This window comes from Bos mutus, chromosome 8 (genome assembly GCF_027580195.1).
Source record: "Bos mutus isolate GX-2022 chromosome 8, NWIPB_WYAK_1.1, whole genome shotgun sequence".
Taxonomy (NCBI): Eukaryota; Metazoa; Chordata; class Mammalia; order Artiodactyla; family Bovidae; genus Bos; species Bos mutus.
Genome location: NC_091624.1, coordinates 34,330,183 through 34,906,898, shown reverse-complemented (window position 1 = coordinate 34,906,898; position 576,716 = coordinate 34,330,183). Strand labels below are relative to the sequence as shown.

Sequence of the window (576,716 nt, the reverse complement as noted above, 5' to 3'; positions counted from 1 at the left end):
GATAATATATATAAATCCCTTAGAAGAGTGGCATATAGGAACTGCTTATTACTGTTGTAGCTGAGTATATGGGCATCTTTGTCCCTACACAGCTCTTTTAAGTGAGCCTGTTTCATCTGTTAATACCCAAGTTTTGGTAAACAGCATTTGGAGTTTATCCAGTCCCTGTTGGTTTGCCCACTTCTCTCTCATCTGAACTAGTTGTTTACCCTACCTTCATTTAGTTTGCACATCCTCCTATAGACTGATAACTTTGCTTGATTGGCTTTCTTGCCTTGAATGGTCTTCCTGGGATATGACTTTTATATCACAGGTAAGATGCACTGCTCTTTCACACACTCCCTCATCCTCTGGGGCCACCAGGACACAAAACTTTCCCTGAATAATGAGAAGTGATGATGTAGGACCCTGGTCCTTTGCCCTAGGAGTGAACTTTTCATCAATTCCTAAATCTTTAGTATTGAGCTGAAATAAAATGAGAGTGGCACTGTGTGTCAGGATGGGAAATAACATGCCCTTATCCAGGAGAGGACAACTAGCCATCCAGGTGGTTGTCCAAAGGAGGAAAAAGGACTAGGTTTGTATTTTAACATAGCTCCTTATGGCCTTCGCTCCCTTCTCTCTCTCCAAATCTCCATCTGCCTCACCGTTGACAGTGTTTAGAGGGTGACCTTGTCTGAGGCTATCCCATTGGATTCTTACACCTAATTGGAACCAGACCCCAGTGTGGATCTTTGTTCTCAGTTGAGCATATAGCAAATGACCCCAAATTCATTGGGGCAGTGTTGCCATAATGCAGAAAATAATCAGGCATTTCCTGGTGCATTGGAAGAGAATCTGTCTGGTCTTCTCCCCAGAAGTTAAATTTGTTTTTCCGTTTTCTGCAAGCATCCTCATTCTGTCCTGTGTTTCCATTTAAAACTTCATATTTTATCCAGGAGAATAACCGTCAGCTGATTATTTTGGTTGTCAGTGGCTGGGATGAAGCATTGCTGGTGATAAACTAACACAGCTGAAATTACCACAAACTTTTTCATGTGGCGTTTACTGCGTGTTGGGATTTACAGAACAGCAGCAGATTGTTCTTTAAGAGGTGTGATACACTGCGCTGTGGACTCACCAAGAATGAAGGATTGCTGAGGCTCCTAAGTTCTCTCAGAAACATCAGTGCTTCAGTTACGCTTATAGTCAGAATGATGAGAATAAGGAGAGGAGCTTCATCTACCTCAGGCTCCACACAACATATTCAGATGATAAATTCCTGGTTAAATTTCTCACCCTGGCTCTGTGAAAACTCTTAGCTCAAAGCTGCCACAGTTAAAAATTTCCTGGCAGTCCGGAAAGCCAGGAAAGATTTATTTTTCAAGCAAGAATTTTGATATTTGAATGACTGAGTCCTTTATTTAATTATAACAGCACATTGTTGAAATTAAATTTCCTTTGAAAAAAATGAGGGTTTGAATGAAGGGGGAAATACTATGTTATATCAGACTAAGTTTGAGCGATTGAAAACTCTATTTTAAAAAAATTCTAAAGTTTTTGTGAAACCCTTCCCTCCAGTGGTCAACCTGCTCATCTGCTCATATAGGGCCTTTCAGATCAGATCAGATAAGATCAGTCGGTCGCTCAGTCGTGTCCGACTCTTTGCGACCCCGTGAATCTCAGCATGCCAGACCTCCCTGTCCATCACCAACTCCGGAGTTCACTCAGACTCACGTCCATCGAGTCAGTGATGCCATCCAGCCATCTCATCCTCTGTCGTCCCCTTCTCCTCCTGCCCCCAATCCCTCCCAGCATCAGAGTCTTTTCCAATGAGTCAACTCTTTGCATGAGGTGGCCAAAGTACTGGACTTTCAGCTTTAGCATCATTCCTTCCAAAGAAATCCCAGGGTTGATCTCCTTCAGAATGGACTGGTTGGATCTCCTTGCAGCCCAAGAGACTCTCAAGAGTCTTCTCCAACACCACAGTTCAAAAGCATCAATTCTTCGGCGCTCAGCCTTCTTCACAGTCCAACTCTCACATTCATACATGACACAGGAAAAACCATAGCCTTGACTAGACGGACCTTTGTTGGCAAAGTAATGTCTCTGCTTTTGAATATGCTATCTAGGTTGGTCATAACTTTCCTTCCAAGGAGTAAGCATCCCAAGCTAGGACTAGGAGAGAATTTCTCTTTTTAGTGTGTATTGATTTGGGTTTTTAGTATTTATTTGGTGGCATCAGGTCTTAGTTGTGGCACACGGGATCTTTTGTTGCAGCACATGGGCTCAGTAGTGGGCCGATGCTCAGTATGTTGTTGAGCAACATGAAATCTTAGTTCCCTGACTAGGGATTGAACCCAAGTCTCCTATATTGGAAGGCAGAGTCTTATCCACTGGACCACCAGGTTACTGAGAGAAGTAATTTTATAAAGATGAGCCAGGCCTATGGGGTCCTACAGGACTCTAATGGGGCCTTTTAGACATGTGAGAGTTGAGTGTTTTATTTGATAACCAGTGGGTGTCAGTTTCCTTACCCTAAAAATGGCATTTTTAGTTGCACGCATTAAGCATATGAAAGCCCAGGTGAGACTCCGTAGCACTTAGTTGTAGACCATCAAATGGTGGACAAAACAGGTTAGAATTCAAGAGTGGTGGTTACAAGGACATGCTGTTGGCTAAATTCTGCTCTTCCTCTCTATTTCCTCTCTGTTTCCTCCCTCCCTTTTACTCTTCCCCTCCTTCCTTCTTTTCATCCTTCCATATCAGAATTCTTTCTCAGGATGGGAGGGATTGGCAGATTTTCTACTAAATTTGGGGAGTAAAAAGAAAAAGGAACACTTTCTATTACTCTTTGAATACTCCTGAAGCAAATGTGTGGGTTTTTCTACACCAGATAATTCTCCAGTTCTCTGTGGATGCTGACTGGGTGCCTACAGTTTAACTCAGTTTTGACACTAACTGCTAACGGTTAGTGCAGACCCCACAAGATTGTCCCTACTCCAGACCCCACTTGTACTTGAGTTGTCAGTTGTATTTCTGACCGCCAGTGCACAGGATCCTGTATCATCAGTTCTCACTAATCATGGAAGGTCACATGTCCTGGTGCCCCCCAGAGGATGAGGGAGTTGTGTGAGTTTTGTGAGCAGCTCTATAAAATTATTGTATCTGAAGGGAGGGTTGTGGGAACCACCACCTTCAAACTGGTCTCATAAAAGATGTTTCAAAGGATATAGGTGAACATCCAGATGAAAAAGGACATAGGGCAAAATGTGGGGAAGAGGCATAGAGCCTGCATGCCTCCCAGCACCTCCACTTGTCCTGGAAGCTCAGGACAACCTGGAAGCTCTCTGAAACCTGTACTTTAGAGATTTTTTAAATAGAGGCATCATCACATAAGCATGATTGGCTATTAATTCAACCTCCAGCTCTTCTCCCCTCCCAAGAGGATGGGAGTTAAGTGTGACTGAAAGTTCCAAGCTTCTGATCATGCTTGGTCTCTCTGGTGATCAGTCCTCATTCAGGAGCCTACCTGGAGTCACTTCACTAGAACAAAAGATGGTCCTATTGAAAGTTTGTTGCTGAACCATGAAAGATGCCAGGATTCTCGGCCACTGGAGGAGAAGAATTCAATCTGGGGCCAGTGTCGAGGCTTGATAGCTCAGAGCTGTTGTAATAAAGTTTTATTAAAGTATAAAAGATATCAATGAAGCTTCTGACATAGACATCAGAAGGGGGCAGAAAGAGCGCCCCCCTGCTAGTCTTTAGCAGTATGTTATATACCTATCAGCAAGTTGTTAATTAGAGAAAAGAAATGTCTCCAAATTCAGAGTGGCACCAGGCCCCTCACCCACAACATGCATTTTGAGATAACATTGGCAACAAGGTGAGTCATCCGGGCCATGAAATGATTGACATGAATCTTGAGGAAAGGCAGGTTTCCAAGTAAATATATAGTTTCATTAACATAGATTAGGAAAACAACGTATGAGTAAAACATACTAGCTTGTTGAGCCCTTATTGTTTCTGAGTCTTAAGCAGAACCGACTTGAAGAAAGACAAAGTCTAGGGTAAATACATAGTTCATTAACATAGTTTAAGAAAAAACATTTCCATAAGAAAAATGCATTGGTTAGCTCAAGGTTTGAGAAAAGTTCAGGTGGAACCGGGTGTCATCATGGCAACCCAGAATTTTAAGAGAAACCTCCTTTTGATTTTGTATAGAAAAGGGAAAAAAAATCTGACACTTGTAGTTTGTTTCCTCCTGCCACTTAAGAGAGATATAAAAAACTGTCTGACACTTGCAGCCTATTTTCTCTGTTTGGAGACCCCTAGCCTTCTTGCCTGTTACCCTCTCACTATTGCTCAGGAAATTACATGGGCTCTGTGTCAAAACCAGGGTCAAAGATCAACTATTAGAACAAGACACTCATAGTACCTTTATCACTCAGAAAATGACAAGAGATTTGGGAGCTCTGTTTCTGGAACTGGGGGCAGAAACCAAATACACACACATACACACACACACACACACACACACATTTCTTATTATGTCACAGGGACACTGAGGCCTAAACATCATTTCAGTGATTCTCTTTGCCCCAAGTAGTCCAAGGTATGGCAATAGACATGTATCACAGTCACCCTTGATATTTGGGTCCATCCAACACTTGATAGATTCATGTCCTGAGTGGCCACCCGGGCCAGTGACATGTGCCAAGTCCAGAAGCTCTGGGACAAAGTTCAGAGAGAGAAGAGAGACTTCCTGAATGAGTCCTCCAGCTGTGTGACTCCCCACATCTCAGCCTCACTTCTGTTACCAAGGTTGTGCTGCCAGGAAGGCTGTACAGCTGAACCAAACGGTTACCACGAAATTCATCTTTATTACTGCTTTCCCTGTAGTGTAGATACTTGGAGTTTATTGAGTTATCACATCACATTTGGTAGTTTATGTGCACGTTGGCTGTCATGGATGATCTTTCTAGTCTAGAACAGTCAACAAACACTTATGATATGCCTGTGTGGGAAATGCTGCCCTGGCCCTTTGGATGGCAAAGGGATGAGGTTGGAAATAAAGCATGACCTCAAGATGCTTCTAAGGTAGTGCAAGGTTAAAATGTACCTCTAAGATGAAGGAGAAAGTGGTGTGTACTTTAAGAGAAGCACAGAGAAAACAGAGCAGTCTACAAGTCGAGAGCAAAGAAAGTTGATTTCAACCGTAAGGGTGGGGGAAAACTTCCTATAAAGGTGAAGATTAAATCCAGTCCAGCAGACTAGGTAGAATTTGAATACATAAAAGTGGATTGTAGATGGGACTAAAAGTTAAGGAGGACAATTGTGGGCACACAGAGGAAGCAGGAGAGCCAGGGGAATGGGAGCAGACAGACTGCAGTGTTGGTGCAGAGATGAAAACTTGGTGGAGAGGTGATCTGGGGACAGATTGTCGCCTAGTAATGGCTCACTGCCCAACACTCATAGAAGCCAACACTATGGCACTTTGAGAAAAGAAAGTGCTTTATTTGCAAGGTCAGCTGCCAAGGAGAGAGGAAGCAACTATCTCAAATCTGTCTCACTGATTCAGGGTTTAAGGCAAAATTTTAGAGTTTAGGGGAATTTCAAATTTGGAAACTGATTGGCTAGTCTTGAATCAGATTGTAGGAGCTACCTGTGCTGCTGGAATCCAGATTCTCCTTACTAAAAGACTTCTCACCTTAAAAAAGGGCTCTGGTGGCAAGATTTCTTGCTCTCAGAGATCCATATACTTAAGATTAAGTTCCATATACTTAAGTTTCATGTACTTAAGGTTCTTTGTTCTGAGGTCATCCTAGAGACATGGATTTCCATTTTGCACATGCACAGCTCTATTTCTGTAAAACAACTCCAGGTTCAATCTGTTTCAGGGAAGAAAAGCCAGGGTAAGCTGCTCAATGTTTTGCCCACTGTTTCAGGATGCTGCTGGACTTTGGCTGTAAGTGAAGGGGTTGAAGTGGTATGAGTGCCAGGATAATAACTTGGGTAATTTCAGGCAGACTGGAAAAGTGAATTTGGGTTGAGTTGGCTGGATTTGTGCTCTTCAACAAACTTTTTATCTCCATCTTGTGAGGAACCCAAAATGCCTCCTCAGGTAGTGTCTTGTTGTAGCCATCTTCTTCTTGTATCAGACTCATTTCTTTGCCCAGGACAAATCCTTTGTATTTTGTTCTGTAACTGCTATGCCCACCGTTGTATTTCAGGAGGAACAGCTCCCAGTAGTCGAGAGTGTGTCACCTGCCAGGCACCTTAACTCCCCAAGGTGGTATTTCATTTAATTCTCTTCAAAACCTAATGTGGGAAAATGTTTTCTGTATTTTTCAGACAAAGAAACTGAGTCCTAGTGTGGTTACCTGTATTGTAAGATTAAACCTGGATGTGGCAGAAAAATGATTTGCTCCTGCCATACTCTGCCCATTCTTCTATCCAAGCTCTCAGAGCTTTTAATGTTGATAAATATTAATAGCTGACAATGTGTGCTCAACACAGCACATGCATTAACTCACAGAAATAATATAAACAAAGTCCTGCTGTTATTATTACTACTTGTGAAAGCTGCTCAGTCTTGTCTGACTCTGTGACCCCCATGGACTGTACAGGGCCTTTCTCCAGGCCAGAATACTAGACTGGAGTGGGTAGCCTTTCCCTTCGGATCTTCCCAACCCAGGGATTAAACCCAGGTCTCTCTCATTTGCAGGTGGATTCTTTACCAGCTGAGCCACAAGGGAAGCCCAAGAACACTGGAGTGGGTAGCCTATCCCTTCTCCAGCAGATCTTTCTGACCCAGGAATTGAACCAGGGTCTCCTGCATTGCAGGCTGATTCTTTACAAACTGAACTTCAGTGAAGCCCTTTTACTACTTAAAAAATGAGAAAACTGCCTTAAAGATTCATATAGTTTGCCCAAGGTCACAAAGCTACCAAGTGGCAAAAACCAGTATTTGAGCCCAGGCTCAAAGCACATGGTCTTAACAACTCTGTTATAATTGATTACTAGCTATGCTAATGCAGGCATCAGGCTCTAGCAGAGTGTGAGGAAGCCAGTGGCCATTTACATATTTTTGAATGTTCTATGAAAGAAACTGAGTAAAGGAATGAATGCGTGGATGAAATCAGAATGAATGAGTAAGGCGTGTATGACACCAAGCTTGAGTTCTTCATTTTTCCCCAGGACACTATGCTAGGACTTTTGACAGCTGGAATGGCCACAGGTGTGGCAATAGGGCCAGATTCTAAATATCAGATTTTTGTTAACTGATATTTGTCTATAGAAACACATTTTAAAATACCATTTCCTAGTGCTAAACTATGTATACTGCATGCTTCAGTAGTACTAATTCAATTAGGAGTAATCTGTAAACAATCACAAATATGTAGGGGCATTTTGGTAGTTTTTTAAAACTAAACTTTACTTCTTACTATAACAAAGAAGAACAAACCTGACTCCATATTGAATCTATTCCTTTTGCTCTAACCTTTGTGCTCTCTTGCCTGTGCTTAGTCATGCTGGATTTGCACCTTAGTAAAAGAATGTCACCTACTTGATAGCCCATTCTCAAGGCTCTGGCCTTTAAGAATATAATACTTTTCCATTTATACAGAGATAAAAAGTTGCAAAGGAAATAAAAAGTCCAAGAGCGAAGAAGAAGCTCTAGCAAGATGGTAGGAGGGGCAAAACCGTGTTTAGAATCAAACCCCATACCTGTCAGAGATGCTCAGAGGACTCAAACAAACCTTGTGTGCACCAGGACCTAGAGACCCCACAGAGACTGAGACAGAACTGTGTTTGAGTGTCTCCAGTGGAGGTGCGGGTCAGCAGTGGACTGCTGCAGGGGCAAGGGATCTGGGTGTAGTAGACCTGGGTATGGCATAAGCCCTCTTGGAGGAGGGCACCATTAACCCCACCATAGAGCCTCCAGAACTTACACAGGACTGGGAAACAGACTCCTGGAGGGCATAAACAAAACCTGTGCACACCAGGACCTGAGAGAAAGGAGCAGTGACCCCACAAGAAACTGAGCCAGACTTGCCTGTGAGTGTCCAGGAGTCTCCATTGGAGGCATGAGTCAGTGGTGGCCTGCTGCAGGGTTTGGGGCACTGACCTTTTGAAGGAGGTCCTTATTATCTTCATTACCTCCACCATAGTTTGGCCTCAGGTAAATAATGGAGGGAACACAGCCCCACCCATCAACAGAAAATTGGATTAAAGATTTACTGAGCGTGGTCCTGCGGATCAGAACAAGACCCAGGTTCCCCCTCAGTTAGTCTCTCCCATCAGGAAGCTTCCATAAGCCTCTTATCCTTCTCCATCAGGGCAGACAGATTGAAAACCACAATCACAGAAAACTAACCAATCTGATCACGTGGAACATAGCCTTTTCTAACTCAGTGAAACTACGATCCATGCTGTGTAGGGCCACCCAAGGCAGATGGGTCATGGTGGAGAGTTCTGACAAAACATGGCCCACTGCAGAAGGGAATGGCAAACCACTTCAGTATTCTTGCCTTGAGAACCCCATGAACAGTATGAAAAGGCAAAAAGGTATGATCCTGAAAGATGAACTCCCCAGGTCAGTAGGTGCCCAATATGCTACTGGAGAAGAGTGGAGAAATAAATCCAGAAAGAATGAAGAGATGGAGCCAGAGCAAAACCAACACGCAGTTGTGGATGTGACTGGTGATGGAAGTAAAGTCCAATGCTGTAAAGAGTAATATTGCATCAGAACCTGGAATGTTAGGTCCATGAATCAAGGCAAATTGGAAGTGGTCAAACAGGAGATGGCAAGAATCGATATTTCAGGAATCAGTGAACTAAAATGGACTGGAATGGGTAACTTAAACTCAGGCCATTATATCTAATACAGTGGGCAAGAATCTCTTAGAAGAAATGGAGTAGCCATCATAGTTAACAAAAGAGTCTGAAATGCAGTACTTGGATGCAATCTCAAAAATGACAGAATGATCTCTGTTTTCAAGGCAAACCATTCAATATCACAGTAATCCAAGTCTATGTCCCAACCAGTAATGCTGAAGAAGCTGAAGTTGAACAGTTCTGTGAAGACCTACAAGACCTTCTAGAACTAACACACAAAGAAGATATCCTTTTCATTATAGTGGACTGGAATGCAAAAGTAGGAAGTCAAGAAATACCTGGAGTAACAAGCAAACTTGGCCTTGGAGTATAAAATGAAGCAGGGCAAAGGGTAACAGAGTTTTGCCAAGAGAACTCACTGGTCATAGCAAACACCCTCTTTCAACAACACAAGAGAAGACTCTACATGTGGAAATCACCAGATGGTCAATACCAAAATCAGATTGATTATATTATTTGCAGCCAAAGATAGAGAAGCTATATACAATCAGCAAAAACAAGACCGGGAGCTGACTGTGGCTCAGATCATGAACTCTTTATTGCCAGATTCAGAGTTACATTGAAGAAAGTAGGGAAAACCACTAGACCATTCAGGTATGACCTAAATCAAATCCCTTATGATTATGCAGTGAAAGTGAGAAATAGATTCAAGGGATTAGATCTCATAGACAGAGTGCCTGATGGAGGTTCGTGACATTGTACAGGAGACAGGGATCAAGACCATTTCCAAGAAAAAGTAATGCAAAAAAGGCAAAATGGTTGTCTGACAAGGCCTTACAAAGAGCTGTGAATAGAAGGGAAGCAAAAGGCAAAGGAGAAAAGGAAAGATAAACCCATTTGAATGGAGACTTCCAAAGAATAGCAAGGAGAAATAAGAAAGCCTTCCTCAGTGATCACTACAAAGAAATAGAGAAAAACAATAGAATGGGAAAGACTAGAGATCTCGTCAAGAAAATTAGTAATAACAAGGGAATGTTTCATGCAAAGATGGGCACAATAAAGGACAGAAATGGCATGGACCTAAAGAAGCAGAAGATATTAAGAAGAGGTGGCAAGAATACACAGAGAAACTATACAAGAAAGATCTTCATGACCCAGATAATCATGATGGTGTGATCACTCACCTAGAGCCAGACATCCTGGAATGCGAAGTCAAGTAGGCCTTAGGAAGTATCACTATGAACAAGGCTAGTGGATGTGATGGAATTCCAGTTGAGCTATTCCAAATCCTAAAAGATGATGCTGTGAAAATGTTACACTCAATACGCCAGCAAATTTGGAAAACTCAGCAGTGGCCACAGGACTTGGAAAGGTAAATTTTCATTCCAATCCCAAAGAAAGGCAATGCCAAAGAATGTGCAAACTACCACACAATTGCACTCATCTCACACACTAGTAAAGTAATGCTCAAAATTCTCCAAGCCAGGCTTCAGCAATACACGAACCGTGAACTTCCATATGTTCAAGCTGGATTTAGAAAAGGCAGAGGAACCAGAGATCAAATTGCCAACATCCACTGGATCATCAAAAAAGCAAGAGTTCCAGAAAAACATCTACTTCTGTTTTATTGACTATGCCAAAGCCTTTGATTGTGTGGATCACAACAAACTGGAAAATTCTTTAAGAGATGGGAATAACAGACCACTTTACCTGCCTCTTGAGAAATCTGTATGCAGGTCAGGAAGCAACAGTTAGAACTGGACGTGGAACAGCAGACTGGTTCCAAAATGGGAAAGGAGTACATTAAGGCTGTATATTGTCACCTTGCTTTTTTAACTTATATGCAAAGTACATCATGAGCAATGCTGGCTTGGATGAAGCACAAGATAGAATCAAGATTTCTGGGAGAAATACCAATAACCTCAGATATGCAGATGACACCACCCTTATGGCAGAAAGTGAAGAAGAACTAAAGAACCTTTTGATGAAAGTGAAAGAGGAGAGTGAAAAAGTTGGCTTAAAACTTAACATTCAGAAGACTAAGATCATGGCATCAGGTCCCATTACTTCATGGCAAATAGATGGGGAAACAGTGGAAACAGTAAGAGACTATTTTCTCAGCCAGCAAAAAAACACGTTCTTTCTAATGAGATTCAATAAGGCCATCAGCAAAGGTATTAGCATAGACATTACTTTGCCAAAAAAGGTCTGTCTAGTCAAGGGTATGGTTTTTCCAGTGGTCATGTATGGATTTGAAAGTTGGACTATAAAAAGAACTGAGTGCTGAAGAATCGATGCTTTTGAACTGTGGTGTTGGAGAAGACTCTTGAGAGTCCCTTGAACTGCAAGGAGATCCAACCAGTCCATTCTAAAGGAAATCAGTCCTGGGTGTTCTTTGGAAGAAATGATGCTAAAGCTGAAACTCCAGCACTTTGGCCACCTGATGTGAAGAACTGACTCATTGGAAAAGACCCTGATGCTTGGAAAGATTGAAGGTGAGAGGAGAAGGGGATGACAGAGGATGAGATTGCTGGACGGCATCACCAACTCAATGGACATGAGTAAACCCCGGGAGCTGGTGATGGACAGAGAGGCCTGGCATGCTGCAGTCCATGGGGTCGCAAAGAGTCAGACACGACTGAGAGACTGAACTGAACTGAACTGAGGGGTTTTGGGAGGAAGACTATAGAGGTAAAGTGTCCTTCTTGTTACAATGTATCAATACTATTACCGAATTTTTAAAGCTAACTCTTTAATTTTTTAATTTATAGCATCAGTAGCTTCATGAATTTTCTTTTATGCTTTTGCTGATGGCCTTACTGAATCTCATTGGAGAGAACGTGTTTTTTTTTTTTTTTTTTGCTAGCTTATCAGGTCCTGCTGCTGCCGCCGCTAAGTCACTTAAGTCGTGTCAGACTCTGTGCGACTCCATAGATGACAGCCCACCAGGCTCCCCTGTTCCTGGGATTCTCCAAGCAAGAACACTGGAGTGGGTTGTCATTTCCTTCTCCAATGCATAAAAGTGAAAAGTGAAAGTGAAGTCACTTAGTCGTGTCTGACTCTTAATGACCCCATGGGCTGCAGCTTACCAGGCTCTTCAGTCCATGGGATTTTCCAGGCAAGAGTACTGGAGTGGATTGCCATTGCCTTCTCCTATCAGGTCCTAGCTAAGTCTTAATAGCAGAATATTTTGAAGGGGTTCTCTATACTGAGTTTTGCCCCAGCTGGCTAACACAGCCTTGGCTGTACTAGTCATGTAAGTTTTACTCCATTGAGATGTAGAACACTTTTTAAAAAACGCTGCTAACAGGTAAATGGAAGCATTTCTAGTTCTTAAAGGTGCAGCTACTATCCAAGGTCTCTTATATTTATATTATACTTATATTTATATATTTATATATATTATACTTATATTTATATAAGTATAAACCATGTGTCTCATAGATGGCCCCCAAATTCCATGTTCACTTATTTTTTAAGACTATAAAACTACCAGTAAAGATAATCTCCAAATTGCTGTTGCTTGTAGACTTTCACTATCTCTGGGCACAAAACCCAGCATCTCTCATGAACTTATCCTCACTCAAGCTTCCCTGTCTCTTATCCTGGGAAGGTCCACTTGAAACTATGCCCTGGATCAATAAACTACATCCATATCTCCATTTAATACTACTTTGCTGTGATTATTTGCAATTACCAAGATTTGGAAGCAACCTAACTGTCCATCAATAGGTGAGTGCATAACGAAGATGTGATGCATATATAAAATGGGATACTACTCAGCCATAAAAAAGAACAAAATTTTGCCATTTGGATGAACATGAAAGGCATAATGCCAAGTGAAAGAAATCAGACAGAGAAAGACAAATACTGTATGTTATCACTTATATGCGGGATCTAAAAAACACGACAAACTAGTGAATACAACAAGAAAGAAGCAGATTCACAGATACAGAGAACAAAGTAGTGGTTACAAGTAGGGAGATGGGAAGGAGAGGGGCAGTATAGGGGTAGAGGATTAAGAAGTACAAACTATTAGGCATAGAACAGGCTACAAGGATATATTGTACAACATGGGGAATATAGCCAATATTTGATAATAACTCTAAATGGAGTATAACCTTTAAATATTGTGAATCACTATATTGTACACCTATAACATCTAATATTGTATATCAATTATACTTCAGTGGGGTTTTAACGTTTTATCCATATCTGCTAAAAAACATGTGGTTGTTCAGTTGCTAAAAACATAAAATGCTAAAAACACAAAATGGTTACAAATTTCAGGAAAGCCAGCGATCTTGGATAAACAGAAAGCACTTGGGCAATTTCAAAATGGCAACAATCCTTATTGCCCTTCAAGGGGCCAGATGGAACAAATTTGTTCTGGAGTTTGTCTGACTGCATTTCATTTTGTTTATTTTATTTATTTATTATTTCGGTGTGCATCTGTCTGCACTTACGGGCAACAGCTCTCCTGTAAGACAAGATAGAAGCAGATTGTTTATTGTAGATCTCAACTGAAGGTGCAGATGTTTTGGCTCAGTGAATAATAAACGATTCTTTGACCTATTTTTAATTTTAGTTCATGAAGTAATAGGAAAACACAGCAGGTTTTTGAATGTACTCTTGGAGAGAGACTGAGAGAGAGAGAGAGACAAATTCACTTGATAGTAAATGATTCTGGTTAGGTTCCAGGCCTCCTTTAAGACATCGTCCTTGTTCTCCTTTCCATCATCACTCCTCATCTGAACTTTCACGATTTTGTCTCTCCTGTCCTTGATTCCTCTTCCTGATGGACCTTACTTGTGTTTGGGACATGCTTTTCTGTTGGCATCCGCAACTTTGCCTTGAATGTCAGGGCACAGGGGGAGAAGTGCCTACATCTCCTCCTGCCTGGCTATGCTGATGGAGCCCTGAGGATGTTGAGCACAGCATTAATCCAACCTTCAAGTCAAGAGATTTCCACTTTCCAAAGTGAGACTCAGTTGCTCTGGTTCCTGGAAATGCACATTAACAGATACTACGTGCAACCCAGATGGGCCTGTGGACAGGAGCCGTGCCATCTGGACCTGGCCCAACCAGATAAACCCCTCTACTGGCAGGAGGCAGGCCAGGCCAGGGCAGGGGCTTGGGGCAGCAGGTGTCTTCCAGTGGGCTAGTGTGCCCTTACCTACTTCTGGTGGCTGGGGTCACATAAAATCCTTTGGTTCTTGTCACCTTTGAACCAGGGAACCACATGTACTGCCTCAAGTCTGGCTCCTGATCATTACATGTGGTTGTCTAGATGTGACCGAGAGAATGATGATGATGATGATAAAAATAACAACATATATTCAGTACATAAGAGACAAGGATTGTGCTAAGCATTTATAAACATCGTATCTTTTCATGCCTACAACAGTTCTATCAGAGAAGGACTCTTGCTATTCTCATTTTATGTTAGAGAACTAAGGTTCAGAGAAGCTACATAACTTGTTTAAGATCATCTAGCTAGAAAGAGTCAGGGCAGGGTTTCAAACCAGTTTTGTGAGTTTTGAGCCATTCTTTGTCAACTCTGCTATGTTAAATTAAACCAAAGAAATCTAATGTCCAGGTGCTGAGGGTTGTGGATGTGGGCACATATTTGTCTTGTGTGTGTACAAGAGACACAAGTGCATACATGTGTCTTTGTGTTCATGTCTATGTACGGATGTATATGTGCACTGCTTGTACAAGTGTCTCTTTGCCTATGTGTGTAAATTTATGTGTGTTGTATGTATGCATACATACATGCATTTGTGTGCACACCTGTTTATTTGTCAACATATATGTTTTTGTGTGTTTCTATGTGCATATGTGTGCTTCCCAGGAGGTACTAGTGGTAAAGAACCTGCCTTCCAATGAAACAGACATAAGAGACATGGGTTTGATCCCTGGGTCAGGAAGATCCCCTCAAGGAGGGTATGGCAACCCACTCCAGTATTCTTGGCTGGAGAATCCCATGGACGGAGGAGCCTGGTGGGCTACTGTCCTCAGGGTCACAAAGATTCGGACATGACTGAAGCAACTTGCACACACGCACGCACACGTGCATATGTATGAAAGTGTATGCATGAATGCATAAATGTGCGATTTTATAGCCCAGCAAAAATGCCCCTGAGAAAGAACCTTGCTAAAAATAAAAGTTTGATGTTTCAGTCATGTGCACACATTTTCTACAGAAAATGGCTGTAGGACATGCTAAATCATAGTCTGTCCTGATTAAATGGTTGGGGGTGGCTCAGCAGAGTCAGCGGGAGTGAGGCATGTTATGTAAGTGCTGGGTCCTCTCCAGCCATCCATGCATCCTCCACTTCTGATGATTCTGAATCCAGGGTGCTTTGGCTACATTTTTTTCTGAAAGTGAAAGTGAGAGTGTTGGTCACTCAGTTGTGTCCAACTCTTTGTGACTCCATGAACTGTAGCTCACCAGGTTCCTCTGTCCATGGAATTCTCCAGGCAAGAATACTGTAGTGGGGAGCCACTCCCTTCTCCAGGGGATCTTCCCCACCCAGGGATTAAACCCAAGTCCCCTGCCTTGCAGGCAGATTCTTTACTTTCTGAGCCATCAGAGTGTGGGTTAACTTTTTTATTTGGGGACATTGTGCATTTCTTGAGTAAAATTTGTTTGGATGCTTCTCTTTTTTCCTTCAATCAGATGCACCCTTTTCCAGGACTGTCCTAATAAACACAGCCAGGCCTTGAGAAGCTATTATAAAACTATGTGAGGCCACAATAAGATGGAGGTCTCGTAATTCCACTGTGGGTTTAAGAAATGCCAAGTGACAGAAACCTGAGAATACTCTTCATTTTCTTAAGCTAGGAGAATGCAATTATAACATGACTCACTTTACCACATGTGTTCATATGCATCCTCATGTGCATCCATGTGGATAATGGGTTCTTCAACGTTTCAGCAGAGGGTTTAAAATCAAGACACTGTGCTAAGTGCTGCAGGCTGCATGCCAGTTAGGAAACTCCTCATTGTAGGCTGTAAAATATTAGTTGGGTACCACGGTAGGGGAGCCGTGGGAGCATTGAGCCTTGACAAGGGTGAGGATTTTATCACTGGCATGTTTGAGTATTGCTGGTACATAGAGATGATAAAAAGCAGATGAACTTTTAGTTGGCTTTATTACAGTTTTTGAATTCTCTGTGGACCACACACACACTCTCCCCTACAACCCAAACCTGGGCAGACTTGCCTTACCGCTCCTCTGTTTGATTCATCACTGCGAAACACATCTTACAGTGAGGAAAGTTCATTTTCTCATGAAATAAAGTCTGGCATCAAATAGTTCCAGGGTTGCTTTGGCAACTAAGTAATATCAACAAAAATTCAGAATCTTTCTATTTGTCATTCCTCTCAACATCCTGGCAACATCATCAGGCTTGCCTCTCATGACCCAAGAGGCCATTAGGTAGAGATAAGACAATGTCTGGGCCAAGAAGAGATGAATTTCCTCCAATGTTTCTTTAAACAGAGAGAACCATTGTCCAGGGGGACAACCCAGAAAGTTTTTGCAGAGGTCCCATTGTCCAGGATTGGGTGATATGAGCATGAATTAGTTCAGGGGTTGGCAAACTCTTGACACTATAGCCCAGGGGTCCCCAACCTTCAGAATCTAATGTCTGATGATCTGAAGTGGAGTTGATAGAATAATAATAGAAACAGAGTGCACAGTAAATGCAATGCACCAGAACCATCCCCAAACCAGCCCCTCAATCCCAGTTCATGGAAAACTTGTCTTCTTGTCTTCAAACTGGTTCAGTTTAGTTCAGTTCAGTCACTCAGTCGTGCCCAACTCTTTGTGACCCCATGAACCGCAGCATGCCAGGCCTCCCTGTCCATCACCAACTCCTAGAGTTTACCCAAACTCATGTCCATTGAGTCGGTGATGCCATCCAACCATCTCATCCTCTGTTGTCCCCTTCTCCTCCTGCCCTCAATCTTTCTCACCATCAGGGTCTTTTCAAATGAGTCAGCTCTTCACATCAGGTGGCCAAAGTACTGGAGTTTCAGCTTCAACATCAGTCCTTCCAGTGAACACCCAGGACCGATCTCCTTTAGGATGAACTGGTTGGATCTCCTTGCAGTCTGAGGGACTCTCAAGAGTCTTTTCCAACACCACAGTTCAAAAGCATCAATTCTTCTGCGCTCAGCTTTCTTTATAGTCTAACTCTCATATCCATACATGACTACTGGAAAAATCATAGCCTTACTAGATGGACCTTTGTTGACAAAGTAATGTCTCTGTTTTAATTTCATGGCTGCAATCACCATCTGCAGTGATTTTGGAGCCCCCAAAATAAAGTCTGTCACTGTTTCCCCATCTATTTGCCATGAAGTGATGGGACCTGATGCCATGATCTTAGTCTTCTGAATGTTAAGTTTTAAGCCAATTTTTTAACTTTCCTCTTTCATTTTCATCAAGAGGCTCTTTAGTTCTTCTTCGCTTTCTGCCATAAGGGTGGTGTCATCTACATATCTGAGGTTATTGATATTTCTCCCGGCAATCTTGATTCCTGGTTGTGCTTCTTCCAGCCCAGCGTTTCTCATGATGTACTCTGCATATAAGTTAAATAAGCAGGGTGACAATATACAGCCTTGATGTACTCCTTTTCCTATTTGGAATCAGTCTGTTGTTCCATGTCCAGTTCTAACTGTTGCTTCCTGACCTGCATACAGGTTTCTCAAGAGACGGGTCAGGTGGTCTGGTATTCCCACCTCCTTCAGAATTTTCAAACTGGTTACTGGTGACAAAAAGTTTAGAGGCCGCTGCTCTAGCCCAAAGGTCGAAACTAGCCAGCCACCTGTTTTGGTTCAGCCCTCAAGCTAAGAATGTTTTTTGCATTTTTAAATAGTTGGAAAAAGTCAAAAGAGAAATCATATTTAATTACATGAAAATTGAAATAATTCAGAGTTCAGTGTCCATAAATAAAGTATTATTGGAATACAGCCATGCTCAATTGATTATGCATTGACTAAGGTTGCTTCCACTGTCCAGTGACTGAGGCCACTCTGGAGAGAATACTTAGTATTTACTGAAAATACTTACTATCTGGCCCTTTACAGAAAGAATTTGCTGACCTCTGAGCTGTCTGAATAGATGGCTGGGGGCACCTGGCATTTTCAGCCTCTATGATGGGCTGCTTACAGAGATTTAAGTGACTTGGCCAAGGCTACTCAGCAAGTGTCACAGATTCTGCGGGCAGACCTATCTGTTTTGTCAATTTAGTAACATGATATACAGGTATTTGACCAGCAAAATTGATTTTATTTGGGAATAGCAGAGGAGTTGCAACTCCAGAGGTGTAGACTATGGTGGATCAGAGGCAAATCCAGAGAACTAGGAAGGGGTTCTTGCTTCTATAGGGAAAAGGGAGGAGTTGGGAGGGGCTGTGATAACCAAGGAGTCCATTGGAAGAAGCTGGGCAACCAAAGTATAAAGACTTCTCATTGGCTGGGCTGCTACAGTCTAGGCTGTCCTGAGGCAGAGTTTTCTTCTTCCTATTGGATAGTAAAGTAAGAGCACCTTCTTGTCACAGATGTAGGTGTTTGTTTCATCCTTTTTGGAGTAATTGGCAGGTGCACAGTGGGATATGAGAACTCGAACTACAGGCCTATCCTGCCTGATTTTAGCTGTGCCAGCCTGCATTATAAGTTGCTTCAGTTGTGCCTGATTCTGTGTGAATCTGTGAACATAGCCTCTGAGGTTTTTTTAGTCCCACAACTTTCTTACTCTTTGTCCTGTGATGTCCAAGAGGTGAACCTTTAACAATGAGGTGAAATTGTTCTATGGAACAGCATGAGCAAAGCAGAGTTTAGAAGTTACATGGGATGGCAAAGAGTATGAAAAAGGTGCAGCTAGAAAAGATTTAGCTAGAAAAAGATATTGCAGGAGATTAGGCTAGAGCCAGATTGTGGAGGGCCTTGACTGTTGGGCTAAAAAGAACTTTATTCTGTTGAAATGGAAGGCTTTTTTGAGGAAGAGATGAACTGTTTTGAGATCATAATTCTGATGAAGATGTGACAGATAGGATAAATGTCTGATGACGTGATTTTCTTTTTTTCTAATTTTTACAATGTTGTGTTAGCTCTTTCATCAAATACCAACATTAGAAAGGGATCCCACCAATCCTTTATAAAATTCAGGGAGGTACAGTGTTATGAAATGGGCTTGAAGGTGTATTTTGCTTGGCCTCACAAAGATTTTTCTTAACGGAAATAAACTATTAACCGGAAGACTAATGTAAAAATATGACTTCTAGCTTCTCTCAAATATATAGGGACATCTGGCAATCAATTTCACATTTTTGCATGACAGAAATTGGCTGGGGTTGAGTTGGAACTGATGTTTTTAGATTCTCCATAGTCATTACCATTGCTTATTATTCTCTTGACATGGAGGTCAAGTGTGAGTTGCTATTTACAATTACTGTGTTTTAGGGAAATGCAAGTTGCTGTAACAAATGAACCCTGACATTTCAGTGTCCCAATGATATATAGAAATATATCAGGTTATGCATGTAACAACCCAATGTGGCTGTCTCTGGGAGTGGATAGCCTTCCTCCACACAATATTCAGGGTCTCAGACTCCATCTATCTCATGGCTCAGCATTCTAAGCCTTGGAATCCTATGCATGCAAGAGGTGGGTGGGGAAAAATAAAGTGGAGTAGGGTCAGCTTTTTCATAGATTTGGCTCAGGAGTAACACACAGTAGTAAGTGCTTCTGCCAATCGTTTGCTTGATCCCTGGCCTGTGGCTAATGCATTGCTTTAGAACAACAATTTAATGAATATAAAGGGTTGGTTTGGGGTTGTTCTGCTGAATTTTTACCAGCGTCTGGTCACTATATCTATTTACTGACCTCTTAAAGCTCTTCCACCAGCTTCCTCTTGGTTATGTATTTGACTATATGTTTTGTTATCTTTGATTGTATAACAGACAAATTCAAAGTCTCATGGCATAAAAATACCCAATTGATTTATTCTGAGGGTCTGGAGTTTGGGTAAGTAGAACATGAATGACTTGGCTGTGCTTCTCTGTGACTGGGGACTTGACTGGGAAGTCTTGAATGTCTGGGGATCTACTCAAATGACTGGAAGATGGAGATACCTGACAGTTCTTTCATCCACATAGGTGAAGACTGAGCTACTTGAGACTGTTGACGGGGGTGATACACAGTGCCTCATAATGTGCTTGAAGTTTCCTCATAGCATGGCAGCCTCAGGATACTCAGACTTCTTATGTGGTGGTGCATGATTCCAAGAGTGAGTATTTTAACAAGCAAGGTAGAAGCTCCATAACCTTTTAGGATTTAGCCTTCAAAGATTCTATACTATACTATACTTCAATAGCACATTATTGATCAAGACAGACACAAGTCAACCCTGACTCGAAGGGAGGAGACATAGAACCCCACCTGATAGGGTTCTTAATGGAAAGAATGTCAAAACACTTAAGGCCAGGTTTTAAAAATGTATACAGGCTGGCACATTATTTGACATCCCTGTGCACATAACATTAAACAGGCCATTCAACTAAAGGAGTAAAATTTCATCAAAAGTGCAAAATATCTCTAATTTGTGATTTCTCTAATCATCTCTTACCAGCGTGGGGAGATAAAGTGAACAAGGACAATTCTAATTTCCTCCAACTATGATAAATGTCACATACCCCAGGTAATCCACTTAAAAGTTTAGGTTTCTTCTTTTGAATTTTAATGTATTTGACTTTGAGTCAACACAGAATTCCCTCTAGTCTGACATGTGGCTTCTGTTTGCTGTCAAAATGTGTCTAAATCTTCAAGACTCACTATAGACCACCCAGTCCATCTTAGACAGGATTCATAATTCTGAGTACACGTGGGTCTAGATCAGGGTCTTAATTTCAGGTCCACAGATGAAATTCAAGGTGTCCATGACCTTGAATGATGAGACCAATTACATATTTATTTTTACTAACTTCTAACTGAAATTCAGCATTTTTTTCAGTTATGAATATAGGCAACAAACCCCATTAATATTAGCACTAACTAAGATGCTGGGACTTTTCCAGCAAAAAAATAAAGTGATGATACATTCATATATTATTACATTTGTTACAGTTATCTTGAAATACTATTTGTAAGGCGAGTGCAGAGAAAAAGAGTGAACCAGGCAGTCAGGCAAAAGGTAAATTTATTAGAGGGAAAGAGAAGGTGACTGGCCCTTAAGGAGAACCAGTGTCCTCCTTTTCTGGTGGAGTCTTTCTTATATCTTGCCAATGAAAATTCTCTGAAGGGATGGTTAATTTTTAGCCAGTAGTTGAGTCCTGTGGTCATGTAGCCAGAGGTCTGGAATCTGGTGGTCTTGTAACTTTGAGAAGGTAGGAGCCAGTGAGAAAACAGAATGTCATTTGGGCAATTTGGTCAGTCAAGGGTCACTGTGATTTTATCTTTTGTTTGCAAGGTCAGCATAATGAGACATTTTAACAATGAGCCCCCATGTAGACCCTATCACTATTTATGCTCCTCATTACTTTGGAATTATGGTTGTCATTAGTCATGCTAGATTGCATGTGACCACAGTCTTCCTGTCTACAGACACAGGTTCAACAAAGCTGGACAGTTATCCAGACAACTCTGGCCCCAGCCATGGTTCAGCCCCCAGCCCACAAATCCTGTTTTCTCACCTTGTTACCAGTCACATATATTGCTTTGCATTGTTCTCTATCCACAGTTGTTGCAACATAGAAGGAGGTGGGTTATCTTTATTGTTTTGTAACATTTTGCAAAGTTAGTCTCTAAGTCTGAATTCACAGCCCTCCAGAGTGTGGTACACCTGTTCTTCCTGGGATTCTGGAGGTGTCCATGAGTGTAGGTGCAGGCAGGGCTGACAGAGGAGAAACAGTGACTATGGGCACAGGAAGTTGGGAGAGTGGTACAAGTCTTGGTAGCACTTTTATTTGGAAGGTTAGGACTCTTCCCTTTGGACAGGACCATGAAGTGGAGAAAAGCAAGGTTTTACAAAATTATTGTTTTGGGGGCAAGTGATACATGCACGTGGCATAAAATTTAAAAGATAGAAAAATAATTCAGTGAAAAGTACTTATCTTACTCCTATCCCTCAGCCATCTCTTTCCTTCCCTATTGACAACAACTGCCATCAGATTTTCGGGTATAACTCTCCATCTAATGAATTTGTATACAGTCAACACATAACCCACACATATCATGCCTTCATATGGTAAAAGCCTTCTATTGTTTTAATATCTTGAAAACAATGCATTATATTATAAAATTCAAATTCAAATTGTATATTATAAAATTCAATTGTACCAATTTCAAAATGAGAGGCTCCCCAATGCTTCTCCTTGAAGAAAATTCTTTAACTTTTATTTTTTTAGTGTTTCTGATGCCCAGCTCTGTACTTGGAACAAAGTTCATATATCTCTGTTTCTTTACTTACCAACTTTAGATAGGATATAGTATTCTTTATTTTGAAATATTTTAACTAAATCAACCTAAGTTAACAAATGTAATTCCTCTCTTTCCAGTTTTTAAAATAAGCCATTCTTTCCTTTTTTTTTTATACAGCTTTAATAGCTATTACTTTCATAGTGTCAATTTTAATAACATTTGTTTTCTGTTTCACAAATATGATTCATTAGTCTATGCATTGTCCCCACATGTTCATTCTTAATATTAAAATTAATCAAAATTTATGTTTTACTATGTAGATGTTATTTATTGCCAAACTGATTATTGTGATGAGACACTGAGAAAATGAAATATAACCTAACCTGCTGTCACTAGAAGCAATATTAATAATAACATTGATACATATGAAGCACTATCAATTTCACCTTGCTTATTTATTTTTAAAATTTGCCTTAATTAAGATGTAATTGACCCAATATGGCTCCCCAGGTGGCTCAGTGGTAAAGAATCCACTTGCAGTGCAGGATGTGTGGGTTTGATTGATCCCTGGGTTGGGAAGATCCCTTGGAGAAGGAAATGGCAACCCACTCCAGTATTCTTGTCAGAAATCTCATGAACAGAGGAGCCTGGTGGGCTACAGTCAATGTTGCTGCTGCTGCTAAGTCGCTTCAGTCCTGTCCGACTCTGTGTGACCCCACGGACTGCAGCCTACAAGGCTCCTCCGTCCATGGGATTTTCCAGGCAAGAGTACTGGAGTGGGTTGCCATTGCCTTCTCCGACAGTCAATGGGGATCACAAAAGAGCTGAACATGACTTAGTGACTAAAATAACAACAACAAATTGTTTAATTAAAGGTATATATATATACTGTGTTGATTTGATACATTTATATATTGCAATTTCCATTACAACTTAGCTATACATCACACAATTATCATTTCTTTTTCTGTGGTGGGAAAAGATTAAGATATAGTCTCTTAGTAACTATGAACTTTGTACTACAGTATTGTTGACTGTATTCACTATGCTGTGCATTAGTTCTCTAGGACTTATTCATCTACTGATTGGAAGTTTGTGCCCTTAAATAACATCTCCTCAATTCCCCCAGGCCTAGCCTCTGGTAACCACCATTCTGCAATGTTTTTATGAGCTTGGCTTTTCAGATTTCAAATAGAAGTGATATCTTACAGTATTTGTGAAATGTCATACAGAGCAGGACAAATATTGAATGGTATCACTTGTATGTGAAATCTATAAATTCCACTTTGAAGACGAGGATGCAGCGGTCCAAGGGATTAAGAACTTTGCTCAAAATTCACATAGTATTAAGTAGAGCAGAGTGGACAGAATTTGAAACTGAGCAGTAAGATTCTAGAGCCCATAATCTTTAACCACTGTACTATTCTGCCTCTCTAGGCAACAAAATCAAAAGGATTCTCTTGCTTTATGTTCCATAAATTTCCTGTCTCCTAAAATTCCTTGTAGTAAAGACTATATTGAAGCGGTTGAGGTAAAATGTAAGAGTAACCCCTCTACCTTTTCTATAATGATCACCCATCCCAAAGGAAACAAACATGTATAGTGTAGTGGATATCTTTCCAGTCCTCTTGCCATGTAATTTAATGGACTCACATATTGTATCCTTTACCAGTTGACTTGCTTTTTGATTTGGAGATCTTTCAGTATAAAAGTATACTACCTTCTTTTTTAAACAACAGTATAGAATTTCTTTAAATGGGTGTATCATAATATACAAGATCACTCTACCACTGATGGATGTTTGGATTTTCCCCATTTTTCAATATTAAATATGAAGCAGCCAAGAACATCTTAGTTCATGCTATATGGGCACATGTGTCTCTGTAAGATTGGTTGGTAGCAATGAAATTGCTAAAAATGTAGACACGTTTAAAATTGTGATAACTCTTGCCAGATTGCTTCCTTTCACCAAACAAAAGACTTTAAAATGTATACTTCTTCCATGTTGAATGAGAATGCTTGTTTTTTGATATCATCTTCAATACTTGCAATAGTCAATGTTTTCAATATTTTTGCCAAACTGATTGGCAAAAACATTGAAATCTGGCTGTTCATGTGCATTTCTTTATTGTTAATACATTTTACTATCTTTTTATTGACATTTCACCATCTGTTTATTGACATTTGAAATTCTTCTGCAAACTGCCTATTCATAGCCTTTGCTCATTTAACTATTGAGATATGGGCTTCTTGTAGATTTTTTAGGAAATACATATATTTTGGATACTAATCTTTCATTTAGTATGTTGCAATACTTTCCTTCAATGTGTTGCTTGTTTTACACTTTTATTTGTGATATCCTTTGTCATACAGAATTTAAAATTTTTAAGTAGTCAAATCTGTCAATCTAGTAGACATGTTTCAATTAGCATCCTAAACCCAAAATGTCAACACTGCATTTCTTCCTATTTCCCCAGCTACCTTCTCCTCTTGGCCCTTCATTCACTCATTAATTGAACAAATGTTCCAATGCCAGGGGACTACTGAGTTTGTTTTTATTTTTATCACAAGAGTGGCTGGAAAACTTCATGACACATGGTTTTGTAATTTTATATAAAGCATGAGAGAAGTTTGAACACATTTTTTTAAATACAATTAGCATGCAGTTCACTTAGAAGCAGTAAACAATAGACTGTGAGACTGTGTCTTTGCAAGCTGCTGCACTGAAACATCATTGCAAATTACTAAGTATGTTGCCTCAGGATAGCTTTCTCAACCCTGATGTTGTCAAACTTTATTTGATTCTCTTTGGCTCACTAATCTCCAAACCAGACCTCTTTGCAGCCCACAGAGACCCCATTTTTTATTGTGAACACAAGAGTGGGATGTGTGTGAAAGGAATGGTGCAAACGTCTGGACGTGCCCCGGGCAGGTGTTCCCTCACTGCCTGGAGATTGTTCCTGAGTCCTCCTCAAGCTGGAGTGGGAGTTGGGAAGAAAACTTAGGGGAAAGTATCAGTTTGAAAAATGAGGTTTCTTTCCTTGCTTCTTGGGATCCCTCTCCATGCTTCCTCTTCCTGCTGTCTCTCCCACCGGTCCTGTCAAGGAAGGAAGCACAGTGCTTTATGTCCACCCCTGTCCTCCCCCAGCACCCGTGGCCGCCCTTTGGGAAACTCACATCAGCTCCCCATTGCAGAGCACTTGACAGCATGGAACCTGGATTGACTCACACTCATGAATTTCCCTTCCTGAAACCTTAGGATGCCATGGGGTCCCCCAGCTGATTTCATAAATGTGGTGTCACATTGTAAATCAAGCAGCTGCAGAGTGGCCAGAACATCTGCTTGGTTCTGCTAGTCTCTTTACACGGAAAGGAAACTAGCTCTAAAGAGGTCAGTAAAATGTGAGCATTGCCAGTTATCACTCTTATCAGGTACAGACTAGAAATATCAGGATCTTTTGTTTCCTAAAAACAACACCTTCACACCCACACACACAGCATGGCTTCGTGGAACTCTGCTTAAAGGATAAGATAGTAGGAAAAGAAAATGAACAAGCGGTATCTTGGAGTTTATCGGGATCTTTGTTCATTTCTAGCAGGTTAAAGATGTTGGGAGCGTGATAGAAAGTAAATAGAAAAAGAGGGTGCAACCTCACTACAACCATTAGGTTGGGCGTGGGAGGCTTTTTTTTTTTTAAACAAATTTTTACTCATTTCCTTTTCTCATAGACAAGTGTATTAGGTTAGACTTTGCTGTGATAACAAACATATCCTCTCCTAAATTTGAACAAACAATGGCACCCCACTCCAGTACTCTTGCCTGGAAAATCCCATGGACAGAGGAGCCTGGAGGGCTGCAGTCCATGGGCACAGAGGAGCCTGGAGGGCTGCAGTCCATGGGGTCGCAAAGAGTCAGACACGACTCACGACTTCACTTTCACTTTTCACTTTCATGCATTGGAGAAGGAAATGGCAACCCACTCCAGTGTTCTTGCCTGGAGAATCCCAGGGACGGGGGAGCCCGGTGGGCTGCCGTCTATGGGGTCGCACAGAGTCGGACACGACTGAAGCGACTTAGCAGCAGCAGCAGCATGCAATTTTGATTGAGTTCAGGTGACCTTCCCTGGGAAGTTGACCCCCAAGCTTGGAGACGAGGAACTGGGTGGTAAACAGTTGCACACAGCTCTTAAGAGTTTGTTCTAAAAATGACATAGCTGCTTCTGCTCACTGAACTAGCCACACAGCCACAGCCCCTGCAGGGAGGTGTGGAAATGTGGAAGAGCTTAGAGATATCTGGCAAGTAGTACATGTCTCTGACACCCCAAGCTGCATTTGAGGCAGACATAGCAGAGATAACAATTTCTCCTTGTTATTCCTTAATTCTTAGCTTTGGATTTAGCAGATCTCCCTGCCGTCATTTTTCCTCTCCACTTCTATTACCAATGAGTCCTACTCCACTGAAATGCTGAATGAATTTAAGTGAATTTAACATGGGGCCAGGTATCTGGATATTTAACTAGTGCCCCAAGTGATTTCCAGAGTAAAATAAGGATGGGTTTAAACTGCTGACCAAGTGATCTGCTGTAGAAACTGGTTAGGGGCTGAGAATCAGTTGAAAACTTTTATTAACAACTCTATAATTTGAATGAGAATCTCATTTGTATGAGTTATAGATAGAAAGTCTATATGACTTAAAATGTGTGTACGCATAAAAATATCTACAGACTATAACTCATACAAATGAGGAGATTCTCATTCAAATTATAGAGTTGTTAATAAAAGTTTTCAACTGATTCTCAGCCCCTAACCAGTTTCTACAGCAGATCACTTGGTCAGCAGTTTAAACCCATCCTTATTTTACTCTGGAAATCACTTGGGGCACTAGTTAAATATCCAGATACCTGGCCCCATGTTAAATTCACTTAAATTCATTCAGCATTTCAGTGGAGTAGGACTCATTTTGAAAGGGCTTCACAGATTATTCCAATAAACACTGAAATTTGAGAAAGGTTAACATATTAATTTTCTCAGGAGAATTTGCATCTTCTAAAAGGAAGGCTGAAAGAAGAAAATAGTTCATATGAAAGAATGATTTACTAGCAGTTGAAATTCAAACACAAGAGGGGATGTGGTCTTTGGGTGAAGACCTTTCTAAAGTGGGTAAGATTAAATATATTTGCTTATTCAGTTGTGTCAAGTTAGGGTGTACAGTTTGGTTTGTACTATTTTGCTGGTTTTTAAAGTCTCTTTCAGATATTTTATTGTATTCTTTGTTGCATGTATGGAGTCTCTCTCATGGGGAATAGTTTCCCAGTACAAGCTTTTCATTTTTGATTATGAACGTGTCTTCAGTGGGGGCTGTTTTCTCTCCTACCAGGATCTCTGATTTCCAGAACATGGAAGCATCCCTACAGAGTGATTTCTGTTTGGTTCTACCAGGTGTCCAAAGGGTTTTACTTGCTTAGAAGCATTTCTCTGCAGTTGGTATCATGGCACCACTAAGGTGCCCATGCAAGAAAGAGTCTAACTGGGATTCCTAACTACAGGCATGTAGTTTTTAGTTCCATCCATCCAAAGCCAGGCTTCCCAGGTGGCACAGTGGTAAAGAATCTGCCTGCCAATGCAGGAGTCACAGGAGATGTGGTTTTGATTCCTGGGTCAGGAAGATTCCCTGGAGGAAGAAATGGCAACCCACTTCAGTATACTTGCCTAGGAAACCCCATGGACAGAGGAGCCTGGTGGGCTACAGTCCATAGGGTCACAAAGAGTTGGATACAACTGAACACACATGCACGCGTGTATGCATGCACTCATGCATCCAAAGCCATGGGCAAGATAACACTTCCCTGCCACTAAGTAAACCCAATTGTAGTGTTTCCCCACCCTCGCCACCCCCAGGCTCTTCTTCTTAAACCAAATAGCCCTTCCAGGTCTCTAGGTCATAAATCGTATACTTTTGGAATTCCTGGATCTTTCCTGCGACCCACAGTTCTCTTCCTTGGGCATCCATGGCATCAACTGTAGGATCTAACTCTGTAGCTTTTGATGTTTCCTTTTATTTCCTGGTCCCTGATTTGAAATTAGAATAGGATTTTTAATGGCTATATTTTATCTGCCATAGGTTTGGAGCCAGATCAAGGAAAAGGGCCTCAGTCTGCCATTTCTCTGAAGTTTTATAAGACTTTTAAGGAACTTATTAGTTATCTATATTTTATATACAGTGGTGTGCCAATCCCAATTTTATACACCAATCTCAATCTTCCAACTTAAAGCACAGGGAACTATACTCAATACTCCGTAGTGGGCTACATGGGAAAAGAATGTTAAAGAGTGGATATATGTGTATGTGTAACAAATTCAGTTTGCTGTACACCAGAAACTAACACAGCATTGTAAATCAATTACATCCCAATAAAATTAAAAAAAATAAATTCTCTCACAAAAAAAGACTTTTAAGAAAGTATGTTCCTTTGTAGCTGTGTTCGTTTCGTGCTATCAATGCTGTTTTGTTTGATGAATTTCCTTGTCTCTTGAATAATATTTGATGGTAAAACGTCCCATTTTAGGCAGAAAACAGACCATTAATCACACTTTCCCATGGAGTTTAGTTCATTTTCCCCACATGGTTGTCATCATGCCTCATTGTTGTCAGTTCCAGACAGCTTTGCCTTCTATACTACAGGCTTCTGGGACCAGAAACCAGATCTTTCATCTTTTTATCTTCGGTGCTGACACAGTGCCTGGCACACAGAGCTGGACAGGGAATGTTTGTGTTGTGGTAATAAGTCAGGAAGCCTTGATGATGATGGTATTAATGGTGGTGGTGGTGAAGGTGATGGTAATAATGCTATGGTGATGGTGTTGGTGATGATGTATGCTCCCATGCAAGAAAGGCCTCATACAGAATTCTGGTTCTGTGGTGAATGGTTAAAACATCCTTCCTGGATGGCTATTAACTAGTCTGTGTAGAGTAATACTTGCTCCTGCCTGGGTGTGCACATGTCCTTTAGATAGTTTCAGATGAGAGCCTATGCAAGGGATTGGAAATGCCCCAAATTCAGGGAGCAATAGTCTTCTTTTTCCCAGTGATGATTTTGATCCCCAAGTACACACTCAGAGGCTTTCTCTTACACATTCTGCCTGCAACCTGCCTCCTTTCCTCTCTTTCTTCCTCTTTCCCTTCCTCCTTTTTCCATTCTTCTCTCACATTTTACCACCACAGGTAAAAGTGCTTAACTGAGACAAACTATAGTATTTTATCAATAAATATTTGATTAATGAATTCTTTTCACTATCCTTACAAGGAAAGAGTATTGTCTACCTCCCCTTTTTATACAGAGGCAACTAATGTGCAAACTAATGGTAATAGTTAACATTTACTAAAGGCATTATAATCCACTGGGCACATGATACTAAGCATTTTATACCAGTGGAATAACTTCATCTCAGAAACTATCTGTGAGAGGGGGATATGAAACATATACTCAATGCAGATAGCGATTCATTCCAGATCACACACCCGGTAAACATTAGAGCTGAGCTCAGAATCCAGGCTGTCTGGCTAGAAAGCTTGTTCTCCTGGTCATTGTGCCCACTGTAAACAGTAGCCATCAGCTCTAGAGCCACTCCAGGTTGGAGTGTCCATCGGGCCCAACCACATAGGTGGGACCCTTATTTTTTACTCAACAGTGATATATAGGGATAAAAAGTGCTAGGCTCCTCATCCCCTTCCAGGTTGGCAGATTCAGGAAGAAGGGAAACCAAAGCTGTTAAGTTGCCTGTGGCAAGTCTGTCTGAAAGTTTAGGTCAGTGTCAAAGATTCGTGGTCTAAATATCTTGGATTCTTCTCCTGGTTTCTTGATGATAGGGTTCTATTTTAATAATGCAGTGATAGCAATGTTTCTGGAGAAGGCAATGGCAACCCACTCCACTACTCTTGCCTGGAAAATCCTATGGACGGAGGAGCCTGGTAGGCTATAGTCACAGGGTCACTAAGAGTTGGACATGACTGAGCGACTTCACTTTCACTTTTCACTTTCATGCATTGGAGAAGGAAATGGCAACCTACTCCAGTGTTCTTGCCTGGAGAATCCCAGGGATAGGGGAGCCTGGTGGGCTGCCATCTGTGGGGTTGCACAGAGTTGGACACAACTGAAGCAACTTAGCAGCAGCAATGTTTAAAATATTAATATAAATTTTCAGTTCAGTTCAGTCACTCAGTCATGTCCAGCTCTTTTCGACCCCATGAATCGCAGCATGCCAGGCCTCCCTGTCCATCACCAACTCCCGGAGTTCACTCAGACTCACGTCCATCGAGTCGGTGATGCCATCCAACCATTTCATCCTCTGTCATCCCCTTCTCCTCCTGCCCTCAATCCCTCCCAGCATCAGAGTCTTTTCCAATGAGTCAACTCTTCACATGAGGTGGCCAAAGTATTGGAGTTTCAGCTTTAGCATCATTCCTTCCAAAGAACACCCAGGACTAATCTCCTTTAGAATGGTTGGATCTCCTTGCAGTTCAAGGGACTCTCAAAAGTCTTCTCCAACACCACAGTTCAAAAGCATCAATTCTTCGGCGCTCAGCTTTTTTCACAGTTCAACTCTCACATCCATACATGACCACTGGAAAAACCATAGCCTTGACTAGACGGAACTTTGTTGGCAAGATAATGTCTCTGCTTTTGAATATGCTATCTAGGTTGGTCATAACTTTCCTTCCAAAGAGTAAGCGTCTTTTAATTTCATGGCTGCAGTCACCATCTGCAGTGATTTTGGAGCCCCAAAAAATAAAGTCTGACACTGTTTCCACTGTTTCCCCATCTATTTCCCATGCAGTGATGGGACCAGATGCCATGATCTTCGTTTTCTGAATGTTGAGCTTTAAGCCAACTTTTTCACTCTCCTCTTGGATAATATTCTCAAAAAAGAATACTCATATTAAGTTTTTCAATGGTCCAAAATCAATTTTAAGATGGAAGCAATTCTATTTTCCAGTGAAAAGAGAGAGAGATACAGAGAGAGAGACAAAAGAGAGAGTTAAAGAGACAGAGAGAGGGAAATATGGAAAATACTGACCCTATCACAGACTCTAGAGAAGCTGGTGGTCTGAGTGTGAGATGTGTTGCTGGCATTGCAGAAAGGGAGTCTGGCCAAGGTGGCACTCTCAGTAAGAGATGATGCTTACCTGTTTTGCCTTCTCTGGGGACCAGGATCTAGACTATAATTATGTGTGCATTTGTGTGTAGGATCCACTGGATCTGATATCTATTCACTGCTGCTGCTGCTGCTAAGTCACTTCAGTCGTTTCTGACTCTGTGCGACCCCACAGATGGCAGCCCACCAGGCTCCCCCGTCCCTGGGATTCTCCAGGCAAGAACACTGGAGTGGGTTGCCATTTCCTTCTCCAATGCATGAAAGTGAAAAGTGAAAGTGAAGTCGCTCAGTCATGTCTGACTCTTAGCGACCCCATGGACTGCAGCCCACCAGGCTTCTCCATCCATGGGATTTTCCAGGCAAGAGTATTGGAGTGGGGTGCCATTGCCTTCTCCGATCTATTCACTGCAGTATCTGGTAACTCCATGTTACTAAAGAATTAGGTAGGGGATATGGGCAGTCTCTAGGACTCTGTTTTGTAAAAATCCTAACATGAAATCTTTGTCCCTTTTTCCAGCTTATTTCCTCTCTGGTGACTGAAATTTAAATAATCATTGGAAATTAGTAAACACCTTGAACCATGAAGTGGACCATGGTGGAATATAGAGAGTGAGCTGGATCCTTGATTCCATGGATGGCAATATTGGTCCTGGACTGCTTTGGTTTAGACAAGAAAAATGTCCCTTTACCTAATTTAAATGATTGCTAACGTGGCTTTTATACTACTTGCAGCTAAACCTAATTGGAGTTGATCCATTCCCTACCAAAATGACTCCCAATGGCCTTACACAGTGTGAGTTGGAGAAAAGCAATGCCTACTCCATGAGTCAATCATTTACGGACTAGCAGACCAGACCAGAGAAATTCTATCTGGACAAGGGTGGGAGTACTCACCCTGATTGGACACTTCTTCCCATGTTCCTTGCCTGCTGCTGCTGCTAAGTCGCTTCAGTCGTGTCCGACTTTGTGCAACCCCATAGACGGCAGCCCACCAGGCTCCCCCATCCCTGGGATTCTCCAGGCAGGAACACTGGAGTGGGTTGCCATTGCCTCCTCCGGTTCCTTGCCTAGCCAGTGGCATATTGATTATTTTGAATTAAAACTACTTGAGAAACGGCCAGTGGAATGCAAATTATACTTAAAAGAAGACATTCTGAGAATAGATCTGAAAATATATCTATGGTTACTGAAGGGTAAGAGCAGGGGAAGGATAAATTGGAAGACTGGGATTGACACATAGACATTGCTATAAATAAAATAGATAACTCATAAAGACTTACTGTATAGCACAGGGAACCTTAATACTCTGTAATGACCTATATGGGAAAACAATCTAAAACAGAGTAGATACATGTGTAACTGATTCACTTTGCTGTACATCTGAAACTAACACAACACTGTAAATCAACTATATCCCAATAAAAATAAAAAGTCATTCTGGCACCCTCTTATTTCCTTCTGAAAGCAGGAAATAAATCTCCCATATGAAGGTATCTTCCTTATATCAGGAAGATAGAAAGTATCTTTATCACCAGAGTTAGGAAATTCAAGGCTAAGAAAGCTGTATAGACAAACTTAGCTGCTTCTTCACTAGTTTGCTGCACCAGGCACACATCCTTTTGTTTGCTTAAATATTCACATAAAATTGTCTCTTTGTCTAAAAATGATATATAAACAGCCTTCTTTGGTAACTTTGGAAATTCCACTTATTTGAGACTTCTGTATATATGAATTAATTTTTTCTCGTTAATTTCTCTTGTGTGATTTTAATAATTGCATCAGCCAAAAGAATCCAGGATGGTGGGGAAATTTTCCTTCTTTTTGACACCTTCCAAGCACTTCTCATGTGTTAACTCATGTAATCCAACAATTCCACAAGGCACTGCTTTCATTATCTTCATTCCAACTTTCAAATGAGTAAACTGAGGCACAGAGAGATTAATTTGTCCAAGATCATGCACTTAATAGAAGAGCTGAAATTTGAACCTGGGAGTTTAACTCCAGAATCCAAGCTCTTAACTGTTATGCAGATAATCTCTTGATATTGAATAAAACACATGCATTCATGTACACCCCACCCCAAACACACATCATGTTGAAAAAACGTAAAAGGCAAGTTTTCCATTCTCAGATCCTCAACAGATCATTCTTTTTAATAGGTATGACAGCAAGCTGTGCACGATTTTAAATTGCCACAGGTATTAAGAATGATTCTCATTCTCTAAAATTACAGTTGACACTCTCTATGTGGCCTTTGACAAGTAAGTTTTTGAAGCCTTGTTTTTCGTATTTTGAAGTTAGGATAATAATGCCTTTTTAAATGAGTGTTAGGGACATCAAATAAGAGGAGTACATAAAATGCCTGTATAGTTGGGTCTTTTTCAGTTGTCAGTGACCCTGCAAATCCAACTTAAATTGATTTGAGCAAAGCTTTTGTAACTGAAAAGTCACAGGATAAACCCCAGGCTGAATTAACAGCCCAGTGGAGTGATCTATATTGTTTGTTTTGTTTTTGTTTCCCCAATTTCGGTTCCATTTTGCTCTCTTTTTTATATTGGTTTCATTCTTAGTTTCATGTGAAGGCAAGATGGTTTCCAACCCCAGAACTGTTCAAGTTTAAACTCAACTGAAAAGTGAGGGCTTTGGGATTAGCAGGAATTACTCCTGATTCACTCTGATTGACTTCGGCTGAGTCACATGTCCCTCCTCCAACCAGTCACTATGGCTGGGGAAATTGCTTGTTCTTATTGGCTGGGCGTATGTCAGAAACTGGGATCAGGGGTGGAGTCAATGTTGCCTGAAGGATGAGAGTTAAGAGTCGGGGAGAAAGAAGAAAAATCAGAATGATTATCCTTCTGAAGGTAATAATAAGTGAATGCAGAGCACCAGTAACTACTCACCACTTTAGTGCCTGGCTTGTTTGAGGAACTCAACAAATCCTAGGTTCAGGTCTGTTCTTGTATTGGAATGCACATGATGCCATTCAGAAACTTCTTTTTCAGAATTATGTTAACTAGCATTTGACAACTTTCTTTTAACAGGGCAATAGATGTCATCATTAGAATTGCAAGAAAGTCCATCCTTACCTTCCTTGCCTTTTATTCAATGTTTCCTTCTACCCTCTCTCCTCATATTCCCTCAGTTATCCTAAAAATCTTCCACATCCTTTCTTCTGCTAGGAAGACAGGCAATCAAGTGATGGATAATGTGTCTGTCATATCTTCTTGGGCAATCAGCCAGCAAACTAAAGCTTCAGCTTAGAGAATACAATCCAATGCAGAACTGAGAGGGAAGTTGTTATTGTAAGGAGAAATAAAACCAGGAAGCCAAACTTCCCCCTTTACCTTCACTGTGATAAGTCAATGCAGGAGACATAAGGACATGAGTTCGATCCCTGGGTCAGGAAGATCCCCTGGAGGAGGGAATGGCAACCCACTCTAGTATTCTAGCCTGGAGAATCCCATGGAGAGAGGAGCCTGGTGGGCTATAGCCCATAGGGTAGCAAAGAGTCAGATATGACTGAAGCAACTTAGCATGCACATGTTATTCATCTATTTATTTGTTCAACAAATATTTCTTAAACACTTATGGTGTGTCTGGTTCTGTGTATGTACTGGAACTGCAAAGGATTTGGGAGTACTTTGTTTGTTTATTCTATCCTCCTTACTCCTTCCTATCACAGGAAAAGCTGATGTCCGAGTTGAATCCTAACTGGTCCAGACGTTCTCCCATCGTACCTGTCTGTGCTCTTGAAGTCCAACATTGCCAAGGGGAAGCCTCGGGATCTTCCCTGGAGTTGAGAAGATGAGGATGAGCAGGTGGCCCACCCTTCTTTTATACCTTGGGGTGCTTTATAAGAATGTTCTCAAAGATAGGAACTTTCACACACACAGATGTTGGAATCAGAAACGTCTAAATTTCAGCTCCGCACTGACTGTATAAGCATGTGACCTTGGGCGAATCAGGTAATCTCTCTGGATCTATTTTCTTCTCAATTAAAATGAAGATGGTAATAAGCACTTCACAAAATTATTTCATAGAGCTTCATAGAGCGTAGTGAGGATCCAGAGAGAAGAGTTACATGAAAAGTATTTGGCACACAGTGGGAGCTGAGCATAAGTTTTTTTTCACTCTCCTCTCCCTTCTTCCCTCTTTCTCCTTTACTTCCCGCCTCCCTCTTTCCCTCTCTTCTAGCCCCACTTTGGGAGCAGCAAGTGCTGGCCTGGGTGTGAACAGACGTTGACCCGAGTCATGGAAGTTACTGTCCTTCTACCTGACTGCTGCCTATTGTTCCTTGAGCCCCAGGCAGAAGTGACTGCCCCTGAGCAGAGGTCAGTGGTAGTGATGGTGCTCCTTGACAGCCGAGCCCCTGCCTTGTTCAGTGGATGACCTTGGCTGCCTCCTGAGGACCCGCAGTCCTGGGAACATCAGAATGCCAGCTCCAATAGCACGTGTAAGGGAGGGACGCAAAGCTCCTTTTTCTAGTTCTCTGCAGAGCAAACTCCTGGTGAAAACCATCCTAAATGTGAAGAGGGGAACTGTAGTTAGTGTAGTCAGAAGCTTTCAGTGAAGAGTTCAAGACACATAACTCAAATTGGCTTAAGCATAGAGATGGAATTACTGGCTAAGCAGCTCCAAATCTGAATGGCTTCAGAATCTCTCTCCACTCAGCTCTGCTTTCTCTGGCAGCTCTTCCTATTGTGACAAGGTCATCATTAACAGCTCCGGGACTGCTTTCTATTAGCTTTATGACCAGAGGAAAAAGACAGCACCCCTTTCCTACCCAATCCAGCAAGAATTCTAAGACTGAGTCTATCATTCTGATTGAGTCGTCTGCCCATCCTTGAACCCAACTTTGTGACAGTCATCTGATTGGCCAGGACTCCTTTGGAAGCCACCAGTAAAACCCATATTTATACATATGTGTGTGCATGCTAAATCACTTCAGTTGTGTCTGACACTGTGACCCGCTGGACTATAGCCCGCCAGGCTTCTCTGTCCATGGAATTCTCCAGGCGTGAATACTGGAGTGGATTGCCATGCCCTCTTCCAGGGGATCTTCCCAAGCCAGGGACTGAACCTACATCTCTTACATCTCCTGCATTGGCAGGCGAGTTCTTTACCACTAGCACCACCCGGGAAGCCCATTTATACGTATGTGCTGTGCTGTGCTTGGTCAGTCGTGTCTTGACCCTGTGACCCTGTGGACTGTAGCCCACCAGGCTCCTCTGTCTATGTGGATTCTCTACACAAGAATGCTGGAATGGGTTGCCACGCCCTCCTCCAGGGAATCTTCCCAACCCAGGGATCAAACCACGATCTCTGGCATTGCAGGTGGATTCTTTACTGTCTGAGCCCCCAGGGAAGCCCAAGAACACCGGAGAGGGTAGCCTACCACTTTTCCAGGAGATCTTCCTGACCCAGGAACTGAACCAGGGTCTCCTGCCTTGCAGGAGGATTCTTTACCAGCTGAGCTACCAGGGAAGCTCATTTATATTCTACCGGTTCTGTTTCTCTGGTAGAACCCTGATTGATACACCATGGAATGTTAAATTATGATCTGTAGTTGAAAAATGAGGGGCTTTCCTGGTGGCTCAGTGGCAAAGACTCTGCCTGCCAAGCAGAAGACATGGATTTGATCCCTAATTTTGGAAGATCCCACATACTAACTGGCTTCAGTTGTGTCCGACACTCCGCAACCCTGTGGACTGTAGCCTGCCGGGTGGTGCCTACATGCTGCGAAACAGCTAAGCCCATGAGCCACAACTATTGAGCTTGTGTTCTAGAGCCTGGGAGCTGCAACTACTGAGACCTCATACCACAACTCCTGAAGCCAGGTACCCTAGAACCCGTGTTTAACAACAAGAGAAGCCACTGCAATGAGGAGTCCCTGCACTGAACAAAGAGGAGTCCCCACTAGCTGCTGCAAGAGAAAAACCCACACAGCAATGAAGACCCAGTATAGTCAAAAACAAATAAATAAAATCATAAAAAAGAAAAATGATATTGATTATGATGTTAGTGAATTTTTAAGTCAAATTTGAGGCAGAAGAACCCATTCCCCTTCAATGTACAAATTATGTAATTTGATTGAACCTATATGGGGTCGCACAGAGTCGGACACGACTGAAGCGACTTAGCAGCAGCAGCAGCATAGTGTAGTAGTCTTTTTAACGTATTTTCACAGGAATGGTTCTACTTTTTGTGGGTCCCTAAAAAACAAAGTGTCACTGTAATACTGGAAATAAATACTTGAATTATAGCACCTTTCTACTGAGGAATTTAAATGACTTCACGGGCATTATCTCATGAATTTACATGTGTTGGTAATGAGGTAGGTGACAAATATGACCATCTCCACTTTATAGACTGAAATTGGGTCGTGGTGAATGTGACTTCGTCCAAAGTTGTGTTGAAACTCACTAACAGACTATGACTAGAAAAAGAAGTCTTGCAGGTTTTGGGTCAGTGTTCAGCTAGTTCAAAGTGTGGTTTCCCTATTCCCTGTATGGGAATTATTACCTGGGGTTATTAAAATGCCAATACCTGAATCAGAATTCTAGCAAGTGGATTGAAGAATTTGTCATTTTGGTGAGCTCCCTGGGCGGGCCTTAGCATATTAAAGTCTGAGAACTACTTCTCAGGTGTACTTCTTTGCTTTGGGTGTACTTTGCTTGGGTTCATGGGTTTATAAACTGGAAAATTTAGGAACTCAATCCTGGTTTTCCTGATTCAAGTAGGGAAAAGAAACTGAAAGAAAAAAAAAATTCTGGTTTATTTTCTTTTTTAAAGGTAGACATTCAAGTGCTTCTCATTAATTTCAAGGAGAATTAGGCTCCCTATGAATCACTAATAAGTATGTTCTATCAACATCCTGGTCTCCATTTACTGGTACTTGTATGATGTCTTGCCTTTTCAGCTCTTTTTGCTCACGGGGAGGTCTCTTTGGCTGCCTCCCACAGGTTATCTGGGTCCCTTAAGCAAACAAACGCACAGACATTTGTAAGTCAAGGACGTTTTTGCTAGGGTAGCACTGGCAGAAATTGTGCAGCAGTTCATAAGCTGTCTCAAAGACAGGGGAATGTCTGACAGGGTGAATTCACCTTGGCAAAATCATTTGATCCACTGGCTATGGTGCAAGCATTGATTGCGCTTATAGCTTTAATGTCCTTATATTTTGTTACTATTTTCTTTTCAAAAAGTTTGACAAGGGATTTCCCTGGTGGTCCACTGGTTAAGACTTTGCACTTCCATTGCAGGGGGCATGGGTTCCATCTCTGATAGGGATGGAACTAAAGATCCCATATGCTGTGGGGCATGCTCCCCCTCCCCCTGCCTGAGAAAAAAAGAAGTTTGTCAAAAGGAGGTTTTTATACAAAGGAAATTCTTAAAAGCAAGAAAAGCATACTTTTCTATAAAAATAATTTAGGCTATGTTTGAACATATTGTATCCTCTAGAATCTGGAATCTAGATTACAGTATCTAGAATCTATATTAGAATGTAGAATGTTACTGCACACTGTGAGGGTTTGTAGGCTTTGTAAGCACAAAGCCCTCAAGATCTAACAGGGAGGAGCCATTGTATGGCTACTGACTAGGTCTGTCCTAGAAGTTAGCACCCCTTGCCCCCCACCAGCCCTCGTTTTTCTGTTCTTTAGGTCACAAGGCAAGTGAGAGAAATAGGACAGATGGAGGGTGGGAATCCCGCACCATTATGGGCAAAACCCCACTTGGCAGAAAATCATTCACAAATCCTTGCTACGTAAAAGTCCAAAATAATGAATGTGGGTCAGTCCTTGAAATTCCAGTTTATACTATCCCCCAAGGTTCCAAGGGCTTCCCTGGTGGCTCAGACAGTAAGAAGTCTGCCTGCAATATAGGGGATCTGGGTTTGATCCCTGGGTCAGGAAGATCCCCTGGAGAAGGGAATGGCTACCGACTCCAGGATTCTTGCCTGGAGAATCTCATGAACACAGGAACCTGGTGGGTTACAGTCCATGGGGTTGCAAAGAGTTGGACATGACTGAGCAGCTAAGGACTCAAGATTCCAAAGTAGATGACAAACATAAATGAAGGTAAAACTCACATATGTGCTTTCACAAACATTTCAATATATAACTCTAAACAATAAAAATTCTGTTGGAATCATGAAAAACTGGGCACAATACAAATGCCCAATTGTGTGGAAATGTTTAAATAAGTTACAAAATATTCATGTAATGGGATTTCTTGTAGACGGCAATCAAATGAGGTATCTATGTATAGACATAGATGATATTTATCATGTATTTTTAAGGCAAATTAGAGTATAGTCTGGTTCTATTTTATAATACAATAGCAACCATACATATTAGTGTGTGCATATGAAGAAAGCCTAGAGGGATATATGCTGCTAAGTTGCTTCAGTCGTGTCCGACTCTGTGCGACCCCATAGACGGCGGCCCACTAGGCTCCCCGGTCCCTGGGATTCTCCAGGCAAGAACACTGGAGTGGGTTGCTATTTCCTTCTCCAATGCATGAAAGTGAAAAGTGAAAGTGAAGTCACTCAGTCGTGTCCGACTCTTCTCGACCCCCATGGTCTGCAGCTTACCAGGCTCCTCCGTCCACGGGATTTTCCAGGCAAGAGTACTGGAGTGGGGTGCCATTGCCTTCTCCAAGAGGGATATATACAGGATGGTTAAGAGGTTTGGGGCTTCAGGAGATATTTGGATTGTACACTATGAATTTCTGCCATATTTGAGTTTCTCATAAAGAACGCAATTACTTTTTCATCAGATCACATTTTAAATGTTTTTAAAAAATGAAAACTAAAAATTCCTTTCAGGGGGAATTTTTCTGCACGAAGTAACCCTGGTTGAGGTTGTTGTGCGCACCTGTCAAGTCCCTTCAGTCGTGTCCAATGCTATGCAATCCTATGGGCTGTGGCCCACCAGGCTTCTCTGTCTGTGGGATTCTCCAGGCAAGAATATTGGAGTGGATTGCTGTGTTCTCCTCCAGGGGATCTTCCCGATCCAGGAATCAAACCCACATCTATTAAGTCTCCTGTATTGGCAGGCAGGTTCTTTACCACTAGTGCCACCTGGGAAGCTCTGAGGTTCTTATGCCACTGGTCTAATGAAGTTTAGAAAAAATGCTGTGGTAGTTTGGGTCTCAGGAAAGCAGATGGCAGGACAGAGTTGGGAGTGCAGCCAGTCTGTGGGTTGAAACACCTGTGAAAGGAAAAGGGGAGAAGCAGAGTAGAGTGAAAGAAGACATCAGATCCTGATGCAAACACTGTGAAGCCTCAGCTGGTCACCTGGGAAGAAGAAGATGCCCTTTAGACAAGTCCCTCATTGGGGCCTTGCACTGAGCTTGTGTATCACTGCCCAGCATGGTCATTGTCTGGGGGTTGCCCCAGAGGAGGCTGACTTGCGCAGGAAAGCTGAGGTGAGTCCTTTGAGAGTTCACACCTGGAGGCCCAGGGTCCTGGAAGCCTCAGGGCCGGCTGGTTCTTTCTCCAGTGGAGTCTGAGCCCTGCGGTCATGCCTCTATGCAGAGTCTCCTTCACTTCACTCTGTGCAAGCTTAGGCATTTATGGTAAAGATGATTTGGGGTGAAATCTTCTACTTTCTCTGGGCTACAATACTTCTCCATCTAGGTAGAATACTTGCCTTTTCCATCTAACCATCTTTTCTCTGCTTCAGCTCCATTTTGAAAAAAAAAATTAAGAAGTGACTTGTGGTATGTGAGAGTTATAAAGTTATTTATATTAGAAGATATATTGTTAAAAAGCAAAATTCAACTGAATAAATTTTATAGATCTTATCAACTTTATACAAAGATTCAGCAGAAAATGGGATCAGTGATTGAAAGATTTCTTCCCTTTTAAGGGATAATAGAAGTTTATCTGACAGATTGCCTACTAACTAATGCTTATCATGTGATTCCCTACTGACTGGTTGAAGATTCCATTTCTGGGAGAGCTGAAACCGTAATCAAGTCTTGGTTTGGTGATGTGGGGATTAGCCTCATGGCTAAGACTGCTTTGGTCTTGTTGACTTATTTTAACAATATATACTTATTTACTTTTTTGAACTTCTCCAAATGACTTCAGAGAAAGTACTGGAAAATATCAATGGCAAACACTTAAACACTTTACATTCATTCTAGCTGCAGCCTTAGAGCAGCTCTCTGAGGGTGTTATTATCCTTGTTTCATAGGTAAGAAAGCTAAGGCTCAGAGTGGCTGTCACCTTCCCCTTGTCCCTCACTAAGTAGTAGAGGCAGGATTTGAACCCAGGGAGTCTGGTTTCAGAGTCTTTACTTTTAAATACCACAATAAACTGCCTCTTCTGTGAACTAGATTTGTTCACTGCTAGTTGGGGATATAACATGTCCAGAGGGAAAGAAGTATCTGTAGTACTAGGTATGAACTACCCACCCAGACACAGGTCCCAGAGGCTATGTAAGGAGACCTCACTGCAGATAAGTATGGGACAGGGCCAATGCAGGCAAAGCTGTCACTCGGACCAATGCTTTGGCCTCCATCAGCCTACTACATTTTAGTATGGACAGAGACTTGAATTAGTCACCTCCAAATGGAGCAGCTTCACCTTTGAATATAAGTGGATGACTTCCACCTTGGAATTTAATGACAGACATTCTTTATGTCTGCTCCTGTGTCCTCTCAGAAGTCCCTTGGACCTGCCATGGAATCCATGAGATCTCATATTGTTTCTACACCTCTCCCCATTTATGTTTGCTGCTCTTCTCTAGTAAATGAGGTTTGTGATGATAAACAAATTTTTTCAAAGACTTGCCTTTTGTCTCTATCCCTAAGTAATCTAGGGGCAAAATTTCGATTTCAAAGAAAATTACTGAGAGTCCTAATTAGAGTTATTGAAATTCAAACTCTACACAGCAATCTTTGTTGCTCCAATTATGAACAGTGTTCAAATAAGGTTACTTATCTGGGAAATTATTAAAACATTCATGTACCTGAAAGCCTCAAAAGTTCTTGAAAGGCAGATGTTAAGTAAGGGCTATTTCCATAACAATATCTTTCCCTCCTCATTGATACCTTGCTCCACATTTACTAGCAGAACAGTAACCTTCTTCTTTAATAATTTCAACAAGATATTCAGGAAAATATGTTGCTCATTCCCAACTAGTGATTGGAATTTCTCCCTGAATCCTATCTGAGTTTTCTGAATGTTGACTTCTAAACCAACTCTTTCACTCTCTTCTTTCACTTTCATCAAGAAGCTCTTTAGTTCTTCTTCACTTTCTGCCATAAGGGTGGTGTCATCTGCATATCTGAGGTTATTGATATTTCTCCCGGAAGTCTTGATTCCAGCTTGTGCTTCATCCAGCCCAACTTTTTGCATGATGTACTCTGCATATAAGTTAAATAAGCAGGGTGACAATATACAGCTTTGATGTACTCCTTTCCCGATTTGGAACCAGTCTGTTGTTTCATATCCAGTTCTAACTGTTGCTTCTTGACCTGCATACAGATTTCTCAGGAGGCAGGTCAGGTGGTCTGTTATTCCCATCTCTTTCAGAATTTTCCACAGTTTGTTGTGATCCACACAGTCAAAGGCATTGGCATAGTCAATAAAGCAGAAGTAGATGTTTTTCTGGAACTCTCTTGCTTTTTTGATGATCCCGTGGATGTTGGCAATTTGATCTCTGGCTCCTCCGCCTTTTCCCCAGCCACTGCTGAGTTTTCCAAATTTACTGGCATATTGAGTGTAGCACTTTCACAACATCATCTTTTAGGATTTGAAATAGCTCAGCTGGAATTCCATCACCTCCACTACCTTTGTTCGTAGTGATGCTTCAGAAGACCCACTTGACTTTGCATTCCAGGATGTCTGGGTCTAAGTGAGTGATCACACCATCATGGTTATCTGGGTCATGAAGATCATTTTTGTATAGTTCTTCTGTGTATCCTTGCCACCTCTTCTTAATATCTTCTGCTTCTGTTAGGTCCATACCATTTCTGTCCTTTATTGTGTTCATCTCTGCATGAAATGTTCCCTTGGTGTCTCTAATTTTCTTGAAGAGATCTCTGCTGCTACTGCTGCTAAGTCGCTTCAGTCGTGTCTGACTCTGTGTGACCCCATACACTACAGCCCACCAGGCTCCCCAATCCCTGGGATTCTCCAGGCAAGAACACTGGAGTGGGTTGCCGTTTCCTTCTCCAATGAATGAAAGTGAAGTCACTCAGTCGTGTCCGACTCTTAGCAACCCCATGGACTACAGCCTACCAGGCTCCTCCGTCCATGGGATTTTCCAGGCAAGAGTACTGGAATGGGGTGCCATTGCCTTCTCCATGAAGAGATCTCTAGTCTTTCTCATTCTATTGTTTTCCTCTATTTCTTTGCATTGATTGCTGAGGAAGTCTTTCTTATCTCTCTTTGCTCTTCTTTGGAACTCTGCATTCAAATGAGTATATCTTTCCTTTTTTCCTTTGCCTTTAACTTCTCTTCTCTTCTCAGCTCTTTGTAAGGCTTCCTCAGACAACCATTTTTCCTTTTTGCATTTTTTTTTTTTTTTTGCTTGGGGATGGTCTTGATCCCTGCCTTCTGTACAATGTCACGAACCTCCATCCATAGTTCTTCAGGCACTTTATCAGATCTAATCCCTTGAAAAACAAAGAATGTTGCTTTAAGTGAATAGTGATAATTTCTATACTGTGTTCTCAGCTTACAAAAGAAATAAGCATTCGTTACAGAAGACATGGATAAAAAGGAAGCATGGAAGAAGGGGAAAAACACTGCATGCTGCTTATGCACAGTTATTTATAATTTGAGTTATTTTTTTCCCGGAGAATAGCTCTTATATTTATTTGACATAATTTTTGTTATAATATATGTATTCTACATTTTAACTTTTGGGTTAACAGTAAAGATTTGTTGACTGAAAAGAATTTTCTGTGTTTTTTTAGACTTTTGTAAACATTGTTTTGTTTTATTATTTTTTAATATTTTAATTAATTTATTTTTAAATTGTAGAATAATTGCTTTCCAGTGTTGTGTTAGTTTCTGCCATGCAGCAATGTGAAACATCTGCATCCAATGTATTATGGAGCTATGGCATAGACTATTTACCTGTCCTCAAATTTGGACCTTTTGATTATTGCAATTTTTTTTTACTATGACTCCAGGTGAACCCTATCTGACTATTAGACTAGGGGGAGTCAAACCAGATTAATGGGCCAGCTTGCAGAAATCTGTCTAAATACAACTAAACTTATTATAGCTTCTGTGGTACATGTCACACAAGCCCTGTGGTAAGCTTGAAATACATAAAGATCACAAAGAATGAATAAGACATGGTTGTCCTTACATTCCTGTAGGATAAACCCTGTGTAAGCTAAAAATAATAATGTAGGGAATCAGAATAACAAAGGAGACATGAAAGTTATGCATAAAGTAGCTCTTTGGGGAGTTAAGAAAGGCTTCAGGGAGAAGGTGATATTAGAGGGAGGACTTGAAGGCTTGAGGAAGTGGGCATTTGCTCATCAAGAAAGTGAGCTCCTACATACTGTGTAAAATGCTGCTGAGGACAGAAAGATGAATAGGAACTGGCGACTTACAACTGAGTAAGTCCCTGATGGCTCAGTGGTAAAGAATCCACCTGCCAGTGCAGGAGACATGAGTTTGAAGATTCCCTGGAGAAGGAAAGGGCAACTCACTCCAGTATTCTTGCCTGGGAATCCCATGGACAGAGGAGCCTGGCGGGCTACAGTCTGTGGGGTGAAAAAGTCAGGCAGGACTTAGTGATGAAACAAACAACAAAAAATGTTAAAACCTGTAGTGATTCCTAATGCAGAAACATCACTGAGTTGAATATATTTTTTAATAAAGTCTTTATTGAATTTTTGAATATCATTTTTGTTGAATTTGTTAAAATATTGCTTCTATTGTTTCTTATGTTCTGGTTTTTTGGCCATGAGGCATGTGGGATCTTAGCTCCCTTACCTGGGATCCAATCTGCACCTCTTGCATTGGAAGGTGTAGTCTTAACCACTGGACTGCCCAGGGAGCCCCACCCTAAGGATCAAAGTTTCATAACTGATAGCAGATGGAGGAGAGGAGATTCAAGAGAAGAAAGAGTACTCCCAATGGTTGGGATTGTCATGAGCAGAGCTGAGGAGGAAAGCCTTTGGAAGCTGTTTTTGGGCAAATAAGAAAAGTACTTTGGCTAGAGGTTGGATGAGGGCATTAGAAGAGGAAGAATAGCCACAGTTGTAGATGGATGAGGCCAGGTAGAGTTTGGGAGTGGTAATGAGAACCAAGAAATGCTTTTAAACAGGTGAGTGATGGATGAGAACAGAGTCAGTAGATAGGTGAGAGGTGATGATAAGAAGGTAGTTCTTTTGGTAATCTTAGGTTTAAGGAAATAAATGGTAGTAAAGTAATAAACATGAGTAATGACAGTGACCCCAAAGAAAGAGGCAAATCTCAAGAACTATTTCAAAGAAACAGTCAATAGGAATTGGCAAATATGTAGATGTGGTGGGGGAAAAGAAGAAAATGTCAAAAATGACTTAAACTTTTTGAGCTTGTGTGGCTTGAGTGATACAATGGGACAGAGAGTGGATTTTGTGGATCAGATGAGTTCAGTTTGGGTGTGTTGAATTTGAAAGATGCATGTTCCATATAGTTAGTTGGGGAATTGAAATCTGGAACTTAGAGGCTCTTGTTAGTACCTTTTCAAAATGGTGCTATAATATCTAAATTATGGAATGTCAAAGCAGGATTAATAAGGAGCTGAGCAGTTTCAAAGAGTTTCAGGTGGGATCTTTATTTATTGGGCTTTTGAATTGCCATTTAAAAATCTGTGTATGTAAACAAGGAATTTGAGATTCTTTCCCAAGAGTAGGTGTTTTTCTAATTCATTGCATTAGAATTTATACAAACCTTTACAGTGATTTTACTTCATCAGTTTATCAAGGTTGCTGAATTTTAATGAATCAACCCTTAAAAACAACTGTTTTTAAAATCAGTCTGGGTACAAATGACATCATCTCAAACTGCAGTGTTCACTTGAATGAGGGAATAAAACCATATGGGTTTAGTGGATTTTCAGATTACTGTCAAAGTGTTAAGCCCTTAGAGTTTCTAAGTTTAACAAACACTTTCTCTGAAAGATTATTTAAAATATTAAATAATTTACATCTTGGCCTACTTTTGTACCAAACTTAAGTGGCAGATGATCAGAGGGCAATTCCACAGCTATCAAAGCTGAGAAACATCAATTGGTGTTTATATCCAGGCGGCAAGGAACCATGATGATTCCTCCCTCCCCCTTTTTTGTTGCTCATCAGTCACATCAACTATTTTAAAAATTTTCCCAGAAATCATCATTAAAATTTAGTGGTTAATCCAAAAGCTAATGCTTGCTTTCCAAAAAAAAAAAAAAAGAAAAAAGTTTCCAAAATGCTATTGCAATTTTAGGCATTAAAATTTTTTCCTTGCTTTTCTTTCAGATTATGGACATTTTGTTTCACTCCCATCACCTTGAATTAGTGTAGTAATGATGCAGTTTACATGAGATATTTTCAAAAGGAACACTGGATTATCTCTTTTAAGAAAATGATTACACCCGTTCTTTTAATTCTGTAAATTAAATATATAGGCTTTAATGATACAGATTTTTGAATCTTGTATTGAAAGTCATAATGGTGGATATCTACTTTTGTTTCATTGACTACACTAAAGCCTTTGACTGTGTGGATCACAACAAACTGGAACATTCTTAAAGAGGTGGGAATACCAGACCGCCTTACCTGCCTCCTGAGAAACCTGTATGCAGGTCAAGAAGCAACAGTTATAACTGGACAAGGAACAACAAACTGGTTCAAAATTGGGAAAGGAGTAGGTCAAGGCTGTATATTGTCACCTTGCTTATTTAACTTATATGCAGAGTACATCATATGAAATTCCAGGCTGGATGAATCACAAGCTGGAATAAAGATTGCTAGGAAAAATATCAGCAACCTCAGATATGCAGATGATACCACTCTAATGGCAGAAGGTGCAGAGGAAATAGAGTTTCTTGAAGGTAAAAGAGCAGAGTGAAAAAGCTGGCTTGAAACTCAATATTCAAAAAACAAAGATCATGGCATCCAGTCCCATCACTTCATGGAAAATAGATGGGGGAACAGTGGCAGATTGTATTTTCCTGGGCTCCAAAATCACTGTGGACGGTAACTGCAGCCATGAAATTAAAGACGCTTGCTCCTTGGGAGGAAAGTTATGACAAATGTTGACAGGGTATTAAAAAGCAGAGATATCACTTTGTTGACAAAAGGTCCATCTAGTCAAAGCTATGGTTTTTCCAGTAGTCCTGTACAGATGCAAGAGTTCGACCATAAAGCAAGCTGTTGCTGAAGAATGGCTTTCAAGTTATGGTGCTGGAGAAGACTCTTGAGAGTCCCTTGAACAGCAAGGATCAAATGAGTTAATCCTGAAGGAAATCAACCTTGCATATTCATTGGAAGGATGCTAAAGCTCCAATATTCTGGCTATCTGATGAGAAGAGCTGACTCATTGGAAAAGACCCTGATACTGGGAAAGATTGAAGGCAAAAGGAGAAGGGGATGACAGAAGATGTGATGGTTAGATAGCATCACCTACTAAATGGACATGAATTTGAGCAAACTCTGGGAGATAGTGACAGACAGAGGAGCCTGGTATGCTGCAGTCCCTGGGGTTGCAAAGAGTCAGACACAACTTAGGAATTGAAGAACAACAAAATCAAAGAATAATTACAATGTTTTGGACTTCAATCTTGAATTGCCAAAGTTGTTTTTTCTAAGTAAAGACATTGATACAAACCATGTACTGTCTATCCCCCATATCTTGAAGCTGCTTCTATTTTTCTCCAGTGTTCAATTCTCTGCTTCTTTTTGGGCACACAGAAAGACTATTTTTTGGTCTCTCTTCTAGTTAGGAGAAACTATTTGATTGTGATCCAGCAATGAAATGTAAGCAGAACTGACTTGATTCAGTTCCAGATCAAGGCAATTAAGAACCAGAATGCTTCTTCTACTCTTTCTCCCATTTTCATGCCCATGGTTAAAGTAAAGAACTCCAAATTGGTGGATCCATACAATAAAAGAAAGCAGGATTCTTGAGTTACTGTTCAGACGAGATCTGCCTTAGAGCAACCTGAATCAATGGATTGTTATATGAGAGGGACAAGCTAACATTAATGCCCTAATGTATCTCTATTACATGAAAAGAGTAGTGCTTAAAAACCAAAAAAAAAAAAATGTAGAAAGGATATAATCTAATAACTTTGAGAAAATGAATATATTTTGCTTCAGCAGTGCTGATGCCAAAAGCATTGTTACTAGCCAGGCCCAGCTGTGACTGGTGTTAGGAGCCCCTGGCAGTAATTGAGAGCAATCACTGACATCAGACTAGGGGTTGAGTTCCGGTCTGCCACTTCCCAGGTGTGTGTCTTTGCCAAGATGCTTCATACTAACAAACCTCAGTTTCCTTATTTGTAAAATGGGGATAATAATAGTAAGTTGGGGTCAAAATTAAATGAGGCAATGAATGGCTCCTTGCAAGTGCTCACTCAGTAAGGGTTGGTTATTGTATGTAGCTTGGCTTCAGAGATGATCCCCATTTCATTATTTCTCATGTTTTCTTGGAGTTAGTGCCTTTACAAATTTAAATATTTTATAAACCAGGAAATTAAAATGTAAGCATTTTAACATCCACTGGAATAATTTTCCTGACATTTTGTTAGAAATCACTGAAAACAGGAAACTGGCTGTTATGAAGAGTTAAAGGAGGTGATGAGGCTGGCCTATTTGGAATAGATATTTTGGACATAGAAGCTTAGGATTAATTAAAGAAAGAAAAACAAACAAGGACCACCCTTGCCACAGAATCATGTTCCCCTGCCTGGAATGTGCCCAAGAGCAAAGGGGAGGGCCGATAGAGGCAAACAGAGGGTTTCAGTATGTTCCAGGATATTCTGCACAAGGTCACCATTGAGTGGAACTCCATATAACATCATCAGTTCAGTTCAGTCACTCAGTCGTGTCTGACTCTTTGTACCCCATGGACTGCAGCATGCCAGGCTTCCCTGTCCATCACCAATTCCCAGAGTTTACTCAAACTCATGTCCATGCAGTTGGTGATGCCGTCCAACTATCTCATCCTCTGTCATCCCTTTCTCCTCCTGCCTTCAATCTTTCCCGGCATCAGGGTCTTTTCAAATAAGTCAGTTCTTCCCATTAGGTGGCCAAAGTATTGGAGTTTCAGTTTAAGCATCAGTCCTTCCAATGAGTATTCAGGACTGATATCCTTTAGGATGGACTGGTTGGATCTCTTTGCTGTCCAAGGGGCTTTCAAGAGTCTTCTCCAATACCGCAGTTAAAAAGCATCAATTCTTCGGTGCTCAGTTTTCTTTGGATGTCCAAATCTCACATCCATTCATGACTACTGGAAAAAACCATAGCTTTGACTAGTTGGACCTTTGTTGGCAAAGTAATGTCTCTGTTTTTTAATATGCTGTCTGCTGCTGCTGCTGCTAAGTCGCTTCTGTCATGTCCGACTCTGTGTGACCCCATAGACGGCAGCCCACCAGGCTCCCCCGTCCCTGGGATTCTCCAGGCAAGAACACTGGAGTAGGTTGCCATTGCCTTATAATATCATGTATGAAACGAGTTGCCAGTCCAGGTTCGATGCACAATACTGGATGCTTGGGGCTGGTGCACTGGGATGACCCAGAGGGATGGTATGGGGAGGGGGGAGGGAGGAGGGTTCAGGATGGGGAGCACGTGTATACCTGTGGCGGATTCATTTTGATGTTTGGCAAAACTAATACAATATTTTAAAGTTTAAAAATAAAATAAAATTAAGATAATGAAAAAAAAAAGTGAAAGTGAAGTCACTCAGTCGTGTCTGACTCTTCGAGACCCCATGGACTGCAGCCCACCAGGCTCCTCCATCCATGGGATTTTCCAGGCAAGAGTACTGGAGTGAGGTGCCATTGCCTTCTCCTAATATGCTGTCTAGGTGGGTCATAACTTTTCTTCCAAGGAGCAAGCATCTCTTAATTTCATGGCTCCAGTCACAATCTGCAGTGATTTTGGATCCCCCCCAAAATAAAGTCTGTCACTGTTTCCATTGTTTCCCCATCTATTTTGCCATGAAGTGATGGGACTGGATGCCCTGATCTTAGTTTTCTGAATATTGAGTTTCAAGCCAACTTCATGTAACCATATTAATAAGAGGATAAATTAAAATTCATGATCAGTAGGTAAGTAGAATTTTCACCTTTTGCAAAATGTTATAAGCTAGTCTGGGTGAAAAAACCTGCCTTATTTTTGTTTCTGGAACCAGTTTGATTAGATTGTAAAGTAAAAAATACTACTGTTCTTCATGTTACAATCTTTATTCCTTTTGTCTTTAGCATCTTCCTAATAGACTTCTTCATTAACAAATATTGGATTCCCTGGCTCAATCAGACTGAGCAATTCAGCCTTACTCCCAATAACGTTCAGTCGCTCAGAGATTTTTAAACTCACAATAAGTTTAAAAATCACTTTATTCATTCATCCAATCATTTTATTGTCTGTGACAGCAACTTAATATAAAAACGTGGAATCATAATGATGAATTCATTTTTCTGATATTTTATGGTTAATATTCTGTTGTTTTGATATTTTTGTTTTAAAGAAATTCCTTTTCAGGGAAGCACATCTCAAATTATACACAGTTTGAAAAATAATCTAAGAAATTTATAAATTGTTGTTTTAATTTAGCTACATTATTGAACTACATTGCTTGATTTCCTTAGATCTTGGAGATTTATTGTCATTGAAGTCCAGATCATGTTGTATGTAGTGAAATTGTGTGCATGTGTGTGGGTTTGTATTATGTCTAACTATACAAATAGCATTGTGTATATTTATTAAAAATTTGTACATTATATTTATAAATTATTAACAAGTAATAAGAAAAGAAAAGATATACCCATTTGAATGCAGAGTTCCAAAGAATATCAAGGAGAGAGATAAGAAAGCCTTTCTCAGTGATCAATGCAAAGAAATAGAGGAAAACAATAGAATGGGAAAGACTAGATATCTCTTCAAGAAAATTAGAGATACAAGGAATATTTCATGCAAAGATGGGCACAATAAAGGACAGAAATGGTATGGACCTAACAGACGCAGAAGATATTAAGAAGAGGTGGCAAGGATACACAGAAGACCTATATGAAAAAGATCTTCATAACCCAGATAACCACAATAGTGTGATCACTCACCTAGAGCCAGACATCCTGGAATGTGAAGTCAAGTGGGCCTTAGAAAGCATCACTACAAACAAAGCTAGTGGAGGTGATGGAATTCCAGATGAGCTATTTCAAATCCTAGAAGATGATGCTGTGAAAGTGCTACTCTCAATATGCCAGCAAATTGGAAAACTCAGCAGTGGCCACAGGACTGGAAAAAGGTCAGTCTTCATTCCAATCCCAAAGAAAGGCAATGCCAAAGAATGTTCAAACTACTGCACAATTGCATTCATCTCACATGCTAGTAAAGTAATGCTCAAAATTCTCCAAGCTAGGGTTCAACAGTACGTGAACCATGAACTTCCAGATGTTCAAGCTGGTTTTAAAAAAGGCAGAGGAACCAGAGATCAAATTGCCATCATCTGTTGGATCATCAAAAAGCAAGAGTATTCCAGAAAAACATCTACATCTGCTTTATTGACTGTGCCAAAGCCTTTGACTATGTGGATCACAACAAACTGTGGAAAATTCTGAAAATAATGGGAATATCACACCACCTGACCTGCCTCCTGAGAAATCTGTATGCAGGTCAAGAAGCAACAGTTAGAACTGGATATGAAACAACAGACTGGTTCCAAATTGGGAGAGGAGTACATCAAGGCTGTATATTGTCACCCTGTTTATTTAACTTATATGCAGAGTACATCATGCAAAAGCCTGGGCTGGATGAAGCACAAGCTGGAATTAAGATTGCTGGGAGAAATATCAATAACTTCAGATATGCAGATGACACCACCCTTATGGCAGAAAGTGAAGAGGAACTCAAAAGCCTCTTGATGAAAGTGAAAGAGGAGAGTGAAAAAGTTGGCTTAAAGCTCAACATTCAGAAAACTAAGATCATGGCATCTGGTCCCATCACTTCATGGCAAATAGATGGGGAAACAATGGAAACAGTTATAGACTTTATTTTTTGAGCTCCAAAATCACTGCAGATGGTGACTATACCATGAAATAAAAAGATGCTTGCTCCTTGGGAGAAAAGTTATGACCAACCTAGATAGCGTATTAAAAAACAGAGACATTACTTTGCCACAAAGGTCCAACTAGTCAAAGCTAAGGTTTTTCCAGGAGTCATGTATGGTTGTGAGAGGTGGACTATAAAGAAAGCCGAGCACTGAAGAATTGATGCTTTTGAACTGTAGTGTTGGAGAAGACTCTTGAGAATCACTTGGACAACAAAGATATTCAACCTGTCCATCCTAAAGGAAATCCTTCCTGAATATTCATTGGAAGGACTGATGCTGAAGCTGAAACTCCAATACTTTGGCCGCCTGATGCAAAGAACTAACTCATTTGAAAAGACCCTGATGCTGGGAAAGATTGAAGGCAGAAGGAGAAGGGGATGACAGAGGGTGAGACGGTTAGATGGCATCACCAACTCCATGGACATGAGTTTGAGTAAACTCTGGGAGTTGGTGATGGACAGGGAAGCCTGGAGTGGTGCAGTCCATGGAGTTGTAAAGAGATGGACATGACTGAGCAACTGAACTGAGCTGAACTGAATAAATAATTAAAATAATATAGTGTATTAATAATAAAATAAATAATTTAAAATATTTATGCATGCATTATATGTATATTTATTAATAAAAATTGGGGAGATGGATTCCTATTATCTTCCTAATATGATCACTAATAGTATTGGTAATATGTTAGTATCAGTCACAGTTACTAGTTACAGAGAACAGGCTATAGCCTGAACTGACAGGAACAACTCCCCAAATCACACACAGACCTAGGCTTCCAAGGGAGCTTCCACATTTGCCATAGTCAGGAAGCAACAACATCTCCAGTCCCCTAGCTGCAAGGGAGTCCAGTCAGTAAATTTGCTCACAGTCACTTGCAGTAAAGGAAGGTACACTGAGAAGCATTGGGATGGAAGTTGAGTCAACTGACTATAATATCAGCCCTCCTGGCAATGTATGAAATATGATAGCTACTTTACAGAGGTAACTAGAGGTCACACTTTATATGTGTGTCTTAAACAAGGAGATTGTCAGAGAGTGATCAAAGGGAAAACCCAAGCAATAGCAGAGAGTCGTGTCTTCTACTAGGAGATAAATCTATCATAGTGGTCAGTGTACTGTGGTCCTAATCCTGCCCATCACCTGTTTTAGCAAATAAAGTTTTATTGGAACACAGCCATCTCATTCATGTATGTGTTGTCTATGGCTACTTTCACACTTAATGACAGAACAGTGCTACAGAAACCTCAAGTATTTACTATTTGGATTTTTATAGGAAAATTTGCCAACCCCTGGTCTGATACAATCACATAGGTTTGGAAAAACCATTGGAATTAATACTTTGATTAGTGATTTTGAAAAATAATTGTTGATGAATTTTTATTTTTTAGTGTGCAGTGCATTGCTGAGCTCAGTATACCAAGACAGACACATACACACAGACACACAGACACAACCAAAATGAAACAAGAAACGCATATTCCCACAACTATTGAGCATCAAGCTGAGAAGTTTGAGAAGTTATATTTATGTTTTTATACAGGAATTCCCCATATTTGATTTTATGGATAATTGGAAGGATCTTTTTAGCAGATCTGTATGATTTTCCCAGGCAGATGTCTTCCATTTGTTCTATGAATTATGTGGCAAGTTAATAGTGATTCTGACAGCCTTTCTCACAATAAGATGTCAGAAATAACAGTGCATTGGGTGACTGTTATATGTGGATCAACAAAGGACAAGTTCATTGTCTCCTGTTGACTTAACATGACTTGTGTGATCACCTCATCTTTTATTGCTTTCTTGAACAGTAAGAATCTAAACAATTTTTAGCCACAGTGCTAACCTCCATCTGCTTTTGCCAAATTATTACAAGCTATGTTCCTTCTTTGCACTTTTGGAACAAGTAAGAAGTATAACTGATACCTTTAGGTGTGTGTGGACTTGGAACGTGCATCCTATAATTTTTCACAAATTCCTTCAATTTTATGAGGCTGCATTTAACTCCTATTGAAAGCATTCTTACCATGGTCAGATGTTTACTGACTGGGAAGGACTATGCAACACACAGATAAAACAGTAAGCAAAATTCCTGAGTATCTACAGCTTGTAAGACCCTTGTTTCTCACTCACAAGCCAGGATGCTTATTTCTCTCCTTAGGAGGACACTGGCAAATTTGGGAGTATACTCAATTCACAAATGTCTGGAGACTGTGCTACAAGCATGGAGTGTTGGTTGCCTGTGGGTAGAAACAATTGGTGTTTTCTGTTTGGCCTACACCCTATGTCACATATTTAAAACAGCTTCTCAGTTTCTGAAGGACTGGAGCTTATTTCTTTTGCTGGCTGCTGCTGCTAAGTCGCTTCAGTCATGTCCGACTCTGTGCGACCCCATAGACGGCAGCCCAGCAGGCTCCCGTCCCTGGGATTCTCCAGGCAAGAACACGGGAGTGGGTTGCCATTTCCTTCTCCAATGCATTAAAGTGAAAAGTGAAAGTGAAGTCGCTCAGTTGTGTCCAACTGTTCGCGACCCCATGGACTGCAGCCCACCAGGCTCCTCCATCCATGGGGTTTTCTAAGCAAGAGTACTGGAGTGGGGTGCCATCGCCTTCTCTGTTTGCTGGCAGTGCTATCTTATGAGTTGTCTTTCTGTTATTGGGTTGGCCAAAAAATTCATTTGGGTTTTTTACTGTAAGATCTTACCAGAAAACCTGAATGAACTTTTTGGCCAACTCAACCCAATACTAATCCTTGTTAAATTCCTTTTGTATTCCAGTTTGATTCTTAAAGGGCCTCTCTGCCTACTGACTCATCCACTCTCCCCCAAAATGCAGGTCTTCATTGTGGTTGTTCTAAATGGAGGACATGGGCAGCAAAGCAATGGACTGTCCCCCACCTCTTCACGCTGCAGGGGTTTCAGCCTTCTCTCAGGTGGTGACTTTGGCTTTTGTTTTCAGTGCTTGCAATTCTAACTTCTGTCTTCCAGGTGTCACATTATCTGTGATACTCTAGCAAAGAACTATCTTATATATTTACTTCATATCATTTTCATCCTTTTGTCTGTCTGCCTGTTCTTGTTTCCAGAATGCTACATCTAGGTAGATACCATCTGATGCTGTGCTTAGCATTTTTTGGAGTTTTCCTCTGCCCACTCTGGGAGAGTGATATTAACTTCTCTTATCTACACAAGTGGTATTTTAAGAGAAGGGCTTGTATTTAAAGTATGAATTTAAACTTGAGAGGGAGATTTGGGGGTATGTTGGGATAGTGGTGAAAGGCACTCTGTGCTCAAATGAGCTTGAGTTTTCCAGTGAATGTGACTTTAGGAGCTGTTTCCATAATTGTGTTAAACCATGTAGTTGTGGGGTTAATATGGGAAAAGCTTTTGGGAGAGAGTTTAAAAGAAAGTTCAAAAATGAAAGATAAATTGGTCGAGGTGTGTTTGAGATCAAAGAAGCATTCAGGGTGTGGAGAAAATAATTTTCCTCAGAAAGCATGGATGAAGAATGAGATGGGGCTGATGACAAGGGTATCCAGGAGGTGCGGTGTGGCTCAGTGTAGAAAGCAAGGTCTTTGGAATCTAAAAGGTGAATTTTGGTTCCACTCCAATTATTTGTATGATTTTGGTCAAGTTACTTCAAAACTTCCATTTCCCTATTCATCAAAGAGGGAACACAGGAATATCTATCTGGTAGCCATTTTGTCCCTTTCATGGGTCACAGCCTTGTCATAGCAAAGGGGTTTGTGTAACTCAATGAAGCTATGAACAATGTTGTTCAGGGCCACCCAAGACAGATGGGTCATAGTGAAGAGTTCTGACAAAATATGATCCACTGGAGGTGTGTGTGTGTGTTAGCCGCTCAGTAATGTCTGACTGTTTGCAATCCCATGGACTGTAGTCTGCCAGGCTCTTCTGTCTGTACAGTTCTCCTGGCAGGAACACTGGAGTGGGTTGCCATTTCAGAAATGTCAATGCATTCCAGTATTCCTGCTGTGAGAATCCTATGAACAGTATGAAAAGGCAAAAAGATATGACATTGGAAGATAAGCCCCCAAGATAAACGATGTCCAATTTGCTACTGGGGAAGAGGAGAGGGAAATTACTAATAGCTCCAGAAAGAATGAGGCTGCTGGGCCAAAGCAGAAATGAAGCAGCTGGTGGTGAAAGTAAAGTCTGATGCTGTAAAGAACAATATTGCCTAGGAGCCTGGAATGTTAGGTTCATGAATCAAGGTAAATTGTTGTTCAACCACTAAGTCATGTCTGACTCTTTGTAACCCCATGAAGTGCAGCACGCCAGGCTTCCCTGTCTTTCATCATCTCCTGGATCTTGCTCAAACTCACCTTCATGGAGTCGTGATGTCATCTCATCGATCTCATCCCTGTTGCACCCTTCTCCTCCTGCCCTCAGTCTTTCCAATGAGTTAGCTTTGCACATCAGGTGACCAAAGTTTTGGAGTCTAAGCTTCAGCATCAGTCCTTCCAATGAATATTCAGGATTGATTTCCTTTAAGATTGACAGGTTTTATCTCCTTGCTATCCAAGGGACTCTCAAGAGTCTTCTCCAGCACCACAATTCAAAAACATCAATTCTTCAGTGCTCAGTCTTCTTTATGGTCCAGTTCTCACATCCATACATGACTACTGGAAAAACTATGGCTTTGACTATATGGACCTTTGTTGGAAAAGTGATATCTTTTCTTTTTAATACCCTGTCTAGATTTGTTATAGCTTTCCTTCCAAGGAGTAAGCATCTTTTCATTTTGTGGCTGCAGTCACCATCTGTAGTGATTTTGGAGCACAAGAAAATAAAATCTGTCACTATTTCCACTTTTTCCCCTTCTATTTGCCATGAAGTGATGGGACTGGATGTCATGATCTTCATTTTTTGAATGTTGAATTTTTAAGCCAGCCTTTTCACTTTCCTCTTTCACCCTTGTCAAGAGGCTCTTTATTTCCTCTTTACTTTCTGCCATTAGAGTGGTATCATCTGCATATTTGAGGTTGCTGGTATTTCTCCAGGCAATCTTAAATCCAGATTGTGATTCATTCAGCCTGACATTACTCATGATATACTGTACATAGAAGTTAAATAAGCAAGATGACAATATACAGCTTTGATGTACTCCTTTCCCAATTTTGAACCAGTCTGTTGTTCCATGTCCAGTTCTGTTGCTTCTTGACCCATATACAGGGTTTTCAGGAGACAGGTGAGGTAGTTTAGTATTCCCATCTCTTGAAGAATTTTCCACAGTTTGTTGTGATCCACACAGTCAAAGGCTTTAGTGTAGTCAATGAAGCAGAAGTAGATGTTTTTCTGGAATTCCTTTGCTTTTTCTATTATCCAATGATGTTGGCAATTTGATTTCTGGTTTCTTTTTCCAAATCCTGTTTATACATCTGGATGTTCTCAGTTCATATACTATAGAAGTCTAACTTGAAAGATTTTGAGCATTACCTTGCCAGCATGTTTGAACATTCTTTATCATTGCCTTTCTTTGGGATTGGAATGAAGACTGATCTTTTCCAGTCCTGTGGCCACTGTTTAGTTTTCTAAATTTGCTGGCATGTTGAATGCAGCACTTTAACAGTGTTATCTTTTAGGATTTGAAATAGCTCATCTGGAATTCCATCACATCCACTAGCTTTTTTCATAGTAATCCTTCTTAAGATCCATTTGGCTTCACGATGTCTGGCTCTAGGTGAGTGACCATAACATCATAGTTATCTGGGTCATTATGATCTTTTTATACAGTTCTTCTGTGTATTCTTGCCACCTCTTCTTAATCTTTTCTTCTTCTATTAGGTCTTTGCCATTTCTGTTCTTTATTGTGCCCATCTTTGCATGGAATATTTCCTTAGTATGTTCAATTTTCTTGAGAAAATCTCTAGTCTTTCCCATTCTGTTGTTTTCCTCTATTCCTTTGCATTGTTCACTTAAGAAGGCTTTCTTATTTCTCCTTGTTATTCTTTGGAGATCTACATTCAGTTGGGTATATCTTTTCCTTTCTCCTTTGCCTTTTGCTTATTTTCTTTTCTCAGCTATTTGTAAGGCCTCCTGAGACAAACACTTTCCCTTCTTGCAATTCTTTTACTTTGGGATGGTTTTGGTCACTGCCTCCTGTACAATGTTATGAACCTCTGTCCATATTTCTTCAGACACTCTGTCTACCAGACCTAATCCCTTGAATCTATTTTTCACTTCCAGTGTATAATTGTAAGGGATTTGATTTAGGTCATACCTGAATGGCACCCCACTCCAGTACTCTTGCCTGGAAAATCCCATGGATGGAGGAGCCTGGTAGGCTGCAGTCCATGAGGTCTCTAAGAGTTGGACACATCTGAGTGACTTCACTTTCACTTTTCACTTTCATGCATTGGAGAAGGAAATGGCAACCCACTCCAGTGTTCTTGCCTGGAGAATCCCAGGGATGGGGGAGCCTGGTGGGCTGCCACCTATGGGGTCATGCAGAGTTGGACATGACTGAAGCGACTTAGCAGCAGCAGCAGCATATTTGAATGGCCTAGCTGTTTTCCCTACTTTATTCAATTTAAGCCTGAATTTTGCATTAAGGAACTCATGATCTTAGCCAGAGTCAGCTCCAGATTATATTTTTGCTGACTGCATAGAGCTTCTGCATCTATGACTGCAAAGAACATGGTCAATCTGATTTCAGTATTGACCATCTGGTAACATCCATGTGTAGAGCCGTTTCTTGTGTTGTTGGAAATGTGTGCTTGCTATGGCCAGCATATTCTCTTGATAAAAGTCTGTTATATTTTAGCCTTCTTCATTTTGTACTCCAGGGCCAAACTTTCCTGTTACTCCTGTATCTCTTGGTTTACTTGCATTCCAAAGCCTGTAATGAAAAAGATATCATTTTTGCATGTTAGTTATAGAAGATCTTGTAGGTCTTCACAGAACCATTCAACTTCAGCTTCTTTGGCATTACTGGCTGGGGCATAGGCTGGAATTACTGTAATGTTGAGTGGTTTGCCTTGGTAATGAACTGAGATCATTCTGTCATTTTTGAGATAGCACCCATATATGATATTTCAGAGTCTTTTGTTAAATATGTTAAAAGACGCTTGCTCCTTGGAAGAAAAGTTATGACCAATCTAGACAGCATATTAAAAAACAGACAGATTACTTTGCCAACAAAGGTCAGTCTAGTCAAGCTATGGTTTTTCCAGTAGTCATGTATGGATGTGAGAGTTGGACTATAAAGAAATCTGAGCACTGAAGAATTTATGTTTTTGAACTGTGGTGTTGAAGATTCTTTTTTTTTAAATTTTAATTGGAGGCTAATTACTTTACAACATTGTGGTGGTTTTTGCCATACATTCACATGAATCAGCCATGGGTGTACATGTGTTCCCCATCCTGACCCTTCCTCCCATCTCCCCCCCCCAACCCCCCCGCCATCCCATCCCTCAGGGTCATCCCAGTGCACCAACCCTGAGCACCCTGTCTCATGCATCAAACCTGGACTGTTGATCTATTTCACATATGATAATATACATGTTTCAATGCTATTCTCTCAAATCATCCCACCTAGCCTTCTCCCACAGTGTCCAACAGTCTGTTCTTTACATCTGTGTCTCTTTTGCTCTCTCGCATATAGGATCATCATTACCATCGTTCTAAATTCCGTCAGTTCAGTTCAGTCACTCAGTCATGTCCAACTCTTTGCGACTCCATGAATTGTAGCACGCCAGGCCTCCCTGTCCATCACCAACCCCAAGAGTTCACTCAAACTCATGTCCATCGAGTTGGCGATGCCATCCAGCCATCTCATCCTCTGTCATCCCCTTTTCCTCCTCCCCCAAATCCCTCCCAGCATCAGAGTCTTTTCCAATGAGTCAACTCTTCGCATGGGGTGAGCAAAGTACTGGAGTTTCAGCTTTAGCATCATTCCTTCCAAAGAACACCCAGGGCTGATCTCCTTTAGAATGGGCTGGTTGGATCTCCTTGCAGTCCAAGGGACTCTCAAGAGTCTTCTCCAACACCACAGTTCAAAATTCCATATATATGCATTAATACACTGTATTGGTGTTTTTCTTTCTGACTTCACTCTGTATAATAGGCTCCAGTTTCATCCACCTCATTAGAACTGATTCAAATGCATTCTTTTTAATAGATGAGTAATATTCCATTGTGTGTACGTACCACAGCTCTCTTATCCATTTGTCTGCCACTGCACATCTAGGTTGCTTCCATGTCCTGGCTATTATAAACAGTGCTGCAATGAACATTGGGGTACACGTGTCTCTTTCAATTCTGGCTTCCTTGGTGTGTATGCCCAGCAGTGGGATTGCTGGGTCATATGGCAGTTCTATTTCTAATTTTTTAAGGCATCTCCACACTTTTCTCTATAGTGGCTGTACTAGTTTGCATTCCCATTAACAGTGCAAGAGAGTTCCTTTTTCTCCATACCCTTTCCAGCATTTATTGTTCGTAGGCTTTTGGATAGCAGCCGTTCTGACCAGTGTGAGATGGTACCTCATTGTGGTTTTGATTTGCATTTGTCTGATAATGAGTGATGTTGAGCATCTTTTCACGTGTTTATTAGCCATCTGTATGTCTTCTTTGAGAAATGTCTGTTTAGTTCTTTGGCCCATTTTTTTTTTTTTTTTAAATTTGGGTCGCTTATTTTTCTGGAATTGAGCTGCAGGTGTTGCATGTATATTTTTGAGATTAATTCTTTGTCAGTTGCTTCATTTGGTATTCTTTTCTCCCATTCTGCAGGTTGTCTTTTCACCTTGTTTATAGCTTCCTTCATAGTGCAAAAGCTTTTAAGTTTAATTAGATCCCATTTGTTTATTTTTGCTTTTATTTCCATTACTCTGGGAGGTGGGTCATAGAGGATGCTGTTATGATTTACATCAGAGAGAGTTTTGCCTGTGTTTTCCTCTAGGAGTTTTATAGTTTCTGGTCTTACATTTAGATCTCGAATCAATTTTGAGTTTATTTTTGTGTATGGTGTTAGAAAATGTTCTAGTTTCATTCTTTTACAAGTGGTTGACCAGTTTTCCTAGCACCACTTGTTAAAGGCATTGTCTTTTTTCCATTGTATATTCTTGCCTCCTTTGTCAAAGATAAGGTAGCCATCAGATCAGATCAGATCAATCGCTCAGTCATGTCTGACTCTTTGCGAACCCATGAATCGCAGCATGCCAGGCCTCCCTGTCCATCACCAACTCCAGGAGTTCACTCAGACTCACGTCCATCGAGTCAGTGATGCCATCCAGCCATCTCATCCTCTGTCGTCCCCTTCTCCTCCTGCCCCCAATCCCTCCTAGCATCAGAGTCTTTTCCAGTGAGTCAACTCTTTGCATGAGGTGGCCAAAGTACTGGAGTTTCAGCTTTAGCATCATTCCTTCCAAAGAAATCCCAGGGCTGATCTCCTTCAGAATGGACTGGTTGGATCTCCTTGCAGTCCAAGGGACTCTCAAGAGTCTTCTCCAACACCACAGTTCAAAAGCATCAACTCTTCGGCACTCAGCCTTCTTCACAGTCCAACTCTCACATCCATACATGACCACAGGAAAAACCATAACCTTGACTAGACGAACCTTTGTTGGCAAGGTAATGTCTCTGCTTTTGAATATGCTATCTAGGTTGGTCATAACTTTCCTTCCAAGGAGTAAGCGTCTTTTAATTTCATGGCGCAGTCACCATCTGCAGTGATTTTGGAGCCCAGAAAAATAAAGTCTGACACTGTTTCCACTGTTTCCCCATCTATTTCCCATGAAGTGGTGGGACCGGATGCCATGATCTTCATTTTCTGAATGTTGAGCTTTAAGCCAACTTTTTCACTCTCCTCTTTCACTTTCATCAAGAGCCTTTTTAGTTCCTCTTCACTTTCTGCCATAAGGGTGGTGTCATCTGCATATCTGAGGTTATTGATATTTCTCCCGGCAATCTTGATTCCAATTTGTGTTTCTTCCAGTCCAGCGTTTCTCATGATGTACTCTGCATATAAGTTAAATAAGCAGGGTGACAATATATAGCCTTGACGAACTCCTTTTCCTATTTGGAACCAGTCTGTTGTTCATGTCCAGTTCTAACTGTTGCTTCCTGACCTGCATACAGATTTCTCAAGAGGCAGATCAGGTGGTCTGGTATTCCCATCTCTTGAAGAATTTTCCACAGTTTATTGTGATCAATACAATCAAAGGCTTTGGCATAGTCAATAAAGCAGAAAAAGATGTTTTTCTGGAACTCTCTTGCATTTTCCATGATCCAGCAGATGTTGGCAATTTGATCTCTGGTTCCTCTGCCTTTTCTAAAACCAGCTTGAACATCAGGAAGTTCATGGTTCACATATTACTGAAGCCTGGCTTGGAGAATTTTGAGCATGACTTTACTAGCGTGTGAGATGAGTGCAATTGTGCAGTAGTTTGAGCATTCTTTGGCATTGCCTTTCTTTGGGATTTGAATGAAAACTGACCTTTTCCAGTCCTGTGGCCACTGCTGAGTTTTCCAAATTTGCTGGCATATTGAGTGCAGCACTTTCACAGCATCATCTTTCAGGATTTGTAATAGCTCAACTGGAATTCCATCACCTCCACTAGCTTATCTCTGGACTTTCTATTTTGTTCTATTGATCTATATTTCTGTCTTTTGCCAGTACCATACTGTCTTGATGACTGTAGCTTTGTAGTATAACCTGAAGTCAGGCAGGGTGAATCCTCCAGTTCCATTCTTTCACAAGATTGTTTGGCTATTCGAGGTTTTTGTATTTCCATACAAACTGTGAGATTATTTGTTCTAGCTCTCTGAAAAATACCGTTGGTAGCTTGATAGGGATTGCATTGAATCTATAGATTGCTTTGGGTAGTATACTCATTTTCACTATATAGATTCTTCCAATCCATGAACATGGTATATTTCTCCATCTATTTGTGTCCTCTTTGATTTCTTTCATCAGTGTTTTATAGTTTTCTATATAGGTCTTTTGTTTCTTTAGGTAGAGTTATTCCTAAGTATTTTATTCTTTTCATTGCAATGGTGAATGGAATTGTTTCCTTAATTTCTCCTTCCATTTTCTCATTGTTAGTGTATATGAATGCAAGGGATTTCTGTGTGCTAATTTTATATCCTGCAATTTTACTATATTCATTGATTAGCTCTTGTACTATTCTGGTGGAATCTTTAGGGTTTTCTATGTAGAGGATCATGTCATCTGCAAACAGTGAGAGTTTTACTTCCTTTCCAATATGGATTCCTTTTATTTCTTTTTCTTCTCTGATTGCTGTGGCCAAAACTTCCAAAACTATGTTGAATAGTAGTGGTGAGAGTTGGCATCCTTGTCTTGCTCCTGACTTTAGGGGAAATGCTTTCAATTTTTCACCATTGAGGATAATGTTCATTGTGGGTTTATCATATATGGCTTTTATTATGTTGAGGTATGTTCCTTCTATGCTTGCTTTCTGGAAGTTTTATGTTTTTATCATAAATGGATGTTGAATTTTGTCAAAGGCTTTCTCTGCATCTATTGAGATAATAATATGGGTTTTATCTTTCAATTTGTCAATGTGGTGTATTACATTGATTGATTTGCAGATATTCAAGAATCCTTGCATCCCTGGAATAAAGCCCCACTTGGTCATGATGCATGATCTTTTTAATATGTTGTTGGATTCTGTTTGCTAGAATTTTGTTAAGGATTTTTGCATCTATGTTCATCAGTGATATTGGCCTGTAGTTTTCTCTTTTTGTGACATCTTTGTCTGGTTTTGGTATTAGGGTGATGGTGGCTTCATAGAACGAGTTTGGAAGTTTACCTTCCTCTGCAATTTTCTGGAAGAGTTTGAGTAGGATAGGTGTTAGCTTTTCTCTAAATTTTTGGTACAATTCAGCTGTGAAGCCATCTGGTCCTGGGCTTTTGTTTTTTGGAAGATTTATGATTACAGTTTTGACTTCTGTGCTTGTGATGGGTCTGTTAAGATTTTCTATTTCTTCCTGGTTCAGTTTTAGAAAGTTATGCTTTTCTAAGAATTTGTCCATTTCTTCTAAGTTGTCCACTTTATTGGCATATAGTTGCTGATAGTAGTCTCTTATGATCCTTTGCATTTCTGTGTTGTCTGTTGTGATTTCTCCATTTTCATTTCTAATTTTGTTGATTTGATTCTTCTCCCTTGTTTCTTGATGAGTCTGGCTAATGGTTTGTCTATTTTATTTATCTTCTCAAAGAATGAGCTTTTAGCTTTGTTGATTTTGGCTATGGCCTCCTTTGTTTCTTTTGCATTTATTTCTGCTCTAATTTTTATGATTTCTTTCCTTCTACTAACCATGGGGTGCTTCAGTTCTTCTTTTTTTCTAGTTGCTTTAGGTGTAGAGTTATGTTATTTGTTTTCTCCCCTGTTTCTTGACGTAGGCTTGTATTGCTATGAACCTTCCTCTTAGCACTGCTTTTACTGAATTCCACAGGTTTTGGGTTGTTATGTTTTCATTTTCATTCATTTGTATGCATATTTTGATTTCTTTTTTTATTTCTTCTGTGATTTGTTGGTTATTCAGTAGTGTGTTGTTTAGCCTCCATATGTTTGTATTTTTAATAGTTTTTTTTTTTCCTGTAGTTGACATCTAATCTTACTGCATTGTGATCAGAAAGATGCTTGAGATGATTTCAATTCTTTTGAATTTACCAAGGCTAGATTTATGGCCCAGGATGTGATCTATCCTAGAGAATGTTCTGTATGTATTTGAGAAAAAGGTGAAATTCATTGTTTTGGGGTGAAATGTCCTATAGATATCAATTAGGTCTAACTGGTCCATTGTATCATTTAAAGTTTGTGTTTCCTTGCTAATTTTCTGTTTCATTGATCTATCCATAGGTGTGAGTGGGGTGTTAAAGTCTCCCACTATTATTGTGTTACTATTAATTTCCCCTTTCATACTTGTTAGCATTTGTCTTACATATTGTGATGTTCCTATGTTGGGTGCATATATATTAATAATTATTATATCTTTTTGGATTAATACTTTGATCATTATTTAGTGTCTTTCTTTGTCTCTTTTTACAGCCCTTATTTCAATGTCTATTTTATCTGATATGAGTATTACTCCAGCTTTCTTTTGGTCTCCACTTGTGTGAAATATCTTTTTCCAGACCTGTACTTTCAGTCTGTATATGTCCATAGGTTTGAGGTGGGTGTCTTGTAGACATCATATATAGAGGTCTTGTTTTGTATCCATTCAGCCAGTCTTTGTCTTTTGGTTGGGGCATTCAACCCATTTATATTTAAGATAATTATTGATAAGTATGAGCCCATTGCCATTTACTTTGTTGTTTTGGGTTCGAGTTTATAAGCCTTTTCTCTGTTTCCCATCTAGAGAAGATCCTTTAGCATTTGTTGAAGAGCTGGTTTGGTGGTGCTGAATTCTCTGTGCTTTTGCTTGTCTGTAAAGCTTTTGATTTCTCCTTCATATTTGAGTGAGATCCTTGTTGGGTACAGTAATCTGGGTTGTAGGTTTTTCTCTTTCATCACTTTAAGTATGTCCTGCCATTCCATTCTGGCTTGAAGAATTTCTATTGAAAGATCAGCTGTTCTCCTTATGGGGATCCTCTTGTGAGTTATTTGTTGTTTTTCCCTTGCTGCTTTTAATATTTGTTCTTTGTGTTTGATCTTTGTTAATTTGATTAATATGTGTCTTGGGGTGTTTCACCTTGGGTTTATCCTGTTTGGGACTCTCTGGGTTTCTTGAACTTGGGTGGCTATTTCCTTCCCTATTTTAGGGAAGTTTTCAACTATTATCTCCTGAAGTATTTTCTCATGGCTTTTCTTTTTGTCTTCTTCTTCTGGGACTCCTATGATTTGAGTGTTGGGGCATTTAACATTGTTTCAGAGGTCTCTGAGGTTGTCCTCATTTCTTTTAATTCTTTTTTCTTTTTTCCTCTCTACTTCATTTATTTCCACGATTCTACCTTCTACCGCACTTACCCTATCTTCTGCCTCAGTTATTCTACTGTTGATTCCCTCCAGAGTGCTTTTGATCTCAGTTATTACATTATTCATTATTGATTGACTTTTTTATTTCTTCTAGATCCTTGTTAAACTTTTCTTGCATCTTGTCAGTCCTTGTCTCCAGACTATTTATCTGTAACTCTATTTTGTTTTCAAGATTTTGGATCATTTTTACTATCATTATTCTGAATCCTTTTTCAGGTAGACTCCCTATCCCCTCTTCTTTTGTTTGTTTTGGTGGGCTTTTATCATGTCCCTTTACCTGCTGAATATTTCTCTGCCTTTTCATCTTGTTTAGGTTGCTGTGTTTGCGGTGGCCTTTTTGTATGCTGGAAGTTTGTGGTTCCTCTTTATTGTGGAGGTTCCTCCCTATGGGTGCGGTTGAACAAGTGGCTTGTCAAGGTTCCTGGTTAGGGAAGCTTGCATTGGTGTTTTGGTGGGTGGAGCTGGATCTCGTCTCTCTGGAGTGCAATGAAGTGTCCAGTAGTGAGTTTTGTGGTGTCTATGGTTTGGTGTGATTTTTGGCCGCCTGTATTTTTGTGCTTAAGGTTATGTTCCTGCATTTTTGGAGAATTAGCTTGATATATCTTTCTCTGAAACTTGTTGACTCTTGGGTGGAGCTTGGTTTCAGTGTAGGTATGGAGGCTTTTGGATGAGCTCTTGTCACATAATGTTCCCTGGTGTCAGGAGTTTTCTGTTCTCAAGTTTTGGATTTAAGCCTCCTGCCTTTGGCTTTCAGTCTTATTCTTACAGTAGCCTCAAGACTTCTCCATCCATACAGCACCAATGATAAAACATATAGGTTAATGGTGAAAAGATTCTCCACAGTGGGGGACACCCAAAGAGGTTCACAGAGTTACATGGAGAAGAGAAGAGGGAGGAGGGAGATAGAGGTGACCAGGAGGAGAAGAGGGAAAATCAAAAGGGGAGAGGGCAATCTAGCCAGTAATCAATTCCCTATTTGCTTTCCACAGTCTGGAACACTCAGAGAGGTTCATGGAGTTACATAGAGAAGAGAAGAAGGAGGAAGGAGATAGAGGTGACTAGGAGGAGAGGAGGGGGAGTCAAAAGGAGAGAGACCAATCTAGCCTGTGATCAGTTCCCTGAGTGTTCTCCACAGCCCAGAACACCCAAAGAGATTCACAGAGTTAAGTAGAGAAGAGAAGGGGAGGGAGGAGATAGAGGTGACCTGCAGGAGAAGAAGGAGAGTCAAAAGCAGAGAGAGCAATCAAGCCAGTAATCACACTCCTAAGTAAAAATGGGTACTGAATATTGGATTATTAAAGGTACAGAATTGATAACAAATACAAAAAAGCAAAGATTAAAGATCTAGTGGTTAGACTTTCAAAAACACAATATTTTTTAAAAAATCACAAGTTATAAAAAAATATATGAAATTTGCTTTAAAAATAGGGTCCTTTTTTTGCAAAGTAATAGTAGGTTTTATAATTAAAAATAAAGGAGTAATAAAGAACTTAAAAATAAAAAAATTAAAAAATGATAATAGTGAAATATATCTAGGAATTTCTCTGGAACTATTGGGGGCAGTGTGGGGTCATCTCAGTTTCAGATAGTTCCTTGTTCCAGCTTATACTTCTTCTCAAGGTCCATAGGTCCCTTCCAATGTAGCCAATGCTAACTACAGGGCTTTAATCTGTTGCACCTGTCACTTTCCAAGCAGTTCCCTCTTCTTTGTTTATTTTGGCTTCCTCTATTTGCAAGTCTCTTCAGTATGTAACTTCCGCCCTGACACAAGGGGGCGAAGGTGGTCATTTATTTAGGCTCAGTTGTTCAATTATGTTGTGGGGAGGGAGGAACACTGCAAACAAATATCACTGGCATGTGTGGGGAGTGCTCTCAGTGTCTGGGCCACACTGGGTTAGCCTCCGCTCACGGCATGTGTGCTTTCCCATTCTAGACTGCTCAGGCTCCAGGTTGCTCTGCAGGGGAACTGTCTAAGGTGGGCCCTGGGTTGTGTGCACTTCCCAGGTCTAAGCCGCTCAGGTTCATGTTCTCGGGTATTCCAAAAAGGCACAGACTCGGTTGGGCCTGCGTTTTGTGCCCTTCCCAGGTCCAAGCAGCTCAGGCAACCAGGTGCTTGGCAAGGGCACACTCCCCAGGTGGGCAGTACATCTTATCACCTCTCCGGTCCCAGCTGCTTGGTTTCCTCAGTGCACAGCAGGAGCACCGTCTCAGGTGTCCCGTGTGTCTCCTCTGGGGACATGATCTCTGACTGCACCTCTCCTGGAGGATGTCAACTGTCCAGGATCCAAGGAAGATTTGGTAGCAAGTGGGAGCCTGCTCGCAGTTTGGTAGAGGATGCTGTCTCTGGGGCTGAGTTTGCCCCTTGCCTTCCAGCTCTGGCTGTCGCCCGCCTGCCTCCCTGCCTCTGGTGGAGAATGGGCCAGTCTGGTGCCCGCTAGCTCTCCTCTGGTATTTGCTCAGTCCTTTGTTCTGTGAGCGTGTCCAGCAGTGCCTTAGGTTAGAGATTTTCGCGGGAAAGTTCTCTCTCTCTTTTTCTTCTTTTTTTCCCCCTTGTTTTCCCTCTCTCTGGCAATCCCACTGTTTGGGTTGCTATCTCATGTTAGCTCCCTCAGATTGTCCTCAGGGCACTCAGGCCTGGTCCTTACCCTAAGCAATGCAGCCTGCACCTCCCTGTTTAGTCCCCACTTGCTGGTGGCAAATGTGAGCATCTGGGCTACTTCTCCACTGGGAGTTGCAGTTAGGCATGTAATCTGTGGGTTTTATTTATTTTTTCCTCCTGGTTATGTTGCCTTCTGAGATTCCAAAACTCCCCACAGACCTGCCAGTAAGAGAGTTTCCTAGTGTTTGGAAACTTCTCCTCTTTTATGACTCCCTCCCTGAGACAGGTCCCTGCCCCTAACTCTTTTGTCTCTCTTTTTATCTTTTATATTTTGTCCTATCTCCTTTTGAAGACAATGGGCTGTCTTTCTGGGTGCCTGGTGTCCTCTTCCAGTGTTCAGAAGTTGTTTTGTGTTATTTTCTCAGTGTTCAAATGATCTTTCAATGAATTTGTGGGGGAGAAAGTGATCTCTCCATCCTATTCCTCAGCCATCTTAGGACCGCTCCCTGGAGAAGACTCTTGAGGGTCCCTTGGACTACAAGGAGATCCAACCAGTCCATCCTTAGGGAAATCAGTCCTGAATATTCATTGGAAGGACTGATGCTGAAGCTGAAACTCCAAAACTTTGGCCACCTGATGCAAAGAACTGACTCACTGGAAAAGACCCTGATGCTGGGAAAGATTGAAGGCAAGAGGAGAAGGGGATGACAGAGGATGAGATAGCTGGATGGCACCACTGACTCAATGGACATGAGTTTGAGTAAACTTTGGGAGTTGGTGATGGACAGGGAGGCCTGGTGAGCTGTCGTCCATGGGATTACAAACAGTCAGACATGACTGAGCAACTGAATGGAACTGATGAGGTAAATTGGACATGGTCAAGCAAGAGATGGCCAGAATGAATCTTAACATCTTAGATGAGAATGGGCTAGTTTAATTTAGATGACCTTTGTATCTACTACTCTGGGCAAGAAACCCTAGAAAAAAATGGAGTAGCCCCTATAGTTAACAAAAAGAGTCTGAAATGCAGTACTTGGATATAACCTCAAAAACAACAGAATGATCTTGATTCATTTCCAAGGCAAATTATTCAGTCAATCCTAAAGGAAATCAACCCTGAGTATTCAATGCAAGGACTGATGCTGAAGCTGAAGGTCCAATATTTTGGCCACATGATGTGAAGAGCTGACTCATTGGGAAAGACCCTGGTGCTGGGAAAAATTGAAGGAGAAGGAGGGTACAGAGGATGAGATGATTAAATAGTATCACTGACTCAAGCGAGGTGAATTTTAGCAAACTCTGTGAGATAGTGGAGAACAGAGGAGCCTGGCGTGCTTCAGTCCATGGGATCACAAAGAGTAGGACAGGACTTAGTGACTGAACAATAACAGCCATCATATAAAGACTAAAGACTCGATATGTAGGAGGTGCACAACTAACATCAGTTCAATTCTTTACATATTTTACTAGTTTTATCCAAAGTTGCTTTTTTTTTTTTGAGTGTCCACCATGCATATATCACTGGGCACCTAACCTTCCTTCATACCTGAATTTTTAGCACTGCAGCATGCTGGTAAATGCCTTCTACTGTGCTCCTAATCTCTGAATGATCAACTTCTCTAATAAGCAGTACAAACTTCCATGAATGGTAACATCTGAGGAAATGTTCCAGTCAACTGAAACACTGGTTATTTTATTCACTGTTATCAAAGGCTTCCTAATGTATATGAAGTCACCCTCTGGTCTAGAGTTTATAACCAGTGAAACATAAGTGAATCTTCCCTGCCTATTCTTTGTTGGACTGTAGATAATGCAGATACAGCTAAGTGATCCAACAGCTGGTTTTGTGAAAAAAAATCTTGTAGGAGTTTAGTTTTTGTTATTTTTCTGTTTCACTTAGAAATGTGTATACGGAAAAATGGCAATTGTTTTGGTAAAGACTTCTAATGAAATGTTTGGCTGCTTGATTTAAAAAAGTGACTTGCATCTTCTTCCAAGTAGCTTGCTGATATTCTCATTAGGCTAGTGAGGGAGAAAGAGGGCTGGAAGAATGAGTCAGATTTCTACCTCAGACAATCAGATTCATGATGACAGATTTCTACCTCAGACAATCAGATTCATGATGACAGCATTAACAGGAGAGACCATCTCAGAAGCCTGTTTTAGGAGGAGGTGGGAGCAGTGTTTGTTTATAAGGAGTCCTATGTGTACATGTCACCCTGTTTATTTAACTTATATGCAGAGTACATCATGAGAAATGCTGGACTGGAAGAAACACAAGCTGGAATAAAGATTGCCAGGAGAAATATCAATAACCTCAGATATGCAGATGACACCACCCATATGGCAGAAAGTGAAGAGGAACTCAAAAGCCTCTTGATGAAAGTGAAAGTGGAAAGTGAAAAAGTTGGCTTAAAACTCAACATTCAGAAAATGAAGATCATGGCACCCGGTCCCATCACTTCATGGGAAATAGATGGGGAAACAGTGTCAGACTTTATTTTTCTGGGCTCCAAAATCACTGCAGATGGTGACTGCAGCCATGAAATTAAAAGACGCTTACTCCTTGGAAGGAAAGTTATGACCAACCTAGATAGCATATTCAAAAGCAGAGACATTACTTTGCCAACAGAGGTCCGTCTATGGTTTTTCCTGTGGTCATGTATGGATGTGAGAGTTGGACTGTGAAAAAGGTTGAGCACTGAAGAGTTGATGCTTTTGAACTGTGGTGTTGGAGAAGACTCTTGAGAGTCCCTTGGACTGCAAGGAGATCCAACCAGTCCATTCTGAAGGAGATCAGCCCTGGGATTTCTTTGGAAGGAATGATGCTAAAGCTGAAACTCCAGTACTTTGGCCACCTCATGTGAAGAGTTGACTCATTGGAAAAGACTGATGCTGGGAGGGATTGGGGGCAGGAGGAGAAGGGGACGACAGTGGATGAGATGGCTGGATGGCATCACTGACTCAATGCACGTAAGTCTGAGTGAACTCCGGGAGTTGGTGATGGACAGGGAGGCCTGGCGTGCTGCGATTCATGGGTTCGCAAAGAGTCGGACATGACTGAGCGACTGATCTGATCTCATCTGATCTGATCTGATGCATACATGCAAGGATTTTGTAGGGAGTTGAGAATCAGAGGTGCATTTCCATGGGTTATTTGGTGGGGCTGTTGGGTAGAGATAAACCATGTTTCCCATCTTGGGCTAGAAATGGATCTTTCATAAATATTTATAGGATTTGTTTCACATTCACAGCATTTTTATGATGACTAAGTCTTTTTATAACACATCTGTGCCATTGAGAAACCAAATTTAGTCCAGTTGGGGGGTGTGGCCAAGGAAGAGTTGTGTTTCTGGGTCATCTCCTCATGATGTAACTGAATTTCTTAATTGTAAGTTCTTTTCTGTACTATGAAGAAAGATGACTGGAAAATTGCATTTTCTAGAAGCTATGGGCATCTTATGCTCTCAGCTTTAGCTTAGTGGGAGACGAGTTTCCCTCTTTTTGTGGCTCTATTTGAGAATAAAAATTATTTCATGTTTAAGAAATGGGAGGGGAGAATTGAAGTCTTAATAATTTACAGTGTACAACCATTACACTCAGTGAATAATTTTAAGCATGATATCAGTTAAGTAACAAGAAAAGTAACTGACAAAACATATGGGATCACACCACTGCAGCTGTAAGAGCAACTTTCAGTTGTGTAGAAATTTCAGGATCCCTCTGAATGCTGACAAGTTATAGTTTACTGGTATTTCCTGCAAATAAAACTTCCATATAGAACCTTCTGTGACCCACACTCCAGTTACTTTAATCCCATGTTGCCTCTTATCCCAACTCCTCTTTAGTCTTTCAGCAGATAACTTCCACTTTCAGGAAGAGGGCCTTGACAAAGATTTGTGCAGCAAGGACTTGCTGTGTGCTCAGCAAATCCATTCTACCTGGGCACTCAGCTGAATGGCATTCCCTAGCCCACATGCTTGTAGGTACAATCCTGTGAGTAGTGCTGGAGAAACTGATGCATGCTGCTCCCGAGTGACCTGGAAAGCACCCTGTTTCCATTCAGTATATTCCCTCTTTGCTGCTGTTTTCAGTTGAGTGATGCTGGAGCAAGTATGTATAGAAGATGGAGTACATGAGCCTAAAGGAGCCTGGATCCTCTGAGTCACCATGGGAGAAGATTCATCCAATCAGGAATGCCTGCTTTGGACTTGGCATAGTGAGCAATCAACTTCTATTGTGTTAGAACACTTGGAACTAGGGGTTGTTTTTTAGAGCATTTAGCTTGTCCTGGCTAATACACTGAGCCACTCACTCCACTGTCTTTGTGAGCATTCATTATTCATCAACTAATCTCTAAGGCAGGTGACTCACAGTTCACTTAACGTGAGGGAAAGTCCTGAACCGATGGGATTTTGGGGAATGACAAAGACGCTTTTGTTCCTGGGATGTTTGATTTAGTCTCTTCTGAGGCCACTGGATTAGTCAGTAATTGTGAAATCTACTGTATAGGGTTGTTTTAAATACAATCCAGTTTGGAAGGAAGGAGAAGGGCTTGGATTTTCAATTCAGGTGCAGGGATGCACAGTGTGCTATGTTCTGTTGCAAAGTGTAGCATGAATGATATATTACTATTTATATTTAATGTACTGCAATTTATTTTAATTTCTAAGGATAATTTTAAATTTTGACCATTATTCAAAAAAAAATCTATAGGGAATATAACTTGTTTGTGTTTGTTCTTTCCAGTAACTTTAAATAAAGTTTTTTTTCCCCTTATAAAAAATTTTTTTCATTTTGATATAATTACAGACTCAGAGGAAATTGAAAAGAAATATGCAAGGAGGTTCCATGGGCCTCCTTGCCTCCCCTTGGCCCAGTATTTATATCTTGCATAACTATAGAACTATATCAAAACCAGGGCATTGACTTTGGTACAATTTACAGAGCTGATACAGGTTTCACCAGTTATAGTTACTCTCATCTGTGTTTGTGTTGTGTGTGTGTGTGTAGTTGAATGCATTGTATCATACATGTAGCTGTGTGTAACTACCATTCATATTCAAGATATAGAATTGCACCATTACCACAGGAATCCTTCATACTCATTCCTGTGATTATACCCACCCTCCAATCCTTAACATTCTTCCCTCTGCCAATCCTTAACCCTTGGCAACCACCAATCTGTTCTATCTCTTTCTTCCCTCTGCCAATCCTTAACCCTTGGCAACCACCAATCTGTGTTCCATCTCTACAGTTTTGTTATTTTGAGAATATTATACAAAGGGCATCATACAGCATTTGACTTTTTGAGATTGACTTTTTGTCACTTGACATAATTCCCTTGAGGTCCATCCAAGTTAGTATTCCATGGTGTACTTATACCACAGTTTGTTTAACAATTAACCTGCTGAAGGGATTTTTGGCTATTATGAATAAAACTGCTATTAATGGTCAAGTAAAAGTTTCTGTGTGAACATAGGTTCTAATTTCACTGGGATGAATACCCAAAAGTGCAATTGCTGTGTCATTTTATAAGTACATTTTTAATTTTAGAGGAAACTGCCAAACTATATGGCACCCCACTCCAGTACTCTTGCCTGGAAAATCCCATGGATGGAGGAGCCTGGTAGGCTGCAGTCCATGGGGTCACTAAGAGTCAGACACAACTGAGCAGCTTCACTTTCATTTTTCACTTTCATGCATTGGAGAAAGAAATGGCAACCCACTCCAGTGTTCTTGCCTGGAGAATCCCAAGGATGGGGAGCCTGATGGGCTGCCGTCTAAGGGGTCGCACAGAGTCAGACACGACTGAAGCGACGCAGCAGCAGCAGCAGCCGCCAAACTATATTCGAGAGTGATTATACCATTTTATATTCCCACTGACAATTAAGTGAACCTTGTCAGCATTTAGTGATGTCACTATTTTTAATTTTAGTAATTCAGGTAGATGTATAATGATATTTCCATCATGGTTTTAATATGCATTTTCCTAAAAAGTAATTTTAATTTTTTTGTGTATTTGTTATCTGTATTTCTTCTTTGGTGAAATATTTTTTCATGTTCTGATCCATTTTCTGATTGGATTATGTTTTTTTTTTTTTTCATGTTGAGCTTTGAGAGTTCTTTATTTAATCTAGACATAAGTCTCTTTGTTGGTTATGTGGTTTGTAAATATATCTTCTACTCTGTAATTTATCTTTTCATCCTGTTAACAATATGTTTCGTAGAACAAACAATTTTAATTTTGATAAGGTCAAATTTATCAATTTTTTCAATGGATTACATTTTTTATGTCAAATCTAAGAACTCTTCGCCTAATCCTAGATTGCAAACATTTTCTCCTATGCTTTTTTTAAACCATAAAAAACTTCTACAATTTTATGTTTTATGTTTAAGCCTTTGATTCATTTTGAACAAACTTCTGTATAAGGAATAAAGTTAAGGTCAAGGTCCTTTATTTATTTATTTTTTTGCTTGTAGATGTCTAATTGTGTGAATGCTTTTTGAAAAGAAATGAAGTAAGTCATACCATCAATGATATTACCTTACTTGAGTTTGCACAAACTTTCTTGAATGAGACACAGGATGGAAGTACAGTATTGTATCTATTTATGCACCCATGTTTCAATAAGAATTTTGGGTCTGGCATAGGGGAGGGTCTTAAACCAGCTGCCACAGGTTGATTCTGGTCTACATGCAGGTTTGTCCCACACAGTATTTTTTTTTTTTTTTTTTTGAACCAACTTAAAAAAATGTGAAGATCTCACGTGCAAATGTAAATTTACAGATTCTCCTTAAACATCAGAAGATTCAGTATTGTAGAGCTATATTCCTCCCTGACAACTGGGTCCTTGAGTTGAGTTCTTTGGCTGGCACATGCCCTTTCCTGTTCATGACGATCCCTGTGGACTCCCTGACACTGTGAGCCCTTGTCAGTGTTGCCTCCCCTTGTGATTGTTTTTCTGGGATTATTGTTTTACAGGTCCAGTGCTTGTTCCTCTATGGACCTCTCTTCTCTCATTTTGGCCCATTGCACCTATGATCATTTTAGGTTTCTCTTGGCCTGTGGTTCTTTCCTTTCCTTCTATGTCTCCTACCTTTCTCCTTTGCTCTGTCTTTCCCATGTTAATGATGTAAATCCACTTTCTACTGTGATTGGCATTAAAATGTCACCTGAGAGTAGCCTATCTGGTTATTTCTAGGCCTTTTGGGATCTTGGGCTTCCCTGATGTCTCAGCAGGTAAAGAATCTGCTGGCAATGCAGGAGATGAAGGAAGACACAGGTTCCATCGCTGCATCAGGAAGATCCCCTGGAGGAGGACAAGGCAACCCAGTCCAGTATTCTTGCCAGGAAAATCCTATGGACAGAGGGGCCTGGTAATCTACAGTCCACGGGGTTGCAAAGAGTTGGACACAATTGAAACTTCTGAGCACAGCACATTTGGGATCTTGGCCCCACAGGATATCCAGCCCAGGTTCTGGCATATATTTCACCATCTGTGTGTGGTCCGTTTCCAATGCAGAGATAGTAGTGGGGTGTGGAGAATACTCACTAGGTATTTGGTTTTAAACTATGTGTCACGCCTTAGTTATTAAATACCCCAGAGCAGTTACTGACCCATAGATTGGGCCACTGGGCCCAATCATAAAAGCCTAGCTAGTGGCACATCAACTATAATTATTCTAAGGCACACTTGGAGTATTTGGGAAAAAATGGCTTTCAACTAAGGGATGACTCATAGCATTCTGAAGAGGGAAGGCCAAGAAAAAGTAATGCCAAAGGAGGGGAAATTTCAAAAGCTTCTGGGAATACCTAGGTCAGAGGACATCAGACCTGAACTTCAAGGCCTTCTCCCAAATTCCACAAATCACTTTTGATTTCAAAAGAAACAATGATAACCATCTTGAGCACAAGATGGCAGTCTTAGGTCTGCTTCACTGCCTGTGGCTGTCTGGAGAAAAGTGATAGAAAACAGAGCAGAAACAAAACTGCTCATGTTGCTGAGAAATACTGAAAAATAAATAGCAATCAAGAAGGATGATGAGGGAAGGAAAGAGATTAAAGTAAATGCAAGCAGTTTATTTTGTGCAGTGTTTTGCTTTGTCTTAAAATTTGGCTCCACTCATTGTCTCAAGTCTCTGATAAATACGTGTGGGCTTGGGTCCCATGTGCGTGTTTTGGCTGTTCTAAAGCAAAGACCCTAGGAAGGAGCAGGGGGTGTGGGGAAACCAGAGACCATATGGGTTGGGGAGGAGGCAGACAGACAGCCTTGGTTCTGGAATGGAAGGGGTCTTGGGCTAGCCTATGATGACCTCTTTTCAGTGTTCTTATGAAAATAAGAAAAAGAAATATCCTCTTTACACAAAGAGCTATGCCAAACTCAAGCAAGCATTCAGATGGGGTTCCACTCAGAGGCAAATATAAAAAAAAGAAGAGTAAAAGACCCTCTCTTCCTCCTGTAGCCACTGAAATCCAAAATGAGGGAGAATGCTAACTACTTTGGGACACCCTCCTTTCTGCAAAGAAAGTCATGTTCAGGATAAAAAAATGAATGAGGAGAAAAGGCTAACTTAGCAGGAAGCTCTTTGGCATTCTCTAATGAAACATCCAAGGTAGCCCAGTTGGTATGGAGGTAGCCCAGGTGGTATGGAGGTAACCCAGTCCTATAACCAACCCATAACTATGTCAAAATCCCCAAAGCAAAGGAAGCTGGCAGGCTGCTGCTGCTGGGATGAGATGAGTTCTTTCTGTGCCTTGCCATTTCTCATGATGGCCAGTTGCAGGGCCGTCCCTCCTAGACACAGAAGTAGCATCTCCCATCATTGTTGTTTTCTCCACCCTGAAAATATGGGCAACCTCGACACTTTCAATCCTTCAATAACTTTCAGTGAAGTGATGTGATGCCTGCATTGTATGACTCTCTTCATTTGCAAAATGAAATTCATAAAAGCAATACCACCACTTTTGGAGGTGATATCCACCACATAAAAGAAAGTTTCAGACTTAAAGTTTCAGACACTCAATTACAATTTCTAATTACTCATCCAAGAGCCTTGTGAGATAGAAGATATGCGAAAATATTATCCCTGTTTGTTAAAGGTGAAGTTGCAGGCACAGAAAGGTAAGTTGAGAATTTAAAACTGCACATGCCTTTGCTTCATAATCTGTTATCTCTCTTGAAGTATTCTTTTTCAGTTATTTAGAGAACAAAGAGTTCAAAGGACATTGGTGGTCAGTGGGTGATAATGTCTTTGGGGTTGTAAGATTACTGGGGATGGCTCTCAGTATGTCCCCCCTCAATCTAGAAGAATCAAGTGACAAGGCTTTTCCAGTTGAAGTAAAAAAAAAAAAAGATTTCTTGGTTGTGTTTTATGAATCTGATAACACTCCTTGAAGTTCGTTGGAAATATCCTGGAGTATATAAAACCCAGAATTAGCCTTGACTATCCTTAGAAATTGGTTTGTCTTTGGGGACAGAATTTTCTCTTCTGCTCAGCTCACTTGTGAGGGTGAGAGGAGATGGGAAGTTGGAGAGCATTTCCCAGACCCCAGGACCTTCTCTCTTAATCCACAAGAAATCTTACCTTGTGTTCAGGAGAAGGCCTCCAGCAGTAGAGAAGATATATTGAAACTTTCAAAGAGTGATAGGGGAAAGGCAGAAGTTGCAGTTTCTGTTAAAGGGCCTTGCAGAATCTCCAAGACTTCTGACAGAAAATTATATTATAAGGCATGAGGTCACTCAACATGAAGGTCCTTTAAGAAAGAGGAATCACATAGGTGAAAAACAGAATTTCAAGAAAAGGTGAATTTTGCCACTTAAAAGAGGTCAAATTCATAGAGTCAGAAAGTACATTGGGAGATGCCAGGGGTCAGGGGTTGGAGAATGCAGAGTTAGTGTTTAATGGGGACAGAGTTTCAGTTTAAGAAAGTGAAAAATTCAAGACAAGAATGATGGTGAGATTCACACAATAATGTGAATGTACTTAGTGTAGCTGAAATATACAGTTAAATATGTTTAAAACAGTATGTTTTGTATTATGTGACTTTTATCACAACATAAAACATTGAATAAATATATAAGTGAAAGAAGAGGTGAATTTAGTTCTACAGAATAATCTTCCCCGCCTGGGATGACTTCAGAAGTGCAATCATGATACAGACTTTGTATATAGGGCTTTCCATTCATCAGACTTAGGCTAGAACAGTTCTAAGATCATATAAAGCCAAGGGCTATGGCCCTTCGGTAGAAGGAAAGAAGAACACGAGATGAACACATGAAAGCAGTTGCAAAAGTTTCAGGGCCTGTCAGGTGCACCAACTATTGAGAGAGGCTGCTGCTTTACTGTGGAGAAGGAAATGGCAACCCACTCCAGTATTCTTGCCTAGAGAATCCTGTGGACAGAGGAGCCTGGTGGGCTGCCATCCATGGGGTCGCACACAACTGAAGCGACTTAGCAGCAGCAGCAGTAGCTGCTTTACTGAGGGTGGACTGACCACAGGACAGGCTCTGATCAGAGCAAAAGGAAGTATTGATAGTAAGAAAGTAGTCATCAATTTCTCTTAGAGTCTAGTTTGGGCCCAAGAGGCCAGCATAAACAGTTGGTGCTAATTTGGGGAGCAGAGCAGAGGAAAGGTGCAGGCAGTGGTTCCACCCGCGTGCCAGCTGTTTCCAGCCTCCTTGCCATCCCCCTGGTCATTTCTCTTGAGAAATCAAGTGCATCCTTTAAGACTCAGCTCAAGGGTCATTTTTAATTGCTTCCTTGAAACCATACTTGCATCTCTGATGGAGATCTCTGTTCTTCTTTTGTCTCCTATAGCTCCCAGCACATACCTTCAGTCTTACATCATGCAAATTGAAATGTTCTATTTTTACACATCTTCCCATAGGCCAAAAGCTCTTAGAAGACAGTGCATGTGTGCATACTCAGTTGCTCAACCATGTCTGACTCTTTGTGACACTGTGGACTGTAGCCCATCAGACTCCTCTGTCCATGGGATTTTCCAGACAAGAATACTGGAGTGTGTTGCCATTTCCTTCTCTAGAGGATCTTCCCAACCCAAGGATCAAGTCTTTGTCCCTTGTATCTCCTGCATTGGCAGGCAGGTTGTTTACCACTGAGGCACCTGGGAAGACAGGGATTGTGTCTTATATCTCTTTATATTTTCAGTGCTAAGCAGTATTTGTCAATTAAGAGAACTGAAGTTCTGATGGTTAAGGACCCACCATTCCCAAACATCTCCCTTGAAGTCAAGATATGAAAATTGATGTGGGTAGCTCTTCACTGACTTGTATCAATAGATGCTGCTTGTTGTTAGCAGTCTTAGAGTACCTTCAAAATTTCCAAGGTTATAGAAAATATCATCTTCCCAAGCAATAACCAAATATTATTTGCATCATTACAGGAGTTATCCTTTTGCTGCAGAGCAATTACTTTAAAGATGGATGTTTAATTAATTAATTATGTAATGCTGGTGAGGATCTGGGAAGAGAAATATAAGAGACATGGAGAAGATTTTGTGGTCAGTGAAAATGAGGTAGCTGTACCTCCATTTCTAACTCATAAAGTCCTAGAATATCAGAGCAGAAAGGGGCCATTGAGGTTGTCTACTCCCTTGTGGTTTTGGTTATCCACTGCTGTGCAGCACAACTACCCCCAAATTAGCAGGTTTAATTTTACTATTATTTTACTTTAATTTCACTATTTTACTCTGCTTCACAGTTCCATGGGTCAGACATTCAGGCAGGTTCATCTAAGTCTTCTGTTCCTAGTGGCGTCAACATAAGTCACTCAGTGGTAGTCAGATGGCAGAGAGATTGGTCTGGAGGCTCTAAGAGGCTCTATTTTATGAGTGGGGGCAAGGTAGGGTTTAGGTATGTCTGGAAAGCTGTCACTGGGACTGCCGACTGAGATGTTTTCCAGCATGCTAGCCCCAGGGTAGCTGGGCTTCTCACGTAGTGATTCAGGATTCCAAGAACAAGTCTTATAGAGCAAAAAGCGGAAGCTGCATCTTCTTTGATGATCTGGGCTCAGAAGTCACACAGTGATTCCTTTACTACTTTATATTGGCTGAGGAATTCACAGGCCTGCCCAGATTCAAGGGGAGGGGACATGGAGTCTACTTCTCAGTGGGAGTGGTATAAAAAAGTCTACAGCCATGTTTCCAAACTGCCATACTCACTTTAAAGATAGGTAAATTTGAGGATTTGTGCATGCTCAGTCATGTCTGACTCTTTGTGACCCCATGGACTGCAGCCCGCCAGACTCCTCTGTCTAAGGAATTCTCCAGGCAAGAATACCGGAGCGGGTTCCTTTTCTTCCTCCAGAAAATCTTTTTAACTCGGAGATCGAACCCATGTCTCCTGCATTGACAGGCAGATTATTTACACTGTGCCACCTAGGAAGCTTGCAAATTTGAGGATTAGAACAGGTAAATTATTTTTCCAGAAACACCACACAAGCTAGTAAGTGGCATGGTTGAGACTGAAACTCAGGCCTAATGGTTTCTAGAGCAAAGGTGAGAATATTGCAAGATGCTGCAGATAGTCCTTTTATATGTCAGTTCATTATTATTATTATTATTATTATTTTGATAATGGGAAGAAAGCTTTAGTTAAAGCTACTGGAAGGAACAAGCATAAACAAGTTATGTTCCCTATAGATTTTTTTAGAGTAATAGTTAAAATTTAGAGCTATCCTTAGAAATGAAAATGAAGGCAGTAGTTTTTGCCACTCACAGTATTGTGTGTGTATTTATTGATGAAGTCATGTGTAAAAGGCTGACTTCAGAGTTAGCTGAAGGGATCAATGGGGCAGAAAGACTGTTTTCCCTCAGGGACTGCAAGGGAAGGTGTCAAGGTGTCACTGGAAGTTTAAATTGTCCATTAAATACTGTTTTACGTTAAAGATTATTCAGTCAGGGAAAATCTAGACTGAACTTCTATTTAGAAAAAGGTGGCAAATGTTACTGATTGGTCTCAGTATCCATTTTCCTTTTCTTCTGAGTAACAGAACCTCCTGCTTCAAATTTCTCAGAACGTTTGGTCAGATGCAGTTAAATGACTTATTTCTCAACCCTTGAGGTAAAGGAATGGCCTCTTGGCTAAATTCTTACCAGAGAAATAAGTGGGAGTGATGTAAACTTCCACGTCATTTCCTCAGAAGGAAATTATTTGCCCACCATTTCCTGTCATCTTCCTTCCTACAGGCTGGTGAATTAGTACCTGAAGATACACCCTCAGAGGAGCTTGGGTCTATGAATAACCCCACGAAGTAGGCCCACACATCCTTCTTGGAATGTGCCTTGGTTCTAAACTGTGATGTGAGAAAGAAACAAATTTTCTACTTGTTTGGGCTACCGTATTCTGGGGTCTCTTTACTGAAGCTGCTTAACTTCCATCCTACTTAATTCAGACAAGGAAAAACTTAGGAATATAAGCCTTCCACACAGGTGTTCCCCAATTCTTTTAGTTGAAATCACAACTTTGGAAGAGAAGACCTGTGCAGAGGAATGAGAAGTCTCTCTTATTAAATCAAAGCACAGTACAAAGTTTGAGTCTCACAAAGAGCATCTCTAATTGGAAAGGAGTGTCAAACAACCCTGGTTTAGCCTGATTTTGCCCCCTTGAGCCTCTTTTCTGCTGGGATGCTTCCACTTCAGTCATGAATGATACCATTTGTCCCAAGGAAATGTTGCTTGGGTATTATAGGGGTCCCTAGGACTCAGTGGATGAGGAGGGCAGGACACTCATGACAGGCCCATGGACACCCACAAGATTGCCCCTGTCTGCAGCACTAGAGATCATACTGGCTAAGTAGGGGCTGTTGAGAAGACTGTCATACATCCTAGACTTCAGGTAACACTGTTTATTTTTTGTTCTGTTTTTTAGAAAAAATAGATAAAGTGAGAGTGAGGACAGATCTGGAGTTGGCATGAGAGATGAGTTCAAGGGTATTGAATAAAAAGAAAAGAAAATCAAAACCAAAAACAAACAAATCCCCTCAGACAAAGAATTACTAGTGGACAATACAAGCTTGGTCTTTATGCAATTGGGTGTGTGGCACATAGATAGCTCAGGCCGAAGTTCCAGGGAGACATTATATGAAATTTAGTTTGGTGAATTCTTGGTTAAACATCCACACTCAGTGTAAAGATGAATTAATTACTTAAGGAATGAATGTCAGCCTGAATAATGACTCTAGTTGAATGTCTGAACCTATCATGTTAAATAATTTTTGTCAATGATTTGAATGGATTCATGGAAAGCATGTATATTAAAACTTCAGATGAAAAAATATAGGAATAACAATTAAAATATTGGATGTAAGATTTAAGATTTTGTAAGATTATATGAAAGAGTCCAAAAGATTTAATTATCTGGGTCACTGAATCAAAGATAACAGCAATGAGGATTTTAGGAAGGATAAATGTTGAGTTGACAATTTTTTAAAACAAAAGTAAATAGATTTTTCCACACTAAAAAGAGTAAAAAGAAACACATGAGTGATATTAATGATATATTTTATGTAACATAGTAAATTCAAAATATTATTCCAATGTAAATAAATATAAAAAAATTAATGAGATATTTTGTTTTCTTTCTTTCTTTTTCTTGACTTTTCCTTCTTTCTTTTTTTCCCCACTAAATATTTACAGTAAGTGTTTATTTTACATTTATAGCACATTTCATTTTGGATTGGCCACATTTAAAGTACTCAACCACTCATGGTATTGGCTATCATATTGGAAAGCTTGGGTCTAGAAGGATATTGGTAGAGGGTTACAGACCTTGAGGTTGAAACAACGATGATGATGTTGAAACACTTGGAAATAGGTAATAAGAAGTGGGTAAGATATTTAAAGAGGACATAAACATTACATTTGAATATTGAAAGGAATGTGACATGGAAAAAGGATTTCATGTTTTTTTCTTTTGTAGCTAACAGGTTAAAACTAAGGCACAAAGGATGAAAATTATTAAGGATGCAGACGCAGACTTTCATAAAAATAGAACTTTACAGTAATTAGAGGTGTACAAAATGGGATTAACTTTAGTTCAACCAATATATATTGAGCTCCATGTAAGGTATTCTGTTAGATGACAAGGTTACCATGACAAATAACAGAATTCCTTCCCCCAAAGAGTTGGTGATGGTTTATGACTAACTTTAATATAATCTCTATAGTGCTTATTACTAATACACTGATAAAAGATGGTTGCTGGAAGTATTTAGGCCAAGTTAGAAGTATGTCCCCTTGTAGAGAGGATTTCTGCAAATGAGAGTGGATCTCAAAATTGTTTGTGAATCACAGTAAGAAATACATCCATACCACAATCCAGCTCACCCCATAATGAGTTTCATGAAATAATATTATCATACATGTGTGATATGCCTTGATGTTTTCTATTCTAGTACAGCTTAGTCTATTTCATTAGAAATATCCTCATCAAATCCACTAAACTGACTGATTAAAGGGCTACTACTTCAGTTGGAGGAACTTTTAGTTAAGTATCTGTAGAGGTCCGATACAACTGAATAATTGTACTTTTAAAACTTTAAGGATTATATGGCTTTAAACACTGTGGATTGTAATTGTTGATTGAGTAGGAACCAGGAACATGACTGCCACAATAAATCTAGGCTGGTGGCACAGAAGAGGCATCCATAATGGTTTATTATGGATGAGGAATAAGTAAACTCCCTTGTTTAAAAAAAAAAAAAGTTCTTTGATGGTGTCATAAGATAACTCTTGGTAAAACAAGACAACACAAGGACAGGTATGGGTATTGATATAAGACTACTGACATAGACTAGGAAAACAATATAGAGGTTACCATGAGATCTAGTCAGATAGATGGTTCACACTTAGATTTCAGGGTCACCTAGTTATCAATCAGTTCAGTTCAGTCTCTCAGTTGTGTCCAACTCTTTGTGACCCCATGGACTGCAGCATTCCAGGCCTCCCTGTCCATCACCAATGCCTGGAGTCCACCAAACTCTTGTCCATTGAGTCAGTGATGCCACCCAACCATCTCATCCTCTATCGACCCTTCTCCTATTACCCTGAATCTTTTCCAGCATCGGGGTCTTTTCAGATAAGTCAGCTCTTTGCATCAGGTGGCCGAAGTGTTGGAGTTTCAGCTTCATCAGTCCTTCCAATGAACACCCCGGACTGATCTCCTTTAGGATGGACTGGTTGGATCTCCCTAGGTCCAAGGGACTCTCAAGAGTCTTCTCCAACACTACAGTTCCAAAGCATCAGTTCTTCGGTGCTCAGCTTTCTTTATAGTCCAACTCACACATCCATACATGACTACTGGAAAAACCATAGCCTGGAGTAGAAGGACCTTTGTTGGCAAAGTAATGTCTCTGCTTTTGAATATGCTGTCAAGTTGGTCATAACTTTCCTCCAAGGAGTAAACGTCTTTTAATTTCATGGCTGCAGTCACCATCTGCAGTGATTTTGGAGCCCCCAAAAATAAAGTCAGCTACTGTTTCCACTGTTTCTCCATCTATTTGCCATGAAGTGATGGAACTGGATGCCATGATCTCAGTTTTCTGAATGCTGAGTTTTAAGCCAACTCTTTCACTCTCCTCTTTCACTTTCATCAAGAGGCTTTTGAGTTCCTGTTCACTTTCTGCCATAAGGGTGGTGTCACCTGCATATCTGAGGTTATTGATATTTCTCCCGGCAATCTTGATTCCAGTTTGTGCTTCTTCCATCCCAGTGTTTCTCATGATGTACTCTGCCTAGCAGTTAAATAAACAGGGTGACAATATGTAGCCTTAAAGTATTTCTTTTCCTATTTGGAACCGGTCTGTTGTTCCATGTCCAGTTCTAACTGTTGCTTCCTGATCTGCATATGGATTTCTCAAGAAGCAGGTCAGGTGGTCTGATCCACACAGTCCAAGGCTTTGGCATAGTCAATAAAGCAGAAATACATGTTTTTCTGGAACTCACTTGCTTTTTTGGTGATCCAGCTGATGTTGGTTATTTGATCTCTGGTTCCTCTGCCTTTTGTAAAACCAGCTTGAACATCTGGAAGTTCACACTTCACGTATTGTTGAAGCTTGGCTTGGAGAATTTTGAGCATTACTTTGCTAGCATGTGAGCTGAGTGCAATTGTGCAGTAGTTTGAACATTCTTTGGCATTGCCCTTCTATGGGATTGGAATGAAAACTGACCTCTTCCAGTCCTGTGGCCACTGCTGAGTTTTCCAAATTTGCTAGCATATTGAATGTGGCACTTTCACAGCTTCATCTTTTAGGATTTGAAAAAGCTCAACTGGAATTCCATCACCACCACTAGCTTTGTTCGTAGTGATGCTTCCTAAGGCCCATTTGACTTCACATTCCAGGATGTCTGGCTCTAGGTGAGCGTGAGTGATCACACCATTGTGATTATCTGGGTTGTGAAGCTCTTTTTTGTACTGTTCTTCTGTGTATTCTTGCTACCTCTTCTTAATATCTTCTGCTTCTGTTAGTACCATACCATTTCTGTCCTTTATTGAGCACATCTTTGCATGAAATGTTCCCTTGGTATCTCTAATTTTCTTGAAGAGATCTCTAGTCTTTCCCATTCTATTGTTTTCTTTTATTTCTTTGCAATGATCATTGAGGAAGGCTTCCTTATCTTTCCTTGCTCTTCTTTGGAACTCTGCATTCAAATGGGTATATTTTTCCTTTTCTCCTTTGTTTTTTGCTTCTCTTCTTTTCACAGCTATTTGTAAGACTTCTTTAGTGAGCCATTTTGCTCTTTTGCATTTCTTTTTCTTTGGGGTGGTCTTGATCCTTGTCTCCTGTCAGTTTCCTGGAGCTCTCAAATACTCTCCATATGCTCTTCCCTTTCAGTTCAGTTCAGTCACTCAGTCGTGTCCGACTCTTTGTGACCCCATGAATCGCAGCAGGCCAGGCCTCCCTGTCCATCATCAACTCCCGGAGTTCACCCAGACTCACGTCCATCGAGTCAGTGATCCCATCCAACCATCTCATCCTCTGTCATCCCCTTCTCCTCTTGCCCCCAATCCCTCCCAGCATCGGAGGCTTTTCCAATGAGTCAACTCTTTGCATGAGGTGGCCAAAGTACTGGAGTTTCAGCTTTAGCATCATTCCTTCCAAAGAACACCCAGGGCTGATCTCCTTCAGAATGGACTGGTTGGATCTCCTTGCAGTCCAAGGGACTCTCAAGAGTCTTCTCCAAAACCACAGTTCAAAAGTATCAATTCTTTGGCGCTCAGCCTTCTTCACAGTCCAACTCACATCCATACATGACCACAGGAGAAAAAATAGCCTTGACTAGATGAATCTTTGTTGGCAAAGTAATGTCTCTGCTTTTGAATATGCTATCTAGGTTGGACATAACTTTCCTTCCAAGGAGTAAGCGTCTTTTAATTTCATGGCTGCAGTCACCATCTGCAGTGATTTTGGAGCCCAGAAAAATAAAGTCTGACACTGTTTCCACTGTTTCCCCATCTATTTCCCATGAAGTGATGGGACCAGATGCCATGATCTTTGTTTTCTGAATGTTGAGCTTTAAGCCAACTTTTTCACTCTCCACTTTCACTTTCATCAAGAGGCTTTTGAGTTCCTGTTCACTTTCTGCCATAAGGGTGGTGTCATCTGCATATCTGAGGTTATTGATATTTCTCCCGGCAATCTTTATTCCAGCTTGTGTTTCTTCCAGTCCAGCGTTTCTCATGATGTACTCTGCATACAAGTTAAATAAGCAGGGTGACAATATACAGCCTTGACGTACTCCTTTTCCTATTTGGAACCAGTCTGTTGTTCCATGTCCAGTTCTAACTGTTGCTTCCTGACCTGCATACAGATTTCTCAAGAGGCAGATCAGGTGGTCTGGTATTCCCATCTCTTTCAGAATTTTCCACAGTTTGTTGTGATCTACACAGTCAAAGGCTTTGGCATAGTCAATAAAGCAGAAATACATGTTTTTCTGGAACTCACTTGCTTTTTCGGTGATCCAGCTGATGTTGGTTATTTGATCTCTGGTTCCTCTGCCTTTTGTAAAACCAGCTTGAACATCTGGAAGTTCACACTTCACGTATTGTTGAAGCTTGGCTTGGAGAATTTTGAGCATTACTTTGCTAGCATGTGAGCTGAGTGCAATTGTGCAGTAGTTTGAACATTCTTTGGCATTGCCTTTCTTTGGGATAGGAATGAAAATTGACCTCTTCCAGTCCTGTGGCCACTGCTGAGTTTTCCAAATTTGCTAGCATATTGAATGTGGCACTTTCACAGCTTCATCTTTTAGGATTTGAAAAAGCTCAACTGGAATTCCATCACCTCCACTGGCTTTGTTCGTCGTCATGCTTCCTAAGGCCCACTTGACTTCACATTCCAGGATGTCTGGCTCTAGGTGAGTGTGAGTGATCACACCATCGTGATTATCTGGGTTGTGAAGCTCTTTTTTGTACTGTTCTTCTGTGTATTCTTGCTACCTCTTCTTAATATCTTCTGCTTCTGTTAGTACCATACCATTTCTGTCCTTTATTGAGCACATCTTTGCATGAAATGTTCCCTTGGTATCTCTAATTTTCTTGAAGAGATCTCTAGTCTTTCCCATTCTATTGTTTTCTTTTATTTCTTTGCAATGATCATTGAGGAAGGCTTCCTTATCTTTCCTTGCTCTTCTTTGGAACTCTGCATTCAAATGGGTATATTTTTCCTTTTCTCCTTTGTTTTTTGCTTCTCTTCTTTTCACAGCTATTTGTAAGACCTCTTCAGTGAGCCATTTTGCTGTTTTGCATTTCTTTTTCTTCGGGATGGTCCTGATCCTTGTCTCCTGTCAGTTTCCTGGAGCTCTCAAATACTCTCCATATGCTCTTCCCTTTAGATGTTCATAAAAGCTACGTAAGTCTGTGTTGACTTAGTGTGTGTTAAGTGTACAACTAAGAGCTAAAAGTGGAAGGTTTGGACACAGGGAAGGAAGAAAGTGTGATGATATCATGGGTGTGGCTAAGGTTCAGAGTGACAGTGCAGCGTGAAGCTCACAGACTATGTGGGCAGAGACAGGAAAACTTGAGACTCCCAACTTAGAGTTGGAGGATGTGAATTTGAAAACTTTTGAACAGTAAAACAGGGCTTTGGAGTGAGAGGGAGTGAGCAGGGTAATAATGAGTAACAGCCTCTGGCTCCGGTGTTGAGCTTCCTCCATACCAAAATATTTTCCATTTGTCCATGCTTGGTACCTGAAATTCCTTTGCATTATGTCTTACCCCGTTTCCTCTACTAACATACAGATATTCTCAGCAAAGTGAAACATCCAGTGATGAACATTTTTTAAATTATAAACATGCTTTAGATTCATTTCTTTCCAGCAAAGGGAGAAACTCTAGAAAAAAGGTAACACTGGATCTGAGGGGGGAAAAGGCAACAAAAAGAGGAAATGTGGGAAAAGGAGGCATATGATGGATAAGATGGTTACTAACACCAAGGAAATATTTCTTAAGTTTTCTGATCTGTCCGCTTCTTCTGCCAACAACCTCTCTAATCTTTCTAGGTTACCAATGTTATATTTGGTGTCAATAATTCTTTGCCTTTCTCCACACATCCATAAAGCACAATATTGGCTTTCTTTATAGAATCAGACTATATTACCATGCAACTTGCCTTATTCAGTTAATAAACTATGGACATACCTCCAGGTAAATGTATATAGTTTTAACATTTTAAATAGGTGTATAATATTAAAAAGAATGGAAGCATTGTAATTTACTGAATTTCTCTACTATTAATGGGCCTTTAGGCTATTTCTAGGTTGGGCCACTATCTATCTTTTGAATGATAGTTTTCTCAATTTTTTTTTTTCAAAATGTAAAGTGTTAGTTGCTCAGTTGTATCCAACTATTTGCAACCCCATGGTCTTTCCATGGAATTCTCCAGGCAAGAATACTGGAGTGGGTTGCCATTCCCTTCTCCAGGGGATCTTCATGACCCAGGAATCAAACCAGGGTCTCCTGCATTGCAGGCAGATTCTTTACCATCTGAGCTACCAGGGAAGCCTCTAAACGTAAAAACTATTACAAAGTAGGCTGTTATAAAATTAGAAAAGTACTGAACCTGAATTTATTAAAAAGCCTCTAAACTTTGTAACTGCTTCCTTTAGGGTGGTTCTAAGGCAATGGCACCCCACTCCAGTACTCTGGCCTGGAAAATCCCATGGATGGAAGAGCCTGGTGGGCTGCAATCCATGGGGTCGCTAGGAGTCGGACACGACTGAGAGACTTCACTTTCACTTTTCACTTTCCACTTTCATGCACTGGAGAAGGAAATGGCAACCCACTCCAGTGTTCTTGCCTGGAGAGTCCCAGGGACAGGGGAGCCTGGTGGGCTGCCGTCTCTGGGGTCACACAGAGTCGGACACGACTGAAGTGACTTAGCAGCAGCAATAGCACTTCAATGGGAACAAGAAATTGACATTAGGAGGATCTAGGATAGTGTTTCTTTCTGGTTTTAAAAATAGCTTTATCAAGGAATTATTGATGTATAATAAACTAAACAAATTTGAATAAACAATTTAATAATTTTGAAACCATCACCACAATAAAGATATGAATACCTCCATCATCCTCAAAACTTTCCTGTGCTCCTATTTCATTTCTCCTTCCGGCTTTTCCCTGCCCACTCCTTGCACCTATCACTAACAATTTCTGATTTGCTTTATGTCATGATAGTTTACATTTTCTATAGTTTTATAAAAATGGGAAGATGCAGGATATACTCTTTTTGTCTGGTTTATTTCATTTAGCATAATTATTCTTAGATTCATTCATTTGGTGGCAAGTATCAATAGTTGCTTGCTTTTTATTGTTGAGAAGCATTTCATTTTATGGACATGCTGCAATCTGTTTATCCATTTACCTATTGATGAATATTTAAATTGTTTCCAGTTTTTGGTTATACAAAATAATCTGAATACTCACATTAAATATTTGGGTGGACATTTCTCTTGGGTAAATATATGGGGATACCAGACCACTTGACCTGCCTCTTGAGAAACCTATATGCAGGACAGGAAGCAACAGTAAGAACTGGACATGGAACAACAGACTGGTTCCAAATAGGAAAAGGAGTACATCAAGACTGTATATTGTCACCCTGCTTATTTAACTTATATGCAGAGTATATCATAGGCTGGAAGAAGCACAAGTCAGAATCAAGATTGCCAGGAGAACTATCAATAACCTCAGATATGCAGGTGACACCACCCTTATAGCAGAAAGTGAAGAACTAAAGAGCCTCTTGATGAAAGTGAAAGAGGAGAGTGAAAAAGTTGGCTTAAAGCTCAACATTCAGAAAACTAAGATCATGGCATCCAGTCCCATCACTTCATGGGAAATAGATGGGGAAACAGTGGAAACAGTGGCTGACTTTATCTTTCTGGGTTCCAAAATCACTGCAGATGGTGACTGCAACTATGAAATTAAAAGACACTTACTCCTTGGAGGAAAGTTATGACCAACTTGACAGCATATTAAAAAGCAAGACATCACTTTGTCAACAAAGGTCCATCTAGTCAAGGCTATGGTTTATGTATGGATGTGAGAATTGGACTATAAAGAAAGGTGAGTGCTGAAGAATTGATGCTTTTGAACTGTAGTATTGGAGAAGACTCTTGAGAGTTCCTTGGACTGCAAGAGGATCCAACCAGTCCATCCTAAAGGAGATCAGTCCTGGGTGTTCATTGGAAGGACTGATGTTGAAGCTGAAACTCCAATACTTTGGCCACCTGATATGAAGAACTGACTCATTTTAAAAGACCCTGATGCTGGGAAAGATTGAGGGCAGGAGAAGGGGACGACAGAGGATGAGATGGTTGGATGGCATCACTGACTCAATGGACATGAGTTTGGGTAAACTCTAGGAGTTGGTGATGGACAGGGAGGCCTGGTGTTGTGGTTCATGGGGTCACACAGAGTCGGACACAACTGAGTGACTGAACTGAAAACTGAAACTGAAATACATAGAATTAGAGTGGCTGAATCACATGATAGGTGCATGTTTCACTTTTTAAGAAACTGTTCTACTTTTCCAAAGTGGCTGTGTCATTTTACACTCCCACCAGTAGTGTATGAGAATTCCAATTGCTTCACATTCTCAGCAACACTGGATATAGTGAGCTTTTAAAATTCTAGCCATTCTAATTGGTTTGTAGGTATCTTCTTATAGTTTTAATTTGCATTTCCCCCTAATGATGTTGAGCATCTTCTCATGTGCTTATCTGTCACCTGTATACCTTCTTTGGTAAAATACACGTTGAAATCATTTGCATACTTTTGCAACTTTTTTATTATTATTAAGCTTTGTGAGTTCTTTATAAAGTCTCTATAAGCTCTTTATTAGATATATGATTTATGAATAAGTCTCTCAATTTTGGGCTTTTCTTTTCAGTATCTTAAAAGTGTGTTTTTAAGAGCAGAAATTAGTAATTTTCATAAAACCTAATTACCAATTTTTTCCTTTTATATTGTGCTTTATCTCTGAGTATTTTATATTTTATGGTATTGTAATTAGTATTATTTAAAAATTTTAATTCCTGATTTTTTATCACTAGTATATGATACAGTTAATTTGTAAACACTTAAGTTGCATTCTGCAAACTTCATAATTCACTTATTAATATGAGTAACTTTTTTGTAGTTGACTTCCCCGGTGGCTCAGACAGTCAAGTGTCTACCTACAGGAGACCCGGGTTCAATCCCTGGGTCGGGAAGATCTTCTGAAGAAGGAAATGGCAACCCACTCCAGTATTCTTGCCTGGAAAATCCCGTGGACAGAGGAGCCTGGTAGGCTATAGTACATGGGGTCACAAAGAATCAGAGGTGACTGAGTGACTTGATTTCACTCACTTTTGTAGTTAGATTTTATTGAATTTTCTATGTAAGAGATCATGTTGTTTGTTTATGAAGGTGGTTTTATTCTTCTTTTCCAATATGGATTTTTAAAAGTCTGTATTTCTTGACTTACTGCACTGACTAGAATCTCCAGTATAATGTTGAATAGAAATGGTGAAATTGGATATCCTTGTCACCTTCTTGATATTTGGGAAAGAGCATTCTGTTTTCCACTTTAAGCATTATGTTAGCTGTAGGTTTTTTCATCCATTCTACTTATCAATTGAGGCTGTTACTTTTTATTTCTAGTTTGCCAAGAGTTTTCAGGGGTAGATGTAGTCAAATACGTTCCTAAGTTTTTTGAAATCATGATATAATTTTAACTTTTTAGTCTGTAAGTATGGTAAATTGTGTTAATTTAAAAATATTTTCTGGTATTATTTTTCCTTAATTATTTTGTGGAATTCATCAAAGAAGCCATTTGGCCCTGGAGTTTTCTTTTCTAAAATTTTTTTAAAATTTATTTTTTAATTGGAGGAAATTGCTTTACAATGTTGTGCTGATTTCTGCCTTACAACAACAAAATGGAGTTTTCTTTATGGGAAGATTTTAAACTATAAATTAAACTTCTGAAATAGATATGGGACTATTCAGGTAATCTATTCCTTCTCTAGTGAGCTTTGTTAGCTTTTATCTCTCAAAAAAACACCTCTTTCATTTAAACTGTCAACTTTATCTGCATAGCATTGTTCACAATATTTCCAACTCTCTCATGTTGTCATTGCTTTCCCTGCTGTTATTGATAACCTGGCATGCTGCAGTCGGTGGGGTAGCAAAGAGTTGGACATGACTGAGGAACTGAACTGAACTGATTGATAATCTGTGTCTTCTTTCTTTCATTTATGGCTAGTCTAGCAAGAGATTTATCAATTTTACTCATCTTCTCAAAGAATTATCTTTTGGCTTCATAGATTTTCTCTCTTATGTTTCTGTTTTTTAAAAAAATTGCATTATTTTCCATTCTGATCTTCATTATTTCATCTCCCCTGTTTACTTTGTGTTTCATATGTTCTTCTTCTTTTGTTTTTTTAAGGTGGAAATTGAGGTCATTGGTTAGAGACATTTCTTCTTTTCTGACATAGGCTGGGAAAGATTGAGGGCAGGAGAAGGGGACGACAGAGGATGAGATGGTTGGATGGCATCACTGACTCAATGGAGGCTACCTAACATAGGCTATAGAATTCCTCCCAAATACTTGAAGAGGCTTTAGTGGCATTGCACAAATTCTTTTTCTAAATATTTATTTAACATCTGCCTTCCCCACCCTCCTAGCTTTACTGAGCACAAATTCTGATATGTCATATTTTCAATTTCCCTTTTGAATGTTTCTTTGACCTTGTTCCCTTTATCTTTTCAAGTAGTTTAATTATCTGCATGTGCTAATCAGTACTTCACTTCACTGAATACTTAAGATGGACCTTCTGCAGACCTCTCTTTCTCTGCATCACCCTCTTCACTGCTTCTGTCCTTGGGAACTCTGCTTTCCTTGATTTCCCTGACCTTTCAGCTACATCAGGGAGTTGAACTCTGCCTGGGTTCCCTTGCCCTGAGCCACACCCTTCACTGCCTTATGTCCACTGTCTTGAAAGCTGTTGTTTCAGGTGTTTTGTTCACTGTGTTGTTGGCTTGGTTGGGAGGTTAAATGTTCCCTATTACTCCATCTTAGTCAGAGGCAGAAACTGGCAGTGTTTCTGTTTTTGTTTTAATCACCCAGTATGGAATGTTAAGATCGACTTATTATGCTATTACAAGCACTAGAAAATGAAATGGCATCAAATGGAAAACAAAATATCACTGTATTCCATGTATTAAAACAAATTTTGTTTAGTGGAACTTTTGTATTAATCATAAGCATATATGTATATGTGCATTGGATTATGATCTAAAAGGCATTTTTTTTACTGTAGGCCATGGACTTCCCAGGTGATGCAAGTGGTAAAGAACACACCTACCAATGCAGAACATGTAAGAGACTAGGGTTCAATCCCTGGGTTGGGAAGTTCCCCTGGAGAAGGGCATGGCAACCCACTCCAGTATTCTTGCCTGGAGAATCCCATGGACAGAGGAACCTGGGGGGCTATAATCCATAGGGTTGTGCAGAGTCAGACACAACTGAAGCAACTTAGCACACAGCACATGGTGAAAAGAGTCTGAGAAACATTGTTCTAGGAACATCATGGTCCAATATGGACAAGAGTCTGCAGTGCTTAGTCTCCATCTCTGCCTTGAAGAGTTCATATGATTTTGGGGAAATTATTCCTATTTTACCTGAAAACTGTTCACTATCACTTATACAGCCATGGTCTGAGAAACCCTGATATCTTGTAGGTCTTAAATTGAGGCAGATTGGTACTTTTATCAGTTAATAAATAGTTATTGATTGTTCAGTGTGTTTCAGGCACTGTATATGAAAATGTTGAAGTACCAGTGTGAAATAGAGGGAGGCTGTCCCTGGTCTCCTGCCAGAACATACCTGGTGACTAGAGCAGACAGAAAATCAGGCTCCAAGAATTGATGTGAGTTTTCACAGCACAGAAAAGACTGTGGAGATGGAAAGGAAAGTGTCTAGGGAGAATTATTCAGATAGACTTGCAGGGTTAGAGGTTAAGAAAATGTAGCTGGCCTGTTTGAGGAAACTCAACTTCAGTTTATTTCACTGAACACACACACACACACACATATTTTAATATCGACTACATCCTTGAGACGTATTAATGAAAAAATAAAGATCCTTGCTTTCATGGAGTTCATAGTCTACTGAAAGAGAAATAATACGAATGTAAATTATAAATGATATAATAAGTAAATTATCTATTAAAAGATGGTAAGAACTATAGAAGGCAGAAAGCTGATTAGAAGTGGGGCTGCAAGTTTTAATTTTAAGAGAGATTCGGTCGCGGCATATTTAGACTCTAAATACACTAGTATTACCTATCTTTTACAATAAAATTCTAAAAATATTCCAACATAATTAGAATCTTATGGTCTGCAAACCACTCTAAAACTGGTGGTCCTTTGGATGTTGCCTTGACACTTTACTGCCAGTAGGGTGCAAATGGACCTTTTCTGGGAAAAATGGGAATCTAGTGGAGATGTGAGAGAGATGTGAGTATTTTTGTACACACCCTTCCCCCAGGTGTTCCACAGGGGCAGCTCCGTTAAGGACACTGGCAAGACACGGGGAGGAATGTTATTGTATGACCTGGACCAAAACATTTTTGCCCTTGGCTTCTCTACTTTGGCACATCTTCACCCAGCAGGGGCTGAGCAGTGAAATGAACTTCAGCCAGGCCAGTTCAGCACCCAAGGCATGTTACAGCCAAGTGATGGCGATGAGAGAAAGGCCTACTGGCCTTGCAAAGGCCTGCAAAGAGATCATTTGGATGTTGCCCGAGGATTCCCGCTTACACTCAGCGCCCAGGATCTGTACGAAAGCCCCACTAAATGCTTTCAGTTCCCTTGTAGTATTTAAGGCATAGCCGAGATCTCAGCATTCACCTTGGCGTTCAGGGTTCTCGATCCTACCCACCCCCAGCATTTTCGGATAGATTTGTGGCTATGCTTATCTTTTGGAGGAGATCCCATCCCCGTCGCCCTTTTTCGCGGGAAGGTCTGCCAGCCTTTTTCCCCGGGAAGAAGCTGGCGAGGGCTGGTGAGCCGCTCACGGGTCGGGCAGGGGTGCGCACGCGTCGGGCGCCGCGGGTTGCGCATCTGGAGCCAGAGAGCGCCCCCAGCGCAGTGCCTGGCGCCGCGGCGGCCGTGGGTTGGTGTTCCCAAGCGTGCCGGGCGCTCTCTCCCCGCGCGGGGGCACCAGAGCCCTCGGAAGTGTCAGGCACTGCGGTGCATTTTCCCAGTTCCCTTTTAAATGACTGCGGAAAAAGAGACTCTCCGAGCCGCAAATGGGAAGACGGATTCTCAGACAAGGCTTTGGAATGCCCCGCAGCCATCATTTAACTGCGCCCTCAGAGCAGTTACGGTTTGTCACTCGACCCTCCCGGATCACCTCGTTTGTCCCTAGTGAGACCCCCAGGCTCTGCCCGCGCCGGGCTTCTCAGTAGCTGGATGTGTGTAGTGTTCCGGGCAGCGCGGGCGCAAGGCACGCGTTCGCTCTCACCCACGCACACACGAAAACGCTCAAGGTACGGCAGGGGAGCGAGGGCTCTGGGTGCCCCGCGTGAGGGTGGGCATCGCGGGGAGTGAAGCTAAGATCTGGGAATGGCTGCATCCTGCCAGGTTGAAGGATGAGATAAAATGACGCGGCGCCACACATTGGACAGGCCAGGGTTGCTACCGCGCATTTAGGGAACCCAATACGCGTCAGGCGCGCTCCCTTCCCCTCACATGTCTCTGTTTCCCCGGCGTGTGATGCCAGAAAACAACAGGAAAAAAGACCCGCTTAGAGAGCTGGAGTTGCATTTGGAGACTGCCCTCCCTCTGCCAAAGCACCAACAGGAAGACCCTCCGAAAACACCGATCCCCAAATAGATGACCCGGAATGGGGGCGGTTATGCTTGGTTACCAATGCTGGACACGTTTCGGTGTTTACAATATTTATTTATTTATAGGATAGCTCGTCCTCCCTTTTAGGCAGGATAGGAAAGGAGAATGCAGCGGGGAGGGGAAAGGGAGGGAGGATTCCTATAATAAGAATCAGCGCATTTTTCAGAGCTGAACCGAGCCCGGTTTCCATTTCAAAAAAGGAGACGGCCTCTACTGCGATTTTAGAAGAGACCTGGGTGTTAATTAGGGATTGGGAGGTGTCAGAGCCGGGGAATGGTTCAGCTTAGAGGTACCTGGGTCTAAATGCACGCACACACACGCACACACAGGCGCGCGCGTCTACACGGCCAGGCTGTGTGCGGGTGTGCGCGTGTGTGAACTCCCACATGCTGCTGCTGTCTGCTTCTGGCCAGTGGCACCGATGCCTCCCTCCTCCCCCTCGCCCCCAGATTCCCCTCCCCTCCCTGTTGCTTTTGTCTGGAGGGTGTTATGGGTTTGTGTGTGTATGAGCGTGTGTGTTTTTGGATTTCAGACTAATTTTCTGGAGTTTCTGCCCCTGCTCTGCGTCAGCCCTCACGTCACTTCGCCAGCAGTAGCAGAGGCGGCGGCGGCGGCGGCGGCGGCGGCGGCGGCGGCGGCTCCCGGAATTAGGTTGGAGCAGGAGCCTCGCTCGCTGCTTCGCTCGAGCTCTCCGAGCTCCGTGCCCAGCGGCAGGAGGAGCCTGGACCCAGGCGCCGCCGGCGGGCGGTAGGCGCCGGAGCCCGGGTGAGCAGCGCGGACAGTGACCTCCGTCATCTCGGCCCTCATTGTCCCCCTTGGGGTGGCCGCGGCGCCTTCCCAGGTGGGACGCGCCGCGCCACCTGCCCGCGCCCCCTGAGCTCAGGGGCCGTGGCGGATTCTGCAGCATCATTCGGGGGCCCCGTCGCGGAACCAGCATCCTCGGCAATCTCCGCACCTCCCTTTAAGGAGTCCTACCCCTGGCCGGTGCTATGGAATCCTGTCCCTTGCCCCATTTTTCCCTCCTTCAGCCTTAGGCACAGGGAGAGAGTGGGCACAGTGGTGCCCCGCGGCGTCAGTGCCATCGAGGGGCAAGTTTATTTCTGGGGCCGGCCGGAACTGGGCACTCATCTATCCCCAGTATCCCGGCTGGGCTCGCGGTGGGGGTGACGCGAGCGCGGAGGGAGAGTACCCCAATTAGTGGCGTATGGGGTCTTGAGCTCAGCCTTACGCGTATCTGTTTGTCCTCAGCCCGGAGGTGCGTCCCGGATCGCAGCGCGCGTCTAGCCAGAAGCCTGAGCCCCAGAGCATCCCGGGAGCGCCGCGGGCCGGTGCTCGGCTCTTTGGGCCATGCAGCGGCGGCCGCCGCGGAGCTGCGAGCGGCGGTAGCGCCCCCTGTGAGAAGGCCCGAGATGCCCCTGCCACTGTGAACGGTGCCGCCCGACAGGACACGCTCAGCCCCTGACACGCTAGGCTCTGCGCGCCTGAGACCAGCACCGAGAGGAGACAGCGGTGAGCGCGGCAAAGGCCACTCGGCGCGGGCAGGGGAGACCGGCCGGGACAGCTCAGCGACACGCACTCAGGCTGACTCCGGCTGGCACTGGTGGCTAGGAATGTCGTCCTGGACCAGGTGGCATGGACCCGCCATGGCGCGGCTCTGGGGCTTCTGCTGGCTGATTGTGGGCTTCTGGAGGGCCGCTCTTGCCTGTCCCACATCCTGCAAGTGCAGCGCCTCTCGGATCTGGTGCGGCGATCCTTCTCCTGGCATCGTGGCATTTCCGAAGCTGGAGGCTACCAGTGCAGATCCTGAGAACATCACCGAAATGTGAGTTCCTGGTCCTTTTCCTTCTTCGTCCTCTCCTTGCCTCTAGGGCTAGGCTGGTCAGGCGGGTCCCTCCTGGGCATGAATGTTGTCTCAAGTCTGGGGAGAAGTCAGAGAAGAGAGGTGCAGGGCTGGGCCGTGTGTCAGTTACCTGTTTCACTGCCTTGGTGCTGTTAACACTGGGAGAAGTGTGATAATTTAAAATGTTCTAAATAATAGATGTCTATTATATAGTATTCTTATACACTTTATATTTCAAAGCCCTGCCGGTGTGTTTTAGTCTTTCCATATGCAATAACTTAAGTTTTGGACATTTTTGTTTCATAAGGTTCTCTGTGTATATTGGGTTAGGAGCAGTTCCAGTAATATTTATGAGAAAGGAGGTTAAAATAAGTAACTTTTGAAAAATCTGCTTAAGGAAGTTAGAGTGCCTCCCACTTAGCTTCTTTCTCTGAGAGCTGGAGTTTACCAGTTTCCTTTTTCATTTTATACATCAGATTTTGCATAGGAGATTGCATCCAGAGATGGCCTTGAAAATAATCTGTAAGAGGAGAAGTTCCGAGTGTTGAAATGCACTGGCTCAAAAGAGAAAATGTGATCCTTGGAAGCCTAAAAGCCTGGTCTGATTTAATTTGGACTTGACTTCCCAGAGATAGAATTTTGAGATCATTTGGATTATAAATCTTAATTGCCCATTGAATAGTTCCCCAGGAGGAGGTTGGATGATAAAACAGCATGGAATACTCTGATGAATGCTGTCTTCACCCTGGGACCCCTATGTCCCTGGAAGTGCTTGAGCTTGTCCTGGTCCATTAGAGAGGCAGAATTGTGTATTTCTGGCCTCCTCTGATGCGTTGTGGCAAATCTGTTACCAACTAGGAGCTCACCAGTCCTTTCTCTAGCATTCCCCTGTTCCCTCTATTAGAGATTCCCCCAGCCAGCAACTTTGCCCTTTTATGTTTCATTAACATGATATTTTATTCATCCATAAAAAGGATTGGAAGGCAAAGTTTCTCCCGGTTTACTTGAGGCTGTTGACACCAGGATAGGCAGCATTGAAAGTAGGGCTTGGGCTGTGGCCTTCCGGTTGGCGAGTGCGCATGCATCTCCCCCCTCACCACCCTACCCACACCCCCCCACCCCCCCGCCACGGATAGCACACACCCTGGTTATGCCAACGTTGTTGACCAAGACAACCTGTTTTTTAATGTAAGTAAGAGACCTTCCCAGCCTCTGCTGTTTGTCCTGTTGGTGATGCTCTTGTTAGAGGGCTCAGGCAGAAGGAAATGACAACAGAACAGAGGAAAACGTGCCGGCCCAGCAGTGCTAAGATGTGCCGGGAGCAGCCAGCTGTCAGGCTGGATCCAGGATGCTCAGATAGCAATCCTTCTGGCAAGGAGAGCAGCAGGCAGAGCTGGAGAGGAAGGGTGGGTAGGGTCCTGACCACGCCGACCCGGCTTGGGCTGGTAGAGGCTTGCCAGGTTGGTCAGAGTCTGTGGCCTTTTGTCAGGATTTGTGTCTTTTTCATGAGATGGGGTGTCAGTAGTTAGATGGAGGAAGCCATATGGAATTCAGAGCCCTTCAGACTATTTTGAGACCATGAGGAGTGCCTGAAAACAGTTAGATGTTGTTTTCTTTTGTGATTGTTTTAAAATTCTGTTTTAGGTTCTAGATAGATAATGAAGGAGGAAACATAGGGCTAATTATTATTTTTTTCAGTTTAGTATTTTTAAGGCTGTAATTGGAGGAAAACTCTCTTTAAAAAATACTATTTTACGCCTGAGTGGTCTTAGCTGCCTGATAGATATGAAATTATTAATAACAGATTTGAGTAGAGTTTTCCTGTATCAGTTCTCACAACTGTTGTTATTTCCCTTTTATCTGATGGCAGGTTCCTATTTTCAGGCTTACATTTTTTTTTTTTTTACATTTACTAAAGCATTTGTCACAGTTATTCATCTAATAATAGTAATCATAATTCCTAATTTCTACTCATTTTCTTCTTCTGATTTGAAAATCCATTGAGATTCAGGGAATGGAGAGGTGTGTAAGCTCAGTGTATAGGAATGGGGAATTAGTTTAGAAACAGGAGTCAAGCTGATAGAGGTGAGCTCTGAGAAGTACTTTTCTTTGCTCGTTCCCTCAGCTTTATTTGAGACTCGTCAGTTTATGCCCCAGTGTCTTTATCTGTAAAATGTATTGAGATCCTTGTTTGGAAAGCACTTCATATAATTATTTTGAATTCTGGTGCTTTGATATCAAAATGACATCAGTGGTTGGGCTTGTTTCACTCTCATCCTTATATGACACCATCTGTGCTCTCTTTCTTACATATTAATATTTGCTTGAACAGCTTTTCAATTCTTGGCCAGTGGATACCAGCTACAGTTGGAACGAAATTACACTCTTTTTTTTTTTTTAACTTTGTTGTTAGACCCAATGATATTCCTAAAATAACCTGCTTTAAAGTTCTAGTTTAATAAAGTTTAGCTGAAATTATGTTTCGGTTTTTTAAAAGTAGGACTAATGTAGCCAAATAAAGTGTGATTAGAACTTGCTGAAGCAGTTTACTATATCATTTAAAAATAGTAAATCTCTTAATATCTATATGTTGGGGAAATTGCCTGGAGAATCCACATGGACAGAAGAGCCTGGCAGGCTACAGTCCATGGGGTTGCAAAGAGTTGGACACAACTGAGCGGCTAAGCACACAGGGGAAAAGTCGCAATCACTGTGCCTTTTAAGGTTCAGAGAGAAGCCATGGTGGAACATTTAAAAAATATACCTATAGACTAATTAAGGGAGAGAATTTTATTTTTTGATTCTACGTGTATGTTTTAAGCCATGCTGACATTTCATTTTCAGAGTTCTTGTTTGAGGCTGTTTTATTAAAAATCTTCCCTTCACAGTATCTGTCTCATATTCTTTACCACTGATGTGACCCATGTCTAGGTCTATATCCATCTATAGTTACACTTCACACCTGCCTGACGTCACCCTGCCAAAATGTGCCAGCTTCTGTTATTTGGAGATGATTATCCCAAAGCAGTGCTAAGTTAAATTTACAAACAATACTATTGTCACACATAAACAGGATACAAGAGTAAAGTCTGTTGTTAGAGTTATGTAATCAGCCATTTAAGTTTCAGAATATGTCAAAATGCTTCTCAAAAGACATGTTCTGTCTCACCCGGTGGTAAGAGATATGGTTCAAACATAAAATAGATCATGGAGTTTTAAAAATCATGGTCAGAAACGGATTCATGTTGATATATGGCAAAACCAATACAATATTGTAAAGTTAAAAAAAAAAAAAAAAAAGAAACACATGACATAAAATCTACCTACCACGTTAACCATTTTTAACGTACTGTTCAGACGTGTTAAGTGTATTCACATGGCTGTGAAAGGGCATTCATTTTTATATTGCCCATATTTTATGCAGACCAGCAATGACTTTTTATTTCTAAATTTCTTTGGTGACATTTGCTGATTTGGGATTGATATTTGGAGACCAATCTAATATTTTTCCTCTTAGTACAACATAAATAGGATTTGTAGCTTCTGCTGCTCAAGCCTCTGTGTGCAATTCATTGTTGGCTTTGTTAAGCAATTGTAATGTTATGTCATTAATACATTAATTTTGGCTCTCTCACCTGCATAAGCTTTTCCACTGCTGCAGTTAATTGTACTAAAATATTCTGGCATTTAAAAGGATTCAAAGGCATCAGATTTTATCACTCTGATATTTACTTCTCAGCCCCTCCATTGGGAGTTCTAGAGCCTTGAATTGTGCTTTACATGCATTTAAGAACTACAGCCTGTTTTCATTGTGGTTGCATAAGCCAGATTGGACTTGTTAATAAATTAGGCGGTCTTATTTACATCATTCATTATTCAATACAACTTGCAAACAAGTTAAAAACACTCTTTCTTCCTAGTGAAGGCATTCACACAGTTCAGCTCAGCACAGCCGTTTGAAATCTCAGTTTCATACCTTCTATCTCTACGCTGAGGAAGTTTTTATTACATTGGATAAAACAATTGAAAAGCCCTGTGACCTTCTGACCCTACTTTCTTCCACCTCTCCCTCTCCATCACCTCTGATTAACTATACAGGAAAATGTATTTGATTATTTTTCGTCTCCGAAAAGTGATATTTCCTTATGGGAATTCAGAGCAGTAGAGTTGAGCGAAGAGCCTGGGTTATATATTATTACAAGCAAGTAATGGGAAATTAAGATGATGTGGTCATAGCTCCCCAGCTCTGTGTTTAGTTTTGTTTAAGATCTTTCACTGTTTCTATCTCATAAACCTCTGTTTGTGTTATTTCAGTATTCCCTTGTAAAGACATTTTCTAAGTCAAAAAGTCAGCTGAACAGCTTAGAGTTGAGGTCTCTTTCTCCCCAGGAACATTCTGCATGATGGCTTTGACTATCTCTAGGTTGTAGGGGTAGACTTTTTCTTTAGCTGGGGAAAGGGAATTTAATTTTTCTTTTTCGACTTTTTGTTTCTTCTTCTCTTTGAAAAATCTTTGATACCAAGCAGGTGCCTCCAGTTTTAACTCATTGTTCATCCTGCCTGTTATGAAAAGAAACAATATCAAGCCATTATTGAATATTATACCCTGATATTATCCATCCAACTAACTTTACTGCTTCTCTAGAGAGATTCTTGTAGGTTCAAAGCAGTAGGGTAGAATGTAGCATTGAACCTGCTGCTCCTTATAGCAGTGCCAATTTTTGATTTTACTTACTGTTTACAAATCAGTTGGATGATTTAGGGGAGAGGTTATTTAGACAGGGCAATTTTTTCCCTCATTTGGTGTATGTAAGAGAAAGAAAGGGATAGAAAAAAAATCTGAACCTTGAGTTATTAATAGTTGATTGATCATTTTCATAATCTATTTGTTCTAAGTTTTAAAAAACATAAATCCCATCCCCAGGTGGCAGAGATCTGAGCCCTGCAGTGGCCTGATAATTTTAGCTTCATATTTCATTTCTGATTGATCTCTATTAAAAGAGGAAAACAGCCCACATAATCAGGATGCCTTCTAACCATTTGCTTTGCTCTCTGGGCTGTCCAGAGGACTGTGAAGTGGTAAATATTGATCTCGGAGATGAAGGAGTGAATGAATGCTTGTGGTTGTTATAAACCTGGGGAGAAAAATAATACATAGGTACTAAGCTTGCATATTTCAACTCCCCGCTCCACCCATGTTACAGAAAGCTGGAATTACATGATCTGGAAGCAGCTCCTTAATGTTTCTGGGTCTGAGCTTGTCAGATGTAAACCGAGGGCTTTGGACCCTATACTCTGTTTCTGAAGCTCCGCAAAGCATCAGTTGTGGAGAAAGTTCAGTTTATACATCAGCTTTGAAGTAAGGAGTGGTGCTTAGAGCCCGGCAGTGAGAGAATCTGAGGACCTTCCATGTCATCATGTCCTGTGTGCATGTTTTCAGCATCTGCTCTGAAGTCTCCAAGCCATCCATGTCTTTTTAAAATCCTTAAAAATTAATTTTTTTAATTGAAATATAGTTGATTTACAATGCTGTGTTAGTTTCAGGTGTACAGCAAAGTGAATCTGTTTTATATATATATACATATATATATTAATGTATGTGTGACAAATAGATGGGGAAACAGTGGAAACAGTGACAGACTATTTTGGGGGGCTCCAAAATCACTGCAGATGGTGACTGCAGCCATGAAATTAAAAGATGCTTACTCCTTGGAAGAAAAGTTATGGCCAACTTAGACAGCATATTAAAAAGCAGAGACATTACTTTGTCAACAAAGGTCCATCTAGTCAAAGCTATGGTTTTTCTAGTAGTTATGTATGGATGTGAGAGTTGGACTATAAAGAAAGCTGAGCACCAAAGAATTGATGCTTTTGAACTGTGGTGTTGGAGAAGACTCTTGAGAGTCCCTTGGACTGCAGGGAGATCCAACCAGTCATCCTAAAGGAAATCAGTCCTGAATATTCATTGGAAGGACTGATGCTGAAGCTGAAACTCCAATACTTTGGCCACCTGATGTGAAGAACTGACTCATTTTAAAAGACCTCGATGCTGAGACAGATTGAAGGCAGAAGGAGAAGGGGACAACAGAGGATGAGATGATTGAATGGCATCACTGACTCAATGGACATGAGTTTGGGTAAACTCCAGGAGTTGGTGATGGATAGGGAGGCCTGGCATGCTGTGGTTCATGGGGTTGCAAAGAGTCGGACACAACTGAGTGACTGAACTGATGCATGTATATATTTGCCCACATTTTTTTTTTTTAGATTCTTTTCCCATATAGGTCATTACAGAGTACATCTATGTCTTTTTAAGTGTGATATACTAAGAATACTGGTGGCATGTTAGTGCTGCGCTGATGAGTCCAAGTTCACAGGGTCACTTAAAGTCAAGATCAAGGAAGGAGAAGGGGCCTTAGAAATACTCTGCTTCAACCCCCCTTGCGTGAATGAGGGGCAGAGAAGAGAGTTGCTTTTCTGGCCATGGCACATTAAAGACATCACGGGGTCTAGAAGCTTCCTGCTAGCATCCAAAGGTAGCGCCAAAACCTTCCTTCTAGGGGGCCTCCCCTCTGTTCTGTTTCCTTTGACTAAACCTGACTCCAGCCCACCAGTTTAGAAGCATCAGAGATGTGAAGACAAGTTTAGTCTGGCTAAGTCTATGGGAACCCATCTCTACTGGAGACAGAGCAGTTAAAAGTTCATGAACTACTGATCACAAAGCAATAGCCTGATCTTTGCATGAGAACAAATATATTTTTTTGTTTACTGTGAGTGTGGTTGTTTGTTTTAATTTTAACTCTTCCTCTTCTCTAACACTTTCACAAAAGCTAGGCTGCAGAGAAAGGCCTTCATGAGTTGGCTGCCATGAGAGATGCTGACCTTGTACCTGCTGGACCATCCAGGCAGGTTAGGATTGGAGCGAGGGCAGAGCAGACAGAGCATAATGGAGGCTGCTGCCCCAGAGTCTTTGCCATAGTCAGGAGTGGTTACGTAGGTGGAGGAACCCACAACCTTGTATACAAAGTCTGTCTTAGCTCCCATGAAAGCTCTGTGGCCAGAGAGTACTATTCTTTCCAGCCTTCTCTTTGCCTCTACCTTTTCATGGCCCCAAGAGGCATAGCTGAGCCAGTGAGCAAGCTTAAGAGTTGTTGACTCCCATTCGGAATTCATTCTGCTACGATTTTGTACGTTGTACACGGCTGTGCTAAGCCTTTTCCAGTACAAGCGCACTTCTGAGACACACCTCTGGTTTCACACAGGGCTTCTCCCCAAGGGTCCTGGAGAGCACTTTACAGACATCTGCTTATTTAGGTTTAAAACCTTGTTCTGAAGTAGGTGGGAAGGTCCTGACAGCCTCAGAGGGACTGTCAGGTTGATTGGCTTGCCTGGGGTTCTCTGGTCAAGCTGAGCGTAATTCGGGATAGAATTTTATGCAGAGTCTTGCTTAGGGCTTTGTCTGCTTAGACCCACCTGTTCAGATTTGGCCTTGAGAGTACAGGCAATTTTAGGAGAAGTGTAGTTATTGAAATAAATGTTCACAAGTTAAATAGCACTGTAGTGAGCAGGAGGTGGATTGAGGCTTCATCTTGTATCTTTCTCTTCTATCATCATCTTCTCCTTTGTAATCTGTTGTAATCTTAAGAGGTAAATGATTTATGTGCCCTGGAGAATATAGTATCTTTTAGTATAGGATAAAATTTTGATAACCATACATCATTTAGAATCCCTCTTTTTGTTGCAAAAAATGACCTATTATTGCCCACTCTTTCCTATAATCTTCATATTCCAATAATTTCCTGAACAGACCAGACACACACACCCTAGAATTCTATTTGTGTGTGCAATGTGTCTATGTATATATAAGTATAAAACTCTACTAGGAGTGGTCCTTTCAGACTTAAGTATCTTGACTTGTAAAGTTTTTTCTAACAATTGAAGATTTACTTCTGTAAACCATCTAGACATTTTGGGGATTTAATTGACACACAATGTTATTTATGTTAGTTTCAGGCCTACAACATGATTTTCAATATCTGTATATATTACAAAATGATTACCTTAATAAATCTAATTAACATCTATCACCCCACGTGTGTGTGTGTGTGTTTGTGTGTGCAAGTGTCTCATATTCTGCTCTTTGTGACCCCACGGACGATATAGCCTGCCAGGCTCCTCTGTCCATGGAATTTTTCAGGTAGGAATATTGCAGTGGGTTGCTATTTCCTACTCCAGGGGATCTTTCCGACCCAGTCTCTTGCATGTCTCTTGCATGTCCCACATTGGCAGACAGATTCTTTACCACCACACCACCTTGGAAGTCCAATCTCCACACATAGTTAGCATATTTTTTTTTCTTGTGATGGGAAGTTTAAATCTACTATCTTAGCAACTTTCCAAAAATATACTACAGTGCTGACTGTGGTCACCATGCTGTACAGTATACCCCACTCAGACTTTTAATTTTGTTTTACTCATTCTGGATTTCTCTCAACAAGGACCCGACAGAAGTTCTTCTCTAGGTGAAATCTGTGAGCTTCAGGGCAGTGACTCTGGGCTGGGTTAGCCGACCCAGCTACTCAGAAGCCCATGTGTCTGTCCTCTTTGATCAGGTCTCAAGAGAAGCAACGAAATATTACTGGTGAGGTATTTTTGAACAGTTCTACAATAGTGTTATTTAAATGAAAAGGCATTAGAATTTTGATTTTCGACCTCTGAAATACGGTGCCGTTTAAGAAGGTAGGCTCTTGTGAACTCTAATCTTTGCCATTAAAGTTGCTTCTATTTCATGTGCCCTGGAGTCCCCTGCTGCGAAGTGGCAGAGGGGCCTGGGCTTGAATCCTCTGACTGTGGCCCACAGTGGGGACAGTTTGCTTCCCTTCTTCAGCCTTGGCACACTTGTCTTGAAATGTGTGTGCAGGCCTGGGAACTGGGGTGGGCAGGGAGCTTGACACGATGGCCGCTGAGTTCTCTGGCCAGAGAAAACCCAGCCAGCACAAACCACACACCCTTTTAGGTCTGCTTTCAGCCTTACTTCACAGCCCCTCTGCTGAGTGAGTGGTAAACAGCCACCTGCCGATGCAGGAGACATAAGAGACGTGGGTTCAATCCCTGTGCCGGGAAGATCCCGTGGAGAAGGGCATGGCAACCAAGTCCAGTATTCTTGCCTGGAGAATCCCGTGGACAGAGGAACCTGGCGGGGTACAGTCCATAGGGTCACAAAGAGTCAGACATGACTAAAGCGACTTAGCACACGCACACCCTCGTATTGCCCTTGCCCTCCTGGGTTTGGCCTTTTCCCTTTGTGACCCTTCAGTCTCCTTCTTCTGTTCTTGGTCATGGTTTTTATTCCCTTCCACACTGCCCTCAACAAACAGGCACACACACACTCAGGCAGATGGTTGGCTGCAAAGCCCCTTTCGTGGACAGTGAGGAAATCTTGGGTTGCAGAACCCGTGGATCAACCACCATGGTTCCAACTGAAACTGGCCTGCCAAGGTCAACTCACTCAGAGAGGCAGCAGCGTAAAGGACCCTTGGTAACTGGATGGGGAAATGGGAGTTGGGGTTCAAGTCCATACTCTCACAGTTTCAGAACTCGGGATCCCGGATGAACCATTTAATCTCATCAGCCAGTTCCCTAATCCTGAAACTGAAGATTGGGATTAGTTGGATGCTAATCTCTAAAGAGATCTGTGATTCTGAGTCAGGCAGCCACAGGTGCCAGTCTTATCTTTTCTGTTCTGGAATTCACCCTTGCCTCCTCCCCCAGGCCTAACCCAGAGCTTGCTCCAGGTCTCTAGGTATCTTAAGCAACAGAGTCCTATCTGTGAGTTTCTCTAGGTTCACCGCTTTGGTTCAGGTTAGATGGCTTTGCAGGTTACCTTCTCCCTGCCAGTCTGCGTGGCAGTGCTCCCAAGGTTTCCTACCCATTGAAACAACTATACCCCCTGCCCCCAGAGGTTGGTTTTTTTTAACATGCACTGTCTACCTGCACTTTTAGGCAATTGCATCAGCTAATCCACCCATTTACATCTGATCGGAATACCTGCTACCATGTGTGTGTGTTCTGACCTTCTCAGTCCACTCTTGGTCCATTTCTGTGGTTGCTGCTCCAGAAGGATCTCTAATTGGCTTGCCTTTTTGCCAGTCTTCACTTTCCATGACCTCCTAAGCAGGAGCTTGCCTGAAATCAGCTTTCATCTTTCTGCCTCCACCAAGTTTCATTTTCCTCCTGGCTGGAATAGTTTACCGCATGTTTCCTGATCGTCATGTGGGCCGCCTGTCATCTAAGTCAAACTTCATGCAAACATTAGTTCAGTTCAACTAGTGTTTATTGAGGACACTGGTGATGCTACAGACAAATTAGATACTTTACTGAGGCAAGAAGCCTCTGAGTAGCTTATACACAGTGGGAGAGAGAGAGAGATCTAATTTTAATATAATGTGATAAGGACAGTCAGTGCATGAGGCTAAAACCCACATTTACATGGTGATTGTTTTCAGCTTGAGCCAGACATGGGACCAATTACAAAGGGTGTTTCCTCCCAAATGTGCATACTTTTTATTGTTAATAGTGGGAGGCATGGACATGTAGACTGGATGTGAGCAATCCGCATGCCTGCTTTCTATGATGACAACAGCCCAGCTGAGTTTGGTTATTTTTTCTCTGTCAATATTGTGATCTTCTTATGGCTCTATCCACTTATATTCCATATGAACAAACTGCCTGTATCTGAAACCAGCCTTTCCCTTCCAGTACACGGGAAGGGCAGGAGTGTCTTTGGTTAAAACTAATCATTCCCCCTCTATGACAGATCCCATTCTCTTTAACTTTTCTCTGTTGATGACTTGCCCTCTCTTGTCTGAATTTTCAATCTCTTCCTCTTGTCAGTGTCAGAATTTAATCAGGACTGGGTCCCTTCCATCTTAGAAAAGTTTTCCTTTAGCTCTGTCCCCTTCTTCTCCTTCCAGGTTCCTTTAGTCTTGGCCCTTTTCTTTCTTCCTTTGACTCCTGATCTTAGAAGACTGGTCTGCATTATCTTTTTCCTCCCCTCTGAATCCAGTCTCAATCCACTGCTTCATCAAACTTGCTCTCCACTGCATCCCAAAGACGTTTATAGAACTAATCTAAGGCAAATTTCTCTGCCCTTCTCTTATTTGCTTCTTAGCAGAGCTTGGCCTCATTTCTCACTCCCTCCTGAAGCATTCTTTTTCTTTGGCTTTGGTGTCAATGAAGTTTTCTCATGTTCTCCCTAACCGTCTGGCTGGGGACAGTCTTCTTACTTAAAGGTTTCCTTTTCTCCTAAAAGTCGACGTCCCTTCTCCTAAAAGTTGTGTCCTAGGGCTGCTTCTCTTCCTGAGCTATGTCACCCTCACTTATGACTTCTGTTGCCTTCTGCATTCTCCTGATGTCCTAATAATTGTCCCCATCAACTATAGTGATGACCTTTGGGTCATCTGTCTACTGAACATCCTTCTTGGATATGTCATAGTGCATCACGCTTGACATTTCAAAATTAAATCATCATGGTCACCCCAAACCCATTTCCAGTGTTCCCTACCTTAATGAATGGCGCCGCTGCCCACTTGGTCAAAATGTTTTGTTTTGCATGGCAAAACCTTGGCTCCGCCCACTCCTTAACGCCTGTATTCATTCAGTTATTGTCTTGCCAATTCATTTCTCTAAATATATTTCTCTAATTCTTTTTATCTCTGCTGTCCAGATTCCCTCATTCATTTATTCTTGCTTCCAACAGATGCTAACTGGGATCTGCTCTGTGTCATGTTAAGTACTTGGGATATGGTTGCAAGCAAGATTGATCTGGTTTCTTTTCCTTACCAAGCTTGCAGTCTGGGAGGAGAACGAAACATCAAACAAATACTTACACAACCAAAAATTTAATTCAAAACCACCATCATTTTTTGCCTAAAATGCAGCAGCTCCGATGTGGCGTTCTGGTCTGCAGTCTCACCCTCTTTGTATCCATATACCACACTATGTTGGAGTGGCTTTCTAAAATGCTGACCTTATGTCATTGCTTCTAATCACCCCATGGCTCCCCATGTCTCTTAAAGCCCAAAGTTGTGGTTTTTTAGGTTTAAAAACCCCCAGATTATCACTATATTGCTATACAGTAAAGCATATAACTGTCACCTAGATTCAGACACACAGTCAGCATAACAGTTGCTTTCCACACCAGCAGATCTATAAAGGAGAACAAATTATTAACTGGAAGCTTGCTTGGTGATCTTGGAATTAGAGCAAGGGCACTTAATTCTGCATTTAAAATGTTAAATGGCATTAAGTTAAGCTTGCCTGAGGCATCCATCTCCATAATGGGAGAGCCTTTACAAAGGGGAATGCAGAACTTGAAGTACTTTGGCCCAGACCTGTGTCCCCTGGATGGACACTCCTTTCTCTAGCCTTTATTCACTGCCCAGCACCAATTCTGATTGACACATTCTTTCTTTAGAAAGGTTAGTGCCTTTAGCCAAGACTTGCTCAAGCCTGGGAACCCTTCTGGGTCTTTAAAGAGATTTTGCACATTTTTTTCTTTGAAAGACATTAACGTTATTATATGGACTTTTATTCATAATTAGATTTTTTAAATTAATATTTGAAAGTTTTAAGACATATAAACAGTATAAAGAAGTGTATCATGTAAAGTTAGTCTGCCTCCCATCATGGGTTCCAACTGGCCAATCCCTCTGCCTCTCTCTCCAGTAGAAACTTAGATTTTAGTTTGTGTGCCTGCTTTTAGAAATAGTCTACTCAAGCATGTGAGTCTATTCACATACGTGGGTATATATATATATATACATATATGTATGTTTATGTATACATATATATGTGTATATCGGAGAAGGCAATGGCACCCCACTCCAGTACTCTTGCCTGGAAAATCCCATGGATGGAGGAGCCTGGTAGGCTGCAGTCCATGGAGTCGCTAGGAGTCGGACACGACTGAGCGACTTCACTTTCACTTTCCACTTTCATGCATTGGAGAAGGAAATGGCAAGCCACTCCAGTGTTCTTGCCTGGAGAATCCCAGCGACGGGGGAGCCTGGTGGGCTGCTGTCTCTGGGGTCGCACAGAGTCGGACACGACTGAAGTGACTTAGCAGCAGCATATGTGTATATAACTGTCTACATTTTAGTATGTTTTTACTTAACAGTGTATCTTAAAAATGTTTCTATATCAACATATGTGGGACTTCCCTGGTGACTCAAGAAACCGCCTGCAATGCAGAAGGCACAGGGGATGTGGGTTCCATCCCTGGGTCAGGAAGAGCCCCTGGAGGAGGGCATGGCAATCCACTCCAGTATATTTGCCTGGAGAATCCTATGGACAGATGAACCTGGCGAGGTACTGTCCGTAAAGTCCCAAATAGTTGGATATGGCTGAAGGAATTTAGCACGCATGTATGCATCAGCATATGTACGGCAACCTTATTTTTTCACAGTCACACAGTACTCATTGAAGGAATAGATTTCATTTGACTAATTTTTACTTGGACACCCTGTGTTCAAGTTCTTGCACACTTGCATAATTTTATCTATAGGAAAAGTTTCTAGAATTTGAATTAGAGGGGCATTTGCATGACATTTGTGATTTGATAGATATTGCCAAGTAGTCTTGCAAAAAGATCACATCGTTTTATTCTGCCACCCAAACTGGAAGCACCTGTTTTTCTGCAGCCAAGCTGATACTATTAAAACTTTTGAATTTGTCAATCACATTCATGGGAAATAGTGTAGCATCATTGCTTTATTTCACAATTCTTTAATTATGATTTGTTAAAAATCTTTTTATATAAATGTATGTAGCTCAGTTGGTAAAGAATCTGCCTGCAGTGCAGGAGACCAGGGTTCAATCCCTGGGTCAGAAAGATCCCCTGGAGAAGGAAATGGCAAACCACTCCAGTATCCTTGCCTGGAGAATCCCATGGACAGAGGAGCCTGATGGGCTAGAGTCCACGGGGTTGCAAAAAGTCGGGCAAACCTGAGCCACTAACACACAACAAGCCATTTGTACTTCTTTTTCTGGCAACTGTATATCCCGTAGGCATTTTCTTTTTCTATTGAATTGGTGACCTTTTCAAAAAATTGATTCCTAAAATCTGTTTAGCAATAAGAAAATTTATGCTTTGTCTAATGTTTTTCTTGTCTTCTGATGTTGATCATAGCTTTTGGTAACACAGATTTAAATGTTTTTGTAGTAAAATTTATTATTTCCTTATGACTTCTGTATTGTAAATGTGGCTAAAAAGAGTCTTTCCTTCTATAAAAGTATAAAATAAGTCTCCTATATTTTCTTCTTTGACCTTTACTATTTCATGCTTTTGTATTGCTCTATTCGGATTTTTAAAATATAAAAGGTGAAGTAGTAAAAACAACTGTTTCAAGATAGCTAATCAGTCTATCAGGTCTCCTGACACCATTGATTATATTATTCAACTTTTCCTTCACTAATTTAAAATAACAATTTTAAATTAAATATTTAAATTTTAAATGAATTCTAATATGGTTGAGTATAAAGATCATCTTTGTGTTTTGGCTTATTTTGGGATCTATCCTCTTCCGTTAATCAGTTTGTTTGTTGACATACTAGCACTAAACTTTTTATCTTCTGAAGTTTCACATATATTTATGTATTTTCTACTTGTATTATTAGTCTTACTCATAAATTACTTTCAGAATTTTCAGGATTATTCTTACATGCTAATTTTTCCATATGCATTTTAGGAACTGCTTTCCTAGCTCCATCCCCCCCCCCCATAATATTGATATTTTAAATTAAGACAGCATTTATATTTGTATATTAAAATCTCACAGTCTATTAATAAGTCATAAAAGCCCTGCACCCTCTAATTCAAGCCCATTTCTCCAGCCTCATTTTTTCCCTCTCCCTTTCTTTAATAGGATGATGCAGTCTCTCCGGGTTTTAAATTGCCCTGTGGAGTTATAGTCTCACTCACTTCCAAGGCTTCACACTGGCTGTCCTCTCTGCCAGGAGTACCATTCTCATGGCTCCTGCCTCTGACTACCTTCCTCTGTCTCTCTTCCTCTGGCCTATATGGCTCTAACATGTGCTTTTACAGCCCCCACCCAGTGTTTCCCAACCCCATCATAGGTCACTTAATATAGTAAATGCAGGCCTACGTACCAGTCTGTATGCCCTCTTCTAGTAGGAACTAGTGTCAGTCACTCAGTTGAACTCTTTGGGACCCCATGGATTATAGCCCGCTAGGCCCCTCTCTCCATGGGATTCTTCAGGCAAGAATACTGGAGTGGGTAGCCATTCCCTTCTGCAGAGGATCTTCTCGACCCAAGAATCAAACCTGGGTCTCCTGAACCGCAGGCAGATTCTTTTCTGTCTAAGCCATCAGGGAGGCAGGGACCATGTGGATTTTGTTTATTGCTCTTCCCTAGCACAGTGTCCCAGAGAAGGCAATGGCACCCCAATCCAGTACTCTTGCCTGGAAAATCCCATGGATGGGGGAGCCTGGTAGGCTGCAGTCCATGAGGTTGCTAAGAGTCGGACACGACTGAGCGACTTCTCTTTCACTTTTCACTTTCATGCATTGGAGAAGGAAATGGCAACCCACTCCAGTGTTCTTGCCTGGAGAATCCCAGGGACAGAGGAGCCTGGTAGGAGGCTGTCCATGGGGTCTCACAGAGTCAGACACGACGGAAGCGACTTAGCAGCAGCAGCAGCAGCACAGTGTCCTAGATTTCCCTATTATCCACAGACATAAGGATATATATATACATGTGTGTGTGTGTGTGTGTGTGTGTATCCCCTTCTCCTACAAATGTATCTTTTAGAATTCCAAATGAGAATATTTATAAAGTTGTTCTTTGGGTTGTCAGTGTGTAAATTTCTAGACATGATTTTCATAAAGTCATCAGGTTAATGTTTGTTTAAATAAATAACCTTTATGGAATTAAATAGCACTATGCTGGTTCCTGCACAGTAAGAAATCAATTCATCGTAGAGACAGCATCTTTGGAAAGGAAGAAAGGAAGAGCTTTGATGAGGCAGGATTATTATGTGTCCAGCAGAAAGGAGAGACAGAGAAGAGATGGAGGGTGAATGTAAACAGATAAAGAGAGATGCAGAACAAATCAGCTCAACAACAAGGGTAAATCCAGGAAAGAAGAATCATATTAGGGAAATTCGATCTCCAATGAACACATGGGTCTAATGAGGAAGATTTGTGCCTTTTCTGTTGTATAATAGCTAATAATGGATATCCCTGTGGATCAAATGCAGTTTTCCCTGTGACTGCATTTATGGCACTTCACTTAAAAAGCGATTCTGGTGTGAAATTTCAGATGTGATTTATCCTTCTTGTAGTCTGGATGGTAGAGGCTGTGCATTTTTCAGGGGTATGAACAGTGTGTCAGGTCCAGTTTAATGAAGCACCTGTTGCACATACTTTTGCACCTTTACAATCAGGGTGCATTGGGCTGATCCTGTAATGTTTCATGGTGCTTCGTTTGTATTCATAATAATTGACATTATCAGTCATCTTAGACATTTTAATAGTTGTTTGCAAAACTGATCACAAAGCAACTGATAGACATAAGAGATTTGCAAGTCTTCTAAAAATAGAGTGGGGAAGAATATAGGTGAACAGATTGTGTTGAATAATCCAAAAAGATAATTCTCCCTTGAGATAAATAACATCCATTTATTTATGTTTACACAATGCAGTATGTTCATAATATACATAACAAATGAAAATAGTTTAGACTCCTTGTGTATTTTGAAATTTAAACTTAAAAAGGAATGGTCATTATGGAACGAGCATATAATATTTAACTCTTAAGAGAAAAGTCTTATTTTTGGTTGAGTCACTGACTCTCATGGTAAACCCGGGTGGCCCTCTGGGGCTTAACTTCTTTGCCATCTCATTTATTTTCTCAGGGAATTGCTTTCTCATTAAAAAAAAAAAAAAAAACCCAGAACTTTCCTAGAGCTTAACTGCCTGGTGACTTGAAAGCATTGCCGAACCTTTTATTTACGCCAGCCTACCCTGGAGTCCACTCTGTCACCACTCTCCTTTTATTGTAGATTATATCTATACATGTATAGTTCAGTGTGCCATAGACATTCTGTTGACAAAGTTATCTTTTCCAGCAGATGCCTGAAATGGAGGACAGGCATTGATTGTTTATACATGGATTGATTGCTTGATTGATCAATTTATTCATTCATCTAGTCAATTAATCAATCAACAAATATGTTTTGACTATGTTCTCCCACCAGGTGGTTTTCTGGGTCCTAGGTAATAAGACTTAGGCCAGTTCCTCCTGTTTATATGGCTTGTTGTAGGTCCCTAGTCAGAGCATTGTCCTGCACAGCTGAACTCATCAATAGCACCACAGACAGCAACCTTGGACCCTCCCACCACCACCATCACCACCACACACACACACACACATATGCACACACACACACACACACACACACACAGAGTTGTGCCTAGAACATGCTCATCTGCAACAGGAGGACAGACCCACAGAAAGGCCTGCACAGGCCCCGGGAATGGGCGTAAGGGTCTTTGCGTAGAAAATTCTGAGGTCCTACTAGGTCAAGAAGGGCAGGTATGATTTCCAGGCGGGAGCATCCTGCTGCCTCATATGGAGGAGTACCAGAGTGAGGGCCTCTGACATGCCAGGGCCCACTGCCTAGAGCTAAGGGGCAAGGTTGTCTGGGTCTTTGCCTTATGGATCTGACCTTGGCTTTGTGATAGTTTTGAACCATAATGTGCTATAGAATAGAGGAAGTACAGAGCTTTTGCATTAGAGCATACAGAGGGGACCAGATGTCATGATCTTAGTTTTCTTAATGTTGAGCCTTAAGATAACTTTTTCACTCTTCTCTTTCACTTTCATCACTTTAGTTCTTCTTCACTTTCTGTCATAAGGGAGGTGTCATCTGCATATCTGAGGTTATTGATATTTCTCCTGGCAATCTTGATTCCAGCTGTGCTTCTTCCAGCCCAGAGTTTCTCATGATGTACTCTTCATAGAAGTTAAATAAGCAGGGTGACAATATATAGCTTTGACGTACTCCTTTTCCTATTTGGAACCAGTCTGTTGTTCCATGTCCAGTTCTAACTGTTGCTTCCTGACCTGCATACAGGTTTCTCAAGAGGCAGGTCAGGTGGTCTGGTATTTCCATTTCTCAGAATTTTCTACAGTTTGATGTGATCCACAACAAACTGATGACTGATGTTGAAGCTGAAACTCTAATACTTTGGCCACCTGATGCGAAGAGCTGACTCATTTGAAAAGACCCTGATGCTGGGAAAGATTGAGGGCAGGAGGAGAAGGGGACGACAGAGGATGAGATGGTTGAATGGCATCACTGACTCAATGGACATGGGTTTAGGTGAACACTGGGAGTTGGTGATGGACAGGGAGGCCTGGCGTGCTGGGTTCATGGGGGTCGCAAAGAGACACGACTGTTACTGAACTGAACTGATATAGAGGGGTGGCCTTTTCTGGTGGTTCAGATGGTGAAGAATCTGCCTGCAATGCAAGAGATACGGGTTCAATCCCTGAGTCAGGAAGATCCCCTGGAGAAGGGAATGGCAATCCACTCCATTATTCTTGCCTGGAGAATCCCATGGACAGAGGTCAAAAAGAGTTGTGCAGTCCCATGACTGGATGGCTAACACACACACATACAGAGAGGTGGTTAGGCTCTCCAGACTCCTCGTCCCATTGCAGTGCCCTCACCTCTCTTCAAGGGAATTCTCATGCATGAGGATCTATATTTCCAAGAACAGCTGTGCAGGATTTCCAACCCCCACCCCGCCCCCAACTTGTGTTACAACAAGCTTTGTGATATCACAGACACAGACAGAACAGCAAAGCATAGACTCTGTCCCCAGAAGTTAATGGGGAATCTGTCCCTGAAGTTAAGCATCAGTAGCTGCAGGTTTCCACTTTTCTCTCTTCCCCATACAGATTTTATTATTGCTCCTGAAAGTTCTAGATCTGAATGTACTAATAATTTTAAGAATTATTCAGCTCTTTCAGTTCAGTTCAGTTCAGTCGCTCAGTCGAGTCCGACTCTGCGACTCCATGAACCGCAGCACGCCAGGCCTCCCTGCCTATCACCAACTCCTGGAGTTCACCCAAACTCATGTCCATTGAGTTGGTGATGCCATCCAGCCATCTCATCCTCTGTCGTCCCCTTCTCCTCCTGCCCTCAATCTTTCCCAGCATCAGGGTCTTTTCAAATGAGTCAGCTCTTCGCATCAGGTGGCCAAAGTATTAGAGTTTCAGCTTCAACATCAGTCCTTCCAATGAACACCCAGGACTGATCTCCTTTAGGATGGACTGGGTGGATCTCCTTGCAGTCCAAGGGACTCTCAAGAGTCTTCTCCAACACCACAGTTCAAAAGCATCAATTCTTTGGCGCTTAGCTTTCTTTATAGTTCAACTCTCACATTCACATATGACTGCTGGAAAAACCATAGCCTTGACTAGATGGACCTTTGTTGACAAAGTAATGTCTCTGCTCTTTATGGCTGGATAATTCTTTTTAGTGGTACCCTAGGAGGATCCTGGAATTGTGAAAACTGTGCCTAAAATGTTTCTTTTCTCATTATATATTTTTTCTAAATTGAAAAATAGCTGAATGTATCAATAGCCATGCTTAGATGGATCAACAAATTAATATTTCTTTTTCTTTGGAAATTTGTGTTGGGAATCACAGAGGTTATGAGGCAGGATGACTTGGAGGGTTAAGAGCCTTATTCGGAGGTTCGTCTGTCCTGCTACTTTGGACTAGTTAAATAGAGGCCTTGCAGTCTCAGTCTCCCCATCTGTAAAAGGAGACAATAATAGAACCTTTCTCATGGGGTTTCTGTGAGGTGAAAATGAGCTGATGCATGTAAAACGATTGCACTTGTGCATAACACATAGAGCTTGGCTGTCTGTTTTTATTTTCATTGTGTGGCTATCCTCAACTGTGTTTTGAAGGAGAGTAGACTCTATAGGTGGAGAAGGAAGTGGCAACCCACTCCAGTGATCTTGCCTGGAGAATCCCAGGGATGGGGGAGCCTGGTTGGCTGCCATCTATGGGGTTGCACAGAGTTGGACACGACTGAAGCGACTTAGCAGCAGCAGCAGCAGCAGCAGACTTTATAGGTCTCAGAAAGGACAGAAAAGCAAAAGAATCTGACTTGAGTGTGGCACTGGAAAGTTGCTGGGTTTAGGAGAGAGGATGTAAAAGGGTGCTGGTTCTTCTTATTGGAACCTCTGTATACCCTTTCCCTGGTGTGCATGGTTCCATCTTGGTGCGCTCAGCTGATTGGGATACTGGACATTTGTGTGCTGAGCAGTGATGGGTCAGATTTAACTTCTATGACTTAGGTCATGATCTTGGTTCTGAAACTTTGTTTTCACCAATCATCCTGGTCCGTTTTATATATAAGATTGTTTACAATAGTTTCCATGGTCTCTGGAGGTTATCAATCAATTTGTATTCCATTTTCTCTTTTCACTGTCTTTCTCATTTTTAATTGCAAGACCTTACAGAATATATTCCTTCTTTTTTTCTTTGTTTTAAAATTCTGGTAAAATATACATAACAGAATATATCATCTTAACATATTTAAAATGTACAGTTTGTATCTTTAAGTACATTCACATTATTGTGTAACCAACACTACTACCAAAATCCACAACTCTTTTCATCTGCAAAACTGAAATTCTGTACCCACTGAATGACAACTGCCCATTCCTCTCCCCCAACTGCTAGCATTCTACTTTCTATCTCCATGTATTTGATTCTTTAAGTACCTCCAAAATATGCATCTTTTCTAGCTATGATATATTCCTTGAATTAAATGTCTCTATAAGAGATTTGTTTAGGACTTTTCGATGCACTCACACTTCCTTTCTGTAGAATGGCTTCTCTTTATTGTGGCTTTACATGGCCGATTATGACTAGAATCCCTTTTCACCAATATCTTTGTAGTTTAACTCCAAAGAAAATAATCTCTAACCTTCTATAAAAGCCACTAAAGGTTCACATATGAAGTGAAACCAGTAAAGGCAAAATTGGAAGTGTTTTTCACATTCTATCACTCACCTTACTCCCACAGCCTATAAAGTGGGCTGAAAAATTGTGCCGAAATCAAAACAGACCTTCACAGAAATCCTAAAATTTTACCACTTGAATCATTCTTTTTTCTTGACATTATGCTTGATGCTCGTTTTCCCCTGTGCCACGTTTGATCTATCTGAAAGTTAGAGCAGAAATATTAGTTCCCCAAATTCTCTTCCTGTGGAATGATTTGACCTGATCGGAGGCCAGGAGCTTTCAGAAGTGTACCATGCTGTGATTTGTGCTGACGTGAATGCTTTTTAGAATTCTTAAGTCCTGGGCTAATCATCGGAAGTTTTTTTTACACTATTCATCAATGAAAACTTGATTGACCCGAAATAATGGGAAAAGAGGAAAAGAGATAATTTGGGGAAAAGATAATTTTGTGTTGGATTGGAATTGCAAGATTTTACTTTTTGTAGACAGTCATTTTGAAAAACACAAAAAATCATAGATTAAGTGATTTTCTAGTTCATTTTTTGAAAACTATAAAATGATGCTGTTGTACCAGCATATTGATCATAATGGCAACCGTATATTGAATAATAAATATAGGAAATGTCACAATTAATCAACGTATCACTAGGATTTGAATAACTGATGATTATTTTACACAATAGGGTTAATAAGATAAAACTGAGAGAGAGGAGTGAGGGAAAAAAAAAGAGACAAGAACTGCAACTAACTCTTAACAGTTGATATAGTTGCTGTAACTGAGCACAACATTTGTCCTCAACTTATTGGCAGTGAGAAGAGAAGCTCATTATTAGCGGGGAGAATGCCTACTAATTCTGCAGGAACATAGCTCTGTCTGGCAGTATGTTCTGAAAAGAGTTTCTTTTACAGGGAATATGAGTGATGCAATTCACAGCTCTTATGAAAAGTGCAAATTTCATTTTCTTCTTACTGAGAAAGTCAGTGAAAGTTGGGGGCAATGACAAGGGCATCCGTTCTGCAAGGACACTAAAGTGGTCCAAGAATTTAATCTCCCAGTACTGTAATTATAAAACTGAAACAATGCAGGGTCTTAGTTACCCATCCCCTCATCCCCTTTGCTGAGCCAGGCAAGGGTGGAAGCAGGATTGCAGATGATCTGAAGTTGTCCCCTCTGACTAGACTTGGAAAATGTTACTCTGTTCCTGGTTAAAGCCAGATTCATTCTCTTTGGAAGCCAGACAAACAGATGGTGGGGCTGACATCCTTTCACAAGACCAAGCAGCCCAACTTGTGTGCCCATCCAGGTGGAAGCCACCCTGTCTGCGGACAAGATGAGCTACCAAGGTACCAGCAGGCAGATCCAGGCTTGCCTGGGGAAGCAGTGCTGTGACAGCCTCGGAACGTGGACAGATGCTTGATAGAGACCACAGAGATCCACCCACAGAGCCCAGCAGAGATGATTTTAGCCTGGAAACTGTTCAGAGCAGGTGTGACCAGACGGCTTCCCAGCCAGACGAAAAGTCCTCTCAGGCTCCTGGGGTGCCCCCACCCTCAAGAGGGATGGCCTCTCATGGGTCTGCCAGGATAAATTAACTGAAGAGTGTACCCTGAGTGACCCAGTGAGCTGACTTGTATTCCTGGTGGTTTAATATTGACCAAGGGCTTCCCTGGTGGCTCAGATGGTAAAGAATCTTCCTGCAATCCAGGAGAACTGGGTTTGATCCTTTGGTCAGGAAGATTCCCTGGAGAAGGGGATGGTTACCCACTCCAATATTCTTGCCTGGAGAATTCCATGGACAGAGGAGCCTGGCAGGCTATAGTTCATGGGGTCAGAAGAGTCAGACAAGACTGAGCAGCTAACACTTTCACTTTCACATGGACCAATATGAGAGTACACCTGTCTGAAATAAAAATCTTGGCTCCAGTATCACGTATGCCTCTTTCTTGATGGCGGTTCTGTATCAGGACCATTTCTGTCCCAGAGCTCTTCATCTGACATGGCAAAACTGTGCCGTGGTACACATTTAGTACTTGTCTCCTCAGGTTTGCTATGGCAGGTTATTATGATCTACTGAAAGATCTGAGAACTAATGTGAAATGGTAAATAAATGGGAAGAAAAACCATTTTTTGGTCAAGAAAAACATGTCTCTTGCTCCTCTTGGGGATTTTTTACCTTTGTACCAAGAATAGTATAAAGTTATACTTGGCTTATGTCTGTGTCCATATTAGTTAAGTTTTTAAAACAACAGAAGAAGTTTCTAAAGGTTCTGGAACAGGTAGAAGTAACTTCTTTAAAAACAGGAGGCATTTTTTTAAAATTTAATTTTATTTTTTAACTTACGATATTGTATTGGTTTTGCCATATATCAACACGAATATAGCCACAGGTATACATGTGTTCCCCATCCTGAACCCTCCTCCCTCCTCCCTTCTCCCTCCCCATAAAAGAGACACTGATGTATAGAACAGTCTTTTAGGAGGTATTTTTATTGTGGTCTCTGTGTCATTTTATCTGATGAGACTCATTGTAAGGATCTCTGTGCATGGAGATGACATACCAGTGTAGGAGAAAAGTTGGAAGTTTGATGTCTCAGAGGAAATTACAAGCAAGAATTAAATCAGGTGTCATTAAATCTTTCCATGAGCCAGTGAAATAGCTGAAGATGGACTGTGACCAACTGGAAATGTGCCCCAGACCCCCAGTGGCAATGCTCGCTGTGAAGGTTGCCAGAAAGAAATGCTAGTCTAGTTTGAAAGACCTTCTGGCTCTTTAAGAGAATATGGAAATTCAGATTTTTTTAAATGGGAAATCTTCCCATTTTGGAAAGCTAGCAGCTAAAAACAGAATTTATTTATTTTAATTATATTGACACTCTTCTCACCCTCTGGTTTAAGGTTTACGTGACACGTATTTGTAGGCTGGGGTCTAACCTTAAATTTTCATAGGAGGCTATTATTTAGTTTAAGTCAAATTTATATTTTTTTGCTGGAGACTGATATGTTTTAGATAGAAATTTAGCTCTAAGGTATTTTTCCGTAATTAATTTTTCTGGTCACAAATTGCAGTGTTTCTTTTTGGGAATCACTCCATTGATAGAAATGGATAAGAAAAGTTCTATATAAACACTCAGAGAGGAACCCGAGATATTTTTCCTTCATAATATGTTGCTGAAGTTTTTCTTATAATTTGAATGCTGAAGGGAACTGAGACATTATCAAGCCCAAATTTCCACCTCCATGGATGTGGGCACTGGAGGTAGGTTGAAATTCATTTCATCAGCTGGTTAGTGACCAAGCTGGCCCCTGGGCCCCAGGCTTCTGCTCATTGTTAATAATTAGCATTAATTGAGGTCCTTATATGTGGCTTGGGCAGATTGCTCATAGTTCTAACAACTCCCTGAGGCAGGTATTCTTATTATTCTGTTTTATAAACAAGGAGACTGAGGTGTAGGGACTTGCCCAAGGTCATATGACTGGTGAGAGGTGAAGCTAGTGGGGTTTGTTTATCCCTTACACTACACACTATTTTCCAGGCACTTCAATTTTTAAAAAATATGGTTGATTTACAATATTGTATTGGTCTCAGGTATACAGCAAAGTGATTTGGTTATACACACACACACACACACACACATATATATATATGTATATCTTTATTATTTTTCCCAATTCTCTTCCATTATATTAATAGTTTGTTACAAGATATTGAATATAGTTCCCTGTGCTACATGGTAAATTTCTGTCATTTATTTTATATATGGTAATGTACATCTGTTAATCCCCTACTCCTAATTCATCCCTCTGCTCTTCCCTTTTGTTAACCGTAAGTTTGTCTTCTGAGTCTGTGAGTTTGTTTCTGTCTTGAATATACATTCATTCGTATTATTTTTAAGGTTCCACATATAAGTGATATCACAATATTTGTCTTCCTCTGACTTCACTTAGTATCATAATCTCTAGGTCCATCCATATTGCTGCAAATGGTATTATTTCATTCTTTTTTATGGCTGAGTAATAGCCCATATATATGCACGCACACGTGCTCAGTTGCTTAGTCCTGTCCGACTCTTTGTGACTCCCTGGACTGAAGCCCACCAGGCTCTTCTATTCATGGGATTTCCTGGGCAAGAATACTGAAGTGGATTGCTATTTCCTTTTCTAGGGAATCTTCCTGACAGCGATCAAACCCGAATCTCCTATGTCTCCTGCATTAGGCAGAGTCTTTAACATTGAGCCACCCGGGAAAGTGAAAAGTGTTAGTTGCTCAGTTGCGTCTGACTCTTTGCGACCCCATGGACCGTAGCCTGCTAGGCTCCTGTGTCCATGGGGTTCTCTAGGCAAGAATACTGGAGTGGGTTGCCATTTTCTTCTCCAGGGGTCTTTCGAACTCAGGGATTGAACCCACATCTCTTATATCTCCTGCATGGGCAAGTGGGTTTTTTACCACTAGTGGCATGTGGGAAGCCTCCCTACATATATGTGTGTGTATATATATGTGTGTGTGTGTGTGTGTGTGTGTGTGCGTGCATGTATATATATTTAACGTCTTTGTCCATTTATCTGCTAGTGGACACTTAGGTAGTTGCCATGTCTTAGGTATTGCAAATAGGGCCGCTATGAACATTGGGGTGCATGTATCTTTTTGAATTAGATCTTTTGTCTCTTCAGGATATATATCCAGGAGTGGGAATGCAGGAACATATGGTAGTTCTATCTTTAGTTTTTTAAGGAACCTCCATACTCTTTTCCATAGTGGCTGCACCAATTTGCGTTCCTCCCAGCAGTGTAGGAGGGTTTTGTTTTCTTTACATGCTCTCCACAGGCACTTGAATTCTTAAATTCCCAAGGAATTTAGGCTATTCTAGGAAGCTGCAGTTCTCAGAGCTTGGCATTGTGTAAAAATCTGAGAAGATATTTTATTTATCTCCTGTTACCTCTATGTAGATATAATACCTGACAGCATCCTGTAAAATGTCCTCATTCCTTTTCATTGACTGTTGTTTTCAGGCTGTGATTATTTGCAAAGGACCATTTTGTAGAAACTTTAGAAATTATATCTTGTTGTAGGTGAAGGATTTACAAGTTAATGGTCCTAGTAGTGTGATACAGTGGCTCTGAACTTAGAATTCAGAGGCAGGTATATTTGGGTTCAAATCCTGTTTTGGCAGCCGTGTGACCTTGGGCATGTCACCTGGCAAGCTTTGGCCTTGGTTTCCTCTTCCAAAAAGCAGAAAAAAAAATCATAGTGCTCTTCTGGTAGCTTTGCTAGGTTAAGTGAGACACCCATGGATACCCCAGTGTCCAGCACATAGCATTCTATCAAGAAGAATTACTGGGGCTACTTCTATGCCCTTGGTCAAAAACATAGGCGTGCTGATGCTAATCAGCTTGTGTTATTAGGCTGGCTATTGGAATTCAGGTTCTGAGCCTGCTTACTTGGTATTCTCTGCATTCATGTTGTCACAGGTAGGGTAGTGGACCCTCTGTGAAGATTGGATTGAAGGAGTGAGAAAGTCTTCTTTTGAATCCTGCTTTGGCTCATCATGGACTGATCTTCAAAGCTCCTTCTTAGCAGTTTGCTGAGAAACTAAAGCTACCCTATTGTGGATTCAGGGAACAAGGGCAATTATTTAAATATTTATTTATTTATTTTTGGCTGCACTGGGTCTTCATTGCTTCGTGCAGGTTTTCCCTAGTTTCGGAGAGTGGGGGCCGTTCTCTAGTCGTGGTATGTGGGCTGCTCATTGCGGTGGCTTCTCTTGTTGCAGAGCACGGGCTCTAGGGCACGCGGCTTCAGTAGTTGTGGCTCCTGGGCTCTAGAGCACAGGCTCAGTAATTGTGGTGCAGGGGCTTGGTTGCCCCATGGTATGTGGGATCTTCCTGAACCAGGAATTGAACCAGTGTCCCCTGCTTTGCAAGGTGGATTCTTAACTACTGGACCACCAGGAAGCCCAAGGGGCAATTTTTTTTTTTTTTAAGCACTATCGTATTACCTGTGATGAATAGCTTACGGCAGAAAGGATCCAATCGGAGTTGAAATGCCTCACCCCATGGCTGTAAGCCTTAGCTCATATCACAATCTCTTGTGAAATTTGAGTTTATCTACTTTTATTAGCTTGACTACTTATTTATGTGGTGGGGTGGGATGGGGGTCACCAGAGTGTTGGGAAATGATTCCATTTTGAAGAGTGACCATTAGAAATATTCACTGCTATTTCTATTTCTTTTTGATATATTGCCAAAGTACAGTTTAGCTAACATAGTCTTTGTCCGACTCTTTCTGATCCCATGGACTTGTTGTCAGCCAGGTGCCTCTGTTCATGGGGATTCTCCAGGCAATAATACTGGAGCGGGCTGCCATTTCCTTCTCCAAACAAAGTCTAAGGTAAAGGGATATTTTGCTTTGGAGTGATATTGCTGTTAAGCTAATACACAGGAAGAAAAGATGCATTAGAAACCACTCTTTGTTACTTGGAAAGGTTGCCTGGAGGAATTATTTGATAGGTTGTTAAAGCCAATGTGAAATATTTTCAAATGGGATGAGTATCCTTTCTAGGAAATTGTAGTTCAAAAATGTTTCTGTGAATTTTTCCTAAATTTCTCTCTCTCTCTCTTTTTTTCCCGAAAAGCCAGCTATGAACTTTTTGTTAGGCCTAGGGCCCTGGATGTCACATTGAGGCTGGAGAAGCTTTGGTGATGAAACAGAGTAAAATGGCAAATAGTGTGGGCTTTGCTTACATTTGCATTCTTTACCTGTTGACTTTCTGGGGACGCTTCAAGGACTGACCTTATGGAAGCCTTCACTGCCCAGTCATATCTTGTAGGTTCTTTCACTTGCCCTTGCGGTGCAGCTGCTTCACCTCTGCTCAGAAACATCTCTTCTGCTCATCAGATGCTGTGGCAGTGAGCACTGACCTTCAGGAGCATCACCCCCTCAAGGTCAAGAACAGCTGGATCTGAAGATTCTTTCTAGCTGTAACATTTCTGAGACTGAGATGGCAAATGAATGCTCATCTTCCGAGGGCAGTTAGTTTTTATCATTTACGAAAAATTAATGAGTATTTAGATTGACTAGGTTGTATGTTTGTGATCTAAATTTGCTTCTAGATAGGACAAATTTTGCTTTCAAAATTGGCTGTCTTCTGTTCCAGTCATTACTTTGTTTCCATGTTTTCTGTATGACAAATGAATTTATTTTCTATTATCACAATTTTTTTAAATTTAATTGTGCCGTGCATGTAGGCTTCAATAGTTGGACACAAGGACTTAGTAGTTACTATTCTCCGGCTTGAGAAGTTAGGCTCAGTACTTGTGGTGCACAGGTTTAGTTGCTCCAGAGCATATGGGATCTTCCAGAACCAGGGATTAAACCTGGGTCTCCTGCATTGGCAGATGGATTCTTAACCATTGTGCCACCAGGGAAGTCTCCTATTATCACAATCTTCATTTAATGTTTATAGTGTATATATGTCTTGTCATTCCAATGAGATAATAAAAACTCCACTGGGGAATGTGGAGGTCAGATTGATTGCTTTAAGTCAGCCAGTATTCCATGAGAATTAGCTCTCAGTTAGGAAATGGACATGCAACTGTTTGATGAGTAACACTCTTCCATTTAAGGAGTTAACAATTTAGTAGGAGAGTTATATAGGTTAGTAGAAAAATACCGTGGTGGGTACAAAATGTATCTCCATTCCCTCTAATTCTTAATTATGAAGTTAAGAAGGAAAATAAAAGCTAAAAAAAATGCTTGCCAACTGATGGAATAAAAATGTTCTGATTGAGAAAAAGCCTTTTTGATGTTGCTTGTAAATCAGGAAGTATCTCAGATATTGGAGGGGCCTAGATTAGTTCTGGGGCTCCCTGGTGGCTCAGTGGTAAAGAATCCCCCTGCCAATGCAGGAGATGTGGGTTTGATCCCTGGGTCAGGAAGATCCCTGGAGAAGGAAAGGGCAACCCACTCCAGTATTCTTGCCTGGGAAATCTCAAGGACAGAGGAGTCTGGTGGGCTATAATCCACTGGGTCACGAAAGAGTTAGACAGCGACTAAACAACAACAGAATAGTTTCAGGTGAATTCATTGAGAAGTTCCAACTTTTAGGGTGGTAGATAGTGGTCTCAGGATGTAGTGAAAGTAAACATCAACAATAGAAAACAACCCTCTTAATATGAGGTCCAAGAAGGAGTTGTAGAGATAGATTTGGTAAAGGAGAAAGGCATATTTGGGCAAAACAGAATGGTCAAAGGCCAGCGAGGATTTTGCACACATTGCAGATGGAGGGGTGAGCCAGAGGACTTTGAGGTCAAGGAGGTAAAAGGTAGAAATTCTTAAGGAGTATCAAATTTAAGCATCTAAATCCACAAAGTCTCTGTCACTATTCAAAGGCTGCCTACTGTCCTTAAAGGGGAGCTTGGGGGAGAATGGATACATATATATGTATGGCTGAATTGCTTTGCTGTCTACCTGAAACTATCAGAGTATTGTCAGTCGGCTATGTTGTTGTTGTTTTTCAGTCACTAAGTTGTGTCTGACTCTTTGTGACATCACGGACTGCAGTGCACCAGGATTCCCTGTCCTTTAGTATCTCCCAGAGTTTGCTCAGAGTCACGTCAGTTGAATCAGTGATGCTATCTAATCATCTCATCCTCTGCTGCCCTCGTCTCCTTTTGCCTTCAATCTTTCCCAGCATCAAGGTCTTTTCTAGTGAGTTGGCTCTATGCATCAAGCAGCCAAAGTATTGGAGTTTCAGCTTCAGCATCAGTCCATTCAGTGAATATTCAGGGTTGATGTTCTTTAGGATTGACTAGTCTGATCTCCTTGCCATCCAAGGGACTCTTAAGAGTCTTCTCCAGTACCACAATTTGAAGGTATCAATTCTTCAGTGCTCAACTTTCTTTATGGTCCAACTCTCACTTCCATGATGTCTACTGGAAAAACCATACCTTTGACTAGATGGACCTTTGTCGCCAAAGTGATATCTTTGCTTTTTAATATGCTGTCTAGGTTTATCATAGCTTGCCTTCTGATTTAATTTCATGCCTGCAGTCACTGTCCATGGTGATTTTGGAGCCCAAGAAAATAAAATCTGTCACTGCTTCCACTTTTTCCCCATCTATTTGCCATAAAGTGATGGGACTGGATGCCATGATCTTCATTTGTTGAATGTTGAGTTTTAAGCCAGCTTTTTCACTCTTCTCTTTCACCTTTAGCATATACTCCAATATAAACCAAAAAGTTAAGAAGAGAGAGAGAGAGCTAAGGCAGCAGCATCTGCAGGTTGGAAAGACAGAAGCTGGAAAGCTTGTCTGCATTCAAGGGAATGCTGGGGCATGGGCTCTAGGGGGAGGCCTTCTGCCTTAAAGCCCCTGGGACCTTAGCTTTCCAGACCGGTAGGCACGGGCCAGAAGAGCTAGGGGTTGTCAGCAAGAGAAAGGTGTGTAGCAAAATGCTGGGCCTTTCCACTGCTTTGTTGACAGTGAAACCCTTCTTGAAACTTCTATTAAGCAAAGCTTAGCTCAGTAAAGAGCCCTCAGAGTTGGACATCACCTTGACTGGAGTGACAGGAAAAGGTTTTCTCGGAAGTCTGCCTCACTGCCTGTCCATGCGTCTCTCAGCTGTCTGCCCTAGCCTGGCCCTTCCTCCCTCCTTCCTAACCCTAGGTTAGTCTCTGTAGCTGCTGCTTTTCTGATTAGTGGGAGTGATGAGAGGGCAGAGCTCAGAAGACCTGGTGTTGCCAAGAACCTGGTGGAGGCACGTGAAAGTCACCAGTAGGGGGCAGCCCAGCATGCTTCTTAGTCTTCTGGTCCCATCCAGGAGCTCAGGGGCAGGGAGCAGAAAGCTTTTAGAAGGTTTGGTTTTGGGTAGTCCAAGGAACCAGGGACTCGAGCCCAAGTGTGTTTGGTCACCTAGTAACTGAGAAGCCCTGGAGTTCATCTTCCCTGTGGTCATTTCTCTTGTGGCTTTCTCTGTCTCTGTCTCTCCCTCTTTCTTTCCCCCCTTTCTCCCTTCCTTCCTTCCTTCCTCCCCTTCCTTCCTCCTTTCTTTCTTTTTTCTTCATACACTTAAAAAATTCATAAAAGTGTAATGACATAACAGTAACTTCAGGTGCTTATATTCAGAACTGATACTTAAATATTTTTGTCTTTTTTGTTACAAAGGCATTTTTCTTTTAAGAAAAGAAGTAGTTTAATAAAATAGTTTAACAGTTTCTGTTTCTTTATTCCTGACCCAAACCCATTCTGCTTTCCCAAGATGACTTTCCTTGCATTCCTCTTTTTATACCTTACAAATATCCCTCACTATGTAGTATTGTTTTATGTCATTTTATTGTTTTGCTTTAAAAAAAATTTTTTTAGAGTATAGTTGATTTACAATGTTATGTTACTTTCTCCTGTACATCACAGTGAATCTGTTATTCATACACATATATCATCTCTTTTTTAGATTCTTTTCTCATATAGGTCATTACAGAGTATTAAGTAAAGTTCTCTGTACTTAATAGTTATCTATTTTATATATAGTAGTGTGTATATGTGAAGCTCAGTCTCCCAATTTATCCCTCCACCCCCCCTTGCTGTGTCTTTTTAAAAGTTCACATCAATTGTTTTATATTATAAGCACATATCAGTCTGAAATTTTGCTTATTTTTTTTCTCACTTAGCATGAAGATTTCTTTCTGCTCAAATATGAAGATCTGGTTCAATCCAATAAAAAACCTCATTTTATTGTTTCTTAATTGATGGACCCTTGGGCTGTTTCCAGCTTTTTATTCTGACTGTATTACAAGTGAATATTCTTGCATATGTTTCTCCTCATGTGGTTCTCAGATGAAAACCTAGAATGGAATTGCTGGACTCTATAAAGCGTGTGAGGTAGAATTTTCTAGGATACTGGCAAATTACTCTTCAAAGTGGTTGTGTCAGTTTATGCTCCCCCGAGCAATGTGAGAAAACTAACTGATCCTTAGAAATGCTTTATATAGTCAGCTTTTAAACATTGTGTCCAGCTAGCAGGAAAGGAATGGTAAGTCCATGTTATTTTAGTTTGCATTTCAGATTCCTTGAGGGGTGAGCAGCTTTTCATATGTTCCTGGACTGTTGGTGTTCCCCTCTGTGAATTGTTTGTTATTAACTTTACTGGCTTCCAGTCTATGATTCCTCCTTAATGGTACCTAAAAAAATGTTTCTTAAGGGGTAGATTTCATGAGCAGTTTCTGGCCTACAGCTATGTTGTGGGCATCTGTGCAGATGGTAACTTACGACAGAGAATTCTTGGCATCCACAGGGGCACTTGCTGACTTTTGCATCCAGCTCTTCTGTTGATTTTTTTCCATTTGACCAGGAGGAAAATCCATTCTTTATCTGGCATTCCTGCCTCCACAGTGGAAGAATATTCTCCAGTGACCACTTTTCATAATTTCACTTTTTTTTTGATGGTTTTCAGCAAAATCTTCTGTCTTGTCTTAGATTCAAGAAGAGTTATGTATTGCCTAACATCTGACTTATTTTTCGTCTCATGATCACTGTAAATTTACCATTGACTAAATGTATCTTCTTTTTCTTCTCTTCCTGGGCATTGGTCACTGGAAAGCTTAGAATTAAGCTTGTGGTCCTTTTCCAGCAAATATTGGGTTGGCCAAAAAGTTCATTTGGGTTTTTCCATTAGCTTGTATAGAAAAACCCCAATGAACTTTTTCGCTAACCCAAAATATATGTTTTAAACCCAGTTCCTAGCTTCACTGATATCTCTTCCCTGGCTTTTCTTTCTTCAGTGCCTTTTGTTTTTATGTTTAGCTCATTGTATTTTATTGAATACAAGTGTTGCTGCTGCTGCTGCTGCTAAGTCGCATCAGTCGTGTCCAACTCTGTGCGAACCCATAGACGGCAGCCCACCAGGCTTAAGTGGGGAGTTTATAAATTGGAAATCTGATGAAAATGAAATAACAGTAAAATAAAGGGCATAAATAATTAAAGGAAAAGGTAAACATTAATGCTTTGTGCCACAGACATTGATTAATACCTCCTGAGTGTCAAGCCCTGATGCAGTCAGTGACGAGGCAGGCAGAGAGAGCTGAAGAATCTGAAGATTTCAGAACAGTGACAGCCACCATGCCAGCTCAGCTGTGAGGAGGGAACAAGTTCCCTGGAATCCTGGTTGTGACCCTGAAGGAAGCCTTGCCTACATCGTTTGTCCTTTTCTTCTGCCAAATGCATGAAAAAAGCATTAAAATATAGGGCTCTCTGGAATGTGGTTTTTTATTGGGAAGTGATTTGGAAGAAGGAGGTTACTATGGTTTTTACTGGAAAATGTTAGTGGATTGAAAATCTTGGGGGAAAAATATCTAAAGTGTGGTAATTTTGAAATATCTCATAAAAACTCATGTTAAAAACTGTTGTTTGGTAATTAGGGTGGAGTCTTAAAATGTTTCTTTCTGTGTGAAGAAGCAAAGAAGGGAGTGAATCCTTCCTGCAAGTCTATTATGTTCCAGGCTCCCGGTACTGGGGAGAGCCTCGCTCTTTGAGCAGAAGATGCTCCCCTGTCTTGGACGTCGCCTGGTGTTGCTTTCTTATGTAACAGGAGACAAAGTTTTTGTGGGTCCTTTTAAAATTATTTCTCTTTGGTGTGATTTGGTTCTCTCAGAACCTTTTTATTTTATTTCTAAAGTTTGTTTTCTAAAAATAGGTGTGTTATTTTATTTCTAACATTTATCGTCTAAAAATGGGTGTCCAAATAGTTACCATGTATTTTGATATCTTTTTCCTTCTTTTGGATTGAGCAGAAGGGACCTATAGATGCTATATCTTTTCCCTCATTGGCTATTATTTTTCTCATTTAATTAATGTTGTTAACAGTAGGGTTACATATTTGTTTTCAGTGTCTTAATTGGGATGTTATATATCTTAAATGTTTTGAAAAAGAAAGGGAAATCCATTCTAATACAACTTCTTGGAGTGTCTATGGAGCTCCAAGTGTTGCCCATTCATTCTTCTATCCCTCCATCTGTCTGTCCACCCTTCATCTTTGAAGACCTGCTTTGTACGAGGTGCTTTGTTAGATGCTATGGTGCATGTTGTGGTGGTTTAGTTGCTAAGTCGTGTCCAACTCTTGCAACCCCATGGACTGTAGCCTGCCAGGCTTCTCTGTCCATAGGATTCTCCAGGCAAGAATACTGGAGTGGGTTGCCATTTCCTTCTCCAGGGGATCTTCCCAACCCAGGAATTGAACCTGGGTCTGCTGCATTGCAGGTAGATTCTTTACCAACTGATCTAAAAGGGAAGCCCCATGGTGCATGTTAAGAATTACAAAACAGGATCCACCTATCTTCAAAAAGAGGTCATGATCTAAGAAAAGGGAATAGACAGATGCTCAGATAACTTCAGCACAGGGTAATTCCATGGTAATAGGTTTGATAGCTTTGTGTTTATATTACCGGTGACTTTACTGGTTGCAAGTGACAGAAATTTCAGATCAAACTTTCTTTATGAAAACTAACCTCAGAGACAAGTGGATCCAAATGCTTTAAGTGGCATTTTCAGAGTTCTGTCTCTCTTTTTATCTCTTAGCTGTCTTTCCTCCTGTGTGCTGACTTCATTCTTGAACATTACCTTTCCCTGTGGTAGAAATATTTCTCATGGAATCCCCAAGCCTGTGTAATCTTTCAGCTAAGATCCCAGAGAAAGAAAAAGGCATTGTCAAAGCATTCATCTTTTGATTTTAGGGAAGCTTCTCATTAGTCCAGTCAAGGTTACAGCACATTTCTAAGCCAGTCATAGCCAGGGGGATGGGCTCTCTGTGCAACCAGCATTACCTGTCTACTCCTGTATGTGAAGGACTGGCAGATGGGGAAGAGGTTTCTACAGAGAGTGAGCGTGTGCCTGCATGCATATGTGCTAAGTCGCTTCAGTCGTGTCTGACTCTTTGTGACCCTATGGACTGTAACCCACCAGGCTCCTTTGTCCATGGGACTCTCCAGGCAAGAATACTGGAGTGGGTTGCCGTGCCCTCCTCCAGGGGAATCTTCCCAACTCAGGGAATGAAACCACATCTCTTAAGTCTCCTGCTTTGGCAGGCAGGCTCTTTACCACTAGCATCATGTGGAAAGCCCCTCTACAGAGAGTACACGAGGGCAATGTGGGGTTCGTGAAATGTGGCTCCTGAAAGGAAAATTTCGTTTCATTACTGACAAAAGCAGAAAGAGTGGATCCTGGGCCAGGAGAAGAGAGGGTTTGGAGGAAGGGATGAAAGGAGAGAAAGGGGGAGGGGAATCTGCTTCAGTGTTTCTGGAGGTAAAAAGAAGGAGGGACTGCTACTCTTGGAAGGTGAGCACAGATGTGACTTGTCCTGTGTGTGGTGGTGCCAGCATCCCTGTGGCTGTCACAGATTGAAACGCTTTTGAGAGGTAGTGGATGCATTTGTAAGTTATTTTCACCTCTGTATCCAGGGGATACCTTGAGTGGAGAGGCAAACTGAACTTGTTAGTTGAAAGAGTGATAAAAATTTAATAAGAAACCTGATGGTCCTGTCATTGAATATGAAACCTGCTCAACCATGGTTTCTCCTTGATCACACTCAGTATTCCTCCCCTTGCTGTATTTAAAATAAATAGTGCGGCCAGGTGGGTGGAGAGGGATCACCTTGAGCAGTCTGGTGAGGTTGGATGGAAGTTGCCTAATTTTTATGGATTTCCTGCATTGAGTCTTGAGTTTGCACTCTGTTTTTCTTTTCTCTTTTTTTGCAGTTACATTGCAAATCAGAAAAGATTAGAAATCATCAACGAAGATGATCTTGAAGCTTACGTGGGACTGAAAAACCTGTGAGTACTCAGAACTTGCATACCTTATATCAGAACTTTTTTATGCTCTGTAATAGTCAGAGGGACGGGTGTTCATTAGTTCTAACATTCACGCCATTGTGTACTTTCTTAGGACCATTGTGGATTCTGGATTAAAATCTGTGGCTCATAAAGCATTCCTAAAAAACAGCAACTTACAGCACATGTAAGTAAAGCTTGATTCTTTTGTTTCCCAGGACCCAATTTATTCAGTGTTTTCCTCCTCTGTTTATTTTCCTCCTTTCCCAGCTAGAAATCTTCTTTTTAAAAGTTAGTATAGCTTCGACAATAGCTTAGAAACATTAGCTTTGATTTCTGAATAGCTTCAGAGGGGTACTTAGAACAGCCTACTTATTCCCTTTCATGAATTTCTGGGCCATTTCCATCTTGGACAGAGCAATAGACCAACAGAAAGGAGTCTGATGTGAAAACTATGTCCTGTACAGCGTTCTCGATTCTTTTCCTTGGACTCATGACATGTTCCCTGGAAGACATCAAACTAGTGGAATTGAAAGAAACTGACTTGGCCTTGGCCTTCACAGGGAACTAAAAACTGCTCATGCACTTTCTCCTACAGTAGGTCCTCTTTTGAACCTTCATTTTCCAAAAGCTATCTGCTGTGATTGATAAAAGTGGAGAAAAATCAATCATGAAACATGCCAGAGGTTCAGACGATTGTAACAATAGCAAAGGCTTCCACTGAAGTCAGGGTGATATCAACTGACGTCAAATGGAAATAAGACAGTGGGATCACTCAGGTTGTTTACTGTTAAATCCTCTTAGACGATGGCACTTAGTCAATAAGGTGTGGCCTTCCTAAGATGTTTCTTCATGAAGCAGAGGATTACCCACCCTTAAGCTCTGATTGTCACCCCCCACACCCCAAGTTTTCAGTAGGAATTTCTGTGGGAAGACTGTTGCTCTTGTGCTTTGCAGGTTCTCTGCAACAACACCTTATATATTTCATAGTCTATAGTTGACCTGCAGAATTCTTAACTGCTTGATCTCACTTGATTTTTCTAACAGTTGGTAGGAAGGATCTTTCTGATTCCCATTTCATAAATGTATTAATAAAATCAGGTCTCCAGATAGAAAGTGGCAGAATTTTGATGCAGGGCTCATCATGGCTATGTTCTTTTAGTAAGAATACAGAAAATAAAATGTGTTTTGCATATAATGAGAGAATCATCCCTTGTAACATTTGTCCTCTTTCTTTGTCTTGGGTAGAACAGTTCCCTGACTGTTGCTCAGGCCAGTCTATAAAAGAAATCATTCTCTTTGAGTAGATTGCCTGGATACTCCATGGTGATTTGTTGATCTTATGAAAAACCTTAATTTCATCAAGCTAGTACAATGCCTTCATATTTCGTAGGTGGCATTAATGATGAAGTCAATTTGAAAATAAAGTCTGTAGAATTAAAATGCAAAACTTTTGGAGAAAGGTGATAAAACTCCAAGAAACTTTATTAACACATTTCATTTAGAGGCTTTTTGGCAGCATCTCTGTAGTTGGTTTGCCTGCACAAATTTTGATGTCTTTATGTAGGCCTTGATAACATAAATAAGAGAGAAGAAGTTGAACACAAGAAAAAGGTGAAATGCTCTAATGCAGTCACTTAAGTGTAATGAATGACCTTGGTGGTTATGTACTGGTATTTTCATTACTGCTGACTATAGACCTGAATTACTCAATGACTGCATTTTACTGGCTATTTTACTACATCACTTCCCCTGACGTTATGATCTAAAGAGTGGGCTATGGTTAATTATTCTGGAGAAGGAAATGGCAACCCACTCCAGTACTCTTGCCTGGAAAATCCCATGGACATGGTTAATTATGGTTTTACAAATAGACTTATTTATGATTCTACTGTGCCTCTTCTATTTTCCCTACTTTCCTTGTTCTAAGATATTTACATGAAAACGAAAGCCACCTTTTGTAATTTTTTTTTAGGCTGATATATGGTAGGATGACTTTAAAGGCATTCTCTGGGCTATACGTACTTATCTAAAGTCAATTATTTGTCCAAGTCTCCCAAAGAGGCGTCATTTGAAAATAGGAAACCAAGGAGATGGACATAATCTAGTTTTTTAACAGCCAACAGTTGGGAAGTCTAATTATTGATCAAACTACAAACATTACTGATATTTGTGGTGATTGTCAAATGGTAAGACAGCATGAAGTCAGGCTGATATTTAGACAGAAATCAGAGTGTCAGTAAGCTTCAGATAGTCACATGACAAAAGAGGCTTCTAATTCATTTCAGCAGTTGGCTTTAGGAAGTGGCGGGGAGGAAGGGTTGAGTCTGGGTCTCAACCTCTTCCTATGACTGAGAACTCGGGGTGCTGGTGTGTTCTCCTTGATTTCCTGAGCAGCATCCTTAGTTGACTCCCAGCACCATGACTGTACGGGAGCTGATAAAGATCTGTGTATGAAAGGCTATTTCTCTCTACCCCTGGGATATACTGATTATCTCTCTGAGTTTTCCCAACAAAATAAAAATATTCACAGGAGCATCTGTTTCACTTTGGGCTTTAGGGACATTCAGATTGGATCCTGTCTGTTACTTTCATCATTCCTCTCCTACAGTGTGCTTATTTAGTACCCCACGCTGACTGTCCGGAGCCCCCTAGGACTGATCCCTGAGTTTATTTCTAGATGCCTTTAATTCCTGCCCAGTCCCCGAGAATTCAGAAACTGTGAGAAAAACCAGTATTTGTGTTTTCCAGGGGCTTTGCAGAGGTGCTAATTAGCTCCTTTGCACAAGTTCTATAATCAAACAGTAAGAGGATTGTTGATTTTTTTTCCTCCTCTCCTCCTCCCTTTTGGCTTTTGGCCCCAATAATAAGTATGGTTCATAAAACTCATCTTGTTCCCGGCTCTGGGCTGTGCTGCTAGCAGCTCGACAGGGCAGCTGCCCCTGTGCTGGCTTGCTAGCTGACCTGGAACTGTGACAGTGAGTATGTCCTCTTTCTTTGCATCCTCATTCCTCATTCTTCTTGGGAGGAAAATAAGGTTTTTTTTTTTTTTTTTCCTTCAGAAGAATGGGGATTTGTGATGAAGATGAAAACATGTGTGCCTCACAGGCTGTGGAGAAGACACACAGAGTAACTTGTCAATGTATTATACTCTAGTGAAACCCATTTGTAATTCACGTTCCAAAAGAAAAGATTTATGTGGGCACATTTTACAACTTTCCTCTGGATTATTTTTTCATGTGGGTGAGCACTTTACACTCAGTGTGAAGAGAAAAGATGCCAGCATAGAAGAAAGAGGGCATCTTGGTGTGAGTGAAGTTTGAATGAGAGGAAGTCTCAATACAGAATTAAGCTGGAAGTGCCCATGTGCCTTCTCGAATTATGAGCTGCCAAAGTGGCATTTTCTTTATCCATCCACTGACTAGTGTTAGTTCATATATTAGCTCCTCCTGGTCCTTAACTTCTCTCTGGAGGAAACTGGCCAGACATACCAGGAGACCCTGACGCATGATTTTGTGGGATGGATACAACACACTAGCCTCAGTGTGGCCAAGATTGCTCTCCTCTTAGCTCCCCCATATTTACCTGACTCTCAACCCAGTGCTCACTTTGCTAAACTGGAATCATACACTGAAAGGCTCATCGCAAACTGTTGAAGGCTCAGCTGTTTTGTAAAAGCTAATATTTGTTTTACATTCATGTTACTTATTTAAACACATGTCTAGAGGCCCAAGCATTGCACCCTTTTAAAATAAATTCGACCAGTAAACAAATTCACAGGAGTCAGCTGGCAGTATTAACGCTTTGAACTCCCCAGCTCAAGGTCTCATGGCATGGAACACTGGAAACTAAAACTCCTGTTTCATTAAATGAAACTATTAATATATATATTTGAAACATGTCAGTAAATTCGTTAGTATTTTTCAGTCGCAAATAGCACATATTTTCATTGTCTGGATGGTCCAAATCTTCAAATGATATGTTGCTAGACTATTTGTTCTGGACAAAATCTGAGACATTATTTGTTTATCTGGTATTTTGTTTTTATTGTTCTCATTGTGAATTTTGTTTGGTTATTTGGAAGTCATTTAGAAGCAAGCACATGGAGTTAATCAATAGGTATTATCTTTTCGATTAGGATGTATTAAAGTCAGTTAACATTCAAAATTTTGTGTGTCATGTTAATATTTCAGAATATTCATGATGCTCTTTATTTTTGAAGTATCTTTTCGTCTAGTGAGTTTTGCTTTAAATTTAATTTAGTTTAATCCTCCTATTAATTGTTCAGAAAGTCAAATATCTCTAGGAGGTATATAACTTGGCTCAGAATATGGAAAAGAAACTTTTGGGTAAAAAAGAGATTTAAAATAGACATTATGAAAATTATAAACCCCCCACCCCAACCCCACTTTCAAGCAAGAATTATAGCAGAGGCAGGAAAAACTAAGATATCTCAAGGTGAAAGAAAAAGATTACTGGATCTAAGTAAGGCAGGAACCATGATCAAATAAAATTATGTTTTGAAAAAAAATTCTAAATACTTTATTCCGGAAATGTACACTTGTAATTCACATTTAATGTTTTTGATTCCTTTCAGCAATTTTACCCGAAATAAACTGACGATTTTGTCTAGGAAACATTTTCGTCACCTTGACTTGTCTGAGCTGTAAGTAATAATTTTGTATGGCATTTGCGGAAAATAATTTCAAAGGGAAGTGTAATTAAGTATTTTTAAAAATAAGCGATGCTGCAAATCTATTTTTATATCAAAATTTGAAAATGAGTTGAAAAACGATTTCTTAATTGTGGGCTACTTTTTTTTATTCCTTCACTAGAGTATGATTCAGCAGTAAAAAAAATAGAAATCTCAATAGTAATGTATCATTTATGATGAGTTTAAATGTTTTTACATAAAGGACTTGTTTTCTAAAGGAGAGGAAAAGATAAGGGTTTTGTGTGAAAAGTATGGCTACACATCTCATAGCGTTGGTTTGGTTTTTGTTCTGTCCAGGGCCTAATGGAGAGCAAATGCATTCAAGGAGGAAATATTAATACCAGTGGGCAAAGCCAGCACGCACTGTTGGTTTATGCTCCAAATGACAGTGCCCACTGGCCCTTAATGAACACTGGAGTAGAGACAACCCTCTCCCTACCCACCTATCTTTGTGAGATTTCCTACAGGGTCGGTCACTGCATTCAGGATTTATCCTCATGCCTAAATCCCTTTTGTTGTAAAACAATAGGAAAAACAAAGAAATTTATTGATCTTTGATAGCCAGCATTTCCAAGTGTGCTGAATTCTTATTCATTTGTTTATTTGGCTTTGCCAGTTCTTTCAGTTGGGATCTTTTAGTTCCGGCATGTGGGATGTAGTTGCCTGATGAGGGATTGAACCCGGGCATTGGGAGCTCAGAGTCTTAGCCACTGGACCGCCAGAGAAGTCCTCTTAATTCTTGTGCTGTCACTGTGAAGCAAATATAAACTGTTGACATTCCTACGCAAAGAACCCTAAAGCCCAGGATGTGTGTGTCAGAAATGAGCAAAGGTGGACCAGGTCTTTGAGTACTAGGCAATACCTTTTTCTTAACCTATATGTGGCCTGGGATGTAGGGTCCACCTCTAATTCACAAAGAAATTGTGCAGATTAGAAGATGCCACTAGTAGAGCAATGCCAAGTTAATGAGTTAGGTAATAAAGAGAGTTACGTGGTGGCAACTCTTTTGGAATAAACATAATCCAGAAGGTGGCAACACTGGTTTTCTAACCCACCAAGAGTTTAGTTGAGGATTAACTGAGGCTTCTGTTGGCCTATTTTAGCAATGAAGCCTATGCATGTGTGCTCAGTCGTGTCCAGCTCTTTACGACCCCATGGACTGTAGCTCACCAGGCTCCTCTGTCTCTGGAATTCTCCAGGCAAGAATACTTTAGTGGGTTGCCGTTTCCTTTTCCAGGGGATCTTCCCAACCGAAGGATTTATCTTGGGACTCCTGCATTGCAGGTGGATTCTTTATATCTGAGCCATTTGAGTTAGGTTCTAACTTAGGGCTGGGCATACAAAGCTTAAGGAAGACATGTGAAGTAGAGTAAGCTACTTAGTATAAAAATTTTGAGCATCACTGCACAGACTTTTTGTGATGGGTTAAAAATTGGATTCTGGTTTCATTTTCACATGTCTCAGTATTCTCCCTGTAGCATATTTGATCAAGTCACTCAACAAATGTTAACTGTGTGCCTGTTACAAATCAAACTAACATGACATTAGGCCATGGGGATGTAAGGAGAAAGGTTTGTGCATTCCAGGACTCTGCTATCCAGTGGAAGAGGTAGAAGCCTAAACAGATTAAGTCTAACCTGCTCTAACCATCACTGCAAAAGAAGTCTGCTCAGTGTGTGAGGAAGAAGCCAGCTGTCTGCCTGTGCTGTGTGGTCGGATGAACACTGGTGTATTTATAATTGAAGATCCCTTTGCTTCTTTATTCCTTCTTAGTTTTTCATGGATTCAAAACACCAGGAAACAACTTAGTTAGAGTTTAAACATTGTGGATTCAAAGGCATATTCCATACCCAGTAGTGTCAATTCTTATTTTGGTGTTGGAGGGATATTTGGAGGCTGTCAAGCCAACACAAATTAAATTAATATGCCTTGACCACATTTTCCCCAAAGAAACTCCTGGAAAAGTCTCCAGGGATTCCCTGAGATTCTTAGAATCCAACCAGAAAACCACAGGAGTAAATGATGTTGCAAAGCCCAGGTCCTGTCCTCAAGGAAATCTCAAGTATTGTGGTTAATGCCAGGCAGAGTCTACATAATGATTTTAAATGGCCTCATTTAAAGGCTCATTTCCATAAATGGAAGTCATCTTAAATAGGCCACTGAGTATTATAAAAAAGCATTTAAAGATTTTTTTCTTGTGGTTTTTATTTTCCTCTTGACTACTTCCTCCTTTACCAATCACAGGCCACAGGAGTCCGAGGCAGCATGTCTGAATGGTGGCTTTCTCTGTGGACACCCTCTGACAGGGGCTAAGTAGCTCAGCCTGTAGCTCAGTTGCCCTTGCTCTCAGAAAACCTGAGGTTGGGATGGGTGCACGTGCGTGTGTATGTGTCTGTGTGTTTTTCTGTGTGTGTGTGTATGTGTGTGAGAGAGAGAAAGATAGAAAGAGAAAGACAGAGAGAGAGAGAGAGAGAGAAAGATGTCCGAGAGCTTCCTTCCAGGTTCCATCAGTCACATTCACTCCAATTTGACTTTCTTGCACCAGTCAAACTGGACTGTGATCATGTCATTTGGAAAGCCGGGAGTATACCCTCCTGGCACTCACACTTTTGTCTTGTATTCATAATCTCATTTTTAGATCAGATAAAATTGCTCTGTCCTCCACTGAAGTTTGAACTTATTAAGTGGTAACACTTGAATCTCTAACCTGGTTAAAAGTCAGTATGTTGATGTTCCTGAAAACTTAACGTTGGCTTCTTCCCTTAAGATCTTCAAAACAGTGTAATAACTCTGATAAATTTGTCATGGCATCTTATTTTTCTCCATCTTATGAGACATTGTTTTCTGTACTACATTATGGTTATTTCTATTCCTATCTTGTTTCCCTATGGGTCTGAAAGGTCTTATATCACTTTGCATCCTTTAGCCTCTATGGAGGTGTTTACACATAGCAGAAGATCAGTGTTCAATTAATGAGTGAATAATAAGTAGTTATACTATAAAGATGGGTGTGTCTTCCACAGATTGCCAAATGGAAGGAATTCATAATGTTATTAGTGCTTTGTTAGACACTTTTATAGCTAAAACTGAGAAAGAGAAGGCTGATTGAATTTCATTTTTGTTCCATGTAGAATCCTGGTGGGCAACCCATTTACATGCTCCTGTGACATTATGTGGATCAAGACTCTTCAAGAGACTAAACCTAGTCCAGAAACTCAGGATTTGTACTGTCTGGATGAAAACAGCAAGAATATTTCACTGGCAAACCTGCAGATACCCCATTGTGGTAATATACCTTTAAATCAATGAGTTCTATTTGCTATTAATTATCTAATTGCCATTGTGTGATAGAGAGACCATTACCCAGATTTTGTATATATGCTGTGGATGTCTCTACTGGGTTGGGCCATGTTTATGTACAGTAGCTGAGAGCAGCTTTGCTGAGCATTCTTTGCAAGTAGAATATTAATGATCAGTGGATGATTTTAAGCATGCAGAAAAAGTGTACACTGTTTATTCCTTTGTTTCTTTGTTCATTTTTCTGTCCATCCATCCACCCATCCAAAAAGTATCTGCTGAGAGTGTGGTACTTCACTAGCCATATATATTTGGTTGGCACCCAGGCTATGTAGAGCAGGGGTCCCCAACCCTTGGGACTGTGGACTGCACAATTAGAAACCAGACTGCACAGCAGGAGGTGGGCATTGGGCGAGTGGTCAGTGCTCCATCTGCTGCTCCCCATTGCTCCCCATCACTCTGGCATTACTGCCAGAACCCCCCTCCCCACAACCTCACTCTGTGGAAAAATTGTCTTCCATGAGAGTGATCCCCGGTACCAAAAGTGTTGGGTACTACTGATGTAGAGGAAGGATCCCAGGGGATAATGTGTCCTGGCAGCATGAGAACATACAATTCAATATAGAACATTCCCTTAAACTTGTCTTGGTCCCAGATGTCAGTGTCTCTTGGTGGGGTGCCACAAATGTGCCCTTAAACATGCTTTCTCCCATGTCTGGATTTACAGCCTCCTTTAGTCTTGTCCCCCATTTCTCTCCCCAGCATTTGTACTTCCAGAATTTAAAAGGGCACCATATCATAAAATAGCTCTGTGAGTGCCAGTGTGTTTACAAGAAAGGAAAATCCAAGGGTTCTGGTTAGGATTTTACTGCCGAGGGCTCTAAGGACATATCTCTGCAGTACCCACATATGCATATTATTTCTCTGTTGAAATTTTAATCAGTCAACCAGTTAATCAGTTCACAATTAAATGTGATCTTCTGGCCCAGTGGCTGGTGACACAGCAGACTGTCATGTAGCACCTGGTTCTTGTCCAAGGGGAATCTGTGTATTAACCATAAACTTTCAAGTCTTCATTTTCAGAGGAGTCTATTGTTTGGAGTCAATTTTTATTTAAGGAAAATATAGCTGCTGCTCATTTTTAATGAGAACATAATAAAGGAACGATAAGCATTTGTTTCTTCCCCCGAGGAATCTTAGAAGACAGCAGTTACCCTTTCCCCAGATTTGTGTTGTAACGAGGGCCCTTTGATTTCACAATGGGGAATAAAGCTTTGTCCCTTGTCAACTTCTCTCAGCTTTCTTTATTAGCCAGTACTTTAAAAAAAAGCTTTTAATATCTATCTTTTCCTGATAACTGTTCTCTATTCTGGTATAAATTTGTACCACTGAGAGAAATCGCCTAGAGGGGCAAGAAATTGAATGTTGAGTCACCTGGCCACTTGGCTGGCTCCCAAGTCCCCACGGCTATTGTGGCCACACTTTCAGCAACCACCGAGAGGGGAAAGAGAAAGCATCTGACTCCTGCTCTGATTTCACAAAAGGCTCTTAATAGACGTCTGCTTTGCCCTTGCCTGAAACCAATTCTTTTTTTTTTTTTTTTAACTTTTGACCATATTGTCTTGAGAACATTCCTATAATACACCCACCTAATGTGTTGTTGATAGACCATTGTGATTGGGGTAAGGGAGGGATAGGAGTGAACTGGTTCTAATGTTTCCTGACCAATTTGTCAATTTTTAATATTTTTGAATTTGTTTCCTACAAATTAGTCAATGAACTCTGTGTACAAGAGTGAGGCCTTGAATCCACTGCTAGAGGGCATGTGTTTGGTTGATTGATTAGGACTGAATGATTACTTTTATGGTCATATTCAAAATTAATTTCAGTGTCAACAATGCTTTTCATAAAGCAACATTAGAAAAGAGGAACTGACAGACTTTTTTGTATGTGTTCTTAAGCTGTTATGCTCTTTCTCTGCTGATTTTTACTTTCTTTCCAAAGGTTTTTTTCTTATAATTGCACAAATACTATTAATACAAATTTTTGCAAAAATAATTTCCTACATTTGCATATTAAACTTGTCTTATGCTTGTTTGTGATCATTCAGATCAGTAATCATAGATCTATCATATCTTTTAAATCCTCGTCCGCTGTTCATGGTAGAATATATCTTGATTATGTTAAATTTTCCATATTGATGGGCATTTCCCATTTTATTACAAAACTATTTCAACAAGTGTCCTCATACATAATCTTTCTACATACATACAGATGCAAAGGCTTTTTAGAGTACATAGTAGGAAACAGAATTTTTGGTTAATATGGTTTGTACATTGAAAAGTGATTACCAATTTATAGCCACCCTAGCAAAGTGTACCTTATGGCAAGCTTCTTATTTTTTGTATCTCTAAAAAAATGGTATGTCATTACTTTTTAGTTTTAATTTTCCTGATTGCTATTGAGTATCTTCTGTTTTTTGGACATTGCAATTATTCTTCATTGAATTGCCTACTTATATCTTGCCTATTTTTCTATAAGATTATTCCTTTTCCTTCCACTGATACTGGTCATTGTTTTATTTTTCTTAATTGTTTGAAAGTTATAAATTGTTCCCCTATAAATTATATAAGGCCAAAATATTTATCACACATACTTAAACATATTTTCTGTAAGTATCCAGAAAGAATACCCAACAAGATGAGAAAAGATGCTTTTACTTCCCTGTACTTTCACCTCCCTTCTCTCAGATTGTTATTATGTGAGATTTTATTTTTAGATTGTTACTTGATGTTTTTGAGGATTTACTATTTCTTTGTATGTCCTGGAATTTTGTTCCACTACTTCCTCTTGGAGTGGTTTTTCTTTTTGCTGGAGTGTATCTTCTAATATTTCTTTCAGATAAATTAAAAAAAAAATCTTCATGTTCTTGCCCAATGGAAAATCAGCCTGTATTTTTTCTTCTCATTGGAATTGACTGAGTGTAAAATTCTAGACTCAAGATAACTTCCTCAGATTTTTGCAGATATCACCACGTTTTCCCTGTGTTCAGTATTGCTGATGAGAAGCCCAAGGCCAGCCTGATGCTTCTTTCTTGATAGGTAGCCCATGCTTTTCTTTTTTCTCTAGAATCTTCTAGGATTTTCTCCTTATCCATGTTATTCTTAAATGTGACTACAGTGTAACTAGGCATGTGTGTGTGTATTTAAAATTTTATTTTGTTTGACATTCAGTGTACTTTTTCAGTGTGAGTATTCACATCTTCAGTCCTGGAAGAATTTTCTAATTTATTTAGATGGTTATTTACACTTCTGGCTTCTCTCTCCATACCTCTCACTCTTTCTATAATACTTTCCATCTGCTGGTTCTTTTGTGCTGCATAATGGGGGCCTGTTTACTCACTACTTTGCCCTTCAGCTATTTCTCCAGCTACTGAATTTTTCCTTCTGCCAATCAATTTTTAATTTCTGAAATCTCTAGTGATGCTTTTTTTTTTTTTTAATGATTGAAACACCCTTTTCCATATAGTGTTTCATCTTATCTCTAGGGTATCCTCAGTACCTAGCATGACTGATTTTCTCTTGTAAACTTCCCGTAGTCATTGCTTCTACCTGGGGGCAGCTGTAGCAATTGTTGGATGCTGTGCCTGAGGTGGGAGGGCCAGGGTGGGATGAGGAAAGCTTACTCCTCTTGTCACTTCTTCTTGTTTTCTTAACCAATAACCCCGTGGCTTGGTGGAGGGGAGGCCCCACTGTGCCCTGCAGTCCACCTCCAGTCTCAGGTCAGCACAGCAGTCTCCCTGTTTTGTTGCAGTACATGCTCGTGTCTGTTTCGAACTGTGCTGTTTTTGTTTAATTTCATTTCCCTACTTTCTTTTGTTCAGCAGTTTCTCATAGTTCTTATACAGCAATACAATGGCTTCTTATTTTCCAATATGATTGTTTATTAAAAAAAATTGATGTAATTTCTAGAGATTTGAGAGGGAGAAACTGACGTCTGGGGCTTAGTCACGTATTAATTTTCCTCACAACAGTTTCCCAACTTTGATTCTTTAGGAGAAGTTAGATTGAGCATCAGATTATTCTAGATTGTTGGATTTAAATTCTGTCTCTGAAATTCCATGTTGGATAATATCCTCAAGTCTTCAAGTCTTATTTAAAACATGGATTAATGGTCAGTTGGGTTTTCTTTTAGGTCTCACCCTCAGCAAACATTTAAAACATATCTATATATCTATTGTGTTTAAGTCACAGATTAAACACAATGGATGGAGTTTATCTTATTGCCACTTTTTTTTTTTAATGAAACTTGTTAGCTAACTCTAAGAGTAACTCACAGGAGTATGGACTTATGTATTTCATCATTGTAAACCCAAAAATTTGCTAGTAACTATGGCCATTGCATTTGGTTTGCAACTGGTAATACTTTAATTTCAATAAAAAAGAGCTATTGGGATTTAATTTCTTTGTAAGGTGGGCTTTCTTTAAAAACTTCCCCTTTTAGTATTGCGTTATGTAAGCATTGAGGAGAGTAAAAAGTTGGCTTAAAGCTCAATATTCAGAAAACTAAGATCATGGCAGCCGGTCCCATCACTTCATGGCAAATAGATGGGGAAACAGTGGAAACAGTGGCTGACTTTATTTTGGGGGGCTCCAAAATCATTGCAGATGGTGACTGCAGCCATGAAATTAAAAGACGCTTGCTCCTTGGAAGGAAAGTTATGACCAACCTAGACAGCATATTTAAAAACAGAGACATTGCTTTGTCAACAAAGGTCCGTCTAGTCAAGGCTATGGTTTTTCCAGTGGTCTTGTATGGATGTGAGAGTTGGACTTTAAAGGAAGCTGAGCACAGAAGAATTGATGCTTTTGAACTGTGGTGTTGGAGAAGACTCTTGAGAGACCTTTGGACTGCAAAGAGATCCAACTAGTCCATCCTAAAGGAGATCAGTCCTGGGTGTTCATTGGAAAGACTGATGTTGAAGCTGAAACTCCAATACTTTGGCCACCTGATGCGAAGAGCTGACACATTGGAAAAGACCCTGATGCTAGTAAAGATTGAGGGCAGGAGGCGAAGGGGATGACAGAGGATGAGTTGGTTAGATGGCATCACCGGCTCAATGGACATGAATTTGGGCAAGCTCGGGGAGTTGGTGATGGACAGGGAGGCCTGGCGTGCTGTGGTTCATGGGGTTGCAAAGAGTCGGACATGACTGAGCGACTGGACTGAACTGAACTGTGTAAGCATTATATGATGAACAAATTCTCTACATTTTAAAAATATTTATTAATTTATTTTTGGTTGTGCTGGGTCCTTGTTGCTGCATGAGGGCTTTTTCTGTAGTTGTTGCCAGCGAGGGCTACTCCGCGTTGCAGTTCATGGGCTTCTCATGGTGGTAGCTTCTCTTGTTGCAAAGCACAAGCTCTAGGTGCACGGACTTCGTTAGTTGTGGTTCATGGGCCCTAGAACTCTGGCTTAGCAGTGAATGGGCTTAGTTGCCCTGCAGAATGCGGGATCTTAGTTCCCGGACCAGGGATTGGACCTGTGTCCCTGCCTTGGCAGGCACACTCTCAACCACTGGACCACCAGGTAAGTCCCCAAATTCGCTCCACTTAATAAGCAAAAACACATCCTCCATGGTGCCTGATGTATCCCTTGAACATAACAGTCACTTGATTAATGTTTTCTGAATTGATCAATTAATAAATGCATGAACTGCATTATATTAATGATCAGATTGGACTAGATATTTTATATAATGTCCAAGATATGTCAGTTAAGTAGAGATGAGTTAAACATTTATATTTTTCCAGCCAAATTGTTTCATATTTTAGCACTTTGCAGTTCCCATTGAAATGTTTGTCATTTTTGCATTTTGAAAGAATATCCTTTCTTCTTTCTCCTCTGCCCTTAGTGATTGAATGAGCTCAGTAGGCAAGGCTGGGAAGTTGAACTGCACAGTTCCCATTCCCATTCACAGCACAGTTGAAATGTCTCACAATATTTTTCTAACAGCCCCTCCTGCCGTGAATTACTGTAAATTTATTCATGCTGTGAAACATGTTGTGGTCTGTTTCTCCACCAAGTCCCTTTTAACCTTAGGAAAACTATTAATTACAAGGCAACAAAACATATTCATGTAAAATTTCCACATTAATCAGAAAAAAGGGGGTATTATGAGCAGTAGTTCTGAAGACAGAAACTGAATCACACAAGTGCTAGTGAAGAATGGTTCTTTTTCCAGACTGTGCTGATTTATTACTCCACATAGAAGTGTTCCCACTACTTCTTTTAGTGTTTTTCAATGACATTATTTATAACAGTATATATTCTAAATTCTTGTACTTAGTTCCTATGCATTTGGTTGATCTTTAGTGATTAGTTTTGCCGTACAAACCTTTTGGTCTTTTCCCCTGGTTGGATGGAATTCTTACAAAACAGTGTACTTTGTACTTTAATTTTTTTGTACTGTAATTATGATCTAAATTTCTGGAAGAGAGTGTCTTTAGGAGGTGTTACTAGTGGATGAAATGCTTGGTTCTGAGCAGGCAACAAATGTATTTAAAAGGCAGTTTTCTTTTGGGTCAAATCCCTCAATCTGTTTTACTAGTAACTAGTTACCATAGAACATGCTGGCCCCACAGTGAATTGTTGTTCACTCGCTCAGTCATGTCCGACACTTTGTGACCACATGGACTGCAGTATACCAGGCTTCCTTGTCCATCACCAACTCCTGGAGCTTGCTCAAACTTATGTCCATCGAGTTAGTGATGCCATCCAACCATCTCATCCTCTGTCGTCCCCTTCTCCTCCTGCCTTCAATCTTTCCCAGCATCAGGGTCTTTTCTAATGAGTCAGCTCTTTGCATCAGGTGACCAAAGTATTGGAGCTCCAGCTTCAGCATCAGTTCTTCCAATGAATATTCAGGACTGGTTTTCTTTAGGATTGACTGGTTTGATCTCCTTGCAGTCCAAGGGACTCTCAAGAGTCTTCTTCAACATTACAGTTCAAAAGCATCAATTCTTTGGTGCTCAGCCTTCTTTATGGTTCATCTTTCACATCCATACATGACTACTGGAAAAACCATAGCTTTGACTATATAGACCTTTGTCGGCAATGTAATATCTCTGCTTTTTAATATGCTGTCTAGGTTGGTCATAGCTTTTCTTCCAAGGAGCAAGCATCTTGTAATTTCATGGCCGCAGTCACCATCTGCAGTGATTTTGGAGTGCAAGAAAGTAAAAGTCTGTCACTGTTTTCATTTTTTCTCACCTATTTGCCACGAAGTGATGGGCTGGATGCCATGATCTTCGTTTTTTGCATGTTGAGTTTTCAGCCAGCTTTTTCACTCTCCTCTTTCACCTTCATCAATAGGCTCTTTAGTTCCTCTTCACTTTATGCCATAAGGGTGGTGTCATTTGCATATCTGAGGCTATTGACATTTCTCCTGGCAGTCTTGATTCCAGCTTCTGCTTCATCTAGCCTGATATTTCACATGACGTACTCTGCATATATGTTAAATAACCATAGTGAATAAAAGCTGATAATTCCAGTTGAAGGTTGAATGTCTGTGCAGTTATTATATCAGATCAGATCAGATCAGTCGCTCAGTCGTGTCCAACTCTTTGCGACCCCATGAATCGCAGCACGCCAGGCCTCCCTGTCCATCATCAACTCTCAGAGTTCACTGAGACTCACGTCCATCGAGTCAGTGATGCCATCCAGCCATCTCATCCTCTGTCGTCCCCTTCTCCTCCTGCCCCCAATCCCTCCCAGCATCAGAGTCTTTTCCAGTGAGTCAACTCTTCGCATGAGGTGCCCAAAGTACTGGAGTTTCAGCTTTAGCATCATTCCTTCCAAAGAACACCCAGGGCTGATCTCCTTCAGAATGGACTGGTTGGATCTCCTTGCAGTCCCAGGGACTCTCAAGAGTCTTCTCCAACACCACAGTTCAAAAGTGTCAATTCTTCAGTGCTCAGCCTTCTTCACAGTCCAGCTCTCACATCCATACATGACCACAGGAAAAACCATAGCCTTGACTAGACGGACCTTTGTTGGCAAAGTAATGTCTCTGCTTTTGAACATGCTATCTAGGTTGGTTATAACTTTCCTTCCAAGGAGTAAGCGTCTTTTAATTTCATGGCTGCAGTCACCATCTGCAGTGATTTTGGAGCCCAGAAAAATAAAGTCTGACACTGTTTCTACTGTTTCCCCATCTATTTCCCATGAAGTGGTGGGACTGGATGCCATGATCTTTGTTTTCTGAATGTTGAGCTTTAAGCTGACCTTTTCACTTTCCACTTTCACTTTCATCAAGAGGCTTTTGAGTTCCTGTTCACTTTCTGCCATAAGGGTGGTGTCATCTGCATATCTGAGGTTATTGATATTTCTCCCGGCAATCTTGATTCATTTGTGTTTCTTCCAGTCCAGCGTTTCTCATGATGTACTCTGCATATAAGTTAAATAAACAGGGTGACAATATACAGCCTTGATGAACTCCTTTTTCTATTTGGAACCAGTCTGTTGTTCCATGTTCAGTTCTAACTGTTGCTGACATCCTTAATAGTCCCATGGATTGAAATTAGGTTTGCCTTTGATTTTTTTCATTATGTATAATGGTAATTTCAGTTTTTCACTTTACCAACCTTTGGACTTTTAGTGTAGAGCCTCCCTATGATACATCAACAAAATATTATCTATGTTGTGAAAGGTTGGGTCACAGGTGTCCAGGAAGAGAGGCCTGTTTCCTTGAGGTAAACTGATGTTAATGATTTGTTTTTTGTTTACTTTTGTTTCCACTATAATTTATAATATGCATATTTCTTTAGCATATATGTATATACTCCTTTTTTTGTTTTAAACCAGGAAAACAGGTTGATAGTAATTCATATTTGTTAGCATTCACAGAAGATGAAATGCTATATTAATACTCCACGTATAATTTAGATTGGTAAACAACTTTATTTCCCTAGCATCTTAGCTAGGTTGATTTTTTTTTTTCTGAAAAACATTTACAAAGTCTAGTTTACTGCTTTCCTTCCTTTTATTAGAGACTGGTTTTTATCCACTAAAATACAGCAAGCCACACAGTGGACCATTGCTTTTCTTTATCTTCTTAGAAGGCAAATAAAGCTGTTTTTTCTAAGCTGTCAGCAGCTGTTCAGATTTTTGTTTTTAGAAGTTTTGTGGTTGCTGTCACTGTCATGACAGCTCACACAAGCCTAGAAACACAGCTTCCCATTTGAGCTTGGAAAGTCACTTTGCTAATTTTCTGTCATTTTTGCAACCAGGTGTAAAGCAGCCACTTCTAAATAGGTCAGGCTCATTTTGGCTTCATTCCTGGCAGTGATATATATATGTTTAGGGGACACAAAAATAGGAAGATACGCCAAGAAGATAGAAAGTGAGTGGAGAGAAGACAGAAAGCAGACAAAAATCATAATTTACTTGAATATTTGTATACCCAGGGAGTGATGATCTAATAAGAAATGAACAGAGCTCAGGCTCACTAAAATGAGGTGGAAAAGAACATAATCCAGACCTGCAGATGGATATTGAAATTAAAACCCAAACTTGACCCATCTCATTTATTGCAAAGTTGAGTTGATATTTCAAAAAGTTTAGAAGTTAGTTTTCCTCAATTATTAGGAATTGAGAATGCACATACTTTGAATTAGTGATCTAGTCAATATCATCAACTTTTAAGAAGTGTGCACCAGTATATGAAGCAGTGTCGATGGCTGTTGACCTGGATGTGGCTGGAAAGGATATACCAGCCAGCAGACCTCAGCAGAAAATCATCAGCTCTTCAGTGAAAAGGCTGACTCTCTTTAGATCTGTGCTTCCCAAGCTGCTTTAATGTGCACGTGAATCACCAGCAGTTCTTGTTAAAAAAAAAAAAAAATGCTTCTTGGGACTTCCCTGGTGGTCCAGGGGTGAGGACTCCATGCTTCCATTGCAGGGGGCATGGGTCCAATCCCTGGTCAGGAAACTTAAATCCTGCCTGCCATGCAATGCAGCTCCCCCGCGAAACTTGCTTCCTTTCCAACAGGTATGAGTTGGGATCTGAGAGTCTACATTATAACAAACACCTTGTTCCATACACTATACTTTGAGTAGCAAGGGTTTAGACATGGGTCTTGGATTTTTGCTTGTACAACTATTTATTCTTTTTTTTTTCAATAATAGAACTATTTTATTAAACATATGAACTTACTGATTTTGTACAACACACATTTCTTTCCTCTGCCCCAGGAAGCCAGCACTCTAGAACCCCATGTTTATAAAAACACACTTTGGCAGCTACTATGACAAGGTGAAAAAAGTGCAATTCTGAAAGTGACAACACACAACCAAAGCGGGGAACAGAAAAGGCAAAGCTGAGTGGGTCCAGGGCTGCTCATCTTCTCTCAAGAGGAAACAATTTAAGAATAGAAACTCTTGAGCATTATTTAAGCAGTACTGCCCAACTCTCTTGGTAGCATCTCTGTTTCAATTCCATTTATCTTGATGTTGTAACTAACTAATCTGTTACTTCTTTAAGAAATTCTGCCCTGGTTTATATCCTTTTCAGTGACCCATATCCCTTTGAGCTTTAAAAACACAGAAGTCGCTCAGTCGTGTCTGACTCTTTGCGACCCCATGGATTGTAGCCCACCAGGCTCCTCGGTCCATGGGATTTTCCAGGCATGAATACTGGAGTGGGTTGCCGTTTCCTTCTCCGAACTAGCTTGAGTATCATCTAGCCCACCAAAGTTTCCCCACCCTACATTCTGTGCAACATCTAAGTTCTTGAGATGCTCTGTGTATGAAAAAAAAAAAACATCAAGATTAAAGAAGTAAAAAACTATAGAAAATTCTATAACTCTGATGTTCACTATGCACATTAGTATATTAAAAGCTAAGAAATCCTACTCTAAAAGAACCGTTTAACTTCCATTGATCTTATAGTTTCCATGATTGTTTGAGTACATTTCATTTCTTTGTGATATCATGCTATGGCTTTGTTATTTTCATTTGAAGAAATTTGACAAAATGTAAGATATGCACATGTTTAAATTCAGATGTACCAATTAAAGCTAAATATTCATATTAATGTTGGTAATAACAGTAATCTTGCTTGCTTGCTTAGTCGCTTAGTCCTGTCTGACTCTGTGACTCTTCGGATTATAGCCCAGGCTCCTCTGTTCATGAGATTTTTCTGGAAAATACTGGAGTGGATTGCTGTTTTCTCCTCCCGGGGATCTTCCCGACCCAGGAATCAAACCCACATCTATGTTTTCCACATTACAGACAGGTTTCTTATCCACTGAGCCTTTGGGGAAGCCCAAGAAGAGTAAATCAGTTCAGTTCAGCCGCTCAGTTGTGTCTGACTCTGCGACCCCATGGATTGCAGCACGCCAGGCCTCCCTGTCCATCATCAGCTCCTGGAGTTTACCCAAACTCATGCCCATTGAGTCAGTGATACCATCCAACCATCCCATTCTGTGTCATCCCCTTCTCCTCCTGCCTTCAATCTTTCCCAGAATCAGGGCCTTTTCAAATGAGTCAATTCTTTGCATCAGGTGGCCAAAGTATTGGAGTTTCAGCTTCAATATCAGTCTTTCCAGTGAATATTCAGGACTGATTTCCTTTAGGATGGACTGGTTGGATATCTTTGCAGTCCAAGGGACTCTCATGAATCTTCTCCAACACCACAGTTCAAAAACATCAATTCTTTGGTGCTCAGCTTTCTTTATAGTCCAACTCTCACATCCATACATGACTACTGAAAAACCATACCTTTGACTAGATGGACCTTTGTTGGCAAAGTAATGTCTCTACTTTTTGATAAGATGTCTAGGTTTGTCGTAACTTTCCTTCCAAGGAGCAAGCATCTTTTAATTTCATGGCTTCAGTCACCATCTGCAGTGATTTTGGAGCCCAAAAAGGTAAAGTCTCTCACTGTTTCCATTATTTCCACATCTATTTGCTTTGATGTGATGGGACCAGATGCCATGATCTGAGTTTTCTGAATGCTGAGTTTTAAGCCAACTCTTTCACTTTCCTCTTTCACTTTCATCAAGAGACTCTTTTGTTCTTCTTCACTTTCTGCCATAAGGGTGGTGTCATCTGCATATCTGAGTTTATTGATATTTCTCTTGGCAATCTTAATTCCAGCTTGTGCTTCATCGTGTCCAGCATTTCTCATGATGTACTCTGCATATAAGTTAAATAAGCAGGGTGACAGTATACAGCCTTGATGTACTCCTTTCCTTATTTGGAACCATTCTGTTGTTCCACATCCAGTTCTAACTGTTGCTTCTTGACCTGCATACAGATTTCTCAGGAGATAGGTCAGGTGGTCTGGTATTCCCATCTCTTTCAGAATTTTCCAGTTCGTTGTGATCCACACAGTCAACGGCTTTGGCATAGTCAATAAAGCAGAAGCAGATGTTTTTCTGGAACTCTCTTGCTTTTTCAATGATCCAACAGATGTTGGCAATTTGATCTCTGGTTCCTCTGCCTTTTTTAAATCCAGCTTAAACATCTGGAAGTTCATGGTTCACATACTGTTGAAGCCTGGCTTGGAGAATTTTGAGTAATATTTTGCCAGTGTGTGAGAAGAGTGCAATTGTGTGGTAGTTTGAGCATGCTTTGGCATTGCCTTTCTTTGGGATTGGAATGAAAATTGACCTTTTCCAGTCCTGTGACCACTGCTGAGTTTTCCAAATTTGTTGGCATATTGAATGCAGCACTTTCACAGCATCATCTTTCAGGATTTGAAATAGCTCAACTGGAATTCCATCACCTCCACTAGCTTTGTTCATAGTGATGCTTCCTAAGGCCCACTTGACTTCACATTCCAGGATGTCTGGCTGTAGGTGAGTGATCACACTATCGTGATTATCTGGGTAGTGAAGATCTTTTTTGTATAGTTTTTCTGTGTATTCTTGCCACCTCTCCAGTAATAACAGTAATAGCTAATACTTATTAAGGGCTTTATATGCACTAGACATTATCTGGAATATTTTCCATAGTATCTTATTAGCCATCCTAAAAGCTCTAGAAAGTAGATGTCTTCAGTATCCCTATTTCTACATGAAGAACTGAAAGCTTACCAAGTATTATAAATAAACAGCTAATGAGTGAGTTTGATTCTAACTGACATCTGTTTGTCAGGGCCTTAACCAATACATTGATGAGCTGCCTCCTTTACTGGGCTCTTCTAGGCCTCAGAGGTGTCTCTTATGTCCAGGCAGCTGGTCATCTCTTATCTCTAGTGAGGTTTCTCAGAGTGTAAAGATCCTGAAACTTAAATCAGGATCCCATTACCGTAGTGCTGGAGGCTCTTGGAGGCATTGCTGAGCTTTGCTCTGTACTTGTGCTGATTTCAAATCTTATTAAGCCAGGAAGTAGTGCCTGGCAAACGGTTTATCCTGCCTTGGCTATTCATGCTTCCCAATTCATTTTTATTGTGCTAATTAAACCTCAAGTGATATTTCAAGTACAGATTGTTTTTTCCATTATTGAGTCTTTGGCCAGCATATTAATGCTGTAGAATTAACGTGAGTCAGATGCTTACTCATTTGTGGAAGACTTTACATTTAAAAGATCTAGACTTGGCCAATTTTTCACAGATTCCTTTGGAAACTGCTATGACAGGGTGATACAATTTCTCTGTAAATAAAGGAGATTCACTCTTCCTCATAAATAGATGCATAAGTATTTTTTAAATGAACCAAATTTCCAGATTATGGATATGTATTGGTATTTATAGTCTGTGCTAAAATGGATATATGCAGTCTGGGAAGATAGTGTGTTATATGGTGAACACCTTCATCTTTGAGTTCAAATCCCGGGTACTTAGGCAACTTTGGAAGAGGTATTTGACTTTTCCAAAACTCACATTCTTTATTAGTTGAATGAGAACAAATACTTCAAGTTTGGTTGTAAGAATTAAATTAACAAAAATATAAAGTACTAGATAAGACTTCCTAGTACAGTGAATGCACAATAAACATTACAGCTAGTACTGTAATTAAGCAAACATTTTTAGAACTGTTAATCATGTAAATTTAGGCTTGAAGGAAAAAAAAAAAAATGGTAGATTTTACAGGGGAAATTAAGATTATGGCATAGCATTCTCTGCTGAGAATCTCTATTTTAACCTCTTTTGTGCTTGAAATTTCCACACTGTTAGATACATTTGTAAAATGTAGGAGATTCACACCACTGTTTTATGTTTGAGGTTCCAGGAAAGGTGTCTGTTGATGGAGCCAGCTAGTGAGGAGCTCAGACCTCAAGAACAAGCACCATGGCAAGCCCTGGCTCTGTGGTTTTTCCAGACTCAGCAGATTAATCTATAAATACAAGAAAATGGGAGAGAAGTCAACAAACATTTGTGGTTTTGCAGTTGCAAACTGGGAAGTAGATGGATAAGTAGTGACTGACTGAGGCTGAAAATACTGGTTACCAAGTTAGCAATGGGGAAAGTCAAGAGGAGAGCATGGTTTATATTGCAGAACTTCTACCAGGCTCAGGAAGTGAGAGTTCAGTGTACAGGAGAGTGGTTGAAAGATTTTTGCCCCGTACATCCCAGGTGTATATGAACTAGAAGTTTATTTTCTAAAGAGGATAAAACAAAGATCATGAGGAACTCCAAGTAGAGTTGAGGCTGTGAGAGTCATAGAATGATGGGTTTACATACACCTGTTTGCTTTATACCACTTTGCTCTTCTGAAAGAAATCTGAAGAGGATTTTTGCTTGTACAAAACAAGGTGAGGAGCAAAAATGGCATTCAGCATTTGTTTTGCATGGAGCTGTTAAGAGGCAGGGGGCACCCTGAGCAGTGGGAGTGGCACCACCAAGCTCCTTCCTGGGAACTACACTCAGCATCTCATCAAGCCACCATAGTTTTGAGCTGTGTCTGTGAGAATCTATGCTTTATCTTGATTTATTCTGTGCATTTGTTAGCAGGTGTGCTAAGGTTACTGCTTCTTTGCTTTATGTCATTTCGGCTTTCAAAAGGTTTCATAGGAAAGTTCTGTTTTTAAATAGCCAGTGCTTAGTCGCTCAGTCATGTCCGGCTCTTTGCGAACCCAGGTTCCTCTGTCCATGCGGATTCTCCAGGCAATGTACTGGAGTATGTTACCATCTCCTCCTCCAGAGGATCTTCCCAACCCAGGGATGGAATACAGGTCTCCCGCATTTTGGGCAGATTATTTACTGTCTGAGCCACCAGGGAAGCCCAAGAATACTGGAGTTTTGGATAGCCTATCCGTTCTCCAGGGGATCTTCCCGCCCCAGGAATCAAACTGGGATCTCCTTCATTGCAGGTGGATTCTTTACCCGTAGAACTACCAGGGAAGCCAGAGAAACCTGTATTTCTAGTTTTCTTCCCCTTCTGAACAGGACACTGGAAGAGAATTATCTGCATAATCTGACCTATAATACCATCCAGAGAAGGATTTAAGGATATTGACACTAGGTGGTATCCATTAAAGAGGCCGATAATAGTGAAACTCTGCAATGATACTGGCAGTTAATAATATGTAATGATTCTAGTGCCCCATTCTTAAAGATTAAAGAACAGCCAAAGATCACAAACTGTTTGAGAAAAGCTTATATTAAAGACAAATACAAAACATCCAAAGAAAGAAAAAGTTGCAAGAAACAAAGTTGATTTAGACAGAAGAAAAATTGATAAGAAATTATCATTAATGTCTCATAGATATTAGGGATTAGAAGAGATCTTGCTTCCATGAAATAAACACAAGAGTGTTAATAATAGCAGACCATTCAGGAACAACAACAAGCCTTGGAAACTAAAAGTATGACAGAAATGAAAATATCAAAAGAAAGCTTGCAAGGTAAATCTGAGGAAATTTCCCCATAAATAGAGCAGATAAAAAAAGACAGGATACAGGAAAGAAAGGTTTAAAACAGATGGGTTACCCAGTAAGTCTAACCACTAAATGCAAATCTAAGTGGTGAGAAGGCATTACATCATAGTTGAATTGACATAGTTTTTTTCCCTTTCTTAGTGGTTCTTATCACAGTACTGCATCCTATAGTTAATGCAATCTTAAATTTGATAAAATATAACTATTACAGTGTTTCAGCTATCAGTAAGGTTTATAAACTTATAGTAAACTTCATGTTTACATTCAGACAACAAAACTTCATAGCATATGGTAAGATATGAACACAGAGTGATGTGAATGTAGTACGGGCATGTAGGAGAGCTGCCTTTCTGTATGAACATGAGCCGAGTTCTCATCTTCCATGGTGAGAGGCCAGTAGATTATGTTAAAACAGAAAAACCGGGAAGCAGCAATATAAGCACAGTATTTAGTGATACAGAGATCAATACCCAAAAGGAAGTTAAAAGAGATGAAATGAGTGCTTCTGGGGAGCAGGAAATAGTGCCACATGGGTACTATTTTTCACATGGTAGTTTGAATATTTTCTTTTTCCCCCCTGTGTGTGTAGTTGTTATGTTTTCCCTCAGTTTTATTAAGATATGATTGACAGACAGCACTGTATAAGTTTAAGGTGTACAGCACAATTTGATTTAAATACATCATGAAATGATTTTAACAGTAAGTTTAGTGAAAATCCATTATCTCATATAGATACAAAATTGAAGAAATGGAAACAGTTTTTCCTTGTGTTGTAAATTATATCTCTAGTAGTTACTTGTAACTGCAAATCTGTACCGTTTGACTACTTTATTCAATCTCCCCTCCTTCCACCTACCCCCAGCACCTAGTAACCACAAATCTGATCTTTTTTTCTATAAGTTTGCTTTTTTGGTGTGTTTTTCAGGTATAAATAGCCTACAATACTCTATTAAGTTTCAGATACACAGCATAGTGATTCAATATTCTATACATTTCAAATGATTACCATGCTCAGCCTTAGTTATAATATGTTACCATACAAAGATATTACATAATTATTGACTATATTGCCTACACTGTCCTTTTTGTACATTTCAAACCTGTTGGTACTTTGCAACTGGAAATTTATACCTCTTAATTTCCCTCACCTATTTCTTTCCTCTCCTACCCCATTCTCCACTGGCCACTATCTGATTGTTTCCTATATCCTATTTTATGTTTGTTTAATTTGCTTTGGTTTTTAGATTCCACCTATAAGTGACATTGTACAGTATTTGTGTTTCTATGTCTGATTTATTTCACTTAGCATAATACTAAGTCCATCCATGTTGTCACAAATGGCAAGATTTCATTCTTTATAGGGGTAGCATTCCATTGTATTTGTATAGCACATCTTAATCTTCATCCACTGATGAACACTTAGGTTGGCTATTGTAAAAACAATGCTGAAATGGACATAAGAGTGCAGACATGTTTTATGATTAGTGTTTTTGTTTTCTTTGGATTAATTACCCAGAAGTGAAATTGCTGGATTATATGATAGTTCTATTTTTTAAAAATTTCAAGGAATCTCCACACAGTTTTCTATGATGGCTGCACCAATTTGAATTTCCACCAATAGTGCATGAGAATTCCCTTTTCTCCATTCTTTGCCAACATCTGTCATTTGTTGTCTTTTTGGTAGTAGCTGTTCTGAATAATGTGAGGTGTTATCTCATTGTGGTTTTGATTTATACCCTGTTGATTAGTGATGTTGAACCACTTTTCATGTGCCCGTTGGACATCTGTAGTTCTTTGGAAAAATGTCTATTTAGATCCTCTGCCCATTTTTTAAATGGTTCTTTTTTATGTTGAGTTACATGAGTTCTTTGTATACTTTAGATACTAATCCTTTATCAGATATATAGTTTGCAAATATTTATCTGTTCAAAGGGAAACTTTTCATTTTGTTGATAGTTTCCTTTGCTTTGAAAAATCTTTTTTACTTTGTTGTAGTTAAATTTGAGCTTTTCTGGTGGCTCAGTGGTAAAGAATCCACCTTCCAATGCAGAAGACATGCGTTTGATCCCTGGGTCGAGAAGATCCCCTGGAGAAGGAACTGGCAACCCACTCCAGTATTCTTGCCTGGGAAATCTCATAGAGTGAGGATCCTGGCAGGCTACAGCCCATGGGGTTGCTAAGAATCAGGCATGACTTACCAACTAAATAGCAACAACAGCAAAGTTACATTTATTTTTCTTTTTCCCCCTTTATTTAAAAAAAAAAATTTCTAAGACCAGTATCAAAGAGTATATACTGCCTGTGTTTTCTTCTGGAGGTTTATGGTTTTAGGTCCTACATTTAAATCTTTAATTCATTTTGAATTTCTTTTTGTTCATGGTATAAGTAAGTAGTCTAGCTTTGATTCTTTTGACTGTAGCTGTTCAGTTTTCCTCATACCATTTTTTGAAGAGGCTATCTTTACTGCATTATATATTCTTGCTTCCTTTGTAGAATAGTAACTGTTCATGTAAGTACAGATTCATTTCCAGGTTCTCTCTTCAGTTTCATTGATCAATGTGTCTGTTTTTGTGCCAGTATCATACTCTTTGGGCTTCCCTGGTGGCTCAGATGGTAAAGAATCTGCCTGCTACACAGGAGACCCAGGTTTGATCCCTGAGTTGGGAAGATCCCCTGGAGAAGAGAATGGCAACCACTCTAATATTCTTGCCTGGAGAATTCCATGAACAGAGAAGCCTGGTGGGCTATACAGTCCATGGGGTCACAAAGAGACACGAATGAGTGATAAACAGACATCATACTCTTGATTGTTGTAACTTTATCATATAGTTTGAAATCAGGGAGCATGATACTTCCAGCTTTGTTCTTTTTTCTCAAGATAGTTTTAGCTATTTGGGGTCCTTTGTGTTTCCATACAAGTTTTGTGAAAATTGCCATTTGTATTTTGATAGTAATTGCACTGAATCTATAAATTACCTTGGGTAGTATGGTCATTTTAACAATATTAATTCTTCAAATCCATGAGCACCATATAGCTTTCCACCTGTTTGTGTTGTTTTTAATTTCTTTCATCAGTGTCTTAAAGTTTTCCAGGTACAGGTATTTCACCTTCTTAGATTTATTTTTAGGTATTTTGTTCTTTTTGATGCAATTGTAAATGGATTTTTTTCCTAGTTTCTTCTTCAGATAGTTTATTGTTAATGTCTGGAAATGCAATAGATTTCTGTATATTAAGTTTGTATCCTGCAACTTTACTAAATTAATTGATGAGTTCTAGTATTATTTTGGTGGTGTCTTTAGGATTTTCATGTTGTCTTCAAACAGTGACAGTTTTACTTTTCCTTTTCAATTTAGATATCTTTAATTTATGTATTTTTGTCTGATTCCTGTGGCTAGGACTTCCAATTCTATGTAGAATAAAAGTGGCAAAAGTGGGCATCACTGTCTTATTCCTGATCTGGGAGAGAGTTTGAATATTTTTTTTAAACACTTTTTGTAGAATTATAGACTTTTCAAACTATGTGGCTATGTTTTTTTTTTTTTTTAAAGAAATGCATATCTGGAAAAAGTCACCTGGATCATACCACCGGCTTCAAGATTTTTAAAAAATAAACCCATTCCTTATATTAATATCTTGCCATGACAAGCCTCTTACATTGGGAAGCTTAATTGTCATGAAAGTTGTCACCAAATTCTAGAGCTGGAAAAATCCTAGCTAGGTCTTCTGATTGAACAGTGTATTTAATATAGAATAAATCACATTGAGAGAGGAGAAATGATTCACCCGATGCACATAGTATGGGCCAGGTTTAGGGTCTAGGGCTTCTGACTCCTGACCCAGTGTTCATTCCAGTCAACTGCACTGACTCTTGATCACTTGTATATGTTTCATTGCTCGATATAAATTCAGTATATTAGGGGACTGTTTGGAACCTTGTGAAAGATACAACATTGCTCTCTATTAAAGGCTGACAAGAAGGAGGGGTTCTGAAGATGTCACACCAGCCACTGAAAGCCAGATCTTGTTGGGAAGTCCTCTACCAATTGTGGGAATACCATGAGACGTATACTATGTAAATCTTGCTGTAGTCTGGTTTCAGGAATAAATACTAACAGTGTTGTCAGTAAGGACTGTGTCTTAAGAGAAGGATTTGTGCATAATATTGTGAAGGTGGCAGGTCAGAAACCCTTAGGTGGGCAGGCTAATTGAAATTTCATGGCTGTTGAAGACGAATTGCCTTTTCTGACCTGTGGGTCCTCCTGAGTTTAATGATGTGTTATAGTTCCATGGGACAGAGCTGTTAGGATGAATGCAGTCCTAAGGTGAGTTTCTGATACCAAGCGAGGGGCTTGCTTGACTGGCAAGACCTGATGTATTCTGAGACCCACCTTCATGTTAAAAATACTATGAATAAGAGCAGTATAAACACCCAAATGGTATAATAGTTTAATGAAGTGATACCATTAATAAGAAAAGCTGACTTAGGAAATATAAAAGTACAAAAATGAAGCTGTCTTGAAATATTAAAGAATGTTTATAAGCATCAGAATTTCATCTGGTAACAGATACTTTCTCAGGGTTTTTCCAAAAAAGAGCTTTTCACTGGGATAATGATCTATACAACTTTTTTCATCATGTCATAAATAAGGTGACCAAGTACACCTGTAATATTTAACTATGATTTATATAGCTTTGAAACATTCTAATGCTGTATGGTTCAAATTTATTAATTATCTTTGAAAAATGCTTTGAAACCAACTTCCATAATTGGACTGTTTCAAAATCTTGGTCTGTTTTTTAAACTTATATTTCAAGATCATAGTTTATCTCTTTAAAAATCTAGTTCTGGTAGTGGGTTAGATTTGTGAGTTATTTAATGGAAAAAAATGGGTTTATGCAAAAATTGTAGATACCTCCCACCCTTTTGTCCTTGACTGTAAAAAAATGAAAGAGAGAAAACTGAGGGAAAAATAAGATGTTCTACAAATAAATGACTGTGTGCAAACAACTGGATTGATAACTGTAAAACAGAATAAGAACCAGAAGATGTAGTTCTACAAACTAGTGGGTTTTTTTTTTTAAATAAAAGATTATTCTGCAGTGGTGTTTTTGAGACACATGCAAAATTTGTTTTCAAATCTCTTTGCACATCTTTTGGCTCTCATCAAATCTGTAAAGCTTATCAATTTGGCATTTTTTCAGATCAACATAAGTCAGTCTCAGAAAGCAAATAATGATTGATTTTTAAAGCAGAGAGAGTTTTCAACTTGTTGCTGTTATTTTGATAATGCACCTAACTATGTGTATATGTCTTCCTTTACTTTCCTTGCTCCACAGGTTTGCCATCAGCAAATTTGGCTGCACCTAACCTCACCGTGGAGGAGGGAAAGTCTATCACATTATCTTGTACTGTTGCAGGTGACCCAGTTCCGAATTTGTACTGGGATGTCGGTAATCTGGTTTCCAAGCATATGGTAAGTCTTGTGTTTGTATGTTTGTAGAGATGAGAATATCTCAGAACTTGAGATTGTATTAACCTAGTGATGATCATTTAATATTTTATAGGGCCACAGAGAGAGGTTTACAATGAGTTCTGTTGTGTATTTACTTTCTGTCTATTCTTACTAAACAAAGACTAAGGCAGATTGTATTTTAGTTATGTATGCTTCATAGATTGGAAGTCTATAGGTCTCTAGTAAGCTTTTTGTTTCATCATGAGCAAGGTGAGTGACTCTCACTGTGGTTTTTTCCCTTCGAGGAAGGTAAGTAGGAATTCAAGGATTAAATCAGCTTCACACGTTTATAATTAAAGTCTGGAGATAAGAGAATAACGTCTGAGTTGCCCCTTTTATTGAGCTTGATTAGACTGGAATTTTTTTTCTAATGTTACAGATGATTTTCTCTAGTTAGGGGAAGAAATGCCAAATCTTCTCACTATTGGGTTCAGTTCTAATCAAGATTATTTTTGTCTGTTAATTCATTTGTAGAATGAAACAAGCCACACACAGGGCTCCTTAAGGATAACTAACATTTCATCTGATGACAGTGGAAAGCAAATCTCTTGTGTGGCAGAAAATCTTGTAGGAGAAGATCAAGATTCTGTCAACCTCACTGTACATTGTACGTAATCAGATCAACGTGTGTTTTTAATAGAAAAGATCGTGGACACACCCGCATTTGTGGTTGGGGACCTCTGCTGCTTTGTGCGTTAAAAAAGTATATGCAGTGTTTTCTGCGTCCTTAATTAACAAATGCTACCAGCTCCTTCCATTCCTTCTATTTCTGCTAATCTCTCTTGTTCATGTGTTGTCTTTAAGCTTCTTTTTCGATCTTAAACTTATCCTTTTGTGCCTTATCTTGTCTTTTCTTGATAGAACATATTTTGAGCTGGTTATCTTCCTTTTGTTAATAACTTGTAGTTTAAATTTTGATAAACTAGTTTCTAAATTTTGTTCTCTCTAAAAGCAATATGAACCTTTAAAGTTGTGATACCTAAAGTATTGGGCTGGCTGTTCATATTCAATATATTGTTGATACAAAAAATAAACCTCATTAGTTTGACATCAAGCTTCTGTGGGAAGTGGAAGGAATACTACTAAAATGGCTGAAAATTATTATTACCTGCAAAAAACTTCTATTATTATAATTGCTTTGAGTTTCTGTCTTCTGAAGATAAAGGATATTAATGTTTCTTTAGTATATGTACATTGTTTTCCAGTATTGTAAACAATGCAATGTATATCTTAATATTCCAGATTGTTTCATTCAATGTGAATGATGTACATATTCAGTAAAAAAATACATACTCTTCACATCATTGCAAATTCTGAGCTGCCATGGTATAAATTAATGAGGTTTTACTCTGAATTAGGATTTGGCTGAGAAAAACACGAGTGTGCACAAGTATGAATGTGCATTATACACACGTGGACACAGGTGTTGGTACACTGATTAGCATTCACTCATAACACACATTCCTTATGTGACTGTTGGAGTGAAGGATTGAAATCACCAACCTTTTGCCAGTGTCAATACTACCCCGATGCCCAGAAGGCCCGGGACTGATCATTTCTCATGATTTTGACCAATCTTGAAGTCAGTGTCATCCCCAAACATGTACAACCAAGCTTCCAACTTTATGTCCTTAAATCAACACCTCACAAAAAGCACATTAGAGTGTGGTGGCAGGAAGAAGTGGGGCCTGGGCATATGGGGACCTGGGCTGGTGGGAGGAAGGTAAGTATTGTCCCTCCCCTATTGTGATCCTTGTGTTTGTCACACAGACCTACAAATAAGGGCACTCCAATTCAAATGTTTTTCAGTTTAGGTTAATATCTATGTAGACTCCCTGGTCTGGAGAGCTGGTCTAGTCTATCAAGGTTTAGATAATGAGAAATAAGTGATAGGGAATATTAACAACTGAGAGATCCTTTGCAGTGACCCATTCAGATGTCTTTGTTGCCAGGCTATGATTTCCCCACTTTGTGTGATGAACATGTACAACCAGGAAGTGATGCACGAAGGGAAGTGCATTAGGAGTTCTGGATGCCTGGTTCAGATTTTCCTCACTCAGTAACCTTGGCCAAGTCACTTAACCTCATAGCACTTGGGTTTTTTCATCTGAAAAAATGATACTATTAGGTCTCAAAGGTCTTTTCCTGTCCTCAGTTTTATACTTATCAAAGTCAGACCACATGAAAATGGACCACATGAATCCCACTTAAGAGGGATTTTAAGTGTCTTCACTTAGGATAAGTACTCTGTTTAAAGATGCTACCTGATAATGTTTGTTTCCCTTAAGAATAAAGTGCTTTATATTTAATTTAAAAATAATCTCTAGTTTGTTTTTCAGGTTTAGATAGGACCTCAGACATTTAAAGGATCAAAACTTTGATGCATCTGAAATTCTAGAAAAAATGGACTATACTGTAATGAAAAGTGATGCTTTTAAAGAGCATTTACTATTGACAGTGAAAAATATATTAATTTATCAGACTTTATAATAATCAGTCAACATCAGGAGTAACATTCTTTGCATTGACCAGTTTTATTTCTTTTGGAAAATTTATGTGAGATCCAGGCTTCAAGCAAGATTTCCAAAGTCATTTTTGTCATTGTATTATTTAGCGAAGCCCTGTAAGAATAGTGGTCCTCAATGTTTTGGTGATTAATCTCCATAATATCAAGGCATATGTGTTAGAAACCAAAGTCAACTTCAAATGAGCCCTTTCCACTGTCAGAAATCACTGGGATCTGTTTGGAGTTGATTCTCACACTGAATAGGTGTAAAGATGCCTATGATGCGTGGATCTTAGGCAGAGCAGGGAAAGGATTCTTTCTGAAGCTCTCTGTAAAAGTTAAATCAAACTTGATGATGATACAAAATATTGATGGATTCCAGAGTTGCGGGTCATACGTTTTCTTAAACCAAACAATGGTTGAGTAAGACCCCCCCTGTCTATGACACAGAGATTTGGAGATGGGGAGAATTCTGAGCTTTCTGATGCTATTAACTCTCTCTTTTTCAATTTAGTTGCTCCAACTATCACATTTCTCGAATCTCCAACCTCAGACCACCACTGGTGCATTCCATTCACTGTGAAAGGCAATCCCAAGCCAGCGCTTCAGTGGTTCTATAACGGGGCAATTTTGAATGAGTCCAAATACATCTGTACTAAAATCCATGTTACCAATCATACGGAGTACCACGGCTGCCTCCAGCTGGATAACCCCACTCATATGAACAATGGGGACTACAAGTTAGTAGCCAAGAATGAATATGGGAAGGATGAGAAACAGATTTCTGCTCACTTCATGGGCTGGCCTGGAATCGATGATGGTGAGTACCTGATGTTTTTGCATCTGGAGAGGACTAGTGTGTATCACTCAACTATTGACAACATCATGAATACAATAAACCACTCCCAAACCCAGTGGCTTGAAGCAAACATTTCATCTTGCTCATGGGCCTGTAGATCAGCTAGGGAAATTTTGTTGCATGTGTGTTTTTTCTGGGGTGCAGGGTGCAGAAATAGAAGCTACACAGGAGATCTACTTCTTAGGATAAATACAAAGTACAACAGGACAGCAAAAAAAAAAAATAATAATGCAAGGCTTTATAAGGCTTCCTTTTGGGATTGGCACAGAGTTTCTTCAACTTATATGCCATTGGCCAAAGCAAGTCATAGGTCCAAGGGCAGGGCCTCATACTCCTCCCATGGAGGTGATAGGGATGAATAATTTGAACAATATTCTGAGAACACACACATTATTTTTCTCTCAAGTGTTATATGAGATTTTGTACCCACAGTGACAAAATACAGGCAAATCTGTGAGCAGGTGAACTGAATTTGGTCGGCTCATGCGCTGTTTGAGATATGTTTTAACCATTTGGGATTCAGAATCCTGCTCCCTCATCTGTGGCAGAGAAACCAACATTGTGGAATGTTTTGCTTACCTGGGCTGACTGAGTTAAGGCATCTGCTGATAGAACCCTGAATTATTTTCCTAAGAGTGGTACTAGTTCCCATCTGACCAATGGTTTGAATTGGGAAAAGGATGGCTGGTGCTGGGAGTCCAGTCCATGGTCAGCAGAAGAATTTCAGTGGGAGCCCCAGTAACAGCAGGGACAATATCATGCGTTTACTTTCTCCAGACACTCTTGTTCAGTGAAAGTATTCTTATTTGCTTGATCGTATTGCCCAAATACCTGATACCATTGTGGAGGCTAAGCCATGTGTTTGGCTACTGGGACCTGTTCATGATTAGAATTCCTCACCATAACAGCTCTGAATTAATCAAAGCCACACAAAGCCAGCCTTGCAGAGAGAAGGGAAAATAGAGACTTGGAGGCCAGTGGGGCAGGGGCTGATTGGGCAGCAGGTACTAGTATGGCTTCCAGGACAGCCCCGTGGACAAAGGTGATAGCTGCCAAGCCACTTTCACCAAATGAGAGTGCAATAATTCTCGTTACACAGTCCATCTTCCTGTTATCCTGGTGTTTATTCAGCAGCTTTTTAAATGCACCAGCTTCCTGAGCGTGCTCAAAATGGGATTTGAATTATATAAGTTTGATTTACAAACAGCCTTTCAGGAGCACATAAAACAAGCTATGTTTGGATGCCTTACCCAGACACCCTGGCAGTTGTTGTCTGTTTCATTAAATCTTCCTCTTAATTGAGAGTTTAGTTGCTTGGCTACATTCGCTGTAGTAAATCGCTAGATTACTGTGTTCATTTTCCTCCTGCATATTTGTGGGAATAACAGCTTTATAGTTAAATCCAGAATCTTTGCTTCTGGGACAACAGTTTTTTGTATGTTTTTAAATGAACATTTTATTTGTGAATAATTTTAAATCTACAGAAAAGTTACAGAGATGGTACCGAGAGTTCACAGCTACCCCTCACCTGATTTCCCTGTTGCTAACATCTTGCATTGCTTACTTTTGTCAAAACTAAGAAACTGACGTCACGTTAGTACATTATTCTCATCTAAACTTAAGGATTTATGTGAATTTCGCCAACAACTGGCTTCTGAAACTGTTGGAGGTGAACTTGATTCCAGGTTGAAGGTCTGGCATTTAAAAGTTTTAGAAGTGGTTTGTATGCTTTGATATGAGCACTGTTCTGTCAGTGTAAAACCAGAAGCTTCTATTTTAGATAGGATTTTTATGTGCTTTCTTTTGAACATTTCTGTACAGTACCAATATTTGGTACAGTTTAACTCATCTTATCCATGTGGCCTCATTTTTATCGATGGCTTTTGTTAGTTTTAATTTAGCTAGTGATTGGAAAGAGTGGTTCTCTGGTCTAAGTATAGCTTGAAGTTTCTCAAGTATTCCCTTAAAAGGAAATAATCATTTATTTATCTACAACAAAAATTAAGCCATATTTTTTTAAAGATGTTCTTTCCCTTTCTTTTCATTTATTATTTTTATCAGATCTTTAAAATAAATATGGCTTTAGAAAAGACTGATTTTTATTTCACTCTAATTATTTACTCAAGGACCCACTATCAGGGAGTAATAAATGAAAGTGGAAATGAAAGAGACTTGGCCTAGGGTGATAGTGGATATAAATGGCCCGTATGGGCCATAAACCAGTGAGACCAGTTAAGAGACTGACCTCACTTGGCTTGTATGGTAGAATCTTTGTGGATATTTATGCAATTTGTAGCCCTAGCCTACAGATAATGGCTTTTCTTAGAAATGCTTTCTTTCCCTCTTAACTTCCCTGAAAATTAAAGAAAAATTTACAAAGGGAAATATTATATATATGTATATATAATACTATATATATTTAGACCTTGCTGGTCTAAATGTTGGAGAAGGCGATGGCACCCCACTCCAGTACTTTTGCCTAGAAAATCCCATGGACGGAGGAACCTGGTAGGCTGCAGTCCATGGGGTCGCTAGAGTCGGGCACGACTGAGCGACTTCACTTTTACTTTTCACTTTCATGCATTGGAGAAGGAAATGGCAACCCACTCCAGTGTTCTTGCCTGGAGAATCCCAGGGACGGGAAGCCTGGTGGGCTGCCGTCTATGGGGTCGCACAGAGTCGGACACGACTAAAGCGACGCAGCAGGAGCGGCAGCAGGTCTAAATATACATTCTACCTTAAGGTCATGTTTGAGTTTATGGTCCTTCAGTATTTCTGTTGTCATCATACAGTAGTTGATCAAGAAGTTCAGCTCTCCCAAATCTCCATGATACAAAGTTATAGCTACTTTTCCCCCTGGTTGTTTTGATGAGATCCTTTTTTTCACACTGCGAGTTTCTGGACTTACCAGGAACCAGGCAGTCTGGGATTTCTGTGAAGTCAGTTGCATCACTGTATGAATCCAGAAGAATTAAAACAGCAGCTCTTGGGGAGGGAGGAGGGTTCAGGATGGGGAACACATGTATACCTGTGGAGGATTCATTTTGATATTTGGCAAAACTAATACAATTATGTAAAGTTTAAAAATAAAATAAAGTAAAACAAAAAACAAAACAAACAAACAACAACAAAAAACCAAAACAGCAGCGCTTCCATCTTTGGTCGCACGTGTTCCTCATTCAGCTCAGAACTCTGATTTCCATGAAATGGTCGCCTTGTTTAAGAATTCACTCTCTATTTGGAGATAGAGAAGGAAGCATGTTGACAGAAATTAAAACAGGAATAAAAACAGATAAATAAAAAGCACCTAATAATATAAAAATGGGTGAGCATGGAAGAGGATGACTGAACTTAGTGACAGTCCCAATTGCCTTTCACACCGCATGGAGTGGAAACATGGGATGTTGTGGCAGATGCTCCACTTGGAGCAGAGAGACCCCAAGCCAGCATCAGCCAGGCCAAGAGGGTGCCATCTACAGGTGTGAGGATGTGAGACTGGCAGTAAAGATCCCCATGTGTTTCTCCAGAGTGCTGGAACCTTGCAGAGTCTGACACCAGACACTAGCCCCAGCCAGGGTGTTGTAAGGAGGGACAGGTGTTATCAGGTCTTTAGATGTCAGCAGGGCCCAGGTACCAGTCCAGATCATCACTGGCAACTTGACTTGCAACTAAGAAAGGGAGTCAAGACTTTCTAAACACTACATTGATTATTTCTAATCCCATGCTTGGAATTGAACTCAGCTCTGGTCAGTTTGGAGAAGGAAATGGCAACCCACTCCAGTGTTCTTGCCTGGAGAATCCCAGGGACGGGGAAGCCTGGTGGGCTGCCATCTATGGGATCGCACAGAGTCGGACACGACTGAAGCGACTTAGCAGCAGCAGCAGCAGCTGGTCAGTTTTGAATTATATTTAAAGTACAACAAGGAACTTTCTGCTTCAAAATGCATCTGAAGAACAGTGATTTTTATCTTTCTAGCACATGGAAGAGCACAGCTGGTGACAGTCAAATTTATTTCCTTTCCTCTTGGTTTTCCATTGTCCCTTTACTATTTAGTCACTTCTTGGTCTACTAGAACAGTAGCATCCTGCTCTTTGTTACACATTAATGGTTGAGTTTTAATTGTTTTTTAATCTTATTTTATTTTTTAAGACACATTTCTGGGGCTCATCTCTAGCAATTCTGATTCTGTGGTTCCAAGGTGAGGCTTGGGCTTTGGCATTTTTCGTTTTTGAGATTCCCCAGTGATCCCAGTGTGCAGCCAAGGGTGAGAGTCACTTGTCTGGGATGGAATTCTGACCCAAGCAAGATTTTTCTGCTCATTGTTGAGTAACAGACAATCCTTGGGTCACTTGAGGTTACAGATGGAATCTCAACTGCGAAACAGGATGTCGCTTCTGAGTTAGAAATCAACTCTGGACTTGATTTAAGGGTCAGTCTCCTCTCCCCTCTCTTCGCAGGCTGGCAGCATGGGGGTGGGGGCTAGAGCTAGCTAATGAGATTTAAGCTTTTGTGCTGCCTGGGTGGAGGGGATGGGCATGGGGATGAAGGGCAGGGAAGTGTACTGGCCAGTGGCTCTGTGCTCTTGGGACCTGGGTGTGTTCAGTGTCGATTCACAGCTCATCTTTCCTGGAGAACTTTGGGATTCCTCTCTCTGCAGCCCGCTCTCCTGAAGCTCCCATGACATAAATGCATCCGTGTTCTGGCTGCTGAAAGTAGCTCCTCCTTCATACCCAGGAATGCAGCTTTGTACTTTGGGGGCTCCCTCTGGCCCTCTAGACTCCCTCACAGACTTCCTTCTGTGCTGCTTCCATCTGGTCCAGGGGAACCCTCATGATCCCTTGTCCTGACAATTCTGGGTGCACAGGTGGAACCCAGATGTCAGCTGCATCCCACCACCACACTTGGCCTGAGCCATCCCTGGCAGAGTCAGCCACTGGTCCTTGCACCTTTCACCTCCAGAGAATACAGGTCATGTTCTCAAGTGCAGCTGTGGAAGCCCCATGGTGGGGTGGTGGTGATGGTGACACTGGTCCCCAAAGAAACTTCTTTATAAGTCCTTCCTTTTTCTCTCCTCTCTGGGACCTTTTAAAATCTCTTCATGAATCAGATATTTCAAAGGACGAGGATTCAGTCCTTGCTTTTGTGAATTCCACCTTTGGTGCTCACTTTGGTGTCGGTTACTAAGGCAGGAAGAGTCTTGCTTAACATCCTGTTGTACTGGAATTCTAGGATTTTGAACAATTTGTCAGGTCTCTCTGGAGGTTTGAGAAACAGAAAATGCTGGGCTACCTACTGGATGGTGATGAAACACAGCCCTTTTTCCCAATAATAGAAAACACTTCAACTACCCATAAGATGATAAAAGACGGAGAAACACTTGGGCTTTCATTACTGTCTCCTGCTTCTCTTTGTGGTTGTCTCTCTTGGCTTCTAATTCCCAGGGATGTCCCTATCCCGCTATTAGGCAGGACCTACTCATGAAAGGAAGGAACCCTATTCAGCTGAAGATATGCGGAAGTTGCAGGCAGTAAAGAAGTAAGCGCTCCTTTGAATGTTCTCTTTTTTGTAGAAGCCTTGAACAGAAAAACTAAGCGGAGTAGATAGAACCTCAAACATTTTCCTTTTTACTTTCAGTGAAATAAACTCCTGTCTCTTGTGTTAATCCACATGACTCACTCAGATCTGGTGTTTGAGCTTGGAATTTTAATCATGGTTATCCCACTCTCCCTGTTATTCAAAGGGAAACTTTGCCACGGTGGGAAGGGTTTGCGACTAGGCTCTGATTCGCCTAAGAGTTGTGTCTTTCGTAACCTCTGTGGCTTTGAGCAATTTTCTTACCACCTCTGAATCTAGCTTTCCTTCTCTGTAAAATGTCAGGTTCTAATACTTACATAAAGGTGATTGTGAAGAGGAATATGTCTGGGCGTGGCCTCAGGGCCCCTCACCTCACACAGGGAGGAGCTCAGTGCTGTCCCCTCCCGGGGGAGGGGCAAGAACATGATGACAGTGTGCCCATCCTCATCTCCCTGGTGTGCCCATCCTCACTTGCCTAGTGTGCCCATCCTCACTTGCCTAGTGTGCCCATCCTCACCTCCCTAGTGCGCCCATCCTCACCTTCCTAGTGCGCCCATCCTCATCTCCCTATTGTGCCCATCCTCACCTCCCTAGTGTGCCCATCCTCACCTCCCTAGTGCGCCCATCCTCATCTCCCTAGTGTGCCCATCCTCATCTCCCTAGTGTGCCCATTCTCACCTCCCTAGTGTGCCCATCCTCACCACCCTAGTGCGCCCACCCTCACCTCCTTAGTGTGCCCATCCTCACCTCCCTAGTGCGCCCATCCTCACCTCCCTAGTGTGCCCACACTCACCTCCCTAGTGCGCCCATCCTCACCTCCCTAGTGTGCCCATCCTCACCTTCCTAGTGTGCCCATCCTCACCTCTCTAGTGCTATGCTCTCCAGCCTTAGGAAGAAACTTGCTGCCCAGAACTGCTTCATCCCAGCTTTGGCTTTGTCCTCACTTATCTGGGGGCTTGGGCTTGCCCAGAGAAGAGGACCCCCGGACTCTGTCACTTGACTACAGGAGCTTTTTAGACTTGGCCTTTTTAGGAGAAAACTGAGTCAGTGTTAGGTTCCTAGAGAGGGTGGGTGTATAATATAATATAAGCTGCCTCAGGTGTCTAAGCTCTCTCCCCTCACCTTCCCATTTGCAGTGGGACCCAGAGATATGCCTCTAGAGACAAACACATCTCTTGCCCTTACCCCTAACATTTTTGCAGTTGTTATTCAGCCCCCTCAATATTTAGATATGCTATTTTCAGGTTTACTCTATGTTTCACTGAAAAAGTACTATCCTCTATGAACACTGGGGTCTTTTGACTTTGGTCACACTTGCCAAGGAATTATAAATCAGGATTTCTCAGCCTTTAATGAGAGATGAGATCTCCCGGGGATCCTGTTAAATGCGGATTCTGATTCCATGATCTGGAGAAGGGCCTGACAATCTGCATTTCTAATGAGCTCCCAGATGGTGCTGCAAATCCATGGACCACACTTGAGTAGTGAAGGCAGTTCATTTACTTCTTCCTTACAAACTCTGGCAAGGGTTGGGGAGGGGCAGTGTGAACACTGGAAGGACTATTCAGGCATTCATTGAGCTTACCTCACTGACTGTCCAAGGGTATTAACTAGGAATAATAAAAACATGGAGTAGTTGTTGCACAGAGAAGCACTCTGATTGGGTTTACCCAAAAGCAGGATGGCTCAGGGCTTCTGGGATGGCTGAGTGGTAAAGAAACTGCCTGCCTATGCAGCAGATGCAAGAGGCTCGGGTCTGATAACTGGGTCAAAGATTCCCTGGAGTAGGAAATGGCAACCCACTCCAGTATTTTTGCTTGGGGAATTCCCTGGTCAGAGGAGCCTGGTGGACTATAGTCCATGAGGTCAAAAAAGTCGGACATAACTTAGCGACTAAGCAACAACAATAACATGATGACTTAAGGAGGCTTAGGAGAGTGAATAAGTAGAGATGGTGGTGCAGGCACACGCATAGAAAGCAAGGGGCTATCTGCAGATTCTCCAAAGAGTCTTCTGTATCCTATTTAGCTTATGTGTCAAAAATAAGACTTGTCTAAGATGAAATTGATCTATTATGTGGCTGTCACTGGAATTCAGTCCCACATATAGAAAAGTTGCTTCATGAACATGAATGTGTGTGGAGACTGAGTGGAGATTAGAAGTGGAGAGGGTGCCCTTTTAAGCAGAATTCTAAGTAGAAATTCACGGCAGAGAGATTGCTTGTGAGGGCCATGTGGAAGAAACCTGGAGCTTTTGCTAGCATCTTCTGATTAGAAAGCACAAGTTCCAAGAATATTCAAGGTCAGGTATTATTGTAAACATGAACACATTGATTGTTTAAGAGTAGATTCTCTTATTGAAATCATGACCCAAATGATGAATGCTTTAGACTTGGAACAAACCTAGCCAGAGTGCTAGATGATAAAATACACAGATTTTAAAGCTTTCCATTCTTTAGGCGGTACATAAAGAGTGTCTCTATGGCCCACTCATTCAGGAAGAATGTCACAGCTCAAGAATGCTCATTCACACAAGCAGTGGGAGTTAGTGACTTATGCTGCCTCATTCGGGAGCAGTTGTCTCCTATGCAAAATGTGCGTCAGAAGCAAACTATAAATATTGGAAGAGCTTTCCCCACAGCTTTTCATTTGTGCCATTTTATCCAAAGATTCATGACGTCTGGATGAACTAGCTCTCCCTACAGCACTTAGAATTGCCCTCGAACTGGCAGATTTAGATTTGGTGTCCTTAGGCCAAAGAATGTAGGGTGAGGAAATTTCTCCAAATGTTATACATTCAGAAAATATAAAGCCCCCCACCCCTACTACTTATTCTTAAGGCTATTTGTCAGGACCCATGTCTTGTCCTGGGAGTGAAAGGCAGAGAAGTTTTGCCTGCTTTTCTGCCTTAAAAACAGAGAAGGGTATGGTTCTGCTATAGACTCATAATAATCATGATAATTAAGATTTATACTTAAATAGCTCTTTTTGTCTCAAGAGGACTAGTGTTAATTAATTACGCCTCCTGAAGCTCCTGAGGAGTTGCCAAGCCAATGCTATTATCCTCTTCTGTCAGATGGAAGGCTCCTTTGTTGTAGAAAAAGGAAAGAGGCTCTCAGTGCTGCAGGCACAGTAGAGATTCAGCCAGAAAAGGACCCAGATGTCTGAACCACTGATGTTTTTGGTCCCTGAGTTCCGCCTGCCATTCTTAGAGGGATGAGAGAAGGCTCTGGAATTCAAAAGCTGGTCTGCCCTGAGTTAGAAAACACTGTTGACAAAGCAAAGGAAAGTTTGTTTGAAAAGAACAAATCTTTTGTTATTCCTTTATCATATGGAATCCTTTGAAATATTTTTAAAAATCACACTAAAGAGAGTCTGCAAAAAGAATTGAACGTCTTAAAAAAATTTTTTTTAAGCGTTAGAGACAAGAAGCCTAAAGGAAAGAAACAGATGTGTCTTCTGATCTCTGCTATTATTTTTATCTCTAGAGCAGAATGGAAAGTGAACCCTCTGGTCAGGCTACCTATCTTCCCCCAAGTTTTTTAATCCTGCAAATGTGTTTTTCTTTTTACAGTAGGTTTTGCAGTTAAAAAATCATAAAGATTTACTCATGAAGGTTTATACAAAGTCGTAAGATTTACTCATGAGCTATAAATGAGATTAGAAGATAGAAATAAATAGGCCCTCACATTAAGCTATTCAGCGTGGACTTAATAGAATGGTGGACGACATTGGTTCGATACTGTTGCGGGAGGAAGTGATTCTGTTATCCATGTTTAGAAGCTTAAATGTCCTCAGGGTCCATGTTTTGGAGGTGCAGACATGGCACGTTGAACACAGAGCTTTGTCAGGAGTGTATGTGTGGTTGTAATACAATCTTCATGGTTCTTTTTCACTTGGGGTTTTTCAGGCTGCACTCTGGACCTGTTAACTCTCTTCCCATAATTTCTGACAACAGGCAGGCCTTAGGTCAGCAACAAGGTACTAGTGAGTGTATTGCCTGGAGGTACTCAACAAACGCTTCAGAAGATAGTACTTGAACATCAGACAAACAGACATGGGCACTTATCTTGTTTTGGTTGGGAAAGAGTTGTGGCTTCTACACTGGAGTGAACCGCGGAGGTAGAGAATGGTCTGCTGCTTGTTTGGAATGCCAGTGGGTTAAGGGAGTCCCAGGAAGTCCATATTTTATTCTGGAGATTCCCAACATGAAGCTTTAGAGCTTGAGCCCACCTCTGTTGCTTCTGTCTGAGATTTCTTAGTTGATGAGAGCTACTAGGATAGTCTTCAAGAAACCATGCCATGTTGTTCTCAGTGGCTTCAGTCATGTCCAACTCTTTGCAACCCCATGGACTATAACCCTCCAGGCTCCCCTGTCCATGGGATTTCCCCTGCAGAATACTGGAGTGGGATGCCATTTCCTCGATCTTCCTGACCCAGGCGTCAAACCCACATCTCTTGCGTCTCCTGCTTTGGCAGGCAGGTTCTTTACCACTGAGCCACTGGGGAAGCCCTCAAGAAACCACGACTCTCTCTCTCTCTCTCGGGGACTTTCCCATTGGTCAGATGGTAAAGAATCTTCTTGCAATGCAGGAGACCCTGGTTCAAGGAACCATAACCCTTCGCAAATCTCCACGACAAGTGCATTACTCAAGTGCATTTCATTGACTTGTTCCCCTCCTATCCTGTGTTTATCTTTTCTCGTTCACTTTTTAATACTGATTATCTCCAACAGTGGTTCCCACCCTTATAATGATACATAGTGAATAAATTTAAACTAAATAAAAGGAACCAGTGAGAAATTAGGCTTTAAAATGGCAGATATCTTCAAATTTTTCCATTGCCAAAAGTCTGAAAAGGAAATGGTGATTTTTTTTCCTGTTTCTGCATTTAATATGATGTTAATAGCTACTAGGGGCTTCCCTAGTAGCTCAGATGGTAAAGAATCCGCCTGCAATGCAGGAGACCCGATTTGATCCCTGGATCAGGAAGATCCCCTGAAGAAGGAAATGGCAACCCACTCCAGTACTCTTGCCTGGAGAATTCTATGGACAGAGGAGCCTGCTGGGCTACAGTCCATGGGATTGCAAAGAGTCGGACACGACTGTGTGACTTTCAACTTTAATAGCTACTGTGCTATTTGCATGTAAACATCATTGAAGCTTAGCTTGACTCAGAAGTTGCCAGAAGCAAAATAATATGCTTGTTAAGCTGGGATCAGCTGGAGTAATGTGACCCTAGCATTTTGTAAAGTCTGGGTCTGTGCATCCATCTGTGTAGCAGGTCTTCTAAACCTTTGTACAGGAAGAGACATTTCTTTCTTTTGATGAGCAAATCCTCATCTGACATAGTACAGTATGGTAGGGAGGAAAAAAAAAATTGTTCCTCCTATGTTGTCTTTCTGTGAGTTTCATAATCTTGTGCTAAATTTGGCTATTTCTGACAATGAAAGTAAAGTGACAATACTTCTCATGCATCTGGGACAATGAAACAAGGAAAATATAGTGCTTTTCAGAATGTGTAGACCTGACGTCATGGTTTTGCTGGTGAACTTGGTAGAAATGCCATGCACTGATATGAATCAAAAGTCTGGAAAAGGACCTGTTTTCCAGGTTCTGAGCTAACCTATTTCCTTTTGATCCCATCCCAAATCCCATTTTTCTGTACCCATTTGCTATATTGAATTGATTCAACATTTTGAATCTTCCTAGGGCTTTGTGTGGAGAAGGCAATGGCAACCCACTCCAGTACTCTTGCCTGGAAAATCCCATGGACGGAGGAGCCTGGAAGGCTGCAGTCCATGGGGTCGCTAAGAGTCGGACACGACTGAGTGACTTCACTTTCACTCTTCACTTTCATGCATTGGAGAAGGAAATGGCAACCCACTCCAGTGTTCTTGCCTGGAGAATCCCAGGGACAGGGGAGCCTGGTGGGCTGCCGTCTATGGGGTTGCATAGAGTCAGACATGACTGAAGTGACTTAGCAGCAGCAGCAGCAGCAGGGCTTTGTGTGAGTAATGAGTTTGGGTATTCCCTTTCTGTGATGAGCCTGAATACACCTGTATATCAGTCATATATGATGAAGTTCATTCATGTGTAGTTTAGATAAATCTGGCTCTGAATCCATAGAGCCTCTTTACTTTCTGATGGAATCAGGTGGTGACTGCATGTGGGGTTGTTGAGGGTATGAGAAGAAATCAGAGTGACTGACTCGTCCCAGTTTTAGCACTTCCTATGTCCAGGGAAGGCCCCCATCCTGGACAAACTGCACAGATTTGCTCAGAACTGTCCCAGTTTTAAAACTTAAAATCCTTGACCTCAGGCCATCTTAGATGGTTGTTTAATCTAGTACAAGTGAGGGTCCACATACTTCAATCCAAATACTTAAGAAATATAATCAAGTTAATGACTTGTTAAATTAAAAAAAATAAGTTCTATTCTCCTACCTTGGGCTTCCCAGGTGGCACTAGTAGTAAAGAATCCTCCTGCAACATACTAGATGTGGGTTCGATCCCTGGGTAGGGAATACCCCTGGAGAGGACATGGCAACCCACTCCAGTATTCTTGCCTAGAGAATCCCATGGACAGAGGAACCTGGAGGGCTACAGTCCATGGGGTCGCAGAGTCGAACATGACTGAAGTGACTTAGTACATTCTGTTACCTTGGCAAATATATATTTACAATGACCTGGAAGCCTGGGTTTGCAGGTCGAATTCTCAGACTCTTGGAGTTCCAAGCAGGAGCAGAGTGGTTTCAGTAGAGCTGGTCCCTGGTCATGGCCCCTGCTCTGGGCTTCTGGTGATATGGTGAGAGCTATATGAAGGGGATGGGTGTGCATGTGGACACCTCAGCCCACCTGTCCTGGCTCACACTCACTCCTCACCCCTCCTTGGGTCTTGTGTCAGAGGGTGCTCACACTGGTGGCATGGCCCCCTGGAGGTGACAGTTGTAGGGGAGGGGCTTACCAGTCCTAGGAAGTTTGTGCAGGGCCATGGTGAGAAAATTCTGGGCTTTGGAGACCTAGAGTGAGGTCCAGAAGTGAGGAGCAGACTCTAGTGGGCAGATGCCTTGCAGATTCAGATTGTATTTTGAGAGACCAGTGGGACAAGATCAGAATGGGATCTTCTGAGGGATGGGATGGGGACAGAGGTGGGAGAGGGGTTCAGGATGGGGAACACATGTACACCCATGGCTGACTCATGTCAATGTATGGCAAAAACCACTACAATATTGTAAAGTAATTAGCCTCCAATTAAAATAAATTAAAAACAAAAGAAAAAAAGTAACAGATTACCGGGCAGTGCAAAAAATGATTTTCTTTCTTGGGATTATAGAACCTTTTCAGCAGTGGTAGAAAATCCTAACTTTGGGGGGACGTCATTAGGTAGGTCCAAGGATGTTGCAAAGAGAAAGGACTTCAGAGGATGGGCAGGTGCCCTGTTAATGACATTCCCAGAGCTTCCATTGAGATATTCCCTTGCTTTATTCACTGAATTCCCCTTCAACCTGCCGGGTCACTTTCAAGAGCCTTCTCAGGAATGTTGTATCAGCTACAAATAATTCTGACAATGTCTATTGATATTTTGTAACTCAAAGCTATTTTGAAATGATGTTTGGGATTATAAAACTCAAAATATAATTGAAAATGACTGGAATGATGACTCTGCATGAATTGACATAGGGTCATCAGAAGTGGCTGTACAGGTTGTGCACTGCACAATTTCAGGTGATTCCATTAACATTGATGACAGTCTTAAGGGCGCCCCCTAGAGTTGTACAAAGCACAGACTGCACAGCAGTATGTAATATCCCTATTTTTTCCCCTGCTAAAATAGGTATCTTCTAGGTGAACCGTATTGAAATTCTGGCTTGAATATTAGGACCACTTTTATTTGGTTCTTCATTTAGATTAATCTTGATTATTTACTAAGAGCTACAAAAACAGAAAATAGGCTCAAGTTTCACTGACTTTAAGTATTTTTCTGCTAAGAGTTCAGAAATGAAATGAGAATCAAGTAAAGTTTATAGTTTACACATTTTATATTTCACACAGTGAGGAAAGACTAAAAGCATAGAAAGTGACTGTGGAAATTCATTTTGTAATCACTTAAATGTTACATCAAATTTTGATTTTAATTCCAAGCAGGCCTTCATACAGATACTATAGTTTCAATAGTTTTGACTGAAAAATAAGTAGCAAATTTTTTTTTGTCACCTGTTCTTGTTAACAGTGATTTTTAAAAGATAAAAAAATTTTTTTGCAAATTTTCTTAGAAATATTTTAAAACAGAATATTCTGACCATTTTGGTGACTAAAGACATATCCAAAAACAATGGTATACTCTTGAATTTCTTTCTTGACATGACATTTTTTGTAACCTCAGTAGAGAAAGTACATTTATTTTTCTGTGTTATATTAGGGTAATAAAAGGGTTATTCTGTCTTGGAAATGTCCCTCAAGACAAAGTGCAGAGAAAAATTGTACTTTAGGTATTATCATCCAGGCTGGTTAATAATGTGTTTGTGAATACAAATGGACCTGCCAAAACAAAGTTTGAAAGCAAACCCTGAGTCATCAGAGAATAATCAAAGTGGATCCGAAGTGATCTTTTTCTGGAATGAAAATACCAAAATTACAATTAAATTGATCAAGTGTTTAATAGAAACAGCAAAAAATGTGATCATAGTTCATTGATGGTTGAATTTTTTCTCATTAAAGTGATATTTAATTTTTGTTTGCCCTTTTCTTTGCCTTTCTGGAATAGAGACAGGGATTGTGGGCTTGGGAAGAGCAACAAGGTTAACAAGAAGCAAACCTAGAATTTCAGATTTTATTTACCTATAAAACAATCTATTCAATTTAAAACCTTCAATATGTATTTAGCCAATTTTAGTGGGCTTAGTTAGTAATTTTTTAACTTTGAATGCATACTTAATAAGATATCTTTGTTTTGTTTTGCTTTTTAGGTGCAAATCCAAATTATCCTGATGTAATTTATGAAGGTAGCTATCATGTGGTCTGTATTTTGTATCTTTTCAAAATATTTGTCTACAATGTAATAAATCAACTGAAAGAAGAACTTTAAGCTCAATTAAATATACACTTCAAGCATGACTTAGGCCAAAATAATACTTCAAAAATCATTCGGTATTGATGGCTGTTTTCCCTTGATATTTACAATGCCTGTAAATAGTGTTTTCTCTCTCATGCTTGTTCTTGGAAGTAGTAAATCCATTCCGCTGTAACAGACATTTTGTTTCCATAATTGGGAACTAATTACCTGTTTAAAAGCCTTGACTACCAAGAAAAGGGAGGTGTATCAGTTTCTGGCTATGACGGTAAACCCAATTCAAAATTATGTTTCTTATATAATGAAAAAGCCTGGCTCAGAGACAGGAACCTCAAAGGCGAGGCATGTTTTAAGGTTGGTGAAACCAGCAACTCAACCATATCATCAGGGATCCAGTGTTTTTTTTTTCCCCATCTCTGCACCCTTCTGCCCATTGTGCTGGCTTCACTGAAGGCTGGTTTCTTTTATGGTCTTAAAATGAGTCATTCACATTGATGGGAGAAAGGGAGGAACTTATGAAATTGTTCCAGAAGAAGAACTTTCCCAGAGACCTCCATCAAACCCTCCCTGTTTCTGACTCAGGACTCAGTTGGGTCATGGTTCATTTTTGCCTTGGTGGCAAAAATCTATTTAACCCTTGGTTAAATAGATCCACCCCTGGAGTTTAGATCAACTTTCCTAGAGGAATAAATTCCCTTGAATAAAATGGATCTCTCTTAAATGGTAAAGAATCTACCTGCAAGGCAGGAGACCTGGGTTCAATCCCTGGGTTGAGAGGATCTCCTGGAGAAGGGAATGGATACCCACGCCAGTATTCTTGCCTGGAGAATTCCATGGACAGGGAGCCTGGAGGGCTTCAGTTCATGGGGTTGTAAAGAGTCAGACACAACTGAGGAACTAACACTTTGACTTTTAGAATGTGGAAGAAGAGAATCAAACTGTCCACTGTATTAGCTTACCAAATAGCTCATCTTTCCTTTGCTGTTTTAATTGAATTCCAGGGTCATTTTACTACATATGAGAATCCATTGTTAATAGTTTTGAAACCACCTTCATGACCAGGAGGCTTCTTTTGGGAAAATGGCAGGCTCAATTTCAAGACTTGGTTTGAAATTTAAAATTGATAAAAAGTTACATTTATCAAAATGTTGCATTTACATATTTATTCTATAAAATAGTCTATTCTTTAATTCTGATGCACAGCTTGACAAATGTGTATATTTATATTTTTAATGTAAAAATAATTTGCATTTTAAATATAAAATGATCCTTTCTGTGTTTATGTGTGTATATTTAACTTGAGCTAATTTTGTCTAGGGAATTAAATTGTGTTTTCTTGCTTTATGCATGTTAAGCCATATTTCCTCCAGGCTGTTGTGGTTTGGGTGATTTTGTGGATGTAATTTGTGTATTTTTATATTTATTTGTTCTGATATGTTTTAAAGAAAGAGTACGTCAAATTGTATCACAGAGAAATTATATTGTGATTTTTCCATTTTAAAATTATGTTTTGAACTCCTTTCCAATAATTTTAAGTCTCTAAAAATGTCATCTTTCCACTGGATGCAGATCACACTTTGAATATTTGGCCTAAAATGTTGTTATATTAAACTGTAGATACTTTAATGATTTAATTTTGCGTGAGTAGCTGGATATAATATGAAGAGGGAAAATAAGCAAATAAATGATATCTCCTAGTGTTTGAAATATTAATAAGTTCTAATATTTTCAAAATGAAAATGGTAAGAATATAGTTTTGCAGTTAAGAATGAAACAGCCACAGATCGAAAATAAATTCTGTTTCTGTTAATTTTCATTCACATTCAAAGGAACACTCTGCTAATAAGAATATAATTTAAACTGGTTGCCTTGAGGCCAGCATGATATTTCTACCAAGGGAAGACTAGCTGGGGCTGGCTTAATGAGCTTGGTTGTTCAGGATGGAAATCGAAGGCACCATATCTATTTAGAATAAAAATACAAACCATTTATAAACAACATTGTCTGTAATGTTTACTAAAACTTTTTATGACTTTATATATAATATTATTAATAAAGACATTCCCTACAGAAAAATCATTTATTTCTATCCTGATCCATGTAGGCTAAAAGTGATCCAAAGGAGCAGCTACATTTGAGAACTATGAGAACATATCCTCACAATTCTAAGTGTTGTGTTGGTGAAGTTCCCTATACATTAATTCTGCAACTGAAATATTGGCAATTCAGAACTCTTTTAAAAGTTCAAATGTGGACCCAAGTTTGCTCTCAGTGCTGAGTCCACATTCTATTTTAAGTGAATAAGTAAGATGTCCAGAAATCAGTGCTGCTGATTTCAGGTCTGATTTCTAGACTCTGTTGCCTTCTTGCCAGTTGACCTTAAGACTAGTAATTGCTAGTAACATTTCTGAGCTTTCATTCTTCAGCTGTAAAACTGGTGGTTAGACTTGATTTCCAAAGACTCTTCTAGGCCTATAAATCTATGACTCTATATGGTCAAATTTTTTTGTATTTTCATTAAATACTTTATCAAAAAAGGAATATATTGATATTATATACAAACTTATATAATAAAAACCTTCATGTGCAGAGAAAAATCCTAAACCTGGTTTGGAATTTGACCAACAAAGCAAAGATGTAAAGATCTGAGTTGAATACAATTTTGACATCACACAGTCTTACAGTGAATTTAAACCAAGGTGGGGAGGTGTCATGTTTCTCCCCAGCCACACTGTCAGTGGTTTGGAAGCTTGTGATTTGTCTTGCTTTGTTCTGGATTCTACTGTGGCTCATGTTTGATTGCAGCCTAAAGACAACTTCATGCTTCCTTCTTTTTCCCCTTTCTCCAATTTAAGATTACGGGACCGCAGCAAATGACATTGGGGACACCACAAACAAAAGTAATGGAACCCTTCCCACAGGTGTTGTTGACACGGGTCGGGAACACCTCTCGGTGAGTGAGATGCTTACTTGTTTCCTAAGTTGGTTCTGAGCATTTTGATTGCTTGAATGCCTGAGGGATCTTCAATGCCAGTCTTTCAACAAAATACTTTCATTCAGATATAAATATGGTGTTGAAGGGTAGAGGAACTAATAGAAAGATTTAAGAGAAGTTATAAAGGTGCTGTGGTCTTCCCTGGTAGCTCAGGTGGTAAAGAATCTGCTTGCAATGCAGGAGACCCAGGTTCAGTCCCTGAGTTGGGAAAGTCCTCTGGAGAAGGGAATGGCAACCCACTTTAGTATTCTTGCCTGGAGAATTCCATGGGGTCACAAAGAGTCAGACACGACTGAGCAACTAACACACACATAAAGGTGCTGTATAGCCTCTGACTTATTGCTGATGATTCCTGTTTTAAATATTTGTCCTTTAGGGACTTCCTTGGCAGTCCAGTGGTTAAGACCCTACACCCTACAGGGGATATGAGTTCCATCCCTGGTCTGAGAACTAAGATACCACATGTCACTTGGAAGTCAAAAACAAAACAAAAGACAGATACAAACAAATGTTTGCAAGATTGTGGAAAAATAGAAAGCCTTAGATATTACTGCGGGCATGCATGTGTGCCTGTTAAGTTGCTCAGTCATATCTGACTCTGCGACCCATGGACTGCCAGACTCCTCTGTCCATGGAATTATCCAAGCAAGAATACTGGAGTGGGCTGCCATGCCCTCCTCCAGAAGATCTTCCTGGCTCAGGGATGGAACCTGCAACTCTTGGGTCTGCTGCAGACAGGTTCTTTACCACTAACGCCACCTGGGAAGCCCCTAGATATTGTTAGTGAGAATAAAAAATGGTATGGTAACTTTCAAAAACTTTAAGTTTCTAAAAAAAAATTGCCCTTTAAAAATTATTACTACTATATCAAGAAACCAGGTTTCTCATTCAATTGTTATTCTTCAGTTGCTCAGTCATGTCTGACCGTTAACTTGTGGACTGCATCACGCCAGACTTTAGTCCTTCACTATCTCGTGGAGTCTGTTTAGACTTATGTCTATTGAGTCAATGATGCCATCGAACCATCTCATTCTCTGTCACTCCCTACTCCTCATGCCCTCAATCTTTTCTAGAATTAGGGTCTTTTCCAGTGAGTTGGCTCTTTACATCAGGTGGCCAAAGTACTGGAGCTTCAGCTCCAGCATCCGTACTTCCAGTGAATATTCAGGGTTGATTTCCTTTAGAATTGACTGGTTTGATCACCTTGCTGTCCAAGGGACTCTCAAGAGTCTTCTCGAGCACCACAGTTTGAAAGCATCACTTCTTCAGCACTCCGCCTTCTTTATGGTCCCACTCTCACATCCGTACATGATTACTGGAAAAACCATAGCTTTGACTATATGGACCTTTGTCAGCAAAGTGATGTCTCTGCTTTTTAATATGCTGTCTAGGTTTGTCATAGCTTTTCTTTCAAGGAGCAAGCATGTTTTAATTTCATGGTTGCAGTCACCATCTGCAGTGGTTTTGGAGCCCAAGATAATAAAATCTTTTACTGTTTCCAATTTTTTCCCCATCTGCTTGCCATGAAGTGATGGGACTGGATGCCATAATCTTAGTTTTCTGAATGTTACATTTTAAGCCAGCTCTTTTACTCTCCATTTTCACCTTCATCAAGAGGCTCTTTAGTTCTTCTTCACTTTCTGCCATTAAGGTGGTATCATCTGCATACCCAAGGTTATTGATATTTCTCCAGGCAATCTTGATTCCAGCTTGTGATTCATCCAGCCCAGCATCTCATTCAGGGATATGTGTAATTCTTCTTGTTTCCACACCTTCACACTTGTCTCCTAAAATATCTTAATAAAAATTTCAGTGCCTACAGAGTGTAATAAATCCAGTAAGTTCTGAAAGGGGCTGGCCATGGGAGGATATAAAAATATGAATGAAATACAGATCTATCCCTTTGGTTCTTATACTTAGGTCAGAGACCTGAGATGTGAATATTTGCACCTAAAATGCAAACAGAGGCTGAGCAAAGCAATAGGAGTGGTAGATGTAGACGGGCAGCATCCTGGTCCTTCCTCTTAGGAGAGCTGGAGGAGTCTGTGGGACAGGTTTCACAGCCTATGATGGATGCACGGAATTTGGACAGAGGAAACAAGAGGAAGGGTATTGTAGGTGTGTGAACAAGAGCCTGCAAACTGGAAACATTCTTGATTGGAAGGCAGGGTGTGTGAAGGATGGTGGTCAGAGGCAAGGCTGGGGAAGTTGTCCATGAGATCTTGAACCTCAGTGCCAGGTGGTTAGATTTATGGCACAGTGAAGAACATTAAAGGGGGTGTGAGTTCATCTCCCCAGGACTCTGGGGCAGCAGCTCAGGTAAAAACCCAGCAGATTCCTCCATTCTTTTCTTTTCCTTCTTTGTCATGTGCACCCAGTCAAACATCGTGTGAGTTCTCCCTCTTTGTAAACTTCAAACCTGTCCGTCCACAAACTATGGCCCTTGGGCCAAGTTCAGCTTATGTAGTCTATAGGCTAAGCATAGTTTTAACATTTTTAAGCGGTTTGAAAAAAAACAAAAGAAGGATGAAATTTTGTGACATGTGAGCTTTTTATGAAATTCACATGTCGATGTCCATAAATAAAGTTTTATTAGAATAGAATGGGAAATAGATGGGGAAACAGTGGAAACAGTGTCAGACTTTATTTTTCTGGGCTCCAAAATCACTACAGATGGTGACTGCAGCCATGAAATTAAAAGACGCTTACTCCTTGGAAGGAAAGTTATGACCAACCTAGACAGCATATTCAAAAGCAGAGACATTACTTTGCCAACAAAAGTTCGTTTAGTCAAGGCTATGGTTTTTCCTGTGGTCATGTATGGATGTGAGAGTTGGACTGTGAAGAAGGCTGAGCACCAAAGAATTGATGCTTTTGAACTGTGGTGTTGGAGAAGACTCTTGAGAGTCCCTTGGACTGCAAGGAGATCCAACCAGTCCATTCTGAAGGAGATCAGCCCTGGGATTTCTTTGGAAGGAATGATGCTAAAGCTGAAACTCCAGTACTTTGGCCACCTCATGCGAAGAGTTGACTCATTGGAAAAGACTCTGATGCTGGGAGGGATTGGGGGTAGGAGGAGAAGGGGACGACAGAGGATGAGATGGCTGGATGGCATCACTGACTCGATGGACGTGAGTCTCAGTGAACTCCGGGAGTTGGAATGGACAGGGAGGCCTGGAGTGCTGCGATTCATGGGGTCACAAAGAGTTGGACATGATTGAGCGACTGATCTGATCTGATGCCTATTTTGGAGAAGGCAATGGCACCCCACTCCAGTACTCTTGCCTGGAAAATCCCATGGATGGAGGAGCCTGGTAGGCTGCAGTCCATGGGGTCGCTAAGAGTCGGACACGACTGAGCGACTTCACTTTCTCTTTTCACTTTCATGCATTGGAGAAGGAAATGGCATCCCACTGCAGTGTTCTTGCCTGGAGAATCCCAGGGACGGGGGAGCCTGGTGGGCTGCCGTCTATGGGGTCGCACAGGGTCGGACACGACTGAAGTGACTTAGCATAGCATAGCATAGCATGCCTATTTACATATTGTTGTGGAGAAGGCAATGACACCCCACTCCAGTACTCTTGCCTGGAAAATCCCATGGATGGAGGAGCCTGGAAGGCTGCAGTCCATGGGGTCGCTGAGATTCGGACACAACTGAGCGACTTCACTTTCACTTTTCACTTTCACCCACTGGAGAAGGAAATGGCATCCCACTCTAGTGTTCTTGCCTGGAGAATCCCAGGGACGGGGGAGCCTGGTGGGCTTCCATCTATGGGGTCGCACAGAGTCGGACACAACTGAAGTGACTTAGCAGCAGCAGCACATATTGTTGTGGCTACTTTTGCACTCAAGGGCATATGGAGTAGTTGCAGCAAAGTCTGTATGGCCTGCAGAGCTGGAAATATTTATCATTTGGCACTTTGCAGAGAAAGTTTACCACAATTGCTTGTTCCTGGATGACTGCCCTGCTTCCCACCCTGTCTCCCTCTGCCACTCTTGTGATCTTCCAGCCTTTCTTCATGCATCAGCCTGACATTTTTTTAATAGTTTTTCTTTTATTTTATAAGTTTCAGCTGTACTATATTGTAATTTCACATCTGTGTACACTAAAGACTGATAATCCCACCAGCCTAGTTACCATCTGTATCATACAGTTGACCCTCTTCACTCATTTTGCTCACCCTGACCCCCTTTCTCTCTGGTAACCACTAATCTGATCTCTGTATCTATGAGTTGGTTTCTTTTTTGTTTGTTTGTTTTGGTTTTTTAGATTCTACAGATGAATGAAATCATATGGTATTTGTCTTTTGTCTGACTTATTTCCGTTACTATAGTACCTTCAAGGTCCATCCATATTGTCACAAATGGGAAGATTTCATTGTTTTTAATGGCTGAGTAATATTCCATTGAGTAATATTCCAATAAATATATATGTATATATTTATATATATCACATATCACATCTTCTTATCCATTCATCTATTGATGGACACTTGGGTTGTCAACACATCTTGTCTATTGTAAATAATGCTGCATTGAACATGTGTGTAGTTGCTAAGTCACGTTTGACTCTTTGCAACCCCATGGACTATAGCCTGCCAGTCTCCCCTGTCCATGGAATTCTCCAGGCAAGAATATTGGAGTGGGTTTCCATTTCCTCCTCTAGGGGATCATCCTGACCCAGGGATCGAACCCACATTTACTGAATTGGCAGTCAGGTTCTTTATCAGTGAGCCACCAGTGAAGCCCCTAAATCTTGCATGTTTCTATTTTGCACGTGTATTCATTTGTATTGTTTTAGAATTGCACGTAAGTGATATCATACAGTATCATACAAGTTTCTTGTCCACTCTTGGCTCTCCTAAACCCAGTGCAGTGCTGTGGCATGGCGGTGGTGGGAACAGAGTGTTACCAGGTAGATAATGGGATCATTCATGGGAAAGCCATGAATGTTGCTTCCCACTGGATAGTCAGGACCACTGAGCATGGAATGCAATGTATGAGCAGGATTCTTGAGGAGGGGATGCCAGGGACAGAGGGTGGACTAGGTGTTCTTTGAGTTCCCAAAGCTGGGTTGGAAGGGAGAGAGGATTACAGAGACAAGACTCCCCTTGTTCTGAAATAGGCAACCTGACACTGAATCCCAGATACCTGTCCATTGCTGGGAGACAATAATTAGAAGGCACACCCTCTCTGTGCCTAAAATTCTTCCCTAGAAATGGTCCATTGAACATATGGGTGCATATATCCTTTTGAATTAGTGTTTTCATGTTCTGGTATAAATACCCAGAAGTAGAATAACTGGGTCGTATGGTACCTCTATTCTTAATTTTTTGAGGAAGTCTCCATACTGTTTTACATGTATCAGTTTACATCCTCACCACCAGTGTTTGAAGATTCTCTCTTCTCAATATCCTTGCCAACATTTGTTATTTCTTGCTTTTCAATAATAGTGTGGGATTATATCTTATGTGGTTTTGATTTGCATTTCCCTAATAATTAGTGATGTTGAACATATTTTCATGTGCTTGTTGGCAGTGTGTATGTCTTTGGGAAAAAATGTTTATCCAGATTTTCCATACATTTTTTAATCTGGTTGTTTGGTTTTCTGTTGTTGAGTTGTATGAGTTCTTTAAAAATTTCAATATTAACCCCTTATCAGATATATGATTTGTAAATATTTTCTTTCACTCATAGGTTGAATTTTTATTTTGATGACAGTTTCCTTCACTGTAAAGGAGCTTTTTAGTTTGATGCAGTCTAATTTATTTATTTTTGCCTTTGTTTCACTTGCCTTTGGATTCAGATCTACAAAAACATTTTTAAAACTAATGTGAGTGAGATTATTGCCTATGTTTCCATTTAAGAATTATATGGTTTCAGGTCTTACATTCAAATTTTTAACTCCATTCTGAGTTAATTTTTGCAGGTGGCATGAGATAGTTTTCTAGTTTCATTGTTTTGCATATGGCTGTCCAGTTTTCCCAGCACCATTTATTGTGTTGAAGAGACTGTTCTTTCTCCACTGTATGTTCTTTGCTCCTCTGTTATAAATTATCTGTATATATATGGGTTTATTTCTGAGTTCTCACTTCTGTCTCTTGATCTGTGTGTCTGTTTTTGTGCACATGCCAAACTGTTTTGATTACTGTAGTTTTGTAGTGGAGTGTGAAATCAGGGAGTGAGATACCTCCAACTTTGTTCTTCTATCTCATGATAGTTTTGGCTATTCAGGTTCTTTACTGGTACCATACAAATTTTGGGATTATTTATTCTAGATCTATGAAATACGCCATTGGAATTTTGATAGAGTTTACACTGAATCTATAGACTGCTTTGGGTACTATGGACATTTTAACAAGATTAATTCTTCCAGTTCATGAATATGGAATATCTTTCCATTTATTTGTGTGTGTGTATGTGTGTTTTTTTTTCAATTTCTCATCATCATCTTAGTTTTCTGTGTGCTAGTCTTTTCACTTTTGGTTAAATTTATTCCTAGGTATTTTATTCTTTTGGTATAATTGCAAATGGGATTGTTTTATTAGTTTCCTTTTCTGATAGATCATTGTTAGTATATAGAAATGCCATACATATCTGTACATTGATTTTGTATCCTGTGACTTCACTGAATTAATTTACTGGTTATAATAATTTTTTGGTGGACTCTTCAGGGTTTTCTTAATATGGCATCATGTCATCTGCAAATCATGACAGTTTTACTTTTTCCTTTCTGATTTGGATGCTTTCATTTCTTTTTCTTGCCTAATTTCTATGGCTAGGACTTCCAACATTGTGTTGAATGAAAGCGGAAAGAGTGAGCATTTTTGTCTTGTTGCTGACCTCTTTGTTGAGTTGTTATCATAAGTGGATGTTAAATTTTGTCAGGTGCTTTTCTCTTTATATATTGAGATGATCATGTGTGATTGTTTATCCTTCATTTTGTTAATGTTATGTATCATGTTGATTGATTTGCAGATATTGAACCATCCTTGAATCCCTGGAATACATTACATTTCATTGTGGTGTATGATCCTTTTAAATCATATCAGATGTATTTTGCTAATATTCATTGAGGATTTTGCATCTGTGTTCATCAAGATATTGGCCAGTTATTTTCTTTTTGGTGTCCTCATCTGGTTTTGGAACCAGGGAAATGTTAGCTTTGTAGAATGCTTTTGGCAGGTTCCTTCTTCTTCAGTTATTTCCTTTTCTTTTTTTTTTTCCTGAAGAATTTGGGAAAGATAGTTCTTAAATATTTGAATGTTTTTGTAGAATTTGCCATTAAAACTACCTGGTCCTGGGCTTTTGCTTGTTGGGAGAATTTTGATTACTGTTTTAATATCCCCACTAGTAATTTGTCTATTCAGATCTTCTATTTCTTAATAATTCAGTCTTGAAAAATTATGTTTCAAGTAGTTTATCTTTTATTATCTTTTATTTTCTAGTAGTTTATCTTTTATTCTAGTTTGTCCAATTTTTTGGCAAATAATTGTAACATCCTCTTATGATCCTTTGTTTTCTTATGATGTCATTGCTATTTCTTCTCTTTCACTTCTGATTTTATATATTTGAGTATCTTTTTTATTAGTCTAGCTGAAGTTTTATTGATTTTATCTTTTTAAAGAGCTAGCTTTTTGTTTTATTGATCTTTTCTATTTTTTGGTCTTTATTTATGTATGCTTGGATCTTTATTATTTCTTTTACTAATATTTGGCTTCATTTGTTATGCTTTTTCTAGTTCCTTTGGGTGTAAAGTTAGCTTCCTTATTTAGGACTTTTCTTGTTTATTGAGATTGGCCTATATTGCTATGAATGTCCCTCTTGTGACCAGTTTTGCTGCATTCCAAAGACTTTGGTATGTTAAATTTCTATTTTCCTTCATCTCTATGCATTTTTATTTCTTCAAAGACCTATTGGTTGTTCAGTAACATGTTGTTTAATCTCCAGTTTTTGTAGTTTTTCCAATTTTTTTCTTGTGACCAAGTTTTAGTTTAATATAATTGTCTTTGGAGAAGATGTTTGATATGATTTTAATCCTCTTAAATTTATTGAGACTTGTTTACTGACCTAACATGTGAATTGTCTTGAAGAACCTTCCATGTGCCCTTGAGAAGAATGTTTATCTACTTCTTTTTGATGGAATGTTCTATGTATATCTGGAAGGTCATCTGGTCTAACATGTCAAAGTTTGATATGTCCTTATTAATTTTCTTTTTGGATAATCAATCCATTGATATAAGTGAGGTGTTAAGTCTCCTGCTATTATTATATCTCTTTCAAGTTCTCCCTTTCAGTTCAGTCACTTAGTCGTGTCCAATTCTTTGTGACCCCACAGACTGCAGCTTGCCAGGCCTCCCTGTCCATCATCAAATCCTGAAGTTTACTCAAACTCATGTCCATTGAGTCGGTGATGCCATCCAACCATCTCATTTGCTGTCGTCCCCTTCCCCTCCCACCTTCTATCTTTCCCAGCATCAGGGTCTTTTCAAATGAGTCAGCTCTTTGCATCAGGTGGCCAAAGTATTGGAGTTTCAGCTTCAACATCAGTCCTTCCAATGAATATTCAGGACTGATTTCCTTTAGGATGACTGGTTGGATCTCCTTGCAGTCCAAGGGACTCTCAAGAGTCTTTTCCAACACCACAGTTCAAAAGCATCAATCCTTTGGTGCTCAGCTTTCTTTATAGTCCAACTCTCACATCCATATATGACTACTGGAAAAACCATAGCCTTGACTAGACGGACCTTTGTTGGTAAAGTAATGTCTCTGCTTTTTAATATGCTGTCCAGGTTTGTCATAACTTTTCTTCCAAAGAGTAAGCGTCTTTTATTTCATGGCTGCAGTCACCATCTGCAGTGATTTTGGAGCCCAAAAAGATAAAGTCTGCCACTGTTTCCACTGTTTCTCCACCTTTGATGGCATCAGATGCCATGATCTTTGTTTTCTGAATGTTGCATATTTGTTCTGTATATCTTGGTGCTCCTGTATTGGGTGCATATACCTTTTTAAATATTATATCTTCTTGCTGGATTGACCCCTTTATCATTATTTAATGCCCTTTGTCTTTTGTTACAGTGTTTGTTTTAAAGTTTGTTTTGTCTTTTATGAATATAGCTATTCCAGCTTTCTTTTTATTCCATTTTCATGGAATATCTTTTTCCATTTCTTCATTTTCAGCCTGTGTGTATTCTTTCTTCTGAAGTTCTTCTGTATGTTGTAGGCAACACACAGACAGATCATGCTTTTTAATCCATTTAGTCACTCCATGTCTTTTGATTGGTGAATTTAGCCCATTTACATTTAAGAAATTATTGACCAGTATATATTGTCATCATTTTGTTAGTTGTTTTATGGCTATTTTTGTAGTTCTTTTCTGTTCCTTTCTTATTCTCTTTCTCTTTTATCTTGAGTTTGGTGGTTTTCTTTAGTGTTATGTTTAGATTCTCTTATCATTTTTTCCCTCTTTTTACTATAAGTTTTTTCCTTGTGATTACTGTGACGTTCACATATAACACTGTATGTAAGTAATATCCTGTTTTAAGTTGGTAGTAACTTAAGTTTGAATACATGCCAAAGCTTTATCTTTTTTACACCCCATCCCCATGATTATACTTGTGATGGAACAAGTAGAGGCTCTGTTCATCTAGTTTTCAGATCCTTTTCTGAGGAAATTATTTCATATTTAGTTGTAGACTTGCTGTGTCTATGGTAGGAGATGAGTTTAGGATCTTCCTACACCACCGTCTTGAACCCTCTCCCCTGAGTGACCTTTTTAAAGCACAAAATAAGATCACTCTTTTATTGTCATTCTCAGAGTCTTCTCAATGTATTGTGATGAAACTTTTGTTTTATAAACCCAACTCCTCATGATGGTTGATAGGGCCCTGCAGATCTTGCCCTTGTCTGTCTCTCTGACTCCATCTGCATGCTCTCCTCACTGTTTGCCAGTTATCTTTTTAAAATGCTCTCTTGCATGCTCCAGGCTTACTTTTGTCTCATAGTTTTCACACTTGCTTTTTTCTTTAGGAGGCATGCACTTCCCAATGGCCAGCACACAGTTTTAGCTAGAGTGGCTAGCAGCATCCATTATCCTATTTCATTTTCTTCTGAGTAGTTATTATTGTGATAATTATCTTGAGTATTTATTTGTTTACATGTTTAATATCTTTTTTCCTTTCCCTGATTCTTTAGTAAGATTCTTAGTATAGGTGACCTGGTCAGTGTTTTTCCCAGCTGTATTCCTAGTCCTTGGAATAGTACTTGACACCTAAAGGTGATTAGACTGATGATGAACACTATAGAATGGGTTCAAGAAGAGAAGGATTGGAAGTGGGGTGATGATTTAGGTATTTGGTTCAATAATAAAGAGATATGATGAATATTTAAACCAAGGCCATGGCAGTGGGACCAGAAGGCTCAAAAAGAGATGCAACTTAACTGCAACTTATAACATGCACATCCAGTATTTGGAGACACACACATGTTTCCACAGATGACTATATACATTGAAACAGCAAGAAAAACTGCTGTGTTAAATCAACTGCAGAATGTTTTTTAATTCCTTCCTTGTGCAGTCATTTAAGTTTTTACTCTCATACCAAAACAATTAATGTTTCTTGGTTTGAGAATGCTGTTTGTGTATGTAAGAAATCCAAGGAACGTGCATTAAACCCACTGATGCGTATGTATCTCAATTACTAAAAATCGTATGCTAACTTCAGTTTTCTCTTTTGAATCCAAATGCTAAATTTAAGCCCCTAATTGGTATTTCTCAATGTTTGAACTGGGTATTAGAATTAGGGTATTAGAGAGCAAGATCAGTGAAAATAATCCTTGTTGAAAGTCTGTATATTTTGACTCCACCTGTAGCCCCTAGGAATTTGTATGAGAGTGCAGGTCAATGTTTTGTAGAATTTAAAGAAAATTTCAAAATTATGTGTGGATCAAACATTTAATACATCAATAGCCCCTGATCACCAGAAAGATCATTAGATTAGAAGAAAAGTTTCAGAGTCAGGGAGCTGATACAAAATTCAGTGGTATTTTCAAAGCCTTTGGAAGACACTTGCAAGCAACAAATGCTCCTCATAAATGCTGCTGAATTTTCAGAGCAGAGCAGCTCCTTATTGTATGCTGAGAGGTAGCCTTAGATAAAACCAACCAACCAACTAGCCAATACTCCTTTTCTCCCTTGTGAAGACACTCCTACCCCAACAAACATACACACAGTACATGAAACTCTGCATTTATCAAATAATTTGTCTTTGAGGAAATGATTCTTTTCATTGTCATAGGTGTCTTTGTTTATTAAAACATTCTTTACATTTAGAACTGCTTCAATAGGTTTAAATATTTGCTAGCAGATCATTAACTGCTTTTCTGGAGTCAATCACCTTTCCATTTTCTAAGTTAACTTAAACATTCCATAAGGAAATAAAGAATGCAGGGTAGGTATATTATTCCCACGTACAAATGAGGGAACAGAGTCTTAGAAAAGTGAAGCATCTGTGAGCTGTCACAGCTGGTAAAGGTGAGGTATCCTGGAAACATAAGGACAAAGGTTTCCTGAATGCCAATCAGATACATTCTGAAGTGGGGAAGACTGTACTGTGGCTCTGCAGAGAGATCCTGGGACTTAGGGCGGGTCCTCCAAATCTCTCTTCATCTCAGATACCTTCCTATAAGATAGTGCTTGAACTTGTTTATCTGTATAATTTTGGAATTTAATAATAGGGGAGAGAAACTAATAGCTGATGATCTCTTTCCTATGAAAATATTAGTTAGAAATAAAGATTGAAAAAGAAATACACAAAACCATCAGATGAGGGAAATGATCTTGGTTAGAACAAGTTGATCCCTAACTTGCCTTTTAGGAATCACTACAATTCTATTTGTATATAGGTCACAGAGACAGAATTAAGTGTGTGCTCAAACATCTGTAGAAGTGTTGCCTGGGAGAGCCACTCACAACTGAAGCAGCAGAGAAAGAGAAATATCACACCTTTGTTCCACCCTAGACAAGTGTTTGGCATGTGCTGTTTTCTGTGTTTTGCGGCTTATCTAATGCTGTCTCCATCTAACCCCATCTGAAGGTTCTGCTGGGGGGACTTCAGTGTGTGTGTGCTCAGTCATGTCCTACTCTTTGTGTCCCCTTGGACTGTAGTCTGTCAGGCTCCTCTGTTTATGGAATTTTTCAGGCAAAAATACTGGAGTGAGTTACCATTTCCTTCTCCAGGGGATCTTCCTGACTCAGGGATTGAGCATGCGTCTCTTCTGTTTTCTGCATTGGCAGCCTGATTCTTTACCACTAGCACCACCTAGGAAGCTATAGCCATGTGTTTTTATTATTCTGCTTTCACTCTCAGCCACACACTTTGAAAATGTAATGTAGTGGATAAATCACACATAAATCACAGGTTTTATATTTGCTAGGCTTTTATTTCAACCCACTCCAGTGTTCTTGCCTGGAAAATCCCAGGGACGGGGGAGCCTGGTGGGCTGCCGTCTGTGGGGTCGCACAGAGTCGGACACGACTGAAGCGACTTAGCAGCAGCAGCAGCACCAGCAGCAGGCTTTTATTTCAGTCCCAAGCTTGAGAGGTATGATCTGGGGCTGCTTTCTTATGTTTTTCTAAATCTCAGTTTTATTATCATCATCATTATCATCATTACGGCAAACATAATTAATTACTTTTAAACTAGGCACTGTGTCAAGCCCAATACCTATATTAACTGATTGACGATTTACAACAACCTGCAAGGTAGAGTTATTATATCCCCTAGTTTATATATGAGGATTATGAGGTGCTGAGAGGTTAAGTGATTTGTAAACCATGCAACTAATAAGTGGTAAATCTAAATTCTGAACTTGGAGAATCTATCTTCTTAATCTCCACTTGACACTGCCTCTCACTATGGTATATGAATACCATATATAGTATATTATATGGGCATATTAATCAGGATAAGCTATGCTGTGGTAACAAAAATCCCAAAATTTCAGTGGCTTAAAACAATAAAAGCTTATTTCTTGTTTCATTACAGGTATTGACTGGGAGTTCTGTCAGCCTCATCCTCGTTCCAAAATGAGGCAGACATATCAGCCACATTTTGAAAATTCAGCATTTATTTTGGCACCAAGCAAGAGTACACTGCCCTTAGTGCTATTAACATTATTATCAATGGATAATTTTTCTTGTGGAGGACTGTCCCGGGCACTTCAGTATGTTTAGCAGCATGCCTGGGCTTCCCTGGTGGCTCAGCTGGTAAAGAATCTGCCTGCAATGCAGGAGATGTGGGTTTGATCCCTGGGTTGGGAAGATCCTCTGGAGAAGGGAATGGCTATCCACTCCAGTATACTTGCCTGGAGAGTTCCATGGACCATATGGTCCATTGGGTTGCAAAAAGTTGAACACGACTGAGCAAGTTTCACTTCATTTCACTTCAAAATCACCTTAACCATCAAGCACTTCTTTCCACAGAGTGCTAATTAAGTTCTAGCTAAACTATATCCAGATACAGCTATCCATCTGTTGTTGTCAATAAAGTTTTATTGGAACACTGACAAGCCCATTTGCTTGCATATTGTCTATGTCTGTTTTCACACTACAGCAGTGGAATTGACTAGCTGCAACAGAGATTTACAATATGAGGCTTTACAGGAAAAGTTTGCCAACTCCTGGTTTATAAAAACAGACATATTTTGGCAGTGGGACTTTGGGGGTGAATAACAAAAATGGAAGGCAGCCCTATGTCCATCTTTTTTTCTAAATTATTAGTGTGTACTTAGCATTATGCACTTGTGCCTTTGTGATTTCTAGTTCGGAGCTGTGACAAGATTCACAAAGATATGCATTTACTGTCTTGTGTGATTCGCAACTTGCAATTACACTTTTAAATTAAAAAAAAAAAAAACCCTGTATTGATCTTTCTCATACATACAGAAAAGGTCACATGTCAAGTCTACAACCCCATGAGCCTTCACAGGCTGAGCTCACTCTCCACTTCTTTCCTGCCTCCTTCTAGACCTGCTCACTGCTCCAGGCATTCCGACTTCCTAAGAGCAACAATAGCCAACTAAAAAAAAAAAATCTTTATTATGGACAACTCTCAAACATGTACAGGGTAGAGAGAATAGAGAAATGAATTCCCCTGTAACTTTCAGCAGCTTCAAAAAGTATTAGGATTTTGTCATTCATGTTTTATATTCTCTCTCTTCTCTTTCTAGATAGGTATGCAGGTATATAGGTAATAGATAAAATATCTATTTATGTATTATATAATATATGATGTGTTAGTATACGTTTATCTATATAACATCAATTGGATGAATATTTTTATTAGCTTTAACTTACAGTTTCTCACTTGTAGAATAAGGATAATAATAGGACCTATATACTTCTTCCTAGGTTTGTTGAAGAATAAGTGAATTGATACCCATAAAGTTCTTAGAAAATCAAGTAGTAATTATTCAATAAATATTAACTGTCTTCAGCAGCAGCAGCAGCTTCAGGGTGCAAGGAACTAATGAACAAGGTCATGACTGCCCTCTGTTCTTTTCTCTAGGTCTATGCTGTGGTGGTAATTGCATCTGTAGTGGGATTTTGTCTACTGGTAATGCTATTTCTGCTGAAGTTGGCAAGACACTCCAAGTTTGGCATGAAAGGTAAGAAGGGTTGTGTTTATTTTACTACTTATGTGAAATCATTTTGGCTTATGACTAATGCTAATTACCACTAAAGAAGGAAGCAGCTAGATTTACAATGACTAGAATTGAAGGCTGAGAAAACAGCAACAAAGCTATGATACTACAAATCAAGACAGAGCAAAGTCATGTTGATTACTCAGCACTACCCACTTTCAATGAGGACAATTGTCCCGGAAAACACAGAACTGGTTTCTTGAGTTTTCAAGTGACTAATTATGTCTGAGTTTTGCTTTTACTTCAGAAAAGCAGGCTAGTGCCAGTAGGCAAGTGACAGACACACATATTTTGTGTAAAAAAAGGTCCTTTCTGTTGTACATTTGACTTCTAGAATTTCCATGGCATGCTTTTTGTGTTGCTGCTACATTTTCAGATTCTCATCTTTTGAAATTTAAAGTGTTGGGAAGCAAAATAAGAACAGCTATTGGAGGTACATTGAAGCATTGTGAATGAGTCACTTCTTATTTTAGTGGAAAAGGTCCTAGAGCTTGAATAAAAATTAGGGTTTGTGTTGCCCACAATAGACCATTGGTCTCTTTTAGAAAATTGAAAATTCATTTCGGGGGGATATAAGTAGGCAAGAGTTTTAGTGATTAAAAAGCATTTGCTCCGATATTTAAACCTATGTATTGACTTATGTTATTGGTGAATTCTTCATGGTCTCTTATAAATGCCACTAGCTGGGGAAAGCTGTGACACCACAGTTAGTGGTGTCTTAATTGTGTTGGGGAGACAGCTGGGTGGGTTTTCTTGATCTATATTGCTCATCACATTTACTGTTATTGTTGCCTGCTTACTTGGAAATGATGTTTAAGTATCAGTAGGTTGTCCAGTGTATAGCAGGCTCCGGGGTGGATCACATCCATTTTGATGCTTTCTTCTTTCTTTTTGTGTGTGCCCATGAACAAGATGCCGAAACCTGAAATGAATGAGGAGGAACAGTGGTAAAGGCCTTAAATATAATGGCTAAACCTCCTCCTGACTCCCCCTTTGGCCTCTTGATCCTTGACATTTCTTCTGAAGGAGGAAAGATCTCTCATTCTGCAGTTATGAATAAGGCTTAAGTGGTGGTGATGGTGGACGGGGCTGTTCTCCAATGAGTTTTTATTAGTCCTATGGTGGTGGTTTGCAAACTTGACTGCCTCAGAAACTCCTGGAGGGCTTATGAAAACACAGACTTTCTGGGTTACTCCAAGAGTTTCTGATTTAATAGATCTGCTGTGGGCCTGAAAATTGGCATTTCTAACAGTTTCCAAGGAATGCTGATGCTGTTTTTCCCAAACATTCTCAGAGAGTCACCTTTCTATGGGATACACATGGGCTCCCAGGTCTCTTTCCAAGAGTGACAAGATGTGGGGATAAGCATTGCAAACCAGACCCACCCACAGCTTTGAGGAACTTTCTGTGTCCCTGGATTCAGCTGGTGCCCCAGTCTGGGCTAGGGTTTTCCTCTCTGTATGTCAGCCACCTGCCATGGGATTTGGTTCTCCTCGTCTTGATCAGATGCTTCTTTTCCTTAGAAGCACTTGTGGTGAATATCCCCAAGAAGTTTTATTAGACGGAGATTCTAGCTCCATCACTTTTCTGCCTTGAGGGTAGGGTTGGAAGCTTTCATCTTATGGAATCTCCAGAGGAAGGATATATCTTAGGTCCTCCTGGGAGCTCAGAAAGGCTTTGGAAACTGTAGGAGCAATATTTGGGAGTCATTCTTCATTTCTACTTTGTGTTAAGACAATAACAGAATAATGGTCTGTAAATGTGAACATGCTCTGTAGTGTAGTGATGGAGAAGAATAAAAGGCAGATGTTTTGTTTCACAGAAGATCGTGTTTCATATAGTGACTCCAGCACTAAGACTAAAAATGTATCTTATCTGTATAATTTGGGATGACCACTGCAAAGCACCTACAATTTTGGGATATAACCTAAATGTAACTTTAACGATTGGTAAGAAAAGGTTTTACTTAACCTTGCCACAGAGCCAATAGATGGCTTTCTCCAAGCAGTAACTACTAGAGCTTATGTTTTACTCCCTTATTTTTAGACATAAATAAAATTGTTTTTAAAAATTTGTCTCGGAGGTTCTTGTTTAGAATAGCTTCCTTCTCTACTGTTAACTACATATCTATCTGTGTCATAGTTTGAACAAATGGGCCTGAGTTGAGGTTCTTGATTTATGGTCAGATGCTGAGCTGTAACTTGGGGATCTAGAAAAGATGAGGTTCATGTAATGAAACTACATAAAGCGTGGTGTTTAGCAATTAATGTAAGTTAAAAGGACCTCGTGTATAGCACAGGGAACTGTATCCTATTTCTTATCATAACCTACTATGGAAAAAAAAAGCTGAAAAGGAATATATATATATATATATATATATAATATATATCCACTTGTATATATACTTTCGAGGAAGCTCGTGGGTTGCAGGAGACATTGGAGATGCGGGTTTGATCTCTGGGTGGGGAAGATCTGTGGAGAAGGGCATGGCAATCCACTCCAGTATTCTTGCCTAAAAAAAAAAAAAAAATCTCATGAACAGAGGAGCCTGGCGGGCTACAGTCCATAGGGTTGCAAATTGTTGGATTAGACTGAAGTGACTGAACATGCATGCACACATACTTGGTGTATATATTATGTGTGTGTGTGTGTGTGTGTGTGTGTGTGTGTGTTTTATTTGTGGTAAACCTGAAAGTGTAGTTGTAAATCAACTCTACTTCAATAAAAAGAAGTTAATGTACTTTAAATGCTATTAGAACTTGAATTACTGTTGAAAAACATGCATCTTGAAAAGGGGAGAATATGTAAAAACACTGTTATACTCTGAAATGAACAGAAAACACTTCACTAGTGGTTTCTGAGTGACAGCAGTAAGAAATGTATGTAAGCTTGGCCAGAACCAATGCCTTGGTTCTTTATGAGAGGCCAATGGCTGATGTGCAAATGAGCTGTTCCAAATGGAACTCTTGCCCTCCTAAGCACCTTCGGGGACATTCTACCCCCATTCATATTCTCTTGTCCTGGAGATAGGTTGAGACTGAAGGGTGGCAGCCGGCCCGTCCATAGGTATTTCTAGCTTTTCACCCATCCCAGCATTGTACGTTTCAGTCCATGGTAGCAGTGTTGAGACTGTAAATTACAGTGCAATACTATTGATTTGATGGGTCCCGGGTAACCCAAACCAGAAATCCCTTAAAATCACACTATAGCTGCATGAAGGGCAACTCAAGCTTTATAGGTCAACCCTAGAACCCAAGCAGCATCAGTGGCATTGCTTTCCATGGAAGGGTGATCCTTAAATTCCAAAGTGGGGAGTTAAACCTAGATCTTAGAATACAGCAGTGTTGCATTCTTTTCAGGTAAGTCTATGTGACTGCAAATGTAAGCTTCATGCTGCTGCTAAGTCGCTTCAGTCGTGTCAGACTCTGTGCGATCCCATAGACGGCAGCCCACCAGGCTCTGCCATCCCTGGGATTCTCCAGGCAATAACACTGGAGTGGGTTGCCATTTCCTTCTCCAATGTAAGCTTCATAGGTTTTTTTAAAAAAAATCTGTTCTTTCAGTTCATGGTAACTGAATCCTGATGGTGTAATCTAGAAGACAGAGGCCAGACTGTGAGCTCCAGAGTTCATAATGATCTTGTTCATCATTACTTACCCAGTGTTGAGGCCAAAGTTGACAGTTGATTAATTTTAACTGGTAGAATGAAAGACCACAGAGAATTTTCAACTCCATCCACATTAGCCTGGTAATTGGAAAACAGTAAATATTTGGAGGCCAACTGGTATGTAAATGGGCTTCCCTGGTGAGTCAGCTGGCAAAGAATCTGCCTGCAATGTTGGAGACCTGGGTTTGATCCCTGGGCTGGGAAGATCCTTTGGAGAAGAGAAAGGCTACCCATTCTAGAATTCTGTCCTGGAGAATTCCATGGACTGTATAGTTCATGGGGTCGCAAACAGTCAGACACAACTGAGCGACTTTCGCTTGTACGTGAATGGTTAAAGAAAGATCTTGGAGTTTTTCTAAGCTTCTATACTTAAAAAAATTACTCCAGTTAAGTAATGGTTATAGACAGGAAGTCATTTTGTCCAGGTTTTGTCTTAGGATATATAGGTTTTCACATACAATTTTAAAGTAGTATTGTTGTTGAAGTTTGGAGGGTTCACTTTGGCTTTCCATTTTGCACATGAAAGTTAGTTGAAAGTTAGGTCACTCAGTTGTGCTCGACTCTTTGTTACCCCATGGACTGTAGCCCACCAGGCTCCTCTGTCCATGGGATTCTCCAAGTAAGAATACTGGAGTGGGTTGCCATTTCCTTCTCCAGTGGATCTTCCCAACCCAGGGATTGAACCCAGGTCTCCCGCATTGCAGGCGGATGCTTTAACCTCTGAGCCACCAGGGCACATGAGCATCTTCAATTTCTGCCTGTCTGCATCTTGAATGTATGGCCTCAGAATATGCTTCTTTGTCCAACTTTGAGGCTGGCAGAAACGCCAGATGGTGGCTCCCATCTTGGTGTTAGCCTAGAAATTATGTTTCATTATTGCTTGATATGCTTGAAACCTCTTGTTAGCACATCTAATAGACTATCAGCCCTTTTTCAATAAAAATGTCAAGGGGTAGAATTTACCCTAGTCCATTTCTCTATGCTTCTTTCTGTGTCTTGACACCATTCTTTTGGTTTTTGGTTGAATATCTAGTTACCATAATTCCAGAGTCCTGAATAAAGCTCCTCTGTTAGTGTTTGGCCCTCTGTATAGGGATTAGTCATATGTGTGCTTAATATGGATGCATGAACTGTATAACACATCTATCTAAATCTATGTTTATGTCAATACCCCTAGGTAAGTACATAATTTGATCCTTTTTCTTTGAAGACTGCCTATGATTCATTTTAATTTTCACTGAAATAGAGCTCAAGGCCCTTTCCAGAGCAGCTCTACTGCCAAAGGAACAGGCATCCCGGCTTTTGAATTCTCTCATTTTTATTGTAACCAAGTCTTGTATTTAGTTCTCACATTGCTTCCTGGCTCCCTTTCTTTGTTGAAAATGTAGAAGTGCACATAAAGAGGAAATGGAAGCATCTAGGGGCATGAGGGCTGCCAAGTCTTCTAAGAGTGCTCCACTTTGGGAGCCCTGCCTGATGGCACTGATGGGTACAGGGTTGGAAAAAAACTAAGGGAGCCAGAAGGGCAGAGCAGGGTTGGCAGCCATCACACTGGTGAAGAACAGTGGTGGCCATCAGCTTTCTGTTAGTTGTGTTTCCCGATGGAAGTCCACGTACGATATTATTCGCTCCATACAGAGGCATCCTTTGTCCTTCTGGAGTAAGTTATCAAAGTGACCTGAAGAGATCCCACAGGAGGAACTAGAATAGGAAACCTTTTCTCTTATTTAGGTTTGACGGCCTACAGATCTCCTCTGCAGGCCCCTCTGCTTACACATAAACCACCCAGATGCCTTCTGATAGTTCCGATTCATAGTTGACTGAAAAACTTTGCTGCCTGAGAACACAGAGCCAGGTTTTAACCCCAGATTCAAGGCCCCTAGTTTAAGTTTCTCCTCTTATATAAATGATCTTCTAAACGTCTTTCAAGAGCAACCAAAATTTTAGTTCTTTAAAAATATTCATAAACATAGTGGGGCCAAAGCTAAAGAGGTTAAAGGTTAAATAAAGCCTTTTATATAAGCTGAAAACAATTCTGGAAAATTTAGGAGGTTGAGTTTAACAGATATTTGGATCAAGTTTTAAAAGAGGGAAAAATGTGACTGAAAGCCAGAAACACAGTTATATAGAAACATCTGTAAGGACAAACTGTTTTCCATATGACCCTTCCCCCCACACACTATTTTTTTTTAAGACAAATCACATTAAAGTATTATAACAGTAACATGTGAATGCATTCTTGTTTTTCAAAATTTCAAGCACATTTGTGATACATAGAGCTATAAGTATTGTAACAGTAACATGTGAATGCATTCTTGTTTTTCAAAATTTCAAGCACACTTGTGATACATAGAGCTAAAAGTACTGTAACAGTAACACGTGAATGCATTCTTGTTTTTCAAAATTTCAAGCATATTAGAGATACACAGATATATAGAACTCACCTTCCTCTCCCACTGCCATTTCCACTCCTAATGATAACCTCCTTAACCATTCCCAGTGCATATATTATGTCAATAATAAAATACATGGCTTACTCATTATGTAGATACTTTAATATAGTCATTTATGGTTGCATAAGAAATCATAACACAAATTTGTTTTAATCTTTTTAAAAGTACCAATTTAACTTATAGATCTTTCTGAATCAGTTTCTAGGCATCTACCTCATTTTGTTCTAGTATTTCTGAGGCCTCTGGCATCAGGCTACCTGGGTCTGAATCCTGGCTCTCCTCATTTCAAATGTGTGACTTTGAGCAAATTTCTCATTATCTCATCCTCAGGATTTCCATCTATACTAGGGCAATAATTGTACCCATCTCAGGGAGTTTTTGTAAGACAAACAGTTCATGTATGTGGAGCATTTTGAAATGTTACTGGCATTTAATAGTTACTATACTGACTAAAGAACAACAATACAAATATTTACTGTAACTTTGTTATTATCATTATTATTTTAAATGAGTTGGAAAATGTAAAAAAATTTAAATTTTTACCCAATCTGTAGAAAAGTGATTAACATCTTACTTATAAAGATAAATATTTGGAAATGGATTGCTGAGAGAAGAGGTTTGTATATTTTATATGTTGATTTTAAATGTTAATAAATTACCTTGCAGAAATGCTTTATTAATTTTTACTCCCATCAATAGTAGATAAAGACATCATTTTGTTTATGCTTTCACCCATATCACATATTATCAAGCTTTTATATTTTTGCCAATTCACTTAAAATGCTGTTCTGATTAATAATAAGGCTAAGCATCTTTATCAAGTGGAGAATAGAAAGAAATGTTTATTTGTTGATTTACCTTCTAAATTGTATCTATCAATCTTTTATTGGCTATATATATTGCTCACATTTTCTTCTATTCTTTTGACTTTTAAAATAGTAGCTTTTGGCAAACATTTCATTTTTTTGTAGAAGCAAATCTGTCCATGTTTTCCATATAAGTTTTGCATTTTGCTGAGAAAATCATCCCCTCCCTGAGACTGTAAACACACTTTTTGATATTTCTTTCACTAGTTTTACTTTGTATGTATGTTTTTTAACTTGACCTTTACTCTCTTTGAAATTCTTTTTCTATTTTTAAGTTGATGTGAAGTACTCTGTCTTTTTCAGACATAGATTCAATAAAGATGTTTGTGAGACGTTTTTAGAGAGAGACCAACAATATTATTTTAACTTTCTGGAATCAGAAAGTCATTAATAAAAAGAAATTTTGAAGAGCTTAGTGAATTTTTTTAAAGTAAGTAGTAAACTTTGTTGGTTCTCCTATTTTATTCTCACCCAAGAGTATCAGACAATATAGGATTTTTTTTTTTTAAACTTCCCTCCCCAGCTTGAATAGAGTTTAGCATTCTCTTAGTAGGGAACTAAATTTGTCAGTAACAATCAAATCCTTGGAAATTTCATAAAAGATGTTTAGTTGCAAGAGTTATTGAGTAATTTGACAAAGTGAAAATTTGTCAAAAGAGCCCAAGCGTGCCATTGTTGTCTGTTGGAGATGTTATATAAAGCTTTACCCTTATGTTTGTGAGGTGAAGATCTGCTATCTGAAGTCTCTTACTTCTTATAGGGTCACCATTTGGCTTTTGTCTACCTGAGGGCAGAACATGCTTTTTCTTTGCAGCATATTGAAAATGGGCCCAGAACCTTCAGGAATGGCTCCATCAGGCAAGGCAGGAAGCAGAAGCAGCAGCGTTTTTCCCATTAGCTTTTCTTTTTTTTTTTGCCTTTTTAAAAAAATTTAATTTTATTTATAAACTTTACAATATTGTATTAGTTTTGCCAAATATCAAAATGAATCCGTCACAGGTATACCTTTGTTCCCCATCCTGAACCCTCCTCCCTCCTCCCTCCCCATATCATCCCTCTGGGTTGTCCCAGTGCACCAGCCCCAAGCATCCAGTATCGTGCATCGAACCTGGACTGGCAACTCGTTTCATATATGCCATTAGCTTTTCAAATGCACTGACCGCAAACTTTTAAAATTCCCTGTCATACGTAGACACCCCATAAGCCCAGTGCGATTCAGGGGAGAACTCAGGTATGCCTGTTATGTAGAGGGTGCAGCTGTATTGTTTAGGGACTTCCCATGCTATGAGTCTTGTGAAAAGATAGAGAGTCCTTTAAGAAATTCGATTTTGTACTTAAACATCAGAAGCACTTGCTATCCTCTCTTTGGTCCTCCATAAATCCCGCGGTGAACTCACTTTGACCTTACACAGATCATCATGCACTGAAAAAAGGCTTCCAAAATTGGAAAATCTGCTACTTTTCTTCTTGTTTTCATCCTTTGTTTCTCTTTTTTTTAACCTCTCATTTTTCTTCCTGCCATTTTGTCCTTCCACATCTCTGTGCTTCCTAATTTAGCATTCTTCCCTCCCTATTTTGATTTTCTTCCTCCTCATTCCTAGCATCTGATTTTGGTGGACCAGCTTTTCAGAATTTGTGAAGAAGACAGATAATAACTTGGCTTAAGTTCTAACATATGCTCTGGTTTTATCCTACTTTATTTTGGGCAAGAATACTGAATGACTCGGGGAGTAAATTTAGCTCTAAATCAGCGGAACTGTCACGTGGTAACTCAGAAGACAGCCTGTTTGAATACTGCACATCCTTCATGTTTGTAAGTTGTTAACTCTTAAGTCTTCAAACCTAGGAGTTATGGAAATATTGGAAGCTTATGAATCAGACAAGTTTGGGTTCAGATTTCATGTCTCCCACCTGCTAACCGTAATTTGGGGCAAATTTTTAAACTCTATAAATCTTAGATTCCTCTTTGGTAGAAGGAATAATATCCATCTCTTAATTGATTACAAGAATTAAATCAGTGCTTAGTTTCATGCCTGGCTCACTGAATGAATTCTATAAGATAGTTATTGTTGAGATTTATGTTTTAGTAATATATAACTGGGCTTTCCTGATGGCTCAGTGATAAAGAATCTGCCTGCAATGCGAGAGATATGGTTTTGATCCCTGGGTTGAGAAGATCCCCTGGAGGAGAAAATGGCAACCCACTCCAGTATTCTTGCCTAGAAAATTCCATGAACAGAGGAGCCTGGTGGGCTATAGTTCATGGGGTTGCAAAAAGTGGGACACAACTGAGCACGCACACATGCATTTATGCAAACTCAGGAAAAGAAAATGGGGAGAGTCCTGTCTGAATGTATTCTGAATCAGGATTGCAGAAAAAGGTCTCAAATGCATACAGAGTATATTTAAGGTTTACTAGTTGAATTTGTAGAAAAAATTGTAATTTCAATGTGTCCATGTTTTATGCGTATGCATTATGAATGTAAAGTTGCTGAATCATATGCTTATTTTCAGCCTTTCTGTCCTTTAAGATACTGTGTACAAATTATTGCAAACTCCTAATTTTATCATCTTTTGAGCAATTCATTTATTGAAATTGTTTTGGAATTTGTGAGAAATCTATTTCATGTATTGATTGATTTGGTATGTAGTCTTTCCTAGTTTCTTTTGGGAGGAGTATTTACTGTAGGGAAGGAGTAGAAAGAGCAGGCAAGGGTGGGATGGGAAAGGGAGCCCCTCTTCCCTCAGTAACCATCAGCTTATGTCTAGAAATATGAGCTCATGGAGGCTCCTGTTATAATATGCTTCCCATTTGTGTGGGGGATTACAAATAACTTCTTTTAACAAAAACAGGCTTTAGTTTTTGATGACTCTTTTTTTTTTTTTTTGATCATCCTTATGTAGAAGCAATGCTAGCTCTTTTATATAAAATAAAAATTTTAAAACTTCCCCCCAAAAAAACTAGATGAAAAGAGGGATTCTGGATAAAATAGATTCTTCCTTATGCAATTGATTGTCACTCATATTAATATAATCACAGACTAAGATGTTACTTTCCCAGAGAAGCCAAGGCTTGGGCAGGCAAGTGGCCGTGGAAGATCTTTGTTTTTATCAAGACATCAGCAGAAATAGAATAGCATGCGCTTCTTCAGTGATCACCTATGAGCTTTAGTGGTCTGAGGACAAGAAAGAATGAGAGAGAGAGAAAGAGAGATCCATTTTCACTCACCAAGTCTTCAGTAAGAGATTAATATCCTGAGTTGAAGGCAGAGGCATCATCTCGGCCCTAACCAGTGCCAGTAGGAGGAAGGAAGGGGACTTAAATTTAGGGTGGGAGTGGAGTGGGAGGGGAGAATGCTGGGAATGAGATCATATTTCTGTTTGCACTCATGGTTGTCAACTTTAGTAGTTCTGGCAAGACTTAAGCAGAGTCAGCCACCCAACTGAACCTTTCCCGTACCTGTAAAAGAAGATTGTGTAAAGACCAGAATTAAGAGTGTGGGATCAAAGGACATCTCTGGGTTTCCTCTGGCTTTAATATCTACCATCCTGTTGCAAAACCATTCAAAACCATCACACACACACTAAAAGAGTCTGCCACGCACTTCTGGTGATATCCTTTATTATTTTGGTGTGTAATGATGCAGTCTTTTTTCTCCACTGTGAAACTGTGATCTATTATTAACATAGGAAATATTGTGTCTATATGGTCAATACTAAATAATCCTGAATATGTTTTCAGCTTGTAGTCATCTCAAGAAAATATTGCCTCTCAGTTATAAAGAGAAGCTATTTCTTATCTGACTGACATTCCCAGTAAGTCTGTTTCCTATTAATTTGCATGTAGCATATATCCTAGCAGGGGTACCTTTGACATCCCAGCTCCAAAAAAGAGAGGCAGCTCTGCCTAGCTCTCTGTTTCTGCAATGGTGTGGGCTTCTCAGGAAGCAGACCAACAGCTGATCTTCTTCCCAACTCTTTTGAGTCAGACTTCATAGCATAGCTTTTTTATTTGATTTGAAATAAATCTTGATTTATTCATATTGGAAAGCCACATGCATTCCATAGGCCATAAATAATTTCTGTGTTGTATTCCATGTAGCTGTGAGTGTAGACAACTGCAAGGTGATTTCAGATGTATATTTATTTGCATAATGTATTCCTCACATTATGTCTGGGTCTCCTGTGAGGCTATGACAAGGGTGGAGGAATATTAAAATGTCTAGTACAGGATAGTGGATAGGGCAGGCACTTATTTTGGGCACAGAATGTAAGATATGTGACTTTATTTCTCATAGTTTAATTAAATATCTGTTCTTTGCTCTTTTTGCACTAGGCAGGGGAAACTTAACCTCTTACCATTCTGGGTAATCTCAGATAATTATGGGCAACCACAGAAGATTTAGTGTTTTTCCCCTCAAATCTGATCTCTCCTTTTGCCTTCATTTCCTCATTGCTTAGGGATGCTGAGGTGCCACTGTATAGGAGGCGGAGTTCTGTGGTCACCGGTGGTCATTTCTCCATGTTGGTGGCTGCTGTGTTGGTTGGTGTCCTTGGCTACCAGGTGATACAGGTCTCAGTTTTATGTTTGTGTTCCTAAGCAGGGTCCCCTGCCTTCACAATCTTCTGCAATCTGCCCCACAATCTGGGGACTCAGGAAACTCTAGGAGACTTGTCTGGACACAGGGTGGGCTCAAGTTCCTGCCATCATAGGCTTGAGATTGTCTTGACTTCTTGGCCACCTTTTCAGGTCCCTCCAAAAAGGAGGTCTCTTTTGTTGAATCTCCAAACTTGACTAGATGCTCCCTGGTTCCCCAGCTGCCATGCTTGACTAGGGGGCGGGGTACACGCTTTCTCCTTCCTGCACCTAATTTGCTTATCTCCCATGAAATGTTTTTGGGAAGAGGACCCTCACAGAGGAACTGTGTGTTCACAGTGTATCACAGTTAGAAGCCCATAATGTCAGGTTGATACACTATTTCTGTAAGTTGGACTGCTTTTTAAAAATGGCGATCATCAGATCTTTTCTTTGTAAATATAAGTTTCCCTTTGCAATTAGTAAGTAATTTGTAGAGTGATAATTTGACATCTAGCAAATATCTTCTTCTCCCAAATCTCAGTTCTGATGCTTTCTTGAAACAATTATTTAACTTATGAGTGTTGTAAAAGGGTGTTTTTCTGCTTTAATCATTCCTTCTACTAGATTTTGTTTTAAAAAATGAAAAAAGAGCATTCTGATCTTGACCAATAATTTCTACTTTTTAATTTTAGTTTTATGTGAATCCTGGATAATCCTTCCTTGAGGCGATGGAGGTTTGGTACCCAGCTGCCTACACTAGGGAGGGTCATGAGGTTACAGAAAAGACTTATCGTCACAGTATTACTGTGTCTAAAATATCATTTTATTTTGTAAGATATTTACTTTGTGCTCCTCAACGTCACTGAGCATTATGCAAATTCTTCTGTTTTTCCTTTTCGCTATGATTAAACATTAAGTAGGTGTAATAAACCTAATCGCTTTAGATTCTCTCCTGCACCTTTTTGGTTGTTGGTAGAATCAAAGACAGTGAGAACTGCCAGTGAGTTTAGGAATCATCCCAAGTCCTTACTACAGAGATGAGAACATTGGCGCCCAGAGAGCTTAAGTGACTTGCCTAAGGTTACACAGCTGGTTTGTGGCAGATATAGGGCTGGGAGCCAGGCCTTATTTCCAGCTTTAATGTTTTATGCTACGAAACTACGAAATATCATAAGAATAAACAAATTCTATTTCCACACCAAATTTGCTGCTTTTTATGTGCTGCCATTGGATGTCACTAATATGTGCTTCAACTGGCATGCATTACTATTGGATGATACCATCCTTCCCAAAGCTGGGGACATATATACTCAGTGGTAACAAAACTGGTTTAAGGGATGTTTGGGAATAACACCTTTAATGTTGATAGTTTTATATTTATTTTAATATTAATTAGGAAAAATAAGCCTGGTACATCATACCCTTGGTTTCCTGGAAATATTATTTAGCATAAGGCTTAAGTCTTAAAAATATGCAATAAAGAAAAATAGTAACTAAATCATTTTGATTTCAGTTTAAAAAATGATTATCTGAGTAAGACTATTCTAAGGCTCTGGAAATGTAATATTAAACAAAATTTCTGCCTCATGGTGCTTAAACTTTAAGTGGGAGAGAGACAGAAAATTCATTGTCACTCGAGGTCAGGATCCACCTTTTCCCAGTCTCCAATATTAATACATGTATACATACCCAGATACACATTCAGCACACACTCTGAAATGATAGTCTAAAGTTTCTAGTAGTCAGCATTCCACAGCATTACACACTCTAAGATTCGTGATTGCTAGTTTTCACAAGATCATGGCCACTTGAGACCAGAAAAGGATAGGACCAAGGTTTTGAGTCATGCCTTGAGTTATCTTATAATTTTTCTCATCTTCACTGATTCCTTTTATGCAGCCCTGTTCACTCCAAGGGCTTGCTGTTGTTGTTCAGTCACTAAGTCATGTCCCCCTCTTTGTGACCCCATTAACTGCAGCATGCCAGGCTTCCCTGTCCTTCACTACCTCCCAGAGTTTGCTCAAACTCACGTCTGTTGAGTCAGTGATGCCATCCAACCATCTCATCCTCTGTCACTCCTTTCTCCTCCTGCCCTCAATCTTTTCCAGCATCAGGGTCTTTTCCAGTGAGTTGGCTCTTTGCATCAGGTGGCCAAAGTACTGGAACTTCAGCTTCCAATGAATATTCAGGAATGATTTCCTTTAGGATTGACTCTGATCTCCTTGCAGTCCAAGGGACTCTCAAGAGTCTTCTCTAGAACCATAATTCAAAAGCATCAGTTCTTTGACTCTCAGCCTTCTTTATAGTCCAACTCTCACATCAGTACATGACTACTGGAAAAACTACAGCTTTAACTGTATGGACCTTTGTTAGCAAAGTGATGTATCTGCTTTTTAATATGCTGTCTAGGTTTGTCATAGCTTTTCTTCCAAGGAGCATGTGTCTTTTAATTTCATGGCTACAGTCACTGTCTGCAGTGATTTTGGAACCCAAGAAAATAAAATCTCCCACTGTTTCCATTTTTTCCCCATCTATTTGCCATGAAATGATGGGACCAAATGGCATTATTTTAGTTTTTGAGTGTTGAGTTTCAAGCCAGCTTTTTCACTCTCATCTTTCCCCTTCATCAAGAGGCTCTTTAGGTCCTCTTCACTTTCTGCCATTAGAGTAGTATCATCTGCTTATCTGAGGCTGTTGATGTTTCTCCTGGCAATCTTGATTCCAGCTTGTGCTTCATCCAGCCTGGCATTTCACATGTTGTATTCTGCATATAAATTAAATAAGCAGGGGAACAGTATACATTCTTAATGTACTCTTTTCCCAATTTTGAACCAGTCCGTTTTTCCATGTCTGGTTATAACTCTTGCTTCTTGACTTGCATAGAGGTTTCTCAGAAGACAGGTAAGGTGGTTTGGTATTCCCATCTCTTTAAGAGTTTTCCATAGTTTGTTGTGATCCACACAGTCAAAGGCTTTCATATAGTCTGTGAAGCAGTAGTTGTTTTTCTGGAATTCTTTTGCTTTCTTTATGATCCAGTGAATGTTGGCAATTTGATCTCTGGTTCCTCTGCGTTTTCTAAACCCAGCTTGTAAATCTGGAATTTCTTTTTTTTTTTTTGGCTCTATTTCTGTATATCCTTTTTTTAAATTTTATTTTATTTTTAAACTTTACAATATTGTATTGGTTTTGCCAAATATCGAAATGAATCCGCCACAGGTATACATGTGTTCCCCATCCTGAAACCTCCTCCCTCCTCCCTCCTCCCTCCGCATACCATCCCTCTGGGTCGTCCCAGCGCACCAGCCCCAAGCATCCAGTATCGTGCATCGAACCTGGACTGGTGACTCATTCCATATACGATATTATACGTATTTCAATGACATTCTCCCGAATCATCCTACCTTCTCCCTCTCCCACAGAGTCCATAAGACTGTTCTATACATCAGTGTCTCTTTTGGTGTCTCATACACAGGGTTATTGTTACCATCTTTCTAAATTCCATATATATGCGTTAGTATACTGTATTGGTGTTTTTCTTTCTGGCTTACTTCACTCTGTATAATAGGCTCCAGTTTCATCCACCTCAATAGAACTGATTCAAATGCTAAAGCCTAGCTTGAAGGATTCTAAGCATTACCTTGTTAACAGGTGAAATGAGCCCAATTGTATGGTGGTTTGAACATTCTTTGGTATTGCCCTTCTTTGGGATTGGAATGAAAACTGACCTTTTCCGGTCCTGTGGTCACTGCTGTTTTCTGAATTTCAACATATTGAGTGCAGCACTTTAACAGCATCATCTTTCAGGATTTGAAATAATTCAGTTGGAATTCCATCCCCTCCAAAAGCTTCCTAAGGCCCACTTGATTTCATACCCCAGGATGTCTGGTTTTAGGTGAGTGACTACATCATCATGGTTATCTGGGTTGTTAAGATCTTTTTTTGCATAGTTCTTCTGTGTATTCTTACCACCTCTTCTTAATCTTGTCTGCTTCTGTTAAGTCCTTACTGTTTCTCTCCTTTATCGTGCCCATCCTTACATGAAATGTTTCCTTGATATCTCCAATTTTCTTGAAGAGATCTTTAATGTTACCCATTCTATTGTTCCGCTCTATTTCTTGGCATTGTTCACTTAAAAAGGCTTTCCTAACTTTCCTTGCTATTTTCTGGTACTCTGCATTCAGTTGGGTGTATCTTTTCCTTTCTCCTTTACTTTTCATTTCTTTTCTTTTCTCAGCTATTTGTAAGGATTCCTCAGGCAACCACTTTGCCTTCTTGCATTTCTTTTTCTTTGGGATGGTTTTGGTCACTGTCTCCTGTACAGTGTCATTACATTCCAGTTAATTTCATATCCACTCTAATTCAAGTAACTTCTCTCTTTTTGAGATCTCAGTTGCCATTGGGAGCAAAATGCCAACTGTTTGAAAACTCAAATGATACATTTTCACAGTGAGCAAAGACATCATGTAGATTCTTATGTTTTTTATTATTGTGATGGTTAAATATTAAGAAATTAAGTGGAACCCATGTTCTCTGCATGATTTTTTGTTTGTTTGTTTTTTTTTCTTGAAACACAAGGCTAGTACTTAAGCTCAGGCTGTATTTTTTTGAAGCTATGCATTTCCACAGAGTAAGAACACACTTGATTATCCTGCTTATTATCTTCCCAACAAATTACTGATAATACTTTGCCATCATGTGGTATAGATTAATCTTCTTTCTTGAAGCACAAAGGGATCTGGGTTTGGCATGATATAATTATTCTATGAGCAGATCTCCTTAATGTATTTTTCTGTCTCTATGCTTCGCTCTCTTTTTATTCCCTCTTTGGGAAGCATTTGACCATCATCTTTGGGAATCTTCTCTCCTCTCCTTCCTTTCCGTCAATCCACCATCCCTATCCACTAGCCTGGGTGATCTAGAGCAGAATCCTCTGCATCCTTTCCCCATGAGACCTGCATTGGGTTCTTGAGTATGTGAATGTCATGTAAATCTTCCTGCTTAGGAAGTTCCCAGTAAGATGTATTTATTCTAGCTTATTTTATCACCTATCACTTAATATGCTAATAGGTTAGCAAATTCAAAGAAATAAACTCCAATATTACCAGCAAAATTAAAAAAAAAACATATTTGAAAAGACACACCTGCCATGTACGGACTTGCATTATGAGAACTTTAAATGGAAAATAATGGCCACAGTTTTGGATAATCCCATTCATTGGCACAGATTCTTGGACAGTATTAATTTTGGTTGGATTTCTGTTTTTCCTCTGTTCAGTGTCTTATATTACATATCATATTCTTATCAATCCCAAACCTTTTCTTTTACAAAACAATGCATGGGAAAGCAGAGAACTGTAATCAGACTTTAAATATGCCAAGAGTTCAGTTCAGTTCAGTTCATTTCAGTTGCTCAGTCGTGTCCGACTCTTTGAGACCCCATGAACTGCAGCATGTTAGGCCTCCCTATCCATCACCAACTGCCTGAGTCTACCCAAACCCATGTCCATTGAATCAATGATGCCATCCAACCATCTCATCCTCTGTCGTCCCCTTCTCCTCCTGCCCTCAATCTTTCCCAGCATCAGGGTCTTTTCAAATGAGTCAGCTCTTCGCATCAGGTAGCCAAAGTACTGGAGTTTCAGCTTCAACATCAGTCCTTCCAATGAACACCCAGGACTGATCTTTAGAGTGGACTGGTTGGATCTCCTTGCAGTCTAAGGGAATCTCAAAAGTCTTCTCCAACACCACAGTTCAAAAGCATCAATTCTTCGGTGCTCAGCTTTTTTTATAGTCCAACTCTCACATCCATACATGACCACTGGAAAAACCATAGCCTTGACTAGATGAACCTTTGTTGACAAAGTAATGTCTCTGCTTTTTAATATGCTGTCTAGGTTGGTCATAACTTTCCTTCCAAGGAGTAAGCGTCTTTTAATTTCATGGCTGCAGTCACCATCTGCAGTGATTTTGGAGCCCTCAAAAATAAAGTCTGCCACTGCTTCCACTGTTTCCCCAACTAGTTCTATGAAGTAATGGGACCAGAAGCCGTGATCTTAGTTTTCTGAATGTTGAGCTTTAAGCAAATTTTTTCACTCTCCTCTTTCACTTTCATCAAGAAGCTTTTTAGTTCTTCACTTTCTACCAGAAGAGTGGTATCATCTGCATACCTGAGGCTATTGATATTTCTCCCAGCAATCTTGATTCCAGCTTGTGTTTCTTCTAGTCCAGCGCTTCTTATGATGTACTCTGCATATAAGTTAAATAAGCAGGGTGACAATATACAGCCTTAACATAATCCTTTTCCTATTTGGAACCAGTCTGTTGTTTCATGTCCAATTCTAACTTTGCTTCCTGACCTGCATTCAGGTTTCTCAAGGGGCAGATCAGGTGGTTTGGTATTCCCATCTCCTTCAAAATTTTCCACAGTTTATTGCGATCCACACAGTCAAAGGCTTTGGCATAGTCAATAAAGCAGAAACAGATTATTTTTCTGAAGCTCTCTTGCTTTTTTGATGATCTAGTGGATGTTGGCAATTTGATCTCTGGTTCCTCTGCCTTTTCTAAACCCAGCTTGAACATCTGGAAGTTCATGGTTCACGTATTGCTGAAGCCTGGCTTGGAGAATTTTGAGCATTTCTTTATTAGATTGTGAGATGAGTGCAATTGTGTGGTGGTTTGAGCATTCTTTGGCATTGTCTTTCTTTGGGATTGGAATGAAAACTGACCTTTTCCAGTCCTGTGGCCACTGCTGAGTTTTCCAAATTTGCTGGCATATTGAGTGCAGCACTTTCAAAGCATCATCTTTCAGGATTTGAAATAGCTCAACTGGAATCCCATCACCTCCACTAGCTTTGTTTGTACTGATGCGTCCTAAGGCCCACTTGACTTCACGTTCCAGGATGTCTGGCTCTAGGTGAATGTGAGTGATCACACCATCATGATTATGTGGGTCATGAAGATCTTTTTGGTACAGTTCTTTTGTGTATTCTTGCCACCTCTTAATATTTTCTGATCCTGTTAGGTCCATACCATTTATGCCAAGAGTGGGAAACACTAAGTCTAAGTAGCTTCATCCTTTTGTTTTAGCACCAACTTTATAAAATGTTTCACCTTGAGATGATAGTTTATTGCAAATATTTTGGAACAGTAGTAAAACTTGAGAATTTTGTTTGAAGAAAACAGTCATTCTTAGGCTCTGTCATCTCTCCTCCTCCTACCCTCCCCACACCCATAGGAGTTTCTGTAAATCTCTTGGTCTCCTGTTGTATTCTGAGAGTCCAAAAGTAGAAACAACCCCTTCTGTTTGGTGGCAATTGTTGTGGTTACTGGCTGTTTATTTATAATTATAACTTATGTTTACAAACTCGAGGTGTCCATTAATCACCAGTGTTATCTGTCTGTTGGGCTCCTCATAAATTTTTCATGAATTCTATTTTAATATATTGGCTTATACAGTATTTGTACTGACATATGTGCCTTAAATTGCAAGTTGCTAAATTATAAACCCTATTGGAAATTTTTGAAAATGGGGTGTATAGAACCATTCGTGACTCTAACAAATTAAGTATATGTGTTATTTTAAAAATATTTTAATATTTCATATTTTTGTAGTCACTTATAATAATATATTAGTTAATCTTCAGTTGACCTGTGTCCCAGTCTGTCTATCCAATTGGCTGTCTCCATTGAGTCCTTATTTCCCAAGGTCTTAAAGTCCCCTTATACTCTCTACAGATAAGCCCCTGAGGTATAAGAAATTATATTTTACATTACCAGAATTTATTTGAATAAAGCAGTATTGAATTCTTGCAATATAGATCTGTCTTAAACCAGATGCATAGATTATACAACTCAATTTAAATAGCATCCCAGGATCTTGAGCTACATAGATGGTTAAATGAATATGCATGAAGATTCCAGGAATTGTTGCTGCCAGGTTTTCTCCTGGTATTTGAGGAGTTTCCCACTGCCCTTTCTCAATCATTTCTGTCTGAGCAAGGTCAGTGCCCTCTATTAGTGACTAGCACAACTTTCTTCAATAGAAAACCATAATCATATTAGGTTGAAGAGCTCATTTTTGGGGTGCCTCAGGGCAAACCTTCAAACTATTTACTTCAAACTTAGATTTTGTAAATTACCAAATAAAAATAGATGTATTTGCAGTGAAAGGTACATTATTGGGCTATTGCCCAACTCCAATGATGAAAAGGCAAAGTCAGCATAGATGTGGGTCCGTGAAATTCTCCTGATTAATGTTGCAAATGTTCATGTTCCACCCAGCTGCTCTCAAACTCCTTTCACTGGTCCTGTGCACTTTCCCTGGTTTCTGTGTACAATTGCTCCTAAGGGCCAGCATCTGAGACCTCGAGACCTCCTTCAGAGGCTTAACCTTGAGCTTGTATCACTCTTCCCCCACCCCAGTACACACACACACACACACACACACACACACACAGAACTGAAAGTGGCTGGGAGCTCAGTACTCTGCACTCTCTTCCCTCAACTGCTCTGTTGTTAACTGACTGGTTTAGAAGGAGCAAGCTCACTCCCTTGCCTTTAGGCTGGGCCAACTCTTGGGTAATTCACAAGTTCTCTGTAGGATATATGGTGTAATTTACACTCCAGAGCTCCCTGCAGGGTCAGGCTGAGGCTGAGACTTCACCTGAAATTGCAGCTTTTCTTGGATGTGCTTCTTCCATTTACGGCTTTCCTCTCTCCTGGGACCCCTCCTTGGATAAATCACCTGCCATGAACGCTGCTCTCTGAGTCAACTTCTGAGCAACTGACTTAAGACAGCATTTTCTGTAGGAGCTCTAAGAAATTAAATGTTACTTGATGCTTTTTATAAATACATTTAAAACTATTTTTAACCCCTTGTCTGCCAATCTGAGCTATAATCTGCAAGTGAGTGATCTTAAAATTTAATTAAAAATTTAAGTGAGGGATAGATTATTGTTATCATTTATTGAGGGAAGCCACTGTGTGCCACTTTCTTGACACATTTTCTTTGATTTTCATAATAACCTTGCATTTTAAGGATGAGTTAACTGAAGTCCAGAGGCATTTATTAACATGCCCAAGTCACAGAGCTAGTAATTGGCAGAACCACAATTTGAACCCCAAATCTTTCTGGTTTTAATGATTTAGCTTTTTTGACTGCTGGGCAGCAAGTCAGACTGCTGACTCCCTTGCCTAGTTCTACTTCTAGATGCTATCAAAGAGGCATCCCAACATCAACGTTCATATGACTTATTAATATTGGAGGAGACCATCTCTTTATTAAGTGATAGCAAAATGCATTACCAAACACCAAACTTAATTTCCCAGAATGGGAGTGATTTAAAATGATTTCTAATAAGTGCTTGAATCAAGTCACATCCATTTGTTGTGAACAGGGAGTTCTCTGTCCAGTTCATGACCGAATCTGGGGTGTTTCATAGAAAAACAGAATTATGGAGAAGGTGGAAAACAGAACAGGGCACCAGGAATGTGCTCCCAGAGCAGAGAATGGAGGTTTCTCTCGTGGCGTTCTTTCCACGATGGCCATGCTCAGTGCTGCGACCGTATGGTACCAGGATGCTGTTTAGAAAATGACTGTCTTGGCCCCTAAATGGAGCATCATGTTCTAAGAGCCCTAACTCCTCTACAGGAATCATCAGTCTGTTCCAAAGAGAGATCCTTAAAGAAAAAAAATGAAGGCTAATGACCTTCATTAATGATGGCTTGGTCATCAAGATGGACTTCCATCAGCCATTTTGTGTTGGAAACTGTTTGAATTATTCGTTGCTGACACAAACCCTGCACATGTAAAAATTTCAGCAAGAGTACACAGAAACCAGATCAGAAGTCTTTGAATTTTCTGTAAGGTGATATCAGCACTTACTACAAACTCTAGCTGTTCCTTCTTTCTCAAGTGCCCTCCTCTACTCCTTTGTCTGATTATTTCTTTCTTAATCTTTTAAAGATGAAGCTCAGGCATCACTTCTTTCAGGAAGCTTTCTCTGATACTTCACAATGGACAAAGTTCTTTTTTTGTGGATTTGCATATGGGCTTCCCAGGTGGCCCTAGTGGTAAAAGAACCTGCCTGCCAGTGCAGATTAGACATAAGAAACATGGGTTCAATCCCTGGGTCAGGAAGATCCCCTGAAGGAGGACATGGCAACCCAGTGCAATATTCTTGCCTGGAGAATCCCATGGGCATAGGAACCTGGCAAGCAGTAGCCTATGGGGTGTCACAGAGTTGGACACAACTGAAGCAACTTAACACAGCATGTTTGTATTTGTACCATGAATAATCATCCAGGAAAATTCTTAACCCATCATGTTGAAAGAATATGCATACTTATTACCCTTCCCATTAACCTGAGATCTCCTCAAGGTCAACGATTTTGTTTTTGAATTCCCGCGTCCTTAGTACTTGTACGGTGCAAGTCAGAGTTAATGGTCAGTAGGTCAGTAAATGTCTTCTGAACTAAACTATAAGGAAAAAACAAAGATCCATGTGTTTTTGGTATACATGCTATGTTATTGCAAATTGTTACAAAGCCATCCAAGTGACTTGGGCAGAAGAGACACTGAAGGCAGACACTAGAAAGGCAGTGGAAACACTTGGTCAGGTTTTTGGGGCAGGAGGATCTGGAAGAGAGAGGAATTTGGATTGTGTTCTATAGGCTAGAAGAGATTTGGTAGGCAGACCATCTGAGGGTTGCTAGGGGACATAGTTTAAAAAGTGAGAATTATAATGGAGGACAATTGGAAAGAGAGCATCCTTTGAAATGATAAAGGGTGAAAAGAAATTTGCATTTGAGTTCAGATAGGGTAGCCAAAGGAGCATGGACTCAAGTCCTGCTCAGTTCTTTTTTGGTGGCTTATCCTGTCTGAGTTTCTTCTCTGCCTCTCTTTTTTAATCTGTAAAATCAACACACCAGCTTCACTTTCAGAGAGGAATTCTGATTTAATCTAAAGGTTAATAAGATAGTGCTCAGTAGATATTAAGGGTTCCCTGAAGTTTCATAAAGTTCACCTCAGATCCTTTCAGTGTTTCTTGTCAATGGTTGAAAGTTGATTAGTTGGGAGGGTCAGTGATGAGAGAATAGAAAGTGTGTAACAGTGGACATGCATCCATTTATTCTTCCAATAAACATCTTACTGAGGATATACAGTGTATCAGGCACAGGGAGTAAATATGTGTACATCATTACTTGTCTTCCAGAAGTTTGTAGTCTAGAGGAAGTCTGACAACTAAGAAGGTGACATGGCAATAATCTAAATAGCCGCATGTAGGAGGGGACTGATTTATTGAGGGCAGGAGGAAAAGGGGATGACAGAGGATGAGATGGTTGGATGGCATGACCAACTCAATGGACATGGGTTTGGGTAGACTCCAGCAGTTGGTGTTGGATAGGGAGGCCTGGCGTGCTGTGGTACATGGGGTTGCAAAGAGTTGTACACCACTGAGCGACTGAACTGAACTGAACTGAAGAGAAATCAGAGAGCACTTCACAGGGTTGTCAGCCCTCTAGTAGAGTCTGGAAGGTTGAGTAGAGGAGGAGAGGGTGGAGAAGGCACCTGTCCTAGCATGAAGGTTCTTATCAAGTAGTTTAGATGTTGCTGGAGGGGCAGATACAAGAGGACAATGACACGAGCCGACAATGGTAAGATGGACAATGACCAAAAGGCAAAAGGCCTTCCTGTGTGCCATGGAGTTTAGAATTATTCCTGAGGTCACAGGTGAGCTGCTGAATTTAGGGATTGGTCAGGAAGTCATTGAGAGGCAGGGTTAGAACATCTCAATGGGAAGAGTGATCTTGTTTATGTTGATTTCTTGGCTTCTGCCGTGACTTTTTACTTTCTGCCTTGATTTGCTATTAAAGTTGGAAGTGATTAATAAAACTGTTCATATGAGTTATAATAACATTACTATTTTTTTAAAAATTCTGTTTTCACAGTCTTCATATTGTTTTGATGGACTGTAAATCCTTGAGTGGTCATGCTTATTAAATAACTAATGTGGAATTCATTCACTTCTTCAACAAATGCTCTGGGCCAGCAAGAGACCCTTCCCTGTGATAGAGGGACAGAGAGAGAGGGAGATGACAATAGATTGATAAATATATAGGGCATGGGGGAAATGTAGTAGTGGGTGGAGGAGGTGAGGGGAGTCCTGTTGATCTCTCTACCTGATTGCTATGAGGAAGGGGATGAGTAAGGGTTGGTTATCAGCAAATCTGAGATGTTGTTTTTCCATTGTTGATTTTAATCTTTTTGGAATCCAGTAGATAATAAGAGATTCTCTTTCACTCAGTCAAAATGGCAGCATTGAAACTACATCTACCACCACTCACTGGGTGTATCTGAAGTCAGATGTAGGAAATGATGCCCTATGCGTATTCCTTTTTCTGGCATTTCCTCAGAAGGAGCATATTATCCAGTTTCCAATCTAGAAGTCAAAGAATTGGATTTGAGAATAACAGCTCTATATTTTTCCCCTTAGCTTCAAAAGGACATTTAGCTTTGTTTTTATTGTTCCGAGTTCCTGCTCTGTGCTACCTTCTGTGCTAAATGCATAACATATCTGATCCCTCTTAATTCTTCAGCACAGTGCTGTGAGATAAGGCATCATTATCTTTATTTTTTAAATGGAAGGGAGATTATATTTCACTTGCTTGAGGCCATGCTCCCCCTAAGGAGGCCAAACTGAGGCTGCCTCTGGACAGATATGTCTGAAACTCTCTGACCTGCCTTCATTTCTGCCTTTGTTTATTTTCTGTGACCTTTTTTATCTCAATGTTTTTTTTTCTCTTCCTTATTCATTTGGTAAATGTCATCTGTTGGGACTGTGGTCACAAGCTCACACAGCCGAGTGGGAAGCCCCTAGAAGGGAATGTTCAGGTTTGAGGGTATAGGACTAGAAAACACTAGTCAGTAAAGAGGCCAGTGGCCTCATCTCCAAGGGTAGTTTTTCAGTAGAATGGATGCTTTGTCAGCTAGCCCTCAAGGGACACGGGTTGACCTCACCTGTGAATCTAAAAGCCCTGGTTGGAGAGGGGACTCTGTGCCTGACACTTTTTATACTTCATCTTACTTGTCTCCTCAATAGCCCCATCTGTTAGATGTCACTGACCTCCTGGCTAAACATGAGGAAACTGGAGGCTTAGGTTATATGACTTGCCCAAGGCTTGTTCGAGGTGAAACACGATAGCTTGTTTCTGGCATCCAAAATCTTCATACCAGAACTTTCTCACAGTGAATTCTTCAGAACGCTAGCAGGGGAAGGGCTGGTTTATGTGCTGCTGCTGCTGAGTCACTTCAGTCGTGTCCAACTCTGTGCAACCCCATAGACGGCAGCCCACCAGGCTCCCCTGTCCCTGGGATTCTCCAGGCAAGAACACTGGAGTGGGTTGCCATTTCCTTCTCAATGCATGAAAGTGAAAAGTGAAAGTGAAGTCACTTAGTCATGTCCGACCCTCAGCGACCCCATGGACTGCAGCCTTCCAGGCTCCTCCATCCATGGGATTTTCCAGGCAAGAGTATTGGAGTGGGGTGCCATTGCACAGCACCCTGCAGGCCCCTCTCAGAGAGGCAGGGTGTACATTGCCTATTAAAGACCATCTCTGTTGAGACAGTTCTCAGTAGAGAAATCTTTGAATTAAGTGCATCTCATCTGTCTGAGGCTAGTACCCTGTGTTTTCACATCCTGAGTTTCCTCAGGGCTCACCGTAGGGAGTAACTGCAGTGTGATGGCTACTAGATGGCAGGTTTTCCTTTCTTTCCTGAATTTCCTCAGGGCTGACTGTCTCACATTGGAGGGCTGCAGTTGCTGATGACTATGACAGCTTTGTTTACTGATGAGGCAGGAAATGCTGCATTTCTTATCTGTTGGACTCAGGATTTCCTAAGCATATTCTACCACAGAAATCTATTTAAAAGCAAGTCAGTAAGCTCACCAGAAACAAATGTGTGGAATACTGAAATACACCTTGCTGCCTTTCCAACTATCTTTTTGAAGAGAGAGTATGGAGAGGGGAAAAGGAGGAAGAAGAGAAGACCAAAGAAATGAAAGAAGACAGTGGAAGGTGGAAAAGGAATAAAGTAAAAGTGCAACCAAGTATTTCCCGATACAATTCTAAAATAATTTCCACCTTTCATTTATTTCTGGGCCCTCTCCCATGCTTTTCAAATTGGCTCACCAACTTTCCCCCAAGTGAATAAGATGAGACAGAGAGATTGATTTATTTGCGCTGATGACACTCTTTAAAAAAGGGTCTGTGAGGCTGAGAGGCTGCCTGTGTGGGTGATTGAAACCTCCACCCAAGAAGCAAGAGTGAGGAAGTGGTCAGGTGGGGACAGACTGCTTCTCTGAGCTCTCACAGCAAGGGAGTGATAGGGTTGGGACCACAGCACAGGCCCCTGAAGCCCTGCCCACTGGGTTTTCCCCCACAGAACATTTGCTTTCCCAGAGTCTGTCTTATGTCCACGGATTATGTTCTCTTTCCCTGTTATGCTTAACCCATCAGCATAAGCTTTACCAGAAATACTGTTACCAGCAACATAAACTGTAAGATTGTAATTTGCTCTGTTTCTTTTATTCTTGCTACAGTCAAAAGACTCTGTCTTCTCTAGGAAGGTCTTTTCCTGTGTGTTCCCTTTGCTATCAGTTCTTTGAATAGAACGTGTTTATAATTCACAATAAAGGATCAGTTCAGTTCAGTTCAGTTGCTCAGTTGTGTCCGACTCTTTGCAACTCCATGGATTGCAGCATACCAGGCCTCCCTGTTCATCACCAACTCCTGGAGTTTACTCAAACTCATGTCTGTTGAGTCGGTGATGCCATCCAACCACCTCATTCTCTATCGTCCCTTTATCCTTCCACATTCAATCTTTCCCAGCATCAGGGTCTTTTCAAATGAGTCAGCTCTTTGCATCAGGTGGCCAAGGTATTGGAGTTTCAGCTTCAACATCAGTCATTCCAATGAATATTCAAGACTGATTTCCTTTAAGATGGACTGGTTGTATCTCCTTGCAGTCCAAGGGACTCTCAAGAGTCTTCTCCAATACCACAGTTCAAAAGCATCAATTCTTCTGCGCTCAGCTTTCTTTATTGTCCAACTCTCACATCCATACATGAATACAGAAAAAAACATAGCTTTGACTAGATGGACCTTTGTTGGCAAAGTAATGTCTCTGCTTTTTAATATGCTGTCTAGGTTGGTCACAGATTTTCTTCCAAGAAGTAAGTGTCTTTTAATTTCATGGCTGTAGTCACCATCTGCAGTGATTTTGGAGCCCTCAAAAATAAAGTCTGCCACTGTTTCCACTGAAGGATAATTCATAACAAATATTCATATTTCCCATATTTAAGTGTACAAGCACTCATAATCATGTACTCAAGAATGTTTTCAGTATTCTTTCTTAGACCAATGTTCAGTGATTCATATGGACTTTCTGGGTTGGTGGAGATATCTTTATGAAAAATGTTAGAGCTTATACAAATATCAGAGTGTTAATATGCATATAATATATATTAGTTGTTGCTAGAGCCTTGCTATCAAAGTGTAGTACTTGGACAAGCATCATCAGCATCACTTGGGAAATTGTTACTTGGGCTTCATCCCAGACCTACTGAATTCAAATCTGCATTTTAATGAGATTCCCAGGTGATTTATATGTTCATTAAAGTTTGAGAAGCCCTGCCTTAGAGTACATAAAGGACATTAAGGTTAATCTTCATTTTGTTTATGCCCGCTTTACCTAGCTTCTTATGGCTACCTTTAATAGAGTGAAACAGCTTTGCAGTTTCCATCCCAGTAACTTCATTGTGGGCTCTATTATACATGATTGCCCAAGAGAGCTATAAAGAATCTCTGAGGCACATAATTAGTCCTCATTAGGTAGATAGGTGGGTAGACAGAGATATTAATATAGATATAGATTCCTTTTTAAAAGCTCTATCAGTAGCAGGTATTGAGAACAGTGAAGGGTCTTAGATTTTATGCTACTTGCAAGTCAACAAGTTGGTTTGCCACAGTTTCATAGATGACAGCAGAAGACATGAGACTCCTGAATCAAAGACCCGGGGCTTTATTACTCTTTCCACAGGAAGCGGCACGAGCAGCATATTTACATCAGTTCTCTCTGACCCACATCTCATGGAGGTGATGCAGATGGACCCAGATAGGAGTCTGCACATATTCTGGGTGGTGTTATAGAAAAGGACCCCAAATTTAGGGAGTCTTGAATTTTTTAAAATATTTTTATTGTTGTAAAAGTGATATAAGGCATATTATTTTAACCGTATTTATCTGTATAGTTCAGTGGCACTGAGAACATTCACATTGTTGTTTCAGCATCATCCATCTCCTGCATTTTTCACCTTCCTAAACTGAAACTCTGTCCCTGTTAAGCACTAATTCCCCATTCCTTCACTCTCTGGCCCCTGGCATCTACCAATGTATTTCTGACTCTATGAATTTGACTGTTCTCAGTTCAGTTCAGCTCCATCATGTCTGACTCTTTGTGACCCCATAGACTGCAGCTCGCCAGGCTTTCCTGTCCATCACCAACTCCTGGAGCTTGCTCAAACTTATGTCTATCAACTTCTAGGTACCTTGTATAAGTGGAATCAAATAGTATTTGTCTGCACCTAAGGTGTGTTGGAATTCATTTTTAGGTTAGTTCAATATATATCGTACTATATATATAGTATACTATATATATACTATATATACACACACTATACACACTAAAGTACTATATATATTTATACACACACAAGGGAGAATAGCAGAGGAAAATTTGGACTAATGGTAACTTTTTAATACATAAGTTTTGTTGCCTGTAAATGGATTATCTTGCAAAGTAGTTGATTTCATTTGGCTTTGAATGTCTAAGTAGAGGCTAAATCTTCCAGAAGATTGTAGAAGAGATTTCTTCTTTGACTTCTGGTGTTTTTCTCTGCTCTCAAAGAATTCAAGTGTTTGGAGAAGAGCAATCCATTGCAGAGCGGTCATAATTAATAATTTTTTGACAGTGAAGATAGTTTGACCATTCAAGTTGGCTTGTAGAAGCTTTTATTTTCTATTTCTTCTACAATAATGTATGTTCTGTTTGCCCCTGGAAATTTATAGATAGATTTACCTTAAGGCAGGATCATAGCCTAAATGATTTTTTGTAGTTCATTTCCAACAGCATGATTGTTTTCTTCTTTTTTAAAAAGTCTTCCTTTACATTTTGGGTATCACCAGCTTAGCAGATACGATGTAACTCAGAGAGCTCTGAAGAGACTCTGAGAGATGTTTACAAAATTGGCAAATAGTACAAGGGAGAATAGCAGAGGAAAATTTGGACTAATGGTAACTTTTTAATACATAAGTTTTTTGCCTGTAAATGGATTATCTTGCAAAGTAGTTTCCTTTAAATAAACCAACTGCCAGCTCAACTTATTTCTCTTCTATGAAAAGGCCGGTAGGTGCCATTTGATTGTCACTGATACTTCTAGAAAAGCAGAAAGCTGCTCAGGTGCCAACCAGTGATGAGTCCTTATAAATGGGTTATCTGTAGAATCATAATGACATATATTTGGAAACCAGACACCTATGTTTATGGATGAATGAGAGACATGGTGAATCCTCTTAGCACTTGTGAGGCTTTGTGCTTCCCTCTTTATGAGACTTACCCTGGAATTCCCCTTGGGCTTAGTTTGGCTGCAGAGCTCTGTGAAGTCCCTCTCTGGAGTGCTTTACTGCTGTGTTGACTGAAACAGTTTCCCGGAGTTTGAGCATCAGCTAAGACACTGCAGTTCCAATGAAGCTCCTGAAGTGCAAGTCTCCCTCCTGTGTGAACTGCCCAGCTCACAGACCTGGGCTTCACAGGAATCCTTGTAATAGTTCTATCTTTTTGCCTATCTGTACCCATCATATGAGCCTGACATAGTGGACTGATTTGCTCTTCTCTGCCCTCTCTCCCCCAAGCCACGGAGGGACAAGTAGAAGGAGCTGGCTTGTTGCACTGAGCCCACCCCAATGAGATGAGCTTTTCCTGGCCTCTGGCTTTGCCCAGACCTGTCTCTTCTTCCCTCAGCATTTACTAGAAGGGAGGACCTTGAAGTTAATGCAGACTTGAGTGTTGTCTTCCCTCTCCCTTGGGTGGTATTGATTGGGAGGCTTCAATTATTTATCAAATTTATAAAATGTTCATCTTGCCAAGGTCTTTGTGCACATGGACAAGAATAAAAATATTAATGAATAATAGTAATAAAAAAAGCCCACCAAACATAGATGCACATTCTGATGGGTCTACATCAACTCTGTTGGAAACCTGGTAACACTGATTCAGAGCTTCCTTTACAACTTGATTTTTTTTTTCTAATAATATGATGCACCCATTTCCAAGGGGGTTTGTCATCCAGCATAAAGCAAATGCATTAACAAGTGAAAATATGGAATACATAGATTTATTGCTTAAGGTCAGGCCAAACTGAAAAGACGATTCAACTGCCATGTTCAAGATGTCAGTTTCCAACTACCTCCTCCATCTTGCCTTTGTTGAGAAAAGCAAAAATAGAAGTTGATTTTTAAAAAGAGGGTTTTGCATTAACTGTCCCAGATTTTTGTCTAGACACACTGAGACAAATTATCTTCAGGAGTTTTCTTGGTCTGCAAGTGGGGAAGATTCTCTGAGAAGGGTGTGCTGTGCCAGCCCAAATGTCTGCTATGCATTCTTTTGCCCCTGTCAAGGGGATGTCTCAGTAGTGATGAGCTGTTTCAAGCAGAGTGCTGGTGACTTATTTGTTCTTCAGATATTCTTCAGTAAAAGGGAGGTGAGGTGTTTAGTTAGATAAGAGAAGAGTGTGTAAGTCTGAGGAACTTTTCACAGTGTGTTGCATCTGAGATCTTCATGCCACATAGGACTTTTTTCTGGTGAAGCCTCCTGCTCTGTTTCTATCCACTGCTGAGACAAGCAAACAGCAGAGGCACCAAGAGCAAATCAGAACAATTCTTTTTTATTAGCTTGGTTTTTTTTTTAACTTTATTGGAGTATAATTGCTTTACAATGTTGCATTAGTTTCTGCTGTAAAGCAAAGTGAATCAGCCATACATACCCATGTATCCCCTCTTTTTTGAATTTCCTTCCCATTTAGGTCACCACAGAGCATTGAGTAGAGTTCTTGTGTTATACATTAGGTTCTCATTAGTTATCTATTTTATGAAAAGTGAAAGTGAAAATGTTAGTCACTCAAATCATGTCTGGCTCTTTGCGACCCCATGGATGAATGTAAACCTCCAGGCTCCCCTGTTTATGGAATTCTCCAGGCAAGAATACTGGAGTGGGTAGCCATTCCCTTCTCCAGGGGATCTTCCTGACCCAGAGATTGGACCCAGGTCTCCTGCATTTTAGGCAGCTTCTTTACCATCTGGGCCACCAGGGAAGCCCCATCTATTTTATGTGTAGTATCAATAGTGTGTATATGTCAATGACCAAATGGCCATGACCACCAGCATTAACAACCTATATCTGACCCTAGTGGGTCAGAGAGGACCCCTAGCAGCTACATTTTGCAAATAGAAAATAAGTCACTATAGGGGGGACTGTATGTTATTTTTTTTCTTTGAAAATCTGATTATAATTAATATGCTTGCCATTAGGGACATTCTGGGCTGTGGTGCATATCAGAGTTCCATCAGTACAGAAGAAAAAATATTTGAGCTATCCCCTCAAGTGGAGAAGGAAATGGCAACTCACTCCAGTATTCTTGCCTAGAGAATCCTGTGGACAGAGGAGCCTGGTGGGCTGCTGTCCATGGGGTCGCACAGAGTCGGACAAGACTGAAGTGATTTAGCATGCATGCATGCATTGAAAAAGGAAATGGCAACCCACTCGAGTATTCTTGCCTGAAGAGTCCCAGGGACAGGGGAGCCTGGTGGGCTGCCATCTATTGGGTTGCACGGAGTCGGACACGACTGAAGTGACTTAGCAGCAGCAGCATCCCCTCAAGACAGAATTGTTGAACTAAGGTCTATAGATCAAGTCTGGCCCATTGTTTGTCCTTGTAGATAAAGTTTTATTGGCACAAAGCCCTACCCATTCCTTTATAGTTTGTCACTGACTGCTTTTATGCTGCAGAGTCAGAATTGAGTAGTTATGACTGAGACTGTGTAGTCCCAAAGCCTAAAATATTTGCTATCTGGTCCTTTACAGAAAAAGTTTGCTGACCCTTGCCTTATGAGAACAAACAGTAGTATAGCTAATAAAATAACAATACTCTATGTATTAATATTTTGTAACAGATTTAACTTCTTTTGGTGGGTGCATAAGCAGTGAGATGCAGACAAGAAGGCAGTTCTAGTTGAAAGAAATATCAAGGCCCAGTGCTCTATTGCAACTTTACCTTAAGCATCTGTGGTCCCTACTGTGGATGTGTCTGCTTTCTATACAAAATTGAGGACTGTTTAGAAAGAGAGTGAGATAATGTTCACAAGTGCCATCAGGGTCAGGGATGGTGCTAGATTTCACTGATTAATGGTCTTTACTGACCAGTTGATTTATAGTTAAAAGTTAGTATATCACATGATTAATAGGTAGAAATGTAAACTGGAATTTTTTTGTTTTGTAAAGAAAAAATGGGAAGTTTTCTACGTTGTGTGTGGTAATTTCAGGAATATGACTGATGTTTGCTTATCAAGAACAGCATCAAAAAGGAATGATGATGATATGGGTTCTCTCAGGAATTCAGTATGTGAGTCCTTCTGGACAATGTTTGTTATGGCTCTACACGGATTTTATTTTTTATAGAGAACTATAAGGATTCAGAGTATAAAATTGTAGATGTGTGACCTTTGTATGGGCTATTGTTTTTTCTTCCTCTTTTCATGGCTTTTCCAAAGAAGGCCAGCCCTGTTTCTGTCTTCCAGTGTCCAAGCCTACATGTGCTAAGTAACTGTGTTGTCCAGTCAGAAGAAAAGATGATACAGTGTTTGAGAAGCAGGCATTTTTTTTAAATAATAATCTTTGCTTTTGTGGGGGTCTTTTAATACTTTGGAGAAGGCAATGGCACCCCCCTCCAGTACTCCTGCCTGGAAAATCCCATGGATGGAGGAGCCTGGTAGGCTGCAATCCATGGGGTCGCTAAGGGTCGGACATGACTGAGTGACTTCACTTTCACTTTTCACTTTCATGCATTGGAGAAGGAAATGGCAACCCACTCCAGTGTTCTTGCCTGGAGAATCCCAGTGACAGGGGAGCCTGGTGGGCTGCCGTCTATGGGGTCGCACAGAGTCGGACACGACTGAAGTGACTTAGCAGCAGCAGTTTAATACTTTTAGGATGTGGAAGAATTTTAAGAGAGTACCAGCTAGAGCTCCTCAAATTAATCTATAATTAATGATATCTCCTAAAATCAGTAGTTGAGTTGCTCTTGACATGAATGTTTTGCTGACACATTTGTTAAGTTCATAATATTCTCTAGTGCATCTTACCTCTTAGAATATAAGAAAAAGTTTCCCATACTCATAGTACATCTTTCCATATATAGAAAGCACGTGATTCAAGAACAGCCCACACTAGAAGACTCAGCCTTTTTGCCTCCTATTGAAAGTGTAAATGTCTAGATTCATAAACAAATTATGTGCTTTAGCCATTCAGTATAACTAACATTCTTTACCTTGTATTCTGAATTTAGGCAAACAGTTGAAAAATATTTGCTTTCAATGAGATGAATGCCCTCTGGTGGAAACATTACCAGACTTTTGCACTTGACTACATTTGGTGGGCCCAGGTAGGACTGGTACAAATATATCAAGTATAATCATGGATAGTGTAGGGATATAATTGACATAACTTAGACGTTTCTTTGTTATTTTAAACATATGCTCCATTTAAGTATGGTAAATAGAAGATAGTTCAAGTTGTAGGAGTCTTCTCTGTATGGACTGAAAACAAAAGATTCAACAAGGAGCTAACTAACCACTTATTATGATAATTCCTTTAGTGCCTTTTACTTTAACATGAGACTCTCTCAGCTGGTAAAGTCATTTGTAAGCAGGGCCATTTGTAATGATTTTTTAATGGAGAACTTTTAGAGAATACCTTGGAGGGTGTTTTAAAACTAAATAGTTGCATAAGAGAGAACTGTTTAAAAGAGTATATGATAACCTGCTGGGAAAAAAGCCAGTGGAAGGGAGGAGCAGGGTTTGGCATTGAAGTTTCACCAAATGACAACTTTATGTCATTTGTCTCATTAACTGCCAGACGATTCATCTTCGGTTCAACAGGGAATGCTTACCAAGCCAGGGATGTGGGCCTGCCAGAACTCAACTTTTTATAGAAAGCTTTATTTTGGAAATTTCTAATCTGAACACACTTGAAATCTAGCTCTCAGAAGACTTTGTAAAATCATTTATAAGTAAATAGGGAAAGGAGGCAGCAAGAGTTAAGTATGAGGAAGTGGCCCTTTTGTAGGGGACAGAATTGTGAAGAAAGAAGAGGTTGTTTGTGTATTCTGTTGAGTTCCATTCTGCCCAACAACTCCTAGTTTTACTGTGACTGTAGCTGCAGCAGAAAGTTGTAGCTTGTTCTGCTCCTCCTTTTTTTCCCACTTGGATTAGATGGAACCATTGGATATGAAAAAAAAAAACAAAACAGTCATCAAGGACCATTTTGTATTGAAAGATGATGTTCTGCATACTTAATAGGCTGAATCACCCTTTCCTTTTCAGATATGGCTCATGTCCACTAAGCCATGGACACAGGTGATAAATACCATTGTACTTGTCATATCACCAAGTACCATATTTTCCGAGGCAGTGACATCTCTTTGCCTCAGCATTTGTAAGGGACTGCACTCTGGAGTCTAACAGCCTAGCCTGACTGTGTCTGTTCCCTTGCAAGAACTTACAGATATGTTAATGGCTTGGTGAGAATTGACTTCTGCAAAATTGTGTTTCTTAAACCAGTGCCTTTGACCAAGCTCTGATGCTTAATCTTCTGTTATCCACTGACCTGTGTCCTGAAGTGGGTGAGAGTATGGGATTTGACTTCTCTAGTGGGAAAGATGGCAGAAGGTGATGGTACCCCACTCCAGTACTCCTGCCTGGAAAATCCCATGGACTGAGGAGCCTGGTAGGCTGCAGTACATAGGGTCACTAAGAGTTGGACACGACTGAGCGACTTCACTTTCACTTTTCACTTTCATGCATTGGAGAAGGAAATGGCAACCCACTCCAGTATTCTTGCCTGGAGAATCCCAGGGACAGAAGAGCCTGGTGGGCTGCCGTCTATGGGGTCACACAGAGTTGGAAACGACTGAAGTGACTTAGAAGCAGCAGCAGCAGCAGTGGGAAAGATAGATTGTGTATTAAAGTCCAAGAGAGGCTTGCTAAAGCTTCTTATGGGAAGAGCTGCAAGAATTTCTCAGATAAGAAGTGCATGACTGATGTCGTCCTATGGATACCCTCTTATTGGGTATACCCTCTTACTGGGTATACCCCACAAACCCCAATATGAGAAGCCATCAAAGTGTCATGTGTTGATAATAAGCACTCCTGATGATGTTTCCATTCACAGGTGTTTATTTAGGAAATGTTGAGCAGCCTATGAAGGGACATTTCGTATGTACAGGGGTTGACTTTCTCTTCTTGACAACAACAGTCTCTATCTTAACATATTTTGTTGAAATGGTTTTGAACCCTAAGCAATGTTACCCAGATTGATCATGCCCGTTGTTTACTCAGTTTGGCTCTGAATAATTCTCAGATATTTCTCTGAGTCAGATTCACCTTAAGAGGTTAAATGTTTACTGTCTTCTCTTCCCACTTACCTTCATTCTTTTATAAACATGTGTCCATATTAAGCATTGGGTCAGATGGCCCCATCTCTGAGGAGCCTATACTTACTGGGAAAGTAGAGAGTCACTGGATACTTTAAGCATAATTTGGAAGGTGTTTTGGGAGAGGGTAAGTACAGATTGCTGTGGGAGCCTTGAAGAAGATTACCTAAACTTTAGAAATTGGTCCTAAAGATGAATGCTGGAGGGGGCTTTGGAACTGGCAGAGTGTAAGAATTGGAAGAAGGGTGGGAAGAAGGAGGATGGGAGGACTCTAGTTTGGAGGTTCCTGTCCCAAGGCATGACTATATCAGAAAACTTGTGGCATTCGTACATTTGCAAGGACTTTGGTTTAGCTGAGCAGAGTGAATGTTGAGAATTGGGGAGAGAGACAAGAAGGGAGTTGGGGAGATGAGACCACTTTGGAGGTCCTTAGGTAACCCATGGATAGAATTTATCCCAAAGGATTTTGCATGGCAGAAGTATCTCAGTGATGTGCATGTTGTAGAAAGAACACTTGGGGCAGTAGGAAGAGTGGGTAGGAGGGCTGGGGAGCAGGACTTGAGATAGGGCTGCCAATAGTGTTGATCAAGTTCAAGTAATTCAAACTGATATTAGCACGTTTTCAGGGTAAGATTTAAAAAATGAGTTCCTAAAATGTGTGGCAAAGGGAGCATGGTAGAAGGAAGCAGTGTCGCCTGATGGAAAGGCATGGGCAGTCTGGCAGATCTGGGTTCAAATCCCAGTGTGATGGTTACTAGCTGTGCGGCTTTGGGTAGTTTCTTCATATCTCAGCTGGCTTTTCCCCTTCCAGACAATCAGGGTGATGCTTCTTCTTCAGAGTGTGTTGAGAGTGAAATGAGTTTGTTTCTGTGTTAAATGTGTAGCTTTTGATAGCTGCCCTTGAAGGCACATGTGTGTGTTTGGGCATGTGCACGAAGAGAGAGAAGGCCTTCATCTGGATACGTAATTTCTGTGTGCTGATTCAACACTGTTCATTTCCATGCTACACACTCAACCAATACTCCTTCCATGGTTGCCACATGCAAGGTCCCAGGCCAGGACTCTGTTCCTCTCAGTGACATCTCCTGAGGGGTGGGGCCAGAGAATGTTTGTCAAGTAATTGGTGTTTGCATATGATGAAGAAAAAGAACCCAATGTCCACTGAATCAAAATACCAGAACACTACTCATCTGGGTTATTAACATTTTAATTCAGATCAACTGGAAAAAAAATAACCCTTTGGGGGCATCATTCATATCTTATTGAGTATTTTTTCCTTCTCACAATTTAGTTACTTTGAGAACTGAACACTCATAAAATGTTTTTGTGAACCCAGTAGAATCCATTTTCTCCAGGAGGTTGGATAGAGAGAGGAGACAGAGAGTCATAAATCCTATTTAATTTGATTTCATGCATTTCATGAGAGAAGTTCCCTTCTTTATCCTCTCATTGTATTTCTCCTGAGACCTATAAACAGATGGTGTTAGCAGCAATTTAAGAATGCAAATAGCATCACAGAAGTTTTAGAAAGGAATATCCCCACTTCTTTTCCCTCCTAATACAACAGGAATGATAAACCCCAAACCAAAATCATGCTCTACTGGTCAAAACAAATCATTTCCTGCAATAGGATGGCTGCCCCAGTCCAGCTGTCTTTTCCATCCACCCTGGTTAGAAAACAGTAACTATTTCTGAATCTAACGAGTATTTGCTGACTCATCAAATGTTTATGAAGGCCCTGCTATGTAGATGCATGGGAAAAAGAGTGATTATGAAGCTAAATAAGTAGTAACCCTTGCAGTCAAGTGGCTTCTGTATGACTCAAGGCCAACATAACTAAGTTTTAAGAAGAGAGACAGAGGTATTGCTGTGGTCCTCTAGAGGAAAGGTTACTTTTCGCTCCTGCTGAGGGTTGCAGTGGGGGGATGGCTCAGGAGGGAGGGGATATATGTATGCATATGGCTGATTGGCATTGTTGTGCAGCAGAAACAAAGATAACATTGCAAAGCAATTTTACTCCAATTAGAAAAAATAGTTAAGCAAAACAAATGTACTGTACTGATATAAATTGTTAATAATAGGGGAAACTGAATGTGCAGTACATGAACACTTTTCTTTCTGTAAATCTAAAAGTATCCTAAAATAAAAAAATAATAATACTTAAAAAAAAAAAGCTTTCATAGAAGAACTGGGTCTCCAAAATACTGTCCTAAAGAACTTTCCAGTCTAAAAAGTCCCTAATTACACAGAGTTTATGGCATATGCTTTTTAACTGTGTATTGTGTCTTATTTTTTCCTATGAGATTTTTGTTTGTTTTTTTAATAAATTGCATTAGAAAAATGTCCTTGGAAGGCATTTACTGTTCTTAAAACATTAATTTAGAGATTCAGGGAAAGCTCTTCATTGCAAACAAAGGATGGACTGAAGTTTCTTTCATTCCTAGCCAGTTTGGTGACTTACACACAAACACCACACTATCAGAGCCTCTCCCCTGGCAGCGTGCACCCGAATTTATTGTACCTTTGGTCTGAAAGGAACTGAGAAATCTCTTAGAAACATGACCTGAGAATTCCAAAAGTCATACATACTTTTGTGCAAAACCAAGGCAACCAGAGCTTGTGAGTCCCAGTGTGAGCCCTTAGTCTCTACATTGTTGGTTGCCAACCCCAGTCCTCTAAGAGTCTCACATTCCCAGAGTCCACTGCTGCAGCTGCTGCTGCTGCTGCTAAGTCACTTCAGTCGTGTCCGACTCTGTGCGACCCCATAGACGGCAGCCCACTAGGCTCCCCCATCCCTGGGATTCTCAGGCAAGAACACTGGAGTGGGTTGCCATTTCCTTCTCCAATGCATGAAAATGAAACGTGAAAGTGAAGTTGCTCAGTCGTGTCCGACTCTTCGAGACCCCATGGACTGCAGCCTACCAGGCTCCTCATATTAAGATGGTGAAATTTATGTTTTCCTTAAAACAATCACCACCATAAATAGTTATCAATTTTTGAGCCTTTGCTTTGTTCCAGAAATGACTCCATACTTTATATGTATTACCTCGTTTGATAGCCTCAAAAACTTCATGAGTTGATGAGGAAGAACAGATAAAGCAACTAAAGATACAGAAGATGAAGTAACTTGACTGATGAGTGGTGATACCAGGATCTGAATCTGGGCAGATATCAGTTACAAATTTTCAGTGGTATTCAGTATTAGTATTATTTCTTTTCATTATTCTTTTCTGCTCCCCCTGCCCCTTCGTTTTTTTGATCCTTCTGTCTCTGCTTCTGGTTACTTTTTCTGTTTTTCTCCAAAATAGGATGTGTTGTTTTTTTTATTTTCATTAAGCTAATCTTTTAATCTTTTTTAGCTGAATAACCAGAAAAATGAAAACTTTATGAAAAGAAAGAAGCTAGTTCAAAATTGAAAAAGGGACAGTGGGAAATAAGCTTATTTTTTATTTTATTTTATTTTATTTTTAAACTTTACAATATTGTATTAGTTTTGCCAAATATCGAAATGAATCCGCCACAGGTATACCCGCGTTCCCCATCCTGAACCCTCCTCCCTCCTCCCTCCCCTACCCTCCCTCTGGGTCGTCCCAGTGCACCAGCCCCAAGCATCGAGTACCGTGCATCGAACCTGGACTGGCGACTCATTTCATACATGATATTATACATGTTTCAATGCTATTCTCCCAAATCTTCCCACCCTCTCCCTCTCCCACAGAGTCCATAAGACTGATCGTTGCAGTGTTTGAATTCCAGGCTTCCAACTCTCAGAGATCATCACACATCTATGATTGCAAACACCTTGTCTGCTCTAAGGAGCCGTGGACACCCTGGGAGTGTGGGTGTAGGTAGAATCAGGGGTTTCTTGATAAACATCTTTAAAACCCACCCTTAATTTTAATCTCCTTTTTTTTTTAAGTATTGTTCCTGAACCAAGGGGGAAGCAATTCTGTTTCCAAGCTGGTCAGGTTTTTGGAAGCTTGAAGTGATGCTACCAAAAACTGCATATTCAGAATGGCCTGGTGCAAATGATCTCATGTATAATGACACAGACAACTGAATGGGGCTCGCTCTGGAGTTTCAGATCAAGGAGACATGATTCCTAGACTGAGCTAGGCACTGGCTCCTTATACATCTGTGAAATTAGGATGATATGAACAGGTTCCTCATGTATTTGGGGGGCTGGAGCATGGTGAAATGTGCCTGCCTAAACAGTAATGGCTATGTGCTGCTGCTGCTGCTGCTAAGTCGCTTCAGTTGTGTCCAACTCTGTGCGACCCCATAGACGACAGCCCACCAGGCTCCCCCGTCCCTGGGATTCTCCAGGCAAGAACACTGGAGTGGGTTGCCATTTCCTTCTCCAGTGCATGAAAGTGAAAAGTGAAAGTGAAGTCACTCAGTCGTGTCTGACTCTTCGCGACCCCATGGACTGCAGCCTACCAGGTTCCTCCATCCATGGGATTTTCTAGGCAAGAGTACTGGAGTGGGGTGCCAGTGACTGTATGGATGGGCCTGAATAAACTCTGTATGTTCTTACTGCATCTCATCTTTCCACACGTGTAAAGTTAGGCAGAACACTGAGTTTTTAATTCCAGTGTCCATCCCTGACTAGCTGTGTGAACTTTGGTGAATTTTCTAACCTCTCAAAACCTGTTTTGAGTTGTAAGAATTGTGAGAATTAAAGAATATCTATTAGATGCTCTTATGATGAGTGGGATAGGGTACAGAGAGGCAGTCAGTTTAATTCACCAGTTTCTTGGGTTTTAACTTGATCTCCAGTGTTTACTAACTTTGTGAGTTTGGCCTTGTTTCTCAACCTTTCTGTGCCTTAGTTTACTCACCTCTAAAATGGAATAATGATAATATTACATCTAGGGCTGTTATGAAGATTAAATGAATTAATACATGTGAAGCACTTAGAAGAAAGTTTAGTATATGGTTAACATCACATATTAGCTATATTATTGCACATAGCAAACATAAAAATAACATTCAACAAGTTTATTATTATTAGTCTTAATTATTATAATCACTATTATAAGTGGGCTTCCCCAATGGCTCATCAGGTAAAACATTCACCTGCAATGCAAGAGACACAGGAGTTGTGGGTTCAATCCAACCACTCCAGCATTCTTGCCTGAAAAATCCCATGAACAGAGGAGCCTGGCAGGCTAAAGTCCATGGGTTGCAAAGAGTCAGACACAATTGAATGACTAAGCACACACACATAATATTTGATTGCTATATATATAGCATAATATAATATTACCTTTCAGAATTAGAATATTTTTTAAATAGCAGTAGTAATGTACATGGGCTTCACAGGTGGCACTAGTGGTAAAGAACTCACCTGCCAGTGCAGGAGACAGAAGGGATGGTTCAATCCCTGGGTTGGGAAGATCTGGAGGAGGGCATGGCAACCCACTCCAGTATTCTTGCCTAGAGAATTCCATGAACAGAGGAACCTGGTGGGCTACACACCATAGGGTTGCAAAGAGTTGGACATGGCTGAAACAATTTAGCATGCACAGTAATATACTTGATAAGAAAATGAAAATTTTAAAAATCCCCAAAATGGGAGGAAAATGAAATCTAAATGAACAAGAATATAAATTTGGCTGTAATTGATCAGATTCATTGAGGCCCTTTTTTGACATTTGGTTGAGTGTCTGTTCTTTATGTGGGCTATCAAGAGGAGAAGTTCACCCTGGAGAAGTATTTGCTGAATGAATTTGTTGAAAACCCAGTCAAAGAGAGCAGTGTGATACACTCTGTTATCAGTGTCTGTTCTGGGGCCTCAGATGGGAGCTCTTCTGCCCCAGCTTCAGAGACCCAGGACTGTTTATCTAGAAGAAAGTACTTGAGCTTGGCTGTTGAAGGTAAGAGTCCCCCAGGCAGGGAGGTGGCAAAGGGAAGTCTCTGTAGAGGTTTGAACTGAGGGATGAGGGCAGGGTCGGGTGCTCTGGGGCAACGGGGTCATGTGTGTCTGAGACACAAGATGCTGGAGGACAGAGAAGTGTCAAGTATTGTCCAGGTAGACTGACCAAGGGCAGGGGACAGAGGAAAGGGCGGTCAGGTGGCCTAGGATGGACTTGTTTCTAGAGGGAGCCTGGAGAGAACTTTCAGTAGGAGAGGGACATTGTCAACCTTGAGTGTTACCAAGTTGAGTGCAGATAAACCCAGATCCTTCCAGAACAGGTGTCTGTTTCTAGCAGAAAGAAACAGACCAGAGAACACAGACCAGAGCCCTGGAGGGAGACGGTGTAGCCATGGGTGAGCTGCCAGAGGATGAGGAACAGGGAAGCTTGGGGACCACAAAACTGTGGAGGGGGAGAGGAGGAAATGGCCAGATGGAGGCTGGAGATGTCTGACAGTGGTGTTAGAGGAATCCAGGGAACAGAGACATTTAGAAATAGTCTGTGCTTACCTGTGCTCACCAGTACTGAAGGCCCCAGCTTGGTCAACTGGAAGAGGCTGGAGAAAAGGCCACTGAGAAGTTGTTGCCAAGGCCTTTTGGTAGTATCAGGGCCCAGAAGCCCAGAGTCAAGCAAGTTGAAGACCTGTTTGGTTTTGCCATGGCAGGGGCTGAGGTGTCTGCCGCACCCCTGTGACGTGAAGAGGTGAAAAGAAGTAGGGAGGCTTGTAGGGACAGATGGCAGCTGCTGGCTGTCCTCAGGTGCAACCTGAAGAAGTGATCACTAGGCGAACTGGCTTCAAGCAAGCAGATTGTGAAATTACTGAGCAGTTGGGGAACAGCCAGAAGTCCTGGGGAGGTGAGCTGAATTAATTGTATTCATGCCAGGTCTTGATAGCCCAGAGCTAAGCATCCGAAGCGTTGGCTGCACAGAGTGAGGAGGCAGAATGCCTCAATGACTTGGCCCTCAGAGGCAGCTGCCACGTATCCACCAACTGAAAACGCCGACACTCAGGGCTTAGTCTAAAGGTGGCAAAGAAGGACAAGTTTGCATCATAGAATCTCTGAGTGTTTGAGCTGCAAATGGGGGTCTGAGGCTTCCTGGTTCAGTCTTCTTGGGGAAGCAAGCCCAGAGTGACCCCGGGGCTTGCTGAGGTCAGCCTGAAGTTAATGGCAGTCGTAAATCCAGGAGGGCTTTCTTGCCCCTGTCTACCCTCTACCCCCGCTCTGGCCCCGCCCCACAAAGTCTGTCCTCTCTTCACCCCCTGCCTGATGCCATTTCTTGCCCTCTGAAGACAGAGATTATCAAGCAAACTCATCCTAACCCTAATCTTCTTATCACTTTGCTGTCTTCCTACCCATAGCAGCTCTTGCTACTCTCTTCCTTGGAGCTTGTTAGGTGGTTGGTTAACAAAATAGCTTGTGTATATTGCGAGTAGGTGTCTTTCCAGGTGGCTCAGTGGTAAAGAATCTACCTGCCAATGCAGGAGATGCAGGAGATGTGGGTTCAATCTCTGGGTCAGGAAGATCCCCTAGAGTAGGAAATGACAACCCACTCCAGTATTCTTGCCTGAGAAATCCATGAGTAGAGGAGCCTGGTGAGTTACAGTCCATGGTGTCTGAAAGAGTCACACCCGACTTAGCAGCTAAGCATGCACATTAGGGGGTACATAGTAAATAGCTTGTGTATTAGAGATACATAGTAAATAGTTTGTATATTAGGGATATGTAATAAATAGGTTGTGTATTAGGGTGTTGATGGATGTAGTAGATATGACATTCTGTTTCTCCCAGGCAATGCATTCTCCCAATTACATTTTTAATATGGATCTCTCCCTCGTTCATGGACACACTCTCAGTCTGTAATCTAAGTGGTCTATATGCCAGTCTCAATATTCTATCAGAGAAAACTTTTAACTAGAAAAATGAAGTCAAGCAAACTTTTAGTTAAAAATTGTTCTTTTCTTTGCTGTTACCTTCTTAATAGATTTCTAAGGGAGGCTTAACCATCAGCCTCACAGAAGGAGCAAAAATTAGTAAATATTTCCAAGACAGTTGTTCAGTTGATTGTGGATCAGTTTTTCCTTGGCTGTTTTAAGTAGTGGGAAAATTGCACGTTCTTCTCAAACATGAATACAGAAGAAATATGACTGTTTCCCACCGAGATGTGAGGGTGAAGATTCCTGGCTTGGGTGAGGGATGTGGGAGTTGAATAGAAGAATAGAAAAGGAATCCATTAATGATTTAGAAGACTGCTTCATTTCCCTACCTCTGTAACAGAGACAGAGCTTGATCAATATCCTCAAGGTCACTCATGCTTGGTATTTGCTATGTCAGCTAGTCTTTTTTAAAGTTTTGAAAGCTATCCCATGCATCCATCCTAAAAGGTTTAGGTGGATGTAGTGCAGAGAGATAGGGTTTTATGGAGCCAATAGGAATGTTGGAGGAGATGGGGGTCAGTGTGGTGGGTGTGTGAAGGGGAGTTTACAATACAGTTTCAATGAGTTGAAAGACTAATTTAGTTCAAGATAGAAACTAGGGAATCAATGGAGAAATTCCTCTTATAATTGCTGATCTGCACCAATAAGGCAATCATTATTGCTAAATAAAACCCTGGCGGTAATGTGGTTTTATTAATCCTTGTGTCTCTTCTTCAGTTATTTCTGTGTTATATTTTCATTGGCTCTTTCCTTTTAAACGTAAGCATTGCCCCCCTAGGGATGTGCCCAGTCATGTCATTTTTTCTGTTTATTTGTTGTTGTTGTTTAGTTACTAAGTCATGTCGACTCTTTTGAGATCCCATGAACTGTAGCCTGCCAGGCTATTCTGTTCCTGGGATTTCCCAGGCAAGAATACTGGAGTGGGTTGCCATTTCCTGCTCCAGGGGATCTTCCCAACCCAGGGATCGAACCTGCATCTTCTGTGTCTCCTGCATTGGCAGGCAAATTCTTTACCACTGAGCCACTTGGGAGGTCCTCTGTTTATTTACTTTAGTATATATTGGCTTAGTTGAGCTTTTTAGAATAAAGGTTCTCTCTGACAGACTGCTGTTAGAGAAATTCAAGCATCTTATTCTTCTGCTGAACAGAGCAAGTGTGGTGCTCTTTTGGTACCTTATGAAGGGGGCTTTGATGGTTGTACAACCCAGCATCCAAATGGTGATCAAGAGATGAAAGGGGGGCCTGGCCTATGCTCCTATTCGTCCAGCAGATGTGTTCCTTTTGGTCATCTCATTGTTTGAGGACTCTGGCCAGAATATCTATATTAACACTTAGAGTTAACTGCCTTTGTCCTACTATTTACTTATATTTGCTTATGTTTCCATCAGCCAAAAAGGGAAAAAACAAACAAATGAAAAGAGTCAAATAACTGACCAGTCTCTCTGCAATATTCCAAAGCAATCCTTGGTTCCATGCAGACTCAAAGGCAGGCAGAACCAACGGCGATGACAGTTACTTTTAAAAGTTTCTCACCAGAGAGTTTTTCTGACTGTGGACACCTCAGGGGTAGACACCCTGAAAAGTTCCAGAGAACACATGTGGTTTCTAGTGAAAATACTATGCAAATATTTTCAAATGCGTTCTTGACTATGGTATTTCCTCTCTATTCATTGCCCTGAAGAATGATGTTTCCTTATTTATTGATATTTAGAAAAAAAACAAGTGAAGAATTTCCTATTTCTGATTGGGTCTTCAGATCATATAAGGCAACACCCTGGAGATTAAAATCTCATAGTTTATGGAAAAATTAATTGTCTCTGAGTTTGAAAGACATTGTCTAAAAAGTAACTCAAGCTTGAAGAATGTCTAGACTCTTTCAACATATGTAACCACTGGGAACATGGTAAAACAACAGTATTTTAGTTTCAGATGGGAAGTTATTTCTTTTAAACCTGTCAATAAGCAGACAGGCATTTGAGGGGAGGTCTTTCTACCATGGGACCCCACTCCAGTACTCTTGCCTGGCAAATCCCATGGACAGAGGAGCTTGGTAGGCTACAGTCCATAGGGTCGCTAAGAGTCTGACACGACTGAGCGACTTCACTTTCACTTTTCATTTTCATGCATTGGAGAAGGAAATGGCAACCCACTCCAGTATTCTTGCCTGGAGAATCCCAGGGATGGGGGAGCCTGGTGTGCTGCCGTCTATGGGGTCACACAGAGTCGGACACGACTGAAGTGACTTAGCAGCTCTCTACCCTAAGATTCCCCAGCCTGGGAAGAGAAAGTTCAGTTTATTCCCAGTTCCCAACATGGAATGTGAAAAGAGAAAATCTGATTGTTCTGTCTTCAAATGCTGCTGAATTATCCTCCTAGCGTTAAGTATTAACCACGACAGCAATTCCACTCTAGAATATTATGAGCAGAGTTAATTATAACTGTTTAATGAGGCAGATCCCAATTTTCCATAGATTATGAACCTTCATACATTAAAGAAGAGAGACAGTTCACATTTTTATTCAACTGACATTTGGTTAATATACTTCAAACAAGTTTTGGATATGCCAAGCTGATTATGAAATAGCTTTGCCCTGTTCATAAAATGCTTTTAGTAAAATGAAAAAAACATCCATGTTGTTCTTATCATTTACCAGCTCCGTGATGTCATTTCAGTTTATCAAGAGACCGCTCTGTAAGAAATATCATTGTATTTCTCTGAAGGTCACTAGGTTAGCAAAAAAGAACTGGCTTCTACTCTCGGTCACATTCAGATTAAAATCCCTTCTTTGCCACCTGCTATTGTCCTGGAGCAGTAACAACAATACTGCCATTTGCTGAGCCGTTATCAGTTTGAGCCATATGAAATTATCACTTTCCTAGGCTAGGATGTGGTTAAATAGAGGCCTTTTCTTCTGGTTCAGACTAATGCATGTGCTAAGCCATCCATCTAGGAGCTTATAGATATTCTCTCATCTGGTTCTTTCAACAGTCTTAAGAAAGATGTAATTATCACCATTTACAAGTGAGAACACCTAGCCTTGCCCAAGATTAAGAAAGTTGCTCAATGTCACAAATTAGTAAGGTGGAGGAGATTTAAACCCTGAGCCATCTTTTAACCTCAGTGTTTCACAACCTTCTTGTGAAATAGATATTATATCAGTTCCCTAGTCCTCGATTTCCTCTTCTATAAACAGGGAAAGGATTTGCCATGAGGATTTGAGATGACATGTGTGAGGATGTCATGTACCAGTGGTAGATTAAAGTGGAGCTGTCATCACCATCAGCACCACTATCAAGATCTAACATTCTACACACTCAAAGGTGTGTACAGAATGTGCACAATCAGACTATAAAGGAAGTCAACTGTCTGTGTGTGTGTGTGGTGTGTGATCTTTTCTCTATTTCCAGTAGCTCTTTGCACAGACTGTAGTGGTTGGAGCCTAACACTTGCACATGCACATCGCCCACTTTGCTATTTTCAAAACAAGAAAGAAATTGCATTGAAACTACCCTATCGAGAACAGAGGTATCTGTGACAAATTGGTTTAATTGAAAACAACTTAAAAAACAAACAAAAAACAACTCTACTGGTTTTAGAGCTGGTTGCAGGGTGGGGGGATCAAATTAACCATGGAGAATCTAAGTGGAGGGTTTTATTGATTGCCGTAGGCATGACCTAAATTGCAGAGTGTGAGTTATAATGAAAGTACTACTCTTTCTGCGCTGCTAATTGAGAGGCAGCATTTTTCATATGGTGAAGTTGGGGATGGTGAGCACGGCCAGGAATCTTCTCCCAGCTGTGGCCCATAGACCCATGCGGCTCCAGGACCATTTGCCCACCCTGAGGCAGTCACTTCTCCAGTCACAAACACAGATGATTATTTTATGAAACAAGATTTTGAATTTTTTTTTCCAGAAGGCATTTAAGGTACAGCCTGTAGGTAAACTTATACAGGTTGAGATATTTTAATGTGAAATAATGTCCATGCTGTTCTATTTCAGAGGAAGGGAGGACAACTAGCCCTCTTGCTATGTGGGTCACAGAAATGACACAGAATAGGGATCAGCACACCTGTGGGCCAGATCTGTTTCTGTGAATAAAATTTTACTGGAATATGGCAGCTTCCGTGTGTCATATTCCATGGCTGCTTTTGTGCTAAAACAGCAGAGTGGAGTGCTTGCCTCAGAGGGACACCATGTAGACCGTACAGCTGGGAATCTTTGCTGCTTGGCCCTTTCCAGAAAACCCATGCCAGTCCCTGCTGTGGAAGCCAGGGAGGTTTCAGATAATCCATTCGACTACACACAAGCTCAAGCTGCTTTCTTTTCATGTCCAGAGATGCAAGTTTGGCAAGGAGAGGGAGGCTTGGTGGTCGCAGTTGATGTGTGTGTGTCTCTCTGGGACTACATCCAGGAACATTTCAACCCTCATCTTCAGCATTTGATGGTGCCTGTGAACCACACAGACAGAGAGACAGAGAAAGGAGACATTGTATCTATGAAAATACCAAATTACAGGGAAGAAGATTGGGGGAAATTGACTAGAAATAAGAATGAGGCATCACCTCCAAATGGGGGCCACTGGTCCATTTATTTCTGGGTTGGGGCAAAGGCTCTGAGGGCTCTTGACTTTCCTCTTTGGGAGAGAGAGTTAACAGGTTAAAAAAGCAATGCATATGGGCTAACAAAATGGCAGAGCACAATTGAAAGCCAAACCAAAACAGTACCATGAGGTATGCTTTGAGGTTGGATAGAGCTGTGTTTTACTGCTTGTTGGAGATTGGGCAAGTTATTTACCTCCCTAGTTTTCTTATCTCTGGTACGAGGAGAAAGCTCACTTTAAATTAGTTTGTGTACACATAAAGTGCCTCACACTATCAGACACATGAGGAAAACGTGGTTGTTCTCCTCCCTTATTCACCATCTGCCTTTCACAGATTTGTAGTTATGGTCAAGGTGAGTATCATTCGAGGAGGGAAATTCTTGGCTGTAGAGGGACTTGAGAGGTCTGGGACGAGGGTTGAATCTGATGTTAAGTAGACTGGATTCCTTTTCTTCACATTGTGATCTGAAATACGGGCATCTCACCCTCATTGACATGTTTCCATCTTGCTGTGTTTGATCAGAAGACAGACTGTGAGTGAGATAACAAGGGGAGACACAAACAGTCTCGTGAGATCTGTATTAGGCGAGATCATCACTTATGGTCTTTATTTTCCTCTTAATGTTGTCATTTCGGGTAAACCCTGGAAGTTCAGGGATCTGAAGGACAGGTGGGACAGACTTTTCTCAGCGTCTTCCTGGCCTCTGGTCCGCCATCCTGGGTTTCTTCACTGCCCACATTCTGAGGCCTGCCATGGCCTCCAGCATTAGGCCACCCAGATTCTTCTGTGGCTCCCTTGCCTGGTTTCATGCCCACTGATGCTCTTGGCCACTTCTCTGACCCTCTTTAGTGACAGGCACCTATGGATGTTCTTGCTCAGTTCTCTGGGCTCAAGGGAAACCCAGAGGACCTGAGGCCATCACACAGATGGGCCCAGGTCAAACATGGTACCATCTTACAGCTCTTAGGGGCCCTGAGAAGAGAGGATACATGTGGGACAGCTGCTTTCTAGAGCCACCGTAGGCTCCTCAGCCCCCATACCCTCAGACATCTGGGTGGGTCTGTTAATTCTACCTAACCCTGGGACTCGGCCAATGGCTGGCCAGTCCCCATGCTTCCTCTGCGGTGCCTGGCTCACTGAGTTATACATTCACACTGTCTTTTCTCTGCTCAGTTCTCTTCTGAACACCCCCTTCCTTGCCCCAAATTTCTTTGTCTCCTTGATCATGTAACTGAGGGCATCATACTTCTCTGGGGGTCACTTCTGTGACCCCTTTAGAGGTATGGGGGAAGTTTGGCTACTCCCACCCTTGGGCTTTCTGGGGCCCCAGGTGACTGTCCTTAGGGCAGTTCTGTCCTGGCTTTTCACCTAGCCCCACACTATTGTGACATGGCTTGTTGCAGAGAGTTCCAAGTGTCACACAGATGCAGCACAGTCACTTGAAGGCCAATCACTTCTTTTTGGTGGTAGGTAGGACTCTTTAGAGTTCTCCTTACCCTCCACTTCTCCCTGTCCGAAGCCCTGAGAATAACAGAAATAAGCCCAAAGCTTCCTTGAAATGGGTCAAGCAAAAACAAGCAGTCACTTATACAGAAGCCTGTTTCATACAGCCAGGATTCCTGTATCCAAAGCTATCATGATGACTTAATGGTGCCTTCAGGGACCTTGGCTTTCTACCTTTTCCTTCTGCTATCCTTAGCTTGCATGCATACTAAGTCACTTCACTCATGTCCAGCTCTTTGCAACCCTGTGGACTGTGTAGCTTGTGAGGCTCCTCTGGCCATGGGATTCTCCAGGCAAGAATACCGGAATGCCCTCCAGTATTGCCATACCTTCCTTCAAGGGACCGTCCTGATCCAGGGATCGAACCTGCATCTCTTACGTCTCCTGCATTGGTAGGCAGGTTCTTTACCACTAGCACCACCTGGGAAGCAGCAGGTAGACCTTTTTCTCATGTTCATGACCTTGTGGTCTCAGGGGGACTGTGTTGCCTCCACGTGTCAAATCTATATGCCAGGCAGAAAGAAGGCAATGAAGTTTGACCTTTTCATTCAAGAAGAGAAGGAACCCCTGCTCCGGACTTCTTGCTGTATCTCAATGGCCAGGATTATGACATATAACTACCCTTAGCTTCAAGGGAGACTGGAAAATCAATAATATTGGTCTCTCTCCCTCAAAGGTAGAGGGAGGCAAGGGAAAAGGGGTTTGTGGATGGATTTTTGAATAGCAACCCACAATATCTACCAAAGGTCAGCTGTTTCAAGAGATGATGGCAGTCTATGATGTCATAGGGTTAAAACTTGTTTAGTTTTTCTGACAGTTCAAAAACTCTGGCTGATTCAGATCATTAATTTAGTGAGAAATTGATTTTGGTAGAGTATTTGGGCATCTCCAGTGAATCACCAAATCAGTCAATAGATTAATCGTGGAATAAGACAGGGTAGTAGGAATCATATTCCACTGTCTTAGGGAACAAACTTTTTAAGCCCTTTAGAAGAAACTTCATGAAAACAGTTGATGAATTATATAAATTTAAGTTCTTCTTTTCTTTGGGGTAAGGCTGAATTACCCCCTACTTGCCAAAACACGCTGGAAATGCTTTATTGGCTTAATTTCAATTCCTGTATATATATATGAAAGTAATAAAGCTGCATTTCTTTAAACATATTTCATAATTTAGAGTTTTCATAAATTCATGCTGGCTTTTCTTTCTAGTACACCGTAAATTGGATTCTACTGCATATCGATCCTATCATAGTAAGAATACTGGAATAGTACGAAAGTTCATTTAAGGAGGAAACAAGGTGGCAAAGGGAAAGGAACTAAGGTAAAAGCAGTATAAGGCAATGGTTGCATTAATCAAAGATCTGCAGACTGTGGCCCATGGGTCAGGTGAAACTTTCCATCTGTTTTTTATAAATAAAGTTTTATTGGAACATAGCCAGCTCCTTCCTTCATATATCTCATGACTGGTTTCATGCTACAGCAGTAGAGTGGCATGCTAGTTGTAATAGAGACTATGTCCCACAGAGTTGGAAATATTTACTATTTGGCTTTTCACAGAAAATATGTGACCATTACTGGTCATGGGTGATTCTGTGATAGCTGAGCACAATGATTGGGTTCCACTTCCCTTCCATGTGGAAATAATTTAACATTTAGATAAAAATAAAATAAGATAAATAGGTGATTTAGCAGAAATGCATTCAAAACTCTCGGACAAGATCCACCGGGGCATTGGGATATTTATTTTCAAATTAAAAAAAAAATACAACAGCAACAACAACAAAAACCTGGCTCTTTGCCCCAGCTCTGTGTCTGTAGCCAGCACCTGAGTTTGCCCTTTGCTGGCTCGGTGCCTTTGAGATGACATGGGGACACTGCCTAGGGTGCAGGGGCTACAGGGTCTCTGAGTGCCCTTTCTTCACTCAGTTCTGATTCTGTGACAACATAGATCACTTCTTATCTAAACCATAGGGATTCTTTTTATTAACAATATCAGTACCACGTTGTCTTTTCCATTTGGTGCATGTATTGACCAGAATGCCTAGCATATTAGGTCTGTGTTAGTAAACATTCGCAACTCATTTTGAACAAAGCACATTCTCTGGTTCAAAGGGACAAATGCCAAGAGCTGGAGTGCAGAAATATCTAATATTTATTGAATGTGCATCATTCGCCATACCCTCTTCTAAGCACTTGATATATATTAACTTATCTAATCTGCACAGGAACCCCAAATTAAATGCCATCATTAGCTCCATTTTACAGACGAGTAAACCGAGGCAGCCTTCCCAAAGTCACACCATCATTGCACATCCTAGTTTCAGAATCCTACTCTCAACCACTCTTCTTCCTGCTTCCCCGTGGGTCAGATTTTGCACAGCAGCTATTTTCCACCTTCACAGCAGTCAAGGGAGGAAACAAGTATGAGAGATGCAGGTTGGAGTTCCTAGAAATTATGGACACTTTTGAAAATTAGAATAAGACTTTTTTTCACTTACCAAAAAACTTAACTCTGTGCCATCAAGATCACCCTCGAGGTTCCTCTTCTCAGCCTCTTCCTCTCTTTAGTCAGATAAAAGCAATTTTAGGACAATAGTTCAGGCAACACAGGTTGGAAACTGGGTCATTTTTGTGAAATCATTTCTCTGCCAAAACCAGTTTTTAATTCTTTCTCAGAATTAAAAAAAAAAAAAAAACAACAAGCAAACAAACCATGTGGAACAATCTGTGGCAGATGGTTATTTCGGCTCTAGGTGAGTTTTTGTCATTATACTCTGGGACGGAGAACTCTGCTTTGTATAATCATCTGTTATTTCAGTGGGCTGCCAGCTAGGAACTAGTGGAGCTACGATGGTTTAGGACAGGAATTTTTTTTTTTTTTTCCTAGAGATGAACATATAACGTCTCTCTACTGTTCTGTAGAATTTTAGATGCCGTGTATAAACCAGTAATCTGACAGTTCAGTTAGGGGTTCGGAGAGGTGAGATAGAATTAGTCAAAACACGTTTGCCCTCTTTTCCAGGTTTAGCTTCCCTTGGAAAGTACAACCATAAACAGCTAAACTATGGTGTTCAGTGCGAGCACAAGTCCCTAATTAATTTATTTTATGTTAATTAAGTTTATAATTATATAGTAAAACATTTACTTTCTCCCTCAAGAAATTGACTGAATCTTCTGAAGGGGCTTTGTGACTGTAATTTAGGTGCAATTAAGTTAAATTTAGTTAGGGTTTGGTTCATTTAGCTACTGCTGGAAGATGCTAGATGGGAGGAAACGAGCAACATCTCAGAGGCAACTCTGGATCTAGAGGGTGTGTGTGTCTCTCTCCTGGGCTCGAGCAGCTGGTAGGTGTCGAGGACAAGGCAAACTGAACACCTATCAAGGTGAGGTTTCCTGTTCGTCACCTACGTATAGTCCTCAGCTGTGGAACTGTAGACTCCTGTAACTGTGGATAAAGGCAAAATATTTTTGCAATTTTGTGTGTGTGTGTGTGTGTGTGTGTGGTTGTGGAGTTGGAACTGAAGTCATGGAATAGTTTTCAGATGTCTTCCATCAGGGGTGTGAAATCCCTGAATCCCTCTTCACAGTCAGTGATATCACCAACCAGAGGCCACAATTTTGGCATCAAAAGGCCATTTTACCTCCTGAGAGGAGTGGGATAGGGTCCTTGGCCAGCCTGTGGCTTTGGTGGCTGGCTGTGGTTCAACACAGCCTTCTTCAGCAGTCCTGGGGCTTCTAACTGAGAGGACCACAGTTTCGCAGGAGTGTGAAAATGGACGTTTTGAGCAAAGTTTCCTTCTGTGAGTTTTTACTTAATAGCTTATAATAAAGAATTTGTTTAGGCCTATGATTGAAAATGCAGTTGAAAGCAATCATTTGCAGTGGCTGCTGAGTTGCCTGCAGGATTGAAGTGTCCTGCTCGTGACTGTGAATGGAAATCTGGAAAGTACAATTATTATCATGAGTAGCATATGATTATCCTAGAGAATAGCACAAAAGCATCCTAGCACACCCCAGTGGTGGACGGACTTCACCTATTTTAAAGTCCCCTTGGTTCTTGAAACATTTATCTCTTGGTGGGTGACAGAAGTCCTTGTTTTGGAAATGAAGCTGGAGAATTTTTTTGTCCTAAAGTGCCAGGCTGAATTACACAAGATAATTTAAAAGACGTTTTGATGTCCTGTCATCACAGTGAAAGGTAACTTATTACTGTATGATCAGTGAGTAAAACATACTTACAATAAGGATTTACCATATAGTACAGGAAACTATAGTTAATGCCATGTAACACGCTATAACAGAAAACAAAAAAGAATACATATTTGTATATATTCATATGCAACTGAGTCACTTTGCTATATGCTTAAACCTAACACAATATTATAAATCAACTGTATTTCAATAAAAAAGTATACTTAAACAAAATGTGATCACTGAGCCCACTTCTGCCTGTGTGCTTTTATCTGTAAAATGGAAGTGCTCACCTTCCTTTTCAATACTTAACAAGCAAATGATATTCCCCTTCCCAAAAGAAGTGTTAAATATGACTCATATATACTTGAGAAGGTATAGGGAAATCAGATTTTTATAAATTGAATATTTTTTGCACCCAGTATCTTAGTAGAGTAAAACAAAAATAACCCCAGAAACATAATGGTGAGATAACTTCCAATAAAGTGGAAACTAGATTAGGTTATTAAAGAGGAAATTATATCACATTAAAATCTAGAACATAAGTTCCACTCGATAAACAAAAATAATGATGTCAGTTCTAATGAGGTGGATGAAACTGGAGCCTATTATACAGAGTGAAGTAAGCCAGAAGGAAAAACACCAATACAGTATACTAACGCATATATATGGAATTTAGAAAGATGGTAACAATAACCCTGTGTACGAGACAGCAAAAGAGACACTGATGTATAGAACAGTCTTATGGACTCTGTGGGAGAGGGAGAGGGTGGGAAGAGTTGGGAGAATGACATTGAAACATGTAAAATATCATGTAAGAAGCGAGTTGCCAGTCCAGGTTCGATGCACAATACTGGATGCTTGGGGCTAGTGCACTGGGACAACCCAGAGGGATGGTATGGGGAGGGAGGAGGGAGGAGGGTTCAGGATGGGGAACACATGTATACCTGTGGCAGATTCATTTTGATATTTGGCAAAACTAATACAATTATGTAAAGTTTTAAAATAAAATAAAATTAAAAAAATAAATTAAAAAAATAATGATGTCAACATATGCCTCAGTTCTTCCCAGTCCACAGGAAAAAATGAGAGAAGGGCCCAGAGATACAGAGAAAGTAAGACATGAGAGAGAGACAGAGACAGGTTTAGAGAAAGATGGAGAGTCAGAGGCGGAGAAGGCAATGGCACCTCACTCCAGTACTCTTGCCTGGAAAATCCCATGGATGGAGGAGCCTGGTGGGCTGTAGTCCATGGGGTCGCTAAGAGTCGGACGCGACTGAGCGACTTCCTTTTCACTTTTTCAGTTTCATGCATTGGAGAAGGAAATGGCAACCCATTCCAGTGTTCTTGCCTGGAGAATCCCAGGGACAGGGGAGCCTGGTGGGCTGACGTCTATGGGATCACACAGAGTTGGACACGACTGAAGTGACTTAACAGCAGAGAGTCAGAGAGAATAAGAGAGAATATATCCTCAAAAACACATTTGGGCATCTCTGAAAAATGAAACAAAAGGTATAAAATTGGGAGATAAACTAGAAAGACTCTTGGCTACACAGCCTGGAACAAGACAAGTGTTTGTGAAACTTCCAGTCTAGAAAGCTTTAAGGAAGGATATGGTCATTAGTTGGTTCAAAGTCATAGTAAGCACTTACCACAAAGTCCTAAATGGGCTCAATGAAGGTGGACCAAGGTCAGGAGAGAGATTATTTCAAATGCAATATATATATATATTTTTTTTTTATCAGTAGGATAGTTTGAAATTTCCAAGGCTTGGCACCTTGTCTAAATATCCTAATTCTAGTAACTGTACTGAGCTGAGGAGCTTGAAAATGGCTTGGGGAGTATTAGGTACTCATATGAACTCTACTCACTTCAGTATGTTAGATTTATTTCATCACCGTTCTAGAATGGGCAACTGAGGCTCAGAGAGGCCAGGAGAGCCAGGATCCAAGCTCAGTTCTGCTGGCTTCAGGCTGCTTTTTGCTCTCTAAACAGCCATCCTTGTGGTTTTCTTTCAGGCCTCATGCAATTAACAAAGAAGATAAAAACATAGGGAAATTGTACTTACTAAGATTCTGTTACAATGCCAGCTATAAATAAAGTTCTAGAATCTTGTAGAGTTAAACAGTGGATGGTAAGTGGCCATAATTATGAAGAACAGAAGAACAATTTACAATCCGGTCATTACTTCTATGCCCGTGTAATTATACTCTATCCTTTCATCTATGTGACATTATAGATTTTTACACCTTGCTCATAAGGCAGTGCATTTGTCCATCACATGTCCTTTGAATGCCTCTTGTGTTTACGTAGATGATGATTTCTGTTTTGAACTAATAATGTGTGTAGAGTTACAAGGTAAATAGCCTTTCCCTTTTAATCACTTTGACTTACTAAAGAACTTCCTGTAAGGTATGGAAAGCATTCCTTAAAATAATGTCAGATGTTTGGATACACTAAATTTTCATTATAAGAAAAAAACAGAATATATTGTTTTCCCAGTGTCTTGGTTCCAGTTGATTCTTGGCATGGTTGCTATAATTCTTAACCAAGCTGTTATATTTGGTATGCCATGTATGCCATGCATACTTTATTTAAAAAAGAAAATAAACTGTGAAATCTGGTGTGTGTAAAAATGCACTATCTTGAAAATTCAGAGTTTTCTACATGTATAAATTGTACCTAAACCAAGGAAGTATGAAGGGACTTCCTGTGTTACTATTGCATGAAAGAATTGAGGCAGAGAGAATCTTGTCTTTCAGATATGGGTAAATGCTTAAAGCACTGAGGCTGACATCTGTTCCAGCTGCTCTAAGATATTGCTGTGGGGTTAGTCAGGGTTGTGAGGTGGGATGGGCTTTTTCTAAAATGAGCTCTTTTGAGCAAATAAAAATGTCACAACGGTGGAGACTTCCGGAATCTGGGGGTTAAGTCAAGTCAGGGTTCAGCTGGCTATCCAAGTCTGAATGCATATGAAGTCAAGTCAGGGGTTCAGCTGGCTGTCCAAGTCTGAATGCTGTGTCTATGGGATTGATTTTGCACTTTTCATGTTTCCTATTGCAATTAGAGTAGGTTCTCCATATTATCGAGACTTTTTGAAATGGGTCACCTGCAGCTGCTAAGAAGTGGTCAGAGGGGTTGGCTGTGGTATTAACATCCCGGGGGTTCCACCTGATGGGGAAATGCTTTTGGACCATGGATCCTGTTCTTGGTGGCTGGAATGGACTGGTGTTCTTTCAGACTAGTGAGCACGTCTGGGACATTACCTTATGTACCTTGCTAGAGTAAGAGATGACCACTGGAATATGAGTTGGATTCACTTCTGAAGGGTCTGATCTGGGACTTTCAATCTGGTCATGTCCCTCATAGGCTCTCCAAGGGCAGGTGAACCACCTTCCAGACCCCATCGCACCTCAGATGTTCTGGAGGAGAGGCATGTTTTATTTCTCATTTCACCATCATAACTTCTGAGATGATGGAAGTCCTTCTGTTAATGTTATCCTGGAGAAAGGTCCCAGAGAAGAAGGGCACTTTTGAGTGGAGGACCTCCTTCCTGCCCCGTGATAGTCTCCTGTTTCTAAACTCGGGCACACACACTTTTCTGCATAAAAGGCTGGGGCCAGACAAGAATCTTGGAAGCCTGGCAGCTTCCTAAATGTGCCTGAAGCAGCCATGGAGGCAGAACTGTAGTCTGGGAGCAGGTCCCTGCGCAGCTGACAGTCATGTCCTTGCTTGTGCGGGCTGGGCAGTGAGGAGGAGGTGGTATGGCGGCAACTTATGAGAGAGGGAACCATCACAGGATTGGGGAGTGGCCACAGTAACTGGACTCCTTGAAGAGCAAGAGTTAAGCCCTCAGGATGTGGCCTTTGGCAATTTCACCTTGTCTGCACTAGAGCATCAAATGCAGTCCACCTCCCAAGATGTCCGTTTCCAGATAGCTCAAAGGCCTTTGTTTTTTGATCCTGTTCTCAGTCGGATTTGGATAATTCATGTTTATTGTAGTCAGATAGTAGAGATTATCAACCTCACTTCTCTTTGTTTTGCTTTCTAGAATATTTGGTGCTTAGCTGAGGTTTCATTATCTTGTGCACTTTGCTAATTGAATGGAGATGAGATTTATGAGGTACCTCTATTCAAGAGAAGGTAATTTGTTTGACCTTCCTCTCTGCTTCATTGGAACCATTAGTAGATCTGACTTTCCTGCTTTGCAGTAATAGGCAGAGACACTGGGCACTCTAAAGACCCCTGATAGCTGCTTTCTTAGCAGGCATCCTAAGTGTTACTAATTTTCAGACTCTGTCGTTGAAGCATTTCTGGGAATGCCTAATCAGAAAGTGGTGGTCCAGGACAAATTTTACTTTTACCTACTCTCTTCTTTGAAGGACCATCTTGAATTTGGACATGGGGTCATCGTTCTGCTCTGAGGCCTTATTATATCTGTGTTCACTCTCCAATAATTGGGGCTACCCTCTCTACATGCTTGAGGTCTCCCAAGTACATCAACAGCAGTGCTTTACCTCTAAGTTCTCTTCTTCCTCTTGCCCTTCCTTTTTCCATCTCCTACTTTCATCATCATTATCACCAGCACTATCGTCACCACCATAATCTCCACCGTCACCACCACCACCATAATCTCCATCATCACCACCACCAGTATCTTCTCTATGATCATCACCACCACCATCATCACCATCATCATCACCATCAGACCAGCTCTGGCTGCCCCATGTCCACTTGTTTTCTGTTGCTTATTTTATGCATTATTTACTTTTCTAGAAATTTATTTCCAGATCCATTTTGATCTGTGGGCCTTGGTTTTACCCACGACTGAGCGGAGCTGAGCAACTTCCTTTGTGTATGCTTGAGGTTCTTGCAGGTTTCTGTATTGATAGGTTAATTGAGCAACAGGTTTTACGTCATTTGTTTTCTGTTTGGATACTACATTGTCGTCCTCTGGATTCATATACTAAGAAGAATCACTGTCCGGAGTATTTTGGCAAAAACAAATCTGGACACAAATCTATATTGGCAGCAGCAAGTATGTGGTCTTCTGTAATGAAATTGACAATGCCATGCTTATGTACTGAATGTTTGAGTCACTGGTAAGCCTCTGGTCTGAGAATCATGGAGTAGTGTCTTTAGGAAGATATCATTTCACCTTACAAAGAGTTACCCTATAGATTTTGCAGTGTATGTTTATTGTCCTCAGTCAGAAGGCAAGGCACAGCCCGCAGGAGGACACTAGATTGATTTGGGTATTTCACCGTGTTTGTAGTTCAAGCCTTTTGAGTATTTAATGCCCCTTAAACCATAAACATTTTTTTCTTTCCTACTCTGCTTATGGCATTTTTAAGTTATTCCGCAGATCATTGCAATGGCCTTGGTCTTTGGATGTGCTTCCCATCCTATGTGAAATCCCTGATGTGATGGTGCATGTGGCCTCGGACACTTTTCATCAGGCCCTGCTGATCAGATCACATCCTCCTTCAAATCATTGAATTTTAATTGTGCAAGAGCTTTAGTTTTCCTTACACATTCAGGTTTTGCCAAGAACTTTGTGTTTCCTGCTTTAATTTTCAGCTCATAACTTAACTTCATTTTATGAAGTCAAACCTGAGCTTTAAAAGCTTTTCTGACTGTCCTCAGCCATTTACTTTAGTTTTTGTTCTTCAGCTAACAAATTGGCAACAGCTTCCTTTTTCCCACTCCCACACCCCATAATTCTGATCATCATGAGAATTAGAATGAACCAAGTCTAGTACTTTTCCCCCAGGAGCTGAAAATGCTTCAGGAGGCACCCACTGGTTCTTGTGTCTTAACTCTGCAACCTTCCATATATTCTGACCAAATGTGTGATTTTATACAGGAAGCTTTGAAGTGATTTGATTAACCCAGTTACCAGTGAGAAGCAGCAGACCCTACACTGTATTGTCTCTCCCCTCCCTTCCATTTTGGTTCTGTTCCCAAGTCCATCAAAGTTCAAGAAAAGTTTTAGACATTACTATGCTATGGCTTGGAATGAATGCTGTCCTTGGTAGCATGAGAGGCAGGCAGGGCATAGAAGATATAGAGACATGCTCTCTACCCTCCTGTGCTTAAAGTCTAGGATGCAGGAAAGTAAACAGAAAAGATATAGAAGTTTAGCAAAAGTACAAAAGGAGAACATGTTAGTGAATGGAAGAGAATGCTGTAGAAGTTAAGAGAGAATGAACTAATTACTCGAAGGAAATGGCTTTTATGCTGGATCTTCAAGAATGGTGAAGGCTTGCTTGGTAGAAGGTGATCTTAGGAGATGTGATGGTGTGTAGACGAAAGGAACGTCCTTGGGAAGGAAACGGGGTGCTTGAAGGATGGTTAAGCAGCTTTTGGAATGAGTGCAGAGGAGGATCTAAGCTTAATTGTTGGGAAATTTTTGCCACAGTTGCAGGTGATACCATTTGTAAAGAGGGACTGACCATCCAGAGGTTCTGACTTTATATTTCAGCTCTCATTCTGTTCCTGGGTGACCATGGATGTATCACAACAGCTATGTGGGCCGAGTGACTCACCTATAAAGTATAATTGAAAAGGCACAAAAGCAAAGGCTAGTTGATGCAACAACCAACAGATACTAAATGTTTTACAAGGATGTCAAGTGAGGACAATCAGGGCTTCAGACCAAGTGCTAAAATAAAACAAAATTGCACCTGGCTCAAGTCTAACTGAAGGAAAGCATTTTACCCCCACCATTTCCTGGACACCTAATCCTACAAGAACACAGGAGATTCTCTGATTTTTACCTGGTAAACATTTTCCAGAAGGCTCTGGGGATGTTTGCTTTGCTTTCCAATGAAGGTGAGCTGCCATTCTGGCGCCCTGGCCACCTTGCTGTCTCCAAGGTGGCAGCGTGCCCTGCAGACACCAAGCTGGCACTTTTCTACTTCTCCAATAACAAACGCGATAAGATCTGCTTTTTTAGATTGCAGCTGCATCTTTCTTCCGTTCCCTTAGCATCCTTTCAACTCAGCAGTTTTCCTTTTTGCTTCAGATAAATTGCTGTTAATTTAAATGTACTGCAGATCCTTGCCATTTTATGGCTGATTGCTTCTGAGTAATAGGAGGAAATTGTGTGCATGTTTGAATGTAAAGAAGTCTAAATGGGTCAGAAGCCAATGGTAAAGAAAGCACAGTGCTTCACTGACCTTCAGCCCCCTGGTCCTTCTCTTTGAAGAGGTCGATAAGTGGATCCAGAATCAGCAAATAGCAGAGACCTATCCGGGTTTTTCTTCTCTGCTTTCAACTTGACATCACATTTCTCATTCAGCACCTGCTTTATCCTTGTTCTTATTTAGCTCAGCTAAGTGTAAGCAGCGGTGGCAGAGTTTTTCTAGAATTGTTTTTGATAAAGGAGCTGTTGTCACGATAACTACCGTGCACCATCGGAATTCTGCAAACGCTTCAGAATGTCACATTGTCAAAATATCTATATTTCAGACTCAGAAGCTAGACAGCTCGTTTGGCTGCTAAACCCACAAGATGTTCAGCCATTTGTTGTGGTCTAAAAACTTTCCCCCTCACTAGGAGAAAATAATGATCTATTGTTTTATATCATTTTGTAGCCCTTTTTTAGGGTTTCTTATAAGATGAGAGGGCACAAGTCATTAGATCTTGGTGGCTAAGTTGGGGTCCTAATTGAAATTTACCATCAACCCTTTGGAAACATGAAGCATTGGATACATTTTCTTAAGGTAGTCAAGTTTTAAATGAAACTAATTTTTCATGAGTTGGTGGTGTATCTTTAGTGTATCAGTGGTATGTGTGAGTATCAAGTATATGGGAAGGAGACTGACTTGCCTTCCTTGAGGTGAGGGGTGGTGTAAGCCATGCTTTACATGCAGGCACTACACACTGCTTATCAGTATAACAAGCTGGCTTTTCATCAAGAAAGACATAAAGTGTGTATTTTAGGGTGGCTTTACTTGCTTTTCTTGCATGGGTGTGTGGAACTGCGATGTGTGTCTTTGAGAAGGACACATCACAAAAGGCAGAGCATAAGAAGGTTACAGAGGGACACGACACGACATCAACTTAAATGAGGCAAGTGCTGTTGCAGCCTGAGCAAATGGCAGTCCAAAAGAGCTTCCATTGAGTCCAGCAAATTGTTTCTCCTAATTTTAATAAATAAAAGAGGCTGTACATTATTTTTTTCATTTTTAAAATGTATTTTTTTATTGAAGGATAATTGCTTTACAGAATTTTGTTGTTGTCTGACAAACCTCAACATGAAACAGCCATAGCTATACATATATCCCCTCTTTCGAACCTCCCTCCCATCTCCCACCCCATCCCACCCCTATAGATTGATACAGAGCCCCTGTTTGACTTTCCTGAGCCATACAGCAAATTCCTGTTGCTATCTATTTTACATATGGTAATGTAAGTTTCCATGTTACTTTTTCCATACATCTCTCCTCTTTTCCCCTCTCTCCATGTCCATAAGCCTATTCTCTATGTCTGAAAAATGTGAAAAAAAAAACAAACAGAAGAGCCTGTAGTGCGGGTTGGGGAGCTGCATGGCGAGGAAAGTGGCAAATAGAAGCAAATTGGAAGAACAGCCTGGTTCCAATTAAACACTCTGACATCAGTAAACTCTTCAAGTTCTTGCATGGGGTTGGCCCAAAAGTTTGTTTGGGTTTTTCCATCAAATGTTACGGAAAAACACGAACAAACTTTTGAGCCAACCCTATGCCATAAACCCAGTGGAAATAAGGTTTGCATTAGCAGCTTAATCTATTGTTATTTTAATCAAGTAAACCCTTTAAAATTGCATGTTCAGAAAAACTGGTATATCGAATCAACAAATATTTTGTTTGAGGGTGATGTCTTCTGTTTGTATCTCCAAGCTTTTCTTGCTTTTATCGGCAAACTTGACATCCTCATATTAATCCCACTGTTTCAGTGGGAAGGAATCTGAGATCCACCCTCTTGAAACCTGGAAGAGTAGCTAAGGTTCGTTCATTTGGTATTCTCAAGCTGCGTACCATAGTCCACTCTTCAACTAGTGCTGCTTGTGTTTGCCTGGAGGCTGGGCTTTTAGAAAGAGACTAGAGACAGATATGAAGGAGACTTAATCAGCATCACTGTGTGCTTCCTAAATTCTCAGTGCTCTGTGGGTGATTAAATCCATAAACGATGTTTGGCATTTGTCCCTAGTTCTTTTCCTGAGACTTGGAAGGGCAGGAGAGAGAAGTGCCATGGAAATTAAGCTCCATAGACTCTTTTAGTGTTGTTGTAAATGATTATACAGCTTGGTGATGGTAATTACAGCTCTGGAGGCAGATGACACCAGCACTTGGCAGACCAGACACCAGGTTGAGGAAAATCGAGAGTCTGGAGGGTTGGTTTTAGAAGTGTCTTCCAAAGCTAAACTTGAAAACGTCTTGGAAGCGTCTTGGGGGTTTCTACTATGACATCATCTATTCTTTCACTTATGAAGCTAATGAAGATTCATGCCATTTACTCTCAGAACTCTGTGTAATAAAACCTTCCCTGTTCCTGCTGGGTTTTCACAGGCAAGTTTGGAGAAAGCTTATCACTTCTAAGGTCATGGTAGGGCAGCCACTGCACCAGAGGTTCTGGGAATTTGAGTTCCATCCCACACTAGCTGTCAGAACTTGAGAGGCTGCTCAGTCTCTAGGCCTCAGTTTTCTCACCAGTTAAGCAGGTGTAACAATAGAACCTATCTCCTAAGGTTATAGGGACTTTATTTAAGCAAAGAGCTTAGAAGATACCCTGGCACAAAGTACATTTACTGTGCAAGTGATTCCCTCAACTTTCTCCATCTGGAGTCAATGAAGTATTTGAAGTCAAGGAACTCCAGTTTCTTTATTTTTGCATCATATATTACAGTGTCTGCTATTTGGTTGGTGCTCAGTAGATGTGTGCAGAATTAGTTGATATTAAGTATTATATATGTTTTATATATTATGTGTACTAGATACTACATGTCTTAAATTGTATATATAATATATATACATACAAATATACTTCATGTTGTATGCTATATACCATATTTTATATAGATTCTACATATGTGCCATAGATATGGTATGGTACTTAATTAAATATATGCAGTTAATTAACTGAGATTCCCAGGTGGCACAGTGGTAAAGAATCTGCTTGCCAATGGAGGAGATGTAAGAGATAAGGGCTTGATCCTTGGGTCAGGTTGGTCCCCTGGAGAGGGAAATAGCAATCCACTCCAGTGTTCTTGCCTGGAAAATTCCATGGACAGAGGAACCTAGCAGGCTACAGTCCATGGGGTCACAAAGAATCAGACATGGCTGAGGGCATACGCACGCACACACATGCACACACTCACACACACACACACACACGCACAATTAATAGTAGGATTCCTAAAAAAGAATCTAAATCCTCACATGAGCTCAATATTTCTCCAGGTGAAGCCAGCCAGTTCTCTGATCTAGCTGAGTAATTAATTAATTATTTTAGACATAATTTGGTTTTATAGGTAGGAAAAGAAAATTAGAATTTGGGTAGATATATGTTATTGGATTTTATTTTTTCCTTATATATAAAAACTACCGAGGGGTCATCTTTTACTGTGCACAGATTTCTCCTCCTTAAATTAAGGTGTTAACATCTGAGACAGTTGTGGGTGAAATTGCGTGCAGGAATCCTTTGCATCTCTTTCCTGTGTTTCCTGTGCCATGTAAACTCAGTTTTAAGTCTAAACTAAGCTGTTAGATAATGAGACTCCCATTTTCTCCTGATTCCTGTTTTGTAATTGCATTATCTTTATGTTTTCAAGCATATTCCATGTTGTGTCTCAGTTTTGATGTTTATTATGTTCTTTTAAAAGTGATTGTACTTGCATGTTATTTTCCATTGATTTTTCTTTTGAGCATGACTTATGTTTTATTTTGTGTTTCTTTTAGGTTTTGTTTTGTTTCATAAGATTCCACTGGATGGGTAACTGAAATAAAGGAAAAGACAGAGAAGGGGGCTGTGGTGCTTGTTGGTTGATGCTGCCTTGTAAGCTGAACTCTGGGGGCCGGCATTGACCTTTCCTGGGAAGTGCCTCTTACCTGGGATTTCCTGGTAGATGTGGGTGGTATTTGTAGGAGGTACCGCATGAAGCCCGCGGGTGCCGTGAACTGTGAATTGGGGACACCAATGCAGAGACAGCTCACAGGCAGCTAAGAAAGTCAAGAAAACAAATTAATGCTTCTCTTTTGTTCTCACGATCATTCAAATACAAAGTTGAATTGAAATACTGTCGGATTGTGCTTCTCTTCAGAAAGGTGTGTGCTGTTTGACCGTACTGGAAATGTATTGATTTTCAATGTTGCTGTTTATTAAAGGTGAACTGTAAAGTTTTAAAACAAATCTAAATTTAGGAACAGGTGTAGGTACACACTAAACAGTGGAATCTCCATTTAACATGAATTTTAGCACTGTTTTCTGTTGTTTAATCAGTACTGAGTTCAGAAAGTTTCACTTTTCCACCTAGAAAGCAGTGACTAAAAGAGTTAAGGGCATATGCTCCATCGCTGTGGGGGCTTGGGGATAGCCTTGGGAGTTTCTTTCCTTCACTGGCTGTTCAGGTCCAGAGTCAACGCAATCAACAATAATGCTTTCCTTAAAGTGTATCAGCAGACAAAAAAAAGAAATGGAAAAAGAAAAGAAATAAGCTAATTGGTAGGGGGCTGTGAATTTTGGTCAGCCATAGTTTCAGAAAAATCGGAAAGATGTAAAGTATATACATATGGTGCATATGCCCTTTTATTTGACCTCTGTGATCCACCTGCTTTTTAGAAGTTTGCCGAGTGAGACGGCCGCAGCATCTCACGCTGTTCCCATGACAGAACTGTAGCTTTTTGCTCTGAAAAGGCCTGCGAGCTGAATGGCTGGCCTGCTGTGAGCAGGAGACCACATTCTAAGAAGGGTAGTCCCCTACAACATACTCCACTCCACTGGGTTTTCCTGAGCTGGACAGCTCTTCCTGACCCCAGCAGCACACAGGTGGCAAGTCACTAATGAATACGTGCTTTATAATGCCCAGCTTCAGTGCTGCAGGGGCAGCCTTCGAGTTACAGAATTCTGCATCCCTGCCTTAGTCTTACATGGACACCCGTCTCACGCACGTGGCCACCACAGTGACCTTTGTGTGCACTTCGCTTAGTGTGCACCAGGCGGGATGGGACCCCTGTGAGGTTTGGCTGCTCCTGCCTGCCTCACACCTTTCCTGTTGGGGGAACTTCAGAGCCAGGCCCGGAGCATCTTGTTTGAAAACACAGTTGGCTCTGACTGTTCACACCTGCCCATAGATGTCACAGGTGAATTGGAAACTTACTGACATTTTTGAAAAGCCCTTTTGGTGGGGGTGGGAGGGATAGTTACTCAAGTTTTGCAGTTCAGCTTTAAGGTTTTATAGATTTTTAACTGGTCCAACATATTCAGAAACATTGTTTTGAATCTGTGTAACCAAGGCATTAATCTCAACAAACTGGGATCCATGTAGGCACCACTTGATATAAGTAGATTTTCCAAGATGAATACTTTATACTGTATCTTTTACATTAGCCACAATATGTGTTATTGCTTGACGCGAACATTTCACGGAGTCCTATGGATTACAGCATTTGACTCGGCTGCTCAGTACCCCTGCCTGAAAGAAGGATGGTTCCTCCGAAGCAGAAACAGGCTGCTGTTCTCAGAAGTTGTGTTTCCCAAAGGGTTTTTGAGTGTGAGGGCAGCTGACCCTGGGCAGGGGGAGGTCTAAATATTCTCTGAATTCCCATTTTCTCGCTCACTGTTGAATGACAGTTCCTGTCACTACTTAAATTTTGATCTTTCCCAAAGGTGTCAATTTACAAAAAGGCCAGCTAATTGCAGAAATCCTGACCCCAGAAAGAAAAATGAAATTCAAACTGAGAGCCTGTCACAGGCTGTCAGGATGGTCAAGGTTCTTAAATATCGGCCATTTGGTGCAATTTTTTTTTAAGTTTTTATGTTATTCCGTGGAGTCATAAAGAGGCAATAAACTCTCTAAGAACTATTTTATAAGTATCCCAGACCTTAAGAGAGAGAAAAAAAAAAGAATATTAGTCCTCAATAGCTAAAAGAGTTGCAGCTAGATTCTTGGAGAAAATGGAGAAAAGTGGACAGATAAGGCAATTGAATCAGTCAAAGAGCAGTTGACATCTCCTAGGGAACAATGAAAACATCAGGCTATTAGAAAATGGTTTCAGTTGGTCTTGTGTTCTTTGCTTTTCTTTCTTTATTTTTTTTTTAAATCCCTAAACACCTCCATCAGTAACCCAACTTCTCATTCCTGTACTCCAGACCACCCCTCTCATTCTTTGCTTTTGATGTCCCCTGTAAGAAATCTTTTTTGAGCATCCTAAAAGGATGTAGCATGCATTTTTCCATCATTACAGAAAGAAAGGCCGCAGTTTTGCTGAAATCAAGCCCATCGTCCTCCAACAAGGATGTGGCATTTTAGTGCCAGGCAGGTATCCTAAGTGAACAACGTGGGCCAGCTGAGTGAACACCATCCCCTCTAGAGGGGTGGCTGTCACCCAGACCAGCCAACTCCTGCCTCCCAAGAATGACAGCCCAGATTTCCAAACCTTCTGATTCTTTAAGAGAAACTTAAAACCTGGATTTTTTATGTGAAATGTCTCTATTTTTAAAAAGTTGGCTCAGTTATTTTTAAAACGTTATGTAGGCCAACAAAACATGTCTGTGGGCTGCCAGTTTGTTACCCTGGTCTTAAAGCAAGATCATTGTTCTTTCACTGTATCCAGTGAGAGATGGGAAAGCATAGGTTCAGATGGGACAGCACACAGCCCCTCTTCATTGGTTTTCCTTAATGTACTGATACAGCCTGTTGGTGAATGCAAAGCAGGTATGTCCTCTTCAAGAGGTGTGTCTCAGGTCCTGTATCTTGATTCAGGTCCCACTGAGACTCGCCCAGGCAGCTGAGAGATAGAGGAATAAACTCCCACTGTCATCGCATGATACATCAGTCTGAGACTAAAGGAGATCAATCTCTTAACAGGAGGAATGAATCTCCACATACTTTCATGGATTCAGGGGTTTTCTCTCCTAATCTCCAGCAGGCACTGGTTTCATTTTGACCCACTGAATCTTCTTTCCAAGAGAAAGGAATAGAAATCAGGCATGAACAATCCCAGCCCCAAGCCTGCAATGCAGAACCCAGGATTCACTTTTGGCTCTGAACTCTCCCTCCCGCTCCTCACCCGGCTTACACCCCACCCCCCAACACTGACTAGAGACCATCAGGATTGAGCCATTGGATGAGTAAACAACTCAAGGAGTACAGGCATGAATTCAGGCCAGGGGTGAGGGCCAGCATGATGCAAGCTCTCTTACTTTTTCTCTCCTCTTTTTTTTTTCTTGATTCTGTTAAAATCTCTGATTTTTTTCCTCTCTCTCCAACACTCTAAATTGACTCCATGACAGAAAGTTTATTTTTATTTGCTCTATTGGTTACTTTGCACACACTTTTTTTTTTTTTCATTGCAAATGGAATCGAAGCACTAACTGCGACCAGTATTAACTCTTTTCTAGCTCTCCAAGATGATTTATGCTTTCACTTGCTCCATTGCTTTCTGTCTAGTGCCCCCTCCCTTGGTTTTCATCTGATTTCCTCCCACTACAGTAGAAGCTCATTACATCTTCTTTTGTCCAGACTCTAGGTAATAGATTCCGTAAACTCCAGGGTCTTCACAGGGTTGCTGTATTCAGCCACGTGGGCTGTGCCATTCCTCGCTGGTGAAGGTCAGTGGACCCCCAGGCTTGTGCCACGCAGCAGGCTGTATTCCAGGGAAACCACGACAGAAGTAGCCATTCCATTAAGTACGTTCTGCTATGTCCACATACCTACAGTGCCTATAAACCATGACAGGTCTGTTCAAGGACACCTGGGAAGGTTAAGGACCCTGCTGGACAGGGCAAGGATACAATTTTCTGTGGGGTGCTGCCAGGCTGAATTAAGTTAACAGACTTCCTAATCCAGAAAGTGATATGAAAACAGTTGTCAGAGAAGGCAGTTTTCAACTCAAGTTAGCCCATTTCCTTGTTTTGGTCTTCAGGGACAAAGGGACCTCCCCGCCATCTAATTTTGACAGTGAGATCACCCTGAGTTGAATACAAACTAATGTGGTTTGGAGCCTCGGGCTGGTCGTTAGTATGCACCCAAGATGGCTTGACGTTGGCTATGTCAGGAGTCTTAGTTTCACAGAAAAATAAGCATGTGAGAGGTAAAGGAAAGCACAGAGATTTTCACCACCTTTAAAATTCACCACCATCCATTTTTGAATGGAGCTTCTATAAACAGATATAAAATAGCAAGAGGTTCTATTCACAATGTGTATGTATTTCAAATCATCACACTGTACACTTTCAACATCTCACAATTTTCTTTGTTGATTATACCTCAGTAAAGCTGAAAATACAAAAAAAAAAAAAAAAAAAAATGGAAAAAAATAGCAGGAAACTCCAGAGAAAGACAGATCTTTGAGTTTCACTCATGTCGTGTTTAAATCCATTTGCTGTAATCCATATAGGCAGCCTGTGAATCATTCTCATGCCCTGTTTTGTTCCCCATAATGTTCCAGGTCTTAAAGTCATTTTTCCACATTTCCTGTAAATAATGGATAATCATTTTTATTTTATTTTTAAGTACTGTTTTAACAATGTGGATAGACCATAAATGTACTTGCTGAATTCATTCATGTTTTTAACAAGTCAATAAAGTTTTGTAATTCATCTCCATGTGTCTTGCATTCTCTGTAGGGACTTGTATATTTTCACCCCCACCTGCTTCAAATACATACCATCACCTCATGTGTCGTTGGTGGTGTTCAAAACTAAAGGTGTTAGAAGAAGTGTGAGAAATGTCACTGGAGTGTGGAGGAGTCCCAAAGCCCCTGTAGATTCTGAAATAAATCTCTTCTAAAACAGATTTTTAAAAATTTCAATCAATGTGAGTTGCACATTTATGGTTTATTGATTCTTGCATCAGATATATTTTCATTGGCTAAAAGGCAATCCTAAAATACAGCAAGAAGTTTAAGGGATTAAAAAGATGAAACTTAACATCCTGTGGGAAAGTCCTTTGGAATGACTCACATTCCTACAGGAGGTATTCTCAGTGCTCTGTCCCTCCGTTCTAACTGACTTTGTGGTCAAATGAACCTGATAACTTGTGCTATGACGGAGGGAGGGAGACAGAGAGGAAGACAAGTGGGCACGGAGATAAGGTGCCATCTTGAATCTTAACTGTGAGCATGGTGCCCATACTTCACACCCCTTTGGTCTCCATTTCCTGCCTGGCCACACTGTCTTTTCTCATTTTCCCCTTTTCAGATAGGACCTAAAATCAAGGTCCCCAGCTTTGAAAATTTGAGATTGCTTTCACTTTCTTGTAACCTTATAAGTGTTTTCACTCTAAATTGATGACTTAGGGATTGGAAAAACAATATGACCTGATGTCATACATACTTATTGAGCCAAGTATGCCAACCCCCTTCAAAGAACCTGTTTAGTGCTGGTGACTTGTGTTTTTTCTAAGGTACTTTTAAATGTGCTGAGCTGAGAATAGGTTTTGATGGTAATTTGAAAGTTGTATGGTAATCTGAGGTAGTAGGCACTGGGGGACTTTGCGAGTTTGAATTCCAGCTCTGCTCACAGACTAATTGACCTTGGGAAAGCTACTTCACGACTTCATTCCTCAAGAGATGAGGATAATGTTAGCAGTATCTCCCCACTGGGCTCCTATGAGACCTAGATGATGTACTTGGCGTGGGGAGAAGTACTGGGTATCACTAATAATAATACTTGAAAGGACATGGGTTTGCACTGTGCTTGGGTGTGCCTCCGTAAATGCCCTGGATTCACAGACTCACTTGCTTGTATGGGTCATTCAGCAATTGCTTGGGTGAAATAACAGAGTCCTTATGAAGGGGCGCTTCCCTCCCTGGGTCGTTTTGGATGTGGTCCAAGCAGGGATCGCCACGCTGGAGCTTTCTCAGGGGTTCTCCTAAATCTCTTCCTAGATTCCTCTCCCTGCCCAGGTGACTTTTGCATATTGATCACAGTCAGATTTGATTTTGATAGAATAAGAGGTCATGATCTGTTTGGGCCTGCATGCATGCATGCTGCATGCTAATACATCCATGCTAAGTCGCTTCAGTTGTGTTAGAGTCTTTGTTAGACCCTATGGATTTTAGCCTGCAAGGCTCCTCTATACATGGAATTCTCCAGGCAAGAATACTGGAGTGGGTTGCCATGCCCTCCTCCAGGGGATCCTTTTGACCCTGGATCGAGCAGGTGGGTTCTTTACCACTAGCGCCACCTGGGAAGCAATCACATCCTGTATCCTTAGCCTACTTTCTTTTTCTTCATAGCACATAGGTGGCAGCCAGTTCTTAGCACCAATCAATTGTGTTCCTATGGAACTGGGATCTCAGCGCTGCCAGATCCTTTATTTACCAAAAGATGTCACTGTGCAGGCTTTTTTTTTTTTTTTAATTGCAAAATGTTCCAATTCTTAAAGAGCAGCTACAAATTCATGCCTTTGCAGAAAGAGGGGGCTGACCATGTAAAACATTCCAGGACTACTCCCTGGCTGTCAGTTTTCGGCCTCTGCCTTTATTCTCCTGACTGTGGCCTTCTACAGATAGGGAAACTGAGACCTGTGTAGGACAAAGGACTGTTTTCTCAAAGTGACCCAAGCCCCAGCATTTCCTTGTGTGAGGGGGCAGGGTACGGTTAGGAGGAAAGGGGATAGGAAGAGGCCTGTGGGACCGCCCCCCACCCCACAACAAGCATCTCCAAGGTCCCCTCATTTCCTAGTCCTACTCAACTGGGCCTCTATGTGTGTTACCCACTCAGTCGTGTCTGACTCTTTGTGATCCCATTGAGTGTAGCCCTCCAGGCTCCTCTGCCCATGGAATTCTCTAGGTGATAATACTGGAGTGGGTAGCCATACCCTTCTCCAGGGGATCTTCCCAATCCAGGGATCGAACCCGGGTCTCCAGCATTGCAGGTATACCATCTGAGCCACAAGGGAAGCCACAGTTTGGGCCTGTTTATTATGATTATTCAATGAGTTCAAGTGATGCTTTGCAGTTTGAGGATTCTGGAAGAAAAGCATTGAAGGTCATATCCCAAATATGGTTTTCTTCTTTGGTTTTCACTTTATTAAATTTCACTTTATAAAATTTTCACTTTAAAAATTTATAATTTTTCATCATTTGAAGGGGTTCCTCCATTATCTTTAACTTTTAAATTATCTATTTGAAAATCTTTGGCTAAGGATAAAAACAACAGAAAAATTGGCTAAGAGATTGTTTGAAAGGAAAAACTTGTTTCAAGTTCCTTTAGAAACAAGTGTTTACAGGCAATGGGTTTTCTGACTCCTGATGTAGTTTTTCATAGTAGCTGTAGCAGGCAATACAATTGGTCACATTTGGGGTAATGACATTTCATTTATTTAAAAATATTTTGTAATTTGGGCTTTTTTTTTCTTATTAAATCATTTTAAATAAGTGGTACTGAAGTTTTACCAGCACATAATTTAAGGTATTTTTACAGTTGTTACTATCTTTTCTAACACTTTTTAAAGCAGTGTTTATCATTGGATCTAAAAGGTAGATCCAATGATAAACAGGTATCAGGCTAATAGGTATTGGTTTCCAACCGTGTGCCAAGCACTATTTTAAGTGCTTTGTGGTTCTTTTAACAGTCTATGAGGCAGATGCTAATATTGCTCCCATTGGAAAGGTTAGGAAACTGAGGAACAGAATGATGAGGGGCTTGTTCCAAGTTACCTAGCTAATGAGGGGGAATGCCAGGATTTGAATTCAGGTAGACTAACTCTGGGGGGCTTCCCAGGTGGCTCAATGGGTAAAGAATCTGCCTGCAACATAGGAGATATAGGTTCAATTCTGAGTCCAGAAGATCCCCTGGAGGAGGGCATGGCAACCCACTCAAGTATTCTTACCGGGGAAATTCCATGGACAGAGGAGCCTGGTGGGTTATAGCCCGTAAGATAGCAAAAAGTCAGACGTGACTGAAGTGACTGAGCACACACACAGGCTAACTCTGAGAGTTAGTGCTTGAAAGAGCTAGTGGGCTTGGGCTGGGCCCTTGAGGAGGGTCAGGACTGGAGTGAGGCTAGCCAGGTGGCGAGGTCACCCTCAGGGCTGTGCAAAGGCCCAGTGGTCACTCCTACAAGCACTAGCAAGTGAGCAGAGATTATTGTTGTCCAGATGCAGAATAGTAAGGTTAATTGAAGTCACAGGAGAGGCTTTATCCCAGTCAACACCGCACCCCCTGACCTGTCTCCCTCAGTAATTCATGCTGCTCACAAAGTCCTTGCCAATCTTGACAGTACGTGGCACTGTAGTGAACTTGACACTCGCTTTCTAAATTTCACCTTATGAAACAGAAATTGCATCCAGTATGTATCCGTTGCTAATTAGCTATTGAAAACCCAGAGTGTGTTTGCCTTTTCTCCATTGTACCTGAAGATGGATTTGTTGACTTTGATCATTCTTTTTTTTTTTTTTTAATTCTGAAGTGAATTTTCTTGTTGCTCTGAATCTGGAGCACTTCCTATTCATATGAAGCAGTTGCTTGGGCTTCCCTGGTAGCTTAGCTGGTAAAGGATCTTCTGCAATGCAGGAGACCCCGGTTTGATTCCTGGGTTGGGAAGTTCCCCTGGAGAAGGGATAGGCTACCCACTCCAGTATTTTTGGGCTTCTCTAGTGGTTCAGATGGTAAAGAGTCTGCCTGCAGTGCTGGAGACCTGGGTTCGATCCCTGGGTTGGGAAGATCCCCTGAAAGAGGGCATGGCAACCCACTCCAGTATTCTTGCCTGGAGAATCCCCATGGACAGAGGAGTCTGGCAGGCTACAGTCCATGGGGTCACAAAGAGTTGTACATGGCTGAGCAACTAAGCACAGTTCTCCAGTGAGGATACGTGAAGGTAGAGAAACCACTTCAGTGAAGATGCAGGTCGGGGATGTGAAGGGAAGGTTTGCTTGAGAACACATCCTGCCACCTCCATGGAGAGGGTCTGGACTTTGGGACAAGGTGTTGGAGATGGCTGAGCGGTTTCTTGCCTCAGAGACACAAGACAGAGCAGCATCTGAGCCGCACGGTCATGTTGCTGCTCCTGTCCCTGAATGTCCTGTCCGCAGCCAGTGTCTGAGACGGACTGCCAAGGGCACATGCTAATTTTCCAGTCATTTGGTCAAGTCCCATCTCATATACCACAGACCCCGGGGCCTGTGTTTACTGAATCAAAAATCTCTGCTCAAGCATAAACTAATGAACAGACAATTCTCTCTTCTTTTAACATTTTTACTGTGTTTTGGAGGAAGAAGGGCAAAGCCTCTTTTGTGTTGGTTTGCCACCCTTCCATCTCTTTCTACTAGTTCTCATCCTATAGTAATTAGTCTTGCTGAACTGATAAATAAAATGTAGATTAGATTGCTTTATGGATTAGAATTCAGCTTCAGGTAAGCTCACACAATTTCTCTGAAGACCCTGGAGCTGGGTGGGAAGCACAGAGGTGCTAGCACTATTTGGACTTTCGGGGGAGTTCTAGGTTTTTAACATGAACTATGAATCCTGAACTAAGATAGTCTATTTCCCAGATGGCTCAGTGGGTAAAGAATTCACCTGCAATGCAGGAGATGCAGGAGACTTGGGTTCAATCTCTGGGTCAGGAAGATTCCCTGGAGGAGGAAATGGCAACCTACTCCAGTATTCTTGCCTGAAAACTCCTATGTGTCCATGCCTGCCAGAGGAGCCTGGCAGGCTACCATCCATGGGGTCGCAAAGAGTCAGACACGGTAGGTATTGCTGAGTAGTAATAATAGATAATCTATGAGGGTGCTTCAGGATATTCAGATATTACACTCTGAGGAAATATTTCTCTCTGCATTTACCTAGGCTCCTGGATTAGGGGGAGGCCAACTACCTCTCTATGGCCCTCTTGCTCTAAATACTGTTGAGTTTAATGCTGGTGAGCTCCTTTGTCCCTTCAACCCTAGAGGTGGGAAAAACTTCCCTCTGTGGTCAGTCTCCATGACTTGCCACCTCTTGTTTGTCCCTTTAACCTACGCAAATGTCTCTACATCATCCCTATATTTCTTCATGTGAAATCACCTGGGGTGAATTTTTTTTCTGTAACACCACCCCACTGAGATCTATATATGAAAGTGAAAAGTGGAAGTGAAAGTCACTCAATTGTGTCTGATTCTTTGAGACCCTGTGGACTGTAGCTTGCCAGGTTCCTCTGTCCGTGGAATTCTCCAGGCCAGAATACTGGAGTGGGTAGCCTTTCCTTTCTCCAGGGGATTTACCCAACCCAGGGATCGAACCCAGATCTCCCACATTGCAGGCAGATTCTTTACCATCTGAGCCACCAGGGAACTATCAGTAAATTCTTTAATACATTTTCTTGTTTTATCCTAGCCAGATCCTATTCAAAATCTGGTAAGTATTAATCGTCAATTATAGATCAGACATGAGCCAGGCACTGGGAAGATACCACATTTAGCAAAACAGACGTCCTCTTTGACCTCCTGGGCCCTGGTTATACAGTTAGAGTGTCTGCAATGTTGACACTGTTATCATGCATACTTTGCAAGAGGGAAAAAAGACTTGAAAAGTTAACTTGTCCAAGGTTCCACTAATGAGATCTGTCTGCCTAGGAATTCATGCTTCTGGCCCTCACTCTCTGAGGACAGTGCTCTTTTGTTCTCTTGAGGGACCCCCGGCTGCAAACTCTGAGAGAGCCGTGAGACCTCTGCTCTTCACCTTGGTGGTGCTAATTCTTTTTGACCCACTATAAATTTGTGAAAGGTGTCCCAGCTCTTGGTACCTATTTTGTCTCTCTTTTTTCTTTTCCTTCTTCTTTTTTCTTTTCCTCTGGCTGCCTCTCCACCAACATAAACACACACAGCTATGCTTTATCTATTCTTTAATTTTAACAGTTAAATTTTAAATTTACAATTGGTTGGGTGGAATACGTATTTGAAAAGTGAGATGGTATGTGAGTGAGAAAGAGGAAGGAAGGAAAGACGTAATAATTCTCTCTCTCACACACACACGGAAAAGGAATATTGCATATGTTAAGCTTTGTTTGATTAAATTAGAAGTTAATTCCAGCACATTATACTATTATCACCTCCCCACTGCTCACTGGGATTTAATGCTCCTTTAGAAAACTTTCTGTATTGTATTTTTTGCTTTTTGTTTTTACTTCCTTATAAATAGCAAAAAGTTTTGCTGAAAAGTTATTACAAATCCCAAAAGGTTGGTGTTCCATTCTGAGCTCCAAGATATAAGGATTGAGTGGATTCAAACTTGGCCAACTTTCTGACTTGGCAAGTGCTTCCATCCTTATTTATGACAGCTTGGAAACTTCCATTTTCCAGGGCTTATAAGCAATGTTGCTGATTTTGCCTTCCTTTTCTATTTTGCTGTGAATTATGAAATAACCAGCCTGAAGGTTAAAACATTAACCCTCTTAGCAGCCTAAGTGTGTGTGTCTGTATGTCTGGCTGTGTTCTTTCTTTCCTTGGTTGTCAGCCACATTTACATTTTCATGCAGGCAGTGAACTTCCCTTTTCTGCCTTTCCACAAAATGACAGTCGGAAATGCTGAGGTCTGGGGTATGGAGAATGATAGGCTTGTGGTCTCTATTGTGGCCACAAAGGACTTCTTGGTCAGCTGTTCTCCAAGAGACTATATCTCATCCTCAAATGGCAATTTAAGGGCTGGGACTCCAGAGCAAGACAGGTAATCAGGAAAGTCTCAGGGAGTTTTTCTGAGAGGTATGAGTTGGTTGTGTTCTGGGGATCTCCCTGCCCATTTTCTCAGTAGAAAATTGTCAGAATGGAGGAACTACTGAGAAGCTGTCTTCCCTTCCTTCTTTTTATCTTAACTCCATATCCAGTTCCTTGAATACTCATCAAGTACTATTTACTTTGGATTCCTGTAATGTCACAAAAGTTGGGAGCCTCTGATTATTGGGTAGAGGATACAGATTTTTCAGAATATAGGCAGGAGGAATTTTTGAACGCAGAATATGTCCTTGGAGAAGCGGGTGCCAAGTGGGGATTAAAGCTGCAAGGATTTTTTTTAATCAGGAAAAATGCTTGTGTGAGAGCAAATGGAGAAGAAGCTGGAGAAGGCTGCGGGGGGAGCATCAGACTGCCTAGCAAGCAGTGCTTTGAAGGGATAGGGGTGGAAAGAAAGCCTGGGTGAAGCACCCCAGATTGCCACTCTCTCTAAGCAGGTGTTGGCAGAGCTTTGGGGTAGATTTGGGGGATTTGAGACTGCTTGATGTCTGTGAGCTACAGAGGGCCATCTGAGGAGTTCTTTGTCTTCTGGGATGTGTCTACCTTACAACTCTGGACCAGGCTCAGTCATTGGTGCGGAGCAGCCCACAGGAGCATGGACTTTATGCAAATGAAAGGGTGGATTTCAGAGCACTGACGGATTTCAGGGTGTAGCTTGATCACTTTTGCTGCCTGACACTGAGGGTCCACAGGGTGCTCTCATACAATGGGAGCAGTCTTATCTGACCTCCGCCATGTGATGTACAGGATGATTTCACTTCCCATCTCTCTGTAAAGCATAGTGCCCATCTGACAGTGCCCTGCACACCCCTGGCTGGACCACTGGGCTCCAGAGTTGAAGGGAACATTTAGTTCTTTAAATGACCTACTACCAGTTATATTGGTTTAAAGGGCTTCAACCATACCATATTTCTTTTTCAGAAGTGCAGACTGGGCAAGTCAACATTTTGAAATGTTTAAAATGTCATTTTTGAGCTGTAGCCATCCTTTTATTTATGGCAACATAAAACGACATCTGAAGCTAAGACCTGTTTTTGCTTTTCTTGCCTACCTCCCCAAACTACCAGTGACTTGATTTCACTTCATTTTGTGTTCCCTGTCAAACAAATGTCCTGTGGTGGCAGCTCTCCTCATCGATTCAGCTCCTTTTGGAAGAGTGTTTATGGAAGTACCTTGCCAGGCATGAGCAAAGAGCTGGAATGGAGCAGAGCGAGGCGTCCTCTTACACAATTCTTCACCCCAGCCTCGAGTTGAATTGTTTTCAAGAAAAATCCTTGTTCAGATTTGACAGACTTTACTGAATGCTTTCTATGGGTTACACCATAGATTGCCAACTCCACTGACTCAGGAGACCAGATGGGTCATGGGAATGAGTAGGTGGAGTGGCCCCGTGCACGGGCAGAGCTAGCCCACCCCAGCTAGTGTTGCTCTGCAGGAATTCAGGCTCACGGTTGTCAAACCTGGTTTTTCAAGGCAAGGGAAGATCTGGAGTTTTGTGTGAAATCTCCCAATTTTTAAATGTTGGCAAGGCTCTTCACATTTTTTAAAGTCTCCGCAAGCCAAACAAAACACGTCTTTTTGCCAGATTTTTCCTGTTGTGACCCTTGTGCTGAATATTCTGTTTGCTGCTTTTAAGATCTGTTCCTCCACAATGGCCTTGAACAGATACTGGTCTTTCAGTTGAGTTTCCTGGAAGCCGACTCTGCCTTGGGGATTCCCGTGGGAGTGATTGATTAGGGGTGAGTCTCCGGGCTGCCCAGGGGAGGAGTGGAGAAGGCAGGACAGGATAGGGGGCTCCCGGGAGAGGGTTTCAGACAAAGCCTTGTGGGGGGGAGCCCCTGAGTGTAAGTTGTCCCCCAGAGATTTGGAAGTTAGGCTTTCATATTCATGTACCCCTGATCACTAGCTGAGAGTCCCAACAGACAAAAGTGGGTTCCAGCAGCTCAAGGGTGGCCCTCCAGCAAAGAGACACAAGTGCTGGCTGTTGCCTAGGCTGGGCACACGACAGCCATGCCATCACATCCCACCACAGGGAGCTATGACTTTGCCCACTGAGCCCACAGGTAAAAAGAAGCAGAATTCCAGCCTGGATCTTCTGCCTGCTCCAGTCCAGTCCCCTGCTTGTTGATTCTTTTTCCAGATGCTTGTTACAGAGATCGGGATGCTGAGTTGGGAGTATCTTAGATCCTGACTACTTGGTGTGTTGGCCCCAGACTCCCAGCTGGTCTCTTCCTCTCGGGTTACTTGGAGGGAGGACAGCATGGCTCTTTGGAGAAGGCAGGGACAGGTCAGTAGAAACTCAGAAGATGCTGTGAACCAGCGACTCCCTAGACAGTTCTGAGAGGGCTCGCTTGAGCCAGGAGCTCCCAGCTCCAAGTTTTTTCACACTAGGTTTGATGCTTCATATATGAGATGTCGGCAGTGTTTGGGGTGCTCTGTACCCTAGTACTGAGTTCTGGGCTTATAAGACACATCTTGCCTGATTCAAACCTAGAATATTCTATTTCCTTTGGAGAATTGAAAACTGTTCATGTGTTTAATTAAAGATATACCCTCTAAACTCCAAGCAGCTACCCTTGAAGGGAATCCATTGGAGGCAGGGAGAAAGGCAGAAGCTGTAGTACCATCTGCTAACCAGACATCGCTGGAGTCTGAGGGACCCAGAGGCAAGGAAAGATCAGATTTTTTTTTTAACCTGCGTCTACCACGTAGGCCCATGCAGACCTTGCCCTGTGCCCTCTACTGTGGTCAATGGCTGGCTCTTCCTTCCCAACTTCCTGGTGAGCCAGGACAACTTCCTTGGCCCCACCCTTTGAAGGCCGTCCTGAAATCAAGCCAGGTCTTGTGCTTTCAAACCTGCTCCGTGTTTGTCACTCCCATCACCCCTGCCTCCCATAGGGCCCTTGAGAGGAGCAAATGGGTGTTCTCACCCTCTTGCTTTCATCCCTGAGTGCACCATTTTCCTCCCAAAATGCAGACTTGTGCTGGTTGGTCCTGTACTCACATACCTCTAGGGACTCACACAGCTAAGTTGATCAAAACCACACTCCTTAAAAGGTAATTCTCTCTGCACTCTGTTTTTACAGCCATCCCCTCCCCATCTATTACCTCTGTTCCTCTTTCCCAAGATGCTCACTCCAGCTGGTTGGAGCCTCTTTCTCCCACCACCTGTATTTTCAACTGTTGAGTCCTCCCACTTATTATCTGGGTGAACTTGAACTTGGCATTTGTTTCTCAGAGTCTCAGATTTCCCCTCAAGAAAATGATGGAAGTAAATGTCTAGCTGGTGGGGTGACTGGGAGAAATACACGGGAAATTTATTGCAGGTCATCAGGACAGCGTTTGACCTATTGCAGGTGCTCAGTAAATAATACCATTGTTGGTGGCTCAGCAGTAAAGAGTCTTCCTGTAATGCAGGAGATTCAGGTTCAATCCCTGTGTCGAGAAGATTGCCTGGAGAAGGAATGGCAAACCACTCCAGTACTTTTGCCTGGAGAATTCCATGGATAGAGGAACCTGGTGGGCTACAGTCCAAGGGGTCACAAAAGAGTCGGACTTAGTGACTAAAACAACAACATGATGATTATCCTCACTCTTGTCCTTTTTCAAGACCCAGCATAGATTCCCTTCTTTCTCCCAGAAGCTTCCCCAGACAGCTCACACAGAATTCATGCCTCCTATAGAATCTGCCTGTAATGTGGGAGACCTGGGTTCTATCCCTGGGTTGGGAAGATCCCCTGGAGAAGGGAACAGCTACCCACTTCAGTATTCTATCCTGGATAATTCCACGGACTGTATAGTCCATGGGGTCAAAAAGAGTCAGACACGACTGAGCGATTTTCATGTCACTTCACTTCATCCTCATATAGTAGTATCAAGCCTTATTTGATCTGGTCTGAGAGGAACCAGAGATCAAATTGCCAACATCTGCTGGATCATGGAAAAGCCAAGAGAATTCCAGAAAAACATCTATTTCTGCTTTATTGACTATGCCAAAGCCTTTGACTGTGTGGATCACAATCAACTGTGGAAAATTCTGAAAGAGATGGGAATACCAGACCACCTGACCTGCCTCTTGAGAAACCTATATGCAGGTCAGGAAGCAACAGTTAGAACTGGACATGGAACAACAGACTGGTTCCAAATAGGAAAAGGAGTACGTCAAGGCTGTATATTGTCACCCTGCTTATTTAACTTATATGCAGAGTACATTATGAGAAATGCTGGGCTGGAAGAAACACAAGCTGGAATCAAGATTGCTGGGAGAAATCTCAATCACCTCAGAAATGCAGATGACACGACCCTTATGGCAGAAAGTGAAGAGGAACCAAAGAGCCCCTTGATGAAAGTGAAAGAGGAGAGTGAAAAAGTTGGCTTAAAGCTCAGCATTCAGAAAACGAAGATCATGGCATCTGGTCCCATCACTTCATGGGAAATAGATGGGGAAACAGTGGAAACAGTGTCAGACTTTATTTTTGGGGGGCTCCCAAATCACTGCGGATGGTGATTGCAGCCATGAAATTAAAAGATGCTTACTCCTTGGAAGGAAAGTTATGACCAACCTAGATAGCATATTCAAAAGCAGAGACATTACTTTGCCAACAAAGGTCCGTCTAGTCAAGGCTATGCTTTTTCCAGTAGTCATGTATGGATGTGAGAGTTGGACTGTGAAGAAAGCTGAGCGCCAAAGAATTGATGCTTTTGAACTGTGGTGTTGGAGAAGACTCTTGAGAGTCCCTTGGACTGCAAGGAGATCCAACCAGTCCATTCTAAAGGAGATTAGTCCTGGGTGTTCATTGGAAGGACTGATGCTAAAGCTGAAACTCCAGTACTTTGGCCACCTCATGAGAAGAGTTAACTCATCGGAAAAGACTCTGATGCTGGGAGGGATTGGGGGCAGGAGGAGAAGGGGACGACAGAGGATGAGATGATTGGATGGCATCACCGACTCAATGGACATGAGTTTGAGCAAACTCCGGGAGTTGGTGATGGACAGGGAGGCCTGGCGTGCTACGATTCATGGGGTCGTGAAGAGTCGGACATGAATGAGCAACTGAACTGAACCGAACTGAGAGCATGGGTCCTCTTTTGCTGCATTAAGTTGAATTTCTCCAAAGCCCTGGACCACATACCATTCCTGACAGAGGTACTCGCTGTGCTTTCAAAGAAGCAAAGGAAGTATATGTAACTCTCAACTGAGTTCACTTTTGTTGAGGTTTGAGCTAGTTTCTGGATACAACTGTGTGGGACCTCAGGCTGAAAGGCATCATCAAAGATAGGGAACTTCTGAGGTAAAGATGACCAGTAAAGTTTTAGGATCCCAAATGTAGCATAATCCTCACCATGAACAGTACAGACAGAGTTTCCTGGGGGATCTTCTCCGGTCCTGTGGACCAGGAATATTTTAACGCATTAGTTTTCTATGGCTGCTCCAACAAATTACCATGACCTCAGTGGCTTCCAACAACAGAAATGCATTCTGTCATCACTGTGGAGACCAGAAGTCTGAAGTGGAAGTGTGGCGGGCTTGGTTTCTCCTAGTGGATCAGAGGGCAAGTTGGTTCCCTGCCTCTATTCCAGCCTCTGGTGGTTGCTGACAAGTCTTGGGGTCCTGTGGCTTATAGATGCTTCACTCCGATCTCTGTCTTCACAAAGCCTTCTTCTCCCTGTATCTCTGTGTCTTCTCTTCCTCTCAAAGGAATAATGGTCACTGGATTCCAAACCTACCCTGCATCCAGGATGATATTTTTAGATCCTTAATTAACTTGCAAAGATTTTCCCAAATAAGGTCACGTTCCCATGCTCTAGGAATTAGAATTGAAAATATTTTTGGAGGTGACTATTGAACCCACTCCTCTTGAGAACAGAGTTTAGCTGAGAGGTTGATAGCATAAAGGATTGCACACAGTGTGGCTGCCAAGCACACCTAAGCTCAAATTCCTATTCTACCCATGCTGTGGACTCAGGTCTCAGCTTCCTTTTCTACAAAATAGGGAAAAGAATTTCAAACACAGAGGTTGAGGATTACTTTATATACATGCTGCTGCTGCTAAGTCGCTTCAGTCGTGTCCGACTCTGTGCAACCCCATAGACGGCAGCCCACCAGGCTCCCCTGTCCCTGGGATTCTCCAGGCAAGAACACTGGAGTGGGTTGCCATTTCCTTTTCCAATGCATAAAAGTGAAAAGTGAAAGTGAAGTCGCTCAGTCATGTCCTACTCTTCGCGACCTCATGGACTGCAGCCTACCAGGCTCCTCTGTCCATGGGATTTTCCAGGCAAGAGTACTGGAGTGGGGTGCCATTGCCTTCTCCATTACATACATACATATGTGTGTGTGTGTATATATATATATATATATATATATATATATATATATATATGGCACATAGTAGATTTACAATATATTTTTTCTTTATAGTGATTTCTACTACTCATTCATTCATTTAATAAAAATTTAAATCTCTGGCCATCAAGGTTAAAGAGACATATCACATGGCCAGTAACACTTAGAAGTAGTTCAGTGTTTGTTGAATGAACAAATGAATGATCAAATCTACCAGGATTACTTGCTCTGTTCCAAGCACTAAAGGAGGTTTGTGGCAAGTCTCTTAGTTTTGCTTCCTGCCTGCAGGAAGAAAGTTGATGCCAAACATACACGGGAAGCTTGTTTTGGATGATTTAAGTCCTTAAAGAATATTACTGCATTGTCATTTTGCTTCAGTGGCCTGCACATGTGGCCATGAGAGTGGGTTCTGTGGGGAATTCCTGTCATGATGTCCCAATTAAATAAAAATCTACAGTGCAAAGTGGAAAACTCAGATGACTTTAGGGGCTAGGCAGGTAGTACCCTGGGTAAAGGACCTCAGGAGAGTCTTATGTAGAGAGGGACAATGGCAGCTGCTGTCCACTCATCCATTCAAACTTGCCTGAGCACCTTTTACATCTCTTACATTCCCTACACTGTTCTTGTTGCTCAGGACAAGGACCAAATGAGGAGAATTCCTGTCCTCATGGAGTTTATGCTTTCTATCCCAGCTCCGCTCACCAGCCACACAGAAATCCAGGCCTGTTGCTGCCAAATCATCTGCTTTTTAAAGAGAAGAAGTCAGAATGTTATGTCCAATCTCCTGATTTTTAAATGTTGGCAAACACTGTACATTTTTAAAAAGAACACTGTGCAGGCCAGAGAGAACTTCTCTCTGGACTCAGTTTGGCCTCAGGCTGCCAATTTGTGACCCTTGGAATGGAGTCTCATGACCTTTAACTTGAGAAGCATTTTTCCAGTGTCTGATTTTAAGCTAACTCTCATTTTTTCTGACCTCATTAGAAGTTACTGCTTGTTATCGTGTCCTCCTGGATTGAATGATTCTTAGGTGCTTCATCCCATGTTTCCCGATGAGGTTAACTTCCATCTATCAGCTTTTCTTTTCGAATTCCATCTCCAAATCTTTACTTTTTGGAGTTCTCTCAAGCTTCCAGAAAGCTCTCAGCACTGTCATCTGGATCTGAGTGTTTCTTCTCTGGAGGATCAGGATCTAGCACAAACTCTTCATTAAACTGCTTATGGACTAGTCTACTTTTAAGCCTCTCTTTCTGACTCTGCCATCCCAATTTTCACAGCCTCTGTGTTGCATTGACTCCCAACCTTAGGTGTGATATTAATTTCTCTCAGAGGGACATGGGTTTAATAGATTTTTTTAATTAACATTTTGTAAAATTGGAGCTGTCATGGTTTATGGCAGACTGATACAAATGTCTATAATTACATTTTTGGCACTACCGCTTGGGAATAGTCTAGAAATATTTGTTTTAACCCCTTCCTAAAGCGTTCTGATTTATGGGCAGGCCTCTCTATGTACACCTCTAACAGGCTCGGTTGTCATGGCAACCCAGAAAATCATTTGTCAAAAAGCTATAACTTTGTTCTGTGTTGAAGCTAAAAATTTATCTTTTAGGATTTATTCTTATGACAGGAAAATTTTGCGTTTCCATAGATTTGCTTCTTCTCCTTCATTCTGCTTGTGGTTAGAGAGATTCAGGCTTCAGGAGAAGATTTTCTAGAGAATAAGACAAATCCCCCACCTTCCATCCTCCCCTCCAAACACATGAATTCTCTTACCTGTTCCAAAAAGAACTCAAAAGACTCAGTAGTAACCCCCTAGTAAAAGATTTATCCTTCTTGAGTTTCTCATTCAGTAAGTTTTTGTTTCTTGAAAAAAAAATGAAATTTTTTTTATCGGTTAACTTTTGTTTTTGGCTAGTAAAATTCAAAGAAAGGGAAGGAAAAAAATGTCTGTCAGTCTCTTCAACAAGCTGGGGCAGAATGAAATTTATATCACCAGTAGTTCAGGGATTGTGGACTCATTGCCTGTTACGGGGTCCAGGCAAATACATCAATCTGTGCAGTGGACTCCTGGCCACACTGCATGCCCTGCCTAAAGGGTGTCACTTTTCCACTTCTGCTGACAGGTTGTGGATCATTCTGTAGGGCTGTCCATTTTATTTTAGTTTTTTTTTTTTTTTTTTAAGAAAAACCAGAAATCAGTATTTCTTACATGAAATTTCCGGATTTTAAAACACTGGCAGATCATGTAGAATATTTATTAAACAATGCAGTAGTCAAACTAAGCACATCTGGGGACAAATTTCCTCCACAGACTCCTGGATGCTATTTCTGCCCTATGCAAGCTACCCAGCGGTTTAGCATGGCTTTGCTTCTTCCGAATGGAAAAACCAAGCCGATTTTACTCTCAAGTTCTTCTTAGAATCAGATTTGTTAAATCATCTTGTGGTTGGTCTCTGTGGCTTGGGTAGGTTTCAGGATCCAGATCAAGTGTGAGAGGAGGCTGTGACGGGGGTGCATCTCAAAGACCCACACGCGCTCCTCTCTGACATTCCAAGATGGATGGTGGGGTCCATCTGATGCCTTCTGGGATTGTTCACGGATTTATGACTCTCTTTTTGCCTTTGATGGATGAGGCAGTTTAATCCTCTTCACTAAGCTCCATATTTTTCTTTTGTACTGGGAACTCCTGGATGGCCATTGCCTTTCCACAAGAGATAGCAAGGACTGTTTTTTTTCTCACTGAATGTGAAGGTGTTGTGGGTCTCATCTATCAATGGGTGACAACACTAATCATTCTTGGGAATGTGCCATCAAAAACATCTGGGGGCAGAGCTGGGCTGTCACTTCTCTAGAATAAGAGTGGTTTAGATCTCCCTCCCTCAGCAGTAGACATTCCGCACCGAGCCCGCTTGCAGTTGGATTTAAGGCATTATGGGATCCATGTCATTTATGTGGAATATGGAAGCACACAGTGGCTCTGGCAGTGGGAGCAGGTTAGGAGACACTTGGTGCGTTCAGACCCCACCGTTGTCTGTTTCTCCACTTTCCCATCCCCATCCTGGGATCACACTCTCTAGGCTCAAGCCTTCCTGAGAGAGAGAGCTCCGATCAGTCCTGGTGCCCTTCACCTCTGTGTACAGGGTCCTACACCTGGAAGGCTCTACACCATCTCATTTCAGCTAAACCAGGAAGGGTTTATGAGTCTTTCCACTTCGGCAGTGTTGGTTAGAAAGGTGATGGGAATAAGTAGCTCATAAAGCTGAAGCAAACTGGGCTTATTATTACTCCCCCTACTCCCTTTCATGCTTTACTGGGTAGCCTGAGGGGCATGTGTGTTGCTGTTGTTTGTTTTTCAGCTTTCTTGAACAGATCTTAGCCTACAAGAGAGAAAGGTCACGCAATAAATAAGAGAGGTTATTGCATGAATGTGCTCTTACCCTATTTCAGGTAGGAGTGGTTTAATATCTGAAGCTTTTTCAAACATCACATAAAATATTTTGAAATTTCTATACAATGAATGAATTAATTCTGATGTCCATATTCTATGTTATGTCCTTTCCCAAGTGATTTTTAAAATCCTTATGCTCTGTTTTTAAAAATTGTATAAATTACAAAGAGATACAAGATTCCTGCTATCCAGAAATATTTTAGTTTCCTCCCCTCAATAACCTATCTCTGTATATAATTGTCGCATTACTGAAATAATGCTATACAGCTGACCTTAGAACAATTCAGGGATTGTTCCAGTGAACAGCCTCCATATAGTTAGCCTTCCATATCTGTGGTTACACATCATTGGGTTCAGCCAACAACGAATTATGAAGCACTATAGCATTGCCTGTTGTAAAAACTTCACACGTAAGTGGACTTATGCAGTCCAACCTCATGCTGTTCAAGGCTCAGTCATGTATAATAATATAAATGGTTTTTATTTTCTATTATATATACTAAAGAGTGTATTAGAAAGATTTCTTCATGGAATTAACACATCTCATAAACATTTTCCATGGCTTCATAATATTTCATCCTGTGAGTAAACCGTAATCCTTCATAATATTTCATCATGTGAGTAAATCCTAATATTTATAATTATTTCTTAATATTGGGCATTTAAATAATTTCCAATTTCTTTTTTAAAAAACACACTGTCATAGACATCTTTGTGCCTAAACCATTGTTCATATCTTTGGGTTTTTCCCCTTAGGATTAATTCACAGACATGTTTCTAAATTGCAAGGTCTTAATATTTTTAAGACTCTTATAGTATTTACTTTCTGGACATATTGGCTAATTTGCAGTCACACCAAAGGCATATAGTATGCTTATGTCTTACATTCTTATTAGCACTGAGTTTTGTTAGTTTTCTCCCCTGATTTTTGCTTTCATGTTTATATGCTGTTTTGTATATGTGTGAGCCTATAGTTAAAAGTGTGTGTTCACATGTGTATACTCATTGCCAGTAAGGAAAGACAATGCATCTGGTCTCCCAGAGTCATAGAGAGGCAACTTACCACGTACTTGAGTGCTAAGTCGCTTCAGTCATATCTGACTCTGTGCGACCCTATGGACAGACTATAGCCCACCATGTTCCTCTGTCCATGGGGTTTTCCAAGTAAGAATATTAGATTGGGTTGCCATTTCCTTCTCCAGGGGATCTTCCTGACCCAAGGATTGATCCTGTGTCTCTTACATTTCCTGCACTGGCATTGGCAGGCAGGTTCTAACCACTAGCACCACCTTGGAAGCCGTACCGTGTACTAGGCAGTACTTTGACAACTCCTGAAATCCTCATAGCATTCCTATGAGATAGGATGGGAGTGGTAGATACTAATCATAGTAGGTACTAATCATAGTAGGTACTACTTTTATCCCCATTTTTCAGAGATGGAACAGAGACTCCAGCTGATTTACTTGAGGTCATAGAGCTAATAAACGTCACAGCCAGAGTTCAATCCAATCCTTCTGTTTCCAGTGTCTACACACAACAATTTCTGGAGAACTTTCAATGACTCTAAGGGGAAAAGGGAGACTTTGGGGATTAGGCCAAGTAACAAAATGTGTGACCAGGAGACACTCGCAAGATGGAAGTAAACTTAGATTCTCACAAGCTCTTCTCTGTGAATGGGAGGGTAGGTATAGGTCCTGGGCTTAAAGGAAGATACACCTCTAAGAAAGCAAATTATTTGAGCTCAAATAAGAAGGTCTTTTACCTTTTCTAATAGAAAATAGAATTTGTAAATTATTCTTCATGGTAACATCCTAATCAACTCCAAAAGATTCAGAAATTTCATTTGTGGTTGTGTCCAGAAAACATTATTTTAAAAATAGAGAGAGGCGTTTTCCTTGCATGCTATTATTCAGAATGTAAATTCAATGAACTCAGATCCTCCTGTGTTCTCCTGTTAACTTTGGTGCTGTCCTTTTAACTGAGAACACAACAGGTTTCATGGATACTTAGTTATGGGCTTGAGATGTTGTAGCAACAATCACAATTTAGTACACAAGCATCTGACACTCACACAATAATGATGGGCATTTTAAAGGGATACAGAGAGATGAGGCATGACTTCAAGAGGTTTATAATCTCACAGGTAATTTTAAGTTTACAAAAGAAATAGAGCAAGATGGAATAAGACACCATTCAAGAGGTTTAAACAATGACAGGGATACTGTGAACAGAAAGACACAATTTCTTGTTTTGTGGAGATCAAGAGAAGGATTCATGGGGAACCGGCATTTCTGCTGACCCTGAAAGGATAGGTAAGATGTAATGGAGGTGATGGGGGACCTGGGGCAACATATCAGAATCAGGCAAATGTGGAAACAGCAAAAGAAGGCCCAGTTGTATCACATGATGAGATAGCTTATGTGTTGAAAATATCACATTGCTGTCCATGGCTCTGGCTTCATGCAAGGATGTGGCGGATTGGCCGCAATCCTTGGTTTTCTTGTTGGAACCATAAAATGATATTAGTAACTGTTCCAGCCCCAAAACAGAGTATGAGCAGCCCCCTTTCCTTTCTTGGGTCCTGTGAAGGCAAGCCTGGGCGGGGCAGGACGTCTCTGGCAGAGAAGTCCACTGCCCTGGCTACAGCAGAGTCAGCTTGTTAAAGTGCCTGCTTGTATGGTGGTTTGGGATGAGGAGGAATCTACATGTTTAAACGTTCCCTGAGGGCTTCTGATGCACTATGAAGCTTGAGAGCCCTTGTTCTGTGAGGCGGTCCTCAGCTCGTACTGTAGGCTAGAATCCCTGGCTGCTAAGATGCTAAGTCACTTCTGCTGCTGCTGCTGCTAAGTCCCTTCAGTCGTGTCCGACTCTGTGCGACCCCATAGACGGTGGACCACCAGGCTCCCCCATCCCTGGGATTCTCCAGACAAGAACACTGGAGTGGGTTGCCATTTCCTTCTCCAGTGCATGAAAGTGAAAAGTGAAAGGGAAGTCGCTCAGTTGTGTCCGACTCTTCACGACCCCATGGTCTGCAGCCTACCAGGCTCCTCTGTCCATGGGATTTTCCAGGCAAGAGTACTGAAGTGGGGTGCCATTGCCTTCTCCAATATGTCACTTCAGTCGTGTCCAACTTTGTGCGACCCCATAGATGGCAGGCCACCAGGCTCCCCCGTCCCTGGGATTCTTCAGGCAAGAACACTGGAGTGGGTTGCCATTTCCTTCTCCAGTGCATGAAAGTGAAAAGTGAAAGGGAAGTCGCTCAGTCATGCCCGACCCTCAGCGACCCCATGGACTGCAGCCTTCCAGGCTCCTCCATCCATGGGATTTTCCAGGCAAGAGTACTGGAGTGGGTTCCCATTGCCTTCTCCGAGAATCCCTGGAGGGCTGTTAAAAATACTTTTGCCTGGGACCCACACCAGATTAAGTCAATGCAAATATCTAGGGATGTGGTTGGGTACCAACTGATTCTAAGGTGAAGCTTGCACTTTTAGCATTTTACATGAAAAAAAGAAAGAGAGAAATGATCATTCCTGTAGATGGTTAAGTGGATGCCCAATCCATTTCTTACCCTCTGTTTGGAAGAGGGTAACTTGACGTTTTAATAGTGACACCCATTGATGAACCAAATCCAGTAACCCACTGGGGTTTCAGTGCAATAGTTCTCTCCTGGGGAACTTTCTTTCTTTCTTTCTTTTTTAATCACAATAAATATTTTATTCAATGTTAATGTAGTCCAGACTTTTCACCAGTGATGGGTAACTTTCATGTCTAAAATTTTTACATTTTGAAACAAGAAGCAATATATAAGCTATTTGCTTTAAAGGCTACCCACCCCAGTGTGGAAACTGTGACAAACTTTTTTTGAGTTTCCCTTGTGGCTCAGCTGGTAAAGAATCCGCCTGCAGTACAGGAGACCTGGGTTCGATCCCTGGGTTGAGAAGATCCCCTGGAGAAGGGAAAGGCTATTCACTCCAGTATTCTGGCCTGGAGATTTCCATGGACTGTATAGTCCATATGGTCGCAAAGAGTCGGACAAGACTGAGCAACTTTCACTTCACTTCACTTCCTGATAATAATTAGAAGAGCCTAATACTGCATCTATATTTAGTAATTATTTCAGTTTCACTTGCTTTATGTTTTCATATGGCTATTATTATCTAGTAATGTGAGTGCCTCATTTGCACAGTCTAAAAGCAAGAAGATATTTCTCTAAAAAACCCACTAATATGTTCACATATATAAATGCCTGACTTGATGGAAAAACATTACTCACGGGGGCATTTTGTACCTTTTTCTCCTTCTGATCTTTTAACAAATTGTTTATATTGCAGTGTGGCCTATTAACAATGTTGTGGTAGTTTCTGGTACACAGCAGAGTGACTCCCCCATACATATACAGGTATCCATTGTCTCCCAAACTCCCCTCCCACCCATGCTGCCACATAACGTTGAGCAGAGTTCTATGTGCTATACAGTAGTTCCTTGTTGGTCACCCATTTTGAATATAGCAGTGTGTACATGGCCATCCCAAAGTCACCTGGGGAACTTTTGAAATTCCATCTGCTTTGACTACCTCTCAGACCAATTAAATAAGGATTTCTGGGGTACAGAACCTTGATGCCAATGTCTTTAAAACACCCCAGGGGATCCCAGGGTGCAAGGAAGGTTGAAAACCACAGACAGGTGAGGATGGGCACAGAGGTGTCTCCTTTGCTTAGTTCTTTTGAGTTTCCCTTTCAGTTGGGCAGCTTGGCTGTAGTCACTGGGGCCATTCTTGCCTGTGATGTTATACTGTCACCTCCCTCAAATTCTAGCTCAGCTGGGAGAAGTTGGTGTTTTCTTATAGAACTTTATAAAACATGGAAGCAGAATCTATCAAGAACCTATCAAAAAGTTGCCATATTTGGAAATGCTTACCCAAAATATTATTTCCTGAATGTCTGAAATGGGAATTTAGCTGGGCATTCCATGTTTATCCAAGCTAAAAAAGTGAAATCAGGTCAAAATAAAATTGTAAATGGAAGGTTTCTGATTCTACGTTGATAACAGGTCTCCAGGCTAGCAGACCCTAGGATGCTCTGGTGCTTGCATCCAGGGTAATCAGGCCTGAGCCCCAAAGGGTTACCACTTCTTCACTGAGTGCTATTTTCTGAGCCTCTGTTCACTGAGCCTCTTTTCACAAGGTGGGAATGACTTTAGAGCCCATTGGGTAACATCAACTCCCAATCACATTTCCCCCTTGATTAGCAAGGTCAACACTTTCCTGGAGCTTCTGGGACTCCTCCAGTTTTCCAGTTCATTTTCCATTTATTTGAGGGAAGTGTTTCATGTGGAACCAAGATAGCAGTTGACCCTACCTTTCCTGATTCAGGTTATTAGGTCTGTCTCCCTGTCAAGCCGTCTGTTAATCCAAAAGTCCACCAATTACAGGTAACAAGAAGGATAACTGTAACACTACATACAAACCATTACTCATGCTCAGGACTGACGTCATGAGTGAATCTGTGTCTTCACACAAGTCCCCTGCCAAAGGGCTGTGTTCTTGGTTTAATGCTCTGCCATCAACATTTTTGAAATTCTTAATGATTTATGAACAAGGAGCCCCCATATTATTTACTACTGGACACTGCTTAGTCTTCTCTTGTGGGTAAGTGGTATTCCTTTGGCAGGGGAAACCTCTAACAACTACTTATGCATTTCTTCCCACTGCTCCAGGCATGCCTGTGTTAAGAAAGACTTGCACAATTCAATCACAGCCATTTTATCAGGGAGTTTGAATTAACTTAGGTATATTTTCAAGAGTAGTTATCTTTTAGAATGGCATTTAATAGTTGTTAACATTCATCAATCAGCAATTATTGAGCACCTGGCCTCCTGCAAGGCATCTCTCCTCTCTTGCCCTGTCATCCTTATCAATCATCACAGTAGACGTATTCAGTGTTCATCTGTGCATGACCCAGCACTGCAAGATGGAGTGTGCTGAGCTATTTCCTGTCGGTGAAACTAGCCTGGCTTTAAAAGGAGCCATTGTTGCCTTTAGAACGGTGGGTTTTTCCACATCAAACAAGGGTGTGTCTGTCAGGTACCAGAACTATGGGATATTTTTTCTGGCATTTGCCACTGTGAGATTCAGATAGAGATAATAATAAGCCCACTAAAATCCACAGATGATGCATTAGGTTGGCTACAAATCAAAGCTGTCCTCCTCCCACATCCTTTGTGATTGTCATATTGTAAAGTCCTTCAAAATCGGCTCTGTCCATGCTGAAGATAGCCGTGCAGATAATGGCAACTAAGGTTGACCTGGGGAGGTCAGATGGTGGGAAACAGTTTCTGAAATCATGTATGTGTAAGTACTTTGAAAAATCTAACGTATAAAAGTCATGTCAGTTATTGTTCTTCCTAGTCATGGCTTATAGAGCTGGCTTCAGGCAATTTTGGAATTGCCTGTGCAGGGGTGGCAAATCCTCATCTAAAATACAACTCAAAACCACTGACAAGATGAAGCAGCTCCAGCAACATAAGAGGGCCCTTGTGGTTGAAGCGTAAGGCAGAATTTAACATCTCATGCCTTGTGTCAAGGCAGAAGGCTGAGTCTCATTCCATCAGGTGGCCATCTTTGAGCAGAAACCATAGAGAAATAAGAGTTCCATACTATTTGAGCAAGTGTCATAGTTCTAATCTTTTGCCAACGTGTTTTGAGTTAGCCTTATGGTGAAGATAATATCGTTAAGATGGGCTGACAGCTTTCAAGAATTTTATTAATAAAAAGGCTACTTTGCAGATATTGAAGGCCAAATAGGTTGATATGAGGCAGAAAAGCATCTCTAGGTACATAGACATGCAAGTCAAGGGCAGCCCTTCCTATGCTCTGCCCTTCTGGTTTTCCCCACAGTTGGTTAAAAAGCATGGCTGGATTGATACTGTTATCTGAGGAAAAGCCCTTCAGGGAACTGAAATATCTTGGGTCAAAGAACATGGTCTTAGACTGAACTGATTTGAGTGGAATGATTATCAAGAACTACCAGGGACTTGGAAGCATGTGAGTTACTGAGGAAAACAGTGTGATGGGTGAGACAAGTCAGTGCCTTCAAGGGACTTCCACCCTTTAGTTTTCTGAGAAAGTCATTATTTCTTTAATTTGTATTGAAATAAGTTCATTTCCAATGTTGTATTAGTTTTAGGTGTACAGCAAAGTGAATCAATTATACATATAAGAATATATATATATATTCCTTTTCAGATTCTTTTCCATTATTGGTAACTATAAGATATTGAATAGAGTTCCCTGTGCTATACAGTAGGTCCTTGTTTATCTGTCTTATATACAGTAGAGTATATATATTAATCATCCCAAACTCCTAATTTATCCCTCCCTCTCTCCCAGGACTTGCGTTCTAATTGAGAGAAGAAATTACACTATTAGATTCTACTCTAATGTAATGTGATTCTTTTCTGACATAATCTAATACTATCACACATTGTACAGGACCACACATTTTTTACCCTGGGAACCAGGTGCTTTAGATTCAGGGATTTCTTAAATTTTAGAAATGCAAGATGCTTCCTCCAGTGAATATTACTACCACCTCCAGTAGGACCTGGGGCAGCTCTTGGTAGTCACACTCCATGATACTTCTTCAGTGAAACTGAGGACTAGTCACGCCAACTGAAATAAGTTAAGTCTACAAATAGCCTTACAGTGGTTCAGGTCTGGTTTTAACACCAAGTGAATTTAATTTTGAGTTTGGGGAATGTTGGAAGTTTCAAAAGTGCGAGTAATGGATTTGGAGCTGTGGTAGAGTGTCATACATATGGAATAATGTAATCTCAAATAATTTTGGAATATACGATGACAGGAGTTCCATGAGGGCTATGGTATTCCCCAGATACCCTGAATAACGTCTGGCACTGAGTAGACATTTAGTCAATATTTGTTAAGAACATTAAAAACAGTATGAGAAATGTTAACTGTTATTTGATTGAATGTTTCTTCCATGTCATAAAGAGTGTCATACCGGTGCTGCTAGGTGGGTATTATTCTTACTATCATCCTTACTTAAGAGATGAGAAAACTATTTCTAGGAGAAGTCAAGTGACCCATTGAAGGCCTTCGTGGCAGGTGATACAAATGTAATCCCAGCTAGGGGCATGGCCATGGTAGCTGTGTGCATACATTTGTGTTGGGCTGTCTGGGGCCAATTCCTCACTCTACCATTCACTGGCGGTGTGAACTCAAACCAAATATTTGACGACTCTGTGTCTACATTTCCTCAATCATAAAATGGGAATAGCTATACTATCTACCCTATAGGAGCATTTAGAGATGCATGTAAAATGCTCAGAAACTGCCTGGAACCAATAGGTTCTCAATATTAGTGAAATCTGGGGCATTGGGGGAGATTTTGTTACATGGCATTTTGTCCAAAGGAAAAAATGGGGGCCTTTATTTTTTAAGATGTTTATTATTTTTAAATTTTATATTTTTTTGGAGGGGGGGTGGTCACACTATGCCACATGATCTTGGGGATTATGGGATCTTATTTCCTAAACCATAGATAGAACCCACACCCCCTGCAGTAGAAGCATGGAGTCTTAACCACTGGACCACCAAGGAAGTCCTTAAAGAGAGGACTTTTATATATATAAAGATAAAAGTTCAGATAACTTTTTATACAACCTAGTAATAAAAAAATAACCCCAATGCCACTATCATGGGAAATAGATGGGGAAACAGTGGAAACAGTGGCAGACTTTATTTTTGGGGGCTCCAAAATCACTGCAGATGGTGATTGCAGCCATGAAATTAAAAGACGCTTACTCCTTGGAAGGAAAGTTGTGACCAACCTAGATAGCATATTCAAAAGCAGAGACATTACTTTGCCAACAAAGGTCCGTCTAGTCAAGGCTATGGTTTTTCCTGTGGTCATGTATGGAAGTGAGAGATGGACTGTGAAGAAAGCTGAGCACTGAAGAATTGATGGTTTTGAACTGTGGTGTTGGAGAAAACTCTTGAGAGTCCCTTGGACTGCAAGGAGATCCAACCAGTCCATTCTGAAGGAGATCAGTCCTGAGTGTTCTTTGGAAGGAATGATGCTAAAGCTGAAACTCCAGTACTTTGGCCACCTCATGTGAAGAGTTGACTCATTGGAAAAGACTCTGATGCTGGGAGGGATTGGGGGCAGGAGGAGAAGGGGACGACAGAGGATGAGATGGCTGGATGGCATCACTGACTTGATGGACATGAGTTTGAGTGAACTCTGGGAGTTGGTGATGGACAGGGAGGCCTGACGTGCTGCAATTCATGGGGTCGCAAAGAGTCGGACACGACTGAGCAACTCAACTGAACTGAACTGAATAATAAAAGAATAACCCCAATGCCACTATGATAAGCCAAGAATCCAGTGATTAACTCACAAAAGAAAATCTGGTGATTTCCATCTGGTATAGGTGTTTACAATATTAAATAACTTATAAAACTTGCTAGACTAAGAAGAATACCCTCTTTGTGTGATAAAAAGGCTACATCTGATAAGATCACCATCAGACTTAATGGTGAAATTTCAATAGTTTTCCCATTAAAATCTGAAGCAACACAAGAATCTGTGCACCATCACTATGATTTGATCGTGTTCAGGAAGTTCTAGCTAATGCAGCAAGATTTCAAATGGATGTAAGAGACTTATTTAAAGAAAAGGAAAAGATATAATATTTATAGATATTAATAGTGCCTTGAAAATGGCAGAGAACCAATTTATAAACCTAGTTCTGAATCTAAAGTTTCTATGCTCTGGCAGGATACCAGATTATTTAATAGCTCACCCATATGTGAGCAATAATGTTAGATAATATAATGGTAAAGTAATATCCCTCAGAGTAGGAAAACAACAACAGCAATCAGTACAGTACATCTGGAAGAAAACAGGTACAGGGATGGGGAGGAAGCTATTTGGTTAAAGTTGATAGTCTCAAGACTTCTCTGGTGGCCCAGTGGTTAAGAATCCACCTTCCAGTGCAGGGGATGTGAGTTCCATCCCTGGTCGGGGAACTAAGATACCACACACTGTAGCTCACATGCTGTAACTACTGGGCCCTCAAGCTCTAGAGCCCAGGTTCTGCAGCAAAAGAAGCCTGCCACAACAAAGAGCCCGCACACCACAGTGAAGACCCCGTACAGTGAAAATAAATAACAAATAAAACAGATACTCTCCATAGAATTTACAATAGCAAAAAACAAAAAAACACAAGAAAAAGAAAAAACCCTAAATGTTCCATAGTATGAGAATGACTAATTAAATGATGGCAAAATTCCAAAGATAGTAAGGTAAATGATGTGCTCACCATGTAAAGTGAAACGTTTAGAATATTAAACTGCATCTAGTCTATATGCATCCTGATTTCAAACTTAATTTTTACACAGAAAATAGTGAAATAAAATCATCAGAATGTCAATATTATGAGATGTGGGATGAATATTTTCTTTTTTATACTTTCTGTATTCTTCAAATTTTGTATAAAACATAAGCATGTGTTTTATAATGCAAAAAGTCATTCCAAAGCTTTTAACGAAAAAAGTATACCACAGGAGTGAGTTCAACATACTTAGTATTACTTTTCTTCCCATAACATATACTATTTTGTGAACTTTTATTGCTGACATATAATTTAAAGTAAAGTAAATAATGGCTTCTTTACTGAAAACAGTCAAGTCTTTTGTCTTTAAAATGTAGAATTGTTTTAAATACTATCTACCTTCTGCTTCATTGATTAGAAATAATTGAAATTCTACACAGAAGCCTTAATGATTCTTTTTGCCATGTCTTCCTATGAGACTTGGATTCAATTTCTAAAACAAAGACAATGCCGAGGTGTACAAGAAGGCGAAACATTTACTTCATTAACTCTTAGAAAAAATAAATTACCTCACTTCCTTATTACTGTAGTAATTAACCCACATTGGTACTAATTCTGACGAATGCTATGTATTATTTATTACTCTGCATTTGTGGTTTGGTGGTCCACCTAATGGGTATTTTTGAGTTTTATGTGTGAAACATTGAGGTGGCTCTCATCTTCTGTTATGAGAATTTCTTTCCAGAAGAGTCAAAATACACATTTTTTTTTAAAAAATTGGGGTATAGTGGCTTTACATTGTGTTAGCTTCTGTTATACAACAAAGTGAGTCAGCTGTATGTTTACACATATCCCCCACCCCTTCCCTGCCTCTGGAGCCCCCCTTCCACCTCCACCTCCCATCCCACCTCTCTAGGTTATAGCAGAGTGCCGAGCTGAGCTCCTTGTGCCATACAGCAGGTTCCCCCTAGCTGCTTACATGTGTAAACTATCTAAAGTACCTGTACTCAGTCGTGTCTGACTCTTTGTGACCCCCATGGACTGTAGGCCACTAGACTCCTCTGTCCATGAAATTCTACAGACAAGAATACTGCAGCGGGTAGCCATTCCCTTCTCCAGGGAATCTTCTAGACCCAGGGATTGAACCCACATCTCCCACATTGCAGGCAGATTCTTTACTGTCTGGGCCACCAGGGAAGCCCCATTTTACACATGGTAGTGTGTGTATGTCGAGGCTACCCTCTCAATCCATCCTGCACGCCTTTCCCCCACATCCATGTCTACACGTCTGTTCTCTACATCTGTGTCTCTTTTCTTTCCCTGCAAATAGGTTTATCTGTACCATTTTTCTAGATTCCACATATCATATATTACTGCATATATGTCAAAATAGACTTTTTATTTATTTATTTTTTTCCCACATGTCCTTTTATTTATTTTTTTTTAATTTTATTTTATTTTTAAACTTTACATAATTGTATTAGTTTTGCCAAATATCAAAATGAATCCACCACCCTCTCCCTCTCCCACAGATTCCATAAGACTGTTCCATACATCAGCGTCACTTTTGCTGTCTTGTACACAGGGTTATTGTTAGCATCTTTCTAAATTCCATATATATGCGTTAGTGTACTGTATTGGTGTTTTTCCTTCTGGCTTACTTCACTCTGTGTAATAGGCTCCAGTTTCATCCACCTCATTAGAACTGATTCAAATGTATTCTTTTTAATGGCTGAGTAATACTCCATTGTGTATATGTACCACAGCTTTCTTATGCTGATGGACATCTAGGTTGTTTCCATGTCCTGGCTATTATAAACAGTGCTGTGATGAACATTGGGGTACACGTGTCTCTTTCCCTTCTGGTTTCCCCAGTGTGTATGCCCAGCAGTGGGATTGCTGGATCATAAGGCAGTTCTATTTCCAGTTTTTAAGGAATCTCACACTGTTCTCCATAGTGGCTGTACTAGTTTGCATTCCCACCAACAGTGTAAGAGGGTTCCCTTTTCTCCACACCCTCTCCAGCATTTATTATTTGTAGACTTTTGGATCATAGCCATTCTGACTGGTGTGAAATGGTACCTCATAGTGGTTTTGATTTGCATTTCTCTGATAATGAGTGATGTTGAGCATCTTTTCATGTGTTTGTTAGCCATCTGTATGTCTTCTTTGGAGAAATGTCTATTTAGTTCTTTGGCCCATTTTTGATTGGGTCATTTATTTTTCTGGAGTTGAGCTGGAGGAGTTGCTTGTATATTTTTGAGATTAGTTGTTTGTCAGTTGCTTCATTTGCTATTATTTTCTCCCATTCTGAAGGCTGTCTTTTCACCTTGCTGATAGTTTCCTTTGATGTGCAGAAGCTTTTAAGGTTAATTAGGTCCCATTTGTTTTTTTTTGCTTTTATTTCCGATATTCTGGGAGGTGGGTCATAGAGGATCCTGCTGTGATGAATGTCAGAGAGTGTTTTGCCTAAAATAGACTTTTTAAAAAGCTGAAACAATATAGACCACAGGTGAGCACAAATTTTAATTTGACTTCTTTTTCCCTTTATTTTGTCTTCTCTGCTTTAATAAATATGTAATATGGACAGATTTCCATGAGATCCCCTGTTCTTTGTACAAAGCTTAGCACACAGTCATTGTTCACTGTGGGTTATGGGTTGGACAGAAATGAGAATAAAAATCTGGAGCTTCAAACTACTGACCCCACCATCTCCTTTCACCGTGGCACGTCCCTCCCCCAGCGGGGGCACGGCACAGTCTGGCCCCCATCCGAGGGCACTCAGGCTCCAGAAAGATCCAGAGCAGAGGTAGACGCCTTCATTTGGGCAACACCAAACCTTTATGGAGCTCCATGCCTGGCTCTGTGCTGAACTTGGCTAAGCATGAACTTCGCTGCCATGGAGCTGATTTCAGAGCCTGAGCCAGCGCAGAACAGGAGGCTCCCTCTCCAGGCCAGGCCCCAGCATGCCTGTGGCTTTTCTCTGCTTTGCTGCCCGGGAGTCCTGCCGCCGCCCCCTGTTTCCTGAATCCCTGAAAAACGGCGCATGTGTGGAGGCTGCCAGCACTTCAAACGTGTCTGCAAAATGCAGACAAATTGCAGCTCTTTATTAGCAGTCCGGACGAAGGATTCAGGGATGCTCGAACTACAGGATATTGGGTTTCTCGGGTCTTTTTTCTTAAGCACTGCTTTCAGAAATTTCATGTTTTGAGTGGTGTGTTTGGCCACCAACGTCTCCCTTTCTCTCCCTCCCTCTTTCCTCCATTCCTAAAGACTTTAGAAGTAAAATAAGATCTCTTTATTGATTATTCTCACTGACTAGGGAAAACACACATCTCATTTGGTCCTTTATGAGAAACGTGCCATCTGTCCTGCTGTGGTCATGCTCTCCTGGAGATGTTTGCTTCACCTTGTCATTGCCAGCCTCCATCATCTCAAGAACCCCTCCCCCCCAATCCTGTTTCTAGCTCACTCTCTGCCACCAGCCAAGAGTCCTTCGACCTCCCCAGACCACAAACACTGACACCCACTTCTTTGTCTCTCCTGATCTCCCTCCCGGAATACCTGAACTCCCAAGCCATCTTGCTCTTCACAGCCACCCTGGACATGTGGCCTTGTACGTGCAGTTCCCTCTTCTGGAGTGCTGTCCTTACCTCTTGCAGATCCTTGCTCAAGTACCACCTCAGGGACGCTTTCCCCGATCACTTATATTATCAAATTGTGATAGTTACTTCAAGTGGATAGTCATCATTTATTTTACTTGTCTCCAGAGCCCTAAATCACTAGCAGACAGGCTACACATTCAGATATGTTGCACCTTATAGACAGAAAATTAAAGCTACAGGCAGAATTATTAATCCTTTTCCCCAGAAATTTGATGACCCAACCAATGTGGGTGACTCTGGAATCCCACCGCTTCTCCTGTCTCCATCCACCTTGCATGCCACTGCAGCTCTGAAGCACAGAAAGTGACTGAGTACTCTTAGTCTGGGTGTTCACATCCTTGGGGATATAATTCTATTTCATGTGAAGAGGTCCTGGGTTTTTTGATCAACATCAGGGATCTCATAGCCCATCACCCTTCTGATTCAAGTCTTGCCCTCTTGTAAATCATTTTTCCCATGACTGCCAGGGTTATCTTCATAAAACATATGTTTATACGATTGGAGGGCAAACACTGTTTTTCAGGCTCTGTGTGAACACCATCCTCATTCTGGATGACTTAATAAAATTGGCTCTGAACTCAAAGGAAGACCCTCGGCCAAAGTTGTTGATTTGCCTCCAGACTTTTCCTCCATTCCAAGAATGCTGGTGTTGGACTGAGCTCCCAGGGCTGGGGCTCTGACTCTTCCTCTCCTTGTCATGTACTTAGTGCTGCTTTTCTGGTCACACTGTGTGTCAGGAAATGACCTGCCTGTTTGTGGGAGCCACTCTCTCTGTGAGCCCCTGATTTCAATGAAGAATTGGGGTTTTCCTCTATTTGAGAATTGTAACCTCACTTTGTCCACAGTCTGGTACTACTGCCTGGCAGCACTGATGAGAATCCTTCATTCTTTAGGTTGAATCTGACTTTGTTGAGCATCTGGGAAAACAGATGGACAGACATGTTCTAGACCCACCACAAGAGCCAACTCCAAGGTCTTAGGAGACCTTAGACTGTGAACACTCAGTTTTCCAGAAGTTTATGAAAGACCTTGAGTATTTGTATGGGGAGAAGTATGAGAGAGAGTACATACTTGGATGACTCCCCAGATTATCCCTGTGACCCAGGCTTTCTGACTAATTCTTGACTATGCATTTATTCTGCTCCATTTCCTGTCTGTATGATTCAAAGATTACTGAATTCCTCTGCATTTCAGGAATGAGGATTATAATACCTACTTGATGGTGTAATGGTGAGTATCCAATAATAAGATGCCTAGCACATAGGAGGAACGCAGTAAATGCTAATCCTTCCCATCATATTACACACTTTTAACTGATGGATTGATTTTGTGGTTCAACAATAACTGAGCAGTTCTTATACCTGAAGGTGTTCAGGAAGGCTTGTGAAGCAGATAAACCTTGATTCCTGTAGCCCTCACTCCCCTTTCAGAGCCTCTTTGCCCAGTGCCGGCTTCTGCTAGCACCAAAGAAATCTCCTAAGCTTCAGGATTTTCTTATTTTATTTTATTTTTTTTGAAGTCTGGTTGACTTACAATATTGTGTTAGTTTCAGGTGTACAGCAAAGTGATTCAGTTATACATATATACATATATTCAGAAGGTTTTCCATTATAAGTTATTACAAGATATTGAATATTTTTTCCTCTGTTATATAGTAAATCCTTGTTGCTTCTGTATTAAATGCTCCTAATTTATCCCTCTTCCCTTTCCCCTCTGGTAATCAAAAGTTTATTTTCTGACTTTTAGTCTGTTTTGTATATAGATTTGTTTGTGTTATTTTTTAGATTTCATGTATAGGTGATATCATATAATATTTGTCTTTCTCTGACTTATTTCATTAGGTCCATTCATGTTGCAAATGGCATTATTTCATATTTTTTATGGCTGAGTAATATTCCATTATATATACATACACACACACACACACAGGCACATCTTCTTAAACCAGTCATCTGCTGATGGGCATTTGAGTTGTTTCAATGTCTTGGATACTGTACATAGTCACTTCTCACTTTCCTTCACTTAAAGGTGGCTGCCCATTGTGCTTCATTCCTCAAGGCCCTACTGACAGGTTGGCTAGCTGCTCAGTTAAACAATGTTTGGTCTTCATAGCTGTAATGGTTTTATGTGTTCTTATGGATTTGATGGTTGCATTTTCCACAGTGATTTCTGAAGGCAGAGAATTAGAGGTCAAAGATGTAGACTTCTAGTGAGGACCACATGCTGCCTACCCTGCCCAGACTTGAACAACTCCAAGGGCACCAGTGGGGGGAGTGTGCAATGACTCAGCCCTATATGTTCCTGTTTCTGGAGGCAGAGGCTTCTCAAAGATGTATAATCTAGTCAAGGACTTGGTTAGATATATTAAAAATGGTTATAATGCTTGGTTTTAATCAAGATATGCAAAGGGTTTCATGTGAGCAGAGAAGAGAAACATTTAGCCTGGTCCAGAGTGATCAGAGGAGAAGGTAATGGCACCCCACTCCAGTACTCTTGCCTGGAAAATCCCATGGACAGAGGAGCCTGGTGGGCTACAGTCCATGGGGTTGCTAAGAGTCGGACACAACTGAACGACTTCACTTTCACTTTTCACTTTCATGCATTGGAGAAGGAAATGGCAACCCACTCCAGTGTTCTTGCCTGGAGAATCCCAGGGATGGGGGAGCCTGGTGGGCTGCCGTCTATGGGGTCGTACAGAGTCAGACATGACTGAAGCGACTTAGCAGCAGAGTGATCAGAGAGGCATGCTAAAGGAGGTAAGCCTTGAGTAGTAAAGGATGCATAGGAAAAAAGCTAGAGAAAGGATTGGCATAAGCAAAGACATAGGGTTAAGGCACAGACAAGACACAGCACAATTTAAGCATAGAGCTACCAGCTGCTACCTCAGTTGCTAGGGCTTAAAATGAGAGAAAAGAGACTGGAAGAGAGAAGTCTGGAAAGGAACTTGAATCCAAGCCCCAGATTAGGAGTTTGGGTTGTAGGGCAGTGATGTAGAGCCCTCGATCAAATTTAAGTAGTGTTGATGAAGAAGATTTGCACATTTTAGCAAGTTTTGTCCAGCTGCAGAATGGAGGATGGAACTAACGAGGGTGAAAAGAAGGCAGAGGCTAAGTAGGTCAAGATAGCAGCTGTCATGAGAGCTGGAGAAGCCTGGACCAGAGCAGAAGCCATTGCCTTTTCAGCTAGCATGAGTCCAGCCATAGATGGTCCACCGTTTGAAAAAAACCAATGGGTTCTGTGTTTACAAACATAGCTTGTCATAGAATATCAGAGAACTTTTGTGTAGGAGGTAAATGAAGAAGCAGACCATGGAGCCCCTGATATTCTGCTCTTATTACATTTCCTGGTGGTTCTGGGGGAACATAGAACATAGCTGATGTTTCTGAAGGGAAACTGAGACAAACAGTTACTGTTAGAAGCTAGAAAGTGTTACAGAATGCTGAGGGATGTGCTGTTGTTTGTTTCTTCCTATTGCAGAAAGGGAAACCCTCCTGAAAATACTTTATACAATTTCCCAGGTTGAAAAATCTCAAGTAAGACTAGTAACTACTAATGGGGGAAGGAATGTCTCATTTCATATCATTGTCAACTAGACTTTCTTCTTGCTAACTTCCATAAATTAGTGCTTAATTGTGTAGAACCAAGCTTCCAAGCTCAAGGATTCGATGTTAATAATAATTTAATCAGTTGGCTTAACAGTTAAGCCTGCCATGGACATATACTCTTGAGAGTACATTGTCTCATATAATAATAATTTTAAGAATGATCTGAGAAATGGACCCTCACAGAAAGACTTCTCATCTTACTCTCCATCTTATCAATAGAGTGCAGTTTTTCCAAGCAAAATCTGTATTTATAAATAATTTTAAAAGGAAAGAGTGGAAATTTAATTTTAAGCCACACACTTGTCTTTCTTTTACAGTCAGTTCACTCTTCATGCTTCTTTATTTTCCCCACCAGCATCTTTCACCTTAGTGTTTTAAAGGAGTGTTTTATTGCCCAAGGCCTCACAACATGGAGGCCTACAAGCAGTTATACAGAGTGAGTTTAGATGATATATATTAAAAATGATAAATCATTTTCTAGCCTTCCATAACATTTTATTTTCTGTGCATCCTTACCTCTTTCTGACTCATGTACCTGGGCTGATTAATATCCCCTTTCCCCTGTTACACTTTAATCCAGGGCCCGTGTTTCATTCACCTCCCAATAGTGATCACCAGTAAATTCATCTTGCAGGCTGCTGCCAGTGTAAAAATGCCCATCAAAAAGCAGGTAGTTCTGAGCCTGCCTTTATCTGGTACCCTGAAGACTCACATGGTTCTACAATTGGAGCTGTAAATGCTCATTTCTTCATAGGCATGGGCTGGGAAAATGAGAGAAGGCTAATTAATGCATTCAAGGGATCCCACTGAATCAGCAAGCCCCTTAAAGGCACAACAGACATAAACAGGCAGCTGCAGCTCCTTGGAATTCAAAACAACAACAAAGGAGCTAGTTAAATATTTGAATAGCTAAAGTATATGTCTATTCATTCCCATGGAAATTGCTAAAATAGGCTGTCCTCCCATCTCCTGAAGAGTCAAAGTCATTGAAAACCCAAAGCTTTTCATCCTGTCAAACAAGCCTTTGAAGAACAGGACATTTACATCTCCATAACAGGCCGATTCAACATTAGTGGTAATAAAACTTGGGTGCGTGGAAGGACTCCAGAATACGGTGCCCATTTACTCCAGCCTCTGGGGCTGCAGGACTGACTTACTGACAATTACATGACTCTGGCTCCATCCCTGTTTTAGTTTGGCATCTTACAGTTGCCTTTAACAATAAGGACACCATCAGGGAGTAAATACCAAGCTCTAGATATGGCTTGATCCAAGGCCCAAGCACTGATTGGCTTGATTCAGAGACAAACTTTTCTCTCACGGTTGCAGTTCATTCATTCCTGATGCTAATCCCTCCAGATCCCATCCAAAAGGGGATCACTTCCGTCAACCTTTGTACACGCATCCCAGACTTGATTTTGTTCAGACTCACTTTAGTCACATGCCAATTCTTGAGCCACACTGTGGGCAGGGAATGGAATTATGAATTTTTGTGCCTGAGCCATTGGTTCCATCTTGAATCAAATTGGCTGTTTGGGGGTAGGTGGATAACCAAATGGAAATGATACAGGGTGGCAGTCCAAACAACGGCAACAACAGCAAACAAACAAACAAAAAGCCAACAAACAAACTGGACTAGCCTGTTGCAGGGCACCACAGCGCAATATCAGATTGGGTGGCTTAACAAAAAGCATTTACTTTCTCACAGCTCTGGAGCCTAGAAGTCCAAGATCAGGTACAGCCAATCAGGTTCCTGACAAGGGCCCTCTTCCTGGCTTGAAGACACCACCTTCTCACTGTGGCCCTGTGGAGAAAAAGAGGACACCAGTCCTATGAGATTAAACTCCCACTCTTGTGGTCTCATTTAACCTTCATTACCTCCTTAAAGGCTAAATTCAGGTATATTGGAAATTAGGGCTTCAGCATATGAATTTGTGGAAAAGGAAATAGAAACCCACTCCAATATTCTTGCCTGGGAAATCCCATGGACAGAGGAGCCTTGAGGGTTATAGTCCATGGGGTCACAGAAGAGTACACACACGTGCATGCATATAAATTTGGGGAATATACAATATAATCCAGAACACAAACAAAAATGATCTCTAATAAATTCTGTTTTAAGTGGGCTTTTATCCACCAGGACTCAATTGCTTTTATGATAATATAGTCTGAGAGTAAATGTGCTTAGCTAGCTTCTAACAGATGCCTTGAAGAACACCCAGCCGTGCCTCCGCTCACGTTGCCTCTACTTAATGGCCATGAATTAAGGGGCCAGGAAGTTACTGGTGACTGACATTTAGTCATGATTTTAGAACTATGTAAAGTTTGAGACTCACTGGAAAATAGAGCTTGTGCATTTTTAGAATTCATCTTTCAGAAGTGTCTTCAGTGAAAATTATGAGCTCTACAATAACGGTGGAGACTTGAGCCTACAGAATTGGACACCCTGGTGAATAATTGTGTTATGGTCCACACATTCCACCAGACCTGGCTCCAAGTGATCTTTGGCTGTTAAAATATCAAAGTTTCCTCTCCAATAATGAAGATTCCCATAGTTTGAAGACTCTGTTATATTAATGAAAGATATTTTCCCACAACAAGTTTGGAAATGTGACAAACAGAACCAAAATCTTTGGAATGAAGGCATGGCCTTCTAAGGGGACTGCTTGCAAGTTTGCAACTCTGAATTCTTTGTTTGCTTTTTTGTTTCTTGTTTCTCTTCTCATCTGTTTATTCATTCTGATTTGCACTATCCCTCCCTGCTCGTTTATGGCTTAGTATGATACTTTTATATTTAGTGGTTCTTAAAGAAAAACATTTTGTTTCAGGTGTTAGTTTTTGTTTTGCTTTTGTTTTATTTTTTAATTGGAGGATAATTGCTTTACAATATTTTGTTGGTTTCTGCTAGTGCAACAATGCGAATCAGCTACAAGTATACATGTCCCCCGGAGAAGGCAATGCCATCCCACTCCAGTACTCTTGCCTGGAGAATCCCATGGACGGAGGAGCCTGGTAGGCTGCAGTCCATGGGATCGCTAAGAGTCGGACACGACTGAGCGACTTCACTTTCACTTTTCACTTTCATGCATTGGAGAAGGAAATGGCAACCCACTCCAGTGTTCTTGCCTGGAGAATCCCAGGGATGGGGGAGCCTGGTGGGCTGCCATCTATGGGGTCGCACAGAGTTGGACATGACTGAAGCGACTTAGCAACAGCAGCAGCAGCAGCAGCATATATGTCCCCTCCCTCTTGAACCTCCCACCCACCCTCCACCCCATCTCACCCAATTCTGATTTCTTCAGGTGAATTACAATGAGTTTTTTTTTTAACTTTTTAATTCTTTTATCATGAATATTTATACATTATGTATTTATGCACACACCTGCACATGCTTTAGAGAGTCCATGTGTGTGCATGTATTCTCTTAACCATACATATCAGAGTCTTTGAATAAAATAAAAGCCTGATATTTTTATAGATAAGATTATCTTTTTAGTAAGATTCACTTGAAACTTTACTATCGTATCAGTTAGAATAGGCTAAGTGATGTTGTAGAAATAAGTAACCATTAAAACAGAGAAGATTATTTTTCCTCATGCTCCATGTACGACACAGTGCATCCGAACATGAGGTTTCATGGTTCATGGTGATAGGATGAAGAGGAAGTGGAAAACTTATGAGAGACTATTAAAAATGTGCAATTTCTGTTCCCTTTGGTTTGTAAAAGCAAGTTATGTGGATTGGTGCTGGTGGGGGGTGGTGGTTTCTAATCCTCTGCTGGCCAGGGAGGAGAGGGAGCAGTATAGTCTCTTAACACAACTGTGATCCCACATCATTCCAGATTTGGTTCTTGATCAATGAATGCAAAGGTGAAAAGTTGGAATTCATTTACCTATCCATTCAGTTAATCTTTATTGAGCACCTAAATTGTACCAGGCTCTGTGCTCAGTGCTAGAAGTACAATGGAGATACACGACAAAAATATTTTTGTTGCTCATAAAGAACTTCCAGTGAGAAGTTACAAAAAGGAAGTAGATAATTAAAATTCAGAGTGAGATAATATGACAGGCAAAGAACAATGTGCTTTGGAAATACAAAAAGTAGTGGTCATCAGTCCTTCCAATGAACACCCAGGACTAATCTCCTTTAGGAGGACTGGTTGGATCTCCTTGCTGTCCAAGGGACTCTCAAGAGTCTTCTCCAACACCACAGTTCAAATGCATCAATTCTTCCACACTCAGCTTTCTTTATAGCCCAACTCTCACATCCATACATGACCACTGGAAAAACCATAGCCTTGACACGACTGAGTGACTGAACTGAACTGACTAGATGGACCTTTGTTGGCAAAGTAATGTCTCTGCTTTTTAATATGCTGTCTAGGTTGGTCATAACTTTCCTTCCAAGGAGTAAGCGTCTTTTAACTTCATGGCTGCAAATCACCATCTGCAGTGATTTTGGAGCCCCCAAAAATAAAGTCAGCCACTGTTTCCACTGTTTGCCCATCTATTTGCCATGAAGTGATGGGACTGGATGCATCATCTTAGTTTTCTGAATGTTGAGCTTTAAGCCAACTTTGTCACTCTCCTCTTTCACTTTCATCAAGAGGCTCTTTAGTTCTTCACTTTCTGCCATAAGGGTGGTGTCATCTGCATATCTGAGGTTATTGATATTTCTCCCGGCAATCTTGATTCCAGCTTGTGCTTCCTCCAGCCCAGCGTTTCTCATGATGTACTCTGCATATCAGTTAAATAAGCAGGGTGACAATATACAGCCTTGATGTACTCCTTTTCCTGTTTGGAACCAGTCTGTTGTTCCATGTCCAGTTCTAACTGTTGCTTCCTGACTTGCATACAGGTTTCTCAAGAGGCAGGTCAGTAAGCTCACACACACTGCTGTATTAAGACTCGAACCCAAGCCTTGGAGTCCAAATGCAGCTCCCATCCTCTCATACTGCACTGCCTAGCCCATGTGGACCAGGATAGCATTTTTTGGTGTTTGGAAGCAACAGAAATTATGACATTATAGCTATTTCTTGTGAGGAATGAGAAACTGAGAGGGACCAGTGACAAGAACACTGGATAACATGAGAGAAGAGACTTCTAGTGACAGTGAGCTCAAACAGGCCAAGGTTTCTTTGTAACAGGATCTGGGGATAAATTCCACCTCTGCTGGGCTGTGACTTATGCCAGTGTTTCTCCATTAAGGCACCCTTGATGTTCCAAGACTTAAATTCCCTGTTGTGAGGTGGACTGGCCTGAGTGCTGTTGGCTGTTTCCCATCGTGCCTGGCCTCTACCCACCACATGCCAGAAGCACACCTCCTCCACCCACCCTTCCCATGTGACAACCCCAAATGTCTCCAGACATTGTCCAACTTCCTCTGGGAGGCAAAAATTCAAGAATCCCTCACGTAGCCAGTCAATTTTGATTAGTTTCCAGAAAATCAGTGGATCTTTAAAGAGCATAGGGGGCAGTTAGTAGGAAACACAAAGGAAAGAAATGCAGTTACATCTTATGGATTTGAGTTTCTTCCACTAACATTGTGTAACCACCTCTAGTGATGTTAAGCAGGAAGTGGATGGCTGATAGCTAATTCATGTCACTGGTGCTGCATTTTCAACAATGGGTTTTCATTTTGTTCTATTTATGGTTATTTTATTCAATTATTTTTATTCAGCACCCAGCTTTATAAGTGTATATAATCCTATTATGTTCTATTCCATTACAGGAGCTTCCTAATAGAAGAGCACAGGGTAATAAAATTAAATAAACATCTTAGCTATTGTATCAGCCTCACACATTTCCTGACCTTGGCTGGATTCAAGAGTCTTGGTGGGGAAGGAGGTTGACAGTGGGTCACTGGAAAGAAAGGCAAAGGTCACCACATCCCAAGACTGGAGAGAAAGATTTGAATACAATTGAAAATATTTTAAAGTGAGATGGCTAGAAATGCTGCCGTCCTCCTACTCCTTCCAAAATTCCATAATAAAACCACAAAAAAATTCCTACATGGTACTTTGAATTAGCTGCAGCAAATGTTGGTTTAGAGAAACTGAAAAAAGAATTTGCATGCTATATTTATATATATGTATAAATATGAACATAACCATGAATCTATAGCAACAATTGCAAAAGCATTTTCAAATGCATGTCCTATGGCGACCGTTTTTGTGCAAGGAAGAGCAGAAAGCAAGTTTTGGCCTCAATTGGTGAAGGCACCACAGACAGGTCTGAACAAGTCAGCTCAGGTCTCTGAGTCACTGTTTAGGTTTTCCATGGAAATGAAAGCTCAGGGGAGTCTGACATAAAGTGTTTGTCAGACTCTATGGGTTTGTCACTCTCTTTGAGGCCACTAATATCACTTCTCAAATGATGAGACTTAGCCAATTTTCCTCCCAAAAGACTTGCTCCAAGTGCTTAGCAGTGTTGCTTTGCAGAGAGAAGGGAGTCTGGGGTGAATCTGAAGCAGTGATTTCCTGAATGTGAATACAGTATTAGGGAAATATTGTGTGTGTGCAACCAGACATCACCTGTCTTCCCTGCAGGGAGCTTGTGACAGCTGAAAAAAGTGTTTATAGTGTTTTGAGCTCTCGCTGAGGTGGTACCTCAGAAAGGCAAAGCTTTAATATGCCTCTCTCACGTTTGTCAACTATTACTAGTAAACAGAGGCTGCTTCTGGGTTTCTCGAAGTTCCAAGTTTAAAACTAACCCTTTGGAATTGCAGTTTCCTTTTTTTTTTAATCCACTCAGAGTAGATAGTGTGACCTCCTTTGTTAAAGAATAAACCTTCAGAATTTACAACAGATTAAAAAAAACAACACCCAACACTTTGTAATGTTTGTGAATGACAGAGATGTAGATCAAATGAATTTTCTTTGAAATAGTCTACATATTCAAAATGAAAGAGGGATGTGATTGGCAACATTTTGTCCTCAAAATTAAATGTTTGAAGGGGAAGAGACCATTTTGCCACATTCTGAGCAAGTCTGCTTTGTCTATTCTCACTTGAGGCTTCTGAACCTTAAGTCTGTAGGATCTAAAAATCACGTTAGCTTAATTTTATTTTTTTTAAATGCTGGAATAGAAGCTGACCAATTTTCCCTAATTAAAGTAATATCGAATCTCCAGTAAGTGTCCTAACATCTAGCAAGTATTTGATAAGTACCATTTTTTTAGAAATTGCTTTTGCAGAGCACAGGCTCTTCTCACAAGATGAGGAAATAGTGACCCCAAAGCATCTGAGTATTATTTAGCAGGAGGAAATCTAGGCCGGTGGACAGAGTGCTTTTCTTTAAATTGCACATGATCTCACAATCCCAAAATACCCATGCTCAGGAAAGCTATGGAAGGCCAAGTGGCAATTTATTCCCAGTCATACATGCCTGGTGATTAGCACTATGGATTGCTAGGGCTCAAATGGACCTTTGATGCCACTTTTCAGCCCCTGTCTTCATGGAGTAGGAAGCAGAGCCTGTGAGGGAGAGAAATGACCCACCCAAGGGCATGACGTTTTTTTCTTACAGCATCTAGTGAGACCTCGCACCTGACATCTGGTCCAGCATCTTTATTCCACACTCCTGCCCAGAATGCTGGGTTCTAGGTGTTGCTCACTTTTAAATACTTTTCTGAGATTCCATGGTGGGGGGTGGGGCTACAGGTGGGGGGAGTAAATTAATCAAGAGGGCAAAAAATATACTTGCAAAATATTGTTTTTATGTTGAGTGCATAATTTGCCTGTTGATATTTTTATTAGACTTGCAGTCCTTCCTACTGTTATGCTTTTAAATATGATTCTTCTTGATGAGTATCTATTGAGGGCCTGTTTTAGGCACTAGAGGCGGTGGTGAGCAACATAGACAAGTTTCCTGTAGCAAATCCTGTTGGTGCCCCCATCAGGTCCTCCCAGGCCCCGCCATCCTGTGCTCGCCCCTGTGTCTTGGTCCAAACACTGGGAACTCTGCCCCAGGACTCTCTCCTAGCAGAATGACAAATGGTGGTTGGAAGGTAAATGACACAACGTCCTCATGTTTTGGTAAGAAAAACTCTGAGATGCATTCTACACCCTGTCCCCAAGCACTCAGGGATTTGAGTCCAGTTGTCCCCAGTGTAACCCACTGGATAATATATCTACTCCAGGCTTCTTTCTCTCCCTGTGTCATGGGCTCTCGCCCCTTCTAGTGTTCCTGGATCCTTTCCTAATAAACTGAAGGATTCATCACTTGAATCCTTGTGTGAGAGTCTATTTCAGGAGGGTGGAGCCTCTTCTAAGACAGTCACTGACTTCATGGAACTCAAGTTCTAGTAAAGGATAAAGACAAGAAATAATACCGGAAGTGAGTCAGATCCTTTATTGGTATATACTGAGAAGGAGGGCTCCTGGTAGCTCAGCTGGTAAAGAACCCACCTGCAATGCAGGAGACCCCGGTTTGATTCCTGGCTTGGGAAGATTCCTTGGAGAAGGGATAGGCTACCCACTCCAGTATTTTTGGGCTTTCCTGGTGGCTCAGTCCGGAGAAGGCAATGGCACCCCACTCCAGTACTCTTGCCTGGAGAATCCCGTGGACGGAGGAGCCCGGTAGGCTGCAGTCCATGGGATTTTGAAGAGTCAGACACGACTGAGCAACTTCACTTTCACTTTTCACTTTCATGCATTGGAGAAGGAAATGGCACCACTCTAGTGTTCTTGCCTGGGGAATCCCAGAGACAGCGGAGCCTGGTGGGCTGCTGTCTATGGGGTCGCACAGAGTCGGACACAACTGAAGTGACTTAGCAGCAGCAGCAGCAGCAGCAGGTGGCTCAGTCAGTAAAGAATCCACCTGCAGTGTGGGAGATCTGGGTTCGATCTCTGGGTGGGGGAGATCCCCTGGAGGAGGGCACAGCAATCCACTCCAGTATTCTTGCTTGGAGAATCCCCATGGCCAGAGGAGCCTGGAGGGCTGCAGTCCATGGGGTCGAAAAGAGTCAGACACGACTGAGTGACTAAACACATGCGCATGTGCACTGAAAAGGAAGGGATGATAGCGAGTGAGAGCGGCTGAGAGAGACTCAGGCTAAAAGGTTGAGGTCAGGGCCCTTCTGAAGTGGGATAGTTGCCCTGAAAACTGAAGGATGAGAGGTGGCTAGCTGTGAGGAAAGCCTGAGCAGAGGATTTGGGGAGGAGGCAGGGAAATGTGCAGAGTGTGCAGAAATAGGAAGGAGACCACTGTGGCCTTTTCCTAGGAGATGGGAGGGTGCGGGAGCCCACATGGTGCAGGACTCTAGTCATCATCAGAAGTTTATACTAGATGTGACAAGAAAGCTTTACAGGGTGTCCAGTGGGGGAACGCAATAATCTGACAGATACTTGAAAATATTACTCTGGCAGGTCTATGGAAAAGAGGTTCAGAGGAGGCAAGAGCAACAGACCAGGAGACAGGGGAGAAGGTCGCTGTAGAAGTCTAACTGGGAGATGACAGATGGTTCTGAGCACCTGATTCAACAGTTGATAGGGAATATAGTTCAATAGAATTTAGATGCAGAGTTGGTGTTTAGTCACTAAGTCTTGTCCAACTCTTTGTGACCCCATGGACTGTAGCCCACCCGGCTCCTCTGACCCTGGGAGGAAAGAATAGTGGAGTGGTTTGCTATTTCCTTCTCGAGAGGATCTTCTCGACCCAGGGATCTGAACCCGTGTCTTATGCATTGATAGGTGGATTCTTTATCACTGAGCCACCAGGGAAGCCCAGACGTTGAGTACCTATGCATTTAAACTTTTGTCTCTGAAACTATTTATATGTATTTCACTGGTTCTTAGCATTTTGCAGTGAAGTACCTTTTTCAAATCCAAGGAAATATGTGGATTTTCTCTCCAGAAAAATACAGATATACATGAAATGCGATTTTGAATTTGTGAATTGGAATTTAGAGGTCATGGGGTCAGTTAATAACTGTGTATGTGTGCTGTGCTGTGCTAAGTCGATTCAGTTGTGTCAGACTCTTTGTGACCCTATGGACTGTAGCCTGCCACACTCCCCTGTCCATGGGGTTCCCCAGGCAATAATACAGGAATGGATTGCCATGCTCTTCTCCAGGGGATCTTCCCGACCCAGGGATCGAAACTGCATCTCTTATGTCTCCTGCACTGGCAGGTGGGTTCTTTACCAGTAGAGCCACCTGGGAAGCCCCACAATACACATAATTTTTCTTCAAATTTGTCAGTTGAAGGTGTTCAGTGTTACTTTTCTTAATAACAGTGAACATAAGTCACATTGGAAATTTGAGGGAAGGGAAAGGATGGAGCCAATGGAGGCTGGTTAGGAGGAATCTGGAACCCTTTGGAACTGTGATTTAACTTAAAGCGAGCCCTCTTGCTGGTCTGTGGAAACGGGACTTATATAAAGGTTGTGTCCTTAAGTAAAAGATTAAGTTAAATCGAAGTGGAAACTTGGCCCCAAACTACATTGTTCTGTGCCCTGTGCAACTGGAATTAATTTGAAGCAAACTATTACTCACTCTGATTATGTGTCAGTTGGAAAGAGAGATGATTGTATCATCAACACAGCGGTCCTTTTCTTTCATTTCCTTTCCAGTGCAATGACCAGTCATCCTAGTTCTTTGAGTGAGGTGACAGGCAGTCCGCTGCTCACCCAAGCACTCTGAAGTGTACTCTGGGCTGAACACTTTCCCTGCAGCCAGGCAGCCCATGGCTCCTCTCTCACCGGTCCTCCAGGGGATGGGTGTGGCCATGAGAAGTTGGACGTGAAGTGCATTTTTGTCAGTGAATCGTATTTTCCCATGTGCTTCCATCATCACAGCATTAGAGATGCTTTTCTTTGGGGTGGAGGGTGATGAGTCTTGCCTTGAAATATAGAGAAATTTCAATAATAAAAAGAACATTATAAAGAAATTTTAATTGACAACACAGCAAATTTTAATTCCTCCAGAGTTGGAAGAGTTGCTTTCCCTTCTAACATATAAAAACAATTTTTTTCTGAAACTTACAAATCAAAACTCCATAAATGACATCCTCTTGAGATCAGAACCCTTCTAACAATCACATTTAGTGTTTGTACCATTCAGCACCACAGGGAAGATTAAATTTCTTTCACTTTGCCTGTTTCTCCCTCCTTCCTCTGATTCTCTCCCTTACATCATAAATATTTCTTTTCAACCCCTAAATTTTAGTTTTCCTTTGAGAGACATTTGAAAAGCAATCTTTATGGCTATTTATTTTATTATTCTGAGTCTCATTTTAGAGCTGTGCTATTTTCTTTTCTATCTTCCTTTTCTCTGGATGAGGAAAACCTTTCTAGAACTTTCTTCAAGAGAGATGGATTTAATTGGTTAATTTCATAATATAGAGTCTTTGTTGGTCTAGAGTCCAAAAGAAGGAGTTCCTTTAATCTTGCTGCAACTACATTTGCTTTTGAAGGAGCCCTTTATGTTGCAGTGAATAAAGTGTCTCTTTATTAAATAGAAAATAAATGAACGTTTGGCAGGACTCTACTCCCAATGGGTGAAACATTGCAGGAAATTGAGAAATTGTTTCTTTTTGGCCTCATGGGAAAGTTTTGCGGTTGACATTTAGTATCACGGTTTTAAGACTACTGCTTAAATTCATCAAGAAAAAGTTGTTGAACAAAGGACAGCTTTTGGAGGGGAGAGAGGTATCAATGTGATAGTGCTCTGCCTGGTCTGTTAAATTTTCCAAGAACTTTGGCATATGGTCAAGGATATTACATTCTCTCTTACATAATAATTGTGTTAATGTTAAAAAGAACTTAGAAATATTTTAGCAATTTAGGAGCAAGCTTGTTAAAAGTTAGCCTCAGTTGTACACTTTAATCTGTACCTGCCAAAAAGAGTGTTTTGCATGCCCAAAGAAGAAATGTGTCTCAGCTGCAGCCACTAGCCTCTGTTCTCCATTGGACTCTGGGTTCTGGTTAAACTTGGTCAGATCCACTGGCCACCTGATGCAAAGAGCTGACCTGAAAAGACCCTGATGCTGGGAAAGATTGAAGGCAGGAGGAGAAGGGGACGACAGAGGATGCGATGGTTGGATGGCATCACTGGCTCAATGGACATGGGTTTGAGCAAACTCCAGAAGATAGTCAAGGACAGGGAAGCCTGGCGTGCTGCAGTTCATGGGGTTGCAAAAAGTCAGACATGACTTAGCAACTCAGCAACAACAACTTTGAGCTCTAGACCTGAGATTCAAACTCTAGATGTCTCCCTCTTAGGTTTTCTCCACATGCTGCTGGTGCTTAGGTGCTCAGTCATATCAGATTCTTTATGACTCTATGGAATGTAGCCCACCAGGCTCCTCTGTCCATGGAATTTTCCAGGCAAGAATACTGGAGCAGGTTGCCATTTCCTACTTCAGGGAATCTCCCACATAGTTACCTTATTTGGGATTTGTGCCCCATACCCACACTGTGAGTTGAACCCCTAAGCCTATTTCTCTGTCAATTTCCTTGGAGACATTGGGCAGCATCACCATGTGTCTTGTTGTCTAAACTCAAGAATATCTTTGTTCATTTCTGATACTCTCCTCTACTTAAAATCAATGTCCAAATCCTCTTGTTCCCCTAAATAGACCAGACAGCAGTCCCCATCTTGTCCCTATCTCATTTCCCTACTACCAGGCTCAGGTCATGATTTTTTCAGACTCTGATTTCTCTAAAAGCCTCCTCAACCAGTCTCTTGCCCTCAGTCTTTCTCTAGTATCATCTTGTTTCTATCCTGCAACCACTTTCTAAAATTAATTTTGATCTTGTTTCTTCCTGGCCTAAGGTTGGTTGATTGGTTTCTAGGGTCTACCTGCAATTTCACCATAGATTCCAAACTCTTGGCTTGGCCCTTGTTTATGTGTCTTGGCTTTTTTTTTTTTTTTCTCTTTCCAGCTGCATCTGCCCCTTGACAAATATGATTTTTCCCACTCTGATCATAACTGAAGAATTTACAGTGAAAATATACCCCTCTGCTTTTTCCCATTCTTGGTGAATTTTAGTCTGTTGTGAAGAAGCCAGAGAACTCTTCCCCCATAACTGCCCCCCTACCCTGCCTCCCAGATTCAGCTAGAAAGCGCTCCTTTGAGTTCCCATATACCCCTGATGTTCTTCTAGGAGAGCTGATCCTTGATCTTAATGTCCTTGAGGGAAGACCATGCAGTTCTTTATTCTTGACTCTTCAAATATGCCTGCTGAAGAAAAAAAATGAGGAATGAATGACTAATTCAAGTGTTTTCTATGTATAAAACTGGATCCTAATTATGACACTATAGTAGTAGTAGTGTTAGTCAGTCATGTCCGACTCTTTGAGATCCCACGGACTGTAAGATCACCAGCTCCTCTGTCCATGGGATTCTCCAGGCAAGAATACTTGAATGAGTTGCCATTCTCTTCACTTTGGCTAATTTTGATTATTTGGAGGATTGGAAAAGCAATTATGAAAGAAAAAAAGTGCTGGATTTGGCATCAGAAAGCTAGGTCCCTGCTCAGTCACTAATAACTGTGGCTTTTGCTAAGCCTATCAGCCCGTTGTTCTGAGTCTCAGTCTCTTGTCAAGGAGCAGGGGTTTATTATAAGGTCTGGCTGAGAAGCAGGGGAGGAGAGTCTGTGGTGGGAGAGGAACCTGGTGAATTATAATGACTACACAAGTGGTATCTGCCTTACTTTGATTCTTTCCATACCTGGAGTTCTCCCTACTGCACCTATGCCTAACCCCAGCCTAGGACAGGTTGAGTGGGGCGGGTGGTGAGAGTGGTGGTGAATGGTTTCCTGTGGCGAAGATGGGAGGCACGTGTTTGTTCAATTAGTTGAAGACCTACCAATGGCAGGATGGATATCAGAAATGGTTCACCCTTAACTTTCCTTTTGGAAATACACAGTCCACCTTCTTATCCACTGTTGGTGAAAGACCTCCTGTAGTGAGAAAACAGTTAGATAATGTGCATTGAGAACCTTAACAGTATTTCCCCATCTTGACCCAGTAATTCTATTTCTGGAATTTATCTTGAGGGAATGATCTCTAAAAATGGAGATGGGAGCACCTAAGACATACAAGGATATTCCTGGAAGTTATGGTTATGACCGTGGATAATGGACTATAATCTGAAATGGGTAATCTGTGAGGAGCACTATGGCCTTGCTCTTCAGTGGGTGCTCGGTAAGAAAGAAAGATGATTTTGAGAAAATACTCAAGTGAAAAGAGTCCAAATATTTAATCCATGATGATAATTAAAACTAGGTAAATCAAAAGAATATAGAAAAACGAAAGTGACCAGTAGGAAAATTCACTCTGTTTTGAAAGAGATTAGTTGTAACTAAGAAATCCATAGGCCTTGCCACACTGAGGATGCAGTAAATGAGGTCAATGTTTTCATGCAAACGAATCTTTCTTTAGCATTGGGTAGAGGCCAGGCCTTCCCTCTGCCTTTTAGAACCTGGAAAAAAGCATTCAGAGAAGTACCAATCAGAAGTAAAAACTGGCTTACAGCTGAAATTGTAGAATACCAATAAAGGAAAGGCTTAAATGTACTTTAAAAAGATAGCAATCGTGACAACTTTGTAAGGCATTTTTGAGTGTGCAAAGAGTTTTTATATACATTTTTCATTTCCATGGGCTCTTTTCTTATGTAGCCTTTTATCCTAGCCGCCTGTAAAAATCACTGCAGATCTAAGGAGCTGAGAAACACAGTTATTACTTATTTGGGCTCCATTCTCTTTATCAGACATACCTGGGGCTCCATTACCTTGGGCAAATTTGGAACAGGGAGGCGTGGCATGCTACAGTCCATGGAATCTCAGAGTCAGACATGACTTAGTAACTGAACAAAAAACACTTTATTGGCCTCTTATCCAGAGATTTCCCTGCTGTGCTGAATTTACTTTGAACATGGAGGAAATTACCTAGAAGGGAACAGTGGGGCCCAGGAAGCAAACAGGCATTTCACTGTGGCTTTCTTCACTTGAGGACCTCCAAACATTTGGCAGACCTTTCCCCTCACATGCCTCTGGAGCCTTGTGCTACAAAGAGGCGCGAAGCTGCTGGGAGCTGCCCACCATCACACAGCAAGTCGGTTGTGGAATCCATGTAGAATCGTGATCCTCTTTCTTCCTCTTGAATCCCCATCCAGCCTGAGTGTCAGTTCTCCCATGGGATTTCATGTTCCTTTTTTGTACTGCTTGTCTTTGCTCCAGAAAAGATGTTTTTTTTTTTTTTTTTAATTTCCCCACATGTCCGTGGTTGAGAACCAGGGTGCATTTGTCAAATGCACCGTGTTGCATTCACCCTGCAGTTCCCTGTTTGATGATTTGATACTTAGGGGAAAGAGAGACAGTGAGGAGGAAAATCTGCTCAGTGCCTTGAACCCTGGGTTTTGGCCATTTTTTGCGAAGACAGTCTCTTGCCGCCTCTTTTCTGATCCCAACCTCCCTGTTCTCAGGACGAGAAATAAATCTTTACACAAAAACCCAAGGGTTTGTTTCCAGGTGTTTGAGGGGAAGTTTTGGTCCCCAGTGGAGCTTTTTGGGGGAGTTTGTTATTTCACTAGGGATAGGGCTGAATGCCTCTGGTTTACGCTTCTCCTTCGAAGTTTATTTTATGTTTTGTTGTGGTTTTCAGATTTCTCATGGTTTGGATTTGGGAAAGTAAAATCAAGACAAGGTGTTGGTAAGTAGTTCCTACTTCTTTGGCTAAGCAATGAGTTTGTGTTGTTTAATTAGGATGAAACTGCTTTGACCCTCTTTATTATTACTTGTTGGCCCTTGATTCTTTTTCTGTGATCCCAATTTTTATTTTGCTGAAGCAAGAGGTCTAGAATTTTCCAGAAAAGGAAAATTGACTTCAGTAGATGGTTTTGTATTTTTGACCTCAACTTGTTTTGTCCTATGAGGAAGTGTGAATTGTGATCCAGATCTAGCTTGTGGCTGCATTTTAAAGGTTAAGGGAATAAAATGTGACTGTACTCCAACTCCACGTATAGCAAACAATTAGCTGAATATTCAAGTCTGGGCAAGCTTGGATCTAAACTTTCTTCCATTGGCCAACATGTAATAAATTTCTGAATTGGGAAATCAGCTGTTCATTTATGACCACTTCTCTTTCAATGCAGGACTCTAACGTCCAGACGCTATGATTTGTGCTTGATTGCATTCTGCTCCTTGCATTCAGACTGTGTGCCGGCAATTGAAAAGCAGAGTTTGTAGTTACCAAATGAGTGCAGATAATGTATCTCATCACTAGGATTGGAATCAGGTGTGATCTCCTAGGGCCTCTAATTTGTTCAGTATTTTCTATGGGTACAGAGACAATGAACAGGAATTGCTTAGAAGGCATGAAAAAACACTGTCTTTACATCTTGCCTGTGCATTTCCAAGATCTGGCCTCATCTTGACTATCTGTTGGTTAGCATTTATTTTGGTAGCAAAGTTGGTTATAGGGAAAATTGTAAAATAGGAGAAGCATACCAGGGTCAGTCTTCTAGTTCTAAACCATTCACCTATTGTGTGTTCATCCCATCCATACAAAGAAGCCTGTTTCCTTTCCCTTGTCGAGCCTGATAGCAGATCTTTCCTAAAGGATAGTCTTTCTCAGTGTCTGTCCAGTGATCCAAAATATCACACTGGCTGGGCCCAGAGGTGGCAGACACTGAGCCAGAGGGCCCTGATGGGGGAAGTCATCCTGACCCTTATCTTGCCCCAGGAATTCCAAGACTAAAGCTCTTAACTAGCAAAGAGAAGTGGAATGTGTCAAAGTTGGAACATTAAGTGCAACCAGCTCAGGACTTGTCTGCAATGACCTGGGGCAAATTTCAGATCCAGCTGATCATAGGCGATTTGCCAAGATATTGCCAAGATAGCAGAGAGGAGATTGTTTGCCTGTGCAATCTTGAAGGCCTTTCCAGGGCTTTGTGCTCACTCTGTGTGTGGTTGTGGTGAAGAGGGGAATTGAATGATAAACTTTCCCACAACAGTGCTGTGAGATGAGGTCTTCCCTCTACTAAAGAGCAAATCACTGCAACTATGTGAGTGTTTTCCAGGCCAGTTTGCTCTGTAGAGAGGCGCTTATTCCCTGTAAGCTTCAAAAACCGGGCTTCATCCTTTTAGGCCACAGCTGAGGGAATTCTTCAGAATTGTTCTTTCAGCTACAGTTCATCAGAGGTGCTGCTGCTTTGTAGGTTTTATTATTATTCAAGTGTGTTGAGGCCACAGTCAGGAGATGACTGCCGCTGAAAATGTAGTTTGTTATTCACAGATCCCAAGAGAAGAGGGCAGATCATGCCATGGTGGGGACCATGATGCTGAAGGGGACACGGGGTCCATCAGGAAGCAGAGGGAGTGAGGGTAAAACATAGACAAGAGCCTCTACTGTGGTTTCTGCAGAAAGGAATGGGCGAGGCAGGGTAAGCAGGTTAGAATTGGCTGGGTTGAATAAGGGACCATCCCTAGTTGTCTGATATGTGGCTCGGGGGTGATGGGGCAGGTGGATAGTGGCCTGGAGTTTGATAGCCTGATAAGGAATGTGGTTTGGGGGCACAGATTGTGGATAGGTCGGCTTGTATATGAAACATACTTTTGTAGGCAAGCACTTTATTATCTCTAGGAACTGGCAGTCCCTCCTCTTTCACCAAGGCCCCAGATGTTGAAGCAGCAGAATACAGAAAACAAAAGACATGTTTGATATGGCTATCTGATTAACAATAATCTGTCTCCTCGAAAGCATGTTGGCCTTGAGAAAAGGAAACTCCTTCTCCAGATGACCTACATTGATTCTTACCAGGGCAAAAAGGTCTCAGCCAGGCTTAAAAATGTCTGTAAAGTCATAAATGCCAGATACATTACTGAGCAGCTCTGGTAAAAGAAAAATGCCTCCTTGTACGTGAGACACAGTAAAATCAAAATGGGCTAAAAATGTTTCCAGGCATAGCTCCTATTTGTCAGCTCAGTAATTAGAATTATCTACCCCAAACTCAGCAAGCTGCACATACCCAGCAATTTAAAACTTCTTATTAATATTATAAGACATCTTTTCAAGTCCTCCTGTGAATTTCTCACATGCTGTGATGTGCCCCCGATTCTTCTTCTGTCTGTCTTTTCGCAGTGTTTCTTCCACGTGCACAGACACACAACGAGACATCCATGATTTGCACAGACAGGCTGCTGTCAAATTATATAGACATTCATCGTCTCCCCTGAGAGCTTTCCCCTTCCCGACTTTGCTGTGCTCCATTAGATCAAAATGTTCGTAGAAAAATGGCTGAAACTCTGCAACCTTGCCAGCTGTATCAATCTTCCAGGATTTGGAACATCAATAATGAAACAAACAGCACTTGAATTAACATGCCACTTGATAAATTGTTGAGGTTTATATGTTGCTCAGATTTGTCAACAGTGACCTTCTGGCAAAGTGAAAAGGCTTTTGAAAAATTACCTCTGGTGCTTTATACCATTTCTGTGCTCAAAAAATTTCCCTCCAAACAGAGAGCCCATTCCCTTGGGATCTGTTACCTCGGAGTTGGGGGTTTTACTTAGCAAGGCGGGGGAAGGAAAGAGTGTTCTTCGGTGATAGGCGAGAAGCAGAGAGCAAGTCCCTTGGTTGAACTCTTTAACTAAGGCTCTGCTGTGTACATGGCAGATGCTTCAGAGCCTGAATTCCTGGAGGAATTTCAACATTGTCTTCTAAGTATCAACCTCCTCCAAAATGATTGAATGCTATGGGAATGTGGACAGCCTGCCCTGGGCCAAAAGAGAATCAGAGACAAAGCAACTGGGATCAGTGCATTTCTAATTGTTGCAGGGAATTCAGAAGCAAATATTGCTGGCCTTCTGACAGAATGTGGAGTAACATGACAACTCTTGCATTCTGGAGGTAAATGTGCAGCCTGGAATCTGCTGAGAAATGCCTTCACTGCACCCTTCCCGGGGAGCTTGGGTAGTAGCATGCTTTGCTAACCTCGAAGGAGGGGACAGCTGAGCCAGGACTGGAGCAAGGAAGCCCATGGGGGGAAGGTCTTATTGACAAGAAGAAACCTTAGCATAGCACATTTCCATTTTCCACCTCTGGGTTTAAGCTCTAGGTGATAGGGGCCTGTCAAAAAGCAAATCATAAAACAGGCATGGTTAAGAATATTAGAAAGAACTTGTCTGTATAACTATTCTTGGCAGAATTTCCACTGTTTACAAACACCAGTGAGCTAGGCTCAAGATGAGCACAACCAGTGAGCTTCCCTTGGCTTTGAGTGTTTGGTGGCTTCTAAATTGGCTGTTTGAGAACTTGCTTGCAGAAGTAAGCCAGAGTGTATCATTAAAGGCAACTTAAATACACATCCCCTTAAGAGAATGCTTTTTAAAATCACCTATAATAGCAGTTGGCTGCCTCTTACATAGTTTAAGACAGCTAGCTGGGGAATGTCCAGTTGTTATCCCTCCAAACAGTGATAATCCCCATATAAGACAGAAAATGGATTTTGGGGGCTGGGGATGGATTACTGTGATATTTCAGATGGTATTCAAAAATGTATGATATAACAGCTTTTGTTTCTAGAATTTCTGTGCTTCTTACATAAAAAGTTAAATGTGAAGGAGAAGGTAGAGATTGGATGGAGGTGCTGAGACATCCTGGAGAAGGCAATGACCACCCACTCCAGTACTCTTGCCTAGAAAATCCAAAGAGTCGGACACGACTGAGCGACTTCACTTTCACTTTTCACTTTCATGCATTGGAGAAGGAAATGGCAACCCACTCCACTGTTCTTGCCTGGAGAATCCCAGGGATGGCAGAGCCTGGTGGGCTGCCATCTATGCAGTCGCACAGAGTCGGACACGACTGAAGTGACTTAGTAGCAGCAGCAGCAGCAGCTGAGACATCCTGGCGGTTGGATGGACACACATGGCTTTGCTCAGGAAATAGGCATTCAGGCTTTCATTTCCCTACCACACATTTGTCTTGGCTGCACATTGGATTTTGTCTTCTCTTTGTCTTTCCTCCATATCCTTTTCTTCCTGTATTCTTCTTAGCTTATTATAGTAGCCCTGGCCACTGGGAGCCTTCTTTGGGACCTTGTATCTATTCAACATACTACAGAAACACATGTACTATACGTCTAGGGGACTTTGTCTACTTTTCTTGTAGGGTGTATCTATCAAGAGCCCCTGAGATCTTAATTGTTATGAAGTTTTTAATGAATGTAGACCTTTATCTTTGGAAATGTGTTTTGGTTGCAAACATTATGGGTTTAGTGGTCAATGGATGAATTGTTCACATAAGACACAGTAGACTGTATTTATAGGCACATACATTCTGAGATTTTGGACTGTAAAGTTCAAATCTGGTATGAAAAAATGTTATGGTTATTGTTTTAATATAAAGATATCCATGTAATTGCTTTACAAATAATATTATAGCTAAAGGCAAAGCACAGAACTTTGCTATTGGATTGATTCATAATTGCTATGAAAGTATCTTGTAGGCAAAAATGGTGTAGTCTCTGAGAAAGTGAACATAGTAACAGGACAATCCAATGCAATTTTAGTTGACCAGTTGTAAATTTTTTTAGTAATTCATACATATGAAGCAAATTTTCATCAGAAGTTTCATTCAAAGCCTAATAACGTAACAAAAAGATATCATTTTGCACATTTTACACATGTAAGTGGATGTAGAGGTACAAAAAGGTAAGTGACTTGTCCAAAGAGTGGAGAAAGGATCAGGATCCGATCTTTGAACTCAGAGGTCATCTTTCAGTACACTGTATAATAGGAATCCTAGATTCATGCTGGGAATTTCAACGAGTGTTCTAAAGATTTTCAGAGAACAGAGAGGAAAGCTGATATCAAATTACAGGAGAAGGAAGTACAGAAATTGAAACCCTGATACATTGCTGGTGGAGATATTAAATATGGAAAATAGTTTGGCAGTTCCTCAAAAGGTTAACCATAAAGCTACTGTGCGTGCATGCTTAGTCTCTCAGTAATGTCCAACTCTTTGCAACCCCATGGACTGCAGCCTGCCAGGCTCCTCTGTCCATGGGGATTCTCTAGGCAAGAATACTGAAGTGGGTTGCCATGACCCAGCAATTCCACCCAAGAGAAATGAAAACATATGTCCACACAAAAACTTGTACATGAATGCTCATAGCCACATTATTCATAGTAGCCAAAATTTTAAATAACCCAAATATCAATCAATTGAATTGATCAACAAAAATGTGACATATCCATACAATAGAATTTTATTTGTCTATAAAAAGGGATAAAGTAATGATGCATGTTATAATGTGAATCAACTTTTAAAATGTTACACTAAATGAAAGAAGCTGGTCCCCAAACATCACATATTATATGATCTCATTTATATGAAGTATCCACAATAGGTAAATCTGTATAGATACAAAGTAAATTCATTATTGCCTAGGGCTGGAAGTGGGGAGAGTGGGGAGTGACTGCTAACTGAAATGATAAAAATGTCCTAAAATTAGATTGTTCTGACGGTTTTACAACTCTCTGAATATGTTAAAGCCTATTGGATTGTATATTTTAAATGTGTGAATTTTATATATATCAATTATAGCTCAACAAAACCATGAAGAATTATAGGAGAATATGTTTTCCGCCTTCAGGCCCAGCCTCAGTTATCAGCAATGATGATGACTCTGCCAGCCCACTGCATCACATCTCCAATGGGAGTAACACCCCGTCGTCTTCAGAGGGTGGCCCTGATGCTGTCGTTATTGGGATGACCAAGATTCCTGTCATTGAAAACCCCCAGTACTTTGGCATTACCAACAGTCAGCTCAAGCCAGACACGTGTAAGTACAGCTGTTTATACTTACTGGGCCATTTGCTTCATAGCTGTATCTAGCAGCATGTTTATCAGAGTCCCTGACAAGGATGATTGAGGGGAGGGTGAAGTGAAATGTCTTATGGATTCTTGAGGCTTTGAGCCCAGGGAATAGATCATTTAGTTTGTTGATTATGGCGTTCTTAGGGTGTGTCTCCTGCTGGGATTGGAACTGTGGGCAGAACTGACTTCTCTTGGGATCAATTTTCCAAAACCATTTGTCAACATGAACTTGGAATCAAGGCATGCTTATCTTGAAAAAGATAGAGACAGAAACCAGAAGTGTCATTAGAATGCACATACATCAGTTACAGAAGATAAGCAATTGGTGGGATTCAAATTTGGTTTATTGAAAGTCTTTAAAATAATACACCAATGGTTGTCAGGAATGGTCTATGTTGCACACAGGTGGTATCAATTTAAGTAGTTCTGGGTTTTTTATTCAGTCTTAGTTCTTATCATGAGACTTGCTGTGATATCACAATAACAAAGGGACTTCGCAACAGGTGTGCCTACACTGAATTATGTTTCTCAGAACCAGATGAACCCATTAGCCTCTACTGGGGAACTTAAATCTTTCTTGGAGACTCTTATACTATTTTCTGAGCCACTGCTCAAATATAAAGAATGAAGGACAAAGCCTGAAGGACAACAAGAAATAAAACCACAGTGAACAAACAGGCTTATGTCACTGGAACTCTAGGCCTTCCCTTAACATGAATAAGGGACTCTGAGGGTCAGACTGTCAGTGGCTAAGGTCCCCTGGGTTCCCTGGCACTGACAAGTAGGTATCTTTTTTTCTGTTTGCATGTTCTTACCCCATCTTACTCTTCTCCTGCTCTTACCTGTCTCAGGTAAGGTAGGACTATTTCAAGGTTAGATTTTGGGGACTGACTTTCCACTGAGAACTCTCATGGATAAGGGGATTTAGCAGTGAGTATTTTTAAAATATCAACAAACATCTGTAATTTCCTCCTATTCATTCAAATTTATCCTGAGGTATGTTTAACAATGGATTTGATTTTGAATTTAATCACTAGGAAGAACAGTATTACAATCTTGTAATATGTGAGACCCCACCACAGATTTCAGTTGAATTTGTAATATGACAAGATAAATAGAATAGCATATATGAAAAATACTGAGCTCCTTGGAATCAAAAGTATTATTTGAAATCAAGATATTATTAATTCTAATATTATAATTATGGTATAAACAAGATGTGTGGAGGCCTTGCCCAGAATGTGTATTCTTTGTTGAGATAAGCATCCCCCAACAGTTCTTGAAATGCCCTGCATGCATAACAGTGAAATAATAAAGCAATGCAAGACACTGTAATGAGAGAATCTGTCATCATTTTGATTGTCATCACTAGGAACAGAGTATTTTGACCCCCCACCCCCACCCCCCCGTCACCACTACCAGTACCAGGCTGTATAATATACTTCAGTTAACCAGAGGCTACATTATAATTGAGGTTGACTAAAATTAAACTGTGCTAAAAAATTTGCTTTTGTCAATGGAGAAAAGTTAAAGCTGAAAAATCAAGTGGGTAGCATTAGTCCAACAAGTCCAATAAGAGAAAATGAACCAATGATCAAGGAAACAAACAAACATGTGCTATAGAATCAAATAGGCTGGGCTTCTGAGTCTGTGGTTCTTTCTACATGTGCTTTCTTTCCTTCCAAATCCCACAGGAAAATTTCTAAAGGTTATTTCCTTAGTCTAGCATCCATGAAGGCTTTTACAAAAGTTTTTGATTAGACATTTTGGTAATTTTAAAGGAGTTTTGGTTTTACAGCTCAACCACTCTATGCCACTCCCATTTGGAAGGAATTGGAAGAGAGTTGAGGAGACTGGCAGCTTCCCTTCAGCTTCTGTCCTTTACCAGAGGGCTCCAGACCATTGGTTTTTCATTATAAACTCTAGTCCTTCAGTCAGCCATCCTGACTGGTTCCGTGTTCTCAATCACTTAGCATCTTATACTAGCAGAAATTTTCTTTCTTTCAAGCATCAAGCCATATGCTCTTTCATGATTTTAAGAACACTTAAAATAACACATCTTCCATAAATTGTTTTTCAAAGAAATGGGAATGAAGAAGCAATTTACTTCTCTTCTCTCTTTACTTTTTCTTAAATGTCATTCTTTACCCCATATTTTTTTCCTTTATCTTCAACGTGTCTGATGCCTTTTGTGAAGCCCTGGGTGTTACCACTCTGGTATATGTTTCTGTAGTCTTGATATATGGCAAAACCAATACAATATTGTAAAGTTAAATAAAATTAAATTAAAAAAAAAATCAGGTTAGATTGTAAGCTCCTAGAGAGCAGAAACTATACCCATTGAACTACTTTATTATAGTATGGGACACTGTTTGCCTCTGATGTGGGCCAGATGTTGACCAGATATGGCTATATATTAATGAAACATTAATTACTAACAGACTTGTAACAAGTGTAAATGACCTTTTACACTGAACCTTTTTCATTGGGTCTATTCTTATTAAACTTACCTACATCGATTTTTAAATGTTGGATGAATTTTTTACATATTAACCAGTTTAAGTAGATTTAGATAGAATTTTAGAAGAAATAAGCCTTTAACAAAGAATCTTTTCTTTGAAGATCCTAATTGTAGTCATTCAGAAATTAAAATATTCAAAATGCATAGATCTGACATACAGAAGGCGAGGGATTTGTTGCTGTAGGCCCATGAAATTTTGGTAGCTTAGCTTTCAGTTAACTTATTCCCTTCAAATATTTTCACAGCTAACCTTTAAAGAAGGGCTCTTCCAAGAAGTTGGATAGGTTACATCTGAAAAACAAATTTAAGAAGCTCTCAGAAAAAGTGTGGAACTTTCTTCATGTGCTTAAAGCAAAATATCACATGAAACATGCAGTCTCTGATGGACGCATCAGAGGCTTGGGTCACAAACCAGCACATTTACTTCTCTTTCCTAAAGCTGCCTGCTATTCAAAGATGTTGGCTTTAGAATACACATGTGATCTTACAAACAGTGATCCCATCATGTTTCACTGAATTGTAAGAATCTAATGTGGAAAGTGAAGTTCAATTCACCACATATTTATTGACTACCCACAATATTCCTACAATATTAAGAATTGGAAATTGAGTGATAATGATGGCTTGTTCCTTGCCCTCAGCGAGTCTCCTTGGGGAGGCCAGTGTTGAAAGACATTGTGTAATTACAAAGCGCAAGGTTAGGATAGCTTAGAGCAAGCATCCTAAGCAAGCATCCTAAACCCCAGTGACTTATAGGGTCAATATGAGAAACAGGCTGGATCAGAAAGATGACATGGTATGGTGAAGATCATGATGGAATATGGGCCTGGTATTACCAGATATTCCAAATTTTCCAGAGAGAGCAGGCTTTTTTTTTTTTTTTTAATGTGAGTTCTCCAAGATTTAAAATAATGAGTGGAACCAACAAAATATATCAGCACAAATCATATTTGGTCCACAATACACCAACTGCTTATGACTTTAAAGATCAATGAATACAAACAGTTGATTGTACAGACAGTGCTCAGAAGTAGCTTGTCCAAAGCGACACAGCCTCCCTGCTGGTGTAACTTTGTTCTAAAAACAAAACGAACCAAAAATCATGATTTAGCCATATTTCTTTAAATGTTGTGTAGTGTAAGATTATTTGAGTGAAGGATGATGCTAAATTATATCCCCCAAAGTACTTTTTCACTCTCAGGAGCTATGAGAGGTTTTCAAAGTCTAGAGGTGGTTTGCAGGATTTTAGAACAATCTGAACAAGGCTGAATTGCTCCCGAGCACTTTCCAATAGCAAGTCTGTCTACTTTATTGCAGGGCCCAGAGGTTCCCCCAAGACCGCCTGATAATAATTTGGTATTTGGAGGCTCCTGTGTCACTGCAGGAACTAAAGGAGGCTAAATCCATGCCTGATGGAGGAGAAGAGTTCTATGGTTATCTGCAAATTCTGGCCAGACAACATCTTGACGTCACTCCTTAGCTTCCAAAACCTAGCCAAGCAAGAAGTTGCCTTCCCAAGAGAAAGCAGTGTGCTCTAATGACTAAGCCCTCAGAGTGCTATGCCACTTTAACTATAGACCCATCTCCTCGATCAATCAGGATGGCAAGATGGAGCTGAGGAGCTCAGCGACATCAAGGCTGCAGTTGGTCTTTAATTCAACTAGTCTGTGTAGACGTGTCTGAAAACCATGTCATCTGACCACACGGGGTTGTTTCCTAGTAGGACTGACCAACTTGGCTCAAGGGCAGCTCTGCTACTGTCCTCTCCTTGTCTTCTAAGAACATTTTTGACAGGGTACAATGGAAACACAACTTCTGAACTGGAAAAAAAAAGAAAGAAAACCCACTCTAACCAACAATACCCCTGAATCATCAATCTTGGGTTCTTTTGAAGGGTGGGAATGTGTTATAGCTTCCCCTTCAGGAAAAGCAAATGCCATAGACTTGTTGTCATCTCTGGAATTGTGTCTTTCCTAGAGCAGCCTTATAAATTAGCTAGAATCCTAGGAGGAGGGTCTACATTAAATGAGAATTGTCTCTAAATATGTACTGTATGTGTTCGTTCTTACAGCGCATGCCCTCTATGTGTATCTAGGGCTAATAACTAACTCTCTGTGGAAGATGCAGATAAGGAATTCTGACTTTCCCCATTTTGATTTCATTTCCAATGAAATGGACATTGATTGATTTCCTGCAGAGTGCACCATGCTCCTCTAACTATTATAGTTTGTGTGTGTGTATATGTTTGTGTGTGTGTGTGTGTTTTCCCATTGGTTACATGCTTATTAGGTAACTATGTAGATAAGCACAGATTCATAGACCAGCAAAGACTAAGGAAATAAAACATAATAAAGGGAGGGAGTGTTTTAACAGTAGTTGAAAAGATCATGCAGGGCACCCCTCTTGATCCTCTTAGCTGCCATACCTACACTGTCATTGTGTTACCAGCCAAGGGAGGTAATGGAAGTGGTATTTTTCACAGAACTGCAGAGGTTTTGAACGTATTTGTAACATTACTTTGAGTACACCTGAGCAAAAGTTCTGAAGTATATCCAAGACCCCAGGAGCTCGTCACATCAAGGGTTGAGAGTTATTGGAGGTTATCTTCAAACTTCAGTGCAATCTGTTCCCATGGTCCATTTTGATGGTCCATTTGATAGGGTTTAAAAACAGGCAGAAACAATTGCTTTAGCACTTTCTTATGTCCTTTGCCTGCTAATTTTGTCTTTCAAAAGTACGTTTGCTTCTGAGTATTTAATTGGCCAAAAGATAGCTGCTTTGGGAACTGTTTATATCCCTTTGAAGGCTATGGCCTGCACTTTAAAAATAACCTAGGTCTATTTTGCCCAGCATGAGTGTTAGGGATGAGAGAATGCAGTTATTTTAGGATCCTTAGAAATTGCTTCGTTTATGGCACAGTGGGCTGACAACCCATCTCATGGGAGTCTTCATGGCACACTGCTCATAGACTCTGTAAAGTCCCAATCCAATTTTGTCTCTTGGTGCCATAGGTTCCCACTGCTAGCTATCACAGCTTGATACTACATTCTCCTTTCAACTCCAGAGGAGATGGTAAGAAGCTATCAAATAATGTTTTAAGAAAGCAACTTGAATTCCCTTGTAGAAAGGAAATAAATATATGCTGCATAATTATATGTACAATGTAAGACATGTTAAAAACTCCTCTGAGAAGAAAATTCAAGCACATTTACGACTATGTAAATTAAGAGACTTCATTCTATTAGCGTTTGACCCCTGGGTGATATGACTTGTTATCAAAAAAGAAATATCACCCAATTATAGGATACCTAGACCTCTCAGAGAAAACACTCCATCTTACATTTAATGGCTAAAAAAGGAAAAAAAAAACTATTATGGATTTAGGTTACAGAGGCACTCATAGTGATATTCTGATTTTACTTCCACATCATTGACCAATCAAGAGGAAATTATGTACCCTCTCACATACCAGACAGTTCAGTTCAATTTCACCAAATCATCACTGATGTGCTAGAAGCATCCCAGCAGATGCAGGATCTAGTGTTTATTCTGGATATTTTCCAAAGCCCAGCCCAACTGGAGAGAGGTACCAGCAGGATGAATCTAATCAAATGCACCACCATTTTGGTTTCCGGTTGGTCACTCTCACATGTGCCAGCAGATTGGGGACTACAACCAGCTCAGCAAACATATGCAGAGGAGCCTTTTATGTTGCTAGGGAGCTCCCGTTACCCAGATGCTTTGAACACTGAGTGCTCCCTGTGGTTAAGCAGAGATGACAGAAGGGGAGTTTTTCTTGGATGTGATGCTCACTCATAGCTCAATCCTTCGTGGCAGCTAATGTAACGGAGTGCAGGCTTTCTCTTTGTGAAGTGCAGATTTTCTCTGTCTTAACTAATTCTGCCAGCTAAAGAGGGTAAGCCACCATGGTTGGGCTTCTTCTCAGATTTGTCATCATGCCAGCTCTCCTTATGGGGTACAGCCATACTGCCCTTCCTTCACTGTGTTGTAGTTTCTTTGTCTGCTCTTTATCATGGTAATTGGTGAATGTGTGCATGCTAAGTCACTTCAGTCACGTTAGACTTTTTGAGACCCTATGGACTGTAGCCCCCCAGGCTCCTCTCTCCATGAGATTCTCCAGGCAAGAATACTGCAGTGGGTTGCCATGCCCTCTTCCAGGGGATCTTCCCAACCCAGGGGTGGAACCCGTGTCTCTTACGTCTCCTGTGTTGGCAGGCGGATTTTTTACCATTAGCGCCACCTGGAAAGCCCCTTGATAGTGGATATTTCTCTTGAAGTATGTAAGATGAATTTGCTCCACACCATGGACAGTAAAGAACTGGAGAGAGATCTACTTCTCATTTCAACCTGATAGCCAACCACAAAAGGCAATCTCCCTCTTCGGGCTTAGCTTCTAGGAGTAAAGCAGCCTCCTGAGATGGAGACAGCAGCCCAAAGTGTTCACAGTGCTTGCTGTCTGAGCCCTCTTCCTTTGGCTGAGAGGATGCGGTCTATTTCTGAATGCCTGAGCTCCCTCAGGGAGGTAAAAGTTAGAAGGTAGTATTTGTGGTCCAAAGGAGAAGGACATGTCAGTATTACAGTAACTGTACTCTGCCCCCCAACCAGGGTTGTGGAGGTTCTTTTAAAACAAGACAGTCTTGGGCAAATCATAATGGATTGATCTCCCTAGTTGGCATAGCTCTGATGATTGATTTCTGCTAGTAAGACAATTAAGTCTTCATTCACCAAAATGCCTTCAGAGTCCCTAAAATGCAATTCTTTAAAAATAAATACTATAGGTTATAGAGGGAAATTTGGAAAACATAAGAAATAAAGATGGAATAAAAACTTACTTATAATTCTAACAGAGATATCTACTGATAATATCATTTGGATATCAAACTTTGTCATCTTGTGACTGTCCTTTTAACCTCCTATGATATAAAGTCTAATCACTTGAATCCTGGCCTTTATTTGTACTGGGCTTTGTTCATATCTCTGTAGTAATGGGTTGTCTTGGGTGAATTGTGTTGGAAAGTCTGTAGGAAGCTCGCTGGGTGTATTATTGTTGGTGTCAGATCTTATATTTGCTTGGTTATTCGTAGGAGTATCACCTGATATGAAGAGCTCACTCACTGGAAAAGACCCTGATGCTGGGAAAGACTGAGGGCAGGAGGTGAAGAGGACAGCAGAGGATGAGATGGTTAGATAGTATCACTGACTCAGTAGACATGGATTTGAGCAAAATCCAGGAGATAGTGGAGGAGAGAGGAGCCTGGCATGCTGCAGTCCACAGGGTCACAAAGAGCTGGGCATGATTTAGTGACTGAACAGCAACAACATAGGAGTTAAGACAGAGGTGGGCTGCGCTGACCTTAGCAGGTCAGGTTTCAAGTGACCCTTAATCCAGAGAAGCTCAGCTTTTACAGGGTGAAGGTCACAGAGGAGACAAACCTTGTGTTGTAGGCCGAGAGGACTTGAGGAGCAAAAGGCTCCCTCATTTGCCAAGGAAGCTTGAGTGCCTCAGTTTAGGATCAGCTCTCTGCATGACTCCAGATGTAGCTGACTGCTCAGTTGGAGCAGATGATCACTTTCTGCCTCTTAGTTCTTCACCCTGGCAGGCTAGCTCCTTTCAGAGAGCCAGGAGTCCTGGATCTGAAAGGGTTAGGCTGGTTACATCTGATTTGCTTTCCACTATGTAGAGATGCCTTTTCTTCTGCCCAGGATTCTTGGGCTGTGCAAGGACCTCTGATAAATTGGAGTCTCCCTTTAGATATCCTGCCTTACCTAAACTTAATGCAGTCAGTGGGCCAGTAATCTCTTTATGAGATTTCCTCATGAGTCTTCTCATGAAAGGCTTCCTCTTCTAATGTCTTAAGCATCAAGGCCTAAGCTGGAGTTCTGGACAGAGGATCTCTATCATCAGTATGACATACTGGAGTATTTCAGAGTTGGTATTTTGCAGAGTCCTATTAAAGTAGATAGGTTCTAAAAGTAATTCCAGAATACACAGATTCCTATGATATGTAAGAAGTTAGATTTGTTCAGTGTTGAACCAAAGTGGGTGGGGAGCCAAAGGGGAATTCTAGAAAGAAAACAATAATCTAATGTCTAGTTTCTCTATTATTTTCACCAGTTCCTGTATGTGCTATGAATATGGGTAGACATCAACATTCTTTTTACCCTGTTGCTATTATTTAGCACATTTATTTAACCATGCCATTGACCTTCTGGGTGCATTAAAGTAGAACCCAAGTGATTATTAGATAATGATGGCATTTAGACTAAGTGCCATATTCCTAATGTTCCAATAAGTGGTTGATATAGGGGGGACAGGATACAATGCCACACTATCTAATTATATTAAAAGAGCTGGTCTCCATGTTATGGAATGCCTTCATTACAGGAGATTACATGATATCTCTGCACCACTGAGTGGCCACCCAACATGTTTTCCTGAAAGAAGGATGGATTTTCAGATTCATTTATGCTCTCATGCCTAATACTCATCTCCACCCTTGTTCCTGAAAAGAGTTTGCTTTTACAAGTGGGTTGGCCTTTAGTTTGTTGCTAATGAACAGAGAGAAACTGTTACCCAGGGACAAATTCCTACTTTCTATTAATAGAGTACCCGGCCAGCTGGACGAACTGGCCTCACATTGTCTCTATCCTGGCTTTACTTCCTCTGGCCCATGAATATAAATTCCTTTGTTCATATTGTTCTATCACGCTCCCTCCTTTTCTCTATTTATGAAGGTTCAGGAACCATGATGCTAATGATGACATTTCATCCTTATTCCTAGTTCAACTAATGCCAGTACCTGATATCCAGAGAAGTAGTTGTGCTTCTGTATCGGTTCTTAGCCTTTATTTAGAGAGGGCCATTTTCTTCTTCCCCAAGTGTTGTCATTTTTAGGATATTTTTATCTCTCTTAAGAACCTTTATTTTGACTAAAATTTCCTTGTGTACATATAAGATTTTAGTTTGCCTTGAGCCCTACCTAGACCTTTATTAGCATTGGCCTCTGAAGAGGAAAACTAGGAAGATTTTGATGACCAGGAGCTCTGCCTTAGATTCCTGAACTCCTGGACTTCGAGGAAGTTGATGGCCAAGTAGCAGAGGGAATAACCATATCACTCACTTCCTGAACCATGTGTCTTCTCTGAGTTTGTATATACTCTCTGATGTTTCCTGCACATTGAATCCCAAGTTTTAAATTAAAGCAAATCTTAGCCAGATCGGGGTCTGATCACTGATATGTGAGTATGGTCCTTGGTGTTGACATCCCAGGGGGCCCTCTTTTGTTCTCTTAGCAGAGCTCTGTGTTATCAAGGGCCAAGCTTCTGTGTGTGGGCTAAGCTAGGGAGGGGTTGTAGGATTGGGGATGAATCCACGTGGTCCTCATACCTTATGCCCACTTTTGGAAAGAGGGGGCTTGTATGAATTCACATTGATGACGTTCCCCAAGGAGACACTTCAGCTAAGGGGCACCCAGTCTGAGTGTTAGTGTGGTCCTGTCTCGAAGGTCTTCCTGCTTCCCCACAACAAGCAATGAGCCTCTTACTGCTTGCTGGGCTCCTGCCTGCTGCCTTTCAGTGCTGATCTCAACAGCTCTGCCCTCTGATGCTGCACCAGGATCTGCGGAGGTGGGATAGGGAGGGGACTCTACTGATTGCTATGTGTTGCTTAACTTTATTTCCCTTTCTTATGTTTGAAGAGAGTAGGCCTGAAACATGATCTGCATTCTTTTACTATGTTCAGAATCTCCAGGGCTTGTCCCGCATATGTATGAATGATAATGGAGCTTGGAAATCTTTACTATAGAGGCTTGTTGATGGAAATGAAATCTGTTGTATTGGAATTTGTGATGTAGTTAATCATTCAGAGCCAAACTCTTATGCCAATAAAGACAAGAGTGTCAGATTTGTGGTGTCCGTTGCCTACTTTTTATCACCAACTAATAATTATTCTTACATAAACTTGAGAATTTAGTTCAGTGCTGGGATTCCTAAAAGCACTACCAACAGCATCCTAGAAGTTGTCTTCATTGACTCCCATTTAGCTCCCAAGCAGCTCCTCTGGGCTTTCCAACAGCCTCCACTGCACCTGGCAGAGCCAGCATTAGGGTAATATGGGTGAGGCCCTCAATTAAAGTGCAGAATTTAAAGGAGCACCAAAGAATATCAGCCATCAAGATAAATCACATTTGAATGCAATATTTTAAAAGACAAAAATTAGTGAAAAACCTGTGAAGAAAATTTCCAAATTTTAAATAGACAGACTTGAGAAAGCAGGGACTATGGTGAGTGCTACAAATCCAAGGTCAAATCTTGGCTTTAAAATTTTCATATTTTTTCCTTCACTGTTTTTTTAACGTTTAGTTTTTAAAAACATGGCATTAGGACATTAATTGTAATGCTTTAATATTTTAGTATATTTTATACTAACTATGAATGGAATATAATCTTGAAAAATTGTGAATCACTATTGTACACCTAAACTTATATGATACTGTACATCAACTCAATGAAAAAGTGATAATAAATAATGGAGAATAAAAAACATTATTCATGTTAATGACTGAATCTGGGGTGTTCCCTTAAATTTTTTGCACAGGGCAAGAATCTCACTCTGCTCACTTTAACTCAGCCCTAGACTCAGATTCCTTCTGGCCAGGATCTTGTATAAACCTCTGGTCTTTGCAAAATGCCATTTTGTGTACATTAGCTGCTGGGCTGATTAGCTTTCAGGCTTCTCTTCTTTCCTGAATTCCTGACCTAATTGTTCTCCCTCCCCACATCTCATCTGCCCCTGGAGATGCATTCCTCAGAATCAGCCAGCTTCAGCATCCCCAGCACTAACCACCCAGTGCTGTCTGCAGAAATATCTGTACAGACAGGCACTCTTATCTTCTGATGGACTTTTATTCATATGTGACTCAGAGTGAGGAAATGAACAAGACTGCCAAAGAGAGAGAAAGAGAAAAGAAACAAAGAAAGGGAAGGAGAAAGAAAGAAAAGACAGAATGAGAAAGATTCTTTTAAAAAGGCAGAAAGGAGAGGAGGGTCAGGAGATCTTAGCAAAATTGAGAATTAATCTAGAAAAAAATTGGATAAAATTTTAAAATAAAAGTGAAATTTAGATAATAGATATTGCTTCATTTCCCCACATTTGGAATTTTAGTATGAGATTTGATAAATTCGAGATATACCTTTTGAGATTTTAAATACTCTGTTTTCACTCAGCCTTTTCCTTAACGCCATGAGCCCCCTTTGTAATGTGTGCATTTTTGATTATCTAAAACAACCAATATCGAATGCCTTTTATGTGCCAGGCCTTACGAGTTGCATTTTCACATAAAAAACAAATGAATCCCTGTCAGCGCCACAGGATAGATATTATTACTCTGTTTAATAGATGAGAAAACTGAGGCTCAGAGAGGCTAGGAGGGGAAATAATGAACCCCCATTATAGTCCTAATGTGGGAGAGTTTCTGTTCAGTCCCCAGTTGGCCTCCTTTAAGTCTGGGGCTCTTTCCAGCTGAGGGTTCCTGCTGATCTTTTCCAAAAATAATGGAGAGCAGTTTTCAAACTCTGCAAGAAGAATTGTACTGTTGGTGTTGTCCCTTTCATGTGAGCTGATCAAGGTAAGCTGAGTGTATTAACCTTCAAACACACAGGCAGGGAAGTGCCAGATGGCAGGTAGTGAGCTTATTGTTAGAGGAGAAAGGAGCCAGTGGTAGACTGACCCCAGGCCTGGTCTCTAATGTAGGGTTAGCAGAGCCCACTGGGCAGCAGGTAGGTCTTCTTGATGGAGTCATTACCAGAAATACTAAATACTCATGAATAATAAATAAATAAATAGTAATAAACCCTTACTTTTATTTTTTGCTAGTTAAAATCATGTCAAATCCTACTTCCCCAACCCTGTCTATGCATGCATGCATGCTAAGTTGCTTCAGTCATGTCCAACTCTGCAACCCCATGGACTGTAGCCCACCAGGCTCCTCTGTCCACAGGATTTTCCAGGCAAGAATACTGGAGTGGGTTGCCATGTCCTTCTCCAGGGAATCTTCCTGACCCAGGGATTGAACCCGCATCTTTTACATCTCCTGCATTGGCAGAGGGTTCTTTACCACTAGCACCACCAGGGAAGCCTTCCCGTAGCCCAGCCCACTCTAAAAAGTTTGCTTTTTTTTTGTCTTATTTCAGAAAATCCTAGGAAAAGAATCATATATCATAGATCTTTGATTCTTTCTTGAACACCTTCATTCCTCCAAGATAAGCACATCACTTTTCCTAGGTGAACTTGAGATCTGTTTCTCCAAAGACAGACTTCAGAGTGCCGAGAGTTCGAGGAGCCAGTTGAAGTGCACACATTTACTGAGCTTTATAAAGCAATGTTGCAAGTGTCAAAGCACCCACAACATCTTCCCAGGTTACCCTGCTCCAGGAAGACCAAGAGGACACAGGCGAATATTGCCTTCTCAATGATCATTCTACGGACAGCCAATTTTAGTGCCAGCTATGTGTGAACATTTTGTAGGGCAGATGAGTCACATTTCTGGTTCACCCTCTATGACTCTTTTTTTTTTTTTTTTTTATTTTCCATGCGAAGATCCATGTTTCCAAATTGCCTGTTAGAAAGGGGTCAAGATTCTTGTAGATATTTAGCCTTTAAGGAGTCTTTTTAAAAACCATGAATCACTTTGATGAGTAGCATTTTTTTCCATGAGAAGAGCATTCATCAGGACATTCAATAAGCTCAGGGGACATCGAGGAGCTGTTATTTTATGGCATCTACTTTATCACGGGTGTATCTGCTCCCACAGACTTGTGTGTATTACCTCATATTTGTCTCCTATTAGGTAGAATAATACATGCTCCCCCAAAACATCACATAGCAACTCTTCTGTGCATGACGACTGCAGGTGAATGAGAATGGTGAGGTGAGCCAAAATGAATAAATTCATTCAGACCCACTGTTTACTTTCCTAATTATCTTAAAAAAAACATAGAAGAAAATAACGTAGCATTGTAAAGCAATTATACTGCAATTAAAAATGAATAAATTAAAAAAAAAAAACAACTTAGAAAAGACCAGAGTTTGGGGTATGAATTATTCAATTGCCATTCAGAGGCCATCATAACAAGTAATGATACAATCAAACTATTGTTTGTTGGAGATTTCTAGGCCCCCTGAACCTCCATGTGTATGTCAGCACAAACCTTCAAAACTTGGGCAGCCCTTTAGCATTTATGGAAGTGCAGCCCAAGAGCGGCTTGGAGAGACTAAAGAGCGAGACTTCAGAGAAGCAGAGTTGAAATATTTCCAAAGATAATTTGATGTGTCTTTTGCTTACCCTGGAATAAGCATTGTGTGTATTTTATGTGTATCTCCCATTTGCCAATATGGAAAAGTTTCCTAATGAAATGAAACAAATCTCTGACTAATAATACTATCTGGAATATTTAACAAAGAAAACTCTAGGATAGGGTGGTATAGGGAGGTGCTGAGGTTGCAAATTCAGATTAGGCTCAGCATGTATAATCATATATTGGATGATTAATGTGTATACTCAGGAAGTCATGTCTCACCCAGGAATTGAGTGGCAGTAGTCACTGGGTGATATTGCAAATTGCAGATGGAAAGACTTAATGACAATTTTGTAAGTTTTCAACCACAGGCTATTCAGTGGATATACAAGTGCTTTGGCATCTCCAGCTCCTAAAACAGTGTTCAGTACTTTGCATAATGAACATGTGGTGAATAACTGAAGGAACACATGAATGCATATGTATAATTGTTGTACTTGTAATCCGACTGTAGTTTTGGGGGGGGAAATACATCTGTACTTCACCAGGCATCTGACATGGCTAACAAGTTAAGTTCCCCTCTGATTCTGTTAGGAGTAGAAGTTAAGCAACATTTCCATTTGCATTGCTGGATTTGGCTACCCTCTCTGGTCTGCACAGAGCTTTTACAGATCTCTAAAAATGGAAATAATTTTACCCATGATTGGTTAAAGCAAAGGAACTGTGATTTGGAAGGTATGGTATGGTGGCACAGGTGTTTAAAAGGCATTTAGGGGACAGTCTTGTCCTTCTATGTATAACTTCAGTGTTTCCATGAGAAAATGACTCTAAATAATTAACAAGGAAATGGACTTTGGTAACTAGATTCATTTATGACTTGAGGAGTCCCTACATACTAACAATATACCTGACACAATGACACAGGTAAATAAATAGTTTTTCATAAACATTTTATAAAATTACCAAAATTTGAGAATTCCTAAACTCTGCTCTTTGAAGAGGAAAAGATTTGGTAGTAATTTGGCAAATTTTTTACTACACATAATAAACCAAATGTCAAAGTGCCCAAACAGGGTCAGATTAGATTCAGCACTTCTATTAATCCTATATCAAAACAATTAGAAACTGACATTGCTTCAAAAGTTTACTTAAGAAAGTTTGCTAACTCAGTTAATTTTCTTCAGTGAAAATATGCTACTAGAATGAAAAGTGATAAGAATGTTAACTGTGGTGTAATAGTATTCATAGTATAAGGAATTATTCAGATATTATTTCATTCCTGTCCACAACTTCTTAAGTTTCTTTTGGAATTTAATCTTATGTGATTTGATCTGTACAAAATACTGTGAGAAGAGATAATGGGATTTAAGGAGAGAAATGATTGAATCACCATGTCCCAATAAAAAGTGTTCAAATTGGATTTCACTACATAATGAATTCTGCTTCAACTTACTTTGACATAAATAAGATTGGGTAAGGGAAACCAGAAGTAAATCAAATGAATTAATAAAACTATCAGAGCTGCTTCAATTTTGTCCCCCCAGACAGTGTCTGCTTATTTGTGTAATAAAGCCTGCTCTTATAAATTAAAACCCAGGCATGCCACTTGGTTGAAAGAAAAATTTAAGGAAAAGTTAGTACATTTTTGGGGCCTGATTAGGGTGCCTTCTGGCTTAATCAATATCAATAGTCTCTTTGAAAAGTGAAATCTGAAACCCAGAAGAAGAGGTTCAACTTTCAACTAGAATTTAAAATTAAAAAACAAGATTGGAGATACAAACACGCATGTAATATTGATGATTAGCTGTTCATATTTTTTTAATTATACACATTTACTGAATCCGAGGCAATTTTTTCATTTCGTCTAGACAGAGACCGTGTCTCCATCAGCATAATATATCATGGTATTTGTGAGTCTTGTGCAAAATTGAATTTGCATCTCTGCCGCCACTCACAGGGAGTTCATTATCTTACAGTAAAACCACTGGGAAAAATATAATTTCCAGTGTTTAATAAAACTGTGGTCTTTTCATAATGCTTATGGTGCTTGAGCAATTTGTTAGGCACAATTGATCACAGACACTTAACACCGATTACATGGTGGATAGTGCCAGGAAGGGTGATTTTAAACATTTTCTTTATTTATTATATTTCAGTGCAAATAGGGTATTTTGCAACGACACTACTATTTGTATTTCTCAGAATCGAAGTGCCTTCTCAAAACACTAAATGGAAAAACTAATGCCACAAAGCTAAATATGCAGTGCATAAAATATATCCTGGATGTGGTTGAGAGGTAAGGAAACTAATGGGAAAAGCCTCTTGTCTTGCTTCCTAGTTTAGCCAAAGAGAGTGGAAAGAAATAGGTCATTGGCTAGCCTGAGATGTGCCCCTGGACTAACCAGTACTTTATAACTCTCTGAAGTAGAGATGATTATTGTCGCCTGTTCAAGCTACTCGATTCAGAAATCTGTGACTTGTTGATCAAAAATTACTAAACCTTTAAAATTTGCCTTCACTAATTGAAAACTGAAAGGCCAGACGCCTGTATTCTGATAATCCCTTAAAAATGAGATTCAAGTGACAAATCACTGAAAAGGAACCGAGTTCTAAATTGTGGGATTGGGCCCTCAAAATATGATCTCCAGCGATTACACAGCTTTGTGAAGTATGGCTATCACACATGCACAATTTTAGTACCCCTAGATATTTATTATTAAAGATGCAATATAAATGTGAACCACATCTGGTGTTCTTTGTGCTGTAATAAATTGAGTACGTGAAATGAACTTGTAGTAGAAGTTATTTATTTATTTGCTTTTAATAATCTAGAGAAGCACTGTCATGCACTTATGAAAGCCCTAAACTGAAAGCATAAACAAGAGTCAGCTTGGGCAGCTTTAGAAGAAAGAGGCGTCAGGAGGACCTGTTTCCTATCAGGTTTTGTAAACCCAGTGTTCAAAATAGTTTTCCAACAGCGATTCTGAAGATGCTCTGCTTCTTTACATTGTTTCTACCAATAGATTATTTAGCCAGAAAGATCACATCTTCAAAGAACTCAGAATACACTGCACATGGGAAATGGATTTTCATTCTTTAGCTCAACACTGTATGATTTTGTAGATCTTTGTGACTACTATGAAGAATTTGGTGTGGACTCATTTAACGCAGTTCCCAAACAAAGAACTTTACTTAGAGAGAAAGTTAAGGTTATACCTTATAAGGTTGAAGTTGTATCCTCATATTTTCTTGTTTTTAAGCTTTTCTATATTTTTTATTTTCTAAAAAAGTTTTATTGAAGTCTAGTTGATTTACAATGTTGTGTTAATTTCTTCTGTACAACAAAGTGACTCAGTTACATATGTGTGTGTGTATATATATATATATTCTTTTTCATATTCTTTTCTATTATGGTTTGTCACAGGATACTGAATATAGCTCCCTGTGCTATACAGTAGGACCTTGTTGTTTATTCATCCTATATATAATAGTTTGCTTCTGCTAATCCCAAACTTCTATTCCTTCCCTCCGCTAGTTTGGACTTAGGGGATCCATGGGATCTTAGTTTGGACTGTGAATGGGAAGTTGCTTCCCAAGCTTGTGGAGCTGTTGGGCCCCTAATCTCCAAAATATCCCACGTTTAATGGTTTGGAGAAATGGAATTGGTACTTAAAAACTATCTAGGCTTGGCGTTCAAGTTCAGCCTTAGTTATTATCACTCAAACCTCATGCTTTTGTCATCCTTGAGCCTCAGAGTGTTTCAGGCCAACTTTGCCTCAGTAACATGTGCACATTACGGCCATTTCGTCACCATGCAGAAGTATCTGAGGCTGGTCACTGGAATCTGGAGGCCGATGCTTTTCCCTGAGTGTGTTGACTGAGAAGATTCCAATCTGTCTTTCATCTCACCATCTCCCATGACCTTTATCTCAACACCTTCTCCTTGACCTAACCCTTCACCAGCTTGAAACCTGGAAGTTCTCGCTTCCAGGTTTTGCTTAATTGGCACTTTCTGGGCCACTGAGTATTTTTCACTGCGTAATATAAAAAGGAGACAGAGTGAGCCAGGAAGCAGATGTCTCTTGGGTGGTGTGAGTCTTTGAGAGTTGGAATTTGAAATCTCTGTCTGAAAGGAACAGTGAATGGGTGTAATTAGTTAGGCTGATGAAGGAGTAAAACCTGGTAAGCAATTTTTCTTGACTGGCTTAATGAAAAGCATTAGCTATCAGTTTCTGCCTAAACTTACTGAGGGTAAAACGTATGTGGGGTTTGAACAAAAGATTAAGATTCTGCGTGGGTTTGGACGCTCTTCCTGAGAATAAATTTTGCTTGGGCGGAAGGTATGTGGTTCACTGAAGCGGGGTGGGGGTGGGTGGGGGTGGGGAGGGAATCAATGACTTATGTCATTTCTTCACACATTTTATTTTAGGAAAATGGATCATATTTCAGGAAATGGAAGAGGTTCTTGCAAAGGCCAAAACTGGTATTTTGTAACCAAATGTGTGTGTTGCTTTTTTCTTCTCATCCCCTTAAGCCAGGCACTTTCCCTAAGTGAGCTTTCAAGGCAAAGGAATTTTTAAGGATTGACTTGAGCTTATCTCCCATCATCCTGCATCCTCCCCTGGTGGTGAGAATCTGGCCAACAGCTGCCAAAGACCTAGAGACCTATTCATCATCAAGTGACTAGCACGAAATTAAGTGCCCCCTCTCCTTGAGGAGCTGTTTTCCTGCTGCCAAAGGAATTAAAAAATGATACTCTAGCATCTTTAATGACAGCTGGTAAAGCCTTGGAGTCAAATTATTTGAGGTTCAGGAAGAAAATGATTTGATATCCAAAAACAAAAATGGCAGCCTCCCTGCATCTTGACTGTAGGCTATTCTGAGCATTCTTTTCATGGCCAGACCAAATACATCAGTGATGTAAAAGCTGGAATCCTGTATGTGGCCCCAGATGCTGTTTCTCTTTCTGGCTGTTGATAGTCACCGCCTCTTAGGATGTTAGGTAACCATCTCCAGCAAGATAGCAATGTCCATTTTAGCTTTGCTTTGTTATCTAGATTTCAGCTTTCTGGCTTGGACCCCCAGTAGAAAAATCTCTTACATTGGGATTAGACAAAAGGACTGAGTTTATACCTTTTTTTTCCTTAAGGGAAATATTATTTATTAGTTTTACTGGAGATTGCAAATTATTTTCTTGATATAATGGGGAAAAAGAAGGACACATGATCTTATTTTGTGTCCTATTTGCTTAAGATTCAAATTAATTTTACAAGAAGTGACAAAACCCATTTTTTAAGGTACATGGCTTCTTGACAAACCACAGAGTAGAACAGAAAACAAAATAAATTCTGCCTCATTAATTTCCAAGTAGTTAACAAGGCAAACTAAGGTCAGCCAGGGCAAAGAAAGAAGAAAATGTTATTCTTGGGTTTAGATGTTAGAGAGGGACTTAACCAGTTCTGGAAAGGGGTGAGGAAAGGAAATTTTTTGAGACTTACCATGAACTGTTTCCACATACATTATCTCAGATAAAGTTCACATTCAGGCAATTTCTTATGGATAAGAAGAATGAGACTTGGAGAGTTTAAGTAAGACTTGAGGTCTCAGGAGAAAGTGGCAGAGAAAAGATGAAAACCCAACTTCTCCCACCTCAGAGCACCTGAAGACTTCTGTCTCCACCACTCATCACCAAGCACCTGGGCACTGACCTGAGGGAAATTCCTAAGGGGTGGGGCTTGATCCACAGAGTGTCACGCACTGTGAAATTGACCTGACCCCAGAGGTCCAACCATAATAGTAGAAGATTGGGTCTATTATCAGGACAAATCATGGGTTACAAAATCTGCTTTGGTTGAAATCCTTGCAAAGCTCAGCCTTTATCTGTTAGTTAATTGCCTCATGGATGAACTTTCTTCATTTGTAATCACTGAAAGTAATGACTTTTTAAAAATATATCTTTAAAAAAATTTTTCCCTTCATGTCATTCTAAAATATCCTCAATGCTTTTAATAGTTCAGTTTAGTTGCTCAGTCATGTCCGACTCTTCACAACCCCATGAATTGCAGCACACCAGGCCTCCCTGTCCATCACCAACTCCATCACCAATCAAACCCATGTCCCTCGAGTCAGTGATGCCATCCAGCCATCTCATCCTCTATTGTCCCCTTCTCCTGCCCCAATCCCTCCCAGCATCAGAGTCTTCTCCAATGAGTCAACTCTTTGCATGAGGTGGCTAAAGCACTGGAGTTTCAGCTTTAGCATCAGTCCTTCCAATGAACACCCAGGACTGATCTTTAGGATGGACTGGTTGGATCTCCTTGCAGTCCAAGGGACTCTCAAGAGTCTTCTCCAACACCACAGTTCAAAAGCATCAATTCTTCGGTGCTCAGCTTTCTTCACAGTCCAACTCTCACACCCATACATGACTACTGGAAAAACCATAGCCTTGACTAGACGAACCTTTGTTGGCAAAGTAATGTCTCTGCTTTTGAATATGCTATCTAGGTTGGTCATAACTTTCCTTCCAAGGAGTAAGCGTCTTTTAATTTCATGGCTGCAGTCACCATCTGCAGTGATTTTGGAGCCCCCCCAAATAAAGTCTGACACTGTTTCCACTGTTTCCCCATCTATTTCCCATAAGTGATGGGACCAGATGCCATGATCTTCGTTTTCTGCATGTTGAGCTTTAAGCCAACTTTTCACTCTCCTCTTTCACTTTCATCAAGAGGCTTTTGAGTTCCTCTTCACTTTCTGCCATAAGGGTGGTGTCATCTGCATATCTGAGGTTATTGAGATTTCTCCCGGCAATCTTGATTCCAACTTGTGCTTCTTCCAGCCCGGCGTTTCTCATGATGTACTCTGCATATAAGTTAAATAAGCACGGTGACAATATACAGCCTTGACATACTCCTTTTTCTATTTGGAACCAGTCGTTGTTCCATGTCCAGTTCAAACTGTTGCTTCCTGACCTGCATACAGGTTTCTCAAGAGGCAGGTCTGGTATTCCCATCTCAACCCCCAAGATTATTGTATTTTGAATTTCTACGTAACTTTAACATATCATTGGGGCATAGTCTAAAGGTGTCACTTTTTCAGCCATTGCCCAGAGGAAACAACTGTCCTTACAACACCATCCTTATTCCTAGTATGCAGATAGTGGCATCAGGCAGATTGAGGCTTTAATCCTGGCCCCACACAGTTGCTCTTGTGTGACCTTGGTCACGTCACATAACCATAATAAGCCTCAGTTTCCACTCTGTAAAATGGTATTAACTACACAATAAAAAATACTCATGGCTACTGCCTTGGGGTATTTATTCAGAGCCAGCTACTATTCTAAGTACTTTGTCAACATTATCGCAGTATGCACAAAATGTAGATAATATACACCTGCTCTGGTTCACCAAATCACCTTCACTGATTTGCAGTGCATTAATGCATGGCTCACTGTGGTCAATAGAGGTTCTCCTGTGTCTCCCATTCTTTTCTTCCTCAATTTGGGTCACTTCAGGTTCCCATTGCTCAGGCTCTGACCATGTGCTCTGCATAGGGTCCAAGGGTGTGACTGATAGATGCTAATGACTATGACCCCTACTGTCCTCATGTGATGGGTCCTGACCTGGGCAAGGGCTTCTTTATGTTAATTCAGAGATTTAATGTGGCTGGGAGGTGTTAAGGGTCTTGCTATGAAGGGGCCATTTGATGCACTGGTGGAGTGAGAGTCCCTTTCTTAGCCGTAGCTTTAGGTTCTTTATCCTGGATATAACAGACATAGACCAGACTTTCCTGATCTTTTCTCCCAGTCTAGGATTAGTTGCAACTGGCCATATGGCTAGAGGCTCTTAGTTAGAAAAGCAGTAATTTGAGGGAGGAATAATAAGAGAACTAGGAGAGAGTGGAGATGAATTGGAGAAGGCAATGGCACCCCACTCCAGTACTCTTGCCTGGAAAATCCCATGGATGAGGAGCCTGGTGGGCTGTGGTCCATGGGGTCACTAGGAGTCGGACACAACGGAGCTACTTCACTTTCACTTTTCACTTTCATGCATTGGAGAAGGAAATGGCAACCCACTCCAGTGTTCTTGCCTTGAGAATCCCAGAGACGGGGGAGCCTGGTGGGCTGTCGTCTATGGGGTCACACAGAGTCGGACACAACTGAAGCGACTTAGCAGGAGACAGTGCCTAATATAAATGAGGTTCCTACTTCATAATGCTTTGAAATGATCCCACTAGCAATCACCTTGGTATGAACAGGCAGGATTACAAAATGCTTATCTCTGATCATTTACCAAAGGCATTGGACATTAGGTTCCTCTTGATCATATAATAACTAGGAAATACACCTGAATCTAGGGGATCACCTTTTCGTGAATTGCATTTTAAGGAAATGCTTCTTGATCATCTTCACTGAACTACCTTCACTGGTAGATGTCTCAGGGGATAATTCTAAGTAAGATGCCTTTTTGAATTCTAACATTTCATTGAAATCACAAATTTCATTTTTAAACATAAGCTTTGGTTATCTAATTCTGAGTAACAAACTGCCCCCAAATTTATCAGCTTAAAACAAGAACAATGGATTAATTCTCACAGTTCTGTGGGTTGACCAGGAGGTTTTCTACTTCATACAGTATTGGCTTGGACTTAAAGAAGGTCCAAAATGGTCTATTGCACTCAGCAGCAAGTTGTGTGATAGCTGGCTGGGAATTCAGCTAGGATTATCAGTCAAGACACTCAGTTCCCCTCCACGTGGACTTCTACACATGGATGCTTGTGCTTTCTCACAGCATGAAACAGTCAAGGTAGTCAAACTTTTTTTTTTTTTTTTAAGCACAGTGTTGAAAGCTGAAAGGCCTTAAGTGTTCAGGTCTAGGACCAGCACAGTCTTGCTTTCGCTACACTCTATTGGTTAAATCAGATCCTAGATTCAAAGCCAGGTCTGGATTCAAAGCCAGGAGCTCACACAAGAACAGGACAATAAGGAGTCACAGTGTTTTGAGGCCACCAAAGTAACAGTCTACTACAATATGGGAATTCTGCATACTGTCCCAGAATATATGTGTTATATTTTAGTGTAAAAATATATTCCCTGGATAGTCAAGTAAATGAACTCTTATGGGAGTTACGGTAATATTTACTCTGATTTTATTTAACCTTGACACACTACCATGGACATGCCACTTAGAAAAGCAAGTTCCAGGTTTTTCTTCCTTTCTCAGCTGTCTGTCTGGTTGGGTCTTAGAACTTAGTAGAAGGGCTAATCTGGGAGGAAAGTGGGATACATCTAGGAGGCACTAGATGGTTGGTTCATGTATTTATCTCACTTATCTAGGACTGAATCCCAAAGCAAATACCAGTCATTTTTATTGATGTTCATATCTTTGTTTTCATTCTTTAGCCCTTAGAATTGAGAGTTATAAATTAGAATTTATAGAAATTTTAAAAGGACTCTGTTTTGTTAAGGTGTCCAGGGAGGTAACTTAACTTGTTTGGCTAGCCAATATAGTCTGCTTAAAAAAAAGAAAATTCTTTACAGCATGTATCACACTAAAAGAATTTTTTTAAAGAGGTGAACTTAGGTCAGTATGATAGTAAGATGGATATTAGGCAGGAGAGCTGAAGGGTAAGGTTTTAGTAACCCAGTCTGATTCATTTCCCTGATGGTGGGGGCGTTTTCCATCACAAGCAGTAACACGGATACTTTGAAATAGCACAGCAGCCAGAAAACAAATCATATATCTAAATGTATCTGCCCTTATTTCAGGTCAAAGTCTGCAAATTATCCAAAGGACATTTTTCTTGTTTAAGTTATCTGAGCTCTGCTGCCAAGCAGAATTGTATATTACAGTCCTGCAGAGCTGAGAGAGAGAGAGAGGCCGCGAGCAACAGAATCCATGCAATGTACAGGAAGAGCTGTGTGCGCCGCCATTGTTTGCCATAGCCCTGCCTCTCGTGTCTTGGCCTTCTTTCTGGGTGAGAGACTCCCTTGCCATATCCCCCAAGTTACCAACTCTGAAACTTGACTTCTAAAGAGTAGAATTGGATTTCTTCCTCCCGTTACCTGTATTTTATTACCAAAAAGATTCAAGAATGGTTCAGTGAGCATCCATAAACCCATTTGGATTCTCCAATGAAGACCTCTTTATCATCTATCCATGCATTTTTAGAAGCATTTCAAAGTAAGCTGCAGACAACAGGACACCTCAACCCTAAACACATCAACAAACAAAAGTTAGAGTTCAATATTTATTTATGGTTTGTCTCTCTTTTTCTCTCCCTCCTTTCTTCCCTCTCTCCTTTCCTTTATTCCTTCCATCCATCTGTTCTTTCTTCTCCTTCTCTTTCTCTTTCTCCTTCTTTCTTTCTCTCCTAATTTCTTTGAGATGAAACTTTTATGTAATGAATTACCCTAGTCCTAAATGTACTATTCAATGAGCTTTGACAAATGCCTACTCCTGAGTAACCAAACCCCCATCAGGACCCAGAGCATTACTATCACTCCATTAAAGTTTCCTTCTGTGTCTTGCCAGTCAATCCCCTCCACCCCCTTTCAGAAACAATCATTGTTCTGATTTTTTAAGCCTTAGATTCATTTTGCCTATTTTAGAGACTTTTACTAATGAAACTATACAGCATGTCTTCTAGATGAGAAGTGGGCTTCTTTATCTAATACTTAAAAAATCTTAAATTGTGAAAGTGTAATTCTTTGTGCTCTGAGAGCTATGGCTCCATTTGCTGCCTCATAGAGAAGCAGGGAGTCATCCTTGGCTGTTCAGCAATTTGTGGGCAGTTGACGCTGTGTGCTGATTTTGGCCCCTTCAAGCCTGCAGCAGCAGCAGCAGCTTATTGATGACCAAGTGGATGAGGACGTGCAGGTGGGCACGTGGCAGCCATCAGAGGGCTGGGGACGCACATACAGACTGCATGAACTCCAGGCCTGGCTGTGTTTATTAGGGGTCTGCCTTTGTGTCTATGAATCAGACCTGCCTTATTGGCTTTATTCTGATTGTTCCATGAGATGAAGGAAGAAGGAGTTTGCTTCAAAGCATGCAGAGCAATCCAGGGGGAGAACGATGTGTATCTTCTGAGCAGGGTGAAGATTCTTGGCCAACCAGGCAAGACGCTGCAGGCTCTGCCTCCAGTGTAGGGAAAGGAGCTGTATGGGGAGCTGATGTTATCTTTGAGGCTTTTCCAAATCCACAGGGCTCTTTCAATGACAAGAAACAGGTCCCTCTACTTTCCAAGATAAATGAGGTACATACAGTAACAAAGAAAGGGCAACCCAGATGAAGTTCACCCCAGGAGGCCCCTCCAACCGAGTGCTGCAAGGAGATATCATTAGGCTATGAAGTCCTGAGGGCCAGGCTGTGCAGCAAGTGGGTTCCCAAGTGAGGATGTTCATTGTTATTCGGATAAATGAGAAGTCTTACAGGTGTCTGGAAATCATATGCACTAGTCAGACCCCAAACTCCAAGAAGTTTTAATAGATTGCAGTGTACACCCACATTACACTAAGGGAGCTGCTGCTCCAATGCCTTGAACACATGCCCACTGTGAGCTGGTTCTCTTTGTTTTGGATCTCACATGCTTAATTTAATGGGGCACAGTTTGTATAACCAGACTAGTAGCAATCACGCTTATCTCTACTAACAGGTGATTTTATTTAGCTTTGTACTTTAATGGGTCATTGCTTACTGAACTAAGGCAAACTGAGCAATTTTAAGGGTATTATTGCAGTTTAGTTGTCCCAACTTTCTGTTCTATCTCATTACATGGATCAGTCAGCAAGTAACAGGAAGATTCCCTGTCTACCCCCACCTCCACTGAAATACCCTATCTGAACTTCAGCATACCTTGCTTAAGGCTGGCTGAGATCAAGAAGCTTCCTTAAGTTTTCCAGTCTGGAAATATGGTGTTCATGTAAAATTATCACCCAAGCAACCATTCCTTTCCAAAAATTTTACCATGAAGCCTAATCTACAAATGCATGGAAACATGAGTGATGACAGACATCAAATTAATAAAGTGCCATATGCATCTCAAAACAACAGATACAATCAATCATCTATAATATTGTCTATGATGACTTTAAAAAAACATACAAGATTGGGACACAATTCATAAACCTTTCCTCTAATTAGCTGCAGACAAAGCTTAATAGACAGAAGGAAATTGGACAAGCATCAGAAAAGATAATGCATTTGCAACTTGGCATGGCTGCAATAAAACTGCAGGAAAATATACAGATCTATGGGCTTCCCAAGTGACTCAGTGGTAAAGAATCTGCCTGCCAATGCAAGAGACTTGGGTTTGATCCCTGGGTCAGCAAGATCCCCTGGGGAAGAAAATGGCAACTCACTCTAGTATTCTTGCCTGGAGAATCCCATGGACAGAGGAGCCTGCCAGGCTACCGTCCATGGGGTCACAAAGAGTCGGACACGACTGAGAGATTAAACCACCGAGAATGATGGGGAAAATATAATGCTTAGATCTTAAGACAACCTGGGGCAACAATGTGCACAAATTACCAAACTCAGGACAGGGGAGGAGGTGAAGGGTAGAGAGGTGCAGTATATTGGCCGTAAGATAAAAAGAAAGAAAAGAGGCTCCATGGACTTTAAACTCTTTTTTTAATGTCTTAAATGTTAAGGACATATTCTGCAACTTTCCAGCTCTAATGTTTAAGCAACGATGTTGGTACAGAGACTTCCCCTTTCTCTGAAGCCAGGGATGTTGCCTGGATGTGAGTTTAGCAGTGGAGAGGTTGGGAGGTTCCTAGCGCATCTGATCCACTACCTGTCACATCAGCAGTTTTTGATGAAAGGCTTTTTAAATTGCTTTTCCCTGGAAATGATTCTTCCCAAGCGGCTCTCCTTGCCTTCTCCTGCTTGTCGTCCTGTCTTGGGAGCCAGATTATCAAACCCTAGAGAGGGGGACGGGGAACTTGCTCTGTGTGTCTCTGGAGCCAGTGGCCAGGTGTTTGCGGCCACCATTAAGAAGCAGGGCTCAGAAGAGCAGGGTCCATCTGTGGGACCGCCTTGGCTTCTTGGTAAGGTTTATGGCTTTTAAACTAGTGCTTATCGCCTCTTTAAATGTTAAAGAGGAAGTCCCCATGAACCCCTGATGGCATTCAATTATGGTCTTGGTTATAAAATGTTTCAGATCTTTGGGGAGTGTGAGCCAATCGATAGACTATTGCAGAGAAGGATCAGAGCCCTGTGAAGGCTGATCTTTGCCAGGTTTCCTTTTGCTCCCTTTTCCCATCTCCCTGCTGGAGAAGCTTGTTTGAATAAGGGGCTTGTTTGCTTGCTGCAGTACATTTGGAGAATTATTATCTAAAATAAAGGGTGAGTGGTGCTCCGAGATCTTCAACTCATCCAATAAGAGTTTTAAAGAGTGTGATATATAGTTCTCCTTCAGAAGTCTATGTTAATTTCTTTAAAATTTTTTTTCATTGAAGTGTAGTTGATTTACAATATTGTGTACAGCAAAGTGATTCAGTTTTATGTATGTTCTTTTTCAGATTCTTTTCCCTTTATAGATTATTTAAAAATATTGAGTATAGTTCCCTGTTCTGTACAGTAGTTCCCTATTAGTTACCTATTTTATATGTAGTAGTATATATGTGTTAATCCCAAACTCTTAATTTATCCCCCCCCACACCTTCCCCTTTGGTCTCCATAAGGTTGTTTTCTCTGTCTATATTAATTTCTTTCTTTTTTAAAAGTTTTTTTTTGGATGTGGACCAGTTTTTTAAAGTCTTTATTGAATTTATTATAATTTTGCTTCTGTTTTATGTTTTGGTTTTTGGCTGGAGGCAAATGGGGTCTTAGCTCTTTGATCAGGGATTGAACCTACAGCCCCTGCATTGGAAGGTGAAGCCTTAACCACTGGACCACCAGGGAAGTCCCTATGTTAATGTTTAAACAGCACTTCTAGTATTCTTAGGTTGCCCGCATTTGAGCGAGCCCCTCTCTGTCTTGTTTTGTTGTTGTTCTGTTGATAGGTTTTCTGTGAAACAATGCAAGATTTGTTGCTTTAAACATTTTTTTCTGAACATAACAACTTTAGTTATATACATGGCTCCCCTTGTTAAAGAATTTATAGAACCACTTTAGATCTAGCAGGATGATCTGGTTGTTAGGGTGAGAGTGCTTGCATGTGTCCATGCCGCAGGCACTGTGCCAAGAATGTAAACCCCACAAGGGTAGGGATTTTCCTTACCTCTTACACAAGGTTAAAGTTTCCTTTACCCACTGCTGCTCAGTAGGATGTTGGATGGATGGAGCCTGCAGTGATGGGAACTGAAAGCACATATTTCCTTCCCCCAAACTAACCCAATTCTGATTACTAGTGAAATCCCCCAAAATTGGAAAGAAAGAAGTAATTTCACATTAGACCTCTGTAGTGTCTCTAAAAAGATTTCATGTCCTATAGGATTCTGGCATATCTAGTTCCTCTAACACATTTCTGAAACGAAACTGATCAAGTACAAGTGCATTTGAAGGGTCTGCTTTTTTAAAAGAAATTGATTTTTTTAATGCCCTTTTTAACCCATTCCTTTTGACTACACTTTTACATAAATGACCTCCTGCCATACATTTTAAAATTTAATCATGAGATATCTCAAAGCCCCCACATCAAGATGTCTCAGGTGGCAAAACTCTTGTTCTTCTGCCTTTCTCTAGGAGTGGCTCCTGGTGAGAAGGATGGGGAGCATAGGATAGGTGAGAAGACATGGGTCGGTGAAGAGTCAAGAAGCCCTGGTGAATTCCATGACAGTAGCTGAAAGTTAGGAGCAGGAGAAATGGGTATCCTATGGGAGTGTGTGGGCCACCTTCTTTTTTAGAGCTGCTTGTCTGGCTCTTCCTGGAGTCATGGTCACAGATCTAGGCAAGAGATGCTGCTATTATTAACCCCATTATCCACATTCCACATAGGAGGCAAGCAAACCTCGGGGGGTGCTGTGACTTCTCCTGGATAGACACCTGGCCAGTGGAAGAGCTAGACTAGCCCTCCGGAGGTCTCCTTCTAAGCCCAAGTTCTTAACCACTATGCCAGGAGATCAAACCAGTGAATCCTAAAGGATATCGTCCATAATATTCATTGGAAGGACTGATGCTGAAGCTGGAGCTGAAGCTCCAACACTTTGGCCCTCTGATGTGAAGAAGTGACTCATTGGAAAAGACCCTAATGCTGGGAAAGATTGAAGGCAGGAGGAGGAGGGAACGACAGAGGATGAGAAGGTTGGATGGCATCACTGACTCAGTGGACATGAGTTTGAGCAAGCTCTGGGAGTTGATAATGAGCAGGGAAGCCATGGGGTCTCAAAGAGTCAGACACAACTGAGTGACTGAACTGAACTGAACTGAGGCCCTATGCCCTCTGGGACCCCGTGCTATGGGTACTGCTGTGACATTGTTTAAGCTGTGGTTCTGACTTCTGCTCTGGAGCCTCGAATACCAGTCACCACCATCACTCACCTGATCAGGCACAGGAGTCCCTTGGGTGCTAGTCCTCTAGTCCTGTCCCTGGACAAAAACAGTGTGAGGCTGAGAATAATGCCTGCTACCCATGTGTAGTCAGTGCCTTCGGACCCAGAAGGATGGGGCACAGCAGCGAGCCCTTCATCCACATCCCCTAAGTACTTCTTGGGGGCACTTCTGTCCCATTTCTCACAGTGATGAATTTCACTCCTGTCACACATGGATATGAAGAAGATGCACTAAATGACAACTGAAAAGGCTTGGGAGGGGAAGACTAGGGATGTCCTTGTCTTTGTAACCATGGCAACTGTAGCCTAGCCCTGCAGTGGGTAGAAAGCCTGACCTGTTCTCTTGTGTGCAGTGCTCCTTTTGACTTGTAAGGAAACCCAGAGGCAGGAAAGCCTATAGATCAGACAGAGATGAGGGCTTCTATCTGCTACTGTTGATTCTTTCCATGACATCCATAACTGGTTTTGAAAGCCCCCTTTGTAAGACAGATTCATTTTTGATGGAAATGCCACAACCTCTGATGTATTAGTGGGAAATGACTGTGAAAGAAAGTGTAAAAGTATCAGTCGCTCAGTTGTGTCTGACTCTTTGTGACTCCACGGACTGTAGCCCACCAGGCTACTCTGTCCATGGAATTCTCCAGGCAGGAATACTGGGGTGGGTAGCCATTCTTTTCTCCAGGGGATCTTCCTGATCCGGGGATCGAACCTCAGTCTTTTGCATTGCAGGCAGATTCTTTACCATTTGAGAGATAGTGAGGAGATTTGCTAAAGTCACAAAATAGTGGTTTGGAAGTGTCTGGCCCCTGGGCTTGCAGGGGCCTGCTTCTGTCTCACAGCTGATATCCATGGTGCCATTGCTTCCTCAGAAAACTGTCTCCCTCTTACAGCAGGCACACCTCATTTTATTGCACTTCACTTTATTCTGCTTCAAAGATGCTATATTTTCTCCGTTTCTCATTTTTTAACAAAGTGAAGATCTGGGGCAACCCTATGTTGAGCAATTCTATTGGCACCATTTTCCCAGCAGCATTTGCTCACTTTGGTTATTCTCACAGTATTTCACACTTTTCACTATTGTGTTTGTTATGATAATCTGTGGTCAGCGTGACTTGCTAAAGGCTCAGAGGATGATTATTATTTTTTAGCAATAAAGTATTTTTAATGGAGGCATGTACATTGTTTTTTAGACATAATGCTATTGTACACTTAACAGACTACAGTAGAGAGGAAACAACTTTTACATGCACTGGGAAATAAAAAAAAATATGCGACTCACTTTATTGTGATATTCACCTTATTGTGGTGGTCTGGACCTAAACCCACAATATCTCTGGGCTGTGTCTGTAATTACTTGTGATTTTCCAAGTGTCGCTGTAATATAAAAAATTGGGTCTGCCTGTGGCTGAGAACAGTGTATTTAGATGAAGTAAATATTTCTGACTGGACAAAAGGACCTTGTTTTTGTTATATATACACTCAGACTTGAAGAATTACACAGTGGCTTTAAAGTTACTGTGGAAAGAGCATTTCTATTGTTTTCAGTGTATTTCTGAATGAAGGCTTGCTTTACCAAGATACTTGTCTTTAGTGCCAGCAGAGTCTAAGGTAGTACAAATGTGCCCTTTTTGAGTGACCTGAGTACTGAAACTGGGGGACAAGAGGGTGATGATTCTCAAAACTGATGCCTTAATAATTCCTTTGGAAATATGCCATCATGGATGTTTGTCTCACTGCACTGAGAAACGCTAAGTATGGTTCTATTAAAGACAATCAAGAGTGTTGATTTTTCAGAAAATTCTAATGACTTAGAGATTTTATTCTTTCTCTTATCTAATTCTACAGTAACTCTCCATCAGAAGCTGAACATGTATTTCAGGCTATAACAGGAGATGTGTGCCTAAAATATCTGAAGGGGTATGCTTAGGACTCTAGGCATGGATGGTAGCAATGTCTTTGTTTTCATTTTTTTTTATAGCAGGCCCCTGATGATTATCTATTTTATATACAGCAATGTGTATATGTTAATCCCATCCTCCTAATTTATCCCTCCTCTACCAGAAACCATACATGTGTTTTCTACGTGAGTTTTAAATACATACCTTCAATACAAAGAGAATGTTTAACAGTTCTGTCAGTCGTTATGATCTGATTGTTTTTCCTCTCCCTGGAAAGTTGGGAGGTCACTTGCCCTTCCAGCTGTTAGCCTCTGTCCTCCTTCTGATGTTCCCATCCCTGGGACTATGTCATGGAGGGCCAAAAGAACATTGTTTTCTTTTTATTGAAGTAGAGTCAATTTACAATATTGGGTTTACAATCACTCATATGTTATTTTTCAGATCATTTCCCATTATGGGTTATTACATGATATTGAATATAGTTTCCTGTGCTATACAGTAGCATCTTATTGTTTATCTATTTTATATAATAGTAGGTTGTATCTGTTAATACTATACTCCCAAATTATCCCTCCCCTCCTCTCTTTCCCCTTTGGTAACCATAATTTTTTATGTTTTTGAGTCCATTTTTGTTTTGTATACAGATTCATTTATATTATTTTTTAATTTCTCATATAAGTGATAGCATATAATATTTGTTTCTGTCTGACTTACTTCACTTAGTATGACATTCTCTAGGTCTGTCTATGTTGTTTCAAATGACATTATTCATTCTTTCTTATGGCTCAATAATATTCCATTGTGTATATATATATATATATACACTTAAACCAATCATCTGTTGATGGGCACTTGGGTTGTTTCCATATCTTCGTTATTGCAAATAGTGTTTCTTTGAACACTGAGGTGCATGGATATTTTTGAATGAGAGTCCTCATCTTCTCAAGATATTTGCTCAAGTGTGGGATTGTTGAATCATATGGTAGCTCTATTTTTAGGTTTTTTAGAAACCTCCATACTGTTGTCCATAATGACTTCAACCAACTTCTATTCCCCCCAACAGTATAGGAGGGTTCCCTTTTCTCCACACACTCTCCAGCATTTATTATTTGTAAATATTTTTAATATGGCCATTCTGACTGGTGTGAGGTGATACCTCACTGTGGATTTGCTTTGCAGTTCTCTAGTAATTAGTGATATCGAGCGTCTTTTCATGTTCCTGTTGGCCATCTGTAGGTCTCCTTTGGAGAGATGTCTGTTTAGGTCTTTCAGAGGGCATTGTTGAGTAACATATTGGAATGTAGGTCAGGAATTTGAACCAGCTGTGCAAATAACATGCCAACTACTCTATACTATTTGCATAGGGATTTCTATTTCTATTGCTTATTTTGAGTCATAGAAAAAGAAAGGAGAAAGGAAGGAAGAGAGATAGAGTTAGGGACAGAGAGGACAATGAAGACTGACAGTGTGTCTGGACAAAGAACACAGCAACACTATAATACAGGAGCCCACAGACCAGGAGTCTAGTCCCCTATTGTGTGGACACTAAGCTCCTCAAATTCTTAGTTCCTTGGTCTATGGAAAAAACCTCCCTGCCTGGCCTGTATTTTAGGGCCAGTTAGAAAATCCAAGGAGAGACCTGATTTAACAATATCCATCAGGGTGGATACAAAGGAAGGAGGCCATAATAAAGGAACAACTCAGTCTGGGGACATCTCAAGCAAACCATATATCTCATTGCTCCATTTTGCCTATGAGACACAGTGCCAAATGCTTCTCTTGATGGAATCAGACAGATTTCATTCATCTCAAGGAAAGGAAGTGCTGGTGTCTCTATAGCCACAGTCACATTCAGAATGTTAGATCTTAGAGGTCATGTAGTTCTACCTCTTTAGTTAAAACATAAGAAAACCACTGTGAGAGTATGGGACTAATTCAATATCTCATAGCTAATAAATAGCAGAGAGGGGATGAGAAATCAGTCTTCCTGTTTCTGACTAGGGCTCTGATACTGCCCTTCTCTCTTTTACCCTCCTGAGGTTCAGGGTGTATGAAAGATTCTGTTTTTGGGTATGTTTATTGGGTTGAGGAGTGTGAAGAAAGGATATTCTTGACATTTTCATCCTTAAATCTGGAACCACCACAAAGAGTCCTAAGAATTCCATGGGTACAGTGAGAGCTTGGCTTCCATGGTTTCTTTTTTACTTTGTACATGATCTGTGGCTCTGAGGATTGACAGTTCTAGAGTGAGCAAAGCTGAAGTCAACCACAGCAGCTGCATTTCAGAGGCATTCTTTGAGAGGATCCAACAGTACTATTAAAAAAAAATATATTTATATATACTTGCAGGTGTGAGTTTAATGATAAATTGTCAACTTTTCCAGGGATTGGATCTTTAATATCATCTTCTCCAATCATTGACTCAGAAAGGAAGCCTCTTCAGCTCTTCTAAGATGACAGAGGGCAACCTGCGTAAAATCATAATGCAAAGCCCTCATTTAACTGATTCGCTTAAAATTCATTTCCTCAAATTGTCAGCTAAAGAGTTTTTAACAGCCAAAGATGGCTATCAATTTAAGTACAAAAACTTTTTTTCAAGCATAAGGAAGCAGCACATTGATCAAAGGGTGCGTGAGTAGGTAACAGGAGGGAGGAGCCATTTGTGCCAATGAACAGCATACATTTTAACCTAGAAATAAAATTACTAAGAGGAACATTGTAAACAGAATGGCATTTTTGAAAAAGAAAACATGCAATCACAGGTTACACGTTTAATCAAGGTTTTTTCCAACAATTAACTTGCAGATAGGACCCGCAAAATGAAGAGACAAATATAAATTACTATACACTCTTTTATAATTTTAAAAATTTAAACAGTGTTCTGAACCCTATAAAATAAGCAAGACTGAACCATATTAATACTTATACAAGAAACTCCAAATTATTATGAAGAGCATACGTGTTTTCATCTGTCTCTTTATTTATAACCTTGCTTTATCCAAAATATTATGGTTGTGTCTAAAATGCAATGGTAATGGTGGTTCTTGAGAATGTGGCTCACCCCTGGGTCTTGGCTCCCCTTTCCCATCTGCTGGCTTCTTCTGAAAAGCCCGAGATCCACCCATGTCTCAGTCATAACCCCACTGCTCACAATGCCTAGAAACTCACCTTTCCTTTGAAGTAAAGATGTATGTTGTTGTTGTTCAGTCACCAAGTCATGTCCAACTCTTCATGACCCCATGGACTACAGCATGCCAGGCCTGTCCCTCTCCATCTCCTGGAGTTTGCCCAAGTTCATGTCCATTGAGTTGGTGATGCAATGTTGCTTTGTATCTTTGCCTAGTAAGAGTTTAATCCAAAGACTACCATAAAAACTGTTAGTAAGGAGCGTTGTCTTTTTCCTACTAATGAGAAGGCAAGAAACTTAAAAAAATTCTTGAGTGTTCTTTGAACAGCTCAAAGGATCCATGTGTATTCTTTGGGAACCTAGGGATTAGGGTGAATCTGTGTTCTATTTCACAGTAGTTCAAAGAGGGATGAAAACTTTTGGGGTGAGATTTGGTGTGCTCTTTGTTTTCTGTTTTTAGTAATTTTAGAACTCTGAATTTGTATAAACAATGAGTATCATTGGTTTAAATGTTTTTATATTTAAATTTTAGATTATTATGGGGAGAAGGGAAGTAGGCAAACTAATCTACAAGGCTAGTAATAGAAGGGTAGGGATGACAGAAGGGTATTCCAGTCAAAAACAGCTGCTCCCTCTCCGCTTTCCAGCTTTGTCTGCCTTGCCTAAGAATCCTGCTTTGTCCATCTCTGTGACAGTGAAAACAGCATGGGCTTTCCTGTCAGAAAGCCCCAGGTTCAAGACTCAACACCATTCCTATTAACTCCACAGTTTTAGAGCCAAGTCATTCAACCCAAGCCATAGTTCTTTCTTCTGTAAAATGGTTTTCAATAAAGTTTCAATAAAACTGTCTTAACTTCTGTGAACCCTCAGCACAACAATAATTATCAAGCTCCTAGCGTGGTTTCCTGGGGGAGGAAATGGCAGCCCACTCCAGTATGTTTGCCTGGAAAATTTCCATGGACAGAGGAGCCTGATGGTCTACAGTCCATGGGGCTGAAAAAAGAGTCAAACATGACTGAGTGATTAAGCACAGCATGGTTTCACATGTTTATAAACAAATTATCTCGTGATGCTTCATCCCTTACCTCATCCCAGCCCATCTCATCACAGTCACCAGGTAACTTGAAGACAAGGGGATTTTCCCATTCTATTGGAATTGCCAGCTGAAAACCTTTACATATAGTTATTTAAAGTTGAGTTAATTAAGATGAAATAAAATTAAAATTTCAGTTCCTTATTTCAAATGGCTAGGACATAGGCAGGGATCTTCCCTGGTGGCGCAGACGGTAAAGCGTCTGCCTACAGTGTGGGAGACCCAAGTTCGATCCCTGGGTTGGGAAGATCCTCTGGAGAAGGAAATGGCAACCCACTCCAGTACTCTCGCCTGGAAAATCCCATAGACGGGGGAGCATAGTGGGCTACAGTCAGCCCATGGGGTCGCAAAGAGTCAGACATGACTGAATGACTTCACTTTCACTTTCTTTCACTTAGGACACAGGCAAACACGGATAGAATATTTCCTTTATTGCTGAAAGGTTTATTGATTGGCTTTCTTGACTCTCTTGCAGCTATAGATGTGTTGCCGTTCTGGCCAGTGTAAGCAAGGGCCCCTGGGTAAAGCTTTTTTGGAAAGCAGCTGAAGCAGCAGGATCAATGTTGTGATCAGTGGTGACTTTGAGGTGAAAGCTATGGGGATGGACTGGAGATATAATTTTGAGCTGATAATTTGGAAACAGACTGTAGCTAATCATATTCTTATGACTTTATCATCTTTCCCAATTCCCATGTTACAGTCATTCCAACACTAAAATACTAACTTTACCTTAAATTGGATGAAGTCTTTGATCTCAATGTATCATATTCTTTTGATGGGACACAATATTGTAAAGCAATTACCCTCCAATTTTAAAAATTTAATTAAATAAAAAAAAAGAAAAAGCAGTATACTCTCATTAGTCAGGAAAATCTTTCCTTCTCTCAGTCCTACCCTCATTATTTCATTCATTATTTTGTTTTCCTTCCTTATTTTCTTCCTTCTTTCCTTTTTTCTTTCCTTCTTTCCTCCTTCCTTCCTTCCTTCCTTCCTTCCTTCCTTCCTTCCTATCCTGTCCTCCTTCCAGATCACAGTAAGGATGTGACCTGACCTAGGAGCTTTTATTGAAAGACTGTTGTCTTTGTGCTGAATCAGGGGGATACGTCATCAATGAATCTGTAGAGCTTCCTGCCTAGAGTATTACTAAGCAGGTGCTCTAGCTATTACAATAAGCTGCTTCAGACTGTTCAAAAATGAGTGACTCTAAATGAATGGTGCCTATAATGCCAAAAAGAAGTGAGACCAAAATCTGATAGGTGCTGCAAAACAGCTTACCTGTGGAAATGACCTTACTTCAAAACACTTTCTTCTCTGGACTCCCTTTCTTGATCAGAATTTATTATAGGTTATTTTCTTCTACCATGTATGCTAGGCACATGGTGTGCTGAACTGAGAATTCATGAATTCTATCCTCATCATTGAATTGGCTTCTTGCCTAACCTTGGGCAGAGGACACACCATGTCTTTAAAGCATTCCTCTAGGAATCACATGGATTGGTATAAAAGGTTTAATTATTAATGGAATTTGCAGAGAACTTGCCTAGCTGAATAACTCCAGCCAACTTTAATTTTTAATCTTTATAAATACCTTTGAATTTTAATAAGTTCTCAGCAAGGCAGCCATTTATTCTTTAGGTACGGCTTCCACCTTATGGTTTTATCACATGCTTTGCTTTATCTCCTCTTCATACCCCTTCTCTGGATGGCATTTTCTGCTATCCTCCACTTCCCTTATATTTTATCCTTGCATAACAACTGTAGTTTGAGAAAATGTAGTTAAGAAAGTAGAAACTAATTGCTAAAAAGGGCATCTGAATTTTCTGTGAATGTTTGCAAATTCTGTCTCCCTTTTGATATCAGAGATGAAAAGTTAGAGTTATCACTTTAAATCACAAGGTATTCTGTGAAGAGAGAGGAGATTTTTTTTTCTTCTATTACATATGCTGGCTTAATATAAAGCCAATGTTTTGAACACACTACTCTGACAGGAACAATTTCATACATGGTGGTTAGACTATGAGGCTAGCTCGCATAAACCTATTTCTCTCAGCCATGAAAAACAGTGGAAAGTAATGCTGTTTTAAGTCAAGTATTTAAGTAAATAGAAAACATCTCCATTTTAGTTTATAAGTCTCTGGCTTTTCTTGTCTCCTATACCAATATGTTTGTAGCCTCACTTAGGCTTGTCAACCCTAAAGAACACTATGGATTTATTTTTCCTTTAAAAAAAGGAGAGAAGAAAGGTGGATGGTGAGATGACACTGTTATGACTGTGTAGCCTTAGGTGAAATGTGAGATGGTTTATACATTCATGAGAAAGGATTTGTTAGTGTAGTTAGCTTTACCGTGGAAATATGATCCAAGTGGGGAACAGAGGAGAGTATGTCATATGGTCCCTCGAAGGGGAAGAAGGAAGCTGGTGGAGATGTGGCAGGAGGGCAAGTTTCCTCAAGTGAGATGCCAAGTAGTAGTGTTATCCCCATACCCGCTCCATGGTGGGGTGTTGGAAGGGTGTGTGTGTGTGTGTCTTAGGGGTGCTGTGGTAGAAACTAGGAATGTCCAGGAAATGATATGGACACAGAAGCAGAGCTTTAAAAGTACAAGGCACAGTGTCCATCGGTGGATGAATGGACCAACAAAATGTGGTGTGTTCATACAAAGTATGCAATGGTCAGACTTAAAAAGGAAAGGGAAATCTGACGCGTGCTGCAGCATGGATGGGCTTTAAGGACACTATGCTAAGTGAAATGAAAGGAAAATAAAAGTGTTAGTGGTTCAGTCGTGTCCAACTCTGTTTGACCCTATGGACTGTAGCCCGCCAGGCTCCTCTATCCATAGGATTCTCCAGGGAAGAATACTGGAGTGGGTTGCCCTTCCTTTCTCCAGGGGATCGTCCCGACCAGGGATCAAACATGAGTTTCCCAAATTTCAGGCAGGTTCTTTACCGTCTGAGCCACCAGGGAAAAAAGTATGCAGGAGTCAGCATTAAAAAAGAAGAGAAATCTGACATATGCTCCAACATGGATAAACTTTAGAGACATCATGCTAAGTGAAATAATCTAGCCTCAAAGGGGAAACACTGCATGATTCCACTTAAATGAGGCACCTACAGTAATCAAATCCATAGAGAGCAGACCTAAAATGGCTATCAAGGGCTGGGGGTGAGGCAAGAGGGGAGTTTTTGTTTAATGAAGCAGAGTTTCCGATTTTCAAGAATGAGTTTGGAGATGGATGGTGGTGATAGTTGCACAACAGTGTGAATGTACTTAAGGCTCATGAACTGTACATGTAGAAGTGGTTAAGATGCTAAATTTTATGTTATATGTAATCACAGTGAAAATAAATATGCTGGACATAATTAAAGAATGTTGAAATTTTCTGTTTCTCCTGCATAGGACAAGATAGAATACTAGAGGGGATAAGAGGACAATGTTTCTACTAAATTGTCTTTTAAACCAATGCTTTTTTAAACTGCATGCTTTAGCTCATTAATAAATCATACTGTAACTGAAAGTGAGGTCCAGCTGCTTACTGCTGAAAAGCCATTAAAGAGGCAAGGTTTGTGGAAAGGAAAGTTTGCTTTATTTTGAATATTGTCAAGGAGGGTGGTGGGGGAGGGTGGTAGACACCCTTCCAAAGGCTGACTCCCCCCACTATCAGTGTGCAAGAGTTTTTATAGACAAAGGAAGAGGGTTACATGTAGAAACAGCACAGTCAGCTGTAATAGTCATCTTGAAATTGGTCAGGTGACCAATTTCATTGACCAGTGTCATCCTGATTGTTTTAAGTACACTTAATTTTCAGTTCTGGGCTTTTCAGGTGGCAATAGTGGTAAAGAACCCACCTGCCAATGCAGGGGACTTAAGAGACACGAGTTGGATCCCTGGGTCGGGAAGATCCCCTGGAGTAGGGCATGGTATCCCACTCCAGTCTTCTTGCCTGAAGAATCCCATGGACAGAGGAGCCTGGTGGCCTACAGTCCACAGGTCCACAAAGACTTGGACATGCCTGAAGAGATTTAACACACATGCACCACTAATAATAAGTGGTGTTGAATGTGACCTTGACACCTACCACTCTGTTCATAGCTGGCAGGACTGATTCTAATGCAGATTTCAACTAGATCATTATCTGTGAAAGGTGAGACAATATGGTGAACCCAGTTAGAAGGTCTTCACCTGGGAAGAATGGGTTTCATCAAGATAAGTTGCAAACCATTTCCATAGCAAAAGAACATTTTCAGAAAATGAACTGAAAAACATGTTGCGTTTAGCATCCCATTTAGTATTTTTATAAACGTCTGGGTTCTTTGATTCTCCATTATTATTAACAGGAGCAATAAACAAACAGAAACACACTCTGAATTAGTTTACTTCCCTTTCAAAATGTAGAACAAACACTAGCACACAAATTTTTTGTACCTGATTGGCAAAAATTCCAAAGGACATAAGTCTGGGCTTCCCTGGTAGCTCAGTTGGTAAAGAGTCCCCCTGCAATGCAGAAGACCCTGGGTCTGATTCCTGGGTCAGGAAGATTCTCTGGAGAAGGGATAGGCTACCCACTCTGATATTCTTGGGCTTCCCTGGTGGTTGGGAAGATCCCCTGGAGGAGGGCATGGCAGCCCACCCCGGTGGGTTGCCTGGAGAATCTCCATGGACAGAGGAGCCTGGAGGGCTACAGTCCACGGGGTCACAAAGAATCAGATATGACTAGCGACTAAATACAGCACAGCAGCTGAAGTCTGATGAAGGGATGATTCAATGAACAAGAAAATGGAGGTGAACTACTTTGGAAATGCAGCGTGTCAAATAAGTAACTCGTCCAGTCATTAAAATAGTATAGTGAAAGGTCTTTTCACTTTTCTAGACTTTAAAACTTTCCTGCAATGAACATCAATTATATTTGTAATCTGATGAAAACAAAGAAAAATAAACAGAACACTAGTTTCAAAACAAGGGATCTAATTGCTTTTTTAAGGATGGCATTCATTTGCTCCATGACGCATTTCTTTAATGTCTTCCTCATTTGCAGCAATCAATGTTTTAACTGTGCACCATACACATACTCACACACTCAAAGCATTACTGATAAAAGTATTGCCAACAAGCATTTATTGAGCACTTATTACATAGCAGGGTGCTTTCTATGCACTGTTGGGTATTTATGGATAAATAATGCATGAGTCAGGCCCTCAAGGAGCTCACTTATGATTCAGGTGGGACCAAAGCCATAATTGTTCATAATGAATGGTAGCTTTTAGTGGCAAACTGTTCTGCACAAGCAACTAATATGCTTTGTCCATATTTAAAACTTACCTGATGGTACAAGGCATGTCTCTGACAGTTTTAAATTAAAATTTTTTCTTTGAGATAATTGTAGATTCACATACATTTTTAAGAAATAATACAGAACGATCCCATGTATCTTTTCCTCAGTTTCCTCCCATGATAATATCTTGTAAAATTATAGCACAGTATCACAAGTGGGATGTCGCCAAGGATACAGTCAAGATGCAGAACCTCTGCATCACCACCAGGATTCCTTATGTTCCCCTTTTATAGCTACATTGTCTTCCTTTTCCTTACTTCTCTCTCCCATCCATAATCCTTTGGCAACCACTAATCTAGTTTTATAATTTTTTCATTTCAAGAATGTTATACAAATGGAGTCATAAAAGATACCATCTTTTTAAGTTTCTCTCTCTCTCTCTCTCTCTTTTTTTTTTTTCATTTAGCCTAATTCTCCAGAAATCCATTCAGGTTTTTGTGTGTATCAACAACTAGTTTCCATTTATTGCTAAGTTGTATTCCATTTGGGAAGATCCCCTGGAGAAAGGAATAGCAACCCACTCCAGTATTCTTTTCTGGAGAATTCCATGGACAGAGGAGCCTGGTGCACTGCAGTCCATGGGGTCTCAAAGAGTTGGACACAACTGAGTGACTTCTACTTTACTACTCTATTCCATTGTATAGACGTATCACAGTTCGTTTAATCGTATACCTGTTGAAAAACATCTGGGTTGTTTCCAGTTTAGGGCTATTGTGGAGAAAGCTACTATAAATATTTGTGTACACTGTGCTTCCTTGGTTGGACAGACAGTAAAGACTCTGCCTGCAATGTGGGAGACCCAGGTTTGATCCCTGGGTCAGGAGGATCCTATGGGGAAGGGAATACCCACTCCAGTATTCTTGCCTGGAAAATTCCATGGACAGAGGAGCCTGGTGAACTACAGTCCATAGAGTTGCAAAAAGTCAGACAGAACTGAGCAACTAACACTTATACTTTTACAATGTGTGAATTTAAGTTTTCATTCCTCTAGAATTAATGCCCAGAATTACAATTGTTGGGTGGTATATAGTTGTATATTTATCTTTTTTTTTTTTAAGAAACTGCCAAAATTTTTTCCACAATGGTTGTACCATTTTACACGCCCATAAGCTATGTACGAGTGACCCATTTCTTCACCCTTGTCAGCACTTGATGTTGTTATGATTTCTCTTTTAGCCATTCTGATAGGTATGTAATGATATCTCATTGTGGTTTTACTTTGCATTTCCCTAGCAGCTAATTCGGAGAAGGCAATGGCAACCCACTCCAGTACTCTTGCCTGGAGAATCCCATGGGCAGAGGAGCCTGGTAGGCTGCAGTCCATGGGGTCGTGAAGAGTTGGACACAACTGAAGTGACAATGGCACCCCACTCCAGTACTCTGGCCTGGAAAATCCCATGGACGGAGGAGCCTGGTGGGCTACAGTCCATGAGGTCGCTAAGAGTCAGACACGACTGAGCGACTTCACTTTTACTTTTCACTTTCCTGCATTGGAGAAGGAAATGGCAACCCAATCCAGTGTTCTTGCCTGGAGAATCCCAGGGACGGGGGAGCCTGGTGGGCTGCCCTCTATGGGATCGCACAGAGTCAGACACGACTGAAGCGACCTAGCAGCAGCAGCAGCAGAAGTGACTTAGCAGCAACAGCAGCAGCTAATTATTTTGAGCATCTTTTCTTGTCATTTTCTGCCATGCCACCTCTAGATACTTTTCATATCCATCTCATAATTGGATTTTTTGTTGCCTTTTAACAATTGAGTTCTGAGAATTATTTATGTATTCTAGATACTTCATCAAATATAAAGTTGCAAATATTTCCTCCTAGTGTTTTTCAGGTCTTTTCATCCCCTTAACAGAACCATTAGTAAAAGTTTTAAATTTTGATTTAGTTCAGTTCAGTTTCAGTTTAGTGGCTCAGTCATGTCCAACTCTTTGCGACCCCATGAATTGCAGCATGCCAGGCCTCCCTGTTCATCACCAGCTCCCAGAGTTCACCCAAATTCATGTCCATCGAGTTGGTGATGCCATCCAGCCATCTCATCCTCTGTCGTCCCCTTCTCTTCTTGCCCCCATTTTGATTAGGTCCAGCTTATTAATTTTTCATGTTATGTATCATGCTTCTGACGTCAAATTTATGAATGCTTTGTCTAGCCCCAAATCTTGAATATTGTCACCCATGTTTGTTTTTTCTAAAATGTTCTATAGCTTTATGTTAGATATTTAAGCTTAATTAATTTTTAGTCAGTTTTTGCATAATGGGTGAGACTTTGATCAGTTTCTTTGCCCAATGATGTGTAATTGCATGAGTACCTCTTGTTGAAATGCTATTGTGTTAGTTTCCTACAGCTGCTATGAAAAATTACCACAAACATGTGGTTTACAAGAACAGAAATATATTCTGTCACATTTCTGGAGGCCAAAAGTCTGAAATCAATGTCAACAGGGCCTTGCTGCCTCCAAAGGCTTTTGAGCATGGTGTAATTCTCTATTTACTTAAATCTTTGTCTTCTTTCTTCAGCATCATAGTTTTCAACATGCATGTCCTGAACAAATTATGTTAAATTTCATCTAAGTATTTCATATTTTTGGAGCAATTTAACATGGTATTGAATTTTTAATGTTGGTGTCCACATGTTCATTGTTAGCTTATAGAAACAAAATTGATTTCATGTTTATTTTGTATCCTGCAACCTTCCTGAACTCATTTATTTTAGATAAGATTTTTTAAATATATTTTTGTAATTGTCTATATAGACTGCCATGACATTTCATTTCTTCCTTTCTCATCTGCATGCTTGTATCCTTTTTTGCTTTATTGAACTAGATAGAACTTCTAATACTGTGTTGAATAAGGATGAGAACTGACATCTCACTTTGTTCTGATCTTGAGGGGAATGCATTGGCTTTTACCATTAAGTATAATGTTATCTGTAGGGATTTTTTGTGTATGTGCATATTAAGTTGACGAAGTTTCCCTCTATTCTGTGTTTTGAGAGTGTTTGTCAAAAACTGGTGTTGAATACTGTCAAATGCTTTTGCTTCATCAGTGGATAAGGTAATGTGATTTTTCTTTAGCTTGTTAGTATGGTAGATTGAATTGACTGGCTTTTGAGTATTGAACTAATTTTCCATCTCAGAACTAAATCTCACTTGGTCATGGTGTATAATTCTTTTCATGTATCACAGAATTCTATTTGCTAATGTTTTGTTAAAATTTTTAACATCTGTATTCATGAGGGATATCTGTTTATCATCTTTTTTGTACAATCTTCATCTGGTTTTGATATCAAGGTAATGCTAGCTTTAAAAATGTATTTAGAAATACTCCCTCCTCGTCTAATTTTTTTTTTTAAACAAATTGTGTGGAATTGGCATTAAATCTTTAAATATATTTTAGAATTCTCCAGTAGAACTATCTGGAATTGGAAATTTCCTTTTAGGGAGTTTTTAAATCTCCTTAAAAATTATAGAGCTATTCAAATCATCTGTCTTATTTTAAGTGAGTTGTGGTAGTTTCTGCTTTTCAAAAAATTATTTCATTTCATCCAATTTGTTGGTCTTATGTGTGTAGAGTTGTGCATAGTATCCTATTATTATCCTTTCAATGTCTGTAGCATCTATAATGTTTCATTCCTGATTTTGTTGAGTCTTCTCTCTTATTTTCTTTGTCAGTCTTGCCAGAGACTTGCAAATTTTATTGATCTTTTTGAAGAAACAACTTTTTGGTTCACTGTTTCTCTTTATGGTTTTTGTTTTCTTCATTGATTTCTGCTCTTAACTTTTAAAATTTCCTTGCATGTTTTGTGTTTATTTAATATTTTGTGCTTCTTCTAGTTTCTTGTGGCAGGAGCTTAGATTATTGATTTGAGGGTTTTTTCTTCCTAATGTAAGAATTTCATGCTCACAATTTTCTTCTCAGCATTGCTTTATATGTGCTCTACAAATTTTAGTATGTTTTCATTTTCATTCAGTTCAAAGTATTTTTAAAAATTTACCTTGAAACTTCCTTTTTGATTCGCGGATTATTTAGACATATGTTGTTTAATTTGCATGTGTGTAGTATTTTACTATAATCATTCTGTTACGATCCTATTTTGACTCCATTGTGGTCAGAGAACACACACTACTTGATTTTAGTTCATTTACATTTGTTGCTGTCTATTTGATATGTTCTACCTTGTGTATATTCTGTAGGTACTTGGACAGTTGTTGAATTGGATGTCTTATCAATGTCATTTAGATTCTGTTGATTAATGGCGTTTTCAGGTCTTCTTCAGTTCAGTTCAGTCACTCAGTAGTCTGACTCTTTGCAACCCCATGGACTGCAGCATGCCAGGCCTCCCTGTCCATCACCAACTCCCAGAGTTTACTCAACTTCATGTCCGTTGAGTCGGTGATGCCATCCAGCCATCTCATCTTCTGTCATCCCATTCTCCTTCTGCCTTCACTCTTATGCAGCATCAGGGTCTTTTCAAATGAGTCAGTTCTTCGCATCAGGTGCCCAAAGTATTGGAGCTTCAGCTTCAGCATCAGTCCTTCTAATGAATATTCAGAACTATTTAGAACTAATTTCCTTTAGGATGGACTGGTTGGATCTCCTTGCAGTCCAAAGGACTCTCAAGAGTCTTCTCAAATGCCACAGTTCAAAAGCATCAATTCTTCAGTGCTCAGCTTTCTTTATAGTCCAACTCTCACATCCATACATGCCAACTGGAAAAACCATAGCTTTGACTAGATGGACCTTGTTGGCAAAGTAATGTCTCTGGTTTTTAATATGCTGTCCAAGTTGGTCATAGCTTTTCTTCCAAGGAGTAAGCATCTTTTAATTTCATGGCTACAGTCACCATCTGCAGTGATTTTGGAGCCCCCAAAAATAAAGTCTGTCACTGTTTCCACTGTTTCCCCATCTATTTCCCATGAAGTGATGGGACCAGATGCCATGATCTTAGTTTTCTGAATGTTGAGTTTTAAGCCAACTTTTTCATTTTCCTCTTTCACTTTCAAGAGGCTCTTTTGTTCTTCTTCATTTTCTGCCATAAGGGTGGTGTCATCTGCATATCTGAGGTTGTTGATATTTCTCCCGGCAATCTTGATTCCAGCTTGTGCTTCATGCAGTCCAGTGTTTCTCATGATGTACTCTGCATGTAATTCAAATAAGCAGAGTGACAATATACAGCCTTGACGTACTCTTTCCCTATTTGGAACCAGTATGTTGTTCCATGTACAGTTCTAACTCCTCCTTCCTGACCTGCATACAGGTTTCTCAAGAGGCAGGTCAGGTGGGAACATTTCTTTCAAAGATGGGCACAATAAAGGATGGAAATGGTATGGACCTAACAAGAGCAGAAGATATTAAGAAGAGGTGGCAAGAATACACAGAAAAATTATACAAAAAAGAACTTCATGACCCAGATAATCACAATGGTATGATCACTCACCTAGAGCCAGACATCCTGGAACACGAAGTCAAGTGGGCCTTAGGAAGCATGACTATGAACATAGCTAGTGGAGGTGATGGAATTCCAATTGAGTTATTTCAAATCCTAAAGGATTATCTGTGAAAGGTCTTCTTCATCCTGGCTAATTTTTCTGTTGAGTAGTTTTACCAGTTATTGAAAGATATTGAAGTCTTCAATTTTAATTGTGGATTTGTCTGTTTCTGTTTTAAGTGATCTCACTTTTTTCTTACATGTTTTTTGGTGCATTCGCATTTAGGATTGGTGTGTATTTTTAGTTGATTGACTCATATCAATTGTCTAGTATCTCCTTCTGTCTCTGGTAATTCTCTTTGCTCTAAAGTTTAGTTTAAGTGATATACATATAACCATTTCTGATTTCTTTTGATTGATGTTTCCATGATCATTTTCCATTCATTCTTTTCTTTTCAGCTTGCCTATACTATTATATTTAAGTGACTTTCTTATAGATTTCATATAGTTGTCTTGTATATATATCACTCATATATGAATTTCTGTCTTTTAATTGGCTTATTTAGATCCTTCCATTTAATGTAATTATTGATATCTTAGGGCTTAAGTCTCTCATTTAATTTTTTCTTCTGTTTGTTCTCTTTTGTTGCTGCCTTTATTTCTCTTTGTTTCTTCTTCCTGATTTCTTCAGGTTAGTTGAACATTTTTTATAATTGCACTTTGATGTATCTATAGCATTTTTAAGTGTGTCCCTTTGCATACCTTTCTTAATGCTTGCTCTTTGTATTATATTAACATAATTTATCATAGTCTACTTTTTTGGCATTTTACCAGTTCAAATGAAATGTAGAAATGCTACTCCCCTTCTTTCCCTTTGTAACTTATAATTGTCTTCATTATTTTTTCTATATACATTAATAATAAAACAATGTTATAATTTTTGCTTCATCCACCAAACATACATTAGAAATCTCAAAAATAGAAGGAAAATGTATTATATTTACTAATGATTTGTTTTCTTTTCTTATTCCTGAAGAATATTTCACTGGATGTAGGATTCTAAGTTGACAGTGTCTTTGATCACTTGAATAAGGTCAGGCTACTTTCTTCCAGTCTCCATGGTTTCATATGAGAAATCCGCTGCATTCAAATAGTTTTTCCCTTATACATAAGGTGTCATTTCTCTCAGTATACTCAACATTTTTTCTTTGTCTTTAGTTTTCATAAGTTTGACTCGAATCTTCATAGTGTGTATTTCTTTGGGTTTATCCTGTTTGGGGCTAACTTTTTTTTCAGGGGAATGTTTTTATTATAGTATTTAAAGAAATACAAAGGAAAGGCAGTGTATAATACTGCTTATCCATGGAAGAGGGATACTTGATTCATTTAAAGGGTATTAAATAAATGTATTAATCATTATCACTTCCCTGGTGGCTCAGATAGTAAAGAATCTGCCTGCAACGCAGGAAACCCAGCTTCCCTGGGTTGAGAAGATCCCCAGGAGAAGGGCATGGCAACCCGTTCCAGTACTCTTGCCTGGAGAATTCCAGGCACAGAGGAGCCTGGCAGGCTACAGTCCAAGGGGTCGCAAAGAGTCAGACACAACTGAGTAACTAACACACACATCAATCATTATTTGGCTATACTTAGAAAGAAAGAAATACTTCATGTCACCCTTTTGGTTTCCCCTCAGCAACAGCTTTGATCCCTGAATCAGAAGGACCCCCTGGAGGAGGGCATGGCACCCACTCCAGTATTCTTGCCTGGAGAATCCCATTAGAGGAGCCTGATGGGGTAAGGTCCACAGGGTCACACAGAGTGGGGCACTACTGAAGCAACTTAGCACTCATGCCCAGTCACAGCTCATCTCAAGGAATATCAGTGTTTTCTCAAGTTTCCCACTCTGTCTCCATTCCTAAACCATTTCCTCTTCTGACTGAAGCATACAGGAATGAAAAGTTGGAAGAAAGTATATTTTTGAGTGCTAGTGTGCTTGGATGCTTCTTGAATCTTTAGATTTATTTCTTTGCTAGATTTGGGAAGTTTCTATTATTACTTCTTTTAGAGTTTTCTTATATTTGCTTTACATCTATTGCTAAAGGTGTTTAGTGGTACTTAGTGGGAAACATTGAAAGAAAAGTATATCTATTCTGTCTTCCTGGAAGCAAAGGTCACATTCAGGACTGAGGGAACTCACTTCGCTAAAGTCTAGCTTTTGAAATCTCTCAGTCATGAATAAGCAAGGTACACGGCTCTGAAGAGTGGGTCAAGTCTGCTTCCATTCCCAGGAAAGGCAGTCTGGTTGGTGGAGCATGGCAGCAATAGCTATGTAACAGGCAGCAGAGTGCTGGTTTCAGTTGCTCTGCCCTCTGAGAGCAGTGTTCCACCGAGTGCCTGGGAGGATGAGAATAAAGGTCAACTATTTGACACGAAGACCTAGAAAGACTTGCCTGGGTTTCATAGTGGGTTCCTGAATCGAAAGGGAACTGAGATGCTATTTAAGAAACTGAAGGAGAATAATGGTCTAGGATCTTGACAGGACTAGACAGGGTGATCAGAACAACAGCACTCACACCTGCTACAACACGGTGACCCTTGAAAACATTAAGTTAAAAGATGCCAGACACAAAAGGGCATATATTGTATGATTCCATGTATCTGAAATATCCAGGATAGACAAATCTATAGAGACAGAAAACAGATTAATAGTTACCAGGGGCTGAGGTACAGCAGGGAATAGGAAGTGAGTGCTTAACGGGTTCAGGATTTCCACTTGGGGTGATGGAAAAATTCTGAAAACTAGATAGTAGATGGTAACGATTTGTTGTTGTTTAGTTGCTAAGTCATATCTGACTCTTTGCAACCACATGGACTATAGCCCGCCAGCCTCCTCTGTCCATGGGATTTTTCCAGCAGGGATGCTGGAGTGGGTTACCATTACCTTCTCCAAGGAATCTTTCTGACCAGGGATGGAACCTGCATCTCTAGTATTGGCAGGCAGCTTCTTTACTCCTGAGCCACTTGGGAATCACCAGATAGTAGTGACAGTTGCACAGAATTATGACGTGTTTACTGCCAGTGAAACGTACACATTACAAATGATGAATTTTGTGTTATATGTATTTTACCTTTTTTTTTAATGGTGGAAAATGAAAACAACAAAACCAACAGTGCTTCTAATCCCAGTGCCTAGCAGACATTACTAGTTACTCATGGCACCCTTTCCCCAAAGCCCCATCCTCCCAACATAATGTTCCAATCAGTAGGAGGAGACATAGATGAAGGAATCTGTTCTATATCTCAGGCAGGAAGCTCCTTCTGGAAACACCAGACATCCAATCCAGAGCACCACCATGGATCCGAGATCCTACCAGGAACTCTGGCTGATCATTTCTTGCCTTCCATGGTCAGAATTGGTCCAGGGCTGGGGTGCCACAGAGGTTACTGATGCTACCTCAGTTACAACAGCTGAGATGTGTCAAGGGCCAAGTGGCAGAAAGAAAGCAATCTTGCTTTCGTATTGAGATACAAGAGATAATAGGCAGGGATACTGAAGTGGGTGCAATCCTCTACGTTGCTCATTCCTGAAGATTTCAAGGCGGGCTGCTTGCAAGTTCAATTTCAGGGGAGAGATGGGAGTGATTTATGGTGACATCTATTAAGCTTTTATAGAACATAATACATGTGTTCTTGCTCTTACTGTAAAATTATTTGTTGCTAATTAGTTAGGGCTGCCAGCTCACTATGTGTGAGACTGTCACACTCCCTTCCCTGTCCTGTTAATTAGCCATCCAGGGTCTCACCCTGTCCCAGTGTCCTGGAGCTTTCCTCCCTCTGTACATTTCTTATTTCAACAATGAAGCTTAATTGTTGGCTTTGGTTTATTTTGGATAGTGGTTTAACTCTAGGGGCAGGGAAGTCCTTGGAAGTAGTCTAACAATGAACAATGTCAGGTGAGACAAGACAAATCATTTTTTGCACACCATCAGGCATTATATAAGCGTGTTTAACCCCAAAATAGACATCTGTCTTTCGTAAGTTCTTTCCATGGAGTACAAAATCCCTGTGGAATAATACAATTAAGCTCTGCAGTACTTGGTTTAAGTCAAGTACTTGGTTGCTGGAGTCTGGGAGGGAGGTCTTTGTATTGGAATGACTCATGAATACGTGTGCAGCCAGAGGAGTGCCTGGGCTGACAGTTCCTTGGCAGCAGTGACGACTGTCTGGCATGGGGCACTGTGATCCTCAGCTCTGAGAGAGATGCTTTGAGGTGCTGAAGCTATCCTGACAGTGATGGATCTTGTCCCCAGCCTTGGGGCCATTGGAGGGGCCCTGGTCTGCCTGCCTGTGGAGTGTGGGTTGTATATCGCTATTGACGTCTTCGTGAGAAAAAGAGGTCAATTCTGTGGGATTTTTCTGAGAGCAGGGAGCCTGCTTCATCCAGCCAGTGTGAATCTAAAGGTGACAGTCTCATGAAGTCATTATCACAGATAATGGCAATAAAAAGAAAAGGTTTTCCTAAGTACAGTTCTGCACCCAATGAAGCTTGTTCACTCCTCCGCTCAATGAGCCAACAAAACAGGCTCAGGAGACAGAAAATTCCCCGTTTACATTGATTGCATCGTGCGTGCCTCTGCCCACCTCCTGGGAGATGGCTGATTTCACACATCCTCATGACAGAGTAACGTGACTTCATTGACTGGCAAGCAGCTGTCAGTGCAGTGTGAGAGGTGTGTGTGTGTGTGTGTGTGTGTGTATGTGTGTGTGTGTGTGATGCCCACATGCTGAAATGAAGAGGAAATGGAAAACACAGCAGAGCTGTTGAAATTTAAAGGGAAAGTATGTCTTTATTAAAATTCACTTGGGAAATGGAAGCTGTTCAAATCAGACCATGTCTATGAACCCACCCGCCAACCAAGAAAGGGGACTAATTTCAACCTTTAACCTGTTTTGCTTTGGGGCAAGGTTCAGATAATGAGTGCTGGAAAGGCAGACTGAAGCACTGAGCTTGGGTTGGTCCAGACAACCAAGTTATTAAGATCCGGGCTCTCCATCCACAGTGCCATACTGGTCCACATCTTCCTGTCCTTCTCCTCCTCCTCTGCTTCATATTTGAGGCTTCTTTGCATCAGTTTCTTCTGCCCATCTTCACCTCACCCCCTCAGAGCTTATATGGGTCTAATGAAAAGTGACACTTGACAATATGTTTTGACATTAGCTACAAGGATTCATATGACATATTGACCCATATGACAATATGACCCATCACATGGGTCCATATTTAAGGGCATTGGAAAGGTCTGAAGGTGACCCCCGTAGTGTTTGTATATAGTCATTTCACTTCTGAGAAACCTTCTTGGATAGAAGACCAAGGGATGAATTAAAGAACCTTTTTGACAAATTCCAGTGATTTTTAATGAAATTTTTTCTTTGGAAACTCTGGATCACTTAATTTGGCAGCATGGTTAAGGGAAAATATGATTAAGACAACTATTTATGTTTCTGAAAGTCATGTGGAGTATGGCAGTTGAATGAGTTGAGTGAGTAATTCTCTCACTCTGATTATCCAGTGATGACTTGACTCTTAGGATTTGTAGCTTTCCTTTTATTTTCATTGCCACTGCTGTGGCACAGGGACTTCATGAATTTGTTATTGTTAATGCAGTGATCTCCTAGCTACTCTCTGTGCCTCTGGGTGCATCTTCTTACCGGACAATATGTTGTTGTGGTTGTTCAGTCGCTAGGTCATGTCTGACTCTTTGTAACCTCGTGGATGGCAGCATGCCAGACTTCCTGTCCTTCACCATCTCCCAGAGTTTGCTCAGATTCATGTCCACTGAGTCGGTATGTTATCTAACCTTCTCATCCTCTGCTGCCCTCTTCTCCTTTTGCCTTCAGTCTTTGCCAGCATCAGGGTCTTTTTCAACATACTGCATATATAATGCCACTCCCTTGTTCAGGAACCTAGATTCTGCTTATGGAATCAAAGCTAGACCTCCTCATCTAACCTTTGGGCTCTGTATGATCTGGTTCCATTTAACCTATCAAAGCTTCTGTTGAAACTTCTCTCCCACTACCTCTTACTACACCCCTGATTAAACAGCAATTTTAGTCTCACCATCCTGACTTCATGCTTTTGCTTCTTCTCCTTTATTTCCAACTATTATAAGAAATCCATTTTTCACATGAAAACCCAGAGCTTTTCTTAGTATGTGAAGCTTTTCCTGTAATTACCATTCACATTAACTTCTCCTTTCTTGAGTTCATGTCTTTCGAGTAGACGAATGTTTGACACTATTTTTGCACTAGTGTTTTGCATTGATCTTAACATTTTATCTACAAGTTTTATCTCCAGAATGATTTTTTTACTTTTGTGATTCATGGTCTCCGTAATGCCACTGTGCCGCTCTGGTGTAAAGAACACTGAACTTGGAATTGAAAGGTCAAGCTTGGGTTCTGGTTCTATAACTGTCCAGCTGTGTAACCTTAGATGAGCCCCTCAACCTCTTTGAGCCTCTGCTTCCTTAGCTGTGAAATGAAACTCAGGAAACTGTTCATAGCCCATTCCACAGAGCCTTTTCCATGCTCCTTTAAAATAACATGTCAGAGTACTTCGTAAGCCTTAAAGTACTCCAGAGCAGAAGGCCCCATTAGTATTATAGTTTGTCTATAATAGTTAATGTTGAATTGAACCCCAAAAATATATCTGTAAGGCACTATTTATCTTGAGCACCAGATTGCTCAGTAGCAGTGGTCACACCATGTAACCATTTATGGTTACCATATATACTACATTTATACACCATTTATACTACATTTTACTTTTCCGAGTACCTTTTATTTAGAATACCATTTTGTTCTTGCTAGGATGCAAGGGTCAGGGATTTCTATTCTCATTTTACAGTAGGAGGAGAGAAATGGAAGTTGGACAGATATATTAAGTGAATTTCTGTAACTCATGTAGTTAGTCAGGTTCCCAAGTGGTTCAGCAGTAAAGAATTCACCTGCCAATGTAGCAGAAGCTGCAGGAGATGTGGGTTTGATCCCTGGGTCAGGAAGATCCCCTGAAGTAGGAAATACCAACCCACTCTAGTATTCTTGCCTGGGAAATCCCATGGACAGAGGAGCCTGGCGGGCTACAGTCCATGGGGTTGCCAAGAGTCGGACACGACTGAGCATGCACGCACACACGCATGTAGTTAGTTACAGCAACAATTGGCCTGAGGCTTCCTTTCTGCCTCTTAAACCTTGCCTGCAAACTGTGGTTATTTCCACTCACTGCTTCTCCCACCACCACCCTGGCCCCTGCCATGGGGCGCTTTCCTCCTTATTTCTCACTTTTCTTCCTCAATGGACATTTTCCTCCCGGGTCTTCACTGGTTCTCTCATGGCTCTGGTGGTTTCATCTGGACTTGTATGGATCTCACTCCTGTTCAGTTCATTGCAATCATGTGCATATTCACCTTAAAATCTAAGAATATTTTATTGTTCCTTCCAAATCCTGTTGGTTCACTCAAGTATTTTATGGTAGAAGAACCTGGATCACATAAGTGACCTGAGTCCCATGTTAGGTCCTAACTGTCAGTTCAACCCCATGCAGATTTCATTCCTCCTGAGGCATCAAGTTCTCTCTGGAGGCTTGTCCACTCAGCCCTAGGTGAGGCTTCAACCCAGGGCTGACATCATTTAACCACACCCATAGGAACAAATTGTCATCAGCTGATTACTGCCTCAACTTCAGTATACCATAAAATTAATAATGGCTTATCTTTTATTTTCTGTTATCTTATTTTTTATTGAAATATAGTGGATTTATAATGTGTTAGTTTCAAATATGTATTTATATATAATATATATAGATGTATATACATATGTATACATCTTTTTAAAATTCTATTCCATTACAGGTATTATTATAAGATATTGAGTATAATAATTCCTTGTTTATCTATTTCATATATAGTGGAATGTATCTATTAATCCCAGACTCCCAATTTATCCCCCACCCCTTTCTCCTTTGGTAACCTTAGATTTGTTTTCTCTATGAGTCTATTTCTGTTTTATAAATAAAGTCATTTGTATCTTTTTTTTAGATTCTATATATAAGTGATATCGAATGATATTTGTTTTTCTCCGACTGATTTCACTTAGTATGATAATCTCTAGGTTCATCTGTACTGCTGCAAATAACATTACTTCATTCTTTTTATGACTGAGTAGTATTCCATTATAGGTATATACTACATCTTTTCTATCCATTTGTCTTCTATGTCTTTGATATTTTAATAGTGCTGCTGTGAACTTCAGGGCTCGTGCATCTTTTTGAATTAGTTTTCCTTTTTTTCCAGATATATGTCCAAGAGAGGGATTGATGGATCATATCATAGCTCTATTTTTAGTTTCTTAAAGAAATTTCATTCTGTTCTCTGTAGTGGCTGTACCAATTTACATTCCCACCAGCAATGTCGAGAGTTCCCTTTTCTCCACACCTTCTCCAGCATTTATTATTTGTAGACTTTTTGATAACAATCATTTTAATAAGTGTGAGGTGATACTTCATTGTAGTTTTGATTTTCTTTTCTCTAATAATTAGTGATGTTAAGCATCTTTTCATATGCCTGTTAGTCATCTGTATATCTTCTTTGGAGAAATGTCTATTTAGTTGTTCTGCCCATTTGTTGGTTTTGCTGTTTGCTTTTCTGACACTGAACTGACTGAGCTGTTTGTATATTTGAGAAATTAATCCCTTGTTGATCCCATCATTTTCTTGAATGAATTTGATGTAATCTACTCTGAATATTTGATGTCATTTTAATACTTTAGACCATGCTAATTGCAGCTGTAAGTGGTTATTAACATTTAACAATGGAATTTTTAATCACCCAATGTAAGTAGTTTCCTTTGTAATAGTTGCATTGAAACTTTCTCAGGAGAAGGCGGTGTCTAGAAAGGACTTCATTGTAAACTTGGGGAACCAGAGCAAGAGCCAGATTAGCCTCACCCAATATAAGATCCTCAACAGGACCCCATGCCCAATGGGTAGGGATGGTCCTTGCTTCTCTAAAGCAGTGTAATTAGGTAACATGACTTAGCTGTGCACTTTTTATAACAACTCTCCAAAAACTGCATTTGTAGCATTGACTGCAAAGTTTGGAAGTATTCCAGCTGACAGAAGCACACAAAGCATGTTCTTGTCCTAAGACAGAGAGGAAGGGAACCCAAGCAGCATGACTATCATGTTATAAATCTGCCTTCAGTTCATAAACCGCCTTTAACACAGTGCTTCCTGATGTGAGTTCACACCCCAGGTTTTGCAGCTCATCGGAGATGGAGAGTATAAATAGGCAGAGGACACAAGAGATAAATCTGGTAGCCGCAGAGGAAGAGTGATTTGACTTCTGGGGACAGGCTATACTCATATTCTGCTGACTTCATGCAGTCCTTATCTTCCCTGCCATCCCCTGTTCTTAAACTTTTGAACTATGTGCTGTGTTTGGTTGATAAATGTCTGTAATGAGAAAGACCAGGGTATAATGAAAATGGCACTGGATTTGAGGGCAAGCAAATGGTTTTGGGTCCTGGCTAAGCTCTGGGAAATTAGCACTTTTACTGTGCCTTGCTGTCTTCATTTGTGAAATAAATAGCTTGTTTAAGGGCCTCAAGGCACCCTGGGTTGAGCTCTTGAGAACATTCCATCTGAGTGGAGACTCCAAGGAGAACTTCCCTAGTAAGGTACTGAAGACATTCTGCACAGATTGCTGACTGGAGTGTATCTGTTTGCCCCTTATCCATAGCAGTGAAGTGAAGGAGAGGCTGGGGCTGTAACAGCTGAGATTTTTTTTTTTTTTTACTTTACAATATTGTATTGGTTTTGCCATACATCAGATTTCTGAAAATAGATAGAGCGTGGTGGCTATGCTGATACATGAAACATAGAGGAGGGATCTTCAGCTCAGGATATGCCATGGGGACCTGAAGTGGAGGCAAGAGTGCCCTGTTCGGTGGAAGCTGGAGTGGCTCCAGGCTTGGGACCAGCACGTGCAGCAGGTTCAACAGAAGGAAAGAGTGAGAAAGGGCTTAAAACAGGGAGGCATGAGAAGTGGATCCACTTCATCTGCAACTGGGCAGAGAAGTGGATATTTATTTATCTTCATACAAAAAAGAATCTAAAACATTTCTGTGCAGAAATTGCCAGATTGTCATAGAGGATAAAGCCTGGTAGTAGCGTGGGTATTAGAACTCCAGAGTACTGTTCTCTTTACTCTGACATGTTTATACTCTAGCCAAATGGTCCATTGTCTCCCTGTTCATCCTAAAGCAAGGCATTCCTATCTATGTTCTACCAATGATCCAATTCTTACTCTAAACTTTCTTTCTGAAATTGGCTACTAAGTCACTTCAGTCGTGTCCAACTCTGTGCGACCCCATAGACGGCAGCCCACCAGGCTCCCCCATCCCTGGGATTCTCCAGGCAAGAACACTGGAGTGGGTTGCCATTTCCTTCTCCAATGCATGAAAGTGAAAAGTGAAAGTAAAGTCGCTCAGTCATGCCCGACTCTTAGCGACCCCATGGACTGCAGCCTACAAGGCTCCTCTGTCCATGGGATTTTCCAGGCAAGAGTACTAGAGTGGGTTGCCATTGCCTTCTCTCTCTGAAACTGGCAATACTGACTAAATAACCCAGGAAATCCTTATTAGCTACCCAGACTTTCTTTTTTCAATATAAATAAGATTCCAGATCCACTCTACATGTGAGGACAATAGCAACTGAAAGAGGAGATCTGAGAGAAAAACTGACCTTGGAGGGTACAGAAATTTTTTGAGTGGAAGAAAGTTTTAAAGAAAAAATGTTCTCTGATTTGAGATTTGATACACATAAATCAAAATTGGATAGCTAGGAAAAAATAATTATAAGATAAGGAACTCATACAAATTAAATCTATGATGGCAGAAATAGAAGTTTCGATCATAGGTATGAAAGATACAAAAGAAATTCTTCCAGAATAAAGAGCAAAAAGGCAGAGGCAGACAGAGCTAGAGAAGAAGAGAAAAAGAACTAATTCGAGAATTTGCACAATGCGATTGTATCAGGAGAAGTGGAATATGATTATTAAGATTTCCAGATAATGAGAACTGAGGAAAATGGTAGGAGAAAATTATCAAAGGAAAAACCAAAAATGACTTTCCAGTGTTGAAGAAGTACCGTAGACTTCAATCTGAGAGGTCTGCTAAGTACCAGCAGGAGAAATGAAAAATCTGTCCGTTTGAATTTTATGCTAGAACAATCTTCATTCTTAGAAGAGAGAAGTCTTTTGTTCTTGTTGCTGTAGACATCTGTCTTCAAGTGGCTCAGAAGTTCTCTACATGGCATTAGTCATGAAAAAAACAAATATAGACCCAGCACTCACTTAGCCTTGTAATATACAATATTAAGCTGGTCATATTAACATGAAGTGAAATGTTAGTCTCTCAGTCATCTCTGACTCTTTGTGACCCCGTGGACTGTATCCCGCCAGGCTCCTCTGTCTATAGGATTTCCTAGGCAAGAATATTGGAGAAGGCAATGGCAATCCACTCTAGTACTCTTGCCTGGAAAATCCCATGGACGGAGGAGACTGGTAGGCTGCAGTCCATGGGGTTGCTAGGAGTCGGACACGATTGAGCGACTTCACTTTCACTTTTTACTTTCATGCATTGGAGAAGGAAATGGCAACCCACTCCAGTGTTCTTGCCTGGAAAATCCCAGGGATGGGTGAGCCTGGTGGGCTGCCGTCTGGGGTCGCACAGAGTTGGACACGACTGAAGCGACTTAGCAGCAGCAGCAGCAGGCAAGAATATTGGAGTGGGTTGCCATTCCCTTCTCCAGGGGATCTTCCATACCCAGGGATTGAACCTGAGTCTCCAGCATTGCAGGTGGATTCTTCACCATCATATTAACATAAATTTTGTTTATTGCAGTTTAAGTTTTAGAACCACAAAAGCCTTAACTGTATCATATTGTGAATGGAATGTACATGGCAATAATATTGGCACAGTTGTAGTAAAGACCAAGCTCAAAGAATAAACCCCAATGTGTGAATGGGGTAGAGAGAAGATAGGGGTGCTAATATGCCCATATATATGCCTTATATACAGAAGTGTCAGGATACTGGCTGAAATGGAGGGATAGTATGATAGATAATCAATAGAAGAGCTAAAAATTAATACAGCAGTTAATTATTGGACTGACTGGGAGGTAGTGTGAGCAAAATCTTCCTCTAATAAAGCGGAGAATCAATAAAGAAGTCTTAAATTGGGAAAACAATAGCTTATTAATTAGAGTTATGGCAATTACCCCTAGAAAACCAAAATCCAAATTGTATTATATTGATTTCCCAAGAGAGTAAGACCAAGGACAGGGAGGAGTATGGAAGGGTACAACTTTTTTCTTAAGGCTCTTGGTTTTTTTATCATGTACATGTATTACTTTCCTTTTTCTGAACATTAAAAGATATGAGTTCCTTTCTAACTTTCAGAGTTTCTGTTTGTAAAGATACAACCTAACAATAAGCCACATGAAATAGCTAATGTTTGTCTCATTTGGGTCTGCAAAAATGGAAAATTCATTTGGCTCAACCTAAATAGATTTCAGATTTTGGACTTCAACATGGATATGCCTTAAAATGAATATCCAGTACATGAGCAAGCCAGTGACATTCTGGCAATTTGGAGATGTCTTAATTCATTACTCAACAACACCCTTCTTTCTAACCAACATTTCAAGCCCTTTCAACTTACAGGGGAAAATTCAAATGGCACATCCTACAACCCTATACCCTGTATTTAAAGAACTTACTTTCTCTTCTAAACATGCACAAGTCACAACCCTGTATTTCAAACATCTGCCATTGTGAGTTTTACACTCTTCCTTGTACAACTGTTATCTGTGTACCTTGTGTCTCATCTCCCTATTAGACTACAGTTCCTTTAGGGGAAATATTTGCGTTCTATTGGGAGAGACTGCCTGGTTTTGAAGACAGTTCTAACTTGCCTTGCCCACTTTCCAGCTGTAGGGCTTTGGACGAATTGCTTAACATCTCCAAGACTTATTTCTCCCAACCTCCAGATGAAGGTAGTGATGTCTCTTCTTAGGTCCAGCAGGATGTCTGAATAAGCAATTGTATGCCCAAGGCTTGACATAACATCTCATATGCAGCGGATGTATAATTAATGACCATCAGCCTGACTTCCTCTTGCCCTTATTCACCCTTGAACCTTCCCCAGCATCAAACACAATTCTTTACACACAGAAGCTTAAATGGTAAAATGAGGAAGAAAAAAAAAAAAAAAAGGTATGTTGGAGTGAAAGATGCTGAAAGTATTGAAAAATCCTTTAAGGAAAACAGAATTAGCCCTACCTTTGAAAAGACAAGTTTTCCAATAATCATATTGAAGAGGAAATAGCGTAGTACTCTGTTCGGCATATTAGTTGTATAGTAACCAACCCATCCAGAGATGGAAAACACTTGGGATGCACCCAAAAATGTTGTCTGTGATCCTTTCCTTTTCATTCATCACATATCATGAGCTCTACTAATCATTGCCTTTCTGTGGAGTTGAGGCAGATCTACAGCCATCCTGGGAAGCTGGCAAGGAATGCCAGAACTCATGAAGTGCCCACTGGCTCCCAATGTTTCTTAGGCTAAGTGCTTGCCCCATTCTCTTGCATTCAGAGCTTTCCTCATGTAGAATAACTTGCTTTTCTAGAATTGGCTTAATGACTCCAAGGAACCTTTACTGAATGGCCCCACTTTCAGAACACTTGTTTGGCCCCTGTCATCTCTGTTTATCACATTCTGACCACATTATCACTATATCTGCATTTCTCTTACCCTTACTAGAGTATGTGCACAGAGAAGATACTCGATATATTTAAGCTCGGATAAACTGTTCACAATTAAGACATAGAGTAGGAAGGCCACTGAATGCACACTGGTGTGTGTGTGTGTGTGTGTATGTGAATTAACCCCACCAAAGATGAAACATGTCTTTCACAATGGAGCTTTCATTCAGAAGTACATTGGTAAAGGCCAGCTAACTTGAAAAAGTCAGTTAGGAATATATAGTGGCTACCAGTTGAAATTATTGAAGAAAGGAAGATTTCTGTTTGGAGAGCATAGAATAGAGGATCCCAAATGATAAAACAGACATCAGCATAGGCCCCTCAAATGGACGATAATGCATAGATTGGGAGGGTGACAGAGGGCATTAAAGGGATGTTTCCCATCCTCAGTAGCAGGTAGAGCATTAGGGCTTAGGGACACAGGGTTGGAGAAGTAGGCAGATAAGCCTGTCTGGCCCACCTGCCAGAATCTTGTACAATCACTCTGCATAATTATTCTTGAAAATACAAACATTGCTGGGGCTGACTGACAAGTATTGTTCCAGCAGGGAGGGCTGTCAGGGCAAATCAATCCAATTCTACCACATGCCAGAGTGTAGAACAGATATAATTTTGGCTGTTAGGGGCTGTCAAAGCGAAGGATGTGCCGTATGTGTATTTTGAAGTGTGGTGTTCCCTTTAGTCTAACAGCTTGAAAGATTTCTGGGGCTTTCCCCCTCTCTGGCTGTTTTCTACAAGAAGTTTTGAGTATTTTAATTTCAAATAACTCAAGTCTTTTATCTAATGTGAATTTCAGGTTAGAGTAAACCCAGTCTTACCTTTCCTCCCATAGCTGCTCTGTACTCATTCAACACATGGTATTAAAATTTGATTTAGGAGGAAAAGGTCCTTTGCTGCCATTGGATGTCATAAGGGGTATCCAAGTTAGGTACCTGGTGCACTCCCAGCAAGGCAAACTCACCTTATAAGAGTCTGTTTTGTCCATCACTAGACCCAGGGCAAGGCTTAGCCCGAAGGGTCCCACCGGGCCTCTTGGGAGTCCCTGAAAGTCCACTTCCTCCTTCAGTGGCCCAGCATCAAAGCTGAGGCCCTTAGAAGGGGATTCACTCAAAACCTTTCCTCTCTCTGAATTTTTCTGCTTCATCCATCTTATTGGATTCTCAGTGACTTCCCCAGTCATTGTCCCACTAGTTTTCTTTTCCTTCCTTCCCTCCTTTTTCCCCCTTCCTTCCCATTTGTGGTACCTATTTAATTTCTTTCTACTATTCTCCTTGGGGCTTCCCAGATGGTACTAGTGGTAAAGAACCTGCCTGCCAATGCAGGAGATGCGAGAGACAAGAGTTCGATCCCTGGCTTGAGAAAGTCCCCTGCAAATGAGGAAATGACAACCTGTCCAGTATTCTTGCCTGGAGAATCCCATGGGCAGAAGAACCACAGTCCATGGGGCCACGAAGAGTCAGACACAACTGAGTGACTGAGCATGCACATTCTCCTTAACTTACAAACACCCTCAAATCTCTCCCTCCTCAAAACCCCCCCAGTACCCATCCTTGAGAGTCACCATGTCATCCCTAGATCCACCTGTCTGTCCCTACCCCAACCCTCCACTTGTGGAGTCTCCACTCACCACCTCCACTTCCTAACCTCTCACTGACTCCTCAGCCCCAGAAGTCTGCCTTCTGCTCTCTTCAGGCTCATCCTTGGCCCTTTCTCCTGCCTGTCTTCATTTGTCCACTTTGGTCTTGTTCTAAGGCTCCTTGTTTTCTGACTGTCCCTGAAAACATCAGGATTAGTCCTTGGTGACTTCATCTGTTCCCTTTGGGGTCACAGACTTGATCTCAGCCTCCCTGTGGTCTGTCACCCTGAGCTGTGTGCATTTCTTGGACAGGAGACTGGAGAGGAAGGATGAATGAGTGGCTGGATGGAGCCCACCTTCCAGCTCAGCATGGGCCTCTGTGAGAGGGAGGTCTGTAGTTACTCCTAAACTTGCCCCTCTGCCTTTAGTTCGACTACTGCCAGAATCATTTGTTCTTGTCACTTTTCTTCCATGTTCAAAAGTCTTCTAGATAGGACTTACATATAAAACATATCCAAGGATTCACTGATTATGGAACATGAATGTGCTGAAGCAGACCTAAAATACTGTTTAATCTAAACTCTTGTATTTAAAGACAAGAAAATGAAGGCAAAAAGCAGTAAAGTCATTTGTCCAAGAGTCCGGACTTGTTAATAAGGACTTCAAGGTCCTCTGTGATCCAACCTCATCCTCCTTTTGCTACATATTGTCTGCTCCTTCTCTTTAGGAAAAAACAGAACAAATCACAATTTCTTAAATCCCACTGTGGGCTTTTTCCTCCTCCTGCTTGCTTTTTCTCTTCCCCCTCCTTAAGTGCCCTCTTCTCTACCATTCTCATCTCTTGTTCAATCACTCATCTATTTTTGCATGTTCATGTTATTATTTATTCATAAAATAGTATTGATTGCCTAATATGTTCTAGGCCCAGCAGTGGGTGTGGAAAATTACATCTCTTCTTTCACCCCATCCCCAAAGCATTCCTGAGTAAGCCCATAGGCATTGATTTTTATGCCATTATGATGATAAGCACTCTGGACTCCCTGCACAGTGTTTGACTGAGGGTGGTTTTTGTGTCATATGTTTTTTCCTTATTGAGCTCTGCCATAAGAAGTATTATTAGGATGCTCACTATTTACACTACAGATGTTGTTAAGGACATTGATTTTCAATGTAAAATCCATTTGATGTATTCCTTTCAAAACTAAATTCCATGAAAAATCTTACTTAGAAATTTCTGTGCTCTTACTTATGAGTAGTCAAAATTTTATAAATTATTGTGTTTCCCTCTTGGCTTCTGCTGCCAGGAAACTCAGAGTCAAATTATGGCAATTTTAATAGCTATGTGGAACATTAGAATCTGCATATTTGCATTTCTACTTATCTTGTTTTAGCCTTCTTTTCTGTTTTCTCTGACTTGAGTTCTTATTTAAGTTTTTCTTTTCCCTTACATGATCACATAAATTACTTGAAATCGCTTTAGTCATGTCCAACTCTTTTGTGACCCCATGGACTGTAACCTGCCAGGCTCCTCTGTCTGTGGGATTCTCCAGGCAAGAATACTAGAGTAGATAGCCATGCCCTCCTCCAGGGAATCTTCCTGACCCAGACATCGAACCCACATCTCTTATGTCTCCTGTGTCTCCAGTGGGTTCTTTACCACTAGTGTCACCTGGGAAGCCCTAAAAATACTGGACTGGGTAGCCATTCCTTTCTCCAGGGGATCTTCCTGACCCAAAGATCAACCCTTTGTCTCCTGCATTGCAGGCAAATTCTTTGCCATCTGAGCCACCAGTGAAGCCCAGGCTATAGTATATGCTTAATAAAGGTTTGTTGAACTAAAGTGATAAATGTAGACCTATGATTCCCTAGGTGGGCAAATTCAAGCTCACTTTCACTTTCACTTTGTATGTTGTAAGAAGGCCAAGGAAAGATAAAGTATTGTAGTGGAAAGAATTTAAACTCTGCCTGTTACCAGTTGTATAATACAAATTCAGTTCAATTCAGTTCAGTTCAGTTCAGTCGCTCAGTTGTGTCAGACTCTTTGCGACCCCACGGACCACAGCACACCAGGCCTCCCTATCCATCACCAACTCCGAGAGTTTACCCAAACTCATGTCCACTGAGTTAGTGATGCCATCCAACCATCTCATTCTCTGTTGTCCCCTTCTCCTCCTGCCTTCAATCTTTCCCAGCATTAAGGGTTTTCAAATGGGTCAGCTCTTCACATCAGGTGGTCAAAGTATTGGAGTTTCAGCTTCAGCATCAGTTCAGACGAGTTATTTAGCACATGTGATCCCCTCCTTGTTACTTTAATCTGAAAATGGAAATAAGCATACCCTACTAGATTGCTGTGAAGATTGATAACCCTCATAAACCTCTCAGCACATTTCCAGGCCCTTAATAGCAATCAGCACATATTAGGGTCTCTCCCTTTCCTTCCTATTTCCTTGTTTCATTGGAAATTGCACTTGGAAAAGGATAAGTGGATTGCTCTATGACCACAAGTTAGTCAATTAATTGTAGTGTCATCTGTAAAATAAATGTGACTATTGACCTCATTCAGAGGGATATGAAAATTAATCGATGGTAATGCACATTGGGATTTTTTGCTGAAAATTGCTTAAGAATGGCTCAGTATTGTTTCATGTTTTATTTTATCATTAATGTTATTTATGAATATTTGGCTTTGTCTTGTCCTGGTGTTTTTTACATCTCTGGTCTTAATCACGTTTATTTTCAATATTATCCAAACTTATATCTTAATAATAAAAATATAGATGAAATTCAAAACCATAGTTCCCATCTTTCATATAAATTAACTTTTTCAAGGTAGATGATTTAACCTGTTTCAATATGCTCCTTATGATATAGACATTAAGATATTTAGTAAATAATTTTTGTTACTTGCATTTAAAATCAAGCTCAAGCATGTTTCATAGCTTTGGCATCCTACTTTATGTGCTCATATTTTATTTTTATTGGCCATTTTGTAATGATATTCTTCATTATGAGATGCTTGATCCATTTCAGATGATAAATATGAACGTTTCAAGTATTTCTAGTTGAAGAGATAATTAACTGAATGATATACCTGTTTTCACTTTATTGGCAGGGAATGCTCACTGCACGCAATCTCAAATAGGGGCTTGTGTTACAGAGTCCAAGGTCACTCTCCTGAGAGTTAGGGGCTCTGAGTTCTAGCTTGGCCACTTTCTAGCTGTGTGGCCCTGGGAAAGTCACTTCACCTCTCTGAGACTCACTGGCCAACTGTCGAACATGAGGGAGTCGGACTCAGTGATCTTTAACTTCTGTTTCCATCACAGCATCTAGTCCTCTGCACTGGAACTGCTGAGGCAGGCCGCACATTTAGGTTTGTAGGGAGACATAGAGATTCCTCCTAATACAGAACATTATTTTCTGGGGTATATTATTTATACAGTCCTACTAACAAATATAAGATGTCTTTCCTTTTAACTGCAGAGTAGTTGGCATATATTAAAGATTCCATGAATGTCTCAATTTAAGGTCCATGTGATGAGTAGGAAATTTCCAGGGGGACAAGGTTCTCTGTGAAACTCTATTACTGAGGAAATGGGAGGATATGTTTCCTACTTCAACCTTAAATGGGTGGAGTGATATTTATTTATTTATTGTGTTAGTTTTAGATTTAGTAGTAATGGGTTGAACTATAGCCTGCATGTATATATAGGATATTTACTTTTGGGAGAAATTGATACTAGGAATTTTATTTAAACCATCTGAAACTACAAGCATCTCCACCAACTACTGGAACTTCTTTGTGACAGAATGCATTTTTCAGTGGCTGTAATGTGATGCTAATACAAAACTAGAAATCTACTCAGTTCTGGTACTTGGGAAACAAATGCCCAAGTGCAGTGAATTTCCACCCTGGAAAATTCCATTAATGATAAAGATATCCACAATATTTAGTCCCTCATCTCAATTATTACTTCTGGTCATCACTTTCTCCCTGATTCCATGAATGAAGTCGCTCAGTCCTGTCCGACTCTTTGTGACCCGCTGGACTGTAGCCTACAAGGCTCCCCAGTCCATGGAATTTTCCAGGCAAGAGTACTGGAGTGGGTTTCCTTCTACAGGGGATCTTCCCAACCCAGAGATTGAACCCAGGTCTCCTGCACTGCAGGCAGACACTTTACCATCTGAGCCACCTGATTCCATTGAGTAGATTTATTTGCACAATAATCTAATCACACCCTTTGCTTTGACTATATGAACATACATAGATCAGTCTGCAGACCACAGGAGTTTGGTGGTCCCTATACCACACACACCTCTTCTGGGTACTCTTATCTTTGGCAAGGTGAATTTTAAAAAGATACTTTTTATTAAAAAAAAATTATTTAAAGAAATCAACTATTGTCTTGATTTTTCCCCTTCAAATCTAAGAAGCTATTTATGGTAGAGTCTGGGCGTTTCATTTATTTATTTTTGTTAGTTATTCATATTGTGTTTGAAGTGGTTTTACTGGAGTCTCCAAAGTTAAAAGCAGAGCTTTGACTGACCTAAGAAATAAAGAATGTAAAAATTTTTAACATACTTACCCGATAGCTTATTTATCATGGAATCTTTGGGCTTCCGTGGTGGCTCAGATGGTAAAGAATCCACCTGCAGTGCAGGAGATCTGGGTTCAACCCCTGGGTTGGGAAGATCCCCTGGAGAAGGGAACAGTTACCTACTCCAGTATTCTTGCCCAAAGAATTCCATGGACAGAGGAGCCTGGTGGGCTACAGTCCATGGTGTTGCAGAGAATCAGGCACAACTGAGAGACTTTCACTTAGACTCACTTGGCCAAGGATACTTTACATAAAATGAACCCAAATGTTCCTAGGACCCTTTAAGGTGTTATTCAAAGTGCCTGTCCACAGTGAGATTGTCTAGAATAGAAATCAGTGCATTGCTTTTTTCATTAAGAAAGTCTTGGGACTTCCCTGGTGGTCCAGTGATTAGGACTCCACACTTCAACTTCTATTCCCAGCCAGGGAACTAAGATCCTGCATATGTGCAGCTTGCCCCCCACCAAATAATGATAATCAGATCAGATCAGATCAGTCACTCAGTCGTGTCTGACTCTTTGCGACCCCATGAATCACAGCACGCCAGGCCTCCCTGTCCATCACCAGCTCCCGGAGTTCACTCAGCCTCATATCCATCGAGTCAGTGATGCCATCCAGCCATCTCATCCTCTGTCGTCCCCTTCTCCTCTTGCCCCCAATCCCTCCCAGTATCAGAGTCTTTTCCAATGAGTCAACTCTTCAAATGAGGTGGCCAAAGTACTGGAGTTTCAGATTTAGCAACATTCCTTCCAAAGAACACTCAGACTGATCTCCTTCAGAATGGACTGGTTGGATCTCCTTGCAGTTCAAGGGACTCTCAAGAGTCTTCTCCAACACCACAGTTCAAAAGCATCAATTCTTCGGCTCAGCCTTCTTCACAGTCCAACTCACATCCATACATGACCACAGGAAAAACCATAGCCTTGACTAGACGAACCTTTGTTGGCAAAGTAATGTCTCTGCTTTTGAATATGCTATCTAGGTTGGTCATAACTTTCCTTCCAAGCAGTAAGCGTCTTTTAATTTCATGGCTGCAGTCACCATCTGCAGTGATTTTGGAGCCCAGAAAAATAAAGTCTGACACTGTTTCCACTGTTTCCCCATCTATTTCCCATGAAGTGATGGGACCGGATGCCATGATCTTTGTTTTCTGAATGTTGAGCTTTAAGCCAACTTTTTCACTCTCCACTTTCACTTTCATCAAGAGGCTTTTTAGTTCCTCTTCACTTTCTGCCATAAGGGTGGTGTCATCTGCATATCTGAGGTTATTGATATTTCTCCCGGCAATCGTTATTCCAGCTTGTGTTTCTTCCAGTCCAGCGTTTCTCATGATGTACTCTGCATATAAGTTAAATAAGCAGGGTGACAATATACAGCCTTGACATACTCCTTTTCCTATTTGGAACCAGTATGTTGTTCCATGTCCAGTTCTAACTGTTGCTTCCTGACCTGCATACAGATTTCTCAAGAGGCAGGTCAGGTGGTCTGGTATTCCCATCTCTTGAAGAATTTTCCACAGTTTATTGTGATCCACCCAGTCAAAGGCTTTGGCATAGTCCATAAAGCAGAAATAGATGTTTTTCTGGAACTCTCTTGCTTTTTCGATGATCCAGTGGATGTTGGCAATTTGATCTCTGGTTCCTCTGCCTTTTCTAAAACCAGCTTGAACATCAGGAAGTTCACGGTTCACATATTGCTGAAGCCTGGCTTGGAGAATTTTGAGCATTACTTTACTAGCGTGTGAGATGAGTGCAATTGTGTGGTAGTTTGAGCATTCTTTGGCATTGCCTTTCTTTGGGATTGGAATGAAAACTGACGTTTTCCAGTCCTGTGGCCACTGCTGAGTTTTCCAAATTTGCTGGCATATTGAGTGCAGCACTTTCACAGCATCATCTTTCAGGATTTGGAATAACTCAACTGGAATCCCATCACCTCCACTAGCTTTGTTTGTAGTGATGCTTTCTAAGGCCCACTTGACTTCATATTCCAGGATGTCTGGCTCTAGGTCAGTGATCACACCATCGTGATTATCTGGGTCATGGAGATCTTTTTTGTACAGTTCAATTTTAAAAAAGAAAGTCTTACTCCCAAGAAAAAGTCAGCTAAATGCCATGCAAACAGCCAAACCAAACTTCCCAATGCCTTTCCTCTTAGCTGCATTGCTGAAAGACAGATAAATGGCAGCTGAGTGTTTGTACAACTTGGGCAAACTATTAATACTTCACCCGTCTGTGCCTCAGGCCCTTAGAATGCTGGTATCAGGAGGTAGAGAGGGAAAATGTGAGCAAGGAGCTCAGTGAGTGAGTGGGGTAGCCAAGATGTCATAGTGAGGGCCTCAACGTGGTACAGGCTGATGGCTCCCTAAGACAGATGCTTTCAACTGGTTGGGGCTCTAGCAGGAGATGGTGGGGTGGGTGGGTGGGGGGGGTCATGGTCAGACATCATGCACAAAGGCCTTGATGTACCTGGGAGTGAAGGGTGGGGATGGCTTTCATTTGAAAGGGCTGGAGGGAGAAGTTATGGGTGTCCTCAGGCACGTTATGATGGTGGTGTTTTAGTTGCTAAGTCGTTTTGTATCTGACTCTTTTGCGACCCCATGGAACTGTAGCCTGCTGGTCTCCTCTGTCCATGGGATTTCCAAGGCAAGAATGCCTGAGTGGGCAGTCATTTCCTTCTCTAGGGTATCTTCCTGACCCAGGGATCAAATCTTCCTGACCTGCATCTCTTGCATTGACAGGCATATTCTTTACTGCTGAGCCATCAGAGAAGCCCATCCTCAGCAAAGCCAAGGTTTTATTGGAGCTGAGGAGGTAAAGAGAAGTTTAAGGAGAGATTTTAGATACAGGGACCTACTAGATGATGGGCATTTCATCCAGAAGAACTGATGGAAGGACTTGTGAGGGAGACGAAGGGGTTAGCATTGGCTGTGCTTGGGGCAATTATGAGCAATTTGGCAGTTTGAGGCTGGATAAAGAGGGATGGTCTGAGAGGGTACCGAGGATTTCCTTTGGTGATTGAGGGAAACAGGCAATGAGGCAGTTTGGGATATGCTTCAATGCTCTCCTGGAGGAGAATGGGAAGAAATTCTTAGCTCAAGTGTGTGATAGCTTCAGACTAGTTGTTCTTCCTACTCCTGACATCTTGGAGAATTGAGCTTTTTTATTGCCTGCACATTCAATAGGATTGTTGTCAGTTAACTGAAATAATAAAACTGAACAGTATTTGTCTCTTGCTTCTATTATCATTTGGCACATTTTCCAACAAATATTTGGATAGCACCAGCTGTGTGCAGAGCACTATGAAACCCTGGCAGAAATGCAAATACAAACAAAAACTTGTTACCTGTGCCCCTCAGTGGCTTCCAGTCTTAGAAAAGAGGAATTCCTTCTATTTAGATGGAGTACATTGGCAAAAGGCCACTATTCATGTAATCTACTATATCCCAAACATAGCAAAGCAAATTAATGCAAAATAGCCCATTTCTTAAAGATGTGTCTACTGCCTTCAAGGTCAGTGTGGTAAAACTGGTCTCATCAATTTTAGCTTGGAAGATGATGAAGTTGTGGCTTTATCCATAGCTTTAGAAAGTTATTTCCCATCAACATTTTTTACTGCTTGGAATGAAAGAGAGGGTGGTGGGGGGTGGGTAGGGATAGGGAGAGAGGGAGGAAAGGAAAAAAAGGAAAAGGAAGGAAAGAAGGAAAAAGAAAGGAGAGAGAGGAGGAGGGAGGCAAGAAAAGTGTAAATCAAATGCAAGAAAAAAAAGTTAAATACTAGCCTTGATCTGGTTAGAGTGTAAAGTAAATCAAGTGGCAATTTAATTCTCAATGAACATATGACAACCATGGAGTTAAATATTAGATTTAAATAGGGCAGCTAATTTTCTGCAAGAGTTACATTCATCTCTTTATATGGGCACTCTTCCTAATGAACACATCTTTCCCCTCTTAAATTCAGGCATTGCTGCTGGAGCATGAGAAATTAATATACATTCTTAGATTCATTAATAATGTTGCTCATAAAAGACCTTTTGATTTTTATCACCCTGAGTTCCCAGAGGCCCAAGGAAGCAGCTATAGCTCCAAACCACATGAATTATCAGGGGGGAAAATCCTATTAAAGCAAAACCTTAATCACCACCTGCATTTTATATCAAGTTGTATCTAAGAAGAAACTGTATATATCATATCCATCAACCTAGCATGGACAAATAAATGGTGTTACAGTCCTTCCACAGAATATTACAAAGTAAAAGCAAAAGAATTACTACTACCACTACACACAGTGTAATTCAGTCTCAAGAACAATGTTGAGAGATAGACTAAGACAGGGAAGGATGCATGTAATATGAGTCCATTTATTAGCTTCAAAACAAGCAACAATCTCTCACTGGGGAGGTGTCAGTGGCAGCAAACCAACAAGGGAAATGATTAACACAAAATTCCGGATGGTGATTATCCCTGGGACGTGAGTAGGAAATGGGTACAATCCAGAAAGAACACAGTGGTGCTTCAAAAGCTCTAGTGATGTTCTGTTTCTTAATGGAATGGTAACTTCATGGGTATTCATGTTATTATCATTATTAAAACTGTAGAGATAAGCTTTGTATTTTCTTTGGAACTTTTGATAATTTGAACTGGCTGTTGAACTAAGCGGAAAGGAAGCGGGAGGTTATTTTCACTTTTTACTCTCTTATTTACATACTTCCCTTTCTCTCATCACACTTAGCATAACTTACAACTGAAAAAGAACTTTCTGGTGCAGAAGAAAAGTTACAGACTCTGGGTTCAGACAAACCTGAGTTCACATCCCAATTCCTCCATTCCCACACTATGAATCAGTGAAATTCCTGCAGACTCAGTTTCCCCATGTATAAAATGTAGGAAAGAATGCTTCTAAGAGTCCAATATTGTTGACTGCACATTCCAAGCTCTAGAGGGACTCACAGTCTCTTTAGTCAGTCTGCCACTCAGGGATGAGAAGTTCAGAAAAGCCTGGTGGCAGTGACACAGTGGAAGCCCTGGGCTCAGGGATCCAATGCTTAATGTGCTGGGTGACGAGGCCCAAGCTCACACTGTGGAGTCCTCTATCCTCTGCAGAGTCTTTTTTTGGGCTTCTCCACCAGCTCTGTCCTGAGAATCATTCACTTGCCTCCCACTGGGCTCCCAAAGAACTGCCTTGGGACTGCCTCCTGCCTCCTCCAGGAAGGTGATGGATGAGTGGCATGGGCTAGCTCAGCTCTGCATGAGAGGAATAGTCCCCCTTCCCCTGATGCTTCTGTACATGTCTCTTCTTGGCTTTGGACAGCCAAGGCTAGAACCCGCTCTTAGAAAGGAGCTAAGGAAACCAGCTTTTAGCACAATGGGCTAGACATTTCTGGTCTAAACAGAAAGAGTCACCAGAACTCAACCATGGAGCTCACCACGTGAGGAAGCAAAAAGTGAGGTGAGGACACAGCCTTCATCAGCAATGCACAGATCTTGCATTTTCCCTTCGTGTCCTCTGAGCCTGTCTCCCTCAATATTTTGAAGGGGCTTAACAAAGGCTTAGGGCTTCCTAGCTAGCTCTCTGCCTTTCCCACTAGACATAACTGATGAATATATGCAAAGCATCTGGCTTGTGAGAGACCTGCCATTCATATCCATCCCCTTCTCAATTCTCCCCTTTCTTGGTCCATAAAGCTCATGAATGATGTTTTGCAGCCAACAGCTAAGTGATTCCTTTGGTTCTATCAAAAACAGTGATTCCATTCTGGAGAGCAAGCCTAAACCACCGACTGCCTGGAAGCCTTCTGGGTGGATCTTGAGGATGGATGCTGAGTTTATCCTCCAGTTTTCTATGTGTAGAGGAGAGACTTTAGGTCTGTGAGCTCAGGATGCAGCCTGCCGACTCCTGCCCTTTGCCTTCAGCTCTGGCTGCCTCGATTCCAATTTCCATTCTGTCTTTGTCTTACAGTTGTTCAGCACATCAAGCGACACAACATTGTCTTGAAAAGGGAGCTAGGTGAAGGAGCCTTTGGAAAAGTTTTCCTTGCTGAATGCTATAACCTCTGTCCTGAGCAGGACAAGATCTTGGTGGCCGTGAAGGTAAGCGAACACTCCAGAATGTCTCATTACCCATGGTCACTACTCACATGTGGAAGTGTTGCTTTATTTTATTTCATCGCAGTGACCATTTCAGGAGCAAAGTATATCTGCCATGGTAGATGTGTCCAAATTCCTTTAAGTGATGGAAAGTGGAAAGGATGTTTGGGGCACAGGGACAATGGGTTCTGCTCAGGAACATCTTTCCAGCCTACAGGCTGTGGATATCTCTGAGCTACTCTCCCAGTCAGTGTTAACTGAACTCTGGACAGAAGTCAGTGGGGTCAAACACAATCCAACCCACTAAACCTGGAGACTTCGCTTTCTCCTCAGATTGCCCGGAGCATGTCCAAGTTCAGCTGGAGCTTGTCTCATGTTCAGAAGACCTGGAAAGGACACTGTGGCCTTCACTTCCCTCTCTCAGCCTCATTTCCGCTGAGATGTTTTGTTATACTTACTTTGTCCCTTCCAAATATCTCCAAGGCCCCAGACATGGCATCTGGAAGGGGAACATCTCTGGGGGATGGATCTTACCGCCCTAGGAGACACGAGATTTTATTGAAATACAGAAGTCTGAAAGTCTTTTGTCATAACCATTTCTCCATAAACTCTAAAAAGGAGACCTGAGGAATTCCCTGGCAGTCCATTTGTTGTAAAGCTCCATGCTTTCACTGCAGACGATGCAGGTTCGATCCCTGGTCAGGGAACTAAGATCACACATGCTACATGGAATGGAAAATAAAAATAAAATAATGAATGCATATATGTTAAATTACAATAATTCTTTTAAAGGAGACCTCATCTTCAATATGGAGAAGGAAATGGCAACCCATTCCAGTACTCTTGCCTGGAAAATCCCATGGACGGAGGAGCCTGGTGGCTGCAGTCCATGGGGTCTCGAAGAGTCAGACACGACTGAGTGACTTCCCTTTCACTTTCCACTTTCATGCATTGGAGAAGGAAATGGCAACCCACTCCAGTGTTCTTGCCTGGAGAATCCCAGGGACAGAGGAGCCTGGTGGGCGGCCGTCTATGGGGTCGCACAGGGTAGGACACAACTGAAGCAACTTAGCAGCAGCAGCATCTTCAATAAAATTGTAAAGTAATTAGCCTCCAATTAAAATAAATAAATTTATATTAAAAAAAATAAAAATAAATAAACATTATTGAAAGGGCTAAAATTTCCACTGGGCCCTCTAAATCACAAGGATCAACACAAATAGCACAAAAAACTTCAGCGTATCTTTTACATATGCACTGTCAAAATGTTTTAAAAAAATCACCAAGGTACAACTTATGTAAAACACTTAAGAGAGGCATATGTTTATAAAATGAGTTAAGGGCCAAATGAATAAGTACGTGGCTAGTGTAATAAAATGTAACTTCTTGACCCAACGTAAGATGATTGAGTTTTGTTTTTTCTTTGTTCGTTTGGCCAAACGCAAAGTATTTATACAAATGGCATTTATTTCCTCATTATCACCAGGACAACTTTCTTTGTGAGTTGATGGATGTGTTTTATTTATTTATTTATCTTTCTGGTCTTTTAATGTTTTAACTTTTATTCATTTTTAATTGGAAGATAATTGCTTTACAGAGTTGTGTTGGTTTCTGCTGTACAACTTCGTGAATCAGCCATAAGCATACCTATGTCCCCTCCCTCTTGAACCTTTCCCCCAGACCCACCCCACCCCAGCCCTCTAGGTTGCCACAGTGCTCTGAGCTGAGCCGCCTGTTATACAGCAACTTACCACTAGTTGAACATTGTCCTGGCTATAATGAGGAAATAAATGCCATTTTACACACGGTACTGTGTATGTTTCAGCGCTACTCTCTGAAGTTGTCTCACCCTCTCCTTCCCTCATTGTGTCCACAAGTCTGTTTTCTATGTCTTCTTCTCTATACCTGCCCTGCAAATTGAACTGAGGTGGAAGAACCTCAGTTCATCCTATTATACAGAGTGAAATAAGTCTGAAAGACAAAAACAAATATTGTATATTGACACATATATAAGGGAATATAGAAAAATGGTACTGAGGAACTTTTCAGTTTTTAAAAGATATATATTCCATTACTGTTGTATTTAGCCTTAAAATACTTTATGCGTAATGGGTAACCGAGGAGAGAAATAAAATGATTCTTGAACTTTCCCAACCTTCAGACTAAACACAGTTTCTGTTACAGTTCATCCTAATGAAACACCATGCATCTGCTTTCCTTGCCATCAAAAGTGACTAAGCCGAGCGGTTCAGATACACTTAAACTCTTAGGAAAGGCTCCTAAAAAGCTCTACTTTGGGGTGAATAAAGGACAGGCCTTTCTAGGGATGAGAAATGTAATATCTATGAAATAAGCATCATCTCAGTAAGATAGGAAAGTGGAGAGGGTAGTGAGACAGAGGAGAGAAGAGGGGAAGGGAGATGTGGGAGAGAATCAAGGTCAAGCGGGGTGAGTGGAGTGAAAGGAGGATCCTGCAGGGACCCTGAGGATGTTTAATTCCTGCTGCTGAGATGGCTTCCTCTTTTCTTTCATTGACTCAAAAAGTTTGTTATTTTTTTTAAAGCACAAAATGTTCAGAACATTTGGCAGTGTTATATCTGCAGTCTTCGCTTTCTTCTGCTGTTATCTTTTTTTCCCCCTTTGGAAAAATGGGACCAAAAGGTGCCTCTATTTTTGGAGATTCAGAGCCCGATACAAGGATAGAGCTGGAAGACATTCTGGGAACATGTAACCCCAATCTCGCATGTGTCATAGACAAGGACAATGAGGACCCTGGGGCCAAGGTCTGGGCCATGTTTCCCGCTGATGTTTGGAGGCCATCCAGGAATCTGTTCACTTCATGAGGTCACAAGGTGAAAGCTTTGAATGTGAGAAAATCGTAGGAGATGAGGGAAACCTAGAGGATAGTGTAGGAATAGCTGAGAGGCCTCAGCTCGGTAGTGTGTGCTCAGTTGCTTCAGTCGTGTCCGACTCTTTGCGACCCCATGGACTGTAGCCTGCCAGGCTCCTCTGTCCATGGCATTCTCTAGGGAAGAATACTGGAGTGGGTTGCCATGCCCTCCTCCAGGGGATCTTCCCAACCCAAGAATCGAACCGACATGTCTTATGTCTCCTGCACTGGCAGGTGGGTTCTTTACCACTAGTGCCACGTGGGAAGCCCTCAGCTGGATAGAAATAGACTCAAAATTTCTCAGCGGGTATCGCCTTTCACGTTCCTGTTATTTCTAATTCTGTGCTTGCTCCTCTGTACTTCTTGCAGTGTCCTTAAGGAGCCAGTGCTACACAGCTAAATCCAGGGCACCTTTAACTCAGACATCACTTTTCCTTCCAAACTCATGCTAAACAGGATTTCAGAGCTCGATCTAGTAAAGATGAAGGATTAGCCGGTGTCAGCAATGTTCAGCCAGTAGTCCTGCCCACAGCATGCTTCCCATCACTACTGTTGGTGCTGCTGCTGCTGCTAAGTCGCTTCAGTCGAGTCCGACTCTGTGTGACCCCATAGTCGGCAGCCCACTAGGCTCCCCAATCCCTGGGATTCTCCAGGCAAGAACACTGGAGTGGGTTGCCATTTCCTTCTCCAATGCATGAAAGTGAAGAGTGAAAGTGAAGTCGCTCAGTCATGTCTGACTCTTCGCGACCCCATGGACTACAGCCTTTCTTTAAATCCCAATCACAGCCCTCATCCCATGTTCAACCCAGACCCAGGCCCCAGTCCCCATGAACCTCCTGGCTTTGCCAAATAATTGTTTGCAGATTAACAACCCACGATGAGTGTTTGCTCTTTAATCAAAACTGCTGAAAAAGAAAACAAAGAAAATTTGTCCCTTTATCTCAAGTAGTGAGAACAAAATACCTACAGCTTAAAAAGTCATTTCAACTTCAAGGTCGTACACCAAAGAAATCTCATCTCCCTGACCTCAAATGTGGCCTTTTGTGGAAATCAGAGGCTTTGCTTACCTTGGCCAGAATGATTTCAAGCTTCAGCAGGGCGGGGGCCCATTTTAACTGTCTGAGATCCAGAGGCTACAGCTATGCAAGAAACAAGTCCGATTTTTCATGGGCTCTGGAATGAATGGGATCAGAATAACACATGGAGCTGCCTCTTGCCAGCCTTACCGGCTCATTTTTAGGCATGTGGGCCCATTGTAAGTATATTCAAAGACTATCTGATAAGTCTGAGAGGAAAATGTCTATGGTGCCTTCCTGACCACAGTAAGGGAATTTTTTTTTAAAGGAACTGAACGTGGCCTCCAGGGCCTCCATAGCCTGTCACCTCTGAGGAGTGGCTGCCGGGGCTGCTTCTCTTCCGTTGGAGGCTCCCAGGGATGTTTGACAGTCTTTCTGCCCGTTGCCTAGCAACCCCTGCAGCATTGATTATGCATGCTAAGAAATAGCAGCTATTGTCCTCTTTCCTTCTCTAGAAGGAGCTGACTGATTTGAAATCCAAGGTTTTGCATTCAGACTGACAGATGTCAGGTTCCTGTAAATTTTGACGCTGCTTGTTCCAAATGACTAAAGAGCTTGAGCAATCCGCAGAAGTCAGTTTAAGATGCGAGTTAGCCTAGGCTTGTGCAGACCCCTCAAGGGTTCAGGGCCTGAGCCAGCCTTCCCCATTAGAGTATCTGCTTGTTTGGATCCAGTTGGATTGCCCTTTTCTTGATATTTTTGGATGACCTTTGTTTCTTAGTGAAATGGATTTGTGCCTTCCCACTGAAAGACAACTGGAGAACCCATAGAGAAAATGAGATGCATAGAAACGAGTCTTTGATCAAAATAATTCCTTTATCTTTAAGTAACTCAATTGCCAAGGAAACACTTCATTGCAGTTTCTCTGCATTAGCTGTGGATGCATTAACTATTTTTGGCTCCATCCAATTTGCTTTTCAATAGCTACAATTCCTACAACATTTCCTTGTGCTGTGAATGCACACTAATTTTCATTTTTTTAAATATAGCCACAAGTGGGCTTTGTAGGATTCATGGTCTCTCTTCCCCCTCTCCACTAACTCAGGTGTATTCCTAAAAACATAAAGTGCTGAACACAAGAGAGGCCTTAGGAATCATATCTATAACCCATGTCTCGTGTTTTATAGATGACAAATCCAGAGAAGCTGAGTGACTTCCTTGAGGCATGAGTTAAAACGAGTCATAGATGCTGTACAAGAAGACTTGGCAAGGCGCGAAATAGTGATGTCTGAGCTCTGCAGGCACTTTCTTTAGTATCTAATGAAGGGCTTTTTCTTTTCATATTGCTAAATATTTGCTTATCAACAACAGAGGAAATGATGCAAGGGTTTTGGCAAAGTTGACTGATACACTCGGTGGCACGTTGCCACAAGCCAGCTCACGTAGCATCTAACACACCATGGCCATGTCCGTGCCTGGGGGGCCCAGCCCAACATAAGAGCCATACAGCTCCCTTCACCCATCAGCTCTCATCTCAAGTTACCCCTTCAAGGAAACTTCCCCTTGCTACTCCCTGGTCTAGGTCAGACCTCCCAGTTCCATGTTATTAAGGCATCTGTACTTGTCCTTGAGAGCATTTGTTAAGGCTGTTAATCAGTACATGTATTTGTGGGTATATTTAATCAACAACATTTGTCTATCTTCTCCAGTAGAGTGGCATATTCTTGAGGGTAGGGATCATGCCTTTCAGCACATTGCCTAGTATGTAGTGGCAGGCAACAAATGCTTGTTGGATGGATGGATGGCCTATTGAAAAAGAGCCTTTTGAAAAAGTAAAGAGTTGGCAGTTGGCACTTCCAAGTAAGGAAATGATTTGATCAGCTATTTATATGTGTGTATAGTATATGTGTGTGTGTGTGTATATATATATATATATATATGATGTAATCTAATGAGAAATCATTTTAGAAATAACTGAATCACTATGCAGAAATATAGAGCTATTATTAAAATTCTTTAGTTTAACTCATACTTTTTTTGCCAATGAGGAAGCAGAAGAGGGGCCCAGAGAAGATAAATAATCCTTCCAAAGTCACATAGCTTGAACGAGATCACTCAATGTCAGACCAAGGACTAAAACTCTGACCTCCACATCAGCCCAAGGCTCAATGCATCATATTTTAGTGTACTGAATCCTACACATGCCCTATAAACCAAATTGAGGAAATTCAACATGATGTATGAGGTAATACAAAGGAGTGGGTAGTTTTGCTCAATTGTGTATGATGATAAGAGAGATATTCTTGTTTTCCCAAGTAGAAAAGCAATTCAAGGAAATAGGTGGAAATAAAGAAAATTCCAGAGTGAGTGCTTTGGCCTCATGAGGGGGTGCAAGCAAAACATCTCAATCAGCTTTGATAATAAGAGCAGTATAATGTTCACTGGAAACCCAACTCAAGCTGGTTTAAGCAGAAAGGGAATTTGTTTGCCCAAACTACTGGAAAACCTTGCTGTTGGTGCTCTAGCTTCAGGCATAGCTAGCTCCCCGGCATCAGCAATTCCCTCTCTCTCTCTCTTTCTCTCTTTCCGTCTCTCGGCTTTGCTTTCTTCCATGCTGAATGCATTCTTGGACAGGTTCTCCCCACACTATGGTAAAGATTCAGCAACAACTTCTCTGGGTTTACATGCAGCCATCCTAGCAACCCTGGAGAAGGTAATGGCACCCCACTCCAGTACTCCAGTATTTGCCTGGAAAATCCCATGGACGGAGGAGCCTGGTAGGCTGCAGTCCATGGGATCACTAAGAGTTGGACACAACTGAGTGACTTCACTTTAACTTTTCACTTTCATGCATTGGAGAAGGAAATGGCAACCCACTCCAGTGTTCTTGCCTGGAGAATCCCAGGGACGGGGGAGCCTGGTGGGCTGCCGTCTATGGGGTCGCACAGAGTCGGACACGACTGAAGCGACTTAGCAGCAGCAGCAGCAGCATCCTAGCAACCCAAAAGAGAACTCCTCTTTCCCAACAATTATGCACAAGTCGAAGGGCCAACTCCTATTGGTTTATCTTGAGTTGTTTCACCAGGCCCTCCAGCCAAGGGAATAGAATGTTCTGATTATACAGGCCTGGGTCAAATGCCTATCCCTGCAAATGGAAGATGAGGTCAGCTCTCCTCACACATGTTGACCAAATGTAGGGAGGCGTTTGTTCCCTGTAAGAATGTTAGAGCTTCTAAGTGAGAAGACAGAGAAAAGAGATCTGACAGGAAAAACTGAAAGATGACCAACTTAAATAGGACTTGCAGGACCTCACTGTGAGTAGAGCAGTTGGGATCTAGAAGCGCACTAGGATCTGAATTGGCCCTTAGGGCAGTCCCTTTGTTATCCTTGCAGGAGGCACTAGGTCTCTCCTCCAGGCCTCCCTGCTGGCAAGACACAGCTGTCTCACCCCTCTCTGCTCCCTGGCTTAGGCTGCTGCCTCCTGCCAGCTGCTGCTCCCATGGTATCTATAACTCACCTCCAGATTCCTCAACAAGGAAATACCATATGTCCAGTTATTCCACTCAGTGTTCCTGCCAGGCACCTGCCTGCAGTCCCAGAATCCAGTGTGGTCACGTGACACAGATGAGACCACTTATAGGCCAGAAGCAACTAAAGCCAGTTGTCTTAAAATATTTGTAAGTGGAAGAGCTTGAAAAGAACCGCTTTCCAGGAACCACCAGTTCTGGAACAGGGAAACAATCTTTAGATAAGAAAGAGTGTGATTCATTTTGATATTTGGCAAAACTAATACAATTATGTAAAGCTTAAAAATAAAATAAAATTAAAAAAAAAAAAGAGTGTCAAGAGTTCTCCACACAAGTTTATTTCTAAACCAGACGGCTATTTTCTTTCTCCCTTCTTCTCTTCCTTCCTTTTCTCCTTCTTGTCTTTATTCTTTCCTTCCTTCTTTTTAATTTTTAAGAAGAGTCATCCTTCTGTTCTCACATCTTGATTATTTGTGAAGTCTCTCACCCATTCCTCCCTCTTCCTGTGCCCCTCTCCTCTTCTTAATTTACTTTAGTATGTGAACTTCCTTTCCCACAAATAGAAATTGATGACAAGATTAATGTAGTTAAGAGAATATTTGTCAGTGTTGCCCTTAAAAGATAGTTTATATTCCTTAACAGAATATAATGTTGCAGAAAATACTATCAATTCCATCTTTATAAGTTTCTGGTAACAAATTGTAAAACTTTTAATAGTGGCTTGCTAAAAGACTTAATCATCTTATTGTCTGGACATTGCTAAATAGATCTCTATCTTCTTATAGTGGGAGTGCATTCTTTCCTGGTGAGTGCATGTGTATATATGTGCTCGTGTATGTGTGTGTGTGCACACTCATATGTGCTGTAAGATGGGCAGCAACATTTCCCGTGTCAGAATCCCTCTTGTACTGGAGTCACTTGGGCCCCAGTTATTAAGTTGCTCCATCAATGTCCCTTCCCCAGTAACTTCAACTTTTAACCTTTGATGGGAGACCTGTTTTTTGTCTCGTTAATTTGTCTCCTTAACCCTTTTTTTCTTGGCTTTTCTCCAATTTACATACATCTTTTCAGAAATGCTGAAACCAAGCAGTACATTCCACTCTACTGAGGACTCATCTGATACCAAACATAGCCGGGGTATTCATTTTACTCCTTTGCATCTCTGGAAAATATGCATTGTGGTAGATGGGCTGCTTTTTAAATGACTTTAACATGACAGCCCAAATCAGAGTCAAATCAGGGTCTACAGTGATCCATCAGCTCTTTTCTATCCAGTGGAATTATCTCAGTCAATTGAATGCTGGTGTATTTAAAGCCTGTAAGTATCTTGCAATTGTCCATATTGGAGGCCAACTTCTGATTCATTCTTTTGAGTCAATATTTCTCTAATATGACAGTTGCTGTGAATTAGTTTCCTGTCTTTCAAAGATTAGCATTTGTAATATGCAACTTGATATAATATACACACACAAACCATCAATCTTATTCCCCAAATTCTCTAAGTACTTAAAGTATGTGAATTAGAAATTAATCTCATGATTCCCATTAGATGTTTGAATTGTTAGAGTTGGAACCATGAGACCATGGTTTTGAAAATAAACATAGCAGCAATCAACACCCTGGCTATGAATCTTGCATTTGAGACTGCCACTTGGTATATATTTAAAATCCTTGCAAGGGCCAGTCCCGTATCATTGAGCTGATATACACAGAGTGTTGGTTTCTAGTACAGTGAGCACTATCTGGGGGTGTGTGTGAGCATTATTGTTTTTATTGTCATCTAATTAGCTTTTACATTTCTAGGAATGTTAGGAGGGTAGTTACTACACTCTTCTTAGTTTCTAACATTTTATTTCTATCAAGCTCTTTCTGTCTCTGAATTTATTAAAATATACTCCTCAAAATTTCACTTTTGTAAGAATTGGTTAGAAGCTTCATCTGCTTTTCTTCAGAGATGACCCTATAAGTTAGAAGAATCATAGTCTTGTGGCTATTGTTGTTGCTTACTTGCTCAGTTGTGTCCAACTCTTTGTGACCCGTGGATTGCAGCATGCCAGGCTTCCCTGTCCTTCACCATCTCTTTCCAAATACTTGAGTAATCATTGCCTGTAAGGAACCTTATGAGGAGGGTGTCTGTCTTAACGCTATTTCAGTTTAGCATTGAAAGTGAAGTCAAAGTGAAGTCGTTGCTCAGTCGTGTCCAGCTCTTTGCGATCCCATGGACTGTAGTCTACCAGGCTTCTCTGTCCGTGGGATTTTCCAGGCAAGAGTACTGGAGTGGGTTGCCATTTCCTTCTCCAGGGGATCCTCCTGACCCAGGGATCAAACCCAGGTCTCCTGCATTGCAGGCAGACGCTTTACCCTCTGAGCCACCAGGGAAGCCCCTGATGGCTTATTATCAGTTTAGCATTATTTTCCCCCAAAGCAGATTGGCTCGTTAATAGCCTACTAAGGTGGATTTTATAGAATGGATCTGTCCAGTAGAAGTACAATGTGAGTCACAAAGCAAACCACGAACCGTTTGTCTTTTAAAATTTCCTTGTCTGCACATTAAAAAGTGTAAACATGCAGATGAAACTAATTTTATTAATGTATTTTACTTAACTCAATCTACCTAAAATATTTTCATTTCAACATACTGTTAATCTAAAAATATTAATGAGATATTTTATGCATACCAAGTTTTCAAAATCTGAAATCTGTATTTTACACTTGCAGCAGCACATCTCAGTTTGGACCAGCTATAGTTCAAATTATCACTGACCACATGTAGCTGTTGGCTACCATTTTGAACAGTGCAGATCTGGAAGATATCAGAAGAGTAAACAGTCTCAGTTAGAAACAGATCTTGACCCAGAAACACTTAGGCATGTTGGCCACAATTCTCACAGATATTTGTTGCCTCGTAGGAGAGTTTACTCATTGTCTTTTATGCTTTAAGCACAGTGGTATGCATAGAGGATAATAAGGTTTTGCCATAATAGTCTCTTTTTTTATCTTTCACCTTAACTCTGTTTCTCTGCTCTCTAAAATGTATAAGAGTTAAAAAATACTTGGCAGCCTTCGAATGGGAGAAAATAATAGCAAATGAAGCAACTGACAAACAACTAATCTCAAAAATATACAAGCAACTCCTATAGCTCAATTCCAGAAAAATAAATGACCCAATCAAAAAGTGGGCCAAAGAACTAAACAGACATTTCTCCAAAGAAGACATACAGATGGCTAACAAACCCATGAAAAGATGCTCAACATCACTCATTATCAGAGAAATCAAAACCACTATGAGGTACCATTTCACTCCAGTCAGAATGGCTGCGATCCAAAAGTCTACAAGCAATAGATGCTGGAGAGGGTGTGGAGAAAAGGGAACCCTCTTACACTGTTGGTGGGAATGCAAACTAGTACAGCCACTATGGAGAACAGTGTGGAGATTCCTTAAAAAACTGGAAATAGAATTGCCTTATGATCCAGCAATCCCACTACTGGGCATACACACTGAGGAAACCAAAAGGGAAAGAGACACGTGTACCCCAATGTTCATCTTGGCACTGTTTATAATAGCCAGGACATGGAAGCAACCTAGATGTCCATCAGCAGATGAATGGATAAGAAAGCTGTGGTACATATACACAATGGAGTATTACTCAACCATTAAAAAGAATACATTTGAATCAGTTCTAATGAGGTGGATGAAACTGGAGCCTACTATACAGAGTGAAGTAAGCCAGAAAGAAAAACACCAATACAGTATACTAATGCATATATATGGAATTTAGAAAGATGGTAACAATAACTCTGTATACAAGAAAGCAAAAGAGACACTGATGTATAGAACAGTCTTATGGACTCTGTGGGAGAGGGAGAGGGTGGGAAGATTTGGGAGAATGGCATTGAAACATGTATAATATCATGTATGAAACGAGTCGCCAGTCCAGGTCCAATGCACGATACTGGATGCTTGGGGCTGGTGCACTGGGACGACCCAGAGGGATGGTATGGGGAGGGAGGAGGGAGGAGGGTTCAGGATGGGGAACACATGTATACCTGTGGTGGATTCATTTCGATATTTGGCAAAACCAGTACAATATTGTAAAGTTTAAAAATAAAATTAAAGAAAATGTATAAGAGAAGGATATAAGGTCAGCATGTTAAAAAGGATAGTCTTGATTTTACCTTGTGTCACTGGAAAAAAACCCTGATGCTGGGAAAGATTGAAGGCAGAAGGAGAAGAGGGTGACAGAGGATGAGATAGGTGGATGGCATCACTGATTCAAGGACATAAACTTGGGCAAACTCTGGAGATGGTGAGGTACAGGAAGCCTGGTATGCTACAGTCCATGAGGTTGTGAAGAGTTGGACACAACTTGGCAACTGAAAAACAACTCCTAAACCACATATACTTTGAATGCACAATCATTTGTCATGTCCCACAGCATCCAGCCACACCAATAGTTTCAAATAAGTCCTCTGGCTTCTCCTACTAGCTTCCCATTAGCCTTAATATTCTGTGGAAGCATTTCAGATAAATGTTAATCTTCCTTTGTTTTTTTCTCCTATTTTACCTTCACTTCAGTTCTGTACTTGAGTTTATTTCATTTTAATCCACTCTTCCAACTCTGGATCAATGTGAACACCAGGCAGTAACTCACTGAAGCTCTAGATAAGTCTTCTCCCTTGAGAATGTCTTCAGAAAGAATGGCGTCTTTAGAGTGTCAGGAAATTCACCAGGAATAAGATGAAATGAAGCTACAAAGCAGATGCTGGGAGTAAGAAAATAGCAGTGTTCAATGATGGGGCAAATACTCCTGTCAAAATGAAACTTAAGTGGAAGGGACTGTCAGTGAGGGAAGCTGCCACCCTGTGTCCATTGCCAAGGGACTTGGGGAACTAGCCAAGCCACCCTTAATTGAGTAAAATGACAATCAGCCACAGTGCTAAAACAGAGATGAAATTTATAAATAGGGTTGATAGCAGGATTTTTCCAGCTTCTGATTGCTGTCTGGCTGTGGTTCCACCCTTAGAAAAATTCTGTCCTTCGAGTGCCAAATTCAGAAGATGATTTTGCCCAACTCGTTACCGCCATATTTTCTGAATCTCTTAAAATAGAATTGGATCATAATTTAGCAAAAGAACTTGACATGTAAAAATGGATGGGCACATACATAGGATGAAGCCAGATTTGTTAAATACGTTTGTCCCATGAATAGTGAGATCTGCTTTCTTAAATTGAGAAATAGTACTGAAGCACAGTTTTTAAGCATAGTTTTGCACTGACAGTGGAGTTTCTTCTTGTAGGATTTTGCTCTGGGGAATGGAAATATGACATGTTTGTTAAGTCTTTCAGTTTGATGCCCCCAACACAAGAAAACCCTGTCTTCCTTCGCACTCTACCCTGCTGTCTGACATCCCTTCATCTCTCTCTTTCACTCTCTCTCTAACACACATACACACAATCTAACATTCTTGAGTCAATACTACATACCTGAAACTTGAGAAGAATGTTTACTTGCAGAATGTGTTCATGCTTTTTGATAATGACCTGAAAATCTCAGTTGCCTCCTCCAATTCATGGTTAAAGATGGAATAAGGCCTTAGAAATGAATTAACTCAGCAACTCAAAGCAGACTGCATAAAGAGACTGGATCTCTGAGAAAGTGCCACAGGCTTCATTGGATTTCAGGAGGGAACCAAGGCAGTCTCAGAGGTACTTTCATGCCTTGGACTGGCCTCATGCCTTATCCATGCATCTTTTGGCCTTCTCAGATCTTACTTAGCATGAGCGAATTGAATGCAAATTGGTTGAAGTTTCAAGTTTGAATCTCCCAAATATCAGTTTGTACCGGGGAGCTAGGGAGGTATTTCAGCTTAGACTACCTCACCTAGTCCTCCCAGGCAGCCTGTGAAGGAAATGACTTTGTTACCCTTTCCTTACCCTACAGAAGAGAAAACCAGAGTTCAGAGAGGTCCAGAGCAGAGCCAAGGTTTGAACTTGGATTTTTTTTTAAATTATTTTATTTTTTTTATTTAATTTTATTTTTTAACTTTACAATATTGTATTAGTTTAACCATATATCAACATGAATCCGCCACAGGTATACACGTGTTCCCCATCCTGAACCCTCCTCCCTCCTCCCTCCCTGTACCATCCCTCTGGGTCGTCCCAGTGCACCAGCCCCAAGCATCCAGTATCGTGCATTGGACCTGGACTGGTGACTCATTTCATATATGATATTATTTTGATGTGAAGCTAGAACTGCTCCCCTGTGGGTATCACCAGTGTTAAAATCTACACAAACTTTGGGGCCAGCTATCTAGGAGAGAGTGCTTTGGGCTGTCCTCTCCTTAACCTTGCATCCTCCTACCTGCTTTCTCTTCCAGATGCTTCCTTCATTTCTGTTCCTTACTTGGGCTCACGCTCTGTCTTTCCAGATGACCAATCACTTTTCATCCCTTCCCAATGCTCCTTAATCTCTAGTTTGCACAGACCTCATGGGTCAGGGGTTCTTTAAGTTGCCAGACACTGAGATTGGCAGCCAGTGATAAATGTGTGAACACAACATACTTCTGTCAAAGGACGTAGGGGAGATGGGCACTTACCAAAATCATAATGAAAATCTGAGTGTAAGAAATGCTCCATGTGTGTTTTGCTCTGTGAGCCCAAAGCTGATAAGGATATGAGGGACATCTCTTCATGTCCATCTGTTCACCTCATCTACAAAACAGTGGGTAGATTGAAAAAAAAGCAGCTAAGAACTTGCCGATGGGTGAAACCAAGGTAAACAAATCGCCAAGATAAGTTCTTCTCACTTGGAATGCAACAGATATGAGAGGAGATTAGTTTGAAAGTGTATGAGCCCAGTTTTCTGAGCTGAACGGGAGCAGAGCCCTAGACCTCAAATTTTCAGTCACTGTTCATTTTGTTATTATATGAAGAAATGTGCAGTTTCTATAGCAACGACTATCACAGCTTTATGGCCTCTCTGAGCACTTACTGGCCCAAATCTGCTCACTTTCCAAGCAGAACCAGTGGTGCATTTAGGGACACTTCTCAGAAAACTACATTCTTGAGTGAGAATAGTGAACCCCATCACCAGACACTTTTTTTTTTGGAATGACATCTCCAGGATCTCTAGAATTTGACCTAAGAAGCAACTGTGTCTGGTCTAATAAGAAGTATACCTATAATTCCTATTTCCTTAGGTCAGGTCACTGAAAGAAAGCTTCAAATCCTACTAAAGGCAGTTCATGAAAATGCTAGCTTCTGGCAAGGTTGTAACAGAAGAGACTTCATGATCTTGCTGCTGCTCATATTTCCTGTTGCTTACGCAAGGCAGGCCCTGTGTATTCTCAGTGTACTGTCTGGAGAACAGTCTTAGGTGGGGTCGATTGCATATTGCAAACTCATTGTGTGGTAAACTCAATGACAGACCACCCACACCCCCTGGGAATGAAGGACTTGCTTCCTGAGTTGCTGGGAAAGCTGCAACAGACAGTCCTTGGCTGCCAGCAACTTATGAAGGCTCAGCAAGTCCACTCAATGTCATACTCCCTTCCTGGTGTGTCCCCCATCCAATGGTTGATTGTTAAGGGGCTATAAAGGCCCAGCCCCCTTTACCCAACTCAGGACCACTCTGAAGGCTCATCCTGCAGGGAAGATGAGCTTCTATTAGACTGCATCACAGCTTAGCCTCACTCTCTGCCCAATTCCTCCCACAGGTATGAATCCCAGTTCAGTTCAGTTCAGTTCAGTCGCTCAGTCATGTCCAACTCTTTGCGACCCCAAGAATCACAGCACGCCAGGCCTCCCTGTCCATCACCAACTCCCAGACTTCACTCAGACTCACGTCCATCGAGTCAGTGATGCCATCCAGCCATCTCATCCTCTGTCGTCCCCTTCTCCTCCTTCCCCCAATCCCTCCCAGCATCAGAGTCTTTTCCAATGAGTCAACTCTTCGCCTGAGGTGGCCAAAGTACTGGAGTTTCAGCTTTAGCATCATTCCTTCCAAAGAAATCCCAGGGCTGATCTCCTTCAGAATGGACTGGTTGGATCTCCTTGCAGTCCAAGGGACTCTCAAGAGTCTTCTCCAACACCACAGTTCAAAAGCATCAATTCTTCAGCGCTCAGCTTTCTTCACAGTCCAACTCTCACATCCATACATGACCACTGGAAAAACCGTAGCCTTGACTAGACGAAACTTTGTTGGCAAAGTAATGTCTCTGCTTTTGAATATGCTATCTAGTCAGAACTTTTCTTCCAAGGAGTAAGCATCTTTTAATTTCATGGCTGCAGTCACCATCTGCAGTGATTTTGGAGCCCCCCAAAATAAAGTCTGACACTGTTTCCACTGTTTCCCCATCTATTTCCCATGAAGTGATGGGACCAGATGCCATGCTCTTCCAGAACAACCATAATACGTGTCTTGCCCACCAAACTCCATCTCATCTTCTCACCAGGGATCCCAACATGTGGCATATCCCAAAGTCCATTTGTTGTCCAGGTCAGGTGCATCCACACAGGGAGATCAGACTCAAGGCAGTGAGCTACACAATGACCACCAAGTGCCAGACAGAGGTACACCTGGTGGATGACAGTGCTTTCATTCTGTTCCAGTGTCTACTTAAGTGAAAATAGATGCTCCCATTTGCCATCTAACTTTGATCATGACTTACTACAGTCTCCTTGGAGAAGGGAGTCACATGCCACCTCTCCCAGGAGGAGTCCTTTGGGCTTCCCTCTGACCTCCTCTTTTGCTCCCAGTGTTTGCTTCTCATGGCCTTTATCACCCATTCCACAAACACCTCTGGACTATACACCATGTGCCTGGTACTGTGCCCAGTGCCAGCAGTGCAGAGGTAGAGACACAGTCCCTGGGTCAAGGAGTTCACCTTCTATACCAGAGATAAGCAAATACACATGCAATTAGAGTGTATATGCCGGTGATATGATAGAGCTGGGATGAGGTGTACCTATGAGGGTTGTCCAACCTCGCCTGGGAGGCCAGGCCACAGGGATGTGACAACAATCCATGTGTCAGTGAACACTTCTCAGGAAGGTGATGGCAGAGCCTAGTCTTGGAGGACTGCTAGGTGTTAACCAGGTGTAGTGGTAGTCTACATATTCTTACAGGTGCTGTAACAGATTACTACAAATTCAGGGGCTGAAACAACACAAATCATTTCTCTCATGGTGTTGGGGGCAGATACCTGAAATTAGGTTTTCTTAGTTAAGGTCAAGATGCTTTGGCTCCTTCTGGAGAGTCTAGGGTAGAATTCTTTTCCTTGCCTTGTCTGGATTTTAGAGGCTCCCCATATTCCTTGGCTCGGGCCTCTTCTTCCTTCTTCCAAGCCGGCAGTATAGTATCTTCTCTCCTCTCTCATCTCTGCTTCTATACTAATAGCTTCTCTCTCTTGTTCCTCTTTGTTGTTGTTCAGTCACTAAGTCGTGTCTGACTCTTTGAGACCCAATGGACTGCAGCATGCCAGGCTTACCTGTTCTCACCATCTCCTGGAGTCTGCTCAAACTCATGTCCATTGAGTTGATGATGCCATCCAACCATCTCATCCTCTGTCATCCCCTTCTATTCCTGCCTTCAATTTTTCCCAGAATCGGGGTCTTTTCCAGTAAGTTGCTCTTCACATCAGGTGACCAAATATTGGAGCTTCAGCTTCAGCGTCAGTCCTTCCAATGAATATTCAGTGTTGATTTCCTTTAAGATTGTTGGATCTCCTTGCAGTCCAAGGGACTCTCAAGAGTCTCTTCCAGCACCACAGTTCAAAAGCATCAATTCTTCAGCACTCAGCCCTCTTTATGGTCCAACACTCACATCCACACATGACTATTGGAAAAACCTCCTGCCTGTCTCTCATAAGGATCCTTATTTGTGATGACATTGAAGTCACTCAGATAACCTAGGGTCATCTCCCCACATCAAGATCCTTAACCTAATCATATTTGTAAAGTCCCCTTTGCCATGTAAGGTAACATATTCAGGGACTAGAATGTGGATACCTTTGGGGCAGGGTATTATTCAGCCTCCAACATTGGTGACTACAGCCAAGTCAGCATACCAGGCAGAGAGATGAACATGGACAGGGCAGGAGGAATGTGGCCAGTGTCATTTGGGCAGCTTTAGATATTTCATAAGGTGGAAGCATAAGTTTCAAGACAGGCATGTCAAGAGATCAAGCTGGATAAAGGTGCAGGGGAGCCAGTTCTTTCAGTCAGGCTCTGTGTCTGGAGGTTGAATTATAATTGTGATTTATTACCCTATTTGTTCATGAGTGTCTGAGGGCGCTATTTAGGTCAACATCTTCTTGATGACGCTGCAGCTCTGGTCAGGGATTGGCATAGGACAGGAGCTCAGCATGTGTGTGGCATCAACAAATGCTTGTTGTGCCCTGTTGTGACACTGTGGTGGGAGGCAGGATGGAATGAACAGAGAACTAGAGGCACCAGAGCCCGTCTGCATGCTCTTGGACATGGTTTGTGTGGCAGCATGACTGGCTTTCATGAGCTCGTTGCACAGACATTTCCTGAGCCAGCAGTGAGTGGGGCACAAGCTGGGGAAGTCTTTTTGGAGAGCTTACGTAATAAAGACTGGAGATGTCTTCATTGTTGAAGCTGGAAGATGGGTATCTGAGGGTTTATTATGTTCTTCTCTCTAGCAAATATTTTCATAATATAAAGCTTTACAAAGTTTATATGAGTAGGGGTGAGGTGCACAGGGCAGCCTAGAAAGTACAAGTGAAAGTGAAAGTTGCTCAGTCGTGTCCGACTCTTTGCGACCCCATAGACTGTATAGTCCCTGGAATTCTCCAGGCCAGAATACTGGAGTGGGTAGCCTCTCCCTTTTCCAGGGAATCTTCCCAACCCAGGGATTGAACCCAGGTCTCCTGCATTGCAGGTGGATTCTTTACCAGCTGAGCCACAAGGGAAGCCCAGGAATACTGGAGTAGGTAGCCTATCCCTTCTCCAGGGGATCTTCCCGACCCAGGAATCGAACCGGGGTCTCCTGCATTGCAGGCGGATTTTTTACCAACTGAGCTATGAGGGAAGCCCAAATGGCCCCCAAATGGGAGAGGTAATGATTGGGACCAGACCATGGTTAAAAACGATGATGATAGAAATCTTAACAGCTGTACCTCACACTGCTCAGAATGGCCATCATCAGAAAGTCTGCAAATAACGCATGCTGGAGAGCACGTGGCAAAAAGGGAGCCTTCCTACATTGTTGGTCAGAATGTAAGTCGGTACAGCCATTATAGAGAACAGTATGGAAGTTCCTTAAAAAACTAAAAATAGAGTTGCTGTATGATCCAGCAATCCCACTCATGACATATATCCAGAAAAGATGAAAACTTTAATTCAAAAAGATACTTGCAGCTTAATGTTTATACCTGCACTATTCATAATAGCCAAGACATAACAGTCAAGAAAACAGCCTAAATGCCTATCAACAGATGAATGAATAAAGAAAAAGTGGTACATATATACAATGGAATATTAATCTGCCATAAAAAAGAACAAAATAATGCCATCTGCAGCAACATGCATGGACCTAAAGATTATTATACCATCATACAGAGAAAGACAAATATTTGTGGAATCTAAAAAATGATACAAAGGAACTTATTTATAAAACAGAAATAGACTCACAGACATAGAAAACAAACTTATGTTTACCAAAGAGGAAAGAAGGAGGGATGGATAAACTGGGAATCTGGGTTTAAGAGATATACACTACTATTTAATATATATAAAATAAACAAGGACCTACTATATAGCACAAGGAAATATATTCAACATCCTGTAAAAAGAAAAGTTCATGTCAGTCGCTTAATGGGGAACACCTATGCAAATTCTTCGTAAACTGTAAAACTTTGCATATCCAGAAGGAGCTTTTCCTCAGTTCTTCATACAAACATTTTTTTTTTGTTTTCAATTTTTTGATACCGGAGTGTGTGATACATGGGATGAATGTCCTTCCCATCCAGGAACCTCAAGCCCCCTAGAATAATTACTTCTTGACAGCTTCCCTCTCATACCCTCAGTCTAAGCTGTGTTGATTTCTCTTCTCTGCCCCGGTCCTCAGACGCTGAAGGATGCCAGCGACAATGCACGCAAGGACTTCCACCGCGAGGCCGAGCTGCTGACCAACCTCCAGCATGAGCACATTGTCAAGTTCTATGGCGTCTGCGTGGAGGGCGACCCACTCATAATGGTCTTCGAGTACATGAAGCACGGGGACCTCAACAAATTCCTCAGGTACGGGAGACGCCGGGAGCCAGGTGGGAGGTAGGCTCCATATGAGCTGGGGGTGAGGACAGAAGTTCCCAGGAATGACCAAGGGGCCCCTGGACCTTTCTCTGGAACCACCTATCCTGGTGACAACACCAACGCCTGCCGCAGAAAAAGAGCCCAAGTCCACTGCATTGTTCTTTTCCTGAACCAACAAATCCTACTAATGTGACACTAACGATTCCATTCCTTCCCACCTGCATTTATTGAGTGTTGCATTTATTAAATGGTACATGGCTTGTACATCTGAGATGGGCCTTAGGATCTGTAGGAGTTTGCCTCGTGGATAAGGGAAGAGTGTTGTTCTGATAAAGGAAACAGCAAGAGCTCAGGCTCCCAGGTGTCACAGGAAAAGGCTTGGGCTGGTGAGAGTGATGAGTCTTGGAGACACCCGACAACGTTAAAAACCAGGGCGAGGGGAGGTTTAGACAAGGAGGTACGAGGAGTCACGGCTGGAAAGATGAACATTTGGACTCTGTTCTGAGGACAGAAAGCAGAACCAGGAGGTCAGTAGGTCAGAGGACTGAGTGAAAAGAACACCATCAAAAGAGTGAAACATCTAGAAGGAAGGACAGGTCTAGGGAAGACTCAGGATTGGGACTCAAGTCAAGTCCCTGAAGTCAGGAAAAGATGGCCAGCTTCATCTGGGGGTTGTGTGGTCAGGGAGAAACTGGAAGGTGGCAAAATGAGGAAAGGGGAAGCATGGCAGATAAAAGGGAGTTCTTGGGCTGCTAAATAGGGTTGTTGCTTGGATTTCCACACTGGCCAAACGGGATCTTGTTTCAATGGCAGGTTCTCAGGCAGGTCCCTTCCTTGGGGCAATGGGTGCAGGAGTCTGGGAGGGGCTGCAAGATATAGCAAGTGAGAGACACCTCACAAAGTGAAAGGCATTGCAGAGCAGTGTCCTAGTGTCGTTAGTGAGGGGACACTTATGATCCAGGCAGGATGCTGCACTGGAGTTGAATCTCAGCTCTGGCATGTATTAGCTGAATGACCTTGGGCAAGTCTCTTAGCTGTTCTGATGGCACTACTGAGCCAGCAGGGTAAGCATGAGGCTGAATTAGAATGAATAGAAAGCTCGTGGCATAGAAGCCTGAAAACTAATGTTTTCAACAAGCAGAAGCTTGAATCCTGCTATAGTGATTTCTACTCATACACCAACTACCTCAGTGAGGGAAACTGAAGGGAGCTGGGTTTGTTGTGGGAGATAGAGGATGGTTGTGGTCACCCTACTGGAACCCATAGTGAGTTTTCTTATCCTGTATCTACCAGGGGAGAGAATAAGTGTGTTGATCCCGATACTCCTTGGTGAAGGAAATCAAGTGATGCTTTTATTTACATTAAGCAGATGTGCAAATGGAAGCCACACATTTAAGATCTTACACAATGAGAAAAGTAAGAAGTCTCAGTGGTGAGGGCTGGAAGACACAGTTCTCCTTCCTGTTCTGCATCTGCTGCTTGGGGCCCACTGTTGGGGTCCCCAACCCACTTTGCCTCAATCACCTCAACCCTCAGGTGGGTCTGAGTTAGATCCCCTCAAAGACACATCTGGCTCTAACATGCTGTTTTCTTTAAAATGTAACTAATCTTTGAAAGATTAGCAGTTGTTAGCTATGATTTCTTGGTAGATAGTTTAACTTAAGAGAAATAAGGAAGATGTTCCTCACTGGCCTCAGTTTTCTCACCTGCAAAAGGGGTATAATAACACCCACCTCATGGACTGGTGTTAGGACTATTGTGATGGCTAATGTTGTGTGTTAGAAAAGGCTAATGTATTGTTAGTTGCTCAGTCATGTCTGACTATTTGCGACTCCATGGACTATAGCCCGCCAGGCTCCTCTGTCCATGTGATTCTCCAGGCAAGAATACTGGAGTGGATAGCCATATCTTTCTCCAGGGGCTCTTCCAGACCCATGGATCAAACCCAGATTTCCTGCATTACAGGCAAGTTCTTTACTGTCTGAGCCATCAGGGAAACCCATTGTGACGGCAGGTAATCAATAGATGTTGCACCCACAGCCCTTCTTCTCTGACACATTTTCCTCTTCATTTTGGTTGAGGGGTCCATAATCCTGGGAAAGTTACACCTTTTGCGTTACTGCAGCACTTAGACTACTCTGTCTTCCTCCAGTTTCTACAGGCACTAGAGAGAGATTTCCAATAAAATCAGTACCAGTAGCTTCATGCAGCCACTGGAAAGTTCGGGAAATGTATAATTTAAGGAGTAAGTCAGTTGCTGACAGAAAGTGAAATGGGGAGAGGTACTACTGTGTTCAGAAATGGCAGCCCATGGCTTGTACAGTCTGGATCATTTCGACCGTCTCTAGCCCCATGAATACACATACACAGGTGGTAGGAGAGAGGACAGTGGGAGCTTGTACACAGTTTGACTCATCTAATGTGAAAGGAAGAAAAGAAGCTGCATTTAATTGAGGTCTAGCTGCTTAAAGGAGAACTAATTCCCTTCTATTCCCATGTTCTAGGCTATGTCCCTATTTTAAAATGGTGCTTTCCCCAAACTGTAGAATAATAAATTCAAATGTACTCACCTGGACTCAAGTAAATGCCTCTGTGAGCTCAGACTGTGCACATGTGTGTATGTGTGTTGATTCCTTCACTCTCAGCTCCATCCCTAGTTCTCTTCCATGCCTTCCAGAGGATCAGGCACCTGATTCTCCCTTGGCAGCTTGTACAGGGCAGGGAGTTGTTGAAAACCTCCTCTGCTCAATTTCAGAACCTGCTGAATTCTGGGAGCAAAAGGTTTTCTATGCCAAGAATCAGGTTCTCAGGTGCAAGGATGTGCTGTGAACTACAGTCTGTCCTCTCCTTCTGGGAGGGAACCATGCCCTTATGCTGCCATGAATTGTGTCCTTAAGTATCATTGGAAGTTCTCTGTGAAGACAGATGTCTACAGTTATCCTCCCACCCCTTTTATTCATCCCAAAGCCATTGAGGACCAACAGGAACAGGCCTTATGTTAGGTTGGCTGGGAGATGAGGAGTCAAGCATGGTCCTTGCTTTCAAAGAGATTACAATTTTTCCTCTTAGAATTCTCCTAAATTACCTTCCAATGAAGGGAATATAGAAAAGGGCCCTTTTTTCAAGTGATAACAGCTGTTTATTGGGAGTTCCCTGGCAGTCCAGTGGTTAGGGCAAGGGAATTTCATTGCTGGGAGCCAGGTTTAAAACCTGGTCAGGGAACTAATATCCCTCAAGCCTCGTGGCAAGGCCAAACAAAACAGCTATTTTTTGAGTCTTTCTAAGCATTCTAAATGTTTTAAATGTATCAACTTAATAAGCTATTATTACCATTATCCCTGGGGCTTCCTATGTGGTGCTGGCAGTAAAAAATCCACATGCCAATGCAGGAGACCTAAGAGATGCATGTTCAACCCCTGGGTGGAAAAGATCCCCTGGAGGAGGGCATGGCAACCCACTCCAGCATTCTTGCCTGGAGAATCCCATGGACAGGGGAGCTTGGCGGGCTACAGTCCATGGGGTTGCAAAGAACTAGACACGACTGACGTGACTTAGCACAGCACAAAGCACAGTAACATCCGCAGTATACAGTTGAAAAAACAGTCACAGGACTAGTGAATGTCAGAGCTGAGATTCAAACCCACAGCCCCTGGCTGCAAACCCCATTGTCTCGACCACATCAACACTTCCTCTTGAAGGGACCATTAAAAACCAGAAAGGAAGCAGTGTTTTGTAGTGTTCTAGAGTCACAATGGGTTTGGGTAGACCCTGGGAGTTGGTGATGGACAGGGAGGCCTGGCGTGCTGCGGTTCATGGAGTTGCAAAGAGTCAGACACGACTGAGCGACTGAACTGAACTGAACTGAGCTGAGAGTCACAATGGGTTTGGGTAGACTTCGGGAGTTGGTGATGGACGGGGAGGCCTGGTGTGCTGCAGTTCATGAGGTTGCAGAGTCAAACACAACTGAGCAACTGAACTGAACTGAAGAGCCACAAGAGTGTGGCTGAGTGCTTCTGCCACCCACACTGGGAGACAACAGGCCAAGGCAGGGAGGGGACGCCTCCCTGGTCAGAATCCTGACCCTGCCACCTGCTCCCCAAGCCCAGAGGGGCTCTCCCCTCTTGAGGCATGTTCTCCTGAAAGAGGTGAAACATGTTGTTATTTCCAGGAGCTGCGGGTACCCTGTGGGCTGAAGCAGAGACGTGTTGTCGCCTTTGCTTGCACTCCTCTTAAGAACTTATCTAAAAGCCTTGCCTGCCCTCTTTTTACACCAGGACTTTCTACTCAAGATACCCAGAACTGAGCAGGAGAAATGTCTGGTTAACAATGCAGGAGCCAGCCCCACCCCCCAGGGGAGGGGGCACAGGGCAGGGGGCCCTGGAGAGCCCCTGCTTTCCAGTGCTGTGGAGCAGACTGCTGCAGGATGGGGGTTTTACATACACAGAGGTGGCCTTTGGCACTGGACTCTAACTTTTTCTCTTTCCTAAAGTCTCTGCCGCAGAAAGATTCTTAGAGGAGTCTGGATTTCTGAGGCTGAAATAATGCTGTGTCCCCTCTTCTATCACGTGTGCGTGTGTATTCATGAGGTTGTGTGCAGGTGAGCCAAACTGCTTCAGTCGTTTCCAACTCTCTGCTATCCTATGGACCATAGCCCTCCAGGCTCCTCTCTCCATGGGATTCTCCATGCAAGAATAGTACAGTGGGTTGCCATGCCCTCCTCCAGGGGATCTTCCCTTCCCAGGGATTGAACCCACATATCTTAGGTCTCCTGCATTGGCAGGTGGATTATTTACCACCAGCACCACCTAGGAAGCCCATTCATGAGGTTATAGAGGGTCAAAATGATCCAGACTGTACAAGCCATGTGATGCCATTTCTAAACACAGCAGTACCCTTTCCCCCTTCCACTTTTTCTCAGCAATTGACTTGTTCCTTAAACTGTACAGTTCCTGAAACTTCCAGTGGCTCCATGAAGTTTCCAGTGCTAATTTTGTGGAAAGCTCTGTCCAGTGCCTGTAGAAACTGGAGGACAGATCAATCCGGGTGCTGCCATAATGCAGAAGGTGTAACTCCCAGGATTACGGATCCATCAACCAAAATAAAGAGGAAAATGTGTCAGAGAAGAAAGTCTGTGGGGACAACATCTACTCCAGTATTCTTGCTTGGAGAATCCCATGGACAGAGGAGCCTGGAGGGCTTTGGCCCATAGGGTAGCAGAGAGTTGGAAATGACTGAAGCAACTTGACATGCCTGCATGCAACCTCAATACACAGGCACACGTGATAGGAGGGGGCAGTCCGTCAGTTCAGTTGCTCAGTCATGTCCGACTCTTTGCAACCCCATGGGCTGCAGCACGCCAGGCTTCCCTGTCCATCACCAACTCCCAAAGCCTAGTCAAATGCATGTCCATCGCATCGGTGAGAGGGTACACAGCCTCATTTCAGCCACAGATCACCTGTCGTCACAGTCGTTCACTCTTTGAACTGAAATCTGTGACGATTTCACCCTGGCTTACATTCTCGGGGTGTTTCAGGATTTCTCATAATTTATGTGCATCTCTAGATCCCTTTCCTGGCATTTCCTATGATGAGTGAAAATACTGTCACTTTCCCCTGCCCCTTTAGTGCTGGAAGGATTGGGCTTGAGTAACCTTTAGTGAGGGGACGGGGCCAGTTCTGAGAGCCTCGTCACAGGCCAACCACAAAAAGAAATGCACAGGGGGTAATGCATGTTTTCATATCACCATCCATTTCTTTTTTTTAAGGAAAACTTTATTTCAAAGTCTTTCCCTCTGGCTTTCAAGTGAAAATCCACAAGGCACCATACAAGCGGTGTCTAAAGCCTCTTCTATCAGTGTAATTGTATTAAGTAGGTATAGTCAGTCCCCCACTTCACAGAATGAAGAAGCAGGCCCAGAGATGTCTGCACCCACTGAGGTCAAAGCTAGCATGTTAAAAGGAGATCAAATTCATTTCTGATAACCTAGAACCTTGGCCACTGCACTGTAAGACTTCTTACTCCAGAAGAAGAGAGTCTGAGCAGAAAGAAGCCAAGGCTTTTCCTGTATTCTCCTCGGTGTGACCACTGGCAGTCAGGGCTGGAGTTTGAATGGAGGTGAAATAAATGTGTTAGAATTTGCCTTATACAAAAACAGAAAAGTTATATCCAGATGTTTTCAGATAAAAGGAACCTAAGTGACAGCCCCAGTGGCCCAGTCAGTAAAGAATCCACCTGCAATGGAGGAGATCCAAGTTTGATCCCTGGATCAGGAAGATCCCTTGGAGAAGCAAATGGCTACCCATTCCAGTATTCTTGCCTAGGAAATCCCATGGAGAGAGGAGCCTGGCAGGCTATGGTCCATTGGGTCACAAGAGTCAGACACAACTTAGCAACTACAGCCAAATCAAATGATAACCCAACATAATAGACCTTTGGATTTTTGACTAATGAGAAAATTACAGATTGGGCATCATCGACTGAATGATATGAGTTTGAGCAAACTTCAGGAGATAGTGAAGGACAGGGAAGCCTGGTGTGCTGCAATCCATGGGGTCACAAAGAGTCAGACATAACTGAACAACTGAAGAGCAACAACAACAAACTGGACTTGCTAAAAGACTTTCCCAGGCCGTAGGGCTGGACGCAGCCAGAACTGGGAAATTCCCCAGCTCCTTGTCCAGTGCTTATTCTCTGAAAATGCAAGAACAAAATGTCTGGTGACAGTGTGTTTTGGGAGCCACTGTGGCTGAAGCCGTGGTGGGAGGGGCTGTGGAGCTAGCCAGTAGGAGGAGGAGTAAAACAAGTTGTATGTTCTTGGATAATTCTGGCTGTTATTTTCAAATAGTGATACAGCTCTGGAACGCTGTGGATGGGGTCACCCACTTTAAAATTTGTTTAGAATCTTCTATGTTTATTTGAAGTGCTTCCAACTGTCCTGAAGGATCTTCTCCCTTGTTTGCCTTTGGGAGGGAGAAGCCCTTAGACTGTCCTGGCAGGTCCAGTAGCAAAAGTAGTCTTTCTTCCTGGCCCGGCAGCGCCCCCTCAGTCCATCAGGGCAGTGACTCCAGTCTTAGCTCACCAGGCAGGATTCCAAGTTGGGGAATGCGGGGTGGAGGTAAGGGGTTAACAGTGGCATCCTAAGACTGAGACTCTCCCTTCCCTGAAGCACATGCCACTGTTCAGATGCCTTAAGTTGCCACACAGCTGGGAAAAAACTGGATAAGACAGAATATAAAGAAGATATACAACTGCACCATACTTCACCACTCCCCACGCATAGTATGGGGAACAAAAGTTGCCCCAGTGAGAGACTAAATGTATTGTGATTCAAAAAGCTGCCCTCTGCCCTCTGTGATGGCCCGTGCAGATGGAGCTGGAGATCAGGGATGGGACTGAGCTGAAGGAGATGGCATTTTTCACTGGGAATGAATGCCTGGGATGAAGATGCCCAGTTATTTTGCCAAGCTGGGCTTGAGGATGACAAGGGTAGCTTGAAACCATGTTGAGCCATGGAACGGGTGAAGTGGGGGAGATTAGAACTGCACTCTGGAGGGACCAGCCTGGGTGAGGACCCTCTGCTGCAGGATGTGGCTGAGAGGGGGAGAGTTGGGGCTCCTGCTGGGATGCAATGACTCCTGACTCCAGGAGAGTGAAACTCTCCTCCAGTGTTTTATTTTAATTTGCATATTTTTTGTTCACTTGTTTTTTGCTTCAGTCACCCACTGCTTTCTAGGGTTTGGAATCTAGCCAGTGCCTGACCCTAGCATAGTTCCAGAGCCCTAAAAGGTGAACCTGTCTGTATGTTGAGGGAGCACAGTTCAGGCCCACGGGGTCCTGGAAATGTTAGATTTTCTGGGAAATGAAGCCTGGGTACTGTGGAGGCTTTGGGGGAAAAACTATGGATGGATTGTCCTTGCCTCCTATTTTTGCTAAGGCAAGCAGTATCCTCCCACACCAGCAGCTGATGAGGGGCACAGGACCCCTCAAGGCAAAGAGCCGAGGCTCCATGAGGCCTTTCGTGTCCTGTCCAGGGCGCATGGACCGGATGCAGTGCTGATGGCCGAGGGCAACCCACCGACGGAGCTGACGCAGTCGCAGATGCTGCACATTGCCCAGCAGATCGCTGCAGGCATGGTCTACCTGGCATCGCAGCACTTCGTGCACCGAGACCTAGCCACCCGGAACTGCCTGGTGGGCGAGAACCTCCTGGTGAAGATCGGGGACTTCGGCATGTCCCGGGACGTGTACAGCACCGACTACTACAGGGTGAGTGGCTGTACCCGTGAGGAGGCCCAGGGCCCTCCTTCCCTGGGGACCTCTTGTATTCATGTGCTTGGGCTGCCACAACAGAATACTGCAGGCTCAGTGGCTTTCACAACAGAAGATGATTTTCACACAGTGCTGGGGGCTGGAAGTCCAAGCTCAAGCTGACAGTAGGGCTGTTTTCTTTTAAGGCTCCTCTCCTTGTGCCTTCTTGCTCTGTACGGCCTCACATGGTCTTTTCTTTGTGCACATACATCCCTGGGGTCTCTCTCTGTGTCTAAATTTCTTCTTATAAGAATGCCAGTCAGACTGGTTTACAGCCCGCCCTAATGGCCTCATTTTAGCTTAATCACCTCTTTAAAAGCCCATCTCTGAATACAGCTGTATTGTGGGATACTAGGGGCTAAGGCTTCTACATGTAAATCTGGGGAGGACATAATTCAGCCCACAACACCATCCTGCCCTTTCCATGGTTCTCTAGATATTGTTAAGAGAAAGATTTCAACATGAGAGTTGTGCTAGGGGAAGCCTGAGGACTTTAGGAGGCCACAAAGTTAAAGGATTTAGAGGTTTGGTTTTTATTCTGTGAAATTATGCCTGGAGCCTTTTGTTTGAGGTTTGACTTTAGGTGAATTTATTCACATAAATGAAGGTACACTAAGGTGTTGGAGGTTCCCACTGAGAACCATCTTGGTTGGTGGCCATCATGGTAAGAGGTTCCACCCTTTAACATGCTAATGGCTAGAACTGTATTCAATGATGCAGATCCACTGATTACCTGGAGTTGGCCCCCTTGGAGTATTAGATTTGTTAACTGAGATCTCAGAACTCGGGTATGAAAGAAAAGGGTCATTTCTGGAAAATGGGAAGTTGTGATACTGAAAGTGAAGATTTGGGGTCATGTTCTATCATCTCAAATCCCCCATTTTTTTTTCTTGTTGTCATGCTTGATTTTTAAGGGCAGAGGGATGTAGGTAGAAAAAGAAATAAGTGTTCCAGAAATATATCACCTAAAAAGATAAAACCTATAACTGAACTAACTTTTGTACTAGATTGGGCCTGGTGAAGAACATGCCTGTCCTTGCCTTTGCTCCTCCCATTATGACTTATCTTTGAGGAAGAACCTCCTCCTTTTGTCTCCTGTACTCCTCCTTGCAGCCTCCCTCACCTCAATGTCTGCCTTTTAGCTGAGCTGACTTTGCTACAATTAGTCTAAGACAATGAACCCATTGCTTAGCTGCATATTCTTCTGTAGATTGTTTTGTGGGGTTTCTTCCTTTGTCATTTTGATAAGCATTGTGATAAGCATTTTGATAAGCACCTGTTCTAAGTCTAATGATGACTAGTTTGGTCTAGAAAGCTAAAACATAGCAGGAGGTTACATGCCAATGGATGTGTGTTCTCTGTTAGCTCTGCTTCCTTGGTAGGAAGTGGAGAGATGGGGGCATTTCCCTGTCCAAGGAGACAAACGAACACATGGGTTCTTCCTTAAAAACAATCTTTACTGATCTTGATGAGCATCCAGGGAAGAAATATGTGGCCCTGGCAATGGCTCTCCCTTTCACAGTAAGTTAATAAAGGTTTCAGAGTGGCCTGGCACAAAATAAGTGCTCAGTAAATATTTTCAACTTTATTATTATCCAAATCAATAAAGCTATGCTTCATTCTCAAAGCTGTGACTGAATGAGGTGGAACTCAGTGACTTTTTATACATTCTCTGGAAAAATAATTCTGAAGAAAAAGACTGAAAACCTTAACAATATGAAGATAAATTACCCAATTACAAAATAGGTGAAATATTTTTAAGTTTCTCTTGGTGCCCCCAAAGAAAATATACAAATGGCCAATAGGTACATAAAATGATGCTCAACATCATCAGTCATTAGGGAAATGTAACTCAAAACCACAATGAGGTACCGCTTCACATCCCCTGGGCAAAACAGACAATAAGAAGTGTTAACGGGGATGCGGAGAAATTGGAACCCTCATAAATTGCTGGTGGGAACCTAAATTGGTGCAGTTGCTTTAAAAATAGTTTGGCAGTTCCTCAAAATGTACAAAAGAGAGTCATCATATAACTCAGAAATTCTACTCCTTGGTATATACCCAAGAGAATTAAAACCATATGTACACACACACACACACACACACACACACACACACAGGTACACAAATGAAATAGCAGCATTATTCATAGCTCAAAAGTGGAAACAGTTTAAGGGTCCATCAAATAGTAAACAGATAAACAAAATGTGATCATCCGTGTGATGGACTATTATTCATTAATTAAAAGGAATGATGTACTGATTCATGCTACAATGTGAACCTTGAAAACATTATTATGGTTAAGTGAAGGAAACCAAGCACAAAAGGTCACATACTACGTGATTCCATTTATACGGAATATCCAGAATAGGCAAATCCACAAAGCAGGAGGTAGATTAGTGGTTGCCAGAAGCTGGGGGACAATGTAGAATAAGTGACTGGTTCTGGATATGGAGTTTCTTTTTGGAGTGATGAAAATGTTCCATAATTGTGTAGTGTGATGGTTGTTTAGTATGTGTATAAATATAATAAAAATAAGTGAACATGTACTTTAAAAGGATGAATATTATGGTATAAGAATTATATATCAATTTAAAAAGCCTTAAAACTAGCAAAGCAATGACCATCATTATAGACATGAGAATTTAGCCTTGGTCATTTATGCATTTTAAAACACTGTCATTTGTCATCTACTGTATATTCTGATTTTGTTAAAAAGAAAATCCTCCACTTAGTGACATTTTCTTGAAATATTTCCTGCTGAATAGATTGGAGGAAATAATGATTCCCAGTTTCTTTATTTGTTAGATGTTCTTCACAGAACTATCCTAGTCATTAAGAAATGTGCTTCAGGTGCCACACTGATTTAATCCCCCAACCATGGTCCCTACTTAGTTGCAGCGTCAAGGTTTATATGTTCACTTTGTTGTTTGTTGTTCCCTTTGAGGATGAGGAGAAAGAACCAGCCTTACCTTGACCTCTGTGACAGGTGAGCCTGGTGGGATTTGGTACAAAGTGGATGATGAGCATAAGAACTGGCCGATTTAGTAGTAGCTTAGAAAAAATAAATTATGAATTTCATTTTGCTGTCTCTAAAATTTTCAAATGGTAATCTACTTTTTGGTTCCATGAAAGTATTTATTGTCATAGAACTCATTTGTAGAATATCTTTGCTTATTCAAATATCAAAAGCCTATCCATGGAGTTCATTCTCTTGAGTTTGTCCAATGGACAAGTAGAAGCCGTTGCTCTGTTTCTACATGTGAATTCAGCATGACTTTGTGTGGCTGCCTCCCAGGACACTTTTGCTTTCATGTAAGTTACCCACCTGTTGGATCATCCATAAGCTTAGTGTTAAGCCCATCCCCATCATGGTTTCTCTTCATATTTTCTGCCATGGAAGCTGGGGAATCTGTTCTCCTTACAGCTCATTTGTGGGCACATTTTTGTAATTATTTTGTTCTTAATTTCTTCAAAAGCCTTCACACTCCAAGGTGGGGAACTGCTGTGGCTGATGTGGGCTATCATCATCACCACTGTTAATATCCTTCCTGCACAGTAGTAGATGAGGACTTTTGTCTTTACCAAGGGTATCTTCCATGGAAAGATGTTGTTTGGGTATGGAGTCAACTGGATTAAGGAGTTACATGTTCTTTTTCTTTAAGCAAGAACCAATTCCACTGGCAGCCTGAGCTTTCTGCTCATGGTGGCTTGTGAGCTGCCTTGTGGGGTGGCCCCAGCTCTGTGTGATCCATGGCAGGAGGGGCGGGTGGCAGCTGTTCCTCCATCATGGGGGAGCTGGCAGCACCAGGAAACGGCTGCCTCAAAGCTTCCACCCTGTTGCAGCTGAGCTAATTATATCTTCCTAAAGAAGGAAGAAATCGGAACACTACATTTGCATTGAAACCAGCCTGATATGGCAGGTCCAAAATTACTCTAGCATTTATGTTCTCTGAATTGTTTTAATTAGCAGCTCTGCAGTACCAGTCTTTCATTTCGTTTTTATTCCTTCCCTCCACTGGCAAAGCCTGACATTTAGGAAACATCTGAACCAGATTTCTGTCACATTCTGCCTGTCAGAGACTTAGGATCTCAGTCTACTTGATCATTACTATGCCTCAGTGGATCCACTGAATTTTTTTAAATGTGTGCTTTACTATTTTCCATGATTTGGTTTCAACATGCCTTTAAAATGAATGGTGACCATTGGTGAATACAGAGCCCCAAAGATCTGAAATCCTCACTTTTAAGTCTTATACAACACTTTGAATTTTAGTTTTATGGTGGTGGGGGTAAGCAATCCTATCCTTTAATTCATCTTTCACTTAAGAAAAAACAGGGATCGTTTGTTTTTCTGGCCCAATGTTCATTGCAGCACTGTTTATAATAGCCAGGACATGGAAACAACCTAGATGTCCATCAGCAGATGAATGGATAAGAAAGCTGTGGTACATATACACAATGGAGTATTACTCAGCCATTAAAAAGAATACATTTGAATCAGTTCTAATGAGGTGGATGAAACTGGAGCCTATTATACAGAGTGAAGTAAGCCAGAAGGAAAAACATAAATACAGTATACTAATGCATATATATGGAATTTAGAAAGATGGTAACAATAACCCGGTGTACGAGACAGCAAAAGAGACACTGATGTATAGAACAGTCTTATGGACTCTGTGGGAGAGGGAGAGGGGTGGGAAGATTTGGGAGAATGACATTGAAACATGTAAAATATCATGTAAGAAACGAATTGCCAGTCCAGGTTCGATACACGATACTGGATGCTTGGGGCTAGTGCACTGGGACGACCCAGAGGGATGGTATGGGGAGGGAGGAGGGAGGAGGGTTCAGGATGGGGAACACATGTTTACCTGTGGTGGATTCATTTCGATATTTGGCAAAACTAATACAATTATGTAAAGTTTAAAAATAAAATAAAATTAAAAAAAAAGAAAAAACAGGGAAACAGAATTAGAAAGCTCATTAATAATGGACATTTAAAGAAGCAAGTGAATCTAACTTGGTTAAAGGCCATGGTGAGAATCCTAAAGTGTTAAAATGATATAAACAAGTCCAGAAATCATCTACAAGTGCTTAATACAGTTTATCAACAGCAGAGAGAAAGGAAGACAAGTTTTGTTAAAATAAGCTGATATAACAAGTAGCAAAAAGAACTGTTTTGAACTTCAGGTACTTTGTCCCTTACTCTGCCTACCCCGGAGGAAAAAGGGTGATAAACTAGAAAATAAAGTCCTGAACCATAGAGGAGAGAAGGCTTCGGTAATTTAAAAACTGGACAAGCACATGAGAAATAATCTAGGGTTAATTTTTATACTTTGGTCTTGGGAAAAAAAAGTGTTTATTTTTTTAAGGACTATTTGCTTGTAATGTGAGCATTTCTAAGTAGATAGGCAGGTAGATTATAAATAGGTAGATAGATGAGTAGATAGATTGTTGAGTAGATAGGTAGATCTTAACTCATTCCACTGATGTTTTTACTGTGCTGTGTAAAATGCTCAGGTCATCCCCGCTATGGGGAGCAACACTGTGTCTACCTGGTGATAACTGCTGATTCCTAAGAGATAACTTCAGTTCCACCACCTCCCTGACTTCCTCCATGCAGAACAACGGCTGACAAATCTGTGATCCCTCAATACTTCCTAGAAATAAGCGTTACAGCACAGAGTATTTTGCCTCATGGAAATCTGCTCATGTCTTCTCATTGATGTGAGAGCAGAGAGAAGACAAATCTTATATATCTTTATATCTGTGCAAACTGGCAGAGTGCACGGCACAGACTAGGTATGCTGAATAGGACACATATGAGGAAAAGCCTTGATGAATGTGTCTTTTTAGCTCTATTGATGAAAACTTAAGATACTCAGACTTGCAGACAGGCCTGGTGCTGGGTCTAGGAGCACTGCCTTCAGGAAGTAAAGTTAGAGTTATAGGGACATCTTTATCTCAGACAATTTATTTTCAGTAGAAAGCCCAGAGCTGAAACTTATTTACATTAACACTATAGTGGGCAAACTTCCTCTGATATATTTGCCTAGAACCCTTAAAACCAGAAAAAACATTCATTTAAAAAGGCAACACATCTTCTTCCTGAAAGAAAAATGCTCTCTATGTCATTAACTCTCTTTTGCAGATACCATTTCCTTATTTTTCTCCTTAATACATACTCACATGATGACTCTTAACTTTCACACAAACAATTATAGACCTTTCTGGTTAGGTTCTTTTGATTAAAATGGCCCCAGAAACATAAGAGATGTTTTATTCTATGAAATCATCTTTAATTTTATGCCTTGAACAACAGTGAGAGAAAAAGCACAGTTCAGAGGAACCTGCCTGTTGGGCAGAAATCAGAACATTGAATTCAGGCTAATTCTATGTTAAAGTAGATTTGCATAAATTGTTTTAAGATTCTAAATTGACTCAATTTGTATTCAAGCCTCCCTAAGAACCTTTCACGTATGCTTTGGAGTTGTAACAGGGTGGGTGAGTGTCCATTTATTCATTCATTCAACACACATTAATGAAGCAGCTGCCACAGGCTAGATACTGTACTAAATAATAAAGGCAGAGTCTTTAGACGTGTGATAATGGCTTCCCTGGTGGCTCAGCAGTAAAGAATCTGCCTGCAATGTAGGAGATGTGAGTTTGATCTCTGGGTTGGGAAGATCCCCCCTGGAGGAGGGCATGGCAACCCGCTCCAGTATTTTTGCCTGGAGAATCCCATGGACAGAGGAGCCTGGTGGACTACAGTCCATATGATCACAAAGAGTTAGACACTACTGAAGTGACTGAGCACACACAGCACCATGTGATGAAGGGGCTTCCCAGTTGGGGCTAGTGATAAAGAATCCACCTGCCAATGCAGGAGACATAAGAGAGTTCCATCCCTGGGTTGGGAAGATCCCCTGGATTAGGAATTGGCAACCCATTTCAGAATTCTTGCCTGGAAAATTCAATGGACAGAGGAGACTTATGGGCTACAGTCCATGGGATCGCACAGAGCTGGACACAACTGAGTAACTGAACACAATGTGATGGATGCTGAAATATCAATAGAAATATGTATAAGAAACCCTAAAAAGAAAGCTACCAGTCTGCTTTAGGACATAAGAGTCAAGTTCACAAAGACAAGGCATTTGAACTGGTATTTAAGATATGAACCAGAAATTTATCTATTGGCAAGAAGGCTGTGGACGATGAGGGGAGGGGGGAATTCTTGGCATTGGAGGTATCATAGCAAAAGAAATGGTGCAAAAATACCATAATGCATGCCCTGAGAATGAGGCTCCTTTACATACCCTTGAGGCTAAAAAAGTAGGCTATTCACATTATCATCAGACTTCACAGCTGCCTGTTTGCTATGCCAAATTCTTTGAACTTGGTCCTTTTGTCAGTGGGAAGCTACTGAGAGATTTTATGCCAGAAAGTGACATGTCAGATTGCATTAGTTTATGAAAATAGATCTGCCCAACAGATCCCCAGATCTCCACTGCTGTATGTATTTGATTGGTCTAGTGCAGTGTCTCTCAAACTAGATCCATTAGCTGATCCATCTCTTTCACCAGTAAAAGAGATCCATGATCACTAAGGTAAGCAATAATTTCCTTGCTACAGAACTCCTTAGAGCCTTTAATCTATTACTGGGACTTGTGGTCTTTTCAGAAGGGCTATAGAAAGTGGCCAAAGTCTGTGCAAAAGAGCTGGCCTGGTTCAGAGCCCTGGTTCCATCCATTTACCAACTAGTGGAGTCTGTTAGCAGATGATGGGATAAATCCTCTTGTTTTTTAGTCTTCTGAGTCTCTTATTCTTGAAATCAAGAGCCCTTCCTCTTTGTACACAGAAGAACTACAATACAGAAATTGGTGTTTTCAGGTGAGCTGGGAAGGATGGTAGGCAATAGCCCTTTGATGTGCATGGACCAGAAGGGTTCTGATTTCTCATACTACTGAGAAGTATCTTCAGTAGATACTTTCTCCCATTTTTACCCATCTGGAAGCAGTTAGGCTTCAGCTATCTTATATCTGTCACATTCCATATCTTTGCATCACTGAGACCAGAGCCCCTTAAAAAGGACACTGACAATAAAGACCTAACAACAATATAGAGAAAAGAGCATCCAACTGTGATCCTAAAGACAAAAGTTTAAATATCTGATTTCCCTTTCCTAGCAGTTAGAATGCACTTAGCATTTAGCTACTAGTAGTAGGCCAAGCAGATAGGGAGTTGCTTTTTTTCACACTACAAGAAATTTACAGGTGGGCAGTTTTCTAATGGGTTCGGAAGCTTTCCAGTGTCAGAGCAATTTACTGGCACCTGACATTTTCTTGGTCTTTTATTCATGGCTGAAGGGTGGTTGCCTCAATTCCAAACATGTCAAAACTGCAACTGGAGTAGAAAGGAGCCAGGATGGCTGCAGGGAAAAAATAATTTCTACCTATATACCTTTCTTTCATCAGGAAGTAACTCTTTCCCAGAACTCTTCTGCAAAGACTCCTTCTTATACCTCACTGACCACACATGGGCCAAGACCAAGGACTGAACTTACTAGCAGAGATCAGTGGCTTTCTGAAGATCTAGATAAACTGTGATTGTACTACAGGTGAAAAGGAAGCCAAAGTGAGTGGCTTTGAGAAGAGCAAAGAAACCTTTCCATGCTCACCTTAGGTGCCATCATGGCTTCTGTTTCTTTATTCTCAATGAGCATCTGCCTTTAAAGCTTGCTGAGTAAAATAAATTGAAGTGCCACATATTAACTGCTAAAAAATAAAATTGCAAGCATTTTTCAATAGGAGAGTTTTATTCCTCCGTATATAATGCATCTTTTTCCTCAAGCTCCTTTAAAGATTTTCCCTTGGATTCATTGGGTTTCATTGGGTTTTGTGGGCTTATAATTTTCATCAATTTGAATATTTTGAGCCATTATTTGTTCAAATATTTCTCCTATGCCCTCACTTACTTGCAAGGGACTCCAATTTCACTTTTGCTAAGTCACTTAAAGCTTCCTCATGGCTCACTGAGCTCTTTTTATATTTTTGGATTCTCTTTTCTTTGTGTGTTTCATTTTGGATAATTTATATTATTTTGTCTTCAACTTCCATAATTTTTTCTTCTGCAGTGTTTTATTTTCCTTCATTCCCATTCATTGTAGTTTTCATATCACTTATTCACGTTTTCATTCCTACAAGTTCTGTATGGACCTTTTCTTATATCTTCCATTCTAATCAACTCTAATTAACTTTTATAATAAATGTTTATTATAAACATTTTATATTTGAATTTATATTTGTATATTAAACTTATATTTAAATGTTTATATTATAAAACTATAATTTTATAATTATGCTTTATAAATGTGTAATAAATGTTTCAGTATGTTTGCCTGTAGTTCCATCATGTGTGTCCATCCTGGATCCATTTTCATTGTTTGATTTTTCTCTTTATCATGGATCATGTTTTCCAAGTGCTTTGTATACCTTATGATTTTAGACTGGATGCCAGACATTGTGAATTTTATCTTGCTGTATGCTGGATATTTTGCCTTACTAAAAATATTTTTGAGCTTTGTTCTGCAATGTGATTATAATACCTTGAAACTATTTGATCCCTTTGTGTGTTGCTGGTATGATTTATTAGGCATTTCAAAACCATTGCTTACTTTAGAACTAATAATTCCCTATTGCTGAGGCAAGATCTACTAGGCACTCTACCTAATTCCCCATGAATCATGAGATTTTCACTCTGCTTCATGGGAACTGGCAGTATTCCTGGTCCTGTGTGAGCAGTGGGCACTGATCCTTTGGGGTTGTTCTTTCCCAGCCATTAAGAGTGTCCTCACTTGCATGCAATGATCAATACTCAGCTGAATACTTGAAAGGCACCTTCTGTAGATCCTCAGAGTTTTCTGTGTGCTGCTCTCTCTTCTCTGGTTTTGTGTCTTATCCACTCTAGTCACCTTGATCTCTCCGGGCTCTCAGCTCCATGTCCTCAACTCAAGGAGCATGCTGTGCTCCACCAATGAATGAATTAATCTTGGCAACCATGGGACTCACTATGTTTGTTTCTAATCTCTCAAGGATCATGATCTCTAATTTCCTATTATCTAGTGTCTTGAAAATCATTGATTCATATACATATTTAAGTCAGTTTTTGGTTGTTTCTGACGAGACGGTATAGTCTTTCCCTGTCACTCCACCTTGCCTAAAAGTAGAAGACAGTTGCCATCTCTCAATGATGATTAATATGTCATTAAAAAATCTATCAGTGAACTATGTGTAAGCTGCAGTAAAGAAAACAAGTGCTCCCACCTCTTTAGATCAGCTACTTCCTGTGAAGGGTTTTTTCTTTTTAATTAAGTAACTTACATTTACATAATACTTCTTCTACAATCAAAGTTTTCCTGCCTACACAAGATTATTACTTTCGTAAGAGAGTAGATTTTCTCCATCTTCAGTGAGTGTTGAGCAAGAGAAAATTATCTAAGCTTCCTTGTTACCTCTGAGAGATTCCCAAGGCTCAAAATGTGAACTAGTTCAAGAAAGCTTTGGAAAAAGCTGTGTGAGCAGAATATTAATAACACTCTACACTTTTCACATTTTCCCACAGTCTTTGTCCTGTGGTCAGGGACAGAACACCTTGGATGGATAAGGACTGAATTCGTCCAATATGGTATTGCATATATAATTTTTAGCCGTGTCTCTCCAAAATGTAGATTCTGAATGAGATATATTCTGTTCCCTAAAGAAAACCACAAATCTCTTGGGGAGAAGAAACATAATGAATCACTCTAATGCTAGGCATGTTGTGATGTGTAGATATAAATTGATTTTTATTGGCATGTGGGATGAAATCTGGGAGAGAAATAGAATTTGATTTGAGTCTTAAAGAAAGAATGAAGCAACTGACAAAGAATTAATCTCAAAAACATACAAGCAACTCCTGCAGCTCAATTCCAGAAAAATAAGCAACCCAATCAAAAAATGGGCCAAAAATCTAAACAGACATTTCTCCAAAGAAGACGTACAAATGGCTAACAAATACATGAAAAGATGCTCAACATCACTCATTATCAGAGAAATGCAAATCAAAACCACAATGAGGTACCATCTCACACCAGTCAGAATGGTTGCTATCAAAGTCTACAAACAATAAATGCTGGAGAGGGTGCAGAGAAAAAGGAACACTCTTACACTGTTGGTGGGAATGCAAACTAGTACAGCCACTATGGAGAACAGTGTGGAGATTCCTTAAAAAAACTGGAAACAGAACTGCCATATGATCCAGCAATCCCACTGCTGGACATACACACTGAGGAAACCAGAATTGAAAGAGACACGTGTACCCCAGTGTTCATCACAGCACTGTTTATAATAGCCAGGACATGGAAGCAACCTAGATGTCCATCAGCAGATGAATGGATAAGAAAGCTATGGTACATGTACACAATGGAATATTACTCAGCTATTAAAAAGAATGCATTTGAATCAGTTCTAATGAGGTAGATGAAACTGAAGCTTATTATACAGAGTGAAGTAAGTCAGAAAGAAAAACACCAATACAGTATATTAATGCATATATATGGAATTTAGAAAGAGGGTAACGATGACCCTATATGCGAGACAGCAAAAGAGACACAGATGTAAAGAACAGACTGTTGGACTCTGTGGGAGAAGGTGAGGGTGGGATGATTTGAGAGAATAGCATTGAAACATATATATTATCATATGTTAAATAAATCGCCAATCCAGGTTCAATACATGAGGCAGGATGCTCAGAGCTGGTGCACTGGGATGACCCAGAGGGATGGGATGGGGAGGGAAGTGGGAGGGAGGGTCAGGATGGGGAATACATGTACACCCATGGCTGATTCATGTGAATGTATGGCAAAAACCACCACAATATTGTAAACTAATTAGCCTCCAATTAAAATTTTAAAAAAATTTATAAAAAAGAAGGAAAGAATAGCAGATGCAGGTGGTATTGAACTTAAAGACTATTGCAGATGACTGAAGTTATAATCAAGACTAGGTGACCTGATTACAAGTATTTCTCAGGTAGAATATGCATCTTCTAACATTAACCTCCATAATGCCTCACACAGTGCTGAGCTCTTCCTAGGTTCTTACTGATTATGATAATTGCCTAAAAGGAAGGTATGAGAAAGCTTGTACACCATTCCCCTTGAAGTCTTTGGAAGTAAAGATTTATCCATAATAGTGGGACTTCAGGGTGGAAATAGGTCCTAGGTGCAAGTATGACTTGACTTTATCTCTCAATTCTCCATAAAACTTTCTTAGAATTCTGTCCTCAGGCAGTTAGTTCACATTCCTGTTTGGTCTATTGATCCAGATTTGAAGAATTATAAAATTACAAGAGATTGTTACAACAACCTAACCTAATCTGTGTACATATGAAGACATTAAAAACTCCAGGATGTATACCTCTGCAGAGTGACAACAGCTTCTCTTGGTAGTCATTAATTGTTTGGTCATGAGAACTTAGTAGAGGCATAAAAACTGAAAAATTCTACTTATCTAATAAAAACAAGTTCCAAATTGAATTCCACTAAGAGAATTCTCAAACATAAAGTTGCTTTAGAATGTGCACGCTAAGTCGCTTCAGTCGTTTCTGACTCTGCAACGCTATGGACTGTAGCCTGCTAGGCTCCTCTGTCCGTGGGATTCTCCAGGCAAGAATACTGGAGTGGGTTCCCATACCCTCCCCCAGGGGAACTTCCTGACCCAGGGGTCAAACCTGAGTCTCCCGCTGTTCTTCCTTTTCCAGCGGATTCTTTACTGCCAAACCACTGGGGAAGCCCTACTTTAGGATATCCAACTGTTAGACAACTTCTCAATTTCTTTCATCCTAAGGAAGCATAGCAGGGCGACCTTACCTAGTGCTATCATGCGTCCCAGGCTTGACCATGCCTCTGAATAACTCAAAGTGATTTCTTCAAAATATTGATTACTGGATCTCACCTGAGATATACTGATCCAGCATCTCTGAAGATGAGAATTAGGAATTTATACTTTTAACAAGCTTCTTAGGTGAGTCCAAAGTACAGTCACATATAAGAATCATCTGGTTTCTGCTCAGCAGAATTTATAGAAAGTAGGTAATGTGGTCTCATCTATGCTAAGATTCACATAGTAATTTTATGAAAGATCTTAATTATCAAGCTTCAGAAATAGAATAAGTGCTGTTAAAACTTCTTTCAAACTTGACCTATTATTTTCCTGATGGAGATAGTGCTATAGTAATTAATAGATCGTTAGGACTTCCAGTGGGAGAAGCTCTTCAGATTTTAATCACTGTCATAGAGTCATGTTCTACTCTCCTTATGTTCAGAGCCTAGATCCACTGAACCATGGCGTTTCTGAATTGGTAAATGGAATATCATTTGATATTCTCCCCTCTCATCCCAGGAGGTAAGCTTGACTCATTGTCTGGCTAAGCATTGTCAAAGACAACAGAAGGATAGAGAGAGAGAATAAGCAGCAGGTTCAAATTGCTGTGACAGGTACCTGGACAAGCCAACATCAGAGCAGCGATGCTTCCCTCCCGCAGGGAACCGGGGCTCCCCGGCTGGTCCTACAGTCTAGGCAGACCCCTGCTGGCTTTCTCTGTCACTGCATAGTTGTATGTCTGTGTGGGTGACTGGTGGGGGCCCTGTGCAGGAAAAGCAAGAAAAAGCTTGTGAGGAGTCAAACAGCTTGTCAAGGTATCCTTGTGGGTGTCTGTATTGAAGTGTCACAGTATGAAGGCTTTTTATTAGCAGCTATTTTAGAATCCTCACACTGAAATGGAACAGTTTCTTCCCTACATGGCATTTCCAGGCTGGCTTCCTCCCTCACAGCCCTACGACAGCACTAGCCACCTCCTAAGGGGGTGGAGAACATGACGCTGGGCTCCTTTGACGGTGGAGCCAGCTATGTGGCCCACGCCCTCAGCCCTGGAGATAATTTGGTTCATTCACATGTTGCTGATGACGGGGATACAGCAGAGGAGGCTGAGGAGGATTTGAGGCTCATGCCTCAGAATCCGTTTGAGCACAGAAACCTTTTGTGAGAGTATAGTCATTGATGCTCCAGTTTTTAGGGCACAGAGGGAGACTTTACTCCAAGGTAAAGCGCACAGTGAATTAAGTCCCACATCAGCATTTTGCTATTGTTTTTGTGGCCACCTCGGGTATTTGTGGCTCGGGCCACCTCTTCCCAGCTCTTTTAGAGCAAGTAGTGAATTTCCCCTGGAAAACTCATTACGTTTCTTTGTAGGAAACAATTGTGACCTTAAAAGGCCCCTGCTAATATCTTAGAGGGTTGATGTTGGGTCTTGTAAGGAAGACTAACATTCACTGGCCTCTTTTTATATCTCAGCTTGACATGTAACCTTCTCAACCACATTCAGATGAACAGAATAATATTTGGAGAGGTGAAGTCAGTTTCCTGAGATCCCATAGCTCATCCAAGTGGCAGAACTGACATCTGAACCCCTGTGCTGGAAGGAAAAAGCCATGTTCTTCCCACTCTGAACCTCCCTGGTGCCCTCATCACATGCCCAGCTTCCCCAGGCTTCTCTCTGGGAGGTGGAGACAGGTTGCCTGGTGAATTCTCTGAGTTCTGCCCTTAGTGGTCGTGCAGGTCCAGCTAGGACACCGGTTCACTGTGTAGGACAGATTCCTCAAGCTTGGTTGGCTATCGGAGAAACGGGGATGCGTACTTTAAATTTCAGAACCACAGCTTCAAAGGGCTTCAGATATAGCTAGTCTGACTTCTCAAGGAAGGAATCTGGATTCTTTCCAAATTTCAAATCTGATTACTATGCCAAGGAATATGGAACCAGCAAACAGCAGATCTGGTTTCATCCTCACCTGCAGCATGCATGCAGTGTGCGGGTCTGAGCAACTCATTTCACTTCTCTGACCTTACTTTCCATCTCAGTGAAATGGCAAAGAAGTTTGTTCTGCCTGTTCCTTGGTGCTGTCGTGAAGCCACCATGGAAAGCATAGAGAATATGTATGTGAGTTATTCTTCTAATCAATGGACAGGAACAATGTGGAAACCCTGTGGCGTACATTGGGCCCCATCTCCCATGTTTGGAGAAATGCTCTTAGATAAACATGCCAGAAACTTGGATGGGCTCCTAGGAATGTGGGCACTGTTTCAGGTCTTTATAGGGTGGTCTCAGGGTGTCGACATAGGGGCACATACATTGGCCATCACTCTTTCAATTCTTGTCCCCTGGATTTATGACTTTCCTCCCACGAGTGTTTTACAACCACTTTTTATACCCTGTTGGGCAGCCCTCCCAGGCTAGAGTGATGTTTATGAGGTCTTTGAGAATGTCAGAGGACTTCCCTGATCCTTTCTGCCTGTTGATTGGTACTCTGTATTTCTTCTACTATATCCTTAAAGAAAACTTTAGCTGCCACTGCAGAAAACCCATTTTAATATTCTGTGTGATATGCTTCCTTTTTCTCTTTGTGGTCCAGAACTATCACTTGCTTACCTTTTGTCAGCCATGATTAGTCATAACTATTTGCTTGAGCAGGAAACACATGTCACGAAGCCTAAGCCACACACGCTGTAGCACAAACTTGGCTTGGACAGCATGGGGCAGCCTCTGCCCTTTAGCAAGCTGATGAAGTCTAGGGACTCCTTCCCCAAATAAGGCTTTAAATGCATAACATAGAATACATGGGGCTAAACAGGTACACCGTTCCACTGCAGTACAGTTACAACATGTTTAAAATGTGATATACTAATGCCAGTGTTTTTGTCAAAATATTTAATAATGAGATCTGGTGGCAGATCTAATAACCCCTATAATTTACAGGTGATGAGCATAAATGATGTGTTGCGATACCTGCAACAGCAATCATGTAACCTGAAAATATCTGCTTTTTAGGGGTGACAATACTGTGATTTGCTGCCGACATTAAGGATTGGAAATACTAACTTTTGTTAGGTTAGTGAAAATTAGATGCAAACCAGGCTTATAGAAACCTCTGAATTTTTTCCATGGATCCCTTGAGAGTCTGTGCATTACAGGTCCTACTTTAGAACATTATAGGCCAGTGCATGAATGACCATTAGTCAGGTATGGTGGAGCCCTGGCTCAGAGCATTCTAGAGTATCTGAAGCATGGAGGTAGTGGTGGGGGTTAAGGTAGCATACAGAATTTAGACTCTGGGGCCAGACTGCCTAGGTTCAAATTCCAATTCTACCTCTTACTAACTCTGTGACATTGAACATGTTCCTTAACCTCTCTACACTCAATTTCTTCAACTGTTAAATGGCAGTGACCATAATACATTTTCAAATTACTTTTGCAAGGATTAAATGCACTTGAAATTGTACCCACCACATAGTAAGTATTTCGTGTGTTTCAGCTATCATTATTTTAAGTATATTTGAACATATAAAGAGAACCCCTTAGAGCTAAAGAGCATTGGAGTGAATCAGTCCTGGACAGGGCAGTGTTAAACTAGGCAGACACATACCAGTGTTTAACTATCCACAAGTTCAGCCCATGGAGAAGGAAATGGCAACCCACTGCGGTATTCTTGCCTGGAAAATCCCGTGGATGGAGGAGCCTGGTAGGGGTTGCAAAGAGTTGGACACAACTGAGCGACTTCACTTTTCAGCCCATATTTCCTTACATCTCAAGGATACTACAGGGGTTTTTGCCAAGAGTCTTGATGAAATCAATATACTTCATGCTCTTGACATTCTCCCTTTTCCCTATCCTGTGGTTCACCTAACAGAAAGCAGATGACCATCTACTATGAGCTAATCTTGATGAACCTGTACTTGCTCCTAATCACCAGCACTTCTTTTTCCAAGTGCATTCAAACCCTTTTTAAATGTTAATAGTTTCTGTTAAATTTTAGTCCAGGACAAAGGTCATGTTTGGTTGTAAGTTGTTTTTGTAATCTTGCTTCTTCACTCCCTTTTGAAAATTGTGTCAATGTTTGTTCGTCTCCCTTTATCATCTTTTCTTCTTTCTTTTCCCTAGTTCCTACTGTTCACATAAATCTCAGACTGAATATTGTCAAGGGATATTCTTTTAAAAACAACTTTGAGTTCTCCATTTATTCATCTGCTTTGGGTTTCAATTTATTATTGATCATATTTGTGTCATTTTTTCTAAACTTTAGATCAATTCCCTTGATGGAACCAGATATCAAATATCAAAATAAGAATTGCATAGTTAATTTACTCAACAAATATTTTGGAGCACCTTATGTGCCCTAGGAGGGAAAACATGAGCAAAAATAGACACATCTCAGCCTAGTGAAGCTAATGGTCCAGCTTGGGAGCCAGGCATTAATCAAATGAACATATGTAAGTAAGAGCTGTGATGAGTGTCATGAAGCAGATGTCCTGAGGGCTATAATTATCTATAACAAGGGATCTGACCTCTGGGAAGACTGAGGTAGGAATCTTTGAGCTGAATCCTGTAGGTTGGGTTTACTAGGACAAAAGAGGAGGAAAGTACAGCCCAGGGGGAGAAAACAACAGGTAGGAAGGTCTGTTGCAAGAGAAGCAGAGCATAAGGAAGGAAACAAAAGATGGCCAGTGTGCTAAACACAGAGTGTAAGGTGCCAATCCAGATGGAGAAGCAAAAAGGAAGAAAGGAGCTGAGTCACAAAGGACCTTGTCAGCCATTTTTCATTATCATGAAAGAGTGAGATGCTGCTAAGAATTTCAAGCAAGATATTATTGTTGTTTAGTTGCTAAGTCATGTCTGACTCTTTGCAACCTCATGGACTGCAGCACCCCAGGCTTCCCTGTCCTTCCTGTCTCTCAGAGTTTGCTTAAACTCATGGCCATTGAATCAATGATGCCATCCAACCATCTCATCCTCTGTTGCCCTCTTGTCCTCCTTCCCTCAGTCCTTCCCATCATTAGAGTCTTTTCCAGTGAGTCAACTCTTCACATCAGGTGGCCAAAGTATTGGAGCCTCAGCTTCATCATCAGTTCTTCCAGTGGATATTCAGGATTGATTCCCTTTAGGACTGACTGGTTTGATAGCTTTGCTGTCCAAGGAACTCTCAAGAGTCTTCTCCAGCACCACAGTATGAAGTATGTTGGGTGGTGCAACTCTGGAGAGCCAGAGCAGCTATAAGCAGATGGGGTAAGAGGTTCTTACAGAAGTTCAGGAAAGCCAGGCTGGTATGTATGGTGGTCGAGGGTGATGGCAGTGGAGACAAAACCAATAAAGAGGTTTATAAGCTATTTATAAGGCAAAATCGCAGGACATAGTGGTGGATTGGGTATGGAAAGTGCAAAGCATTGGATGTCAAGGATATGAAATAGATTTCCGACCTGCATGGTTGGACAGTCAGTGGTGCAATTCCCTGTCCTGGTTTTCAGATGGGCTGGGCAGAGAACAAGACCTCAGTTGGTACATATCAAGTTTGATGTAATTTTAAGCCAGCTATATTTCTTGGGTGTATATTTCTTGCTCTAAGAAGCAAGGGAACACTGGGAGGAGAGTGACCAAGAAGTCTGGGACCAGTCCATAGGAGAGATAGTGGAGGGAATGGGGAGTATTAGGGTGAGAGAAAGGAAGGCCTAGATATAAACACAATAGCTGCTTTCTGCCCTGCCAATAAAGACAGTAGTTCTAGAGGCCAGGACGGGGACTGCTGGGTAAAAGTTTCATGAAGTGGATGTGGCACTGTGTAAAGAGGAAGTACCTAGGAGTGAGAGCTCTGACAGGCAACCTTGCCAAGAGATGAGTTCCTTGTCACTGGAGTGAAGCATCCAAGCATAGACTTTCCATCTTCCATAATGTTGAAGAAAGTGTTTTGTAAACTATGTTCTGTGGAAGACAGGGATTTTTTGGAGGAGTTTCAGTGATTAGTTCTATATTTAAATGTCATCTGCTATGTGTATTATAACAATTAACATAACTATTAATACTAAGTACATTATAGCCATTAATAAAAACTAATGGAAACCAACACGCTCAGATGGGTTGTATATACAATTTTAACACACTGGAAAATAGCAAAACTTTGATTTCTTTTTTTTTTTTTGTTTGATTTAGAATACATAAATGTAACCAATGTGAAATTTTATAAATAAATTTATACTGATATGATGCATTTTTACTTTACTTAGTTTGGTGGATTCTGTAAGGTAGATTACTTCTAAAGTCCTTGATACTCAAAGATTTCAAGGTTTTTATCCTTACAATCAACGTCAGCTACCATATTCTCATTTATGTAAATTATTTTAGCACAAATAAAATATCTATCTGGCTGTAACCTCAGCCAGATAGAGTTCTTCTAAGCACAGGGAGAAATTTATAAAGCACTCTGTTTCCAGAATCAACTGTTTTGCCAACTTACCCAACACTTCCCAGTCAGCCCTCAGTCTACACTCTTCTTGCTTCTTTCAAACTTGCCAAACTTCATCTGAGCTTTCAAAGGCACTGATTTTATGTGCATGGACTAATATAAAGAGTCTAGGGCTTAGTATCTCATTATACTTATGACATAATTATTTAAATGGTGTAGGGACCACGACCAACAGGTTCTCCATGTCAGAGAGAGAATTCCCAAATGTTCACAGTTTTGAAGCTGTGAATAACAAAGTGGCAGTAGTTAAAGAGAAACAAAAAGAGAAATGGTAAGCAGATCAGAGAAACTCAGAGAATGCTTGATTCAACTTTTTACCAGATGACTGCTTCACTATTCTCTAGAATCTCAAGACAGATTCACCAATTTTTCAATAGAGAGAACATCCACCCAAGATCATCCACCCAATTACTTGGCTGTAATTTTCTTCTCTACTTGCCCATGCACTGATAGGACACATCAGATCAGATCAGTCGCTCAGTCGTGTCTGACTCTTTGCGACCCCATGAACCACAGCACACCAGGCCTCCCTGTCCATCACCAACTCCCAGACTTCACTCAGACTCACGTCCACTGAGTCAGTGATGCCATCCAGCCATCTCATCCTCTGTTGTCCCCTTCTCCTCCTGCCCCCAATCCCTCCCAGCATCAGGGTCTTTCCAGTGAGTCAACTCTTCGCATGAGGTGGCCAAAGTACTGGAGTTTCAGCTTTAGCATCATTCCTTCCAAAGAAATCCCAGGGCTGATCTCCTTCAGAATGGACTGGTTGGATCTCCTTGCAGTCCAAGGGACTCTCAAGAGTCTTCTCCAACACCACAGTTCAACAGCATCAATTCTTTGGCGCTCAGCCTTCTTCACAGTCCAACTCTCACATCCACACATGACCACAGGAAAAACCATAGCCTTGACAAGATGGACCTTTGTTGGCAAAGTGATGTCTCTGCTTTTGAATATGCTATCTAGGTTGGTCACATAGTGTGTCCTATAATGCTCCCACTGGAATGAATGAGACATGAATAGAAGTATGGTGGCCTATTTCAGCCCCTTGCTTTAGCATTCTAGATTTCTAATCCCCAAACACAAAATATATACCTCAAAACTCTTTCAAGTGTGAAACAAAGTGACCTGCTAACAAGCATATTACTCCTGTCATTAATAAAGTCAGCTGCCTGTAGTTACATGAACCTGAAGTGTCATAAGCAATGATTTCTGTGCATTAGGAACCACCCGTGTGATTTGCATGTTCTTTGGGCAAATCCAGACCTGCTTGGACCTCAGTGTATGGGCCTCGATTGTGAAATGATGATATTGTTTGGGTCAGATAACTTCTATAGTCCTTCTGGCTCTAAAATTCAAAGCTCAATTCCCAGTTCCACTGAATTAAATATTTTCTACATAGAGAAGACTTAAGATCAATTCTTAGAGAATTAAAAAATCTGGTAAAAATAGCAAATAAAAATAAAGCCATGCTTGTTTTACCAGAGGAGATAAAATTTGGGGGTTAGTGATATTTAAAAAAAAAAATTGTTTTTTTCTTCTCTGCTTATAGACCAACTCCCATGAATCATTCAGAATTTTCTTCTGTATTTATCTCCTGGCCTTACAGATAAGAGGATTAGTCTTCTATTGTTTTTCTCTTGAAGGAGTTTCCATATAGTAGTCAAAGAAGTTTATTTATTTATTAGCCATATATAGACTTCCATGGTTTCTTTGTCTTCGGTTATATGTACGCGAGGAAGTACACATGCATATCAGTAACATCTTACGGAAAAAGCTGAACAAACTTCTTGGCCAACTCAATAGATAAAATGGTCAAGGGATGCCAAGTTCTTTAAAACCCAGTAACATCTTGTGTGTGTATGCTAAGTTGCTTCAGTCATGTCCAACTCTTTGTGAGCCTATGGACCATATCCCACCAGGCTCCTTTGTCCAGGCAAGAATACTGGAGTGGGCTGCAGTGCCTTCCTTCCAAGGATCTTCCAGACCCAGGGATCGAACCCATGACTCTTATGTCTCCTTTGTCAGGTGGGTTCCTTACCACTAGCACTACCTGGGAAGGTAAAACGCCAGCTGTATCTTCTATAGGGTTGTAGGCCAGTTATCTGTGGATAACCAGGCCATCTCCTCAAGACAAATATCCTAAAGGGGCAGAGGAAACCAACGTGAATACAGTAATGCAATGGTTTTCATTAATAGTACACCCCAGAGTACATGCCTTGAGCTACTGGAGTTAAACACTGTCAACAGTTGTCAGTGTAATTCTTAAAGATCTCAGTTTTAAAGATGACAGTTCAGAGCTTCAAAAGATTGAAGTTCTTGCCCAACTTGAACCCAGATAGCCCAAGAGTTCTGTTTATCTCTTTAAGGCATAAAACAGGGAGGGCTCAATCTTACCACTCTTCACACCTCACTTATAAGAGGATCATCCTTTTTTCCTTCAGCATGGAGTCTGAGAAAAATGGAGGATGAGATGTTTTTGTAGGAGGTCTCTAATTTGGAATAGTGATTTTTCCATATATAAACCCAGTTCAGTTTCCCCGATGATGTAAAGAACAGTCTCTCTTCCCTTGGTTCCCACCTCGTGTAGGTGAGCGAATAGCTTCTCAGTGAAGTTTATAGCCTTCCTGTTTCCCTGCCTCGGCTGGCTTCAGCTTCCCCTAAGCAAGTTCAGGGAACTTATCGGCAGCTTGAGGGTTAAGAGCAGCAGGCCTAGACATCCCCTGGGTGTGGCAGGTTTCCAGGAAAGAAAGCTACAAAAGGAAAGAGTAGTGTGGGAAAGTAAAGTCCACATGAATGAGATCAGGATGTTCTGAGCCCTGTCCTGGTGCTGCCCACCCGGGGCTGCAGCTCTGCAGTGCCAGAAGGCACTCATTGCCCTCAGCAGCTCTGGGTGCCCCTCAGAAGGTGGCGCCCACCCTAAGGGGAGGACACACAGTGGCAGAAGGCAGAGAAAGGCCACCCAGGGGGAGTTCTCAGTGAAAGGAAGGTTCCTTTGAGGAGTGGTTAGCAAGATATTCTTACCCCGGGACTCATGAGAAGGGGAGCTTTTTTCTTTTTTCCCAAAATGCAAATAGCCTCTGTCCTTGGAAGAAGGAAGATGGGTTGCTAGGCAATCACTTCTCAGCAAGCGCCCCCACTGCCCTTGTTTCCTGACCCCTAGAACAATGGAGACTTTTCAGTGAATGGAACCAAGATGGGAGGAAAAGACATGGCCGAAATAAAAATGGAAGCAGAGATTGTGGAAGGGCTGGTTCATAGAGTATGGGAATAAAAATGTAATATGAATGCTTTACTCTAGGCAGACCAGAAGAGGTTTCATTGCTTACCATCACATGGTCATTGTCATCACAAGCCAAGTGGTATAAGCCATACAACAGCCACTGCCCCATGGTGACCCCATTTTTTCTTTTTTGTTTTGTTTTTTTTCAATATTTACTTATTTATTTGTCTGTGTAGAGTCTTAGTTGCATCAGGGGGATCTTTCACGGGGTTGCACGGACTCTGTAGCTGTGGTGTGTGGGCTTAGTTACTCCACAGCATGTGGGATCTTAGTTCCCCAAACAGGGATGGAACCTATGTCCCCTGCACTGGAAGGTGAGCCCTTAACTACCAGACCACCAGGGAAATCCCTGGTGACCCCAGGTGTAATGACTCCAGTGACCCTGAGGATGTTACATTGTTACCTGTTGATTAGGAGTTCTTAGGTCTCAATGTCTTTATCAGAGAAATGATATTTGGAATTATATTTTTATTAAAATAATCTTTTTAGCAATCCCTATGTTTTGTTAGATCCTGCCAGAGTTTTGGCAGAAAATAGTGACACACTGAACTTGAGTAAGAGAAACATATATGAATTATAGGGCTATTTACAAAAATGTAGGTAGGTTTTAGGAAAACCACAAGGGATAGGGTAGGACCTCATAACCTGTTGGTCTGAGGTAACAGGGGGAAGGAGCGGTTACCTGAACCCAGGAAAGGTAGTCACCTGGAGAGGACCATCTGACAGGAGCTGTGCCTTTTGTTAGAAGGAGGTAGCCAGCCTGTGATGACTCCACACCCAGCACCCTGTCCTTTGAACCCAGTGGGAAGCCAGGTGGCAAGAGGACTGGACCAAGTGCATGAAACAGCTTGGGCTATATAAGAGAATGCTGGAGACCTGATGGCTTAATAGCAAAAATTTATTTCTGCTGGTCTGAAGAGCAGGGCTCTGGTGGTCAGAATAGTTAGCTTGTTGGTGTGGGCTCTCTTCCTAGTTATATCTTCACATGCACATGGCCTTCCTTGGCATTTGAACACAGAGAACCAATGAAAGAAAAAGAGAGAGAGGCTCCTTGTCACCTCCCTTTTTTATAAGGGCATTAATCCCATCTTGAGGGTATCACAGTCTTGGCTATGTCTAAATATAACCGCCTCCCAAAGGCCCTACATTTTGATACTCTCCTATTAGGGGGTTAAGTTTTAAACTTATGAATTTTGGAAGAGAAAACTCAGTCCATAGCACCAAGTAACCATTCAGAGTAGATGCTGTGAAGACCACAATGATAGGTGAATCAGAGTATCTCCCTGGGAAACTTGCTGCAAGATTTTAATGTATACATTCATGCAGAGCCCCATATTATTTTTACCTCTTAGTAGAGCCAACTAAAACATTGGGAGATCAGGTGATTTGTCCAGGAAATGCACATGAAGGACACATGCTGGCCAACTTGCTTTGTTTGACAGAGATTGCAAGGCACCGATTCTAAGAGATCTGTACATATGACTAGGGGACTCTGTTATCAGCATGGGTTATTTGGCTTTTGTCCATATTAAATGTTTTCATGGTAAAAGCAATGATATAAAAAACTTTTAAAATTTTAAGAGAAAAACTAAATCATTTTAAAACTCGCATGGTTACATCTATGTGTATTTGTACACAGTAATTCTCTTATATTGTGTGTATATATATATGTTTGTATATAGGCAGATATGTATACATGTGTGGATATGTATGCATAGGTATGTATATGAACTCAATTTTTATTAGTGATAGTTGTGTTCTACAAAAACTAGCATATATTGAATCATTGTTCCTAGAGAAAATACAAGGTTCAATTCAGTTCAGTCACTCAGTCGTATCCGACTCTTTGCGACCCCATGAACCACAGCACACCAGGCCTCCCTGTCTATCACCAACTCCCAGAGTCCACCAAAACTCATGTCCATCGAGTTAGTGATGCCATCCAACCATCTCATCCTCTGTTGTCTCCTTCTCCTCCTGCCCTCAATCTTTCCCAGCATCAGGGTCTTCTCAAATGAGTCAGCTCTTGGCATCAGGTGGCCGAAGTATTAGAGTTTCAGCTTCAACATCAGTCCTTCCAACGAACATCCAGGAGTGATCTCCTTTAGAATGGACTGGTTGGATCTCCTTGCAGTCCAAGGGACTCTCAAGAGTCTTCTCCAACACCACAGTTCAAAAACATCAATTCTTCAGCGCTCAGCCTTCTTCACAGTCCAACTCTCACATTCATACATGACCACAGGAAAAACCACAGCCTTGACTAGATGGACCTTTGTTGGCAAAGTGATGTCTCTGCTTTTGAATATGCTATCTACATTGGTCATAACTTTCCTTCCAAGGAGTAAGCATCTTTTAATTTCATGGCTGCAGTCACCATCTGCAGTGATTTTGGAGCCCAGAAAAATAAAGCCAGCCACTGTTTCCACTGTTTCCCCATCTATTTCCCATGAAGTGATGGGACCAGATGCCATGATCTTAATTTTCTGAATGTTGAGCTTTAAGCCAACTTTGTCACTCTCCTCTTTCACTTTCATCAAGAGGCTCTTTAGTTCTTCTTCACTTTCTGGCATAAGGGTGGTGTCATCTGCATATCTGAGGTTATTGATATTTCTCCCAGCAATCTTGATTCCAGCTTGTGCTTCCTCCAGTCCAGCGTTTCTCATGATGTACTCTGCATATAAGTTAAATAAGCAGGGTGACCACATACAGCCTTGACATACTCCTTGTCCTATTTGGAACCAGATTCCTGTGAACCTTTGATCATGACATTTTCATCAACTGATCAAAACATAGCCTTCTATGTCTTCTGTTTGACATAGACATGTCTATGTCAAAACATGTCTCCTGTTTAAAGACATCTTGTTTTATATATATTGTTGATCCATTAAGGTTGAACTCATGGCCAACCGTACTATAACTCTTTCTTGAATACAACTTTTCTTTCACACATATTTTTTTCTCTGTAAGGTACATCACATCCTTCTTGCTCTTAGGAATGCTAGACAGCACATTAGCATAATCCCTGCAGGCTGTTTTAAATAGTGAAATCACCAATAAAGAAGATTTTTTTTAATGGCATTAAATAGACTGTGAAAAGGATGCTCACTTTCAGTGTCAGAGCTAAAACAAGAAGATAGAGTTTTACCTTGTTCCAGCTTAACCAGGAATGTGCAGATGACCTAAAATTTTCACTGCTCTGCACATACCTGTGAATAACTAGGAAAGCAATGTGATTATTGATATGAGGATTATAAACATATTTTAGGGATTAGGTAAACTTACAAACTTAAATTGCACTCATCTCACATGCTAGTAAAGTAATGCTCAAAATTCTCCAAGCCAGGCTTCAGCAATACATGAACCGTGAACTTCCAGATGTTCAAGCTGGTTTTAGAAAAGGCAGAGGAACCAGAGATCAAATTGCCAACATGCAGTGGATCATCGAAAAAGCAAGAGAGTTCCAGAAAAACATCTATTTCTGCTTTATTGACTATGCCAAAGCCTTTGTCCGGGTGGATCACAATAAATTGTGGAAAATTCTGAAGGAGATGGGAATACCAGACCACCTGACCTGCCTCTTGAGAAACCTGTATGCAGGTCAGGAAGCAACAGTTAGAACTGGACATGGAACAACAGACTGGTTCCAAATAGGAAAAGGAGTACGTCAAGGCTGTATATTGTCACCCTGCTTGTTTAACTTATATGCAGAGTACATCATGAGAAATGCTGGGCTGGAAGAAGCACAAGCTGGAATCAAGATTGCCGGGAGAAATATCAATAACCTCAGATATGAAGATGACACCACCCTTATGCCAGAAAGTGAAGAGGAACTAAAAAGCCTCTTGATGAAAGTGAAAGCTTAAAGCTCAACATTCAGAAAACGAAGATCATGGCATCCGGTCCCATCACTTCATGGGAAATAGATGGGGAAACAGTGGAAACAGTGTCAGACTTTATTTTTTTGGGGTCCAGAATCACTGCAGATGGTGACTGCAGCCATGAAATTATTATTTTTTTTTAATTTTATTTTATTTTTAAACTTTACAATATTGTATTAGTTTTGCCAAATATCGAAATGAATCCACCACAGGTATACCCACGTTCCCCATCCTGAACCCTCCTCCCTCATCCCTCCCCTACCCTCCCTCTGGGTCGTCCCAGTGCACCAGCCCCAAGCATCCAGTACCGTGCATCGAACCTGGACTGGCGACTCATTTCATACATGATATTATACATGTTTCAATGCTATTCTCCCAAATCTCCCCACCCTCTCCCTCTCCCACAGAGTCCATAAGACTGATCTATATATCGGTGTCTCTTTTGCTGTCTCGTACACAGGGTTATTGTTACCATCTTTCTAAATTCCATATATATGCGTTAGTATACTGTATTGGTGTTTTTCTTTCTGGCTTACTTCACTCTGTATAATAGGTTCCAGTTTCATCCATCTCATTAGAACTGATTCAAATGTATTCTTTTTAATGGCTGAGTAATACTCCATTGTGTATATGTACCACAGCTTTCTTAGCCATTCATCTGCTGATGGACATCTAGGTTGCTTCCATGTCCTGGCTATTATAAACAGTGCTGCGATGAACATTGGGGTACACGTGTCTCTTTCCCTTCCGGTTTCCTCAGTGTGTATGCCCAGCAGTGGGATTGCTGGATCATAAGGCAGTTCTATTTCCAGTTTTTTAAGGAATCTCCACACTGTTCTCCATAGTGGCTGTACTAATTTGCATTCCCACCAACAGTGTAAGAGAGTTCCCTTTTCTCCACACCCTCTCCAGCATTTATTGCTTGTAGACTTTTGGATCGCAGCCATTCTGACTGGAGTGAAATGGTACCTCATAGTGGTTTTGATTTGCATTTCTCTGATAATGAGTGATGTTGAGCATCTTTTCATGTGTTTGTTAGCCATCTGTATGTCTTCTTTGGAGAAATGTCTATTTAGTTCTTTGGCCCATTTTTTGATTGGGTCATTTATTTTTCTGGAGTTGAGCTGTAGGAGTTGCTTGTATATTTTTGAGATTAGTTGTTTGTCCATTGCTTCATTTGCTATTATTTTCTCCCATTCTGAAGGCTGTCTTTTCACCTTGCTAATAGTTTCCTTTGTTGTGCAGAAACTTTTAAGTTTAATTAGGTCCCATTTGTTTATTTTTGCTTTTATTTCCAATATTCTGGGAGGTGGGTCATAGAGGATCCTGCTGTGATGTATGTCTGAGAGTGTTTTGCCTACGTTCTCCTCTAGGAGTTTTATAGTTTCTGGTCTTACGTTTAGATCTTTAATCCATTTTGAGTTTATTTTTGTGTAAGGTGTTAGAAAGTGTTCTAGTTTCATTCTTTTACAAGTGGTTGACCAGTTTTCCCAGCACCACTTGTTAAAGAGATTGTCTTTAATCCATCGTATATTCTTGCTCCTTTGTCAAAGATAGGTGTCCATATGTGTGTGGATTTATCTCTGGGCTTTCTATTTTGTTCCATTGATCAATATTTCTGTCTTTGTGCCAGTACCATACTGTCTTGATAACTGTGGCTTTGTAATAGAGCCTGAAGTCAGGTAGTTTGATTCCTCCAGTTCCATTCTTCTTTCTCAAGATCGCTTTGGCTATTTGAGGTTTTTTGTATTTCCATACAAATTGGGAAATTATTTGTTCTAGCTCTGTGAAGAATACCGTTGGTAGCTTGATAGGGATTGCATTGAATCTATAAATTGCTTTGGGTAGTATACTCATTTTCACTATATTGATTCTTCCAATCCATGAACATGGTATATTTCTCCATCTATTAGTGTCCTCTTTGATTTCTTTCACCAGTGTTTTATAGTTTTCTATATATAGGTCTTTAGTTTCTTTAGGTAGATATATTCCTAAGTATTTTATTCTTTCCGTTGCAATGGTGAATGGAATTGTTTCCTTAATTTCTCTTTCTGTTTTCTCATTATTAGTGTATAGGAATGCAAGGGATTTCTGTGTGTTGATTTTATATCCTGCAACTTTACTATAATCATTGATTAGTTCTAGTAATTTTCTGGTGGAGTCTTTAGGGTTATCTATGTTAAGGATCATGTCATCTGCAAACAGTGGGTTTTACTTCTTCTTTTCCAATTTGGATTCCTTTTATTTCTTTTTCTGCTCTGATTGCTGTGGCCAAAACTTCCAAAACTATGTTGAATAGTAATGGTGAAAGTGGGCACCCTTGTCTTGTTCCTGACTTTAGGGGAAATGCTTTCAATTTTTCACCATTGAGGATAATGTTTGCTGTGGGTTTGTCATATATAGCTTTTATTATGTTGAGGTATGTTCCTTCTATTCCTGCTTTCTGGAGAGTTCTTATCATAAATGGATGTTGAATTTTGTCAAAGGCTTTCTCTGCATCTATTGAGATAATCATATGGTTTTTGTTTTTCAATTTGTTAATGTGGTGTATAACATTGATTGATTTGTGGATATTGAAGAATCCTTGAATCCCTGGGATAAAGCCCACTTGGTCATGGTGTATGATCTTTTTAATATGTTGTTGGATTCTGATTGCTAGAATTTTGTTAAGGATTTTTGCATCTATGTTCATCAGTGATATTGGCCTGTAGTTTTCTTTTTTTGTGGGATCTTTGTCAGGTTTTGGTATGAGGGTGATGGTGGCCTCATAGAATGAGTTTGGAAGTTTACCTTCCTCTGCAATTTTCTGGAAGAGTTTGAGCAGTATAGGTGTTAGCTCTTCTCTAAATTTTTGGTAGAATTCAGCTGTGAAGCCGTCTGGACCTGGGCTTTTGTTTGCTGGAAGATTTTTGATTACAGTTTCGATTTCCGTGCTTGTGATGGGTCTGTTAAGACTTTCTATTTCTTCCTGGTCCAGTTTTGGGAAGTTGTACTTTTCTAAGAATTTGTCCATTTCTTCCACGTTGTCCATATTATTGGCATATAATTGTTGATAGTAGTCTCTTATGATCCTTTGTATTTCTGTGTTGTCTGTTGTGATCTCTCCATTTTCATTTCTAATTTTATTGATTTGATTTTTCTCCCTTTGTTTCTTGATGAGTCTGGCTAATGGTTTGTCAATTTTATTTATCCTTTCAAAGAACCAGCTTTTGGCTTTGTTGATTTTTGCTATGGTCTCTTTTGTTTCTTTTGCATTTATTTCTGCCCTAATTTTTAAGATTTCTTTCCTTCTACTAACCCTGGGGTTCTTCATTTCTTCCTTTTCTAGTTGCTTTAGGTGTAGGGTTAGGTTATTTATTTGACTTTTTTCTTGTTTCTTTAGGTATGCCTGTATTGCTATGAACTTTCCCCTTAGGACTGCTTTTAAAGTGTCCCACAGGTTTTGAGTTGTTGTGTTTTCATTTTCATTAGTTTCTATGCAAATTTTGATTTCTTTTTTGATTTCTTCTGTGATTTGTTGGTTATTCAGTAGCGTGTTGTTCAGCCTCCATATGTTGGAATTTTTAATAGTTTTTCTACTGTAATTGAGATCTAATCTTACTGCATTGTGGTCAGAAAAGATGCTTGGAATGATTTCTATTTTTTTGAATTTATCAAGGCTAGATTTATGGCCCAGGATGTGATCTATCCTGGAGAAGGTTCCATGTGCGCTTGAGAAAAAGGTGGAATTCATTGTTTTGGGATGAAATGTCCTATAGATATCAATTAGGTCTAATTGGTCTATTGTATCATTTAACGTTTGTGTTTCCTTGTTAATTTTCTGTTTAGTTGATCTATCCATAGGTGTGAGTGGGGTATTAAAGTCTCCCACTATTATTGTGTTATTGTTAATTTCTCCTTTCATACTTGTTAGCATTTGTCTTACATATTGCGGCGCTCCTGTGTTGGGTGCATATATATTTATAATTGTTATATCTTCTTCTTGGATTGATCCTTTGATCATTAGGTAGTGACCATCTTTGTCTCTTTTCACAGCCTTTGTTTTAAAGTCTATTTTATCTGATATAAGTACTGCTACTCCTGCTTTCTTTTGGTCCCTATTTGCATGGAAAATCTTTTTCCAGCCCTTCACTTTCAGTCTGTATGTGTCCCCTGTTTTGAGGTGGGTCTCTTGTAGACAACATATGTAGGGGTCTTGTTTTTGTATCCATTCAGCCAGTCTTTGTCTTTTGGTTGGGACATTCAACCCATTTACATTTAAGGTAATTACTGATAAGTATGATCCCATTGCCATTTACTTTATTGTTTTGGGTTCGAGTTTATACACTGTTTTTGTGTTTCCTGTCTAGAGAATATCCTTTAGTATTTGTTGGAGAGCTGGTTTGGTGGTGCTGAATTCTCTCAGCCATGAAATTAAAAGATGCTTACTCCTTGGAAGGAAAGTTATGACCAACCTAGATAGCATTTTCAAAAGCAGAGACATTAGTTTGCCAACAAAGGTCCATCTAGTCAAGGCTGTGGTTTTTCCAGTGGTCATGTATAGATGTGAAAGTTGGACTGTGAAGAAGGCTGAGCACCGAAGAATTGATGCTTTTGAACTGTGGTGTTGGAGAAGACTCTTGAGAGTCCCTTGGACTGCAAGGAGATCCAACCAGTCCATTCTGAAGGAGATCAGCCCTGGGATTTCTTTGGAAGGACTGATGCTAAAGCTGAAACTCCAGTACTTTGGCCACCTCATATGAAGAGTTGACTCATTGGAAAAGACTCTGATGCTGGGAGGGATCGGGGGCAGGAGGAGAAGGGGACAACAGAGGATGAGATGGCTGGATGGCATCACTGACTCGATGGACGTGAGTCTGAGTGAACTCCGGGAGTTGGTGATGGACAGGGAGGCCTGGCGTGCTGCGATTCATAGGGTTGCAAAGAGTCGGACACGACTCAGCGACTGAACTGAACTGAACTGAAACTTACAAATACAAAATTTGTGATTAATGAGGCTCTATGGCATATATACTGTACACACACACATTATATAGTTGTAGTCACTTTGAACTTAAAATGCTTATTTAGTTTTTGTGCTTAGTCTCTTATTATAAACATTTTTATTGTTACAGTGAATGATCATTTTTGATGACTAAGCAATATTCCATTGAGTTAGCATAATTAACATGTTGTTGCCTATAGTTTGATTTCTAGATTCGTTCTTTTCTTATTATTTTAAGTAACTGTACAAAGAGCATGATTGTACACAGGATAGTTTTATTTTGAAGGATTTACATAGCATAAACTCCAGTAGTGGCTCACAGAATATGAATGTTGTTATGACTTGATCTGTATCATCATCCTGCTTTTAAAACAGTTGTATAGTTAAGTGCACCATGATATGAATGTTGCTAATCCCCAATCCCTGGGTGTCTCAGTTCCATCCAAGCCTAAGAAGATGGGTAACCAAATGAAAAGTTTGGCAAATTCTTAAATAAAACATTGTCCCCTGGGTATGCATCTGGATCCCTTTGATTATGGTTGCATGATCTCTGTTGCTCTGTTGATGAGTTCCTCCAGGGCAATGCAGGAAATTAACAGCCAAGAAAGTGCCTCCTCCACCTTTCCCATAAAAGAGCAGAGACTGAATGTGAATCTGAAGGAACGTTTGCCGGGTCCAATTTGTGTAGGGTGTCCAAGAGGAGATATCAAAGCATGAGATGCTGAACTACCTTAGAGTAGACGTAATGAAGAAACTGGGACCATGGAAGCAAGAGTTAGTGGGTCAAACTGTGAGAGAGCAAGTAGCCTGAAATAAATTCATATACCATGCCAGGTTTTTATAGGAATTTAGGTGATGCTTTCATAGGCTGAGCAGACCTTTCCAAACAGGCTGGAAAGGACAAATGGCAAAGCCAAACACTCCACTTTCTGTAACCCATTCTTGTTTTCTCTAATCTAATGCAGATTTTCTGCCTGTGTGCTTTTTACACACTGAGGTCTAAATTATTTTTTTCAATGAGTAATTCCTTAAAATATGTGGGATGTGATTGCATGTGTGCATTTGTGTGTATGTAATTACTCATCTATATGTAATTAAGCAAATATTTTTCCTAATCCATGGTTTTTTCTATTTTATTTTGGAAACAAAACATAGTTTGTTTAACCTATAGTTCAAATTGTATAATCATTGGAAATTGCTAATTTTTTCATTGTTTCTTAAGTCATTTGAGAGTGCATGATACTCCAATGTCCTTTTTCTCCATAAGTGAAAGAATTGCATTTTTTAAAAAATAGCATTTCACTTCAGTCATTATGTCCACAGAATGAAAAGGAAGGAGTTCTAGAGAGAGAAATTGTTTTGAAATGTCTGTGTTGTGAATCATTTAGCAGTTTAACCTTTAAAATGATAGTTTCTGGGTTTTCATTGATTAGTCTAAAGAGGGATCTATACAGCCAAAATAATTAAATTGTCTCAGTCAAAAAATTAGCTAACCTCTATGGGCAAGAAGGATAACAATCCAGTTGATGGATCAGCATCATGTGGAATAACTACCCAAGAGAGTTAATTTCTGAATTTCTAGCCAGTGCCTTTGTTATTGCATACACATTCTAATTAGTACAAATGTAAACTAAAGAATGTTTTGCATTTTCTTAGTGTTCCCATGCAATAGCATTTTCCCTTTTGATTGGATTGAATTATGAATTACACAATCCCATGCCATAAAGTTTTACTATTACATGTCAGTATTAGAGGTTTAGGAAAGGGAGCAGAGTTTGGTGGCCTTTAGCCAAAGTGGCTCTTAGAAAAACTCACCCATGGCCACACTGTGAAGACTGACACACAGCAGTTTCCCTCGGCTGCTGTTACTGGCAAAGCACAATTGTTCGGGATTCTTTCTCAGCAGAAACTTGACCTTAAATTGTATCAAAGGAGGCATCTAATCTAAGTCCACATGGTAGCCAAATGCCTCTTCTGTGTGTGCTAAGGCCTTCTCATCCTCACAAAAATCCTTATGCTTTTTTCAGATCCACCTTATTCTCGTTTCGCCAATCTCTCCATTTATTTTCCTTCTTACGAACTCATTTGCTAATTACAAAATCATACTTTTGCACACGTGCCACGGAATACAAAAATGTAGGGTACAGAATGCAGAGACGTCCAGTACATAGTATTTGTTATTGTTGTTCAGTCACTAAGTCATGTCTGACTCTTTGCGACCCCATGGATTGCAGCACGCCAGGCTTTCCTGTCCTTCACCCACTCCCGGAGTTTACTCAAACTCATGTCCATTGAGTCGGTAATGCCATCCAACTATCTCATCCTCTGTGACCCCCTTCTCCTCTTCCCTTTAGTCTTTCCCAGCATCAGGGTATTTTCCAATGAGTCAGTTCTTCACATCAAGGGGCCAAATTATTGGAGCTTCAGCTTCAGCATCAGTCCTTCCAATGAATGTTCAGGACTGATTTCCTTTAGGATTGACTGGTTTGATCTCCTTCCAGTCTAAGGAACTCTCAAGAGTCTTCTCCACCACAGTTCAAAAGCATCAATTCTTCAAATGCTCAGCTTTCTTTATGGTCCAACTCTCATATAGCTACTGTTTAATGTTCATATGACCATTAGGCTTAAAGGAAGTAATTTATATGCTCTAACTTAAAAAATTATTTCAAAGATAAGACAGCCTCAGTTAATTTCAATTTCACATAGATATGTAGATAAAGTATAATGATGTATGTTTATTAGTCAAGATGGATAGCATGTAGTTAAGTAGATTATATAGGTTTTTTTTTTTTTCCTCAGAGCTGTGGTGGTTTATTTCTTCTGTCTTGTTCTTTCTGGATCCAACTTTTGTTAAGCAAAGCAAGGATAGGGAGGTGGGAAAGGGCACTTCCTATTCTGACCCCTCAAATCAGTTCTTGGTAGGGAAGTCATTTTGCAGATACATGAGCTAGAGAAAAAAAGGCCCCATAAGTGTTTTCAATTCTAGTCTTAAAAATGACTACCTATTTGCCTTTTGACAGCAACTTAATACCAAACTGCTGTCTTTTTAAGTTTATAATCAGTTCTGTTCCCATGACTGCCTGAAAACTTAATGACCCCAATGTAAGACTGATGGAGAGAGAAACAACATTAAATGAAATATGCAACCCCTTAAGCAGAGGCCCTGGCCTGCGATCAGCATCAACAGATTCCAGGACAAAGTACCTGTTGTTCTTTGAAAAGTATTTCAAAAGAGAGCTGTAAAGACTTCCGTTGGTGGTTTCTTCTGCTAACTCAGGCCCTTGCCTTTTTCTTTAACTCTTTGTTTAATTATATGTAAACAATTCTCTTTGCATCCTTGAGCTTGTTCTAGTTATGAAAATGGAAGTGAATTATCTTTTTATTCTCTTAGAAAATAAATGCCAATCAGTGACCAAAGTGTTCTTCAAATTTGGAGGAGTGTAGCAAGTGACCTAAGCTATAGGAGCATGGGTCCCACTGGAATTAGGGTGTTTTTTTGGTTTGTTTTTTAAAATAACTTTCTAGAAAACCTCAGATCTCCATTGTCAAACTCATTATAACATCTCATCCCTAAATTATATGATGAGAGTGGAGAGACGTAATAGCCATCATTTTAAATGGGAAAGTCTTTTGCAAAGAAAAGGAACAGCCTGGTAGAAATTATAGATAAGCTGGTTGGAAAGTTCTCTAGTAAAACACCACTTTTTGAGGGTGTTGAGAGGCAGTAAGTTTAGGAGCTGGGCCTCTGTAGCCAGGCAGACATAGGTGTGAGTTTCAGTTTTCTCTTACTGACCCATAATGTCAGAAAGGTCGATTATTCCTTTAGAACCTCAGTTTCTTTTATCTAAAATGATGATATTACAGATCTTGAAGCTGTTATAAGAACTGAATAAGATAATTTAGTTATTATTAGCTTTCTTGCTCTAGGACAGGGGTCCCCAACCCCTGAGATCTAATGCCTGATGATCTGAGGTGAAGCTGATATAATAGAAATAAAGTGCACAATATATGTAATTTGCTTGAATCATCTTGAAACCAACCCCCAGCCACCCCACCTCGGTCCATGGAAAAAAATGTCTTCCATGAAACCAGTCCTTGGTGCCCAAAATGGCTGGAGACTGCTGCTATAGCGAAGTGACTCATAAATTTTGGTGTGCATGGGAATTGTAGAGGGGCCTTGGTAAAATAGATCAGGCCCTCCAGGCATTCAAATTTTAAAAAATCAACTGTAGTTCATAAAGAAGCATTTCAGGTTAAACTAAAAAAAGCTTGGTGTTAAGAGCCAACATACCTGGGTTCCAATCTCACTGTTGCCACTAATTCCTCTTAAAAGAAAAGCCTCCTAAACCTCCCTGTTTCATTCTGCTTGTCTTTCTCCTGTATCTCTGGCAGATGGTTGTGATCACATGAATGATATATGTTTTGAACACTTGAAACAGTACTAGTATGCTAACCAATAGGACAGCAGAGTCACTGATATTATTACGGGCTGTGAGCATGACTTGACTCTCCTATCATAGAAATGTCTTTGACTAAGCTACCAGGACAAGGCTGTGTCTTTTGAGGAAAAAGAGGTTTAAAGATCTCTTATCTGTCCTTGCAAGGGTGTTGGTAGAAACAGCCGAGCCCTTTATTAATATATTATGTCATGTAGATAAATCAAGCACATAGGGAATTAGTAATCAGGTATGAACCAATCTCTTGATGTTATTTTCATATTCTTTTTCCATGATGGAAACAAGGTAAAGTTACCCTGTCTGAAACCCCATAATTTGTGTCACTGCTTGAAAGAGTAGTTTTGTTATTGTGAGCAGCTGGCTGCTGATTCAAGCTTATTGAGTCTTACTGAGGACAAACCCCTCTGAGTACTTTATAGGTGCCACTCATAAAATTCAGCCAACAACTCCATGACTATACTGGACCCTGCTATAAAGGTGAAGAAACTCAGCCTACTTTTCACACCATCAGTAAATGTTGAAAGCCAGGATTGGAACCTGCAGAGTATTCCCTGCACAGCCCAAGATCTTAACTATCCCTCTGAAAACTAATTGCTAGTTGCCTGCGCTTTCAGTATGCTATTGACTTGCTAAGAGTGATGATACCTATCTGTGAATTAATATTTATGGTCCTTGTTTGGCATAAATATGGATAAATACTATGGTGGTATCTTTTTGAAGAATAAAATCTATCCTTGAATGGGTTAAGCACAATTTGGGTTTAAGATTTTAAAACACTTAATTTATTCACATGGACATGTTTTTGCCAGCATCATTATGGGCAAAGGGAACTTTCATTAATTCTGCCAACATTTATTAAGGCTCTGTGTTAAGACAAATAACACATGCCTTCAAGGAGTACCCGATTTAGTTAGGAAGAGAGACTATTAATTATTTTACAGTTTTTCTGTCACAATTTCAGAGGTGAATTAAAAACCAGAAAGGGTGGGAAAGAGGAGGAAACAAGAGGATGGCGGGTCAGGGCGGTGGGAACAAGAACGTTCTATGAGACAGGTCTCTAGGACTCTTTGAATTTCTAGTGAGCAGATCCATGCAGCTGGAACGTTAATTACACAGAGAACCTCTCTGTGTTTTTTGTAGAACCACCCCGAGTGAAAAGGTGGCTGCTAGACAGTGAGGCACTAAAAGGTTAAATTACAGTTCTGATTTGACTGCTATTTGAAGGCCAAAGATGACCAGCTTCAGGCAGCCCTCAAGCCAAATTATAAGGTTCTCATGCCCTCCCCAGTTCAGACTGACTGATAGTAATTCTTTAAAGGGATCACTCCAGTCACCACTTAAACAGTGTTTGCCAACCTCAAAACTTCTTCTATTTACAATATTAACGTTTCATGGTCATTTATGCATCTCATTTGTTGGTAGGCTTAAGTCCTTTAGATCTACTGAAACTATTTGATAAATTATTAAAGAGAAGGAGCAAAAGAGACAGTCAGGCGGGAGAGAGAAACTTGTGCCCATAAATGGGGACTCACTGTTGCACTCTCTGTGTTTCAGTCTAGGACGGTGATTTTAACTGTTCCACTCAGATCATTCTATCCAAACACCCTATAAAAGTATGCTTTTGATCAGAAGAGATCATGTGATAATTGGGCTCTGAAACACAGGCGATTTCACTAAGGAAATATGAAATCAGCTGGGGCTGTTTCTGTTGAGACTGAGGGAGAAAGGTCACATTTTCTCTTGTAAATGAGATCTTAGATTTGATACTTTTTGATTTTAAAAAGTGAGCATTTGAGACCTGAAATGGCCCAAGTTTGCATTTCGAGGTGAAAGGAAATTGTTAGGAAATTCAGCCTGTAGCCACTCCACTCCACTGAAATGATATTTTTACAGATTTATGTTAATTGAGCCCCCAGCTTTAAATTGGCTGGGCTCTCATCAATATCTGGTCAATAATTGATTTGGGTGGAAGAAGAAATGATCCAGTGATTACATTTAGATGGCTCAGCACATGGAATGTGATGCCGTTTTACAAAACACATGGGTAGGAAACCCCACACCCTGTTTTCTTTTTGAAGTTAGGAAAATACAAGTAGTGTCATTTCCTCAGTTCAGAGAGGGGAACCCAAGTCTTTGAGGATCTTCTATCATTAAATTCCCTCTTTTCCTTTCTTTTTTATATCCCTCTTCTTAGTCTCACAAACATTCAAAGCTCATGATTCTTAGTGAAATATTAAGAGGGAAAAATCAGTTAATACCAAATTGAATAATTCAAATTATTTTTCTAAGCAGAAGCATTAACTAAGCAATGGTGCATGTGAGGAGATAATTCTATTCCTGCTTTTCTCTTTAAATAATTTCTTCTTGATTGCTTAACTTACCATTACTAAAGTATAAGGGCTTGGTAAAGAAACTGGTAAAGAATCTTGGTAAAGAATCTCCTTTCCAATGCAGGAGATGGGGATTGGATCTCTGGTTGAGGAAGATCCCCTGGAGAAGGAAATTTCTACCCAATCCAGTATTGTTGCCTGGGAAATCCGATGGCCAGAGATGGTGGGCTGACTATAGCCTGGTGGGCTATAGTCCATGGGGTCACAAAAGAGTTGGTCATGACTTGGCAACTAAACCAGAGAAGGCAATGGCACCCCACTCCAGTACTCTTGCCTGGAAAATCCCATGGACAGAGGAGCCTGGTAGGCTGCAGTCCATGGGGTCACACAGAGTCAGACACAACGGAGCTACTTCACTTTCACTTTTCACTTTCATGCATTGGAGAAGGAAATGGCAACCCACTCCAGTGTTCTTGCCTGGAAAATCCCAGGGATGGGGGAGCCTGGTGGGCTGCTGTCTATGGGGTTGCACAGAGTCCGACACTACTGAGCGACTGAACTGAACTGAACTTCCTTAATGTATTTATTATACATCCTATGATGTATTTATTATCCATTGTTAACCAAAATTTCAGAAGCAGAGATGTAATTGTAATAAAAAGGTGTTTCTTTGGGGTTTGTTAGGACTTCAGCCGGGAGATATAGATTTAAAAAGCACCTGAATTATGATCCACCAGTCTGTAAAATGGGGGAGGCTTATAAAGACAGACATGGCAATGTTATAGTGAGTTATATGAGTTGTCTATTAATAATTGTAATTGGAGTTGGCATGAAGGATGTTTGTTAAGTAAGAATTGGTCGGGGCCCCAGATGACTACATGATTATGAGGGGAGACCTTGAGACCAAAAGGTTGTAGCTGGCAGGTGTTGTTCTGAATACTTGGTGTCACTGGTGTCCTTGGACCTGGTACAGCTCAAAAAAAGTCCAGGTTTTCAGTGATGCAGAGACATATCTGAGACCAGATCCTCAATGGCCACCCAACTCATTTTTGTATGCCAAAACTGTGAAGATTCCATGATAATTTCAATTTGTCATCACAATCAACAAATGGTTGCTTAACCCTTACTAGTCACTGTAGGATCATAGATGTGCACTAAATACAGTTTCCAGTCTACACATTTTAAACCTATCTGGAAAGACAAAATTTATGCATAAAGTGATACTGCCATAAGTAGTTTTATCAGAAGAGTAAATGCTAGATGTAGCTCATGTGTTGGGGTTGGGTGGGGCGTGGGGGGCAGTGGTTTGTAGAGAGCCACAAAGAAGCCTGTGCCATATCTTGAAGGGAGTTGACAAGATCCAGAAGAATGAGCGCGTTTCCCCAGGAGATACAGCTGCAGAGCAGAGGCACAGGAAGGTCCATAGGCAGACTTCTGTGGCTGAAGCCAAGGGCTTCTTTGGGGAAAGAGATGTCTAGAGGTGGCAGGTTCTTCAGGCTGCACCTACACAACATATAGGGTGGACATAACCTTAAGGGCACTGTCAGTGTGACAGTTCACAAGCCAAATGCCACGGAGCCAAGAGGACCACACATGGCTTATCTGATGGCAAGGGATGACATAAAATGACAAAAAATATCTTTGCTATAAGCTGGGATTCTGAACTTAAATCTTAAGTGTGGATCTGCACAGAATTGTCTTGGCATGGGGCCAGAATGGGAGTACTTCATTTCCAAATGCAAATATCTAGGATCAGAGAACACAGGCAACTTCAGATCAGATCAGATCAGTCGCTCAGTCGTGTCCGACTCTTTGCGACCCCATGAATCGCAGCACGCCAGGCCTCCCTGTCCAACACAACTCTCAGAGTTCACTCAGACTCATATCCATTGAGTCAGTGATGCCATCCAGCCATCTCATCCTCTGTCATCCCCTTCTCCTCCTGCCCCCAATCCCTCCCAGCATCACAGTCTTTTCCAATGAGTCAACTCTTCGAATGAGGTGGCCAAAGTACTGGAGTTTCAGCTTTAGCATCATTCCTTCCAAAGAAATCCCAGGGCTGATCTCCTTCAGAATGGACTGGTTGGATCTCCTTGCAGGCCAAAGGACTCTCAAGAGTCTTCTCCAACACCACAGTTCAAAAGCATCAATTCTTCAGCGCTCAGCCTTCTTCACAGTCCAACTCTCACATCCATACATGACCACAGGAAAAACCATAGCCTTGACTAGACGGACCTTTGTTGGCAAAGTAATGTCTCTGCTTTTGAATATGCTATCTAGGTTGGTCATAACTTTCCTTCCAAGGAGTAAGCGTCTTTTAATTTCATGGCTGCAGTCACCATCTGCAGTGATTTTGGAGCCCAGAAAAATAAAGTCTGACACTGTTTCCACTGTTTCCCCATCTAATAATAAAGCATCAAACTAACTTTGAGGAAACATTAGTAGGACTAAAGTAGCAAAATTAAATTTCATGTACACATGTACCCTCCCACCCCTCTTCTCCGCAAGGCACTGTTTGGTTTATGGTTACATGGCTTTTAGTTTTAGCACAAGACACTTTGATACACTTCTCAGAACCATATCCTTTAGCATTCCCCAGGATGTCAGCAGGACAAAATGCTGTTCTTTGCTCTCTAAGGCCATGTGTTCCTCATTTATTCATTTATTTATCCATGTCTTCATGTGTTTATGAGGCAAATATTGATGAAGTGTCTATTTTGTTCCAGAAATCATGCATTTCATCCTTATCCTTCCTATAGTCCATGTGGTAGAGAACCTCAAAATTAGAAGTCCTAGAAAATGCTATTTATCCCTTGATACCAGACCAATCTTGGAAATTAAATAAGTACACATATTATGTAGCAATAATTGTGTAATTTCTAAAACTGTCTTTGCTCAACTTGTTTTCAGGAATTGCCGAAAAACATTTAAAATGGCAAACCTATCTAGTCAGTCATGCAACATTTTGGACCTGCAGTTGACAGATAATCTGGCCCAATTTCCTCATTTGCCAAAAGCCACAGAGTAAGACCAGGCCACTAACTTCCCAACTCCTTGTTCAGTGTTCTTTCTACCTCATTAAGCCATCGCTTTGAAAATATCTTCTTTGTAGTCTTTGTTGAGAGGAAAGCCAATTTTCATTCTGAATAAAGTGTCCCCACTTTCAAAGATTTCTTTGAAGGATAACTTATTTAATTTCCCGAGAGGCTTTCCATACCCGGACAGCCTTGCACTTCGGTACCCAGAGAACATGTACTCTTAGCACCTAAATTTCCTAAGTGCAAAGTAAGTTGTTAATATCAAGGATACCATCCACCAACCCTGGTGACATCTTTTGTCAAGGGCTTCCTGCCTCTCATTTCTTGCAGCCCAAGTTTTATCTACACTCTGCCAGGCTATTCCCCAGGATTAAATTAGATGATGTGTGTGAAGTGCTTTGGACACTTTGGAAGTAGACTGCAAATGTAAGAGACTGCTATTAGCTCCACTACTCTCTAAAAGGAGGCCAGGCAGATATTCGTCTTTGTGTTTCTGGCATCTAGAAGAGTTTGCCCAATAAATATCTGTTGAAAAGAAATGAACAAAAGATTTATCGAAGATCACGTTGAAATTCAGGGCTTGGGAGCAAGCACATCACAGTCTTTGTGTCAAAAATGACATCAGAGGGACAAAGGTAAATGTGACATTGTTGTACATTATTTAATGCAATCAAAGAAGTCTTTACTCTTTCTATCTGAAAAGCAAGTGCCTCCTGTTTTTGTGTGGTTTCCAGTGCTCCATTCTCCAAGCGCGAGCTGTCTCCTGCTCTCAGGCTTTTCTGGCTTGGATCTGAAGTGAGCTCCCAGCCCTGGCTGGCTTCGGGGAGTTGTCAAGCACACAGAAAGGCATGGGGGAATTTGCTTGTTCCTTTGAGAGAAGGGAACTGTCAAGAAACACAATCAGCTTGTGGTCGGCCTTTAGAAACTGTCTCCCACGTTGGTCCCAGAGAGAACATTTGTGTATGTGTTTGCTTTGGTTCTGAGAACTAAACACCCCATTTTGACATTATGTGCTCCAGCTCCTGAACACTGGGGTGTTTCAGAAATGATGCCATGGGCTCATGACGCAAAAGGCACTGCCTTGCTTTAGAAACAGGAAGAAAGGGGATCCAAAGGGGAGTTTTAAAGAACAGAGGAGAATGAACTAAACTATTTCAGAAAGGACAGAGCTTCAGACAATGCTAAGGGGGACCCTGGAATTAGAAGAGATCACCAAACACCGCTGTCTGTTGTTCTTTTAAAGAATGTGTGGGCCTGATGTCTTCCTCCACAGCATCATCACAATGTCGGGTGGAAGCAGGCTGCTTCCCAACAAACTTACAAGTCAACAATATATACGTCCCATTGAATGTACTTCCTCTCTTTTCAAAGAAGATACTATTTCAAATATTATCTTCTAGTAGCGGAAAGCAATAGAAAAAGCTCTCAGTGATAAAAGTCCACATTTTGATCAGAGCATGTTAGAGCTCTCTGCTTACGAGTATGGAGGGAGCATTTCATTAAGGAGACAGGTGTGGCAGGCGTGTTTCTGTCTTCTCTCTTCCGGACTGGGCACCTCATGGGTAAGGTGTTCGTGTATGTAGATGGCATTTCACAGAGCCAGGCCCCCTCTGATCTGTTCTCTGTGGGTTTGTGTGTTTGGATGCAGGTTTGTATAGGGCGCCCTCAGCCATCAGCCAGGAAAGCGCCCCGACTCCAGTCACATCATCCCTTTCCCCCCTCCCCGATCTTTGTTCTCCTTCTCCCTTTCCTTTGAGCCCCTTTTCTTAGGAAACCCAACAGTGGATTTTTTCTCCCCATGTCTCTATGGTGAGTTTTCCCAGCATTGGATGGCTGGGTTGCCATGGCAGCAGCCTCCTCCGCTAAGAACGGGTGATTTCGGAAGAGGGGATTGTTGCAGTTGCAGGGAGGGGATGAAAAGTCATTAATGTGGGCCAATCAGTATGCAAGACCAGAACCTCTGGTTGCAGCTTCTCTCATACAGCAGCCAGCGCTCGTTAAGTTCCAGTGGCTGAGATGGAATGGGGTAGATGAGGGGAACCTCCCAGCACACCTGTCTGAATGAGACTAAACGCAGCCTCATTTCCCATGTATCCCCAGGGGGATCCAGGTCTTTCTATCATGTTCCACCTGTGTCTCTTCCTTTGACTTCCTCTTCTTTGCCTCCTTCCATCTTGGGGACAGGGCTTCATGGAATGACCCTAGTTGGGGAGTAATTGGAATGAGGAGGAGCAATAAGATCTATCCTTATGGTTTTATATACTTAATTATTTTTCTGGTTATTGGCCATCCATCAGACAGAACAAAAGACAAATATAAAACATGCCCTGTGATATTGTTGCCTGTTTGAAACCTGGAGGTAGCCAACTTGGATGATATTAGAAAAAAAAATATGTTCAAACCTTCAGAGGAAGCAATGATGACTTACACAGCTCAATAGAGATCCAGGGCAAAGTAGGAAGTTGAGATCTCTATGCCAATGTCATCAAGTCTGAATTCCAAGATCTAGGAAGGGCTGTGCTATGTGGTTGAGGTTCAGTGCATTTACCTGTAAAATGGGCTTGTTAGGAATATTTTACTCCAACCTATCAGCTAAAGTTCCCTCTAAGATGCAAGTAGAAAACCTAAGAGATGTGAAATGATCTAGGCTCCAGTGCAGAAAGGTCCATTGTTCTTACAAGTTTGTAGAATCTGAGAAGCATTGGCATGGCAAAACCCCCAGAAAATCTGTCCTGAAGGAAGAGCCCTGATGCTTTCTGTCCCTGTATGTACTTTCTCCAACCACTGCTGGGCTTCTGAGCCTGTTCTCAATGACTCACCACTATTGCTCCTGCTCCAGGCCTGCTGTGGCCTCTGACCCTGGCACCGACTGCCAGAGGTAGATTTTTACCTCAGCTTCTCCTTGCCTGAATCTTTGTCCAGATCCTGTAGGTGTCAAGGTTTCCACAGGGCTCCACACTGTGCCCAGTGTCTGGCCTCATGCTTGAAGCAGAGAGGAATATAACGAATATTTACTCTCTACCATGCCTCTGTTCCCTCTAACCCCCTGCCCTGCCCACTCCTGTCCTCATTGGTCCATCAGAACGTCTATTACTGTAATGTGATTGAGGTCTCTGGTCCAGTTCATTGTATTGTGACATGTCAGTTTCCAGGTTTTGATGGTATTGCCGTGCAAGATATCACATTGGGGAAGCAAGATGATGGTCCAGGGACCTCTCTGCACTATACAGGCAATTATTTGTGAGTCCATGATTAATTCAAAGGGAAGAGTTGCAAGTATAGCAGCACTCAGTAAATCTTCAGTGAAATCTCTCAGGAGATCAAGCCAATGGACATTTTCAGTCCTCATCCCACTTGACAATTGTTGTCCACACCTTTTGAAATGTTCTCTCTCCTAGGCTTCCTTGATGCTGGACCACTTTGTCTTCCCCATCTGCCCTAGTTACCCTTAGACTTCAGAGATAGAGGCCAGTCATTAACTGTTGGAGTTTCTCAAGCCTCTCCTCAGCCTGCCACTCCTCCCTAGGCTTCTTTTGCCCATCTGGGCATCAGTGACCACTGTAGCAAAGATGATCTTTGAAGGCACACCTCCAGCCCAGACTATCCCCTGCACTCATATTTCCCCTTGGATACTGCAGTGGTCCCTCCATCACTTCATGGTCAACCCTGTACCTTCCAACAGTCTCTCTCTGATTTCCCAACTCCAGCATGCCCCAGGTCTAGCTCAGTGACTGGCCATCATCTACCAATGTAGCAAATAAGAAACTTCATGCTTTTTCCACCTTTATCACCAGGATCCTAGTCTGAGCCACCAACTCTCCCCTTGATGACCACAGCAGCCTTTCAGCTCCTGCCAGTGCCATTGCTGTTTAACATGGCAGCCTGGGTGTTCTTTGCAAAATGCAAACCTAACCATGCCCTTCTCAGCTTAAAATCTTTACTGACTTCCCATCGCTCAGTGAGGAAAAAAAAAAAAATGAGACACTTTTCCTGACCTGTAAGACCCTAAAAGTTCTGGGTCTTATCTAAATCCCCTACCCCATGCCCTATTCAACTTCCATCGCTTACTGCATTCTCTAGTTTTAAAGCTCCTCAAACACATTTCATTCCCTCCTGCCACAGGACCTTGGAACATGTTCCACTTACTATGCCTAGAATAATTTTTCTCCTCTCTTCACCTAGTTAATTCTTAATTATTCTTCAGGTCTTGGCTCAAAGGTCACCATTACGTGAAGCCTTTAACCAGTTATCCAGCCCAGAGCAAGTCCTTTCATTAGAAGCTCTTAGGCAATGCCAATATTTAGACAGAACACTAACTGCAAAATGTGAAATATTTCTGCACAATTTGATAAACAGCCACCACCCTGAGTCCGTTTCCTTCAGCCACTGAAGAGTTAACTCCATAAGGAACCTTTAGACACAGCTCAGTGCAGGTTACCTTTAGTTGATGCCTGTTAGCTATTTTGACTCTCTCTCCTATTTTTATGCATCATGTACCTCTCCTCTACAGCATTCATCACACTTGAATTTCACACTTATTTTGAGATTACTTGATGAATATCTTTAAGTTCTGTGGGCTTCCCTGGTGGCTCCGTTGGTAAAGAATCTGCCTGCAATGCGAAAGACCCAGGTTCAATCCCTGGATCAGGAAAATCCCCTGGAGAAGGGCAACCCCCTCCAGTATTCTTGCCTGGAGAATTCTGTGGACAGAGGAGCCTGGTAGGCTACAGTCCATGCAGTGACAAAGAGTCAAACACAACTGAGTAACTAACACTTTCACTTTTTCTAAGTTCTGTAAGGGAGAGGACCATCTTTGCCAATATTTTCCCCATATCAAATGCATAGTAGATACCTAATAAGCATGCGGAGAAGGCAATGGCACCCCACTCCAGTACTTTTGCCTGGAAAATCCCATGGACAGAGAAGGCTGGTAGGCTGCAGTCCATGGGGTCTCTAGAGTCGGACACGACTGAGCCACTTCACTTTCACTTTTCACTTTCATGCACTGGAGAAGAAAATGGCAACCCACTCCAGTATTCTTGCCTGGAGAATCCCAGGGACAGGGGAGCCTGGTGGGCTGCCGTCTATGGGATCGCACAGAGTCGAACACGACTGAAGCGACTTAGCAGCAGCAGCAATAAGCATGTGCTCGATGAATGAATGAATAGTTTAAATAAATGAGCAGACCTTTCTTAGGTATCATCCAATTTGACCCTTGAGTCCACAAAGGTGAAACTGCCAGCTGAATTGGCTCCTGACTCAATGGCCAGCCCCAATCTAGTGCTCTTTCCGTTCTCCCACCCTGTCTCCTTTGTGACGCCTTGCACAAGACACTATTATTACCATCCCCAGATCATTCCAATACTTCCCAACTCTTCAGCATCCCATATCCTCCATCCTGTTACCATGACCCAGTTTTAGACTTCTAAACTCATTGCTGACAGAATTTGTGTGTGACTTTTTTTTTTCCTGTTCTCTAAATAAAAGATTAAATCACAATGGTCATGTATATGCTGTCTCAAAATAGTGTTTTATTTAGAGAGAGAAGGTGTTAGTTATTACTGGCATTTAACATTTGTTGAGTGAACAAAATCTGCTGAACATTGCAGAGAACATGGGATTGAAGAGTTCCTGCCCGGTGTACATTGTGGCCTAAATTAGACCCAGATGAATCACTAACATGCAGAAGGATGGATGTACAGACAGCCCAGTGGCCGTGCATACAACATGCTCCAACTGGAATGGGAGGATTGCCCCTGAGACAAAGTGACATTGTTATCAGGGCTTAGAGGTAGCCTTAAACCATTTTAAAAATAGCCAGTGAATGATAAAGTCCATGTGAGTCCTTAGAAACAGAAACGTGTTAGAAAAATTCTATTTCGCTTTTCTTCCTTTGCAGAGCCTTCCTTAAGGGAAATGCAACCCATAGATTCCTACTGAGATGCAGGCAGCCCCTGGCCCCCTATTAGCAAGAATTGCTGTAGAAAGCCTGCTGGGCTTCAGAAAGAATCACACTGCTCTGGACCGTGTGCCCAAGAAGGACTACACTCTGTTGCTGCTGGTTTTTCTCCCCACTAATAATTATAATATTGGTAGAATTTAAGAAAAAAATGACTCCTTATCCCTGGGTTTTTTTTTTTTTTTTTTTGGCATTGGGATAGCCTCTGAGTCTCACTCAGCCCATCCGGACCTGCAGTATCCCAGATGCTCAAGCGAAGAGAAGGTATGACTTCTGTAGGTTCTCAACTGAAGCCAAGGTGCTGTAAGAACTCCAGCAAATTAGAAATGATCATGGCCTGGGAGTCAAGGCGTTGCTGGAGTCATTCTGTCAATACTTGGGCAAGTCGTTTATCCTCTCTGAGCCTCTGTCTCTTTTTCTGAGAATTGGACATCATAATCCCTAGCTTGCTGGGTTGTTGCAAGAATTAAATAAATTAACGTATGTAAAGAACCAGCATATGGCCTGGAACACAGATTGGTGATGTTTCCAACACTGGAACACACCACCTTTATCTAGCCAACTAAACAGAAACTTGAGATCAGGTCCAAATTTAAGCTAACAATTCCAGGCTTGTAAAGTTTTTAATACAATAGATCACATTCAACTGTCTGAAGGTAATTAGCCTTTAAAAGGGGATGAGAAACACATGGATACTTGAGATCCCCAGAGATGTCAGCATTCTCTTCTTAGACTTTAAATATTGTTACAAGCCTGGGAAAATAAAGGAGTCAAAGTTTTAAAAGGAAAAGATCTGATTGGATGCGAGTCTCAAATGTAATGAGATGCTTAAAATCGACTTAACAAAGAATACTTTTTATTTTGTGAAGTGATCATCATGCTTTTTCAATTTGAACATTAACGTGAACATACAAGACTGCTGTACACAGGTCATAAAAATGTGAAAAAAGTGAATAGATTTAACACGAAATATTAACCTTGGGAAAAAGCATTTCTAAAGATGTAATCCCCTTCCCATTAATGTGAGTGATTAAGCAACTCAACATTTATTAATGCAGCATGAAACACATATCTGTGATGAGACCAGGCAATGACCTCCTTCATGGTTTCTTACTCCATCAAGCTTAGCAATGAAGATTTAAGGTGTCATGTCAGGGGGGTGGCTTCCCCGATGACTCAGTGGGTACAGAATCTGCCTGTAATACAGAAGATACAGGAGACGTGGGTTTAACCCCTCAGTTGGGAAGATCCCCTGGAGAAGAAAATGGCAACCCACTCCAGTATTCTTGCCTGGAGAATTCTATGGACAGAGAAGCCTAGTAGGCTACAAGTCCGTGGGGTTGCAAAGAGTCTGACACAATTAATAGACTCAGCAGTAGCAGCAGCAGTTAGAGGGATAAGGTAGAGTAAGATAGTGATTCTGCCCCAGGTGGCTGTGGGCTAGTGGGCAGAGCACAGATGCCCAGACGCAAGTCATTTAAAGCTCAGTTTTGCTGGTGGAAAATGGAGCTATTCCCTGCTCTGCCTGTCTCCTGATCACACATTATTGAAAGAGAGACATTCTTCATTGGGACCTCAGAATCTGCCCTCCCTGTGTGGTTCCTAGGAGAGGACATAGATCAGTGCCCTAAGACGGGACTCCCCAGCCCCCAGGCCATGACCCGATGCTGCTGTTAGAAACTCAGGCACACAGGCAGGAGGTGAGCAGCCAGCAAGTGAAGCTTCATCTGAATTTACAGCAGCTCCCTATAGCTCACTTTACAGCTTAAGTCCTGCCTCCTGTTAGATCATTAGCAGTATAAGTGTAATGCACTTGAATCACCTTGAAACCATCTCCCATCCCTGTCCATGGGAAAATTGTCTTCCAGGAAACCAGTCCCTAGTGCAATGAAGGTTGGGGACCACTGCCTTAGGATATGCAGTGGAGGGCAGTGGGCCCTGGATTCCGAATCAGAGAGCAAGGGCTCTATTCTCGGCCTGCAACCAGAAGGCTGTTGGCCTCGGGTAGGCCTGTAAGTACCAGATCTCCCATCTGTATCATGGCATTACATGAAAACTTAAAGAAGTATGGAGAGATAGAGAAAAAGATGGAGGGTAATAGATAGCAGCCCAACCCCTCTCTCAGATGCGTGCTGTGGGAAGAGCAGGAAAAAGACTGATTTTCTCATTGCCCCCTCCCCTCGTCTCACCCCCGTTAACCTTCTTCCTCTCTACAGCTGCTTCCAAGCTGGTGAACCCAGTTTCACCTACACACAGAATCACCTGGGGTTTTGTCCACATTCAGCCTTGTAATAAGTAACATGTGTCTGCATCCCTGTCTCTACCTGGCCATGGAGGCAGCTAATGAGGACTTCTCCATCAACTCCTGATTTGCTGTTGTCATCATAGTGTAGAATTCGCAGAGAAGACCTGGCAGCCAGACAGGGCAGGTGGAGGGCCAGGTGGTGGCTGGGATTTAGACCTGGCACAATGATGAGCAGGTACAACTAGTGGCAGGGCATTAGTTCAGGAACAAAGTCACTGGTTGAGATTAAAGTCAGTCTCCAGTTGATGTTAGGGATCAAAAGAAGCTGAGTGTCCCCTGAAATAGATGGACCACAAGTCTTATGCATGGATACCTCAAAGTCCTGTCAGGCAGGAATTGGCTTTAAGGAATTTGTCCTAGGGGTTGGGGATCATCACTGAGCTTGTGTTTAGAGGCACATATCCAGGCATCCCTGGAAGCCTGAGGGACAGGTGTAGTTACCAGAGTGATAACTAGACTAAGATGGAGCCGAATCCTGTACCAGGAAAGAGCCTTCCTGGAGAAACTCCAGCACTGTGAGTTTTGAGCTGAGAGTATATGGTGACCAGCACAGATGCTTGCCACCCCTTGGGGCTGGAGAACAAGAGTGAATCCAGGCATAAGATGGAAGGAGTGCCAAGTCACCCTGACATGGGGGCTGATTTTGTCTTCAGCAAAGAAAATTTAAGAAGGGTTTGGAATAACCTGAGGCTGCTTAAGCAATGATGGGTCTATTAACCTGGATGGGGAAAGGTGGCTCCAGCCATGATGGAATGGCAGAAGAAGGAAGAGATAGTGGGGTGTCGTTGCTTAACCCCCTTAATAGCAGATACATTTCATGCCCTGCTTCAGATCCTCTTGGCTTTGCCTGTCTTTGGAACCATTGGCCCCTCATTCTGCTCCAGCTCCTGTTGTGATGACCAGCTGTGTGTGGGTTCCCCAGCTGACTGCACAGTGCCTTACATCTTGCCCATACTATGTACCTCTCACCTCCTGGCTTGGCACCTCTCCACTGATACTGAGATATCAAACTCTACTGGACTCACTCTGAAGCCTATGCAAGCTCACTCAACATAGAAGTTCAGGGAAACCAAGACACAGTATTGGAACCTTTGAGTAATAGGAGACAGGAGCCTGTAGATAAGTTATTCCCCAATCTTCTCTTCAATCAGACTCTTTTGAGACCCAATATTTCTGTAACCTCTCAGAAACAGCCTGTGGGCAGTTAGTCACACAGACACCACATAGGAGCCAGCTCAGCAACTCTTCTTACTGCCTCTGTCTCCTTCCCTCCCTCACTCTCCTTTCCCCTCACCCTGGCTTCCCTGGTGTTGCACTCCCTGAGAAGGTAGGAGCCAAGAACCATTGACCTCAGGCTCTGCTGCATGGAGAAACTCTCTTTTCTGCTACTGTTCTCATTCCTTAGAATTTGATATATGGTGAATTGATTCAGTAAAGTAAAGGAATTTTCTACAAGAAGGACCTCATTTATCCATGGTACAGTGTCACCCCCGACATGGTTTCACCATCCAGACTCAGATGATGTCATTTTAGTAAAGCCCCACTGTGGGAAGTTTTGCCCCAAATGGACCCTCATCTGTGGCTGAGGTTTGTCCATCTCTTTTTTGAGCCCCTCGAGGAGCCTTTCCATTCTCTCAGCCAGGGAAGCTCTTCCCTGTTGACCTCTGTCCTTGGGGATTCTTGGTGCATTTTTCAAATACTTTGTCTCAGGTACCTCCTGGGGCCCCACCTCCTCGGCTCACATCAGATAACCCAGCCACTTATCTATATGTGCAGGAGGACAAGTCAGCCCATGTTAGCTGTTTGTCTCTCCCACTGAACACCCTTCAGTCACCTAATATGGACGGTTCCTCTTTTATGACTGCCCAAGCTTGTAAGAACGGTTGTAAGATATTCACTGTCCTCAACTGAGACTCCTCCTCATTAGTAACTTATGAAAGCTCATTTTGTACTGTCTGTCAAGACTCCAATATCCTTAAAAGAGAACTATCATGATGAAAATCATATTCTAATATCTTTCACTATGTCACTGACAACACCATTAAGGCACAAATCATTATATTAAAGATACTTCTCAGTAATATACTTTAGTTCTTCCTCATCTTAATTTATACTAGCTCAGCATCATTGCTATACTGATATACTCAACATCCTTCCAATTGTTTTTAGCAAATTTAGCTATCAAGTTCTCAATGTTAACAACAAAAAAGGATTTTTGCCCCAAGTCATATGTGGGGGAAATAATGTGTGCATTCTACACTAAAGTTAATTTCACCTTGGTAAGAATAGCCCTGCCCCAAATTCTCTTGGCTTCTTTCCCGAACTCTCATTGCTTCTCCACTTCAGATATGCCTGAGCAGCTCAGCATCCCATTTCTTATTGAGAGTGGACTTCCAACTACACCGGCTTCTGCCCTGGGGCTGGGAGGGTGGACCACTCCATGCCAGCCTCCACCCTGCTGTGTTCTCTGTTGGTTTACTCCAGCCCTATTTCTGTGTTCACTGCTTGGGTTCTCAGTCCATTTGGAAGAGCCTCCACAGCACAATGAAGGATAGCCAATCACAGTGAGAACCAAGGAAGGTGGACAACAACCTCTTTTCCAGAAATTTTAGATGGCAAGGTGCTAAGTGAGCAACAGAGCCTAAGTGAATGCCACAGCCTGCTTACTGTAACACTTTAAAAAAAATACACTTTATTTTTTAGAGTAGTTTTAGGTTCCTAGAAAATTGATCAGAAAGTGAATTCCTGTACACACCCTAACCCAACACATGCATAGCGGCCCCTACTATCAAATCTCTCCAGGGTCATGAATGTACACTGACACAGCATTATCACCAAAAGTCAGTAAGAGTTTTTTGCCCCAAGTCATATGTGGGGGAAACAATGTGTATATTCTATGGTAAAAAAAGAATCCATTATCACCCAAAGTTTCAATAAGAGTTCATACTTAGTGCTGTATGTGTGTGTGTGTGTTCAGTCATGTCAGAGCCCACCAGACTCCTCTGTCCATGGGATTCTCTAGGCAAGAATACTGGGGCAGGTTGCCATTTCCTACTCCAGGGGATCTTCCCAACCCAGGGATCGAACCTGTGTCTCTTGCATTTCCTGCATTGGTAGGTGAATTCTCTACCACTGTGACGCCTGGGAAGCCTGAACGTTTTATGGGTTTTTACAAATTTATAATGACATGTAGCCACCATTATAGTATCTCTAAATATCCTCTGTGCTCCGCCTATTCATCCCTTCCTCCCTCCAGCCCATTGGTCACTGATCTTTTTACTATGTCCATAGTTTTACCTTTTCTAGATCATTATGTGGTTGGTATCATACACGCAGCAGTGGCCCCCAGACCAGCGAATCCATTACCTTTGTTCCCTCCCTGCCCGTTTTCTCCCCACACAGACTGAGAGAGGGGAGGAATCTAGGGTGGTACGTGGTTACAGAAGGGGTTTTTCTATTACAGGAGCAGAAGTCTGGTCCAACTTTCAGGTGCTGGACTCTGACTGATAAAGAGATTTTCTCTAGAATATGAGGTGCCCAGAGCTCCTTTTCCCTATGCTGGAGACTGAAATTTTTAACAGGGGACAACTGAGAAAGCTCCACTGGGTATCTCATCTCAGAGCATCGAAGGATGCAGGGCAGCGGACTTCACAGCTGCCCTCACTGAGCATTCAGGCAGTTAATGACCTATTGGGCATTCGTGTCAAGAACTGATTATATCACGTGTGAGGTTAGTCTGACACCTTTCCTTGACCTGCCCTTGAGTGCGAGCAGCCAGGCATTGCTCTCCTGAAGGTTCTGCCTTCTCGCCTGAAGATGATGTTTGGTCACCCCTTAGCCTACTTCCCTCCAGCTGAATAAACTCCTAGTTTTCCTGACCAGGACGGTGGGTGATATAAATGCAAAGCAAGCTTGCTGGTAATTTCTGAAGACCCCAAGAGGATAACTCTCAGAATGAGACCAGTTCTGATTGGTTGAGTTTTCATTAGCAGAGATCGTTAAGAGCCTGACCCATGAGGCTCTCCGCTGGTGTGAGCCTCAGATGTGTGGGTGTGTGGTCTTCCCAGATGCTATTAGTTGCTGCTGTCTCTCCATGGTGGTTTACTTTATAAAGATCACTTTGTGTTCCTTTTCTGCAGAACCTATTTTTTTTTCCTCCAGGGTAATTCCCACTTAAAAATAACGTGCAACTTTAGTGATTTCATTTAGAGAGGTGATGAAGTGACCACTAACATATATTTAGCAAATTGATAAAAACTCTTCCACAAATTCCTCAAAAAATAAACATTCCTATCTTCAAAAGTTTGACCAGATACAGCCCATGAAGAACTAATCACTTGAATGTATACTTTTTGTCATTTTATTGCTCCAGGATTCAGTTTTATTCAAGTTACGGTGATAGGCAAAGGTTAAAATATGACCCCAGGGCAGAGAGAGAGGTCATTCACTAAGTCATTGCTATGGGATAGAGGTGGCATATCAGACCATCAAGACCAAAAAGGAGTTTCTGGGAGCAGGTAAGGTTGTCTTCGAAGGATACTTCAACATCAGGCCAGGCTAGGATAAGAGTAACTCGGGTTAGTTGCCCTCTGAGTTGGGACAGCACTTGGAGGGTAGAGCTAGAAGAGCTTAGAGGAGGCAACTGCAGAAGTTTGAGTAAATGTGCAAGGAGGCTTGGATTATGTAACAGTGGACATGAGAACGTGGGCACATTCAGGGCATGCTTTGCAGGTCGACCTGAAAGAACCTAATGATGACTTGTATATGGGCAATGAGGGAGAATAGGGAATCAATGGTGAATCTTAGCTTTGAACAAAAATATGGTGGTCAGTGTGCTTCCCTGGTGGCTTAGATGGTAAAGAATCTGCCTGCAATGCAGGAGACCTGGGTTTAATCCCTGCCTTGGGAAGAGTCCCTGGAGGAGAGAATGACAATCCACTCCAGTGTTCTTGTCTGGAGAATCCCATGGACAGAGGAGCCTGGTGGGCTACAATCCACGGGGTCGCAAAGAGTTGGACACAACTGAGCAACTAACACACACATGCACAGAGTGGTCCATGAAGATAGCGCTGATATTTAGGGAAGAAGAAGGGAGAGACAGGGATTCAAACGGGAAAGAAATTTGAGGACATTTAAGAGTCGGACAAGACTGAGCAATTAAACTGAACTGAACTGAACCTTTAGGTAAGCAGAAGACACAGTACCATTGGAAAGGGGCACAGATTGTTTTGAAGTTCAACGTTCTTAAGTTGGGAATCATTTCTGATCTTTTTCCCCCAGTGTTCAGTTAATTTGCAGTAGCTTGTTTGTTCTGTATAAACCTTGCCCTTCTGTGGAGTGTTCTTGTCTTCATCTCTGAAGACAAATTCAGGACTGAAGAGAATTGTTATCCCCGAGTCTGTGTTCACAGAGGAGATTAGGAGTGCTTGAAGACCTTTATGTGTTTCATGCAAGCTATTTCCGTAAATGGAGTCAAGTAGATATTAACCAGTAAATGTCATATGCTAAATGCCAATGATCTGTACCTAAATGGATGATTTGGTATAAACAAAATATAATTGGCAGGCATAGAGACCTTGGGAGGGAATTTGCAGGAAAAAAAATGTCATAGTGGGTTGACTGAGGGATTGAGAGGCAGGAAGCAAAATACACAAAGAAGGAATAGGAACAGACAAGCATTAAGGACACCAAGGCTCTGAAATCTTTTCCCAATTCCCAATATCCCTGGTGGGATACCACCAGGGTAGTTTTCCTCCTCAAAGGAAGCTCAAACTTTTTAGTAGTCAAGGGGTGACCTCAGCAGAGATGTAATCATATAACTGATGGAATATTGGGGGAGTCATCAGGAAAAACAAGGTAATGTGGAGGGCGCTTCCTACTTATGTACTGACAGAGAGAAGTGTGCTGGGACCATCAGCATAAATCCCAAAGTTCAACATCGTGGGGGCTATAACTCAGGGTCCTGAGAAACTCAGGAATGCATCTGTGCTACTTAAGGGACTAGAAGTTAAAGAATCTCTCTCCTGCCCCCTCCTCCTTCCATTGACAGAAAGAGCAAGGGACCCATGTAGTCAGACTCATTTTGTTTCCTGAATCCATCACTTTCTGGAAAAGAAAATATCAGTTATCGCTGTCGAGTTGTGTAGATCGGGGAAGTAGGGATTTCCTCCTGAGCAGAACTCAGAGAAAGTGGCTAATTGCTTTAGCTGGCTTGCCTGGCTGGTCATCCACCAGGTGGATTTGGGAAAGTGGTGCAAAACAAGGGGCAAAAATCAAAGAGACAAAGACAAGATTTGTGGATTTGGGCTCTCCCATTGTCACCTCAGACTCTGATTCTGATTGTGCACTCAGATGTCTCTCCTTAGTGAATAGCAATGATAGTTAGGTCATAGGTTATGTGTTTGCTTTAAAACAATGTTAAGTAGCTTGCCTTAAAATACTATCTGGAATGTAGCATATTGTTTAGATATAGAAGTTAAGGTATAGATACAAATACACAGCTATAGACATGCCACTCAGTGACGCTGTGCCCTTACCTAAAACCCCACCACTGATGACCCCAGTAACATGCCACACCCATTCCTACCTATCACCCCCCTTGCTATAGTCACTACAGCCACAATGGTCTCCTTACTATCCAAACAAAGTTTATTCCCAACTCAGGACCTTTTTATCTGTTAACTCTAGTCCCTGGAAAGCCCTTCTTCCTGATGTTTGCATGTCTTGTTCTTTCACTTTTTTTCCAGATTTATGCTGAGATTTTCCCTGCTTAGAATACCCTTTGCTGAGCTTCCTGTGTAAATGATCACTGCCCCTCTAGCCTATCCATCTATTCATCTGCTTTTTTTCACAGTGTTTCTCACCCTTGGCATTATCAGGCATGCTGCTGCTGCTGCTAAGTCGCGTCAGTCGTGTCCGACTCTGTGCAACCCCATAGACGGCAGCCCACCAGGCTCCTCCGTCCCTGGGATTCTCCAGGCAAGAATACTGGAGTGGGTTGCCATTTCCTTCTCCAATGCATGAAAGTGAAAAGTGAAAGTGAAGTTGCTTAGTCATGTCCAACTCTTAGCGACCCCATGGACTGTAGCCTACCAGGCTCCTCTGTCCATGGGATTCTCCAGGCAAGAGTACTGGAGTGGGGTGCCATTATCAGGCATAGATATCTGTTTATTGATGTATGGCCTGTACCTCTCATTAAACTGAGGGCTTCATGAGAACATGGAGCTAATGGACGTCCCACCCCAGTGCCCACAACGTTGCTCAGGACCCGATCCAGGTAGCTTAATAGATTGTTGCTAAATGGATGAATGATACCAAAACAAACAAATGATCATCAAGTCGATGAAACAGATCAATCTCCTCTGTGCAATGAGGGTTTGAGAATCCAAAACATGTCATAATAGCTTTTTAAAATATTATCTGCCAAGATGGAAATGGATAGTCCTTTGAAAATGGGGGTTTGGCTTTTAGCTGAATTTCTCCAGGCTTTGGTTACTCCAAGTGCTCTGCTCAGGATTTAAGGCTATGCAGCTACAGAAGTAGGTGAGAATCAGAGGGTAGATGATGCAGGAGGCAGGGTCATGCTGAGTAGGGGTTTGAGGGCTTTAGACCTCCTCTCATCAATCTCTATCTGTCCCCTTACTTCCCCAGCCACGGAGACTAAGTATTAGTGGTATATCCAGGACAGCTTCTAGTCCAGCCTCTCCCACCTGTGTCTGCCCCCAACAGGGGGGGCCTCTCCCAGGCCCCTCCCAGAGGGAGGTTCTGATGAGGCCACTTGGGGGATACTGTAAGTAAGATGGCTTCATCCAGAGAAGTTGGGATAGCCAATGGAACATACCTCAGGGTAAGCAAAGGGATGGGAACCCCCGGGACAGGACACCCAGCCCTTTGCCTCTCTGACTCCTCCCCACACCCTCACACCCTCTCCTCCACTGAGGTGTCACTTCAACTCATTAATCTTCAGGCTTCCATGGCTTTTTTTGGTAACTGGTCCCATATGTTCGTTACTCTGTGTACAACACATGTCTGTTTCCATTCCTTATTTGCAGTTTAAATTAGAAACGGGTGTTGCTCTCCAAGCAAATTGGCTACTGTCCTTTCCCTTCTGTCCCCTGTACCCATCTGGGCTCCAAGGACTCTGTACCAACAGACCCAAGGAGGGTTGACAGGAAGATGCCTTTGAGGTTTTGGCCCTTTTTCTTCTTCTTCCATATTTATTTCATACTGTAGTGTCTATCTACCAAGACTATGCCCCTGGGGAGCCAGATGCAACTGTTTTATTTAACAGATATTTGTTGAGCATACAGGCACTGGCTAGTGCTTTCTTTAGGAAGTGTGCATCAGAGGCAGAGGGAGATGCCAAGCATGTGACCATACACATACGCACATCAATGCTACTGATTGGTACTGTGGGACTCCCTGAGAGTTCAACTTGCTTTTAAGCATCAAAAGTACTTAAGTTTAGTCCTAATGGACAGATAGAAGTCAGCCAGGTAAAAATTGAGAAGCTGCATGTGTGAAGGACCTATGATGAGGAAGCGCTAAGGAAATTTAAGACCAGATGGAGGTTACTATCAGAAAAGGGTAAAGAGAAGACTGGGGAGGGAGGAACTGAGAACAGCTAGGGTGCTCTCAGACACTCCAGTGACATTTCATTTTATCCTAAGGGCAATGAAAAGTCATTGGAGATTTATAGCAGAAAAACAAATGAGTTGATACAATTAATATTTTAAGACCATTGCTCTGGCTATTGTATGGACAGTGGTTTGGAGAAAGTTGTTAAGAAGGGAAATGATAATGCCGTGGATGAAAATCCGCCTGCCTATACAGAGGACATGGGCTCAAATCCTGGTCAAGAGAAGATTCCACATGCCATGGAGCAACTGAGCCCATGCACCACAACTGCTGAGCCTGAGTGCTGCAACTACTGAAGCCCGTGCATCCCAGAGCCCACCTGCAACAAGAGAAGCCACTGAATAGAAGCTTGTGAACCATAATGGGGAGTAGCACACACCCCACCCCACTTCACTGCAACTACAGAAAGCCCAGACAGTTCAGTTGCTCAGTCATGTCAGACTCTTTGCAACCCCACAGACTGCAGCACGCCAGGCCTCCCTGTCTATGACTAACTTCCGGAGTTAACTCAAACTTGTGTCCATTGAGTTGGTGATGCCATCCACTGTGTCCCCTTCTTCTCCCACCTTCAATCTTTCCCAGCATCAAGGTCTTTTCAAATGAGTCAGCTCTTCACATCAGGTGGCCAAAGTATTGGAGTTTCAGCTTCAACATCAGTCCTTCCAATGAATATTCAGGACTGATCTCCTTTAGGATGGACTGGTTGGATCTCCTTGCAGTCCAAGGGACTCTCAAGAGTCTTCTCCAACACCACAGTTCAAAAGCATCAATTCTTCGGCGCTCAGCTTTCTTTATAGTCCAACTCTCACATCCATACATGACCACTGGAAAATCCAGAGCTTTGACAAGATGGACCTTTGTTGGCAAAGTAATGTCTCTGCTTTTTAATATGCTGTCTAGGTTGGTCATAACTTTTCTTCCAAAGAGCAAGCATCTTTTAATTTCATGGCTGCCATCACCATCTGCAGTGATTTTGGAGCTCCGAAAGTCTCTCACTGTTTCCACTGTTTCCCCATCTATTTGCCATGAGGTAACGGGACCAGATGCCATGATCTTAGTTTTCTGAACGTTGAGTTTTAAGCCATCTTTTCCACTTTCCCTCACTTTCATTAAGAGGCTCTTTAGTTCTTCTTCACTTTCTGCCATAAGGGTGGTATCATCTGCATATCTGAGGTTATTTATATTTCTCCCAGCAATCTTGATTCCAGCTTGTGATTCATCTAGCCCAGCATTTCTCATGATGTACTCTGCATATAAGTTAAATAAGCAGGGTAACAATACACGGCCTTGATGTACTCCTTTCCTGATTTGGAACCAGTCTGTTGTTCCATGTCCAGTTCTAACTGTTGCTTCTTGACCTGCATACAGATTTCTCAAGAGGCAGGTCAGGTGGTCTGATATTCCCGTCTCTTTCAGAATTTTCGAGTTTGTTGTGATCCACACATTCAAAGGCTTTGGCATAGTCAATAAAGTGGAAGTAGATGTTTTTCTGGAACGCTCTTGCTTTTTCGATGATCCAACAGATGTTGGTAGTTTGATCTCTGGTTCCTCTACCTTTTCACACAACACAGCCAAAAAAAAAAAAAATAATAGAGAAAATAAATAAATAAAAGGAGAAAAGTGATGGAGCAGTTAGGAAGCTGACACAGTGACTGAGGGAGGGAAAGTACCCAACCAGGAAATCAACATAGGGGTGGAAATAAATGAAGAGAGTTGAGATGTCTTTTGAAGGATATCCTCAGAAGGACTTCTTAGAGTTCACCAACCCCTGACTGCATGCTTCATGCCTTCCAGGAAGGATAAAAGTGATGTCTCCCACTCTCAATCTGTGGCTAAGCCACTGATTCCATTCCATCACATGCTGCTGATGGTGATTCCTGACTTATGTGTCCTCGGCATCCCTGTGTTGGCTCAGCTTGTGGTTCAGGGCAGCTCAGGGAGATCAGATGTGTAAAGTGTTTGGCTGAGCCTGTAGTACATGCTATTTGGATTTTGACCATTGGCCAGAAAGCTTAACACACCCTTGCCATCACAGCCTGTATGGAGCAGTGTGACCAACTCCTTCTCAGGAAACTTCAACAGAGACTCAGGACCTTGATCTTCTTTGACAACCTTCTCTCCTGCCCTTTCCCAATACTCTCCCTTTCCTGTGACCCTCTGGACACAGTGGCAAATGTTCAGGCATCCTAATATCAACTTCTAAATGGAAGGGGGCTGGAAGCAAGAGTAAATTAAGGAGTGGACAGAAAGGCACCAGTGTCACAAGCCCTAGCTGTTGTTAGCATCAATTCCCCACCTTGTGTTATGATTATAGAACAAGCTCCCGAGGGCAAGGACCTAATCTCATCCAATGCTGTTTCCCCACAGTGCATGTAGTACCTAGATGTAAGTGAGTTGATATGTACTAAAATAAAGCCACGTGGATTGGGTGTTACCACATAAGACATTTAATTTCAGCTGCCTCACTGGAGCCTCACAGATAATGACAGGGTCTCTCTTCTATATGTGAAAAACCTAGGGCTTCGAGGGAGGTGATGCCTTGGCCAAAGTCACATGGAGAGTCTTGTCAGCACCAGAGAAGACCCCCGGGCTGTGATGCAGGACACCATGCTGGGCACCCCCAGGAGGGAGTGTCTACATGGACCACAGTAGGAAAGGGGCCCCTCAGGCCTGTGTAGGATCCTGGTTCAGGCTTATTGTTGTCATCCCAAAGCGATTGCTAGAATATTTCTTTTTGCCTATTTCTGGCCACTGGGCTGTTTACCAGCTTTTCTAGAACTTAGCATGTTGGGAAAGGGTATAGGCTTGATTCAGGCTTCTAAGATTTCATTCCTATGTTTATGTGATGAAAGATACTATGATAGGAAGTATTTATTTACACTCACTTAGTAACTAGCTGAGCTAGAGCAAGAAACCAGATCTGTTGACTCTGCTGCTGCTGCTGCTAAGTCGCTCAGTCGTGTCTGACTCTTGGCGACCTACAACACTTTAATTTCTGCCACCAATGCCTCTCAAACAAGTATCTGCCTAGACTCTGGACACAAGTTGGCATGTCCAGAACAGGAGCTCATGAAGGTACAAAATCAGCATGGCCCAGGTTTCTGAAGTATCCATTTTAATACATGACTTAGGGAGAAATCATCACTTTTCTTAATGTGCTGTGGAATCAAATGCAACAGTGATTATATAAGATGTTAAAGATGAAATAAAGTCTTTATTTATCTTTAAATTTCTTTAAAGACTTTAAAGAAATTCCACAGTGGCCATAAGCACCTTGTGCTAGGCCTGGAGACACATGGTCCCAGTTCCTCCCCAACTGCTGGTCTTTTACTTCTTTCTGCAGTTGTAGGTGCTTTGGTGCGATGGCTTAAGAGGCATCCAGAGACACTGATTTTCCATTACACTCAGGAGCCACTGTTATTAACTGTTTGCTGTCCATTCTGATAAGAAAAGCTGCTGGTCAGAAGCTGAGTTTCAGTTTCACAATCACAAAACAGCTGTTTCTTATAATATGTGCATTTTCTATGGGTATATTTTATCTGTAGATATGTTGGGAGAGGTACGAAAAAATGAAATTTAAGTGTGAGTATTGTCTTTAGCACAGAACATCATGTACAGCATGAGGACTCAGTAATTGAGAGTTACTTGTATTACATGACTTCTTAGCTTTCACAATCATCCTAAGAAATCACAGTGTCTATTATAACCAAGGTCACAATTGCTGCACATTTCATATATCACAGACATAGCAGAAAAGGACCCATAATGATGCCAGGCAGGCATTCAGAGCTCCCTGGAGAAAGTAGCTTTCCCATTAATGTTACATTCACGTGGACATAGACATCAGTTTCTGTATCAGAATGAACTGGGAAGAAAGATAACTTACTCATTTTTAATGGGCTCTGGTGTATTAAGTCCTCATCTCTGGTTAATGATGGAATGTGCATTCTGACAGGGTCCTCAGTGTTAACTAACAAGCTGGAGTTAATGGTGGAACAGATGTGTGGTGTCCAGCCAGAAACCTTATTTCCCCATGTACTAAACAGAATGCCTTGAGAATAGCAAGAATCACAGTAGCTACCACTGATACTGAGAATGCTGTTTGTAGTACAGAGAAGCTTCCCCCCCTCCCCACACACTTGGAAAATCACTGATTTCTTCCTTTACTTAAAGTTAGCTGGAATCCAGCCTTTCTGAGTTATTTCCATAGAAGCAATTTCACATTGGAATTTTGGAACTAAACCAACATACTGTGACCACCTAGATAGTGACACAAATCTATATAGTTTCTGCTTTCCTGGTTGTCTTTGCTCATGACTGGTCAGTCTCTGTTGGCTTTTCACTATGAAAGGATGCAATGCTTTGGTCTCAAGTACTAAAGAGTCAGATGATCTCTTGGGCTAAAACCCATAATGCTTAAGAGGCTGTAAGCTCAGTAATATTGAACACTAAAATAATGGCAGGATGAGGCATGTATTGTTAGAATGTACAAGTTCCCATTGCTGAGTGGTGTAGGGGTACAGGGACCACACATCAGGCTGCCTGCTGTCTTCATTCTTTCCAAAGGCTTCATCCTTCCATTGATTCACTTGGGAAACTCCCCATCAAAATGGATAAGAGTTAGTGGGGTAAGGAGTGGGGAGGTAGCCAGAGAAAGGGGGATGTTAAGGCAATGGCATCCCACTCCAGTACTCTTGCCTGGAAAACCCCATGGATGGAGGAGCCTGGTAGGCTGCAGTCCATGGGGTTGCTAAGAGTCGGATACGACTGAGTGACTTCACTTTCACTTTTCACTTTCATGCATTGGAGAAGGAAATGGCAACCCACTCCAGTGTTCTTGCCTGGAGAATCCCAGGGATGGGAGCCTGGTGGGCTGCTGTCTATGGGGTCGCACAGAGTCGGACATGACTGAAGTGACTTAGCATTAGCATTAGCATCACTGTTTAATTTCACTTTATTGATAAAATGAAGAATCCTCATTTCTAGATCCCAATGTGATTCTTAAACATGGTTTAAGCTTAAAAATTGCAGTTTTAAGCTTTACTGAGAGAAGACTTCTTTGCTCCTGATTGGAGAGAATGTAAAATCAAGTGAAAACTACACTCACTTCTAAGACTAGGGTGGTTGGCTCTTGAAACTGTATAGAGAGCACAAGCAGGGGCAACAGGACCCATGAGGGATGTCACTTGAGGTGACATGGAGTCTGGGAAGTCCTTCTGCCTTTATCTACAAATGATGGGGAAGTCCCAGGGTCTGCTTACTCTCTCTTAGCTACCCCCAGAGGAGCTGGGGTAGAGTTGGTGGACAAGATGAGGACTGAGATTGCCCTGAGGTTTGCAGGGAAACAAGCTGAATCTGGGGCTGTTATGGAACAACAGCATCTGCTAAGTTCTGGAATCAGTTGATAACAGGGAAACTGTCAAAATCTACCTAAGAAGGGAAGAGAGCAGTGGCTTGGGCCTTCACTTGCAGGCATGAACAAACTGATGTGCGTGTGTGCTAAGTCACTTCAATTGTGTCCAACTCTTTGTGACCTTATGAAATGCAGCCTGCCAGGCTCCTCTATCCATGGGATTCTTCAGGCAAGAATACTGGAGTGGGCTGCCATGCCCTCCTCCAGGGGATCTTCCTGATGCAGGGATTGAACTTGCATCTCTTGTCTACCTGCCTGGGAGGTGAGTTCTTTACCAGTAGCACCACTTGGGAAGCCCTGAAAATCTGACTGAAGACTACAGATCTGCCTTCTGCCCCAGAATTGTGCATCTTCTCATTTTGGGAGCTGTTCTTGCTCCTCCTGGGAGTGTTCTGGAATCAGAAGGGGGAGCAGTAGCAAGCAGAGTGCTGTGGACTGAGTGTGTCCCTCCCCACCAAATTTAGGTCTTGAAGCCCTAACCCCTATGTGGCTGCATTTAAAAACAGAGTCTCTGAGGAAGTAATTGAGGTCAAATGAGGTCACAGAGTGGGGCCCCATCAGCAGGATTAGTGTCCTTATAAGAAGAGACATCAGAAGCTCATACTCTCCCTGCAGTCACACAAGCTACACAAAGTTGCTAGGAAACCAGAGGTCTCACCAGAGACTGAACTGGCTGGAAACTTGATGCTGGGTTCTAGTACTGTGAGAAAATAAATGTCTTGTTTTAGCTCCCCAGTCCATGGCATTTTGTTATGGCAGCCTCAGCAAATGAATGCAGAGAGCCTTTCCTAGCCCTGAGTCTGACTCCATATCAGACTGGAGGAAGAATGCTTCTGGAGAGACGGGTCCTGGTGTAGACTCTGCCTTCTAACCTGTGTGGTCTCTGGTAGGTCACATTGCCTCTGGGACCGGAGATTCCTCATCTCTTAAACTGAGATGAAAGGACATGCTTGGCTTACCCCAGAAGATTACCAGGAAATCAAATTCTTAGTGTAACAACAGCTAATATGTTTTGAACTTTTGTTATTAATGTGTACCAGGTATTATCCTGAGAGCTTTATGACATATAGTTAAATTCACCTTTTTAGTGTACAGTTGTGAGTTTTGGCAAACAGTCATTTAACTGCCACCACAATCAGAGTTCAAAACGTTGTCATCACCACCCTCAATTCCCTCATACATCTGTAAGACAAGCTCCCACCCAAATTCCCAGGCCCTGACAACCATAGGTTTTCCAGGCCTATAGTTCTATCTTCTCAAGAATGTCATACAAATGGTATCACACTGTGGCACCACAAAGTTTTTCTAATATCAACTCGTTGAATCTTCACAACCATATTCTGAGGTATGTACCATTATTATACAATTAATAGATATGGAAGTGCTATGAAAAAGCAGAAAATGTATACAAACAGAAGGGATTTCCCCACTATTTATATTATTATTTCATGGTGAACAAAGACAAAACGAATTCTCATTGGGAAAAAATATTCAGAAAATATTTTGACTAACCCAGAAACCACATGACTTGAAATTAGTGTCACACCCTCTATGACCAGATTGATAAAAGATAACGGAAGATTTTCTAGGCTGTAAGTGACAGCGATTTCAGGTGAGGCAATAATCATTTCCCACTGGAAGAGAGAGGGTGACCAGGCTATCCTCGGCACTCCTCCTGACCCCATTCATTCATGGCTGTGTTCATGGAGCTCTGTTCACTCACAACATCTAGGAAGGGCTGAATCACTTCCCATGAAGTATCCTCTGGTTTGGTAGCCACACACCACAAAAGCAGCCATCACTCTTTGTAATAGGAGATGTGATCCTGGATATGGTCATAAAGTGTTCACAGTCTGACCACAGCAGTCCCAAGTTCTCCAAGGAGAAGATTTTGCACAAATTGTTTCTCTCTCTCTTTTTTTTTAACTTCCTATTACAGATGCAGTACATAATAAATAAATATATAAGGTCCAACTATTTCTTAAAATTTATAGATATCATGAATTTTTAAGGAACAGCTCAGGAGAAACTGCAGAAACAAAGCAAGTGGGTGTAGAGTGTGATCAGGAGATCTAGGAGTTTCTTCAATATTTAATGCAGCCAAAAGCCTCTGACAGCTAATCATCCCTTAATGGGGCTTGGCCTTTGGCCTGCCTGTTTCTAAGGGAGTAAAATGTTTGGCTTCCAAATGAGTTATCACTCACTCACTAAAGACCACAAGTTGAACGTGGCCTCCCAGGCATCGTTGATCTTTGCTCCTTGAGTTTAGAAGGTCCCACATTAGCTGTGTTGTTGTTGTTTAGTTGCTAAATCATGTCCAAGTCTTTGTGACCCCATTGACCACAGCCCACCAGGCTCCTCTGTCCATGGGATTTCCCAGCATTGGAGTGGGTTGCCCTTTCCTTCTCCAGGGGATCTTCCCAACCAGGGGAATGGACCCACATCTCTTGTGTTGGCAGGCAGATTCTTCTTTACCATTGACCCACTTTATTCGCCTTTAAATTCACCTTTACAAAGCCAGCTGGGCGCTTGCTTTGGATCTATAGAGGGGCTCCAGCCTGCCACCATGCCTCTGAGATTCATAGAGGGGAGAGTAAGCATCACTGTGGTTGGAGAATGAGCTGTGGGGAGGACAAGAATGATGCTTTGGGAGATAAAAGAATTAGGCAAAACAAAGGGCAATGTTGGCATTTGAAAGGGGACTAGACAAGTGAAATTTGAGAGACGATTCAGAGCAAGGGACTCAGAGATAGAGTGGGAGGATCCACACTAAAATAGATGCTGTCAGAGAAGAGGAGACAGTGAGGGAGCAAGGAAGGTGGTAGATGAGTTTTACGTGACGCTCAACAGGAGAATGAGAGCTATGCTTGTTACCTCCTCTCATCAACCAGTGTACCTGGAAAACAGATCGCATATTCCTCTTCAACTTGTACCAGGGATAAAGATACTTTGTGTGTTTGTTAAAAAAAAAAAATAAGAAAGAACCTAAGCTCCAAAAAATAGTGGATTATTATTGCTGCTGGTCACCAATTCATGTCTCCACTTGCTCAGCAAGTTCTTTGACCTTCCTAAATCCTAGTTTGCCAGTGTAGAAAAATAAACCCATTGCACGTTAAGCGATGGGGAAATTTCCACAATCTATAACCTAGTGACCAAAGAGTATGTACCCAAAGAGTATTTCTTGGGTAAGAAATAAATATTGTAGTTAAACTGATTGGATGTGTCCAAGTTGATTTAAAAATAGTAAAATTATTGATTTCTGACACAAGACAGTTACGAAGGCCCTTTTAGGATTTTGTCCAGGATTTGTTGTTCAAACACCTTTCAAACACATAGATTTAAAGGATGCTTAGGTCTAGGTGTTTCTCCAAGAACAGTTTACTTTTTTCACCAGATCATCCTATATACATGTCACCATCAAAATTATGAGGTGTCATAGAAATAAATATTTAGAACCAAACAAACAGTTCTTTTCATAGATGTTTTAATGACAGAATCCATTATTTTCCATAACTTGATTTACTTTAGGCAGTATGGAATTTTTTTTTTCCCTTTATGGACACTGGCTCCAGACATTGTTCTGATTAGCTTCACTGATCTAAGCAAGTCACAATGATTAGCAGCCTTGATGGCCAGCCAGTCTTTCCTTTTCCATCATTTAACTTTCCAAGTCTAAGGCTCTGTCCTTTTTCTCCAACTTCAGAGGATATGAGATGTCAGTCAGCATCTTACAGAGCAACATTCCCTCATGTTATTCATTATGACATCTTCCTAAACTTCACTCCCAGATCAACTAGCACAAAGTCCGCACCGTAGACTCCCCCATCTACTGTACAGATGGTAATGTACAGAATTGTACATTAATGTATAGGATGTACAGAGGAATGAATGGGATTTCATACACAGCTTAAAGAGTTTTTATACTCCCTGTGAATACCAGTATTTTGGATTACATTTTATTAAGAAGTTTTGAATTTCACTGAATGGTTCTTATTTGGGGTGTCTATTAGGTTAGGCAGTTTCCAACCATTTAATCTAAGGGCAGTTCTATGACGAGTTTAGAGAAGTTATTGGCAAATGGATGGGAAATTACTGAATGCTGATCTCTTTGAAGGAACATATTGAAAATTCCTCCCCAAATATCAACACTCAGAAGAAACTCGAAGACATGGTCTGCTTACCAACCAATGTCCCCCAAGTCTTGCCAGCCGTTAAGTGATCGGCAGCCTTCCCTCTTGGGCATGTGATCCATTAGCAAGAATAGGGAGTGCCCTCAGTATTACCAGAGCTGTGCTAAGGGGTGCTGGGTTCCCTGGCACTTAGAAATATCGCTGAGCTATAGCAGGGAGGATAAGTTCCTTGAAGTGATGGAACTTGAACTTGTCTTTAAGAGACATTCCAGAGCAGGTAGAAAAACAGATCAAACTTTCCAAAAGGCATGAGTAGGTTTGGCCTGGGTGAGGAGCCACAGCTGTTTGCTGGCTGAATTCAGGGCATGAACTGGAGATTGCAGAAGCCTGAAACACAAAGTGAGCCATCAGAATGAGCCACAGGGTGTCCTGGGGGAGGGGTTATGTGTATGGCTCTAGATAAGCCACTCCAACTCTCTGAATTTAGGGGCATTATTTATAATATGAAGGCAAGCCGATGTCTACTCAAGAGGGTAATTACTGGGCTCAAGTCAAACCACTGAGCAGAAATTCTTTGTAAAGGTAAGCTGCTGTGTGGTGACAGATGATTATGGTGGGAAAGTAGTGGCAAGTGGTTAATTACAGAGCGAAAATTCCAGTCTCTTGGGTTGAGGAAAATAAAAACTGTAAGCCAAGTCAGCTCTCTAGTTAAGTGGATTTTCCCATGTTGTATCAGCTCCTTCTGGTACATTTAGTGAAGAGCACATTCCTGACCAAGGTTGATCACTGGAAGGTCTCTCCTGGCATCACTGTGTGTCTGGCAATCAGAGCAGCAGTTCTGACTCCCCATGTCATACTTGGGATCACTTTCCATCTCACAAATATTTAAGCAAGAGTGTGAGGGCCAGCTGCCAAGTTGCACAATACAGGACAAATACCTCATTGTGTTTGTCGCTGCACAGTATGTGGTGTTGTGAGATCCAAAACCACCCGGTGACTGTGACTGGAATGCGACGGTATTCTGTAACCAGGGTGGCTCTTTCTTTTTATTTTTGGGGGGCCACTTTTGTGACATGATCCAAACTCCTGAGAAAAGGTGGCAAAACAAATACTCGGATATGTTCTAAGTGGGTTTAGAAAACTTGTGAACCCTGTCTGAACTTTTATTAGAAGCTCCCACCACTGGCCCATTTGACATTAGAACAAGGAAAGCATTATTTATAATGGCATGTGTGAAATCTCAGAGGGGGTTCTTGGAAACATTAGAGTGAAAAATCTGTCCCAAAGAGACTGCAAGTGTAAAATAAATGATCAGATGGGAAAACATGTAAATCAAAATTTGAATCCTTTTTTTTTTCCTCCGTTAAAGGACACAGGAGCCTTTTCTTTGGCTATGAGCAACACAGGACAGAGAACCTGTGAGAGAAGTGGTTGTAATGAGAGGTGCCCTACAGTACCGGTCACTGCAGAGGGAGGACGTGACCACCCTCCGTGGGAAACCAGTAGTGTTGACTCTTCTTAATGTATCTAGAATGGCTGCTTCCCACTGAGAGAATAAGATAATAAAGGCTCCAGAGAAAGAAGCAACACCTAGAAATAATTTAGTGCATTAAAATTCATAAAGAGCCCTCACAAATATTGTCTGCTTGAGTATTTAGCTTATGATAACCCTGCTGCTGCTGCGTCGCTTCAGTTGTGTCTGATTCTGTGCAACTCCATAGACGGTAGCCCACCAGGCTCCTCCGTCCCTGGGATTCTCCAGGCAAGAACACTGGAGTGGGTTGCCATTTCCTTCTCCAATCCATGATAGTGAAAAGTGAAAGTGAAGTCGCTCAGTTGTGTCTGACTCTTAGTGACCCCATGGACTGCAGCTCACCAGGCTCCTCCATCCATGGGATTTTCCAGGCAAAAGTACTGGAGTGGGGTGCCATTGCCTTCTCCTTATGATAACCCTAGGAGGTATATATTCTTTGTTACCCACATTTTATAGTTGAAAAAACTAGGACACAGAGAGGTTTGGCAACTGGTTAAGTTTATCCAGCTAGGAAATAGTATATGGAGTAGTATGTATTGGAGCCCAGCATTTCATTTGTCGCATGTGGGTTAGTTCCCAGACCAGGGATCAAACCTGTGCCCCTTGCAGTGAAAGTGCAGGGTCTTAACTACTGGACCACCAGGGAATTCCCTATTTTGCTTTTTAAGTGCAGGGTCTTAACCACTGGACCACCAGGGAATTCCCTATTTTGCTTTTTAAATTGAAGTATACGCATTCTATTTGTCTGGTGGTTTAGTTGCTTATTTATGCCTGACTCTTGCAACCCCAAGACTGTAGCCTACCAGGCTCCTCTGTCCATGGGATTTCCCAGGTAAGAACACTGGAGTGGGTTGCCATTCCTTCCCCAGGGGATCTTCCTGACCCAGGAACTGAACCCTGGTCTCCTGCATTGCAGGCAGCCTCCGGCATTGCAGCAGATTCTTTACTGACTGAGCCACCAGGGAAGCCCTTCTATTCTTATACAACATAACTAATTGATGTACTGCAAAATGGTCACCACAGAATAAATCTAGTTAATAGTTGTCTACTTAATATAGGTCAAATTTGTTTGTTGTTGTGAGGAAAACTCTCAGGATCTACTTTCAAATATGCAATATAGTATTATTTACTATAGTCACCATGCTGTACATTGTACCCCCAGGACTTATTTTACAGCTGGAAGTCTGGACCTTTTGGCCCCCATCTAAAGTCATGAGTTGAGTATTGTCCACTGCACCACAGCTGGGAACACACAAAGAATACAAAAGCTGCCATCTTCATAGTTTAATGTGTCCCAAAGTGGGATTTTTACTGTCTAGTTCTAGGAATGTATGTAAGTGGCTCTTTCTCTCTCTTTCTCCCCTACAAAACACATTTAAATTAATTCAGTTCACTAAGTTAAACAAAGTTAAATCTATTCTTTCTGCCAAACTCCTGGGACACTTCAAGGGAATTCTGTTCATTGTGGATCTCCAAGAAATAAGGAGGGTTACAGATTATGGTATATTTGACACCTCTGACCTAGGAACACATGTGGAGAGAGTGTGTGTGTGTGTATGTGTGTGTGTGTGTGTGCATGCTCAGTTGTGTCCAACTCTTTGCAACTCCATGGACTCTAGCCCTCCAGGCTCTGCTGTCCATGGAATTTTCCAGGCAAGAATACTGGCCATTTGTTCCTCCAGGAGATCTTCTCCACCCAGGGAATGAACCCATGTCTCCTGCACTGGCAGGCGGGTTGTTTACCACTGTGCCACCTGGGAAGACCCTGACCTAAGAGCAGGTGTGGAGAGCTAGCTCTTAATACTTTGAGGGTGAAGTAGCCAAAAGAACACCACATTGGTCCATAATTATGGATATTATGGATATTATGGAGAAGACAGGATTTCCCTGTCTTCTCTTTACTGCTGCTGCTGCTAAGTCGCATCAGTCGTGTCCGACTCTAGTGACCCCATGGACTGCAGCCTACCAGGCTCCTCCATCCAAGGGATTTTCCAGGCAAGAGTACTGGAATTGCTACCAGCAACTGCCATTGCTACCACAGATCAACTATTCATTGGATGTATTCTTGCCTGGAGAATCCCATGGACAGGGGAATCTGGCAGGCTACAATCAATGGGATCACAAAGAGTCAGACACAACTGAAGCAACTGAGCATGCATTATCTGATTTCAACATTTTTCTAATTCTAATTTCAATATTTCAATTTCAATAATTTCTCTATCCCCATACAAGATAGAATTATGTCTTTTCACTAAAAAGCTAGGCAGAGACCTCTCACTCCATGTCACTCTGCACCACGTAGCTCCCCACACTGCCTCCCACATTGGTGCTGGGGTGTGGGCTGCCAGCACCTGGGGGCCCATACCAGCTTGGTGTCCCAGTGTTTGTAAGTATCTGAAAATGTTGGTAGATTTCCTTTCCCAAAGTCCTGGGTACATGGGGTTTCAGGGTTGCAGAGCTGAGTGGATATCCATCAGCCAGAAACATGCCCACGTGGCTGTCCCACTATGACCACCAGCATCCCTTCTGCTCAACCTGGGTTGTACAGGTTGTGTTTTGGACATCAACCCTGGTGGTGAGTACCATTATCACTTACAGGCATGTCCAGGCAGCTCCATGAGGGAAATCAGTGTCATTTACCAGTGACTGCCTGCCCCTGCAGAAGGAGGAAAGAGTGATGAAATTGAAATCTGATGGAAGGCAACAAGCCCACACTCAGCACCTGAACTTTGGATGCATTTAAACCCTGAAGAGTGAAACTACAGGGGCACCCTAACCCTGTGCCGGCAAGTTACGTCTCCGCTTGTCACACCCGTATTTTTCGTACAGAGAAAGGAGGGCACCCTTTCACATGTGCACTTTCTTTGCTAATAAGAGCATCATTTGAAATTACCAACAAATTAGACATCTCTGACACTCTCCACTCCTTGGACTTCAGAGTGGAGCAGCATTTTTTAGGCACCGTTAGTCCATTTTCTTCCCTTAATGAGTCAGAAATGAGAATTATTATTGTTGTTGCTTGGTTGTGTCAGACTCTTTTCGACCCCACGAACTGCAGCACTTCAGGCCTCCCTGTCCTTTACTATCTCCTGGAGTTTGCTCAAAGTCATGTCCATCGAGTCAGTGATGCCACCCAACCATCTCATCCTCTGTTGTCCCCTTCTCCTTCTACCTTCAGTCTTTCCCAACATCAGGGTCTTTTCCAGAGTCAACTCTTTACATCAGGTGGCCAAAATATTGGAGCTTCAGCTTCAGCATCAGTCCTTCCAATGAATATTCAGGGTTAATTTTCTTTAGGATTGACTGATTTAATCTCCTTGCTATCCAAGGGACACTGAGAATTGTAATTGGGCAGAAACTCTATGTGGCATTGGTCTCAGAACTCAGGGGCTGGCAGTTGTCGGGGGAGTCTAATTCCTGAAGTCCTATGAACGCAACCACTGCCCCAGTGTCCGCTTGGCATTTGGGCAGGTAGTGCTGGGGTTCACCAGCATGAAAAGTGGGACCTGCACCCACAGGCCGATGGTGCATAAATCTGATCTCGGTTCAAAAATCAGATAGCCTTGATGGGCTACAAGCCTATACATGGAATTCTTACATTTTCTCCAGGAAGTAGGAAATAATAAATCTCTTTGGTCAAAGTTTTCTTCACCTGTGCTAATGCTGTTGCCGTGTAATGCCTCAGCCTTGGCGTTTTTACTAAAATGGGCTTTTCAAAACCCATACTTGTCTCTGAGTTTAAGCTTGCACTCCTCATTGCACTGCGGGCCAATAATCGAGATATGAGTCGTTGGGGCAAGGAATAACCACTTTATTCAGAAGGCCAGCCGACCAAGAAGATGGCAGGCTCATGCCCCAAAGAGCCGTCTTGCCTGTGTTAGAATTCAGACTTTTTTATACTAAGAGGGGAGGGGATAAAGTCAAGCATTTCCTGGTTCCCATCTGCCTCTGGAGGGGTGTGTTAAATTCTTCCTCCCAGCAGTGGAGGAAGGGCCTGGTCGGGATGTTTCCTGTGAATTAAACAAAGGTATTTTAGCTTAATGCTCATTAGCTGGGAAGCAGGATTCCCAGAGATGGGCCATTACATATAATTTAAGCTTATACGCAGCATCCCTTTAGTGATTAACTTGTAATAGAATACAAAATGTTCTTCCCTATTACATACTTACCAATTTACTTTTGTAAATCACTTCAATTGAAGTGCCATAGTAAAGTCTTGAACTCAAAGACCTGATTTCTTTGTGTCCATAGCAACCTGAACCTCAGTTGCCTCATCTGTAAAATGGGAATAGTCATTTCAGCCCTGACCATTGCTGGGTTGTGACAAGGATGTTCAAGACAGCTCTGTGTGATCTCCTGACAGTTTAAAGCATAAGGAAGCTGTGGCTTTGCTAAGGAAACAGAGTCCCTTGGTGGGTCATTTTGGATCCTGAACCCTCATTATCTTGGCCAAAGTTATCTTGTTAATTAGACAATCAAGTCATTCTCATACCAGAAAGTATGTGCATTTGTGTTTTATACAAGATGAATATCCACCCAATCACCATCTCTGCCCCTATATAGTTTTGAGAAAGAGAATTGCAAACAGTATGAGAAAAAATACTTTGACCACTCTTTGCCCTCTGTCTCTGTTGCTTGAGATGATAAATTGTATTTCCCTTATGCCTTATAAACAGTTAAAATTAATAAATACAAATAAAGGGAAAAAATGCACCCCATCTCCCTTCCACACTTTTTCCCCTGATGATGGGAACTTGGTTTTCAGGTGACTGATGCCGTCCTGCTTACCCCTTTTCTGCCAGGTTGGTGGCCACACAATGCTGCCCATTCGCTGGATGCCCCCAGAGAGCATCATGTACAGGAAGTTCACCACCGAAAGTGACGTCTGGAGCCTGGGGGTCGTGTTGTGGGAGATCTTCACGTACGGGAAACAGCCCTGGTACCAGCTGTCGAACAACGAGGTGCGTGTGTGGTGAGCAGCACCAAGATGCCTGGAGGACTGACACTAAAAGATATCCCTGGGCTGGAAGCCAGGAAATGCTCTCCTGTGGCGTCCCTGTGGCTTTGTTGGGAGCAGCACCTCCCCATGGCCTGCCATGTACCTAAGTATCATGGTCACTCTCCAAACGTAAGAGTCTGGAAAGAGAAAAGCACAGCATTTGCTGATGTGCCTGTGATTCTCTGGCGCGGGGATCCAGGAGTCATTCCGTGCTGTTCATCTAGGAAATTGATAGCAGATGTGGCATTTTGGCACCCTGAGAGTCCAGCTAGCTTTTTGGTATTATTCCAAGAAGCTTTCAAGCTTCTCTCCTTTTTTGCACATTTCACTGGTACATTACTTCTAGTGAAAAACTCAAGCATTTTGTTTTTCTTTTCTAATCCTTTTGCAATTATGTCTATATTTAAACATTACTTCTTGGTCAGGCACCTCACTTCTTCAGGTCCAAGTCTGTCTTTTATCCAATGCCATTATCCAAAATGACTGCTAATTTCTGTACCCTGGGACTCCCTGGCACAAAAGTGACCCTGGTTCCATCTCAGGCCAGTACAACTGAAACCCATTGGAATTCCAGGGTGTGGTTTGGGAGGCTTCCATCTAGATAAATTATTTCTCCACCACTTTGGTGAAATCAGTGTGACTTGAAAAATGGATATGAACCCATCAAGTTAATCATGATATGCAAACCTAGAACAATTGTCCTCTTCCTTCTGAAAAAAAAAAAAAGAAAGAAACACTAAGTGGGTTTCTTTAAAGTAACCCTCTCTTTGCACTGACATTTATTGCATCCACATTGTTTTTCCTCTGGTCTGACCCTGTCTCTGTGCTCTACTCCATCCAGGTGATAGAATGCATCACTCAGGGCCGAGTCCTGCAGCGACCTCGAACATGCCCCCAGGAAGTCTACGAGCTGATGCTGGGGTGCTGGCAGCGAGAGCCCCATATGAGGAAGAACATCAAGGGCATCCACACCCTCCTTCAGAACTTAGCCAAGGCATCCCCAGTCTACCTGGATATTCTAGGGTAGGGTCCATTCCCCCAGACCAGCCCTTCCCAAAGCACTTCCTCAGTTGGGCCGAGAGGATGAACGTCTTTTAACTGCCGCTCGATGCCATCAATCCGCTGTTCTTTGCTCTGACAGTATTAACAACAAAGACACCGAGAAGCTTTCCGAGGGAAGCAACGTGTACTTCTCCACCTGTAGACACAGTATGGACTTCTTTTTAGCATTCTCTTTCTCTCTTTCCATCTCCCTTGGTTTATTCCCTAGTTTGGGGGTTTTTTTTCCCTTTATTTTTTGTCTTCCTTGCTTTACAACCTCACCTTTTCTTTTTTAATCAATCTGGCTTCTGCATTACTATTAACTCTGCATAGACAAAGGCCTTAACAAACCTAATTTGTTATATCAGCAGACACTCCAGTTTGCCCACCACAACTAACAATGCCTTGTTGTATTCCTGCCTTTGATGTGGATGAAAAAAAGGGAAAACAAATATTTGACTTAAACTTTGTCACTTTTGCTGTACAGACACCGAGAGTTTCTATGGATTCACTTCTATTTATTTATTATTATTATTACTGTTCTTATTGTTTTGGGATGACTTAAGCCTGTGTATGAAAAAGGAAAACTTGTGTTCAATTTGGGAAGCCTTTATCTATGGGAGATTAAGACCAGAGAGAAAGAAGATTTATTATAAACCACAGTATGGGAAGAACAAAGACAACCATTGGAATCTACTGGCGTCAGTTTCAACTTAAGAAAACCCAGCCACTGGTAGCTGGGAGGAATGTATCGGGCACCTTCCCCCAAGGACCTTTCTGAGGAGTATAAAGACTGTTGAACTCTGTGCCATGGACTATTCTTTTCCCATCACCGGAAATGCTAGAGTGTAGTACAGAGAAAATATGGCTTCTGGGAGGCAAGATGGCACACAACACGTTCCGACAGTCTCATCTTGTAGGCCATGGTGATGGCACTGGTTTGTTTTGCCGAGTGTTATCCACGGAGCCTTTGTCAAGTTGAGGTGGATTCTCGTCCAGAGATCATTTCAGGGTCAGATGGGAAAGCCAAGGACTTGGAAAAGAGAGGACAAGCTCTAAACTCGGAGGCAAGTTTCTCTTACACTGAACTTTACAGACAGCACTTCCTTCGACCCCTGCCCTCCACCCCACCCATCCATCCAACTGTGCAAGCAAAACTGTGCATGGTCTTCGTCAATTAATACCTTGTGTGCATAAACTACCACTCCAGACATCGTGCCCCGATATGTAGAGCAGATCCGTAAAAGGTATAACTTAAATAATTATGGGAAGCTAATTGAATTCATCAGCTGAGTATAAATGTCTCTGGGTCATATGGTGGTGATGGGTTGTTAACAAATACGGACCCTGAAACTTGGATATCCTCAATGACATCCCACTCACTGTGGGGCTGGGGGAAGGGGAAAATCAACCCCCAAGGGAGAGGAAACCTCGCCCACCCTGGGGGTATCACAGGCATTGATGTTCAGTGTACACAGGCTGAGACCTTGCTCTGGGCTCTGGTTGGGAGAATGGTTTCATTCTAAATGTACTCCATTGTCAATAAGCCGTTTTGTTCTTTTCACTGCATTTTAAAAAAGTAAAAATTAGGCACAGCATACCAATGGGGGGCTATGCCCAGACTGAGCTTTGGAGGTGTGCTTCTGGGCATAGTCACAGGTTTTGCAAAAAGAGGTTGTAAATTTAAATAGAAATTTACAGTGACCTGGGTGATCACTTATACCAAGGAAGAAAATTTTTTCTGTTCCTCAAGAAAACTTGCTACCCTCTGTGAGGGGAATTTTGCTAACTTGGCATCTTTATAATACGAGCCAGATTGAAAGGGAGTGATTTGAATTCAACTTAGGTCATTTTATTTCATGTTTGTTTCTGAAGGTGCAAGTGCTCTGTTTAGGTTTTGCTTGTGCCCTTAATTACTGGAGCACCTTATTTTCCATTATAGGCATTGAAAGCCAGTTCTCAAAAAATCAAAAGTATCCGTTAACAGAGAATGAAAGGAAACCCAGTAGTATCTGCTGTCGAATGAAGGGGGTTGGACAAGACAAACCCCATAGTCCTTTCAAGTTCTGCACTGGCCTGTGAGACACGGGAGCTGAATTGTTGTTCTCTTGGTTGGTGACAAAAAACCCTCCAGAACACACATAATAATATAATGAAAGCCATATCTTCATGATATATACCTGCATGTATATATCCTATTAAGGACCCACAGTACTGTTAAAACACTGTGGCACCCTGTGAAGCAGTAAGAAGAGGCAGGTTTGTATCAAACTTCTCTAGATTTCATCAGCAATGACCTGAAAACCTCCACAGGTTTGTCATTCTGTGCAACTGGCCAGCTGCTCTGGGGGAAGAAGCTGCAAGTTACTTGTTTGATTTTAACAGAGAGCCAAGGAGGTAATACTCGAAGGGTTCAGATTAAAGGAGGGCTGTGCAGTTTTGGAACAAGGATTTGTTTAAAGCAGATGAGGGGAGGGAAGCATTCCCCTCCCCTTTCAGTGTTGTGTTTTCCTCTGAAGGAAAAAAGCAAAAAAAAAAAAAAAATTTTTCCTTACCTTCTGACTCCCTCAAGGTCTTGAAATGAAAGGTTCTATGCAAGTGCAAAGTTTTATAGTTATTTATATTGCTGCTTATTATTAATTTTTTTCCTCTGTTGTCTCAAGAGTATGTACTGACTGCAGAGACGTCTCACATTGAAAGGATCCCAGATTGCTTTTAAAGTAGCCGAACGAAACACAAACCATCTTCGAGTCTCCACCCTTGTTCCTCCAGAATCCTCTCTTCTCGTGCTTATAATGTTAAGAAAAGGGCCAACCTAATTCAGCAGCGCAAAGGTCACAGAATGGGGCCTACCATCAGATGCATTAAAAATGACAAGAGCGGTGACAAACCCAGTTCTCTAGCCTGAACTTGGCCTGACAGTTGTTTCCATTTATACATTGTTTCATAGTTTCCCAAGCATTTTTTTTCACATACGGTGACAAATTATTCCCATTTTTTAGAGGTGAGGAAATTGAGACTTGGAGAAGTTAAATGACATGCTAGAACTCTCCAGGCACCCCTGGGACTTAATCTAAGTACTCTTGACTCTGAAGTTCATGATTTGGTCCACGAGAGACTCTCATATATAAACAAACTGTATGAAAGAGAAAGCTGGCTAACAAATTCATGAAGTAGGATATGAAATTAGAAGAGCAAAATGAATTATGTGAGATGCAAGCAGCTGAGATCTCATGATATATAACCATGTTCATAGCTTCAGATAAACCTTTGCACACTGAACCAATGTCATAATCAGGCTTATTTAGGAAACATTTTGAACTAGGCTATAAAAGATGATATCAGAATTCACATTATGTGTTCACATCAGCGCTCCCTGTGATATTTCCACGTATTTATATGTGTGTTATAAATACTTGATTTATACATAGACAAACGCACGTGCATAGTGTGTTTGTGAGCTTATGTATAAATTTATAGGCACACAGTAATAGACATAATTATGAGTAGGGTGCAATATGAATAATTTGCTTAAAATCTGCTGAATAACCAAAACCTTTTTAATGTCATGTTGCTGGTAGTGCTTCCCTTCTCCATGTGGCTAGGACCCCATTACACTTTTCAACTCTGTGCAGTACTGCATGGGTGGGAGACATATTTAAGATAATGCGCTTCCCATAACAACTGAATCGAAGCCATCCCACTACATTGAGTCCTTTTTTCTGGCTCTTTGCAAAGGAAAATGCAGCTGGAAATAGATCTCCTTATGTAAAGTTCCAGAAAAGGAAAATTTATTTTTTTTTAATCCTTTTGCACATTTATTTGTATTATGCTCACCTGTCCCACTGAAACCCCTTTACACTTGTTTTCAGAGGCCAAGCTCTCCAGAAGAGCACTGGAGTATAGGGAACCCAGTGTCCTGAAGGCCAGTGGTGAGTTCCAAGACCCCTCTGCAAGGTGAATTCCCACATCCTAGCGGAACACAAGAGACAACGGTATACAACGCTGGCCTTTGCAAAGAACCGTGACGACAGGGTCCCCTGGTCAGGAATAGACTTCTTTTTCTTTTTTTTAAGCTTTTCCCTTTTTACATTGGACCTTCTATAATACCAATAACATTAAATCATGTATCTAATTAAATAAATGACTACAGACACACATAGCCTCAATTCTCTTGCTCTTTCTTTCCCTTTTTTCCCCATTTGAGGACTTTTTGTTTCCCATGATGAGCTTCAGTTTGGTCCTATATATCACTGTTACAGAAAATCTCATGGGGGGAATGCCAGAGACCCAACTCCTCAGATGGCTAAGTGAGCAGTTAAAGCAGTTTCTTCCCAATTCATGATGGTAGGGTGCAGAGACTCTGAGGTTGAGACAGCAAATGATATTCTAACACATCCACAGTGGGACGGACTTGGATAGAAATATGAAGGGGTATGTTCTTGTTGTCAGGGCTGGAATGGGTCACTGCTGCTATAAGTCAAAGGTTCTCGAATATCCTTAGTTTTTGTATTTTTTTTCCTTTTTTTCTTTTACCTTTATTTATTTATGTATTTATTTATTTATATATATCTTTGCTCCATTCATCACAGACACAAAGAGAAGCAAAAAAATAAATAAAATATATATATATATATGTATATGTGTTGCAGGCAAAACACTGTGACTTTCACAAGAGCAACCAAGCAACTCTTTGCCATCTTAACATTTGTCTCAAGAGACGCAATGGGAAAACATGAGATGCCATTTTTTTTAGTCTATGCATTTTAGGCCAGGTCTGTGTTTATTTCTTTGGTCTATACCTTAATGAAAATGATCCTGAGTGAAGGCTGAATGTTCAACATACTGGAGGAGCAAGCAAAATAAAAGCTGCTAATTGCCACAGGTTTGAATTGGGAGAAAAAAAAATAATTGAAGAAAATGAAATGTAAAGGCCTGCATCTTGCAGATTGTATGTCTTACTGTAAAAATGTATAAAACTCCTGGAAGTGTTTCAATATGAGGTCTTTGAATTAAATGTGGATTTTAAATATATAATCCCTGGGCAAATGACTAAATTATGGTGAAATACTGTTCCTTGCATTCATTGATCATTATCTATCCCTCACAAATCTGCCTAGAGATGCAGTCTCTGGATCTGCTTCTGTACATGGAGAGATGTTTGTATATATCCGGGCCATATCTACACACACACACACATTTCAACATCTAAAGATATATTGCCCCTTAAATTGTGACCTGGTATTTGAAACTCTCTTTTCATTTGCTTTATTTTCCTTTTAATGTGACGTCTCTGTACTGATACTTACTGGTTCTTGTTTTGCAATCTTTTTGGAGGTCCATTGCTTTATTAAGACCCACTGCATCTTGGCTGATTTCAAAGTGACACCAGAATATCAGTGCTTAAAAAAACAACAAAAAAAAGTTTTGTTTGTAAATTATGTGACCAGCTTCTCTCAACCTGACATGGAAAGTCTCTTGTACTACACTGTATTTAATAAAAATGATGTCTTACAATAAATAACATCCTCCAAAAGAGACACTAAAAGTGACATGATTACTAGAATTTTCACAAGGCATGGTGTGCTCTTTGTCTGTCTGTCTGGCTGTCTGTATTTTAGGTAAGGTCATTGCAGGTACCTGCCATTTTCATCAGTTGAAGCAGTGAGAGTAAAAGATTCCCCCTGGCTCACCCTTCCATAACCTGACATTTTTAACTTTGATCTTGGATAACTAGAACATCTCTGTCCAATCGAACTTTCTGCACTGATTGAAGTATTTTATCTGCACTGTCCAATAGGGCTAGTGGGCACTTGACATGTGGTGAGTGGGTCTAAGAGCTGAATTTTAAATTTCATTTCATTTCAGTTACTTTACATTTAAAGAGTCACATGTGTCTCGAGACTACCATGTGAAACAGCACAGAACAAGCAGATAGAATCACCAGGATTTCTAACAGATCAAACCTAAGAAGCTTACCATAAGAGAAACGTTGTGTATTGTGGTCTAGGATTGGGGCAGCTCTGAGAATCGTAAGGATTCAGGAAGAGAAGTAGCCAGATGGAAATTTTCACATCTTCTCAGCCTCTCCGTTAACCAGTGTTTCCTAAATTAAAGGTGAAGGAAGATAAAAGAAGGGTGGTTTCATGGAGATCTGGCAGCCCATCTTTTCCTGGCCATCAGCACAGTCCACTCACACTTGTATTTCTCAGCATCTCACGGTCGTGTTCCCCACTGTCTGACCACTGCCTGTCTATCTCCTCTGAGATGCACAGAAGGCACCTGGGCAGCATTCCTACTGGAGGCTTCAGGAATGCAGTTTGACAGCCCTGTCCTTAAATCATACTCCTCAGGAGCTTTGTCCATGAAAATGCCTCTCACTGGTTCAGATATATGTTCCTGGAGTGAAAAAAACACAACCAGGTTAAAAGTCAGCAGAGACTTGGGGAATTCAAAGCCATGGGGGGAGGGAATAACTTGTCCAAACATCCCAATAGGAACGCGTGTCGTCGCTGCAGCATTAAAGTGTAGATCCCACTCAGAGAAACAGCATTACAGACTGCAGGGTAAACCACTGAGGCCCTGGCCAGTCATAACCCATTTGGATTATTAAAGATCCACACCTTTACCAGACAATGTTTTTATATCCCTATTATTTGTATATTTATAATTGGCGAGTAAAAGTATTAGTCGCTCAGTCCTGTCTGACTCTTTGCAACCCCATGGACTGTACCCCAACCCAGGCTCCTCTGTTCTCCAGGCAAGAACACTAGTGTGGGTAGCCATTCCCTTCTCTGGGGGATCTTTTCAACCCAGGGATCGAACCCGGGTCTCCTGCTTAGCAGGCAGATTCTTTACCATCTGAGCCACTAAGCAAGCCCCAATAATCAGTTTAAATTCCAAACCTAAAGTCAAAGTTTTCAGAGCCCTCATCTCCTGGTTTGTAGACCCCATCCCATTTTCTCCCTCAAATACACACCTTTAGTTCATCCTTGAGGAAGCATAACTGCTTGGCTGGGAACATGACTTCCGAAGTATTGTGGCTAACAACCTCATTCAAACAGGTGTCCTAACCTTTAGAACAAATTGACTAACAAAACCAGTGCTCAGTGCATGCCAGGGTGTTATGTATGTGTGTTAGTTTCCTGGTTTTCCTGTAACAAATGGCCACCAACTGAGTGGTTTAAAACAACAGAAATGTCTTGTCTTTCAGTCCTGGAGGCAGGAAATCTGAACCTGTGGTGTGGGTGGGGCCACGCTCCCTCTGGACACACTCAGGGAGACTGTCCTTTACTGTTCCAGCCTCTAGGGGCTCCAGGTATTCCTTGTGGCCACATCACTCCAATCTCTGCCTCAGCGGCCTCCTTGCCTCCTCCTCTGTGTGTCTGTTTTATAAGGATACATATGGCTACCTTTAAGACCCACCCAGATAATCTAGGAACAACTCTTCCTTGCTCTTTTTTGCCTTATCAGATCAGGTTCCCAGGTTCCAGGGACGACTATGTGGGCATATCCTTTTGGAGGCCTCCCTCTAAACCTCTCCAGTATGGTAACTCACCCAGCTCTTACATCAACCCTGAGAGGTGGGTACTATTATTATCCCCAGTTACAGGTGAGAAAACTAAGGCACTGTGACTTAAGGAACTGCCAAAAAATTAGAACAAAAGAAATGGACCAGCAAATGTAGTAATTACTATTTGCCAGAGAAGTAGTCATTTAATCCCCCAACAAGAGAGAAACTCATGAGGTCCCACTCCAGGCAACAGGCAGAATAGAAATGCAGGCACCTGGCTGGTTCCCCGAAGTCCGCAGCTGGAGTTTGGCCTAGCCACGTGTCATGGTGCTTAGGGTCTGGGCTCCAGGCCCCTCAGAGACTGCTGAAAGCAATTCAACATCCCAGCCCTGTTACGGATGGAGTTATGAAGGGGGCTGATGCCAAGATTCCAGGTTCCAGGAGACTAGAGAGTTTCTAGGAAGTTAAACCTGGAGTGTAAGGATTTGGGTCATTAGAGATGGGGTAAGAATTTGGCATGAAGCCAAAGCCCAAATCTGGCATGGTCTTTGGGATGCTTTCCTGGACCCACTGCTCCTTAACCCCCTTCATACCACTCATGAGCTTCGGGAGGGTGAGCCTGCAGTGGAGACGGTTGCCTAGCAACCAGGTTCTGAGGCCTGCAGTATGTGAGACTACCTCTCTGCAAATCTGGCCATTTCCCCCATGTCAGCTCTCCCACAGTTAGAGCTATATGAGAGCTAAAGACCCCATCCCTCCTGCCTTCTACAGGTGGTATTTTACAATGAATGCCAGGCTCACACCAAATTCATCCAACAAGCAATGATTTATTATTGACTATGCGGTTGGTGGGCTATAGTCCATGGGGTGGCAGAGTCAGACACAACTGAGTGTCTGAGCATATATAAAATGCAATGTGGGCCCAGAAACTTCCCTTCCCTGACCTTACATGGAAGTCACAGATGCAATGGTGTGCTAATGCCAAGACCAGCCTGACCTCTGTTCAGGTGACGTGGGGGTGGGATCGGGGGAGACACGATGGAAGACCCAGGGAGTTCTGGTCACTGAAAGCTGCATTCCTGGCATTAGAGACCTGGGCTCTGCCAGATTCTTCTGCCTCCTTCATGTAGGAACAACGACACTTATCCAACACTTAGAATAAATCCTCAGTCTTCAGAATCAATCACTTCATGTACATACAAAAATCTGCCACTTCCCTTATCCTCATTAGCAAACAGCCTGGTATTGATAATAGCATGTTAAATACTAATTAACTACTTCAATCACTTCTCACATGGGCACCACTATTCATCTATAGGACATCTATTTTTCATTAGATAGATCATGATATCTAATCACTTTTAGTATTACTATATAGGTTGTATTTGTATACACACATCATGTTGTATTGTTGTTTAGTCACTCAGCTGTGTTTGACACTTCCATGACTCATGGACTGTAGCCTGCTAGGCTTCTCTTTCCATGGGATTTTCCATGGAAGAATACTGGAGTGGGTTGCCATGTCCTTCTCCAGGGGATCTTTCTGACGCAGTGATCAAACCTGTGTATCAAACCTGTATCTCCCACATTGCAAGCTGATTCTTTACTGCTGAGCCACCAGGCAAAGCCCTAAAGTCACAGATACTATAACAACCTGCCTACCAACAACTACAACCTCTCCTTCTATAGCAGGTACATATGGATTTGTAGATACCAGCCTAAGTGTGGGAAATGCCACTACTTCATTTCCTTTATATCAGGCTACATTTGACTCAAGTCCGCATCCTGCAGGAGCAAAACCAATCTCAGCAATTACTGGGGGTGCCCTCCCTTCCTAGGGTATCCTTTAAATCTCAAGATTCATCGACACCCAGGAAATACAAGAAGGGCTTCCCATTTACCCTCCATCACAATCCAGTGATTCTTATGCCAGAAATGAGAGCTCTGCCTCTAGGACAGATGTCCTCCAACACACTATAGCCACCTCGAGGGCCACCAACTCCTGACACTTGATCCACAAGGTATGATGACTATCTACTCTCAAATTGAGTGACAGGCCTTAATTTGGCTTTTAGTTTCCTTTGGCTTGTGGAGATTTTTCTGTTTTTTCCATTTGGTTATATTTTATCAAGCATGTGTATGTGAACAAGACAGAAGCTTTCTGTACTTGTTTTGTGCTCCATCTTCCTGGAAATCTCAACACTTTCTTCCTTCATTTAGGTACGGATTCTTTTCACATAGCCCTATTTTTCTGGCAACAGCAGTTCTTGCTGTAGATCAGAATCACTTGGAGAACTTTGAAAAATGCAAAAGCCAAAGCCTCACCCTGAAAGAATTAGTTGCTATTAGTCTGAGTTGGACAAGTTGGACAAGAAACTGTTTGGCTTTTATGCGTGTGTGTGTGTTTGTGTAAACTCTCTAATTGTTCTAATGTGTAACTAATGTGGAGAACTGTTATTCTAGAGAATGATAAGATTCAGCATCAGAATTTCAACCATCCAAATAGAAACATCTGAGTACTTGACTCCAACAGAAAATGGGTCAGACCGAGAAGGGCCTAGAACTGTCACGAATGCTGGACAGAACACTAGATAGATTTGAAAAGCAGATCATCAATGTCCAAGGAGTTAAGTAGTAAATTACATGTTCTCTCTTCCTGCAAAGCTCCGTGGAGACCCATTATGGCCCTGTATTGAAAGCAATCAATCAATCAGTCCTGATCAACTGAAAGGCTGGGCTCCAGCTCCCCATAATGGCAGAAGAAGATGGTGGTTCTCCAACCACGGGTTCTGATGAAGAACACCCAGCTGCTAGCTTACCGTAACAAGCAGGGCAACCACAAGGCTTGGACTCAGCCTGTGACCATGAAACTGGAGCTGTCTGGATACACTGGAGCTCAAGTTCTGCCACATTGCTATTAAACACTAGCATGAGACCATTACAGGTGAGAGGCCAGCACTTCCTTAATCATGCAAATTATAAGTCCCCCAGCCCCAGGGATGATAGTTATTTTTGTTCAAATTCAGCCAGATCTGGGGACTTTTCTAGTGTAGACTTTAAAAAAGCACTTTGAAAAGTTGTATCATACTTTCTTAGTTTGGGACAAAGAAGACCTTTCTGGATTTAGGGTAGAGGGGTGATTATGGATCAGAATGTCTTTCCTGGAGCTCCTGGAGCATCACAGATTCACAGGGTTGGAGGGGGCACAGAGGGCAGTCCCATGGACATCCTTGCCTGGGGGGCCAGTCCCAGTGAAAGGGAATTCATTTGAACACCTCCTCCTGCCTTGCCCTGCTCCAGCCTACCCCCTCTCCCCCTAGGCCATTTGCATTTTACAAAATTTCCTAAGCAAGCACTTCCTGGTGCTGAACTGACATCTGCCTCCCATGGGCTCAGATCTCCTGGGAGTGCACAGAATGACTCTCATTCATTATTACTTGGCACCCTTTTATGACTCCCTTGTGCTCTTCCTCCCACATCCATCCCCCTACAGAAAACTTTGGAATGTTTGCCAAATACCCAAGACAAAAGGAGAAGGAACTCAGCTCTGCCTGGTAAAGCTAATGCCCAGCCCTCAAGTCCCATTTTCCCTCCCTTGTTCTCCAGGTTTCAACTCACTCTTGGCACAAGGAGAAAGCAACTTCTAACAGGATCAGAAAGACTAAAAGTGAGGTGTGGCTCCTCCTCCCCACTTACTGGTGATGTCAAGACAGCTAACACTCCTCACAGCCCTCAAAATAGAGGTCCATCCAAAACCTCCCAGGATGCTCTTGAAAACAAGGAAAATGAGGGGGTCTGGATGTTCCCAGAGACAGCGAGCTTTAGTGTCTCTAATGAGAAAAAAAAAAAAGGTGAAAGCATTGCTTATTTGCCTGCTCAGCCAAGGGTGGGGGATATTTGCTAACCTAAAGATAGGTGTAATTTTTTTTGTTTTGGCTCAGAAACATCTGCTTGTATAGTGATCAGGCACTAGCACTCATTAACACAGGAAGTAAAGTGTCTGAGGTTTGTGTCACTGGGAGTGCTCGAGAACACAGTAAGACAGACACTCATGGGAGTGATTTAAGAGCAGTTTTCACACTGGGCAAAGGTTCAGCCTGTGAGAAGGTCTAGTACCCAGGGGCTGTGGTTGTTGAGAATTCAGTCATCCATAGTAATTAAGGGTCCCTCTCCCCGAAACTGCGGGGATGACATTGACCATGGATATGTGCCATGTGAATCAATACCTAATGAGGGCCTGGTGGCAGAATCATCTCAGAAAATGCCTGCTGAATAAATGAATAAATTTCTCAGGCACACAGTGAAAAGAATGCAGAACGTTCTGTGCACCCTTTCTACGTTCCAAAGTTCATTTACATGTATAATTTTGTTTCCTAACATTCCTCTGAGGATTGGAGCATGGGCTTTCCCCCCATTTTACAGAGAAGGGTCTGGTCATGGTCCCAGGAGTTGAAAGTAGGAAAGATAAGAGTCAGAACTAGAAAGTGAGTTTCCTAATTCCTGATAGAATTTTACAACACTTAATCACCCAGCCAGTGACTGTAAGGAAAACTCCCTAGATTCTAAGTTCTCATTTATAAGATCAGGATATAATTTCAATATATCCTGAACCCCTTACCTCCTTCCATCCTCCTCCCTTGGTTTAAAAAAAAAAAGTGATGCTGTTAAAAGTGAATTTTTGAACACGTTAAGTGTATGGAAAGTGTAACAAAAAGGAAAATAATACAATTTAAATGTCACTTACTTCGTTTGCAAATCTACACAGCAACAAATAATTTGAATCAATATTGGAAAAATACAAAATGCAGAAATCATTCACATAATTAATAGGAAAGATCGAAAACCTTCACAAAGCAATGGTATGACCTCGTCCCTTGGCTCTGGGGAGAAGGTGGGACTAGATGTAGATAAATATGTGAAATGTACACTGGGGATGGACTATCTCAACCCTGTAGGGTCACAGGTGATGAAACTAAGGCACAGAAAGATAATGAACAGTCTTGCAGCTCTTAGGAGCAGTGCTAAGTCTCATTACTTTGTTTCCCAACTTCCAGACATCCTCAGCTGTGGGCCCTGATGTTCCATTTCTTTGACTCCCTGCAGCTGAAGGAGGCATTTTCATCACAGCGGCCTAGGTGCATGTGTGCATGGGTCTATGTCCACAGCCTGCCTATTTCTAACGCCCGCTCCCTGCCCCACAAAATGAGGTTCAACAACTATAATCCAGCACTGCAAAGGACGTGCATTTATATTTTAAGTGCATACAAAATAAAGTATTTCTCCTAGCCTTGCTGTGTCAATAAGAGCAAAAACTAAACCACATTACTCTCCAGATTTTAGTTGTCACTACCAATTTCCAGATTCTGCTTAGGAGAGCAGTCTCAAATAAGAAAACTGAAGATAAGAAAGAATCTGGGGAAGCTGTAAACAGCTGCCAACTTCCGTCCCCAAGTGGGTCCTCCCCTCCTCCCCCTCTGCTGCAGTCCTGGCTTTTGGAACCCGCTGCCCTCTGGGGACACAGTCCGCCCTCCACCATCCTACCTACTAGCTCCGCATCTCTCTCACGTCTTTTTAAAAAGATATTTTGGGAAGCAGCACACGCACATCCAGAGACCAATTACTCAATCTCCCAGCAAGTATGGAGATGATGGAAGTATAGCCCTTTGGTTTCCTAGCAACAGCGTGGGGGGAGGCTGGAAAGCGAGCTGGTTGCCCAGCACCACCTTGCGTAGAAGGCATTTGCGCATTTGGCTTTTGTTGTCTTTGACGGCCATTTCTAAAAACGGGCTCTGTATTCTTGGGGGGATTTTAGGCACTTAAGTTATTCTTTTAAAAGCTCTCTGCTGACATCCACAGGTCCTATAATTAACATCTCAAGTCCTAACAGGCCGGAAGTGTTCTGTCACCCCTAAAAATACAAAGCCCCATGTTGGTCTTCTTCCTATGGTTTATTAAGAATTTCTCCAGTTCCCTAGTTCCTCCATGACCTCTCTCACCTTTACACATATTCATCCCAGATGTGGATAATCAGCACTATTTTCTTTTATCCAAGTTGTGAACTCTACCCTGTAGAAAAATCATAAGATTACCATCAGTGGACATCTTAGTCAGTTTGCTTTTTAATCTATAAAGATTTCTACACCTGTTGTCTCAATGCCTCCACGGTCCCCAACTCTGCTCCTGGCTCCCCCATAGCAAGGGGAGTGTTTGACAAACTGGAGGAAGAATGGATTAAATAAGGGAGGAAGGCATAGCCAGCATGATAACTGACTCCCCTAAATGGAAATACCCAGGATCCCAAGAGAGAAGACTGTTGAGTGGGAAAGCAGTTGTCTCCGTTGTTTATGGGAGGGGGAGATTTGGGGGAAGAGAAATAAGAAGTAGGATCAGAGAGAAATGTGGGATTCCCATCATCAATAAAAGAAAACTCAGAGAGTGAGAGAGTTGAGGAGAGCTGGGTCAATCCAGGCCCGCATCTGTTATTTCTGACCCAAGGACCCCTTAGTCACAGAAACCCTCAAGAGAGTCAAGCCTTCTGGTTGAAGCTTGGGGATAGGGGAGGGCCAATGGGAGTACCAAGGACTGAAATGCTTTAGGGTGTAGGGGGACACCAAGGGTCATGAGGCGGGACACCACATGTTTTGTTGCAGTACTAACAGGATGGGGCACTAAGCTTACCCTTCTGTGATAAGTTTACAATCACCTCTCAAATATTGGGGATAGGAAGTGATGGCTAATGTGAGAAGTTGGGATTCCTAGATAATCTTACAAATTTTATTTCAGCCAAGTGAGAATCTGTTTCTCTAATAAACAGGGAAATCCCTCCATTTTCCCCCTTCTTATTGTTTGTGCCCTGGTTCGTTCTCACTGGAGTCAGGAAATATACACAGATGGTACCATTCCCATTAACCTGCCCTCTGGGGCTCATGGCTTCCCAGAGACTTGGTAGGCATCTACTTTTAGTCCTTCTGAGCAGGCTCCAGATAGATGGTGGTCATCTTGCTTCTGGATTGAATTCAAACCTGAATAAGCTAGCTCATGAAGCCATGAGCACTGGCTAAAACTAGTGGAAAAGGAAAGGCAGTTCTCCCACTGGTGTTGAACCCCAGGATGAGTTCTATGGACTGGTCCATAGCCACCCCTGAACATGTGAACTCCCTTCTACTCCTGGATCCAACTCAGGAGCTAAACCAAGCCTGAACTGATAGGCTGAGGGGATCTAGGAAAAGGAAGGAGGATGGGGTAGAGATGGGGAAGGAAGACCTTGACCTGGTCACTGCTTATGCTTTACAGAGTGAGAAATTGAATGGAAGTAATGAGAGACTGTTATTTCTATGCAAAATCCAAAGGGAAATCCTCCAGGGAAAGGAGTTTTGTTCATGTGAGCTTCCTTCTGGTGTCCTTGGTCCCTGCAGACTGGGCTATAGAGAGTCAGCATGGTTTAGGTGCCCACTCACCACAGGAACACTGAGATCTGCTGGTTCTACAGAGAAGGGAGACTCAGGCAGACTCCTCCCCATCTCCTCCCTGCACCAGCTTCAGGGGGAACCTGACATTAGGGCACCTGTGCCTTCCAAGGGCTTCCATGTATAGAAGTGGCAACAGAATCCTGGTTTGGTGAAGCCCCTGAGCTATCTAAGGGCAGATTCAGGGCCACATCTCAGGGCGGTGGAGTCAAGGCAAATCCTCTAAAGACACCCTGGTTCTCTAAAGGCTGAACACCAGCTTGTATTTTTTCCCTAAAACTGTGAGCCTAACCCAAAGGCAGAGCCAGAGAAGTTGACAGGGGGGTGCTAAGAGACTGTGAAAATAGACTTCCTTCCACCCTTTTGCTCAGATCCAGTTTGATGTCCAGTAAATCCCATGATTTGCCTCTCAGAACTTCCCAACTTTGTGGATGAAAACACTCAGGAGCAAAACATGATTCTCCAAATTGTTATTTTTGAGCCTACTGAGGTTGATTCTTTATTTCATCACTTATCTGAAGTTCTGCATGTACAAGTTTGGCTCTGACACAGGCCTTTGTCAGGAGCCCAGTTACCATGGCAGTGCCTCCAAAATAGAACAAGTCCAACACACATCAATAGACAGCACAATAAATAGAATGAGTACTACTTACAATACACAATTCTGTTTCTACTGGGTAGTAATTTGTGCGGAGAGTTGAAAATAACTACACCTCCCCCCTTCATTTAATTAAAGGAAAACAATTCCACAAATCGGAAATGTGCAGTGTTTATATCAGAGTGGAACTCAAGCGGCTATGTGATTAAGAGGCCAGGATTGTGGTTGAATTTTCAGGGGAAAACTTAGTGCATTAAAGCCAGGGCCATTCAGTGAAGCGCTCTCTCCTAAAACCCAACTTACAATGTGATTTGGTTTGAGGCACTAATTGTGAACTAAGAGTGTATGTAAGAAACATAGAACATTTTTTCGCAATAGTAGGGAGAGCATTTTTCTCCATTTACTCATGGCCATCTGGTTTTCTCCTATTGTCCCATGATACTCTTACATATCATGCTTTGGATCAAAAATTATGTAAGCACCATTATTATTAGAGCTTCCCTGGTGGCTCAGTGATAAGTAATTGGCCTATCAATGGAGGAGATGCAGGAGTTGCAAGTTTGATCCCTGGATAGAGAAGATCCCTTGGAGGAGGGCACAGCAACCCACTCCAGCATTCTTGCCTGGAAAATCCCACAGACAGAGCCTGGTGGGCTACTGTCCATGGAATCAATAAGAGTCAGATACGACTTAGTGACTAAACAACAACAACACTTATTATAGGTAACTGCAGGGTCTAGGAGGCTGTTGGGAGACCCCTTTGGAAAATCTGTGAAACTCACTGAGAAAGAAGATAGCCATCTTTTCAGTTGATAAGTCAGTGAATACAGCATAGTTTGTGTGGTTTCTAGGTAAACACGTGTCTCAGGGTCTCCAATCTCTCAGGCTCTCTCTGGGTGGCTCTTGATCTGAGTAAGCAGTTTGACCTGGAGGAGAGTGTGCTGCCTTTGAATTCAGACAGGAATGGATTCCACAACCAACTTTTTTGCTCATCTAGTGGAAGTCCCTTATACTTGGCTTTATTGATGTTTAAAATGGGGATAACCCTCTCTACTTTAATTTGGTTAGTGACACTGAATGATTTGTAGGCACAAGGATCTAGCAAAATGTCTCGTCTATTGGAGGAAATGATCATCAGTGTCCTTTTCTTTTTCTTACAACAGGAGTAGCTACCATGGTAGGCTTCCCAGGCGTGGCCTTTGAAGTCGCTCTGAACCTGAGAGTGATAGAACCCTGGACAAGTTCATTAACTTCTGAGACTTCCTGCCTCAACTCTTAAAGGTAGGCACCATTGAAAACATCTCACAGGGTACTGTGAACAATAGCAGAAATGACACATGCAAGTCACCCAGCATAGATCGTGACACTGGGCGGACATTTGTCACAGGTCAGTTTCCTTGGGATGCACATGCTGGGTTGGAGATCAGCATGTAAGATGTTTATTAAACAGCGCTCTTGGGATGAATGCTTATGGATGAGAAGAGAAGGAAGCAGGATTGAGAAAGTAAAAGAGGTTCAACATAGTTGACTTGACAACTTGATACCAAGTGGCCATTTTGCCTCATGCCAATACTAAGAGTTCATTATTGGCCCCCATAATGGGCGGGTTGGACATTCAGCCATGAAGACAGCTAGATCAACCTCGATATGTTGGAGTACATGCTGATGGCTCAGGTGCCTGCTTCATCCCTGGTCATCTGTACATTTCACACGTGTGCCTTTGTGCCTTTAACTGCAATGGCTGAGGATAGAGGCTGGCTGAGGTCAGTGGACCAAAGCATTTTGTCTCTTCTATAGTTCAGTGCCTCTTTCAAGGTTGAATACTCTCTGAAGGTCGTTAATATGTCATGCACTTATCAAGTTTCAGTCTCTCAGCTTCAGATCTATTATTTTAAAACTGAATAAAGCAGTTTTAAGTTTACAGAATAATTGTGAAGATAGTACAGAGAATTACTGTATATCCATCACCCAGTTCTCCCTATAACTAACATCATACATCTGCATAATATACTTGTCACAATTAAGGGATAAATATTAGCATATTATTGTTAACTGAAGTCCGTTCTTTGTTCAGATTGCCCCAGTGTTTCCCTCATGTTCTTTTCTGCCCCAGGATCCCATCCAGAACCACACATAACATTTAGTAGTCAAATCTCCTTAGACTTCTCTTGATTATGGTCTTTCTTTGGACATTCTTTGTTTTTGTTGATTTTGACAGTTTTGAGGTCAGTTATTATATAGATTATTCCTCAGTTGGGATTTGTCTGAGGTTTTCATTGTGGAGTAATGTGCTTTGGGCAAGAAGGTCACAGAGTTATAGGCCACTCTTCACATCGTTTGAAGAGTACATGCTATTTGTGTGACCTGTCAGAGTCGACGCTAACTCTGGTCATCTGGCTTGCAATGATGTTTGTCAGAGTCTCCACTGTAAAGTTACTCTTTTTATAAATCTTTTCCCATGTTGTACTACCTTGAGGGTGAAGGAGTAGCTACATTAATTACTCAGAATTCTTCAGCATGGAAGATTTGTCTATTTTCTCCCACTTATTAATTTATTCAATTATTTATTTACACCACTATGGACTTGTAGAAATTAATATTATACTTTGGACAATAATTCAACACTCCATTATTTATCTTATTGCTCAAACCATTCCAGCTCTGGCCATTTGGAACTCTTTTAGCTGGCATCTGGATTCCTTTCCATTACAGTGGGATTCCCCATTACTATGCATTTTTCCGATTGGTTTTGTTTTTTTGCATTTTCCTATTTTTTGGCATCTTAGATACTCCAGGCTCATTTTGAATATTTCCTGCCTCAGTCCTAGTATCAACCAGTTCTTCAACAAACCCTGATTCCTTTTATTAGAGAACAACATTAGAAACTAAGATCTGAGTTCTAGATATGTTTACTATAATTAAGGGGTCTTTGCTTCCCAGCCCTCCCTCTCGGGTCAAGGAGATATATGGATGCATTCCTCTGTGTAAATATTTCTATATGTAACCACATATATCTTTGTTGTTGTTGTTCAGTCGCTCAGTTTTGTCTGACTCTTTGTGACTCCGTGGATGGCAGCATGCCAGGCTTCCCTGTCCTTCACTATCTCCCAGAGTTTGCTCAAACTCCTATCCATTGAATCTATGATGCTATCTAATGATCTCATCCTCTGTCACCCCACCTTATCCTCCTGCCTTCAATCTTTCTCAGCATCATGGTCTTTTCCAATGAGTCAACTCTTTGCATCTAACAGCCCAGGTATTGAAGCTTCAGCTTCAGCATCAATCCTTCCAATACTAAGCCAAACATGGGTTCATACTGATGTCTCCAACTCTCATCTATTACCACATGGAGAATTCTAGCCTCATTCCCTCGCTTATTCATAACCTCCCACTTCAACAGTGTGAGACCTGGCTTCTACCATCTACTTAATTGCCCAGCCCAAGTATACATGCATAATGGTGTCAGAATTGTTAACCCAAACCTTGGGTTAACAAAATTATCAACTGGAACACAGTGCTTATGTAAAGTTCCTTTTGCCTTTAGCCTTTCGAATTCTGCACATTTCCAAATTGAGTTAAGTCAACTCTTTAGTCCTCTAAATTCATTTTCTTTTTGGCTGCACTGTGCTGTATGCAGAATCTTAGTTCCCTGACCAGGGATCAAACTTGTGCCCTCTGCAGTGGAAGTACAGATTCCTAATAACTGGACCACCAGGGAAAACCTCTCTAAATCCATTCTTCATCCTGCACTGTGATGCTGGAGCGGGACCGTATTTTATCTTTCCCATCTGGCACGGTATTAAGCTTTGTTATGGGCATTAGAAGGACTCTGGTGGGATGTGGAAAGAGGAGGAACTTCTCTTCTTGGTCTGTGTGGTCTTCCCTGCTTGGTCCTGTGACAGCGTAGCAGCCACCAACACATAGGACATCCAAGAACACTGCCTTTTTGAGCAAGTTATGCCATCAGGGCTAGCTTCATGGGCATATAATCAACGTAGTCACACAGGACTCCATTCTCCTAAAGGGCTGCATGCTTGGTTTAATGCTCTGTGAACACCATCTTGAAGTTCCTAATGATTTTATCTTTTAACTTATGCCTATCAGGGAAGTCCAGTAGGACAACAGGGCATGTGTGTATGCAGGGGAAATAACCAGGTAACAGTGCATATACTGTCAGATCCACAGGCAGAGCAGTCAGTGTTCAGCATGCACACCAAGCAGTCAGCCTGGGTACCTGGTGCACCTAGGCATACCTGGGACTGGTCAGGGCTCTGAAGATCGCAGGGGTGGCCTGGACTGGGATGGCAGCAGCAGCAACAGAAACAGCCATGGTGGCAGCCACAGTCCTGGAAGAAAGGAGAGAAAGCTCTTGAGTTTAATGCTGGGACCTGTGGTGAGAAGCCAGCTTTCCCATTCATCCCTGGAGGCTGGTGCTCTGGTATCTGCACAAATATTAACTCTTCAGCCTGAGGGCTGAGAGAGGGACTACCTGTGCTCAGCCAGTAAACATTTCAGTAAGTTATTACAAAAGGAAAGTGTGATACTGTGAGTTATAATAAGAAATGTATTATTGGTCTTCATCCCCATTTCAGGCACAGTTCAGTTCAGTTCAGTCGCTCAGTCGTGTCCGACTATTTGCGACCCCATGAATCGCAGCATGCCAGGCCTCCCTGTCCATCACCAACTCCCGGAGTTCACTCAGCCTCACGTCCATCGAGTCAGTGATGCCATCCAGCCATCTCATCCTCTGTCGTCCCCTTCTCTTCCCACCCCCAATCCCTCCCAGCATCAGAGTCTTTTCCAATGAGTCAACTCTTCGCATGAGGTGGCCAAAGTATTGGAGTTTCAGCTTTAGCATCATTCCTTCCAAAGAAATCCCAGGGCTGATCTCCTTCAGAATGGACTGGTTGGATCTCCTTGCAGTCCAAGAGACTCTCAAGAGTCTTCTCCAACACCACCGTTCAAAAGCATCAGTTCTTCGGAGCTCAGCCTTCTTCACAGTCCAACTCTCACATCCATACATGACCACTGGAAAAACCATAGCCTTGGCTAGATGGACCTTTGTTGGCAAAGTAATGTCTCTGCTTTTGAATATGCTATCTAGGTTGGTCATAACTTTCCTTCCAAGGAGTAAGCGTCTTTTAATTTCATGGCTGCAGTCACCATCTGCAGTGATTTTGGAGCCCAAAAAAATAGAGTCTGACACTGTTTCCACTATTTCCCAGTCTATTTCCCATGAAGTGATGGGACCAGATGCCATGATCTTCATTTTCTGAATGTTGAGTTTTAAGCTGACTTTTCACTCTCCTCTTTCACCTTCATCAAGAGGCTTTTTAGTTCCTCTTCACTTTCTGCCATAAAGGTGGTGTCATCTGCATATCTGAGGTTATTGATATTTCTCCCAGGAATCTTGATTCCAGCTTGTGCTTCTTCCAGCCCAGTGTTTCTCATGATGTACTCTGCATATAACAGAGCTCCTCAAACCCTTGGCATTTGCTAACTGCTAAGAGGTACTTTTGTTATGTTAATGTGGTGACTTTTAGAAAGCATCTAAGGAGGTAGGTTAGGCTTCCCTGGTGGCTCAAACAATATAGTGTCTGCCTGCAATGCAGGAGACTGGGGTTCAATCCCTTGGTTGGGAAAATCCCCTGGAGAAGGAAATAGCAACCCACTCCAATACTCTTCCCTGGTAAATGCCATGGACAGAGGAGCCTGGTAGGCTACAGTTCATGGGGTCACAAAGAGTCAGACACAACTGAGCAACTTCACTTTCATTTTCAAGGAGGTAGGTTAATTGCCAGGAGAATCAATCATATGATTAGAAGGTTGAAACTTTCAGTCTCCTCTTCTGACCTCCATGGAGGGAAGAGCAGCTGGAAGTTTAACCAATGGCTGATGGCCAATGATGTCTATGTAATGAAGCCTCCATAAAAACCCAAGGGATAGGATTTAGAGAGCTTCTTGATTAATAAACATCTGGAGATTTGGGTGTGGCTCTCATAGACAGGACATGGAAGCTCCTCGCCCTTTCCCCATACCTAGACCTGTGCATCTCTTCTATCTGACTGTTCCTGAGTTATATCCTTTTATAACAAACCAGTGATCTAGTAAGTAAAAGTTTTCTCTGAGTTCTGTGAGCTGCTCTATCAAATTAGCCAAAACCAAGGAGTGGGTTGTTGGAACCTCTGATCGATGGGCCAGGTGATGATCTGGACTTGCAGCTGGCATCTGAAGTGTGTGTGTGTGTGTGCAGGGGGAACAGTCTTGTAGAACTGATTCCTCAACCTGTGGAATCTGATTCTATCTGTAGGTACTGTCAGAAATGAGCTGAATTGTGGGACACCCAGCTGGTATCTGAGAATTGTTTGAAAATGTGGAGGAACTGCCCCCTATTACCACAATACACATTTTTATTAGAACCAGAGCTCTTTAGAAAGTATAAACAAGAACATTGCAATAAAGCATATCAGGGAATTACTAGAATTCTTCAAAGAGTGTAGAATTTCTGCTTTTGAATTTGCTGCAAGATTGGAAAGCATAGGTCCATACACTAGAAAAAGAAATTAAATTTTAAATTGTCCCATTTAATGGAAAGAGCTGTAGTTTCATATGAAGTTTCCAAAGAACCAGTTGCTAACAAGAAAGGCAATTTAAAAATCGATGTATTCTTGTCATAGAAGATGTAGCAATACTGCATAACAGGCATTTTGAGTTATATACAAATCACAAAGTCACTTTAATTTCTTGTACAAATTCCATGAATTATAGGAAATGTCAGAGGAAGCATTAAAATGTCATTGTATAAATTTATGTTTAAAATTAAACTCAGACTTAAACAAAAATGATTTGTATGAAGAGTTAAATCTTTTTAGAAAAGGATTTAGAATCATGCTCTAGATGTACTAAAGTCTTATTTTGAAATAATTTGTCTGAAATTTGTCCCAGTGTTGTCACAGTCTGTAATATACTCCTAACAACTCCAGTAATGGTTTTATCAGCAGAAAGAACCTTCTCAAAATTAAAAATTATTTTCAATCTTACATTTTCTAAGAGCAAACCAACATTGCTTTCGATTATATCATTGAAAATGAGGCTGCTAAGTTTTGATTAATTTGTAGAAAAATAAGCCAGAAAAATCACGATTCAATCAAGATATCACATTAATAAAATATTATTATTTATTGTGTTGCATAAAATGTGATATTCAAAATATTAATAAACTCCATGTAACTTTTCTTCACCACTTTCTCTCTAATACCATTGGGTCTCTCAAGTCCTAAGGCCCAAATAGCTGTGCTGTTTGCACTGCACTGTGGACCTGCCACAAAGCCCTTTCGTGCTTTCGGTACTTGAAGCTGGCAGCCTTTTTGATGATTCAATGTGGGAGACAGACCCTAGGGTACTCCCTGTAGTGTGGGCAGGACCTGTGATGTGCTTGTAACAGATAGATTATGGCACATGTGATAAGGTGTCACTTCTTATCATCCATCCTTGATGTCCTTTATGATACAAATTGAGTAGTACTCTTGTTAGCCACCTAACGATTTTGCCCCGTGTGCATGCTGTGTTCCATAGACAGAGATGCAGCTTTGGGAACTGGGGCTCTCTCCAGATGCAGGAGACCTGAAAATAGGTTATCTGCTATTAAAGGCTATCTGCTAAAAGCACACCCAGCAACTGGGGCAAAAATTCTTCATTAAAGGGGCACTTGGGCAATCTATCACAGAATCTGTCCATCACAGTAATTAATTATTCTTTTTCCTTTATATGTAAAAATCAGATACACTATGAAAAAAATATGTGCAGCTCTTACCTGACATCTTGAAAAATGTTGGGCATCTGGGAAAACAGGCCATTATTCCGAAAAGTGGTAGAACTAGGGTCAGCCTTGTTTAGAGGGAAATTCGGTAGTCTCGTCTATGTTTCGAATGGCCCAGAGAAGATTTGTGCCTTAAAATGTTTACCCCAACTACAGTCCTAATTTCTTCCCATTGCCCACTCTTCTCACACTCCATGAAAAAAGATATTTGGGCAATATAGCATTGTTAATCAGCTATACTCCAATACAAAATTGTTGTTCAGTCACTCAGTCATGCCCAACTCTTTGTGACCCATGGACTGCAGCCCACAAGGCTTTCTTGTCCTTTACCATCTCCTGGAGCTTGCCGAAACTCGTGTCCATCGAGTCAGTGACACCATCCAACCATCTCATCCTCTGTCATCCCCTTCTCCTCCTGCCTTCAGTCTTTCCCAGCATCAGGGTCTTTTCCAATGAGTCTCCTCTTCACATCAGGTGGCCAAAGCATTGGAGCTTCAGCTTCAGCATCAGTCCTTCCAACAGATATTCAGGGTTGATTTCCTTTAGGATTGACTGGTTTGATCTCCTTGCTGTCCGAGGGACTCTTTAGAGTCTTTACCAGCACCACAGTTCAAAAACATCAATTTTTTTGGTGCTCAGCCTTCTTTATGGTCCAACTTTCACATCCATACATGACTACTGGAAAACCCAAAGCTTTGACTATATGGACCTTTGTTGGCATAGTGATGTCTCTGCTTTTTAATATGCTGTCTAGGTTGGTCACTGGCTTCTCTGATAGCTCAGTTGGTAAAGAATCCCCCTGCAAAGCAGGAGACCCCAGTTTGATTCCTGGGTGGGGAAGATCCACTGGAGAAGGGATAGGCTACCCACTCCAGTATTCTTGGGCTTCCCTTGTGGCTCAGCTGGTAAATAATCTGCCTGCAAGGTGGGAGACCTGGGGTCAATCCCTGGGTTGGGAAGATCCCCTGGAGAAGGGAAAGGCTACCCACTCCAGTATTCTGGCCTTGAGAATTCCATGGACTGTATAATCCTTAGAGTTGCGAAGAGTCAGACGTGACTGAGCGACTTTCACTTTCAGTTTGGTCACAGCTTTTCTTCCAAGCATGAGTATGAAAAAGCAATACAAAATAAAAAGTTTAAAGTTAAAAAAAAAAACACATGTAGTAATAAAATGTAAGAAATTCCCATCCAAATCCATCTGCTAAGGGTCATTCAGGAAAGGAAGCCTAAGATAAAAATTAACAGCTAAATTAAGATCCTTCAAATCTGTTTTAAAAGTATCCTCTAGAACAATCCAAAGGGATAAGACAATTAAGGTGGCCCCCAACCCCAGGCAGGGAGTTAGGATTTGTTCCTGAGCTCAGTACAGCCAGATGATGGCACACAGACTGTAAACTCTGAGCTGCCCCTCCTGCATGCATGGTCACATCCACAGTTACTGTGGCATCAGTCAGTCACAGATCATTTCTTACCAAATAGCCTACAGTTGAAGTTATTTGAAGATATGGGCACTGCATGTACTTCTTCAGAGGAAATGGGGAGACATTGAGAAGGAAAGATTTTACTCTAGCTCATTTCTATAGCTAATCTTTGCCCCAGTTCCCATGAGCTCTTGGTTTTGTGTGTCTGTTCTAGTTTGAGGAAAATTTTTGGTTTTGATTAACGAGTTAGGTCTCAATAATGGGAAGTTGAAGGGGGTGGATAGAGATTTAGGAGTCTGGCAGTATTTTGAATTCCAAGCTATCTGTCTAAAATGCTCTGATTCAGAGAAGTTACTCAGCCTCTGACTTTAGATAGAGAGGGAGTTCCCCCAGAAATTTGATTCCCCCTTTATCCCTTCCCCCAGGGTGGAGAGCTATAACAACCACCTGTCAACATGAGGAGTGAGCCAGGACCGCAGGACAGATGGGTCAACACAAGCAGACTGAGGCGAGCACGGTGCATGAGGAAGCTTTTCCCATTTTCCATTTCTTCCTTTTATAAATTTTAACCTCTTAACATTTAAACTTTTCCCATGATTCTTATTCCTGTGGCTAGCTCTTTTCTTGTTATTATAGTTTACTCATAGATACGATAAATGAATATAGTAAATGACTGCTGAAGGTCGACCAGATGGCTTGATGACTTCATTTACTCTCTCTTTGGGAAAACAATTGAAAGAAATCCCCACTACTCATTCTCCTGCAGGCAGAGGTGTGCAGTGATTGCTTCTGAAAATGAAAAGATAAACACTCTTATTGTGTGCCTGGAAGCTCTGGGGATCCTAGAGACACTCACTGCTCCACCATTTTATTTGAGAACATAAGGAATTAATTGTACACCTTGCCGAGGGAAAAGGGCATATTGTATATTCCAAATATCAAGATCTTTCTTTTAAGATTAGAATACATAGTTGACACAGAGAAAATGCTTTCAAGATGTTGTGGGGGGAAAAAAAAAAACCTCAAGACTGGAGTTTTTATAACTTGATATTATTTGGCACCTGCATAGTTCCAAATCTCTGTGGGATACGACTGTTGTTTCTCAGAGACCGTAATCCAGACATCTATAATCAAACATGAATTCTCCCAAAAGATACAGAAAGAAAGCATGGGAGAAGATACAAGAACTCTTCTCAGGAGTTTCTAAATATTTCCCGATACGAGAGCTTGAGAGACCAGTTCCCCCTCGGGGAGTTCCAGGTTTCTGAGTCTGGAGGGTAGGCACATGCTTTGCAGTTCATCCACACTGGATCTCAGCATGAACCACACACATGGATGGGCTTTCTCTGACTGTGTAGAGGATTTCAGACAACCAGCTGGGAAGGAAAAAACAGGGGAATGGACAGGACATTTACAGTCACATCAGGGCTCTGATCCCATCTCTTAGCTATGTGCTTTTGCTGTGCCTCAGTTTCTCCATTTGAAAAATGGAATTGGCAATATTTTACTTGCCAATCTATGTCTATGGCAATAATTAAATGAGAAAAATAGATAATACACTCCTTGCACAAAAGAGATATTTAAAAATGCATGTGTGGTTAGTTCCATGAGGGAGGGACTCTTGATACCCAGCACTTTTCAGGGCCAGGTATGTAGCAGATGCTCAAGAATATTTGTGGAATAAATGAACCATATTAATACTTTTGAATTTTCCATCATTGTCACCTATAAATTAGACAAAATGTTTCACCACCTATGAAGGGAAGACCACACTGTTTTATAAGGAGAAACCATTGCAGGGTCTCACTTTCTAGATTACATACTCTAATATCCTACTGGTAGGGATGTAAATTAACACTACTTTAGAGAAGAATTTGGAAAAATAGTTTAATAAAGTTATATGTGCACACCTCTTGAGAGCAGCAGTCACACATGTAGGTATATACCCTAAGAACACATCTTTGTATACAAGGTTACATATGCCAAAATATGGGTGTTCGTAATAGTAAACAATGGAAAACAACCTAAATGCTGAACAGCTGGAGAATCAATACAAATATTCTGTATACTCTTAAGATGATATTTTATAACAAAGAAAATTTAAAAAAATAAAACAACAGATGCCAGCATATATGACTCTCATACATATAATTTTGAGCAGAAAATTTTATTTGCCAAAGAATACACAAAGACTTGACTAAAAAGTTTTAAAAAATGCATAACAGTACCATATATTGCTTAGGGGCAAAAATGTATATAATTAAAGTATAAAGACTTGCAAAGAATAATAAATACTATATTCAGAATAGCATTCCCTCTGGGGTGGGGGAAGGGCATTGAAATCAGAGAATTTGATACAGAGGAATTACATAAAAAGAGGTAGGCACAAAGGTGTTAGATGTATAATCTATTCATATATCCTAAAAAATGAAACTTTATATTTGAAAGGATCTTATCATGTAAGAACTGAATAAGTCCTAGGACACTAGTCCTACCTCTCCATTCTAAAGACAAGAAACTTCAAATGTTGGAAAGTGAAGTGACTTGCTTAAGGGTTCACAATCAGATGGTAGCAGGGCTGGGATGACAATCTAGATTTCCAGGTCCCAGGACAAAGGTTTTACACTGTTCTTTTTTTTTTTAATTGAAGTATGCAAAGTGATTCAATTATACATATATATATATATATGTCACTCAGTCGTGTCTGACTTTTTGTGACCCCCATGAACAGTAGCCCACCAGGCTCCTCTGTCCATGGGGATTCCCCAGGCAAGAATCTTGGAGTGGGTTGCCATGCCCTCCTCCAGGGGATTTTCCCAACCCAGGGATTGAACCCAGGTCTCCCATACTGCAGGTGGATTCTTTACCATATGAGTCACCAGGGAAGCCCAAGAATACTGGAGTAGGTAGCCTATCCCTTCTCCAAGGGATCTTCCCAACCCAGGAATTGAACTGAGGTCTCCTGCATTGCAGGCAGATTCTTTACTAGCTGAGCTACCAGGGAAGCCTATATATATATATATATATATATATATATATATATATATATATAACTTTTCAGATTCTTTTCCTTTATAGGTTATAATAAAATACTGGGTATAGTTCCCTGTGCTTTGCAGTAGGTCCTTACCTGTTTTATATGTAGTAGTTGTGTGTGCCAAGTTTCTTCAGTCATGTCCAACTCTTTACAACCCTATGGACTGTAGCCTGCCAGGCTCCTCTGTGGGATTCTCCAGGCAAGAATCCTGGAGTGGGTTGCTATGGTCTTCTCCAGGTTATAAAGTAGTTACACTGCTCTTTTTAACTACATTGGTCTTATTTCTTTTTCCTTCCTGGAGGCAGGAAACCGAGCCTACGTGTGAGCAGGGCCGTCAGCAGAAACTTCAGATGTGTCACAGGTGAGCCACACAACGAAGGCACAGAGAAAGGGCTTCTGAGTCCAGGCAGACAGGATATTCTTGAAGAGATGTTTACCAGTTTCTCACAGACTTTCGTTTCCTGTCTTAGAAAAATCACAGGGCATTCATAGGAAAGGTCATCTGAGCTTGCTCACATTTTCACTCTGGTCCCCAGAAAACTAGGACCAGAGGTGGCAAATCTACGACTCACTATCAAGACAGCCAGACTCCTAGGAATTTCAAAGATTTGCATCCTTGGAACTCTCAAGGTAGGAGACCATAGTTCAAGATTTCAAGGCTCCATGGAGATAACCGCATAGTGGCAACAAGTTTATGAATGGACAAATGAAACCTCCATGGATATTACTTCATGTATATAAAACAAGACAACATGGCCCAAGAGATGCTCACATTAATGCCACGCTTTGTATCGTGCATCAGTACTCATGTATCCCCTGCAATGAATTCCCACTCTTCACTTTTACATTCTCCTGCCCATTAAGATTCAAAGCAGATCCAGAAAGTTCAGTTGGCTTTGTTATTGATAGTCAGTTCAAAGGGGTATCAGGGTCTATTCTTCCTTCCTATGTTCTAATGTCTTTCTAGTTTTTTAAACCAATGTTTTTAATGCACATCTATCTGTCTCGTGTGTACCCCAGAGAAACAGAGTAACCTGACTCCTTGATGGAGAAAGTTGAGGGTTTCCATATTGAACCAACCCTCCTCTGTACCTTGGGGACTTTCTCTACCTGCTCCCCTAATCCCTGAGTTATGTACCTGTTGCTCTGTTATGGCCATGACCTGACACTGTACCTCAGAACAAGGCACCATCTCCCACCTGGATCCACACTCCTACGTCCACCCTCAACCAGTGAACATTCAGCCCAAGGCCAAAGCTCAGTTGACCTCATCAGCTGACCTTACCTCTCCTCTCACTAACAAATCCCTACACTATTTTGACTTGGTCTCCCTCTTTGTCTCTTTTTCATTTCTTGGTCTATGGATATTCCCAAGTAGATTGATATTTATACTGGAGTTTCCTCAGAAAACTTCTTTGGAAGAGATTGATGTCTATTAGAATTCTGCTCAAGAAAATTTCATGGGTAGAGTGCAGTTATTGGGTCTGCTTGTCGACCCACAGATATTCATCCAAGCTGCAAAATGTCACTATACCTTCACCTCCAAGGACTGCAAGGCCTGGATCTGATGAAGCTATAGAGGGGCAGTGCTCAAGTTTGTTTTTAACCTCAGGTAAAATTCGTATCTCCCTATTCTCCTTACTCTTTTATTTAGGCCAGGAAGTAAAAGTGAAAAGTGAAAGTGATAATTGCTCAGTCATGTCCGACTCTTTGCGAGTCCATGGACTATAGCCTGCCAGGCTCCCCAGCTCATGGAATTCTCTAGGTGAGAATACTGGAGGGGGTAGCCATTCCCTTTTCCAGGGGATCTTCCCAACCTAGGGATCCAACCTGGGTCTCCTGCATTGCAAGCAGATTCTTTACCATCTGAGCCACCAGGGAAGCCTGTTTAGGCCAGGGGCCCATGCCAATTATCCCATGTTTTATGCCAGAGTAAGTTTATGTGTCTTGCTTTCCTTTACTGTTTTGTATAGATCCTTCAGGAGAAGAGCCTGTGTGACATAAGGGAAAATGAGGTAGAATCTTTGAGCAGCTCAAGGGAGGCTCACTAGGCTCTACAGGGAGGAGGCCAGGATGGGGAAGGCAGGGTCTCTTGTAACATAGTCAGGACTTATGATCCAGCAAGATCCAAACTGCTCCAAGAAGGAAAAGCTAGCTGAGTGAAAAGCAGCTTTTCTTTTGAGCATTGCAGATGCACAAAACTGACCCTCATGGGTCAGTAAGGCTAGGCTACCTGAGATCAAGGCTGAGATAGTGGACCAGAGGCTACTTGAACAGTGTTTTGAGTCTACCTGAAGTCTTACCTGAGGTTATATCAAGAGTCCCAAAGAAGTCTAAACAGGAATGAAAGGAGATGCTTGTTATGCAACTCTGATCTTAGGTCTTATTCTCAGACTTCATTTCTTTTTTGTGTGTGATAAATTAATACTTTTGATAAATTCTTCAAAGTTTTATGAAGAGCATAATTGCATCATCATCACGTTAAGACTATTTCTTTAGTAGAACATGTAAACTAGACTTTTTTTACAACCTTGTTTATTTATTCACTTAAACTGTACCTCTAAAATGTATAGTTTATATGTGTTAAGTATGCTTAAGTTTTATTGAAATATATCTGTATTTTAAACATATGTCTTGGCAAGCGATGCTCTGGTTTGTCTAGAAGCAGAGGTAAAGGTAAGTTGATATTTTGGATTTTTCCTTTTAACTCTGAATTTTTCTTCAGAGAGGCTGAAATACAGGACCACAAAAATGAGACAGTAGGATGATTCTTTGGTCTTCTGAGCATAATCACATGTACTTCATTTGTTTTTCATTGAAAAAGAAGCTACCACATGAATCTCGTAAGTTAGCCTGGGCCTTGCTGACAGAAGACATAGAGCCTGAGGGAAATGGTCTTCCACAAATGAGAAAAAAGAAATAAAAGAACCAAAGGGCAACATTGGGAAAAAATTAGAGAGAAAAAAATCAAGATAGAAAAGACACCAGATTGCTTCTTTAAGTATTTGGGGCTTTGAACCTCATGTTTGGGGTACAGCTGGTGACAGATTTTTTTCTTGCTGTTACAAGTTGGTAACTGGAAATTCTACTCAGATGAAACCACAAATACATTCCCAGACAATACACTAAGCAGAGATTCCGCATGTCACCAAGCGGCATACAGACATGTAGGCCAAAGGGTGAAGTCCAGGAAAGCAGGCCTTGATGAAGATTCCTTGATCACATTGGGCAGCAGTAGGTAGTGACAGTTTCCACCCAAACCCTTGTTGTGTGGGCCCGCCTGGGAGCACGCTTCCTGTCACCTCCTCAGCGAAGCCTTCCTGACACTCAGCTTGTCCTGGTATGGGGCGATTGGCTCTCTTTTAAATTTCTTTTTTGAATAATTTACTTACCTATTGATCTATTTATTTTTGGCTGCCCTGGGTCTTCTTTGCCACTCGTGAGCTTTCTCTAGTTGCGACAAGTAAGGGTTACTCCACTTTTGGTGCACAGGCCTCAGCGTGCAGGCTCAGTGGTTGTGGCACATGGGCTTATTGCCCTGTGGTATGTGAGATCCTCCCAGACCAGGAACTGAACCCGTGTCCCCTGCACTGGCAAGTGGATTTTTAACCACTCTGCCACCAGGGAAATCCTGATTGGCTGTTTGAGCCATTTTTTTTTCTTTTTTCAGAATGGAGCCCAAGAATGAGTCAGACTAATGATGAGACAAACAGTATTTTTCTAGCTCAGTTGCCACATCAAATTCCTGACAAATACTTCTGGAAAGTTCCCAGGACGGACCTCAGGGATGCTGTGTGGACCAGCTAGCTCTTCTGGCTGCAGGTTAGCCTAAGTTTCCTGTCCTTAAGGTGCACCAGAGGCTGCAGTATCCACCTGCTGATGCCTGTGCCAAAGGTACTCATGATAGAGTTGCTTTTCTGACCGCATTTCTGCTGCTTGCTTCCAAGGGGCTGTTCTTGCCAGCCTTTGCTCTCATAAGTCATCCCAACCCTGTGTGTTTACGATTTCAAAGCCACTGTCCCTATGTCCTTTCATTACTGAAACTTCTGGTGTCAGTGTCAAGGGGGTCTGAAATATTAGAATCTTATTGAGATTTTGTTAAAATGACTCTCGAATTCTTGGCTTGCTTGTCACTGCCTACTCCAGTTGGCCTGCAGAACACACGGAGTGACGGAATTGTGTTGTAATCACTCCACCTCTCTAGCCCATGCTGCAAAGTTGTATGCCTCAAAAGTCTTCCCGGAAGACTCTTCGGGGCCTCTTGCACGCTGACCCCAGAACATCCCTGTCACCACCATCCACACTGCAGGGTCGGTCTCAGTGCCCACTGGGCATGAGGATCACCCTAAGTATGTTATCCTGAGGTGGGACACAGGCCTTTGGGGTTTTCAGTTCCCCAGTGATTTTCACCCACCGAAGGGTTCTCAGTACTGTTTTACACTTAAACATACAGACACATACAACTTTGAAGAAGATCCAAGCGGTTTATTTTTTACTCTTAAAAAATTTTTACACTTATCAAGATTTTGAAGGTAACAATGTTCATTGTAGCCATTCAAACATAGAGATGTGCATAACAAGTGGCCCAGTGGTAAAGAATATGCCTGCAATGCAGGAGCCACAAGAGACACAGGTTCAATCCCTGGGTGGGGAAGATCCCCTGGAGAAGGAAATGGCAACCCACTCCAGTATTCTTGCCTGGGAAATCCGATGGACAGAGGAGCCTGGAGGGCTAAAGTTCATGAGGTTGCAAAGAGTTGGACACAACTGAGCAAATGAGCATGCATGCATGCAACAATAAGGTACAAATACCACCTATGCTAAGCCCATTCCACTCCCCCCACCCCAGGTACTAGTGTTAATAAAGTAGTATTTTAAACTTTACTTTGTATTCATGAGAAGGATATGCCAATAGATATATAAGTTGTTGGCTAATTCACTTACAAACCTGTCTTTCTTTCTTGCATTGCCTTGAACATAACCCATCTCCTTTTCCGTTGGAGGCATACCTTCACCTTGGGGAGAATTATGTTTCTAGCGAGAGGAAGTAAAAGAGCTGGATCAGTGTTCCCCTTCTGATACATGAAAATAAGATCTCCGACCCTGCAGAAAGACAATAGTCTGGCAAGAGAGGAAAGCTTTTCTAAATTTTTAAGCAAGGAATGCTGGACAGACTCTTATCGACTTGGCATCACCACTTTACTCTTCTGAGTTTTTCTCTGACCTACAGAAGGGACTCAGAGAGTATACTCTCCAGCGTCCTTTTTTATATGTGGTTCTGGGTCTGAGTTTGCAGAAAGAGGGAAATTTCTATGTGGGCCTCCAAGTTGAAGGGAGAGACTTAGACACCTACAGGCTGGCACAGGTCTGGGAGTAGGCAGGGAGGCCACCAAGGTCAAGGCCTCAGTGGTAACAATGTAGTTCAGGGTAACAGAACAAGAGGAACCAATTACATTCATGTGTTTACTCTAGAAGGGATTCTCCTGCACCAACTGTGTGCCTGACATGACTCTCTGAAGGTGCCAGGGAGGCAGCAATGAGCAGAACAGACCTAAATCCTGGTCCTTGTGGAGGTCCCTTGGAGCAGGGACTTCAGCAGAGAGGAAGCTCGTGTGTAGTAGTAAGTGGGACAGAGCTCCTCCCCCAGAGCACAGTGAAGAACAGCAGCTGGATGGGCTACCCTGGCCCCTTGTCCCATCATCAGCCACAATCCCCAGCAGTAACTTCCCCAGATGCCATCTTGGAAAGAGGAGGAGAGGAGGAGCATTAGACTCTAGATACCCACAAAGACACTGTGCTGACCTGAGGCAGGGATGCTTTAAACACAAGAAGGGAAGGGGGTGCCAAAAATGCAACTCTCTAGACATTTTCCACTCTCTAGACATTTAGAGATTCCAGAAGAAGATTTAGTTTCTACAGAAAATAAGTACACATACAGCCTAGAATATCTTGCTTCCCAGGTGGCGCTTGTCGTAAAGAACTTGCCTGTCAATTGCAGGAGAGGTTAGAGATGCGGGTTCAATCCCTGGGCCAGGAAGATCCCCTGGAGGAGGAAATGGCAACCCACTCCACTATTCTTGCCTGGAGAATCCCATGGGCAGAGGAGCCTGGCAGGCCACAGCCCATGGGCTCCCAAAAAATCATTTCACATGCAGACTTATTTCTGGTTTTGCTTTTAAAAAATGGGATCCTACCTGTAAACTTCACTGTCTAAATTGTCATTCACTCAACTCCATGCCATCGTAGAGAAACCGCCCAGCAAATGGTACATCTCACTTTCATCATTTGAGTAGGCGGATGCAAAGGAAATGTGACTTGTAGGAGGGGTTCCAGGATCCTTTAAAATGAACAAAGAGGCTTCCAAAAGGAAGAACTCACTCAAAATTTTGGTAATTATTGAATCGCTATTGCTATTGCTAAGTCACTTCAGTCATGTCCGACTCTGTGCGATCCCATAGATGGCAGCCCACCAGGCTTCCCCATCCCTGGGATTCTCCAGGCAAGAACACTGGAGTGGGTTGCCATTTCCTTCTCCAATGCAGGAAAGTGAAAAGTGAAAGTGAAGTCACTCAGTCGTGTCCGACTCTCATCGACCCTAGGGACTGCAGCCTTCCAGGCTCCTCCATCCATGGGAATGGGGACCTACAAATTAAGTGACTGTGCACGGCAGTTGCATGGTGAGCTCGTTGAGTTTCTAGGTGGGCACCATTCAGAATAGTGTCAAAAAGACTGATAAGAACTCATTGGCTTAAGGTTGGTTATATTGAAACAAATATGGGTTGATTATTAGGGGAGATGTCTCAGAGGGTCAATTCAAAAAAAGGAGTAAGAATCTGAATTATAGGGAAAGGAATGGGGTTTTGTTACATTCAAGTTGGGCAATTCATTGTGTGTCAGTCGCTCAGTTCTGTCTGACTCTCTACGACCCTGTGGTCTGTCCATGAAATTCTCTAGGTAAGACTACTGGATTGGATAGCCATTCCCTTCTCCAGGGGATCTTCCCAACCTGGGGATTGAACTTGGGTCTCCTGCATTGCAGGCAGGTTCTTTACCATCTAGCCACCAGGGAAGCCCCGGGCAGGGAGTGGGTTGGTCTAAAGGCTGACCTTCTGACAGAAGCGGCCTTGGACGCTCACCTCTAGCTCCTGGGTTTTTAGGTGAGGCAATTCACTAAATATAAAATATCTACAAGAAGCCTTGATGATACTGTTTATAGAGATAGTGAGTGAATAAACACATCAGTGAGTGAGACTAAGGGTGAAGAAAATACACCACTCATGGTATAAAAAATTAATGGGAGTTTTAAGGGTCTAATACATTAAAGCAACAGTTAGAACTGGACATGGAACAACAGACTGGTTCCACATAGGAAAAGGAGTACATCAAGGCTGTATACTGTCATCCTGTTTATTTAACTTCTATGCAGAGTACATCATGGGAAATGCTGGACTGGAAGAAACACAAGTTGGAATCAAGATTGCCGGGAGAAATATCAATAACCTCAGATATGCAGATGACACCACCCTTATGGCAGAAAGTGAAGAGGAACTAAAAAGCCTCTTGATAAAGGTAAAAGTGGAGAGTGAAAAAGTTGGCTTAAAACTCAACATTCAGAAAACGAAGATCATGGCATCTGGTCCCACCACTTCATGGGAAATAGATGGGGAAACAGTGGAAACAGTGTCAGACCTTATTTTTCTGGGCTCCAAAATCACTGCAGATGGTGACTGTAGCCATGAAATTAAAAGACACTTACTCCTTGGAAGGAAAGTTATGAGCAACCTAGATAGCATATTCAAAAGCAGAGACATTACTTTGCCAACAAAGTTTCATCTAGTCAAGGCTATGGTTTTTCAGTGGTCATGTATGGATGTGAGAGTTGGACTGTGAAGAAGGCTGAGTGCTGAAGAATTGATGCTTTTGAAGTGTGGTGTTGGAGAAGACTCTTGAGAGTCCCTTGGACTGCAAGGAGATCCAACCAGTCCATTCTGAAGGAGATCAGCCCTGGGATTTCTTTGGAAGGAATGATGCTAAAGCTGAAACTCCAATACTTTGGCCACCTCATGTGAAGAGTTGACTCATTGGAAAAGACTCTGATGCTGGGAGGGATTGGGGGCAAGAGGAGAAGGGGACGACAGAGGATGAGATGGCTGGATGGCATCACTGACTCGATGGATGTGAGTCTGAGTGAACTCCGGGAGTTGGTGTTGGACAGGGAGGCCTGGAGTGCTGTGATTCATGGGGTCACAAAGAGTTGGACACGACTGAGCAACTGATCTGATCTGAATACATTAAAGAATATAAAATTGCATAGCAAAAAGTTATTCCATTTGCAAGTCTCTTCATATATTCTGATTCCCCAAAGGAGAAAGACTTAATGCAGGACTATGATTTGATCAACACTTTTTAACCCTTGCCAGTCTCCTTTAAAAACAGAGGGAAAATAAGTCATAGACTAGGAGCCTTTAGCAAGCCATATCTAGACAGAAGTTGATAATTTGTGCTATTTCCTTTGAATTAATGTTCACTGAAACATTCTATTTATGGACTGAATCTTGTTTTCCATCTATCTGATGAGATGAAATGGTTTGAAAATATACTTATTTATGTAAAAATGAGAGATAAATTAGTAATTGAGAATTAACATATACACAATTATATATATATATATAATAGATAAACAATAAGGATCTACTATATGGCACAGGGAACTATATCCACTATCTTGTAATAGCCTGTAATGGAAAAGGATTGAAAAAATATATATATATATATATAAAAATGTGTGTGTATTTGAATTTCCTTTTGTACACCTGAAACCAACACCTTGTAACTATATTTCAATTAAAAATGTCTAAAATTTTAAAAATGAGAGAGTAAATATAAAGAAACATATTAATGAAACTGTGTATGTAGTTCAAGTTATGGCAATATTTGAGCACTTTATTTGAATAACAAATATTTGAGAAGAACTCATTAACGTAAAAATGATGCATATACCATGGTTCTTCAAACATTTGTTCTTTAAAGCAGATTAGACACGTCCCTGGTTGGCACTACTAGTGGCTTAGCACATTTTGTCTTTATAGATCCCCTCTCCCCCACAAAAATTTATCTCTGTTTTTCCCCAATACAAGGGCTTTATGGGACTTTCCTAATTACTTGAGCCAAATTAAGTAAAGTTTTATTGTAAAATAAACCTAAGGTGGAGTATTAGTCCCCAAAAGAATAACATTGCCCCAGGAAATTGGGTGATTGTTTTATGACAAGCAAATTTAGATGAGGGGACTTGTTTGGAAAGCTTGTGGTATCCTTGAATATCTAGTGCAATTGATGGAGAATAAATATAATCATTTACATGCCAATCCTCTAGTCAATTCTCATTCACTCTGGCTTTTTCTGCCATTGTAAAGTATGAATGGAAGGAGACAGACAAAAAAAGCTGCAGGGACCTCTACTCAGTACTCTGTAATGACTTATATGGGAAAATAATCTAAAAAAGAATGGATATATGAATGTGTATAACTGATTCACTTTGCTGTATGGTAGAAACTAACACAGCATTTTAAATCAGCTATATTCCAATAAAGTTTAAAAAAAACCTTAGAAGATAAAAAATATGAGAAAGGAAAAAGATTTACTAAATGTGACAGTGATATGAAGAGAGGTTGGAAAGTAGGTTGATGGGCTGAAATAAATGGAGAAGGAAAAAATTAAAATGGGTAGCATCTTAGTAGAGAAGGGATGTTACAGATAACCTATTCCAGGAGAATGCAAAATGTATATCCTTTGGAAATTAATTGACAGATGTGAGTTCCACTGTTGGCTTCACACCTTAGCAGCTGCAAGCCTGAATTTCTCCATGCATGTAATGGAGTAATTCATCTGGAGAAAACACAGGAATAGGGAAGGTAAGGGACTATGATAGGGAGTGGCTCTAGATGGTTGACTGAGACAGTATTCCCCTCTCTAAGAGAGTTTGGAAGTCATAATTTTTGATAAAAGTAATTAGAGCCTATAGCAATTATTTTCATGGAGATCCATCAAATTATATCTGTTGTTCAGTTGCCAAGTCATGTCCGACTCTTTGCTACCCCATGGACTACAGCATGCCAGTCCTTCCTCGTCTCCCTGTCCTTCACTGTCTCCTGGAGTTTGCTCAAACTCATGTCCATTGAATCAGCGATCCCATGCTCAGTTGCCCCTTTCTCTTCCTGCCCTCAATCTTTCCCAGCATCAGTCTTTTCCACTGAATCGACCCTTTGCATCAGGTGTCCAAAATATTGGTGCTTCAGCTTTAGCATCAGTCCTTCCAATGAATATTCAGGGTTGATTTCCTTTAGTATTGACTGGTCTTTTGTCAGACAAATATTTTCAGAGCACAGCTAGAGATTAACAATCATTTTTTCATGAAAAAAAGCACAGGTGATACTTTTCAAGGGTCTATCAAATATTAAATTGAAGTTTAAAATCATGCCCATCTTTGCCCATGAAGATTCAGGTTTCTCTTGAAGTTTAAAGAATGTAGGCCTCTTTCCATGCATCCTATTGACTTTAGAGTGGCAGGGTTCAGGCACTGCTCTCAGTCAGCTGCACTAAGAGGAGAAGATGTTGGCCAAATTGCCCATCCTAGAGCCATGAGTTGTATTTTCAATATAAAATATGTTCCCCTACAAGTGATTAGCTATAATCACCCTAAATTTCTTTCAGATCCTGAGCCTTTGGATCTAAGCTAATTTGCATGTCTGTCATAAGGGCTGGCTTTGTGCTGAAAATCTGGCCCCATCATGTTAGGAAATGCAATCTAAACAATGTCATCTTTATTAAGTGAGGACAGTCCCCTAAGTCTGACAGCCAGTGATTTAGAGTACGTAGGAGGGGAGGAGAGCAGGGTAGTGACAGGTCTTGGTGGAGTACAGCAGGGTTTGCTTGGGGTCAGTATACATGTGGCAGACAGCAGGTTTGATGGAGGCAGTGTGGAGAAGTGAGCAGATGGAGTCCAGATTTGGCAGAATGGGGATCCCACACTCATTCTTGACATGTAAGTAAGAAAGGGCTGGAGATTTAAGATGAAGCCAATGTGTCTAATGCAATAACTAATCAAAGAAATCAGACAGACCTCTCTGTCCAAAGCAGGAATTGGCTGAGTTAACCTTTTCTGACTGCCTAAAGTATAGGAGACAGGCCCTCGGTCATGGACAACCGTGCCTTATTTCCTTGAAACACCAAAAGCAGCTCATCACAGTGTATTAAGGAAGCTTTTTTGGGAACCAGAAATTCCAGCTTTCGACATCAAGAATATCCTTAAGACCCTTCAGTTCAGTTCAGTTCAGTCGCTCAGTCGTGTCCAACGCTTTGCGACCCCATGAACTGCAGCACGCCAGGCCTCCTTGTCCATCACCAACTCCCAGAGTTCACCCAAACTCATGTCCATCGAGTCAGTGATGCCATCCAGCCATCTCATCCTCTGTCGTCCCCTTCTCCTCCTGCCCTCAATCCCTCCCAGCATCAGGGTCTTTTCCAGTGAGTCAACTCTTCACATGAGGTGGCCAAAGTATTGGAGTTTCAGCTTTAGCATCATTCCTTCCAAAGAACACCCAGGACTGATCTCCTTTAGAATGGACTGGTTGGATCTCTTTGCAGTCCAAGGGACTCTCAAGAGTCTTCTCTAACACCACAGTTCATAAGCATCAGTTCTTCGGTGCTCAGCTTTCTTGACAGTCCAACTCTCACATCCATACATGACCACTGAAAAAACCATAGCCTTGACTAGACGGACCTTTGTTGGCAAAGTAATGTCTCTGCTTTTGAATATGCTATCTAGGTTGGTCATAACTTTCCTTCCAAGGAGCGAGTGTCTTTTAATTTCATGGCTGCAGTCACCATCTGCAGTGATTTTGGAGCCCCCCAAAATAAAGTCTGACACTGTTTCCACTGTTTCCCCATCTATTTCCCATGAAGTGGTGGGACCAGATGCTGTGATCTTCGTTTCTGAATGTTGAGCTTTAAGCCAACTTTTTCACTCTCCTCTTTCACTTTCATCAAGAGGCTTTTTAGTTCCTCTTCACTTTCTGTCATAAGGGTGGTGTCACCTGAATATCTGAGGTTATTGATGTTTCTCCCGGCAATCTTGATTCCAGCTTGTGCTTCTTCCAGCCCAGCGTTTCTCATGATGTACTCTGCATATAAGTTAAGACTCTTAAAGCTTACAATTTTCTTAGGTCACAAATTTCAGAGAGTCTTAGGATTGAATACATCTTCAGGTCACTAATTTAGTGAGAACAAAAATAAGAAAGCATGCTGTAACTGGCAAATTCTGTGCAACTGAAGAGCAGACTCATTAATGAGTGATCCAGCCCTGGGTTGTTGAGTGGTGTTCCAAGCAGCCCAGCAAAGCATACCTTGAGAAAGAAGCAGGGAAGTCAGGGGTCTACTCAGATGCTGAAGGCCAAATGTTTATGCCTGACTCAGCCAGAGCACCTTCATTTTCTTTTTACCAATGTCCACATTGGGATTCTAAACCAGTTTCTTTTTAAATTAGGGGCACTTCTGAGGTTATATTCACCTTAAGAATAATTTACATGGCTCAATCTCCCCATTTCCCTTGGAAGACTTGAACAAGCCTTTTGTCTTGTTACTGTCTAATGTAAGTATATGCAGTGATCCGGAGATAATCCCAGCTCTCTTGGAAGTTGCAATTCACTGGGGTGAAAGTGGAAGACATCTGAGTATTAGGCATAGTGTTACCAGAGAATACGGTAGGAGGCGCTCTAGATCAGTGTGGAGTGCTCCAATACGTCTTTAAACTTCCAGATTCTCCCGAAGTCTATAACTCTCTCTTATTACCCACAGGATCCCAGAGGTCCCCTTGGGTTCTCAGATGCTCTGACAGACAGTGGCCTCGTTGCAGGTGACTTGGAATTGCCACTTGTATGAAGGCTGCCTGGTGGGCTTGCTAGACCACCTCCTAGCAGCAGATCCACTCACCAGAAGACTCATCTGGACCAGGCTCCTCATAAGAAGTACACACGAAGTCATCAGAGGCAGAAGCCTCTCTTTCTCGTCACCAACCTGCTCCCACCTCAGGTGTCCTAAGTTCTGCCTTTGGTCTCCTAATGTTTTAGCTCAAAACCCCTATGTGTCTTCCAGTAGCACCTCACCCATCAGGAGAATCTGAAGTTCCTGTGAGACCTGTTCCCAAACCATTTTCTTTTTTAATTAATTTTTAATCAGAAGATAATTGCTTTACAATAAATGCTGTGTTGGTTTCTACCATACATCAACATGAATAAGTCATAGGTATGCATATGGCCCCTCCCTCTTGACAGAAAGCATGTTTCCCCACTCTCAATGGTGCAATACCCTTGGTCTTGAGAAAGAATTCCCTGGTGTCCATGTGGTTGAAAGAGTGTAGAGAAAGAGGTAGATTTTCACTCAGATCTAGAGTCATCCTTGCACAAACACACAGAAAGGGAAAGAGAATTATATATATATATATATATATATATACTTCCACATATCAATGACACATTGAATATTCAAACACTTAATATACTGCTACAATTCCCTTTGTGGAAAATTGTTTGATAGAGAAACATGAAGTGAAGTGAAAACTTGTAACAAGGTCTGACTCATCTAGGAGTCAGGAAGTCATCTCTGAGGTGCCAAGGAGAGAAGAGAGTGTTCTCAGCATGGGAAGGATCCTGAGGCAGTCTGGGGCCTGACATTGTCAAAAACTGAAGGAAGGCCAGTGCAGATAGAGATGACAGCATAAAGGGGAGAAGAATACGTGCAGAGATATCTTGGAGAGATATGTGGGCGCAAGTCATCAGGAGCCTTGTAGGCTAAGTCACGGGTTGAATTCATTCTAAGGGAGCAGCAGTGAGCTGATGGACCGCTATTTGTTGTATTTACTGAAACTGAAGAAAGGTAATGATGGGTGTGGGTATATGAGTTATGGAATCTATGTCGGTCATTCAGGGGAGAAATAATGTTGTGTCACATTAGCTACAGGCAATGGACATGGGATGTGTGGATCAATTCAAGGGATATTTTGGTGGTAGAATCAGTGAAACTTGGCTGGATTCCATCATAAGAGGAAGAGATTTTAAAATTGACTTCAAGATTTGTCATCTGAAAATATGGTTCTTGACTGAGATGGGGAAGATGAGAAAGAGTGCGTCATGAGTTCAGCGTTGCATATGCTGAATTTGTGATTTTCCTGAGCCCCAGATCCAGAGCTGCTATTACATACAGGTGATGTGCTTCGTGGATCCAGGGGGCTTCTGCCAAGAACACAGAGAGCAGTATTACCTAAGCAGCTCTGGAGAGCAGGCTCTAATCTCTGTACTCTACCTTCAGGTTCCCAAAATTCTACAGCTATAACTGGCCATTTTTGAAAAGTAATTTTCTCTAGAATTCCTTTGAGGAAGGTCATGCTTTTGGCCTGTGACTTTGATGTCAGGTGTTAATGGTACCCAGACTGTGAAGGAGACATAAAAAGAAAAACAAAATCAAAGGGAAAGGGGGAAAGGTTTCCTTGCCCTTAGGACATCCTTAAGTTCTTATTTCAGGAAGAAAAGAGGGGTGTGCGTTGATGTTTCTCAATGTTCAATACATCTTTAAAATTCCATTGACAATTTAGCGACAAGGAGAGACTTTCTCACATTTTTCTAGCACATTTCAGAAGGTGATGACCAACCAGGACTTCTCAGAAGTCAAGTGAGGCCTCTTCATTTTTCAAAACTCCTGCTATATCAAAAATAAGTACCAAAACAGAGACACAAGGATTATGCCATAATTTAAATGTACTTTAGAGAAATTAATGCTTTTAATAAGCATTTAATGCCATATAATTAAGCCATTCACGAGGACAGTGAGATCTTGATGAACAGTATCAACTCATAGTTCAGTATAGGCATTGTGGATTGGTAAAAAGTGTAAAAACATAATGTCCAAAACACTTAAAAACACTTTTGGACAGTAGAGAGTGAACATGTGCCAAAGTTTTCACAATATAGCATCTGAATCATTAATGGAGAAACAGAAAGATGGCAACACCAGTTCAAAAGGAGAATATAAGGGACTTCCCTAGCGATTCAGTGATTAAGACTCCATGTTCCCAAGTCAGGGAGCCCAGATCTGATCCCTGATCAGGGAACTTAGATCCCACATGCCGCAACTAAGACCCTACACATCCAAATTAAAAAAAAAAAAAAAAAAAAGGAAACTTGGGATGTTTATGGTCAATGGGAAATTCAGAAATGTCGATATAAGATTAATAAATTAGATGCTCACTGGTGAGTAAGCCACAGAGCCAGGAAAGTATCATCTCTGGCTGTCTTGTCTCAGAATCAGGAAAGAAATTCAGCCCACCTTATCAGTTTCAGAGAATTGTAAATGTCTGGACCTTAATCAATTGTGCAAAACAAGTTACACTCCCCTAGAGAGTCAGGTATCTCTTTAGCAGGCTTGTTAGGCAGTGCTTCACCAGGGCGCTAAAGGATTCATACTCATCCTTTTGCCTGTTTCTATGCTGTGGATAATTTTTCTTGGCAGGATACAAATTTAAAACCTCACAATGGGCATTTTCTGCCTGCAGTCCCATTCCTGTGTCTCCATGATCAGCTATTGTTTGGGACCAGGAGCCCAGTGCAAATAGCCCATCTTACTCTCCCCAGAAACATCCCAGTTTTAACATTCAACTCCACAAAGACCAGTCAGTTGCACTGGGATCCAAACTGAAAAAATATTCTTGAACAGTCAAGTTGTCTGATAGTGAACTGCAGATTTATCAAGCAGATTTCTCATGCTTAAAAGTACTGCTGTGCTCTCCTGCTTGGAGGTGGCAATTCATCAGAGAAAGCTGTTGAAGAGGTGAGAAGAGGCAGGCTAAAGTGAAGGATAGCTTTTTAGACATGGAACTTGAGGAGGGAGATTCAGTAAGGAGAAGCAAGGAGGGATTGAAATTTTTGTGTAATAAAAGAGATGGTCTCATAATGTTATTTTTAGAAATGAAAATTTTATGGTTATGACCAAAACATACCCTTCTAGTCCTGCATGCTCCTCCATAGTGAATACTAATAGGGGATGAATTGGGAGTACACTTTTATGTTTGAAATCTACATATAATATTCATCATTTTTCTAGAGTTCTATTAAATCTAAAAGACTTATGCTAGCATGGTTTCAGTATACATCCATTGTTTTTAAAACCAATTCTAAATTTGCTTTGAAAATAGATTACAGGAAAATTACAGGGAAAGTTACAAATATGACATTGAAAAATTCTAAATATGCACTCCAAATCAATTACTATTCTTTTCCAATTCAGCATCAATCCTGAAAATACCCAGACAATCCAGAAATCGATGTGTCCCCAGAGTCCTATGCAAATACTCTTCTGAGCTCTGGTTTACTTTCTTAAAAAGTACTGAGAACAGACCCATCACTTGAATTTTCTGAGGTGGGCTGTGCTATGCTGTGCTCAGTTGCTTCAGTTGTATCTGACTGTTTGCAGCCACAGACAGTCACCCACCAGGCTCCTCTGTCCTTGGGACTCTCCAGACGAGAATCCTGGAGTGGGTTGCCGTGCCCTCGTCCAAGGGATCTTCCCAATCCAGAGATTGAACCCATGTCTCTTGAGTCTCCTGACGTGGCGGGTAAATTCTTTACTGCTGAGCCAGAAGGGAAGCCTTCAGAGGTGCATTGCTAAAGGCGATTTTAACAGCCTTATCAACGGGACCCACCAACCTCACCTGGGAGGACTGGGGTTCACTTAGCCCAAGTTTTATGTTTCAGTCAAATTCCTACTTGGTTGAACTTTAAGATAATCCTGGATTTTAACCAATCGTTTGTTGGATAATAACTATACACATGCTTCTGAGCTTTAATTTTTCTCTAGATGGGTCCTTATTTCACTTTATTTATCCTTATATCTCCAAGTGAATGTCACAAACATGGAAGATACTCATTAAATACCTGGGACTTGACTGGCTGCACACACTGGGTGCAGTTTCTGGTGTGGCGAACCGTGGTGGATGGCAAACAAAAACTGTGGAAAATTCTGAAAGAGATAGGAATACCAGACCACCTTACCAGCCTCCTGAGAAACCTGTATGCAGATCAAGAAGCAACAGTTAGAACTGGACATAGAATAATGGACTGATTCCAAATTGGGAAAAAAGTGTGTCAAGGCTGTGTATTGTCACCCTGCTTATTTAGCTTATATGCAGAGTACATCATGAGAAATGCTAGGCTGGATGAAGCACAAGCTGGAATCAAGATTTCCAGGAGAAATATCAGTAACCTCAGATATGCAGATGACACCACCCTTATGGCAGAAAGCGAAGAGGAACTAAAGAGCCTCTTGGTGAAGGTGAAAGATGAGAGTGAAAAAAGTTGGTTTAAAACTCAAAATTCAAAAAACAAATATCATAGCATCTGGTCCCATGCTGGATGGGATGGGATGGGACCATTAGTTCATGGCAGATAGTTGGGGAAACAATAGAAACAGTGACAGACTTTATTTTCTCAGGCTGCAAAATCACTGTGGATGGTGTCTGCAGTTATGAAATTAAAATATGCTTGCCTCTTGAAAGAAAAGCTTTGACAAATCTAGATAGCATATTAAAAATCAGAGACATTACTTTGCCAACAAAGGTCCATCTCGTCAAAGCTATGGTTTTTCCAGTAGTTGTGTGTGGATGTGAGAGTTGGACCATAAAAAGGCTGAACACTGAAGAATTGATATGTTTGAACTGTGGTGTTGGAATAGACCCTTGAGAGTCTCTTAGACAGCAAGGAGATCAAACCAGTCAATCCTAAAGGAAATCAGTCCTGAATATTCATTAGAAGGACTGATGCTGAAGCTGAATTTCCACTACTTTGGCCACCTGATACAAAGAGTCAACTCATTGAAAAAGACCCTGATACTGAGAAAGACCAAAGGCAGGAAGAGAGGGTATGACAGAGGATGAATGACTGGATGGCATCACTTACTCAATGGACATGAGTTTGAACAAGCTCCAGAAGATGGTGAAAGACAGTGAAGCCTGGCTTGCTGCAGTCCATGGGGTCACAAAGAGTTGGACATGACTGAGTGCTGGAACAACAGCAATACTGTAAACAGTACACACTGAGTGCAGAAGTGAGGAGAAGGGTTGTATGATGACTGGAACCAGTATCCAGTACTTTTTTATGGAAAACCTCAGAAGATGTAAACCAATCAGAGTGACAGGAAACCCAGGAAAGCATGTGTCTCTTTCCTTTAATGGCATAGGTGCTATGGACTGAAGGTTTGTGCCTGACCCACAAATTCATATGTTGAAGTGTGATGGTATTGAGAGGTGGGGCCTTTGGGAGGTGATTAAGTCATGAAAGAGTTAGCTTACAACTCAACACTCAGAGAACTAAGATTGTGGCATCTGGTCCCATCACCTCATGGCAAATAGATGGGGAAACAGTAGAAACAGCAACAGACTTTATTTTGGGGGACTCCAAAATCACTGCAGATGGTGACTACAGCTGTGAAATTAAAAGACGCTTGCTCCTTGGAAGCAAAGTTATGACCAACCTAGACAGCATATTAAAAAGCAGAGACATTACTTTGCCAACAAAGGTCCATTTAGTCAAGGCTATGGTTTTCCCAGTAGTCATGTATGGATGTGAGATTTGGACTATAAAGAAAGCTGAGCACCAAAGAATTGATGCTTTTGAACTGTGGTGTTGGAGAAGACTCTTGAGAGTCCCTTGGACTGAAAGGAGATCCAACCAGTCCATCCTAAAGGAGATCAGTCCTGGGTGTTCATTGGAAGTACTGATGCTGAAGCTGAAACTCCAATACTTTGGCCAGTTGATGAGAAGAGCTGACTCATTTGAAAAGACCCTGATGATGGGAAAGATTGAGGGCAGGAGGAGAAGGGGACAACAGAGGATAAGATGGCTGGATGGCATCACTGACTCGATGGACATGGGTTTGGGTGGATTCCGGAAGTTGGTGATGGACAGGAAGGCCAGGAGTGCTGTGATTCATGGGGTCGCAATGAGTCACACACAACTGAGCGACTGAACTGATGCTAAAGCTGAAATTTCAAAACTTTGGCCACCTTATGGGAAGAACTGACTTATTGGAAAACACCCTGATGCTGGGGATGATTGAAGGTTGGAGGAGAAGGGGATGACAGAGAATGAGATGGTTTGATGGCATCACTGACTCAATGGACATGAATTTCAGTAAGCTCCGGGAGTTGGTGATGGACAGGGAAGCCTGGCATGCTGTAGTCCATGGGGTCACAAAGAGTCAGACTGAGCAACTGAACTGAACTGAACTTGGTCACAAAGATGGAGTGTTCATGAATGGGTTTCATGCCCTTGTTAGAGACACCAGGGAGATGCTCTCTCTTCGTCATGTGAGGACACAGTGAAAAGATGACCATCTGTAAACCAAAAAGTGGATCTTCACCAGTCACCAAATCTGCTGACACCTAGATCTTGGACTTCCTAACCTCTGAACTGTAAGAAATAAATTTCTGTTAAGTCATCCAGTAAATGATATTCTTATAACAACATGAGCAGACTGATACAAGAAGAGACCATAGTTCCAGGGTTTGAAGACTTCTCTATCATGACACAAACTCCTTTAAGACAAAAAAGCTTGAGGGAAATGAAGAATGAAGGCCTTTACTACATGCTTACCCAGGAGACTTGAGAGAGTAGAGTGCCTCTTGCTTAATAGTTTTGGTTCCTTGGGTAGGATATAATATCCTTGTCAAGTTCTAATTCTAAGAATGAGGCTTTTATTTCACTTCTTTAGAAACTTTGGTGATTGGGGAGAAAGATTTAACACCAACTTTCACCCCAGTCCAAGGTCTGAAAAGCCAGTTGCAGACACTTTAAAAACTGAAAATTGAACACAACTAGCTGATTGTTCTTCTTGTATTTTTTTTTTTTTTATTGAAGTAAAGTTGATTTACAATGTTGTATTAGTTTCAAGTGTACAGTAAGGTAATTCATGTATCTATTTATCTATCTATCTTCTTTTTCAGATTCTTTTCCTATATAGGCTATTACAAAATATTGAGTATAGTTTCTGCTGGTTGCCTTTCTCTTTTTTTTTTCTATCTGCTCATAATTAACAGTAAAAACAAGGAGGATTGACAAGGAAAGGAAAAGAAACCAGCAGTGAACTCAAAACCTTTTCTTAAAGAAGAACTCCAATCAGTAGGTATCATTTGTGCCCTCTGAGAAAAGCCAGCACAGAGGGGCTCTAATGGAGGGAGAAAACCATTAAGAAACTAAGCATAATTAACCATCAGAATTCATTAGTGAAACTATCAAGGTGCTTAACTAATTCTACAGATTTAAAATTAGGCTTAGTTTCCAGAAATAGACACACAGGGGAGGTTTCTTCTGGTAAAGCAGTTAGGGGCATCTGAAAACCTCCTTTTGTCTACAGGATGATCTTCAGGCACTGGTATGTTCTTTGTAAATCTTGCTCTCTCCACAGCTGAGAGAGACCCCATCCTAGTCCTCATAACCAGTGCTCCTCTTTGGCAAAAGGAGCTTGGAAAGTAAGAGATTCTTAACAGTCAGGGCTTCGTTCATTTATTTACTTATTCATTCATTTAACAAACACTGACTGAATACTTAAGATGTGCCAGGCCCTAATGTAGATACTGAAAATAGAGACAGAGACAAGATGGGAAAAACTCTGCTCTCGGGAACTCACATTCTCAAGCCAGGGTAGGTAATTTTTTTTTCTGTGAAAGGGCCAGATAGTAAATATTTTAGGCTCTGCAGGCCATGTGATCACTGTTTCAACTCAACACTGCTGTTAGAGCATCAAAGCAGAAATAGACAAAATACACATATAAATGTTGTAGCTGTGTTTCAATATAACTTTATTTATAAAAATAAGTAGAGGTTGAGATTTGACGGTGAGCCATAGTGTGCTGACCCCTTTTCCAGACATTCATGATCATTGACCTTCCCTTTATATTTTCCCCATTTTCAGTTTTAGTAGCCTGTGATACTTGTCACTCATTTTCTCAGCGACTCTGTTTTCAGGGGTAACCATTTTGCACATTGAAATAGAGCAGGGGTCTGCTCCCTGCTGTGAGATTTCCCTGATGCTCCCCAGGTTCCAACAGTTGAAAACACCAGGCAGATCCACCCATGTTTGATTAGCTTCTGGGTTCACCATCATCTGCCTCTGCAAACCTGCTAGACTTTGTATCACCAAGTATATGTAGACTCCCCTGGTGCCAGAGGAAGTATTAGACTATTTCTATTTTTTGCCTGTCCCTACCAGTCTTTATTTTCTCCTAGGACCTCAAATTGTTAAGGGACCAGTAAGCACTCTAAGTGTCTGCAGTTCTAATTTCTGGATCTAGTCTAGACCCTATGAACCAGAAACAACACAGCCATGTTTCAAAGGTTATCAACCCTTTAAATTCACTTGGCTTTCATATTGTTTGCTACCTTGCCTTATAATGGATAAAGAGAGGCAAAAGGAAACGTATGTAGGTGTAGATGGCTGTGTGTGGTGGTAGTCGAAGTGTGATGGGAGAAAGTGCGGGAATGGACTTGTGGAAATGTCGTGTAAATACAATGAGGGAGAGAACACTTTTTGTGATCTCAACAGTTGGCATTCCATTAGGACACAAAACTGTCTTTGTTGGAAAAAGTCTCCACAGTCTCTCCCTTTCTTACTGGGCAACATTGCAGGGTAGGGTGTTACTTTTCTTAACTGAGGGGGGAAATTTGCAAGTCCTTAGACCAGTACAGTGGGGAGGGTGAGGACAAACAGAGGCAGAGGGTTAAGTTGGGTGCAAAGATGGTACCAGTGTGGTGGTAGAAGGTTAGCTCAAAAATGTCCTCCATAAGCTCTGCAAAACCCACAAAGATTTGGCAGGAGGGATTTTTCTTGATGATTGGGTAGTGACAATGGGGAAGGATCTGTGTTTGCCTGGGGTTCATATGAAAATGTAGTGGACACATTGAAGATGAAGAGGCAGAGGAAGCAGGAGAATTTAAGACTTCCAGAAATTCTTAAAAAACATTTGAAGGAGCAGGGAAGTATAAATAAATAAATTTAAATTTAAAAAAATAAATAAAGTGTATGGATACATCTCAAGGAGCAGGCAGGCTCAGAATTAACATCTCTGATTTGCATGAGAAAAAAATCCAAAATAAAACAGCCTTTATCTCAAACATAAAATATCCTAATTAAGCTAGTCTTATAATTTTTGTGAGATAAGAAAAAGCCATTCTTGGAATTTCTAATTTTCTTTTCTACACTCTTGTGTCTCTAGTGGGAACTTCTCTCTCTGTACCAAACAGCACTCTACTTTGTCCCATCATTCCATCAGAATCAAATCTACACTACTCAGGAGTGTGACCCAGAGCCTTGAGACGAAGACTTGACATGATTATAATGGGATTTTGGGAACCAACCAGAAAGCGAAGTGTATGCTAGACTCATTCAAGTGTCCTTAAGACCTCATCAAGGCAGAAACATTGAAGCTTGATTTCTTCCACATATCTTACGCTGCTGCTGCTGCTGCTAAGTCGCGTCAGTCGTGTCCGACCCTGTGTGACCCCATAGACAGCAGCCCACCAAGCTCCTCCATCCCTGGGATTCTGCAGGCAAGAACACTGGAGTGGGTTGCCATTTCCTTCTCCAATGCATGAAAGTGAAAGTGAAGTCGCTCAGTCATGGCCGACTCTCAGCAACCCCATGGACTGCAGCCTACCAGGCTCCTCCGTCCATGGGATTTTCCAGGCAAGAGTACTGGAGTGGGTTGCAAGTGCCTTCTCTGACATATCTTATAGCAAAACATGTTCTAAATGAATCAAAGGATGATATTCTTAACCATGAAAAATTTCATGAACATTTTATATTACAAAAAATGAATAACCAAAAGAATTATGAAAGTGAAAAAAATTGCAACAAGTATTGACAGTCAGAGGGCTTAATTTTCTTGTGATATAATAATTCTTAAACTCTTCATGCATTTAACAAATACCATCTGCCTACTGGGGTTTCCCAGGTGGCATTAATTATAAAGAACCCACCTACCAATGCAGGAGGTGTTATAGGTGCAGGTTCGATCCCTGGGTCAGGAAGATCCCCTGAAGGAGGGCATGGCAACCTACTCCAATATTCTTGCCTGGAGAATCCCATGGACAGAGGAACCTGACAGGTGATGGTCCACTGGGTCACAAAGAGATGAATACAACAGAAAGGACTTAGCATACACATATACACATCTTCTTACTGTATGTCAGATGCAGTTCTGGGCATTGATCAGGGGCTCAGTGGGTAAACAAGACAGATAAAAATCCCTGCTTTCAGTAATGTGTGAGTGATGGTGTGGGAGGTGTTAAGAAGAGAAACTCTAACAGCTCAAGGAACATAAGCCTGAATTGACAGATCCCATAAAAATAAACATAATAGGTGATGATTTATACAATATTATTCAATGGACTTTGATACTGACCTACCAAATTGGCAATGATAAGATTCAATATTGGACTTCCCAGGTAGTCTAGTGGTTGAGAATCCACCTGTCAATGCAGGGGACACAGATTTGATCCCTGGACCTGGAAGATCCCACATGCCCCAGTATAAATAAGCCCAAGTATCTTGACTATTGAAGCCCATGCACCTACAACCCATGTTCTGCAGCAAGAGAAGCTACTGCAGTGAAAAGCCTGTGCACCACAGCTAGAGGGTAGCCCCTGCTTGCTGCAACTAGAGAAAGCCCACCCACAACAGCAAAGACCCAGCACAGCCAAAAACAAAAAAATAAATAAAAAATTTTAAAATCTTTTTTATTTTTTTAAAATTTTATTTTATTTTTAAACTTTACATAATTGTATTAGTTTTGCCAAATATCAAAATGAATCCGTCACAGGTATACATCCATTCTTTTTAATGGCTGAGCAATATTCCATTGTGTATATGTACCACAGCTTTCTTATCCATTTGTCTGCTGATGGACATGTAGGTTGCTTCCATGTCCTGGATATTGTAAACAGTGCTGCGATGAACATTGGGGTACACATGTCTCTTTCAATTCTGGTTTCCTCAGTTTGTATGCCCAGCAGGGGGTTTGCTGGGTCATATGGCAGTTCTATTTCCAGTTTTTTAAGGAATCTCCACACTGTTCTGCATAGTGGCTGTACTAGTTTGCATTCCCACCAACAGTGTAAGAAGGTTCCCTTTTCTCCACACCCTCTCCAGCATTTATTGTTTGTAGACTTTTTGATAGCGGCCATTCTGACCCACGTGAGATGGTACCTCATTGTGGTTTTGATTTGCATTTCTCTGATAATGAGTGGTGTCGAGCATCTTTTCATGTGTTTGTTATCCATCTATATGTTTTCTTTGGAGAAATGTCTATTTAGTTCTTTGGCCTATTTTTTGATTGGGTGGTTATTTTTCTGGAATTGAGCTGCAAGAGTTGCTTGTATATTTTTAAGATAAATTCTTTGTCAGTTGCTTCATTTGCTATTATTTCCTCCCATCCTGAAGGCTGTCTTTTCACCTTGCTCCTTCATTGTGCAAAAGCTTTGAAGTTTAATTATGTTCTATTTGTTTATTTTTGCTTTTATTTCCATTATTCTGGGAGGTAGGTCATAGAGGATCCTGCTGTAATTTATGTCAGAGAGTGTTTTGCCTATGTTTTCCTCTAGGAGTTTTATAGTTTCTGGTCTTACGTTTAGATCTTTGATCCATTTTGAGTTTACTTTTTTGTATGATGTTAGAAAGTGTTCTAGTTTCATTCTTTTACAAGTGGTTGACCAGTTTTCCCAGCACCACTTGTTAAAGAGATTGTCTGTTCTCCATACAATGGAGAAAAATCTTTTTTAAAAAGACTCAAAATTAACAAAACTTTAGGGGGAAAGTATCTTTCCACCTGTTGGTGGAGAGTTGATTCTTTGCTAGCTTTCTGGAGGGTTGTTTGCCAGTATGTATCAAAATGTATCTACCCATGGACATCACCACTTTGTATCTACACATGGACATCACCAGATGGTTAATACCAAAATCAGCTTGATTCTATTCCTTGCCACCAAAGATGGAGAAGCTCTATACAGTCAGCAAAAACAAGGCTTGGAGCTGACTATGGCTTATATCAGGAACTCCTTATTGCAAAATTCAGACAAATCAAAGAACACAGGGCAAACCACTAAGCCATTCAGGCATGACCTAAATCAAATCCCTTATGATTGTATAGTGGAAGTGACAAATAGATTCAAGGGACTAGATCTGATAGACAGAGTGAGTGAAGAACTATGGACAGAGGTTCACAATATTATACAGGAGATGGTAACCAAACCCCAAGAAAAAGAAATGCAAGATGGCAAAATGGTTGTCTGAGGAGACCTTACAAATAGCTGAGAAAAGAAGAGAAGTGAAAGGCAACGGAGAAAGGGAAAGATATATCCATCTGAATGCAGAGTTCTAAAGAATAACAAGGAGAGATTAAAAAAAAAGTCATAAGTGAACAATGCAAAGAAATAGAGGAAAGCGATACCATGGGAAAGACTGCTGCTTCTGCTGCTAAGTCACTTCAGTCTCTACAAGAAAATTAGAGATAGCAAGGGAACATTTCATGCAATTATGGGTACAATAAAGGACCAAAAAAGTATGGAGCCAACAAAAGTGGAAGATATTAAGAAGAGGTGGCAAGAATACACAGAAAAACTAAACAAAAAATGTCTTAATGACCCGGATAACCACAGTGGTGCGATCACTCACCTAGAGCCAGACATCCTGGAGTGTGAAGTCAAGTGGCCTTAGGAAGCATTGCTACAAACAAAGCAAGTGGAGGTGATGGAATTCCAGCTGAGCTATTTCAAATCCTAAAAGATGATGCTGTTAAAGTACTGCACTGAACACACCAGCAAATTGGGAAAACTCAGCAGTGGCCCCATGATTGGAAAAGGTCAGTTTTTATTCCAGTCCCAAAGAAGATCAATGCCAAAGAATGCCAAATGGCACAATTTCACTCATTTCACATGCTACCAAGGTACTGCTCAAAATCCTTCAAGCTAGGCTCCAACAGTACATGAACCAAGAACTTCCAGGTGTACAATCTGGATTTAGAAAAGGAAGAGGAACCAGAGATCGAATTGCCAACATCCATTGGATCATACAAAAAACAAGGGAATTCCAGAAGAACATCTACCTCTGCTTTGTTAACTACACTTAAGCCTTTGGCTGTGTGGATCACAAAAAAAATTGTAGAAAATTCTTAAAGAGGTGGGAATACCAGACCACCTCACCTGCCGCCTGAGAAACCTATATGCAAATCAAGAAGCAACAGTTAGAACCAGACATGGAATAATGGACTGATTCCAAATTGGGAAAGGAATATGTCAAGGTTGTATATTGTCACCCTGCTTATTCAACTTATGTGCAGAGTACACCATGTGAAATTCTGTACGGGATGAAGCACAAGCTGGAATCAAGATTTCTGGGAGAAATATAAATAATCTCAGATATGCAGATGACACCACACTTATGGCAGAAAGTGAAGAGGAACTAAAAATCCTCTTAGTGAAGGTGAAAGAGGAGAATGAAAAAGTTGGCTTAAAACTCAACATTCAAAAAACGAAGGTCCCATCATTTCATGAAACTCCAGTACTTTGGCCACCTCATGCGAAAATGAGGTTGACTCATTGGAAAAGACTCTGATGCTGGGAGGGATTGGGGGCAGGAGGAGAAGGGGACGGCAGAGGATGAGATGGCTGGATGGCATCACTGACTCGATGGACGTGAGTCTGAGTGAACTCCGGGAGTTGGTGATGGACAGGGAGGCCTGGCGTGCTGCGATTCATGGGGTCGCAAAGAGTCAGACACGACTGAGTGACTGATCTGATCTGATCTGATCATTTCATGGAAAATAGATGGGAAAACAATGGAAACAGTGAGAGACTATTTTCTTGGGCTCCAAAATCATCATGGACAGTGACTGCAATCATGAAATTAAAAGAGGTTTGCTCCTTGGAAAAAAAGCTATGAGAAACTTAGAGTATTAAAAAGCAGAGACATCATTTTGGTGACAAAGGTTCGTATAGTCAAAGCTATGATTTTCCCATTAGTCATGTACAGATGTGAGAGTGGGACCATAAAGAAGGCTGAGCACTGAACAATTCATGCTTTCAAACTGTGGTGCTGGAAAAGACTCTTGAGAGTCCCTTGGACAGCAAGGAGATCAAACCAATCAATCCTAAAGGAAATTAGGTCCTGAATATTCATTGGAAGGGCAGAGGCTGAAGCTGAAGCTCCAATACTTTGGCTACCTGATGGGAAGAGCTGACTCACTGGAAAAGATTGAGGGCCGGAGGAGAAGGGGGCGACAGAGGATGAGTTGGTTGGATGGCATCACCGACTTGATGGACATGAGTTTGAGCAAAATCTAGGAGATAGTGAAGGACAGGGAAGCCTGGCATGCTGTAGTCCAGGGGTCACAAAGAGTTGGAAAAGACTGAGTGACTGAACAAAAAGAAATTAAAATTTAAAACCAGTTAAGCATCTGGCCCATCACTTCATGGGAAATAAATGGGGAAACAGTGGAAACAGTGTCAGACTTTATTTTTGGGGGCTCCAAAATCACTGCAGATGGTGATTGCAGCCATGAAATTAAAAGATGCTTACTCCTTGGAAGGAAAGTTATGACCAACCTAGATAGCATATTAAAAAGCAGAGATATTACTTTGCCAAGAAAGGTCTGTCTAGTCAAGGCTATGGTTTTTCCAGTAGTCATGTATGGATGTGAGAGTTGGACTGTGAAGAAAGCTGAGTGCCGAAGAATTGATGCTTTTGAACTGTGGTGCTGGAGAAGACTCTTGAGAGTCCCTTGGACTGCAAGGAGATCCAACCAGTCCATCCTAAAGGAGACCAGTCCTGGGTGTTCATTGGAAGGACTGATGCTGAGGCTGAAAGTCCAGTACTTTGGCCACCTCATGCGAAGAGCTGACTCATTGGAAAAGACCCTGATGCTGGGAGGGAGTGAGGGCAGGAGAAGAAGGGGACGACAGAGAATGAGATGGCTGGATGGCATCACTGACTCGATGGATATGAGTTTGAGTAAGCTCCGGGAGTTGGTGATGGACAGGGAGGCCTGGCGTGCTGCAATTCATGGGGTCCCAAAGAGTCGGACACAACTGAGCGACTGAACTGAACTGAACCTTTACTCAGAAATTCCACATCTAAGACTTTACCTTCCAGTTGTATTCACATATTTGTACAAAGCTATGTGTATAAGAATTAGAAATTTAAAGTTTTAGCAAACACCAGTGACTATTTAGTTGTTATTAATAATTGAATGGTTCACTCAAATATGGTACATTCAGTCAAAGGAATACTATGATGCTATTAACAAGGAGCCAGATTGTATTTGTTGATGTGGAAAGATCTTCTCATTATATTACTATGTTAATGGGAAAAAAAGCAAGATCTTGGACAGTAGCATAACTTGTTCCCATTATATAAGGATATATGAGACTTAGGATACACAGGAAACTTCCAATAATAGTCTTTTTGAATTTAGAGTCTAGGGTGAAGGAAGACTATTTATTATACAATTTCTCATTTTAAAATTTTTGTTAGTGTTTTAGTCGGAAAATGGTGCTTAATTTAGAAAATACCCCATGTACATAAAGTATTTATAGGACCCATCTTGAACACTAGAATAAGCCCTGAGTTCCCATGAGGGCAGTGCTGGGAAGGCAATTTCCACAGCCCCTGCAAATTTAGAGACCAAGGGTTTGATCCCTCATGGACTTTGAGAGAACCCACCCAGAGGCCATGAAGGCAATTTCATAAATAGAAATACCTGCAATGTAACACCCTTCTGAGCCATCCAGACAGTCCAATGCTCTACACCAGGGTCAGTAAAACCTTCTGTAAAGAGTTAGAAAGCAAAAGTTTTAGGCTTTGGGGGACACATATGGTCTTTTTCATATATTCATTCATATATATATGATGTACATATGACAGTATATATATTCAATATGACTATATACATATATATATATATATATATATATATATAGAGAGAGAGAGAGAGAGAGAGAGAGAATATTTCACCAAGCTTCCTTTTAAAAACCTGAAAGCCATTCTTAGCTCTCCAGCCATGAAAAAACAGGCCTGCAGACTAGTCTGCTGTCCTCTGCTCTACACCAGTTTACAGTGGGCAGCAGGCAGCAGTATGGCAGGCACTCTACAGCAGGGAAACAGGCTTAGCAACCCTCTCCCTCAACTCCGCCACCGCACCAGCTACTGGCAGATGAGTGTTTTTCCTGGGTCCCCATAGACTGATGTCACAGGATATATGCCTCCCTCCGCTCCTCTCACCTGCTACTCCCCTGGAGTAGGAAATGGAATCCTAAGTCAGGGCCTGAGTTCTCAGTCTTCTTGTAAAACTGTCCCTCCAGGCCTTCTCCCTATCATCTCTCCCCTTCCTCTTCCCACCCAGCTCCCATTCCACCAGACATGCTATGTCTGTCTTCAGGAAAGTCTCATTTCTTGGTCACATGTAAGAGGATAAGAGGCAGTCAGAAATAATAGACCTCCCCCCTCACTCTCAGGGGGTAAATGTAGGCTCTCTTCCTTTCCTTATCTCCTCTCCAGGATGGTCTGGAGAGGAGATATCTCTCCAGGTCTGAACAGGCTTTCAGACCTGAACACAACTGGGCTAGGTTTTGTGTGAGTTCCAGGATTTCTGTTCCTACAATAGCAATAGTTCCTACAATAGCAAGTTGACACTTGCCCTATTTGCATTAGTGTGTAGGAGGGAAAAGTACACACCTGGGCCTTTTATGGAAGAACTATCTGATAGTGATAAACAGGCACCAGGGGAGAACATTATTAAAAAACAAAACATCTGGCAACACCCTCAGATTAGTGGAAGAGGAATTTTAGTGTTAGATTTTGGCTCAAGAAGATGGGAGAGTCCCGTATCTGATAGATGAGCATGTTGTCTTTATGGCGAAGAATGACAGAAAATCGGGAGGAAGATAAATTATTTCACCTAGGTTGCCTGTGGGTTCCATCAGAGTAAAGCAGCCTCCTAGGTACTCTGAGTTCAGAATGGGCCCACAGAGGAAAATATGATGTGGTCAGTGGAGGAGGCTGTGCGAAGCACAACACAGATGTGGCTGCTGTGTGCCCAGGCGAACTTCCTGCCTGGAACTAGAGCCTGGTGCTGATGGCACTGTGGGAAGAACCATGAGACCTGGAGAAGCTGCCTGGCTGCACTGTGTATGTGCTCAGTCACTCAGTCGTGTCCGACTCTTTGCAACCTCATGGATTGCAGCCCGCCAGGCTCCTCTGTCTATGGGTATTCTCCAAGCAAAAATACTGGAGTGGGCTGCCATGCCCTCCTCCAGGGGCTCTTTCCAACCCAGGGATCGAACCCCAGGTCTCCTGCATTGCAGGTGGATTCTTCACCGCCTGAGCCACCAGGGAAGCCCAACCAGCGCCAAGCCCCAAAACTTTGGTTCTAGGTTAATTCCATTGCAGATTTAGACAAGTTACACATCAATTTCCTCATCTGTAGAATGGGAGGATTGGGCAGTGGTGATATTTGATGGCACTTTCAGCTCAAACATTCTGTAAGTCTGTATACTAAATTGAAATTTTCCAATTTTAAGCCAGAACTGCAAGCCCAGGTGTTTTCTTGTAGTATTTTTCCCTTCATTGCATATTATTTTTTCAATTCATCATATTTATTTCCCCTTTTCTATCAATTCACCTGGAAACAAAGGAATATGATACGAGGAGTCATCTCATACAATTTCTTATTTAACAGAAAGAACTTGGTTTTCAGCCTCATCAAGCTCAATCCATAGTCAGAATCAGACAAGTGAACAATAACATAAACAAAACTATGAAAGTAGAGAATGAATCTTTAAAAATGATACAGATGAACTCTTTTATGAAACAGAAAGAGTCACAGATCTAGGGGAAAAAACTTACAGTAACCAAGGGGAAAATGGGGGAGGGATGAGTTGGGAGATTGGGAATGACATATATACACTGTCCTGTGTGTGCTAAATTGCTTCAGTCATGTCTGACTCTTTGCAACCCCATGGACTGTAGTCCGCCAGGATCCTCTGTCCATGGGATTCTCCAGACAAGGATACTGGAGTGTATTGCTGTGACTTCCTCCAGGGAATCTTCCTGACCCAGGGATTAAACCTGGGTCTCCCGCATTGCAGGCAAATTCTTTATCATCTGAGCCACCAGGGAAGCCCCATATACACATTTTTTATATATATATATATATATATATATATATATATATAATATATGTTTAAATATATAAATATAAATATATATATTTATATATATAAAATCGTATATATATATATAATATAGATAGCTAATAAGAATCTACTGTATAGCACAAGGAATTCTACTCAATACTCTGTGTAATGACCCAAATGAAGAATCTAGAATAACTGAATATATATCTGTGAATAACTGATTCACTTTGCTATATAACAGAAACTAACACAACATTGTAAATAAACTGCACTCTAATAAAATAAATTTTAAAAGGAAATAGGTATTTTAAATATATGTATGAAGAGGATGCCATGGAGAATATGGAAAGGGCATCTCTCCAAGTGTCAGAAATATCAAGGAAGGGGCAGAGTTGGGAGCGTCACAGGCAAAAGGGAGAAGCATCTACAAAGACTCAACGGCAAAAGACAGGCACATTCCAGGAAATGAAAAATTTCCAGATGAATACGACTACAAGTGTGAGGGATATAGCTCATATGTGAGATAGGAAAGGCAAGCCAGGACACCCACCCAGAGTGACAAGCAATAGCCTAAGGGGCACTGAAGGATTTTAGGCAAGGGGATGACATGAACACATTTGAATTTTATAAAGATGGTTTGGGCTAGAGTGCTGAGGCCAACCTTCACCCTGAAGACTGGAAGCAGAGAGTTCTGTTAGAAGGCTGTACCAGTTGTCCGGGTGAGAGACATGATTGTGGGCTTACCAGTGGCCAAGACAGATGGACAGAATTGTTGGAGAGATATATGTTTGAAATTAAGAATCCGTGAGAGATGGTCAGTGATTGACCATGGAGGCAGAGAAACGGGGAGGTGCTGGAAGTTACCCCAGAGATGTTGAAGGATTAGTTCCAGATGAGCAGTAGTGCTATGTATGGAGGTAGGATAAAGAGGTGGAGGAGCAGCCATGGGGATGGGAGGAAAGAGATGATGGTTTTGGTTTTGGACATCAATTTTGAGGGTCTTGGGAACATTCTCCTGAGATGCCCATTAGGATCTGAAGCTCAGAAGAAAACTCTGGTCCAGAGACAGAAGCCTGAGGTTCAGGGTAATCAAGGTCAAGCCAGGGGTTGGTGATCACTGAGAGAGAGAGTGAAGGGACAGTACACGTAGGTCAGCACCATTTAAAGAGAACAGCAGCAGGCAAGGGGGTGCGGGCAGAGAAAGTGGACCTTCCAAATGACGCCAAAACAAGAGATGGCAGAGGCAAATGAGGGATGGGTGGGGTCAGAGAAGCCAGGAAGGAGAGCTCCAAGGAGACCGCGTGTGTGCTGTGCTGAGTTGCTTCAGTCATGACTGACTCTTTGCGACCCTATGGACTGTAGCCTGCCAGGCTCCTCTGTCCGTGGGATTCTCCAGGCAAGAATACTGAAGTGGATTGCCACGCCCTCCTCCCGACCCAGGGATCAAACCTGTATCTTTTGTCTCCTGCACTAGCAGGGAGATTCTTTACTGCTACCACCACCTTGGAAGCTAGATCACGATCAGGGCCAAATGCTGTTTCACCAGCAATTTGACCAGGGCAAATTGATGAAGGGCCTAAATGACTGAAAATGGCCATTGCATTCAGCTCCAAGGGAGACTTTGGGCATCTCAGCACAAATATGAAGAGCTTTAATGAGGATGAAACCCAGATGACAGTGACTGGGGAATAGGGGTGAGGAATTGAATACCGTGCATCATTCTCTGCATAGAGAAGTCAGGCTGAGAAGGGGAGAGAGACGGAAGCAGATATGTGGAAGCATTTCTTCTTTTTAAGGTAGGAGAGATTTGAGGATGTTTAGATGTAGCTGGGAAAAGGTCAATAAAGGAAGACATTGTGGCTCTAGATGAAAGAGGTAGACAGGTCAGAGGAAAGCCCTAGAAGGAAGAAGGGCTTAGGACTGGAGGGGAGATGCAGTAGTGGACATGGCATACAGAGAAAAGCAGGACAGAGGAGTCTCTTCTGTAATAGCTACTAATTTCTTCATGAATTCATGCTGTCAAGTCGTGTTCATGCTGTTAGAATACTCTTCGCATTTGCTTCATGAAAATCCTGCTGCTGCTGCTGCTAAGTCACTTCAGTCGTGTCCGACTCTGTGCGACCCCATAGACGGCAGCCCACGAGGCTCCCCAGTCCCTGGAATTCTCCAGGCAAGAACACTGGAGTGGGTTGCCATTTCCTTCTCCAATGCATGGAAGTGAAAAGTGAAAGTGAAGTTGCTCAGTCGTGTCTGACTCTTAGCGACCCCATGGACTGCGGCCCACCAGGCTCCTCCGTCCATGGGATTTTCCAGGCAAGAGTACTGGAGTGGGAAAATCCTACCCATTGACAAGACCCAAGCATTCACAGTGCGATCAGCTTCTCTGTTGCTCTGCACAATTACAGATTTGCCCCACTTTATCAATCTCTAAAGATTAGCTGGGCTTTGATGCCATCTTTCTCCTACTAGGTTGGACGCACCTTAAGGGCAAGAACTAGGCTACGCGGTTTTCGATGTTTCCAACTCTGCTGGCACACAGCAGGTACTCTAAAAAGACTTTTGATTCACTGGCTCAGAATTGAAAAAACATTGTCATTCAGCAAGATCTCCTTCACCCCAGCCTCTTAAAATAAGAAATGGAGAATGCAAGGGGCAAGTCACATCAGGAAATATACAGAGGAAAGAGACCATGAGCTTTGGAGACAGTGGATGAAGTTAAAAGGCTTGCCTCTGACATTTATTAGCTGTTTGGTGCTGGGCAAATCACTTAGCAATTCTGGGTCTCCATTTCCTCTTCTCTAATCCAGAGTTAATGTGATTTACCTGACTGAAGATGAAAAACACTTAGTGTCCTTATCGCTTAAAACATGTTAAATCGGGATTTATGTCTTGCAACCAAAAACATCCTAGCATGTGGAATTCCAGGATAGGAAATTTATATTTAATATAGAAAGGATGACAATGAGTTAAGGTTGCTGAGGGGTTGCAGTTCTTACATGTGATGTGATTATGTGATAGTGTGTGCTGTGTGACAAATCCCGTAATGTGATGTGATTGTATATTAGTGTATACTGTGTGAAGTGTGATGTAGGAAAGGATGGAATCTGATTGTGTGATGGTTTGTAGCATGGGCTTCCCTGGTGGTGCTGCTGGTAAAGAACCCACCTGCCACTGCACAAGACACAGGAGGCCTGAGTTAGACTCCTTGATCAGGAAGATCCCTCGGAGTAGGAAATGGCAATTTACTCCAGTATTCTTTCCTGTAAAATTCCATGGACAGAGGAGCCTGGCAGGTGACAGTCCATGGGGTCACAAATAGACACACTGAGTGAGCATGCTAATAATAAATAATTGTAGCATGTAACATGATATGTGATAGCACGTGATACAACTTATAGTAGTGTGTACTATGTGACATGCAGTATATTATGACAATGTGTCATATGATTGTGTGGCTGTGTGTGCTGTGCGACATATGACGACAGTAAGTGACATGACTGTGTAGCAGTGTGTACTGTGTAAAGGCAGCATAGGATGATGTATGTGACATGACTGGGTGGTAGCAGACACCATGACTTGTAGGGGAGAGTAGCATGTGACCAAGGTCTCACTCTAGGGTGATTAACCCTAGAGTTTGGGATATGAAGTAGAAACTAGGAGAGAGGCCTGTTCAGGCTATTCAGCTAGCCCAGGTGAGCAGTGATCAGGGCACTGGCAGGGGATCAGAACAGGAGGAGATGTGAGAGATAGGAAGCAGCATATGCCACCTAGATCTCCTGCAGGCAGCTCAGACTAATGTGTCTATAACCGAAGCCCTTATCTTTTTCTGGCTTTCCATCACAGGTGGTGGCACAATCCAGTTGCCCAAATGGGAACCTCTGAGTCATCTAAGTCCTGGCTTTTACCAACACTCAGCCAGCCATACCATGAAGTTGGTCACTGACAGCAGAATCAGTGTCAAGAGGTTTCTGACTCCTGGCCTCTGATCTGCTTTCCTAGGGTTCCCTAAGAATCGTGGGCCAGAGGGGCTGCTGGACTGCCAAGAGGAGAGGAAGGCCATGGGCATATCCTTGGTGCATCTCTGGAACAGGAGGAGGAAGAAGCGTGGTCAGAGAAGTAGAAAGCAAACAGGAACAGGAATCAAGGAACGACAAAGAGTAAAGGAGACTGTTCTGCAAGATCCAGCCCAACAAAGATGTCAAGAAGGAGGAGGAGGGCTAGAAGAAAAAGCAGTGTTTACAGTCAGGGCTGCAGCCTACTTCTCCACCCATGAGAAGGCAGGGAAAGGCTGTGTTTTCATAGTGCTAAGATGCAGGATGCAAAGGCAAAAATCCATGCAAATTATCTTCTTTTGGCACTCTGCAGATGAGAAAAAAATAAGGGCAAGTTGTTGAATTCAAACCTCAGGAGGGAAAAAGCAGAATCTTTAATTCAAACAAGCACAGCAGGTATACATTTCTTCAGTCAACAAACACAGGTGTGGAAAACAAATGTAATTGTCTTTGTTTTCCTACAACTGAATTGAGCTTCTGTCTTGAGTTTCCTTTTCCCTTAAAAGCTTAATATAAAATATTCCATGCAAAATGGTGCAGTCGCTATGGAAAACAATAAGGTGGTTCCTCAAAAGATTACAGATACAATCACCATATGATCCAGCAATTCCACTGCTGGGTAGGTACTCAAAGGAATAGAAAGCAAGAACTCAAAGGAGATACTTGTACATCCAGGTTTATAGCAGCATTTGTTCACAATAACCAGCATGTGGAAGAAATTCAAGTTTTCATAGAGGAGTGAATACACAGAATGTGGTATATCCATACAAAACAATATTATTCTGCATTTTAAAAAAAAGGAAATCCTAACACATGTTATAATGTCAAGATGAATCTTAATGGCATCATGCTAAGTGAAATAGGCCAGACACAAAATGACAAATACTGTGTTATTTCACTTATATGAGCTACCTAGATAGGGTGACTCATCGAGACAGAAGATAGAGGAACCAGGGAGAGGGAGGAATGGTACTTTATGAGTACAGAGTTTCAGTTTTGCAAGATGAAAAGACTTCCTGTGATGCTATCTCAACATAAATGGACTTAATGGCAATGGACTGTAAACTTAAGAATGGTAAATATTATATGTATTTATCACAATTTAAAAAAAGATGTGATAAGCAAGAAAATAACTTTTGTAAATCTAAAATACTCCAAAGAAATAGTTACTAGTGTTATTCTCACTGTTTTAGGTTTGTGTGCATGCATGCTCAGTCATATCCAACTCTTTGTGACCCCATCGACTGTAGCCCACCAGGCTCCCTCTGACCACAGAACTTTTCCAGGCAAGAATACTAGAGTGTCTTGCCATTTCTTCCTTCAGGGGATATTCCTGGCCCAAGGATCGAACCCATATCTCTTATGTCTCCTGCACTGGCAGGTGGGTTCTTTACCACTGAGCCAGCTGGAAAGCCTGTTTTAGATGTAAACTCAGGCAATAGAGGATTTCCTTGTCCCTCCCTATAGGCTCGCTCAATAGCATGGAACAGGAATTGGGGAGGGCATCCGTGCTAACCTATCCTCTTTGGGCATCTACTGAGAGGTATCACCCAGTGACCTTTTTCTTCTAGGCTCTCAGACTTCTGAGGGTCCCCAGCCAGAGGGTCCCTGCTAGCTTCTGCAGTAGGACCACTTGCTGTGACCAGGACTTTTTCATGTCAGTCAATTTTTGATGGACACTTCAGTTGTTTCCAATATTGATGATCACAAATTGTACATCTATGCACTTTCTCATGTTTGTGGTGAACATATGTTCAGATTTCTGCTGGGAATGTAACTAAAAAGGAAACTATTCAGCCATAGGGTCTGTATATGTTCAGATTTAGTAAATACCACTGCACAGTTTTCCAACTGATTTACCAATGTACACTCCCATCAGCAGCACACAATAGCTCTGATTGCTTTTTTACATTTTAAAAATTCTGGTGGCTGTTTTGAAGTTGTATTGTGGTATTATTTTTGCATTTCCCTGATGACTAATGAAGTATTTTTTCATGCACATGTTCACCACTTGGATACCTTCTTCTGTAAATATCTGTTGTATTTCTTTCTATTGGTTTCTTGCCTTTTATTGATTGCATATTTATTTATAATATTTTATGTAATGATATAATTAATTTAATATAATTATAATTAAATTTCATATAATTATATATATATATATAGTTGATCCTTGAACAACACTAGAATTAGCGGCATTGACCATCTTAGTAGTCAAAAATCCCGTGTAATTTATAACAGATTGAACAACAACTTCATTATGCAACTTTCCTCTATGTTCATGGTTCCACATTCCCAGATTCAACCGTAAAGATCATGTAGTACTGTTGTCTCTACTATTTAAAAAAAAAAAACACATATAAGTGAACCAAGACAGTTAAAGCCAGTATTGTTCAATGGTCAACTTTGTGTGTGTGTGTATATATATATATATATATATATATATATATAGACAGACATATATGTATGTTTTTAATCTGTCTCATGCAAAAGAATACTTTGTTAAATGTGTATGTTATAAATATATAACTCCACTCTATGGCTAGCTTTTTCACTCAATTAAAAGTATCTTTTCACACATGGAAGTTGACATTACCGTGGTCCAATAAATCTTTACTTTTTCCTTTATGATCAATGCTTTTTGTACTACATTTATGGAATTCCAGTTGACTATTTCAAATTCTAAAAGATGATGCTGTGAAAGTGCTGCACTCAAAATGCCAGCAAATTTGGAAAACTCAGCAGTGGCCACAGGACTGGAAAAGGTCAGTTTCATTCCAATCCCAAAGAAAGGCAATGCCAAAGAATGCGCAAACTACCACACAATTGCACTCATCTCACACACTAATAAAGTAATGATCAAAATTCTCCAAGCCAGGCTTCAGCAATATGTGAACCATGAACTTCCAGATGTTCAAGCTGGTTTTAGAAAAGGCAGAGGAACCAGAGACCAAATTGCCAACATCCACTGGATCATCGAAAAAGCAAGAGAGTTCCAGAAAAACATCTATTTCTGCTTTATTGACTATGCCAAAGCCTTTGACTCTGTGGGTCACAACAAACTGTTGAAAATTTTAAAGAAATGGGAATACCAGACCACCTGACCTGCCTCTTGAGAAAACTGTAATACAGGTCAGGAAGCAACAGTTAGAACTGGACATGAGGCAACAGACTAGTTCCAAATAGGAAAAGGAGTATGTCAAGGCTGTATATTGTCACTCTGCTTATTTAATTTGTATGCAGAGTACATCATGAGAAACACTGGGCTGGAGGAAGCACAAGCTAGAATCAAGATTGCCAGGAGAAATATCAATAGCCTCATATATGCAGATGACACCACCCTTATGGCAGAAAGTGAAGAAGAGCTAAAGAGTCTCTTGATGAAACTGAAAGAAGAGAGTGAAAAAGTTGGCTTAAAACTCAACATTCAGAAAACTAAGATCATGGCATCCAGTCCCATCAGATCAGATCAGATCAGATCAGTCGCTCAGTCGTGTCCGACTCTTTGTGACCCCATGAATCACAGCACTCCAGGCCTCCCTGTCCATCACCAACTCCCAGAGTTCACTCAGACTCATCCATTGAGTCAGTGATGCCATCCAGCCATCTCATCCTCTGTCGTCCCCTTCTCCTCCTGCCCCCAATCCCTCCCAGCATCACAGTCTTTTCAATGAGTCAACTCTTCGCATGAGGTGGCCAAAGTACTGGACTTTCAGCTTTAGCATCAGTCCTTCCAAAGAAATCCCAGGGCTGATCTCCTTCACAATGGACTGGTTGGATCTCCTTGCAGTCCAAGGGACTCTCAAGAGTCTTCTCCAACACCACAATTCAAAAGCATCAATTCTTCAGTGCTCAGCCTTCTTCACAGTCCAACTCTCACATCCATACACCACCAATGGAAAAACAATAGCCTTGACTAGACAGACCTTCGTTGGCAAAGTAATGTCTCTGCTTTTGAATATGCTATCTAGGTTGGTCATAACTTTCCTTCCAAGGTGTAAACGTCTCTTAATTTCATGGCTGCAGTCACCATCTGTAGTGATTTTGGAGCCCAGAAAAATAAAGTCTGACACTGTTTCCACTGTTTCCCCATCTATTTCCCATGAAGTGGTGGGACCAGATGCCACGATCTTTGTTTTCTGAATGTTGAGCTTTAAGCCCACTTTTTCAATCTCCACTTTCACTTTCATCAAGAGGCTTTTGAGTTCCTCTTCACTTTCTGCCATAAGGGTGGTGTCATCTGCATATCTGAGGTTATTGATAATTCTCCCAGCAATCTTGATTCCAGCTTGTTTCTTCCAGTCCAGTGTTTCTCATGAAACTCTGCATATAAGTTAAATAAACAGGGTGACAATATACAGCCTTGACGAACTCCTTTTCCTATTTGGAAACAGTCTGTTGTTCCATGTCCAGTTCTAACTGTTGCTTCCTGACCTGCATACAAATTTCTCAAGAGGCAGATCAGGTGGTCTTGTATTCCCATCTCTTTCAGAATTTTCCACAGTTTATTGCGATCCACACAGTCAAAGACTTTGGCATAGTCAATAAAGCAGAAATAGATGTTTTTCTGGAACTCTCTTGCTTTTTCCATGAGGCAGCAGATGTTGGCAATTTGGTCTCTGGTTCCTCTGCCTTTTCTAAAACCAGCTTGAACATCTGGAAATTCATGGTTCACATATTGTTGAAGCCTGGCTTGGAGAATTTTGAGCGTTACTTTACTAGCATGTCAGATGAGTGCAACTGTGTGGTAGTTTGTGCATTCTTTGGCATTGCCTTTCTTCGGGATTGGAATGAAAACTGACTTTTTCCAGTCCTGTGGCCACTGCTGAGTTTTCCAAATTTGCTGGCATTTTGAGTGCAGCACTTTCACAGCATCATCTTTCAGGATTTGGAGTAGCTCAACTGGAATTCCATCACCTCCACTAGCTGTGTTCATAGTGATGCTTTCTAAGGCCCACTTGACTTCACATTCCAGGATGTCTGGCTCTAGGTCAGTGATCACACCATCATGATTATCTGGGTGATGAAGATCTTTTTTTTTTTTGAGATCTTTTTTGTACAGTTCTTCTGTGTATTCTTGCCATCTCTTCTTAATATCTTCTGCTTCTATTAGGTCCATACCATTTCTGTCCTTTATCGAGCTCATCTTTGCATGAAATGTATGGGGAAACAGTGGAAACAGTGGCTGACTTTATTTTTCTGGGCTCCAAAATCACTGTGGATGGTGATTGCAGCCATGAAATTAAAAGACGCTTACCCCTTTGGAAGGAAAGTTATGACCAAACTAAACAGCATATTAAAAAGCAGAGACATTACTTTGCCAACAAAGGTCCATCTAGTCAAGGCAATGGTTTTTCCAGTAGTCGTGTATAGATGTGAGAGTTGAACTATAAAGAAAGCTGAGCACCAAAGAATTGATGCTTTTGAACTGTGATGTTGGAGAAGACTCTTGAGAGTCCCTTGGACTGCAAGGAGATCCAACCAGTCCATCCTAAAGGAGATCAGTCCTGGCTGTTCATTGGAGGGACTGATGTTGAAGCTGAAACTCCAATACTTTAGCCACCTGTTGCGGAAAGCTGACTCATTTGAAAAGACCCTGATGCTGGGAAAGATTGAGGGCAGGAGGAGAAGGGGACGACAGAGGATGAGCTGGTTGGATGGCATCACCAACACAATGGACATGGGTCTGAGTGGACTCCGGGAGTTAGTGATGGACAGGGAGGCCTTGTGTACTGCAGTTCATGGGGTCGCAAAGAGTTGGACACGACTGAGAGACTGAACTGAACTAAGAACTCTGCCTATATTCGTGAAAGCAGTCTTCTAAAAGCTTTATTGTTTTATTGCTTATATTTTCATCCTCAATCCATCAGTAATTGATTTTTGTGTGTGGGGTGAAACAGAAGTTGAGATTTACTTTTTTTCCATGTGTATATTTGGTTGACCCCACATCATTTATTAAAAGACTGTACTTTTCTCAACGTATTTCTACATATTTCAATGACGATGTCATGAACCAGGAGACTGTATATATGTAGGCCTGTCTATGAGTTCTCTCTTTTGTCTTACTGGTCAGTATGCATACCTTTGGGTCAATATCACATTGTCTTAATCACTATAATTTTATAGTCATTCTTGGTTTCTGGCAACTAGGCCTTCCAGCTTTGTTATTGCTCCTCTTCAAGAGTGTATTGATTATTCTTGCCTCTTTGTATTTCCACACTTTTGAATCACTTTTTAAAATTAACCTGTACACACACACACACACACACACACACACACACACACCTGCTGGAACTTTGATTAGAATTTCACTGAATATGTTTAAAATTTTGGGAAAATTGACATGCTTGCAATAATGAGTCTTCCAATCAATGATCATGGAATATTCCATTTATTTAGATCTTCCTTAATTTCCATCAATAATGTTTTGTAGTTTACAAAATAGAAGTCTTCACTAATTTTATTGTATGTACTTCTAAGCATTTTGATACTTTACTAATTTTCTATTTTATAATTACCTTGCTAAGTTCAAGTATTAATTTTAATAGTGTGTAGATTATTTCATCTTAATTTCTATTTTGTTTCTGGTTCAGTTCAATCACTCACTTGTGTCCAACTCTTTGCGACCCCCTGGACTACAGAATGATATGCTTCCCTGTCCATCACCAACTCCCAGAGCTTGCTCAAACTCATGTCCATCGAGTCAGTGATGCCATCCAACCATTTCATCCTCTGTTGTCCACTTCTCCTTCTGCCTTTAATCTTTCCCAGGATTAGGGACTTTTCCAGTGAGTCAGTTCTTCGTATCAGGTGGCCAAAGTAGTGGAGATTCATCTTCAGCATCAGTCCTTTCAGTGAATATTCAGGACTGATTTCCTTTAGAATTGAATGGCTTGATCTCCTTGCAGTCCAAAGGACTCTCAAGAGTCTTCTCCAGTATCACAGTTCAAAAGCATCAGTTCTTCAGCACTCAGCTATCTTTGTAGTCAACTCTTACATCCATACATGACTACTGGAAAAACCATCAGATCAGATCAGATCAGTCACTCAGTCATGTCCATCGAGTCAGTGATGCCATCCAGCCATCTCATCCTCTGTCATCCCCTTCTCCTCCTGCCCCCGATCCCTCCCAGCATCAGAGTCTTTTCCAATGAGTCAACTCTTCGCATGAGGTGGCCAAAGTACTGGACTTTCAGCTTTAGCATCATTCCTTCCAAAGAAATCCAAGGGCTGATCTCCTTCAGAATGGACTAGTTGCATCTCCTTGCACTCCAAGGGACTCTCAAGAGTCTTCTCCAACACCACACTTCAAAAGCATCAATTCTTCAGCACTCAGCCTTCTTCACAGTCCAACTCTCACATCCATACATGACCACAGGAAAAACCATAGCCTTGACTAGACAAACCTTTGTTGGCAAAGTAATGTCTCTGCTTTTGAATATGCTATCTAGGTTGGTCATAACTTTCCTTCCAAGGAGTAAACGTCTTTTAATTTCATGGCTGCAGTCACCATCTGTAGTGATTTTGGAGCCCAGAAAAATAAAGTCTGACACTGTTTCCACTGTTTCCCCATCTATTTCCCATGAAGTGGTGGGACCGGATGCCATGATCTTCGTTTTCTGAATGTTGAGTTTTAAGCCAACTTTTTCACTCTCCACTTTCACTTTCATCAAGAAGCTTTTTAGTTCCTCTTCACTTTCTGCCATAAGGGTGGTGTCATCTGCATATCTGAGGTTATTGATATTTCTCCCGGCAATCTTGATTCCAGCTTGTGTTTCTTCCAGTCTAGCATTTCTCATGATGTACTCTGCATATAAGTTAAATAAGCAGGGTGACAATATACAGCCTTGACGTACTCCTTTTCCTATTTGGAACCAGTCTGTTGTTCCATGTCCAGTTCTAACTGTTGCTTCCTGACCTGCATAGCTTTGACTAAATGGACCTTGTTGGCAAAGTAATGTCTCTGCTTTTTAATATGCTGTTGAGGTTGGTCATAGCTTTTCTTCCAAGGAGCAAGCGTCTTTTAATTTCTTGGCTGCAGTCACCATCTGCAGGGATTTTGGAGCCCCCCAAAACAGTCTGTTGCTGTTTCCATTGTTTCCCCATCTATTTGCCATGAAGTGGTGGGACCAGATGCCATGATCTTCATTTTCTGAATGTTGAGTTTTAAGCCAACTTTTTCACTCTCCTCTTCCACTTTCAAGAGGCTCTTCAGTTCCTCTTCCCTTTCTGCCATAAGGGTGGTGTCATCTTCATGTCTGAAGTTATTGAAATTTCTCCCAGCAATCTTGATTCCAACTTGTTCTTCATCCTGCCTGGCATGTCCCATGGTGTCCTCTGCATATAAGTTAAATAAGCAGGGTGACAATATACAGCCTTGACATACTCCTTTTTCAATGGAACCAGTCCATTGTTCCATGTCTGGTTCTAACTTTTGCTTTTTGACCTGCATACAGATTTCTCATAAGGCAGGCAAAGTTGTCTGTTATTCCCATTTCCTTAAAATTTTCAACAGTTTGTTGTGATCCACAGAGTCAAAGTCTTTGGCATAGTCAATAAAGCAGAAGTAGATGTTTTTCTGGAACTCTCATTTTCTATGATCCAATGGATGTTGGCAATTTGATCTCTGGTTCCTCTGCCTTTTTTAAAATCTAGCTTCACCATCAGAAAGTTCTTGGTTCACCTAATGCTGAGGCCTAGTTTGGAGAATTTTGAGCATTACTTTGCTAGCGTATGAGATGAGTGCAATTGTGCAGGAGTTTGAACATTCTTTGGGATTGGAATGAAAACTGACCTTTTCCAGTCCTGTGGCCACCACTGAGTTTTACACATTTGCTGGCATATTGAGTACAGCACTTTAACAGCATCATCTTTTAGAGCTTGAAATAGCTCAGCTGTAATTCCATAACTTCTACTAGTTTTGTTCGTAGTGATGCTTCCTAAGGCCCACCTGACTTCAGACTCCAAGATGTCTGGCTCTAGGTGAGTGATCACACCATCATGGTTATCTGGGTCATTAACATCATTTTTGTATTGTTTCTGATATACAGAGATAAATATGGAAATTGATTTTATAGAAATATGGAAAACATGAAATATGGAAAAATCATAATTGATTTTTAAAATATTTGCCTTGTACTTAGTCATCTTGCTAAGTTCAACTGTTAGTTCTAATTATTTGCAGATTCTTTTGAATTTTCTTTGTGCACAATAACAGTATCTTCAAATGATGACAGTATGTTCTCCTTTCCCATTTGGAAGCATTTTGCTTAATTTTCTTATCCAATTGTGCTTGCTAGAACCTCTAGTATAAGTTGAATAAGTATACATCTTTGTCTCATTCCCAATCTCAGGAGCAAAGTTTTTAATATTTTACCTTAAGTGTGAAATTCTTACTGTAACATTTTGTATAAAAAAAAAAAATCCTTTTGAATTAAAGAGTCTCCTAATTCTAGTTTGCTAAGAGGATTTAAAAAAATATAATGAGTATTGAATTTTATTTAATGCTTTGTATTTCTCAATAAGGAATATATAGTAATTTTCCTATTTGTGTTAATGTGGTGAATAACATTAACTGATTTTTTGAATGCTAAACTATGTCTATGTGTTAGTTTGGTTGATTTGCAAGTATTTCATATAAGATTTTCCTATCTAGATCATGAGATATATGGCTTCTAATATCCATTATTATTATGTTTTTGTCAGAATTTGGTATCAAAATTAAGGTGTCCTCTGAAAACAAATTCAGATGTGTTGTATCTTTTCCTTTACTCTGGAAGAGTTTATGTAAGGTTGATAGTATTTCTTCCTTAAATATTTGGAAAAAATTACTTGTGAATCATCTGGGGATAATTTTCTTTCTGGGATGACTATTACTCAATTTGTTCAATCAAAAGCTTATTTAGATTTTTTATTTCCTTTTGGGTCATATTTAACAACTGTTTTTGAGAGATTGGTTCATAGCATCTAAATTTTTAAATGATTGGTATAAAATTGCTTATAGTATCTTATCTTTTTAATATCTTTAGAATACATACTGATGTCCTTATTTTATTCACATTACTGGCAATTCTTTTATTCTTTTTTCCTTTATCAATGTTGCTAGGAGTTTGCCATATTTATTAACCTTTTCAAAAAGCCAATTTTGACACTGTTGATTTCTTTATTGAACATTTGGTATCCCTTTTATGATTTCTGTTTTTAATTAATTATTTCCTTCTAGTTTCTTTGAGGTTTTATTTTGTGTTTTTTTTTTTTTTGCTATTATTTCATAGGTCAAAATGAATACTTGCATCGTATATTAAAAGCTTTTCTGTATTTATTCTTTTCTTAGAAATTTTGGTAAATATTTTATGCAACTTGAAAATAAACTATATATTGTTGCCATCAGGTCCAGTATTCTGTATGTATCAATATGCAGGTTGTTAAGGTCTTCTATATCACTATTGACTTTTTTTATGCTTGTCTTCTCAGTTGAGAGAAGTTTGTTAAAATCTTAAATCATCATTGTCTAGTGTAGTCAGAAAGTTGCTCAGTCATGTCTGACTCTTTGTGACTTGATGGACTACACAATCCATGGAATTCTCCAGATCAGGATACTGGAGTGGATAGCCTTTCCCTTCTCCAGGGGCTCTTCCCAACTCAGGGATTGAACCAAGGTCTCCTGCATTGCAGGTGGATTCTTTACCAGCTGAGCCACAAGGGAAGCCCGTATCATCATTGTACATTTGTCTAACCTCTCTTTAATTGTGTCCATTTTTGCCCTATATGTCTTAAAGCAATGCTACTGAGTGCTTACAAATTTAGAATTTTTATGTTGTTCCAGTAGATTTATCTGTATATCATTATGAAATAACTTGCTTTGTCTCTAGAAATGCTTTTCACATTAAATTCTTCTTTGTCTAATATTAGCATAGCTAGCTCAGCTTTCTTTTGGTTGGTATTTTCACAGTATATTTTAAAATATTTTACTTATATCAAGGAGTATGTTTTGTAAGCAGCATATGAATGGCTGACAATTTATGACTTTTTATCAAAGTGTTTAGTCCATTTCACTTATTGTAATTACTAATATATTTGTGTTGATCACTGCCATCAAACACTTGATTTTTTGTTCCTTTGCTTTCATTACTTGATATCTTTTGGAAAGCAATAAAATATTTTATTATACCATCTTTTCCTCTGTTGTCCTATTGGTTATGGTTCCTCTTTTTACTTTCCTTTGAATAGCTATTCTATACATGAACACATATACTCCTAAATTATAAGAGGTTAATAATGCAGATTATTACCTTTACTGCCTCTCTGATAATGCTTTAGGTACATTTGCCTCCTACCACTCTTAATGTATAGTTATCCTGCATTTGAGTCTAAATGCATTTTAAACACAGTAAGACATTACTACTACTGCATTATTTAGTCAATGTTCATTTTAACTTGTCTTTTCTGTTCTTCCTTCATTTCAAAGTTTCCTTCATTTTTCCTTTTCTAAAAAGCTCCCTTTAGTATATCACGCAGTCATGTCAGCTAACAACAAACACTCAACTTTAATTTCTCTACAAACATCTTAATTTTGCCTTTGTTTTTGAAGGATACCTTCACTGTATAAA

At 41.2% G+C, this 576,716-nt stretch overlaps 1 protein-coding gene and 1 long non-coding RNA gene across 8 annotated transcripts; one reads left to right on the top strand and one right to left on the bottom strand.

The window, feature by feature from the left end:
* Window positions 1–97,020: 97,020 nt before the first annotated feature.
* On the top strand, window positions 97,021–505,048 carry NTRK2 (neurotrophic receptor tyrosine kinase 2). Of its 7 annotated transcripts, none has more exons than XM_070375394.1 (20): window positions 97,021–97,285; window positions 98,179–98,411; window positions 98,895–99,468; window positions 135,298–135,372; window positions 135,485–135,556; window positions 139,967–140,035; window positions 143,215–143,369; window positions 164,604–164,740; window positions 165,254–165,386; window positions 167,800–168,105; window positions 182,686–182,721; window positions 185,645–185,742; window positions 200,352–200,451; window positions 319,965–320,012; window positions 325,960–326,148; window positions 398,396–398,526; window positions 418,052–418,224; window positions 426,267–426,501; window positions 500,681–500,839; window positions 501,719–505,048. In XM_070375394.1, the coding sequence occupies exons 3-20, from the start codon at window positions 99,257–99,259 to the stop codon at window positions 501,902–501,904; spliced, it is 2,514 nt and encodes an 837-aa protein (XP_070231495.1). In that variant the 5' UTR covers window positions 97,021–97,285; window positions 98,179–98,411; window positions 98,895–99,256; the 3' UTR covers window positions 501,905–505,048. The 7 variants fall into 7 exon arrangements, with proteins under 7 accessions (XP_070231495.1, XP_070231497.1, XP_070231498.1 ...); XM_070375396.1 differs by having other exon boundaries at window positions 98,179–98,487; XM_070375395.1 differs by lacking the exon at window positions 97,021–97,285 and adding an exon at window positions 97,848–97,935.
* A 154-nt stretch (window positions 505,049–505,202) lies between these two features.
* LOC138988876 (uncharacterized) lies at window positions 505,203–515,054 on the bottom strand. The gene is made up of 4 exons (XR_011465083.1): window positions 514,973–515,054; window positions 507,898–508,024; window positions 507,228–507,320; window positions 505,203–505,890 (listed from the first exon to the last, which is right to left on the bottom strand). It is a non-coding gene; the product is annotated as an uncharacterized lncRNA (long non-coding RNA).
* Window positions 515,055–576,716: the final 61,662 nt, after the last annotated feature.

Coding starts and splice junctions, on each gene's coding strand:
- NTRK2 (XM_070375394.1), top strand. CDS start 99,257: ATGTCGTCCTGGACCAGGTGGCATGGACCCGCCATGGCGCGGCTCTGG. Junction 140,036..143,214: donor CACCTTGACTTGTCTGAGCT/GTAAGTAATAAT, acceptor TGTTCCATGTAG/AATCCTGGTGGGCAACCCAT. Junction 326,149..398,395: donor TCAGCTCAAGCCAGACACGT/GTAAGTACAGCT, acceptor TTTGTCTTACAG/TTGTTCAGCACATCAAGCGA.